Below are 471,357 nucleotides of genomic sequence, written 5' to 3' on the forward strand. Positions count from 1 at the left end.
CTCCACAGATGATGCCAGACCTGCTGAGTATTTCCAGCATTTCTTGTTTTTATTATCTATTTACAGGACTTGCCTATTGGTGTTATAGTTACAGAGTGAGTCTGAGAAGTAGTCACATGACTATGTCCTGGCATTTAGCTCATTAGCATACTAAGATCTTAAAGGGACGTCACTCTTACAGACAATTACACAACATCCCCCTTCCTTCCAAAGATAAGTCTCGTATGCTAAAAGTAAAATTCATAGTTAGATATAACATCAAAATTATTAACACATGGATAGAGATTGTGAACTTTACAAGTATAGAGGCTCAAAAGTCTATATAATGTCTCGGTGGTTTGACATCTCTTGTTCGGGGAATTGGCATGTCATCTGTTGCTGTTCTTTCTCCCATAGCTGCCACCATGTAATGAGAAGCTTTTTATGTTGCCTGATGCAACATAAATGAGATATGTGGAGTTCAGTTGATTGAAGACCTCAAAACAGGTTTACTAACAGCTAACAAGTATATACAGTGCAGAGTTATCTATTTACAGGATTTGCACCTTAGTGTTATAGTTACAGAGTGAGTCTTGCAAGTCACATGACTATGTCCTGGCACTCAGCTCATTCGCATACTAAGATCTTAAAGGGACATGACTTTTAAAGGCAATCACACAACAGTTCCCCACAATTAACACTCACAGTCCAGACTCTCAGATGAAGAGAATGCTTGAAGGAGATATTTAACAGTGACTGATCCCTATGGAGATGTACTGTAACATGAGTTAATGTTAATGAGGAAGCTGGGGAGAAAATTTGGAAGGAAATATGTTTTAGTTTTATCAATGAAAGAAATCAAACAGCTGCAATGAGAGCAGTTTTCCTATATTACAACAGTGACTACACTTCAAAAGTACATGAATGATTCTAAAGCACTTTGGAACATCCTAAGATCATGAAAGGCACTCGGAATGCAAGTCTTCCTTTTCAAGCCTTTATAGCATAACAAATCATGCCCACAAGCTGCATTCTGCCTAGCTTCAAGCATATGAATATCTGTAATGGGGCTGGATCATTTGCATACTAAATAAACGGTTTGAAAGTTGTATTGTTTTGGGAAGATATAGGACTGAATTTTACATTCTCACTGCTAAAAACAATGGCAGCCCGCAGCGGCTTATTTAAATAGCTGGGGCGGGCCACCCCCCCCCCACCCCCCCACCCCCAATGATGTGGAGAGGGCGGGATGTCCATCCCCGGCAATGGTGTCAGTTGCTCGTGTGCAGGTGCTGATGCCATTTTTAAAGGGCTTTGAGCCCTACCATTAAATTTAAAGATTTAAAGCAACAGTGAATTAAAAAACTGAAATACATTTATTTTGCCCCTCTCCCACCCCGCAATGACCATAAAATTAATTATTTGCCCTCTGCCCCCAAAAAACACCTTCCTTGTCCACCTGACCTTCCCCCCTGAAAGTGCATGAACTTTACCTAAAACCTTTCCCACTATCCCCTACACCAATGATGTCACTTTGACCCCTCTCCACAGTGAGAAACTTACCTCCCTCCCCCCTCCCCACCAGTGTGCCGCCTCATTTGCCCAGACGGGGATCTGAAGGCACGGGAGTGACCGGGACAGATGGCGGAACGCAAGTATAATTAATGCATTCATTTACATTTATTTAACTATGGAAATGGGGGTCCCATTGCTGAGCAGCCGGGCGGGGGGTGAGGTGGGGGGGGGTGGGTTGCGGGGGTGGTGGCCATCACGAGGCCTCACCACCACCGTCAAAATCTGGCCGGGCCCTCCTGGCGTCGGGGTGTATGGTGGCCCCCTTCCAGAGGCATTTTATAGCCCCGCCCACCATGAACCCCAATGTTGGGGGGGGGGGGGGATCTGTAAAATTCAGCCCATTGGGTAGCTTGAGAGGCTTCCTCATGCATGACAGAAAAGTGTAGATACATTATATGTGATTTTACGATATGCACTGACTGAATTTGAGCTGCCATCAGCAGGGTGGGACCTTGCAGAATCTACCCCAATATTGAAACATTCCAGAAAATATCATTAGGTGAGCATCTACAGAGCAAATAATGCTGAACAGAGTGTGCAAAAGCCTGGGAAAAGACAGCTAAATTAACCCTTGGGTGTCAATCTTGGCTCAGTGGCAGCACTTTTGCCTCTGGTCAGAAGCTTGTAGGTTCAAGCCTCACTCCAGAGTTTCAGTGATGTAACCTAGGCTGCCTCTTCAGTGCAGTACTGAGGGAGTGCTTCACTGTATTAGGTGTAGTCTTTCAGATCATAGAATATAATTAGAATCAGAATGATACAGCATAGAACGAGGCTGTACAGCCCATCATCCCTGTGCAAGTTCTTTGAAAGAGCTAGACAGTTAGTCTCATTACCCTGCTCTTTTCCCATAACCCTGCAAATTGTTCCTTTTCAAATATATATCCAATGTTTATCCTTGAACCAACACCACTAAAGCATATTATCCAGTTATTTATCATATTGTTGCATGTGGTTGCCACATATCCCAACCATACAACAGTAATTTCACATCAAAAGTACTTCAGTGGCTGTGATATGCTTTGGGACATCTTGAATCTTTGAAAGGTGCTTCATAAATCTTTCTTTTTTTTAAAGATATCTAATATTTATTTAAAATTGGTAAAGTACCTGAAGCCAGAGCTTCTCTTTGAACTAAAACAGCAGAATGCTTAGTCCTCTCTGTGACTCACAACCTGCTATCAAGATCGCAAAAAGGCCCAGCTTTGAAACATGATTTCTCAGATAGTAATTTCATTACTGGCTTATTTTTTTGGGTGAGAAAAGAAAGCCACTCTACTACCTTTCATTAAAAATAATTTCACACCCTCTCAAGGCATTTAGTCATTCTTTAGTTCATGTCTCATGGTTTGTTGTTTCTTGTAAGTACATCTGTTTTTGTTCTGTGTCACACTTTTTTCTTTTAAACTTATGTGGTTGTCAGTTTTTTGCTTGTGCCAGAGACCATAGATAATCTTGGCGAATGAACATTGCATGGGACATCCATTTTAAACATTCATTACTGGCCTTATTTTAGAGGTCAAAACACATTCAAGTTGCTTTGGTGCTTAATTTGCTCCTATCACCAATTTTAGCCAAGAGTAGGTGCAGGTGTGATATGGAAAACTCCACATTCTACTCGTGTCTACTTTTTCTATAGAACAAGTGAACGTTGGAAATAAATTTGATTATGATAAGTTTATGGAGACCAGAAGGCATTCAACACTGTCAGCACAGTAGGGTGGTCAGCACTGAAGGTCCTCAGTCTCAGCCACTCCTTCTGTGAGAACATGCACTGCACTGTACAGTTTGATGGCTCCACTTCTGACAGTTTCGGAGTGAAGAATGCAGTGAAACAGGGTTGTATCCTAGCCCTCACTCTGTTTGCCATCTTCTTCTCAATGCTCCTGACCTTCGCCTTCCCTGCAGATGTGGAAGGAGTCTACTTGCACACTAGGTCAGACAGTAAGCTTTACAATCTATCAAGGCTGAAAGCGAAGACAAAAACATATTGCGTCCTGATCAGAGAACTCCTCAGCACTGATGATGCTGTGCTAGTCACTCACAGGGAAACTCAGCGACAAAGACACATGGACTGGCTCTCCCATGCCTGTAACTTGGTCTCCTTGACTATAAGCACCAAAAAAATCATGGTCATTGGACAAGTTGTTGCATCTCTGCCCTGATCACATTAAATAACACCCCACTGGAAGTGGTTAACAAATTCTTCTACTTTGGGTTCACGTTGGCAGATAATCTGTCCCTTGATGTAGAGTCAATACGTGCACAGGGAAAGCAGCTACCACCTTTGGCCAACTTGCAAAACGCGCATGGGATAACACCAGGCTGACCCTTTGGACTAAGCTGATGGTTTATAAGGCCTGTGTTCTCAGCACCTTGCTATATGGCTGTGAAACATGTGAACTTACAGCTACCAGGAAAAGAAGTTCAATAATTTCCATCTTTGCTGTCTGGGGTTCATTATGGGTATATCCTGACAGGACAAAATCACAAATGTGGCTGTGCTCTCAAAGGCAGAGCTCCAAGTGTGTTGGCGTTAATTAAACAGAGGCAGCTTCGGTGGATAGTCACATATCCAAGGACCTTCTGAATGGTGAGGTAGCCGGGACCCGATGACCAGTGGGGCGCCCAAAGCTCTATTTCAGGGATGCTTGCAAGTGTGATATGAAGGCCCCAAATGTCAACTATCACACCTGGGAGTCACTAGCTGGTGTAAGAGGGAAATGGCAAAACATCCTGTGGACTGGCATGCACTACCACAATGACCAGTTGCTACAGCAGTTTGGCAACAGGCGCCAATGTCAAAAGCAACTCACAGCGTCACTTGGCAGCTTCAAGTGCAGCACTTGTAGCAGAACCTACGTCTCAAAGATTGGCCTTCACAGCCATCAACAAAGGTGCACCAAGAGAAGACACCCCCCCCACCACCTTAAATGGATTGTTTGCTGCATATCCATCATCTTTCGTAAATGGAAGGATGTCAAACTGAGTAGAGACCAGAATAAATGTTCCTTATTAATAGCTCACCTTCACCAGGTGCAGAGTTCCTCCTGACTATTCTGGAACATGAAACAAGCATGCTGCATCAGCTGAATTTCTAATAAGGAGATCCCACTGTAGGGAAGGTTTTGAATATTATCCTCATTCACACTATCCAGCTCTGCCCATTGTCACAAATATTATCTGAGCAGTTTATGAATATTATTTCATTCAGGGATTGCCCTTAGTTCCAAAAGGAATATATAACTTTGCTCAAAATATATAAAGTCTTATTCTGTAATTTTCATGCAGAAGTGTTATTTTCCTACATTTGTCGCTCAGAGTGTATGTATTTAATCAGTAATCAGGGTTGACAGGCTGGGTCTCCTTTCTCTTTTTAAAAAAAAGGCTGAGGGGTGACCTAATAGGGGTCTTTAAAATTTTGAAAGGTTTTGATAGAGTGGATACAGAGAGAATGTTTCCTGTTTTTGGGAAGAGCATAACTAGAGGCCATCAATGTAAAATAGTCATCAAGAAATCCAATAGGGAATTCAGAAGAAACTCCTTTGCCGAAAGAGTGGTGAGAATGTGGGCCTCACTAACACAGGGAGCAGTTGAAGCAAATAGTATAGATATATTTAAGGGAAGCTAAACAATCTGAGAGAGAAAGGAATAGAGGAATACAATGAGATTTAGATAAGGAAAGATGAGAGGAGGCTTGAGTGGAGCAGAAATGCTGGCATAGATGTTTCTGTGCCGTATATCCTATGAATAATCAGCAGTGAGTGTGCTGCTAGTGATTGACAGTAATATCTTCAGATCTTCCATTCCTCTTTTCAGATCAGTGAATCTTTGCTTTGAATGACAGGAGACTTAGCCAGACCACCCAGATCTCAAAACCTTTGCTTACTGTTTCTCTAAAGCCTCTCTATCCTTTCCGTAAAATGTTATTTCATGTTTGCTATTAATTCTGTCGATGGTCACGCATACCAATCTGCAGGATTTCAGTTCGGTTCTTTATATACTTTGCACAATATTTAATTTTGCGATCTAAATGTATCTTTGTTTTTCACATGCTTCATGGGCGGCACAGTGGCGCAGTGGTTAGCACTGCAGCCTCACAGCTCCAGGGACCCGGGTTCGATTCTGGGTACTGCCTGTGTGGAGTTTGCAAGTTCTCCCTGTGTCTGCGTGGGTTTTCTCCGGGTGCTCCGGTTTCCTCCCACAAGCCAAAAGACTTGCAGGGTGATAGGTAAATTGGCCATTATAAATTGTCACTAGTATAGGTAGGTGGTAGGGAAATATAGGGACAGGTGGGGATGTTCGGTAGGAATATGGGATTAGTGTAGGATTAGTATAAATGGGTGGTTGATGGTCGGCACAGACTCGGTGGGCCGAAGGGCCTGTTTCAGTGCTGTATCTCTAATCTAAAAAAAAAAAAAAAAATTTCCTGGTGAAAATGTCAGTAGTGGCTAGCAGAGACTACTTGAACAACTTGGATGATATTAGATTTGCATATAGACTTTTGCAGAGTTAAGAATAATTAAAATTGATATTATGTGAACAATCATGAAATAACATTGTAACCAAGTCTGTTTTTTTTTGTCATCTCCCTGTCCATTTTCTTTTTACTACAGCCTACACATCCTGAACAGTTATGCTGCTGGTTTTGTCCCTATCTATTTTGTATTTATCCCGAGCCTGTAGCTTCTTCTTGCTCCAGCAATATCCTATCGCAGAATCATCACAGGTTTTCTTGAGTTTAAACAAGAAATATGTAAGTTTCTTAACCTTATTACTCTAAACCGGTTATAATTACTAAAATATGCAACGCATCCACCCTCACATTACATAAGAGGCGCGCACACACACACACACACACACACACACACACACAAATAGATACAGAGGGTAGAATGGGTTGGGAGGTTGAAGTAAAGCCTGTAATAAATGGAATTCAAATACTGGCTTTCAATGTCCTGAGTTGAAGTGAAAGGCTTGGAGTCCTCGCTAGGGCCAGGTGCACAATTCAGGCTTGTCTCTCAGGTTTCAGAAGACCGAAGAAAGGTTTTATCCATCTTCTTGGTGGTTGCCTGTAAGGTTCTGTAGTCTTGAGGCTTAGTAGCTGCCATGTCCGCACTGGCTCTCCGAAAGAGCAATTCTCTCAGTTCCATTCCCCTGCCTTGTCCCCATAACCCTACACATTCTTCCTTTTCATATAACTGTCTAATTCCATAATAAATTTTCTGGAATTTAACACGGTAGCAGAGGGTGGTTGCCTAAAGCTGAAGGTTGGAAAATAGGAATTTTTTTTGGATAGAAAACTAAAATCTCAAGGGTTATTGTAGAAAATATGGCAGAAAGCAAGTGTAAATTGTCAGGGTATGATTACTCTCCGGTGTTCTGAGTCTGAACCATATGACCAGCAGAAGAATGAGGTGGATATGTGGACACGGGTTACATTTCTACCAAAGAGGAAACAAGGTATGGCTTTGGCATTGTCACTTCCTACCAAAAATAAAATCAGAAGTAAAGTGTTTTCTGAATTGGATGCTCGTCAGTTGAATACTGATGAAGGGTTGGATCTTCTGTTAGAATTCTTGGATGAAATTTACAGGAAAGCTGACCTACTGAATGCATACGAGGCATGGTCAGGCTTTGACAGACTTCAGAAAACAGATGGTTATTCAATGGAGGAATATATCATGGCCTTCAACAGACTGTATAAAAGATTGAGGAAATTCAATTTGGAGATCCCTGGTTCAGTGCTGGCTTTTAAATTGTTAGATTGCGCTAGGGTGTTGCATATGGACAGGCTCCTGGTTCTAACTGGGGTTCAGTTATTGGACAAAGACTCCCTGTTGGACCAAATGTCTGTGGCCTTAAAGAAATTCCTGGGGAAACAGTCATTTCCTGCAATCCTCGTAGAACAAGCAGGGCATTCTGCAGTGACACAAAGAATGGAGGACTCAATGTTTACTAGATTTAGAAATAATCCCGATACTGGAAGCAGGCCAATGTACAATGGAAGAGTTAAAGACAGGAGGAATGAGGATGAAAGCACCTTTAGCAGGTCTGAATATTACAGTGGAAGACAGACTAGGAAAAGAAATCATAGGCAAATGAATCCCAAGAATGCCCAAGGAATAGCTAATAGGTGCTTCAGATGTGACTCAAAGTATCATTATGCAATGAACTGCCTTAGGCAGAGGACAGAGTCTTCAAAATAACATGATGCAGAGAATTCTGAAGCAGAAGAGGAAGATGCTGATGGATCTGAATGAAATGTACTCATCAAAAGGAGTAGTCTTGTGATGAATGTGTTAGTTGCAGATTCGTTCATCTGTGCTGTACTGGATAGTGCTTGTACATCAACAGTATGTGGAACTGATTGAATACAGATAACACTGTAACCAATTAGTGGTGAGGATCGGTACAAGGTTAAGGAGTATAAAAGTACTACCAGCTTTAGGTTTGGTGATGGCAACACATTGAAGTCACTGAAGAGAGTAGTAATTCCATGTAAAATAGCTGGGGTAAGTCACTTTATCAGTACTGATGTAGTCTTCAGTGAGATACCTCTACTGTTAAGTAAACATTCAATGAAAAAGGCACAGATGAAACTTGATATGGAGCATGATAAGGAAATTGTTTTTGGGAAGCCAGTGAATTTGCAGTTTACTCAGTCAGGGCATTATTGTACCCCCTTAACAAAACCTGATATTTCTTGTCAGAGTGTTAGAGAAGTATTGATGGCATCAGGTGTTAAGAATAAGAGAGATAAAAGGCAAATTGTCTTAAAGTTACACAGACAAGATATTAAAAACCCTACTAAAAGATGTAGATGTGATTGATAAAGAGTATTTGAGGATAATGGAAGAGATTAGTGAAAAGTAAGAAATATTTAAAAAGTATCAGAGGACACTATCATGGCCTATTGTCAGCCTTCCATTGGCAAGTGACTTTAATGCGGTAGTTGCCATGGATATAAAAGTATGGGAAAAAGACAAGAATAATTTCATTCAACATTTCATAGATCTAGCAACTAGATTTATTCTTTCCACAATCATAAATAGTAAGGAAAAAAGGGTGATTATAGACAAAATTACGGAAAAATGGATAGGGACTGTGCTTGGAGCACCAGCTAAGTTTCTGACTGATGAAGAAGGGGAATTTGCCAATGACGAGTTCAGAGATATTTGTGAAAACATGAACATCATAGATATGTATATTGCAGCTGAAAGTCCTTTGAACAATGAGCTTTGTGAAAGGAATCACGCAGTGGTTGATGAAATGTTATATAAAATTCTAACGGACAAGCCAAACTTCAAATTGACAACTGCCCTGGTGTGGGCGGTTCATGTGAAGAATTTGCTTCAGCTGGTTGGAGAATATAGTCCCTATCAATTGGTCTATGGAGGGAATCCCAAGTTTCCTTCTATGCTGTGTGATAGTCCTCCTATTCTAGAAGGTACTGCAATTAGTTCCATTTTTTATACACATTTGAATGCTTTACATGCAGGAAGATGGATGTTCATCAAGGCTGAGGTCTCTGAGAAAATTTGCAGAGCTCTGAGGCATCGTATAAGGTCACCTGAGGCAGAATTTAATTCAGGAGATTTGGTGTATTCTAAAAGAGAGACCCATAGTGAATGGAAGGACCCTGCTAAGATAATCAGTTGTGATGGTAAGACAGTAGTTATCAAGCATGAAAATCAAACTGTTAAGTTTCATTCCTCACAATTAATCAGGGTTGATTACAAAATCTCAGAATCTGAGCAGCTGATAGAGGGAAAAGAGGCACCATGTACCTCAAACACTCATGTGTTTTGTGATGAAGGTCCTGAGGCACAGAATATGATAGATCAAGAATTGGATAGTAATGTGACCAATCATGATGCTCAGGAAAGAGCTATCACATCCAAAAGCCACTTGCCCCAAGTAGGTTCTCAGGAGACATATATTCCAGAGGGATCTGATAAATGGAGGGATACAACAATTGTGGGACATGCAGGATAATCTACAGGCGTTTAAATATTTGTTGAATGTTCAAGATGATGGCCAAGAAGCCAGAGCCATGGACTGGCAGAGTGGGGTGAAAGAGTGAAGGGTAAGAATGTGCAATGTAAGTTTTTGATAGTGGGTCTAGCAGTGACTGTTGCATAAGGAAGCGATCACCTACTGGAGAAAGAGCCTCCGATAAAGTGCGAGTGAGATCTTCTAGTGGTAGATCTGAAAGACATCAAAGTGCTAATAGAGGCCGTAGTTTGAGCAGATTCCACAGTGAAATGAAGGCTAGAGGGCATTCTCAGAATAGAACTAGAAGCAGAAGTCCTCATGATCGGGAAGTTTTAGTGGCTGCCAATAAACCTGAGGATAAACTAATAAGAGAAGCAAAACATAAGGAGTTAGAGAGTTGGAGAGACTTTGGAGTTTATTCTGAGGCACCAGATAGGGGACAGCCAGCCTTGTCACCTCGATGAATTTGTACTGAAAAAGTCCTTCCCGATGGAACTTATAAGGCTAAAGCGAGGTTAGTTGCGAGGGGTTTTGAAGATTGACTGGGTGATACCAATGTTAGAGTGGACTTTCTCACAGCTGGAAAAGTAATCTTGAAAATCTTTTTAGCTCCTTTAGCCAGATATTCATGGAAGTGTAGATCCGTTGACATAAAAGCTGCATTTCTGCAGGGTCATACTTTTCAGAGACAAATGTATCTGAGACCACCTAAAGAGGCAGCAGATGCAGAAGGAAAAATTATGGAAACCGAACAAATGCGTCTATGGCCTTAATGATGCTTCCAGGGTGTGATATTTCTCAGTGAGATCTGTTTTGTTGAAAATTGGTTGTGTTCAACTAAAAACAGATCCTGCTGTTTTTGGTATCCTTTTATTGGTATCATAAAGGGAAACTTTCAGGCATCTTCATGATGCACGTTGATGATTTCTTATGGGGTGGTCCTGCAGATTTTGAGAAATATGTTATTAAGAATAGGGCAGAATTTAAGTCAGGCTTGTGATGCCTTTAAATATATTGGTTTAGATATTAAGCAGACTAAGTCTGGAATAATTTGAATTAACAATCCTTTTTAAAGAGTGTTATTCCCATCCCGCTTAATCGTGTTAGGTCATCACAGAAAGATGATGATCTATCTAAAGCAGAGACTGAGCAATTGTGAATCTTCGTGGCTCAATTAAATTGGTTGTGCTGTCAGACAAGGCCTGATGCTAGTTTTGATGTGCTGGAGTTAAGACGATGATGAAACATCCAAAAGTTGAGAATGTTTTAAGGGCAAATATAACGTTGAAAAAAACTAAATCTGGAGAAATGTGCACTGTAGTTCCCATCCTTAGGTGACCCAAAGAACATGAAGCTCATAATTTTTAGTGATCTTTCACTTACTAATTTTGATGATGGGTATTTGAGTGCAGCTGGTTTCATAATATTTCTGATGGTTGAAAATTGGAAATGTTGTCCTTTAGCTTGGGAGGCTAAGAAAATAAAACTGGTTGTTAAAAGCATGTTAGCTGTGGAAACACTAGGTCTTGTGGAGGCCGTGAAAATGGGGTTCTATTTGTGAGATATTTTGGGTGAAATTTTGAACAAGGGACATAATGAAGATAGGATGCCCATTGAATGTTATGTGGATAATGGTTCTTTGTAGGACAATGTACACTCTCAAGAGTGTGAGTAATAAAAGACTATGTATTGACCTTGCTGGATTGAAACAAATCCTGGAGAGAAAAGAAATCTCCAAACTTAAATGGATAGATGCAAATCATCAGCTATCCGATTGTTTCACAAAAGGAAATGCTAGTGCAAAGGAATTGTTAGAGGTGTGCGAGGAGGAGCGTCTCACAATGTAATACTTTGTCTCCAATATGGAATTTATTTTGAAATGTTCTTTGAGCATGTTAATCCAAGTTGTATTGTAAAAGAAAGAAGGGAATCTGTTAATTGTGTCTCAATGGTTTGACTATAGGCAGGTGAAGGGTGTTAATTGGGGTCTTAGTTGATCACTTATAAGCAAACACACATTGAGACATGTTTGTAATCCTTCTACTCTGCACAATAAACGTGAAACTGAGTAAATATAGGCTCTAGCATTATCCTTCCCTAACAAGCTTTCTGGAATTTAACACAGGGCAAACAATCCACACGTTATTGTAAACTTGTTATGTGATAGTACCTAGTATTCCATCATGTCTCACATCACTCCAGAGAATGAACAACATTAGTCATGCCAGGTATGTTTCATGACAGATTAAGCTATTCAACTAGTTTAATCATGAACAGAGTTGCATTCAGAATCAAGCAAGAGGGACAAGATTTTCAACACTCCAGATACAGTACTAGAGTCTGGAAAGAGTTTCAAATGAACTAATTGGACAAGACCCTTTAAATGCTCCTGTCATGCAGACCCCCACCTGCTGAGAATAAGGCATATTAATTTTGTAGTATGAACATTGATCTTAAACTGGTTAAGATCTTATTAAAGAGATCATCAGACCTTTGACTGGAGGACATTTGCATACTGACGGTGCTTGCGGAGACAAAGCGCTACTCCCTGATCCAATTAACGCAAATGGATTTTGATCACCAGACATTGAAGGTTTAAGGAAGCACATTCCAGGGACTGATAAGATGATACAATCCACAACAACAGGACTTGTTAAACCAGCTGGTAACATGACTAACTGGCTGGTCTAGGCTTTGAATGAGACCCAGGACAGTTTGAATTCAGACTAGCGTTTGCAACTGAAGCTGGAACAAGAAAGCCCCTCTCTCCTGGCTGTCTCTCTCGCTTGCTTTCTCCCAAGCCACTGGACCCACAGATGACATGTAAAACCTCAAGAGAGAAAAGACTGCAACATCAAAACTAGTTGAAGCGTGAATTGGGTCTCAACAAACAGCAGGATTTATTGGCAACCAAAGACTCCATATTGTATGTACAGGACTGTAATTATAATCTCGATATTGCCTCAAACTTTTCCCCTTTATTCTCTTCTACCTTTTCTGTCTCTATCTGCATGTGTGTTTATTTTGTATGCATGCTAGCGTGATTGTGTCGCATATTCGTAGTCGTTAACCGGATTAGAGTTTAAGATTAATAAACTTCCACCTTTCTTGTTTAAATCTAAGAAAACCTGTCTGATTTCTTTGCCTTACGATTGAAGCACTGAACAAGGATTCACTGAGGGGGGAGCTAAAAACACGGTGTTTTAAAAATTAAACCGTGTTATGGTTAAACCAAGCAAAGGCTGAGAGGGAACCCCTAGACCCCTTCTCACCTGGTCATAACACTCCTTACAGAACTTGATATGAAGTATGGCTCAAAAATATGCCTCTTGTAATTTGTGCCTCTGACCCAATCCCACTTCCCAGTGTCAGGGCCATTTTCAATTATTGGCTGAGTGCCTGCCCCATTAATGGTACAACTGGGGCATCCAACTCAGGTTGTGAGGTGATGGGTGTTGGCAGGAGGAGGGGACCTCACAGCAGGGATTGAGTTTTAGGGCTAGATTGAAGAGTTGTGTTTTTATATTATTCGCTTATTTGATTTTATGGGTCAGTTTTTGTATGATTACTGACAATTTTTCAAGCTTTCATTAACAGATTCATCCATCAGTCGATACATTATTGGGAAGCATAAGGCTGTCATTGCTTTTTCGGGGGTAGCCTTGAGGATTATGTCATAGATAAATGTATGCACTTTATGCTGTTCCATGCATTCCCAAATCATCATGATAACAAGCATACCACCATCCATCCTCATTCTCCACAAACTGGTGGGGAGAGGGAAGGAGAGAGCACTACAAACTGCAAAAAACACTAGGATCTTTTCCTAGCTTTACTGAGTTACAGAGCAACTCGGATTACAGATATTGGTGACAGCTCAGCTAATGACCGGAAGATGTTTTTAAAACTAACTTTCAAAAGGGAAGAGGATCCATACTTAAAAAGGAAAAACATATCGGCTATGCACAAAGAGCAGGGGAGCAGAACTAATTGGTTAGTGCTTTCAAATATTTGGCACTGGCACAGGCACAATAGGCTTTGCTGCATGAATCTGTGATACAGTGCCTATATTGGACAAAAGACTGGATGCAAAATGGCCAAACTAATTGATTAAGCAGAGGGCAAGACTAAGAGGCCTATAGATATAATTTTAATCAGCAACATTCAATTAAATTACTACCACATCCAGTAGTTAACAAAAAAAAGGGCCATGCATCATGCAGAGAGAATCAGGAAATCCTACTGCGGTGAAAAGCAGCACCAGGCCTCAAGATCGCATGTTTCTCAAAAGGCTATTGACACTATCATCCTATGAGTGCAATTCACTGCAATGTGAAAAGGTAGATGGATTGGTTTGAGATTTGCAGACTATCATAGAATCATGAAATGGTTACACCACAGAAGGAGACCATTCAGCTCATCGTGTCCGTGCCAGCTCACTCTGAGAGCAACTCAACTAGTTCTACTCCCTTGCCTTTTCCCCGTAGCCCTGCAAATCTTTTTCTTCAGATAATTAATAATTCCCTTTTGAAAGGCACAATTAAACCTGCCTCCACCACACTCTAAGGCAGTGCATTCCAGATCCTAACCTTTCTTTTCCTCTTTGGCATCCTTGACTCGAGAGACAATGTGTAAGCGCCTGGAGGTGGTCAGTGGTTTGTGAAGCAGCGCCTGGAGTGGCTATAAAGGCCAATTCTAGAGTGACAGACTCTTCCACAGGCGCTGCAGATAAAATTGGTTGTCGAGGCTGTTACACAGTTGGCTCTCCCCTTGCGTTTCTGTCTTTTTTCCTGCCAACTGCTCAGTGTCTTCGACTCGCCACACTTTAGCCCCGCCTTTATGGCTGTCCGCCAGCTCTGGCGATTACTGGCAACTGACTCCCACAACCTGTGGTCAATGTCACAGGACTTCATGTCGCATTTGCAGACAGCTTTGAAGCGGGGACATGGACGGCCGGTGGGTCTGATACCAGTGACGTGCTCACTGTGCAATGAGTCCTTGGGGATCCTGCCATCTTCCATGCGGTTCACATGGCCAAGCCCTCTCAAGCGCTGCTGGCTCAGTAGGGTGTATATGCTGGGGATGTTGGCCGCCTCAAGGACTTCTGCGTTGGAGATATGGTCCTGCCACCTGTTGCCAAAGATTCTCTGGAGGCAGTGAAGATGGAATGAATTGAGACGTCGCTCTTGGCTGACATACGTTGTCCAGGCCTCGCTGCCGTAGAGCAAGGTACTGAGGATACAGGCTTGAAACACTCTGATTTTTGTGTTCCGTGTCAATGTGCCATTTTCCCACACCCTCTTGGCCAGTCTGGACATAGCAGCAGATCCCTTTCCCATGCGCTTGTTGATTTCTGCATCAAGAGATAGGTTACTGGAGACAGGAGACGGTTGAGCCTAGGTAGGTGAACACTTGAACCACTTCCAGAGCGTGGTCGCCGATATTGATGGATGGAGCATTTCTGACGTCGTGTCCCATGATGTTCGTTTTCTTGAGGCTGATGGTTAGGCCGAATTCGTTGCAGGCAGCCGCAATCCTGTCGATGAGTCTCTGCAGACACTCTTCTGTGTGGGATGTTAATGCAGCATCGTCAGCAAAGAGGAGTTCCCTAATGAGGACCTTCCATACTTTGGTCTTCACTCTCAGATGGGCAAGGTTGAACAACCTACCATCTGATCTTGTGTGGAGGAAAATTCCTTCTTCTGAAGACTTGAACGCATGTGACAGTAGTCGTGAGAAGAAGATCCCAATGCTGTGAAAAAAGGTTTTTCCTTTTCACACCATTAGTTCTTATGCCAGTCACTTTAAATTGGTGTCCTCTGGTTCTCAATCCTTCCTCCAAAGCGAACAGCTTCTCCCTACTTACTATGCCCAGACCCGTCATGATTTTGAACATCTCTGTCAAATCTCCTCTCAACCTTCTCTTTTCTAAGGAGAACAACCCCAGCTTCTCCAAACTATTCTCGTAACTGACGTTTCTTATTCCTGAAATCATTGTCATAAATCTTTTCTGCACTCTCTCCAATGCCTTCAGATCCTTCCTAAAACGTGGTGCCCGGAATTGTCCGAACCAGTATTTTATAAAGGTTCACCATATCTTCCTTGTTTTTGTACTCTACGTGTCTATTTCTAAAGCCTAGGATCCCATATGCCTTATTAACCATTTCCTCTGTCTGCCCTGCCACCTTCAATGATGTGCACATAGATTCCCTGGTCCATCTGCTGCTGCACCCACTTTAAAATTGTATCCTTTATTTTGTATTGCCTTTCCTTGTTCTTCCAACCAAAATGTATTACTTCACACTTCTCTGCATTAAATTTCATCTGCCACGTCCTTCCATTCCACCAATCTGTTTATATCCTCTTAAACTTAAGAACATAAGAAATAGGAGCAGGAGTAGGCCATTCGGCCCCTCGCACCTGCCCTGCCATTCAATAAGATTATGGCTGATCTGCCCCAGACCTCAACTCCTCTTTCGTCCCAGCTCCTCATAGCCCTCAACTCCCCGATATTTCAAAAATCTATCTACCTCCTCTTTAAATACTTTCAGTGATCTAGCCCCCACAACTCTCTGGGGTAGAGAATTCCAGACATTCACCACCCTCTGAGAGAAGAAATTCCTCCGCATCTCAGTTTTAAAAGAGCGCCCCCTTATTCTGTAACTATGCCCCTAGTTCGAGATTCCCCCACTAGTGGAAACATCTTCTCAACATCTACCCTGTCAAGCTCCCTCAGAATCTTGTACGTTTCAATAAGATCATCCCTCATTCTTCCAAACTCTAATGAATAAAGGCCGAACCTGTTTAGCCATTCTTGATAAGTCAACCCCTTCATCCTAAGAATCAGCCTAGTGAATCTCTTTTGAACTGCCTCCAATGCCAGTATATCCTCTCGTAACTACGGGGACCAAAACTGTACACTGTACTCCAGGTGCGGCGTCACCAACACCCTGTACGGTTGTAACAAGACTTCCCTATTTTTAAACTCCAACCCCCCAGCAATAAAGGCCAAAATTTCATTTGTCTTCTTAATTACTTGCCGCACCTGCATGCTAACTTTTTGTGTTTCATGCACAAGAGCACCCAGATCCCTCTGTGCTGCACTTTTTTTGGAGTTTCTCTCCATTTAAATAATAGTCTGCCTTTTGATTCTTCCTACCTCACACTTTCCTACATGAAACGCCATCTGCCAAGTTTTTGCCCACTCACTCTTGAAGTCTATCACTATCCTCTTCACAGTTTACAATACTTCCACGTTTTGTTGCTGTCTGCAAATTTTGAAATTTTGTCCTGTAAACCCAAGTCTAGGTCATTAATATAGATCAACAAAAGCAGTGGTCCTAATACCAAACCCTGGGGAACTGCACTGTACCTTCCTGTAGTCCAAGAAACAACTGTTCACCACTATACTCTGTTCCTGTCATCAGCCAACTTTGTATCCATGTTGCCACTATCCCTTTTATTTCATGGGCTTCAACTTTGCTAACAAACCTGTTAAGCGGCACTTTTTCAAACTCCTTTTGGAAGTCCACGTACATTAACTGCATTATCCCTCATCAACCCTCTCTGTTAGATCCTCAAAAATGCAATCAAATTAGTTAAAAATAATTTGTCCTTAACAAATCCATGCTGGCTTTCCTGAATTAATCCACATTTATCCAAGTGACTTAATTTTGTCCCGGATTATCATTTCTAAAAGCTTTCCCACCATCAAGGTTAAACCAACTGACCTGTAGTTGTAGGCTTATTCTTCCACCCTTTTTTAGAATAAGGATGTAAGATTTACAATTCTCCAGTCCTCTGGCAACACCCCTTTATCTAAAGAGGATTCAAAAATTATGGTCAGTGCCTTCACAATTTCCACCCATGCTTCCCTTAGTATCCTCGGATGCATCGCATTCGGTCTTGGTAACTTATCAACTTTAAGTACAGCCAGCCTATCTAATACCGCCTCTTAATCATTTTTTAGTCCATCCAGTATCTCAACTACCTCTTCTTGCATTACGACTTTGACAACATCTACTTCCTTGCTAAAGATAGACACAAAGTACTTATTTCATACCTCAGCCATGGTCTCTGCCGCCATGTATAAATCTCCTATTTGGTCCCTAATTAGCTCTACTCCTCCTTTAACCACTCTTTTACCATTTATATGCCCTTAGAGGACTGTTTGGATTCTGTTACGGTCAAGTAAGGAAGGATTGAAGGGCGTCCCCCTTTTCCCTCTCCTTGTAAGACCCCAAAAGGTATAATTCTTTTTTAAAGTGAATGTACTGGCCAATTCAGTACTTGCTATGATCATAACAAGAACCAATCAGACAAGTTTTCTTGAGTTAACAAAGAAAGAGGTTAACTTTATTGTAGCTAAACTGAACTAATAATATAAGTAATGCATCAACTTTCACTCTCACATACACACTAGAGGTTACACACACACAAATAGGTTACAGACTGGGGAAAGGTAGGTTGGCTGAGTTAGAGTCCAGAAAACAGTCTGTTGGGTTTAGCGATTCAGCAGACCTCTAGTTGAATTCGGTGGTCCTGAGTCTTTTAGTTTGAAGAGATGGATGACTGGTTCGGTGTGTCTCTTGGAGATAGCAATGCAGATGATTTCCTCCAACAGGGTTTTGGATTGTAGCCAGAGTACGCAAAGGTGGTCAGTCAATGGGCAGGATTTGAAAGCTTTCAAGCTGGAATGGAGAGAGAGAGAGGGACCCCCCGCTTAGGGTCTGCTCATGTCAGAGTCCAGTTGCTTCTCCTCTGCTGCAGAGAAAACACCTGCTTAAAACCACAGATTGGGAGAAGCTTGTCACATGACAATTACTCCGTGATTCAAAAATAGCAGTTGGCAGTATTTCTGTGCTTGCTGAAAAGAACAGGTAGTTTCTTTAAACTTCCTGAGTCTTGGTTCTTTCTGGGAAATGCACAGTTATTTTGTCTCCCTCCTCACAGTCCTTTACAATGTAGGATACAGTGCTGCAAACTAGGTGATCATCTTAAGCTGCCAGCAGTCATCCTGTTCTAAGTGTTCTTTTTACATTTCTTCAAAAAGATGTAAATTCAGATCTCCAGTCAGTGTACCAAAGAAAATTTTCATTCAATAAAACACATTGGCGTAACAATTCCCTTTTATATTGACTGCCAGCTTCTTCTCACATTCTGTCTTTGCTGCTCTTATTTCTTTTTTCATTTCCTCTCTGAGCTTTCTATGTTCAGTCTGGTTCTCACTTGTATTATTAACCTAACATCTGTCATGTTTTAGTTTTAGTTTTAGAGATACAGCACTGAAACAGGCCCGTCAGCCCACCGAGTCTGTGCCGACCATCAACCACCCATTTATACTAATCCTACACTAATTCTATATTCCTACCACATCCCCACCTGTCCGTTACATTTTCCCTACCACCTACCTATACTAAAGGCAATTGCTAATGGCCAATTTACCTATCAACCTGCAAGTCTTTGGCATGTGGGAGGAAACCGGAGCACCCGGAGGAAACCCACGCAGACACAGGGAGAACTTGCAAACTCCACACAGGCAGTACCCGGAATTGAACCCGGGTCACTGGAGCTGTGAGGCTGCGGTGCTAACCACTGCGCCACTGTGCCGCCCATATGCACTCTTTTTCTGCTTCATCTTACTCTATATCATTTTTGTCATCTAGGGAGTCTGGCTTTGTTTGTCCTACCTTTCCCCCCATGGGAATGTACCTCAACTATACCCAAACTATCTCCTCTATAAAGGCAGCTCATTGTTCCAATACAGCTTTGCCAGCCAATTTTTGATTCCAATTTACATGGACCAGATATGATCACACCCCACTGAAATTTGCCTTCCCCCAATTAATTATTCTTCCTCTGGATTTCTCCTTGTCCGTTTCCATGGCTAACCTGAACCGTATGATGCTATGATCACTGTCTCCTAAATGTTCCCCAACTGACTCATGATCCACCTCATTCCTCAGAACCAGATCTAGCAATGCCTCCTTCCTCGTTGGACTGGAAACATACTGATCTAAAAAATTCTCCTGAACACATTTCAGAAACTCTTGCTCCTCTATAGGCACTCTATAGTCTTTGCACCTTTCTGTAATTTCCATGCAAATTTGTTCCTCTATATTTTTCCCATGAGTTAGTGGCCTATAGAATAAACCCAGTAGTGTAATTGTACTTCTATTGTTTCATAGCTCTAACCCCTCTAGGACATCCTCTCTCTCCACCACTGTAATTTAATCCTCAATCAATACTGCCACCCTTTCTCCTTTACTTCCTTCCCAATCTTTCCTGAACACCTTGTATCCAGGAATATTTATTACCCAGTCCTGTCCTTTTTGAGCCAGGTCTCCATCATCGCCACAACAACATAATCCCATGTGGCTACCTGCGCCTGCAGCTCACAAGCATTATGTACCATACTCCATGCATTCACATGCATGCACAGTAAATCCAGTTTTGGCCTATTGCATTTCCTCTTACTCTGATCTCCATCTAATACCTCACTATTTCTTACTCTACTGCTATCTGTCTCTCCAGGTTCTCTGTGCACCTTGTTTTTCCTCTCTAATATTATCTCTTGGTTCCTATCCCCCTGCCAAGTTAGTTTTTACCCTCCCCAATAGCACTAGAAAATCGCCTCACAAGGATAACTACTAAGGTACAATCTGTCCAGCTTGTACAGATCCCATCTCCCCCAGAACTGGTCCCAATGTCCCAGGAATCTAAAGCCCTCCTTGCTGCACTATCTCTCCAGCCATACATTCATCTGCTCTATCATCCTATTTCTATACTCATTGGCGTGTGGCACCAGGAGTAATCCAGAGATTCCTACCTTTGAGTTCCTGTTTGCTAGTTTCTTTGCTAGCTCCATAAAATCTGCCTATCGGATCTCATCTCTCTTTCTACCTCTAGGCCATGACCACTGACAGTTTACCCTCGCCCACTCAGAGTGCTCTGCAGCCACTCAGTGACATCCTTGACCCTGACACTGTACGGCGTGAGAGTCCCTTGCAGAGTCTCACTTGGGTTCGGAGCCATACTTGGGACGTAACAGGAATGAGTGACTCAACACCAAATAATGTGTTAAAACAGTAATTTTTATTAAGTAATTATTAAACAATTATTAATGTTAAAAATAAGAAGGAAAGATAATCTTAGTAAAAAGAGAAGGAAAAGATCATAGATAGACAACAAACTTATAGCACAACTGCTATAACCGCAAATTAGTCTGTTCATGATAGCTCCCTAAAATAGTACCATTCCCCCTTGGTACATACATCACCAAGACTCCAGAAAACCTTGCACGGGGGTGGATTTTCTGGTCATTCACGCCAGTCACTCCGTCGATGTTCCTTCCTCTGTAGTCTTCAGTGGTTCACTGGTCCACTCCGGCTGCTGTGTCCCTTTCAGTCCAATTCCTGGCTCCATTCCAGCTTTCTGAGGCCTCCATCAGACTTTTTCAAAACGAGAGTCTGACAAACATGAGTCCTTATTGAATTCTGCTCACAAGCACTATGAGGCTGTTCAGGCTGTTTGCACATCCTTTGGTATCTCTCACCTGCCATCAATTAGGTTATATTGTCCATCTCCTGACTCCACACCATAGTGGACCACCCCATGTACAAGGCTATCTATCCATTGTCCTGGCTTGTAGCTCAAAGGTTATCGATTACCGTAAGAACTGACTTCTGTTTAAACAATACGAAACAACCGTTATTTTTAAGAAGAAAGGAAAAATTTTAGATAAAATAACAGCTGTAAACATGGCCTGTTTTGACCAGCATGAAAACAAAAGGGAGGAGTTCCTGAGAAAAACACATTTGCAGCTAATATTACTACTGATTACCATTGATTACATAATTGATTAAACACTTGACTTAATCAGAGCACAAGCACACTTAGTTTAAAATCAATGCCTGAAAAGTAACCTTTAACAATTCAATATAGGTTTAATACAGGTATAAAAAAAAGTCAAGAGCAAAGCAGAAGTAAAATACAAAAATATAAAAGTACAAAAAGTAGTGGCTGCAGGCCTCAGGCCTACAGCACCAGGAGGCCACATGCCATCATCGATTCACGTCTGCGGTGACAGAAACACCTGTGTTCCTCTAACTATAGAATCCCCTATCACTATTTCTTTTGCAGTCTTTCAGTACCCCTTTGTACAGCTGAGTGTCCCGTAGTGTCACGGACTTGGATCTGGCTGCATTTGTCAGAGAAGCCGTCTCTCAAACCAATATTGATAACTGCATACTGTTTGGAGAGCGAGTTGCACTCGTGGGACTAACTGCCTGGGCCTCCTCGATTGTCTGCCGGTCATCCGTTCCCTCTCTTCCTTCACGCCCTTAAACTGTGGGGTGAACACATCCAGAAACATGCTATCAATGAAATTCTCAGCCTTGCGGATGCACCACAGTGATGTCAGTTGGTGCTCAAACTCCAAATCCCAGCAATCGATCTGCTCCAGCTGACGATACTTCTGCATATATGGTGGTCTAGGACATGAGAATCATTCTGGAGTTCCCTCATGGAACAGCATGGTGGACTGCATGGGTCCGAGATGCATTGTCATTCCTCTATTTCTTCCATTATTGACTGACTTTACAGAAATAAACCTAAGACTGAAATGAATGAAGACTCACTAACTACTCACCAATCAGCTGCTTCCCTTCTGCTGACATCACTTTATTTGATAGGAATTTAACTTAAATGTTTTTACTTAACTCTTATCTAAATACCTCATATTAATTTACTCAAAAATTCAGAACCTTTTAGTGTTACTATTCCTTGCTATTTAATTTTAGCTTTATCCCCGAGATCTGATTAATTCAACATTGATTTTAATTATATCATAAATTATTTAAATAGCATTAGATTTTTATACTAATTAATTGATCTAGTCTTTCTTTATAGTTGATCAATGTAAATTAAATTAAAAGCTTGCCAGTATACTCACCCCACCTGATTTTTGTGCAGTGATGGCACTTTGCGATTTGTTTTCATCTTTACCAGAAGAATCTGAGCCTGAAGATCCTACTCATCAGTAATCAGTTCTTAATTGATTATTCTCTCCTGGTGATCACAGGTGGAATCTTCCCACTTCCGCAGGGGCAGATTTGAAGGTGGGACCAGGAGCAAATTTAGAGATTAGAGCATCGAGTCAGGAAGATCGCCCAGAGGCAGGTGAACGATGGCAGCAGCTACCTGTTCTGCAGAGGCCTGTAGCAAATAATGAGTAATTAAGAGCATAAGGATGGGGTGGACTCACCTTGGATCTTCCTGGCGTTTGAGCAGACTCCATGGAGGTGGCCTCCCAGTGGCAGGCTGAGAGGGCATTGGAACCAAAGGGTAGGAAAAGCTATACTTACAGTTTTTTGTTATTTATTCATTCGGGGATGTGGGTATCGCTGGCTAGGCCAGCATTTATTGCCCATCCCTAATTGTCCTTGAGCAGGTGGTGGTGAGCTGCCTTCTTGAACCCCTGCAGTCCTTGGGGTGTAAGTACACCCACAGTGCTAATGGAAGGGAGTTCCAGGATTTTGACGCAGCAACAGTGAAGGAACAGCAGTATAGTTCCAAATCAAGATTATGTGTGGCTTGTAAGAGAACTTGCAGTTGATGATGTGCCTCTGCATCTGCTGCCCTTGTCCTTCTAGATGGTAGAGGTCATGGGTTTGGAAGGTGTTGTCGAAGCAGCCTTGGTGAGTTGCTGCAGTGCATCTTGTAGACGGTACACACTGATGCCACTGTGCGTCGGTGGTAGAGGGAGTGAATGCTGAAGGTGGTGGAAGGGGCGCAAATCAAGCGGGCTGCTTTGTCCTGGATGGTGTTGAGCTTCTTGAGTGTTGGAGCTGCACCCATCCAGGCAAGTGGAGAGTATTCCATCACATTCCTGACTTGTGACTTGTAGATGGTGGACAGGCATTGGGGAGTCAGGAGGTGAGTTACTTGCCGCAGGATTCCCAGGCTCTGACCTTCTCTTGTAGCGCCAGTATTTATGTCGCTGGTCCAGTTCAGTTACTGGTCAATGATGACACCCAGAACGTTAATAGTGGCGGATTCAGCCAATGCCATTGAATGTCAGCAGGAGATAATTAGATTCCATCTTGTTTGAGATGCCTGACACTTGTGTGGTGCAAATGTTACTTGCCACTTATCAGCCCAAACCTGGATGCTGGATGCTCTATAGGTACATGGGCTGCATCAGAATCTCAGGAGTCGCAAATGGTGCTGAAAATTGTGCAATCATCAGTGAATATCCCCCCTTCTGACTTTATGATGGAGGGAAGGTCATTGATGAAGCAGCTGAAGATGGTTGGGACACTGCCCTGAGGAACTCCTGCAGTGATGTCCTGGAGCTGAGATGATTGACCTCCAACAACCACAACCATCTTCCTTTGTGCTAGGTATGACTCCAACCAGTGGAGAGTTTTCCCCCGATTCCCATTGACTCCAGTTTTGCTAGGGCTCCTTGATGCCATACTCGGTCAAATGCTGCCTTGATGCCTCACCTCTTGAGTTCAGCTCTTTTGTCCATGTTTGGATCAAATCTATAATGAGGTCAGGAGCTGAGTGGTCCTGATGGAACCCAAACTGAGTATCACTGAGTAGGTTATTGCGAAGCAAGTGCCGCTTAACGGCACTGTCAACGACCCTTCCATCACTTTGCTGATGATCGAGAGTAGACTGATGGGCGGTAATTGGCCGGGTCATATTTGTCCTGCTTTATGTGCACAGGACATACCTGGGCATTCCACATTGCCAGGTGGATGCCAGTGTTGTAGCTATACTGGAACAGCTTGGCTTGGCTAGGGGCGTGGCTAGTTCTGGAGCACAGGTCTTCAGTACTATTGCCGGAATATTGTCAGGGCCTATAGTCTTTGAAGTATCCAGCACCTTCAGTCGTTTCGTGATATCATATGGAGTGAGTTGGATTGGCTGAAGAATGGCATTTGTGATGCTGGGGACCTCAGGAGGAGGCTGCGATGGATCATCCACTTGCCACCTCTGGCTGAAGATGGGTGCAAATGCTTCAGCCTTATCTTTTGCACTGATGTGCTAGGCTCCCTCGTTGTTGAGGATGGGGATGTTTGTGGAGCCACCTCCTCCAGTTAGTTGTTTAATTGTCCACCACCATTCACAACAGGATGTGGCAGGACTGCAGAGCTTAGATCTGATTCGTTGGTTGTGGGATTGCTTAGCTCTGTCTATTGCATGCTGCTTCCGCTGTTTGTCATGCAGATAGTCCTGTGTTGTAGCTTCACCAAGCCAACACTTCATTTTTAGGTATGCCTATTGCTGCTCCTGGCAGGCCCTCCTGCACTCTTCATTGAACCAGGGTTGGTCCCCCAGCTTGATGGTAAAGGTAGAGTGGGGAGATATGCTGGGCCATGAGGTTAAAGATTGTGGTTGAATACAATTCTGCTGCTGCTGATGGCCCACATTGCCTCATGAATGCCCAGTTTTGAGTTGCTAGATTTATTCAAAGTATCCCATTTAGTATGGTGGTAGTGCCACACAACACGATGGTGGGTACCCTCAGTGTGAAGATGGGACTTGGTCTCCAGAAGGACTGTGCTGTGGTCACTCCTACCAATACTGTCATGGACAGATGCATCTGCGACAGGTAGACTGGTGAGGATAAGGTCAAGTAGTTTTTTTCCCTCTTGTTGGTTTCTTCACCACCTGTCACAGACCCAGTCTAGCACATATGTCCTTTAGGACCTGACCAGCCCAGTCAGTAGTGGTGCTATCGAGCCACTCTTGATGATGGACATTGAAGTCCCACACCCAGAGTACATTCTGTGCACTTGCTACCCTCAGTGCTTCTTCCAATTGATGTTCAACATGGAGAAGCACTGATTCATTAGCCAGGGTGGGGGGAGTGGGGGGCGGGAATGGGGGGGAGGGTGCAGTAGGTCGTAATCAGCAGGAGTTTTCCTTGCCCTTGTTTGACCTGATGCCATGAGACTCCATGGGGTCTGGAGTCAATGGTGAGGACTCCCAGGGAAACTCCCTCCCGACTGTATACCACTGTGCTACCACCTCTGGTGGGTCTGTCCTGTCAGTGGGATAGAACATACCCAGGGATGGTGGTGTCTGGGACATTGTCTGCAAGGTATGATTCCGTGAGTATTCCTATGTCAGGCTGCTGTTTGATTATGTCAGGCTGTTGCTTGACTTGTCTGTGGGATAGCTCTCCCACTTTTGGCACAAGCTCCCAAATGTTAGTAAGGAGGACTTTGCAGGGTCGACAGGGCTGGGTTTGTCATTGTTGTTTCCGGTGCCTAGGTTGTTGCCAGTTGGTCTGTCCAGTTTCATTCCTTTTCTTAGACTTTGTAGCAGTTTGATACAACTGAGTGGCTCACTAGGCCATTTCAGAGGGCAGTTAAGAGTCAAACGTATAGCTGCGGGTCTGGAGTCATATGTAGGCCAGTCCAGGTGAGGATAGCAGATTTCCTTCCCTAAAGGACATTAGTGAACCAGATGTGTTTTTACAACAATCGACAATGCTTTCATGATCATTACTAGAACAGCTTTTTAATTCCAGATTTATTAATTGAATTCAAGTTCCACCATTCACCAGAACATTAGCTTGGGGCTCTGAGTTACTAGTCCAGTGACAGAAACACTACGCTACAGCCTCCCCAAACAAATCATCTGGTGGAGTTTCCCCTGCTCTCCGATGGGCCTACCAAATTCGCCCTCCTTCATTTTATCAATGCTTCCTGGCTCCCTCCGTTTTGAGGCACCCTCGCACTCTCCTTTCTTCTTGAGTAGCGCCCACCTCTCCTGGTGGGGCTACCATTCTTCTAAAGCTTTAGGCCCTCTGATTGGGTCTGCAGCCTGAAGAACCCACCTGCCATCCTCAATTGGATAACGGACACAAAGGAAGCCTCCTCCCGGAAGATTACTCCGGATTGCGCACTGCAGATCTGTGTGGGGTCGAGACTCGGAAATTTCTTTTTTTTAATTTAATTTTTTTATTTATTTCGAGATATAGCACTGAAACAGGCCCTTCGGCCAACCGATTCTGTGCCAACCAACAACCACCCACTTATACTAACCCTACAGTAATCCCATATTCTCTACCTACACTAGGGGCAATTTACAATGGCCAATTTACCTACCACCTGTAAGTCTTTGGTTGTGGGAGGAAACCAGAGCACCTGGCGAAAACCCACACGGTCACAGGGAGAACTTGCAAACTCTGCACAGGCAGTACCCAGAATCGAACCCGGGTCCCTGGAGCTGTGAAGCTGCAGTGCTAACCACTGCACCACTGTGCCGCAGTCTGGACTTCTAAAAATAAACAATCACCATAAGATTCCACCCAACGTGGTGCCAGCAGTGCAAATAGCAGGACCATCAATGACCAAAATGAAAGCTTCCAGTAGTAAATTTGCGAGGAAATCATTTGTTATAAAGGCAATGATTAGATGGTAACAGCAAACTATTGCAGGGGTAGAATAATTGGCTTGTTGTTGTCAGATGTAGTGCAGTCTACCTGTTCATCCAGTTAGATGTTTGTGTCATCAGCTGAAACAAATGGAGGTATATGGCAAATTATCAGAAGGCATCATTTCCCCTTTAAGATACTCGTGTGGCAGAGAAAAGAAAGTACTTGGAATTCCTAGAGACAGTTTCTGTGCAACAATCTCGCCTGAAAATGAAATTAAAATGTATAGTTCTGATTGTTAATAAATCAGTTTAAAACCAGGTCTGATTTTATGATATGTTTCAGAACAATGAATTCCAACTTGGTTGAAGGAGAAGGGGGCTGAGTTTGCTAGAACATTTGTCCGTGGTTAGACACGAGTGGCAGAAACATACTCTCATGCTTGTGACATCTTCCATTCTGTTCTCAGCAATGCATCAAGTTAGATTAAAGGTATTTTCTGTTGCTACATGAGTGATAATGACACTTCCGACATTGCAGCAGTAGTCTGGTTGGGTGATAAGGTGCAATTCATTCAGTATTCTCTGCCTATTCCAGCATGCCATCTCTTCATCCAATCAAGTTATTGCTTGACTGCTGTTTCCTCCTAAAATGTCATTGATTCCAACCAGGCCTCCAGTTCTCCCCTAACTTTCTAGAATTCACTTCCTTTCCTAACCGGTTGCTATATTTTCCAATCCGATCACTTTCTAACAAGGTGGTATCATTATTATTTGGGTGATCACTTCCCTCCTGAATCGACTGCAACTTGACATGCAATACCACTTCCCTCTTGGCAAGTCAATGTCATCCTCTGAAGTACCACTCCCATCCTCAGCTTAAGTGTGCTGTTTATTTTCTGATACTGGACCATTATTCTGAGCCATGGTTTCCAAGCAGTAGGATTCACAAATGTATCTGAATGTTCCTGCTAATTTCTCCAGAGATTGGCAATGGCAGAGAGGCCCATTAACAACTCTTCTCTTGTGCACTGACAGTTTACTTAGGCTGTAGCTACTCCGTCACACAATGCAGCCTCAATTCAACTTTTCCCAGGAACACTGATGACCAAGTATCAGGCTTGGCTCAATAGTTGCACTCTTGCCTCTGGGTCAAATGTCTGTGGTTTCATGTACCACTCAAGAGACTTGAGCACATAATCTAAGCTGGCACTTCTGTGCTAGTACTAAAGGAGTGCTACCCGGTTGGTGGTGCCATCTTTAGGACGATAGTAAATCAAAGCAATGTTGCTGCATTTTGTCCTATGCATTAATTTTTATTTTGTTGGCGTCTCTGCTACTTGCAAATTTGGTTTTTTATGGTGCCAGTGATTTCTATCAGTATTCTTGATTGCTGCTGGCATATTAATAGCACTGTACAAAGTAGTGAACATGGGGATCTGTTGCCAGATTCTGAACATATTGGATGTTTCCAATGAGGAAAATAACATAATGAAGGGTATGAAAGATTAGCATGTCAGACTTCATACACCATGGAAATATTAATGGCAGTGTACAGAGAGGGCAGCAGTCATTGTGGTTAATTTAGCCAATCAGAATGACAGCTCCAGGCTAGCAGAAGAAACCTAACCAGCCAATAGCAAACAGCTCAAAGGCACATTATGGCAAAAGATGAACAGCATCTAACCTTGCTCAGTATGAGCTGGACCAAGTCTGGGATGCCTGATTCTGTGAGTCAACATTCTCAGAAATCACTCTGATAAAGTCAAAGTATTGCTCACAGCTGCTGGATGAAAACTTAGGAGCTGCACTAGGATGTGGTTTGTATGATAAATTAAGGCCTGAATTCCAGACTTGGGTGAAAAAGGCAGCACTGTTTTGCATTGAATGGTGATTGATGGTTGTTAAGAAACTAGATACGTGAAGTACATTTACTTGTATTGGGCTGGATTTTATTTTCCCGCTGCCACTTGGCCCGCATGCACGGGCCGCATGTCACCACGCCACTGCGATCTTGAGTGCAGCGGCTCATTTAAATATACACGGTAGCCGCCCCCCAATCACATGGTGAGGGGGGGTGGCCTCAGCGATGCCATGAACAACATCAGCCATCTCTGCACAGGTGCTATTGCCATTTTGACAGGGATTCCAAACCTGCGTAGAGAATGCAGAGTTTCCCCCATTACCCGCGCCCCCACCCCCCCCCCCCCCACTACACTAAAAATACAGATTTCTCCCTTCTCCACCTTGGTGGCGCCAGCTTTCCCTGGGCGGGAATGCCGCCCGTTGCACTGAAGATCCGGATCCGAAGATAAGATTGCTGGGAATTGGATTTAAATGTATGCAAAAAGTTCATTTAAATATTTAAAGTCGGGTCCCGCAGCCAAGCGGTTGTGGGGGGGTGGGGTGGGGGGTGCTGCCACGGAGCCTCGTCGAAGCTGGGAAGATCGGGCCTGTCAATCCCAGCATTGGGCTCTGTGGTGGGCCGCTGCCAGTGCAATCTTCCAGCCCCCACCCCTCGCCACGGAGCCCGACATCGGGAGCTCAACAAAATCCAGCCCATTGTCTGTAAGACCTTTGCAACTTAATGAATGTAGCTAAAACAGATTTGTGTAGCTACAGTTGTAGCTCATCAATGACTCCTATAGGACAACATTGCTTGCAAAGATGCAGAGTTGAAACTGAAGGGAAACTAAAATTAATCAAGCTACACTGGAAGTAATCATCAGGGAAGATAATTTTAGCAGGTTCTACAACTAGAGTATGCAAGGTGAAATTCAATACAGAGGAGTGCAAAGTTTTGCACATTGGGTGAAAGAAATGATGGACCAAATATCCCTGGAGTTGGAGGAATAGATTTTGAGGTAATGTTGTCAAATGTTTAAATTTTTACCTTTGGGAGTAAAACTAAAATGGAATCCTATAGAATTATAGAAGTGTACAACATGATGATTGGAATAGAAAAGGTCAAATGTGAGCACTATTTCAAGTTAAACTAGACTGCAGTAACAAGGGACAAGGAAACAAATTAATTAAAGGCAAGTTTAGAGACAGTTCTCAGGAAACATTCTTCTCACAAAGGGGTCGATTTCAACTTTTGGGTGCCCTCTTTTCAGGGGTAGAGAGTGTGAGGACATTTTTAGGTTGGACTGCATTCAAATGCAACTAGTGAGCTATGAGTTATTCGAGCCTGCTAATGCAGTTCTCTAGATTCAGGCCAGGTCAATGTCTGGAAGCCACCAGGCGGCAGCAAGGTAAGCCTGGGGAGCGGGTGACGTGATCACAGAAGCCCTGATTATTTTTATGCAAAAATAATCTAAAACTTACCTTTCAAGGGTAAGCTCAATCGACAGGGAAACACATTGGAGAATTCATGGTGCATGTTCCAACCAGTTTTATCCAAAAATGACAATTGGTATTCTATCTATGTCATAGCAAAAGGGGGCCTATCATCTGAAACAAGCAGGCACTTCGGCTGTTTAGCAGAAGACCCTTGTGAGAGTAGCAGTGTATGGCCCATTGATGTTAACGGGACGGTAAGTCTACCAACTTCCATTGCAGGTCTTACCACCCTGTTGAGATGGCTTGGCCATGTGAGCCGCATGGAAGATGCCAGGATCCCCAAGGATGCATTGTACAGCGAGCTCGTCACTGGTATCAGACCCACCGGCTGTCCATGTCTCCGCTTTAAAGATGTCTGCAAATGCGACATGAAGTCCTGTGACATTGACCACAAGTCGTGGGAGTCAGTTGCCAGTGATCGCCAGAGTTGGCGGACAGCCATAAAGGCGGGGTAAATGAATGGCGAGTCAAAGAGACTTAGCAGTTGACAGGAAAAAAGACAGAAGCGCAAGGAGAGAGCCAACTGTGTAACAGCCCCAACAACCAATTTTATCTGCAGCGTCTGTGTAAGAGTCTGTCACTCTAGAATTGGCCTTTATAGCCCCTCCAGGTGCTGTTCCACAAACGACTGACCACCTCTAGGCTCTCTCTAGACAAGGAGGCCAAAGTATGTCAATTTTGGCAAGTTAAGAATTGACCCCAAAGTGATTAACACATGGAATGGTCTCCCAGTTAGGATAGTTAAGATAAAAGAAAAACTCTATAACTTTTCGAGAGACAGCTAGATATAGAGAGAACCAGAGGTTTGTGGAAATGTTGACTAAATGGACAGATGGGTCTACCTCATGATCTTTGTGCAATCCCTCTTCCCAAAAAGATTATACCTTCAGTGCTAGTGCTGTATGAGTGGACTGTACTGAGGCAGTGCTTTGTACATACAGTACTGAACCACCAACAGAGGAAAAGGGGGAGCGAAGACCATTGGGCCATTAACATTCACCCCCTTCCACTATATTTCTCTGTCAGCCTGCAGTACTGTTGACTGCAGTAAGAAAGGTATGGCAAATTTCAGAGAATGATACCTGGACTACAGGGGTTAAGTTACGAGGAGAGATTAGACAAATTAGGCCTGTTTTCGCTAGAATTTAGAAAGTTAAGGGGCGATCTGATTGAAGTCTTCAAGATATTAACAGGAAAAGACAGGCTAGATAAAGATAAACTATTTCTACTGGTTGGAGATTCTAAAACTAGGGGGCATAGTCTAAAAATTAGGACTAGACCGTTCAGGAGAGATGTTAGGAAGCACTTCTTCACGCAAAGGGTGGTAGAAGTTTGGAACTCTCCCCCACAAACAGCAGTTGAAGTTAGAACAGTTGTTAACTTTAACTCTGAGATAGATAGATTTTTGTTAAGCAAAGATATTAAGGGATATGGGCCAAAGGCAGGTATATGGAGTTAGGCCGCGGATTAGCCATGATCTCATAGAATGGTGGGACAGGCTCGAGGGGCTGAATGGCCTACTCCTGTTCCTATCTTCCTATGTTCCTATGCTGCTATGGAGAGGATAATCATGTTTCCCTATGACACATTGCTAGATGAACTTAGCTTACTCTGGTTTAATAATTAAGAAAGTGCAATTATACTACAAAACTGATCTGAGACTGGTAGCTACAGAGTGTTATATTGCAGACTGTACCTGGTTCCAAATTGCACATTGTCAGAAGAGAACTCTATGCATCCATATGAAGAGATCTTGTCTCTTACCAAGATGAGAGTGGGAGTAAGTTAGATTCTGCAGTAGGTTTACATCGTGTTTGTGAGCTCTCTTTAAACTCGTCTTCACGCAAGACTGGAGTTATACTCCAGAAGGTGTCAAGCCTAGGCCCTGTGAGACTACCTCCATATGCGGCAGAGGAGCAAAGGGTTCACACCGCTTGACTTCACTGGGTTCCAGAATCAGATAAGGACCAGACCCTGAAGTTATGCAACTGAAAGTGTATTATGTGGATGCAAACATGGCAGAATAACATCCCCCTAAAAATGTATTTGTTCAGTGACCTATTGATTCGCCAGTAAAAGACAAAACTGTTATAAATGAAATAGAGGTGTTGATAGAATAGTCACTATGACATGATTGAATTTGCTTTCCTTTTGAGTAGCACTGGCCAATTAATATTGTCCCTGAAGTTATGCCCACCTCTTTCTAAGAGCTTGCTATATAATGAAGATTATTGATCGCTGTGCAACAATGTGTGTTTGATATTGAAATTTGCTGCTTGTTTAGTTCCTGCTTGTTGAGTTTATGCAAGCTTTCTTTGATTTACTTGCTATAGACCGTGAAAGTTCCCACTGAAACTTTCAAAGGTCAGATATAGAAATGCTAGCGATCCATATTGGTGATTGTTGTGTAGAATCAGCTTGTTTTACATTTGAAAACTGTGTTATATTGGCTTATCTGAGATACAGTTATATATTTTCTGCACATTAATATATGCATTTTAAATCTCAAGTTTGTTGGCACGAGGAAATTTTGTGCCTTTATAAAAAAGGAAAAATGGGTAGAAAAATAAAGAATTTTCATTTAAATAGCAGGACATCCCAAAGTACTTTACAGCCAAGGAAGTACTTTCAAAGTATGGTCATTGTTGTAATGTCGAAAACACTGCAGCCAATTTTCACACAGCAATATCCCACAAGCAGAAATGTGATAATGACCAGATAATCTGCTTTAGTGATGCTGATTGAGGAATAAATATTGTTCAGGACAGCAGGGAGAACTCCTCTGCTCTTCTTCCAATAGTGCCATGAGATCTTTTACTTGCAAGAGCAGATGGGGCCCTGTTTTAACATCTGATGAGAAAGATGTTAAACAGGCCAGTCACGCATGTAGGAATAATTCCTCAACCCTGAGCTCCCAACCAGGACAGTGAGGCAGAGAAAGATCCACAAAATCACAGTACCAATTCTCCAAAACACATTTCCTGCAAGCAAGGTCCTTAACTGGGAACACAGAATTACAGAATTATTCCTATAATTGAGGACCTATCTTTTCATCAGATGGCTGTGAGTTCAAATCACAAAAAGCTCAGTGCCTAGAAGCTACTTTCTTCTTCTGGAGAAATGTCATCAGTATCAGAACAATCAGCTGAAGAAGTAAATGATTGAGTGAAGAGATTGGCATTGAGGGAAGGACAAAACAAAAAAGGAGAAGGACAAGAAAGAAGGCTAAAGGCAAGCTAACAGTGGAGGTGTGATACAAAAACAAGAAATGCTGGAATCACTCAGCAGGTCTGGCAGCATCTGTGGAAAGAGAAGCAGAGTTAACGTTCCGAAGAAGGGTCACTGACCCGAAACGTTAACTCTGCTTCTCTTTCCACAGATGCTGCCAGACCTGCTGAGTGATTCCAGCATTTCTTGTTTTTGTTTCAGATTTCCAGCATCCGCAGTATTTTGCTTTTATTTTAGTGGAGGTGTGATGATGTTTTCTCTCGTTTCCCTTGACAACGTAAGTCACGAGAACCAGATGGAGAGCAAGCTACACTGGTCTAGTTCACAAATGAGGCAAAGCCCACAGCAAATATTTTAACTGTAACATTGCATTAAGTGTATTTGGTTTTGACTTGCATGGGAAAAAGTTGAGTGGCTTCCACAATGGGAGGAACAAGTGTGTAAGTCACAGTTGTTTTCAAACTGAAGTTTCATGTGATAAAGACTTTTTTTTACTTTCCCACATATACCTTTTACAAAGCATAATCAGCATTAATCCAATGTGCAGTGAAGAAAGCCAGTGTTCATAAGCATTCAGTTAAGTTGCATTTTAATAGAAACAGATCGATCTTCTGTGGTGTGTTGCACAAGAGGGAGGTGAAACTCATTTTGGGCAGTAGCATAAAATTAACAAGAGTAAATCAGCAGTTTGTTTTACACACCGCCAGATTTTCTTTTCCATTGACATCAGTGGAAAAGAAGATCAAATGTTTAGTAAAATGAGTCGCCAAATCACGATTGCTCATTTTGCACTATTGCCCAATCTGAATTTCATCACCCGGCAGTCAAGGGTCAGTGTAGTCTTCAGATGAAGTATGTGTTAGAGGGCAGGGATAATTGGACCAGGGAACACAGATGTAATTGAGTCCTCATTTTAAAATCATACATTCTGTCCTAATTTTTATATAATACTTACATTTTTATTTATTATTATTTGATCTTCCATAGTGATGCAAACAATAAGTTAGAAAATATGATTGTGCTCTCTCTCTCATACCTTTCTCTGATGTCTTTGTGTTGCTGTTTCTCTCTCTTGCTCTCTCATTCTCTCCTCTTCTGCTTCTGCCTATCTCTTGCTGTTTCTCTTAGCTTCTTTCCTCCACTTCCTTTTTTCTGCTCTTCTTTCTTCTCATCTGATTCTTTCTCTGTCCTTTGTGCTTTTTTTTTCCTTTCAGGTAGGAGATGCTGGGTGGTACATAGTAACATGGTAGGGAAGCAGCCACCAATAGCCAAAGGCTGCCTTTTGGTTGTGGATTACAGGGGAAATGTGGCCTCGAGTGGCCATCCCCTCCCCCAATCATTCATGCTTCCCCAACCCCCTCACTTCCATCATGTTGCCTTTCCCCTCACCTTCCAACTACTCTTTCCCCTTTTTACCACCCCCTCACCACCATTACTATCTCTACTCTTCCTCTTTAAACTACATACTCAGGCTTTGTATCCTTCTCCCTCTTGCACCGTTGTTACTCACCTCATTCTTAACCCACACTGCCCCCACCCCCTCCCACTCATTCCTTCGAGGATAGGTTTATCAAATTAAATTAAATTCTGATTGATGATCATAAACAGCACATGGCTGCCTGGCTTCACACCAGTTGCATTTGAAATAAAATGTTAATGTTTAAAAAGTGGCCAGGACTACCTTTAAGTTTCTGATACTGGAAAACAACTGACTGTCCATTGAGTATTTTGCCATTGAAGATAGGCTGAATATTGGTTCAGTGTATGCACGGACAGCTTCAGTCTGGGGAAAAACTAATTAATCCAGCTCTGTAAGACATCTAGAAAAGGTACTGGTGCAGTCTAGAAATTCAGAGAAGGCTGAAATCTCTGCCTTTTTTTTTACCCAAATTGAATATTGTACAGTAAGTCTCACTTCAATGGTATTACTAGGATATAGGTTCAATATTCAGTGAGAAGTGTGGGATTTACCTGGACCTGAAGTAAATGCACAATATAGTTTAGTTACTGGTACTTCAATCCTAAAACAAATTCAGCTGGTAATTTCTTTCTGTTCTGGTGGACAAGATCCAGGAGATATATCCAAACTACTGTCAATTCCAAGCCCAAAAAGCATGGAGATGTAAATATATATATATATCCTTCTTTTATGGTGGCAGGCACATTCCCAGACATTATGACGATTAAACTTTAAACTTTAATTTTTTTACTTCCAAGAATTTATTTTTTTGCTGCCTTTCAGCTGCAGGGACACTGTATTATTATAATTTGTTCCTTCCTATGTTCTTCCCTTTATGCTTTTAAAGAAAATTTTATTAGACAGTTGCTACATTAAGATTCAGTGTAGGCTCTTAATGGCTTCAGGTTTTTATGTTGCTGCGGCAAAAATGGATTTTGTAGGGTGAAATGGCACATTAGAAGACAACTGATGTCTGACTGAAGGAGCTACACTGGGTTGACTGCACAGCTCATGGGTTCAAACCAGATTTGTTGGACAAGTTACAATTACATTTCCATATTGTTGTGTAACACACAGTTGTAAATAAACATTCTATGGCTAGATTTTACTCTATTGACATAATTTATGCGTTTGCCCAATTTCCCACCCCAGAAAACCAATGTATACAGCTGCAGAAAATACTGTCTCTCCATAATCTTTCTTTTTAAGTATAGGCTAGTAAATACTTTGGGTGATATTAGCAGATGAACACTTATTGCATTGGCATGACGTTCTTTTATTCTCTATTTTGTTACAAATGTAAACAAACTTTGTAAAAATAGCAATGGGATTTCAAATGAATATGATAAGCATTTGTCTGCTAATATGGCTGTTACAAATTTCATATCTGGATTCAAAGGTGTTGGCCATTCCAAACCACCAAAGGTGGTTTAAGCATCTTACATTCAGAAGCGACCCTCACTACTCGATATCTAGTTATGCAATAGTGCAACTGAGGAGTTTAACGCTAGAACCCTCTTTTTGACTTTGTGAGATAGTGTAAAATGGGCAATAACAGATCACCTGCCTATTTAACATCTCTCCTAATTTGTATTTCCATTGAAGTCAATAAAATAAAAATAGAGGGAGAGATGTAAAATGGGCTGCTGATTTGCGATTACCCATTTTACACTACCTCACAGGTTCAAAATTACCCCTCATCTTACTCCCAAAAAGTAAGAGAAATAATAAACCATGTGTGTTGTCCCTTTCTTAGGATGATTCACTTGTTTTCAATGTTCAATTACTTTCTAAGCAGCTGCTAACAGTAAAAACTGACCTCCCGCATCTTAGCTTCCAGTTCTGAACCCAAGACTACACCATGCAGTCACCTGTTTAAAACCTCACTAACTGCCCAAGTGTCTCCTTTTCCCTTTTTCTTTTGTGTTGGCAGCAGCTATAACCAAGTTTTGTTTGTCATTCATTCATGGGATGTGAGCGTCACTGGTAAGGCCAGTGCCCATCCCTAATTGCCCTTGAGAAGGTGGCGGTGAGCCACTTCTTGAACTGCTGCAGTTCATGTGGTGAAGGTACACCGACAGTGCTTTTCGGAAGGATGTTCCAGGATTTTGACTGTCACGGATTTGCCAGTGGGCCTGTCACCCAAACTCACAAGCTGATCTGTAAATCTGCATATAAATATCAGGTTGGTTTCGAACAAAAACATATCAATCCATGAATGAACACATTTTCTTTCCAAACAAATGCTTGACAAAGGTGACAAAACTCATGTCACTACTTGTGATCAACTCCCCACCATGTGTAAAACGGGAGTTCTTAGTGCAGAAAAAACCCTGATCCACCTTGACTGTAATGTTATTGGTGATACATAATCTAGTTACAAATCGACTGTAATAACTCCGCAGCATTGACCATCATTTAGATAGATATTACCACGATGCTAAGTGTAAAATTTGTATCCATTGCTAGAGGACACAGTTGGAGCAATGGGAAAATCATATTGGTTTGTGAAATTGGAATCCTTATGGTTACAGACAGATGAACAAAATGTAATAATAATACTGCATACTAATCAAGTATGTTTCTTGGTAAAAATGAATTGATTCTCTGGACCCTCTTTACTTAAAACAAAAAAAAAATCCAAATTATTTTCCAGGGTTAGCAAAATCTGAAATTTCACAGAATCACAGAATTGTTACAGTGCAGAAGGAGGCCATTTGGCCCATCATGTCTGCACCAGCTCTCTGAAAGAGCAACTCCCTCAATTCCATTCCCCTGCCTTCTCCCCGCAACCCTGCACATTCTTCCTTTTCATATAACTGTCTAATTCCCTTTTGAATGCTTCAACTGAACCAGCCTCGATCACGTGCTCAGGCAGTACATTCCAGACCTTAACCCCTCGCTGCGTGAAAAAGTTTTTCCTTGTGTCACTTTTGCTTCTCTTACCAAATACTTTACATCTATTCGCTCTCATTCTCAATCTTTTCACGAGGGGAACAGTTTCTCTCTATCTACTCTGTCCAGACCCCTCATGATTTTGAATACCTCGATCAAATCACCTCTCAGCCTTCTCTTCTCCAAGGAAAATAGTCCCAACTTCTCCAATGTATCTTCATAACTGAAATTCCTCATCCCTGGAACCATTCTCGTGAATCTCTTCTGTACTTTCTCCAATGCTCTCACGTCTTTCCTCAGGTTCCATGCCCAGAATTGGAGCTGAGGCCAAACTAGTGTCTTATACAAGTTCAACATAACTTCCTTGCTCTTGTACTCTATGCCTCTATTAATAAAGCCCAGGATTCTGTATGCTTTATGAACTGCTCTCTCAACTTGTCCTCCCACCTTCAATGATTTATGCACATATACCCCCAGGTCCCTCTGTTCCTGCACTCCCTTTAGAATTGTACCCTTTATTCTATATTGTTTTTCCATGTTCTTCCTACCAAAATGGATCCTCTCACAGTTCTCTGCATTGAACTTCATCTGCCACCTATCTTCCCATTCCACCAATTTGTCTATGTCCTTTTGAAGTTCTACACCATCATCCTCACAGTTCACAATGCTTCCAAGTTTCGTATCATCTGCAAACTTTGAAATTGTCCCCGTACACCAAGGTTTAGGTCATTAATATATATCAGGAAAAGCAAGGGTCCCAACAATGGTTCCTGGGGAACTCCACTTCAAGCCTTCCTCCAGCCCGAAAAACATCCTTTAAGCATTACTCTTTCCTGTCACTCAGCCAATTTCGTATCCATGTTGCTACTGTCCCTTTTATTCCATGAACTACAAGTTGACTTACAATTCTGATGTGTGGCACTGTATCAAATGCCTTTTGAAAGTCCATGTACACCACATCAGTAGCATTGCCCTCATCAACCCTCTCTGTTACCTCCTCAAAAAACTCCAAGTTAGTTAAACATGATTTTCTGTCAAGAATTCCATGCTGGCTTTCCTTAATTAACTCGCATTTGTCCTTGTGACTATTGATTTTGTCCTGACTCTGAGCCTACCTAATAACATACTATTCTTTATTCTTGTGCTTCTATCTCGCCCAGTATTCTGTGTACCTTGGTATTCCTCTCGAATACTTGCTCCTAGTTCCCACATCCCAGACAAGTTACCAGTTTTGCTTCCCTCCAATCTGAGCTCCCTGTCAGGTTCCCACCCCCCCTAACAATTTAGTGTAAATCCTCCCAAACAGTACTAGCGAATCTCCCTTTGAGGATATTCGTCCCAGTCCTGCTAAGATGCAACCCATCCATCTTGTACAGGTCCCACCTGCCCCAGAATCGGACCCAATATCCCAGAAATCTGATGCCCTCCCTCCTGCATCAGTTCTCCAGCCACATGTTCAATCGCTCAATTCTCCTTTTCCTATGCTCACTTGCACGTGTGACTGCCAGTAATCCTGAGATTACTGCCTTTTGAGGTCCTGCTTTTTAATCTCCTTCCTAACTGCCTAAAATCTGCTTTCAGGACCTCATCTCCCTTCTTACCAATATCATTGGTACGAATGTGGACCATGACCTCTGGCTGTTCACCCTCCCCCAGAAAACTGTCCTGCAACCTCTCTTTGACATCCTTGACCCTGGCACCAGGGAGGCAACACACCATCCTGGAGTTACGTTTACAGCGACAGAAATGCCTGTCTGTTCCCCTAACTAACGAATCCCCTATCACTACTGCTCTTTCATTCTTCTTCCTCCCTTCCTGTGCAACTGAGCCACCTGTGGTGCTACAAACTTGGCTCTGACTGCACTGCTCTGAGGAGCCATCACCCTCACCAGTATCCAAAATGGAAAACCGATTAGTGAGTGAGATCATATCAGGGGACTCCTGCACTACCTGCCTGATACTTTTCGACTGCCTGGCGGTCACCCATTCCCTATTTGCCTGCATGCTCCTAACCTGTGGTATCCACATGCTACGTGCTAAACGTGCTATTCACATAGTCCTCCACCTCGCGGATGGACAACAGTGACTCCAGCCGCCACTCAAGTTCTGAAACCCGGAGCTCGAGCTTCTGCAGTCGGTGACACTTCCTGCAGATGTGTTTGTCTGGGAGACATGGTGCGTCTATGACTTCCCACATGCCGCAGGCTGTACATTCCACTCGGCAGAGCTGTCCTGCCATACCTTAACTTTACAAAATATTTATTATAAGTAAAATAGTTTACCAGGTACTCACCAAACAGCTCCATCCACTGCACTGAAGCAGGAGCCAAATACTTTAGGGTTAAAAAAGTAGAAAAATAGAGCACATCCTCCCGCTTCACCGAATTCACCACTCACCAAACTCGAATCTCCACACTCAGCTTATAATCTGTACACTGTGAGTCTAATAGACCTTACCAATGCTAATAAAGCTTTGCCAATCCTAATAAAACTTACTACTCTTAGTAAACTTTTAAGATTAATAATCTTTGCTGGGGCAGTTTAATGTTATAACCAATGTTATGCTCGGACTAGTCAATATATTTAAAGGAGACAGATCATCTATGTTTAACTGATTGTAGCTATCTGGGCATGACAAACAGATAAAACATGTGGATCAAAAACAAGAAATGCTGGAATCACTCAGCAGGTCTGGCAGCATCTGTGGAAAGAGAAGCAGAGTTAACGTTTCGGGTCAGCGACCCTTCTTCGGCAGTTCCGAAGAAGGGTCGCTGACCCGAAACGTTAACTCTGCTTCTCTTTCCACAGATGCTGCCAGACCTGCTGAGTGATTCCAGCATTTCTTGTTTTTGTTTCAGATTTCCAGCATCCGCAGTATTTTGCTTTTATTAAAACATGTGGATAGTGCTTTCAATAGAGAAGTAGGAATGTTGTGGTCAAACCTCTGAAGTATTTTCCATAGAGATTCTGCTTTAGCTCATCTAAAATTTAGGGCAAAGTTTTGAACCAAATGGATTCCATTTCGCTAAAACATATTTTTTATTGTTGTGGCACTGCAATACAGGCACTCAGCTCCTCAGGTAAGTAGTTAACAGTACTTAATCACACTTTAGTGAGGCATGAAAAGGATTTACATATCTCTTACACTTTAACTTTTTCAGTTCTGGCAAAAGATCACTGACTGAAATGTTAACTTTGTTTCTCGCTTCACAGATGTTGCCTGACCTGTTGAATATTTCTAGCATTTTCTGCTTTTTATTTGTGAAAAGGATTTAAAGTATTACAAGTGGTGTTATTGTAATTGCATTCAATGGTAATGGCAAATGATTAGCGCCACATACCTGATATACATGGTTGTCCAAATTATCCTGTAAGTGGTAGGGAATGTGGCAATATAGCATTTGTGAGTGTCAGCTTGGCTGAGTCCGATATGTCAGAAACTATTGTTTAATCAATATTACCATAAGCAAGATTAATTACTCATCTGTTTCATTACAGTTTGTGGGACCTTTCTACCTTGCTTTATGTAAAATGGCTGCTTCAATTGCTTACATTACAATAGTTACTGTCCTTCAAAATAAATTATTTTATGTGGAGTTCTTTAATGTGATAAGGTGCTTGAAAAAAATGCATTTCTTTTAACTCATTCATCTAGAAGGACATTACCAGAGGACAATCAAGCAGAAAGGATGGTATGTTCATAAGGGAGGCCAATTAATTTTTTGGTCAATAATTTAAATAGATGTAACATTGGGCCAGTTATGATATGAGCATCTGATTCCTCTTACCTAAGCTTCCTCTTTGCATTCTACCCAGCTAATGCTTCTTATCAAGATGTTGAAGGGGAAAATCTGCCTGACCAAATCTTTTATTTTTCCATTTTTGTATGACGTGGTCAGCTCCCATCATTGTATAAAATGGAAAGTCTCCTGCAGCATTTATTTATTTTTTTTATTTTGAGATACAGCATTGAAACAGGCCCTTCGGCCCTACAAGTCTGTGCTGACCAACAACCACCCATTTATACTAACCCTACAGTAATCCCATATTCCCTATCACCTCCCTACGCTAGAGGCAATTTACAACGGCCAATTTACCTATCACCTGCAAGTATTTGGCTGTGGGAGGAAACCGGAGCACCCGGCGAAAACCCACACGGTCACAGGGAGAATTTGCAAACTCCGCACAGGCAGTACCCAGAATCGAACCTGGGTCCCTGGAGCTGTGAGGCTGCAGTGCTAACCACTGCGCCACTGTGCCACCCATTGCTTAAGGTGAGTCAGTGGCAGACTGTTGCAGGGGAGGGGAGGTGTTTGGAGTCTAGAATCGAGGAAGGGGAGCAAATATCCACTGAAAAAAATAGGAAAGACGTCCATAAGAGATCTTCCCAAAGACAACGAAGCATGATGTTGATTAGTTCCTTCAAAATAAATAAGTCCTGAGATTCCTCCATTTAGTTGCAAATAAATTGCATATACTGGGTATCTGGGAAAGGAATTTGGGGGCAGGAAATGGTTACATCAAGTTGTTGTCCCTGTTTTTCATAAAATTTCCAAATTCTGCAGCACATGCTCCACCTCCTTCCATACAGATATCACTGGAAAAAGTAGGACTGATGGGATAATGCCACCATATTATTTACTTGCCAGAATCTTATCCTGGTGTATAAGGGATCAGTAATGTTTACAGAGGCTGGTTTCTCATCATAAAGCAGCAAGTACAAGTTAGAGTTTTTTTTCTAAAAAAAAGAATGATGAGATCTTTAGCTGGCTCACTTAAACTACAGCAAGTTTCCATAGCGATATCCTTTTATTCTCTGCTGAAGTGAGCATCCAGGTTGAGTTGAAAGTGCAGCAGGTGCCCAACCAAAATGTGTCAATACTGCTGACCCTGGGATTTGGTCATGGCATAGATCAAGTTCGTTACCCACTGAAAGCAGATAAATTGATGCGTTCCAGGACTTACTGCATTTACAAAAGATACTTTTGCATTGAATATCGTGGGGAAACTCTTTTTTACTGTCTTTGTGATGGGATATGGGTTTTATAGCAAATAAAGCTATAGAACAAGATAATAAACAAACGTTGCACCTTTTTCCTCTTTAACCAAATATAATTGCAACAATGTTTAATGTGGCTGAAAGTAAATAAGTGCTTCAATTCAGGGTGTTTATTCTTCCAACTTGAATCATGACATCTTCTATCCAGAAATTGCTGTTGTCCTGAGTAGTGATTTTTGAGTTATAGAATAGAAGACAATTATAGAATGGTTACGGGACTGAAGGAAACCATTCAGCCCGTCACGTCCGTGCCAGCTCTCTACAAGAGCAATTTAGCCAGTCCCACTCCCCCCTAGTCTTCCTGTAGCCCTGCAAATTTGTTTCTCTTCAAGTGCTTATCCAATTTTCTTTTCAAAGTCTTGCTTGAATCTACCTCCATAACTCTGTTAGGCAAGGCATTACAGATATTAACCACGTGCTGCATAAAAAGGTTTTCCTCATGTCACCTTTGGTTCTTTTGCCATTCTCCTTAAATCTGTATTCTCTGGTTATGGACCATTCTGGCAATGGGAACAGTTTCTCCCTATCTACTCAGTCTAGACCCCTCATGATTTTGTACACCTCTATCAAATCTCCTCTTAATCTTCTCTTTTCAAGGAGAACAGCCCCAGCTTCTCCAATCTATCCACATAACTGAAGTCCCTCATCCCTGGAACTATTCTCGTAAATATTTTCTACACCCTCTCCAAGGCCTTCACTTCCTTACGAAAGTGAAGTTCTAATTATAAATATGAACACAAGGTATTGCAGCTGTGGTAATCATTTACAATACATTACGAAATATGAAGACTCACTCCAAGTTATTCCTGCCCATCCTTTCTGGATTACAGACTTTTTCAGCTGCATCTGTGTTTGGCTTTCTCACGGTATTTGCCACAAGCAATGTAACAGTTGTACCAGTATATAGCATGCCGATTTTTGCATTCAGAATGACCTCGGAAAAAAAAGTTGAAGAGTTTATGCTTTACCTAGTTTCAAGCAAAATAAAATCTGATTAACTGAAATGATGTGCCTGGGGGTTTTCATTCAGAGTTTTTTTAAACTGCGAATATTGGTATGCTGACTAGAAACCAGCCTTGCTGTCAATCATAAAACGTTGGTGCTGTTGTAAGCATTGGCGTATTTACACCATATTAATCTGTTGAGTATTTGCAGTTAACAGTGGTACATCAGGATATGTGCAGTAATTTACAGCCCTTTGATAGAAAATATTGTTACAGGCAAAATGTGATTGTATAATTAAGTTCCTGTTTCTGATATGCATAAAAATCTTTATTATTCTACAAACCTTTTTCCTAGTAGTAAATGCTCTGCTTACCGAGGAAAACAAAATGATGGCCAAAAGAATTCTCAGTAATTCTTGAGATTGTCGTCACTGATTTATTCTTCTTTCTTTATTTTATTGATGGGCTTTGCTGACTTCTAATTCATCATTCATTCATTTTGTATATCCTCAGCACATCCTCATTGGATGTTTGCATACCCGCTATCTTAATACTTGATTCATATATTCCCTACTTTCTCTTCTGCTGTAATTTTTTGCTGATTTATGAAGATTGAACTAATCATGTGACATATTTCTCATATGACATGTGATGCCTGATGGTATGGCATAGGTAAAGTGACTGGCAAAATGTGCACTGGCCGCAACCTTTTTATAAATATATTTTCCATTACATACATGCTGATCTCTCATCGTGTTACATGCTATTTTATACCAACATTAGCATTTTATATGGAATATAGAATTTTCATTGTACAAGAGTAAATTATTTATTTTGCTTCAACATCCCATGACTGATCTCTGCTGTACAACTTTAATTGTTGGTTTCTCCATTCAGACACTTTCATTTGAATTAGCAGACCATTTAAATGCCCAATCTTCAGCTTTTTCAACCTGTCTGAGAGTGGAAGTATCTACTTTCTCTGTCTTTGTTGCTTAATTACCAGGACACCAATAAATAGCTTTAAGCCAGCCTGGCTTGTGTTTAATTGATTTTTTTTCCGTTTCCATCTGCTAAATAATTTCTGTTTACGTCAGCCATTTATCACGTAAGTGCACTGAATACATTACAAGAATGATGCCACTTGGAAGCATTTGTAATCTCTCGACATGTCACGGAATTATTATTAATTTCTTGATGAAATAGGAAATAAATTAGATGCAGCATACACTGCACTTTTGTCTCTAAACTCCTTCGTTACTGTGCCATTCCATTACTCTTGTGAAAGTGTTTTTTTATTTATCTGGTCAAAATTTCTTGAATCCCATAATGGAAAGTCTGTGCAATGTCTGTGCAAAGTACCACTGCCAAGAGTCCAGCATTAATAGCACGAAACCAATAGAACTAACAAAGGCATTTATTATACTGAGGGACTAGGTGATGCAGTGAGTTAAATTCTGGCCTTTTAGTCCTGGGAATCTGAGTTCAAATTCATCTAAAACTGACAAGATAAAAGTCCCCTCTGTCTGCTGACTGTTAAATGGGTTGAGTCTTAGTCTGCTTCCAGTGGACATGGGCTTAGGGCACCAAAATGGCACTAATTATTCCTAAGCTGCACACTCAGTGTGGGAAATCATTTTTAAAGGTCTGAATTATGCCAGGAGTTTTGACGGCAAACTGTCAGTTCTGAAACTAACGACAACTTCAGGAATTAATACAAGTGCAGATTAATGTAGAAACTCTGAAGTTTACTTCTCCGCCACAGGTTTTGCTGTGCTCCCCCACCTCTCTCCTGCCCACGGTACCCCACTAAGCCAGCAATCGGAAATCAGTTAATGTGGTGAGACTTTCATCTTTTCTGCTCTCACATCACTGTTAGAAACCCCATGAAAAGTTACACCTTGTTCAATCAGGTGTAACTGGGTTTTTTAATGTTGATCTGAGTAATAACTGTTGCTGAACAACAGATCTGGCCCTGAAAAAATAATTTTGTGTTTATGGAGTGTTGTTAAATGTCTTCATTATGAGTAATTACTAGAAATTCTAAATACCAATTTTTAAAAGCTTTTTCATAATATTTCAGCTTCTACCTTCACCCTGTGTGTATGTCCCAATTTTTATTTTGTTCTATGTAAACATTTTTTAAAGTAATTTGATTTTAGTGCTTTTCATTTCCTGGTTGGCAGTCTGTGAGAATTCTTCAATGTGATTGGCTGCTTGGTCAACTTGATGACATCACTGCAGCTCTACGCTGGGAATTCCCATTAAAGAATGCTGCAGTCAGTTGCACATCCAGAGAGGCAAAGTTGTCGCCACAAGGATTTCTGGATCTCACAGTGAGGCTCTCTTCAAGGTCACCAGTAAGCGCCCCTGCTTTGCCATAGATGGCAAACTCCAGGCCATTAAGATGTTATACTGGTGCTATAGGGGGTGCTGTTTTGTATAAAGGAGCTATATAATGCACCTAACCATGGCTTAATCAGCTTTATGGCTGAAATTTAAACTGTTCCATTCAACATACAAAGTATTTTTAAATATATTCGGTCAGGGAAAGTCATGACCTGTCTGTTGGCGTTGTTTGGTAACATAAAGTTGAAAATGGACTTGGTTAAAAGACAAGTGAGACAAGTTGTTTAGATTTTATTTTATATCAATGACAGCTTTGAAGTAGGCCCAAAAAGTGGACATTTTTTTTAAAGAGCAGAGAGCAGAAATGTCACCATGTGCAGTGGAGGATATCCTTCTGAGCAATGATGCGACAACATAGCTTCAGCAGCTACTGTTCATTGTTACTGTTCACAGCCCCTTCCACATCATTCCTGACTGGACAGCATTGTCACTAGGTAGCTGAAAGAATATTCTATTCCTTAGCACTGATATGATTCACCAATGAGTATGTGAGAATTTATGGCTCCTCATACACAGGGCCATGGCTATAAATGTTTGTCTTAATACCATATCCTTGAGAAAGTACCTACCTCAAATAGCTAGTTGAACGGTGTGACATGTCATGACATATAATTCCCATCTGACTTAATTACTGATAAATTAGCTGTCTTGTGTGGATTCCTGAAAGATTGTACTGACAATGTAGTTGGGACAGAGATAGCTGCAAGGATAAGCGAGCTTAATTCAGCCTCAATAGAATAGAACATCTCGCTGCTATGCATGATTACAACAAAGACTTCTTAGCAGTTGTGATTGAAATGATTTACTCAAGGCAATATATTTCATATTAAAAAGTCAAAGAGGCAATACAATGTTACTATTTAAAATAATAATATTGAATTTACACCCGACCAATGTCATGTTGATATTCTAATGATCTGTTGAAATGGTGGGACACGGTTCACTGCTATAGTTTGCTCCGGACAGAAAGTTCACAACTTTAGCTGAGACATCTAGGTCAGACACTAAATGGAGGTAAGGCACTTCCTTGGAGATAACAAGTGCTGAAGGGTGAATAACCCAAGCTGATCTTGCATGTGTCATAGCAGCTGGTGTGAGTGTGGTGTTTTCAGAGGCCTGGATAAAGGTTACTTGAACATGGAGAAAAATAACTTACAAATGGTCACTTAAAAAAAAATTGTCCTGATTTGCTTCATTAATAATTACAGTGTCTGTTACTAAACCAAACCAGTGGGTATCACGTTTGACCTTCAAATTGTGTCGAGGTAGCTGATCTCAGCCAGACCAATGGACGGTTAGGCCCCAAATGGAGTATTGTGTCCAATTCTGGTCACCACACTTTAGGAAGGATGTGAGGATCCTTAAACCAGTGCAGAGGAGATTTACCAGAATGGTTCTGGGGATGGGGGGTTTTAGTTACAAGGTCAGTTACAGAAAAGCTGGGATTGTTCACCTTGGAGCAAAGGAAATTGAGGGGAGATTTAATAAATGTGTACAAGATTATGACAGGCTTAGATAAGTTAGACAAGGAAAAACTGTTCCCATTTACTAATGGTACAAGGACTAGGGGACACAGATTGAAGATTTTGAGCAAGAGATGCAGGGGGAATATGAGGAAGAACTTTTTTACGCAGCGGGTGATAATGACCTGCAACTCGCTGCCCACAAGGGTGGTGGAAGCGGAGACAATCAATGACTTCAAGAAGAAATTGGATGGCCACTTGAAGAAAATAGATTTGCAGGGCTACGGAGATCAAGCGGGGAGTGGGACTGATTGGATAGCTCTGTGGAAAGCTGTCCTGGACTTGATCGGCCGAACAGCCTCTTTCTATGGCTCTATGCTAGAATTGGACTGGGAAGAAGAAACAAATAACCAGGGCTTCTATCCCTGAAAACCCAGTTGAGAAATGCATGTGCAAATAAAGGTTGGTTGATGATAGAATAAGACTCAGCTATGCTGCCTATCACAGCTGATTAGCCTGTAAACAATGGAAAGGAAAATCAGATGAGGTTTTATGTCATCATTGAAAGTTAAAATTGCTATCAATGTCTAACATCTCTAAAATTACAATACTGTTTGTTATTCATTTCAGGAAAAGATGCCAAATTTGGATTTTGCAGCCTCTCATTTGTTGTATAATTTTACTGAAATCTATTCAAACAATTTCAACAGCCTCTGAAAGCTGTTGTTTGCAACGTTTGATCAATTCTACATCCTGTTTACATGAATTATAAATTTGGTATATTGTTGGCACTTTCAAGCATTACTAATTCTTCAGAGCCCGATTAGTGCTTCTGATTGATCCTCTGTATTATAATAGGTCTTTTTGGTGAATATTTTTCCTTGTTTGCTAATGTTAGCGTAACAATTGGAGTGAGTATAGAGTATGCTTTACAACAGCCATTACAAGTGGATGATGTTGGAATGAATTTTAACAGTTTGTAGCTAATCATGTCCAGGGTTAGAAGTATGAAGCTGGGACTTGGTTGCTCTATTTCCCTGAGTAGTGAAAATGGGAAGAAACAAGTGTATTGGGTATGATCATTGTTTTTTTATGGTGCCCTAATGGAAAGTACCTGGAGGTCTTCTTTCTGAAACAGGCCATGGTATTTGCAAAAGCAAAGCACTGAGGATGCTGGAAATCTAAAATAAAAACAGAAAATGCTGGATATACTCAGCAGGCCATTCAGTTCATTGAGTCCATGCCAGCTTTTTGTAGGAGAATCCAGTCAGTCCCATTCTCCCACTCTATGCCCATAGTCCTGCAAGTTTATTTTCCTCAAGTGTCCATCCAATTTCTTTTGAAATAATTGATCGTCTCCACTTCCACCACCCTCGTAAACAATGAGTTCCAGGTCATTGCAACTCGCACGTAAAAAAAGTTCTTCCTCACATCCCGCCTGCATCTTTTACCCAAAACCTTATGTCATCCCCTGGTCCTGGTACCATCAGCTAAAGGGAACAGCTTTTCTTTGTCTAACTTATCTAAACCTGTCACAACCTTGTACACCTCTATCAAATATCCCCTCATTCTCCTTTGCTTAAAGGAGAATGACCCCTGCATTTTTAAAAAATTTGTTCTTGGCATGTGAGCATCACTGGCAAGGCCAGCATTTACCCCATCTCTAACTGCCCTTGAGAAGGTGGTGGTGAGCCGCCTTCTTGAACCGCTGCAGTCTATGTGGTGTAGGTACACCCACAGTGCTGTTGGGAAGAGAGTTGCAGAATTTTAACCCAGCGACAGTGAAGGAACGGTGATATAGTTCCAAGTCAGGATGGTGTGTGACTTGGAGGGGAACTTGCAGGTGGTGGTGTTCCCTTGAATTTGCTGCCCTTGTCCCTCGAGTTGGTAGAGGTCGCGGGTTTGGAAGGTGCTGTCTAAGGAGCCTTGGTGCATTGCTGCAGTGCATCTTGTAGATGGTACACACTGCTGCTACTGTGCGTCGGTGGTGGAGGGAGTGAATGTTTGTAGATGGGGTGCCACTCAAGCAGGCTGCTTTGTCCTGGATGGTGTCGAGCTTCTTGATTGTTGTTGGAGCTGCACCCATCCAGGCAAGTGGAGAGTATTCCATCACACTCCTGACTTGTGCCTTGTAGATGGTGGACAGGCTTTGGGGAGTCAGGAGGTGAGTTAATCGCCGCAGGATTCCTCGCCTCTGACCTGCTCTTGTAGTCACAGTATTTATATGGCTAGTCCAGTTCAGTTTTTGGTCAATGGTAGCCCCAAGGATGTTGATAGTGGAGGATTCAGCGATGGTAATGCCATTGAATATCAAGGGGAGATGATTAGATTCTCTCTTGTTGGAGATGATCATTGCCTGGCACTTGTGTGGCTCGAATGTTACTTTTTACTTGCCTTATAAGGGGTTGTTTTCTTTCCAACATGACCATCATGTTTCACAGGTACTTTATCTTCTGGCTTAAGCATTGTAGCTCCAAATTTCATGTTTCGCTCTGCATTTACTTTAATTCGATCCTTCTGTTCTCGATCGCGTTCACATACAGGTTGATCATTAGTTCCATAGGGTAGCTCAGGAAAACATGTGCGCATAGGATGTGCAAAGATGAGTGTAGCTGGAGGTTTTTCAGTAAATGAGTGAGGAGTCGCTCTGTAATTATGATGTAAGTAATATAGCTCTTTCTTCCATGACTTGTTTTTAGTTGTAGCTGTATGTATCACATTTTTTAAGATTTGCATAAATCTCTTGACTTCTCCATTATCTGTTGGCCAACAGGGTGTGATTATTCCTCTGAGTGAACCCCAGGTGGTTTGTCAATTTGTTGAACTCATCGCTGTTGAATAAGGGTCCATTGTTACTTATTAGCATTTGAGGGATTCCAAACAAGGCTAAGATCTGGTCAAGCTTTGGGATGACTGCTTTCATTGAAATTGACATAACTAATTCCACGATTGGGAATCTGCTGTCGTCATTAGTGATAACAAGCTGATGTTCACCTGTGGGTAAATCTGAGAAATCAAAGATAGCAAGAACATCTTGCGAGGATCACAAGGATTTAACACTGTGGTTGCTTGACATGGCAAACACTGATTGATTTTGTGCTCTCGCACATGGTCGATTCTGGGAACCATACCTTTTCCCTAAGGAGTTGTTTGGTCTTGACTATTCCCTGCCGTCCTTCATGTGCGAAATAAACAACAACATTCCCTCAATGAGTGTGGAATGATAATACAATTATTGTGTAATATGAGGTCAGACGTGGATTTAACGGTGAGTTAATTTTGAAAAATATAAATTCCCCCAGCTACTGTGGTTGGATTTGAACTCATGTCTCTGGATCATTAGTCTGAGCCTCTGGGTTACTAGTCCAGTAACATTACTACCATGCTACCATCTCCCTAACCTTCTCCAACCTAACCTTGTTACTAAAATCCCTCATCGCTGGAACTATTCTGGTAAATCTCCTCTGCACTCTCACAAAGATCCACACATCCTTCCTAAAGTGTGGTGACAAGAACTGGATGCCATACTGTAGTTGTGGCCTAACCAGAGCTTTATAAATGTTCAGCATAACTTCCCTGCTTTTGTACTCAATGCCTCTATTTATGAAGCCCAGGATACCATATGCTTTGCTAACTACTCTCTCAATATGTCCTACTACCTTCAAAGATCTATATACACATGAACCTTCAGGTCCCTCTGTCCCTGCATCTTTTAGAACTGTGACATTAAGTCTATATTGCCTCTCCTTATCCCTTCTGCCAAAATGCAACACCTAGCACTTCTCTGTTAAATTTCATCTGCCACTTGGTTGCCCATTCTGTTAGCCAACTATGTCCTCTTGCTGTCAACTTGTAGCAACCTCACTGTTTATCGCACCTACAAGTTTGGTGACATAGGCAAATTTCAGAATTTTACTCTGTATTTCAATATCTAAGTCATTTCTATATATCACAAAAACAGTGGTTCAAGCTCTGTACCTTGGGGAACACCACTGTCTATCATCCTTCAGTCTGAAAAACAACCATTTACCATAAATTGCTGTTTCTGTACTTATGCCAATTCTTTTATCCAAGCTGACATTCACCCTCCTACTCTATGAGCCTCAATTTTGTTAACCAGCCTTTTATGTGGTACCTTCTGAAAGTCTTTCTTTAAATCCATATAGACAACATCCATTGCATTCCCTTAATCCACCTTCTCTGATACTTCATCAAAAAATTCAATTAGATTAGTCAAGCACAATCTGCCTTTTACAAATCCATTCTGGCTCTCCATAGTTAATTCAAACCTCTACAAATGCCCTCACAACTTATTGTATTTTGCCTGGTTCTCACTTGAAGAATTCACCTGACATGCATCATTCACCCTCTTTTTTTGTTTCATCATATTCTCTATCTACCTTGTCATCCAAGGAGCCCTTACCTTTCACCCTTGTTAAAACGTACCTAGCCTGTACCTGAACCATATCCTTAAAGATCACCCATTGTTCCATTACAGTTTTTCCTGTCAATCTTTGGTTCCATTTTACCCTGGCTAGATCCCCTCTTATACCATTAAAGTCAGCACTCTTCCAAGTTAGATGTTCTACTTCAGATTGTTCCTTGCTCTTCTCCATGACTAACCTAAACCTTATGATACCCGATGATCACTCTTACTCAATTGTTCTCCCACAGGCACTTGGTCCACCTGACTCCTCAGCACTAGATTCAGCAATACCTCTTTTCTCATTGGACCGAGAACATACTGGTCAAGGATGTCACAAATTTATGTGCGAAAACAAAACCTAAATCATATTGCCTAGCATTTCAGTAGAATGCAGTTTAGCATTCAATTCTAACCCATATAGGAGAAAGACTGCAGTGTGAAACTTGACTTAAATGACTTTTAGAGAGAGACCAGCAGTCGGTCAGCCTTAGCCAAAATAAGGAATGATAGGAACCTGTGATGGGAGACCATTTTATCCATGAAGGGGAACTGCCAATAAAAGTGGTGGTTATTAAATGTTTCATGAATTAAAGAGGTAAGTTAACTGTCATGTCTTTTTCTTTGATATTAATGCATCTTTTGATTCATCAAACAATAGATGTACACAAGAAGAATGCACATGCTTGGCAAAAATAAAGGTGAATTCCTCTGACCATGGCCATGTTCCTGTTACTGGGAAGAACTAATAAGACAAGCTTTTGAACAGAGGGATGACTTCACTGTTGAGCAAGACCTGAACAACTTATTTGTATCGATTGAGCCCTTGCATTATGGAATAGATTCTGCATTTAAGGGTTTACCAGAAAGTATTTTACATGTGCCCCTAAAATTATGATTTCTTGCATATTCTCCTAAACTCAGTTGATGTACTCAATTAACAATTGAGAATATACTATGTAGTCAGCTAATTGTTCATCAAGGTCTGATTGTGATCAAGACTGAGCATTGCAGTGGGTTAGATACTGAACTTTCATACTGGGTCTGTGGTTTAGATCTCACCTACAAAGTTGGTTCAAACTGGCAACTTCACAGAGGCCAGAGGAGGACTGATGTGGGAACTGAGTTGTTTTTCTAAGATTGGGATTGAGAGACAGTGCTGGGCACAGTGGAGGGACATGTACTCTGCATCTAACTGGATGGAGGAATGCTTGCTGCTGATATTGGGTGCCTGAAATAGAAAAATTTTCATTCCCAAACACTAACATCCCTCACTTTGTTGAACACAAAAAAATCACTAAAATAAGGGTACAGAGTTTACTGAAACAGACATCTCAAGGCATGCCCCATAGGTTAGATTTTTACCCTTGCCCTTCATCTTGAAAATATTTTACCCTGGAAGTGCAAGCTGATAACAGTGAGGCAGAGTGATGGGGAATCTGAGAACTTTGTGAACAATGGAACCAATAGTCTATTTCCCCAACCACTGAAATTTAATGATTGAGAAAGAAAAAGAAGAACAACACAACTTATATTTTTATAGCGCCTTTAACATAATAAAGCATCCCAAGGTGCTTCACAGAAGCATTATAAAACAAAATGTGACACCGAGCCACATAAAGAGATATTAGGTCAGATGGCCAAAAGCTTGGTCAAAGAGGGCGGTTTTAAGAGGTGTCTTAAAGGAGAAAAGTGAGGTAGAGAGTTGTAGGGAGGGTATTCCAGAGCTTAGGGCCAAGGCAATTGAAAGCGTGGCCACTGATAATGGAGCGATTATAAGTCCAGAATTAGAGGAGCGCAGATATCTCGGAGTGTTGTGGGGCTGGAGGAGATTACAGAGATAGGGAGGGGTAGGGCCATGGAGGGATTTTAAAAATCAATGATGAAAATTTTAAAATCAAGATGTTGTTTGACTGAGAGCCAGCAAGCAGCGAGCACAGGGAGTGATGGGTGAACAGGACTTGGTGCAAGTTAAGACAGGTAGCAGAATTTTGGATGACCTCAAGTTTACAGAGAGTAGAATGTGAGAGACCAGCCTGGAGTGCACTGGTAACGAAGGCATGAATGAGGGTTTCAGCAGCAGATGAGCTGAGACAGGGGCGAAGTCAAGCTATGTTGCAGAGATGGAAATAGGCAGTCAGGTGCAAATATGTGGTCAGAAGTTCATCTCTGGGTCAAATATATGGATTAAGTCTCAGACTGTTGCCAGTGACAGGGATGGAGTCAGTAGCTAGGGTGAAGTGATTTATGACTTTAACCCCTTGTAGGGACTAAACCAAATCAGGAGCACATCCCCATGAATCTCCTTTAATCAAGTTCAAACCAGACAAATTCTCAGACACTTACTTGGATCCAAAGAACTGCACTAGCTTTCCCTCAAAGAAAGAAAACCAACAGAAGATTTTACCATCGTTCGGATAGCCAACTTTTAATATTTTTATGGCTAAGTCATAAATATCCCAGATATTATAAGGGTCTGGGAAACTCTCTTCAATGTGTATCTCTCCACTTAAAGAGGCACAGAGAGGGGGTTCTTGTAGTTGTATACAGAATACTACATGAGATGATTTGTTAACTTTTATATATTTATTAAAGAATTTAACATGCAATAAACTTCTTAAGCGGATAAGTATATCACAATATCAAATATTACTGAGAGATGTGACACATATTATGTCCAACATAGAATCCAAAAGTTTAACCTTGCTAATGTTACAGCAAAATTATCCTAGGATATCTAGAATATCCATCAAAATTTAAAGTAAATGTTTAACAATTTAAATCCCCAAATAAGGCATGGGATGAAAAGCATTGTTGAGGATTCAACACCCCTAAGTATTTGCTGCAGAACTTTGTATTTTTATACTATTTCTAAGGTATCATATGAATTTTCCATTAGATGTGACCTTTCTGTGTTCCCTTTTAAAATCTATATCTGTACTTTAATGCTTTACTGGAATTTGCAGTTTGTGAGCCTTTATCTGGTCAAAATGTTCATAATTGTGTTTACCTGGCCTCTCTTGTTCCTGTGAGTACATTCCATTTATTGTTAATTACCCTTTCCATTGTACCCACAGCAACTTCTGGAGCAGACCTGTCTAAACAACAACCCCATAAACCAATTAAGTTTCATTGCTACCTCTTAGTGAGGTCACACAGGATATTTCAATGTGTGTGTTTATCTTCCAGGTCCCTGGTAATAGCAATTCTATTCTAACAGAGACTTTAAAATATTTAACTCTACCATCTTAAAGGGGAACTTCAGTGAGCTCTGAAAACTAGCCATTTATTCAATCTTTAACTCTAAAGGCAAAATACACCAACTATTTCCAAATTCTATTTAATCAAGCCTATTCCACCTATATTCCTTCACAAGGGTTTGGAGCAGGAACTGAAAACAATGACTTCAGTCTTCCCTATATTTAATTGAAGGAAATTTCTGCTCATCCGGTACTGGATGTCGGGTTAGCAGCCTGATAATTTAGCAACAGTGGACAAGTCGTGAGAGGTACTGGTGAGGATTTGGCAGGCAACAATGCTTTCAAGGACTTTGGAAAGGAAAGGGAGGTTGGAGATGGGATGGTAGTTTGCAAGGACAGGTAGGGTCAAGGATTTTTTTTTCAGGAGAGGGGTGATGTAACAGATTTAAAAGTTAGAGGTACAACGCCTGAAGAGGGAGAACCAGTGTCGTCTAACATGGAGACTGGGAGGAAAGGTTGGGTGGTCAGCAGTTTGGTGGGAATAAGGTTGAGGGAGCAGGAGCTGGGTCTCATGAACAAGATAAGCTGGGAGAGGCCATGAGGGGAGTTAGGAATTAAACTAGAGAAAGATGTGAGTTCAGGGCTAGGGCAGTGAGAAGCTTTAGAGGAAGTTTGGCCCGCTGGGTTAGTAGAGGGATATGGCAGAGGCAGCTGACTGGATGGTCTCAATCTTAGTGACAAAGAAGTCCATGAGCTCCTCACACTTATTGTTGGAGGCGAGGGTGGAGGGGAGAAGGGTTTAAGAAGGTTTGCAGTGGAGAAAAGAAGCTTAGGGTTCTCTTTGCATTCCAGGATGGTCCTGAAATATGAGCAGTTTTAGCAGATGAAGTCAGGGCCTGATACTGTTTTATGTGGTCTAGTCAGAGTAAGGTTCTGTAAATAGTTAGCTCTGTACTGTATAATAGTTTAGCTGTGATAAACCTGTTTTGAGATCTTCAACCAACTGGACTCCACGTATCTCATTTATGTTGCATCAGACAACATAAAATAACTCATTACAGTAATTGTTTTACTGGGGACTAGAGCATTAAGTCGATGTGAGGATGCAGAGCAAATTGGTAACTACAGATATGTAATGCTGAAGGGACAGCCAAAGGCTAGATAGTTGGGATTTTATAAGTGCAGTTGTAAGTGAATTGGGGGATAGTTTTTTCCAGGAAGGGTTACAGAATGAGATAGGGTTGGAGGCATGGAAGGGGGGTGTGGGTGGAGAGTGATACAAGGAAGTGATCAAAGATGGCTTTATCTGTGATTGATACGATAGGACTGCAAGACGTGAGATGGCAAGGTCAAAGGGGTGGCCATGAATATGGATTGGGGAGTTTACATGCAAGAAGAGATTTTGGGAGGATAAGAGGGCAGTGAACTCAGAGGAGAGGGAGCATAATGAATTGAGATGGAGGTTGAAATCACTGAGGATGAGAAGTCATTTGATGCAGAGGCTGAGGGAGGAAAGCAGTAAAGATATCTCAGTGATAACATTTTTGTTGTACTTGGGAGAACAACAGAAAGAGAGCATGCATTAGAGTCAAATCAGGTACAGAAAGAGTAATATAATATATTGAGGGAAAGAAATATTGCATGAAGAAACAGAGATAAAGGGAAAGATACAAATTTAAAAATGTAAAATGTAAAATTTTAAGAGTGTCCAATAGTATTTTACTACCTGTAGAAATTCCAGAGTTTTAATTGTTTGCTTTCATTGATTGGCATTGTAAGAGCATAAATCTGGTCATTAAAAAAGTCCTTGCACTGTAAACTACCAGCCCTAACCTTTCACAATGAGATTAATTGGCAAATTCATGAAACTCATGGGAAGAGTGAGGGTGAGCTGCTCTTTTTGCAAGGCTTCAGTGGAGCGACACAAATCGTCCAGCAACTTGCGGCAACTCACAATTCCTCGTCACGAGTTGCTGGATGATTCATGTTAATAATGGCGAGGCCCATTAAGCTCAGTCTTTCTTTGGCAGCACATTCTGTGCCTACAATGTAGTCAATGGAAAAGGTCAGGTGCAGTGTAAGTGGGACTGCAGAAACGCTATGAGCTGGTTCTGCGTGACTGGTCAAAACCAATTTCACCCCCAATTAAACAAAAACAATCTTTATTTTAATAGATTTGAAAGGATTTAAGGCAGAAAGATTTGTTTTTACTTGTGGCTATTTACTCAAATGAATTCTGTCTTATTTAATGACAATAGCGTAAAACTGGCTGACTTTGACATATATTTCAGTAATTTCATTCTTTTGTGGCCACTGTTTAGACCTGTCGAATATGTAACTTTTCATCAAAATGATTTGGAACATGGCTGCAGAAATGTCAGTTGCTTCTGGTGATCACCAACATTGCAGAGCCAGGGCCTACTTCCTTGGAAATGCTATCTAAACATCATTCAGCAGGTGTTGTGATAGGTACAATTGCGCGCTTCTCTTCTGAGAGTACTCAGTTTCTAGTTGTCATTAATATTTCCTATCATTTAAAAAATACATTTATTTACCCATTCAACTTTTCAGCAGCTTAAATGTGCTAACTTGTGCCTGAAAATTTCTATTTTTCTGTCCTTTAATTTGTGAATTTTAAAGCAAATGATTTCACTGTACATGTAAAATATCCAAACAAATGATTTTAATTGGTAGAGTCATTGCATCCTCAATCGAGCTGCTATACTTTCTTATGATTGAAAACTTTAAGGGCCCAGGCAGGACATGTGCTAATGCAAAGGTAAAATACTGCGGATACTGGAAATCTGAAATACAAACAGAAAATGCTGGAAGTACTCAGCAGATCAGGCAGCGTCTGTAGAGAGAGAAAAAACAAAGTTAACATTCCAGGTTGTTGACCCTTCATCAGAACTGGAGAATGCTCCAGTTATAACAGGTTTTAAGCAAGTACAGAGTCAGGGAAAGACTTGAAATGTTGGGGTGGATTTTGTTGAGCTCCCGACGTCGGGCTCTGTGGCAGGGGTGGGCCTGAAGATCGCAGTGGCAGCGGCCTGCCACGTAGCCCAATGCCGGGAATGACAGGCCTGATCTTCCTGGCAGCGGGGAAGCTCCATAGCGGCTCACCTGCTGCTTTGTGGTGGGACCCGGCTTTCAATATTCAAATCAGCTATTTAAATACATTTAAATGGAAGCCGGAGCAATCTTACCAGCAGTTCTGGATCTTCCAAGCAATGTCCAGCACTCCTCGGCCTGCACTTTCCCATCCAGGGAAAGTTGGCGCCATTGAGGTGAGGAAGGGGGGAAACTCAGCAGTTGTAGTGAAGTTGGCGAGGGGGTGGGGGAAAGGGGTCAACTCTGCATTGTCAATGTAGTGGGGGTGGGGAAGGGTTGAACTCTACACTTAGGACAGTTGTGGGGGTGAAAGGGTCAACTCTGCACCTAGTGCACTTGGGATGGAAAAGGGGTAATTTGGGCTTTTCTGGTGTAGTTGGGGGGGGGGGAGGGTCAAACTTTATTTTTTGTTGCAGTTGGTGTGGGGACCGGGGTCAACTTTGATCTGTCAATGCAGGCCTGGCAGCCCTTTAAAAATGGCGCCAACGCCTGCACAGAAACAGGCGACGCCGTTGATGGCGCCCCCGCTACACCCTGTATATTATAATAAGCCGCCGGGCTGAAGATCTCGGCGGCATGGCGGCACATGGCCTGTGCGTGTGGGTTGCCATTTCTTTTGCCTGATACCCTCCCGGTGGCACGAAAACAAAATTCCACCCGTTAACTCTGTTCCTCTCTCCACAGATGCTGTCAGACCTACTGAGTATTTCCAGCTATTTCTGTTTATATAAGACATTTATTATATGGGTTAACATAACATATGAACAGTATTGTCATACAAATGACTAAGCATTTGTCCATTACTAATATGAGCATAATGACCAGAATGAAGTTTAAAAACTTGTATTTTCAAAAGTCAATTCCCTGTAAAATACTATCATGAGAAATATATGTATATTAATTGCAATAATTTGGATGCTATTACATTACCAATGTGTCTTGAAGTTTTACATTATACATTTGTCCCACCATCAAAAGTATAAAGTTAAAGATCATCCTACGTCACAGTGTTAAAATACTAATGATGCCATAAAACCTCCACTTACGAGTAACATTAAATACATATTGAAATGAATGTTCACTCCTTGGTGCATAATATAAATGACAATCATTCCCTGTAATTGAATACAAGATACAATCAAATCTCAGGGTTCTTATAGGACTTGTAACAGTGCCAGAGATTTGTTCTTGTTATCTGTACAGGTAATGTTATGGGTTGGTATACAAGCTTTTCACTTCAAACGTCAGCTTGGTTAAGCTTTTTGGCATTCCTACCCTTTGAGTCAGAAGGCCAGAGGAGTTCTCAGGAGCAATGATGATCTCAGTATTAATATAGAACAGAAATGTAAGAAAAGTTGAAAAAGAAAGGGATTGAAGGATAGAGGTGAGTTAAATTAAATTTTTATTTCTCTAGCTTTGCGAGTCAGTCAGAAAACTGTACAGAGCCATTTTATCATTGACAGGTTGCACTGTTACATTCATTGAGGTTTTCTCACTTAACAACTAACCTCACTTTTAAAAAACCTTTTCACTTACCACAGCTATATTTTCCTATCTATCAAATTTTGAAGCATTCAAAAGGGAATTAGACTGTTATATGAAAAGTAAGAATGTGCAGGGTTATGGGGAGAGGGTAGGGGAATGGAACTGAATGAATTGCTCTTTCAGAGAGCCAGTGCAGACACGATGGGCCAAATGGCCTCCTTCTGCATTGTAACAATTCTGTGATTCTGTGAAATTGATCCTTTGTAGACCAGATATCCTTCCTCAAAAACTCATGCATCATTTAAACCAATGTTATTAACATTATGATAAGCAAATGATGTATTGTAGATGCCCACCGTGGCTCAGTTAGTATCACTCTCATTTTTGATTTAGAAGGTTGTGAGTTCAAGTTCTATTCCTGAGACTTCAGCACTGAAGTCCAGGCTGACACTCCAATGCCGTACTGAGAGAGTACAACATTGTCAGAGGGTCTGCCCTTTTGGATGGGATGTTAAAATGAGGCCCTGTCTGCTCTCTAATGTGGATATAGAAGATCCCATGACACTATTTTGAGGAAGAGTAGGTGATTTATTCTTGGTATCCTGGCCAATATTTATCTCTCAGTAAGATCACAAACACACTGCACAAATTGGCTGCAGTGTTTCCTATATTGTGGCTAAACTTTAAAAGTGCTTCATTGGCTGTCAAGTAATTTGGGACATCTTGAGTTCGTGAAAAGTACTATATAAATGAAAGTGTTTATAAATGTGATCACAAGTATGCTTAAGACCATTTTTTAAAAAATGGGTTTAACACTTCCATGTTGATCTCCATTCTGGCTTTTTCTGTTGTTAATAGTGGGGTGAACTCTTGCTCATGCTGAGTTCATGTTCATGTCCTAATAGCATTGGGTCGGTAAACAGCGCAAAATAAGCATTGCAAGCCTACTTTAGTAATTGATTGGATAAATGAGAGTTTTCCATGTTTAAACTGCATATATTACAGGGAATTCTCTGGTGACAAGATAATATTGTTGAATAAAGCCCTGAAAGATGAAAACATTTCCTTTCCCTCTATACTTCCAATTCACTTTTTTGCACATATGTTAGATGGTGTTGTGTTGCACACTAGATGAGGCTAATTAGTGACCTTTCACCTGACTGATGTTGCAATGTTTTAAGTTGTACAATGTCAAGAAAACTTGTTATGCCAAAGGGGGGGGGGGGGGGGGTGTTTTAATTCATTGATTGGAAACCTGCATTAAACTTTTAATGAAACACAAGAGCTGGAATTCTGCAGTTATTTTTTTTTTTAAAGCTGGCAGCCAAGATGACCACCGCAATTTGCATTTGAACATCTGGCACATTCTAAGGCCTTAAAGAGGAGACACATGTCTGATGAACCTGTACCCAAAACAATGGCTCACTCTATTGAGTGAACCACAAGAGATTGCTTTCACTAGCAAGACATCCAAAGCCATCCTGGGACATTAACCTTGAAAGGACCATCCATTGCAGGTATAAACATTAATGTCCTGAGGCCTGGGGGACTGAAATTCCTAAACTTGAATCTCATTAGAAGGTTCCAGACAATACACTGAGGCAGTCATGTGACTGTCTGTGCATCTCTGTGAAAGCTGGGAGTTTTCCCTTGGACAAAGCAGACAAGCCAGTGACTGATTCTGGGCAGAAGCCAGAAGATCTCTCTGTCACCAGAAGGCTTGGTGGGGGCATGCAAAGCCTAGCTGCTGTATCTAAGACAAAGACACCAGGGGAAGGAAACCACCTACAATTCTGCCTACAAGAAAAGCCTGAACAAGGTGAGCCAGCCACAAACTGCATGTTTACCAGCCAAAGACTTCAGGAACACAACTTCAGGCAGAAGACAATGGAATCATCCAACCCCACAGACTGTGTATTAATTTTAATTTGTTCTGAACTCTAATCTGACCACAAATGGACTCCTCAACACTCTGTAATCTATTTGTGTGTGTGTGATTCTCGTGTGAGTGTGCACGTGAATCTGTAGCGTGATTTTATTATTTTATTTAGATTGAATTTAGATTATTAAGTATAATAAACGCAGCTCTTTCTTGTTTGAACTCCAGAAAACCTGTCTGATTGGTTCTTTTACGATCACAATAAAGGTTAAAGGTAAACACTTACTGAAGTGGTAAGTACATTCACTGTTTAAAAATGAATAAACCCTGTTACAGCCAAATAAGAGGAAGGACAAGAGGGGAGCCTTGTGACCCCTCCTCATCTGATCGTAACAACAAAGACAGCAAAAGCTCAATTACTATGGTAATAACTGGACTGCTGGAGTGCTGGGACACCATTGTTGGTTACATGCTAACTGTGTACTTTCACTGTGAAACCCAAAATTGAGGAGGAGCATTTTTATCTCTCATTACCTTTCACAACAGCTCTTTCACCTGCTTTCAGCAACAGCCTGAGCTAACCTTCCATTCTGAAGTCCAACATTCAGAGATGCCTCCATTTACACACACATAAGTAGTATAATTTTAGCTGTATATAAGTTCAATCAGTCTGCTACCTGCCTGGTTTTATGACCTGCCACTTACTGAAAGAGCTCTCTAGAAATTTCTAATATATAAAGTGGACAGCACAACTCTGTTGCTTTTTAACAGAAGTTGTTATTTTCTGCTTCTATGTCTTACTTGTGGAAATATTAATTGTTAATATTATCATTGAATGTTCAGCATTCCCAATGCAATCCTCAGCACTCAAGTCCTAACTCCACTCTCAGTCGCACCCAACCATATGCCTTGTCCAGTTTTTGACATGGGAAATAATGGCAGCCCTACCCTCAGCCCCTGCTTTATATGATACTGCATCCTGGTGTTAAAACTCACCATATTGTACCTATATTGTTTTGATTGCTGCATTCAGTAAAGCTGCACAATCTCGTGAAGTCATTTATCCTTGATGGCTTCCAAGACCACCCCTCCCCCCCTCCCTGCAGCATAGTATTGAACAGGTATTTTCTCTACATTCATTCAAATTGAGATTAGTTAACACATATGTTGCTTCCAAGAAGAATGTAGTAACAATAGAACACGCTTGGTGGTACTCTTCCTCAGGTAAATGGTTTTCAATTGCCAGTATAAGTCACCAGCAACCAGTGGACAGGGTAACTATCAAAATTGGAATAATCAGAATCAAATTTCACTTATCATTGTTAAGTTACAATACCTCCCAATAAATTTGTCAATTTTTCTACATTTCACATACAGGGCTGAATTTTATGAGTGCGCCGCACTTCGCGGCGGCGCACTCTAAGAACAGCGTGCATCCCATGCGGATGCGCTGTCACTGATCCCCCGCGATATTACGTGCGGGGGCTCATTTAAATAGAGCAGGTGGACTGGCTGCCCCCAGTGACGCAGGCGCCGGCGTCATTTTTAAAGAGCTTTAAGCCCGCACAACTAAATATAATTGTTAAAGGGTGAAGATGAATGATTTTTTATACATTTGGAAATAAATGATGGAGGCCCTTCCTCAACTTCCCCCAATAGTCATTTCAGGCAATGAAATGACCATCAGCTGATTGTTCACATACCCAAACTTTCCCCCACAACCTTCAATCTTCTGCCCTTCAACCCCTTCCCACCATCTCTACAGCCAATAAACATTGATTTCCCCACTCCTCCACTCCTCCCAGCCTGAAAATGTTATTACTCCCCCCTCCCCACCAGGTTCTCGCCCGGAACTCAGAGTTCCGAAGGCGCGCGAAGGCCGAATGGCGGCTATAATATCGGAGTGGGACGACCGCTGCCTGCAGGTAAGTTTATTTGCATATTTTAATTGTTCATTTCCATATGCTAATGAAGGGCCTGCCGCCAGGCAATTGGGGGGGGGTGGGGCTGCACTGAGGTCCCGCCACCGTGGATAATATGCAGCGGGCCCTTCTTGGCGTTGAGGGGCTGGTAAAATTCAGCCCACTGGATCAGAGAACTGTTGTTCACCAGATGCAAGTTCATACTTGTGTTATAGTTTGTATTTCCAGTTTACTTTAAAACCACTTTATCCAAATTTTGTGAACTGATGACAATGAGATTTTCCATTTGGAAAGCATCTTAACATACAACCTCGTGTAAACCTGACTAGAGTTTATAGGGGAAATGATTTACAATAAATAATGAAAATTGATATAGTAAAATTTGCCACTGCCTCAAGGCTACTTTAGTAGTACATTGTTGATTGTTTTCCACTAATAACATCAGTCTGTTACAGAAGTGAAATACCATTGTTTCCTGATCTACATGAGCCTATTCAGTAGAAAAGAGGCAATCATATCTTGTCTAATTACTGTAAGTGCAGGCTGACACCATGTAACTAAATATGATTGATCATTGCCATCTTCTCTCCTGACATTTGTACAGAATTGTAAATCTTCACTTACGAACAGAATTGCAAGCATCTGAATCATTTTTATTTTCTGAAATGCTGAAATGCATGTAGTTAAACAATGAAAAACATAACTGAAATATTCCCAGCAGAAACACACATTATTTTTAATTACTTTTCCAGGACCTTTATCAAGCAACAAAAGCTGAATAATTTTACATATAAAATATTTATCACAGAAGAAAGTGAAGTTTGCTGTGCTTTCCCTAATAGATTTGCGTTCAGTATGTAAAATAACAAATGAAGTACTCCAGAAATAACTCTCACATCTCGCATAGGAGAGAAGAACAATGCAGACACAGATTACATCCAATAGACCCAAGACATCAAATATGAAACAAAAAATGGCACATTTCTAGGTATATTTTCTCTCATAAACCATCTGGATATGCTATTTGTTTGTTCCGAACAAATCTAACGGCATTTTGATCAAAGTGGAATAAATTGCTAAAATTTCAACTCTGCAGAACAAACAATATATTGTACATATATGCAGTAAATATATTCACCAAGGCATTGCTGTTAGCAGTAGCGTGTCCCATTGCACACGGGGCTTCAATGCTGATCATCCCTTTCTGAAATAGGGTTGTTGGAGCACAACCTTGTGAGAAATCCCGAGTTGGTCGGCACAATTTCTGCAGCTCCTGTCCACCAGTGTCAAACTTCTGAGACATCTATCCTTGTTACAATTGCCTCTAGCAGCAACTTCCTGGAACTTCATTTAATAAGTAAGCTGCCATAATAATATAAAAGCAAAATACTGCAGATGCTGGAAATCTGAAATAAAAACAAGAAATGCCGGAAATACTCAGCAGGTCTGGCAGCATCTGTGGAGAGAAAAGCAGAGTTAATGTTTAGGTCAGTGACCTTTCATCAGAACTGGCAAATATTAGAAATTTAATAGGTTTTAAGCAAGTAAAGCGGGGGTGGGGCAAGAGATAACAAAAGAGAAGCTGTTGATAGGACAAGGTCACAGAGAATAACTGACCAGAATGTCATGGAGCAAAGGCAAATGGTATGTTAATGCTGTGGTGAAAGACAGAGCGTTAGTGCAGAGAGGGTGTTAATTGACAGAAAAGTGAGCAGCCTGGCCCCAAGCACAAACATGGAAAAAAAGTGAATAGGCACAGTAGAAACAAATTAAGCAAACTAAAATAAAAGAAAAAAGAACTAAAAATAAAAATAAAAAGGGGGGCCCATCATGCTCTGAAATTACTGAACTCCATGTTTAGTCTGGCAGGCTGCAGGGTGCCTAATCGGTAAATGAGGTGCTGTTTCTCAAGCTTGCATTGATGTTCACTGGAACACTGCAGCAATCCCAGGACAGAGATGTGGGCATGAGACCAGTGGGGTGTGTTAAAATGGCCAGCAACCGGAAACTCGGGGTCATGTTTTCAGACTGAGCAGAGGTGTGTAAATTGCTGCTTCACCTGAAATTAGTGTTTAGAATCTTGGATAGTGAGGAGAGAGGAGATAAATGGGCAGGTATTACACCTCCTGTGGTTCCATGGGACAGGAACAGGCTGAAACAATGGGTCTGCCGGGACAGTCCTGTTTGTGGATTTTGGGAAGAACGTAGAAGCGGGCTGTCCGGGGTTGCGGGACTATGAGGTTGGAAGCTGTAGAGGGAAGATCTCCAGAGGAGATGAGGTCAGTGACAGTCTGGTGGACAGTTGCTTGATGTTCGGTGGTGGGGTCATGGTCCAGGTGGAAGTAGGAAGAAGTGTTTGAGAGTTGGCACTGAGCCTCTGCGAGGTAGAGGTCGGTACGCCAGACCTCACTCAGACTGTCACTGACCTCATCTCCCCTGGCATGGGATGTGGGCGTCACTGGTTAGGCCATTTATTGCCCATCCCTATTTGCCCTCGAGAAACTGAGTGGCTTGCTAGGCCATTTAAGAGTCAACCACATTGCTGTGGGTCTGGAGTCACATTTAGGCCAGGCTTAGCATCAGATTCAAACTGTTGTCAGGAAGATCACTCGATTTTTGTATGCAGCTTTCTTTGAGCTCATAGGTGAGCACTGTTGTTTCTTCATTGACCATGACATTCAGCCCTTTGAGTTTTATAAGGGAGGAGCTTTCAAACTAAGAGAATGCCTGTTTATTGACAGAAATGCATTCTACCCAGTGCATTTTATTCAATTTTGTTTTTGTAGCCTGTAATATTCATTAAAGGTTTGCTTTTCCTCAGACAAGCTTCTGACTACTCAGTGCATCAATTCAAATAGAAATGGTTAATCCTGCCTCTAAATAACATCAAAGGCCCAGCAAAAGAATAGTGCCCAATTACAAGCCAATTACAAAAATCTCTTGAAGGAAAGTCAGTAAGCCAGCATCAAGTCTGTTTAAAAAAAAAATCATTCCCAAGCTATGTGACGTACTGTGATTCCATAGTTTCCTTGGAGAATGCAGGTTGTTACAAGAGATACATTCACTTCCCTTCATGGAGCTTTATACTCACTTCCCATACCTAGAACAGACACTGCAGTCCTAGCAAGAGAACTCAAGAGTGAACGATTCCCTTTTTACTTCACATTTGAAGGGTTGATTCATACTGGTACTTGGTCTGTTTGCATTGTGACATCCAGATGTAATGATGTTCAAATGGGGATTTCATAATGTGTGCACAACAACAGTTTAATTAGTCTTTGTAGCATCAAAGATATATTTAACATTATTCCAGGAAGGAGAGCCAATTAGGGAATGATGTTAGATCAGATCAAACATTTTTCCTCTGATCCGTGCTGAAGCTGGGCCTGGAGATCAACTCAATCTATCTTCGATCTTGATTGTGCAGCACCTTTCAAGTTAGCTTGAAAGAGGAACCACTTCATAACAATGTTAAAGATTACACAAATAAATCTTGAGAATTCTCCATAGGGTCCTAAGATGCTATTTTAGTCATGCCTGAAATCAGCAGGGGATTGCTATCAAGTAGGTTCACAGCTGTAACTTACTGTGAGCTATCACACACCTCAAGTTCTCACTAATATGCCTTCCCTTACCATCCCAGTTTGTGTTAACAATGAAGGACGTGCAATGACAAGCTTGTCAAGAAACCTCCAATTCTTACAAGAAAGGTTTTGGAGATCTGCCAATCCCTAATTTTGTGGTAAAGATTATTCCATGGGCAGTTTTCTCAAGAAAACAAGAAGCTCCTGGACCCAAAATTAGATATAAAACTGTTGGAACCTTTTGAATTTCATACATTTGCAGCTGTTTAAATATAAAAACTTTGCAGACATATAGTTTTCTTTTCATTAATCTTTGGTAAACAGGTAAGGAAATTGAATACTTTCTAGTCAATGGAACAGATCAGCTTTGTAGTGATAAGTATATGGCCAGCTTACAGGAGTCACCAACTGAGTTGTTTAGCTCTTAGACTGCCTAGTATTGTTTTGGATAGTAATGCGAGATTGTTGTGCTGAGTGGAGTTGCAGCTGTAGCATTTGAGTTTCAGTGATGCTCATGATGAGCTACTGCAAACATCAGCCTTGCCAACAGTATAAAACCTAGGGCTCAAAACAGCAGTTCTTTTATTACAGCAACGTAGTTGTGGGTCTAACCAAGATCTATATGTGGTAACAATGCAGACTAGCACAGCTTCAGAAAAAAAAAACATAACTGCCTGGAAACTGCAAAATTTGGTAGAACAGCATTAATTCTGCATTTGATTCTAGCTAACCAAATTCTCCCTTGTCTTCATAAACCATACCTAATAAACTACATCATGCTGTCGAGGTTATCATTATATTCCCTGATGCAGCCACCTTGTATCATGCCAAGAGCAATTAGATATGAGATTTGGATGCCTAAAGATGTTAATGTTTAATTCAATAGCTGTAGTCTAAAGTAACTAGAGAATACAATCTGATTTTTCTGTTTAATGATTCCCTGTTTTCCCTGCTCCATAGTTCTGCGATTCCCTCCATACCTCTACGATCCTTCATTGGCTTTCATTTCTGCCATGATCCCACATCCATATAGCAGTAGAAACTTTCTGAGACTTGAAGCATCTCTGTTAAATGCAAACAAGTCATTCAAGTTCTGTTTCGCAAACATATGCAGTATGTGTTTCAGGATACCATTAAATCTTTCCATCAGTCTACTTTCATCAGTCTGGGATGTTGCAAAGCAAATTGGAACTATTTTACCTCATGCTGTTGCCATAGGTGTGACACTAATGGAATTATAACATTGGTGCCCAGGTTGGACAGAATGGCGGTGAAATTGGTCTTCAGTGAAAGCATGGAACAAATGTTAACGAATTGGCAGTCTGCTTTACACCGTGCCCTATTTCATTTTCCATTGAATGATTATTGCCCATTTTGTGCTTTTGCCGAAGACCAAAATTTCACCCCAAATGTCTTCTGTTAATCTTGCCTGAGCAGACATTTCTAACATGTTATCATTGATCACGCCATTAAAAATTCCCTCATTCCTGAATGCACCAGCCTAAACCTTTGCGGCCATCTTTAGTGGGGAGCTAGTGGGCAAATACCCCAAGTACAGGTCATTGCATTCATTTCAGTGCCCATTCTATCAGTGAGGACTTCAGTGGTGCACCCTGTGGAGGAGCAGGGTATCCTTGATGGCAGCTTCTCCATTTCCGAGTTTAACTGTGCGTATGTGAATACCAGAAGTTGCTGTCCAATTTACTTACAGACTCACTGTTATTCATTTCACAAAAGCCGGCCCATCATTATAATTGTATAAGCTTCACAGTACAAAGCTATTCTGTTAAAAACAATTTACAAAACCTGCTTAACTGTTGTGGTATTACAGGGTACAGATTATTAAATTTTTGAACCTTGAATCTCCTTTGCCATCATTTAGTGATAGTTATATCCTTTACAATAATTTGTCATTTGTATTAAATTAATTGTTGTTAATACGTCTACTTCAATAATTTAGGGATATTACAATAAAGCTACCATTACTATTACACCTTTTAGTCATGTTATAAAGAAAGACTTTTATTTATATAGCGCCGATCATGACCTCAGGATGTTCCAAAGCATTTCACAGTTAATGAAGCACTTTTGAACTGCGATCATTCTTATAATACCGTAAACTTGGCAGTCAATTTGCACACAGCATGCTTCCCAAATAGCAATTTGATAATGACCAGATCATTTGTGTTTTTCATGATGTTGGTTGAGGGATAATTATCGACCAGGACACTGAGGAAAGCTCCCCTGTACTTGGTCAAAATAGTATCATGGGGTATGTTATATCCACCTGAGAGAACAGACAGGGCCTCAGTTTGGCATCTCATCTGAAAGTCAGTGTAATACTCCCTCCATATTACACTGGAGTAGCAGCCTACGTTTTGTGTTCAAGTCTCTGGAGTGGGACTTGAACTAGCAATCTTCTAATTCAGAGGCAAGAGTACTACCCACTGAACCACAGCTGAGCTATAATGTTTATTCTGTAATTCTTTCTAATATTTGGTATGAAAAACATAAAGCACATAATTTATTTTCACATGTTGCGTACCTATGTGTAAGGCCATTTGAGTTTTCAGCTTTTGAGTACTGAATATTTCTAAAGTTGTTGCTCATCTTAGTTAATGTTCTAGGTTGGTGTCTATGGAGTTTCCTTCTCTCACTGATAAAGCTCTTGGTCTCTGCTAAGTGCCTCCCGAATTGTGCAGGCAATGTCAAGCACTGGTCACGTAGAGAACTACATAGTGAGGGAACAGCAACTTAACATAAAAGCAAAATACTGCGGATGCTGGAAATCTGAAATAAAAACAAGAAATGCTGGAACCACTCAGCAGGTCTGGCAGCATCTGTGGAAAGAAGCAGAGTTGACGTTTCGGGTCAGTGACCCGTCTTCGGAACAGCAACTTACAGCTTTGTACCATACTCTGTACAAACATGCTGTACTGTCTATTCTGTTTTCATATGAGTTTGACTTTGCCACTAGGAGCTGCAGCAGAATATTTGTTTCATATTATAGTAAGAAAAATTAACCATTCAGAAGCCTGGTCTCTGGAATGGTCATGACAAGTCTTTAGTTTAAGCCGGAGAAAGAGAAAGAGTTATGACTGTGGAACTCTTTTACCTCTGGACACAGCTGTCTGTTATATAATGCATGACTGCTTTAGATGTAAAAGTCAAACTGATTACACTCCCATCTGCATTGTTGTGGAATTGTACATGAAACCCAAAACTATAAATAAAAGCTTAATGTCTTACACAGATGAGGTAAACATGCAAAGCATAAAGAACTATATCTTTGAAATTATAGAAATAGAATTATAAAGAACCTTTTCTTCAAAAATAAACTATCTATTACAGTAATTTCCAAGACTGATGACTCAAAACTGATTTTCCTATTGAAGATTGGTGAAGTCCAATTGTGGTTTCACATTATTTGATAATGAGTGAAAAAAAAGGAATTGAACCTGGATTAGTACAACCGAGACTAAAGCTTTAAACAGTGCTTATCCACAAAAAAATATGAATTACATAGAAAATAGGAGCAGGAGTAGGCCATTTGGCCCTTTGAGCCTGCTCCACCATTCATGATGATCATGGCTGATCATCCAACTCAGTAGCCTGTTCCCGCTTTCGCCCCATACCCTTTGATCCCTTTAGACCCAAGAGCAAAATCTAACTCCTTCTTGAAAACATACAATGTTTTGGCCTCAACTGCATTCTGTGGTAGCGAATTCCACAGGCTCACCACTCTCTGGGTGAAGAAATTTCTCCTCATCTCATTCCTGAAAGGTTTATCCCGTATCCTTAGACTATGACCCCTGGTTCTGGACTCCCCCACCATCCTTCCTGCATCTACCTTGTCAAGTCCTGTTAGAATTTTATAGGTTTCTGTGAGATCCCCCCCTCACTGTTTTGAACTCTGAATTACACATAAAGGGTAAACAGGAATCAATTTTTAAAGTGTTTGACATCCTGTTTTTTGTTTCGGGAGGGAGGAGAGTCTGAAGATCCATTCATCATTTTTCTTGTGACCATGACACATACTTATTGTTGATTTGTGGGTTTGTAAGTCAAAAAGGATGGATTTGCCGAACATTTTTTTGGAAAGATTTCTCTCTAATAGATGATGTGGTTTAAAATGAAAAATGTTGCCTGCCATGTAACAAATGCAAAATTCCAACAAATAGTTATGAAGTAATTTTAAAAATGACAGAAAGAATAAAAAGGGATGAACGATTATAATACTTGGTGGTACAGGAGATAAATCCTCCTTTTTAAATGACCTATTTAGAGTGACAAACAGCTATGTACTGGGTTAAAATTTGTCTGAGCCGGTGATTTCAATAGGACTGAATATCAAGGGGGGAGTGTAACAGAGACAGCTCAATACCATCTGTTTTGTATTGCTGCTCAACATGAATTTCTACCTGACTGTTTTGACTTTAGTAGATTTTACAATCTCTTTTTTTCTGTTTTTGCTTAAATCTGTTCAAACAATTGCAGGGGTATTTTTCTTAAGGGTCAGTTGCTACCAGATGTGGGACTTCGCTCATCAGTCTGTCTCCTCTATGGAAACAAGCTGTTTTCCTGGGTCAGGCTCAAAAAAGGATGCAGGATGAGCTTCTGGTGGAATCTCCAGTTTTAAGTGGGAGTCTGCCAATCTCAAGGATTAGAGTTATGGTGTTACAGTGAAGTATATGCTGCAGCATCTGAAAGGGGCAGAGCCAATGTTAAAGAGGACAAAAACCCCTGATTGCACCACATTGCCTTTTGAATGAGCTCTGAATAAGTCCAACAGCCATAGAACATGCAATTGGAGAGGTTAGAAGAGGGAGAGGTGGTCAGATTCCTCACTTTCTAGTCAGGACTCTTGCTCCTCACTGTGACAGTCCCCCTACTATCTCCTTTATCCTGGTCTTTCCCTCCATCAGTGGTACAAAGACGAAATGGAGAGAAACCAGCTGGAATCCCAAACTCTCCCCCTTGCCATTGTTTACATGCATCAGAGTGGGCCATGGGTGGTTGGCCAGGGAGCCAGAATACAGCAGGTGCCCTCCTTCCCCATTTTCTTTAATTGCCCAACCCTATGCCTCCATCTTTCAGGAAATAGAAAGACATTTCTCCTCTCCTTTTATTTGTCATATTCCTGTTATGTCCATTCAGCTCCCAATGCCATTTTTATCTATCTCAACATGTTTTATAATCAAATTTCCATATCATTAAGATTACTCTATTCTTGGTTATAAATTGAACTTTACTGATGCTGGGTATATTTTCTTTTATTCTACCTGTGCTGCATTGGCAAAATTGACACCATCGATGGTGCTGTCACATAGCACTTAGGGGGCTCTGCTGCCTTTCATATTAGTCTCTCCCCTTTCAGATGCTGCAGCATATACTCAACTGCAACACCATAACTTTACTCCTGGGATTGGCAGACTCCCAATTAAAACTGGAGATTTCACTGGAAGTTCATCCTGCATCCTTTACTGAGCATGACCTAGGAAAACAGCTTGATTCCATGTAACAATATGAAAGAAGAGAGATAAGGCACGGCAATGAGATGAGAGAAGTAACCCCACTTAGTAGCTGTGATAGATACCTTCTGCATTATAGTGTCCATGATTTTGTGAGTCTATGATGTATCATCTTTAAATGGCCTAGCATTTCAACCTCAATACTAATACTTTATCAAGTCGAGTCTTTTTCCTGCTACCTGTATGAATGCTGAGTCAAGAAGGGCTTTTGCATTTACTCTGTTTAGAAAATCCTCTCTCCCAATCTATTTTATTTTGAGGTAATTAAAATCAACATCACCCCACCTTTTCGGAAGGACTATTTATTCAGGTTTTCCTCTTGTTGCAATGATTGACAATGAAAGTAATGTGAAAACGATTTCCTTTATGTTGGTTGGTAGATTAAGCATTTGAGAAATCATATACTTTTAAAAATCAGATTATTAAGAATAAAACTAATTACTTATTATGTCTGGATTCTATAAATATATAGAAACATAGAAACATATAGGAAAATTGTCCCCACTACCAACGTCAGGCTGGCTGGTCTATAATTCCCTGCTTTCTCTCTACCTCCCTTTTTAAATAGTGGGGTTACATTAGCTACCCTCCAATCTGTAGGAACTGTTCCAGAGTCTATGGAATCCTGGAAGATGACCACCAATGCATCCACTATTTCTAGGGCCACTTCCTTAAGTACTCTGGGATGCATACCATCAGGCCCTGGGTATTTATTGGCCTTCAATCCCATCAATTTCCCCATCACCATTTCTCTACTAATACTGATTTCTTTCAGTTCCTCTCTCTCACTAAGCTCTGTGTTCCCCAACATGGTATGATATTTGTGTCCTCCTTTGTGAACACAGAATCAAAGTATGCATTTAGTTGGTCAGCCATTTCTTTATTCCCCATAATACATTCCCCTGTTTCTGATTGTAAGGGACCTACATTTGTCTTCACCAATCTTTTTCTCTTCACATCCCTATAGACATGTTTACACAGTCAGTTTTTATGTTCCCCGCAAGCTTGCTCTCGTCCTCTATTTTCCCCTTCTTAATCAATCCCTTGGTTCTCCTTTGCTGAATTCTAAACTGCTCCCAATCCTCAGTTCTGTTCTTTTCCTGGCAAATTTATATGCTTCTTCCTTTGATCTAATGCTATCTCTAATTTCCCTTGTAAGCCTTGGTTTGGCTACCTTTCCCATTTTATTTTTGCGCCAGACAGGAATAAACAATTGTTGCAGTTCATCCATGTGCTCTTTAAATGTTTGCCATTGCCTATCCACCCTTTAAATAATGTTTCCCAATCCGTCATTACCAACTCGTGCCTCATACCTTCGTAGTTTCCTTTACTAAGATTCAGGACCCTTGTCGCAGAATCAACTGCATAATTCTCCATTTTGATGAAGAATTCTATCATATTATGGTCGCTCATCCCCAAGGGGTCTCGCACCACTAGATAATTCCTTAATCAGCCTAAAGCAGGGGTGTCCAACCTTGTCACCTGAGGGGCCGCATTATAATTTTTGTCCTACATAGGGGGCTGGTGAACAAATTTCAGAAAGATAAATATACAAACATATGAACAGGAATAGGCTATTTGGTCCCTCGAACCTGTTCCGCCATTCTATCAGGTCATGGCTGATTTGTGTATGGAGGTATTATAAATTTATTTTACTATTAACCAAAACCACAAACAATGTGCATTTCTGTGAACAAGTTTGAAATGAGAAGACTGATTTATTAACTTACTTTCTTATCACTATGTTGAACATAGATACCTGGCATTGTTTTTGCTTGCAGAAGTAGACATTGTCTGCCCACAAGCTCTGGGGCCTGGGCTCCTGCCACCTCCTCGGGCGACTTCTCCTTGGTGATGGTGATGGAAATGAAGAGCCCGAGGCCCAGGCCAGATTCATACGCAGGCAGAGCCAGTGCTGCGCCTGGGGCCGCAATGGAATGCGGTTCGGGCATCAGTAAAGAAGCTGCAGCTGTTGCTAATCACAGAAGGCTTTGGTGGGCTGAAAGAGGCCAATTGCAGATTTCCAGCGGAATTTTCTCATCCTTGGTGGGCCGGACGGAAATCTTTGGCGGGTCGGATTATGGCCCATGGCCCATATGTTGGACAACCTTGATCAAAAGGAATATATATGAATTTGCTTCAACTGAAAGTCATGCTTCCATGTACTTCAGTAGATGAAGTGCTGTGATGGAAGCAATTAGGGTGCCATCTGTCTAGTTTTGAATCAGATAGATCGATTTTTGAGTATCTAGAAATTTCTAAAGTGCAGTCATCAATAGGGGATACATTTTCTGACACCACACAGCACCTGGCAGGGCCTCACACTGCGCCCTTGATTGTTCATCTGGCCACTTGTTTGTTCCATGCTCCAGCCCTGCAATAAGGTCTTGGAAAATCTCCCCCAAAATGTCTTTTCAAGTGGAAGTCATTTGCTTGTATTCCCTTACTTCTCCCTGGTCATTAAACTTTCCAGGAGCATTTTCACCAGCAACAAAGCAAACTTAAAAGTCTCAGGTCACAGCTCAGCAGGCCCCATATTAGATCAGGCCACTTTTAATCACCAACCTGAAACAGGTGCTGGGCTGATTGTTTATGTGGATCAGGATGCTACGCCAACTGTAGGACTGCTGCCTGTCCTGTACCCTGCCTGACCATTTGTTTTGACTAAAAAAAAGTCAAAGACTGATAAGTTAAAAGAATGGGCTGAATTTTATCAGCGCGTCATGCTTTGCTGTAGCACACTGTGAAAGTGGCGGCCTTCCGACATGGAAGTACCGCTGCACAGCCCCCGCAATATTATTATGCATGGGCTGATTTAAATAGAGGGGGTGGAGCTGCCACCCCTGATGACATGGAGGGGGCAGCTGCTGCGTCCCCTATAACGGCATCCATTTTTAAAGGGCTTCAAGCCCTTAGAAGAAATTTGAATTTTTAAAGGTTTAACATTGCAATTAAAAAATTAAATAAAAGCTGGAGGCCCTTTCCTACCACCTCCCCCCCTCATCTTTGTTTTTAGGCCTATTGCTCCAAAATTAATTTTATTCCTGACCCGGACTTTCCCCCCAACCTTCTCAGATTTGCCCTTCAACCCCTTCCCATCATCCCCACAGCCACTCCCCACCTCACCCGCCCTGATAATTTTATTCCTTCGCCCCTCCCCACCAGTGTCTCACCTCGGAACTCCGTATGGGGTTCCAAAGGCGCGCAAGTTGTGATCGGCAGCTGTAAAATGAGTATGGAATGGCCACCGCCAGAAGGTAAGTTAATTTGCATTTTATTTATGTTCTTTTAAATATTTAGATGAATGCAGCGGGGGTGCCGCACTGAGGTCCCTCCGCCACTGGTAATATGCGGCGGGCCCTTCTCAATGTTGGGGGTTGAGGCTGGCCTCTCCCCATAGCGCTGAGGGTCTGGTAAAATTCAGCCCAATATGTAAGAAATGAGGTCAGGTTTGAGGTGTACAAGAGTTCTGTTTGTGTTTATGGGGGTATCAAACTCTAGTCCACTGACACAGGTTCTCTGCCCCATTTTGGAGTGCTCTCTTTCCCTACCTGATAACATCACCTTGCTGAACCATGCCTGATCCTAAGCTCCTCCCAGATGCTCTGAATGGGCTGAATGGCCTCCTGCCGTGCCGTAATTTTTCTATGGTTCTCCTGTTTTTGTAAGCAGAGCTTTGAGGCTTTCTTGCCCAATGGGCAGGATACATTGAGGCATAAAGCACAGGTATTGTTCAAACCCTAGTTTTGTTACTTTAAAACAAACTGAGTTTAGAAACATTTACAGATTGAAGTTACTTGCTATTTTCAGAAGAAGCTAGGAATTGCAGTTTATAGAAGGTTAAACATTCAGCCTGCTGTGAAACAAAATGCTGATTACTGATTTGCCAACAGAAGGACTGGAAATGGATAACACGGTATGGGAGAAAGGACCAATAGAAACTTTATTAGAAGATTATGCTGATAGGGCTCACTGAAGCATGTGGAGCCTATACACTGGCATGGATCATTTTAGTTGGATGGTCTGTTTCTGTGCTGTATATTCTATGTAGAATTTAGAACAGGAAATATGTTATAGAGGAAAGTACAGAAAGAGAGAATCATAGACAGAGGTTAATTTGTCACTTGATGTGTTGTTTAAATTGCTTTCATATTTCACAGAATCACAGAATAATACAGTGCAGAAGAGGCCCTTCGGCCCATCGAATCTGCACTGATGCATTAAAACACCTGGCCTGTCTACCTAATCCCATTTGCCAGCACTTGGCCCATAGCCTTGAATGTTATGACGTGCCATGTGCTGAAGAGTAGTTAACCTTCAAGACAACAATATTGCAATTTTCCATCAGGATTTAATTTTTTTAAAATTATTCATTCATGGGTTGTGGGCGTCGCTGCCTGGCCAGTATTTATTGCCCATCCCTAATTGCCATTGAGAAGGTGGTAGTGAGCTGCCTTCTTGAACCGCTGCAGTCCATGTGAGGTAGGTGCTATAAGGAAGGGAGTTGCAGGATTTTGACCCAGCGATAGTGAAGAAACGGCGATATAGTTCCAAGTCAGGATGGTGTATGACTTGGAGGGGAACTTGCAGGTGGTGATGTTCCCATGCATTTGCTGCCCTTGTCCTTCTAGATGATAGAGGTCACAGGTTTGGAAGGTGCTGTCTAAGGAGCCTTGGTGCATTGCTGCAGTGCATCCTTGTAGATGGTACACACTGCTGCCACTGTGTGTCGGTGGTGGAGAGAATGTATGTTTGTGGATGGGGTGCCAATCAAGTGGGCTGCTTTGTCCTGGATGGTGTCGAGCTTCTTGAGTGTTGTTGGAGCTGCACCCATCCAGGCAAGTAGAGAGTATTCCATCACACTCCTGACTTGTGCCTTGTAGATGGTGGATAGGATTTGGGGAGTCATGAGGTGAGTTACTTGCTGCAGGATTCCTAGCCTCTGACCTGCTCTTAGAGCCACAGTATTTATATGGCTACTCCAGTTCAGTTTCTGGTCAATGGTAAGCTCTAGGATGTTGATAGTGGAGGACTCAGCGATTGTAATGCCATTGAATGTCAAGGGGTGATGGTTAGATTCTCTCTTGTTGGAGATGGTCATTGCCTGGCACTTGTGTGGCACAAATGTTACTTGCCACTTATCAGCCTAAGCCTGGATATTGTCCAGATCTTGCTGCATTTCTACACGGACTATTTCAGAATCTGAGGAGTCGTGAATGGTACTGGACATTGTGCAATCATCAGCGAACATCCCCACTTCTGACCTTATGATTGAAGGAAGCAGCTGAAGATGGTTGAGCCTAGGACACTACCCTGAGGAACTCCTGCAGTGATCTCCTGGAGCTCAGATGATTAACTTCCTACAACCACAACCATCTTCCTTTGCGCTAGGTATGACTCCAACAAGTGGAGAGTTTTCCCCCCGAGTCTCATTGACTTCAATTTTGCTATGGCTCCTTGATTCCATACTCGGTCAAATGCTGCCTTGATATCAAGGGCAGTCACTCTCAGCTCACCTCTTGAGTTCAGCTCTTTTGTCCATGTTTGAGCCAAAGCCGTAATGAGGTCAGGAGCTGAGTGGCCCTGGGGGAACCCAAACTAAACGTTACTGAGCAGGTCATTGCTAAGCAAGTGCTGCTTGATCACACTGTCGATGACACCTTCCATCACTTATTGATATTTCTTAAAGTTTCATTGGATGATTATTGTCATGTTTGGTATTATTTGGCATTTTTTTGTTTGGTATTTGATTGAAAGACTATTGCCATGTTTGGTATTTTTGTTCACCATCTTACTCTTAAGCTACCCTATCAGAGACAACTCTCAGGGACAACTCTCCATATATTTGAGTGTCCAACTGCAATTTGAGGGTAACAGGCCTGGAAAACAAGCAGAAACTCGGCCTGGCAATTGCTTCCAACTACTCGACTTGGCTTGTGCCTCCGTAGATCTCACTCTAGTCTACAAAAGTGGTAGACCTCACATTAGATCTTGTTTTAAGTTTAAAACATCAAGCAATTTAAGGAAAGATGAGCAACCACATGAGTAACATCTTGTACTACATGCTATATATATTTACAGTAAAAATCCTTTCATCTAACTCCACAAGTGAATGCAATAATAAAGCAAGATTGCAAAAGTATAAGCTAACCTTTTGTATATAACTTTTTAAGTAATGCACAGTGGGAGAGAAATTCAACTGCCTTTTGTCCATTTTCAGGTGTAAAAAGAGAAAAATGTGCTAAAATCACACATTTGATCTGCACTCAAAATTTAGCCCCATATTGGATTAGGCTACCTTTAATCCCCCAGGGTGCTCACCTGAAACAGGTGCTGTGCAGTTTCTTTAGCAAATCTGGGTCCTACTCCTGTTATAGGACTCTGATTGCAGAATTGGAGTATAAATAGGAGGAGCTTGTATCACGCAAACTCCATTTGTATTGGGTCTTAAGCGGACTTGCTGGAGGCTGCTGGGGAACAGCACCACAATTGTGAAAATTTCTGTTTCTTCTGGATTCTGGAAGGAGCTGGAATGCACCTCCTGGCTAAGCTAAACAGCTGCAGGCTGTTTAATTTGAGCAGTTTTATATCTTGGGAAAGATTTATTTGAATTTCTTGCTATATGTGTATTTGACCATTCAGATTTAGAACATAGAACAGAGGAAGATTTACCACACATAAAGAGGCCATTTGGCCCATTGTGTCCCTGCCGACCGACAAAGAACTGTCCAGTCTAATCGCATCTTCCAGCTCTTGGTCCGTAGCCCTATAGGTTACAGCACTTCAGGTACATATCCAGGCGTCCACCACTATCTGAGTCAAAAGACATGTTCCTGAACTCTCCTCTAATCCTCCCACCAATTATTTTAACTCAATGCCCCCCGATTATTGACCTTTCTGCTAAGAGAACTAGGTCCTTCCTATCCATTCTATCGAGTTTCCTCATACTTTTATACACCTCAGCCAAATCTCCCCTTAGTCACCTCTGTTCCAAAAAAAACAAACACAGCCTATCCAATCTTTCCTCATAGCTAAAATTCTCCAGTCTGGCAACATCCTTGTAAATTTCTGCTGTATTCTTTCTTGTCTGATCACATCCTTCCTGTAATTTGGTGACCAGAACTGTAAGCAGTATTCTAGCTGCGGTCTAACTAGTGTTTTTCACAGTTCTAGCTTAACCCTCCTGCTCTTATACTCTAGACGCAGTGATTAAAGAAAAGTATCTCGCATGCCACCTTCACCATCTTATCTACCTGTCAGGAATCGGTAGGCACAGACTCCAAGGTCCCTCTGTTAGAAAGGAACTGTCAGTCATTTAGAAACTGAACCCATCACAAAACAATTTGGAGATTTTCTTCTCACCAACCTGTAAATTCTAAACTTTGCAGCAATGTATTAAACTGAGCTTGGTACAATATTCTGGTTTATTTGTTAAACTCCACAGCCTCGGTTTGCCAATTGAATTGCATCAACTATTAGGATGGTCTTGCCTTTTTAAAATGCAATTGAAATTACAGAAATAAATGATTAACAAGGCTGGGCACAGGAGATGCCTATTTATTTTTGCTCTCCAGCATTGCTATGGGTGATAGAGAGGTCTTTAAAGTTTCACTGGCCAAAAAGCCTCTACAGTTGGCTGCAGGATGAACAATTGTATAGGTTCAGGTGCTATTTGTTTTATTAAATTTCTACTACGCAAGGCAACACAGAGGACACTAGCCATGCTACTCTGTGCCAAGCCTTGCCACAACTAACGTTCAATATCCTAGCAGTGTTATGACCGAGGTGGCAGGAGTGCACTGTCTTTTCTAGTTCCACTTCTCCACAGGTCACAACATATATTTAAACGTTTACCCATTTGCCGATACGATCAATCATATATTGTACTCTTTATCCCAGAATAAAATACACCAACCAGGTTTCTTTTCTAAACAACAGAATTATCAGGATATTATAAAACAAGACTTATCCAGTAAACAAGCAAAACATTAATACACAGATTGAAATATGAAAGTTCCCTTTTTACATACATCCCCACACACACACTGGTTAATGAACAAATAAAGAAATTTTCTTTTAAGAGCAGAGCTCTTTTACAAAAAAAGACAAAAATGTGTTGCGAAAGTACTTCCATTTTTTGTTAAATTTTGAGGACTTGTGTTTTAAAACGGAAAAAAGGATTCCATAGATGCTGGACTTTGTTTTGTTTTTTTTTAAAAACAGGTTGTCGTAAGGTCTTTTGGACTTGGTTTGTAAACAGCCCTTACTGGAAGTCATCTGTCTTAAGATAATTACCCAGAAGGGGTTTTTTGACTTGGGAGAGATGTTTAAAGAGAAGTGTCAGGTCAAGATTCATCAGGGTCAGGAGGCTTGACTCTTGAGATATTGTTTTGGTTTCACTTTGGACAGTCAGCTGGAATTTTAAAAATCAATCTGAAGGACAAAACCCCAGCTCAGCCTATTCCATCTCTTTGAAAAGCCTGCCAGTTTTTCTATCTTTTTGAGAAGCTCTTAGAAGCTGGTGTAAGAAATAGAGAAATTGATGATGCATTCCTCCTGAAAGACCTGCCTGAAACCCCAGTAGCTGCATTTTTCCTGAGATGCTGGAAAAACCTGCTGGATAAATCCTTGATGCTGCCTGACCAAATTGCTCCAGAGAAAGATCCGAGTGACAGCTGTCTTTGCATATTTGGGGCACAAAACTTAAACAGGGACAACTGACGTCTTTCTATACCTTCTCTTTTTTTCCTCAAGAATTAGCAAGTATTTGGCCAAAGTATTCGTTTTGTCTTTTTTTGCAACAGAGCTCTAAAAAGAAAATCTGTATTTTTTCCGGTAAATCTCTACACATCGTGCCGAGAGGCATAGTGCCAAAACAATACTTGGACAGTTGTATTGGGCCACCAGATCGGCAGCGGGAGAGAACAAGTCATAATGTTGATTGTGCTGAGGTGGGGTGATGGAACAAAGGAATCAGGTGAGATCCAAGAGCTATAAGAAAATATCGTGCCATTACTGTCTTTTTGGTCGTCGAGCTGTTTCGATCCAAAATGGGCAGGGGTGTGTATATGTGGCTGAAGTAAAAGGGAACTTTCATATTTGCAATCTGTGAGTTAATGCTTTGCTTCATTATTGTCTTGTTTTATAATAAACTGATAATTTTTTTGTTTATTAAAGAAACCTTGTTGCTATATTTTATTCTGGGATAGAGTAGAGTCTATGATTGACTGTATTGGTAACTGGGTAAATATTTAAATATATGTTGTGGCCTGTGGGGAAGTGGAACTGGAAAAGACAGTGCACTCCTCCCACCTTGGTCATAACAAAAGGAATACTTTGGCCAAATAATTGCTAATTATTGAAGAAAAAAAGGAAGATATCAAAGGGTTGTCCCTTTTGGTCTGGCATCCGGGTATATGGAGGCAGGTCACTGGAATCTTTTCAGAAGCAGTTACTTGTGGAGATGTCTGGTAGGCTTTCCAGGAGAAATGTGGCATTAGGGTTTCCATTATCATGCTCTGGATTTACAGGGTTTTTTCAAAGCGGTAGAGAAAGAGGAGCTGACACACTGGATTTCTCTGGGTCTCTTAGAGAAGTGCAGGAAAGATAAGCTGGGTGTTTCTTCACAGCAGGGTACAAAATCAACTGCTTTACAACACAGTCCACACCCCAACTTAACCAAAACAATATCTCAGAAGCAAAACCTGACCCTGATAATTCTTGACATGTCACCTCTCTGTAAACATCTCCCCAAAGTCACTAAGGTTTATTTTCTTTATTTATCTTAAGGCATGCAATATCCAGTAAAGGTTGTTTTCAAACATAACATCTCAAGTGTCCTTTCAACAACAAAACAAAGTCCAGCATCTATGAAATCTTCAGCGTTCCAAAATGAATCCATTTCTACAATTTAAATATGAGTCCTCAGAAAAAAAACAAAAAATGTTAGGTCTTTCATAACACCAGGCAAACTTCCCAGCATAGGCTGGAGAGCCCACCTGACAAATGTAAATAACTTTTGAGGCCAGAAATTCAGCCAGAGGTAGGGATGTGTTCATGCAGTGGCCAGAAGTCTCAAGTCTACAGAAAACATGTCAGTGGAGTTTAAAAATACCGGTCCTCATGTATTATGTGACTATATTTAAAGATACAGACACTGGATGGCAACTGGACAATATTGTGGTACACCTTTAAGAAGGTGTGGTTATGTTTTCGATGTACGACAGTGTAAAGGAAATGATGTAATGTTCCATGTGACTTCTGCTCTGTGTGTGTCTGTAGAGAGTAGCTGTCCAGACCAGACCTATGTAAGATTACCCCTAATTGTACACGTACAGCATAGTCATCGATAAAAAAACCTACATTATGTGTTAACCGATCCCTTATGCGTGGTTGGTACATGTGTATTGTCAACATTAACACAAGGAGAAGAAAACACAATTTGGTGGCTGTGGTGCCATTTCATATACTTCGGAAGATCCTGAAAGACTCATTGTTTGCAACACCATGGCAGCCTGCGTAGGCAGATCTGCATTCGAGTAGGATAAGGTTGTTTGGACTTTAGCTGTGAAATTGGACCATTATTGACTTGAGTAAAGGGCTCAGTTCTGACAGGGAGTCAAGTTCTCAGAAAGCACCCACATATAGGAGTACATCAGGATTATTCTGGACCTAGAAAGGGAATCTGTAAGTTAGGGCAGGTTCTCTCCACATCGCGTCGAGAGGTATAGTGGCAAAACAGAGACACCGGGTCATTGGATCGGCAACGGGAGAGAGCAAACCATACCATTGATTGTGCAGAGGTGGGGCGATCGAACGAAGGAATCAGGTGAGATCCAAGGGTTATAAGAAAATATAGTACCATGACCATCTTTTTGGTCATCGAGCTGTTTCGTGCCAAAATCACCCTTTTTGGACAGGGCCACTAGAAAGTGCATGAATCTTGAGACAGTGCCACGCACTCCAAGCTTTACAATACCGTTTTACTGGGCTGTGGCAACTTGTGGAACTTTAGGCAGTTGCTGCTGCAGTATTTTTTTCCCCTGAACTGCAAGGAAGTTTCTTTCAACTGCGGAGAAAGCTGATTTTATCAGAAACATTGCAAGAATAACTACCAAGTTTCCATTCCATCAGTTGGAAAGTGGTTGATCTCTGAGTTCAAGTTGTTCAAACAGTGAGTCAAGTTGTGGTTTGTTGACTTGGCAGTATCTGAGCCAGACAAGCAAGCTGTGAAAATTTGCATTGCGATAGACAACAAAGTTTTGCACTGGCTGAATACATTTGGGCTCATAGAAGAGGAACTAAGAGATCCTGAAAAGATTTGGTCTATGCTGGAAGATCAACTGAGGCTCAAGCTTAGTTTCGGTATTCATCGTCTTGAGTTCATGTCTTTTCATCAGCAACCACATGAATCTATTGATCATTTCATGAGCAGGTGTCGAGGCAAAGGACATGACTATGACTTCTCAGAAGCAGAACTTGCAGAGCGAGTCACTGAATTAATCATTGTGTCAATGCTGATCGAGGCATACCAGAAAGATCCTTTGGAGAAACCTAAAGGCTATGCCATTGGTTCACTAGACAAGGACAGATTTAAGTACAAAGCATGACAATAAAGTTTGCAATCTTTGTGTTCTGCCTCAATGATTAGTACATTGGCCAAAGGTTCTAAGCCTGGAAAGTCATGTGAGAGATGTGGACTCCTACATGCACCAAGGAGTTGTCCAGCATTCTATAAGGTGTGCAAAGCATGTGACACATAGGGGCACTAGAAGCAACAGTGCAAGAGAGCCAAACCTAATGGGGTGAACAAGAATCATGGCAAGAGTCAAGCGGACAACAAGAAAGTACCGCACACTAATAAGTGCAGGGAACATGCTAGATACAAAGAAAGCAAATTCATGAGCTAGCAAATGGAAATAACCATACCGATGATGATTATAGTGATCAGGGTTCCACAGGATGTGAGAAACAAACTTTCCACACAGTGAATGTCACTAAATGTACAGATTCCAACACACAATTGGAAGCATTTGCATCCGTACAGAGTAGTTGTCCTCGGAAAGAAGACAAACATGTGCTTTGGGCAAAAATTGATATAAAGGTGAGTGTGAACATACTGTCTCTGTAAATTTTCAAGACATGGCAAGCCATGGTGACACCTACGAGCACCCAGTTTACAGCTTATAATGGGTCTGTAATTCCAAGTTTGGTTTCCATCATACTAGACTGTTGATACAATAAGTCAACATGAACATCCCAAGTATTCTATATCGTTCCGATTACCAAACCAGCAATTACAGGCCTACAGGTGTGTAGGGACTTAACCCCGATAATGATACATGGGATTAACATCCATGGGATTAACATCAACAGGGAAGGAGACCAATCAGTTCCATTGGTGATCTTATTTCATCGTATCCTGACTGCTTTGATAGAATTGGCAGTTTCAAAGAGGACACCACACTGCATCTACATGTTGATGCAACACCATCAATTGATCCATCCCGTAAGTGCAGCATGCATACAAAGCAAACTACACTGAAATTCTGTCACAATCTTGGTTTACGTTGGAGCATTTATTTCCTCTTGTGGGTGTGTGGGAATTTGTTATGGTACATACTGCAATTACTGATGTGTCCTAAATCTATTGCCCCAGCTTTCTGTTGGTGAAGGTGTACTTTGATTTCTATTTGCTAATCAATAGTTATCAACATACAGAAAGAAAAGGGAACTGTAAGAGATGGTTATATTATCTTTAATCAAAATTTGTGGTTGAGACTTGTGAGGCTATCCAACCCAGGAGCAGTGATATTTTAAATGAAATACAGGAAGCTATGCTGTACACAGGTGTACAGGAAACTGACCAAACCTGACAAGTATGAAGTTCAAAGGCCAAAAGGGTTTTGAACTAAAGTAACCTGTTCATTAAAGATAAACAGAGTCACTGGAAATAAACACACTTAAAGGCTATGGAATATTGAGCAAAAAGCAGAGACGTCGTAAAATCAAGTCTGAACCAATAAACAGATGTCCTTCAAAGCCATGATTCGCTTTGATGCTGAGTTAGAACTTTGTAGAAATTCACTTGCGCAAAAACATGGAGCTATGGTGTCTGAAAACATGAAGATAACAGACAGATTATGTTTTAAAAAAAACTAATTTAGCTGGCCTTAGTGGTTTGAAGTGTTTTGAAAAGCTACAAGAGACACTGAGTGATAATGTCAGAGTTTGCCTTCCTTTGAAATGCAGATAAACTAATTGTTTTTATTATATATGCTTTATCAGATAAATTCTGTCTTTAATTCACCAAGCAACCATTTGTAAGAAATCAGTAATTTAAGGGACTCTGATCTTTTAATTGTCCTGAGATTTTAAAATGCGTGTGTGTGTGAGAGACATACGAACATACGAATTAAGAGCAGGAGTAGGCCACTCGGCCCATCGAACCTGCTCAACCATTCAGTAAGTTCATGGTTGAACTGATTTCTCCACATTACCACCTGCCCCCGATAACCTTTCACCCCCTTGCTTATCAAGAATCTATCTACCTCTGCCTTAAATATATTCAAAGACTCTGAATCCACCGCCTTTTGAGGGAGAGAATTCCAAAGACTCACGATCCTCTGAGAGAAAAAAATTCTCCTCTTCTCTGTCTTAAATGGGCAACCCCTTATTTTTAAACAGTGACCCCTGGTTCTAGATACTCCCTCAAGGGGAAACATCCTTTCCACATCCACCAGTCAAGACCCCTCAGTAACTTATATGTTTCAACCAAGTCACCTCTTACTCTTCTAAATTCCAGCAGATACGTGCCTAGCCTGTCCAATGATTCCTCTTAAGGTAGCCCGCCCATTCCAGTATCAGTCTAGTAAACCTTCTTTGAACTGCTTCCAAAGCATTTACATCCTTCCTTAAATAAGGAGACCAATACTGTACACAATACTCCAGATGTGGTCTCACCAATGCCCTGTATAGCTGAAGCAGAACCTCCCTAATTTTGTATTCAATTCCCCTCGCGATAAACGATAACATTCTATTAGCTTCCCTAATTATGTGCTGTACCTGCATACTAACCTTTTGCGATTCATGCACTGGGACACCCAGATCCCTCTGCATCTCAGAGCTCTTAAATCTCTCACCATTTAGATAATATGCTTCTTTTTTATTCTTCCTGCCAAAATGGACAACTTTGCATTTTCCCACATTATACTCCATTTGCCAGATTTTTGCCCACTCACTTAACCTATTTATATCCCTTTGTAGCCACCTTATGTCCTCTTCACAACCTACTTTCCTACCTTAGCAAATGTACCTTTGATCGCTTCATCTAAGTCATTTATATAAATTGTAAAAAGTTGAGGCCCCAGCACAGATCCCTGTGGCACGCCACTCATTACATCTTGCCAACCAGAAAATGACCCATTTATGCCTACTCTTTGTTTCCTGTTAGCTAGCCAATTTTCTATCCACACCAATATGTTATGCCTACACCATGAACTTTTATCTTTTGCAATAACCTTTGATGTGGCACCTTATCAAATGCCTTCTGGAAATCCAAATACAATACATTCACCGGTTCCTCTTCATCCACAGCACATGTAACCACCTCCAATAGAGCTCCAATAAATTGCTTAAACATGATTTCCCTTTAACAAAACCATGTTGACTCTGCCTGATTACCTTGTATTTTTCTAAGTGTCCTGCTATAACGTCTTTAATAATAGCTTCTAACATTTTCCCTAAGACAGATATTAAGCTAACTGGCCTGTAGTTTCCTGCTTTCTGTCTCCCTCCCTTTTTGAATAAAGGAGTTGCATTCGCTATTTTCCAGTCTAGCGGAACCTTCCCTGAGTCTAAGGAATTTTGGAACAGTGGCGCAGTGGTTAGCACCGCAGCCTCACAGCTCCAGGGACCCGGGTTCGATTCTGGGTACTGCCTGTGCGGAGTTTGCAAGTTCTCCCTGTGACCGCGTGGGTTTTCACCGGGTGCTCTGGTTTCCTCCCACAGCCAAAGACTTGCAGGTGATAGGTAAATTGGCCATTGTAAATCGCCCCTAGTGTAGGTAGGTGGTAGGGAATATGGGATTACTGTAGGGTTAGTATAAATGGGTGGTTGTTGGTCGGCACAGACTCGGTGGGCCGAAGGGCCTGTTTCAGCACTGTATTAATAATAATAATAACAACAACTATCTCACTAGCCACTTCTTTTAAGACCTTAGGATGAAGTCCATCAGGACCGGGGACTTGTTAGCCCGCAGCTCCATCAATTTGTTCAGTACCACTTCCCTGGTGATTGTAATTTTCTTGAGTTCCTCCCTCCCTTCCATTTCCTGACTTACAGCTAATACTGGGATGTTACTTGTATCCTCAATAGAGAAGACCGATGCAAAATACCTGTTCAATTCATCTGCCATATTCTCATCATCCATTATTAATTCCCCAGACTCACTTTCTATAGGACCAATGTTCACTTTGTTAACTCTTTTCTTTTTTAAATATCTATAGAAACTCTTACTATCTGTCTTTATATTTCTAGCTAGCTTTCTCTCGTACTTTAATTTTATCTTGCTTATCAATTTTTTAGTCAATCTTTGTTGTTTTTTTAATATTCTGTGCAATCTTCTGACCTACCACCCATCTTTGCACAATTATATGCTTTTTCTTTAAGTTTGTTACTATCTTTAACAGTTTTTAGTTTAGTTTAGTTTAGAGATACAGCACTGAAACAGGCCCTTCGGCCCACCGAGTCTGTGCCGACCATCAACCACCCATTTATACTAATCCTACACTAATCCCATATTCCTACCACATCCCCACCTGTCCCTATATTTCCCTACCAGCTACCTATACTAGGGGCAATTTATAACGGCCAATTTACCTACCAACCTGCAGTTTTAGTTTTAGTTTTAGTTTACCACGGATGGCAGGTCCCCCCTTGGAATTTTTCATTCTCATTGGAATGTATCTATTCTGTGTATTCTGAACTATTCCCGTAAATGTCTGCCACTACATCTCTATTGACCTATCCCTCAACCTAATTTTCCAGTTTACTTTAACTAGCTCTGCTTTCATGCCCTCGTAATTGCCCTTATTTAAGTTTAAAATACTGGTCTTGGAACCACTCTTCTCTCCCTCAAACTGAATGTGAAATTCAATCATATTATGATCACTGCTACCTAGAGACGCCTTAACTATGAGGTCATTTATTAATCCTATCTCGTTGCACAATACCAGGTCTAGTATAGCCTGCCCCCTGCTTGGCTCCAAAGTGTACTGTTGCAAGAAATTATCCTGAAAACATTCTATGTACTCCTCATCTAGGTTACCTCTGCCCATCTGATTATTCCAGTCTATTTGTAGGTTAAAATCCTCCATGATTACCGCCGTATCTTTCTGACAGGCTGCCATTATTTCTTCCTTTATACCTTGTCCTACAGTGTGGTTAACATTAGGTGGCCTGTACACCACTCCCACAAGTGACTTTTTGCCTTTATGATTTCTCATCTCTACCCTACATTCTGGATTCCTGAACTTCGGTCATCCCTCTCTATTGCGCTAACACCATCATCAATTAACAGAGCCCCTCCTCCACCTCTTCCTCGCTTCCTGTCCTTCCTAAATGCCATATACCCTTCAATATTCAGGTCCCACTCTATGTCATTCTGCAGCCATGTCTCTGTAATGGCTATCAGATCGTACTTATTTATTTTTATTTGCTCTCAGTTCATCTGTTTTGTTTCGAATGCTACGTCTATTCAGATACAGAGCCTTTAGTTTTGTCCTTTTATTATTTTTGTAACCTCTAGCCTTATCTGTTGATTTACTCTTAGATTTGTACTCTCTGCCTCTTCCTGTCATAGTCTTTTTATCATTTCCCATATTAATACCTTCCTCTCTTGCCTTGTCTCTACTCCTTGATTTACCATATCTTTCCAAAGTTGATCCCTTGTCCCCACTATTCAGTTTAAAACCCTCTCCACTTCCCTAGTTTTGCAGCTCGCTAGAACACCGGCCCCAGCATGGTTCAGGTGTAGACCATCCCAACAGTACAGCCATCACTTTCCCCAGTACTGGCGCTATTGCCCCACGAACCAGAACCCACTTCTACCACACAAGTCTTTGAACCATGCATTAATTTCTCTAATCTTATTTGCCCTATGCCAATTTGTACATGGCTCAGGTAATAATCCAGAGATTAATGGCCTAATTCCTCATACTGATTATGCAGAACCTCTTTCCTTGTCCTGCCTATGTCGTTGTTACCTACATGGACCACAACAACTGGGTCTCCCCCTCCCACTGTAAGTTCCTCTCCAGCCCTGAGCAGATGTCCCGCACCCTCACACCAGGCAGGCAACACAGCCGTCTGAACAGTGTCAATCCACCTAACTATACTGTATTCTACTACCACTACATTCCTTTTTTCTCCCTCCACTTGACCATGGTGCCATGGTCAGGATGCTCATCCATCCTGTAGTCCCCACTCTCTCTAAACAAGCTGAAAGAACTTCAAACCTGTTAGGCAATCAGAAAGGCTGAGGCTCCTGCACTCCTGCCCTCTGGGACCCCTTACCTGCCTCAGCTGTAGCCACACTCTCCTGTCCCTGACCACTGACCAAATCAGAAGACCCTATCCTAAGGGGTGTGACCACTTCCTGGTACAATGTGTCCAGGTAACTTTCCCCCTCCCTGATGTTTTGCAGTACTTGCAGCTCGGCCCCCAGTTCAATGACTCTGAGCCAAAGCTCTTCGAGCCGCAAATACTTACTGCAGATATGTTTGCCCTGGATCACACTGGCATTCAGGAGCTCACACATGCTGCAGCCATCACACAGCACCTGTCCTGCCATCCTTAATGTGTTTCAATTAGCTACTTAATTATTTTATTCAATTAGTTATTTTATTTTCCTTTTTTATATATTTTATTAAGCTTACCACTATTTCCTTTATTATTTCAAACATTAGAATTAGAATAGACCTCAACCACTTACCAGATACTCACCGAACAGGTAGCTTCTTCCCCAATCAATCACCTACCTGCTTGCCTGTGATGTCACGCTTGATTTTCTTTGAAGTGCTCGTTCCACTGAACTGGATAGGATAGAGGATCTCACCTCTCCCAGTACTTGGTGCTCTTCTTGAAGTGAAGCCTCTCCCAGCACTCTGCGCTCTTTTTGAAATGAAGCCTCTCCCAGCACTCCTCACTCTTTTTGAAGTGAAGCCTCTCCCAGCACTCCTCGCTCTTTTTGAAATGAAGCCTCTCCCAGCACTCCTCGCTATTTTTGAAGTAAAGCCTCTCCCAGCACTCCAGCAAAGAAAGCTGCTATTGTGTTTACTGATAAAGATCTTAAATGCATCAGTAACATCCACAAGAAGTGAAGATCTTACTGAAGGAAATATAAACGTATGTTCATCATCAAGGCAGATTCTGATATCGTAGTTTGAACAAAGAACTGGATACCTCATTGGACTGTTGTAGCTTAAGGCAGATTTTGATAGGACAGTAAGATCTTGTCAATGGAACACTGTGCTCACCTTGGAAAGAAACATAAGAACACAAGAAATAGGAGCAGGAGCAGACCATATGGCCCATCGAGCCCTCTCCGCCATTCAATACAATCATGGCTAATCTTGGGCTTCAACTCCACTTTCCTGCCCCCTCCCCATATCACTTGATTCCCTGTGAGACCAAAAATACATTTATCCCTTTGAGTGTAGTAATTTCTTCTCATCTCAGTCCTGAATGATTGACCCCTTATCCTGAATCTGTGCCCCCGCGTTTTAGATTTGCCAACCAGTGGAAACAATCTCTCAGCCTCTACCCTATCAAGCTCTTTCAGAATCTTGTATGTATCAATTAGATCGCCTCTCATTCTTCTATACTCTGGAGAATATAGGCCCAATTTACTCAGCTTCTCATCATTGGACAACCCCTTCACCCCAGGGACCAATTTAGTAAACCTTTTATGCACCCCCTCCAGTGCAAGTATACCCTTTCTTAAATGTGGAGACCGACACTGCACACAGTATTCCAGGTGTGGTCTCACCAAAGCTCGATACAATTTGAGTAAGACTTCTTTATTCCTGTACTCCAATCCCCTTGCAGTAAAGGCCAACATGCCATTTGCCTTCCTAATAGACTGCTGCACCTGCATGTTAACTCTTTGTATTCTTTGCATGAGTACCCCCAAGTCTCTCTGAACAACAACACTTAGAAGTTTCACACCTTATAAAAAATATTCTGCTTTTCAATTCTTACAACCAAAGTGAACAACTTCACACTTCCCTACATTATACTCCATTTGTCATCTTGTTGCCCATTCACCTAACCTGTCTAAATCTCTTTGCAGCCTCTCTACATCCTCCCTGCAGCTTACCTTTCCACCGGGCTTTTTTATATCAGCAAATGCAGATACATTACTCTCTGTCTCTTCATCCAAGTCATTAATATAGAGTGTAACTAGCTGAGGCCCCAGAACTGATTCTTGCGGCACCCCACCATACACTGCCTGCCAACTTGAAAATGCCCCATTTATGCCCACTTTCTGCTTCCTGTCTGTTAACCAATCCTCTATCAACACTAATATATTACCTCCAGCACCATGAGCCCTTATCTTGCCTATTAACCTTTTATGTGGCACCTTATCGAATGCCATTTGAAAATCCAGGTATACTACATCGACTGGTTCCCCTTTATCTACACTACTAGTTACATCCTCAAAAAACTCGAATAAATTTGTTAAACAGGATCTCCTTTAATGAAACCATGCTGACTTGTTCTAATCATACTATGTTTTTCCAAGTGCAATGTTAAGACTTATTTAATATTTGACTATTTTATAATAGTTTCCAGCATCGTCCCAATGAATGATGTTAGGCTAACTGGCCTCTAGTTCCCTGTTTTCTCTCTCCCTTCTTTCTTGAAAAGCGGCGTAACATTTGCCAACTTCCAATCTGATGCAACCATTCCTGAATCTAAGGAATTCTGGAAAATCATAACCAGCGCATCCACTATCTCTGCAGATATCTCTTTTAGAACCCGAGGATGTAGACCATCTGGTCCCGGGGACTTGTCAGATTTTAGTCCCTCAAGTCTCGCCAATACATTTTCTCGGCTGATATCAATATCCTTAATTTCGTCATGCGTTTTAGCCCCTACGTTATTGCCTATTTCTGGTATGGAACTTGTGTCTTCTACAGTGAAGACAGACACAAAATATTTGTTCAATGCCTCTGCCATTTCCTCATTCCCCATGATAATTTCTCCTGTCTCTGCCTCTAAGGGACCAACATCTACATTAGCTACTCTCTTCCCTTTTATGTACTTATAAAAGCCCTTACAATCTGTTTTTATATTGCTGGCTAGTTTACTCTCATTCTGTTTTTTTTCCTTTTTATCAACTTTTTTGTGACCTTTTGCTGGTTTCTAAATCATTCCCAATCCTCAGACTTGCTGCTATTTTTTGCAACATTGTAAGCCACTTCTTTTAGTCTGATACCCTCCTTAACTTCCTGAGTGAGCCACGGATGGATCTTCCTTGACGAGTTTTTGTTTTTGAACAGCATGTACTTTAGTTGAACCCTTTGAATTGTTTCCTTGAATGTTCCCCACTGTTCATTTATTGCCATACCTTTCAGTCTATTTACCCAATTAACCTTAGCCAGCTCTCCCCTCATACCTTTGTACTTGGCTTTGTTTAAGTTTAAGATTCTTGTTTGTGGTTGAAATGTGTCACTTTCAAACTTAACATTAAATTCAATGGTATTATGATCATTATTTCCCAGTGGATCTTTTACTATGACATTGCTTATTAACCCTGCTTCATTACATAATACAAGATCTAAGATAACATTATCCCTAGTCAGTTCTACAATGTATTGCTCCAAGAAATTATCACAAAAGCATTCTGCAATTTAGCTTATTGACTTATTGACAAGGACACCCAGGTCCCTTTGTACATTTACACTTTCTAATCTCTTACTATTTAAGAAATTCTCTGCACATCTATTCCTCCTGCCAAAGTGGATAACCTCACATTTTCCACATTATATTCCATCTGCCATGTTCTTGCCCACTCACTAAGTCTGTCCAAAGCCCCTTGAAGATGCTTTGCATTTTCCTCACAACACACATTCCCACCTAGTCCCATCTGTGAACTAGGAAATATTACATTTGGTTCCCACATCCAAATCATTGATTATATATTGTGAACAGCTAGGACCCAAGTACTGATCCTTGCAGTACCACACTAGTCACAGCCCGCCAACGGGAGAATGACCAGTTTATTCCTACTCTCTGTTTTCTGCCTGTTAACCAATCCTTAATCCATGCCAGTATGTTACCTCCTATCCCATGTGCTTTAATTTTGCTAACCAACCACCTGTGGAGACTTTATCAAAAGCCTTCTGAAATTCCAAGTCTACCATGTCCACCGACTCCCCTTTATCAATTCTGTTCGTAACATCCTCAAAAAACTCCAACAGGTTCGTCAAACATGATTTCCCATTCATAAATCCATGTTGACTTTGCCTAATCAGATCATTATTATTCAAGTGCCCATTTAGCCTTTAGAACAGATTCTAACATTTTCTCTACTACTGATATAAGGCTAACAGGTCTGTAGTTCCCTGCTTTCTCTCTCCCTCCCTTTAAATAGTGGGATGACATTTGCTAGCTTCCAACCTGCAGGAACCGTTCCAGAATCTATAGAATTTTGGAAGATGATCATCAATTCATCCACTATCTCCATAGCTATCTCTATAGCCCAGGCACACTCTTGATGCTATTCATCACAGTGTAGTGCAGGGGGGGGTGGAAATTTGATGTAACAGGTCTCAGCCCCTTTTCCTCTTTCCTGCGCCTGAGGAATGTTGAATTCCTGGGCTCAGTGAAGAGGAAAATGCACCCTTTTGGCTTTCGCTGGCTGTTAAACTCCCAACCAAACTAAAGCAAACAAACTAAAACCTAGACAAAATACTGATTGTTTGTCATAAATTGCAGCATACAAAGAAACACCCCGGCAACAATAATAACAAGTGACACAGGAGTCGGGGAAAGCGGGTCGTATGGAATAGTTGGTCACAAAATGTGCGGATCCATGGGCAGCAGCTGAAATGTGGTGAGGTGGGACTCCCATTCACCTTGCAGACATAGCTATAGACCTTGTCCCAAATCACCATGATAAAGTCATTACCATAACAGAATCCTGTGCTCGTAAATACACAGTGATGGCAGCAAAACTGGAGTAGTACATACCAATCCAGTGGTGGGCTTGAGAAGCCTGGCAAGGGCCAAAGAAGCAAAGCTCCTATGGGAGCAAATGTCCATTTTAAGAAAGGTAATCACCCCTTCTAATGCAGGTCTGGGCCAGTCCCAAGGCTCTCAATGAACTCATGCCATTTCTCTGCAGGTGAGAGTCCCATTAGACTTCATCAAGGACACAATGGGCAGAATTCCTGAAATCAGACAACAGCCCCATAAGAATGCCTCAAGTCAGTTCCAGGACACTGTGGAGGCAGGGAGGAGGAGGGAGAGGGAATGGGGGTGTTGGGGGGCGGGGGGGGGGGGCGGGTGGAGTGGGGGCAGGGGGGTATTGTCTTTCTTTTAATCACATTGAGAACTGAAAAGTCATAGTTTTTTAATAAAGTAGTAAGCAACCTCTCACAGCAATTGTCTTGTTTATTTATCTAACAGCAGACTGTTTTGTGCAGTGGCAACACTATTGTAGTTGGAAATCTCTGAAGATATATCAAAACTACATGTTGCGGTGTGACAGGCAATTGATGCTATCTAACAGCAGAAGCAAATTCCTATAATTTTATATCACTCCCCGACGCATTCCCACTCCCGGGCCATTTTACCGGCGGGAAGAGCGGTGGCAGCTTGCCCACCCCTGACCAGAGGTGGGCAGCCAATTAAGCTAATTAAAAGGCCCAATTAAGAGCCATCTTCCCAAACCGCTGGCATTTTTCTGGCAGCAGAGCGGCCCCATTACCTCATGGGGAGGCCACCAGCTGTCTGGAGGCAGCCTCCCAGCAGCTTCCCAGAGTGGTGGGCCTTGGTTGTCAGGGACTCCATGGCTCAAGGATAGGGCCTCCGGTCACAAAAGCTGCCCCTGCGGCCCAACACTGCCACTGGAGCAATCTCCCCTCCGATTGCCGGGGCCTGCTTGGCCCCAGCACAGAAAAAAGTTTCCTACCTGCTCTGCAAGGTTGCCTCAATATGCAAGCCCCCTCTCTTTTTCCTTGCAGCCTCTGCAGCAGCCACCTCTCTCAGTGGCACTGCTGAGGTTGCAGAGCTGCCAGCCCTTTGACTGGGCCAGTAGCATAGAGAGACAGTCAGCTATCCGTAATTGGCTGTAGCCGGGAAAATTGCGACTGCGGAGCCGCTGCCCATGCTGCAGGCTCGGGCGCCACATTGGGTCCTGACATCAGGACCGAAATCATGCTGGGAAAATCCCGGCCCTTGAGTCTGGATATCTGCTGTCTCTATGTTTTCTTGGATGTAAATTTGATCTTGCATTAAAAATCTATCATTTCAAATTCAGCACAGTAATATTGGAAATGATTTAATATTTAGAACTTCAGATAACATGTTTTAAACAAAGCTGAACTTAGCTGTTGGAAAGACAGTGTTTTCTAGTTTATTTGTCAAGCAAACATATGTTGAAATTTTAGGCTAATCTTAGTTCCCAATGTGCCTGTGGCTATCTGTATATAAGAACAATCTATGCATCGCTTTTTTGTTCCAGTCACTGCTCTATATCTTCAGCACATTAAATGGGTCCAAGTGCAGCAACTGCACTTGCTGTCTGGGTAATTGTCCACAAGCCAAGATCTATATCGCATAATTCCAGCAGAAAGACCAAACTCGCGCGAAGCTCGGTCAACAATATATTGAAGCAGCAGTTTTGAGATAGAAGCCATTCACCTCAAAGGGTCACTGAAAACAAATGACAAAACATAAAGCCAATTTCAGTCTAGCCAAACGAAAAACAAGCAATCTTAACATTTGACAGTAGATAATTTTCAATCTCACTGATTCCAATGTTTTCAATTTCTTAGTCCTAAGGGTATACACGCTATACTGACCTTAGTGTAATATGACCTTTGGTAAAGACATATCACAATATTCACACCCACCTGCCATCAGAGCATAACCTAATACACACATATATATACATTTCTATGTTTCTCAATATAAGACTGTTCAGTTATTTATAAAGCTGGAGCAACTACCATTTGCTTTAATATGAATTCAATTATGTTGTTCTATTGAGATTGCAGCATCTTGGCTTGCTTGCTTTTACATAAATTAATCTGACATCATTTTTGCTGCTATCCTATTTATGTTTATAGAGTTCCTGAATCTAATTGGCTGTTTTTTCCATCTTCTCTTGGATATAATTGTGTATGAAGTATTTGTCATTTGGAAATCGGTGTAGTGATTTTAATTTTCCAACTTTACATGGCATTTTAAAAACAAATAGATAGTGAGGGATTTAAGCTACTGCTAGTTTTTTCTTTTGTCACTTATTTAAGCTGCAGTTCAAACACATGCTTTATAATTAATCTTTCACTTTGAATGAGGTCATTTGCTTTTAAGAGGTGAAATTTGTCTTGGATGGCAATGCAAAATGGGTGGCAGTGAATCAACAGAAGATAGTGACTCCTGAATCATTGTTGCCCAGGTAGAACTTTATCAGTAATACTTTGTAAGAATAACACAAATTGATAGGTAGTTCATTCAAACCATTTCTGTCATCTTCATCTCAAGATACATGAAGTTCTTTGTAAAATTAAGGATACGAGGGGTGAGGGATGGGGATTGGGAGAAAAAAAAGACCATTGCTGAATCATATAGGAGTTAATAAAGTCTATGAAAAAATGCATAAAATAAATACTTTAACTATTTTAATTGGGTTCTGTAAGATGTAACCTTTTACCCTTGACCAGTTACTCCACAGTTCGAACACAAGAATTACAAGAAACAAGGAGACAACACTCAAAGCTCAAATTTAAACACAAAGCCTTTACTAGGTTCTGTCAGAAAACCAGTTAACAATACAAAACACCAGTTAAAAATACACCCGTTAACAATACACCCGTTGGTCACAAATGCATTACAGGGACCCATGCATACACAATCAGCCAGTGAGCAGTCACCTCCCGGCTAATCATTCTCTTCAGTAGCTGACCAAGCCACTTGACTTAAGCACTGAATCACTATTTGCAACAATAGAGGATTGGTTAACAGATAGGAAGCAGAGAGTGAGCATAAATGGGGCATTTTCAAGTTGGCAGGCAGTGAATAGTAGATAAAAAGCAGCGAGTAATGTACCAAAGTTTGCTGATGATACAAAGCTCGGTGGAAAGGTAAGATGCGGAGAAGACATAGAGAGGCTACAAAGAGATATATACAGGCTAAATGAGTGGGCAACAAGATGGCAGATGGAATATAATGTAGGGAAGTGTGAAGTTGTTCACTTTGGTCGTAAAAATAGAAAAGCAGAATATTTTTTATAAGATGTGAAACTGATGTGTTGATGTTCAGAGAGACTTGTGGGTACTCATACAAAAAATACAAAGAGTTAACGTGCAGGTGCAGCAGTCTATTAGGAGTGAGATGAGGAGAAATGACTACACTCAAAGGGTTGTGCATCTTTGGAATTCTCTACCCCAGAGATTGCGGATCCTCCATCATTGAATACATTTAAGGCTGGGATAGATACATTTTTGGTCTCACAGGGAATCAAGGGAAATGGGGAGCAGGAAAGTGGAATTGAAGCCTAAGATCAGCCATGATCATATTGAATGGCGGAGCAGGCTCGATGGGCCATATGGTCTACTTCTGCTCCTACTTCTTGTGTTCTTGTGCAAGTGCAGAGAGCAATTAGGAAGGCTAATGGTATGTTAGCCTTTATCGCAAGAGGATTTGAGTATAAGAGTAGTGAAGTCTTGTTTCACTTATATAGAAGCTTGGTTAGACAGCACCTGGAATACTGTATGCAGTTTTGGTCCCCTTACCTTAGGAAGGATATTATTGCCATAGAGGGAGTGCAACAAAGGTTCACCAGACTTGTTCCTGGGATGGCGGGACTGTCCTATGAAGAGAGATTGGGGAAACCGGGCCTGTATTCTCTAGAGTTTCGAAGAATGAGAGGTGATCTCATTGAAACCTACAAAATACTGAAAGGAATAGACAGGATAGGTGCAGGTAAGATGTTTCCCCTGGGTGGAGAGTCTACAACCAGGGGACACAATTTCAAAATAAGGGGGAAGCCACTTAGGACAGAGATGAGGAGAAATTTCTCTACTCAGAGGCTGGTGAATCTTTGGAATTCTCTAGCCCAGAGGACTGTGGAAGCTCAGTTATTGAGTATGTTTAAAGTAGAGATTTACATTTCTAAATACAAATGACATAAGGGGATATGGGGATAGTGTGGGAAAAAGGAATTGAAGTGGATCAGCCATGATTGTATTGAATGGCAGAGCAGGCTCGATGGGCTGAATGGCCTACTCCTGCTCCTATGTTCCATGCTTGGTTCCTCTGGTTCTCCGTACCTATCAGACACCCAAAGTATATCCATAGAGGAAAATAGACTCTGATGTCCGGCACAAATCCAGGACTACCATGTTATTTTTGTTGCAAATAATTTGAGTAAAACTGATCTTAAAGCTATAAAAATGGGATAGTGAGTGAAGCTGCTAGCTGGTGTGATACTAAGTGGCACAAACCAAAGACCCTATATTTTATTCTTGGACTGTACTGACTATGTTGATGTCAACTGGGACAGCAATTGGCATACAAATGACATCAAATGGGCATCAATGTATCTGGGCAAGTGAGAGGTAAAAGATCAGCCAAGGTTCCTTGGGCTAATCACTACCAAGTGATCACTTTTGGAAACTGTGTGTTCTGTGAATGTTAAGTGAGCACAGTACCAGTTGCTACAATCTCCAAATAGCCTGCCCATGCTCACTGTCTAGGCTCAGTTGTGAGCTGGCACTCAGCTTAGACACTGAGGACTGCCCATATCTGTACAATCAGACCCCAATGAGGCGAGGCACCTTAAGAGGGCAGGGGAGAAAACTGGGAAAATCCATTTCAAAGCAAAAGTGGGAATGAACTAAGGAGTGTTTTGTTAATGAGATTGTAAGATGATCATAAAATAAGTGATATTTTACAAACAAAATCACTATTGTTTTACAGACTAAGACTGGTATAGCACGTCTTTTTGATGAGGAGTCTGAGAATGCCTATGACATCCGACTAAAGCTATCAAAAGATGTTATAACAATTCAAAAGCAAGATGTCGTTTGTGTCAATGGAAGTGATTCTGATTCAAATGTAAGTAGTATATTTTATTTTTTTTATTCATTCGTGGGATGTGGGCATCCCTGGCTAGGTCTGCATTTATTGTTCATCCCTACTTGCCCTACTTGGTGGTGGTGAGCTGCCTCCTTGAACCACTGCAGTCCATGTGGGGTAGGTACACCCACAGTGCTGTTAGGAAGAGAGTTCCAGGATTTTGACCCAGTGACAGTGAAGGAATGGCAATATAGTTCCAAGTCAGGATGGTGTGTGGCTTGGAGGGGAACTTGCAGGTGGTGGGGTTCCCATGCATCTGCTGCCCTTGTCCTTCTAGCTGGTAGAGGTCATGGGTATGGAAGGTGCTGTTGAAGGATGCAAGCTGTTTTCAAGCTATACATATCCTCAAATAGACTAAATATGGGGAAGGGGCTGATCTAATTGTTTGTGTATCAACATTTTCTCTCTGTGATCTGGGTTTAAATTAAACCCAGATTGATGGAATGTAGCTCCCTCAGTCAGCTGCCTGTAAGGACCCCATATGAAATTAGTTTGGGCATTATTAATTCAGTTTCCAGTGAGTATAGACTAACATTAAGCAGCACTAAACTGCAAGCCCGCTCAGGAGGCAAAGGATGGCTGGTTCAGGAAATCAGAAAATGTCACACTGCTGAAATAGATGCTGCTTTTCTGAGGTTTGGGGTAGAGGAGTGGGAACTTTACTCAGTATCTAATCAGCTATGCCAGACCTGGGAGTGCTGAGTGCTGATAATGGGTGCCTGAAATTCAACAGTTTCCATTCTCCGCCATTTACATCCCTCACCTTGAGCACAATGTTCATACAAAAAATTGTTAATCATGGGCTGAAGCATTCTCTGCTTTCAGAATGCATATATTCCATATATTTTTGCATTGTTTTTAGTCTTAACAAACTTCATACAAAGAATCAAACAGATCTATACTAAATGAATCAAATTGGATAAAGATGTTGAGAGGCCATAAACCTAATTAATATAATGGACAATAAAAAATTCACATTGCAGTGAATGACATTTGTAAGTTGGGTAATTTAGAGAATACTGATTGGAATCAGTTGTCATATGGGGCAGATATTCACTGTTCATTATTTGTAGCACAATTGTAAACATGATAATGAAGAATATATTTACAATTTCACTACAAATGGTGAACAGATGAAGCCTACCTGACCAAAGTCTATTTATAGTAAGTAAATTACCTTGCATCATGTTTTTCAAAAGCTCACTTGTGAGAACACAATTGGTTATAGTTAAAATTGTTCTGCACCAGAACTGATAGAACGATTGATTCCTGACTAAATATTAAGGTGCAAGGCTGGCTATCACCCAAAGTAGACCATGCAAGGAATTGGTCAACTTTGGTCAGTATTTGTCGAGATCACCACTGGACTTCCACCTGAAGGGAGAAAACATTGACAATGCCTGAATGGTAACCTTTTGCTAACCAATCATAGTCAGATATTAATGGCAGGTTTTTTTTATGTATAGGAAACATCCTCTTGTCTGGAGGATAATAGAGAGTGGTACTTGGACTTAGTGGGAAAATTTAGAACATTTTCAACAGCTCCCCCAAGTCCTCTATTGCTGCTAATGATGAGAACTAATAACTGGAGGTAAAGATTAGTGTGCCTGTCATGTGAGAGCAAAGTGAATAAGTGCGAAAGGAAAGAGAAAGAAGATTCACCTTTCATTAGGCAGATTAATCAAGCTACTTGGATTATATCTCCAGAACCTAGTGAAGTTCAAAGCCCTGTAGGTTGTTTTTAAGTCAGTATTTATTGGTAAGCTTTTCTTGTCCTGTAATTCTGACAGCTGTGGTTAAGATAAATGTGGTACTAACAAAGCTGATTTATGTCTCAGTGAGCAGCTGAAAATGTCAATAGCAGAGAGGGAGGATTGTGAAATGTCTGCATTACACAGTAGTTCTTATTTTAGTTGCTCTTGTCTAAGTGAAGAGACTTCTAGCACTACTGATCTCTGTCCTCTGTTGGCTAATTTTAGTGAAAACGCAAACATGAGAACAAAGCAATGTTCTGCATTTATGCTGATATCAATGTTTTGTCCAAAATTACCATGGAAAATATAATCCCTACAGAGGACAAGATTGACACATTATGGGAAGAATTTAATGGAGCCAGTAGGGCTCCCAGTGGCAGGCTTAAAAGGCAGTGGGAACTCCGCCTTGGCCATCCGGAGCCCCCCTCAGCTCTATTTAACGGCGTCCACGCAATTAACAGTCCAGTACCGGAATCCCCATCATGAAAGGGATGGGATCCCGCCTTCAAGAGTTGCTGGCCAATCAGAGGGCCAGCATTTCAGTAATTTGGCAGCACCGATGAGAGTGGTCGCTACTGCTAGTTCTGCAGAAGACCTCGAAACCAGGCTCAGCGCTGGAGACCAAGACCCAAGGGAAATGAGACAGGGTCAGTCCGGCAGGTCCCAGCGATGGTGGGGGAGGGTGGGCGTTGAGTGCAGGGGGAGGAGAGTTCAGGGAGTTGGTTTGTTTTCTGCCGGGGGCCCTCTGTGCTACAGATTGCCCACGGAGGAGGGGCCCGCACCTCAAGCCTGCAGGGAGGTCACCTCTTTTTATTACCAGTGGCAAGGGGAGAGGGGCAGTGGAAGAGGCCCTTTACTGGCTGATAATAGGCCTCTTAAGGGCCTCAATTGGCCTTTGGGCAGGAACACCGTCATCAGCCTATCCTGCCTCCAACAAAATTGCAGTGCGACGGCAAGGCGATGGCCCTCCAACTCCCAACCTCCCGTTGCAATTCAATGGAACCCTCTGCCTCCTAGCCCGTCTCCTGGGGTCCCATTAAATTCAGCCCATTATATCTTGTGGTAGTGCCGTATAAATTTGAAGAAAATCTAATTGACAAAAAAAGGAAGGATTGGTGGCATAACCCCAATGTACAAAATGAGCTATTTTGAGTCCATCAAACAAACAAAACTATTGTAACTCCATTAATTGTGCAATTAGTAGAATTGTCCCTGTGTTAATTTAAGAAAAGAGCATAACCGTCATAGTATCTGTAGCTGTGTTTTTTTTTTGAGAAATGGTGACTGCCCATATTGAATATGTGTGCCTGTTCCTTGAAGTCAGGGTGATCTGGTTATACATCGTGGGTATTTACTGCCAAGAACAAAAGAAAAGAAATAAAGTCTTGGAGCCCTGGAATGTTCATGCTAATCCCGCAGCAGTCAAGTCATCCTTGATTTCTTAAAAATTATACTGTGAGGCTTTACAAAACTGGTCTCATCAAATCCTGAAAAGAGTTTGACTGACAGTAATAGATTTCAGTAAAGGAAATAGAAGTACCAGCTAGATGAACTATTTGTTCTTGGTTCAATTCATCTTTACTTTAAGCCTGATCATTGATTTTAATTCTCTTTCCTCATCCAGCTTTAGCAGTGGGGAACATTTCTTTAGCACAGAACCTGTCTCAGTCCAACACCTTGTCTTAATCCTCATCATTTTTCGTCCTCTTCCCTTTTGTTAAGTTCAAATAGAGTAGTAGACACAAAAGCAATACAGAAACAGTTTATTGTGACACAAGTTAATCTGACTAATCACCGGTATAGATTAATATAGCCAATTCTCCTGCCACTCAGATTGCAGACCAGTTTGCTTTATTGATTCTCGGGATGTGAATGTTGCTGGCAAGGCAAGAATTTATTGCTCATCTTTCATTGTCCTGAGAAGATAGTGGTAGGGGTTTCTTCTTGAATTGCTGTGTGTGATGAGTGTGTTATTCTTTGTTGCTGGTTTTCATCCAATGTTCTGGTAAGTTCATGCTCATGAGAAGTGCAGCGATGAAAATACAGAACCAAACTGAAGAGTTATAAAAAACTAGAACAATTTTAAAGAGATCAGCACATGTGCTGCAGGACAAGACACATGACCCTTAATATCTCTTGCACTCAAATCTATATCCATGGCTACAAAGACTAAAAACCAATTAAGCCCTGTCTGCATGGAAATGCGACAGATAATCACAGCTGGTTGTGAGCTATACTCAAAAACAATGTGAGACAAAACCTTTCTCAGACTTATCATCTCTGAATAACCTCCATTACAATGGAGTGCAAACCACGCGCATCTCCTGAGAATGGGGCCATCATCAAGGCTATTATACAGCCCTGCTGGAACTGAAACCTGAAGCCACATGGACAAAGCCAACCCTTGTAAAATTCAACTTAAAAGGCAATAACTTTGAGGGACAAAGGGGGAGTCATTTCAGGACAGGACTAAAGACAACATCAGTCTGGTCTGTCCTCAGCCACAAAGTGTAACAAAAAGCCACCTTGAATTCTAGCAGGAATTAACAGAGAGAGAGAGAGATCGGTTCCAGCCAACACAGTTGAACCCCGCTGAGACAAGTTGGAAGCTAGCTACAGCAGACACAAGAAAGTGCATTTGAGAATTGACCTAAGACATCAGCAGTGTCTTCAACCCAAAGTGAACCACCAGGAGACTGCAACAGCCCAACGATTACCAGACAACCAGCAAACAGGCCTGCAACTTTAAAATTCTCTTCCCAAGGGGATCCCACAGATTATTCCTGAAAAAACAGACTTTTACAACCTGAACTCTGAACCCCTCTTACCCTGTACTTTTCTATCTATCTTCTCTTGAATGTGAATGTGAGAATGAATGTGTATGTGAGTGGTGTTGAAAATATTTTAGGGAATGAATATTGTTCAATAAATAGTTAATGTTCTGTTTTAAACCTACAAGAAAACCTGTCACTGTCTCTTTATTGGGCAAGTAAAATATTCAGGGGCTAACTCAACCTTTTTTAACAAAACACGATTGCCGTCAGTGGGGAGGTGGACAATGAGAGCTACCCACACTCCTGGCCACCTGTCCATAACATCGGCAAACCAGAGGGCAGTTAAGAGTTTGTTGAAATGGGGCTGGAGTTAGAGATAGGGCCTAGTCAGAAAGGTCACACATTTATTTTTTACAACACATAACAGTATTATGGTCATTTCTTTGATCGCACTTTTTATAGTCAGACTATTTTTAAACTTAATTCATTCCAGTAACATAATCAATGCAATACTGTACCTGTATTTAGCATTATCGATACAGTTTTCAAGGAAATATCACTCTGAAGAGAGTATTTGCATGGCTCAATGATAGAGTTTCAACTCTTGCAACAGAAAATTATGGGTTCAGGCCTGCATTTAGGACTTGAGTATGTAATGTAGGCTGATAATTTGGCGTGGAGACAAGACAGTGTTAGAGGTCTGTCATCTTTCAAATTAGACATTTGGTTCAGCCTCAGACCATACCAGATTAGATTTCACAGCCAGTAAAGATCTATTTGTGTGATGTATATAATAATTTCATTGAGAAGAGTTGGGATTAGCATCCTTTCTGATCCTCCAAGAAACAAAATCAAAGACTTGTTATTGAAGATGCAGACAGTCATTGAGCAGTATTTATAGTCGACATGGAGAGTTCAATGACCAAGAACTTTTCATCTTTGAGGTAGAAGAAACTGGTAGGTCAAAAAATGAATAGAAAAGTGTTTATCGTGTTATGACCAGGTGAGGAAGGGGTATAGGGCTCCCCTCTCAGTCTTTCCTGGTTTGGCTGTAACAGGGTTTAATTTTTAAAACATTGTGTTTTAGCTTCCCTCTCAGTGAGTCCTTGCTCACTGTTCTCTAATTGTAATGGTAAATAAATCAACTAGACAGATTTTCTCAGATTTAAACAAGTAACGTGTAGGTTTACTAACCTTAAAACTCTAATTCAGTTAACTACTAAAAATACCAGATGTGACCACGCTAGCATATATACGCAATAAACAGAGAGGAGAAAGAATTAAAGGGGAAAGGGTTTGAAGCAATAGCTGGAGTTCAGTTACTGGCTTTGGGTTTGATGTAAAGTCTTTGATTGAAGTTAAGTCTTACAGTTCTCATTGGGGCCCAGTGCACACTTTCAAACTTGTTTCGCTAGTCTTCTATCTTGAGGCTTGAGTTACTTCCCTGGATGCCTGAAACTTTGCTTGAGAGGGAGAGAGACAGGGAGAGACCTTTCTGCTCTGTTGTCTTCAAATTGTAGTCTCTTCCTTTCGGTGTGGCATAATTCAGAAAATTCCAAGTTGGCTAACAGGTTAGACATGTAACTAACTCCTTATTTGGAACAGTCTCTCCTGCCACATGTTGTGTATTCTTTCAAGCTTAGCAGACACTTTCAGTGGGGGGGGGGGGGCAGGGGGTGGGGGGGGGTGCGGGATGGAATGCTGGCTCTTACACATTCAATGTCTCTTAATCATCTCTCTTAACAAACCCATCTGGCTAAAATCAGGGAGGTGCTCTCATTGTCTTCTTCCTGCAACGATCTTTTAGAATGCATGTGCAGCCATGTTTTCAGCCACTGTCCTTTAGAATGCAAATGTGCAGCCATGTTTTCAGCCAGTGTTGTGGTCTTTTTAAACAAGTTATTTCAAGTTCAGTAACAGTTCAAAAATAATGTTCCATATGACGAAATTAATATGTCTCAGTTTTGGCAGGTGTGGTTTCACAATAGATACGGATGATCCCTCCATAAGATTTTGGGGCCTGACGGTGCTGGTGGTAGGCCTGATCTGCCTTGAAGGCTGAGCCTCATAAATTTAGAGCTGGCATGTAGAAAATGAGCATCCCCAGGTAACCCACTGATTTCAGCCTATCGCAGTATTAGAAAGCTTGCGGGCCTGAATAAAGGTAGGTGGGTTGGCAAGTGGTTTGCTTTCGAGAGCCACCACAAACAAACAAATATTTACCCTAGCACTCATGGGCTGCCTGGTCACATATTTTAAGTAGCCCAGCAAAATTGTGATCATGAGAACAGAACAGTATGTACTTTCCTGCAATTTTCAGGGAGCTACCATACCATTTCCACCAGACAAGAAGCCTCAGAATCTCCCTGATAGTATCATTTCACAATTTCCACGGAGTAATCATTTTTTTTCTAATTTGGTAATGAAACTGCATTTTCTAATCAGGCAAAACTGAGGAGACTACTCCCCATTATCATATCACAACAGGAAAATATCACTGGTAATATATTCCTTATTTGCACAATGTCATACTATTGGCTCACTTCTGAAATATTTATAAGTGTAAAGACTTTTGATTGATGCATAAAAAGAACTGAGTGTATGAAAATTAGACAGCAGCCTAAGAACATAAAAAATAGAAGCAGAAGCAGGCCATTTGGACCCTCGAGCCTGATCCGCCATTCAAAAAGCTCATGTCTGATCTGATTGTGCCCTTAACTCCACTTTCCTCCCTATTCCCCACAACCTTTGACTCCCTTGTACATCTAAAATCTGCCTAACTCAGCCTTGAATGCATTCAATGACCCAGCCTCCACTACTCTCTGGGGAAGAGAATTCCAAAGATTAAGGCCCCTCAGAGAGCCTCCTCATCTCCATCTTAAATGAGAGACCTCTTATTTTGAAATTATGTCTCCAGTGCTAGATTCCCCCATGAGGGGAAACATCCTCTCAGCATCTAACTTGTCAATCACCCTCAGAATCATAAATGTTTCAATAAGATCACCTCTCATTCTTCTAAAATCTAATGAGTATAGGCCCAACCTGCTCAACCTTTCCTCATAAGATAACCCCTTCATCCCAGGATTCAACCTAGTGAACCTTCTCCGAATTGCCTCCAATCCAAGTATATCCCTCCTTAAACCAGGATACCAAAACTGTATGCTGTACTCGAGGTGTGGTTTCACCCACGCCCTGTGCAATTGTAGTAAGACTTCCCCACTCCAATACTCCATTCACATTGCAATAAAGGCTAACATTCTATTTGCCTTCCTAATTACTCATGTACCTGCATGCTATTTTTTGTGGTTCATGTACAAGGACAGCCAGAACCCTCTGTACTGCAGCATTCTGCAGTCTCTCTCCATTTAAATAATTCTGCTTTTCTATTCTTTCCACCAAAGTGGACAACCTCACATATTCCCACATTATACTGGATCTGCCAAATTTTCACCCACTCACAACGTATCTATCACTCTTTGCAGACTCTTTGTGACCTCCTCACAACTTGCTTTCTTGTGTATCTTTGTATCATCAGCAAATTTGGCTACAATGCACTCGGTCCATTCATCCAAGTCATTAATATAGGTTGTAAATAACCGAGGCTTCAGTACTGATTCCTGTGGCACCCCACCATTTACAGTTTGCCAACCTGAAATTGGCCTATTTATCCCAACTCTCTGTTTCCTGTTAGCAAGCCAATCCTCTATCCATGCTATTTATTTTTATTCATTCATGGGATGCGGGCGCCGCTGGCCAAGCTAGCATTTATTGCCCATCCCGAATTGCCGTTGAGAAGGTGGTGGTGAGCTGCCTTCTTGAACCGCTGCAGTCCATTTGGGGTAGCTATACCCACAGTGCTGTTAGGAAGGGAGTTCCAGGATTTTGACCCAGCGACAGTGAAGGAACGGCGATATAGTTCCAAGTCAGGATGGTGTGTGACTTGGAGGGGAACTTGCAGGTGGTGGTGTTCCCATGCATTTTCTGCCCTTGTCCTTCTAGTTGGTAGAGGTCGCGGGTTTGGAAGGTGCTGTCTAAGGAGCCTTGGCGCATTGCTGCAGTGCATCTTGTGGATGGTACACACTGCTGCCACTGTATGTCGGTGGTGGAGGGAGTGAATGTTTGTGGGTGAGGTGCCAACCAAGCGGACTGCTTTGTCCTGGATGGTGTCGAGCTTCTTGAGTGTTGTTGGAGCTGCACCCATCCAGGCAAGTGGAGAGTATTCCATCACACTCCTGACTTGTGCCTTGCAGATGGTGGACAGGCTTTGGGGAGTCAGGAGGTGAGTTACTCGCCGCAGGATTCTTAGCCTCTGACCTACTCTTGTAGCCACGGTATTTATATGGCTACTCCAGTTCAGTTTCTGGTCAATGGTAGCCCCTAGGATGTTGATAGTGGGGGATTCAGCGATGGTAATACCGTTGAATGTCAAGGGGAGGTGGTTAGATTCTCTCTTGTTGGAGATGGTCGTTGCCTGTCACTTGAGTGGCGCGAATGTTACTTGCCACTTCTCAGCCCAAACCTGGATATTGTCCAGGTCTTGCTGCATTACTACACGGACTGCTTCAGTATCTGAGGAGTCACGAATGGTGTTGAACATTGTGCAATCATCAGCGAATATCCCCACTTCTGACCGTATGATTGAAGGAAGGTCATTGATGAAGCAGCTGAAGATGGTTGAGCCTAGGACACTATCCTGAGGATCTCTTGCAGTGACATCCTGGAGCTCAGATGATTGACCTCCCACAACCACAACCATCTTATGTATATTAATATATTACCCCCTCCCCACACCATGAGCTCTTATCTTGTGCAGTAATCTTTTATGTGGCACCTTATCAAATGCCTTTTAGAAATACAAATACACTATGGGCTGAAGGTTACAGATCCCCCAATGTCGGAGGTCGTGAAACGTGGGGGCCGGAAAATGCCTCTGGGAGAGGGCCGCCACGCACCACGTCTCCGTGAGGGCCCAGCCCGATATTGCTGGCAGCGGTGAGGCCTCATAGCAGTCGCCCTGCCGCTCGGTAACGAGACCTCCATTTAAATATTTGAATAAATTAAAATTACTGAATTAATTATACTTATGCTGCTACCTTGCGTCCCACTGCGATCTTCGTGCCGTTGGCCAGCACTCCTGTGCCTTTGGATCCCTGTCTGGGGAAACGAGGCAGGACACTTGTAGGGAGGGAGGAGGAGGTAAGTTTCTCAGTGGGGGGGCGGGGGAAACAGTCAAAGTAATATCTTTGGTATAGGGGATGGTGGGAAGGGTTTTATGTTAAAGTTTATGCATTTTGGGAGGTGGGAAGGTCAGGTGGACAAGGTAAGTGTTTTGGGGGGGGGAGAGAGGGCAAGTAATTAATTTTATGGTTATTGGGGGGGTGGGAGAGGTGCAAAACAATGCATTTAATTTTTTTTTAACTGCATCTTTAAATATTTTAATTTAACGGTAGGACTCAAAGCCATTGCTGGGGACGAAAAGCCCGCTTGCTCCATGTGATTAAGGGGTGGCCTGCCCCGGCTATTTAAATGAGCTGCTGCGCTTAGGATCGTGGCAGCTCCAGGACATGTTTTCTCTGCTGCCAATTGCGATTGTAAAATTCAGCCCTACATCTACCAGTTCCCCTTTATCCACTCTGCTTGTTACATCCTCAAAGAACTCTAATAAATTTGCCAAACATGAGTTTCCTTTCATAAAATCATGGTGACTCTGCCTGATTGTATTATGATTTTCTAAATGTCCTGCTACTACTTCCTTAATAATGGATTCCAACATTTTCCCAATGACAGATGTTAGGTCTATAGTTTCCTGCTTTCTGTCTCCCTCCTTTCTTGAATAGAGGTGTTATATTCGAGGCTTTCCAATCTTCTGGGACCTTTCCAGAATCTAGGGAATTTTGGAAGATTACAACCAATGCATCCACTATCTCTGTAGCCACTTCTTTTAAGACCCTAGGATACAGGCCATCAGGTCCAGGGGACTTGACAGCCTTTAGTCCCATTAGTTTTCCAAGTACTTTTTCTCTCATGATATTGATTGCTGTAAGTTCCTTTCTCCTTTTTGCTGCTTGATATTCAACTATTCTTGGGATTTGCTTTGTGTCTTCTTCCATGAAGAAGATACAAAATACTTGTTCAAAGTCTCTGCCATTTTCTTGTTTCCCATTATTAATTCCCCAGTCTCATCCTCTAAGGGAATAACATTTACTTTAGCTATTCATTTCCTTTTTATATACTTGTAGAAACTTTTACTGTATTATTGTCTGTTTTTATATTTCTTGCTAATTTACTCTCATATTCTAATTTCTCCTTCTTTTTTTTTAATCATCCTTTGCTGGTTTTTAAAGTGTCCCTAATCTTCTGGCCTACCACTAATCTTCACAGCATTGTAGGAACACAGGAACATAGGAATAGGAGTAGGCCATTCAGCCCATCGATCCTACTCCACCCATTCAATTAAATCATGGCTGATCATCTACCTCAATGCCCCTTTTCTGTGCTTTCTCCATATCCCTTGATGTCATTTATCTCTAGAAATCTATCACATTATGTCTTGAACATGCTCAGTGATTGAGCTTCCACAGCCTTCTGGGGTAGGGAATTCCAAAGATTCACCACCCTCTGCCTGAAGAAATTCCTCCTCATCTCAGTCTTAAATGGCCTACCCTTTATTCTGAGATTATGTCTCCTGTTTCTATACTCACCAGCCAGGGGAAACACCCTATCTACATCCGCTCTGTCACACCCTGTAAGAATTTTGTAGGTTTCAATGAGATCACCTATCATTCTTCAAAACTCTAGAGAATACAGGCCCAGTTTCCTCAATTTCTCCTCATAAGACAATCCTGCCATTCCAGGGATTAGTCTGGTGAATCTCCATTGCACTCGCTCTATGGCAAGTATATCCTTCCTTAGATAAGGAGACCAAAACTGGACACAATACTCCAGGTGCGGTCTCACCAAGGCTCTATACAATTGCAACAAGACATCTTTATTTCTGCACTTAAATCCCCTTGTGATAAAGGCCAACATACCATTTGCCTTCCTAATTGCTTGCTGCACCTGTATGTTAGCTTTTAGTGACTCATGAACAAGGACGCTCAGGTCCCTTTGAACATCAACACTTCCCAACTTTTCACCATTTAAGAAATATTCTGCATTTCTGTTTTTTCTACCAAAGTGGATAACTTCACACTTATTCACATTATATTCTGTCTGCTATGTTCTTGCCCATTCACTTAGTCTGTCCAAGTCCGCTTAAAGCCTCCTTGCCTCCTCCTCGCAACTTACATTCCCACCTAGTTTTGTGTCATCAGCAAATTTTGAAATTTTACAATTGGTCCACACATTCAAATCATTTATATAGATTGTGAACAGCTGTGGCCCTAGCACTGATGCTTGCGGTACCCCACTAGTACCGTAGTACTAGCCTACCATACTGAGAATGACCCATTTCTTCCTACTGTCTGCTTTCTGTCTGTTAACCAATTCTCAGTCTATTGCAGTATATTATCCCCAATCCCATGTGCTCTAATTTTGTTTACTAACCTCCTGTGTGGGACCTTATCTAAAGCCTTCTGAAAATCTAAATACATTGCATCCACTGGTTCTCCTTTATCAATGCTACAAGTAACATCCTCAAAAAACTCCAACAGGTTTGTCAAACATGATTTTCCTTTCATAAATCCATGTTGACTCTTCCCAATTTTACCATTATTTTCCAAGTATCCAGTTATCACATCCTTTAAAATAGATTCCAACATTTTCCTGACTACTGATGTCAAACTAACAGGTCTGTAGTTCTCCATTCTCCTGCTCCCTCTCTTCCTAAATAGTGAGGTTACATTTGCTGTTTTCCCGTTTGCAGGAACATTTCCAGAATCTATAGAATTTTGAAAGATAGCCACCAATGCATCCATTATCCTTATAGCCACCTGTTTCAACACTCTGGGATGTTGCTCATCTGGCCCAGGGGATTTATCAACCTTCAATCCAGTTTGCCTTTTCTTTCAATTTGATACCATCCTTAGCTTCCATAGCTAGCCACAGATGGTGCATCCTTCTCAAAGAGTCTTTCTTTCTCAATGGTATATATCTTTGTTGGGAGTTATGAAATATCTCTTTAAATGTCTGCCACTGCACATCTACCGTGTTTACGTTTTAACCTATTTTCCCAGTCCACTGCAGCCAACTCTGTCTTCAGACCTTTGTGTTTGCCTTTATTTAAGTTTAGGACACTAGTTTCAGACCCAATTTTCTCACTCTCAAATTTAATGTGAAATTCTATGATGTTACAATCACTCTTGCCTAAAGGATCCTTTACTATGAGATCATTAATTAATCCTGTCTCCTTACTAGGTCTAGACATTAGACTAGACATTATTAGGTCTAAAATAACCAGCTCCCAGGTTAGTTCCAGAACATATTGTCTGAAGAACCTGTCCCGAATACCCTCTATGAACTCATCATCAGTGCTACCTTTGCCAATTTTATTTGCCTAATTGAAGATTAAAATCTCCCACGATTATTGCAGTATCTTTCTTACGTGCCCCTATTATTTCTTGTTTTATATTCTGTCTGTTATGAAAGCACTTCCATTTCTTAATATTTTATTTTTTTGAGGACCTGTGTTAAAACTGAAAAGATTCCATGGATGATGTTATGACCAAGGCAGGAAGAGGGCACTGTCTTTTCTAGTTCCACTTCTCCGCAGGTCACAATGTATATTTTCTAAAATGTTTATTCAGTTACCAATGTAGTCAATTATATACATTACTCTTTATCCCAGAATAAAATACACCAACCAGGTTTCTTTAATAAACAACAAAATTATCAGTTTATTATACAACAAAACTTAACCAGTAAAGAAGCAAAAAATTAACACACAGATTGAAATATGAAAGTTCCCCTTTTTAAATTCCCCACACACAAACTCACACACTGAAATAAACAGAAATTCTCCACGCAGAGGTCTGTTACAAAAAAAAGGCAAAAAAGAATACTTTGGCCAAATACTTGCTAATTCTTGAAGAAAAAAAGAGAAAATATGGAAAGATGTCAGTTGTCCCTTCTGGGTCTGGTGTCCCAAATACACATAGACAACTGTCACTGGGATCTTTCTAGAGCAGTTCTTTGCAGGTGACATTGAAGGTCAGGTCGGCAGGCATTTCAGGAGAAATGCAGCATCAGTTTCTTGATTCCTTGCACTTGATTCTCAGGAAGTTCTCAAAGAGATGGAAGAGGGTGAGCTGATGGTGACTGCTGTCTTGGCTGGTTTTCTCCAACTGTCTTCAAAACATTTCACACCCCAACACACTGTCCAAAGCAAAACCAAAAACAATATCTCAAGAGTCAAGCCTCCCGATCACTATAACTCTTGACCTATCACTTCTCTGTAAACATCTTTCCCAGGTCACCAAGGTTTCTGTTGTTTATTGCTTAAAGCACATGACTTGCAGCAAAGCTGTTTTTAAACAACATCTCAGTGTCCTTTTAATGAACTGTTAACAATAAAGCAAAGTCCAGCTTCTATGAAATTTTCAGCCTTCCAATGAATCAATCTTCACAATTTAAATATAAGTCCTCGAAAATATATACTTAACAAAAAATATAGAAGCACTTTTGTAACCATGTGTTTTTTTTAATCAAGTTCACTGAAAGGATACTTGAGATGTTGTTTGAAAATAGCCTGTGCTGGAAAACATGAGTTTTAAGCTCAATAAACAACAGAAACCTTGGTGATCTGGGGAAGATCTTCCGAGCCAATATTATTTGTTGCTACTGTACTGATCGCATCCTTTATTAACTGAGCTACCCCACCTCCTTTTCCTTTCTTCCAATCCTCCTGAAATGTCAAATACCCTTGACTATTCAGTTCCCAGCCTTGGTCACCTTGCAATACGTTCCCTGTAATTGCTATGAAAAGGAGGAAGGAAAGGAAAAAAAAAAGAGAAAATAGTTGAACAGTTGTAACTTACGCTTATTACTGAAGTAAAACTTTCCAAGATGCTTTACAAAGGGTTGTGAATAGAAACTGAACAAGAATTGGAAGAGGCATTAGGGAGGCTTACAGTAATCAAAGTGTTTATCAGTCAGGTCAATGTGAATTAATTGTACTACAAAATCAGCAGATCTTAGATTTTTAAAAAGAGAACAAAGGGAAATTGAGAACACTAGGCAATGAGACTACCAGAAAGACAGATATTAAAGCTCTACTGTTTGCCAGTGAATTTGGTAAGGGAAAAGCTGTATCACTGCCAAATGTGATATCATTTTAAAAAACATTAATGCAATATTTTCTATAATGAGAATAATTGCAAACAGTCTCATAATTAGTTTGACATTTATTCAATATGTTTTCTGTATTGTGCCCGCACATTATTATGCCATCCACAACTGTAAAAGCAATTATTGGTCTGAAAACATACAGGGAAATTGCTTCAACCAGTCATGCTCTGATTTTGAACATTCTTCAAGGTTATTGCAATTGAATAAATTTATTATGAGCGTAAAACAACATAATTACAGGGGACTGGATTTTACAGCCCCCCGCCCCCTGCCCCACCAATGTTGGGGGTCATGGTGGTGGGGGGGGAATGCCTCCAGCAGAGGCCCAGCATGGGCCTCAATGCCGGGAAGACCCAACCCCATGTTGCCGGCGGCGGTGATGCCTCATGGTGGCCCCCCTGCCGCTCGGCGACAGGAGCCAAATCTAAATATTTAAATAAATGTAATTTAATGAATAAATGACTTACCTGCTCCCACTGTCTGTTCCAGTGCCATATTGGTGCCGGAGATCCAAGGCAGACCATTGGTGAGGAGGGAGGAGCAGGTACGTTTCTCTGTGCGGGAAGAGGGGGCGAGGTCGGAAAAATGTAATTGGTCTAGGGAATGATGGGAAGGGGTAAAGTTTAAAGTTGATGAACTTCGGAGGGGGATGGTCGGGAGCACAAGGTAAGTGTTTTTGCTGGGGCGGGGAGAAGAGGGCAGGTTTTAATTTTCATGGTTATTGTGGGAGGGGGGAGGTGGGAGAGGGTCAGAATAAATTTATTTCAACTTTTACAAACACAGAATTTTTAAAAATTTAAATGAAATGGAAGGGCTCAAAGCCCTTTAAAAATGGTATAGTGCATGCGCCGTGGCAGCTGACACCATTTCCAGAGACGGACTGCCTGCCACCTCCGTGTCATTGGTGGGGGGGGGGGGGGGTTCAACTCCAGGATTTTGAAGGAGTTCCCAAATTCTATGTGTAGTCACTCTGTCTAAAACAGATTGCCTCAAACAACGCAGCTGATAGTTACACTGTCAGACGTTGATTGCAAATGGAATATCTCTAACTTTTATCCTTAAACCAATATGAAGCATTGAGACTCACTGAAGTGAGGGAACATTTGTAAATTATATTATTACATCATCCCTCCTTCAAAACAGATAAACATCTGCAGGTAATAAACAATGGTGCTGAATTTCTTGGATTGCACATACATATTAATTATGTTGTAATTTACAATAGTTTCTACATCAATCTTCCCAATGGGAACTTACATTGAAGTTTCCTGCTATGCTCATTTGCCTATGTCGGAATATAAAACTGGTGTGAATCAAGCACAAATGTGGCACCACTGATGGGGATAACAGCGAGTCAACAGCTGCCTTCTACCACAGCACCTCTTTTTCAGAGGCTCTTGTCTCAGTTGATCCTTTTTGTACTCAATTATTTCACAGAACAAATATATTCCATTGCTGAGACCATTCCGTTTTTCACACCTTCTAACTGTATGGAGGGGATGATGGGGCAAAATTTTTCAGTAGCGCTAGGTCTGACAGCAGTTTGATTAAATATAGTGCAGGCCTAAGTAAGAATTTCTTTGTAAATCATAGAGAAAATTGCCATCAAACTTCAGAAATCTCAGCTACACTGATAGTAAGTGACTTTGGGCTGTGCTGTGCCTAAGTTTTGGCCATCATGGCCCTTTCCTGAGGTCTGCAACATCACAGATGCCAGTCTTCAACCAATTCAATTCACTCCACGTGGTATCAAGAAACAGCTGAAGGCTGAATTCAAGATGTGAGGTGACATTGATTGCCCTTGACATCAAGGCAGCATTTGACCAAATGTGGCATCAAGGAGACCTGGCAAAATTGAAGTCAATGGTAATCAGGGGAAAAAACTGCAAAGGCTATGGGACCTGACAACATCCTGGTGTAGTATTGAATATTTGTGCTCTCGAACCAGCCGCGCCCCTAGCCAAGCTGTTTCAGTATAACTACAACACTGGTATCTACCTGACAATGTGGAAAATTGCCCAGGTATGTCCCGTCCACAAAAGGCAGGACAAATCCACTCCAGCCAATTACCACCCCGTCAGTCTAGTCTTGATCATCAGCAAAGTGATGGAAGGTGTCGTCAACAGTGCTATCAAGCAGCACTTACACAGCTCACCAACGCTCAGTTTGGGTTCCACCAGGGCCACTCGGCTCCTTACTTCATTACAGCCATATCTGGACAAAAGGGCTGAATTCAAGATGTGAGGTGACAGTGATTGCCCTTGACATCAAGGCAGCATTTGACCAAGTGTGGCATCAAGGAGACCTGGCAAAATTGAAGTCAATGGGAATCAGGGAAAAACCTCCACACTGGTTGGAGTCGTACCTAGTACAAAGGAAGATGATTGTGACTGTTGGAGGTCAATCATCATAGCCCCAGGACATCATTTAGGAGTTCCTCAAGGTAGTGTCCTCAGCCCAAACATCTTCAGCTGCTTCATCATTGAACTTGCCTCCAACATAAGGTCAGAAGTGGGGATGTTCGCTGATGATTGCACAGTGTTCAGTAGTATGTGCAACTCCACAGAGACAGAAGCAGTCTGTGTCCATATGCAGTAAGACCTGGATAACATTCAGGCTTGGGCTGATAAATAGCAAGTAACATTCGCGCCACACAAGTGCCAGGCAATGACCATCCCCTACAAGAGAGAATTTAACCGTCTCCCCTTGATATTCAACGGCATTACCATTGATGAATCTCCCTTTATCAATGTCCTGGGGTTACCATTGACCAGAAACTTAACGGGACCAGCCACATAAATACTGCGGCTACAAGAGCAGGTCAGAGGCTGGGAACTCTGCAGCGAGTAACTCACCTCCTGACCCCTCAAAGCCTGTCCACCATCAACAATGCACAAGTCCGGAGTGTGATGGAATACTCTCCACTTGCCTGGATGAGTGCAGCTCCAACAACACTCAAGAAGCTCAACACCATCCAGGACAAAGCAGCCCACTTAATTGGCACCCCATCCACAACCTTAAACATTCACTCCCTCCACCACTGATGCACAATGGTAGCAGTGTATACCATATACAAGATGCACTGCAGCAACTCACCAAGGCTCCTTTGGCAGCACCTTCCAAACACGCGACCTCTACCTCCTAGAAGAACGAGGGTAGTAAATGCATGGGAACACCACCACCTGCAAGATCCCCTCCAAGTAACTCACCATCCTGACTTGGAACTAAATCGCTGTTCCATCGCTGGATCAAAATCCTGGAACTCCCTTCCTAACAGCACTGTGGAAGTAGCGACACCAAATGGACTGCAGCGGTTCAAGAAGGCAGCTCACCATTGCCTTCTCAAGGGCAGTAAGCATTGGGCAACAATGCTCACAACCCATGAAAGAATTTTAAAAAACAACCTTCTCAACTTTCCTGCCAATTTCAAAGATATGTATAAATAATCCCCCAGGTCTCTCTGTTATTGCACACCCTTTAAAATTGTTAAATTTAATTTATATTGTCACTGTCACTCATTTACATATCTTCATCCCCATGCCAAAGTTTTCCTGGTCTTAACATAAAGGAAGCAAAGGCTCAATTAGGGCTGGATTTTACAACCCCTCAACGTCGGGGCTCGCAGCAGGGCGGGGGACTGAAAAATCGATAAATGCCTCTGGCAGACGCCCGCCACGGTCCTCGATGCCGGGAAGGCCCGGCCCGATATTGCCGGTGGCAGCGAGGCCTCGTGGTGGCCCCCCTGCCGCTTGGCGATGGGACCAAAGTCTGCATATGTAAAAAAATGCAAATAAATGAATTAATAATTGACCTGCTCCTGCCGTCCGTCCCGCTCTGATATTGGTGCCAATGGCCGGCACTCCCATGCCTTTGGATTTCCGTCTAGAGATCCGATGCAGGACACAGGTCGGGAGGGGGAAGCAGGTATGTATTTCAGTGTGGGGGGTGGGGAGGGGAGCAGGGTCAAATGAATCTGATTGGTGTAGGGGATGGTGGGAAGGGCTGAAGTTAAAAGTTTATGAACTTTTGCATCAGCTGCAGGTTCTGTTGGTCTTTCAGAATCATAGAACTTCAGAATTGCCTCTTGTATGAGCAGTCTCTTTCTGTTTTTCTATGCAACTCTGGCTCCATTTGGTAGTCTTTAACACATTTATCAAAGCTTTTTTTTTCTGAAGGACACGTATAATTTTAGTCAAGTAATTGGCAACTCCTCGGAGTCTTTGCACATCGTGCTTGTAAAGTGACATGGCATGCGCTCAGTAGTTTTGAGTTTCATTTTTATCCTTCCTAATGCTTTCACCAGCTGTCACGTTACTGTCAATTATCAGGTCAGTGACTCCAACATGCAAATTTATTTTTATTGCATTTCAGTTTAACTCTTCGAATAACTGCAAATGGTTTCTGAAGTTTATTGTCATGCTTTTCTTTTGATAAAGCAACCAGCTGACCATCCATGAATATGTGACACCTTACATAGAGAATATTGAACATGCGTAATTTAAATTTTCTTCATTCAGTTGCCAAAAACTTGAGTATGCCCCTAAGAGGTCAAAATAGGAAACCATGGCAGCATGAGTTGCTGACTTAAAAGGCTCTCTTTTATCAGCTCACTGACAACACTCTCATGCCACTAGCTGAGAAGGACTGAGAAGGTTCAAGCCTGCTCTAGAGACTTGTGCACATAATGTAGGCTTACAATGTAGTAAACAGTGAGGTGGTTAGTGACAGACTTCAGGAGGACATAAATAGGTGAAATGGCCTGACAGTTGGCGGATGAAATTTAATGCAGTGAAGTGCAAAGTGATGTATTTTGGTTGGTAGAATGAGGAGAGGCAATGTAAACTAAATGGGACAATTTTAAAGTGGGGGGGTGGGGGGTGGCGGCAGGAATAGGGAGGAACAGGGAGGCATGGGGGTGTATGTGCACAAATCTTTGAAGGAGGCAGACAAGTTGAGAAGGCTGTTAAAAGCATAGGGGAACCTTAGCTTTCGAAAAAAAAATTGCATTTATATCGTGCCTTTCATGACCACAGGATGCCTCCAAGTGCTTTACGACCAATTATGTACTTTTGAAGTTGTAATGTCGGAAAGACAGCAGCCAATTTGTGCACAGCAAGCTCCCAATGACCAGCTCATCTGTTTTTCAGTGATGTTGATTGCATGATAAATATAGGCTTTGACACTAGGTAACACCCCTGCTGTTCCTCAAAATAACATCATGGGATCTTCTACATCCACCTGAGAGAGCTTAACATCTCATTCAAAAGACAGCACCTCCAACAGTGCGGCCCTCCCTTAATACTGCACTGAAGTGTCCAAGTAAACTATTTTTGGTGTTTTGGGATTTGAACCCGTAATCTTTTGGCTCAGAAGTGAAAATGCTATCAACTGAGCCATGCTGACACACAAAAACAAAGCTGTTGAATACAAAAGTGAGTAAGTTATGCTTAACCTTTATAAATCACTGGTTGGGCCCCAGCTGGAGTATTGAATCCAATTCTGGGCACCACACTTTAGGAAGAATGTCAAGGCTTTAGAAATAGTACAGAGGAGATTTGCTAGAATGATACCAGAGATGCAGGAATTCAGATCCATGGAGAAACTGGAGAAGTTGGGGTTTTTCTTCTTAGTGCAGAGAAGGTTAAGGGGAGATTTAATAGAGGTGTTCAAAATTATAAATGGTTTTGATAGAGTAAATAAGGAAAAACTGTTTCCAGTGGGAGAAATGTTGGTAACCAGAGGGCACACACATAACCTTTAATTGGCAAAGGAACCAGAGGAGAGATGAGGAGAATTATTTTTACACAGCGAGTTCTTATGATCTTGGAATGCATTGGCTGAAAAGGTGGTGGAAGCAGATTCAATAATAACTTTCAAAAGGGAATTGGATAAACACATGAAGGGGACGCTTCTACAGGGCTATAGGAAAGGGTCAGGGGAGTGGAACTAATTGGATAGCTCTTTCAAAGAGCCAGCACAGGCACGATGGGCCAAATGGCCTCCTTCTATACTGTTTCATTCTATGATTCTACATTTGCACGTGCCATCTTTCAGTTGAGACATTAAACCGATGCCCTCTCTGCTCTCTCAGGTCAATATATTGGATCCCATCATACTTTCTGAAAAACAACAGGGAAGCTTTGCAGTATCCTGGCCAACAGCAGCAGGAACAACAATAGCACCACCACCACCAGCAGCAGCGGGTTCTCTGCCTCTCCCTGGAATGGTGCGCTCTCTTCTGCAAGCCGAGGAAGCAGAGGGTTATGAGTGTGAGGAATGGAATGTTTCAAGAGGATATTTGTGGAGGGTGACTGTGAGGGATAAGTGTGAGATGCCACAAAGATGAGGCTGAGTGTCAGTTTTGGCTGCTCACATGGGTGGCACAGTGGCGCAGTGCTTAGCACCGCAGCCTCACAGCTCCAGCGACCCGGGTTCGGTTCTGGGTACTGCCTGTGTGGAGTTTGCAAGTTCTCCCTGTGACCGCGTGGGTTTCCGCCAGATGCTCTGGTTTCCTCCCACTGCCAAAGACTTGCATGTTGATAGGTAAATTGGCCATTGTAAATTGTCCCTAGTGTAGGTAGGTGGTAGGAGAAGGGTAGGGAATATGGGATTAATGTGGTAGGGAATATGGGATTAATGTAGGATTAGTATAAATGAGTGGTTGATAGTCGGCATAGACTCGGTGGGCCAAAGGGACTGTTTCAGTGCTGTATCTCTCTATGACTCTATGACGTGAGGAGGTGCCTCGAGATAGAGGAATGAGTCGAGCTGCAAGGAGTTCTGGTCAGGGGTGCTGGGCAAGTCAGAGTCTGGGGGTTGGCACCTGAAAGTGGGGCACCACTAACCTTTCCTGCCCTTAGGAGATCATCAAACCACATTCTCCTGCTGCTGACTGCTTCAGAGAGTTCCAGTCATGCCTGCTTGTTCAGCGAGGCTGGCCTTTTCCTCCCATCAGTGGTATAAAGCACTTCTCTGCAGACCCTCGCTGCCTCCAGAATCATCTCTAGGGAATAGTCAGGGAACTTTCCCATGTCTGGTATTCATCCTTTTCCTTCCTGAGGCCTGCAGAACGAATGTAGGATGCAGTCATTCTGACCCCTGCTGGGACCCTTTAGAAATCCTTCTATGGGCAGGTGTGGGTAGTTATTACACCCCCACTCTGTGATTGGTCAGGAAACCTGAAAATGGGATGCTCATGCCGTTGCTGAGTTAAACAGCCACAATAAAAGCCGCTGTTCAACAATAGGGTTCCCAACTCACTGCCAGTCCCTCTGTGCTGAGAAGCCAAGTCAGTTCCATTAAAACTCTGCCCACTATCTCTGGCACCAAGCTAAATTCCTACATTGGCCTTATTTTAGGGTTCCTTGTAATCAAAGATTTATATTTTAAAGAAAGGAGTAACATGAAGATCAGATCACAGCATGCGATACAGGAGTTCTCCACGAACTAACTTCTGCATGCAGTCTGTATGTCTCAGGCTCGCTAATTGTTATCTTATCAGATACTGATTATTTAAGGGAATGTCTTTACCTTACATACTGAAACTGATAATGAGACATTGGCACTGAAGTAAATTTATTGCTTAAATTTCTGCTACACCTATTTTTAATTTGAACAAGCTGACTGTTTTTTTGTTACTGATACCCTCTGGGAGAGGAGCTGTGATGTTGGACCTGGGACAAAGCAGGCTACTGAAGTGATGGAATTCTATAATGCTCATACTATCATTGCACAGACTACGAGCTGGATTTTATGCAGCCGGTGGGGGTCCCGACACCAGGCCAGAAATGTGAGGGGAACCCCACCTTGCCCACTTGTGGAACCCCCAGCTGTATTTAATGGTGCTTGGGCAGTTAACTGCCAGGCACCAGAGTTCCCGTCCCTTGAACAGTGATGATCCCGCCTCCAATCAGAGACCAGCAGCTCATCAGTCCCAGCAGCGCCACTGGGAGCGGTGGGCACTGCTGGAACTGCAGCAGTCACCAGACCAGGAGCAGCTATGAAGCCCCGGAGAGCAAGTAAGTGGGGTGGGCTTGACCGGGCCACTCAGGCAGGCCCCGATGAGGTGTCGGGGTGTGGTTCATTGAGGACGGGGGTGGGGTGGAGAGGTTGTTTACGCAGGGGCACCCTGGGTCTCAGATTGCCCAAACAGGAAGGCCCAACCACTCAACAGCCCACAGGGAGGCTGCCTGGTTTTGCTAGGTGCCCCACCCCCCACTTTGCAGAGGCCCCCTCTGCCGTTGGTTAAATGCCAGTAGCGGTGGGATGAGATCACTTAAGGGCTCACTTAGCCTCCAGGCAGGAAGGCCGTTCTTGATCTTCCCCGCCATTGATTTAATCGGGGGGGGGGCCTCTGAAAGCTCTGCCTTCCCTCCTGATTCTATAGCACCCCCTGCTTCCCAACCCATGCCTGAGGGGGGAATTAAATTCCTGCGTAAGTGTCTTCCCTTTGTTGTTTTCCCTTTCAAGTTTTTTTTTAACTGCTTTTGTTGGCACTGAAAATAATAATTGTACAACAGCAATGGATGACGTAAGCATTCCTCTGCTCAGGTTTTGCCATGGCAGTTTGGAAGGCCCTGGTAAGGGGTGGGGGGAGGGGGGTTGTGGTGGGGATGGTCGGAGTGGTGGTTGTGCAGTCCAGGGGAGGAGGGTCCCAAGGGGCAGAGTTGTTCCCAGTGGGGGTCCTCCATGGGCCACAAATTGCCCACAAAGGAGTGACCCCCCTCCCCAGCCCACAGGGAGGGCGTCTCATTTTGCAAGGTGTCTCATTTTGCAAGGCGTCCTCCCCGCATGGCGGAGACCCCCCTGCCGCAGGTAAGATCTCAACAGTGGTGGGAAGAGGCCCTTAGTTGGCCATTAATAGGCCACTTAAGGGCTTCAGTTGGCCTCTGGTAGGGAAGACCAATGTTGGCCTACCCCGCCTGGGAAGATTGCTTGGCGACGGGGAGGTGAAAGGCCCTCGCCCTCTGCCGCACCGCCACCTGTTCTGATAGTCGGTGCCCCCCCCACCCCGCCCCTGACCCCGCCTCCAAAATCCAGGCTTCTTTCTCATATGTTGCTACGTGACTATCTACTTAAGAAGATGATTGAAGGTTGTGAGGATAAGTGTGAGCATAGACACTGACTGCATTCAAATTAAATTAGATAGGTTAACAAATTGAAATAAGTGCTTGGTAATGTGCATTGCAGCCAGAAATATGAAACACTGGTCAATGTGTGCATATTGGCAAAAGTGAAAAGGAATTGAGCGTAAATATTTGACCATTCAATAACAATAGTTAATCTATTGATAAGGTCTAATTAATAAAATAATTTTAAAGCATTTTGTTGTGTATGTAGATTTCACTATAAGTGTATATGTCATGTGGTTAAGAGTTCCTTACATTGCAACAGTGTATGTATTTAGGGCAGCACTGTTCTTGCTCCAGGGGATCTTTGTGTGAGTGTCCAGTTGAAACCAGTTATGGTTTTAGTTTTATGGTACTCACAGTCAACTGTCCTGGAAGCTACCTACAATCGGTGTCCTGTGCCATTCTTGGTAAGATACTAACCCAACAAATTGGTGATGAATCGAGATTCAAAATAGACATATGAATTGGGCAAAATGCAGGGCACACCAGATTCAAATCCAGTGCAAAGCCATTAATTCTTGCCACCATTGTCAGCAATTTACAATGATAGTGAAGACTGAGATTGTTCTATTGAATGGCTTGAGTTGTATCTCATCGCGAATGGCTTGAAGGGGCCTAGTGCAGATGATAATGCAAACAACGCACAGGTAGTGGCTATTCTGTCAAATTTGATAGAAGCACATTACTATGGACTAGTGTGAGACTTGGTTTAACCAGGCAAACCCAACATCAAATTGTATGACCATTTGAAGACGATGATATGGAAACACCTGAATAAAACAGGAGTAGCAGTGGCAGAGAGACGAAAAGTTATTCGTCAAGATCATGGGCAGGCAGAAAATACCAGCGATTATTTGTGCAGTTAAAACACATCGCTAAATTGCAACTATGGGGACAAATTGGACGAAAACCTGTGGGATTGTTTCATTAATAGTCCATGGTGTGAATCCATATCACTCAAGTTTATGAAAAATGTGAGTGAGGATCCAAGGCTAACGTTTTGAGCGACAGTGGGCCTCGCACTCGCACGTGAAGTAACAGCGGGGGAGACACGGACAATGAGAACTGAACCACGACGGATGGGAGTTGCACTCAAACTGCGAGAATCGGATGCCGAGTATGGAAAGCCATGAAGGAGTTTGCAAAACAAGGTGAAGAGCAGTGACAAGCAAAAGTCATATTTTCAGTGTGGAAAGAATCACCACTCTCACGTGTGTTGGTTTAAATCAGCTACTTGCAGACAGTGCTCAAAGTCTGGTCACATTGAAAGGAAATGCTGAATCCCAAGAAAAGATTCACAGACACAATACCACACAATTAATCAGAGGCAAAGACAGAGTAGACAAAAACACAGTTAAAATAAAGACATTGACAAATTGGATGAAGTTACACGTGAGGGTGAGAATGGTGGTACAGATGAATATGCCGATACTATATTGAAGTTGTATGATGATTTAAGTTTTAACAAAGGGGCAATTGGAACTTCAATAGAGGTAGAGGGTAGGGTTGTTACCATGGAAGTTGATACAGGGTGCAGTATAACAATGGTACCTTTGGCCTTCTATGAAGCCAACTTACATTTACCTATGTTAGAGGCAGATAAGTCATTTTTCAGCTTCACAGGGGAAACTATCAAGCCCACTGGAAAGGTGAAGGTGAAGGTTAGATATGCTAACTTCATACGTGAGCTGAGTTTGTATGTTGTACAGTGTATAAAGTGCAAATAACTGAGTAGAGATTGGTTGGAAGTAATTCCTTTAAATTGGGAGTCTCTAGTCAAGTCAATAGATCAGAAATCTACAATGAAGGGAGAAGTACATAGACTTGGTGAGTATGTGTTGGGGAAACACTCAAAGTTGTTCGACAGGAAGTTAGGTAAGCTCTCGCATGTCAAGGTAAAGGCCACTGTGAAAGAGGATGTTCTTCCAGTCAGAACTAAGCCAAATAAAGTTCCTTGTGCAATGAAAGAGCAAGTGGAACAGGAATTGGATCGTCTCCAAAAATGTAGTGTCTTGACACCAATTCCACACAGTGGAGTAGGCTGAATTTTATTAGTGCACTGCAAATCATGGCAGCGTGCTTTGAAGTCGGTGGCCTTCAGGTGCAAATGTGCTGCCGAACCCCGGCGATATTTCGCGCGGTCGCTCATTTAAATGGAGGGGGTGGGGTGGTTGCCCTGATGGAGCAGAGTGGCGGTCGCTCCGTCCCTGGCAATGGCGTCCGACGCAGGAGCTGGCACCATTTTTAAAGAGCTTCAAGCCCTTAGAAAAATTTGAATTTTTAAAGTTATACTATTGTTCATTTTCTTAATAAAAATTAAAAGCTGGATGCCCTTTCCCAACTCCTCCATGGTTTTCTTAATGGTCTAATATGTTGAAAATTTATTCCCAACCCGAACATCCCGCCCCCACCTGCCATCTCATCACATTTGCTCTTCAACCCCTTCCCACCATCCCCACAGCCAATAAAAAGTGTTTTTCCTGCTCCCCTCCCTCCTGCCCTGATAATATCACTCCTTCCCCCTCCCCACCAGTGTTTCGCTTTGAATCCCCAAATGGGGTTTGGAAGGCGCGGGACGCCAGCTACCAGCTGCAATATCAGCATGGGACAGCCGCCCGGTCCAGGTAAGCTCATTAACATTTTTTGAATAAGTTTGAGTAGGCAAATGAAGGCCCCGGCGCCAAGCGGCAAGGGGGATGCACCGAGGCCTCTCCGCCGCTGGTAAAATGCGGCAGGGCCTTCCTGGCATCGGGGGTTGTGGCGGACCGTTCTCGCAAGTATTTTACGGGCCTCCCCGCCACGACCCCCAAAGTCAAGGGGCTGGTAAAATTCAGCCCAGTGAGTGGAGTTCAGGCATTGTTGTGGTCTCAAAAAACGATGGTATGGTTTGCATTTGCGGCAATTACAAGAATACTGATCACTCGGTATTAAGCCCAGTGGCAGCACTGACGAAAAAATGCTGAAGACACACTGTCAAGTTTGAATGGAGGACTAGCATTTCCCAAGTTAGACCTAGCACATGCCTACAATCAGTTTGAGCTAGAGGAAGAGTCAAACAAGTACTTGGTCCTTTCCACCAATTAAGGTCCAACAGAATAGATTGGTAATTTGGTATTACTAATGCACCAGCTATTTGACAGAATGCAATAGAACAGGTTCTTCAAGGACTACCTATATATACAAATATACCTGGATTATATTTTGGTCACAGGCCTGTCACAAGAGGACGACATGACAAACGTAGACAGAGTGTTAACATGCTTAGAGGAGCAAGGCCTGAAGCTCAAGAAAGAGCAGTGTGAATTTATGAGTGACTTGGCAGAGTTCTTAGGACACAAGATAGATGCACAAAGGGTACACAAGTCAGAAGAGACGGTACAGCAAATTGAAAACATGTCAAAACCTATAGATGTGTCGCAGTTGAGGTCCTACCTGGGCATGCTTAATTATTATCGGAAGTATATACTGAATCTAGCACACAAAATTGCGCCATTGACTGCACTGCTAGAAAAGACTTGGAAATATGAGTCATCACAAGAAGCAGGGAATACATTAATGTGATTGAAGCAGTTACTGAGAGAGTCAGGATTTTTGACTCATTTTGACCCAGAAATGCGAATAGCGATAACTACTGATACAAGTCCTATTGGGGTAGGAGCGGTTCTTTCACTTGTCTTTCCTAATGGGGATGAAAGGCCGATATAGTTTGCATCAAGAGGATTATCAAAGACTGAGCGGAAGTACCCTCAGATAGAACGTGAAGCTTTAGCCATCGTGTTTGCATTGAAAGAGTTTTACGTGAACGTATACGGATGCAAGTTCATACTCATTACTGATAATAAGCTATTAACTGCTTTGCTAGGCCCATGCAAAGGGTTATCAGCACTTGCAACAGTGAGAATGCAAAGGTGGGCAAAGTACCTAGCAGGATTTGATTATGACATTAAATACCACAGCTTGAAAAAATACACCAATGCGGATTGCTTGTCAAGGCTGCCTGATACTAGCGCAGATCAGGTGATGCGTAAATCAGATGGTCGGTATGCCATGTTGATGTGTTGCCATGCATTCGGGAAAAAATTCGCAATCAAACGTGCAAGGATACCATCTTTTCTGAAGTCCTGAGGTATACCTTAGATGGATGGCTGAACAAGCTCTCGGAAGAAGGGGATTTGAAACCCTTTCCCAATCATAAGCAAGAAATCACGGTTGTGCATGGAATTCTCATGTGGGGAATAAGAATTATCATTCCACCCAAGCAGCACAGTGCTGTTCTAACTGTGCTAAATAAAGGTCACCTGGGAACCGTAATGATGAAATCCATCGCACAAAGTTATGTATGCTGGCCCCAGATTGATGACCAGATTGAACTGTGTACTGAAGCATGTGGTTTATGTCAAATCATAACAACCTTGCACTGGAATCCTTACACCTTACAATATTGGGTCCCTACTTCCAAATCTTGGGAACATGTCCATGTTGATTTTGCAGGTCTATTTGAAGGTATATACTTGGTAAGAGTGGATGCTTTTTTAAAGTGGCCAGAAGGGTTTATCATCCAGAGCTTGACATCAGAACGTACTATTGCTAGGTTGCGCAGTCTGTTCAGTAGATTTGGATTACCTCAGATTTTATTGTCTGACAATGGTAGTCAATTCATGTCAGAAGAATTTCAACAGTTCATGCACATGAATGTACAAAGACCAAGTTCAGCGTGCCATACCATCCAAGCACAAATGGACAAGCAGAGCATTTTGTTCAAACATTGAAGCAGGCAATGCGAGCAGCTGGTTAGAACAGCGGTCCAATCCAGATGAGGCTAGACAAGTTCTTGTTAGCGTACAGAAACGCTACTCATTCTGTCATGGGGGAATCTCTATCCACCTTGTTCATGGGCAGATCCCTAAGCATATGCCAAGGCAATATCCTCCCAAACGTTTTTGTTCGATACAAAGAGCAATTATACAAACAGGAATCCAATCGAGATAAACATAGCAGGGTTGGCAAACTGGGAGAGTTCTCAGAAGGGGAATTGGTTCTTGTTAGAAGTTAGCTAGGTAAGCAGAAGTGGACCCAGGAATCACAGTAGGCAGGAAGGTCCACTCAATTATGAGGTTCAAGTGCTTCAAGAATCTGGAAACACCTTGTAGAGCAACTCTTACCGAGAATATCTGAAATGTCAGTTAAGTCAAAAATATTAGAAAAGTCAGAGCTCATATCAACAAGTGAACCTGAAGTTTTACTTTCCCAGACTATTGATACACCCACCAATAATGAGAGGTTTGATAGCCTAAGAGATACCCTGATTATTCCTGCACACACTTCCCTTCCTATTAACAGTCTAGGTCCTGATACTAGTGGTTCCACTCAAGAGCCAGTTGAGGTAGAGTTGTTAGGAAATCTGGAGGGAGAGGATAGTCAGAGATCGGACAAGGTTCACCCATCACTGGCGCTCCTGGGAGGGTGAGAAGATCTAACAGGAAAAGAAAACCTTCCGATAGACTTTTTTGTAAGCTAGGTGAGAGTTATATAAACATTTGTCTGTTATAGAGTTATGAGTACTTCTTCTACTCCATTGATGGAGATTGGTAGAATTATTACTATCGTTGTTTAAAAATAGTTTTGGCTATTATTGGTTTTAAGGTGACCTATGTAATAAAGTAGAAAGATATTCTAGTTAACCATAATGGTATACAAAACATCGTATAGTGTTTTTTTAAAAAACTATACATCCTTCACTTTAAACAAAGGTAAAGATTTTAAAGTAAAAATGTATTATACAGTTGTTGTACGGTTACCTTTAAGAGTGATAACACTTTAAGATCTTAGTATGCTAATGAGCCAAGAACCAGGATGCAGTCATGTGACTCAGAACCAGCGTCACTCTGCAACTGTAACACCCAGAGTAAGGTCTGTAAATAGTTTGCTCTGTACAGTGCAGCCACAATGGGCCAAATGGCTTCCTTCTGAGCTGTAACAATTCTGTAATTCTGTATATACTTGTGATCTGTTCATAAATCTGTTAGAGATCTTCAACCAACTGGACTTCACACTCACATTTATGTTGGATCAGACAACATAAAAGGACTCATTACATGGTGGCAGCTATAGTGAGAAAACAAAGTCTAAGCTTGAAGACCACAGGTAAAACAGCTCTGAAAATGACCATTCCTCCAGCCACTAGAGAGAAAGTTCAAGAAAAATACTGGCTCAAGCAATGAAAAAAGAACTTGCCTCAAGCTGTACAAGATGGAGCACAGAACGACAGGCTGAAAATAAATCGGGTGGTCATTGTGCTGATGGATGAGGGATACTGCTTTTAAAAAAAAAAACCTTGAAGTCCTTCAAAAGATCATTTTTTTTCCAAAAGCTCTGTGTACAAAAAAAAACAGGGAAAACCTGACTCCTTTCCCGAGCTTGATCGAGGTTGGCACCATTACTGGAGGCGTCCATTAGAAAAAATGCAGAAAAACACATATCACTGCAGAACCTTCATCCAAGCAGCCAAAGTTTTTTAAAAAACATTAAACTACTCGAGCGTGAATAAGAGCTTCCACTCACAAGGCCACAGTAAAAAAAAATCATAAAGCCACTTGATCATGAAGAACAGAAACAAACTCTAGCAAAAACCCCATTGAACTACCTATTGAGCAGCTGTGTAAACAAAACAGACTAAAGTGCTGGAAGCAGGATAAGCACAGCACTAGCAAACACCTGCTCCTGTCATCAAAGCAGCTAGTCTAAATTACAGTTTTTAAAGGGGGAAACAGTGCAGAGTAGTAGATCAAGTCTTAAAGCAAGTTTTGAAGCAAAAGTACAGCAGAAATATAGATACCAAATTTCCCAGTATAAACTGGAAGGCCTTGGACATCCTATCCCAGTTCCAACTTCTCAAACAAAGAATGCAGTTATTCTTCACAGACCAAGGAATGGGAGAACCAGAAAAACAGGCTGTATAAATAATAGTTGCAGTTGGAAATGAGGGATTACACATAATCAACACCTCGAGACTGTCTGACGAAGACCAGAAAGATCCCACAAAGATATAGAAAGTGCTAGAAGATCACCTCTGATTATGAGTGAATTTTAGAATTCTCCACCTGAAATTGATGTCCGACAGGCAACAGCCACAGGAATCAATAGACCAGTTCATCAATTGATGTCGTACTAAGGGCAACGAATGCAGCTTCTCAGAAACTGAGCCTTTGGACTGAATAATGGAGCTAGTGATTGTATTTTTTTTTTCAGAACATTACAGCGCAGTACAGGCCCTTCGGCTCTCGATGTTGCGCCGACCTGTGAAACCATCTGACCTACACTATTCCATTTTCATCCATATGTCTATCCAATGACCACTTAAATGCCCTCAAAGTTGGCGAGTCCACTACTGCTGCAGGCAGGGCGTTCCACGCCCCTACTACTCTCTGAGTAAAGAAACTACCTCTAACATCTGTCCTATATCTATCACCCCTCAACTTAAAGCTATGTCCCCTCGTGTTTGCCATCACCATCCGAGGAAAAAGACTCTCACTATCCACCCTATCTAACCCTCTGATTATCTTATATGTCTCTATTAAGTCACCTCTCCTCCTCCTTCTCTCTAACGAACAACCTCAAGTCCCTCAGCCTTTCCTCATAAGACCTTCCCTCCATACCAGGCAACATCCTAGTAAATCTCCTCTGCACCCTTTCCAAAGCTTCCACATCCTTCCTATAATGCGGTGACCAGAACTGCACGCAATACTCCAGGTGCGGCCTCACCAGAGTTTTGTACAGCTGCAGCATGACCTCGTGGCTCCGAAACTCGATCCCCCTACTAATAAAAGCCAACACACCATATGCCTTCTTAACAGCCCTATTAACCTGGGTAGCAACTTTCAGGGATTTATGTACCTGGACACCAAGGTCTCTCTGCTCATCTACACTACCAAGAATCTTCCCATTAGCCCAGTACTCTGCATTCCTATTACTCCTTCCAAAGTGAATCACCTCACACTTTTCCGCATTAAACTCCATTTGCCATCTCTCAGCCCAGCTCTGCAGCCTATCTATGTCCCTCTGTACCCTACAACATCCTTCGGCACTATCCACAACTCCACCGACCTTCGTGTCATCCGCAAATTTACTAACCCACCCTTCTACACCCTCTTCCAGGTCATTTATAAAAATGACAAACAGCAGTGGCCCCAAAACAGATCCTTGTGGTACACCACTAGTAACTAAACTCCAGGATGAACATTTGCCATCAACCACCACCCTCTGTCTTCTTTCAGCTAGCCAATTTCTGATCCAAAGCTCTAAATCACCTTCAACCCCATACTTCCGTATTTTCTGCAATAGCCTACCGTGGGGAACCTTATCAAACGCCTTACTGAAATCCATATACACCACATCCACTGCTTTACCCTCATCCACCTGTTTGGTCACCTTCTCGAAAAACTCAATAAGGTTTGTGAGGCACGACCTACCCTTCACATAACCGTGCTGACTATCGCTAATGAACTTATTCTTTTCAAGATGATTATAAATCCTATCTCTTATAACCTTTTCCAACATTTTACCCACAACCGAAGTAAGGCTCACAGGTCTATAATAACCAGGGCTGTCTCTACTCCCCTTCTTGAACAAGGGGACAACATTTGCTATCCTCCAGTCTTCCGGCACTATTCCTGTCGACAATGACGACATAAAGATCAAGGACAAAGGCTCTGCAATCTCCTCCCTGGCTTCCCAGAGAATCCTAGGATAAATCCCATCTGGCCCAGGGGACTTATCTATTTTCACACTTTCCAAAATTGCTAACACCTCCTCCTTGTGAACCTCAATCCCATCTAGCCTAGTAGTCTGAATCTCAGTATTCTCCTCGACAACATTTTCTTTCTCTACTGTAAATACTGATGAAAAATATTCATTTAACGCTTCCCCTATCTCCTCTGATTCCACACACAACTTCCCACTACTATCCTTGATTGGCCCTAATCTAACTCTAGTCATTCTTTTATTCCTGATATACCTATAGAAAGCCTTAGGGTTTTCCTTGATCCTATCCGCCAATGACTTCTCGTGTCCTCTCCTTGCTCTTCTTAGCTCTCCCTTTAGATTCTTCCTGGCTAGCTTGTAACTCTCAAGCGCCCTAACTGAGCCTTCATGTCTTATCCTAACATAAGCCTTCTTCTTCCTCTTGACAAGCGCTTCAACTTCTTTAGTAAACCACGGCTCCCTCGCTCGACAACTTCCTCCCTGCCTGACAGGTACATACTTATCAAGGACACGCAGTAGCTGCTCCTTGAATAAGCTCCACATTTCGATTGTGCCCATCCCCTGCAGTTTCCTTCCCCATCCTACGCATCCTAAATCTTGCCTAATCGCATCATAATTTCCTTTCCCCCAGCTATAATTCTTGCCCTGCGGTATATACCTGTCCCTGCCCCATATTGACACCCACTGAAGAATTTCAGTCAGACCTCTTGGGGAAAAAGAAAGGTGACAGTTTGATGCGCTGCTGGAAGATGGCAACAAATATGAAGCCATTGTAGCTGGACAACAGCACTAGGTGTAGCCAACAGTATCAGAACAATAACCAGGTCGAAAAGAGCAAGAAAGCTGTGTGATAAGTGAGGTCAGTCCCACTCATTGCAAAATTGCCCTGTATTTCGCGACCTGTGCAAGGCGTGCGGTGCAAAAGGACTGGGCCTGCCTATGCAAGAAATCTGGCTCCAAAGATGTGGCCAGAAGCCACAGCAGGGCACAAACAAACAGAAGACAGATGCAGCAACAGGGCAACTGCAACAAGGAGAGTGCCAGAGACCTGCATGCATGCAAGCCTATAAATGAAGTCCACAGCGAAACAGACCTGAAGCAAGCCTCAACGAGGAGTAATTCTCAGCCAGAAAACGAACAGGCGTTCCACATTGTGAACCTGACACATCACGTTGATGAAGTCAAACAAGTAGAAGCTTTTGCCGCTATTAACATCACATACCTAAAGAAAGCAGGCAAACATACACTCAGAGTCAAGATGGACACTGGCATTTGTGCAAATATCCTACCAGTCCGAATTCTCAAAGACATGCACCGGAATTGTTGGAAATCAATGACACAAACAATAACTGCTAAATTATCTGCATACAATGGTTCACTGACAATGCAATGCAGCTATGGCAAGTCGGCATGGAAACCACAAACGTTCTACCTAGTAGACACAAGCGGACTAGGACTACCAGTGTGTAAGGACCTCAACATCATAACTATCCATGAGAGCATTGGCAAGGGGAAATCTCCAAGGACTGGAACCCGCTCGCAGACTCTGACCAGCATCAAACGCTGCAGTCTGGAAATCCAGCAACAACACAATTATATCATGCCTTCACGTCTGCTCTCTAGAGAACCGCCAGAACCCAACGAGCCTGAACGGACAAGTACCTCCATGACACCAAATACTCCTCCCCAAACAAGTCCTTGACCTTGAGCCCCAGGCCTTCAGATGTGGAGGATGAGGAGAGGCGAAGGATACGCAGTGACCTGAATCGGCAAAGGAGGAATGAGTTGAAGCATTGTCTGTTGGCTTTTCGAGATGAGGTGCCGGAACTCTCCAAGAATGACAATGCCTCAAAAGTGGTCATCTTGAGAAAAGCAACAGAGTATGTTAGCAGCCTGAAGGCAGAGCAACAGAAACTGAATGCAGAGAGGGAGAAACTTCAGAAAGAACAGCAACAGATGAGATGCAAAATCTCCAAGCAAGAGTTATCAAACCACCAAAACGATATAGGGACTTTTGAGCCTCTATACTGGTAAATTTCATAACCTCTACACCTGTGTAAATAATTTTGATATCTAATTTTATGTGTTTTTACTTTTAGCATAGGAGACTTGTCTTTGGAAAGAAGGGGGATGTAGTATGATTACCTTTAAGAGCAATGTCCCTTTAACATCTTAGTATTCTAATGAGCCAAGTACCAGGACGTAGTCATGTGACTCAGAGCCAGAGTCACTCTGCAACTGGAACACCCAGTGTAAGGTTCTGTAAATAGTTTGCTCTGTACTGTATATATTTGTTAGCTGTTAATAAACCTGTTATAAATCTTCAACCAGCTGGACTCCACGCGTCTCATTTATGCTGCATCAGATAACATAAACAAACTCATTACAACAGCCAGATTTATTGTGAAGATAACTTTAGATATAGTAGGGGAAAATTGTTGTGTACGTAGATAACACTTTAAGAGTCTATGTCCTGTGGTTAACAGTTCCCTACTTTGCAACAGTGTATGTATTTAGTAGAGCTCTGTTCTTGCTCTGGGGGATCTTTGTGTGTGTCCAGTTGGAACTGGTTATGTTTTTATGGTACTCACAGTAACCTGTCCTGGTAGCCACCTACAAACGATGTCCTGCGTCATTCTTGGTCAGATATGAAACCAACACATTTACATCTTGAAATTTGTATAGCTCACCAATCCATAGAATTGCTGATGATATATTTCACTATAGACCCTGCACCAAGATGATCCAAGACCTCAGGAAAGCAGGAAAGGTGAGTGGCAGAACAATTTCAGGTGTGAAAACCCAAATTCTGACTTGCCCAGCATTCTTCTGCACAGCGCTCCTCAGGCCAACGCACATTGCAGGTCCACTCATTCCTCTCTCTTCAGGCACCTCACATCCCCATTTGAACAGCCAACACTCATACACACCCTCATCTTTGTGCCATCTCACACCCATGCGTCACTGTCACCATCCACAAATGTTGTCATTTCATCCTCACCACACAAAGCATTTCTCACACTCACAACTCTGCTTTCTCTCCTTGCAGGAGAAGAAAGTGCAGAACTCTCGGGAAAGGCAGAAAACTGGGGGGTGGGGGGGTGGTGTAGGGTGTTGGCCTTCCATTGATAGCCATCTTGACGGTCATTAGCAATGCGTGTCCACCTGGTCCACTGTGAAGGAAGTCTTGTGCCAGGAGGTTGCAGATATCAGCAACGGCCTGCCATGAAAGCCTGAGCCTCCTGAGGCACTGGTGCTCACACATGCCGAGAGAGCTTATCCTCTGCCTGTCGAGCCTGTGTTGTGGATCTCATCTCCTTCAAGCTGGATCTTTGTGACCCTTCCATCTGTCCTGTGGAGCAGCATGTGTTGCCTCTGTGTTTCAAACATTAAGAGGGGGAGCTTTATCAAGAGACTGTTTTTATAATCCCGGTACAGTATCTTGGCAGAAATTGCAGTGGTCAGAGAAGGCAGCTGCTACTCCTGTTGGTGTTGCTCCTGATGCTGTTAGTGCTGCTGGCGCTGCTCCTCATGTTCTTGATCAGAGGTCCAAGGTAGAGCTATATAAACTGCTCTCATGCTGCAGTCAAGGCTGATAGCAGAGAAGTGCAAATGAAGGTGAATGAAGTGCAAGGCAGATGAACTGGCATCCAAGAAGTTTGAAATCACCGATCCAACAGTGAAAGCACACTCAGAAGAAATACTGTGAGTACCAACCTCTGACCTAGAAAAGGCTGCAGCTATTCAGTTTCACGTTTTGAAGGCTTCCCAGCCTGTCAGTTTCAATGCATAATGGCTTCTGCAGTGATCTTGCCTGTTTACACCTGGTGAGTTTCACACAGTTCAGGAAGCCTGAGTTCTGACACTTAAAGCTAGAACTCTGGGTTAAAACAAGAATCAGTTTCCTTCTAGATTACTTAAATTACTTACATGACAGATCCATGGAGGTTCCCTGCTCACCTCCAATCCTGCCGCAGTGAAACCCAGAAGTGGGTGGGATCATGTTGGGTTTCCAACCAGACACTACTTTTTGAGGCTTTAATCCCTCGCCTGCACCCAAACCCACCCCCGTACCTTGGCATTTAAAATTCTGCCGAATGAATCTCAAGTTGACTAAATAACATAATGGTTTTGCCTACTTGCATTATTCTAGGGCACTATCTTTACTGTTCCACCATGACACTAGAATGAAAATTCACTCTTTTGATTTCTTGCTAAATAACATTCGAGTAAACTGCACAATTTTCCATTTATCAATCTTGTATCTGCTCTAACTTTTAACCTTTTAGTATCAGTCGTCCCATATCTTCATCCTTTCTCCCTTTGTTTTGCTAATTCTCTTATCCTTGATTTATAAATCCTTCTTGCAAGTTGGGCACAGACATATTGGCTTGTATTTGACATTTCCTGCCTCAGTAGGGTCAGTAGCACGTCTGCCCAATGTAGAAAATCCTATTTTTACAAAACTGATTTTCAATTGGAAACTACTAGATAAAAATTTTAAAATACATATTTATTAATAAATATATTAATCCTTTAAAATATGTGTACGTTACACTGATTATGCAGTTTTTTAAACATTCTTTAATTAGGCATATAATTAAAATTAAGATAAGATTTATGCAGGATTAAAAGGATTTTTTTCTCTATAAGTTATTTCTGTATACTTTAAAGAATTGGAGGTGTGGTTGTATCGTTGAAATGGAATAAAACTTTGATAAAAATCAATATAGGAAAATGTTATTGCATTATCATAAAAGCATAATTATGATCATATTGAATGCACATTTTAAATGGCCCAAAATTAGGCAAATACCAGTTTCATTCACAGAATATCCAGCTTTTGCACATTAATTGTTTGTGTTGAACTTTTTCTAAAGAAAACAGCAGCCATTTTCAGAGGTGGGAAAGTTCTATGTGCAGAATGTTTGATATTGATCCCCTCCACCACCGCTGCCCCACCGTGGACTCAGTTATAGAAGGCGTAGTGTTTATCCTTCATGTATTCTGCCGTGAATGATCAGTAAACTGTCCTGATGTGACTGGACTGTAATATATGAGGATTGTAAAAGTGTAGATACAGCAGACATACTCTTATAATGGATACCTTGTCTGCCACTGCCATCCAGGTGTGGGAATGAATAAAACATTAGTGAGTTTGATTAATGCATTGTTGCAACTAGCCCATTTAATGTATCTGAATATCACCTTTTCAAATTGCAGCATTCCTTTTCATGGGTCTGTTGGATCATTTTGAATAGCTGTCATTCTTTCACTCTTTTGTAACTGATTACTTTTTGCTGCAGTAATTATTTTACCAATGATCCTGTGTCTAAATCAGCCAGAGGACAGTACATAGATGTAGCACAAACTAAACAATTCCCCTATCAAAGATTTGTAGACAAGCCTCCTATTGAGAATTTTCTTTTCTTTCACTGTTTTGATTCCCAATAACAATATTTACCATTGTGTTTGTATTCCTTATGTAGGACAATCTGATCTGTACTCTTGGTAAAGTTATCTTATACTGTTGCTTTTTATGAGTTGTTTCATAAATTTTGATAATATTGTTATTGAATTGCGCCCATACTTTTAAAAATGTTGCAGTACTGTGAAAGCTCATCTAACTGTAGATAGCAGTTTAAAAAGAAATTTGTCTGCAGTACTGTTTGTTCATTTTTCTTTTGTTTTGCTTCTATTGTTTCTCCTTTCCGGTTCTACCAGGCACCAAGCCAAGCCCAGACTGAGAGGGTGGGCTGACGTCCTTCTCTCAGGACACTGTCAAAAATTGCTTGATCTCTGGCTACCCGAATGTGCCCAAAAGAAGACCGGGTTGATTTGCTGCTCGTATTTGCAGAGAAGCACCTGGTATCCATTTAGCATAGCTACGTAATGACACCAGAGAGATCAAAAAATATAGATTTTATTTATCAAATGGCACAATTGGTGGAACCCTCCATTTATCCAGTAGTGTTGGGTGGGTGGTTCAGTCCAATTCGAGGTTCAGGCCTCATTAACAGGTGAGACTGTGGGCACCAAATAAGCACCCCTGCTACAGCTTGTCAGCTCCACACTAGAGCCACCTGGGCTGGGAGCAAGCGAGGACCAGAGAATGGAGGAGGGAAGGTGTGTCAAGCGCGGAGGTAGAAAGCCTGGAGAGGTGGCTGACCATATTATTCTTGTGGAACCCAAAGGAGTGGTCCTCCTGGTCTCGCAAAAATAATTTTAAAACTAACATTGTTGGTCATCTTCTGCTGTACCACCGTGTAAAACTGACCAGTTGTCTCACAAATTGGGGACCTGAATACACTGTACATCAAAGGATCCTAATTTGCTTATTAAAAGAGCCAAGGGGCTGAAACAGATAGGCACTGTGGTCTCCTAACAGTAGACCTCTTTCACAATAGAATTGGCCAAAGCAGAAACAAGGTGAATTTTTCCCTGTGACTTTCAGGTCCCTGTCACCTTGTGCCCACCTGGCAGAATCAAGGAAAATAGCCCCTCATGAGTGTAGCCATGGAGCATTCTGCATAGAAGCCCAGTTCCAAACATTCTGTGCCATATTGCACTGGAGTGTTAGTGTGTAGTCCCATTGCACTCCCAAATTTAAGGAAATAGTGGGAAGGGTTCACAAATAGATTAAAAATCTAGAAACATGTCCACCATGAAGAAATGCAAATGATCTTCGCTTCATCTTTGCACATTTCAAGTGGCAAAATCCTCGAATGGAGGACAACTTACTTTCTTGATCCAGCTTGGGGATATCTTGATTTAGATATTCAATTCACAAAATTAATCAAAATGGTATCTTAATTATTTTTAAGAGTTCTGATGTGTGGTTTAGTAAAGAGTAACAAGCAGAATATGTTTCTTCTTGAGTCGTATATATATTGGGGTGAAACTGGTCTACGCCGGCAATGTGAAATGGGCTGGCCGATTTTTCACTGTGCCAGTTTTTAATTTCCATTGACTTTTTAAATCCAAACCAAGTTAAAGTGACAGTGAGACTAGGAAATGAAACTGCAAAGAAAGAGTTTGAACTAACGTTCTGTGAGCTTCAGTGGAAGGAAGATAGGATGCGGTGAAAAATCGGCTACTGATTTGCTGCCAGTCCATTTCGTGCTGCTGGCATAGAGCAAGTATACTTCCATCGTCTTTTGTAATGCTACTAAATTTAGTGTTTGTACGATTTTTTAAAGCACAGAACTGTTACACTTCGCAGACAGCCTGTTGGAGGAATGGGTCTAAGTATTAAGGTAAGTGCCATTCCCTGTGTCCTATATACCTCTTTTACAATAATACTATTCTGTGGTAATGTGTGTAATGGTTTCTCATTGTTCTTTCTGTGATTTTTAGGGGGGTGCTGAACATGGCGTACCAGTTGTCATATCCAAAATCTTTAAAGATCAAGCAGGTAAACCATGCAACTTCTCGTGGAAGCCATGTTCTTCTTGTGATGAAAAAACAGAAAGTGCTGGAAATACTCAGCAGATCTGGCAGCATCTGTGGAGAAAGAAGCAGAGTTAACGTGTCAGGTCGGTGACCTTTCATCAGAACTTCTGATGAAAGGTCACAGACCTGAAACATTAACTGTCCTCTTTCTACAGATGATGCAAGATCTGCTGAGTATTTCCAGCACTTTCTGTTTTTATTTCAGATTCCCAGTATCTGCAGTATTTTGCTTTTATTTTCTTCTTGTGCTTCTCTTTTTTTTTAAAATTGATTTCGTCTGTGTGTTTGAGTTTGCATGTGCAAGAGAGAGATAAAATGTGTTCTAATATTGTCAAGGCTAACTGAATGAAGGATAGTTCACATGAGCAGGAAATCAGGATTCAAAGCACTGTTCTGCTAATGAGAACCATTCTCCATCATGGTTCAGGTAATTCAGCGATGACCTTTAACTTCATTGACTAACCTATACATCATTTACATTTTTGTTCTTCAAGTATTGTTCCCTAATAATAGAAGACCCATTGGATCACATTAACCATCTGTTCTTGATCCCTTTGGCATGGTGCCAATCAAAACAGATTTTTATTATTCGCAGAGCAATAAACGAAATCTCTTTTTAGAAACAGCTTGGATGTCTCACAATACCTGTTTTCGCACAGTGTTTTTGTATTTTATCTCTTAATCTCCCAATTATGTCTTTTAGAAATAGTGTTCTAAAATTTGAGTCAGTTGCAATTGATGGAGTTACGAAAAATGTACTTTGAAAATGTCTTTTAATAACGAGTGATTTTTAAAAAATATTCTGAACTTTACACTATTTTCAGGTGCTGCTGAAATAGCACTCAGAAGGTTCATGTAATCTATTCCATTAACCTGTGTACATTTAATTAAATGTTTGTACTACATAAATATATCAGGAATTATGATTAAAATAACTCATTTATTGCAATGGAAGTATTCTATCATAATAAGGGAGATTTTCTTCCAGTCCATATGCATATAAATAGGTTGCCTGCCACAAATTTTCACCTTCAAAAGACTAATCCATTTATTGTTCAGCTCAACATGTCAGTTTAATACCTCATTATTCACCACTTATTCAAGTACATCATCAGCAGCAACACTCATTCAAGCTGTTGCTCTGAAAATAATGCATTCCCAAGTCCATCTTTGGCATATAACCCACTCCAGCCAACTTGGTTTATCCATTAAAAATAACCTTGGGCTTGCTGAAACTAGTCCATGAGCAGAGAGGTAAAATGTGTTGTTATTTTTTTTTTCATGCTTCTTATTCTGGCACAAAGCTGTGAGAAGTCGGTGAGATATTCTGGAGAGGTATTCTATATTGATCTTAAGAGGTCATTATTATCAAGAGACCTTGTAAACACAATGGTCTCTGTGATCATCCTTCATCCAGGTTAATGAGTGCAGTTCGGTATTTAGGATTCACTCTTTTCCCAATTCCAAACAAATTGTGGTATACTCTATGTATAAAAGTGATTACAGCATAATACATGATGATTGCAGGGACAGTTTCACGAATTGACCAATGTACATTCATCCAAATTTGAATACAGTGGGCATTTTATACATATTATGCATCAAATCCCCATTCACTGTTTGTCTGCATATTAAACATTCATAGCCTGTGATTTTCTAGATCAGATTTATGAATAGAATAGATGAGAATTATATTTCAGCACAATGAAGCTCACAGTAGTCATTGATGACAACCTGGAATAACAGGAGTAAAGTTTTATTAGGAATTGATCAGAAAGGTAAATGTCAAAACAAGAACTCAAACCAAGGTACGTTAAGTGCCTAAGCAAATAATTTGAACCACATCATTTGTTTATCAATTCTTTAAATGAAATTGTGTTTATGATATCGAAGTGGATGACACAAATCAGAAGAGTAATGTAAACAAATCATCATTTTTTTAACTTATTTTAATTCTCTGCCCCATTCCCACTCTGACCTCTCTGGGCTGTAATTTATTCTGGCAATGGGGTGGGCCAGAAGGTGGGGGGAGACCCCACCTCAGCCCCCCGAAGCCATTTGATAGTGGCCAAGTAATTAACTGCCCACCGTCCCTTTAAGGGATGAGCTGCCGCTTCCAGAGCTGCTGGCCAATTGGAGGACCAGCATCTCTGCGGCACCAAAGCGCCACTGGGAGCATTGGCCACTGTCGGTACTGCAGCATCAAGGAGAGAGGCGACCCCGGGACAAGTGAGTGGGGTTGGGATCGCTGGGACCATTCAGGCAGGCTCTGGCAATGGGCTGATAGGGCTTGGTTGGCGAGGGTGGGGGGAGGATGGTCTTCTCAGAGGAGGGATGATTGCCACCAGGGGGGCCCTCCAGGGGCCCTGGATTGCCCCAAAGGAGGAACCCCCTCCCAATTGGCCACTTAAGGGCCTCAATTGGCCTAGGGTGGGAAGGCTGTCCTTGGCCTTTCCCGCCCTGGACAAAATGGCAGGGGACCCAAGCAGCACAGTGGTGCACTGGTTAGCACCGCAGCCTCACAGCTCCAAGGACCCGGGTTCGATTCCGGGTACTGCCTGTGTGGAGTTTGCAAGTTCTCCCTGTGTCTGCGTGGGTTTTCTCCGGATGCTCCGGTTTCCTCCCACAAGCCAAAAGACTTGCAGGTTGATAGGTAAATTGGCCATTATAAATTGTCACCAGTATAGGTAGGTGGTAGGGAAATATAGGGACAGGTGGGGATGTTTGTTGGGAATATGGGATTAGTATAAATGGGTGGTTGATGTTCGGCACAGACTCGGTGGGCCGAAGGGCCTGTTTCAGTGCTGTATCTCTAATCTAATCTAAAAAAAAAATCTAATCGATGTCAGGAACAGCGCCCCCCCCCCCACCCCCCCGCCATTTTCTTTCCCACCGCACCCCCCCCCACCCCCCCACCAAGGGCCGAATAAAATTCTGCCCTCTCTTCAGCCTCCTACATTGTTCCAATGAAGCTCAATAGAAGCTGAAGAAACAGTACCCCAATTTAGCTCTTTACAACCTGCCAGACTCAACATTGAGTTCAATAATTTCAGATCATAACCAATGCCCCCATTTTTACAGACAGCAGGTGCTGGTAATGATTCTACTGTTGCCAGTTCCAGTGCATCAAGACCCATCTTCTGTTTCATTACTTGTCCCATTACCACTCCCTTTTGCCTTGCACCATCATCCCTTTTCCCATTTAATCTTTCCTGTCTTCCACCCCATCACAGACTTGTTCTTTCCTCTCCTTCCCCTTTCCCTGCCTCTGTACTTGTTTAAAACCTGTTACCTCTGTAACATCTTCCAATTCTGACAATTATAAAACACTTCTCTTCTTTTTCCCTATTTCTCTGTCCTCATCAGCTTCTCCATTTCTTGTTCTTCTTTTCTTTCAGGTGGGTAGCATGGCATGGTGTGCCCAAGAAAGGAACCATCACTGGCTACAAACTCCATTTGGAGTTCAGACTGTGGACAAAATATAACCCTCAGTGGCTCCCTTTGTGTTCTTGTTCTCATCCCCTCGTTTGCATTTCTACATCCTTTCCTTCTACTTTGAAGAATCCACTCGACCCTGGTAATCTTCCAGCCACCTTGCCCGGCTGTCAAACATCACACCATTAACTCTCTATCCACTACTCTATTCTCACTTGCTGTCCACAAGTGCAGGTGGCCAGAGGTCCCCAAACCTTCAACCTATTTATTAGCTTCACTAAGCCTCTCTTCCTATGGTTTCTCTCAAAATCCAATGTGCTTGTTTATTAAAATAAAATTAGGTTAAGACAGTGCACTGCCTGCCTCTCTTTTTCCATTTCTTTCTCCATATCACAAATGTTAGGAATTAGGATTTCTCTTGCACTGATGTAAATAATTTGCATTTACATTTTCTAACAGTCAACAAAGCACAAATTAGATCATTTTTGGTTTCAAAATGTGAAAAATGGACATGTTAGAATGAAGATAGACTTTGGGGAGGGGGGTAAAATTCAACTTCAGCAGTGGTGCAAAAAAGGCAGTAGTAGATCCATCACCCATTCAACACATTACTTGATCTTTAACTTCAATAGAAAGGAAAATTGGGCAGGGTTTATGACAGGCGGCCAATCATCACCACTTTTTGTGCCCCTGTTGAAGTTGAATTAAACCTCTATCTAGCTAGCTATTTAAAACACCAGTGTTTCTAGCTCTCTCCAACCCCAAGATTCTTCCTGCTGCCATATCTCTCTGTCTCTGTTCTGCTCATTCTCTCACACATACACAATCACATGACATATTCTCTCTTTTAAAAAAGAAACTCAATATAAATGTTACCTTAAATACAGCTTTTGAGATATGTCCACTTTTTCAAAATTATTTGAAGTAAAACTACTGATCATAAATCTCCAAAAATTGAAGAAAAATCATCAATACAGCTTACCATACAGTGCTCATGCAGCCTTCGAGATTAGGCTGCACTTTCTCAAACTACACAATACAAATTCAGGTGATATAGGTGTTCAAAATCATGAGGGGTCTGGACAGAGTAGATATGGAGAAACTGTTCGCAATGGCTGAAGGATCCAGAACCAGAGGACACCGATTTAAGGTGAATGGCAAAAGAAGCAATGGTGACATGAGGAAAATCTTTTTTATGCAGTGAGTGGTTAGGATCTGGAATGCACTGCCTGAGAGTGTATAAGAAGCAGATTCAATCATGGCTTTCAAAAGAGAATTGGATAATTATTGGAAGAAAAAAAATTGCAGGGCTACAAGGAAAAGATGGGCAAGTGGGACTAGATGAGTTGCTCCTGCAGAGAGCAGGTACAGACATGACAGGCCGAATGGCCTCCTTCTGTGCTGTAGCCATACTATGATTCTCACAGCTTTACAGTTGTGGAAAAAAAATATCAAGTCCATTCCTGTGCTTTTAGAAGAATCTTATTCCTTCAAATAAAATCATTAGGAAACATAAATTAAAAGTCATTGGAGTACCTTGGGGGTTATTTTTCAATATTGAAGATATACTGTTGACAAATTTAATCACTCTTTATGTTTTAATTTACTTTAAACCCTTGTTTTGAACATTAAAAATTTAAGTTACTGAAAAAATAAATCTGAATAAAAGAAATTTTTAGATGGAAAAGATTCACAAAGGATTTTGAGCAATTTCTGAAGAACGCCCCAGGGTCCAAATTGTGCATGATAATTTGACAAGTTTACATAGCAGTTTTCCTTATCAATGTGGACATAGAAATTTATCATGGAACAAAATGTTGATAGGAAGTACAGGAAAATGTAAGATTATTAATACTTCATATATATTATGCATCGGATATGCTTTCTTGCTCTAAGTTGCAATGAAATAAAAATGAAATATCATTCAAATCACTTGATACAATGTCATAAATCATAATTCCCCCATCACTGCCTCTTCAGAGATTAATAGAATATAACAGCACAGGACCAGACCATTTGATCCATCAAACTATGCTGGCTTTTTTATTCATGAGCCACTTGGTCTAACTCCACTCCTGCTCACACCCTATACTTTTTAACATTTCTCTTGTTTAAGAAAATTCCTCATTTCCTTTTTAAAGTATTTGTGAACTCTGATTCAACAACAGTTTTTAGCAGTGCATTCACATTCTAACCACACTGCAGGAGGACATTTTCTCTGACCTCCCCTGAAATTCTTAAATGCTATTTAATATCTGCTCTCTGATTACCATCACACTGGCTGGTAAAGACAATCTATCACGATTTACTTTATCGTAATGTTGAAGAACTCCATCCCTTTCACTTATGGTCCAAAGTAGGCTGCGGACATAAAGAAATGCAGCCTGCCTGCACGGGCAGTCATGGAGCCACCACGATTTCAAACGTGGTGATTCATTTGCATGGCTGCGGCACCTACCCACCCCCCTCCCCCCAATGACGTGAAGGGGGCGGGCGAGCCGTCGAATGAAGATCGGTGCGGCGACTTAGGAGATGACAGGACCCTCACTAAATCAAGTATGTAGATTAATTTACATATTTAAATGGGGGCCTCATCGCCAAGTGGCGGGGCGGCTGCCTCAAGGCCTCGCCGCCACCACCGAGATTGGCACGGGGCCTCTGCTGTTCCGATCCTCGTTGCCCCCCCGCCAATGTCCCCGATGGCGGAGGGGCTTTAAAATCCAGCCTAACGTCTTTAATGTAGTATAATGTCCAAAGGAGCATCATTCCTAACAACACACTGGTGCACTTATGCTGCACCTTTTCCATTGCTTTTTTTAATATTTCCTGCAATTGGGTTCCTAAAATTCCATATAATTCCAATTGTAGACAAACTAAGTTCCTGTACAAATTAATCATAATGTCTTGCTTTTCAATGCTTCCACAGCCACGATACTTGTTTACTGTATTACCTACTTACTCCACCACAATTAATGACTTGTGTATCAAGGTCCCTCTGTTCCTTAGCTCTATTTAAAATCTTTCAAAGTTTATGAATTCACATTTATCGATATTGAATTGCATCTGTTATCCAAGTACCTGTTCGGCTAACCTAAATACAACCTTCTACAATTTCACAATTCTCTCCTCAGCTTCACAATCTCAATTTAAATTTAGCGTGCACACCAATTTGTTGCATCAATTAATTTTGATATTGCTCCTTCGATCCCCAACTTGATCAATTCTGTACATGGTAAAAAAGAACAGCCCCGATTATAAATACCCACAAAACTTCATTTGCTTGTGCAGGAAACTTCCTTTTACTCCCTCCCTTTCCTTTCTACCTGACAAGCGTCTTGCCATCTATTTGGTCACATTTCCCTTAATTTCATGTGCCTTTATTTTGTAAAAGTCTTATGTGGTACCTCTTCAAATGTTTTTTTGCAAATCTATATAAACAATATTTACTACATTTAGTTGTTCTGTTATTTCTTCAGAGAATTCAATTTGGTTATTCACATTTAACCCATCTAATTAACTCATATTTTACAAGAACTGAGTAAGTTCATCATGTACTATAATTTCCTGCTTATTCTTTGAAGTAGTAAGGTACATTTTCCACCCTCCAATCTTCTGGCATAGCTTTTCTTTCCACAGAATTATAGAAAGAGCCTCTAGTATTTGCTAGCTTCCCTCAGGTTGTAAACCATTAGATCCCAATGATATATTTATATTATATTTGATAACTTCTTTAATGCCATTTCTCTGAATAATAATCACGATTTTACACCATACCTCTGGTGCTTCTATATTTTCAATAACAAGAACCTCTGTGAAAACTGAGGTATAGAACTTATTTAGCATCTCTACTATTCATTCAATCTCCATGATAAGTTTGTCTCCTTCTCTTAGCAGCCTTACCCCTATTTTGACAATCCTCTTACTTGTAATGTGCCTATACAAAGCTTTATTATTGCTCGTAATTTAGTGATTAGTTTTCCCTTATGTTCCTTCTTATCTTTCCAACCTCACATTTTCTAACTGTACTATAATAATTATATGTATTTTTTTTCTTTTCATGCCCACCAAAGGCTAAGTGCTTCCTTTTTTAGCTTCGAATTTGATCTAACTCCTATTCAGATGGAGAACTAAATTTGTAGTAATCTTGAACAATTCTATTTTTTTTTAATCCACTAGGCTATTCAGAAGACAATTCTTGGTAATAAATGCTTCCTGACATCAGTTCTGAACTTGCCTTGAACCTCTTGTACCTTTGCTTCCTTGTCTAGTAATTGTGGCTTAACTTGAACTAGTTTTCAGGATTATACTTTTCTGTTCCAATCAGTATCTTATGTATTTCTATACGGTCCCTTCTCATTTAACTGCTTTCTGAGCTGGAGTCTAAGGGCTATTTTATTACCCAGCAACTGAGAGCGGTGGCGGGTATGCAAAATGGCGACAGTCCCGCATATGAGGATGGTGGCTGCACCGCTGTGATTACACAGCGGGCAGCCATTTAGCTTAATGATGGTGACCGTCCCCTCCCCAATCATGTGGCGGCATTGGCGACACCATTAAAGGCGTCTCCTGATGTTGGATTGCAGAGGTCCTTATGCACTTACAGACATGTCTCCTTCCCTCATATCTGCAGATTGAGCTCAGCGACAATGTTCAATGTGAAAAAAAATCACACAAGATAACAACGGATAATTTACCTAACCTTTGCAGGCAACGATGATTCTTGCCTCGGTGGCAGCAGCTTTTCAAAGAGGGGAAAGTGAAGGCACATGAGTGCCGCACGTCATGCATAAGATTGTGAATGCCTGGCAGGATCGCGGTGAATTAGATACAAATTCATGCAAAACAGTATGTAACAGATTTAAATTGCGATTGCATTGTGTCATGACGGAGGTGCTGCCACGGAACTTCGCCACCTCCGAGAAAATCAGAAACTGACATTACAGTGCGGGTTCCATGGCGGACGACTCCACGCTGATTCTCCGGCACCCCCCACCAAAAAACCTGCCTTCTACCAAAGCATAAAATCCAGCCCTCAGTTTCTCTAACTTTTCCACCTAATGCAATGCACTGGCATTGAGGATCAGCCTTTGACCACTTCCTGCACAGCTTCCAAGGCTTGGATGCTTCCCTTGTGCCTCTGTGACTACAACTGAGCACACTAGTCAAGCTACAATCAGACCAGATCATTATAGAGCTTCAATATGATCACTTCAGAGTTACGGTCTATTGATTTGGCAGTATGGATAAGCATTTGGTTTGCTTTGTTGGCTGCTGTTGTGTAATAACTGGAATTGGTAATTGTTTGGTCTATTATCATTTCCAGGTCACTGTTAGTCTCTACCCTAACCAATTCAGCATCATTCGTTGAATAAGTATGTTCTCCATTTTTCTTCCAGAGTAATAGACACCTTGCACTTGTCTAATATTTGATATAATTTGAAGTAGTTTTGCCTATTCTGTTTAGGTCCTTTTGCAGTGCCCTGGCTACTTTACCAAATTTAGTAGCCTCCCTAATTTAGTATCATCTGCAAATATGATCAACTTATATTGCATTTATATAGAGTCATAGAGAGATACAGCACCGAAACAGGCTGTTCAGCCCAACAAGTCTGTGCCGACCGTCAACCACCCATTTATACTAATCCTACATTAATCCCATTTTTCCCTCTCACATCCCCACCTTCCCTCAATTCTCCTACCACCTACCTACACTAGGGGCAATTTTTTACAATGGCCAATTTGCCTATCAACCCACAAGTCTTTGGCATGTGGGAGGAAACCAAAACACCCAGAGGAAACCCATGAAGTCACAGGGAGAACTTGCAAACTCCACACAGGCAGTACCCAGAACCGAACCTGGGTCGCTGGAGCTGTGAGGCTGAGGTGCTAGCCATTGCGCCACTCATATATCCAGATTATACAGAAACTGTATGGGCTCCAGCACCAATCTATGAAGCACTTCACTCAATTGATCTCCCCAAGCCGGTATCCCTGCTATAACTAGCCCCCACCGCTTTCTCTGTTTTAGCTGATATCTTATGTACCTCCACATTTTACCTTGATTGCCTAGTAACTCAAGCTTATGCAGTTGCTTTTCATGCAAGACTTTATCAAAGGTTTTCTTGAATTTTTTTATTTGTTCATGGGATGTGAGTGTCGCTGGTAAGGCCAGCATGTGTTGCCCATCCCTAATTGCCCTTCAGAAAGTGGTGGTGAGCTGCCTTCTTGAACCACTGTAGTCCATGTGATGTATAAGTACACCCATGTGTAACCTTTAAAAATATATATCGACTCTGATTTAGCCATTAATTTATGTTTAATTTGTGTTGGTTTTAGTTTGAGTGTTAAAGTAAAATTAATAAAAGTGAAATCTTGTCCATTACGAAGGGAATTCCAAGTTTTTCATCCAATGAGAGTGAAGGAACGGGAATATAGTTCCAATAGTTCCAAGTCAGGAAGGTATGTGGCTTGGAGGGGCACTTGCAGGTGGTGGTGTTCCCATTGCTAGGATCCCCAAGGAGACCACCAACAAATGAAAAGAATCGAACCCACCGACTGACCCCAGTTTAGGAAACCATGATTTCACTTTTATTAATTTTACTTTAACACTCAGACTAAAACCAACATAAATTAAACATGAACTAATGGTTAAATCACAGTCATATATATTTTCAAAGGTTACAGGTTAACTATCAGATGCAACAAGATAGTCTTTACAGATTTACATAATAGTCTTATCAGCAAGGTGATGCTGGACACTCCCACAGTACAACAAAATCAGGATCTTCCTCAGATGGTTTTTCAAGTTCTGTCCTCCAGGTGCAGATGCGGAAGTAATGAGGTCCCGTCGATAGTGAGCGATATAATCTTTCCTTCAATAGTTCCGTTTTGTCGCCTCTCAAACAACCTCGCCTTTGCCCACTACCGTCCTGATGGCGCGGTATCACAGGTAACCCTTTTATTCACCAAACTGAGTGACTGGAAATCATTCACCAAAGGTCAGCCCTCAGTCCAGGTTCCTTTGCTTGGAGCCAAACTGTTGCCTTGTAGTCTGCTTCAGCTCCAAGCAGAAACTCCCCACTCTGAAAGCCTTCTCTTAGAAAAATACACACAGCTTTTAGCTGGCTCCCACACTCTGTTGAGTTTTCTTGACAAACTAAAAGTTAACGTCCTAGTCACATGTCCTTGGTAAAATAAACAACTATTTGTTTTCAATCACAGGACTGTTTGTTCGTCTAACCTGGGTTTGACTTCCACCTCGGAAACCCCCAGCCCCAACTCAGGGACTATCTCAAAAACACAAATACAAATTGTACAGCATCACACCCTGCATCTGCTGCCCTTGTCCTTCTAGGTGGTAGAGATTGTGGGTTTAGGTGGTGTCGAAGGAGACTTGCAAAGTTGCTGCAGTGCATCTTGTAGGTGATACACACTGTTGCCACTGTGAGCTGATCAAGTGGACTGCTTTGTCTTGCATGATGTTGAGCTTCTTGAGTATTGTTGGAGCTGCACCCATCCACAAGTGGAGAGTATTCCATCACACTCCTAACTTGTGCCTTGTAGATGGTGGAAGGGCTCTGGGGAGTCAGGAGGTGAGTTTCTCAGCCCAGAATTCCCTGTCTCTGACCTGCTTTTGCAGCCAGAATATTTATATGGCTGGTCCAGTTAAGTTTCTGGTCAATGGTAACCCCAGGATGTTGATGATGGGGGATTCAGTGATTGTAATGCCATTGAACGTCAAGGTGCACTGTGTGACTGAGCTTTGGATATCACTATCTCAGAGCAATCAAGAGGTTTGACAAGGTAGGATCTGCCCTTTCCCAACATCATTGATCTCCATTTACTATTGGTGATCGTCAAGTTTGTCCCTGATATTCAATTTAATTATTTTACTGGATGTAACCGTAAGATTAATTTGCCTAGACTTTCCTATATGTCCATCCTTGGAGATTTATTTGGTTTTGAGGTATTTAAGTCTGCCTAAGATCTCCTTCCAAGTAATATTAAAGTCATCAAGTTTAGTTTTAGGGCCTCCTTTGATGGCATTTTTGTGTCTTGTTTTGTGAATACTTCCAGTAAGTAATCAATTAATTTGCTGTCTCGTTTTAGCTCAGGCTCAATTTTAACTCATTTTTATCCTTAAAGGATTTCACTTCTTCCTTGCTAAGCACTTGCTATAAAAATTGCTGAAAGAATTTAATTTGCTTTCAACAGCTATAATCATTTCTCATTCCCTCATTCCGTCCAACGACCTGCTTTTTACTTTTTCAGAAGGTTCTTTTCCACCTGGTGGTTTCTTCTGCTTCATCTTCACAGGTTTTGTAAGTTTGGTTCCATCAATTATTCAACTTTCTATCTACTTGTTGATCTGCTTGGGGTCCCATTTGTTGAGACTCATAAGAGCTGAGACGTTAACCTTACTTTCTCCACAGATGCTGCCTGACTTGGTGTGTGTTTCCAGTATTTTCTGATTTTATTTTGCATTTGTTTAGTCTGTGCTTATTGTAAGCATTTGTCCTGCATGCTCATTAACATGCCCTTCAAGGGTTCCATTTGTTTTCAATTGAGAACAATTGGTTATCATGATTATTACTTCCTCCCCCAGCACTCGGTTGAATTGTTTAAACCCTTCCTTCATTCCCTTAAAGTTTTCCAATCTAAAATTGTGTAGCTATGTTCATAGTATCCCACATCATGTCAAATTTAATCATGTAATGTTCATGGTCACTCAGGGAAGCAACTGCAGTTTGTTATTTCGGTTATTTTGTTATTTTGTTGCTTCTCATTTTAGTTACTCAGTTGATTTAATCCTCATGGCCATTACTGTGAAAAATGTATACCAAGAATAGAATGAAACTACCAGACAAGAACTGTAACAAAAACAAGAAATGCTGGAATCACTCAGCAGGTCTGGCAGCATCTGTGGAAAGAGAAGCAGAGTTAACGTTTCGGGTCAGTGACCCTTCTTCGGAACTGACAAATATTAGAAAAGTCACAGATTATAAGCAAGTGAGGTGGGGGTGGGGCAAGAGATAACAAAGGAGAAGGTGCAGATTGGACCAGGCCACATAGCTGACCAAAAGGTCACGGAGCAAACGCAAACAATATGTTGATGGTGTGTTGAAAGAACTGTATCTGAGTGTAGCGTACAAGCTGGAGTGTGCTCCAAGCGCATAAAATAGATTGGGGTTTAGATGGTGTGGAAAAAATTGTTTGAGCTTTCCTTTGATGTTACTATTTTAAGGGTAAATTTAGAGATCCTGGTGTGAATTTCATCTCCGTAGCGCCGCCTCCAGAAGGGTGCCCAGGCAGGCATCCCCAGTGTGCACCAGAAGCTTCTGAAAGAGCATTATCCTGATGTCACACAGCATAACAACCAGAATGTCTAATTTTGATCATGCAGGTCCAGGCAACAAATTTGTGCATCACTCTGCAAAATGCTGAGCTGCAAGATGGGCCTCACAGGAGCATTACTTAAAGGGCCAGGCACCTAACCTCCAGGCAAGGTAATGTTGAAGAACATCTGCTATTGCAAAGTGCCTGGAACTACACTGGAGTGCTTTTGGAGTTGTTGTGGTGAATTTCTGTATTTGCCAGACAATGTTTCTCTATCCTCAGAGGGAGGGCAGAGGATTAGGGTGACCTGTCCTTACAAAGGCTGCAAAAGGTCTGGAGGCAGCAGTGACAGTGTCTTTGGGTCTGCAGCAGGACAAGGAGATGGATCAGAGGTTGTGGAAAGGGCAAGGTTTGCACCATGCCCTCTGCCAGTTTGGAGCCAGACTCCTCCATGCTCCTTGGCAGTGACAAGAGGCTTAAATAAAAACAAGAAATGCTGGAACCACTCAGCAGGTCTGGCAGCATCTGTGAAAAGAGAAGCAGAGTTAACGTTTCGGGTCAGTGACCCTTCACAGATGCTGCCAGACCTGCTGAGTGGTTCCAGCATTTCTTGTTTTTATTTCAGATTTCCAGCATCCGCAGTATTTTGCTTTTATTTTAGTGACAAGAGGCTGTCTGGCAGGCCAGCTAATGCACCCAGCATCTCAATATGTGTGACCATTCAGCGCTCTCCTGTACGCTGCTACATTGAGATCCTCATCAGAGTGCTCTGCAGCAGAACTTCAGTACCCCTGGTCTGGCTGCAGCCTACTCGTGCTCGGTGACTCACCACATGCTGATCACAAATCTATACTAGTCTTCAAGGTAAGTGCAGTTCCGTTCAAGTGATAAGGCCTCTTCATCTGTGCTGTTCTGTTGCTCTCTCCCTCCGTGAGTTGCTGTGGCTGGTCAGGTGGCAGTTATTAGGTGTCTGAAAGCAGGAAATCAGAAGGTGAAGGTTGGTCTGAGGGTAGCAGGGGTCAGGGGCGGTTGTGGGGGGGTTGGCGAGATGGAAGCAAGAGCTCCATGAGCAGCTTGCTCACCATGCCAGATAGCCGGATGCAGGTGAGCTGGGAGTTGATAAGGAGCAAAAAGCAGGAACATACTGTCATTCTCAATGAGAATGGATGCCACAGGCTTTGTCGCAGCCATGATGCTGAGAGCTATCTTCTCCATAGAGGTCAGGAGATGTAGTTGTCTTTGTCCTCAGCCAATTCTGCTCTGCTCACTTCTGTTTTGCGTCACATTGTCCTTTAAGAGAGAGGGCACAATGTCAGTGAATATGTAGTACTGTGTTTGGGTGATGTGCTTGCCAAAACTGAATAGCTGGAGATATGTGGAGGCAGTGAAAGGTAGGTGTGAGGCTCAGGATTGATGTGTTGTGAGGGTGAGGTGGAGTATCTGGACATTAGGTGTGATTCCTGAGTCCCAGGGTGTCCTGAGGGGTAAATGATGGATGGGGCTTTGGAGCATTGAGCATCATGAGAGGTTGGTGGTGTGATGGGTAGGAGATGACATGTAACAATGCATTCACTGACCACCTGCATGAGGTCATTAGACTTAGAGTCATAGAGAGATACAGCACTGAAACAGGCCCTTCAGCCCATCGAGTCTGTGCTGACCATCAACCACCCATTTATACTAATCCTACATTAATCCCATATTCCTACCACATCCCCACCTTCCCTCAATTCTCCTACCACCTACCTACACTAGGGGCAATTTACAATGGCCAATTTACCTATCAACCTGCAAGTTTAGTTTAGTTTGCCGACCATCAACCACCCATTCCTACTAATCCTACACTAATCCCATATTCCTACCAAACATCCCCACCTGTCCCTATATTTCCCTACCACCTACCTATACTAGTGGCAATTTATAATGGCCAATTTACCTACCAACCTGCAAGTCTTTTGGCTTGTGGGAGTCTTTGGCTGTGGGAGGAAACTGGAGCACCCGGTGGAAATCCACACGGTCACAGGGAGAACTTGCAAACTCCGCACAGGCAGTGTCCAGAACCGAACCCAGGTCGCTGGAGCTGTGAGGCTGCAGTGCTAACCACTGCGCCACTGTGCTGCCACCTCGTGTGACACTGTTGCCAGATCCTTGGGTCCAGGCAATGGGAATTGACCTCCTTGACCATCTGCTCCCAGTCCCTTCTGAAAGTGGTCCTTAAGGGCCTCCTGAACCCCCCCCGCCCCAGGGAAATTCTTGTGCCTCTCCTCCTGCCCACCACTAAAGCCTTCACTACTACATCCATCACCCTGGAACTCTCTGCCCTGGAGTTCCATTTTCCATCTTTTACATTGCAGCAATATTATTAAGTGCAGTTTCCCTTTAAGAGGGACAGAGTGACTTTAAGAAGAGCAGGCTGGCTGCACCATATAGCATAACGCTGATCAGCAGTCTGCTAATTGCAGTGGCAGCCAATGGCAAATCATGACCCCCATGCCCAAAAGTTGGGTTAAGCCAATTTTTAGCCCCCGTGTTCCTGGCATGAAGCCACATTCAAAGAGAGTGGATTGGGATACAGCAGCAACACTTTAGGACTAATTTGCCATATCACACTTCCTTTAAGCACAGCTCCCCACAAGCGCAGGATTATTGAATTTACTCTAAATTGTCATTTATCACACTGCAATGTCTTAAAGGACTACACACACATTTCATTACTTTCCAAAGTGCAGTACTGTCGTTGTGTATGACTTGCATTCCATCCTACATCTGTAAAACAATCGAGAATTTCCTTTGCTGCATTCAGTTTCCTCTGGAAGTGTTCTATGATCAATGACCCAAAACAATGTGAATTACTGCTGTTTTGTTTTACATTTGTTTATACTGACACCAAGGATTGATGAGAGCATGTACCATGTCACCAATTTCACATCAGTTCCCTGAGAACATTCCTTCAATATGTTTTAACCTTTTCTGTGTTAAATAGTGAGAAGAGTTTGGAATTCTTTTTTTCTTAACTTAAGCATTCATATGCCCTTTGGCCTTAATGCTTGCTTACTACTTTGTCTTTTTCTATCTCAGCCAAAGGAAAAAAGCATGATTCCTTCTCAATCCTGCTAATACTACGGTTGTTCTGTGCCTGACCACAGAGACATGCTGATGAGACTCACCTTCCAAGAGATTTGGTTGAGAACTGATGTACCTGTTCCATATTTGCTGCTTGGAACATATGATTATAGAGCTTGAGCCACAGCCAAAGGCACTTTATCCTTAGCTCATGAATAGTGCAGTCTTTTATTAAAATTTACTCTCAGGAAGGCCAGCATCTATTGCCCCCCGCCCCCCTAGTTTCCCAGAGAAGGCAGTGGGCATTCTTCTTGTTGATTTACGACAACCTAGCGGTTTGCTTGGCTACTTTCAAGGGCAGTGAGACTGGAATTACATGTAAGTCATAAGGCAAATGTCAGTAGGAAGGTTATTGTGAACCAATTTAGCAATGGAATTTCAGCATCCTTCATCTCCATTGACTCAACAAACATCAGAAAAAAGGCCAGAATTTTACGCCCCCTCAAAGAGCGGGAAGGTGGGGGGGTGGGGTGGGGGCTGCTGGCACGTAAAATGGAGCAGGAGGCGCGGGGGGGGGGGGGGGGCCTTCCCAACCCACTCCCGCCTCCACAGGCGGCGGCGAAAAAAGACCCGCCCGCCCCAAGCCAATCAAGGCCCTTAAGTGGCCAATTAATGGCCACCTCAATTAGGTGATGGATGCAGAGACAGCCAATTAGGAGGCCGCCTCCCATAAGATTTGCTGACGGGGTATGCCACTGGTAAATGCGGGGTCGGGACTTGGAAATGGTTCTGACTCACAATTATTTTTAAAGGGGATAAGATCTCATCCTTTGTGTCCTCCTCATAACTTGTTTTCCCACCTATCTTTGTATCTTCAGGAAATTTGGCTACAATACATTCAGTCCCTTCATTCAAATCATTAATATAGCACAACATAATAAGTATAATATGTCATTATTTTGAGGTCCTGTTCAGGCTGACAGTCAAGATCCCATCTCAATATTTGAAGAACAGCAGGTATTTCACCCAGTTTCTTTGTCAACATTCGTATCTCAATATTACGGTGAGATTTTCCACTGGAGGCATGGTGGGGTGGGTGGATTTTTCCACCCACCTAACTAACTTGATGCTGACCCTGTCAAAGTTTCTTGTGTCTGCCTCAATTAAAGATTTAGGTGGACTGTCAGCAGTATTCAGGCTTGTGCTTAGGAGTTTGTCATTGTTTGGGGAGATGGGATAGGTGGAAAACAACCACTGCTATAGGTTACTCCTCAATGGAACAGGAACTGCATTCTGTTCTCGTACTCCAACAAACTGAGTCTATGTGCTCAACTCATCAGGAATCCTTTACTCAGGCCATCCATCTTTAGTATATCTGATAGGCATTTGAAGTATTCTGCCCACAGTTGTTCATTCTGAAATAAGTTGAACTCTCACTCTGGCTTGCTGGGCTGAAAATCTTCATCATAAGCATGGACATGATTCTCAATGAATTGGATTCATGGACCATGTATGAACTATAATTTACTCATTTTCTGGAATGTACAGTCTTTCTCCAAACACCATTCGAATGATTCAGTAACGTCCTCACTGTTGCCATCTTGTCGCATTCCTCTTAGTTCCTCTTCCACTTCAGGAAGTATTGAGAATGAAACTCCATGGAATATATTCATGTTGCAAGGAATAGCACCATTCTTCATTACAATCCTTACAAGCTCACATTTCAGCAGCCCAATCTCTCAAACTTATTGCCAAGTTATGTTTTGGCGCAATATTACTGTTTGTTATTTTTCTGATCTTTCAATTCAAATGTGAATTTTTGATAAACTTGCAGAGTGTTTTGCCTCACACCATAAGTTAGAGCACTGTTGTGTAGATTACTATCCTCGTTTTGTTGTACAGTTGCTGTCGTCTTGAACTCTGAAAACCAGCGTAATACTTATTTGTTCGTTGAATTTAAGCTTAATAAGAAATTCTGTTTTCCATGGATAACTGAAATTTTAATTTACTTCCAGCACCATAATATATGACTATCACAGAATCATAGGGCTGAATTTTCACCACAGAGGTGGGAAGCAGGAGTCAGGTTTGTTTTCCAGTCAGAAACCCAACTCCCTTGGGAAACTGATTAAAGTTCAGATTCTCACAGGGTGAGTCCTTAAATGAAATGGAGATGGGTTTCCTGTCCAATTAAAGCCAGTAAGGGTGGGAATAGAGGTGGGTCAGATGAAGTGTGGAACTTAAGTAGACTTTCCACGGCAGCCATCACTAAGGCTGCTGGTTGTCCTGAGGGAGAGATCTGCTAATAGTGCCAAAGCCTTCCACTGCACCAGAGAGCAGCAAAATATCACAGGAGATCTGGAGGTCTGGCACCCAGAGTAGGGCTGCCCCTCGCTTCATTGATGCCAATTTAAAGTTTAAGGCGGTGAGGGAGAGGAGGGAGTTCCTGTTCCTGGAGGGCGGTAGGAGGAGGCCACCGGGTCAGGCGGAGCACTAAGTGGGTCATTGGCATATCTTTTTACTATCTCTTTCTACTATTTTCCTCTATTTGGATTGTATAAATGATGACACTTCAAGCCACATGTCTGGAACTCCTTTCATTGCTGCCGTGACAGGAAAAATGGTCTGAGGCAGTGAAAAAGATAATGGGATCCTCCATGCTGAGGGAAAAGCCTCTGGGCAGCTGTATCTCCTTCATTGCCAATTAGATGTTCTAAGCTGAGTCTTCCATGCATGTGTTAGCACAGGTATCTCAGACTCCCTTCCATGCCATGCCCTGAAACCTGTGGCAGAGGGGCCCAGCTGAAACTTTCCTGAATCAGGAGATCCCTGACATTCATGGCATCCTCATGAGCCCTTCATGCCTTGTGCCACGTCTGGCCACCGTGTTGTGCAGCAAAGGCACCTCTCTGTTCAGCATGATCTTCCTTCACCTCCACTTCCTCCTCCTCTCTCACCTCCTGCTCCTCCTCCGATGATCTGTCTCCTTCCAGGACATCACCGTCATCAAAGTCTACACCTCTCTGGAGTGCCATGTTATTGAGAGTACAGCAGACCACCACAATGATAGAGACGCTTGTAGGAGGGTATTGGAGGACACCACCACTAGGCACTGGAATCGCACCTTCAGAAGCCTGATGGCCTGCTCAATGATTGTCCTACTGAGTGGTTGACATTAGCTCTATCACCTCTGTGCCTCTGTCTGGGGCTCCCGTAAAGGGGTGAGTAGCCATGTTTTCAAGGGATTTCCCTTGTCCCACGCATTTTTGGGGTTGGAGTAAAGATCTGAGGCAGCGTCAAATGGCAGAGGATGAAGGAGTCATGACAGCTGCCATGAAAGCGAGCACACATATGGAGGAAGCTGTTGTTGTGGTCTTGGGCCAGTTGAACGTTGAGGGAGTGGAAGCCCTTCCTGTTGATGAACCTCACTGGCCAGTCTCTGGGTGCTTTGATCGCCACCTGAGGGAATCCAGCAATGCTGGTGAAACCCAATGCCCTTTGTTCCAGTGAGGCTGCATCTGTGATGAAATGAGTGCATTGTTCAGCTCTGGCAAAGAGGGCACCAGTGATCTGCGAGGTGCAGCTACTTGTGAGATGCCACTAAGGTCTGAAGCTGATCCTTGGAAGGAGCCTGAAACGAAGAAGTTCAAGCCACAGTGACTTTGATGGCTACTGACAGGGCATGGCAACCAGTGCTGCCAAGTCTGAGGACTTCGGCAACGAGGTCACAGATCTCTGTGACCATTTGCCTGGAGAGTCACAGTCTCCTGCAGCACTGGGTCTCGGCCATCTCTAGGCAGCTGTGTCTTCGGTGGTAGATCCTGTGATGAGGGTATGACCTCTGTTGCCTTCTTGCTCCTCTATCCTCTCCCATGCCCTCCTGCTGTTCAAGGCTCCACCTTTCTTGTGGAGAGTGTTGCCTGCCCCTCATCACCACTGGGACCAAATCTGAAGGTCGTGGCCCCATTGTCAGCTGCAGCCTTCCTTTTGGACAGTTGGCCACCCAATTGTCCTTGGCAGCCTTGCCCCTTGCTCTTCTGCCCCATGATGCCAGGGGGATTATGAACCCATTTAGTGCCTGAGTGCTGAGTGCCCACTCTCGCTGCCACCTGTGTAATGCCAAGGGCCAAGTCTTTCTTTGCCCCGCTGACCTGCATAAGGGGCTGGGGTGATTTCCTGGAGCAGCCATGATTGGCTGCGCACTCTGTATCCGCTTCCCTTCAGCTGATTTGCAACAGATACCTCCTGAAACCCCTGCACCCCTTCCCAGCCCCGACCAACAAGCTCTTAATGAGCTTTTAATCTACTTTAACTGGCCTCAATAGGGAGAAGAATAGGATCACTGTTCCACCCTCCCCCTGCCCCGTTTAACATTGCAGGTGTCCTGAAACTGACACGCCAACCAGCGGTGGTATTTTCGTGCAGCACCCCCCCCCCCCCTCCCAACCACACCATCCTTCCCCCTGCCTCTGATCCTGATCTGGGTGGGGGGGCCCTGAAAATTCTCTGAAAATGAGCCCATAAATTTTAGAACATGGAAGATGGCCATTCTCCTCAGTGTGCCTGTGCCAGATCTTTGAAAGGGCTGCCTAATTAGTCCCACTTCCCTGTTCTGTCCCTATAGCTCTGCAAGTGTTTCCTTTATGAGTATATATCAAATCCCTTTTTGAAGGTTACAACTGAATCCACTTCTACCACCCTTACAGGCAGTGCAATCCAGATAATAATAACTCACTGTGCAAGAACATTTCTCTCATTTCCCTTCTGTTCTTTTGCCAATTATCTTAAATCTGTGTCCTCTAGTTACTGAACCATCCACCAGTGGCAACAATTTTCACCAATCTGTTTGCTCAAAACCCCTCATAATTTTAAACTCCATTCTTACAATCCTGCTCTAATACTCCAATAAACCAATTATTACTGAGAGTTCTACTTGTGACATGTAATAGGCACTCAGACCTGGACTGCATTCGTTTTAAACAGGTCTAATTACAAGAAGCAACATTTACCTTCACTTCTCACAACAATAGCCGAGCTTTTCCAACTAGCTTTATTAAAATAACAGCAATCAATATAATGTCTCATTTAGTCAATCATCAGAACCTATCAACTGCCTCTCATACTGAGAATGAGGTCTAACCTATGTCATGTTTCTTGTTCCATAAACAATAACATTAATTTCTAAAATAAAACTGATTCTTTTAAAGTGGAAATACATTGTCATCCTACTCAACCAAAACCACCAAAAACGGATTAACTGATTAATCATCTGATTGCTTTTTGTGGGATATGTTTGGTACAGTATGGCTGTCCTGTTTGTCTTATTCATTTCAACAAGGATCACTTGTGTCAAGTGTTGTGTTATTGCCTTCTTCAGCAATAAGGTAAAAACAATCTTGAGTTGAAAGGTAATCAAAGAGTGGGTTCTTTATTATTAAATAACAGGTTTACAAGAGAGCTCTAAAATACACATGTGACTAGGTGACGAACACAACTCCAACTGAGCTATCACATGTGGGTTGATGTCACTTCCAGTGAAGATGCGTGAAGTACTCACACTGTTAAAGTGGTATCACAGCATCCCCCTTTCCTAAAATGGAAATACACAAAAGATAAACTATGTACATAATGAAAGAAAACAGTTTTGATCAATATTTACATATGCACTGACTTTCAAGTCCTTTAGTCAAGTGTCTCTAAAACATCAGGTGGTCTACAGACATGACCTGATCTTGTCACTCTGTAGCTTGGTTGAGAGCTAGACTTGTCGATGTTTCTCTCTTGACCTGCCTGTGTGTTCTGATAGTCATCCTGTGCTTGAGCATTACATTTGTCACTTTTCTTTGCTACATTCTGTGGGTTGGAATATGAATGTGTTCTTGAAGCAATAGAGTTGTCAGGCACAATGTTGTTTGCTAGTTCCCTAAGCTGACATCAGTTTCCCCTTAGCTCTGCACCATTCGGGGTGGTAACTTCATTCAATCTTGGTTCAGTGCAGACTTTGGACACCCTCACGGGAAACCATGCTCCCTCCTGCAGATAGATCACTCAAATCTTCTGTCCAGTCTGTAATGGTGGAATTTCCACACCTGCATGTTTGTCGTGGACAGCTTTCATCTTCTTTTGTTTCTCTATCAGTTTGTCCTGTATTGATGAAGATTTCAGGAAGTGGTGACTTGGTAGAGTTGTTTTAATTTGTCTTCCAAATATAAATTCTGCAGGTGATGGTAATCCTGTGCCAATTGGTGTTGCCCTTAAGTCTAACATGGCTATGTCCAGATCCTGTTCAACTTGTTGACACTTCACGATTAGTGCTTTGACTGTGTATACCATTTGTTGCAAATCTTGGATGGATTCAATGAGAATCACAACTGTTTTGGACGTCTGTCCTTGGCACACTGCTGACCTCATGGATTGTCAGAATTCAAAGCTTGCTACATGCCAGTAACCTTGCAACTGCTGGACCATTCATATTGACAATGTCAAATGTTTTCTGTGACCACAAAGCTTTACCGTACCTACATTGCAGTGTTAGTGTTCCCATACATTTGATTGGAGTACCGTTGTACGCAGTGACTCTTGCATTTGTAGGTTGCATCATGGCTTCCCATCTTGCCAGGTACATGTTCTTCAGTATTCTCAGTGGTAAAATATTTGCACTTGTTCCTGTATCAATCTTGAGTCGCATTTTGTGCTGTCTGGCTTTCTCTGGGCAGATGATGTCAATGCTGCTGAATGCTTCCTGCTGAGTAACCGAGTCTATCTGATGGGCCATTGTTACTGTGTGAAAGGTTGCTCACCATCAGTAATCTCTCTGTTACTCGCATCCATGTCAATCTTGTGGACATGTCTGTGTTTGGATTGGCCTCTTCTGGATTTATCCCTGTTTCTCTCACAATGTGGTGTTTGTTCCTTGTCAGGTCATGGTCTGCTGTGACTGCTGGCCAGTTTTCCAGTACAACCTTGCCCAGTGCCCTTTCCTACCACACACCTTGTTCTTGTCCATGTAAGCAGGACAATTTCTTGGTTGGTTGGCCAGTCCGCACTTGCCACATATCTTGCCTTGCTGAGGTGACCTGGTGTTCCAAGTGCTCGTATGCATTGCCTGCTCGTGGCAATGGCCTCAAATTTCCTGCTTTCTTTCAGGGGACTTTCATTGTCATACCCTTTCTCCTTGTCTAGTTGTTCTTTCTGAAAACCTTCTATCAGGGCACATGCAACGACCAATTCTGTGATCCTTTTGGATAGCTCCACTTCCGAGAAATCAGATCTTTCCCTTTTCATGGCATCTGCATACGAATTGATCGATGGTCTCCTTTGATTTCTGCCTGTAAGCCATTAGTTCAAGATGATGGATTTGAAAATTAATCTTGACCTACAACTGGTCCTCTAGTGTCGTCCAGAGTCTCACTGAGTCTTTCTGGTCTGCTTCAGATAATTTTGAGGTGTTGATGCAATGCAACCCCTCATTGCCCATCATGATTTTTATTTTGATCGCTTGCATGGCCAGCTCAGTGACAGAATGATCCAAGAAATACAATTTCATGTGTTGCCAGAATTCATGGAGAAGTTCTTGGCTTACCAGTTCATTAACGGGTATTTGGTAGTCACAGTGCCAAATTACTTGTCTGCAAGGATCCTTAGCTGGAGCTTTCCCCTTTAAATTACTCCCTTTTTTTTTCCTGAGACTTTCCCTAAAGGGAAAATAAATTGCAGGTCTCCTGTGTGCATAGCGTCGGACTTCAGCCACACCCTGTGTTTTCAACCTGCGATCGGGAGACTCTGCCCAAGAAACGGTTATGGTGGGAAAACACACCGCACAATGTTCTCCGAAGAGAACCGACTCTACTCGCAGTTCTCGAAACTAATCCCACCCTATGCTTGCTTTTTCTTACCGATAATTGTCGAAATACACTTGAGCAGTGATTTCATGGGATGATCATTGAAACTGACAGTGTCACGCTATCGCCGCTACCTTCAATGGACTTCAATGAGAGATACCACTGTACCTGATGAACACTGTTGCTGAGCCTATCTGCTGTACTGTTATTTGGATGCGTTCTGCTACCTCCGCACAGTGGTCCTCAACTACACCTCAACACTACCAGGCTGTGCATGGTGTGTCCAGAACTCAAAAAGCTTCAGGAACCACAGCCTGCCACCGTAATGTCTTTGGAGAGCTTGGAAGTCGAAAAATTTTCAGAAACCACATATTGCCACCATAATGTGTTATTGTCTTCTTCAGCAATAAGGTACCAAACAATCTTGAGTTGAAAAGTAATCAAGGAGTGGGTTCTTTATTATTAAGTAACAGGTTTACAAGAGAGCTCTATAATACACTTGTGACTAGGTGTCTAACACAACTTCAACTGAGCTGTCATGTGTTGGTTGATGTCACTTCCTATGATGAAGTACTCAGACTATTAAAGTGGCATCACAACATCAAGTGCTTTGAGACACCCAACGTGACAAGATGCAGTGCTTTCTTTTTTTTTCTTAATTTAATATAGATCTTTTGGACAGAATTAATCTTCCTCTTGCTCTCCCTCACACAGGTCTTGAAATAATTGCATGAAGCAGATAAGTTAGTGATTATAAGATTGAACAATTAATAAGAAATAAGTGTTTAAGAAAATTGCAAAATACTTTTCTTAAGTGGCCATTAAGTGCCCATGCCACCCTGCGTAAAGTGGAAGCGGAGGCAGAAGCGGGTCGGGAAGGGGCCTCCGAGCCTCTCGCTCCATTTTACACACTCACCCCACCCCCCCACCACCACCTTCCTGCTCTTTGGGAGGTGTAAAATTCCGGCCCATGTCTTTGAAAGAAAAGTCTATTGATTTATTTACCACTTCGATTTTGTTTTGTTTGCAAGCATGAAAATAAAGAACATTGGGGCTTTGGATTGATGTTTTTTTTCTCCCTGTTGAAAATCAAATGATTTTACACTTGTCTTTCAACGTTTATTCAATTTGCTAACTCCTGTAGGACAAAAATTGATGTAACATGTATAATACTTTGTACAGCTGTACAAAAAGCTAATCAATATCTATTGCTTCCATTTCTGGTGGTATGTGTAGAAATGTAGGGCAGCACTTTGGTCTAACATGAACTTTATTTATTAGACAGTAGTGGCATTTACCGTTCGCAAGGAACAAGCAATCTCCTCAGTCGCCAAAGAATTCTTATGTCCAACTTTTGAAATGGGTGTAGTCCTTGATTTTGTGCAATGGAGTGGAAAGGATGATGGTGAATTAGCAGCCCATTTTGCATCTCTTATTTATTTATTTAGAGATACAGCACTGAAACAGGCCCTTCGGCCCACCGAGTCTGTGCTGACCAACAACCACCCATTTATACTCACTCTATGGTAATCCCATATTCCCTACCACCTACCTACACTAGGGGCAACTAACAATGGCCAATTTACCTATCACCTGCAAGTCTTTGGCTGTGAGAGGAAACCGGAGCACCCGGCGAAAACCCACGCGGTCACAGGGAGAACTTGCAAACTCCGCACAGGCAGTACCCAGAATTGAACCCGGGTCCCTGGAGCTGTGAGGCTGCGGTGCTAACCACTGCGCCACTGTGCCACCCAATGATTTTTATTTTGTTATGATTTTTATTTTCATTAAGGTCAATAGTCAATCAACTCCCTATCATCCATTTTACACAAAGTCATGATCTACCCAGTTATTCTGGCTAGGGCTGCTGATACAGGAAACAATTGACAATGCCCTGCAAAGCAAAGAATTAATACTGGGCTCTAAACTGTCCTTTGTTAAGAAGCCTCTAGCCTGCATACATGCTTTCCACCATACTTTCTCACTGACATTTCTTTTCTTCTTTGGTATATAGCTGACCAGACTGGGATGTTATTCGTTGGAGATGCAGTGCTGCAAGTTAGTAAAGCACTTATATTGGTTTTACATTTTCTCTCTTTAAGAGTTGCTGTGTATATTTCACTAGCCTAAAATTATATGTGGCAAAGGTATATTCATATCGATTTTTGTTTGCAGGTTAATGGTATAAATGTTGAAAATGCTACACATGAAGAGGTGGTGAGTATTATCTGGTCTGATATACTTGTTAAAGATTGCATTCTCTAATTTAATGTAATAAGGAAGAAATCAGCAAGGACATAAGTATGGAAGACTGCACTAACATTGTACCAACTGAACATAGTTCACAAACATATTTTTGAAGCAAGATAGCTGTTTTGTGTTACTACTTAAGAGTTAGTTGATGTGATTTATAACCGAGTTGCCCTGGTGGCAAGTGGGGGGGAGGCATTATGTTAGCTGTGCCCACATGAGTGCTGCCCTGTTATGTCAACCAAATCAAGATAAACTTTGGCATCATTATTAATCTTACAGAGTATTAGATGGCATGTGCCAGCAATGTAAATGGCAGTGGGGATAAACATAGAGACAGGAAGAAAGTCTAATGGACAATTTCTGAATAATTTTCAGAGTGAATAAATCAAACGACCATAAGTAGGATAAAGGATTCACGGCTAAGAAACTAATGTCGTCACTTCATAATAAACCATGCATTGTAGGATTGGGACAGTGTAAGCAAATAGGACCAGACGTCGGTCATTCAGCCCCTGGAGCCTGTCCCGCCATTCATTTAGTTCATGGCTGATATATACCTCAACTCCATTTGCCCGCCTTCGATCCACATCCCTTGATACCCTTACCTCCCAAAAACATCTTCTGATCTCAGTCTTGAAAATTGCTATTGACCAGCATCCACAACCTATAGGAAGAAAACATTTCAGATTTCTACGACCCTTTGTATGAAAAAGTGCTTTTGGATTTCCCTCCTAAATGGCCCAGCTCTAATTATAAGATTATATGGCCTTATTCTGGATTTCATGGCCAGAGGAAATTATTTCTCTGTTTCCTCTCTATCAAAATCTTTTCACATTTTGAAAGCCTTGATCAGATAATCCTGTCAATCTGCTAAATCATCTTTCAGTCTTTCCCCGCTTCTCAAACTTGCATTTATGTAGAACCTTTCATCTTTTCAGGATATATCAAAGCACTTCAGAGCTAATGAGTTACTTTGAAGCACTGTCACTCTTACGGTATAGGCAAACAAGGCATCTATTTCTACTTAATATTATAAATACCTATTGTCTCAATTAGCCTTATATATATCTAAAACATCCCACAGATAGCCATGAAGTTGCCCTATTTTCAGTGGTGCTGGTTGAGGAATAAATGTGAGGCAGGAAACTGGTGATGGTGTCATGGGATCTTTTAAGTACACCTGAACTGCCAGAGAGGGCATCAATTTAACATGTTAGCTAGAAATTTCTTATGGGGGTGTAATTGGCAAGTAATGACTAAATTTACACCCTTTCCATTCCCGTTTTGCCAACATAAATTTACGCTGAAATCTCTGACCAATTTCATTGGTACATGCCAGGATGTAAAAATCAGTGTAAAACAAGCAGAAGTCAGCATAAATAATCGGGACTCAAGGAATGTATAGAACTCACACCATAAATTCCTACTGCAAGTCGGAAAATTAAAATTTGAAGCCATCGGTCCAGCACATCAGGCAAAGCATACTTAAGAAAATGAAATTGTGGAAGCTCTTCAATTTTTAATGTGCCTCCTAATGATGTCATAAAAAAGCATTCAATACAGACAGTACAGAGCACATCTCAGTAAGGATAAATAAAAATGATTGCTTAATAAAATAGCAGCAAAACATCTGGAAATATGACATTTCTCACAGTGCGTCTAAAATGCTGAGTATAATTTTGAACCAGCTTGATTACAGAAAATTCATATGTGTCACCCATGGTCATGAGGGGCCTTAAAATTGGCATTAGCCTCTTATTTACATATGTATGGGGCATAATACATCTTTCAGGCAACCACCTGGGACATCTGAAAAATATTGGTTGGATGTCTTTTCAGGCATCTTTTGGATACGGAATGTTTGTCTGTAAAATAGGCAAAATGAGGATCAATTTCTGCCCCATCACTTTCTTTTAATGGCTTTTTAATTGTTCTGAATACTATTGTTAAGTTCCGTGTTCTTGATTTTGTTTGATCTCTGTATGTTAAGATAGGAGAGTGTTGACACATGGTGAGGATAAATATAATGAAAGACTTGTCGTGTTTTTATTGTACTTGCTATATCTGGTGATTTTTTTGCAGTAAAGCTGTTGTTATAAATTACTTTGACAGGTGCACCTACTGCGAAATGCTGGAGATGAAGTTACTATCGCCGTTCAGTACCTCAGGGAAGCCCCTTCCTTCCTTAAGCTCCCGCTAGGTAAGAGACAAGAATAATATAGATTGGTTTATTGTTCTTTTCTGCTTTGATGTCGTTAAATAAGAACAGCATTGACATAAGCTATCTCCAAAGATTGCCTCATTGAATTTAACACAGAAGGGCATGAGGCAGCAGTACACAGAACGTCATTATAAATAACTATTGTCTCAGTTAGCTGCCCACATTTGTACCTATATATCTGAAGTGTCCTTTATTATTTATTTATTTTCAAATATCTCTGTAAATATGTTTCAATTAACTTCAGAGGTATGGGGCTGAATTTTATCCAGCCCTTTGAAATGGGATGAGAGGCGATGGGACAGACAAAATTGTATGGGGAGGTGTCGGGTGGTGTGCCCGATGTTCTTCAGCCACCATGCCACTTTGTCTGTGATGGCCCTCCTGCCTGAGGCTAATTGAGCCATTTAAGTGGTCAATTAAGGACAATTTAAGGGCAGCTTCCCTCCTCCACTTGCATTTAACTAACGTCGGAGGGGTCTGCCGCCATTTGGAGACACCACCAGGTGAAAACTGGTGGCTTCCATGCAGGCTCGGTGTGTGTTCCCTCCTTTAGGGGCAATCCATGGCCCATGGAGCGCAATTGACTGCCCTTAAAGGGAAGGGCAGCCCCGACGGCATGCCTGCCTGCTGTTGAATTTGGCCAGGGTACAATAAATGGCCGAAGCAGGCTCACTCACCACTTTCCGTCCTGTCCCCCGGCCCCCAGCTGCCAAAATAAAATTCAGCCTATGGTGTGTTCTTACGCCACTTGGGAGTTAACCAGCCAGAAAAGTTAGTGAAAATCATACAATGCAATATTAGTACTTAACAAGTTTATCTGAAATTCATTTGTACACCATTTTAACCCACTTGGTTAATGCCTTCATTAAAAAAACAGATCAAGGAACTTTGCACAAGCAACAACAACAACTTACATTTATGCAATGTTTATGCAATTTTAATTGGTTTACATCTCCCCTAACAAGTTAAGCTTTTATGCACAAGTATGTTGCCTTGGTATTTCCAAAGCTTCCCTTGGGGATTGGCGCAGGACTTGTGCTTGCAATTTGTGCAGACCAATCACTTCCTTGGAAATGAAGCTGAAGGTTGTGCATTGTCAGCCCTGCAATTGTTCTGCAAGGTTGTGCAGATGCAGGGTCACCAGACAAAGCTAGCTGGGGACTTTTTACCTGAACCCCTCTCGGATCGGAGCTTATGATGGGGACAGGCAGCAAAGGGGAAAAGACCTTAATGGTGAGTGTCCTTGTTTTTTTTCTTTCAAGGAGCCTTTGATCTTCTGGCTGTTAGCTCTGCAGCTGCTCTTCCAAACCCTATTCCAAATGGAAGGCCCTCCAATGGAGGAGCAGCAGTGGGGGAAAGTGGAGTCATGTAAATGACACATTCCACCAAATTCAGCCTGTCCAGTGCCTATTGTTTGGGGAGGGGGGATTCGGCATTGGAAATTGTCTCCTATGACTTCATGGGAACATATAACAAAGTATAAATGTAATGGACAGTGCTGAGCAAGATAAATTAAGTGGAAAATAAAAGAATTATAATCACCAGTAAAAATTATTATTCACTGATAAAGGGGGCTAAATTGGATCGTCCCTGAAAATAGGCGGGGGAATTCGCAATGCGCGATTAACCTGTGCCCGTTCAATGTAATCCAAGCAGCAAGCCATCTTTGTACTTCCTGCTCATTACAGTGATTGCTGTATACAGCCAATACTAACTGGTTTGTTCATCATGTCATGCAGGTCCCGACCTGCCAAGAATGAGGTACATTGGTTTTGTTGATGTTCAATATTGATGTTCAACTGTTGCTGGAGCGAGGAAATGTCTTGTTGAACAGATCAACCGTGGCTGGAAAAAATATTTGCATACGAACAGAAGATGCTTGTGTAGACAAAGGACCATTCCCTGACATATTCAAACCACTGCCAGACAGAGTAGAAGAACTAGGCAGGTAGTGCAGGAGTCCCCTGGGTCCATCTCCCTCTCGAACAGATTTTCCACTTTGAATCCTGTTGGGGGAGATAGCTTCTCAGGGGAATTCAGCAAGAGCCAGGTCTGTGGCACCATGGGTGGCTCGGCTGCACAGGAGGGGAGGAAAAAGAGTGGGAGAGCTATAGTGATAGGGGATTCTATCATAAGGAGTACAGATAGGTGTTTCTCTGGCCACAAACGTGACTCCAGGATGGTATGTTCCCTCCCTGGTGCTAGGGTCAAGGATGTCATGGAGCGGCTGCAGGACATTCTGAAGGGGGAGGGTGAAAAGTCAGAGGTCATGGTTCACATTGGTACCAACAACGTAGGTAGACAGAGGGATGAGGTCCTGCAACAAGAATTTAGGGAGCTAGGTAGCAGATTAAAAAGCAAGACCTCAAAGGTTGTAATCTCTGGATTTCTCCCAGTGCCACGTTCTAGTGAGAATAGGAATAAGAGGATAGAGCAGATGAATGTGTGGCTGAAGAGATGGTGCAGGAGGGAGGGCTTTAGTTTCCTGGATCACTGGGTCTGTTTCGAAGGTGCTAGGGTCAAGGATGTCATGGAGCGGCTGCAGGACATTCTGAAAGGGGAGGGTGAAAAGTCAGAGGTCATGGTTCACATTGGTACCAACGACGTAGATAGAAAGAGGGATGAGGTCCTGCAAGGTAGAACCTGTACAAATCGGACGGGTTGCACCTGAACTGGAATAGGACCAACATCCTTGCAGGAAAGTTTGCTGTTGGGTGATTTAAACCAATTTGGCAGAGGGATGGGATACAGAGTGGAGGTACAGTAGGGTGTGATGCACAACTAAATATAGAAGAGAAACTAAGTCAGTCTGGAAGGCAGAGCAAATATAGACCTGTTGAGGCACAAGCAAATAAAGCAAAGCTGGATTGCATCTATTTTAACGCAAGGAGTCTTACAAGTAAGGCAGATGAATTGAGGTCCTTGATTTAACACATGAGAATATGGTATTATTGCTATCAGAGAGACATGGTTGAGGGAAGGGCAGGACTGGCAGCTTAATATTCCAGGGTATAGAATCTACAGGCGTGACGTTGGGGGTGTGGGGGGTGGGGTGGGGGGGTGTAAAAGAGGAGGTGGCATTGCACAATTGATCAAGGAGTTAATTACTGCACTAAGGAGGAATGATATCTTAGAAGGTTCCTCAAATGAGGCCATATGGGAAGAACTTAAAAGCAAAAAGGGGCAATCACTTTGCTGGGAGTGTACCACAGGCCTCCAACAGTCAGGGAGAGATAGAGGAACAGATATGTAGGCAAATCTCAGAGAGGTGTAAAAATAATAGGGTAATAATAGTAGGGGATTTTAACTTCCCCAATATTAACTGCAAAAGACTTAAAGGGGGCTGAATTCTTAAATTCATCCAGGAGAGCTTTTTGAGCCTGCACATAGAAAATCTTACAAGAGAAGGGGTGGTACTGGACCTAATCCTAGTGAATGAAGCCAGACAAGTGGTAGAAGTGTCAGTGGGGGAGCATTTCGGGGATAGTGACCATGACACTGTAAGATTTAAGGTAGTTATGGAAAAGGACAAAGATGGACTGGAAATAAAGGTCCTGAATTGGGGGAAGGTCGATTTCAATATGATAAAACAGGATCTGGCCAAAGTGGACTGGGAGCAGCTACATGTAGGAAAATCTACATCAGAACAGTGGGAGTCATTCAAAAAGGAAATAGTGAGAGTTCAGGACCAACATGTAAAGGTGAAGGATAGGACCAATAAGTCCAGGGAACCCTGGATGTCAAGGGATATAGAGGATTGGATCAGGAAAAAAAAAAGAGGCTTATAGCAAATTCCGCAGGCTGAAAATAACGGAGGCCCTAGAGGAATATAGAAAGTGTAGGGGTGTACTTAAAAAAGTAACTAGGAGAGCGAAGAGGGCACATAAAAAAAACACTGGCGGGCAAGATAAAGGAAAATCCCAAGGTGTTTTATAAGTATATTAAGGGCAAGAGGATAACCAGGGAAAGAGTGGGGCCTATTAAGGACCGAAGTGGTAATCTGTGTGTGGAGTCAGAGGACATAGGTGAGGTTTTAAATGATTACTTTTCATCTGTGTTCACTATTGAGAAGGACGATATGGGTGTAGAGATCAGGGAGGGGGATTGTGATATACTTGAACAAATTGGCATTGAAAGGGAGGAGGTAATAGCAGTTTTAGCAGGTTTAAAAGTGGATAAACCCCCAGGCCCAGATGAGATGTATCCCAGGCTATTATGTGAGGCAAGGGAGGAGATTGGAGAACAGCAAATGTGGTACCATTATTCAAGAAGGGTAGAAGGGATAAACCAGGTAATTACAATCCAGTGAGTCTAACATCAGTGGTAGGGAAACTATTGGAAAAAATTCTGAGGGACAGGATTAATCTCCACTTGGAGAGGCAGGGATTAATCAAGGACAGTCAACATGGCTTTGTCAGGAGTCGAACTTGATTGAATTTTTTGAGGAGGTGACTAGGTGTATAGATGAGGGTAAAACAGTTGATGTAGTCTACATGGACTTCAGTAAAGCTTTTGATAAGGTCCTGCATGGGAGATTGGTCAAGAAGGTAAGAGCCCATGAGATCCAGTACAATTTGGCAAATTGGATCCAAAATTGGCTTAGTGGCATGAGGCAGAGGGTGATGGTCGAGGGTTGTTTTTGCGATTGGAAGCCTGTGACCAGTGGTGTACCACAGGGATCGGTGCTGTGACCCATGCTGTTTCTAGTGTACATTAATGATCTGGATGTGAATATAGGAGGTATGATAAGTAAGTTCACAGATGACACGAAAATTGGTGGTGTCGTAAATAGTGAGGAAGAAAGCCTTAGATTACAGGACAATATGGATGGGCTGGTAAGATGGGCAGAGCTGTGGCAAATGGAATTTAATCCTGAGAAGTCAGAGGTGATGCATTTTGGGAGAACTAACAAGGCAAGGGAATATACAATGGATGGTAGGATCCTAGGAAGTACACAGGGTCAGAGGGACCTTGGTGTGCTTTTCCATAGATCACTGAAAGCAGCAGCACAGGTAGATAAGGTGGTTAGGAAGGCATATGGGATACTTGCCTTTATTAGCCAAGGTATAGAATATGTGCAGGGAGGTTATGATGGAGCTGTATAAAACGCTAGTTAGACCACAGCTGGAGTACTGGTTGTAATACTATAGGAAGGATGTGATTGCACTGGAGAGGGTGCAGAGGAGATTCACCAGAATGTTGCCTGGGCTGGAGCATTTCAGCTGTGAAGAGAGATTGGATAGGCTAGGATTGTTTTCCTTAGATCATAGAAGGCTGAGGGAGGATCTGATTGAGGTATACAAAATCATGAAGGGTATAGACAGGGTAGATAGGAAGAAACTTTTTCCCTTAGCAGAGGTGTTAATAACTAGGGGCATAGATTTAAAGTAAGGGGCAGGAAGTTTTGAGGGAATTTGAGGAAAAACTTTTTCACCCAGAGGGTTGGTGGAATCTGGAACACACTGCCTAATGGGTGGTAGGGGCAGGTGCCCTCACAATATTTAAGAAGTATTTAGATGAGCACATGAAATGCCTTAACAAACAATGCTGTGGGCCAAGTGCTGGAAAATGGGATTTGAATAGATAGGCTTGATGGCCGGCATGGACACGGTGGGCTGGAGGGCCTGTTTCTGTGCTGTATAACTCTATAACTCGATGACTCTATGACAATGGATGTTGATCACCAGACAGTGAGGGGGTGGAGAGCACATTCCAGGGCCTGCTGGGGTGATGCAATCCACAGGGGCCAGGACAAGTTGGACTAGCTGGTCATATGACTAACTGGCTGTCCCAGGGCTTTTTGAACTAGCAACAGAGAGCTTGACAAGAAAGACTGTTTGCTCCTGGACTGAGAAGATCTCTCCTGTCTGCTCACATCTCTTTCTCACAAGCCTCTGAATCCATTGAAGACACATGAACCCCAAGAGAGAAAAGTCTCCTATAGCGAACAAGGTTTAAGAAGAATACTGAGCCCCAACAAAAAGCAAGATCTACCTGCAATCAAGGACTCTACAGTGAGCTCCAAGAACCGTATCAAAAACTCTTCAGATATTGCCTCAAACTTTGCCACTTTATTTCTTCTGCTCTCTTCTGTCTCTATCTGCATGTGTGTATCGCATATGCATGCTAGCGTGGGCGCGTCGTGTATCTATTGACGTTAACCGAATTAGAGTTCGTGTAAGTTTAATAAATTTCAACCTTTTTTCTTTGAACCTAATAAAACCTATTTGTGCTGGTTTCTTTGCCTTATATTTGGAAAGCAGTGAACAAGGATTCACCAAGGGGTAGCTAAAAACAGTGTTTTAAAAATTAAACCCTGTTATGGTAAGACCAGGTGAAGGCTGAAAGGGACCCCTAGACCCCTTTCTCACCTGGTCGTACCAATCAACAAAATCGTAACTTATGAGTATCACTTAAAGTTAGTCAGCATTGTTTAAAGATAGCCTGCACCTCTTCAAGGTTGCGGTGGGGGAGGGGAAGAGGCAGGGGTGGGGGGGTGCGGTGCAGGAATGCATTGTGACTGGAGCAAGTGCTGACAGTCGTGGTTGAAGAGAATCCGACTTGGCAAAGAGTGAGGAATGGCACACCAGGAGAGAGAGTGGGCTCCAGTGTTTTCAGGCAGTGCACTGGAAGTATTGCTAGAGGAGGTAGAAAGGAGACGAGAAGTCCTCTCTTCACAGGGAGCCAGGACGCTCTCCAGACACACACACAAAAGACAGTGGGCGGAATCCTCCTGGCCCAATTGAGATGGACTTGAAGGCAGGACCGGAAGGAAATTCAGAAAACTTGGTGTCGGTTCAGCAATCCAACGGTTCCCGCCTCCGGACGATCTTCCCACAGGCGAGTCATCAACAGCAGAAGCTATTCACCCAGTTAATCTGCATAATTAATTGCCCATTAGTAACCTGACTGGGGATGCCGCCAGGATCTTCCTGGCAGTGGACGGGTCCCCCACTGAGACTTAAGTCCAACGGGTGCCTGAAGTCAGATTGCCGGCGGCTGGTCCAGGGTGAGGGTGGCACGAGGCCTCCTATATTCCCCCCGCCCCATCAGAGCTGCAGCTATCAGCAGGCCACAGCTGCAGCTGCCAGCCATCCTGTGGAGGGGCTTCCTTCCAAAGATGCAGGCCCAATCAGGGGGCCCGCAGCCTCAAAGACATGCCTGCTGTCTTTAGTTGGATGGCGGACCCAGAAGTGGCCTCTTAATTGGCCACCTCCAGTAAGATCTCCTAGGTGCTGCCCTGATGATGAAGAGGCAGCAAAGACACTTGATTTCACACTCGCAGCCACCAGCTCAGATACTGATACTGTGCGTAAATTAGAGGATAGATTAGAGGTGAAATCTGCATGCGGTGCATCGTCGTGCACATGTGGGCTTGAGCCAGGGCAGGGGGGCTAGGATAGTACAGGTTCCAGCTCACTGGAGGGCGGGGTTACAGATGGGTTCAAATGCGGAGGTCTCAGGTAAGGACTGTGATGGAACAGTTTACAGAAGAACACTAATGGATACACACAGCAAAATGCTTGGTGCCTTGGGAAGCCTGCCACAAATCCTATATTCACTGTCAAATGAGCATGGAGGAGTCGGGCACCAACTGCCACAGGGCTTTACGCAGAACTTGGAGCCCCTCCTCTCCAGCATGGAGGTAGTGCCTAAGCTGTTTGCACACTTCTGGACTGAACCAGGATGCAGCATCTGACAGCCAATGTTGCAGCTTCCATTGCAGCACAAGCAGCAGTCACCCAATGTCTGAGTGCCACAGCGGAAACTCAGACTGAGGTCATGCAAGATCAACTTGCTACCATGCAAGTTCACACTGATTTCATGTATAAATTTAGTTTGGTATGTTTATTTTGTGTTGGCTTTTATTTTTACATTGTAGCCAAGCAAGTGCCATGATGGTCAATTTCAGAGAGATGGCAAGGTGTGGGATTGTTGGGGAATTGGGGTTGTAGTTATTGATATTGCACTCGAATTAGTTCTTCAACGAAAGCCTGGCCAGAAACGAGCTCTATAGGCTGCCCCTCCCTTCCACTTCCTCCTTCCTCAGTGCAGCGGAGTTTAAATAGCCGCCGGTGAGGGAGCAGAGTTAGAGTGGCGGAGTTTAAATAGCCACCGGTGAGGGAGCAGAGTTAGAGCAGCGGAGTTTGAATAACCACCGGTGAGGGAGCAGAGCCAGTGCAGTGGAGTTTAAAAGAGCAGCCGGTGGGGGAGCAGAGTTAGAGTAGCGGAGTTTAAAAGAGTGGAGCCAGTGAGGGAGCAGAGTTAGAGCAGCGGAGTTTAAAAGAGTGGAGCCTGTGAGGGAGCAGAGTTAGAGCAGCGGAGTTTAAAAGAGTGGAGCCAGTGAGGGAGCAGAGTTAGAGTAGCGGAGTTTAAAAGAGTGGAGCCAGTGAGGGAGCAGAGTTAGAGCAGCGGAGTTTAAAAGAGTGGAGCCAGTGAGGGAGCAGAGTTAGAGCAGCGGAGTTTAAAAGAGTGGAGCCAGTGAGGGAGCAGAGTTAGAGCAGCGGAGTTTAAAAGAGCGAAGCCTGTGAGGGAGCAGAGTTAGAGCAGCGGAGTTTAAAAGAGTGGAGCCAGTGAGGGAGCAGAGTTAGAGTAGCGGAGTTTAAAAGAGTGGAGCCAGTGAGGGAGCAGAGTTAGAGTAGCGGAGTTTAAAAGAGTGGAGCCAGTGAGGGAGCAGAGTTAGAGTAGCGGAGTTTAAAAGAGTGGAGCCAGTGAGGGAGCAGAGTTAGAGCAGCGGAGTTTAAAAGAGCGAAGCCTGTGAGGGAGCAGAGTTAGAGCAGCGGAGTTTAAAAGAGTGGAGCCTGTGAGGGAGCAGAGTTAGAGTAGCGGAGTTTAAAAGAGTGGAGCCTGTGAGGGAGCAGAGTTAGAGCAGCGGAGTTTAAAAGAGTGGAGCCAGTGAGGGAGCAGAGTTAGAGTAGCGGAGTTTAAAAGAGTGGAGCCAGTGAGGGAGCAGAGTTAGAGCAGCGGAGTTTAAAAGAGTGGAGCCAGTGAGGGAGCAGAGTTAGAGCAGCGGAGTTTAAAAGAGCGAAGCCTGTGAGGGAGCAGAGTTAGAGTTGCGGAGTTTAAAAGAGTGGAGCCAGTGAGGGAGCAGAGTTAGAGCAGCGGAGTTTAAAAGAGTGGAGCCAGTGAGGGAGCAGAGTTAGAGCAGCGGAGTTTAAAAGAGTGGAGCCAGTGAGGGAGCAGAGTTAGAGCAGCGGAGTTTAAAAGAGTGGAGCCAGTGAGGGAGCAGAGTTAGAGAAGCGGAGTTTAAAAGAGTGGAGCCAGTGAGGGAGCAGAGTTAGAGCAGCGGAGTTTAAAAGAGTGGAGCCAGTGAGGGAGCAGAGTTAGAGCAGCAGAGTTTAAAAGAGCGAAGCCTGTGAGGGAGCAGAGTTAGAGCAGCGGAGTTTAAAAGAGTGGAGCCAGTGAGGGAGCAGAGTTAGAGTAGCGGAGTTTAAAAGAGTGGAGCCAGTGAGAGAGCAGAGTTAGAGCAGCGGAGTTTAAAAGAGTGGAGCCAGTGAGGGAGCAGAGTTAGAGTAGCGGAGTTTAAAAGAGTGGAGCCAGTGAGGGAGCAGAGTTAGAGCAGCGGAGTTTAAAAGAGTGGAGCCAGTGAGGGAGCAGAGTTAGAGTAGCGGAGTTTAAAAGAGTGGAGCCAGTGAGGGAGCAGAGTTAGAGCAGCGGAGTTTAAAAGAGTGGAGCCAGTGAGGGAGCAGAGTTAGAGCAGCGGAGTTTAAAAGAGCGAAGCCTGTGAGGGAGCAGAGTTAGAGCAGCAGAGTTTAAAAGAGCGAAGCCAGTGAGAGATAGTGTATGTGAGTTCTGAGCCGATCGACAGCATTCCAAAGAAAATTAAGTGTGAGGTCATTGGGTGTGCAATTTGTTTCCATTTTATTTACTTTTTAATTTTTTTCCTATTGAATCTTGAGTATTCCTTAGTAGTAGCAAGTTTTATTTGTAGTTCCAAGGTTTATTAATTAGTAGATAGAGGAATGGCAGGGCAGGTCCGACATCTGGAGTGCACATGCTGTGCTATGTTGTAATTCCAGGACACTTCTCGTGTCCTGGATATCCATATATGCAGGAGGTGTCATCAGTTGCAGCAGCTTGAGCTCCAGGTTTTGGAACTTGAGCAACATCTGGTGTCACTGTGGTCCATCTGTGAGTTTGAGAGCTTTGTGGATAGCACGTTTGCAGATGTGATCACCTCGCAACTTAAGAGTATGCAGGCAGAGAGGGAATGCGTGGCCACCAGACAGGCAGGTAGTGCAGGAGACCCCTGAGTGCATCTCACTCTCCATCAGGTATTCAAATCTGAATACTAAGGGAAGGGATGATTCATCTGGGGAGTGCAGCCAGAGCCAGGGCCATGGCACCATGGGTGGCTCAGCTGTGCAGTGGGGCACAGTGGCGCAGTGGTTAGCACCGCAGCCTCACAGCTCCAGCGACCCGGGTTCAATTCTGGGTACTGCCTGTGTGGAGTTTGCAAGTTCTCCCTGTGTCTGCGTGGGTTTTCTCCGGGTGCTCCGGTTTCCTCCCACAAGCCAAAAGACTTGCAGGTTGGTAGGTAAATTGGCCATTATAAATTGTCCCTAGTATAGGTAGGTGGTAGGGAAATATAGGGTCGGTGGGGATGTGGTAGGAATATGGGATTAGTGTAGGATTAGTATAAATGGGTGGTTGATGGTCGGCACAGACTCGGTGGGCCGAAGGGCCTGTGTCAGTGCTGTATCTCTAAACAAAAAAGACTGGAAGAGTAACAGTGATAGAAGATTTGATAGTTAGCAGAATAGACAGGTGTTTCTGAGAACGCAGACTCGAATCCAGGATGGTGTGTTGCCTCCCTGATACCAGGTTTAAGGGTGCCACTGAATGGCTGTAGAGCACCCTGAGAGGGGAGGGTGAACATCCAGCAGTTGTGGTCCACATTGGTACCGATGATGTAGGTAGGAAGAGGGATGTGGACCTCAAAAGTAGTACTCGGAACACAGGAGCAGGAGTAGGCCATTCAGCTCATCGAGCCTGCCCCGCCATTAAGCATGATCATGGCTGATCATCCACTTCAATTCCTTTTTCTCACACTATCCTGATTTCCCCTTATGTCATTTGTATTTAGAAATCTGTCAATCTCTGCTTTAAACATACTCAATGACTGAGCTTCCACAGCCCTCTGGGTAGAGAATTCCAAAGATTCACAACCCTCTGAGTAAAGAAATGTCTCCTCATCTCTGTCCTAAGTGGCTTCCCCCTTATTTTGAAATTGTGTCCCCTGGTTCTAGACTCCCCAACGAGGGGAAACATCTGAGCTGCATCTCCCCTGTTTCTCCCTTTAAGTATTTTGTAGGTTTCAATGAGATCACCTCTCATTCTTCGAAACTCTAGAGAATACAGGCCCAGTTTCCCCAATCTCTCTTCATAGTATCGTCCCACCATTCTGTGAACAAGTCTGGTGAACCTTCGTTGCACTCCCTCTATGGCAATAATATCCTTCCTAAGGTAAGGGGACCAAAACTGCACACAGTACTCCAAGTGCTGTCTAACCAAGGTTCTATACAATTGAAGCAAGATTTTACTACTCCTGAACTCAAATCTTCTTGCGATAAAGGCTAACATACCATTAGCTTTCCTAATTGCTCCCTGTATTACTTTGTATTAATTGCTCCCAAGATTACTCCCAGTACCATGTTCAATTGAGTATAGAAATAGGAGGACAGTGCAGATGATTGTGTGGCTGGAAAGATGGAGAGAGAGCTAGAGATTCCTGGGGCATGGGTCTAGTTCTGGAGAAGGCCGGACAGGTTGCACCTGAACAGAGCTGGGACAAATTTCCTTGCAGGGCGATTTGCTAGTGCTATTGTAGAGGATTTAAATTAACTTGGCAGGGGTATAGGAACCAGGACATCATACAAGAGAGGAACACTAAGCTGCATGGAGAATTGGAAGACAGATTGCACTACAGTAGGAAATAGTAAGTTATTAGATGGAGTCAAAGTAAGAGGGAAAGTAATATAGCCTAAATTAGGGTTACTATGCATGTTTGTGAATGTGCAGAGTGTGGTGAATAAGCTTGGTGAGCTGTATGTGCAGATAGCCACGTGAAAGTATGATGTTGTGGTGATAATGGAGACTTGGCTCAAAGAAGGGGAGGACTGGGTACAAAATATTCCTGGATACAAGGTGTTCAAGAAAGAGAGGAAAGGAAGAAAAGAGGGAGGTGTGGCAGTTTTGATTAAGGAGAGCAATGCAGTGCTGGAGAGAAAGGATGTCCCAGAAGGGTCAAGGACAGAATCTATTTGGCTGGAGCTGAGGAACAAAAAAAGTGCAATTACGTTGCTCGGTGTTGTCTGTAAGCCACCAACCAGCAGGAAAGAAGTACAGCAGGGTTCTCCAACATACGGCCCATGGATCAGGATCCAGGGCCGCCAAAAGTTTCCATCCAGCTGGCCGATGTATTTCAGAGATGAGAAATTTCCCATTGTCTTCTTATTTCAGAGCAGCTTTTTTAAAAATTCACTATTTCAGTTTCACAGCTGACAGGTGCTGACATCGGGAACAGTGGTTTCTGAACTTCGGTCAGATTTGGGGTTTTCCAGCAGGACCAACCACAAAGCTATCTTGCTGAGTGCTCCCACTCCCTGCAACTATCAGGCAGAGGGAGAGAGAGGGAGTGGAGGAGACAGAGAAAGAGGGAGAAAGGGAGGGGGTGGACAGCGAGAGAGAGAGAAGGGAAGTAAGACTGATGTAAGGCTCACCGGCTGTAGTTCCCTGGATTATCCCTGCTGCCCTTCTTAAATAAAGGCACAACATTAGCTATCCTCCAGTCTTCCGGTACCTCACCCGTGGCTAACGATGATACAAAAATCTCTGCCAGGGCCCCAGCAATCTGTTCCCTTGCTTCCCATAACATCCTAGGATACACCTAGTCAGACCCTGGGGATTTATCCACCTTAATGAGCTTCAAAACCTCCAACACCTCCTCCTTTGTAATGTTGATATGCTCCAGGATATCAGTGTTCCCTCCCTTGAACTCACTAGCTTCCATGACCTTCTCCACGGTAAATACAGACGAGAAGTATTCATTTAAGACCTCGCCCATTTCCCGTGGCTCCACACATAGATTGCCACACTGATCCTTAAGGGGACCTACTCTCTCCCTAGTTACCCTATTACTCTTAATATACTTATAGAATCTTTTAGGATTCTCCTTTATCTTATCTGCCAGGGAAATCGCATGGTCCTTTCTTGCCCTCCTAATTTCCTTCTTAAGTCTAGTCCTACGTCCCCTCGCTTGATCCCAGCTGCCTATACCTAACATATGCCTCCTTCTTTGTCCTGACCAGACCCTCAATATCCCTCGTCAACCAAGGTTCCCTTCACTTGCCAGCCTTGCCCTTCCATCTAACAGGAACATGCCGGCCCTGAACTCTTCCTATCTCACTTTTAAAAGCCTCCCACTTGCCAGGCGTCCCTTTACCTGTAAACAGCCTCTCCCATTCAACATTTGAAAGTTCCTGTCTGATGCCATCGAAATTAGCCTTCCCCCAATTTAGGACTTCAACTTGAGGACCAGTCCTATCCTTTTCCATAACTATCTTGAAGCTAATAGAGTTATAATAGGTCACTGATCCCAAAGTGCTCCCCCACTGACACATCAACCACCTTCCCAGCCTCATTTCCTAAGAGGAGGTCGAGTGTAGCCCCTTCTCTAGTCGGGCCATCCACATACTGCTTCAGAAAAGTATCCTGGACACACTTAACAAATTCTTCCCCATCTGATCCCTTAGCACTAAGGAAGTCCCAGTCAATTAGGGAAGTTAAAATCACCTACTATTACAACCCTATAATTCCTACACCTATCTGTGATTTCCCTACATATATGCTCCTCTAATTCCCTCTGACTACTGGGGGGCCTCTTGTATAGTTCCATCAAAGTGATCACACCTTTTGTATTTCTAAGTTCTACCCATATGGCCTCGCTGGACATTCCCCCCGGGATATCCTCTCTAAGTACTGCAGTGATGTCCTCCCTAATCAATAGTGAAACTCCCCCTCCTCTCTTACCTCCACCTCTGTCACACCGGAAACATCGGTACCCCGGAACATTGAGCTGGCAGTCCTGCCCATCCCTAAACCACGTTTCCGTAATAGCTATAATATCACAATCCCATGTACCGATCCAAGCTCTGAGTTCATCTGCCTTACCTGTCAGGCTTCTTGCATTAAAGTAAATGCAGTTTAGCCTACCAGACCTTCCACGCTCCCTGTCCTGCCCCTGCCCGGCCTGCCTGCTGGACTTGCTTGCTTTAACCTCTACATTTGCCTCAACTATCTCATCAGAGAGATTACTACTTTGGATCCCACCCCGCTGCAAGACGAGTTTAAACCCTCCCGAGTAGTACGAGCAAACCTCCCCGCAAAGATATTGGTCCCCTTCCAGTTCAGATGCAACCCGTCCTTCTTGCACAGGTCACCTCTGCACCAGAAGAGATCCCAATGATCCAAGTAGCTGAAGCCCTCCCGCCTACACCAGCTCTTCAGCCACGCATTCATTTGCCTTATCCTCCTATTCCTACCCTCACTAGCACGTGGCACAGGGAGTAACCCTGAGATTACAACCTTAGAGGTCCTACGTTCTTCTGGGGGAGGTGAACAGCCAGAGGTCGTGGTCTACATTGGTACCAATGACATAGGTAAGAAGAGGGATGAGGTCCTGAAAACAGATTTTAGGGAGTTAGGAAGGAGATTAAAAAGTAGGACCTCAAAAGCAGTAATCACAGGATTACTCCCAGTCCCAGATGCAAGTGAACATAGGAAAAGGAGAATTGAGCAATTGAAAATGTGGCTGGAGAACTGGTGTAGGATGGAGGGCATCACACTTCTGAGACATTGGGACTGGTTCTGGGGCAGGTGGGACCTGTAAAAGATGGACGGGTTGCATCTTAGCAGGACTGGGATGAATATCCTCACAGGAATATTTGCTAGTGCTGTTGAGGAGGGTTTAAACTAAATTGTCAGGGAGATGGGAACCTGGGAGGGAGCTCAGATTGGAGGGAAGCAAAACTGGTAATTTGTCAGGGGTGTGGGAACCAGGAGCAAGTATCAGTGAGGAATACCAAGGTGCACAGAATACTGGGGGAGATAGATAGCACGACAGTAGGGAACAGTAAGTTATTAGGTGGGGTCAGAGTAAGGGAGAATGTAATAAAGTCTAAATCAGGGTTAATGTGTAAGTATGTGAATGCACGGAGTGTGGTTAGTAAGATTGGTGAGGTACAGGCACAGATTGCCATGTGGGAATATGATGTTGTGGCTTTAACAGAGACCTGGTTCAAAGAAGGGCAGGACTGGGTGTTAAATATTCTTGGATACAAGGTGTTCAGGAAAGATAAGCAAGGGAAAAAAGGAGGAGGGGTGGCGGTATTGATTAAGGAGAGCATTGCAGTGCTGGAGAAAAAGGATGTCCAAGAGGGGTTGAGGACAGAATCAATTTGGCTAGAGCTAAGGAACAATAATGGTACGGTTACATTGCTCAGTGTTTGTCTACAGGTTACCAGCTAGTGGGAAGGACGTGGCCATAATTTTTCAGTCTTCCTTAGACTCGGGGGTGGTGCCAGAGGACTGGGGAATTGTAAACGTTACACCCTTGCTCCAAAAAGGATATAAATTTAAGCCAGACAATTACAGGTCAGTCAGTTTAACTTCGGTGGTGGGGAAACTTCAGGAAAAAATAATTCAGGGCAATATTAATAGTCACATGGACAAATGCGAGATAATTAAGGAAAGCATGGATTTTTTTTAAGGAAAATCATGTTTGACTAATTTGCTGAAGTTTTTTGGGGAGGTACATAGAGGGTTGATGAGGGCAATGCTGTTGATGTGGTGTACATGGACTTTCAAAAGGCATTTGATACATTGCCACACAGCAAAATTGTAGCTCATGGAATAAAAGCAACGGTAGCAACGTGAATACAAAGTTGGTTGAGTGACAGGAAACAAAGAATAGTGGTTAATGGATGTTTTTCGGGATGGAAGAAGGTTTGTAGTGGAGTTCCCCAGGGATCAGTGTTGGGACCATTGCTTTTCCTGATATATATTAATGACCTAGACATTGATGTACAGGGCACAATTTCAAAGCTTGCAGATAATATGAAACTTGGAAGCATTGTGAACCATGAGGACGATCGTGTAGAACTTAAAAAGGACGTAGACAAGTTGGTGGAATGGGTAGACAGGTGACAGATGAAGTTCAATGCGGAGAAATATGAGGTGATTCATTTTGGTCAGAAGAACATGGAAAGACAATATAAAATAAAGGGTACAATTCTAAAGGGGATACAGAAGCAGAGGGATCTGGGTGTAAAAACAAAAGTGTACAAGATTATGAGGGGCATGGACAGGGTGGATAGGGAGCAGCTGTTCCCCTTAGTTGAAGGGTCAGTTACGAGGGGACACAAGTTTAAGGTGAGGGGCAGGAGGTTTAAGGGGGATTTGAGGAAGAACTTTTTTACCCAGAGGGTGGTGATGGTCTGGAATGCACTGCCTGGGAGGGTTGTAGAGGCAGGTTGCCTCACATCCTTTAAAAAGTACCTGGATGAGCACTTGGCACGTCATAACATTCAAGGCTATGGGCCAAGTGCTGGCAAATGTGATTAGCTAGACAGGTCCGGTGTCTTTAATGCTTCAGTGCCGACTTGATGGGCCGAAGGGCCTCTTCTGCACTGTATTATTCTGTGATATGTGCATAAGTCATTGAAGGTGGCAGGGCAGGTTGAGAGAGTGGTTAATAAAGCATAACCTGGGCTTTATTAATAGGGGCGTAGAGTACAAGAGCAGGCAAGTTATGTTGAACTTATATAAAACGCTTGTTCGGCCTCAGTTGGAGTATTGCGTCCAGTTCTGGGTGCTGCACTTTAGGAAAGACGTGAAGGCATTAGAGAGAGTTCAGAAAAGATTCCCGAGAATGGTTCCAGATATGAGGAATTTCAGTCATGAACATAGATTGGAGAAGTTAGGATTGTTTTCCTTGGAGAAGAGAAGGCTGAGAGGTGATTTGATAGAGGTATTTAAAATCATGAGGGGTCTGGACAGAGTAGATAGAGAGAAACTGTTCCCACTTGTGAAAGGATCAAGAACGAAACGGCACATATTTAAAATATTTGGTAAGAGAAGCAAAAGTGACATGAAGACAAACTTTTTCATGCAGCGAGTGGTTAAGGTCTGGAATGCACTGTCTGAGAATGTGGTGGAGGCAGGTTCAATTAAAACATTCAAAAGGGATTAGACTGTTATATGAAAAGGAAGAATGTGCAGGGTTACGGGGAGAAGACTGGGAAGTTGCACTAGGTAAACTGCTCTTTCGAAGAGCAGGCGTAGACACGATGGGCTGAATGGCCTCCTTCTGTGCTGTAACTATTCTGTGAATCTGTGCCTCTTCCTCTTGTTCCTCTTCCTCCTCCTCCTCATGCTCCTGCTCCTCAGCTACTCACTGTATAGCTGATGGCAAGAGCTTTCCCCTCGTGATGGCAAGGTTGTGCAGCATGCATCAGATCGTCACAAATCTTAATACCCACTCTGCCAAATAGTGCAGGACTCCTCCAGAGTGATTCTGGCACTGAGGTCATTGTTTCAGCATGCCAATTGTCTGCACTATTTCCTTTTTCTGGCAGATGGCTTTCAATGCATGCATGCTCCACACATGTCTGTGGGTTGCACACCAGAGACATCAGCCATTCTGTCAGCGGATAGTCCTTGTTGCCCACTAGCCAGCTTTTGGTTTGCTGTGATGGCTCAAATGTAGCTGGCACAGCAGACTGCCATAGCATAACTGCTGCCAGGACACAGGGTATCAGCCTACAAGCTTCGCTGCCTATGGTCTCTCACTGACGCAGCATTGAGAAAGAGGAAGCCCTTTTAGCTCTCGTACATGGCAGAGTTAACAGGCGGCACCCAGAAAGTAATGTGTGTGCAGTCAATGGCACTCTGCACCATGGGGAAGTCTGCAATCCTGGCAAAGCTGTGTTCTCACTCTGTCTGCTTGTCTCTGACAAGAGAGAATGAAATATTGTTAGTTCTCTTTGAATAGAGAGTGTCAGTGACCTCTCTTTTGCAACAGTGAATGGCAAACTGCGGGATGTTGCAAATGTCACCAGCATCAGCCTGGAAGGAGTTCATTGTCACAGTCACTTTCACAGTCACTGGCAATGCAGTCCTTACCCTGCACTGAGGTTGGGTTCTGGTTGCAGAAGGTGGTAGATTTCAGTGCGGATGGTCTTATTGAAGCATAGACATCTTACATATTGTTCCTCACTGAGGTTCAGGTAGGATAATTGCTTCCTGAATACCTTGAATAGAAATGGCCTCCTGCTGAAAACCCTTCTCCCCCTCCCTTCTCTAGCAGCTTGTCCTGCTCTGCGCAATCTCTCTTCATTCTCCCAGTCATGCTGTAGTCCAAGGGGAATGCTTCATAGTGCAAGCAGTTTGTGAAGGAGCCATGAAGTCAGCAAAATGTCCTTCAATACCTGCCACACCACACCCTGCAGACTTTTGCAACTTGAAAGAACTATGAAACTTGTAGAATCATAGTAACATCCTTAAGAAATCAATCAGAAATTAACCTGTAAATAGTTGATGATCCCTTTAAATAGCACTGAGTGGTGGGTCCTTCCTGCTGCTTAATGCCTAAGAGAGGGCATCAACTGGAATGCAGAGCTCCAAGATGGCACCAGTGGTGTCAAATCAGTGTTGCATGCTGACTGATGCCATAATCTGCCTGCTCTGCAATGCTTCCGGTGTAGGGTAACTGCATGCATGCTAAGGCCCTGACCAAGATGATGCTCAATGTGATTCGCAGCAGAAGTGTGCACACGCACATCGGACACCATTTTCCCCCCATATAGCAGCTGTAGCCCAAATTCGTGCCCCTGATCTTACAACATCCACACAAGAAAATGTGACAGAAGATTCACATGGGACATCTTAATAATGAGAAGTGCAACTGAAGAACAAAGCGCAGTTTTGGATTGCTCTGGCAAAGACATGGTAAGCCGAATGGCCTTCTTTCGTGTTGTAAACTTCCATGGTTCTCAGTAACTGGTTTTGTTTTAGAAATGAGCAAAACCAGAAATTTTATTGAATGGCATTTTTAGATAATGTTCCTGTGCGTGGTGTCCATTATTTTTCCAGGGAAACTGCATTCTGCAGAATAGGAGCAAAACCCATATTTCAGTGCACCCCGGACGTTGTGAGAAACAACTTGTCCTTTTAGTAGCTGTAAACTGGAAATTGGCAGTGACTGGGGAAGGACTCCACTTTATTCTCTTTCACATTGGGTGTATGTTTTGATTTTACAGATCAAAGGATTGCCTTTTTCTGTCAAGAAAGTCACAAGCACCAGCTATTGACCAATAACCTAAGAACACTTAATATTTTTTCCAAGTGTTGAAAGCATACATAAACAACAAAGCAATTTGCTGTAAAATCTTGTGATGAATATTTTGAATAGCATTTAATGAATACAAGAATGAAGTATAGTTCTAAGATCGTTACTAACTTAAAATAATTCTACTTTTGATTTTGATGAGATGTCACCGCAATTCTCAAATACACATTTCCTATAACTCTATGTACGCTGTTGCTATGACATAAAAATTAAAATGTCACTCTCTGGTCCCACATTAATAATTACCCAAAGCATTTTCCTTGTCGTGAAGCTACCTGCGCATGCCTGTCAGGTTTTTTCACTCATGCAGAAATGTGATGCTGGAAAGAAAACAAAATGGATTGTTGGGAAAGTGAAATATTTCTCAATGTTATCACCCTCCTTTCTCGAAGGCACGGACTTGTTGGAGTATGGGTCCATAGACACCAGGAGCCTTCAAGGATGAGGGTGAGACACATAAACCAAACAGGGTCTGATTTTTCATTATATTTGTCTCACGATTGTAATGGTTCATTTGCAGATATGTTTGTGTTTTGAAGGGCTAGGGAGAAAAAATATATTCTTTCATGTAAGAAAAGTATAAATTGTCCTGGCCACATAAATACATTCATTAATTTGTGACCGTACTGATGGGTAAGGTTATGAAATCCTAAAATCTCTCTCCGCATTTGACTGCTCCTCAATATTACACGTATTGTATTGTTTCTTTCATTGTGTAGGCTCACCGGGGCCATCCAGTGACCACAGCAGCGGGACATCCTCTCCTCTGTTTGACAGCGGTTTACATTTAAATGGAAACTCTACAAATACCGTAAGCTATTTTGTTCATCTTTTATCAGTAAGAGATTATAAGTGCACAATGATGTATTCATTTTCATGTTTCAGTCAGACTATATGATATAGTATATAACTGTAGGTGAGCTGTTGGATGAGACGGTAAACTAAGGGCCCCTCAGGTGACATAAAAGATCCCGTGGCACTATTTCAAAGAGGAGCTGGGGAGATCTGCCTGGTATCCTGGCCAATATTTATTCCTCAACCAACAATTAAAAACAGATGATCGGGTCATTATCTCATTGCTGTTATGGGAGCCTGCTGTGTGTAAGTTGCCTGCCATGTTCCCTACATCATAAGGGACTAAACTACAAAGGTATTTAATCGGCTATAAGTGCTTTGGGATGTTCAATGTCATGAAAAGCACTCTCTAAATGCAAGTATTTTCTTTCTTTCTGTCTTAAAGCCATTATCTCTGTGCCAGCGAATGAATGTACTAGATGTAAAATCTTTGCTATAGATTTTTATTCTTGGGAAAGGTATGCGGAGACAGCAAACATGGCTATGCGAGGGCTGCAGAAGGTCACGAGCTGAATTTTACAAGTGCGTCGCAGTTTGCAGCAGTGCACTCTAAAAGCAGCAAGCATCCCATGTGGATGCACCGTCCCTGAGCCCCCATCATATTATACATGGGGCTCGTTTAAATAGAGGGGGCAGAGTGGCCGCTCTGATGACAAAAGGGGGCGGCTGCTGCGAACCCGGCAACAGCGTCTGGCACCACCACGCTGGGGCCATTTTTAAAGGGCTTTAAGCCCTTCAGTAGCATTTTAAAATTTAAAGGTCCCAATCTCTGGGATGTAACAATAAAATGTCATTTCAAACATAAATCACTTCTCCCACCCTGCCCTCAATGAGTAGATTATACATTAATCGCACTCTTCCCCGATAATAAACCTTGAATAGTATTCAGAACTTTCCCCCCCAAACTTTGTTCCCTTTGACCCTCAACCCCTTCCCACCATCCCATTAGCCAGTAGAGATTGTTTACCCCGCTCCTTTTAAAAAATTCATTCATGGATTGTGGGCATCGCTGGCTAGGCCAGCATTTATTGCTCATCCCTAATTGCCCTTGAGAAGGTGGTGGTGAACTGCCTGCCTTATTGAACTGCTGCAGTCCATGTGGGGTAGGTACACCCACAGTGCTGTTAGGAAGGGAGTTCCAGGACTTTGACCCAGCAACAGTGAAGGAACGGCGATATAGTTCCAAGTTAGGATTGTGTGTGACTTGGAGCGGAACTTGCAGGTGGTGGTGTTCCCATGCATTTGCAGCCCTTGTCCTTCTAGTTGGTCGAGGTTGCAGGTTTGGAAGGTGCTACGGAGCCTTGCTGTGTTATTGCAGTGCATCTTGTAGATGGTACGCACTGCTGCCACTGTGCGTCGGTGGTCGAGGGAGTGAATGTCACCCCATCCACAAACAATCAAGCAGGCTGCTTTGTCCTGGATGGTGTCGAGCTTCTTGAGTGTTGTTGGAGCTGCACCCATCCAGGTACGTGGAGAGTATTCCATCACACTCCTGACTTGTGCCATGTAGATGGTGGACAGGTTTTGGGGAGTCAGGAGGTGAGTTACTCGCCGCAGGATTCCTAGCCTCTGACCTGCTCTTGTAGCCATGGTATTTATATGCCTACTCCAGTTCAGTTTCTGGTCAATGGTAACCCCCTAGGATGTAGATAGTGGGGGACTCAGTGATGGCAATGCCATTGAATGTCAAGGGGAGATGGTTAGATTCTCTCTTGTTGGAGATGGTCATTGTCTGGCACTTGTGTGGCGTGAATGTTACTTGCCACTTATCAGCCCAAGCCTGCATATTGTCTAGGTCTTGCTGTATTTCTACACAGACTGCTTCAGTATCTGAGGAGTCGCGAATGGTGCTGAACATTGTGCAATTATCAGCGAACATCCCCACTTCTGACCTTATGATTGAAGGAAGGTCATTGATGAAGCAGCTGAAGATGGTTGGGCCTAGGACACTACCAAATTGGACATTGAGGAGCCTGCCCTTCCTTAAAAAGCATTGAAAATTGGACAGAATCTCTTGCTGGTACAAGCTCTGACCTGCCTGATTTTCCTTATGTTCTGTACCCAGGTGATCCAATAACCCCAGGCACAGGAATCTTCTCTGATTTCTGTACCATCATTTTCCAGGTTCATCAGATCCATACGACTAATTCATTTCTGTTTTTAACATAGATCTAGTACCCCCCCACCCCCCCCCCCCCCCGCCCAGTTGCAATGGAATTATTTAATTATTAAATTTCATTTCAGTCTCTTAAGTATCACAACCCGTGTCAGAAAACATCAAGAAACAGGAGCAGGAAAGAAGTGTGTCTGAACCATTTCCAGTTCACATTACCAATAATCTCTCACCACCAACCAGCATGTCACTAAGAAATTAGTCAGTCTGGTAAAATCAACCCTTTCTGATTTGACCAGCTGACTCTCTATTAATAGGCCAGTTTCCCTGCCTCACTTCATCTGCTGTATAAACGTACAGCTGAATCCTATTCAGGTTGACACGAGGGAATTTCAATCATTGTTTTAATATTTTCCCATCTGGCCTACACTTCTCTGCCAAGCCACACTACCCTTCCTCATTTTTCTGATATTCGTGTTTTTTTTGTTAAAATAGCAGGATATCACAAGCTGAATCAACAAGAGTTTACAGCTAGGATTGGGAAATGCATCCAACAGTAAGCTGACTGTTTACTCTGTCAGGAAGCGCTTGTCTCCCAAAACAATATATATTCTGAAGACAGAAATGGTGAGAAAGCATTAAAATGAGACATTGTTCACACAGCAGTGTTACGCTGCAGATTTGCTTGCAGAACTAAGAGGACTATTAGAAAACATACAATGAGAAAAGGCCTATTTGGACCCTCGCCATGCTTCTTCCACATACCATGTACAATTTACTTTATCATGGACTCTATTTCATCCAATTAATCTTCTGAGCTTCTGAGGGGAAGTTCTGCTCCATGGTTCCCAAAGATTATTAAGAGAAACTACAGAATATTCACCTACCGTCACATCACTATTCAGCCTTGACCTCATGCTTCCACTGGCAATAGTGTCTTCTCCGCACTTAATTTCAGCAGAGCAGCATCCATTAGGGCTGATGTCATATCAGATTATTTTAAACACTAGCCATATTCTCTATTAACTCCAATCCTGTTCTCAGAGTGATATTCTTATTCACATAACATGCAAGAAGCTAGTGGATTTCTTTTGTCTCCAAACTCTTCTCAGATGCTGAATTGAAGGACACTGAGCACAAAGTTCTGGTCTAGGCTAAGATGAAAACCCAGCAATTTCCAATTGTGATGTGGAAAATGGGGCGGATCTTGGTTTCTCAAGGATTCCATCTCTTTTCTTAGGTTCTGACATTTTCTAGTGTAAGGGGCTGGGGTGGATGTTCCACCTGACCTCCTAGATTAAGCGGGTCTCTGGAAATTCCCAGCTACCATGGGCATTCTTTCCATTCCACTTATATGTAACTTCAATAAAATTCTCCGATTGAGACTTTTAGAAATGCCAATAATGGAACATATCCCAGAACTCACCCTCAGCTTCTCTAATCTGAATGATTGTTTTTCACTCCCTCAGAGAGTAGTAGGGGCGTGGAATGCCCTGCCTGCAACAGTAGTAGACTCGCCAACTTTAAGGGCATTTAAGTGGTCATTGGATAGACATATGGATGAAAATGGAATAGTGTAGGTCAGATGGTTTCACAGGTCGGCGCAACATCGAGGGCCGAAGGGCCTGTACTGCGCTGTAATGTTCTAATGTTCCACTCCACATTCGCAGCTTTTGCTTCAGTCACTGGGGGTGAAATCTGTCTTGGGCAGTAGAACAAAATGGGTGATAGATCATTGGCAGTCCATTTTTCAAGCCTCCTAGTTTTGTTTTCCATTGTGCTGAAAAAAATCAGACACAATTGTCACACCAACTTTCTTTGTTGAATGATAATTGTCTTTCATCCTCTGTCTGGAGATCTGAATTTATATTTTAGAGGCTTGTCACATGATAATCACTCAGTGATTCAAGCATAGTAATTACCAGTATTTCTTCTTGCTAAAAGGAAAAGAACAAACAGTTCCATTAAACTTCCTGGGTCTTGGTTCTTGCTGGGGATGAGCAGACATTTCGTCTCCCTCCTCACAAGCCTTGCAATGTAGGATACAGTGTTGCAAATTATATGGCCACCCTAAGCTGATAACAAAGTCATCTTTTATCTGTTCTTTTTAAAATCTCCTAGATTAAGTGGGTCTCTGGAAATTCCCAGCTACCATGGGCATTCTTTCCATTCCACTTGTATGTATCTACAATAAAATTCTCCTATTGAGACCTTTGGAAATGCCAATAATGGAACATATCCCAGCACTCACCCTCAGCTTCTCTAATCTGGATGATTGTTTTTCACTCCCTCCACTCCACATTTGCAGCTTTTGCTTCAGTCACTGGGGCAGCAAGAAGAAGCCTCTGGACTCAGAACGTGCAGACCCTAGTGGGGGACCCTCTCTCTCTCTCCATTCCAGCTTGCAAGCTTCCAACCCTGCCTGTTGACTGACCACCTTTGCATACTTCGGCTACAATCAGAAACCTCATTGGAGGAAATCATCCATATCACTATCTCCAAGAGACCCACTGAACCAGTTATCTACCTCTTCAAACTAAAAGCCTCAGGACCATCAAATTCAGCTAGAAGCCAGACGAATCATCAAACCCCAGATTGTATACCCGTTTTTTCTATGGACTCGAACTCAACCAATCTACCTTTCCCCACTCTGTAACGTGTGTGTGTGTGTGTGTGTGTGTGTGTGTGTGTGTGTGTGTGTGTGTGTGTGTGTGTGTGTGTGTGTGTGTGTGTGTGTGTGTGTGTGTGTGTGTGTGTGTGTAAGTAAGTTGGCACGTAGTTTATTATTTTTATTGATTAGGTTTAGGTCCAATAAAGTTAACCTCTTTCCTTGTTAAACTCAAGAAAACCTATCCGATTGGTTCTTGTTATAATCATAGCAAGTAAGTAATCAAACACCAACTGAATTGGCCAGTACATCCAGTTTAAAAAAGAATTAAACCTGTTGTGGTCAAACAAAGAGAGGGAAAAGAGGGAAGCCCTTCAACCTCTCCTCACCTGACTGTAACACAATGTAAAACATACAGCCGTTGCACCACCGCCTGAGACAGATTTCACTCCCACTATATCTTGCTCTTTAGAATTCTCCCCAAAACCATTTTGTCTCACTCTGCCTGTCTTAAAAAGCCTTTTGAAAATGCAGCTCTTTGATTGTACCTATAATCCACCTTTCCCCCTCACCTTTGCTGCTTTCTCTTTGTCATCCTCTTTACCTTCTAGTAAAGCACTTTGTTATGTTGTTCGACAGGAAGGTGCTCAAAAGTACAAGTTCCCATGTGGTTAAATGAGTTATTTGACACAGCCTAAATTGCTTTTGCTGAAACTTTGTTCTACATCCGTTACTTTGCACAAGGGGTGTAGAGGGTTGGGGGCAGGGTGAAAGAGTTTCCTTTCTTAGCTGAGGTTGTTACTTTTAAAGCCATATCCTCTGGTTATGTACTGACATACAAAATCAGCAGCCTCACTAATTGCTGCACCATCAGTGCCTCTATGCCATTTGAAGAGTTAAATCAAGTCTCCCGTCAGTCACCTTTTCCACATAATTTAAGGATCTTAAGTTGCTGAATCAACTGTTCACTCTGATTCCTTTCTAAATGCAGCAATTTCCTCTTTGGGGTAATGCGCCTGTAATTGGACCCAATATCCTAGATATGACTTCTCCAGTGATGCATCAGTCTGTGTTACACTGCTGGAGGAGATGGCGAATAGAAGCATGGATAGGGGAAAATCAGCATGCAAATAACAAGAACTGCTCGCTCACTAACTGAATGCTTAGTATTTTAATTTTGGCCCAGAAGATTTAAAGCAGCTATGCGCCACTTTAGATGATTGCATTCCATGTGTCTATCTGTGTTAGTTGAAATGAATCTGCCACCTCGTTTAGTGTCTGTTTTTACGTATTGTCAGCTAGATTTGATTGTTTGATTTTCCAAATTCTGCCTTCGGGTTAAAAAGATTCTCCTCCCTGTGCTGCCACATTACAGATTTAATGTTTAAACATAGGCAAAAGTCCGTGTAATTCAGGTGACAGGCTCGTAGTTGTTCGAGGATGATTTGCCCTCTGGCACCTTCTCATATCTATGTATTTGTTACACATTAAAATATTATGACAATAACAGAGTTACCACACACATAAAAGCAGCACTGTTAACAAGGTTGCTCGTTTTCCTAGTAACATTAACTGTGCTGATATAACCAGTTGCAGTTCTACTGTTAATAGGAAGCTACACTCTTGACAGTCCTTTCTTTCATATGCATTAACATAAGCACCATATATTTCATTTCCTATGCACCTTGAAGTGATAATTTCACAGTGAGTGAAACAATTCCTAGGGACAAATGAAGTACGCCTGAACTATTCAAATTTAACTTCTAGCTTTATGGCATAAGGCCTTTGATGAACATTTCTTTGTACCTTTGCTGCTGAGTTTGCAGAAATAGAAGTAGAATTGTTAACATAAAACTATTGCCACTCCTTCATGTTTTCACTTGCTTTTTTACATGTGTTATCTGGGAGGTTGATTCAGTTTCAACCTCACTCCCTATGGACAATGCATGACAGAAGCCTGCCATGATTTTGGGATTAAATGGCTTTGGTTCAGCAGTCTTATTCTGAGGAGATCAGAGGAACGAGAGTGACCAATGAAAATGCCATTTAGGTGCAGTGGGGGGATTCTTTTGAGGACGAGGTTACGCGGCATTATCAAGGAACCTTTGCTTCAGTACTGATTGATTCCTCTTGTCTTTCACAGTATCTTTAATAGCAAATATTGGATAAATTGAATGTTTCACTCAGCATCAACCTGATTCTATTCAAAGGCCATGATTGAAACCAAATCGTAGGAACATAGGAATTGCTCAATGTGAAAGCACCAAGGTCTATCTAGCTCACCTTCTACCATTCCGATAGTCACATGATGTAAAGATAATGGAAAGGAATGATAAATAATCGTAGTGATGAATTTATCAATTAGTCTAAAACACACCCAGATTTGTGGTGCGAAAGACCCGATAGGTCCAAAATCAGCTGTTCCTCTCTTTCTATCAAAAAATAACATCTTGGGATAAAGTATATAAGCAATTTGAGACATGACAGGCAGGGTCAGAGGCAGGGGACGGGGGGGGGGGAGGGGGGGTGGTGGTGTGGGGGTTCCTGTAGAATTGCGATGGGGGGCAGGGGTGCAGGGCCCATTGCCCCCCTGTCGCCAAGTAATTTTGTCAGGGGCCAGTTAGGCCAACCACGGCCTTCCTGCCTAGAGGCCTATTAACGGTCACTTAAGGGCCTCTTCCCTCTGCCACTGGGATTTAACCAGAAGTAGGAGATACCTCCGCCATGTGGGGATGTCACCCAGTAATACGAGGCACCCTCCCTGTGAGCTTGGGGCGTCCCTCCATGGGCAATCTGTGGCCCACGGAGGATTCCCACAGGGAAAACCTCCACCTCCCTCGATCCTCCCTCCTCCTGCATTACATGTCCACCCTTTCCCTCCCCCTCACTGGGGCCTTCTGGACTGGCCTCGGTGACACCGCCTCACTTACCTGAGGTCCAGATGTCCAATGCTGGGCCTGGATCCAAGGCCGCTGCAGTACCAGAAATAGCCACCGGTCCCGGTGGCACTGCTGATACTGTTGAGCTGCCAGCCCTGTGATTGGCCAGCAGCTCTTGTAGGCGAGATTCCCATCTTTAAAGGGACAGGGATCCTGGCACCGGGCACTTAATTACTGGAGCAACACACGATCGCGTCGGGGAGGGCTGCTTGGAAAGACCGAGGTGGGGTTCCCACTGCCTTTTCGGCCTGGCACCGGGGGCCCAACCGGCATCCAGCCTGACATGTGGTAAGTGTAACATGCTTGGAATGAGCAGGTGACTTTGCACCTCATATTTCCATACACTTTTAATGTTTTTATTTTTCAATTATTTATCCACTTTCCTTTTAAAGATTTTAAGGATTCTACTTCCATCACTGTTTCTGGTAGGGTATTCTGGGGGAGAAGTTGGGCTCTGAAGTGCCCATTTTTGGAGGTGCTATGTGGCCTCCTATAACGCTTGAAAATAATTTCTGAGATGTACGTGCAATCTTCCGATGAGATGGAGTTTGCGCATACATGTATTTAACGAACGCCGGCAGCATGCAGAGGAAACAAATTATGACAATAATTAGTATGAAAAAATGATTTGATGCCAGCGCTGCCATTTTCAAATGCCGTGCTCCAGCCTATGCCTTGACTTAACCTTGTACAGTGGAACACAACGTTAAACGGCATGAAGAAACCCTGTCAGTTCTACAAAAAGTGATCATGAACTACTTACAGGCTAGTTGCTGGATTATTTCTTCTGACTGTTGCTGCAAAAGTTTTTGGATCTTTTCTATCATTGCCTAAAGTTTCAACAGTCTACAGAGAGTAGTCAGGCGAGGTGTTGAAGTACTTTTTGTTGCTTTCAAACAGGGGCCACATTACAAATTTTGTCCTACATTGGGGGCCAGTGAGAAATTTTCAGAACAATAGAGGCATTAAAAATATATTTTACTGTTAATCAAAATAATAAAAAATGTGTATTTTTGTGAACAAGCTTTAAATGAGAAGACTAACTATATTGAACACTGATTTAATGAGATACCTGGCATTGTGTTTGCTTGCATAAGTAGACAATGTCTGCCCGCACACTTAACGATGCAATGCAGAGTATTCCACATAGATGTCCATCTGTCAGGAGTGATTGTGATCACTCTCTCTCTCTCCCCCCTCTCTGTGTCCGTCACTCTCTCTCCCTCTCTCTGTGTCTCGCTCTCCCCCTCTCTGTCTCTGTCTCTCTCTCTCTTCCTCTCTCTTTGGCTGACTCCTTCCTCTCTCTTTGTATCTGTCTGTCTTTCCCCTCACTGTGTCAGTCTCTCTTTCCCCCTCTCTGTCTGTCTCTCCCTCTCTATGTCTGTCCCTCTCTCCCCGTCTCTCTGTGTCTGACACTCTCTCTCTCCCTGTGTCTGATTCCTACTCTCTCTTTCTCCCTCCATGTGTGTCTGATTCCCTCTGTCTCCCTCTCCCTCTCTCTGCATCTGTCTCTCTCTCTCCCTCTCTCTCTCTCTCTCTGTGTCTGTGTCTGCCTCTCGCTGTCCCTCTCTCTGTCTGTACCCCCCACCCCTGTGTCTCTCTGTCTATCTCTCTCTCCAACTCTCTCTCACCCTCTCTCCCCCTCTCTTTGTTTCCGACTCCCCCTCTCTGTATCTGACTCCCTCTCTCTCCCTCTCTCTCTCTCTCTGTCTGTTTCTCTCTATCCCTCTCTCTGTGCCTGTCACCCCCTCTCTATGTTTGTCTCTCTCTCTCTCTCTCTGCCCCTCTCAGTGTCTGTCTCTCTATCCCTCTCTCTGCCTGTATCCCCCTATCTCTGTGTCTGTCTCTCTCTCTTTTTCCCTCTGTCAGTGTCTGTCTGCCTCTCCCCTCTCTGTGTCTGTTCCTCTCTCCGCCTCTCTGTCTGTCTCTCCCTGCTGATTGGCCGGCAGCTCACTGAGGCGGGACCTCCTCCCTCTGGCGGGTGGAAGTCCCACTTCTGGACTCCATTACATGGGAAAGGGGGATTCCTGCACTCCATTACATGGGAAAGGGGGATTCTTTCTCCCTCTCTCTGTGTGTGTGTGTCTCTCTCTCCACCCCCCCTTCTGTTTCTCCCTCTGCGTCTGTCTCTCTCTCCCCCTCTCTCTCTGTCTGACTCACCCCTCTCTCTCCCTCTCCCTGTGTCTGACTTCCCCTCTCTCTGTGCCTGACTCCTTCCCTCTCTGTGTCTGTCTCTCTATTTGTCTCTCTCTGTGTCTGTCTCCCCCTCTCAGTGTTTATCTCTCTCTCCCCCTCTCTCTCCCTCCTCTCTGTCTTTCTCTCTCTTTCCCTCTCTCTGTGTCTGTCTGTCTCTCTCTCCGGTCTCTCTCTCCCTCTCTCTCTGCCTGACTCCCCTGCTCTCTGTATCTAGCCTGTCCCCTCTCTGTGTCTGTCTCTCCCTCCCTCTTTCTCCCTCTCTCTGTGTTTGTCTCTCTCTCTCCCTCTCTCTGTGTCTGTCTCTCTCTCCCACTCCCTCTGTGTCTGACTTCCCCTCTCTCTCCCCTCTCTCCCTCTCTCTCTGTCTATCTCTCTCTCCAACTCTCTCACCCTCTCTCCCCCTCTCTTTGTTTCCGACTCCCCCTCTCTGTATCTGACTCCCTCTCTCTCCCTCTCTCTCTCTCTCTGTCTGTTTCTCTCTATCCCTCTCTCTGTGCCTGTCACCCCCTCTCTATGTTTGTCTCTCTCTCTCTCTCTCTGCCCCTCTCAGTGTCTGTCTCTCTATCCCTCTCTCTGCCTGTATCCCCCTATCTCTGTGTCTGTCTCTCTCTCTTTTTCCCTCTGTCAGTGTCTGTCTGCCTCTCCCCTCTCTGTGTCTGTTCCTCTCTCCGCCTCTCTGTCTGTCTCTCCCTGCTGATTGGCCGGCAGCTCACTGAGACGGGACCTCCTCCCTCTGGCGGGTGGAAGTCCCGCTTCGGGACCATTAAAACCTGGGGACCCGTAAATTGCGGGATGGATCCCCGGGCTAGGCGGAAGCGGAAATTCCCGTCCGCCTAAGGTAAAATCCAGCCCTCTGTGTCTGTCTGCCCCTCTCTCTCTCCCTCTCGCTGTCTGACTCCCTCTCTCTGTCTGTCTGTCTCTCTCTTCCTCTCGCTGTCTAACTCTCCCCTCTCTCTCCCCCTCTCTCTGTGTCTGACTCTCGATCTCTCTCTGTGTCTCTCTGTGTCTCCTTCACTCCCACTGTGCCTTGGCCACAAGCCTTGGGCTTACCTTCACTTTAATCAGCATGCTGCTGGTTCCCCAGGCTGACCGCAATAACTACCATCTCCATCGTGACCCACTCCGCTCATTAACCTCCAGGGTCGCGCAACAGGGACACAGCCTGTCATCATGCAGGCACATGGTGCTCTCTGAGAGTTGTAGTGCTGGATTATGGTTCTGTCCGTAGGGACCGGAGAGTAGCAGCAGTACATTTCCATTCAGGCACTCACTCACTGAAAACTGCAGGAGTGGCAGATTGTAATAGAAATCTTTGGTGGTCATTGATGAAGCAGCTGAAGATGGTTGGGCCGAGGACACTGCCCTGAGGAACTCCTGCAGTGATGTCCTGGAGCTCAGATGATGGACCTCTAACAACCACACCATCTTCCTTTGCGCTAGGTATGACTTCAACTAGCGGAGAGTTTTCCCCCGATTCCCATTGACTCCAGTTTTGCTAGGGCTCCTTGAAGCCATACTCGGTCAAATGCTGCCTTGATGTCAAGGGTGGGCAGTCACTCTCACTCACCTCTTGAGTTCGACTCTTTTGTCCATGTTTGAACCAAGGCTGTAATGAGGTCAGGAGCTAAGTGCCCTGGCGGAACCATCTTCTTTTTTTATTCATTCATGGGCTTTGGGCGTCGCTGGCCAGGCCAGCATTTATTGCCCATCCCTAATTGCCCTTGAGAAGGTGGTGGTGAGCTGACTTCTTGAACCGCAGTAGTCCATTTGGGGTAGGTACACCCACAGTGCTGTTAGGAAGGGAGTTCCAGGATTTTGACCTAGTGACAGTGAAGGACGGTGATATAGTTCCAAGTCAGGATGGTGTATGACTTGGAGGGGAACTTGCAGGTGGTGATGTTCCCATGCATTTGCTGCCCTTGTCCTTCTAGTTGGTAGAGGTCGCGGGTTTGGAAGGTGCTGTCTAAGGAGCCTTGGTGCATTGCTGCAGTGCATGTTGTAGATGGTACACACTGCTGCCACTGTGCGTCGGTGGTGGAGGGAGTGAATGTTTGTAGAAGGGGGGCCAATCAAGTGGGCTGCTTTGTCCTGGATGGTGTCGAGCTTCTTGAGTGTTGTTGGAGCTGCACCCATCCAGGCAAGTGGAGAGTATTTCATCACACACCTGACTTGTGCCTTGTAGATGGTGGACAGGCTTTGGGGGTTCAGGAGGTGAGTTACTCGCTTCAGGATTCCTCGCCTCTGACCTGCTCTTGTAGCCACGGTATTTATATGGCTACTCCAGTTCAGTTTCTTGTCAATGGTAGCCCCTAGGATGTTGATAGTGGGGGATTAATTGTCCACCGCCATTCATGGCTGGATGTGATAGGACTGCAGAGCTTAGATCTGATCTGTTGGTTATGGGATCGCTTAGCTCTGTCTATCACATGCTGCTTACGCAGTTTGGCACGCATATAGTCCTGTGTTGTAGCTTCAACAGGTTGACACCTGATTTTGAGGTATGCCTGGTGCTGCTCCTGGCATGCCCTCCTGCACTCTTCATTGAACCAGGGTTGGTCTCCAGGCTTGATAGTAATGAGAGAGTGGAGGATATGCCGGGCCATGAGGTTACAGATTGTGGTTGAGTACAGTTCTGCTGCTGCTGATGGCCCACAGCGCCTCATGGATGCCCAGTTTTGCATTGCTAGATCTGTTTGAAATCTATCCCATTTAGCTCGATGGTCGTGCCACACAATACGATGGAGGGTATCCTCAATGTGAAGACAGGACCTCATCTCCACAAGGACTGTGCGGTGGTCATTCCTACCAATACTGTCATGGACAGATGCATCTGCGGCAAGCAGATTGGTCAGAACGAGGTCAAGTATGTTTTTCCCTCTTGTTGGTTCCCTCACCACCTGCCGCAGACCCAGTCGAGCAGCTATGACCTTTAGGACTCAGCCAGCTCGGTCAGTACCGAGCCACACAGAGTGCATTCTGCGCCCTTGCCACCCTCAGTGCTTCCTCCAAGTGATGTTCAACATGGAGGAGTACTGATTCATCAGCTGAGGGAGCGTGGTAATCAGCAAGAGGTTTCCTTGCTCCAGTTTGACCTGATGCCATGAGTCTTCATGGGGTCCGGGGTCATGTCCAGGGCAACTCCCTCCTAACTGTATACCACTGTGCCGCCACTTCTGCTGGGTCTGTCCTGCCAGTGGGACAGGACGTACCTGGGGATTGTGATGAGATATTGCCTGTCAGGTATGATTCCTTGAATATGACTATGTCAGGCTGTTGCTTGACTAGTCTGTGGGACAGCTCTCCCAACTTTGGCACAAGTCCCCAGATGTTAGTAAGGAGGACTTTGCAGGATCGACAGGGCTGGATTTGCCGTTGTCATTTCCGGTACCTCGGTCAATGCCAAGTGGTCTCTCCAGTTTAATTCTTTATTAACTTTGTAACGGTTAGATACAACTGAGTGACTTGCTTGGCCATTTAAGAGTGTGAGTCTGGAATCATATGTAGGCCAGACCAGGTAAAGACTGCAGATTTCCTTCCCTAAAGGACATTAGTGAACCAGATGTGTTTTTACAACAATCGACAATGGTTTCATGGCCATCATTAGGCTAGGTTTCAATCCAGATTTTATTAATTCAATTCAAATTCCACCTTCTGCTTTGGTGGGATTCGAACCCATGGCCCCAGAGCAATACCCTGGGTCTCTGGGTTACTAATCGAGTGACAATACCATTATGCCACCGCCTCCCCGCTTCTGATATTACTGAGCTGCCGGCCCTGTGATTGGCTGGCAGCAATTGGAGGCGGGACTCACTGCCTCAAAGGAGCAGAAGTCCCAACTAAAACCAATTAAGTGCCTGAGCCACACTAAATAGCGTGTAGTAGCTTCCAGGCCCAGCGGAGTCAGGCTCACCCCTGGCTTTTCAGCTGGTGGGCATGGCCACCGCCACACCTTTAATTCTGGGCCATGAGGCAATCCTGCCTCTGGATATCACAGCACATCTGTGAACTATTTTAAGCTGAACATTTTGGTTAAACCTTCATCTGGACCTTGTGCTGTGGAGCACAGCTAAGAAAAGAATGCTTGGTAGACAACTGCTCACCCCATGGGAGGATGGTCTGGAAGCTGCGTGCGTAAGCTCTGTTAGGAAGTATACAGATCTATAGGTGAAATGGAAGTTGGGGGCTGTTATCAGCAGATGATGCCATTTGAGATGGGCTGTAAGGGAGTACTGGCTGCTTCACTCACAATCTTAAGCACACTAGACTCATGGGCAGGCAACAGGGATCATTCCTTGGAAAGCGGCATGTGCTGCAGAAACTGGATCTGCGTTCTTCTGTCATGAAAGTAATGCAGGAAAATCACAAGCTCAACTCTCATGACATGATGTATGTTGCAGACTTAACGCTCTGATGGGTCACGGCCTTCAGGGATGGAAACCACTGTGCTGTCTGGCACAGCTGATGATCATGAGTGGCACTCTGAGTCATTGGAGTGGTTCATGTTATCGGCTTATCTAATAATTCTATTCCAGAGATATTGTCTCATGTTAAAATAAAATTGATTAGGTATTAGTAATTTATGTCATGGAATGTCTTTCTGCAGTTAGAACCAAAAAAAGATATAAAGTTTTCATTTGATCAATGCGAATTCTTCTCTGGTAGCAACCCATAGCAATAATGAGAATGTCAGTTGAGTTGGGTTTAATGAAGAAAGTTTAAAAGCTTAAATGGAGACTTATACATGATGTAGCACTAGGTCACTGGAAAAAAATAAATTGTCGAGGGATATAACTCGGGTCTTTAAAATGATGAAAAGCGTAGATAATGTAGATGCAAAAGGCTATGCAACTTCAACTGGGAATATCGAACATAGAGGGAACACGTTTAAAACAATCACATCTCAAGAGCGAGAGCAGTGGAACAGCAAAGCACCCAATACAATGCTGATTAAAATTGCTTAACTCTTTCAATAAAGAAATAGATAAATATTTGGTTAGGATTGAGCTTGAAGGTTACTGGACAGGGCTAATCAATGGAAACTCACATTTCTTTATTGCTAAGTCCAAAGAACCATCATCTTTGGAAAACAATAAGTCAAGCTTCAATAATAGAGATTACCTTTGTGGATCAGGGAGTTATATTTTGGAAAACCTTCCTTCAATGGCTTAAATAACTAGAGTACAGTGCACAAGAGTTGAGAAGGAGGGCAAAAGAGGTTAAGGACCCTCATGGTGTTCTAAATTAAGATGAAATGAAGAGAACAAATAATAATAAGAGTTTGAATTTCCTTTCATGGGAAAAAGCATCCCAAAGCCCTTCACAGATGGGCATTGAAAAAGGAGGCTGAACCAGGAAGAAAAAAAAAATGAGAAGTGGGAGGAAAGCTTCACTGAAGCAATAAGTTTTTGAGTGATTATTAAAGGGAGAGAAGTCTAGGGAGAAAGTTCCAGAGGGCACAATCAATGGAGCCAACAGTTGGTGCAATGAGAAGGGAAAGAAGAATGAAAAGAAGGCTGAAGTCTGAAGATTATGGCATGCTAAGTAGGAGCATTTTGGAGCCTTTTTACCACACAAGAAACTAACATTATACTGTCCAACATATTAGGGCTGATTTTTAATCTCACTTCCATGCCAATAGAAACATCTCATCTTTCCCTATAACCTTTTGCATATTGCAGGCATTAAAATTAGTTGATTGAAATCATGAACTCAAACATATTCTTGGTTTTGTAATATTCCATTTTTGTGCTTTCAGTGTTATACTCTTATGAGTTACTCATTGAGCAAACAATTTGTGTAAGGTTCACACTGCACACAATTGAAGCATGAGAATCTATATTTAAGTTTTCTATGTGAATGGCAAACATTAGCAAATTGAATTGCGGGAGTTAGCAATGATGCAAACCAAATGTTGATAGATGACTTTTTGTTCTTATCAAATTAAAAACTGGAAAATTAACAGCAGGAAGGGATGTGAGGCAGATATTTATTTACACAAAGGGCAATAGATTGACCTGCAAAAGCACACAGACTGGACAGAATAGAGTTGATTTTACAAAAATAGTGCACCCAGCTCAGAGCCTTCCCCATTGAGAGGGTACATTAGGACTTCAGTCACACGGTTCCACAATTTTTGCATCTATTAAAATTGAGGCAAGGCTCTGTGCTGGCAGTTCAAAAATCAAAATTAGTTCTAAAAATAGGTAGTCGCATTAGGGATTGAGGGCAATCATGATGAATTGGGTAGGTTGGGTCAAAAAGGGACAGGCTTGTTCGTCTTTTTCATTTTCATCTTCATAGTATTTATCTCAATATTCATTACACAAACATTTCCTCATCTCCTTAGCAAAACAATGCTTATTCAAATTCTCAACATATGATTAAAGGGAATGTCCCTGATGATTTTCAGGTTGTATTAATATTTGAGATTTTAGGGAGTTTGTTTAGATTATGTGGATATAATTTTCGATTATCCCTTAAGGTTCCTTTTGTGAAAGGTTTTATTGCTTGTAGCAATTTTTCTCACATCTGTCCGGTTTCCACGTCCTGCTTGCAGCTTTCTTGAGTATGTTTTGTTTTTAGTTACACTCTAACCATATCTTTAAAAAAAAAAGAGACATCTGTGGAGGGCCAAAGCTTGGGAGCCAATATCATTATTTTTTGAACTTGTTAAATGGATTGGGTCCTTGTCTAATGTTAAAGATGCACTAGCAAAGATCAAAGGAATAATTGAGCCTAGGAACTGGCATTGTTAGAACCAAGACAGTGCTGTTTGTTAGGGAGAACTTACTATTTTAACATTGGCAAAGCAAAGAAAAAAAAAATAGCTTTCACACCCACTAACTACATGGAAAAGAGACTCAGGAATTTGAAGTTGTTGTTCTAGGTAAGCCGGTACTTTTCTAATTGTCTCAAAACATCTGTTGGATTCTCAAAGCCGCAATAAGCAGTAAACAGTCGAACATAGACATAGAAACAAAGAAAATAGGAGCAGGAGTAGGCCATTTTGCCCTTCAAGTCTGATGCGCCATTCATTATGATCATGGCTGATCATCCAACTCAGTAACCTGTTCCCGCTTTCCCCCCATATCCTTTGATCCCTTTCGCCCCAAGAGCTATATCTAACTCCTTCTTGAAAACATACAATGTTTTGGCCTCAACTGCTTTCTGTGGTAGCAAATTCCACAGGCTCATCACTCTCTTGGTGAAGAAGTTTCTCCTCATCTCAGTCCTAAAAGGTTTACCCCGTATGCTTTGACTATGACCCCTGGTTCTGGACTCCCCCACCATTGGGAACATCCTTCCTGCATCTACCCTGTCAAGTCCTGTTAGAATTTTATAGGTTTCTATGAGATCCCCCCTCACTCTTCTGAACTCCAGCAAATATAATCCTAATCGACTCAATCTCTCCTCGTACGTCAGTCGCACCATCCCAGGAAGCAGTCTGGTAAACCTTCGCTGCACTCCCTCTATAGCAAGAACATCCTTCCTCAGATAAGGAGACCAAAACTGCACACAATATTCCAGGTGTGGTCTCACCAAGGCCCTGTATAGTTGCAGCAAGATATCCCTGCTCCTGTAGTCGAATCATCTCGCTATGAAGGCCAACATGCCATTTGCCTTTTTTACCGCCTGTTGCACCTGCATGCTTACCTTCAGCGACTGGTGCACGAGAACACCCAGGTCTCATTGCATATTCCCCTTTCTCAGTTTATAGCCTTTCAGATAATAATCTGCCTTCCTGTTTTTGCTACCAAAGTGGATAACCTCACATTTATCCACTTTATACTGCATCTGCCATGCATTTGCCCACACAGTTAACTTGTCCAAATCACCCTGAAGCCTCTCTGCATCCTCCTCACGACTCACCCTCCCACCCAGTTTTGTGTCATCTGCAAATTTGGAGATATTACATTTAGTTCCCTCATCTAAATCATTAGTATATATTGTGAATAGCTGGGGTCCTAGCACCGATCCCTGCAGTACCCCACTTATCACTGCCTGCCATTCAGAAAAAGACCCGTTTATCATTACTCTTTGTTTCCTGTCTGCCAACCAATTTTCTATCCATTGCAATACACTACCCCCAATGCCATGCGCTTTACTTTTACACGCTGGATCCATATACTTATATGAGGGAGGATAGATATCGCCTGAAAATTGCAAGTTGGTGTGCAGATCAAGGGTTAACTAAGCATTATGCACAATTCTTGGGCGTTACAAAGTATACTCATTAACCCCTGATTTTGCTGTGCTATAGAGTATATAATGATATATCATACACTTTGCATCCACACAGGAGAATGGGACAATTAACGATCAGGACTAGCACTGTTCATAATGGTAAACAGTCATGCAACAACACAGAGGAGAGTAAGCAACTGTTGGTGATAAAATATTGCTGTGCTATGCTTTGTCAGATGGAGGGAAGTAACATTTCATGAAGAGCCCTGGAAGCACAGTGTAAGGGAATGAAGGGAACACGTTTATGGCACAGGTGCCTATTGGCTATCCTCCCCAGAAGTACTTGCTGCATCAAGTACAGGGTAAAATTGTAAGGACACGTCTATCTACCAAATCTGACAGTCCAGGAAAGATAATCATAAAAATAAGTCAGACCTAAGGAATCTGACAAGATATGGAAAATGCACTGTTGCTCATGACAAGCAACTGCTAGGAAGAAGATAGGCAAGAATGTTTGCCTGGAGTGCTGAACTATGCTAACCAGTGCATACAATAACCAGCCCAATGCACACTTAGAAGGTTTTAGTGGTGGATGAAGTGTCCATAAAACTCAGGCAGGTGTCATTGTGCATAAATACTAATTAGGATCCTCTGACATCAGTGGGACCCCAATGACATTTTAACTGGGTCCTGAGCTGGGGAGCTGCCATGGTTTCCTTGGTAGGCTAAATGACAAAGAGGCCCTCCAGGAAAGTGAAAGAATTTCCTTAGTGTGGCCACACTGGCAACCAAAAAGCAAAGTCACAGCCTCCTCCATCCGGGAAATACATCCCTTGCCTCAAATGAGACCCTCCGAAAACCCCTTCCCCATCATTTCTGGAATCCAGTGGATGACCATGGCCTGCTCAATTTTTGCCTGCTGGCAGCTGCTCTGCCTCTTTTTCACACCTGGATAGGGTAGGAAGTGTACCAGTGGTATTTAAATGTGGCCCAGAAATTATAAAACCCTGGCTCTGAAACTTAGGCCAGAAAGTCTCCCCATCTGCATGAAACCTGCTTCAGCTTAAAATTGAACCCTATATCTCTGCCTGCAGGTCATGGTGTTATTGAAGCAGACACACCCACACAACCAGGGAAGCAAAGCAGTTCAAACCCCTGAACCCAATTAAGGAGACCATTGAGCTACTTGAGGAAAAGTAAAGTCAGAGGCTTTTCTTGAGCTGACAGCTAGTATTGTGATTGTATTATGTAAGGTTCTTCTGATTGCTTATCCATATCTCCTTATATAACATCAGACTATCATTCGGTGAGAGCAGTACTTGAAAGAGGTATTTCAGCAGGCATGCTGATACCTTATTCTCTTCTGCTTTCTCAGGAATGGAAGTGCCAAGCTACAACAGTATCCCTGAGCAAACCTGCACTTCACAACACCTTGTATCATTGATGCCACCTCTGATGAACACCAGCACACTTTCACAAGTCCTGGAGCATGAGACAACAATATTGAGAAGAAAGTAAAGAATGGGTTACAGTGCATAGGTGGGGAGAAGCAAGTACTGATAATTGCCTAAAACCAGAAATCTGCTAACTAAAGGTCTAGTCTGATTTCTGCCACTGCTGTACCACCCTGGTATCCAGGCCCTATAAAGCCTGTTGACAAATAGAGATCAATGTCTCAGCAGAACTGTCCACGTAAGACATTTGTATCCATATAAAACACTTTGCTAGGTCGATGAAGGCATATGGAGGATGACACTAACCAGATCTTTGTAGACATGGATGAATGATTGATCTGCACTGCAGTCTGCCATGGAGCATATGGCAACTCCTGTGGCATCTGCAGTGGAACCCTCAGTGGCACACATCAAAGGCACAGCAACTGCATCTGTCATGATGCCACTTCAGAGGCTTTGGGCTCAAATCTTCAAAAGGCATTCTTGGCTAGCTTCAACATGTTGGAAGATTATCTAGAAACAGTCTTGAGCTAGATATTCTCAGACCTCGTGGCTGCCTAAAGTGCTCTCAGATAGATTAAGAGAGATGTTGTGGGAGTGCCCTGCAGCAGTGATCGTGGAGTGATTTGGCTGGCAACAAAGCTTATGGCAGATCACTGTGCAAGTGGCAGCAGAGGTGCTTGAAAATAGGGTGGACCAGACAGTAACATCAGCAATACAGTGAGGTCTGTGGTCTGCAGAAGCACAGCAGTCTGTCAGTGTAGCCAACCAATCTGCCAGAGTAACTGTACTTCCAGCAGCACACTTCCTCCTTCAAGTAAAAAAATCACAAAGAAGTAAGAATTTGAGGGTTAGATGTTGCATATAATTCAGTAGCACAATAACAACAGTCACATACTACACATTTAATTCAAAGCTTGCATTGTGAACATTGTGCAAAGCATTTCTGTGTGATTGCTTGAACTGAAACAGAAGTATTGCAAGAGATAGGAATTGAAGGCATTTGTGGAACTGCAACTGGCAACTGTAGGTGGTAAAGCAAAATATTGCAGATGCTGGAAATCTGAAATAAAAATGGAAAATGCTGGAAAGACTTCAGGTCTGGCAACATCTGTGGAGAGGGAAACAGAGTTAACATTTTAGATCGATGACCTTTCGTCAGAACTGAAGTATTTCCATTGTTTTCTGGTTTTATCTCAAGAAGACAGTGATGATGAAGGCACAGCACAGTCACTTGTTTTCACACTCGCAGCCATCAGCTCAGATACTGACACCGAGCATCTCTTAGAGGATAGATTAGAGGTGAGTGTACTGCAGGCAGGGCAGGGAGAATTGATAGAGCAGTAACGCTGGAGGGCAAGATTGCATACAAGTTCCACAGCAGAGGAATAGGGTGAACACTTTCATGGGTAAGCCTACAGTATGACAAAATGCATGGGCCATTGTGAAGCCCAGCAGAAAACCTGTGGTCAATGTCAAGAAGCATGCAGGAGTCCAACATCAACTTGGCACAGGGCTTTGCACAGAGCTTGGAGCCCATCCTTTCCAGCATGGAAGAGATGGCCAACTACATTTGCACACTTCAGTTCATAGATTCCATTGTAACACAAGCTGTAGTCACCCAATGTCTGAGTGCTATAGTGGAAGCTCAGACTGCTGTCATGCAAGCACAACTTGCTACCATCAAGGCTGTGGAATATAGTGTGCGGCAGGGCTTGCAGAGTGTCACAGCAGTCCAGCAATCTGTCCTCCAATTACTAGGATTGTTGAGGTGTCACCTTGGAGTGGCAGTGGCTCCATTGGAGCACAAACCTGCTGGCCTCTCTCAGCTGCCACCCATGCCGTGATGGTTCAGTCTGCAGCCAGACCCTCCAGGTCCTCCAAGAACATCTGCAGTCTCTTCCACTGTCATGCAGGGGTAGCACTGCATAGGAACTCTTGGCGAGGCAAAGGTACATGAAAGATAGGCACTAAAGGAATGCACAATGGTGATTAGTTGACTCTTGTATGCAATATGGAATAAATTAATTTATAAATTTGGTTTGGAATGTTTATATTGTAGGGGCTTTTAATTTTGCATGGCACCCAAGCAGACACCGTGATGGTTAGTGACAGAGAGAAGGTAAGATGTGGAACTGTTGGTGAATGGGGAATTGAGGTTGAGGTTGCTGGTACAGCAATGATATTGGTTCTTCACAGACAGCCCATGCTGAAAGGGGCTGTCTCGAATGCTTCCTCCCTTTAGAGACATGTAGTCATAGAGTCATTCTGGCACAGAAGCCACTCAGCCTATCAAGTCCAAGCCAGCATTCTGTAGAGTATTCCAATCAGTCCTATTCCCCAACTTTATCCCCATAGCACTATATTTCCCTCAAGTGCCTATCCAATTTCCTTTTGAAATCAGTGAAGTGAGTTCCAGGCTATTACCACTCGCTGCATAAAAAAATCTTCCTCACACCCCCCTGCATCTCTTGCCCAAAACCTTAAATCGGTGTCCCCTAGTCTTTGTACCATCAGCTAATGGGAACACCTTTTCTTTGTCTACCTTTTCTAAACCTGTTATAATCTTATACACCTCTATCAAATCTCCCCTCAATCTCCTTTGCTCCAAGGAGAACAACATAACCTTGTAGCTAAAATCCCTCATCCCCGGTAAATTTCCTCTGCACCCTCTCAAGGACCCTCACATCCTTCCTGTGTGGTGACCAGACCTGGAAGAATACTCTAGTTGTGGCCTAACCAGAGCTTTATAAAGGTTCAGCATAACTTCCCTGCTTTTATACTCAATGTCTCTACTTATGAAGCCCAAGCTCCCATATGCTTTGCTAACTACTATCTTAATATCTCCTGCCACCTTTAAAGATCTTTGCACATGAACTGCCAGGTCCATCTGTCCTTGCACACTCTTTAGAACTGTGCCATTAAGTGTATATTGCCTCTCCCTATCCCTTCTGCCAAAATGCATCACCTCACATTTCTCTGTGTTAAATTCCATCTGCCACTTGTCTGCCCATTCTGCTAGCCTATCCATATTCTTTTTGCTGTCAATTTGTATCATCCTCACTGTTTGACACACTTACAAGTTTCTCTTCCTCCCCTTCCTCTTAATGCTCCTGCTCTTCCTCGTGCTCCTTATACTCCTGCTCCTCAGCTGTTCACCATATAGTTGGTGGCAAGGGCAGTCTCTCACGATGGTCAGGTTGTGTAGCATGCAGCAGGCCACCACAACACCAACTCTGCAAAATAGTGCAGAGCACCTTCAGAGCTGTCCAGGCATCACACGCATTGTTTCAGCACACCAGTGCTCTGCTCTATCACATTTCTTGGCAATATGGCTTTTATTGTATGCATATTGCGCAGCGAAGTAATCAACCATGTTGCCGGGGACAGCTGATATCCTCCAATAACTATGCTTTGATTTGTCATGGTGGCACAAATACACCTGGCATAGCGGACTGCCACAGAATGAAGGCGTCATGTCTATTGCCAGGTTACCAGGCATTGACCAGCATGCTTCACTGCCTATGGTCACACACAAGCTGGATGTTGAAGGAGTGGAATCCCTTTCAGTTCTGGCACATGTTGACATGCTGCGTCCGCAAAGCAATGTACATGCAGTCAATTGCACCCTGCACCATGGGGAAGCCTGCAATCCTAGCAAAGCTGTGTGTTTGCGTTGCCTGTTTGACTCTGACAAGAGATTGAAATATAGTTAGCTTTTATTAAATAGAGAGCCTCAGTAACTTCCCTTATGCTATAGTGGATGGTAAATTGCGAGGTGTTGCAAATATCTCCAGGCCCTGTCTGGAGGGAGCCAAATGCATTAAAGTTTATCAACACGGTCACCTTCACAGGCATTGGCGATGCAGTCCTCACCCTGCTCTGAGGTTGGAGTTGTGGCTGCAGCAGGTGGCAGATTTCAATGAGAGTGTCCTTACTGAAGTACTGACTATGCACACATTGAGCTGAATTTTGTTGGCATAGCGGGGATCCCGATGGCGGGCCGAAAAGCCCGTGAACCCCCAGCTGCATTTTTAGCTGCTCAGGCAATTTAACTGCCTGCCACCGGGGTTTTTGTCCCTTTAAAAGATGGGATCCCATCTCCAAAAGCTGTCGGTGAATTGGAGGACCGGCAGCTTTTCAGTCTCAGCAGCACCGACGGGAGCGATAGCCGCTCCTGAGACTGCACCTAGCCCAGAGAAGCAGCATGGACACCGCCCACGGACCAAGGTAAGTACGGTCAGTGTTGTTGCCAGGGCCACTAAGGCAGGGCCTGGTGGGGAGGGGGTGTGTGGTTGGTGAGGACAGGTGGGTATTGCTGCGAGGGTACCCATTGCTGCTGAGGAGGCGCACCATGGGCCATAAAATGCTTGATCAAGAGGGCCACCCCCAAGCCCACAGGGAAGCCACCAGGGTTTACCTGGCAGTCTCCCACATGGCAGAGGGCCCACCCACTGCTGGTAAAATGCTTGCAGTGGCAGGAAGTGGCCCTTAATTGGCACTTAAGGATCTCAATTGGCCTGTGGGCGGGAGGGTAGTCCACCACTGGCAAAATGTCATAGTGATGGGAAGGCAATGGGCATGCCCCACACCTCCGCCCTCCCCCCAATTTCCCCCCTGCCTCCCAGCCTTCTCCCGAAGGCCCCATTAAATTCTACCCATTGTTCCTCGCTGAGGTTTAGGTTGGAGAATTGAAAACGCTAGATGGATATGAGCTTCTGCTGACAGCCCTTCTCCCTCTCCTCTTCCTCTTCCTCTTCCTTCCACCAGCTTGCCTTGCTCTGCATGGCCTCTGTTCATTCTCTCAGTCATGCTGTGTTCCAAGGGGAATGCCTACTAATGCACCCATGTCTGGGAGCAACTGGTTTGTGCCAAAGCCTTTATGTCAGCTAAAACTCCTTAAATGCCTGCCTGTAGACTTTTGCAACTTGAAACAACTATAGAAAGTACCAAACACTTGTAGAATTATAGCAACAGACAGAAGAAATACTACATCAGTGGTTGGGAAACTATTGGAAAAAATTCTGAGGGACAGGATTAATCTCCATTTGGAGAGGCAGGAATTAATCAGCGATAGCCAGCAAGGCTTTGTCAGGGGCAGATCCTGTCTACCTAACTTGATTGAATTTTTCAAGGAGGTGAGTAGATATGTAGATGAGGGTAAAGCAGTTGATGTAGTCTACATGGATTTCAGTAATGTTTTTGATAAGGTCCCGCATGGGAGATTGGTTAAGAAGGTAAGAAGCCATGGAATCCAGGGCAATTTGGCAAATTGGATCCAAAATTGGCTTAATGGCAGGAGGCAGAGGGTGATGGTCAAGGGTTGTTTTTGCGATTGGAAGCCTGTGACCAGTGGTGTACCACAGGGCTTGGTGTGGGACCCTTGCTGTTGGTAGTGTACATTAATTATTTAGACGTGAATATAGGAGGTATGATAAGTAAGTTCGCAGATGACATGAAAATTGGTGGTGTCATAAATAGTGAGGAGGAATCCTTAGATTACAGGATGATATAGATGGGCTGGTAAGATGGGCAGAGCTGTGGCAAATGGAATTTAATCCTGAGAAGTGTGCGGTGATGCATTTTGGGAGGACTAACAAGGCAAGGGAATATACAATGGATGGTAGAACCCTAGGAAGTACAGTAGGTCAGAGGGACGTTGGTGTACTTGTCCATAGATCACTGAAGGCAGCAGCACAGGTAGATAAGGTGGTTAGGAACACATATGGGATACTTGCCTTTATTAGCTGAGGCATAGAATATAAGAACAGGGAGGTTATGATGGAGCTGTATAAAACGCTAGTTAGTCCACAGCTGGAGTACTGTGTACAGTTCTGGTCACCACACTATAGGAAGGATATGATTGCACTGGAGAGGGTGCAGAGGAGATTCATCAGGATGTTGCCTGGGCTGGAGCATTTCAGCTATGAAGAGAGACTGAAAAGGTTAGGGTTGTTTTCCTTAGAGCAGAGAAGGATGAAGGGGGACATGACTGAGGTATACAATGAGGGGCATTGACAGGTTAGACAGGAAGAAACTTTTTCCCTTAGCGGAGGGGTCAATAACCAGGGGGCATAGATTTAAGGTAAGGGGCAGGAGGTTTAGAGGGGATTAGAGGAAAAATTTTTTCACCCAGAGGGTGGTTGGAATCTGGAACACACTGCCTGAAGGGGTGGCAGAGGCAGGAACCCTTCACAACATTTAAGAAGTATTTAGATGAGCACTTGAAATGCCATAGCATACAAGGCCAAGGACCAAGTGCTGGAAAATGGTACTAGAATAGTTAGGTGCTTGATGGCCAGCACAGACATGATGGGCTGAAGGGCCTGTTTCTGTGCTGTATAACTCTATGACTCTAACAAGAAACTGAGCAGTAATTGATGACCCTTGGTGGGGGTCCTTCCTGTTGTTAAACAGGTGTGCAGCTATGGGTGGAGAGGTCATTAACTGGAGCTTTGAGCTCCAAAATGTCACTGTTAGAGTCAAATCAGTGTTGCACATTAATTCATGTCATGCTCTGCCTACTCTGTACTTCTGCCAAACCTTCACTCTGCGTGCACTAATGCCCTGACCAGTATGGCATGTACGCATGTCACTTTCGAGCACTAAGGGCACTGGTAGTACCAAAAAAGGACACAAGCAGGCCCAATTTCTCACCCACTGATTGCAGCTTTGAAATTTGGCAACTCTGACACTCATAGGACACCATCTTGAATTAATGCCTTGTACACTAGATACTAATGCTGCATGGCTGGTTTCGCACCTATTGCTTTTCACAATCACCCGCTTGTTTTCCCATCATATTGTGTTCATTGCCTTCCATAGTGAGGCTTCTTTGCAGGGTAGAGTTGAGGAGCAGCAGCCGTCAACAGTTGTTCATGAAATACTGAGGAGTCTCCCATCAGTCAAGATATCTGAAGTACTGCTTTAAGATAAAAATGGTATGTTCACTCACTGTATGTTTGCAGGATGAGTTTCATTGTATTTACACTTTGCTTCTTTCTGTGTTTGGTGCAAAATATGTGGTGTGTCGCTCTGCTCTCCTGGGAGCCAACCCTTTCCTCTTCCCTTCAAATGAGTAAGATGCAGCCTTCAAATAGCAGCATTTTGAAAGCTCCAGGGAAGCCTTGCATTCTGAGCTGCAGATCACATACCAGCCACTAAAATCCCTATTGGCTCAGATAGGGAACAGCATTACACACAAGGGGCCTGAATCACAACATCGGTACAATCAGTGACATCCTGAAAGCCCAAAGATCTATCAAATTGTATTGCTGTTTCATACAGTTGTTGCTGCATGGTCAGTGGAGAAGTTGAAGAAAGTTGTTGACTATGCTAAATAAAGTGCCTGTGACTTCCTTAACACATCTTCGGATAACAAACTGGTTGAGACTGCAGATGTCAGTATTGGTAGACTGAACAAAGCCAGATGCATAGAAATTGAGGGTCAAGGTGACTTTTACAGACCCTGGCATTGCTGTACAGATTGTTGATCATGTCTCATGGTCTTAAGAATTAGACGATTTAAGAACACTTGGGATTGATAAACCCACAATCCTTTTCAGGAATTTTAATCTAACAGCACCAGACAAATCCTTAACCCCTTCACTTTAACTCCTCATCAGAAAACCACCTGTGAATTAACCGCCCATGTATAGTCAAGTACTTGTTGCTGAAATTTGGCCTACTTGAACTGTTTTACATTAAGTGGTCCAATTTATAATAACCTTTTCACAATCAATCACCCTTTAGAAGCCAGTACATCAAGGGTTACGGGATAGTGCAGGAAAATGGTGTTGAAGTAGAAGATCAGCCATGATCTCATTGAATGGCGGAGTGGGCTCGAAAGGCCTACTCCTGCTCCTATTTCTTATGTTCTTATACTACTCAGTGAATGAGTTAACCTTTCTTCTTGAAAGAGATGTGCAGAGTGACTGGGAAACCTCTTCCCAATAGAGCAATGGGTGCAGATTTAATTTTAGGTAATGAAGATGGGCAGGTGGAAGGAGTGGCAGTGGGAGAGCATCTTGGTGGTAGTGATCATAATTCAGTCAGTTTTAACATAATTTTGGAAAAGGACAGAGATAGAACAGGAGTTAGAGTTCTCAATTGGGGCAAGGTCAATTTTACTAAACTGAGGAGTGATTTAGCCAAAATGGACTGGAAACAGCTACTTGAAGGTAAATCAGTGTCAGAACAGTGGAAGGCATTCAAAGGAGAGATTCAAGGGGTTCAGAGTAAATATGTTCCCACAAAGAAAAAGGGTGAGATGGCCAAATTTAGAGCCCCATGGATGTCAAGGAGCCAACAGGGTAAGATAAGGCAGAAAAGGAAAGCTTACGTCTGACACCGCGAACTCAATACAACAGAAAGCCAAGAGGAGGGGTGAAATCAAAAAGGAAATTAGGAAAGCAAAGCGAGGGCATGAAAGAATATTGGCAAGCAAAATCAAGGTGAACCCAAAGATGTTTTATCAATTGTTATGACCGACCGCTCCTGTCAAAGCCCCCAGTCAAAATATATGATTCTGATTGTGGTGGGACCAAAGCATTGTTAATTCAATCCCGTTATTCCATAGATCGGCTAACATATTGTTTAAAAACTTTTCAAATTAAAGAAAGACCCACCAAATTGTACCATCGATTAACCCCCGAATGAGGCTAACCAAACCTTTTAAGTCTTTAAATCAACAAATTAACTATTTAATTAAAAGAACTAAATTCTTAAACACTATGAACATTTAAAAATAGAAAAACTGGAGTCCTTGCAAATTTACAGTCCAATGTTGTTCGAAATCCTCGCAGAATGTTGTTTGAAGTCGTCGCAGAATGTTGTTCATTGTCCAGTGAATTTCAACAATTAACGACTTGCAAACACTTTCAACAGAATCAATCTGACTTTAGAGTTTTTGAGGGACAAAAGATTGTGACAGTCTAACTTCCCTTTCTTCAATTTAAATTACCAAAGATCTCTGTCTTGGCTTGACTTTTTAGAATTTCGAGAGATAATAATTACAGACAAAAATCCTATTTCCTTTAGTTTAAATGGTAGAGAGCTCTTTTTCAGTGCTGACACCACAGCCGTCTGTGTCTTCTCCCTGTGTGTTCAAACTGTCTTACTAACTGCCAGTTCAAACTGAATTGTAACAAATGTATCGCATCAGGCTCACTCCCAGTGGCTGTTTCCATGGTATCGAGAATGCACCCTTTAAATCGTAGTCTCCAAATGGCTGTTTCTAAGGCAACGAAAATGCACCTTTCTATAACTCCTAAGGCTTGCTGGTTCTTAAAGCAATACTGATCCCTTGCAAGCCTTAATGACAAACTGCATATTCCAGGGAAAAAAAACTACAGGACCATGACACAATACATTAAGAGTAAGAGGATAACTAAGAAGAGAGTGGGGCCCATAAAAGACCAGAAAGGTAATCTATGTGTAGGAGCAAAATATTCATTGAGTGGAGTATGGTACTTAATGAATATTTTGCGTCTGTCTTCACAAAAGAGGGGGACGATGCAGATATTGTAGTTAAGGAGGAGGAGTGTGAAGTATTGGCTGTGATAAACATAGGGAGAGAGGAAGTATTAATGGGATTAGCATCCTTGAAAGTTGATAAATCACCAGGGCCAGTTGAAATGTATCCTAGGCTGTTAAAAGAAGTAAGAGAGGAAATAGCAGAGGGTCAGACCATCATTTTCCAGTCCTTACTGGATACAGGTGTGGTGCCGAAGGATTGGAGAATTGTTAACATTGTACCTCTGTTTAAAAAGGGAGCGAAGGATTGACTGAATAATTACAGGCCAGCCAGTCTAACCTCAGTAGTGGGAAAATTATTGGAATCTATTCTGAGAGACAGGATAAACTGTCTCTTCGAAGGGCACAGGTTAATCAAGGATAGTCAGCATGGATTGTTAAGGGAAGATAGATGAGGGTAGTGCAGTTGATGTCTACATGGATTTTAGCAAGGCTTTTGACAAGGTCTCACTGGTTAAAAAAAATAAAATCCCATGGGATCCAGGGAAATGCAGCAAGGTGGATACAAAATTGGCTCAGTGGCAGGAAACAAAGGGTAATTGTTGATGGCTGTTTTAGCGACTGGAGGGCTGTTTTCAGTGGTGTTCCCCAGGGCTCAGTACTGGGTCCCCTGCTTTTTGTGGTGCATATTAACGATTTGGACTTAAATGTAGGGGGCATGATCAAGAATTTGTGGATGGCACAAAGATTGGCCATGTGGTAGATAGCGAGGAGGATAGCTGTAGGCTACAGGAAGATATTGATGGTCTGGTCAGATGGGCAGAAAAGTGAAAAATTGGAATTCAACTTGGAGAAGTGTGAGATGATGCATTTGGGGAGGTCAAACAAGGCAAAGGAATACATGATTAATGGGAAAATACTGATAAGTGTAGAGGAAGTGAGGGACCTTGGAGTGAATGTCCACAGATCCCTGAAGGTAGAAGGACAGGTCGATAAGGTGGTTAAGAAGACATGTGGAATCCTTTCCTTTATTAGCCGAGGTATAGAATACAAGAGCAGGGAGGTTATGCTGGAACTGTATAACCCATTAGTTAGGCCACAACTTGAGTACTGTGTGCAGTTCTGGTCACCTCATTTTACAGAAAGGATGTAATTGCACTAGAGAGGGTACAGAGGAGATTTACGAGGATGTTACCAGGAGTGGAAAAATGCAGCTATGAGAAAAGATTGGATAAGCTTGGGTTGTTCTCCTTGGAATAGAGAAGGCTGAGGGAGATCTGATTGAAATGTACAAAATTTTGAGGAGCCTGGATAGAGTGGATGTGAAGGGCCTATTCACCTTAGCAGAGAGGTCAGTGATGAGGGGGCATAGATTTAAAGTGATTAGAAAATTAGAGGGGAGATGAGGAAAAACTTTTTCACCCAGAAGGGGTGGTGGTCTGGAACTCACTGCCTAAAAGGTTAGTTGAGGCAGAAATCCTCAACTCATTCAAAAGGAGTCTGAATATGCACCTCAAATGCTGTAAGCTGCAGGGCAACAGACCAAATGCTGGGAGGTAGGATTAGAATGGGTGGATTGTTTTCGGCTGGCACAGACGATGGACCTAGTGGCCTCTTTCTTTGCCTTAAACTTTCTATGATTCTATGTTCATATCACTAGTAGAATTTTTACATGAAACAGTAATGATGTATTTATCACTGTGGATGTACCTACCCCACATGGACTGCAGCGGTTCAAGAAGGCAGCTCACCACCACGTTCTCAAGGGCAATTAGGGATGGCAATAAATGCTGGCCTAGCCAGCGATGCCCAGATCCCATGAATGAATAAAATAAATAAATAAATATTCCTAACTGGCAGAATTAATATCTGAGGTTGCACAGGCAGTTCAGGTCTATCAGGGTAAGTCAGCATCAGTTATTTGTTACAAGTTGACAAAATACTCAATGTCAAATATTGACATGAAATCATCAAAGTGTGCAACCACGCAGTGATCAGAATGTACTACGCAGTGCAGCAAGCAGGCCGTGCAAAACCAACGTTTTCTTTAAGACGAATATACGCATAGCCACACAACAATCTTAAACAGGCCACGCAGTGCTACGAACAGGCTGCGTACAACAAAGAAAAATTAGAGGGAACGTTCCATTAAACTCCCATTGAAAATTTCCGCAAGGATTCTCCCAATCATCTGCCGTAACTGGCGGAAACCGGATTTACATGCTTAGCCAGTGTTTCTGTCAAACGTCTGTCAAAATTAGTGACCATTTGAGAGAAGCCTGTCAAATCATGCACAGCAGACAAGTTACAAACTTTGAATAGCAAATCTATTTTATTTGTGAAAAAATACTTAGCTTGTTACTGATAGCCTATAGCATAAGTCATGATTTCAGTAGTTCATACAAACTTGTTCTTCTGAGTTTGTATAATAGAATTGATTGACTTTCTCCTGCTGATATTTATTTTCTCCCTCAATAGAATTAACCTTGCTTCTGTTCCAAGATAAGCTCAATTCTTGCATAGAAATGGTACATTGAATTATTTGCCTAATTCAGGTTAGTAGGATTATTAAATACAAAGATCTGGAAATTCTTCAGAGCATCCACCAATATCCCACTGTAACTCCAGCAAGAGACTGGTCAGACTCTTCAGGAAATTAGAGGAGATACAGGTATAGCAGGACTATGCCATTTTTGTAATTTCCTGGTTGTCATGAAATACAAGGCAAACAATGTTTGGCGGTGGAGACTCCCTATGACAGGATTTTACACTGCTTAGCCTGGTGTGGGCCTGGTGTACCAGTGAGGTGAGATATCTCACTGGCCTCCACAACCAGTAGGGTCTCGGCCAGGCAAATGGTATAACCACCAGTATCATGGCATAAGGAAATTTGGGGACTTTCTATCAAGGGACTTCTATCAATCTGAAATCATTTGGAGTCTGTAATCACTCAGTGATTTCTCTTTTATCAAACCATCTTTGATACCTTTTATTTGCAAACTAAATCTTCCTTAATGCAATCTTTTAGCCAATCTGAGTGTTACCTTATTGCAAGGATTTCCTTTTTGGGATCAGTACCTTAGAAAAGCACATATCAAAACATAGATTGAGAAAATTTTAATTACTTGAGAGGACAATCCAGATAATGATCAGATCACTCCTAACTACTCTTGGCAACAAAATATTGTCCTTCCAGTCAACTTTGATAAGCCTAGTGCCAAGCTCCAACCATTACTTGGAAATTTGAGTCAATGACCAGAATTTTACGCCCCCCAAACCAGTAGGGAGGGATAGTGGCGGGGGTGGTGGAGGTCATAAAATTGGGAGGGGGATGGGGGGGCGCTCCCGATCCCCTCCCACCCTCCACACACCCCCCCCCCCCCACCCCCCCCCCCAGCAATTTTGCATGTATAATTCCAAGTCAATATGGTGTGTGACTTGGAGGGGAACTTGCAGGTGATGGTGTTCCCATGCATCTGCTGCTCTTGTCCTTCTAGGTGGTAGAGGTCGCAGGTTTGGAAAGTGCTGCTTGAGTAGCATTGGTGTGTTGCTGCAGTGCACCTTGTAGATGGGACACACTGCTGCCACTGTCCGTCGGTGGTGGAGAGAGTGAATGGTCGTGGAAGGGGTGACAATCAAGTGGGCTGCTTTATCCTGGATGGTGTCAAGCTTCTTGAGTGTTGTTGGTGCTGCACCCATCCAGGCAAGCGGAAATTGTTCCATCACAGTCCTGACACGTGCCTTGTAGATGGTGGACAGGCTTTGGGGAGTCAGGAGATGAGTTACTCACCACAAGATTCCCAGCCTCTGACCTGCTCTTGTAACCATGGTATTTATATGGCTACTCCAGTCAGTTTCTGGTCAATGGTAGCCCCCAGGATGTTGATAGTGGGGGATCAGCGATTGTAATGCCGTTAAATGTCAAGAGGAGATGGTTAGATTCTCTCTTGTCAGAGATGGTCATTGTCTGGCACATGTGGTGCAAATGTTACTTGCCACATATCAGTCCCAAGTCTGGAAATTGTCCAAATCTTGCTGCATTTCTACATGGATTACTTCAGTATCAGAGGAGTCGCGAATGGGGTACTGAACATTGTGCAATCATCATCATTGTGCGAGCATCCCCACTTCTGACCTTATGATTAAAGAAAGGTCATTGATGAAGCAGCTGAAGATGGTTGGGCCTAGGACACTACCCTGAGGAACTCCTGATGTGATGTCCAGGAGCTCAGATGATTGACTTCCAACAACCACAACCATCTTCCTTTGCGCTCAGTACGATTCCCACCAGCGGAGAGATTTCCCCCTGAATCCCATTGACTCAAGTTTTGCTAGGGCTCCTTGATGCCATACTCGGTCAAATGCTGCCATGATGGCAAGGACAGTCACTCTCATATCACCTCTTGAGTTCAGCTCTTTTGTCCATATTTGAACCAAGGCTGTAATGAGGTCAGGAGCTGAGTGGCCCTGGCCGAACCAAAACTGAGCATCAGTGAGCAGGTTATTGCTAAGCAAATGCCGCTTGATGGCACTGTCAGTGACACCTTCCGTCACTTTACTGATGATCGAGAGTAGACTGATGGGGTGATAATTGGCCGGGTTGGATTTGTCCTGCCTTTTGTGCACAGGACATACCTGGGCAATTTTCCATTTTGCCAGGTAGATGCCAGTGTTGTAGCTGTACTGGAACAGCTTGGCTAGGGGTGCGGCAAGTTCTGGAGCACAGGTCTTCAGTACTATTGCCAGAATGTTGTCAGGGCCCGTAGCCTTTGCAGTATCCAGTGCCTTCAGCCGTTTCTTGATATCATGCGGAGTGAATTGAATTGGCTGAAGATTGGCATCTGTGATGCTGGGGACTTCAGGAGGCCGAGATGGATCATCCACTCGGCACTTCTGGCTGAAGATTGTTGCAAATGCTTCAGCCTTATCTTTCGCACTGATGTGCTGGTCTCCCCCATCATTGCAGATGGGGATATTTGTGGAGCCACCTCCTCCTGTTAGTTGTTTAATTGTCCACGACCATTCACGGTTGGATGTAGCAGGACTGCAGAGCTTAGATCTGATCCATTGGTTGTGGGATCGCTTAGGTTTGGCTATCGCATGCTGCTTATGCTGTTTGGCATGCAGGTAGTCCTGGGTTGTAAGTTCACCAGGTTGACACCTCATTTTGAGGTATGCCTGGTGCTGCTCCTGGCATGCCCTCCTGCACTCTTCATTGAACCTGGCGCAGACCCAGTCCTGGATACAGAAACTCAGTGCAAAGTGTTCAGATTTGCAGATGATACCAGATTTGCAGCTGATACCAAACTAAGAGGGACGGTGGAGTTGGAGGAGATGGCTCAGAAGTCACAGAAAGAATTGTAAAAAAAATGAGGTAGCAGATGAAATGTAATCGAGACAAATGGATTGTAATGCAAGTTGGAATAATGGAAATGACGCTTGCACTGCACATGATGTTGAAATAGCTAAGGATGAAGCCAAACGAGGCTAGGGAAGTATACAAAATATATAATTGGTATAGATAAGCTGAACCGAGAACATTACTTCAAGATTACAACAACAAGTTATATTTATATCGCACCTTAATGTAATAAAATGTCCCAAGGCGCCTTACAGGAGCCTGATAAAACCAAGTATGATACCGAGCCACAAAAGAAGATATTAGGTCAGATGACCAAAAACTTGGTTAAAGAGGTAGTTTTTAAGGAGCATCTTAGAGAAGCAAAGTGAGGTGGAGAGGCAGAGAGGTGTAGGGAGGGTATTCCCAAGCTTGTGGCCAAGGCAACTGAAGGCATGGCCACTAAAGGTGGAGAGATTTAAATCAGAGATGCACAAGAGAGGCCAGAATTAGAGAAGCACAGATATCTTGCAGGGTTGTAGGGCTGAAGGGGTTACAGAGGTAGGGAAGGGTGAGGCCACAGAAGGATTTGAAATCAAGGATGAGAATTTTAAAATCAAGGTGTTGTTTGATCGGGAGCCAGTATAGATCAGCGAGCACAGGGGTGACAGGGGAACGGGACTTCTTGTGAGTTGAGACATGGGAGTGTAATATTCTGCTTACTGTTAAATTAGTACAGAATGTCTGAAGAGCCAGATGGGTTAAAAGAAACGGGAGCTTTATTAAATATGTCTTACTGCTATGGTTTACATTTTCCAAGCCTGGACACAAGGGTTCCACACACATGGTGTTACATTACTTCCTGTGATGAGGTATACAGCATGATTAGCATTTTTAACCCAGTAACAACCCAATGTCTAGTATACCACATTATAATACAGGAAGCAGAGGTTAAAGCTGGATGTAAATTTTAACTAGTGAAAGGAAAACTTAAAACATACATTGTTTATTCAGACAGTGAATAACAATGGTATAATCTGTCTGATCAAAGAGATTAGGGACATGCAAAATGTAGTCAGATACTAGGTTAGGTAAATTAGAGTACTTGAATGATGAACTGGATAGCCATTTCTTATTCTTGACTTTCTTATGTTCTTGTGTACTCTGTATATCATATACATGTTGCTAAAACTTTAACAGGCTATGAAAGTGCCTACTTTAATCCTCATTCTCTACAGTTCTCAGTCTTTTAAAGATTTCAGTGGTATTCTCCCTCATCTGTCTTTTCTCCAAAGGACTCAAATTCAGTATTGCAAGTCTTTCCTCTGAACTAGTGTTCTGAGTTGTTCTGAGCCTTGCCCCAGTTGTCTGATGTCATTGGAATCCCTTACTATGGGCATGATGTAAGAAATGTTTTCTTTGTTTTTGTCAGATTTAAATTGTATTCACTGCTGCAGTTAATGCCCATTCTATTTTATTGCATTCCCACCAACTCCAGTCCAACATTGGCAGCAGTGCATTAAGTAATGAGGGTATCATATTTTCTCGCCATGGGTAAGTTGAATACACAGCCCACTTGGATCCACCTATCAATGCTGTTTCTATAAAAAGGTCAGATTCCAAAGCGCTCAGCTATATTGCAGATTTGCATACCTCTCTCTCTGGAGTCCTTTCTCCCCTGACCCAAGTAATCTTCCCTTGGATTCAGAATTTATTATCCACACAACTCTTAATACCACTGCAGATTTCTTTATTAGTTTCAGGGGTCAACAATGGGGCAATCACTCCCTTGGCTGGCATGAGTCAAGCTGAGGTGCCATATCTCTAGAAGTCTTCATTTTCTGACTATCTATTTTCTCCATCTGTGAGTGAATATCAGTGAATGACTGATTTCACTTCACACCAGTACTGCAACAAGAACATAAAAGCAGAGAAGTTATGTCAAACTTATATCTTCTTCTTTGGCCTCCTTGTCTCGAGAGACAATGGGTAAGCACCTGGAGGTGGTCAGTGGTTTGTGGAGCAGCGCCTGGACTGGCTATAAAGGCCAATACTAGAGTGACAGACTCTTCCACAGGTGCTGCAGAAAAAATTGGTTATCGGGGCTGTTACACAGTTGGCTCTCCCCTTACGCTTCTGTCTTTTTTCCTGCCAACTGCTAAGTCTCTTCGACTTGCCACACTTTAGCCCTGCCTTTATTGCTGCCCGCCAGCTCTGGCGATCGCTGGCAACTGACTCCTACGACTTGTGATCAATGTCACAGGACTTCATGTCGCGTTTGCAGACATCTTTAAAGCGGAGACATGGACGGTCGGTGGGTCTGATACCAGTGACGAGCTCGCTGCACAATGTGTCCTTGGGGATCCTGCCATTTTCCATGCGGCTCACATGGCCAAGCCATCTCAAGCGCCGCTGACTCAGTAGTGTGTATAAGCTGGGGATGTTGACTGCCTCGAGGACTTCTGTGTTGGAGATGCGGTCCTGCCACCTGATGCCAAGGATTCTCCGGAGGCAGCGAAGATGGGATGAATTGAGACGTCGCTCTTGGCTGACATACGTTGTCCAGGCCTCGCTGCCGTAGAGCAAGGTACTGAGGACACAGGCCTGATACACTCGGACTTTTGTGTTCTCTGTCAGTGCGCCATTTTTCCACACTCTCTTGGCCAGTCTGGACATAGCAGTGGAAGCCTTTCCCATGCGCTTGTTGATTTCTGCATCGAGAGACAGGTTACTGGTGATAGTTGAGCCTAGGTAGGTGAACTCTTGAACCACTTCCAGAGTATGGTCGCCGATATTGATGGATGGAGCATTTCTGATGTCCTGTCCCATGATGTTCGTTTTCTTGAGGCTGACTTATATAGAACATTGATTAGACCATGCTTAATGTATTGTGCACAGTTCTGGTCTCCATATTATGGAAAGAATATAGAGGCATTGGAGAAAGTGCAACAAAGATTTACAAGGATAATATCAGAACTAAGAGTTGTACCTATCAGGAAACACTGAACCAGCTGGTGTTTTTTACTCTAGAAAAGCAACGACTTAAAGATGGCCTGATAGAGGTCTTTAAACTAAAGGAGCTTGCCGAGGTAGGCATAGAGAAAATGTTTCTACCTGTAGTGAAGTTCAGAACTAGGGGCCATAAATATGAGATTGTCAATAGTAAATCCAATAAGGAATTCAAGAGAAACTTCTTTTTTCAGAATGGTTAGAATATGGAACTGACTACCACATGGAGTAGTTGAGGTGATTGCCATAGATGCTTTTAAGGGAAGTTAGAAAAGTACATGAGGGAGAAAGGAACGCTGATAGAAGTTAGATGTCGAGGCTCATTGTGTAGCATAAGCATCAGCTGTTGGGCTGAATGGCCTGTTTCTGTTCTATAAATTCCATGTAATACCATGTAGTGTTGCCTGAATCCAATGTTAAGGTTCAACCTGGAGAAGTTCCTCGGTCAACTGGGGAGGTTAGATGGGGTGGGGATGTTTTTGTGCTGCAGCCGGGCCTTGTAGGTCCACAGATGCTTGAGGTCATCGTCCGAAGCCATCTGCAGTCTCCTCCATTGAAAGTCAGCAGCCTTTCACCAGCCATGCTGCAGCCACAAGGGTAGCACTGCTTAGAAACATAGAAACAAAGAAACATTGAAAATAGGAGCAGGAGTAGGCCATTTGGCCCTTTGAGCCTGCTCCGCCATTCATTTTGATTATGGCTGATCATCCAACTCAGTAGTCTGTTCCAGCTTTCACCCCATACCCTTTGATCCCTTTAGACCCAAGAGCTATATCTAACTCCTTTTTGAAAACATTCAATGTTTTGGCCTCAATTGCTTTCTGTGATAGCGAATTTCACAGACTCACCACTCTCTGGGTGAAGAAATTACTCCTCATCTCAGTCCTGAAAGGTTTACCCCGTATCCTTAGACTATGACCCCTGGTTCTGGACTCCCCCACCATCGGGAAGTTCCTTCCTGCATCTACCCTGTCAAGTCCTGTTAGAATTTTACAGGTTTCTGTGAGATCCCCCCTTACTCGGAAGCGAAGTGGCAGCCGGATCCCTTGAGAGCACTTGTTCTGCTGCTTCAGAAGATAAACTGTGTACTGATCTGTAGACAGTGCCCATACTTTGCATTGAATTAAAATTAGATTATCTCCTGGGGAAAAAAACAGAATCAATTCTGATATGACAAATGGAACACAATGAAACTTGTGTCCAATGATCAGCTATGACATGATGTTAGAAGAGAGAACAGATATAATTGTCCCTCTCCTGGTAATCAGAAGTGGCATTGATCATGTCCTGACTTCTGCCTATAGATAATGGCAAAAATCCATCACCACCAAGTGTTACCCTTTTCCCTCTACTGGGTGTGATCACTAGGAAGGCAGGAGCTTCTGTTTGGGAGAGTCAATTTGCAAAGAGTTTAAAATTGTGTTTACACTTCTTCAACACTAAATTTATGAGTCATAGTTATTAGCGGCAGAGACAAGCCCTACCAGAAGCTAGCTCAACAACGTTAATAGCTATAGTCTTCTTTACTGTTCCTACAGCTTGGAGGCCTGTCTCATCACATCAGGGTTCAGATATGTTGTTAGTCATATGCAAAAATAAGAAAGTAGTTTTTGGAATTGCATCAAACATGCTGATATGTTGACATATTGTTGTGGCATGGTGAGAAAGCTCCAGGTTTTCCACATTATATTCTCTAGGCTATGAGTAGATGGAAACACTTCCTCAGTAGAGATGGTTGAAAAATAGCCACTTTTACCCTGCAAGTTTACGCAGCAGCCTTGGCGGAGGTGAGTGAACAGATTGCGTGCTTGGTCTCACATCCAAAATGCTGTTGGGCCTGAGGAAGAGAATGAACATTCAGTGGGTGGGAGGTTAATATAAGAAGAAAGATCAGGCAAGAGAGAATCAACTAAAATGAAGTTTTCTCCTTGTACTGTTGGTCTATTCAATGTACACATGCTGTCTTAATAACATGGATAAACTACAAATTGTAAATTCTCTTGTGCAGATATCGAAGTGTTAAATTTCTGAGTTTGGGTTAGCAATATTTTTCACCTACTACAGACGGTGATAAAATCACTCCTGTCCATCATAGGAAAAATCGTTAACGACGGTCCCCGGCACTGATATTTTATTGTTAGAGCGGACACACGTGGTCTGACTGTACAGACGGTTTTTCAGGCAGAGTTCATTGTAATCTGAAAATTTATGTAACTCACTAATCCTTCATGATCCTCATTATTAGTTCATACATGGTCAATCCAGCGAAACAGTCTGACTTTTGAATGAAATATGCAGCATTCATGCTGACTGTAACCAAGCATGACCAAAATAGACATAGCTGTTATTAACTCGGTAAGAATCAATGATCTTGGTTGCATTAAATAATATGTGCCAGCATACACAGTGCTCTCTAAATTTGATGATTAGATAGCACCCTCGAATATTCATACTATAATCCTGAAAATGTCTGAGCAATTTTTCATGTAAGCAAACATTGTAAAATGGCCTGCTAATTATCTATCATGATGAAATAAAACTAATTTCCCTCTTATAAATGCAATAGCATTTGCATAATCACAGAAGCTCCTGACTTTGTAGGTAAGAGCCGAATAATCAGGGCAAACATTCACAGGTTAGTGACAACTGTTCCTGTTTCTTGTGCATGTATCTATTTAAATTTCAAATTCATTTCATAATTTGTAACGTTGATTGATAGGTATTGCAAATTTATGCACTTTCATTTGTAAAACATTTCCCTGGTTAAAAAAAAGAGTTCTTTTACATTGATGGACCCTGAGATTCCCTGGGGCCTCTCCTGAACATCCCACAACCACTCTGGCAGAAAATCCACAGCAACCTGTGAGACCTGAAAGCAGTGACTTTTTTTTAAATGGTTTAAGGCATTTCACTGGAGGTTCTGCTGATCTCCCACTGGAGAGCCCCCAGGAATTCCAGGCAGTAGTCCATAAAGAAAGATTAATCGTAAAACTGTTTTTTTTGTCAATCTACAACAATACAGCATTTTTGGTAAATCTGATGTAGCATTTTAACTTATGTTGCTTCTTAAATTGTATATACAGCATACCAGTCAGAAATATATCAGTAGTTGCATCATTTACACATCATATGTAACAATAACACTATGATATTACTCTCCTGAGCATGCAGTCTGTAGAATTTCCTAACTTTTTTATTATTTATAGCAGTGGGCAGTTTGGAATGGTTATATTCAGCAGATATTCTTAGATGTTCCAAATTTTTAGTTATGTACAAAACACATTTTATTTTGACTCCTGAGAAAAGAAATTGTTGCAGAGTACAAATTTTGTTTTCAAATGTTCCCTCCTGCAAGAATTCACAGTTCTTCTGACGCACTCACTCTGTAACTCTGGCAGGAGATTACAGCTGGAGCTGGATAGCAAGGTGCCAGCCTTCAAAACATCAGGATTTCCATTGGCTGTAAGGGACTGCCCAACTATCACATGGTCAGCAGTGTTACAGGTTTCTGGGACTCCCAACGCTGGGAATTCCCAACTCTCTGTCTCTCAATGGGATCGGTGATGATAATCCTGATGGGACCAGGCATACCCCATCACCAAACAGCAGCAATGGGCCCCACCTAGAGGTCCAGGCCAAGAAAAGAACAGAGCAGTGGAGGTTAGGAAGAAAAAAAAAGCCAAAATAATGAAGGATACATTTACTCAGCTCATGATGAATACGGTACACTTTTCTCATGGAATGACAGAAGCAGAAAAGTAGAATCAAGGAAGATATAGAAAGATATTTTACTTAAAAGAAATATATTTTCTGATCAAGGGGACCAAAGAAATTTAGAAAATTCAGAATTACATTTTGATTATGTTTTTAGTTACAGTTTGTAATGAACTCTGTACATTTGTACAAAGGCTTGAAGTACAGACAACATGAAGAGATTTATAGTAAGATTTGAATTGCTACTGCAATATGCTCTGATACTTCAACTTAATGCCAGAAAAATGTATGTACGGCAGATGGTGTCATTCATTAGGTTAACTAATCTTCATTGCATAATAACTGCTATGTGACAACAGAAGAATGTGCTATAAAAGTCCGTGCCTGTGTCTATAAAGTTTATGAAATACACTTTCTTTAAATTGCAATTATATACCAATAACAGTTTGCTAAAATAGTTTTTCTTGAATTTTAACAAGGAAAATTCTCTCCTACAGCTGTTAGTTAAGTCAAAATATTAATATGCAGAATTTTCAAGGGTTAACTAAGGCAGCAGACCCCGTTTCTGAAAAAAGGCATTTTGAGATTGAAGGTTGTAGCTGGCAATAGCATCTCTCAGACACAACAAAGCTAAAGAGCTGTTCGAGATTTAAAAAAACACCTGCTGTTATGTTGAGAGATGAAAAGTTAAATTTAAAATGGATTACAGGGTCAAATCCATTCGCAGCTACTAATAATAAAAATTCCATCTTGTTTTATGCTGCAATTATAAGACCTCAATGACATTAAAGCAGCCAGCTGTGCTGCATATTTTAATCAGCTCACAGAGTTCTGTTCCAGGACTAAGATGTGCATTCTTATCCGCAGTTCTTGTAGAGAGTGATTGATGAGAGTCGTCAACAACCTTGAATACAATCATCTCAAAGATTTTAATTTGTAAAGTTTGCTCTTTTTTTCCATTATTTAATACACATACGCAATTATGTTTCACATATTAATTAAATTGATCATTATTATTTATGTATCATAAGCATGGAAAGGTGTTACACAATAATGTAGGGCTGGATTTTATGCTCTCCCCCATGGCGAATTTGAAGGCAGGGAGAGCATTTAATTGGGCAGGATGGTGGTGAGTGAGGACCCTACAATTTTCCTGCCTCCGCCCCCATTAAATCCGTAGCGGGATGGCCCAAGGATGGCCTTCCCCTCCCACCCCCACCGCCACTCGAGACCCTACATCCTCCTCCCCTACGACACCCACCCTGCGAAACCTCCCACCATGAATTACCTGTGGCCTGGGTCCCTCGACAATCTGGGCCTTGAGTGAGTGCTTTACCAGCAGCAGCCACTGCCTCCACAATGGCACTGCTGAATAAAACAGCAGCCAGTCTCTGATTGGCTGCAGATCTCAGTGGGTGGGATGTCTGTCGCCCGGCTCCTTAATCCCAGGAAAGGCCCACTGTTGCCCAGTTAAATGCCTGCTTGGCACGTGATGAGGCGAGTCTCCCCAAAAAATGACAACACAGAGCTCTCGCTGGCTTTTCAGCTGGTGACCGAGACCCTTGTCGCCTGTATTAAATACTGCCCATAGATTTCTACAGAACAAGGATACAAACATTGCAGCCGCCTTGAAATCAAAGATTGAGCTTTTAAAGTGTTTCCAAGCCCAGTAAAGACATTACTGATTATGGTGCATATGTATTTCTCCTGTTGATCTATGTAAATGATTGGTGTTTCATGCAACTGTACAATCGACTGACATATGCACTGTTCTGCTCTGAATTATGTGGTTTCCAATAATTCCTTCTTGACTTCTTATCAAAATCTGTTAATGTGTGACATAACACACACACATTTCAACAGGAATCTAAGTTCACTAAAGTAAAGTGGAGGTTGTTCAGGGAGCACTTGTTGCGACTGCTGGATAGGTTTGTTCAGATGAGGCAAGGAAGGGATGGTAGGGTGGAGGAACCTTGGATGACAAGAGATGTGGAACAGCTAGTCAAGAGGAAGAAGGAAGTTTACTGAAGGTTGAGGAAGCAAGGATCAGACAGGGCTCTAGAGGGTTACAAGGTAGCCAGGAAGGAACTGAAGAATGGACTTAGGAGAGCTAGAAGGGGACATGAAAAACTCTTGGCGGGTAGGATTAAGGAAAATCCCAAGGCATTCTACACTTATGTGAGGAACAAGAGGATGGGCAGAGTGAGGGTAGGGCCGATCAGGGATAGTGGAGGGAACTTGTGCCTGGAGTCGGAGGAGGTAGGGGAGGTCCTATAAATGAATACTTTGCTTCAGTATTCACTAGTGAGAGGGACCTGGACGTTTGTGAGGACAGAGTGAAACAGGCTGATATGCTCGAACAGGTTGATGTTAAGAGGGAGGATGTGCTGGAAATTTTGAAAGACATGAGGACAGACTTGTCCCCGGGGCCAGACGGGATATACCCAAGGTTATTACGGGAAGCGAGGGAAGAGATTGCCGCGCCTTTGGCGATGATCTTTGCGTCCTCACTGTCCACTGGAATAGTACCAGATGATTGGAGGGTGGCAAATGTTATTCCCTTGTTCAAGAAAGGGAATAGCGATAACCCTGGGAATTACAGACCAGTCAGTCTTACGTCGGTAGTGGGCAAATTATTGGAGAAGATTCTGAGAGACAGGATTTATGATTATTTGGAAAAGCATAGTTTGATTAGAGACAGTCAGCATGGCTTTGTGAGGGGCAGGTCATGCCTCACAAGCCTTATTGAATTCTTTGAAGATGTGACAAAACACGTTGATGAAGGAAGAGCAGTGGATGTGGTGTATATGGATTTTAGCAAGGCGTTTGATAAGGTTCCCCATGGTAGGCTCATTCAGAAAGTAAGGAGGCATGGGATACAGGGAAATTTGGCTGTCTGGATACAGAATTGGCTGGCCCATAGAAGACAGAGGGTGGTAGTAGATGGAAAGTATTCGGCCTGGAGCTCGGTGACCAGTGGTGTTCCGCAGGGATCTGTTCTGGGACCTCTGCTTTTTGTGATTTTTATAAATGACTTGGATGAGGAAGTGGAAGGCTGGGTTAGCAAGTTTGCCAATGACACGAAGGTTGCTGGAGTTGTGGATAGCGTGGAAGGCTGTTGTAGGTTGCAACGGGACATTGACAGGATGCAGAGCTGGGCTGAGAAGTGGCAGATGGAGTTCAACCTGGAAAAGTGTGAAGTGATTCATTTTGGAAGGTCGTATTTGAATGCAGAATACAGGCTTAAAGATAGGATTCTTGGTAGTGTGGAGGAACAGAGGGATCTTGGGGTCCATGTTCATAGATCGCTCAAAGTTGCCACCCAAGTTGAGAGGGTTGTTAAGAAAGCGTATGGTGTGTTGGCTTTCATTAACAGGGGGATTGAGTTTAAGAGCTGTGAGATTATGCTGCAGCTCTATAAAGCCCTGCTTAGACCACACTTGGAATATTGTGTTCAGTTCTGGTCGCCTCATTATAGGAAGGATGTGGAAGCTATAGAGAGGGTGCAGAGGAGATTTACCAGGATGCTGCCTGGACTGGAGGGCATGTCTTACGAAGAAAGGTTGAGGGAGCCAGGGCTTTTCTCATTGGAGAGAAGAAGGATGAGAGGTGACTTGATAGAGGGGTACAAGATGATGAGAGGCACAGATAGAGTGGATAGCCAGAGACATTTTCCCAGGGTGGAAAGGGCTATCACCAGGGGGCATAATTTTAAGGTGATTGGAGGAAGGTTTCGGGGAGATGTCAGAGGTAGGTTCTTTACACAGTGAGTGGTGGGTGCGTGGAATGCACTGCCAGCGGTGGTAGTAGAAGCAGATACATTAGGGACCTTTAAGCGACTCTTGGATAGGTACATGGATGATAGTAGTATGAAGGGTACGTAGGTAGTTTGAACTCAGTGTGGGTTAAAGGTTCGGCACAACATCGTGGGCCGAAGGGCTTGTACTGTGCTGAACTGTTCTATGTTCTATGTTCTAATCATGTCAGGTGCTAAAATCTGCTCCTGTAATGACAGTAGATGGTACAACTCGGTCAACACCGAGTTATACTGAGTGTGGTAACGTAACCCAGCCACCACCAGAAAATGCCAGCAACTTCAGATAGAGGAGCACCTGGAGGAGGGCAGTGGGAGCCATGATGATGAAGTTCACAAAAGACATTGTTTCTTTTGCTATATTGCAGAGTTGTTATGTTATTCAATTCTTCATGAGGGCGGGGGAATGGTGGTGAGAACTTAACTTACAATTGAACCCAAAGTGGTTAAACTGCTCTTGTTCCAGGGATCTTCTCTTAAAGTCTGTCTACATTTTGACAGCATGAAAATTCAACAGAGAAAGGATAAAACATTTAATATGTTTTAATAATATTAGCGAATGAGAGAAAACTAGCTAGAAATATAAAGACAGATAGTAAGAGTTTCTTTAAAAAAAGAGTTAAAGTGAGTGTTGGTCCTATAGAAAGTGAGTCTGGGGAATTAATAATGGATAATAAGGAGATGGCAGATGAACTGAACAGGTATTTTGCATCGGTCTTCACTATTGAGGATAATAGTAACATCCCAGTATTAGCTGTAAATCAAGGAATGGAAGATCATAAGATCATAAGAACTAGGAGCAGGAGTAGGCCGTCCAGCCCCTCGAGCCTGCTCCGCCATTCAATAAGATCATGGCTGATCTTTTCGTGGACTCAGATCCACTTACCCGCGCTCCCACCGTATCCCTTAATTCCTTTATTGTTCAAAAAGATATCTACCTTAGCTTTAAAGACGTTTACTGAAGAAGCGTCAACTACTTCACTGGGCAAGGAATTCCATAGATTAACAACCCTCTGGGTGAAGAAGTTCCTTCTTAATTCAGTCCTAAATCTGCTCCCTCTAATCTTTAGGCTATGCCCTCTTGTCCTAGCTTCACCTGCCAGTGGAAACATCCTCTCTACTTGTCTCTTATCTATTCCCTTAATGATTTTATATGTTTCTATAAGATCCCCCTTCATTCTTCTGAACTCCAATGAATATAATCCCAATCTACTCAGTCTCTCCTCATAAGCCAACCCCCTCAACTCCGGAATCAACCTAGTGAACCTCCTCTGCACCCTCTCCAGTGCAAGTATATCCTTTCTCAAGTAAGGAGACCAAAACTGCACACAGTACTCCAGGTGCAGCCTCACCAGTACCTTATACAGCTGCAACATAACCTCTCTGCTTTTAAACTCAATCCCTTTAGCAATGAAGGACAAAATTCCATTTGCCTTCCTAATTACTTGCTGTACCTGCAGACCAACCTTCTGCGATTCATGCACAAGGACACCTAGGTCCCTCTGCATAGCAGCATGCTGCAACTTTTTACCATTCAAGTAATAATCCTTTTTCCTGTTACTCCTACCAAAATGAATGACTTCACATTTATTAACATTGTATTCCATCTGCCAGACCTTTGCCCACTCACTCAATGTATCTATGTTCCTCTGCAAAGTTTCACAGTCATCTGCACACTTTGCTCTGCCACTCATCTTAGTGTCATCTTCAAACTTTGACACCCTACACGTGGTCCCCAACTTCAAATCATCTATATAAATTGTAAATAATTGCGGTCCGAACACCAACCCCTGAGGCACACCACTAGTGACTGATTGCCAACCAGAATAGCACTCCTTTATCCCCACTCTCTGCTTCCTGTTAGTCAACCAATCCTCTATCCATGCTAATACTTTACCCCTGACGCCATGCATCCTTATCTTATGCAGCAGCCTCTTGTGCGGCACCTTGTCGAAGGCCTTTTGGAAATCTAGGTACACCACATCCACTTGGTCCCCATTGTCCACCTTGCTCGTAATGTCATCATAGAATTCCAAAAGATTTGTCAAGCATGACCTGCCCTTCATGAACCCATGCTGTGTCCTGCCCAAGGGAGGGAGGAACTCAAGAAAATTACAATCACCAGGAAAGTGGGACTGAACAAATTGTTGGAGCTGTAGGCTGACAAGTCCTCGGGTCTTGATGGACTTCATCCTAGGGTTTTAAAAGAAGTGGCTAGTGAAGATAGTTGATGTGTTAGTTTTAATTTTACAAAATTCCCTAGATGTGGGGAAGGTTCCGTTAGATTGGAAAATAGCGACTGTAACTCCTTTATTCAAAAAGGGAGGTAGACATAAAGCCGGAAACTACAGGCCAGTTAGCTTAACACCTGTCTTAGGGAAAAGTTAGAAGCTATTATTAAAGACGTTATAGCAGGGCATTTAGAAAAATTCAAAGTAATCAGGCAGAGTCAACATGGTTTTGTGAAAGGAAATTCATGTCTAACCAATTTATTGGAGTTCTTTGAGGGAGTTACATGCGTTGTGGATAAAGGGGAACCAGTGGATGTATTGTACTTAGATTTCCAGAAAGCATTTGATAAGGTGCCACATCAAAGGTTATTGCAGAAAATAAAAGCTCATGGTGTAGGGGGTAACATATTGGCATGGATAGAAGATTGGCGAGCTAACAGGAAACAGAGTGTAGGCATAAATGGATCATTTTTTGGTGGGCAAGATGTAATGAGTGGTGTGCCACAGGGATCTGTGCTGGGGCCTCAACTTTTTACAATTTCTATAAATGACTTAGATGAAGGGATCGAAGATATGGTTGCTAAATTTGCTGATGACACAAAGATAGGTAAGAAAATAACTTGTGAAGAGGACATAAGGGGGCTACAAAGGGATATAGATAGGTTAAGTGAGTGGGCAAAGACCTGGCCAGTGGAGTATGATGTGGGAAAGTGTGAAATTGTCCACTTTGGCAGGAAGAATAAAAAAGAAGCATTATTATCTAAATGGTGAGAGATTACAGAGCTCTGAGATATAGAGGGATCTGGGTGTCCTAGTGCCTGAATCGCAAAAGGTTAGTATGCAGGTACAGCACGTAATTAGGAAAGCTAATAGAATGTTATCGTTTATCGCGAGGGGAATTGAATACAAAAGTATGGAGGTTATGCTTAAGCTATATAGGGCATTGGTGAGACTACATCTGGAGTACAGTGTACAGTACTGGTCTCTTTATTTAAGGAAGGATATAAATGCGTTGGTGGCAGTGCAGAGAAGGTTTACTGGACAAATACCTGGAATGGGTGGGCTGTCTTACGAGGAAAGATTGCACAGGCCAGGCTTGTATCCACTGGAATTTAGAAGAGTAAGGGATGACTTGATTGAAACATATAAGATCCTGAGGGATCTTGAAAGGGTTGATGTGGAAAGGATGTTTCCTCTTGTGGGAGAATCTAGAGCCAGGGGTCACTGTTTAAAAATAAGGGGTCGCCCATTTAAGACTGAGGAGAATTTTTTTCTCTCAGAGGGTCGTGAGTCTTTGGAATTCTCTTCCTCAAAAGGCGGTGGAAGCCGAGTCTTTGAATATTTTTAAGGCAAAGGCAGATAGATTCTTGATAAGCAAGGGGGTGGAAGGTTATCAGGGGTAGATGGAAATGTGGAGAAATTAGTTCAGCCATGAACTTTCTGAATGGCGGAGCAGGCTCGAGGCGCCGAGTGGCCTACTCCTGCTCCTAATTCGTATGTTCGTATGTTAGCTCATGCGCTTCAGACCCATAGCAATGAGGTTAACTCTAACTACCCTCTGAAATAGCTAGCAAGCCATTCAGTTGTATCAAACTGCTGCTGAGAAGAAAGCACTGTTGGTGTACCTGCACCACATGGACTGCAGCGGTTCAAGAAGGCAGCTCACTGCCCCCTTCTCAAGGGCAATTCGGGATGGGCAATAAATGCTGATTTTGCCAGTGATGCTCACATCTCAATAACGAATAAAAAAAGTATGAGTATATAGTACCAGACCCACTTAGAGGCCAGTTAGTGTACATTTCTGATTTTTAGTTGCTTTAATAGCCATCAGTCACAACACTCTGGGCTGGTTATGCTTTTTTCATTTTATCAGTATATTTGGTTATTTATTGGACATTAATAATGTAAGGTGCTGTGATTTATTCCAGACATAAGCCAATACTAGATGCACTGTAGTAGCTTTCAGATTAGAGGTGTTTCTAACGCTTCTCATTTATTCTGTGCAGGCACCATCATCACCTTCTTCACCTTCAGCTAATGAATCAAAATATGAGAAGCGTTGGCTAGATACCTTATCAGTCCCTTTGTCGATGGCTCGAGTCTCAAGGTACAGAGCTGGAGCAGATCAATTAAGGTTTGTAATCCAGAGAGACAAAGATTGAACAAATTGGATCATTTCTGATATTGTTTGTGAACAGATGTTTAGTTACGTTCTGGGACAGGGTCCTTCACAAGGATGAAAAAGTATGATTTTTCTATATCAGTGTATAAATTTACCAGAGGACGCAGTTTGCATTGGATTAATTGTATTTATGTTTGCAGAGATTTGAAGGCACATGAAGCAAAGTTAAATACAACAGTTTCTTACCTGCAATGGCCAACAGTAACCTCAAATTCACTGATATATAATAAAAAAGCAGTTAATACTTCCTCCTTTTGAAAAAATAAATTCAGTTTTAGTAGGATTTTGAGATTGGGTCCAGTAACAACTACTTCTCAGCTTTTTAATATTAACAAATCCCCTGTTAGTTGCTCACAGTAAGTCAGGTGACACACTGTTTTATAATGACAGAAACATTCTGCTGTATAATATACAATTTATCATTTTGCGTTTGAGATGCAGCTGAGTTTGACTTGTCCTGTCCTTTTATGGTTGCAAAGTTGACTTGGAAAAAGGTACATCTTTCGGTCAATTAAAGGTTAGATGCTGTTTGTCAGGAAAGTGTGCGGTTTGGCAGGTGTTTGTGGGTAGCTGAGTCCAAGTCAGAAAAACAACGCATAAAATGACTGCTTTTTTTTAATACTTAAGACACCTTGAAGTATGACATATGAGTGACCCCAAGGATCTATCTTTGGTCCCCCTCTATTTGTCATCTACAGGCCGCCCCTTGGAAACATCATCCACAGGAATGTTGCCAGGTTTGATATGTACTTTGACAACGCCCAGCTGTACCTCACCACCACCTCCCTCAACCCCCACACTGCCTCTGATTTGTCAGACTGCTTGTTCAACATCCAGTCTTAGATCAGCCAAGGTTTTCACCCATTCACTGTGACAAAATCTGTTCCCTATCCACCAATTCCATCCCTTTCCTGGCCACTTCCTCAGGCTGAAACAGATTGTTTGCAACCTTATTAGACCCAAAGCTGAGCTTCTGACCCCATATGTTTAGTTTAGTTTAGTTTAGAGATACAGCACTGAAACAGGCCCTTCTGCCCACAGAGTCTGTGCCGACCATCAACCACCCATTTATACTAATCCTACACTAATTCCATATTCCTACCACATCCCCACCTGTCCCTATATTTCCCTACCACCTACCTATACTAGGGGCAATTTATAATGGCCAATTTACCTATCAACCTGCAAGTCTTTGGAATGTGGGAGGAAACCGGAGCACCCGGAGGAAACCCACGCAGACACAGGGAGAACTTGCAAACTCCACACAGGCAGTACCCAGAATTGAACCCGGGTCGCTAGAGCTGTGAGGCTGCGGTGCTAACCACTGCGCCACTGTGCCGCCCATATCCGCTGCATCGCAATGATCACATACTTTCATCTCTGTAACATCGCCTGTCACTGCGCTGCCTCAACCCATCTGCTGCTGAAACCCTCATCCATGCTTTCATTACCTCCAATCTCAACAATTCTAATGCTCCCCTGGCTGCACTCCCATCTTTCACCCACCCATTCAAAAATCTGCTGCCCACATCCGAAGTCGCACCAAGATCCATTCACCCGTGGACCCCAAGCATCCTTGTGTTCAAATCCATCCTTGGCCTCACCCTTCCCTATCTCTGTAACTTCCTCCAGTTCTATGATCCTCCTCCAACTCTGCGTTTTCTACCTTTGGCATCTTATGCAACTCTTCTCTTTTGATATTCGCTCTTGGGATGTGGGCATCGCTGGCTAGGACAGCATTTATTGCCCAACTTGTAACTGTCCTTGATAAAGTGGTGATGATCTGCCTTCTTGAACCGCTGCAGTCTATGTGGGGTAGGTGCACCAACAGTGCTGTTTGGGAGGGAGTTCCAGGATTTTGACCCAGCGACAGTGAAGGAACGGCAATATAGTTCCAAGTCAGGATGGTGTGTGGCTTGGAGGGGAACTTGCAGGTGGTGGTGTTCCCATGGATCTGTTACCCTTGTCCTTCTAGGTAGTAGAGGTCGCGGGTTTGGAAGGTGCTATCTAAGGATACCTGATGCATTGCTACAGTGCATCTTGTAGATGGTACATACTGCTGCCACTGTGCGTTGATGGTGGAAGGAGTGAATGTTTGTGGATGGGGTGCCAATCAAGCGGGCTGCTTTGTCCTGGATGGTGTTGGGACTCTTGAGTGGTGTTGGAGCTGCAGCCATCCAGGCAGATGGAGAGTATTCCATTACACTCCTGACTTGTGCCTTGTAGATGGTGGACAGGCTTTGGGGAGTCAGGAGGTGAGTTACTCGCCTCAGGGTTCCCAGCCTCTGACCTGCTCTTGTAGCCACAGTATTTATATGGCTACTCCAGGTCAGTTTCTGGTCAATGGTAGCCCCCAGAATGTTGATCGTGTGGGATTCAGTGATGGTAATGCCATTGAATGTCAAGGGAAATTGTTAGATTCACTCTTGTTTGAGATGGTCATTGCCTGGCACTTGTGTGATGCAAATGTTACTTGCCACTTATCAGACCAAGCCTGGATAGTGTCTTGGTCTTGCCGCATTTCTACATGGACTGCTTCAGTATTTGAGGAGTCGCGAATGGTGCTGAACATTATGCAATCATCAGTGAACATCCCCACTTCTGACTGGCTATTGAACATTAAGTTAAAAAAAGTTGCAATTTGAATATTTCAGGAATTCTTCAGTTATTTTTTACAAATTACTCTTGTAGTTCATTTGTAATGCATAGTTTTGAACTACTCATGTTCTGTTTGTCAGCTACAGCTTGAGGCAGTGGGTGCCTCTGTTGGGAGCCCTCAGTATTTATGTTACTTGCAAGAGAAAGAAGGGAAGGAGGAATGGAGGGTTGCATGGAATGACATGTTGCACCAGAAGAGGACTGTGCCCACCTGCCTTTATGCTTTTAGCTCCAGTGAAGGCAGATTGAGGAACAGTGGAGACTAAGATTCATCAGCAGGCTATGAATAGTGACACATGGTGTAATTTGGCATGCAGGCAAATTCCAGGACAAGCACAGCACTGCCTGTGGTTTGTAAGGGCACTGTAGCCATCAATTTGTATGCTTCAGGCTCATTCCAGGCTGCCACAGGAGACTTAGCAACTTCTCATCAGTTAGTAGTGCACAGATGTTTCAAGCAGGAGACAGATGCATTGTTTTGCTAGAAATAGCAACTTTGTCACTTTCCCCACGGACAATCAGCTAGAAAGAACAAGCACTTAGAAAGCATCCTTTGCGTCCTCAGGACAACCCAAAGTGCTTCACAACCAAAGAAGTTTTGTTAAAGGGTAGTCAAATTGCATTTTATCACATTCTGGGATTCCCCAAAGTCCGGGACGATATTGATGGCATTTGTGTTGCTCTCAGTGCTCCTGCACTTCATGAAACTTAAGGACCTCCATTCCATCAATATGCAACATGTCTGTGACTATTTGCATGAGGTCAAGCAGGTGAATTTCCACTTCCCATAGCGCAGTCTTGATGCTTTTATTTTAAGACAGTCCATTGTGCTTGCATTATTTGATGAAGGAAGAACAGTGCAAGGTTGGCTCCGAGGAGATCAAAGCAATGTTCTGGACTCTGGGCTCATGGTACCTCTACAACAGCTGCATACAACTGCTAAGCTCATGTATAACGAGATTTATGCATCTACCGGTGGCATTGCAGAGTCCACATAGGCTCACTAAAGAATCTGATAGATGCATACACCTCATAATAAGGCAAAGGCTCTGTCTGGTGTGTCTTACAATACAGCCCAGCCAAAACCTCTTACATGATCATAATCTATTGTGTGTTATACAAATTTACTGTTTAAAAAGGCATCAATATACAACAAGTATACAAACATACCAACATACGAATTAAGAGCAGAAGTAGGCCATTCGGCTGAAGAATGGGACGGATGTTGGTGGTGGTGCCGGGAGAGGGTGTGTATATCTCCCCGTGCTGATTCTGTCTCTTTCATTAAACATTGTGTTTTCCTGCAAGGACAGTGGCAGAAAGGAAACAATGAAATTGCTGGGATGACAAAGAGGGATATCCATATGCTGGTGTGGAAGTCATTAATAGGCATGATTACATGAAGTTGCATCTTGCTGGTAATATAGATGGAATTGTCAAGGGGTAAGGCTTTTAAGGATGTGAAAGAAGGAATGCATACAGAGGAAATGGCTGTTATGAAGTGTAAGCTGTTGCATTATAGGGAGTCATGGAATGTAGTCAATGTGCTGTTAGACTGTGTGGGGGTGACATAAATCTACATGCCATGCATGTTTCAAATACAGCATTAATATAATGGAATAATGGGATTTCCTATCTTATTGGAACTGTTGAAATCATTACACTTTTCATAGCACTGCAATGAGGTCTGCTGATGCAATCGGCTTTTAGATTTGTCGGCATCTTCTGCTGGACATCCTGATCTGTTTGTCTTGAGACCTGCCAGCCATCAGTAAGCAAGAGTGCTTCCATTCTCCACCGTATTTACTGAAGGGCTCACTATAGGGTTATTCAAAACTCAGGTGGTCTGTGACCAGAACTACTACTTGATGAAGATTTCTCTATAATTTACTATACTTTAGTGATTCCTGTTATTAAAAACAACAATGCTTCTCTAAACTGTAACAAGGAACTCAATCGCAACATGTTAATTGGACCCTGGAATCAGGGACAGGAAGCATACTAATTGTCAAGTAGGAAAATCTACACATCCTTCCGGGACGCCACTAGTCAGATCCACTTAGCATATCTCTCCATTACCCCTACTCTCTGTCTCCTTCCACTCAGCCAGTTTCCAAACCAGGTACATAATTTGCCTTCACTTTCATGAGTGTCAAATTTAGCTAACAGTCTCTTATGAAGGCCTTGATCAAATGCCTACTGGAAATCCAAATAAATAACATCCACAGACATTCCCTGTCCACTACTTCAGTCACCTCTTCAAAAATTCAATCAGATTCATCAGGCATGACCTACAATTTACAAATCCATGCTCGTTCTCTCTGATCAGCTGAAAATGTTTAATGTGTATTTACCTTATCCTTAAATGCAGACTTTAATCATTTCATAACAACAGATGTTAGGCTAACGAGCCTAATCTAAAGGAATGGTCCCTGAATTGAGAGAACTTTGGAAGGTTGCTCTTTCTGCAATGTTCTCATCTTTTTCTTTTCAAACCCTGGGATGGAACCATTGAGCCCTGGGTATATGTTGCTGTTCAGTGCCATCAATTTCTCCATTACTGTTATCTTGCTTATGTTTTGTTGAGCCCCTGGGCAGGATTTTATGCTGCTCTTGGAGACAGGCATGGAGCTGGGAGGCAAACAAAATGGCAGGGAGTGCCGTTCCTGATGCTGTCCAGGAACCCTGTCATTTTGTCCGGGGCGGGGAAGACCAAGAATGGCCTTTCCGTTCTAGGCCGATTGAAGCCCTTAAGTAGCCAATTAATGGCCACCTCGGCCCTTTGTTGGATCCCAGTTGCTATTTAAGATTAAAGGGTGGCACAGTGGCGCAGTGGTTAGCACCGCAGCCTCACAGCTCCAGCGACCCGGGTTCAATTCTGGGTACTGCCTGTGTGGAGTTTGCAAGTTCTCCCTGTGTCTGCGTGGGTTTTCTCCGGGTGCTCCGGTTTCCTCCCACATGCCAAAGACTTGCAGGTTGATAGGTTAATTGGCCATTATAAATTGCCCCGAGTATAGGTAGGTGGTAGTGAAATATAGGGACAGGTGGGGATGTGGTAGGAATATGGGATTCGTGTAGGATTAGTATAAAATGGGTGGTTGATGGTCGGCACAGACTCGGTGGGCCGAAGGGCCTGTTTCAGTGCTGTATCTCTAAACTAAACTAAACTAAGGGCCTCTTCCTGCCTTCTGGTGGGGTCAGGAGGTGTTCTTCCTTTGGGGGTAACCCAGGACCCCCAGGGGGCCCCCCTGATAGCGATGGCCACACCCCAAGGAAGGCCCTCCCACCCCGTCGCGGGGCCTGCCTCACTGGCCCCAGCGATCCATACCTCACTCAGCTGTTCCAGAGTCATTGTCTTCGGTACAGCAGGGCCTCCTGCAATGCCGGCAGTGGCCACCGCTCCTGGCGGTGCTGCCAGTCCTCCAGAGCTGCCGGCCTTCCAATTCACCCCTTAAAAGGACGGCATCCCCGGCGGTGGGCAGGCTGCCCACTGTTAAATAGCAACTGGGATCCAACAAAGGGCCGAGGTGGGTTGTCAGCCTGCCTTCCAGCCTGCCGTCAGGACCACCGTCACCGGAATAAAATCCGGCTCCTTTCTTGATTCAATAATAGTTTCCTTGGGATGTCTGGCATGCTGACCTCTTCCTCCACCGTAAATACAGACACAAAGACACAAATAGCCAACATTTCCTTATTATCATTGACAACATCACCATTATCAGCTTTCGAGGGGCCCAATTTGGGCTTCTTTTTCTTAATGTAATCACAAAAGTTTTTGTGTTGATTTTGATATGCCTTGCAAATTTCTTTTCATACTCTCTTTTTGTAGCTCTCACTGTCTTTTTTGCCACCTTTTGCTGCACTTTGTATCATTCCCATTCACCAGGCTCTGTGCTACTTTTTGCATTTTTGTGTGCATTCAGATCTAAACTACACAAATAATGGAAAATCTAGGCATTGGTATCACAATAAGCTTGTCTGGAATAGCTTGTTGTTATTCGTTTAGCGGTAATTGATAGTTTTGTCAGCTCATCAATTCCTTTCAATTTTTGATTTATTCAGAGCCACCTGGATATAAAATCAAGAGATTTGTAGATGATGTTGATATATCTAACATCAAGGTGTGTACCAGGATTTGTCAGGGGTTGAAAATGATGATAAAGAGACTGGAGTGAGAAGGGGGATGTGTAGAAGAATGGAGGTAATGAAATGGATCAATAGAGATCATGGAAATGCTGTGAACATGGGCTAAATTTCTAGGGATGAGCAGAGAGGTGGGAGGGGGGTGCCCCATAAAATAGTTAGAGTAGCTGGGGGTGCAGTGCCCAGCACTTTGCTGACCCCATTTAATTTTGTTAGGGGTGGGGAAGGCTGAGGACGGCAGTCCTGCCCAGTGGCCACTTGAGGGCCTCTTGCTGCCATCACTGGCATTTTACCAGTGGGAGCCCTGCCACCTGGGGACACCACCCAGTAAAACCAGGCAGCCTCCTGTGGTCTGGTGGGGGTAGGCCCTCCTGCTTGGACAAAGGCCACCCTGCACCAGCACAACCCCTGCCCTCAACCGCAACAAACCCCTGAAAGCCGCCTCCCCCACCCCCCAGCCCACACCTCACCAGGGCCTGCCTGACTGGCCCTGACGAGCCCGCCCCTCTTTCATCCACTCTGGGCCTCCAGCAGTGGCCACCGCTCAGTCTGATTGGCCGGCGAATCTTGGAGGTGGATACTTGTTTTAAGTATGCATCCATTTTCATTAATAAGGTGAAAAATAGTCTAAGAAAGTGGTTGAAAGAAGGAGTTTGAAAGGAGTTAAGCTGGGAGAGTTACAGAACCAGAGCTAGAGACAAAGAGGGACAGTTAAGGAATGAAAAAAAGGCAAGTAGAAATGGAGGAGAGGAAATATCAAAACAAAGCTTGTAGATTTACAGAAAATAAACAGCAATGCACAGACAATCATCATTGTTATCTGTTGTATGATTGCCTTTAAGAGTGATGTCCCTTTAACAGCTTAGTATGCTATTGAGCTACATACCAGGATGCAGTCATGACTACAAGCCAGCGTCACTGTGCAACTGTAACACCCAGTGTAAGGGTCTGTAAATAGTTAGCTCTGTACTATATAATAGTTGCATCAGACAACATAAAAGAACTCATTACATTATCCAGTGTTTTTTCAGCTCATTATTTTTCCTCCAGCCACTCCCATAAGTGCCATATTGTCTTGTCAGGTCAAGCAGTTAAAGTTGGAATCAGTACTCTGTTTATGCTTTCAGTTTCTTCATTGGGGGTTGGTGGGAACATAGGAAAGCGTAGAATGAGAAAAAGTCCTTTGGCCCAATAAACCATATTTAATGTATGGTCACTGCTCCAACTGTTTAACCTCCCAAGACAGGTAAGTAGGATTGAGGAACACCGGGGCCAGGTAGGCAGGCAATGCTGCCCAGGGGCCTCCTCCATGGAGCGCCCATAAAGGAGGGACTACCCTCAGCTGGAGCCTGCTGGGACGCTGCTAATTTTCACCCGGCGGTCTCCCCATGTAGCAGTGGGCTATCCCAACATGGGAAAAATACCTGCTGAGGCAGGAATTGGCCCTTATTTGGCCATTTAAGTGGCTCAGTTGGAACTTCTGGCTGGTGGCCGATCTGACAATTTCCCTGCCGATGGCAAAATGGCATGGTGGCGGGAAGACGTCGGGCATCCTCCTGACACCTTGCCCACCATTTTGCCAGCCTTTCCACCTCTCAGCCTGTCCCCAAAGGGCCCAGAAAATTCCGGCCATTATGTTTAGTAATTCTACTAGAATTTGCAGAGTTTCTTTTCATTGATTTTCTCATGATAATTGCAACTGCAGTTCATAAAGTGCCCAGCCTCAGAACTAATTTGGCTAATATTTTGGAATTTTTGTATGTCTGAAACCAAAGTAACAATAGTGAAGGAATCTTTCCTCCATGCATTGTGCAATGTGAAATTATAAATCAGTTGCTTTTTACAAAAATTCCACACATGATGCACGAAATTATATTCCTGCAGAAATATGTGAATTGATTATTAATAGGCAGCCCCATGTCAGATTTTGATACTTATCATTTATTGAACAATGAATATATTAAATAATAAATCAGATTTCAGGCAGAGCATTTTAGTCAGATACAGGTATTCAAACTGTGAACCTATTTTCCTTCACTAGACACCTCAATTACTGGCTCCAGTCATGCCAGTAATGGACTGTAAAGTGTGAAAAACTGATTGCACTCGGCCTGTATGCCACAGCCCACCATGTCTGGAAAGGAAATAGTTCATAGGATAAACATAAATTTGAATGCCTGCATCACAAGTAATATTTCCAAATTATGTTTGTGTCCAAGGTACTCTGCCAAGTTTTATTTTGTTTTTAACTGTACCTTGCTATCTGAAGGCACATTCACTACTTTATATAGTATCAGGCTCATAGCTTGAGGCAGTGATTCTAAATGGAAATAACTTTCAAAGTAAATATTGCATCTTCTAGCTTCAATGCATCATTTCTGTTTCTACATGGCTAGTTTGAGTCTTCACTATGAGCTTCCTGCTCCTTACTGTGTAGCAATTCATATGCACTCTCGCAAGGTGCTACAAGGTACTGTACATGCAGCTTTCTACCCATCAACGGAAGCTTTGCACCTGTCACTGTGCAGTAAGGCACATCACTATTGTTTCCCATCTGTCACTGTAGAACAGTGCACATCTCCCATCTGTACATCTTCCTACCTGTCACTTCACAGTGAGGCAGATGTACTCTCAGTCAAACTGGCTCTGGAACCTAAAACATATGTAAAGGTCAGTCAAATGTGTATGAGAAAACTCAGAATGCTAAATGAAAGTCAAAAACTTTGACCAGTTGGGATATAACCGAAAATCCTCAACAAAATGCATCAGGAAATAACTTCTGCTTATTATTTTTAGGAGTTCTATAAGAACAGGAATTGTGTTTGTGGGCTGCAAAGTACTGTGTGTAAAAATGTAGGAGAAAATGATAGAGAATTATGGACTAGTTAATCTGGCATTAGCAGTTGAGAAATGCTCTAGAGTAGCAGCAACTGTCATCTAAAGGGCATAGAGACTAACTGGAGGATCCAGTGTGGATTGATAACTAATCAGTCATTCCTCAAAAATCACAAGATCACAAAATACCTACGATGAGGAAGGCTATTCATTCCATCTTAGCTCATCCATTAAAAAAGTTATTAAAGTCCCCCTATCATAGTATTTGGTTAATTGTTCAATGGTTCCTAGGTTTTTGCCAACACCATAGATGTTGGGGAATGATCAAACAATCAAATTCAATCCTCTCAATCTTTTTCAGCATGAGTTATGTTCCCTTCTTCCCTTATCTCCAGTTAGCCACTGAGATCCCACCAGTTCTTTATACTTGGTTGCCCTTTTGGCTTTCACATTATTACCCTGAAGTCCATTCCAACTGTTGGTCATTCTTTGTATAAAGAAGTTTTTAATATCAGTCCTAGGTTTGCCTTTAGTTGGTTCAAACCTGTTTCTATCGCAAGTCCTAACAATTCATGAATAAGTATGCTCTTGAACAAGTTTTATTACTATTGGAAATCATGCATATCCAGCTCCCATCATACAATTCTGAATCTGTCTCAGAACATGAGAAAGCTCGGAGAAGAAAATGTCATTCAGTAAGTCTATTTCTGAAGGAGAATGAAAAAGAAAGTGTGGTACCTCAGCACATCAAACCTATTCTGTAAGAAAACAAGGCAGTCTAGAATGAGAAAAGTCTGTCTGGCCCATTAGACCCATTCCTTTCACAATCTATATGTCGATTGTGGTTTTACTTTAATTGTATTATGACATTAAAACCAAAAAACTGTGAATATTATTTTTGCACTTATGCTAGATCTTTGCCATTGGTTCTCTTGCTGAGAAATGGTGAAAGACCATGAAATTCTTGTTGAGTTTCAGGACCCCCTGCTAATCTAGTGAGGATATGTCACAAGTTGATCATTACTGGTCAGCGATGCAAATAGTTACAAGATGATTGTGAAGCTGCAGTTTGTAATGAATGTTGTGTTTCTTGCTCACCCTCATCAACCTATACTAACTGGATTGAATAAAATTCTAAGTTTATGTGGGTTGTAAATAGAGAATATATTTAAAGCAGGTCATAAAAAATGTTATTAACAGAGGTAAATTTTTTCACAGCATTGTGAAAAGTGTCTATATGACAATTACTTTTATCTAGATCTCAGATGAAAGAACTAGAAGAGGAATGTGGGTCTATCCATTATAATAGACTGTCAAATAATTGCCAACAAAACTTTCTTTGGATGTCATATATGGTATAGTTTTCTGATAAGGAAGACCTTTGCGTTGTACTAAAACTAGTAAAGAAATACTTTGTTCAGGGAGCGTGTTTATAGGGATTATAGAAAGAGTTAATTGTTCATCATCAGACAGCTATGAAAACTCAACTCTGATGCCTTGTGCTAGGTGGTGATGTGTGCCTGGGAAGGCAGTGCCTCCTGATGTGGTTTGGAATATTCTCCGCTTGCATTAAGCACAAATATTCTGCCCTCCACAGCTGGATTAATAAACTTTCCAATAGTGATGCTGCTGAAATGGTTTAAATTTTTTTGATACTCTTGCTATTGAAATTGTACTGTTCAAAATAGTTCATTTTTAAAAAATGAAAGAGAACATGTAGGTAGAGGTGTTAAAACAGCTCAATTATTATTGCACAATATTAAATAATTAATTTGCCCTAATTATTCTTGCAACTTTAATACTCATTTTCTTTTCTGCTCAGAGGATAATACGGTCCTGGCAGTGTAGCACCCTCAAACCTATTTATCAGAGCCGAATTTTAATGACGGTAATGATATCTTGGAGGAGTGCAGTCTAGAGCACATCTACAGCACTCTGGGGTAAATGACTCCACAGCAGGGCACATCAGAGTGTAGAAGAACAGTGGTCATCAAGGATTTGATAGTCAGCAGATAGATAGGCATTTCTGCAATTGCCGATCAGAGTCCAGGATGGTCGGTTGCGTTCCTAGATAAAGGATATCACTGAGCAGGTGCAGAACATTTTGAGGGGGAAGGGGAGCAGGCATAAATCGTGTTCCATGTGGGAACCAGTGACCTAGGAAAGACTTAGGGATGAGGTCCTGCAGTCAGAGTTTCAAGAGCTATGGAAGAAGTTGGGGAGGCAGTGCCGTAGTGGTATTGTCACTGGAGTAGAAACCCAGAGACCCACGGTATTGCTCTGGGAACATGGGCTCAAATCCCACCATAGCAGAAGGTGGAATTTGAATTAAATTAATAAATCTGGAATTAACTCCTAGTCTAATGATGGCCATGGAACCATTCTCAATTGTTGTAAAAACCCATCTGCTTCACTAATGCCCTTTAGGGAAGGAAATCTGCTGTCCTTACTGGTCTGGCCTCCAGGTGATTCCAGACCTACAGCAATGTGGTTGACTCTTAAATGCCCTCTGAAATGGCCTAGCAAGCCACTCAGTTGTATCTAACTGCTACGAAGTCAATAAAGAATGAAACCGGACAGACCACCTGGCATCGACCTAGGCACTGAAAATTAACAATGGCAAACCCAGCCCTGTCGACCCTGCAAAGTCTTCCTTACTAACATCTGGGGCCTTGTGCCAAAGTTGGGAGAGCTGTCCCACAGACTAGTCAAGCAACAGCCTGACATAGTCATACTCACTGAATCATACCTTACAGAAAATGTCCCAGACACTGCCATCACAATCCCCGGGTATGAACTGTCCCACCAGCAGGACAGACCCATCAGAGGTGGTGGCACAGTGGTATATAGTAAGCAGGGAGTCCTCAACATTGACTCTGGATCCCATGAAATCTCATGGCATCAGGTCAAACAGGAGCAAGGAAACTTCCTGCCGATTATCGCCTACTGCCCTCCCTCAGCTGATGAGTTAGTACTCCTCCATGTTAACACCACTTGGAGGAAGCACTGAGAATTGCAAGGGCCCAAAATGTACTCTGGGTGGGGGACTTCAATGTGAATTACCAAGAGTGGCTCAGTAGCACCACGACTGGCCGAGTCCTAAAGGACATAGCTGCTAGACTGGGTCAGGGGCAGGTGGTGAGGGAACCAACAAGAGGGGGAAACATACTTGACCTCGTCCTCACCAATCTGCCTGCCGCAGTTGCATCTGTCCATGACAGTATTGGTAGGAGTAACCACCGCACATTGAGGATGCCCTCCATCGTGTTGTGTGGCACTACCACTGTGCTAAATGGGATAGATTTCGAACAGATCTAGCAACGCAAATAAACACAAGAAATGCTGGAAATACTCAGCAGGTCTGGCAGCATCTGTGGAGAGAGAAGCAGAGTTAATGTTTCAGGTCAGTGACCCATTATCAAAACTGACAAAGGTTAGAAATGTAATAAGTGGGTGTGCAGTGCAAGACTGGCCATCCATGAGACGCTGTGGGCCATCACCAGCAGCAGAATTGTATTCAACCACAATCTGTAACCTCATGGCTCAGCATATCCCCCACTCTACCATTACCATCAAGCTAGGAGACCAACCTTGGTTCAATGAAGAGTGCAGGAGGGCATGCCAGGAGCAGCACCAGGCATACCTCAAAATGAGGTTTCAACCTGGTGAAGCAACAAGCCAGGACTACTTGCGTACCAAACTGCGTAAGCAACATGCGATAGACAGCGCTAAGCGATCCCATAACCAACGGATCAGATCTAAGCTCTGCAGTCCTACCTCATCCAGTCGTGAATGGTAGTGGACAATTAAACAACTGACTGGAGGAGGTAGCTCCACAAATATCCCCCTCCTCAATGATGGGGGAGCCCAGCACATCAGTGCAAAAGATAAGGCTGAAGCATTTGCAACAACCTTCAGCCAGAAGAACCGAGTTGATGATTCATCATGGCCTCCCCCTGAAGTCCCCAGCATCACAGATGCCAGTCTTCAGCCAACTCGATTTGCTCCGCATGATATCAAGAAATGACTGAAGGCACTGGATACTGAAAAGGCTATGGGCCCTGACGATATTCCGGCAATAGTACTGAAGACCTATGCTCCAGAACTTGCTGCACCCCTAGCTAAGCTGTTCCAGTACAGCTACAACACTTGTATCTACCCGGCAATGTGGAAAATTGGCCAGGTATGTTTTGTACACAAAAAGCAGGACAAGTTCAACCAAATCAATTACCGTCCGATCAGTCTACTGTCAATCATTAGTAAAGTGACAGAAGGTGTCGTCGACAGTGCTATCAAGCGACACTTGCTTAGCGATAACCTGTTCAATGATGCTCAGTTTGGGTTCCGCCAGGGCCACTCAGCTCCTGGACAAAAGATCTGAACTCAAGAGATGAGGTGAGAGTGACTGCACTTGACATCAAGGCAGCATTTGACCGAGTATGGCATCAAGGAGCCCTAGTAAAACTGAAGTCAATGGGAATCAGGGGGAAAACCCTCCGCTGATTGGAGTCATACCGAGCGCAAAGGAAGATGATTGTGGTTGTTGGAAGTCAATCATCTGAACTTCAGGACATCACTGCAGGAGTTCCTCAGGGTAGTGTCCTAGGTCCAACCATCTTCATCTGCTTCATCAATGACCTTCCTTCAATCATAAGGTCAGAAGTGGGGATGCTCACTGATGATTGTACAATGTTTAGCACCATTTGTGACTCGTCAGATACTGAAGCAGTCTGTGTAGAAATGCAGCAAGACCTGGACAATATCCAGGCTTGGGCTGATAAGTGGCAAGTAACATTCGTGCCACACAAGTGCCAGGCAATGACCATCTCCAAAAAGAGAGAATCTAACCATCTCCCCTTAACATTCAATGGCATTATGATTGCTGAATCCCCCACTATCAATATCCTGGGGGTTTCCATTGATCAGAAACCGAATTGGAGTAGCCATATAAATACCGTGACTGCAAGAACAGGTCAGAGGCTAGGAATCCTGCGGCGAGTAACTCACCTCCTGACTCCCCATTGCCTGTCCACCATCTACAAGACACATGTCAGGAGTGTGATGGAATACTCTCCACTTGCCTGGATGATTGCAGCTCCAACAACACTCAAGAAGCTCAACACCATCCAGGACAAAGCAGCCCGCTTGACTGGCACCCCAACTACAAACATTCACTCCCTCCACCATCGACTCACAGTGGCAGCAGTGTGTACCATCTACAAGATGCACTGCAGCAACTCATCAAGTCTCCTTAGACAGCACCTTCCAAACCCGCAACCTCTACCACCTAGAATGACAAGGGTAGCAAATGCATGGGAACACCACGACCTGCAAGTTCCCTTCCAAGTCACACACCATCCTGACTTGGAACTATATCGCTGTTCCTTCACTGTCGCTGGGTCAAAATCCTGGAACTCCCTTCCTAACAGCACTGTGGGTGTACCTACCCCACATGGACTGCAGTGGTTCAAGAAGGCAGCTCACCACCACCTTCTCAAGGGCAATTAAGGATGAGCAATAAATGCTGGCATAGCCTGTGATGCCCACATCCCATGTATGAATTTTTTAAAAATTGTAAACGCAGATCAAGCTTGACTAATCTAATTGCATTTTTTGATGAAGTAACAGAGAAGGTTGATGAAAGGAATGCGGTGATGATGTCGATGTGGATTTTAAGAAAGCATTTGATAAAGTATCACAAAACAGGCTGATTAACAAAATTGAGGCCCATAGGATAGGAGGGTCAGTGTCCATATGGATAACTTATTGACTTAAGGACAGAATACAGCAAGCCGTGGTAAATGGTTGTTTTTCAGACTGGAGGATGGTAGACAGTGGTGTTCCCCAAGGGTCAGTGCTGGGACAACTGCTTTTTTTGCAATATCTAAATGACTTACATCTTGGAATACAGAGTAAAATTGCAAAATTTGCCAATGATACCAAACTTAGAGGAGTGGCAAACAGTAAGGATATATGAACCACCTGCCACAGGACATAGATAGACTGGCAGAATGGACAGACATGTAGCAGATGGAATTTAATACAGACAATTGTAAGGTAATGCCTTTTGACAGAAGGGATAGGGTGAGGCAATGTAGACTGAATGAGACAGTTCTAAAGAGTGTGCTGGAACAGATGGACCTGTGGGTACCTATGCATCCGTCTTTGAAGGTGGTCGGACATATTGAGAGAGTAGTTAGCAAAACATGTATGATCTTGGGCTTCATAAATAGAAGCATAGAGTACAACAGCAGGGAAGTTATGCTGAACCTTTATAAAGGTCAGGTTAGATCACACTTTAGGAAGGATGCAAGGGTCCTTGAGCGGGTACAGAGGAGATTTACCAGAATGGTTCCAGGGGTAGGGAATTTTAGTTACAAGGTTAGGTTGGAAAACTGGGGTTGTTCTCCCTGGAGCAAAGGAGATTGAGGGGAGATTTGATACAGCTCTACAAAATTATGGCAGACTTAGATAAGGTAGACAAGGAAAAACCGTTTCCATTAACTGATGGTACAAAGACTGGAGGACACAGATTGAAGGTTTAGGGCGAGAGATGCAGGGGGAATATGAGAAAGAACTATTTTACGCAGCAAATGGTAATAGCCTAGAACTTGCAGCCCACCATAGTGGCAGAAGCGAAGACAATCAATGATTTCAAAAAGAAATTGAAGGGGAACTTGAAGGAAATAAACTTGCAGGGCTACGGAATCGAGTGGGGGAGTGGGACTGACTGGATTGCTCTGCGGAGAGCGGGCATGGACTTGATGTGCTGAATGGCCTCCTTCTATGCCATAAATCAATGACTCTATGACTCTAATGACTGTATTGTGTTCAATTCTGGGCACCACACTTTAGGAAGGATGTCAAGAGATGGTGCAGAAGAGACTTACTGGAATGGTACCAGGGCTGAGAGACTTCAGTTGCGTGAAGAGACTGGAGAAGCAGTGGGTGTTCTCCTTAGAGCAGAGAAGGTTAAAAGGAGATTTCATAGAGGTTTCAAAAGCCTGAATGGTTTTGATAGAGTAAATAAGGAGAAACTGTTTCCGATGACAGAAGGGTTGGTAACCAGAGGACACAGATTTCAGGTGATTGGTAAAAGAAGTGACATGAGGAAAACAGAGGTGATATGAGGAAGCATTTTTTTAACACAGCAAGATGTTGTGATCTGGACTGCAAAGCCTGAAAGAATGGTGGAAGCAGATTTGATAGTAAAGTTCAAAGGAGAATTGGACAAATACTTAAAGGGAAAAAAATTACTGGGCTGTGGGAAAGAGCAGGGGAGTGGGATTGATTGGATAGCTCGACCAAAGAGCCAGCACTGGCATGATGAGGCACATGACCTCCTTCTATGATTCCAATAATAAAGAAACATTTCTGAGTTGATGCTTATTAATATAGATCTTTATTTAAACATTCCAAATGGACAATCTGATACATCAAGCAATATAAGCACATTATTATCATGTTTTATGGCACAAGGACAAAACTCAAGACACTATTTCCTTGTGCTTTAGAAAGAGTGCTTGGTCTTGGTGTAGATCAATTTTCCTGTTTGTAATTCACATATTTATGGCTAGATTGATTTTTCAGCTCTATTAAGATGACAGATTCATGGGGTTTGCCCTTGCTCCAAACAAAACCTGGCTTTGGAATTCAACACAGAACATCTTCATAAAAGCATACAGAGCTTGTATTAAGAACTATGATGCATTATTATAACATCAATATTTGCAGTCTGTTGCTTACATTTCTCTGATTAGTAGTGAGAGCCAAAGGTGCTTTAAAATAGCAGCATTTTTTTGAGGAAATCATTTAGAGCTTGTTCCAGTTTTCTTTGTCAGGATACAAAATTTTATTTTGGACCACTGTCTTCAAATGGTCAGTCTCAGTGGTATTTGGAGATCATCCTGGTCAATTGTAGTTAGAATTCACCATTGCTTTGTTATATCTGTGACCTCTTTCACTTCTCAACAAGCAACTAGGGACTAGCTGTGCAATGGACTTGGAGGAGTGGGGAATGCCACAGTAACATCTCTGTCACTGATGCTGAAATGTGGCTGATCTGATAGAACAACAGGACCACTAAATACATTTTACATATAAAAACCCTCTGTGTCCTGTTTTGTTGGTCATAGAAAGGCAGCATCGGGGATGCTTTTGTCACTAATATCTCAGCAAATCATTCTTTTTGGCAACAATCTATAGCAATTGGAATCATTCCAAAGAATGGCATCTTATACTGCAGTTATAATGACAATAAAGGTTGCATTAATTCCTAAACCTGGCCTCTGGTTGCTGCTGTAAATCATCAAATTACTTATTTCAGGCCTGTGCCGAACTACCTATGAGATCAGCCTCTTGCTAATCTCATGGAATCATAGACACTACATCACACATGGAAACCATTTGGTCCTCCTTCCCGGAGCCAATGCGACTGCTAACTCTTCAACTGAGCTATCCCTGATTTGGATGCATTTCAATTGAAATTGGTGGGCTGATGACTGAGTCTCCCATACTAGTTCATTCATTCCTCATACCAACCACTGGATGCAGCACATGCTGCTCCTGGTCAGTTTTTACGACTTAATTTTAAAAAAGCAATATGTCTTCTGTCTATGTATGCAGCATGATCACCTGCATACATGCATTTTAAAGAAAAGGATATAAGTTAGTCCTATTTTTTTTTTATTCATTGATGGGATGTGGGCGTCGCAGGCCAGGCCAGCATTTATTGCCCATCCCTAATTGCCCTTGGCTTGCTACGCCATTTCGAGGGCATGTAAGAGTCAACCACATTGCTGTGGATCTGGAGTCACATGTAGGCCAGACCAGGTAAGGACAGCAGATTTCCTTCCCTAAAGGACATTGGTGAACCAGATGGGTTTTTACAACAATCGACAATGGTTTCATGGCCATCATTAGACTAGCTTTAGATTCCAGATTTATTAATTGAATTCAAATTCCACCTTCTGCTGTGGTGGAATTCGAACCCATGTCCCCAGAGCAATACCTGGGTCTCTGGGTTACTAGTCCAGTGACAATACCAGTACACCACCGCCTCCCCTATGCAAGGCAGTTCCACTCACTACATCGTAAGACTGATGAGTTGAAATTGCCCTGTGTAATATTAGTTATGAGCATGTTAACCTGCTTGTATCTACTTTTGAAGGCACCAACTCACTTGACATAAACAGTTAATGCCTTCATTACAGTAGCAAAGGAATTTCATGCAAAACTAATTAAAGAGTGTAAAATGATCTTGCTGTTTCATTTGTGTTTTGTGCCTGACAATATGTAACAAAATTCATGAGACCCTTAGTGATACCCTGAGCTATCAATCTCATCTACAACAGCCCAGTGTGATAATGACCTGACAGTGAAATCCTGATAAAACCGCATCCTTGAGACAATTTGAGATTGTGATATGCAGTAATATGTAATCCTATGGATTTTGCCCTCATGTTGCATCATCATAGATGGAGAGACTATGGGGATTTTACATTTCTGATATTGATATTGAGTAATGTGATCGAATCAGGTTTTAATGTCATAACAGAAAATATAAATTGTTTTTTCCATTAAAAGACAAAACCTGTTCAAATGACCTTCTCATTAAATCTTAGTGATGACATGATAATTTTATAGAATCTACCTTAAATGTGTTCATAAAGAAAGTTTAAAAAAAATTATTCTCGAGATGTGGTTATCACTGGCAAGGCCAGCATTTTATTGCCCATCTGTAGTTGCCCTTAAATAAGTGGTGCACGGCCTTCTTCTTGAACTGCTGCAGGCTATGCACTAAAGCGAGTTCCAGGACTTTGACCTAGCAACAATGAATGGCGATATGTGTTCAAGCTGGGATGGTATGTGACTTGGAGAAAAACATGGAGGTGATGATGTTCCCATGCAGCTGCTGTCCTTGTCCTTCTAAGTGATAGAGCTCACAGCTTTGCAATGTGCAACTGAAGAAGCCTTGGTGATTTGCTACAGTGCATCGTAGGGAGTACCACACTGCAGTCATGGTGCAAGGATGTTGGTGGAAGTGAATGTTTAAGCTAGGTTGGGGTGCCAATCAAGCTGAGCGCTCTGGCCTGGATGGTATTGAACTACTTCAGTTTTTTTGGGTGGAGTAAAGTCAGTATTTAAGCTAAATTCAAGGGAAATAGAAAAGCAGTTCTTAACTAATGTTATTTTTTTAAAATCAAGGTTGGATCTCACTTCAACACATTAATGAAGCTATAATTAAAACAATGAAAAAACTAGTATGCGAGGTTTATCATAGAATTTGTATAGGTGTGTAATATAGGATTAAGTTTTGTTTTTGTACAAATACTGTGAGACTGGTAGCTATAAATTTAATTCCAGGCTGGCAATACTTTGTGGATAATGCTTGACTATGAATTGCTCTCTCAGTATCAGAAGAGAGCATTGTTCCTTTGCATGCACCAAGCTCCTTTTCCCAGTAGTAATTTTTAAATATTTGAAGAATGTGGAGGGAATGGCTATATTTCCATAATCTTTAAGACTCTATACAAGGTTAGATATGTGCAGACGTCCCTCTCAGCACTTCTTAAAACAGCTTTTTCATCTCACTGTAGCTATACTCCACTAAGTGTCAAGCCTCTCTGGGAGGTAGTCACGTGCCATGCCTCTTACTAAAGAGTCCTTTATCTGTTACTACAAAGATATTTCCAAAGAAAAATAAATAGCACTTCTTATTTTCCTTACTCAGGCACTAACCTAAAGAAGCTTGTAAGAGGCAGAGTATTGGATGATGCAGTATATCAGAGGATATCAGTGGTTTACAGTGGCACAGCATGAATGTTTTGAAATAATGTCAGTTCTAATTTAGCATGAATGATGACCCAGCCTCCTTGCTGTCCACATATCTTGTTTTCCTGAGATGAAGATGAAGCTGGTCTGAAGATGAAAAGACAGTTTCCTCGGCTAATTAATGAGTAAATCTAGACTTTAAGTGGTTTTCTAGGTCATTTGGCTTTGTGACTGTTAGAATTAGGAGTGAATGTCGATCCAGACTCACCATCCCAAATACATCAAACAAGTTTGATTTGTATAAACTGGGTCAGAGCCAAATGTTTGCTCTTGGGTCTTATTTTAGACCTTCAAAGCATATTTTTATAATTATAAGCTGATGTAATTGAAGTTAAGTTTCACATCCTCTCATGAGTTTCTATCATTACCATAAACTGATACCTTGCTAGACCTCAGTGATGTTCACCCAGATGCACTTCCAGCAGAGGCAGCTGGATAACAGCAGTGTGAAGCTGGGTGTTTGTTTTGTTCCTTCCATAACCTATAAGCTAAATGAAACACCACCACTGCCATCCCAACAGAGATCAGCTAATTCAGCACAGAATGGGGGAATCAACCTGTGACCTTCCTGGCATTAATAGCTCAGTTACATACTGGTTGAACTCAGCCAGGTTCGATCCTGAAGTAGCTGCCCTGTGTCTCTCCTGAGTTGATCCTATATAGGACATAAATAGAAGCTACTACTAGAGTCATAGAGTTATACAGCACAGAAACAGGCCCTCTGGCCTATCGTGTCTGTGCCAGCCATCCAGCACCCAACTATTCTAATCCCATATTCCTGCACTTGGCCCATAGCCTTGTATGCTATAGCATTTCAAGTGCTCATCTAACTACTTATTAAATGTTGTAGGGGTTCCTGCCTCCACCACCTCTACAGGCAGTGTGTTCCAGATTTCAACTACCCTCTGGGTGAAAATTTTTTCCTCAAATCCCCTCTAAACCTCCTACCCCTTACCTTAAATCTATGCCCCCTGGTTCTTGACCCCTCCGCTAAGGGAAAAAGTTTCTTTCTATCTAACCTATCAATGCCCTTCATCATCTTATGCCAATCATGTCCCCCCCTCAGCCTTCTCTGTTCCAAGGAAAACAACCCTAGCCTTTTCTGTCTCTCTTCATAGCTGAAATGCTCCAGCCCAGGCAACATCCTGGTGAATCTCCTCTGCACCCTCTCCAGTGCAATCACATCCTTCCTATAGTGTGGTGACCAGAACTGTACAGAGTACTCCAGCTGTGGCCGAACTAGCATTTTATACAACTCCATCATAACCTCCCTGCTCTTATATTCTATGCCTCGGCTAATAAAGGCAAGTATCCCATATGCCTCGCTAACCACCTTATCTACCTGTGCTGCTGCGTTTAGTGATCTATGGACAAGTACACCAAGGTCCCTTTGACCTTCTGTACTTCCTAGGGTCCTACCATCCATCAAAAATTCCCTTGCTTTGTTAGTCCTCCCAAAATGCATTACCTCACACTTCTCAGGAATAAATTCCATTTGCCACAGCTCTGCCCATCTTACCAGCCCATCTATATCTCACTGTAATCTAAGGATTTCCTCCTCACTATTTACAACACCACCAATTTTCGTGTCATCCGCAAACTTACTGATTATACCTCCTATATTCACATCTAAATCATTAATGTACACTACAAACAGCAAGGGTCCCAGCACCGATCCCTGCGTTACACCACTGGTCACAGGCTTCCACTTGCAAAAACAACCCTCACCATCACCCTCTGCCTCCTGCCACAAAGCCAATTTTAGATCCAATTTGCCAAATTGCCCTGGATCCCATGGGCTCTTACCTTCTGAAGCAATCTCCCATGTGGAACCTTATCAAAAGCCTTGCTGAAATCCATGTCTACTACATCTACTGCTTTACCCTCATCTACACATCCAGTCACTGCCTCGAAAAAGTCAATCAAGTTAGTTAGACACGATCTCTCCCTGACAAAACCATGCTGACTATCCCTGATTATTCCCTGCCTCTCCAAGTGGAGATTAATCCTGTCCCTCAGAATTTTTTCCAATATTTCCCCAACCACTGATGTCAGTCTCACCGGCCTGTAATTACCTGGTTTATCCCTGCTACCCTTCTTGTATAATTTTTTTTTTATTCATTCATGGAATATGGGCATCACTGGCTATGCCAGCATTTATTGCTCATCCCTAATTGCCCTTGAGAAGCTGGTGGTGAACTGCCTTCTTGAACCACTGCAGTCCATGTGAGGTAGGTACACCCACAGTGCTGTTAGGAAGGGAGTTCCAGGATTTTGACCCAGCGACAGTGAAGGAACGGCGATATAGTTCCAAGTTAGGATGGTGTGTGACTTGGAGGGGAACTTTCAGGTGGTGATGTTCCCATGCATTTGCTGCCCTTGTCCTTCGAGGTGGTAGAGGTCGCCGGTTTGGAAGGTGCTGTCTAAGGAGCCTTGGTGCATTGCTGCAGTGCATCTTGTAGATGGTATACACTGCTGCCACTGTGTGTCAGTGGTGGAGGGAGTGAAGGTTTATGGATGGGGTGACAGTCAAGCGGGCTGCTTTGTTCTGGATGGTGTGGAGCTTCTTGAGTGTTGTTGGAGCTGCACCCATCCAGGCAAGTGGAGAGTATTCCATCACACTCCTGACTTGTGCCTTGTAGATAGTGGACAGGCTTTGGGGAGTCAGGAGATGAGTTACTCGCCGCAGGATTCCTAGCCTCTGACCTGCTCTTGTAGCTACGGTATTTATATGGCTACTCTAGTTCAGTTTCTGGTCAATGGTAGCCCCTCGGATGTTGATAGTGGGGGATTCAATGATGGTAATGCCATTGAATGTCAAGGGGAGATGGTTAGATTCTCTCTTGTTGGAGATGGTCATTGCCTGTCACTTGTGTGGCGCAAATGTTACTTGCCACTTATCAGACCAAGCCTGATAATGATAATGCTACCACATTCGCTGTCATCCTGTCCTCTGGTACCTCTCCTGTGGCCAGAGAGGATTTGAAAATTTGTGTCAAAGCCCCTGCTGTCTCCTCCCTTGCCTCACATAACAGCCTGGGATACATCTCATCTGGGTCTGAGGATTTATCCACTTTTAAGCCCACTGAAACAGCTAATACTTCCTCCCTTTCAATGCTAATATGTTCAAGTATATCACAATCCCCCTCCCTGATCTCTACTCCTACATAATCAAAGAACAAAGAGAACAAAGAACAGTACAGCACAGGAACAGGCCATTCGGCCCTCCAAGCCTGCTCCGATCTTGATGCCTGTCTATCCTAAAACCTTCTGCACTTCAGGGGTCCATGTCCCTCTATTCCCATCCTATTCATGTAATTGTCAAGATGCCTCTTAAACGTCGCTATCATACCTGCTTCCACCACCTCCCCCGGCAGCAAGTTCCAGGCTCTCACCACCCTCTGTGTAAAGAACTTGCCTCGCACATCCCCTCTAAACTTTGCCCCTCGCACCTTAAACCTATGTCTCCTAGTAACTGACTCTTCCACCCTGGGAAAAAGCTTCTGACTATCCACTCTGTCCATGCCACTCATAACTTTGTAAACCTCTTTCATGTCGCCCCTCCACCTCCGTCGTTCCAGTGAAAACAATCCGAGTTTATCCAACCTCTCCTCATAGCTAATACCCTCCAGACCAGGCAACACCCTGGTAAACCTTTTTTGTACCCTCTCCAAAGCCTCCACATCCTTCTGGTAGTGTGGCGACCAGAATTGCACGCAATATTCCAAGTGTGGCCTAACTAAATTTCTGTACAGCTGCAGCATGACTTGCCAATTTTTATACTCTATGCCCCGACCGATGAAGGCAAGCATGCCATATGCCTTCTTGACTACCTTATCCACCTGCGTTGCCACTTTCAGTGACCTGTTCGCCCAGATCTCTCTGCCTGTCAATACTCCTAAGGTTCTGCCATTTACTGTATACTTCCCACCTGCATTAGACCTTCCAAAATGCATTACCTCAAATTTGTCCGGATTAAACTGCATCTGCTATTTCTCTGTCCAAGTCTCCAACCGATCTATATCCTGCTGTATCCTCTGACAATCCTCATCACTATCCGCAACTCCGCAATCCTTCTCCAAAGTGAACACTGATGAAAAGTAATCATTTAAAACCTCACCTATGTCCTCTGGCTCCACACATAGATTACCACTTTGGTCCCTAATGAGCCCACTCTTTCCCTGGTTATCCTCTTACCCTTAAACTGGCCACAATGACCCCGCATTAGGGAGAGAAAAACTAGCCAAGGTTCATGGTCTTGATTGTTATCTAACAACACCTGCTGGAAGCGTACATGCATTGATGTTGACCAAGGATGAGTTCAGGTTCAGTGTAATGTGTCCCAAAAGCAAATAGCCTGGCTCGTGAACAGTGAAGAGACACACTGTCGAGACTCACTATGAATACTGTTATTTGGATGAGGTACTGGAGGGTGACAAGCACCCAAGGAAGCATACTTCAGCAGGAGAGTCAGTGCCTTCAGAACAGGGAGGAAAGGAGAGAAATTGATGAGGAAAAAGAGTTTGCTCAGCAACTGGAGGAAGAAGCATGCCTGATTCGTGGATGACATTTAGCATTGCTGCTGTGATCCTGCTACTGTTTATTTATCTGTAATGGAAAGGTAAATTTGAAAGAAACGAAATAACTTCCATTGATATCGCACCTTTAATATCTTCAAGAGATCACAAAGTGCATTGTAGACATTGTATGAAAGGCACAATTCAGCATAGCGGTACCTCATCAGACCCCTTTCCTATCCTGAGTGACGTGAAACAGGGCTGTGTTCTCACACCTACACTGTTTGGGATCTTCTTCGCACTGCTGCTCTCACATGCGTTCAAGTCTTCAGAAGAAGGAATTTTCCTCCACATAAGATCAGATGGCAGGTTGTTTAACCTTGCCCGTCTTAGAGCGAAGACCAAAGTACGGAAAGTCCTCATCAGGGAACTCCTCTTTGCTGACGATGCTGCATTAACATCTCACACTGAAGAGTGACTGCAGAGACTCATTGACAGGATTGCGGCTGCCTGCAATGAATTTGGCCTAACCATCAGCCTCAAGAAAATGAACATCATGGGACAGGACGTCAGAAATGCTCCATCCATCAATATCGGCAACCACGCTCTGGAAGTAGTTCAAGAGTTCACCTACCTAGGCTCAACTATCACGAGTAACCTGTCTCTCGATGCAGAAATCAACAAGAGCATGGGAAAGGCGCCAGCTGCTATGTCCAGACTGGCCAAGAGGGTGTGAGAAAATGGCGCACTGTCACGGAACACAAAAGTCCAAGTGTTTCAAGCCTGTGTCCTCAGTACCTTGCTCTACGGCAGCGAGGCCTGGACAACGTATGTCAGCCAAGAGCGACGTCTCAAATTATTCCATCTTCGCTGCCTCCGGAGAATCCTTGGCATCAGGTGGCAGGACTGTATCTCTAATGCAGAAGTCCTCGAGGTGACCAACATCCCCAGCATATACACCCTACTGAGCCAGCGGTGCTTGAGATGGCTTGGCCATATGAGCCGCATGGAAGATGGCAGGATCCCCAAGGATGCATTGTACAGCGAGCTCGTCACTGGGATCAGACCCCGCTTTAAAGACGTCTGCAAACGTGACATGAAGACCTGTGACATTGATCACAAGTCGTGGGAGTCAGTTGCCAGTGATCACCAGAGCTGGCGGACAATCATAAAGGCGGGGCTAAAAGGTGGCGAGTCAAAGAGACTTAGCAGTTGGCAGGAAAAAAGACAGAAGTGCAAGGAGAGAGCCAACTGTGTAACAGCCCCGACAACCAATTTTATCTGCAGCACCTGTGGAAGAGTCTGTCACTCTAGAATTGGCCTTTATAGCCACTCCAGGCGCTGCTTCACAAACCACTGACCACCTCTCAGTGCTTACCCATTGTCTCTGGAGACAAGGAGGCCAAAGAAGAAGAAAGAAGCAGTGTAGTCGTTGTTGTTATGTAGACAAATACAGCAGGCAAGTTCCCACCCACCAGAGGATAAATGACCAATCAATCTGTTTTGGTGGTGTTGGTTGAAGGACAGGGCACCAGGAGAAATTCCCTCATTTTCAAATACACCTGAGAAGGTAGCTAGGACTGCAATATAGAGTACTGTCTAAATGACTGCACCTCTGATAATACAGTAATCCCTCAGTAGTACACTACTGTCAATTTTGATCATGTGCTCAGGACCTGGAGAGGGGCTTGAACCAGTGCCTTTCTGATTCAGAGGTGAGAATGCTACAGCTGATGGTGTACACTATAAATGGCAACTGTTATAAAATTCTTTTGCGCATTAAATATACAGAACTTTAGATTAGTTGCTATTTATATTATAGTTGAGTCTTGTGGGATTAGCAGGCAGATTTTTAGGCTGAATAAGGAACTGGTTGAGTGCTTTAGACAAAAGATAGTGATTCTGCTTTGGGATCATTTATTACCGGAGTCCTGTAGGAATAAGTGTCAGGGAAGTTGCTCTTCATCGTCTTTTTCAATGATGTGGATGAAGGCGTTGGGGGAACTGTCAGCAAGTTCATGGGTGGAAAGAAAAAGATGTGCAGCTGTAAGGATTTTGTATAAGAAAAATGAATTTCAGGCAGATCTAGGGAAATGGGCCTGTATCCAGCTTATACTCTTTAATACAGATAAATGTAATGGTATGTGTTTGAATAGATGCAAAACCAAGTATTAGTACTCTCTTGTTATGAAACGCATGGAGATCACAAACCAAAAGAGTCCAAACCGTTGACCGGCCTCAATTTAAAAAAAACAAATGGACAAGATTTCACTTTTATAAATTTTACTTTAACACTCAGACCAAAACCAACATAAATTAAACATGACCTAACAGTTAAATCACAGTCGATATAGCATAAAGATTACATGTTAATTATCCGATGCAACAAAGATAGATCTCATGGATCTTCTGGGCAGTCCTCTCAGCAAGGATATCATCAGTTATGGCCATAAAGTCCTTCAGATTGCTGAACTTTGCAGGTAGATCTCCAGATCCCATCTTCCAGGACACAGACACAGATGCGATGCCTTCTCGTCGATAGCGAGCATTGCTGTCTTCCCTTCAATGTTTCGATCTTGTCACCTCTCGAACGTCCTCAGCCCTGCTCACAGCAGTCTTGATGATGTGGTGACACTGGTAACTCTATAAGGCACTGAAAACAGCTGTAGCAACTTGTATTTGCAAGCCTCTGATTTTATGGTTCCATTCAGTTCTGTCTTCCAAGAACTCTGAAGCTTTTAATTTAATTTTCCAGTAAAGGCCTGTCTCAGAAAAAAATACCAGCTTTGACTCCAAGGTCAGCGCACCTCGCAGTATATTTAACAGGTCAGCTGTTCAGATAGCAGTCTGCAAATGCGGATTGCATCGCACCTTGCAGAGTTACATACTCGAGGCTGCTGAGTGGGAGTTGTTGCAGTCCATGATTCATTGAAGGACTATGAATAATGCTGTGAGGTTATTTCAAGGCCAAACGAGTGTTTGGATTTAATGCCAGAAAAATTATGCACAAAACACAAAATGCTTCTCTGTGTCTTTACACGGGCTTGTGGCCCATTTTCGTCTCCTCACATTTTGACTGTTATAGGGCCCTGGAAACGGTGCAGAAGAGGGCCACTAGATTGATACCTAAGTTGCCATGATAGATTAAAAAAGCTGGGCCATTTTACAATAAACTTTGAGAAGATTTGCTATGGCCTTTAAAATAATGACAAGATTTAATCCACGGGGATCAGCTTTAAACTGGAAAGGTTAGTGAGGACCAGTGGACCTAAGTATATTTTTTGAAATCACAGAAAATAGCAATATTCAGAGGTACTTCTTTTCATAGAGAATCATTAACTTCTGAATCAAGTTCAGAACTTGATTGAAACATATAAAATCCTGAGGGGTCTTGACAGGGTGGATGTGAAAAGGATGTTTCCCTTTGTAGGAGAATCTAGAACTCGGGGTCACTGTTTAAAATAAGAGATGAGGAGAAATTTTTTCTCTCTGAGGGTCTTGAGTCTTTGGAATTCTCTTCCTCAAAATGCAGTGGAAGCAGAGTCTTTGAATATTTTTAAGGCAGAGGTAGATAGATTCTTGTTAAGCAAGGGAGTGGAAGGTTATCAGGGGTAGGTGGAAATGTAGAGTAATCAGTTCAGCCATGAACTTATTAAATGGCGGAGCAGGCTCGAAGGGCTGAGTGGCCTTCTCATGCTCCTAATTCGTATGTTCATATGTAAGTTGTCTCCATGTGCAGTGAGTGCAGATTTGCTGCAAGCACTCAGAAGGGAGATGGAAAAATTCTTGAGTTTGACCAATGTAACCTCATATAAAACGTAGAAGAGTATTTGTGGATGTTGTTACGACCAAGGCAGGAGTAATGCACTGTTAATTTAGTCCTACTACTCCGCAGGTCACAGCATATTTGTAAAGTTTCCCACCTACTGGAAATTAGCTAAATTAAACACTCTATTTTTCCCCCGAATAAAGCACACCAAACCAGGTTTCTTTCAACAACAAAAAAATTTACGATTTATTAATAAACTGAGTTTTAAACGATACTTAGATAAATCTATATGTATGAAAAGATTTTATAACTCCTTAATCTTCCAAACCCTCATGCACACACGTACATTCAAAAACCAATGGTTAACTGGTTTTAAAAGGTTATTTAAGTTATAACAGTTTCTTAGGAATAATAAAATAATTAATTGTCACAGTCTGGTAGGATATTTCTGGATTGCTGAGATGTCTCAGTGTCATCTCGTCGGATGCCACTCGATGTCTCTCCAGGTGAGATTAATAAACAGTCTGTTTATTCAAGGCAATTCATCTGCAGCAGGTGTCACACAGATCTTTCAGCAAAAGGTTGTAGCAACAGTTCTACTTAAATGTTAAAGTAGTAATCTAACAGTAGAAACATTCTTGAGATTTTAGAAACTTCCAAATACACAAAAGGCAACAGGACTCACTCTTGAGGCAGAGATTTTCCAGAGACCGGAGACAATATGAATTTTGCTACATTCAACAATGCAGGCTTCTGCTCAGCAAACGAGCCTTTCTCCACAGAGAACAGCAACTCCTCTTTCTCTGGGTTTTTCTCTTCTCTCCATGGTTTTTTTCTTTCTCCAGGCAGAGCACAGCCCCAACTCAAATGTAAGATTCCTTTTTTTTTGGCAAGAGAGACAAGTCTTCCTTTCAGGGAGAGTTCCTTTTCTGGTCTGCAAACCCTGGTCTCCAACAGTAACTGGCTTCTCAACCCAAAAGCGAAACTAAAAACTTTTAACAACCGAGTCACAAGACAGTCATAAAGTTGCTTGGATACAAGTTTTACAGCCTGAAGTTCAAACACCAAGTCTCAGCAGTCCCTGTTCACAGAAAGTCCTTTTTCTCAGTCTTAAAGGCACACAGACCTCAGTTCTTTTTTTAAAAAAACTCTCATGACACCGCCACTCTTGGTGAAATGAAATGCCATTCTTGAATGCGTTTCATTACAATGTAAAACAGAAATTGAAAAAAACATTTTTAACATATCTTCACATTCATGCCCCATGCACTCCACTGGTCATTAACACAATTTTTCTTTGTGCCATTGTTATTCATGTAACTCAACAAGATTAAACTTGTGACAATGCATCGGCGATATTCAAATGATAAGAGTGTAACAATAAATTCCACCAAAATATTCTGGCATTTTCGTTTTTAAATTTTTCCACAAAGGTTGTTCTCAACAGCCAAACATAGTCTCCCAGTTGTTTCATGTTTTCCTTCCAAGTGTCTCTATACATCATCACCTCAGCCAGGTGAACTGTACAGTTCGGAACACCAGCCACTATTGGGTTCACTAGTCTCTGAGACGTTTTTTGAGTACCCATTAACCTGTGTGGTATCACTTGATACTGAACACCCCTGTCCAGTGTACCAAAAACTGATTGTTCCTTAGCTTTGGGTGTCAAAGGAAATTGACAGTATTGCTTCAACAAATTTATCTCTGTAAGACACATGGCACTGCCCACTCTGTCAATACAGTCTTCTAAGCGAGAAATTGGGTAGGGGTCTGCCTTCGCTACCGCATTGACTTTTCTGTAGTCTATGCAAAGTCAAGTTGACCCATCAGGTTTAGGCACTAATACTATTGGTGAACTCTAGCTGCTTTGACTAGGTTCAATTAAGTTGTTTTCCAGCTTGTATTAAATTTCTGCTTTTACTTGGGCCTGTTTGTCTTGACTTAAGGAATAAGGATGCTGTTTTAAAGGAACTGATTCCCCTACATCCACATCATGTGTGGCTAAGGTTGTATATCCTGGCTTATCCCTACAGACTCTTTTAAATGTTGTGAGTAGCCTGGTCAGGTCTTCTCGTCATGCATCTTAGTACAACAGCATATTGTCCAATTTTCCTAGCCATTCTATATTTGCTAACCCGATAGGAGGAGGTTCAATCTGAAAATTGTCTCAGCCTCCTTCTGCCTCATCCTCATTATTCTTTTCCTTCTCAACAGTCCCCATACCTGTACTGGCTTATCCTCCTCCCTGCGATAATATTGCTTTAACATATTGATATGGCACAACTGATTCTTTTACTGGCAATCAGGGGTGTCAATCAAGTAATTTACCTTACCCGCTCTTTTGATCACTTTATATGGACCACTGAACCATACTTTTAATAGTTCACCCTGTAACGGTAACAATACTAATACTTCATCCCCTGGTTGAAAATTTTGGGTCTTTGCGTTCTTGTCTGCCCATTTTTTCATATTGACTTGGGATGCTTTCAGGTGTTCCTGAGCCACATTGCAAGCTTTCATGAGCCTTTCCCGGAACACAGATACATTGTCTAGTATTGAAGAATCATTCCTTTGTTCTAAGAACCTGCCTTTGATGAGTTGCAGCGAATACAGAATGGCTAGGAAAATTGGACAACATGCTTCTGTACTAAGATGCAAACAACAAGAAGACCTGACCAGGCTACTCACAACATTTAAAAGAGTCTGTAGGGATAAACCAGGATGTACAACCTTAGTCATACATGATGTGGATGTTGGGGAAGCAGTTCCTTTAAAACAGCACCCTTACCGCTTAAGTCAAGACAAACAGACCCAAGTAAAAGCAAAAATGTAATACAAGCTGGAAAACAGCTTACTTGAACCTAGTCAAAACAGCTGGAGTTCACCAATAATATTAGTGCCTAAACCTGATGGGTCAACTCGACTTTGCATAGACTATAGAAAAGTCATGCCAGCAAACCAATTCGAAGGGACTAAAATCTGTGGACTCATTCGGTGAATCTCTAGTGGCAAATAAAGTCTAGCTCTTTATCCCAGTCATGCAAATTTTCAAAACAGTATGCTCTAATTAATGTTTTGAGAGTTTGATGGTATCTCTCTAAAGCTCCCTTTGTCTGTGGGTGATATGCTGAAGATTTTAACTGTCTGATACCCAAATTACCCATGACTTCTTGAAAGATTTTAGATATGAAATTTGAACCTTGATCCAATTGAACTTCAAGTGATAATCCATATCTCGTAAAGAACTTTTCTACTTCTACTTTAGCAGTAATTGTCCTCAAAGGAATAGCCTCTGGAATTCAAGTAGCCATATCCATGATAGTAAATAAATGTTGGTGTCCCGCTTTTGTTTTTGACAAGGGTCCTACACATTCTACCATACTCTACTAAATGGTTCCTCAACGACCTGTATGGGAATTAGTGGTGCCGGGTTTATGGTAGGTTACGGCTTTCCACCATTTGGCATGTATGGCATGTCCTCCAAAATAGCTTCACATCCTTTATAAGACCTGACCAGTAATAATGTTGACATATACGTGATTTAGTCTTCCGAATCCCCATATGTCCTGCTAGAGGAATGTCATGTGCTAACCTTAATAATTCCTGGCAATATTTAGGTGGTACCACAATCTAAATCCCCAATCAAGTTTCAGATACTTGGCTATCTGTTTGTGGTGCCAATTTTACCTCCAACAATGGGACCTGTTTAGCCATTTCTCAGGTTGCTACACGTGCAGGAAATAGTCCTGAAACTTGTTCCTGTAATTGTTCTGCTTCTTAACTTAACTTGGTTTCTCTGTGACTACGGGAGAAACTGATACTCTTGATCCGGCCAAATCATTCCCTAGGAGTAGGTCAATTCCCTCTATTGGCAAACTATGGACAACTCCAACAGTTACCATCCCAGATATTAGGTCACACTCTAGGTACACTCTATAGAACATAGAACATTACAGCGCAGTACAGGCCCTTCGGCCCTCGATGTTGCGCCGACCTGTGAAACCATCTGACCTAAACTATTCCATTTTCATCCATATGTCGATCCAATGACCACTTAAATGCCCTTAAAGTTGGCGAGTCTACTACTGTTGCAGGCAGGGTGTTCCACGCCCCTATTACTCTCTGAGTAAAGAAACTACCTCTGACATCTGTCCTATATCTATCACCCCTCAACTTAAAGCTATGTCCCCTCGTGTTTGCCATCACCATCCGAGGAAAAAGACTCTCACTATCCACCCTATCTAACCCTCTGATTATCTTATATGTCTCTATTAAGTCACCTCTCCTCCTCCTTCTCTCTAACGAAAACAACCTCAAGTCCCTCAGCCTTTCCTCGTAAGACCTTCCCTCCATACCAGGCAACATCCTAGTAAATCTCCTCTGCACCCTTTCCAAAGCTTCCACATCCTTCCTATAATGCGGTGACCAGAACTGCACGCAATACTCTAGGTGCGGCCGCACCAGAGTTTTGTACAGCTGCAGCATGACCTCGTGGCTCCGAAACTCGATCCCCCTACTAATAAAAGCTAACACACCATATGCCTTCTTAACAGCCCTATTAACCTGGGTGGCAACTTTCAGGGATTTATGTACCTGGACACCAAGATCTCTCTGCTCATCTACACTACCAAGAATCTTCCCATTAGCCCAGTACTCTGCATTCCTATTACTCCTTCCAAAGTGAATCATCTCACACTTTTCCGCATTAAACTCCATTTGCCATCTCTCAGCCCAGCTCTGCAGCCTATCTATGTCCCTCTGTAACCTACAACATCCTTCGGCACTATCCACAACTCCACCGACCTTCGTGTCATCCGAAAATTTACTAACCCACACTTCTACACCCTCATCCAGGTCATTTATAAAAATGACAAACAGCAGTGGCCCCAAAACAGATCCTTGTGGTACACCACTAGTAACTATACTCCAGGATGAACATTTGCCATCAACCACCACCATTTGTCTTTCAGCTAGCTAATTTCTGATCCAAAGCACTAAATCACCTTCAATCCCATACTTCCGTATTTTCTGCAATAGCCTACCGTGGGGAACCTTATCAAACGCCTTACTGAAATCCATATACACCACATCCATGGCTTTACCCTCATCCACCTGTTTAGTCACCTTCTCAAAAAACTCAATAAGGTTTGTGAGGCACGACCTACCCTTCACAAAACTGTGCACTCTATATAAAGGTACGAGTATATACTCTCCGCCAATACCATTAACTAAAACTTTAGTGTTCAGTGCACTCCCTGGTGGAAAAATTATACCTTTCCCCAGCAAAAGTGTTTGGGTTGCTCCTGTATACCTAAGTATAACGATGGGCTGAATTGTACAAGCCCTCCAGCGTCAGGGAACGTGGCAGGGGGGGCCTGCAAAATTCTTCCGGGAGAAACCTGCCTTAACCCCCAACACCTAGAAGGCTCCAACACATTTTACCGGTTCAGCCCCCTGCCCCTTCATTTCAATAAATTAATAGAGATTAATGAATGCAAATTAACTCACTTTGTTCCGGCAGACATCCCACGCCGATATTCTGGATGCTATCCGGAACTCCCACGCCTTCGGAACTCCATTTTGAGTTCCGAGGTGTGACACTGTTGGGGAGGGCGGAGGAGTGAAATTATCAGGGCAGGACTGGAGGGGGCGGAAGCAAGAAAAACACTTTTTATTGGCTGTGGGGATGGTGGGAAGGGGTTGAAGGGCTAACGTTACGAGGTTGGGGGGAAAATTTTGGGTTGGAAATAAAGTTTATTTTCATTAATAGGGTCTGGTTGGGACAGGGCCTCCAGCTTTTATTTATTTTTTTAATAAAATGCACAGTAATATAACTTTAAAATTTCAAATCTTTTCTAAGGGCTTGAAGCCCTTTAAAAATGGTGTCTGAGAGGTAGCAGGGGTGCCGTTGCCATGGATGGAGCGGTCGCCCCTCTACATCATCGGGGGTGGCCGCTCCACTCCCTCCATTTAAATGAGTCCCAGCGTGAAAAATCGTGGGGGCTCAGTGACGGCGCATCTGCGCGAGCAGACCGCCAAGATCAGAGCACGCCGCTGCGATTTGTGGCCTGCTCATTAAATTCAGCCCAATAGGTTTTCCTGCCTTACCTAAGGGATATGGAGTTACTTTTCCTTTTGACAAGAATTCATTATAACTTTCAGGTATCTTATTCTTAACATCTACACTCACTTTAGTTTTTATGTCTGGTTTTACAGCTGCCATTAAAGCTACAACCTGGTCTGCTGTGCTCTCAGTCAGCGCCTCTTTCTCTGCATTAGCTTTGTGTACCCCAACAAGTCCTAAGAGTTTACCTCGCAACTTTCAGCATTCTGAACGAAGATGTCCCACCTTGCAGCAATCATAACACTTCAGCTTGCGGACCTCACTTCTATTCTCAGCGCCTTTCTTTCTGGCCTGAGGAGGGTATCATGGGGCGTTAACAGCTGTGCCTTCTTCTCCCCGGCTACTTGTCTTCCTTTTACTCTCCCACCTGCTATCTTCTCGGGGTTGTGGCGGTGACAGACAAAAGGCTTTGGCTTATTCACAAGCTCAAAATCATCAACAATTTCTGCTGCTTGCCTGGCTTTTAAAACTTTCAGGTTATCTACATGAATTCTCACTACTGAAGGAATTGAATTTTTAAACTCTTCCAAGAGAGTCAGATCTCTAAGGTTCTCATATGTAGCGTCCATCTTCAATGCCCATATCCAACTATCAAAATTAATTTGCTTTACCCTCTCAAACTCTACATACATCTGCCCAGCTAATCTCCATAGGTTTTATAACTTCTGACGGTAAGCTTCAGGGACTAACTCATATGCAGCAAGAATAGCCTTTTTTGCCATCTCATAATCTACAGAAGCCTCTTCAGGAAGCATGGTATAAACTTCATGAGCTCTGCCCATCAACCTGCTTTGCATAAGCAGTGTCCAGCTTTCCTTCGGCCATTTCATTTGTTTGGCTATTTTTTCAAAAGAAATGAAACATGCCTCAATGTCCCTTTTCTCAAACTTCAAGAGAGCTTGTATAAATTTAAACAGCTTTTCACTGGGTTCTGGGCTGGATTCAGATTCTTCCTGACCAGAATTTTCCCTGGAGTCAAGACTACCCTTTTTCTTAGTTCCATCTCATTTAACAAATTCCCTTTCCTCTTTCACTTTCTCTCTGAAGTTCAAGTTTTCTTATTGCTATTTCTTTTTCCTGTTGAAGCCTAAGTTTTTCCATTTCTAACTGAATCTTAGCCACTTCCACTGCATCACCCTCTGACTTACTATCATCTTCTTCATCTTCTTCTTCTCCTTCCAATTTTAATTGTTGGGCTATTACATCAAATACCTCATCTTTTTCAGCACCTGGTTTCAATTCAAACCCCAATTTTGCAGTCAATTCTATCAATTTAACCTTGGTTAAAGTTTTCAAGTCACTGAGGGACACATTCTCCTTTCCCAGGAAACCTGCTGCTACTGCTAATGCCTTTCTGATGATATAGTCTTTACTTTATTATACAATAAACTTGGTTCTTTTATTTTTTTCTCTTACAAATTATTGCTCCTCTTATAATTCATGTAATTAGCATTGGATTTGAATCCCACAGAGCTCCCAATTAATATGTTATGACCAAGGCGGGAGTCCCACTACTCCACAGGTCACAGCATATTAGTAAAGTTTCCCACATACCAAAATTTAGCCAAATAAAACACTGTATTTATCCCCCAGAATAAAGAACACCAAACCAGTTTTCTTTAAATAACAACAATATTTGCGATTTATTAATAAACCGTTTTAAATGGTAATGAGATAAATCTATATGTGTGAAACAATTTTAGAACTCCTTAATCTTCCTAACCTTCATGCACATACATATATTCAAAAACCAATAATTAACTGGTTTTAAAAGGTTGTTTAAGTTGTAACGATTTCTTAGGAATAATAAAATAATTAATTATCACAGTCTGGTAGGATACTTCCGGATTGGTGAGGTGTCGCAGTGTCAAATCATCGGACGCCATTCGGTGTCTCTCCAGGTGAGATTAGTAAACAGTCTGTGATGGATAGGTGTTCAAGGCAATTCATCTTCAGCAGGCGTCACAGATCTTTCAGCAAAAGGTTGTAGCAACAGGTCTACTTAAATTTTAAAGTAGTAGTCTAACAGTGGAGATTTTCTTGAGATTTCAGGGACTTCCAAATACACAAAAGGCAACAGGACTCACTCTTGAGGCAGTCATTTTCCAGAGACTGGAGACAACAGGAACTTTGCTACCTTCAACAATGCAGGCATCTGCTCAGCAAAGGAGTCTTTCTCCAAAGAGAGCAGCAACGCCTCTTTCTCTGGGTCTTTTCCTCTCCAGCGGTCTTTCTTCTTGCTCCAGGGTTTTATTCTCTCTCCAGGCAGAGCACAGCCCCAACCCAAATGTAAGATTCCTTTTTTTTAATGAGAGAGACAAGTCTTCCTTTCAGGGAGAGTTCCTTTTCTGGTCTGCAAACATTGGTCTCCAAAAGTAACTGGCTTCTCAACCCAAAAGCGAAATTAAAAACTTTGAACAACCTAGTCACAAGACAGACATAAAATCTTTCTGGTTACTTGTGCAGTTCAAACATCTAGTTTCAGCAATATTGTTCACAGAAAATCCTTTTTCTCAGTCTTAAAGGCTCACTGATCTCTTAGTTCTTTAAAACAAAACTCTCATGACAATGTGTTCCCCTGTCACTGTGGTGTCCTAGAAGTGTTTTCTTAAATTGGCTTATATTTTTTTCCTCTTTTTTGTCTCTCTCAGGCGATGGTGTGGTTGGTGTGAGTGAGGGTGTGGGGGAACTGGGGGTGGTGGGTAGGGCTGGTGTTGTTGGTGGGTTGAGGAGGAGCTCGATGCATACTCTGGTCTTCAGAGGTTAAACCATCACAGTGTGAAGAGACTCAAAGGGCCAGGTCTTTCTGTCTGTCTGTAATGGCAGACAACCTTTGGTCAAGGTACCTCTAAAGTATAAGACCTAATGCTGTGATGATAATCTCTTGTTTTGTCCCTGGAACCATACACCCTGGCATGGTTTAGGTAAGGACAGGCTAGAGGAGAAGATCAAATGAAAAGAACTGGAATCAATCGATTTACAGAACCTGTTCTCTCGGATCATGAAAAAGTCATCTGTGCAGTGAAGCTGATCGGTGTTGAATAGTAGAACTCAAAGCGCTACAAATGTAAACTGACATTTCCTGGGTTATGGTGCAATCCACAGAGAAATTTTACAGATTTATCTTGTAAGTTCTGATACTGTGGGGTTGATAGAGTTTCCTCTGCGTGCTGCACATAATGTTATTGTGACCCTTTTCTTTATAAATGGGTTTCTGACTTTGCTGCAGGTAATAGTGATGTGTGTGAAGTGAGGCTCCCTTTGCAGTACTGTGCTCAACAGAAGCACATATCAGAGAATCCCATGCAGAGATCAATGCACCTGCTTTAATCACTGGAGAATTGAGGGCACTGAAAAATCAAGCATACTTACCCACATACCTGGTTTTCTGGTCTATGCATCTGTTGCACAAGATTTTATTTTGGGAACTTACCTAATAGTGTACAGAGGAAATCTTCAACTGTGGCTAGTCACACCCTTCAGAAGATAGAATGAGTTTGTAATTGATGAGATGGACAAATTGTACACCATCAATCAGATGGAATTCTTCTCTTGGTCCAACCGGTCATTTCTTGTTGTATATTTAATTACATTTTATGTCCTCATGTCTTCAACCAATCTGCTGCAGTATAAGAATAGGACTTACCCCACCATAAGACTAATCAAGTATCATATTTGGCTTTTAAAAGTGACATTGAAATGTTTCCATTTTACACAGAACAGGACGCAGGTCATTACATATACATAAAAGCAAAATACTGCGGATGCTGGAAATCTGAAATAAAAACAAGAAATGCTGGAATCACTCAGCAAGAGGGGTCACTGACCCGAAACGTTAACTCTGCTTCTCTTTCCACAGATGCTGCCAGACCTGCTGAGTGATTCCAGCATTTCTTGTTTTTATTTCATTACATATACAAACTGGGTGGTTTTATTTTAATAAAAAAAAGTCAACAGGTGAAATTCTCCGCCAAACAAAATAACATTTTGTTATCTATCTGCCCAGCATAACGTGACAAAACTGCACAATATTACTGCCACCAATGATGGAAGATGTGGCTCACCAATGTGTCCTCAGATACATGTGCCTTCCCGGAGTGTGCACATGCTTTCATCAATGACCATGTTTAGTAAAGGTCATCAGATGCAGTTGGCAAATGCTCACATGCAGTCCATTGTGACAGATAGAGTCAATAGGTTCACATGTGCATGCTGTCCTTTTCTCCAGAGTAGACAGGCATGCTCATGTCAACTTGAAGATCTGAGACTGGCCACAGAAGAAAAGTTCACATTTCATGATTATGAAGAAATCTATAAGAAGTGCACCTTTTAGTCAAGAAAGGAAGGCAAGTAATTACTGAAACCCCTGAAGTGTATTTAAACTTTTTATTAGAAAAGTAAGATAATTTTTGATATCACATTTTAATATTCTAAACACTGTTCTCAGTACAGATGAATTATAATTTTTAAAAATCATCGATTAGCTTTATGGAAAATTATTTCCAAAGCAATTTTCTTTTTGGCTGAAGAGTCACTGAGATTGCTGTTTTTCACATCTTTTATTCCTTCTGTCAACATTCACTTGCGTTAATTGACAGTTTATCTCTCTATTACTCTCCTTTGCATCCATTCACCTCAGCTCATTCTTTCTCAGACGCCACTAATATTGTTACTTATGTTATACAGACATATAATTCTCCCAGCTTTTCCACTTTGCCTCAAACTTTTCATGCTCAAACTCAATAATTACCTTTATTATGCCTTCCCTTAACTGTCTTAAGTCATTCTGCCTTCCTTTGCTATTTGACAACTTTTCTCCCATCCTCTTCTGAAGGTATTGGCTTAGGCTAGGGAATGATTTCTGAGCTTAGACAATGAATGTTGGTAGTCTACTCAATTGTGGGGACATCAATGCCAATCTTAATTCTGTCGTCACCTGCATTTAATACGTATGCACTATCTAGCAGGGCACCACTAGGTAACAAGAGTGAAAAACCTTGCTGATTTTCCCCCTCTATGGCAGGGACATTGAGCTCATTTGTGGCAGAGATTAGTTAAATTGTCATAAATTGAAAATCAAAACGAGTCAACCTTGCCTGTATTAAATACTGCCTTTCCCAATTGTCCATTGTTGTTCGATGTGTCCTTATCAATTGATCATCAATGCAGCCCTGCCATTATAAATGACCCATCGGTGTGGCCCTGCCTTTATAAATGACCTATCAGTGTGGTTGTGCCTTTATTAATGACCCATTGGTGCGGCCTTGTCATTATGAATGACCCACCGGTGCGGCCCTGTCTTTATAAATGACCCATTGGTGTGGCCCTGTCTTTGGAAATTACTCATCGGTGCAGCCGTGCCTTTATAAATGACCCATCGGTTGGGCCCTGCCTTTCTTTGCTGATTAACGTTTTTAGGGTTAAGTTAAGTGCCTGCTGTGATACACCTGGCTGGCACTCAGACAAGATGGGCACCAAGCATGGCCAGTTCAAGAAAGTGTTTATTTACACCATGACGTCATTACATCATTTCGTCAGCAAACCATTAGCATGTTATACAAAGGCATTACACTGCTTCCCCTTTCAAAAGGGAAGTATTTTTTTCTCTACAATGATCTATATTTACAAATCAAGTTTAATAACTGGTTTATGAAGTCTTTCTGATCTCCTTACAGGTTTTGGTGTGGAGTCAGGTTTTGGACTGCTTGGTTTTTATTCAGCGCTTAGAGAGGATCTTGTTCCCTTCTCAAAAATTAATACTTCAGACACTGAAGTCTGAACTGGATCAAACTGTGGCATGAGCTCGTGATCATGCAAATCGTGCTCATATTTTGGTTCATTCCTTGCTTTGATCATGTGATCTACATGGACTCTTTGAAAAGGTTGGGTTGACCATGACCACGATTGCAAAGGAGTTTTAGGCAGCTTGTTTCTAGATTTTTGGCAGATAGTACGTTAGCTAATCAATGATACTCGGTCAGTGTTTGGACCAGGCCAATAAACAAAACTTCTAGCTATGGATTTCATACTGACTATTCCCATGTGTTCAGTATGGAGTTCTGCCAGAATCCTATCTCTCAAAGAACTAGGTACCACCACTCTATGACCCCTCTTAATGCAGCTCTATTTACATGCAACTCATTGCGACAAATGTGAAAAGATTTCATTCCTCATCTGTATACACTGGTCAAATTCTGTCAATCCATTCAATGTCTGTTTGTAGACTCTTTTCAACACTGGGTCTTTCTGAGTTTCAGCTGCAATTTCAGTTGCACTGATTGGAAATTCATCATCTACGATTCCTAGAGTGAAGATTGCACCTTCACAGCCTGCTTCTGAGTCCTCAGACAGCAAATGTGACAGTACATCAGTGATAGCATTCTCTTTCAAACTGTGATATTTGAACTGTAGTCATACTGTGAGAGAAGAACAGCCCACCCTGCCTGCATTGTCGGTATTGCAGACTTCGGTCCTAGATTAGTTATTAGGGGTTTATGATCTGTTACTAGCATAAAGTTTCTACCCAACAAAAACTGGTGCAAAATTTTGGTTCCAGAGATGATTCCAAGCGTTTCCTATTAGCGTGTAGTTGCATCACTCTTAGCAAGGCACACAACGCAAATGCTATAGGCTTCTCTTGACCATCATCCATGACATGACTGATCACTCCAACTTCATTGTTTGAAGCATCGCATGCCAGCTTCAGGTCATGATTTCTGTCATAATGAACAAGTCAAGCTTCTCTTACATGCATCGGAAGCATCTTGTTGTGCTTTAGACCATTCCCATTTCACATCTTTCTTCAAAAACTCATGTAGTGGAGTTAACACTGTTGCAAACTCAGGCAAAAATCGTGAGTAGTATTGGACCATGCTTAGAAAAGATCTAAGCTCAGATGTGTCTTTTGGCTTTGAGGCATTAACTATAGCCTCTATCTTCTCTTTCACTGGCTGCAGTCCTTTTTCATTGATTTTCAAGCCAGATTGCATGAAAGCACATTTGCTCCTTTTCAACTTCACATTGTGATCATTGAGCCTTTTGAATACTTCATCCAACACTTGAAGGTTCTCTTTCTCTGTTGTGGTTGCGATCAACATATCATCTTAATTACACAAACAATGCGACACTCCTTGCAAAATCATTGCACCATTGTAGTTTGGAAGACTTTTGAAGAGTTCCCGCCATAGGGCAGTTTATGTAGCAGTATAACCCCATGTGATGATACTTAGTAGCTTTGGTGGACATCCGATCTTTTCTAGTAGTCTGAAGAGACCACGTCTGCTGACGAGGTCAAAGGCTTTGGTGAGATCAATGAAAGCAACGTAGAGGGGCATCTGTTGTTCACGGCATTTCTCCTGTAGCTGGCGAAGGGAGAACAGCATGTCAAAGGTGGATCTCTCTGCTTGAAAGCCACACTGTTCCTCAGGGTAGACACGCTCAGCCAGCTTCTGGAGCCTGTTTAAAGCGACTCGAGCGAAGACTTTCCCCACTATGCTGAGCAGGGAGATTCCACAGTAGTTGTTGCAGTCACCGCGGTCACCCTTGTTCTTATAGAGGGTGATGATATTGGCATTGCGCATGTCCTGTGGTACTGCTCCCTTGTCCCAGCACAGGCAAAGCAGTTCGTACAGTGCTGAAAGTATAGCAGGCTTGGCACTTTTGATTATTTCAGGGGTAATGCCATCCTTCCCAGGGGCTTTTCCTCTGGCTGGAGAATCAATGACATCATTGAGTTCCGATTTTGTTGGCTGTATGTCCAGCTCATCCATGACTGGCAGAGACTGGGCTGCATTGAGGGTGGTCTCAGTGACAACATTTTCCCTGGAGTACAATTCTTGGTAGTGCTCCACCCAGCGGTCCATTTGCTTGCATTGGTCAGTGATTGTGTCCCCTGATTTAGATTTGAGGGGTGCAATCTTCTTGATGGTTGGCCCTAAAGCTCGCTTAATGCCATCATACATTCCTCTGATGTTTCCGGTCTCAAGAGGCCAGCTGAATATGACTGCATAGGTGTTGCCAGTAGTCATTTGCGCAGCGCCTGGCTGTTCTTTCTGCAAACTTCTGGCTGCTTTAAGGGCTACAGATGTTAACTCGCTGGGGGCTTTCTTGTAGTTCAGCAGTGCAATGCGCTTAGCGGCTATGACAAGTCCCAGCTCTTCAAAGTGAGATTGAAACCAGTCTGCATTCTGCTTCACACGTTTGCCATAGGTGGTCATTGCTGAGTCATAGATGGCGTCTCTGATGTGAGCCCACTTGGTCTCTGCATCCCCTGCAGGAGTGTTTTGAAGGGCTTTGTCAAGTATTCCATGACAATATGAAAGGCACAATTCAGCATAGCGGCGCCTCATCAGACCCCATTCCTATCCTGAGTGGCGTGAAACAGGGCTGTGTTCTCGCACCTACACGGTTTGGGATCTTCTTCTCCCTGCTGCTCTCACATGCGTTCAAGTCTTCAGAAGAAGGAATTTTCCTCCACACAAGATGTGGGCGGCACAGTGGCGCAGTGGTCAGGCCGCACAGTGGCGCAGGGGTTAGCACTGCAGCCTCACAGCTCCAGGGACCCGGGTTCGATTCTGGGTACTGCCTGTGCGGAGTTTGCAAGTTCTCCCTGTGACCGCGTGGGTATTCGCCGGGTGCTCCGGTTTCCTCCCACAGCCAAAGATTTGCAGGTTGATAGGTAAATTGGCCATTGTAAATTGCCCCTAGTGTAGGTAGGTGATAGGGAATATGGGATTACTGCAGGGTTAGTATAAATGGGTGGTTGTTGGTTGGCACAGACTCGGTGGGCCGAAGGGCCTGTTTCAGTGCTGTATCTCTAAATAAATAAAAATAAAATAAAGATCAGGTGGCAGGTTGTTCAACCTTGTCCGTCTAAGAGCAAAGACCAAAGTACGGAAAGTCCTCATCAGGGAACTCCTCTTTGCTGACGATGCTGCATTAACATCTCACACTGAAGAGTGATTGCAGGGACTCATTGACAGGATTGTGGCTGCCTGCAACGAATTTGGCCGAACCATCAGCCTCAAGAAAATGAACATCATGGGACAGGACGTCAGAAATGCTCCATCCATCAATATCGGCAACCACGCTCTGGAAGTGGTTCAAGAGTTCACCTACCTAGGCTCACATATCACCAGTAACCTGTCTCTCGATGCAGAGATCAACAAGCGCATGGGAAAGTTTTCCACTGCTATGTCCAGACTGGCCAAGAGAGTTGTGGGAAAATGGCGCACTGACACGGAACACAAAAGTCTGAGTGTATCAAGCCTGTGTCCTCAGTACCTTGCTCTATGGCAACGAGGCCTGGACAACATATGTCAGCCAAGAGCGACGTCTCAAATTATTCCATCTTCGCTGCCTCCGGAGAATCCTTGGCATCAGGTGTCAGGACCGTATCTCCAACACAGAAGTCCTCGAGGCGGCCAACATCCCCAGCATATACCCCCTACTGAGCCAGCGGCGCTTGAGATGGCTTGGCCATGTGAGCCGCATGGAAGATGGCAGGATCCCCAAGGGCACATTGTACAGCGTGCTTGCCACTGGTATCTGACCCACCGGCCGTTCATGTCTCCGCTTTAAAGACGTCTGCAAACACGACATGAAGTCCTGTGACATTGATCACAAGTCGTAGGAGTCAGTTGCCAGCGATCGCCAGAGCTGGCAGACAGCCATAAAGGCGGGTCTAAAGTGTGGCGAGTCGAAGAGACAGCAGTTGGCAGGAAAAAAGACAGAAGCGCAAGGAGAGAGCCAACTGTGTAACAGCCCCGACAACCAATTTTATCTGCAGCACCTGTGGAAGAGTCTGTCACTCCAGAATTGGCCTTTATAGCCACTCCAGGCGTTGCTTCACAAACCACTGACCACCTCCAGGTGCTTACCCATTGTCTCTCGAGACAAGGAGGCCAAAGAAGAAGAAGATAACCCCATGTGTGTTTATTCTGAGATACTGCTGACTCTCTCAATCCACATTGAGCTGTGTATAAGCCTGGGACAAATCCAGCTTTTTGAATAGCTTGGATCCCACTAACTCTGCACGCAAATATTGAGAGGTCATTCGTGGATACTGCTCATCATCCACTTCATACAGTCATAGAGTCGTACAGCATAGAAACAGGCCCTTCGGCCCACCGCGTCCGTGCTGACCATAATGCCTATCTACACTAATCCCACCTGCCTGCATTAATTCCATATCCCTCTATGCCTTGCTCATTCAAGTAGCTGTCCAGATGCCTCTTAAATATTGCTACTGCTCCTGCCTCCACCACCTCCTCTGGCAGCTCATTCCAGATACCCACAATTCTTTGTGTGAAAAATTTACCTCTTTGATCCCCTTTAATCCTCCTCCCTCTCACCTTAACTCTATGCCCTCTAGTTTTAGTCACCCCTACCATGGGAAACAGACTCTGGCTATCTACCCTATCTATGCCTCTCATAATGTTATATTCTTCTGTCATGTCCCCTCTCTGCCTCCTTCGCTCCAGGGAAAACAGACCCAGCCTATCCAATCTCTCTTTATAACTCAAGCCCTCCAATCCATGCAACATCCTTGTGAATCTTTTCTGCATCCTCTCTAGCTTAATCAAATCTTTCCTACAGTGCAGTGACCAGAACTGCAAACAGTACTCCATATGCGGCCTCACCAACGTCATGTACAACTGTAACATGACGTCCCAACTCTTGTACTCAGTACCTCGGCCGATGAAGGCAAGCATGCCATATGCCTTCTTCACCACCCTGTCTACCTGTGTTGCCACTTTCAAGGAACTATGTACTTGCACCCCAAGGTCTCACTGCTCAACAACACTCCCCAGGGCCCTGCCATTCACTGTATATGTCCTGCCCTGGTTGTACTTCCCAAATTGCATCTCTCCACACTTGTCTGTGTTAAATTCCATTTGCCAATCCCTTGCCCACTTTCCTAACTGATCTACATCCTGTTGTAACCTTAGACAACCTTCTTCACTGTCCACTATACCACCAATTTTGGTGTCATCTGCAAACTTTCTAATCATGCCCCTTACATTCACATCCAAGTCATTCATATATATGACAAACAACAGAGGGCCCAGCACTGATCCCTGCGGCACACCACTGGTCACCGACCTCAAATCTGAAAAACAATCCTCCACTACCACCCTCTGCCTCCTATCACCAAGCCAATTTAGTATCCAATTGGCCAGCTCACCCTGGATCCCATGTGTTCGAACCTTCTGGACCAGCCTATCATGCGGGACCTTGTCAAAGGCCTTGCTAAAGTCCATCCAGACAACGTCCACCGCCCTGCCCTCGTCAATCCGCTTGGTCACCTCCTCAAAAAACTCAATCAAATTTGTGAGACATGATTTCCCACGCACAAAGCCATGCTGACTATTCCTGATCAGACCTGCTTTTCCAAATGCATATAAATCCTATCTCTCAGAATCCCTTCCAATAACTTTCCCACCACTGATGTAAGGCTCACTGGCCTGTAGTTCCCTGGCTTATCCCTGCTGCCCTTAAATAAAGGCACAGCATTAGCTAACCTCCAGTCTTCCGGTACCTCACCTGTGGCTAACGATGATACAAAAATCTCTGCCAGGGCCCAGCAATCTCCTCCCTTGGTTCCCATAGCATCCTAGGATACACCTGGTCAGGCCCTGGGAATTTATCCACCTTAATGCACTTCAAAACCTACCAACATCTCCTCCTTTGTAGTGTTGATATGCTCCAGGATATCGCTGTTCCCTCCCTTGAACTCACTAGCTTCCAGGACCTTCTCCACGGTAAATACAGACGAGAAGTATTTATTTAAGACCTCACCCATTTCCCGTGGCTCCACACATAGATTACCACACTGATCCTTAAGGGGACCTACTCTCTCCCTAGCTACCCTTTTACTCTTAATATACTTATAGAATCTTTTAGGATTCTCCTTTATCTTATCTGCCAGGGAAATCTCTTGGCCCCTTTTTGCCCTCCCAATTTCCTTCATAAGTGTAGTCCTACATCCCTTATACTCCTCGAGGGACTTGCTTGATCTCAGCTGCCTATACCTGACATATGCCTCCTTCTTTGCCCTGACCAGACCCTCAATATCCCTCGTCAACCAACATCCCCTAAACTTGCCAGCCTTGCCCTACAATCGAACAGGAACATGCTCGCCCTGAACTCTTCACATCTCACTTTTAAAAGCCTCCAACTTGCCATATGTCCCTTTACCTGTAAACAGCCTCTCCTATTCTACCTTTGAGAGTTCCTGTCTGATGCCATTGAAATTTGCCTTGCCCCAATTTAGCATTTCAACCTGAGGACCAGTCCTATCCTTTTCCATAACTATCTTGAAGCTAATAGAGTTATGGTCACTGGTCCCAAAGTGCTCCCCCACTGACACATCATCCACCTTCCCAGCCTTATTTCCTAAGAGGAGGTCGAGTGTTGCCTCTTCTCAAGCAGGGCCATCCACATACTGCTTCAGAAAACTATCCTGGACACACTGAACAAATTCTTTCCCATCTGATCCCTTAGCACTAAAGCAGTCCCAGAAAATATTAGGGAAGTTAAAATCACCTACTATTACAACCCTACAATTCCTGCACACATCTGTGATTTCCCTACATATATGCTCCTCCAATTCCCTCTGACTATTGGGGGGCATTTAGTATAATCCCATCAAAGTGATCCGCCCTTTCTTATTTCTAAGTTCTACCCATATGGCCTCACTGGACATTCCCCCCAGGATATCCTCTCTATGTACTGCCATGATGTCCTCCCTAATCAATAGTGCAACTCCCCCTCCTCTCTTACCTCCAGCTCTGTCACGCTAGAAGCATCGGTACCCCGGAACATTGAGCTGCCAGTCCTGCCCATCCCTCAACCATGTTTCCGTAATAGCTATAATATCACAATCCCATGTACTGATCCATGCTCTGAGTTCATCTGCCTTACCTGTAAGGCTTCTTGCATTACAGTAAATACAGTTTAACCTACCAGATCTTCTACGCTCCCTGTCCTGCCCCTGCCCGGCCTGCCTACTGGACTTGCTTGCTCTAACCTCTACATTTGCCTCAACTATCTCATCGGAGAGAGTCCCACCCCACTGCCAGACTAGTTTAAACCCTCCCGAGTACGACTAGCAAACCTCCCCGCAAGGATATTGGTCCCCTTCCAGTTCAGATGCAACCCGCCCCTCTTGTACAGGTCTCGTCTGCACCAGAAGCGATTCCAATGATCCAAGTAGCTGAAGCCCTCCCGCCTACACCAGCTCTTCAGCCACGCATTCGTTTGCCTTATCCTCCTATTCCTACCCTCACTAGCACGTGGCACAGGGAGTAATCCTGAGATTACAACCCTAGAGTTCCTGCTTTTTAACCTTCTGCCTAACTCCCTATCTTCACTTTGCAGGACCTCATCTCTCTTCCTGCCTATGTCGTTCATACCAATATGGACCACGACCTCTGGCTGCTCACACTCCCCTTTCAGAATGTCCTGCAGCCACTCCGAGACATCCTTGACCCTAGCACCAGGGAGGCAACATACCATCCTGAAGCCTCATTTGCGGCCACAGAAACGCCTATCTGCACCCCTTACGATAGAATCCCCTATCACTATAGCTCTTCCACCCCTTTTCCTCCCCTGCTGTGCAGCAGAGCCCTCCATGGTGCCACGAACTTGGCTGTTGCTGCATTCCCCTGGGAGGTCATCCCCCCCAACAGTATCCAAAGAGGTATATCTGTTTGAGAGGGGGATGCCCAGAGGGGACTCCTGCACTACCTGCCTGTGCCTACTACTCCGTCTGGTGGTCACATATCCCTTTTCTGCCTGTGCAGCCATTACCTGCGGTGTGACCACCTCACTAAATGTGTTATCCATGACGTCATCAGCATCGCGGATGCTCCACAGCAAATCCACCTGCAGCTCCAGCTCCATAATGCAGGTAGCCAATAGCTGCAGATGGATACACTTCCTACACATGTGGTCATCAGGGACACTGGAAGCATCCCTGATTTCACACATAGTGCAGGAGGAGCGTATCACAGGGCTGAGCTCTCCTGTCATGACTTACCCTTAGATTAATTAGTTACTCCCTTATTTAAAAAATACTAATTACACTAGGGGCCTTGTTCTACCCACTACAATCTCAAGTCCTTAATTAGCTACACTGAATTTAAAAAATCACTTTAGTAGTGCTCAACTTATCACCAGAGGTTTTTTTTCCAACAAAAAAAAACTTTCCCCTTATTGTTTTAAGATATTTAAATGCACTAACAGCAGTGAGTCACCAACCAATCACCTTGCAGCTCTCCTCTGACATCACTGTTGGCTTTTCTTTTTTTTCAAAATTCCGGCACGCTGGAAGAGCTCCTCTCCACTCCGCTCCCAAAGGTAATTGATTATGACTTTGTAGTCTCTGCATAGTCTTACAGTTTTCTCTGACTTGGGCACCACTACAATTGGGGTTGCCAATCACTCTGGTCACTTTTCACTAGCACACCATTTCTCTCTTGCTTCTTTCGCTCCTCTTCAACCTGGGTTTTGAGAGCATAAGGAACCGGCCTTGCCTTACAATATACTGGTTTTGCATTAGGCCTGATTCGGAAGTGTGCTTTCACAACAATTATACCTTTGCAGTTCTCCTCAAAAATTTCCTATAACTATTCAATAGCTGATTAAGCTTCTTGGTCATCTCAACTTGGAAAATATGCTTCCAGTCTAACTTTAGCTTATGAAACCTGTCTTTACCCATTAGCATTGGTTTGTTGACATAGTTCGCTACAACAATGGGTAACTTGAGAGACTTACCCTTATATTGGACATAGCATTCCATTTATCCGCACGTTTCTAGCACCTCACCGAAGTAGGTTTTCAACTGATCTGTGTTCTTAGTTCAACGTACATCGCTGAATTTGCTCTTGTACGTTTCTGTACTCATAATGGAGCAATTTGCAGCTGTATCAATAGGCATGTTGATGAAATGTTGATTTACCAATACCTTTGTACAAAAGTCTCTGTCATTTGAGTGATTGCTAGTGGCATAAATACTGTACAGCCCCAGCTCCTCTCCACTTAGACACTTTGGATTTACTTTGAGATTGTTAACTCCACCCTTATGACATCGCTGTATTCCATTACTGCAGGAATAGGTTCCCTTTCCTGCTTTGGCCTTTGCTCAGCAAGCAGTTGCAATATGAACTTTCTTTTGGCAATTAAAGCATTTGACATTTTTGTATTGAAATGATTGTACTGTGTGGTTGCCGTAAACCACTATCACTCGCACTCTATTGACCAGGTCTATTCACTTTAGGCTTGGCGAAAATCTTCTGACAGTGGACAACAACTGCACTATTCACTGGCATAGGATGAAATTTCCAAGCATTCTTTGATGCTACCTTTATAGAAGGGGCAATCTTACATGCTAGTTCAAATGTAAGATTTTGAATATTTAGTAACTTCGATTGGATTCTTTCCACACACAAATCTGCCTTGTAATACATGGTCTAAGAATGTGTCAAAGTTGCAATGTAATGATAAATTCTTCAGTGCCACAATGTACTAACCAGCTGTTTCACTACTTATCTGATTTCTGGTTCTAAATTTGTAGCTTTCTGCCATCTCCAGTGGCTTAGGGTTGAAATGTTCCTCCAACTTGGTGATGATTGTTTTGAATGGCACATCTTTTACCTTGTTAGGAGCAAGAAGGTTTGTTAGCATGCCATAAACTCCAGGCCAATTTTCATGAGCAAAACTGCTTTTTTTTTCAATCAAGAATTGCCTTATTCTGAGTCTTGACCTCTTCACTATCACCTTTGAGTGCAAAAATACTATTGGCTCTTAAAAACCTGCCCATTCTTTCAATATATGAACTGATTGGTTCTTGAACCCTCTTGTATATTCTGAGCCTTCCAACATGTCTCATGGGTGCAGTTGTGTTACCCTGTTTGCAAATTCACAGTAGCCCACTAAATCCTTTACTGCGGCTGTCCGCAACAGCGATACCTAAAACCAGTCCAGTTGGTGGTTGAAAATATTCTCTCACCCAAACGAACACTTTGAATCCGATGCACACTAGAACCCTGCGGCATCCCAGTCAACTCAGGAGAGAACCTGAGGCTCAGGCTTTGCACAAACCAGCCAAATTCTCCGCCATCAGAGCATGTAAACCATCAGAAGCTGGCTGAACTTGTTCACTGCAGTCCTTGCTGCTTTTTGCTGCCTATATTGACAGATCTTTTATTCCATCCTCATCACCATTTTCTGTGAAATATTTGGGTGACACGAACAAACAAGATGGACCGCAAGCACAGCCAGTTCAAGGAAGTGTTTATTTACATCATCCCATCATTAGCAACTTATATAAATACATTACACCTGGTTGTAAACTTTATCTACTGATTCTTGTTCTTCTGGAGGCATGCATGCTGCCCATCAGAGGCTGCAACACTGAGATAAAAAGTTAAAGACTTTTATATTGATAGTCATGGTCCATCTGAGAAATCCATATGTCGAATTAAAAATGATGTTTTGTGGATCTGAGTGTATGCTGTTGCATGTGGAAATCTCCAGATTAGTGAAGAACTTTAACTCATGATTGTTCCTGAGATGCACTTGAATACTTTTCTGGTGGTAGTAAGAAGGAAATCATGTTAGCGTGACTGGAGCATGATCTGTGTCAACCCATTTGCTGATGATGACGAGTCTGTGAAACTTCTCCCAGTCCCCAAAAGTGCGCGATCAGACTTTTAGGATTAAACATAAGATATTAAAACAATGTAACAAAATTGTGCATCCCTACCCAGTTGCAATCCACAGATGAACATCATTTTTTTTCATTCGTTCTGGGGATGTGGGCGTCGCTGGCTAAGCCAGCATTTATTGCCCATCCCTAATTGCCCTTGAGAAGGTGGTGGTGAACTGCCTTCTTGATTCGCTTCAGTCCTTGGGGTGTAGGTACACCAACAGTGTTGTTAGTGAGGGAGTTCCAGGATTTTGACCCAGCAACAGTGAAGGAACAGTGGTAGAGTTCCAAGTCAGGATGGTGTGTGGCTTGGAGGGGAACTTGCAGGTGGTGGTGTTCCCATGCATCTGCTGCCCTTGTCCTTCTAAGTGGTAGAGGTCGTGGGTTTGGAAAGTGCTGTCAAAGGAGCCTTTGTGAGTTGCGGCAGTGCATCATGTAGATGGTACACACTACTGCCACAGTGCATTGGTGGTGGAAGGAGTGAATGTTGAAGGTGGTGGAATGGGGTGCCAATCAATTGGACTGCTTTGTCCTGGATGACGTTGAACTTCTTGATTGTTGTTGGAGCTGCACCCATCCAGGCAAGTGGAGAGTATTCCATCACACTCCTGACTTGTGCCTTTTAGATGGTGGACAGGCTTTGGGGAGTCAGGAGGTGAGTTAGTCACCACAGAATTCCCAGCCTCTGACCTGCTGTTGTAACCACAGCATTTATGTGGCTGGTTCAATTCAGTTTCTGGTCAATGATAACCCCCAGGATGTTGATAGTGGGGGTTTCAGTGATGGTAATGCCATTGAATGTCAAGGGGAGATGGTTAGATTCTCTCTTGTTGGAGATGGTCATTCCCTGGCACTTGTGTGGAGCGAATGTTACTTGCCACTTATTAGCTATAGCCTGGATTTTGTCCAGTTCTTTCTGCATATGGACATGGGTCGCTTCAGTATCTGAGGAGTCGTGAATGGTGCTGAACATTGTGCAGTCATGATCTGTGCACTACAGGAACTATTATTTTCCATACAGTAGTTAATCATTCCAGTCTGCTCTAAAACAGGTATTTAACCAGCTCTTTAAATAAATCAGTTGGCAAATCATTAACTGCTTTTGTTGGGAGCCTGATCCTTATATCCTCTCTTCTGCTCTTTATATAGTCTACACTTCTCATTTCATTCTTGCTTGGTTTGCTAATTGTGTACTTATGCCCTCTAGTTCTATCACCATACTCCAGTTGAAAAACCTGCTTATCATTATTCATGCTGCTTATTGTTTTTGTCACATTGATACAAGGAGCAATTATGAAGTATGAAAATGAACTGATGAATTAACCTCCCGAAAATGGACACATTCTTGCTACAAAACAAATGGAGTAAGAGGTCAGGTGACCTCTCCTGTACTGCGAATATACATAGTGACTGCTGGAGACTGAACCCATCATCCTGTCTGGACCAGCTTTGAAGTATTAAAAATGCTAATGGACCCATTCAATGTGAATGGCGACCTTTCTCAACCAGTCAGACTAACAATGACCTTTGTAGACAAAGGCTGGAATTCTCTCCGGATGACGGGGTTCTCAACCTCTGGCAAAAGCGCCGCCGAGAGCCCTGTGTTGCCCTTTCTGTAGGATGCCCACCGAATCAAGTGCCAATTGTTCACTTAACTGGACAGCGGTGGGCTTTCCATGGGGTCAAGGACCCTGGCGACAGAAGTCACACCCTCTGAGACTTGCTGGCCAATCAGAAGCCAATAGCTCTTTAACTGAGCAGCGCCACCGCACAGGCGGTGGCCGGTGCTGGTGGAGTGCCCACCCGAGGCCCAAGAGTGGTGCTGGACCCAGGCCACTGGTAGGTCAGGGCAGGAGAGCTCTTGCGGGATGGTGTGGGGGATGGGTGTCTAGGGGGTCAGCAGCAAGGGCAGGGGAGTAGCTGTCAGTGGGCTGCCCTTTCCCGATGTCATGTCCTTCGTTCAGGCACTAAGCCCCCACCCCCAGCCCCACGGAGCCAGCAAGTAACCCGCATGGTTTTTCTTGCTGTGGTCCCCGTGCGGCGACAGGCCCAGCCATCGCTCCACTAATTGTGACAACGGTGGGATGAGGCCCTGATTTGGGCATTATTGCCCACTTAAGGGCCTCAATTGGCAGGGGAGTGGGAAGGCCATTTCCAGGACTTCCTGCCCTGGACCTAATTTTGCCAGAGGTGGGAAGGTGGTAGAGTCCCCTTTGCCACCATCCCACCGATTACATTCTTCCCGGCCTCCAAACCTGCCGCGGAGGAGAGTATAACATTCCCCCCATAGAGTCTCCAAACCCAAATTCAGGGTAATAGGTGTGACCAAAACCACTTTATCAAGATGAGCAACATTGAATCAAGCACCATTGTCTAACAATGGCCACACCTTCAGAGACGTCCGGTGGAATTTTATGCTAGTGGCGGGGGTCTCTACATCAGGGGAAGCCGATGCCGAGATCCCCGTATCGCATCTTTTCTGGAAGGCCCAGTGATTTAATGCCAATCAGGAACTTAAGTGGACAGCAGCAGGCCTTCCATAGGATTTAGGACCTCGTTGCTGTAAGTCCCGCTCTTGGAGAGCTGCCAGTCAATCAGAGGCTGGCAGCTGCAGCGTCACCACGGAGACAGTAGCTGTTGTTGGAGATGACTGTCCTGGAGGGCGAGGATTGTCACTGGACCCAGGCATCAGGTGGCTCTCAGAGGGCCCCCTCCTCCCACCTTTCTCAATGCCGGGTCCATTGTTCAGGCACTAAGTGATTTATAACAAGAGGCCCTAGCCGCACAAGCTGGCAAGCGACCCACATAGTTTTTCAGCGGAGGTAGGAAGGTGGTGGGGTCCCCGTGCCACCGCCCCACAAGATTTTATGCTCCCCCCACCTCCAAAGCTGCTTCAGGGCAGAGCATAAAATTCCACCCATTGTATGAAAACACCAGGGGAGAGCAACTTTGATCACTTGACAGAAACTAAGCCTGATAAGTTTTGTTTTAAAAAGAGACTTTTCTGTGCTGAAAGTAGAGCAGAGACAGAAAGCTAGCAGTCAGGAGGCTGAAAGAGATCTACTACTGCCAAGAAGAAAAGCCTGCCGAATACCATCTTTAAAAAATATCTAGAGGCAGAGACAAAAAGGTGACCTTTGAAAACTCCCCAGCTGAGAGATAAAAACAGGATCTTCGTCATTGGACTGAGACTGAGATTTAACCAAAGAAGTCTGCAGCCAAGCATCCGTCTACCTGCAAAGCTTGACTCCAGTGAACCAGCAGAAATGGAAGAACAGGCCTGCATCGTTTAAATTTTCCTCCTGGGAAAACAAACAAGGTTTCACAGCGAACTGTTTTTAAAAACACCTAACCTAAATGCATGCTATCTTTTAATCTCTATCTTCTCTTGTGTGTGTGCGTGTGTGTGAAGTTGTGAATTTTCGGGTTTGTTTAATAAACATTCACTTTTATTTAAACCTAGAGAAAACCTGTTATCTGCCTGTTTATTGACCATTAAAATGCTAAAGGGTTAAAACACAATTATAATAAAAACACTGGGCTAAATTTTGTTTAGCCCCCTGAGGCAGGGTCGGAGGTGGAGGGAACACAGAGTATTGCGATGGATGGTGGGGGGAGCAGCAGGGCAGAGGGCCCGTTGCCTCACCATTGCCAAGCGATCTTCCTGGGGCCGTGATAGGCCGATGACAACCTTCCCACCCAGAGGCCAATTGAGGCCCTTAATTGGCCTATTAATGGATAATTAAGGGCCTCTTCCCACAGTGGCATTGGTGCGGCAGCCTCCGCAGTGCGGGCAGGACACCGTGCCACACGAGACGCCCACCCTGTGGGCTTGGGGAGGGGGTCCCTCCTCCGTGGACAGTTTGTGACCCACAGAGGACCTCCACCAGGAATAACATTACCCCCCTGGAACCCCTCTCCCCTGGACTGCATGACCACCTCGCCCACTGCCTCTCATTGGGGCCTTCCGGACTGGCCCCGGCCACCCTGCCTCACCTGCCTCTTGTCCTGGGGATCCCGGCTCCTGAAAATTCAATTTAAAAAGACTGGAGGATTGCTCTGGGGCGCACGAAAGGCAGCGGCAGGGATCTGCCCCCCACCCCCAGCCCCACCCCACTTTTCAGCCTGGCACCAGGAGTCCCACCTCCAGGACAAAATCTAGCCCACTGCCTGTGGTCAGTTGAGAGGTGAAAAGGGAAACCACCCCTATCATTTGCTATCTTCCATAACATTGTTAAGACTTTCTCAATGTAAACCAGTTCAGACTTGATGATCCAATTTTTCTGCCCCTTCCTCCCCCACCCTACTGCTGGGCAGGGGCAACACACCCAAACAGAATGGGACAGCTGAGACCCTGAAACCTTGGTCCATGGCTTTTTACCATTAAAAAGAACCTTTATCTTGTGCTTACTTCACAATTAGTGATGGTGTACTAGTGAGGGGTTTGGCAACAGATCACTCCTTCTTGGAATAATATAAATTATTTGCATTTATTTCAGTCTACTTCCATCCTATTTACATTTTACACACAGAAGATGAAACCAATACAAGCTAATACCATAAGTGCTGGCTCCATTAATAGAATGCATAAAATGCAACACAACAAACATCCAAACGCACAAACAATCCAAAATGTATTTGTGCAGAAATATCCACTGTTCGATTACATTAAATGTTGGAGAAAATCCAGTTAAAACCCAATGATTTAACAAATTCTCCAGACTCAGACTTTGAGAATAAACAGACTTTATTCATGATATCATGGAGAGCACACCTTACCTAAAAGCGGTCCAGTGTTACTCTCTAGAACAAAGGAAATCCACAACGGATATACAGTTACTCAGCCCATCCCGGCTGGACACAATCCAATCAGAATGGTTATTGATTACATACATTACACATAGTACCAATTAAATCACTGATTAGGCATCATGTGGTGACCTGATCAGCTTATGCCGGCCCTGATCATCAATTGATGAGCTCAGGTCCTATCCATTGTCCTGAAGTCTCCCAATTGTCACTTTAAATGGGCCTGCATTCCTGAAGGTGCCGGGCAGTCTGCAGATTCACTGATAAGAGGGGCCCCCTCTCGTTATCTGTGTTATGCTGCACCAAGCTCCAACTGTGAGCTCACTAAATCTGTCCCACAGTGCCTCGGGCTAAAACTCCATTTTGTATAAATATGTGGCTATACTTTCAACTCATATAAGAGAGAATATGTGCATATGTTCTCACTAGGATTATATTAATCTACTTACAAAATAATAGGTATAGAAGCAAAACTCAGCAAAATTGCTCCCACAATCCCTCCTTTTATCATACCATGAGAACAAAACCTCATCGCATGCAGAGGGGAAAAGTCGGGGTTAAAATGTTGTTAAAGCACAATGTCCCTCCCCCTCCACTCTGCACCAGCCGCAAAGCCAAGTTGCCTCAGCAGCCCTGAAGCTATAAAGTCATTTCTGATAAGCTGTCTCTCCCTGCAGCACTGAAGCTTAGTCTGTCAGCAATACATGATTGATTAATTTAGTTCATCCTAAATGCCCCCATAAACTTCTGTTCTTAAGCTTCTAAAATTCTGTTCATTCACAATATAAAAGGTGGTACACTCATACAATCATCATCTCGTTTAAGCTTCACTGTTACATAATCGATCGTACAAACATAATACAATTTCATAAAACATTGATCATCCAATAGCTCACTTTTGTATATTAAAAGGTTATCCCTTCATGGGATAATCAAAAGATCGAAAGAGTAGATTAGGCTCCTCTGCAAAAGGGGGAATGTAACCGGAGCCTGGGGGGTTATCCAATGGCGGGGGTTCGGTATCGGGAGGGTACTCCGTGGGGAACTCCCCAGGATAATAGTACTCAGGGTAGTGCTGCAGGAAATCAGAGTACCGCCAAACGGAAAGGTCATCCTCCGCAACCGACGGTTCCATGTCGGAGCAAGAACAAGCTGGGTTGGGGCAAGGGATTTCAGACTCGTGAAAAGGGAGTACAGACCACAGAGGGGTTTCCTCCATAGGGAGCACAACCATTTGGGATGTTATGGGGGCTTTCAGGTCAGGCAATCCTCGCAAAGTGGTTCTAATGGCAAGGCGTTTACAGTAGGCCCTACAGCAAAATGGGATAGTACCGACTAATATGTAGATAAGGAGGAGTAAAGCAAGGCCGAGGACAAGATACTTGAGGATGGTTTTGAATATTCCCCCGAGCCCCCCGCCTATATCAGGAAGCCACCCCCACCAATTAAAGGGCTTCTCTTTAGCCACCAAGTCGAGGGTGCGCACCTGGTCTTGGATGACATGCACGTCTGTCTCAATTTGCTGATCTTTATTGACGTAGAAGCAACATGTCTCATTTATGGCTGCACACACCCCTCCCTGGGCTGCTAATATAAAATCAAGGGCAATTCGGTTTTGGATTACTACCTTGGATAGGGAGGTGATCTCTGACTGCATATTCAGAATAGCATTTACCGTTCTATTCTCAATAATTTCCATGGTAGCTGAGATATTAATTATGGCCTTTTCGAGGTCTGACACCCCTATTCCCGGGAGGATGACTCTGATAAACTGGTGGAATCCCGTGTTACGGGTAATTAAAGGGTTGTCTGGAACCGATCGTTCACGACGCGTCGCGGCTCCTAGGTGATTATGACGGGAGTGGATGGTGAGGTGCTTAACTCCAAAGGCCTCAGGAACAATATTGCCAACTGTGCAGGTCCCAGCCCAGTCGACGGGGAGGGTCTTGTACGCCTTGTTCCCACACAGCCATTAGGAGCCATTGCGAACAATGGTTGGGTGCCAGCGAGTAGAATTATGGCACCAGTCCACCCAGTACTTGTGCAAAGGAGTCTGCTTCATTGTGTGCCAACGGAGGCGACAAGACTGACTAAGCCGTATCGCCCTCAGCACCATCAAACTGGGGCACCCGGATCGGTCTCTGGCATCGCATGGGCCAGTCTCCCTCCTCCCAAAGGAGCGGTGGCCGTTAGCGGCCCATGTGGATGTGTGGTTATTTAAGGTCAGATTGTATTCTCGCTGACACTCGCATCCATTTTCCTTAAAGCGGATCTCATGTTCGGATTTAGGGGCTTGCAAGAGACATGCTAACTCATCCCTGCTCCCACTATAATCCCAAAAGGAAACCATAGGGCCGGATAGATTGTGGAACCGGAACCGAGCGCATCGCCAGTCGTAATCTGCAAGGTAGACGCAGGAAGTCAAAGGCACCTCACCTACCCATTCCCGACTGGCAGGGAGTTCCGGTGTCCCATCCTTGGTGATGTACTGATCATGGGTAATGTTATTTCTAACACATAACCAGGCTAGTCCCTTAATGGCCACCGGGTTGGGCTGCCGCCTCCAAAGGGGCGCCTGCTTAATGATAGCTGCTGTATTACCTAGGGACCACGTGGGTGCTGAGGGAAGAGCCAGGAAATGCATTTCTGAATTGGAGGGGTTAGTGGGGAACCGGGTACAAATCCAGCATTCAGTGTTATGGCCCTGTGAGGCAATGGCCTGCATCCTTTGAATCGCCGAATTATCAGCCCAAATGTGTGCAAAAATCACACAGAAGAAGGTCAGAATCACCATCCGCACCGTCCTCATCCTCTACTCATGTCCCTCTGGGGGTGGCGCTTTCTTGCAGCGTGTTCCGTGCGTCCACTCAGGTCTACCCTCGACCTTGACAGCCGTCCGGGTTACCAGCAGGACGAGGTACGGGCCTTTCCACCTAGGAGAAAAATAAATCTTCTCTAATGATTTGATCATGACATAGTCCCCAGGTTGGAAGGGATGCATTGGATCATCACTAGGAGAGGGAATGGCCTCTTTTACCAGATCCCAAATGGTTGCGTATAGTCAGGGATGCCCAGAGCAGGTGCTGAGATCAAGGACCGTTTAAGTTCCTTAAAAGCCTGTTCCATCTCGGGTGTCCAGTTCACCTGGGTTGGCTGTTTTTGGCGAGGGTGCCTTGCGAAGTGGCGCATCAATAACTCGATAATCTGGTATCCAATGTCTGCAGTAATTTACCATACCCAAAAAGGACAAAAGTTCAGTTCTTGTGGTGGGAAGCGAGAGGTTAATGATGGCTGTGATGCGATCTTGTGACAATGCTCTGAGACCGTGTGAAAGTTTGTAGCCCAAATATTGTACCGCCGTTTGGCAAAATTGCATCTTCTCAACTGAGACCTTATGTCCATCCTGAGCCAAACAGTGGAGCAATGTGACAGTGTCGTGCATACAGGCAGCAGGTGAATCGGAGGCCACTAATAAATCATCGGCATACTGAACCAAGGTGCTTTTACATGGCAGGTGGAGGTCTTTCAGGGTTCGATGTACTGCAGAGGCATATACAGTGGGGCTCTCCGTGTACCCTTGGGGAAGCCGTGTCCATGGATATTGGCGGCCACCGTAAGTAAAGGCGAAAAGGTATTGGCTGTCTGGTGACAATTTAATGGAGAAAAAGGCTGAACAGAGGTCGATGACAGAAAAGCAAGTAGCAGAAGCAGGGAGGCTAGTAAGGATAGCATTGGTGTCTGGCACTACTGGGGAGCAGGGGATAACAATGGCGTTGACTGCCCTCAAATCTTGCACAAATCTCCATCGTCCCGATTTTCCTGGCTTAGGAATAGGGAGGATAGGAGTGTTACAAGGACTTGTGGTAGGTACCAGGATGCCTTGTTCTAGAAGGGAGCCAATAACTGGTTTTATCCCTTCCTGGGCATTGGGTGACACATTGTACTGCCTAATAGACGGTAGGATGGCCCCTGGTTTCACAGTGACCGTATGAGGTGGGGCTGAGATGATTAGGTCCGCGTGATTGGCGTGCCGTGCCCATAAGGATGGTGGCACAGTGTCGAGCAATAAGGGGTTGTCATAGGAGGGGGAAGGGGGCGGAGTTTGCAAGGTAAAAGTCGTCCTGCCGGACGAGGGAGGGCAGTGCACGCAAAATTCTTCCCGTCCCAAGCAGGAAAACTTGCATAGAGTCGGGGTCTGTTGGGTCCAGGGGTGTAAAATCCTTTAACAGATTTCGGAGTCTGTGCACCATAGGTCCCAAGTCCTTGGGGTGCCCCGGGGCTTTGACGATTAGGGAAACGTGGGGAAAAGAGGCAGGGTTATTTCGGAATAGTGGCCTCTGCTCTGCAGTGAGCAGAACCTCTGCCGCTAATCCCTCTTCACCCACATAATAAAATCCAGTTAAAGTTAGTGTAGAAGGTAGATTGAGATAGGGGTCTACTACAGCCGAATAAGAAGGATCAGGGTGATCCAGGTAAGCTGCAGTGCAGTGTAGCTTGCGCAGGAAACGGCCGGTCCATACAATCCAATGAAGGAAACCGATCGTAGGAGATGGGGGGGCATGTTCCAAATGCGAGAGTAACGAGGTAAGATTAGTATGTATCAGGTCACCCGAAAATGTCCATGCGTACAGGGAAGGAGTAGGAGAGGAAGGAGGCGGGGTTACCATCATGGCTGCCTGCAGTAGGCGGAGACCAGAGTCAGGGATCTCTAAAATGAGACCCTGTGGGGAACAGTGAATGGAGGTGTTGAGTTTGCAAAGGGTTTGGCGACCGAGTAGGGCCACCGGGCAAGAGGGGGAGACTATAGTGATGTCGGGGACTGTTACAGATCCGACGCCAATGGGTACGGGGGTAGAAAGGGGTTCAACCATGGGCACTCCAGAGACACCCACAGTGCGGACAGTTTTGGAGCTTAGAGGAAGACCCGCTGAGGGAGGTGCAGATGAGTGGGTGGCTCCGGAGTCCACCAAAACCGAGACGATGCGACCCCCCATATCTACGTCCATCATGGGATTTTCCGATGGGGAATGGGAGAGTCGTATCGTGGCGGCCTGCAAAACCTGCCTCACGCGGCAACCCTAGGCATTAGGGTTGTACGGAAAAGGGTCATTAATGGCTGCGCTGCTGTGTGGCTTGGGTAAATTCCCGTTGGGCTTCCCGCTGCGGCTGTCGCGACAACTGCCGCGGGGGTCCGGACGGGCAGTCTCGAGCCCAGTGACCCATTCCCCCACAGGCGAAACATTTGTGTCCGCTTCTTTCCTTACGTTGCTGTCCCTTCCCCTGATATTGTTCCTGATTCCATGTCTTTATCAGTCGGGAGTATGCCTCCTTTTCCCTTTTATTATCAAAATGACCCTGTCTGTCCATATTGGTGAGGCTATTAAGGACCTGGGGCCAGCTCTGTCCTTGCCATTGCAGGTTGTGGGACTTGTAGGTCTGGGCATGTCGAGACTGCATACAGTTGACAAGTGTTTGAACTGCCAACCGATGGTTATCTGCAAGGGGGATTCCCGCAGATGACTCCCACGTTTCTTGAAACCGGGCAAGGAAATCGGGTATAGGCTCAGTGGTCTTTTGAAGACACCGAGTAACTTCCCCAAAATCTGCTTGTTGTCGTGCAGCGGTCATAATGACGGCTTTTGCGGTGTTTTCGAGCCACTCACTACACTGTGCCCTTGTGGTCCAGGGTGTTTGGGGGAACGTGATGGAGCCTTTTATTGTTGCCCAATGGGTTCTATAGGCCAGATGCATTAAAGTGTGTACATCTTGAGGTAGGCAGTTATAAATACCGCAAATTTGTACCAGCCAATTGTAAAAGCCTGTCGGGCGTTTTAGTGGATTGGGGGCGTCTTGGAGCATGCCCCGGACCTCCGCATGGGTCCAGGGTTTATCAAAAGCTGCTTCGCCGATCATTACTCGGGGAACTTGAGTAGCACTGGACCGATTTCGGAGGTTATATAGAAGGGCATTGGGTCTTCGAGGGGTGACGTTCTCCCCAAGGGGCTCTGAGGTTATCCCACCCGACGTGGAGGAGATAGAACCTTCCTGCGGGGGTGCTGCGGAACCTCCATTGTTGGGCAAGGCATCAGCGTTGTCCTGTGCTGCCACATTACTCAGGATGGGGGCCGCAGCCGGTCGTGGACGAGTGGCGATAAAGGCCACCACTTCGTCAGGGGGTTCAGTGTCCAGGGCGAGGACGGGAAGTTTCGGGTACTGAGCTGCTTGGGACTCAGGGCTATACGGTGACGGCGCTGAGGGAGGTTTACTTGAGGGTTGGCTTAGTTGTGGTTGGTGGGGGTGGCTTTCTTTGTTCTTAGTCTTAGGGGGTTGATGGCCTTTTGCAATTTCCCTGAACTTATTTAAACAATGGATCATGTAGGCATTATCCCAGGTGGGGTCTCCGCACCCGTTTTCGATACATGTCTGCCAATAAGCTATCTTTTCAAATTTATAGGACCCTCCATAAGGCCAGTTGCTGTGAGACCACCCGTAAAGATCGGAGGTGAAAGGAACAACATATCTACTATCACCTGTTTCTTTCCATACAATATCGGCCGGTGACCCTGGCAGCACCAGGGGGTCTCCTACCTTTTCCTTACATTGAACGATTTTACCGTGCCTTTTCTTCGTTCCTTTTGATGGGGCAAACGGTCGTGGGTCGCCTTTCTCCAGAGGACACAGATTACTTGTCCCCGGGGGCAACCCCTCCTTCTTCGAAACTGCCGAGTCCATCCTTCTTTCTGCTTCTCCTACCTTTTCAAAACTTCGTGACACTCGCTTAGTGTTTCTTTCTATGAGGCAAGTGGCATTAACACAAAAGACAAACAACACACAACAACGGAACGAGTAGACACAGTTAATGTTAAATTCTCAAAGTCAGCTAACCAGCTCACCCCTGTGTCTCAGGTCAACGCTCTTTCGTCCTCCCTCCATTTCACAGCCTCTCTCTCTAGGGCCAGCTCCCGGCTCGTGCATTCAGGAGCAACGGTCACATGCCTGTCGGGTCAATTGGTATTAATTAGTTATTGCCCTAGGCTTTACCGTCCCAGACGGTTGTCCTAACTCCTTTTGTCCCACAGCCTCTTGACTCCACCCGGTGGAGGAACAGCTTGTGCAGACTCAGGTTACAACTACTGCTACACCAAATTAGTCAAATTTTACTGGATTTCGTCTAAAATTCTCTAGACCATTCCTGATCAGCTTTCAGCCAATTCCTCCTTGACCCCTAGTCCCCCTCTCCCAGATATCCCTGGCCTTCACGTGGGGCCCAATCACCCTCTTAATTCCGGCTCAGGCTGGGTGATTGAGACATTAGAGTCGCAGAAAAATTGACTTACCACTGATCCGGTCGATTGGGTTCTTTTGGATCCCGTGAACTCAGGGATCCTGCCGACTACGCCAACTGTTGGAGAAAATCCAGTTAAAACCCAATGATTTAACAAATTCTCCAGACTCAGACTTTGAGAATAAACAGACTTTATTCATGATATCATGGAGAGCACACCTCACCTAAAAGCGGTCCAGTGTTACTCTCTAGAACAAAGGAAATCCACAACGGATATACAGTTACTCAGCCTCCAACTGTGAGCTCACTAAATCTGTCCCACAGTGCCTCGGGCTAAAACTCCATTTTGTATCAATATGTGGCTATACTTTCAACTCATATAAGAGAGAATATGTGTATACGTTCTCACTAGGATTATATTAATCTACTTACAAAATAATAGGTATAGAAGCAAAACTCAGCAAAATTGCTCCCACATTAAACAAAACTTTAAAAGAAGTCAAATTTAACTCATTAAGGTTTGATAGGCTTTTCTTAGTTCAGATTATCTGGCCATTTACTCTTTTTAGTGTCATCAAATACATAAAAATAAATTGACTTCCATCCTGTTACAAAGAAGCTTGGCTGTAAAACTGACTTGCTCACATTATTTAAGAGCTACTGATTTTTTTCTCTGCTATTAAAAATGTACAGTTTGGCATTTGTAGCAGCTTTAAGCTTTCTTTATTTTGGCATTCAGTCAGCCTTGGAAGGTTATATTACTGCAGTGTCTTATTCATCTAGGAGTATTCATGTAAATTAATAACAAAGATGCCCTCATCATAAGTGTTAGCGCATCTCAATGGTTGCAGTCTTACCTCTGTCTTGAACACGTAATCCAGGCTGACATTACTGTGGGAGTGCTGCACGATTGCCATTTGTTGGATGAGCTGCAAAACCAAGCCCCTGTATGACCATTCAGAAGGGTATAAAAAATCCCATTATTCAAAGAGGACCAGTTAGAGGGTAATGCACATTCCATCACATACTTCAGACTACTGTTACTGTGGAGCTCCATGTGACCAGTGGTGGACACATGAGCACTGTGCTTCATGTTTGCCAGGGCTCTCTTGTGCCCATCCATTAGGCCACTCACTCTCTCGTGGCTCCACTCATGTTTCACATCCTGCTATGGACTGGCCCACATGCTGGCCTCCCAGCTCCAGAGCCTTTTCCTCCATTGGAGTCAGGATGGCGAGGTAAGGCATGCCACCACCCATCTTGTCTCTTTCTTTGGCATTGTGGACAAGAACTGAAATGACAATTGCTAGTCACCGCCAAAGACATGTACAATGCTGATGCTGGTGGCAGCCTGACTGTCCATGATGGTGCCACAGGAATGCCTCCTGCAGATGGCCACTCAGTAGCAGCAGTGCACACATCATCTCTGATGGCCCAGGGTCCTTCACAGAGAGGCTGACATGCCTTGGACAGGCAACGCTGCTGCCTGGTCATTGCCAGTGACTGGGTGGACAAGCCCTTTCTACCAGTGTCACATTCACACCTAGTCACATGTAAGGCTGACTATCCCTGATTAATCCGTGCCTTTCTAAGTGGAGTTATCATAGAATCACAGTATGTCACAGCACAGAAGGAGGCCATTCGGCCCATTGTGTCTGTGCCGGCTTTCTGCAAGAGCAACTCACCTCGTGCCACTTCCCGGACTTCACCCCGTAGCTCTGCACATTCTTCCTTTTCAGATAACAATCCAATTCCCTTTTGAATGTTCCATTGAACCTGCCTCGACCACAGTCTCAGGCAGTGCATTTCAGATCCTAACCACGCGCTGTGTGAAAAAGATTTTCCTCATGTCGCCATTGCTTCTTTTGCCAATTAACTTAAATCTGTGTCCTCTAGTTCTCGACTCTTCAACCAATGGGAACAGTTTCTCCCTATCTAGTCTGTCCAAACCCCTCATGATTTTGAATACCTTGATCAAATCTCCTCTCCCCCTTCTCTTCCAATAATAACTTCTCCAATAATAAATAAAAACAAAACGTGCTGGAAATACTCAGCAAATCTGGCAACATCTGTGGAGAGAGAAGCAGAGTTAACGTTTCAGGTCAGTGACCCTTCATCAGAACTTCTCCAATCTGTCTCTTCTTCTTCTCTTCAACTTCTCCAATCTATCTACGTAACTGAAGTTCCTCATCCCTGGAACCATTCTTGTGAATCTTTTCTGAACCATCTCTAACGCCTTCACATCCTTCCTAAAGTGCAGTGGCCAGAACTGGACACAATACTCCAGCTAAGGCCGAACCAGTGTTTTATACAAATTTAACATAACTTCCTTGCTTTTGTACTCTATACCCCTATTAATAAAGCCTAGGATACTGTATGCTTTATTAATTGCACTCTCAGCTTGTCCTGCTACCTTCAATGATTTATGCACATATACACCCAGGTCCATTTGCTCCTGCACCCCCTTTGGAATTGTACCCTTTATTTTATATTGTCCTTTTGAAGTTCTACATCATCCTTCTAACATTTCACAATGCTTCCAAGTTTAGTATCGTCTGCAAATTTTGAAATTGTGCCCTGTATATCAAGGTCTAGGTCATTAATATATATCAGGAAGAGCTGGGGTCCTAACACCAACTCCTGGTAGCCTCCAATACAAACCTTCCTTCAGTCCAAAAAACAACCACTAACCACTACTTTCTGTTTCCTGTCACTCAGCCAATTTCGTATCCATGCTTCTACCATCCCTTTTATTCCATGGGCTCTAACTTTGCTGACAAACCTGTTGTGTGGCACTTCGTCAAATGCCTTTTGGAAGTCCACATACACCACATCAACTCTCTCTGTTACCTCATCAAAAATCTCAAGCAAGTTAGTTAAACATGATTTGCCCTTAAGAAATTGGTGCTGGCTTTCCTCAATTAATCCACATTTGTCCAAGTGACTATTAATTTTATCCTGTGTTAGTGTTTCTGAAAGCTTTCCACCACCGAGGTTAAACGACTGATCTGTAGTTGCTGGGTTTATCTACACACCCAGTTAATCGTCCGGTTGCCACTGAATCACGTTCTAGTCGCACACCCCCCAGCCCGAGAGGCAGTAGCTCCGGCTTCCACTCCCAGCAGCGGGACCTCGGGGCTTTCTGCAAAATTCAGCCCAATGTTTCAGGTTGATGACCTTGCATTAAAACGTTATAAGATTAGGTTGGTTGTGATACGTCTAGATATCTCTACTATGGGTCACATATGAAGAATGGCCAATTGGGTGAGGACAACTAGCGTACATAAAGCCCAATCTCAAAAAACATAGTGCCTTCAGGATAAGGAGTGAGAATATTGGATCCAAAAATTGGATTTGTGCACAGATTCGACCAGAATGCACTGTACAGCAATGCAATGAATCATAAACACCTTTGAATTATTCAGAGATTTATTTCACAAAGTGGAATACAGAATCTAAATCAGCTTCCAGTCAGATTGCAGTCAAATCTCCCGAAAACCAGAATCACTTTCTTTATTTCTTCCAATCTGAACAGTTCAGTAGTAAGCCTGACTATACTGAATTCTTAGAATCAATCTCTAGCCACTATCAGAGCTTTTCTTGCTCATGTTCATGCCTCAAAAGTGCTGTTCCAAAGCCTCCTATCACACATGCAGTGAACCATATATATTGTTGTATGGTTGCTTTGACAATAGAAGCTAGTTTGGGGTGTGCACCAACACAAAACTGACAGTAAACTTTAGGAGTTAGGTCTGAGTTTGACTCCTGAGTACATTAAAGCTATCAGTGTGAAATCCTATCCATGAGGCTGTCAGACCCATCAGACAATGTACAACTTTAATCCGTTCTGAAGCTGAAGTTAAAACAAAATGGTCAGGGAGTCACCTGGGCACTTCAAAAACTTTGTAATGGTGTCTTAGTGGTAGTGTTCTCACCTTAGAGTCAGAAGGTTGTAGGTTTAAGTCCTACTGCAGGGATATAAACACAAAATCTGGGCTGATACTCCAGTGCAATACTGAGGGACAGCTGCATTGTCGGAGATGCCATCTTTCAGATGAGATGTTAAATTGAGGCCCTATCAAATGACTGCAAAAGATCCCACAGCACTATTTAAAGAAGAGTAAGGGTATTCTCCCTGGTGTCCTAATCAATATTTATCCCTTAACCAACAGAACTAAAGCAGATTATGTGGTCATTAACACATTGCAATTTGTGTATGCAAATTACAATTACTGGACTGAATTTTACAGACTGCCCACTGTCGCGGGCCATGGTGAGGGGAGCTGAAAAAGCCTCTGGGAGAGGGCCGCCATGCACCCCGACACCTGGAAGGCCCAGCCCGATATCGCCGGCAATGGCGCGAGCTCCTCGGCGACGGGACCACCATTTAAATATTTCAATGAATTAAAATCAATTAATTAATGAGATCTACATTCCCACCATCTGTCCTGATACGATCTTTGTGCTGCTGACTGGCACTCCTGCACTTTTGGATCCCCGTCCAGGGAAACAAGGCAGAATACTGGTGGGGAGGGGGCAGGAGGTATGTTTCGCAGTGCGGGAGTGGGGGGGCGCGGGGTCAAAATGACATCATTGGTGTAGGGGTTGGTGAGAAGGCTTATAGTTTTAAAGATTATGCACTTTGCGGGGGGGGAAGGTCAGGTGACAAGGTAAGTGTTTTGGGGAGGAACAGAGCAAGCAATTAAGTTAGTAGCAATTGGGGGGATGGGAGAGGGGCCGAATAAATGTATTTAATATTTCTCATTAAATGTTTCTTTAAATATTTAAGTTGAGCGTAGGGCTCGAAGCCCTTTAAAAATGGCATCAGCGCCTGCGCACAGGCAGCTGACGCCATTGCTGGGGACGGACAGCCCACCCCCTCCATGTCATTGTGGGGGGGGGGGGTCTGCCCTGGCTATTTAAATGAGCCGCCACGCTTAATATTGCAGCGGCTCCACGACGTGCGGCCCCCAGGGGACGGCCACCATTGTTTTCGGCAGCAGGAGTATAAATTTCAGCTCACTGTGTGCAAATTGGCTGCTGCATTTCCAACTTTGACTCTACTTCAAAACACTTAATTGGCTGTGAGGTGCTTTGAGATGTCCTGAGGCACTATATTTACCAGTCTTTTTTTTCTTACTTTTCATTGTTCTGAGGAATCAAATACATCCACCCATCCTCCCAACATTAGAGGGTAGCTACTGGGGAAGGAGAACCATGTGCATGGGTGCCAGCATACACATGAACAGACCCCACTCCTGCTGATCAGAATGCAGGTCGCAACCAGCTACGGTCTAAATATAAGTCAGGTCTTGCTGGTTATGTATCACAGTGTGTAGAAACTGGTTTCAGCCCCGTCGTGTTGTATAACCGTTTTTCAAGAGAAATGTTCTTCACAATATATAAGCAAACAAAAGAAAGTAAATGAGATTTCAGGAAGAGCTTTCCTTCTTGTGTAGGAAAATCATTAGGAGGAATTTTAACTCCCAGGTTGGGGGAGGGGGGTTGCCGATGAAATGCGCAGGCTGATATCACAGGAGACGAAGCAAGAGCTCCAGTCCATTGTATCACTCCAGCCTCATTAATATAAGGCTGACCAGCTACCCACTGGAAATGGGTATCCAGAGGCAGCTCAATGGCTTTGGGCCTAGGAAGATCTGGAGGCCCAGAGGCCACCTGGCTGGCAGTCAGACAGGTGGTGGGGGAAGGGGTTTGAGAATGTGGGGAGGCTGGAGCAGAAGTGGCCCAATGTTCCTTTATGAGGCCCACAGAAACACTCCTGCTCCTCCTGGTCCCATAGAGGTAAGGTTTACACTTACCTACCTTACAGTGCCTTTAACGGGTGTTAGGGTTGCCAACCTTCCAGGATTGGTCCTTCTTTAAAAATTTCCTTTGAAAACCTTTGCTTATTAGTTATTAAACAAACATACAATTGGGTAACAAAGGGATGAATTTTCTCTGCAGGCTTTTGAAGGACACCGTCAGGCTGAAATAGGGTGGGGGGGTCGGTCCGAAGACTGCACTGTGAGAAATGAGTCAATCATTGTGATTTTCCCCAGAGGGGCCAATTAAAAGCCGGAAGGCGGGCTTACTGTCCTTACTAATTAAGGACAGCGGGCAGGCTCTCACACCTGGAGGGCCAATGAGAGGCCAATCTGGTGGTGGGGGTGAGTGCTGGTGGGGGGATTGGTGGTGGGGGGGTTTGGTGGTGGGGGTTGTGGTGGTGGGGGTAGGGATGAGTGGTGGTGGTGGGGGTGGGGGTGAGTGGTGGAGGTGGTGGGGGGGTTTGGTGGTGGGGGTTTGGTGGTGGGGGTTTGGTGGTGGTGGGGGTTTGGTGGTGGGGGTGAGTGGTGGTGGTGGGAGGGTTTGGTGGTGGTGGGGTTTTGTGGTGGGGGTGAGTGGTGGTGGTGGGAGGGTTTAGTGGTGGTGGGGTTTTGTGGTGGGGGTGAGTGGTGGTGGCGTCGTTTGGTGGTGGGGGCGTTTGGTGATTGGGGGGTGGGGATGCACCTCCACAGAGAAGCCTTCAGCTGCTGCAGCACCCAGATAACAGGGAGGGCCTCTAGGCCTGCCTGGAGCACTGCCCCCAATTTCCCACCCCCCCCCCCCCCCCCCCCCCACTCCCCTCGGTCTGCCAGTGGGAGGCCACTAGGCCTCTGGAGGAATCTGGAGGCCTACTGGAAAATCCCAGTTGACCTGCTGTCTGTAAACGGTTAACCCTGCAACAACGCCCCCCCCATGCCCCCACCCCCACCGTGACAATGGTTCAAAGGTGGGATGGTGCAACTGGAATGCCGGCAGCAGGGCATTTTTCAGTTCCTACCCGCCCATGATCCCAGCCTCAAAAATCACACTTGGCTTGGAAAGGTGGGACACTGCAGGGATGGATATTTCAGGTAACTAATAGTGGAGATAAGTGTGATGAAGCCTTCAGAACTACATCCAACCAGAGTTGGAAACTTTACTGGGTATCCAAAGCAGGTGCCCCCTTCAGTAGGCTGTTAAAGTACCATCAGGTCCAATTTAAGTGATATGTCAAAGTCTGCTTTTAGGTGGATTCCCACCTGAGGTGGGGGAGGCCCCTCAACTGTCCAAGGAAATAGCTGGGCAATCTGGAACAAGTGGTCAGTGTGAAAGGAGATAAACTTCTCCTATTATTTATGATACTCAATTTAGCTCTTGTGATGAATCTGTTAATACCTTTTTTGGGACAGACCTCACTCTAGACTGATAATATATTAGATTGTGATCATTAAAATGTTACTGAAAATATCACTCATGAAAATCTTTTAAATACATAGCCAAGTAATAATTAGAATTAATTGGACATTTTATAGGTGATAACTAGTAATTGTTCCTGTCATTTTATGTATATTGAAAAACAGTTTGCTTGTAAATAATTTCAAATAACTCGCCAGTTTGTTTCAGGGTATCATACAAACCCTTATCCCATGAGATTTTGGATACGCTATCTGACGAGATGATTCAAATGCCATTGTTTGATAGCTCACCATATACTAAGAATATATTCAAATAATGACAGATTTAGCTGAAAAGGTTTATCTAATAACTGGATACTAAAACCATATGCTTGCCTGTGGCAATGTAACTTCACTCGAGTGCGTGGCTGCGCTGCAGTTTTCTTCACATTGTACTGAAAGACACCATTTTGAGCTTGAGATTTGTGGAATAAAGTAGGCCAAAAGAATCTTCTGAAGATTTTTTTTCAAGTTTTATGAGAGTTGACTCTTCTACCATTGAAAATGAACAGTATGTCAGCTGTGGCTTAGTTGCAGCAATCTAGGCTCTGAGGTAGAGGGTTTTGTATTTGAATCCCACTCCAGAGATGTGAGGAAAACAATTGAAGCTAGCACTTCTGTGGAGTACTGAGAAACTGCTGCACTGTCAGAGGTGCTCTCTCAGGTGGAATCAAATGATCCCACTGCAAGACTTGAAAAAGAGCAGTGTCTTAGCCCATGTTGATCCCTCTGTGCGTGAGTCAGCTGCTGTGTTTCCTACATTACAATAGTGACCACACTACAGGAAGTGGCTTTATTGGCTGTGAAGCACTTTGGGATGCTCCTGCTATTTTTTTTTGAATAAAAAGGAAGTAAAATATTGATACATTGCTACGTTTTTCAGTTCTGTACAAATATTATAATCCGAACATTTACGTTTAAGATGCAGGATCCCTTCTAATAATAACGCTTAGTGAGAGATGTCACCATATCTTTAAGATTGATTTGATGAATGCTTTAGAGACTTTTCTCCTCTTGCTTTAGGCCTAATACCTTTGAGGTTGTGGCACTGGATGGAGTAAGCACTGGGATCTTTCAGTTCTACACTGCCCAAGAGAGTGCTGACTGGCTGCGGGCAATATCAACCAACATCAATGATTTGACCCTGCAAAATGTAAGTCTTTTAACTGTAAATAGTATATATTTTTAATTAAAATAATGATGTGAAAATATAACCTAGGATACGAAGTGTATTGAAGCTCTCTTATTTTCCTGCCTGGCTGAGCTATAATAAACTTGCCTTGAGGCATTCCAGTTTCAATCTCTCAACTAATCCCGGAACTGCAATTAAAGAGAAAAATTTATGTTGTAGGCCAATGGTGTTGATTTAGGAAGATTGGACTGCACTGATCTTCTGCATTTCTAGTTTGGCTTTGTCAAAAATCTATTAAGAAATGGTCTCTGCTAGGAAACAATCAAAAATAAGTTTGACCACTGAAAGTTTGAGAATAAATACTGAAAACAATGTTCAAGATAACTTTTCACAAACATTTTGGGGAAGAAATTTGAAAATGGTGAAAAAGAAAAAAGCAAAGATTTTTGCAACTTCCCCATTTCATTGAGAGATCTGGCTATTGCCTTCTCCTTTTGACCTTTTTTTTAATCACACCTACTTTTTAGACATTTTTTTCAATCATACAGTCTTTAATGTTCCATCTTGTTTTTCTACCATTTTCCTTCCTTTTGTTATTTTTTTTTTGTCTTTTTAAAAATATTTTTTCTTCCAGGGAGGCAAACAAGTTTGCTTGTGTGGAAGAGGAAGTGGGCAGGATAGGCGAGGGATACCCATTGACAGACTGATATTAAGCCCTTGTTTTAAAAAAAAGCTTTGAGGTGGATAGACAAAGCAGTCATGAATTCCCTTGTTCAGTGGGTGTTCAGTCTGATGTGTCTAGTGTGTCTGGTGGGCCTCGTTGATCTGGTGAGGTTGTTCACTCTGGTGTGTCTGTTCAGTCAGTTCAGTCTGGTGGGTTTGGCTGGTCTGGTGGACTAATTCAATTTGATGGGTTAGGTGGGTCTTATCTGGTTTGGCATAAGAGTTTCCAGCTTGCAGATCACTACTTGTACACTGTTTTTGCTTTACAATTATTTAGTTAATCCATGCTTTTTTGCCTTCACACCTGACTTTCCAATGCTCAGCGTTGATAAAAGTTTCATTTAATAATTAATAAAATGTAGACGATCGGACTGAAAGTTAGAAATTACTGTTGGTGATTTCACTGTACAAATGCTTAACACACTCCTGGGTTATTTTAAAAGAGCTTTTAACATAAACAGAACCTTCTTAAAATAATAGAGAAAGGAACTTAATAGGAGCACATTAAGCATTTAAGGGATAAAATGGTAATTTCAAGGTTTACAAATTTTTCCAAATGGTCAAAAATTAAGCCCTGAAGTGTGGATAAATATGAACATTAAGAGAAATAATTTTAATTCTATATATTGTTTTAACCATACAGATGAAAATGGCCAATAAATGCTGCTCTCCAAATGATCAGGTAGGATACCTCTCTTTTGAAGCAAAATTTTATGTGTAATAAAAACATGTCTTCATGGAAAAACAAATGTGTTTATCAGACGTAAACAGTGAAAAGAACCTCAAAAGTTACTAGCCGGTAATAAGAGCTCTGTGATGGTAAAGTGTATTGCATAACTGGGACCAAAGATGGATAATTGGAATTTGAAAAAATCTAGCAGTCAAATTTAAAGCAATGTACTGCATTATAAACCCATTATGCAAGAACTGCATTGATAATAAGCCTTGTTTACAACCTTTGGACTGCAGTCATATTTAAGGTAGCGACGTTGGAAGGCATTTTTTCTTGCTGGCACTTTTTGTTATTGAGATATATCATGGCTACTCTCTTGTAAATATTAATTGAGTTAATTAGTTAATTGTACTTATATATTTGTAACTAATAGATAACTATTCCCATTGTTTATTACATATTTTTTATTAATACACAATTTCATTTATGATTTTTTTTATCTACACTACAGGTAGCATAGGGTCTCAAAAAGAATAAAGGAAACTGTGTCGTTTCTACTGAGATATATTGTGTTGATTTCTGAATTTAATATGACTGTTTCTTATGCCAGGAATTAACTAGAAGTTCGGTTAATATTGTAGATTTGAATAAGGGCATTGTAATTCAGAAAACTGTTCAAATGTATTGCTGAAATCATTCTCATCCATATGCATACTAACAGGCTTTTATAGGTTTCCTATATTTCTGACCTTTAGGGTTGAATTTTACTAGCCCTCCAGTATCAGGGGTCATTGGCAGGCACGCCCAGAAAATTCTACCAGGACATGCCCACCACGACCTCTGATGCCAGGAAGACCACGCCGCATTTTACCAATGGCAGCGAGGCCTCGGCGCAGCCGCCCTGCCGCTCAGTGGCAGGGCCTTCATGTAAATATGCAAATCATATTACAATGAAAGAATAATTACCTACCTGTAGCAATGGCAGTTCCATGCTGATATTCCAGCTGCCATCGGGAACTCCCACACCTTCGGAGCTCCACTCGGAGTTCCGAGGAGTAAAAATTTCAGGGCAGGGTGGGAGGGGAGTTGGGGAGCGGGGAAAACTGCTCCGATTGGGTGTGGGGATGGTGGGAAGGGGTTGAGGGTCAAAGGTGCTGAAGTTGGGGGGTGGGGTGAAAGTTCGTAATTTTAAAAATTGGTTTTCTGGGGGGTGGGTTATATTATCAGTTGATAACTCAGTGGGGTGGGGGAGGGGAGGATGGAAAGGGATTTGAAATTTTATTTCTCATTTCCGGGCAGTGGCACCTTTATAAATTTGATTCTACTTGAAGGGCTTGAAGCCCTTTAAAAATGTTGCCTGCATGGTTGCCCCGGACACTGTTGCCTGGGACGGAGCGGCTACCCCCTCTATGTCATCGGCGGTGGCCGCCAATATCATGGGGACTGAGCGATGGCGGATCCGCATGAGCGGACTGCCGAGATCAGAGCATGCCACTGCAATTTGCAGCGCACTCATAAAATTCAGTCCCGACTCTCTTATACAACATTCACTTCTGTTATCTCTAGCTTTCCAATGGAGCCCTTGATTAGACTGCTAGAATGCTATGAAATATGAAATGAATCAATATAGCAGATCAATTCTCAGACACAGAACATGGACCAGATCAATAAAGTAGATAAGTAAATAAGTCAATAAAAATGCCTGTCACTGAGCAAAGCATCCAGCAAATAAATTGGACAAAATAATAAATTCAAAACTCAACTGTCTTTTCTATGTTGCTCGATAATTTAGTCATTTGGAAAGGTGATAATAATGAATGTTTACAAAATGGCTGAAAGTCAAAAGTTGCAAACAGTTCTTATTACAGTACTTAACATAATCAGACAAGAATTATTAGAGAAGCAGCTTCATCAACTTTAGTAACTGTTCTCCATCAAGCGCTGTTGAAGACATGTACCCTAATAATTTCTTATCTGTGTCTTTTCTTTTGCTTCGGCCCTCTCATTCATCTTCCTATAGCTCATTTCCTGGAAGATCTCCTTCTCCCTGAACTCTCTTCACATGATTTGATTTTTTTTCCAAAAAATCTCCTCCACTCCTTTCCTGAAGAAATTGACTCCTGGTTCCAGGCGTATTAAGCATCTTCCAGAATGAGTGTTGGTAATTGACGATAGGAGCATCACAGCTATGCATGGTCTTGTCTTTGCCTGGCAACTCACATATGTACAATTTCCAGCATAATTTATAAGATAGTGATCAAAAGCAGTTGATTTTATCGTCCGATACAGAGGTGCTGACAACTATTATAGTGTCCTACCTACTGTCCCAGTTGAGACCATTGATTCAACCTACAATGAGGATCAAATGTAGACTTCCCTGCTTTCCTTGGCTCAGCGACATTCTGTCTTTATTGGATGGATTATCAGGAAGCTGGGGAGCATGGTGTAAAACCAAACCAGCTCTACTATCGGGCTGAATTTTCTCATTCCACTAAAAGTAAAGAAATCACTTGAAATCACTGGAATAAAGTTCCGGCTGGTTCTGTGAAGGGTGGGGGAACCATCCAGGCAAACTCCCACCCAGCAGTGAAAACAAAAATCTACCCCAATCTACATACAGTCATTTCAAATTGGGAAAACTGCATCTATTTGCTGCAGAATGGCTTCAACTAACAATTGGACACAAACAGTCTTCAAGATCAGAAATTTATTAAAAATGGTATTATCCAATATATTATCATCTCAATTATTTAATGTTTTTTTTTGAAAAAAATAAATTTAAAGTAATTATTCTATTTGTCAGTTAATAACATGACAGGTTAACAATTTGCAGCTACACCTGTTTATGTTCCAAGTTTCAGAAACTGAACTGGACCAGCCACATAAATACTATGGCTACAAGAGCAGGTCAGAGGCTGGGAATTCTGCAGTGAGTAATTCACCTCCTGACTCCGTAAAGCTTGTCCACCATCTAAAAGGCACAAGTCAGGAGTGTGATGGAATGCTCTCCACTTGCCTGGATGGGTGCAGCTCCAACAACACTCAAGAAGCTTGACACCATCCAGGACAAAGCAGCCCTTTTGATTGGCACCCCATCCACCACCTTAAACATTCACTCCCTCCACCACCGACGCACAGTGGCAGCAGTGTGTACCATCTACAAGATGCACTGCAGCAACTCACCAAGGCTCCTTCGGCAGCACCTTCCAAACCCGTGACATCTACCATCTAGAAGGACAAGGGCAACAGATGCATGGGAACACCACCACCTGCAAGTTCCACTCCAAGCCACACCCCATCCTGACTAGGAAGTATACCACTGTTCCTTCACTGTCACTGAGTTAAAATCCTGGAACTCCCTTCCTAACAGCACTGTTGGTGTACCTACACCCCAAGGACTGCAGTGGTTCCACCACTTTCTCAAGGTCAATTAGGGATGGGCAATAAATGCTGGCTTAGCCAGCGACGCCTACATCCCATGAGTGAATAAAAAAAAGTTGCTTGGGAGAAATGGATCTGAATTTTCCCATCTAATGACGTCTATTGTAGTCAACTCTAGATGTGAACAAATCTATTACCATCGCCCCACCTGCAGTAACACCCACTGCCTGTTCTTCAGGTGTTAAATAAATTCAAATCAGTGCAATATAGATTGCCAGTTACTATCTGCTTGTCGCAGAAATGGCCACAAGAAATACATATGCCCTTTCTCCCATTTAAAAAAAAAACTTTGCATCAAATCAAAATTGAGCTCAATATCAGTGATGGAAAATGTTTCTAAAAAACTCATTTATTGTGTAGAAGTTATTTTAAATTACAGAATTAGCAAAAAGTCATCTATAGTTAGAGGACACTTTCATATAGATACTGAAGCAGTCATTGTGGTAGGAATTAACAACAGTAAACTACAAAGGTATAGCAGAGATGAAAGATTAGAAAAAGAATTAACAATGGAGGTAAAAACAAAAATACTAGTAGAAAGTTGATACCTTGCTTCTTTTTAGCTCCCCAAATTAACTTGTCTTGTCCAAGTACAGCATTCTGCCTTGGCCTACATGTCTCTTTATTGTTAATTCTGCAAGTCAGAGATCCAAAAATAATGATTTGTTAAATTCTGGTACCCTTCAAACTATCTATCTTTACACTCAGAGAATAAGATCAGTTTCATATTGTGATGCTGTGACCTGTTTGAAGCTTGAAGTCCTTTTGCAGAATTCAAGGGGTAAAGGATGTTTGGACTATTATATGGAAAATGTAGAACAGGAAAAGGATATTTAGACCATCGAGCCTGTTCCTTCCACAGGTGACACTCAATTGATATCGGGCTGAATTTTATTGGCCACTCGATGCCGTGGGTTGAGATGCAGGGGCCGATAAAATTCTACGGGGAGAGGCCCACCTCGACTCCCGATGTTGAGAAGGGACCGTCGCATATTACTGACGCCAGGGGGACCTCGGTGCACCACCCCCCCACCCCAAACTCGCCGCCAAGCCTTCATCTAAATATTTAAATTAACAAAAATTAGATGCAAATGAACTTACCTACTACCGGTGGCCGTCCCACGCTGACTTTACGGCCGTCAGACGCAACCGCGCGCCTACGGAACTCAGTCCGAGGCGAGAAACTGGCGGGGAGGGGGGAGGAGTAAAATATTCAGGGCGGGAGGGGTGGGGGAGCAGGAAAAACAATTTTTATTGGCTGTGGGGATGGTGAGAAGGGGTTAAAGGGCAAATGTGAGAAGGTTGGGAGGGAAAGTTCGGGTTGGGAATAAAATAAGTTCTGTTAATATAGGGCAATGCAACGATCATTGTGGGGTGTTGAGAAAGGGCCTCCATCTCCTAAGTATTTATTTTTTAAAAACTAATTCTAATACACCTTTGAATAATTTAAATCTTTGCTAAGGGCTTGAAGCCCTTGAAAAATGGCGCCGCCCCCTGCGCAGTGGCACCGGACGCCGTTGCTGGGGACGTGGCCGCTACCCTCTCTACATGATCGGGGGTGGCCGCTCTGCCCCCTCTATTTAAATGAACCTCCATGCGTAATATCGCAGGGGCTTGGCGGCGGCACTTACATGTCAGAAGGCTGTCACTTTCACTGATAAAATTCAGCCCATAGTCTCATGAAAGCAGTGACAAAAAATTTCTAAGAAGCTAAAACTGTGGATTTTTCCCTTGCTTTTTATATAATCTAACAAAACCTCAAGCTCCAGTCAGATATTACTATCTGTATCATTCAACCTCGACCAGTTCCATTCCATAGATGATATCTTTATGGCCTTCATGGCAGAGGCTTTATCATACCCCATAAATTGCCTCATTTTCTCTGCTTATGCATACCTTTATAACTTGTAGTTCCATTAGCCAGACTTATGTTGAAGGGATTAGTCAACATAGCATGAACTGTACTTTTTTTTAGAATTCAGTTCCACATAATTTGTGGGAAGACAAAAAATAGGCTTCTAGTCTGAACTCTTCCTTTGAGACTTGTTAATTTTGAACAGGCATCCTCTATTTCTGAGAGTAGAGTCAAAGTCGAATAGCCTGCATACTATCAAAGTCTCTCTGAGTTTTAAAATCTTGGATTGTATCATTTATCAGACTGCGTTCCCCAATAAAAGCAAGTTCTACTTTCTGAATTTTTCTTCATAATTTACAGCACCATGTTCAGAAATGATTAACTTCAATCGTCTAGAAATTACAAACAGCATTCTGCATCTGAGTGCAGAACTGGATGTCATCGAAATTGAACTCTGCTGGAAAAGTTTTTAGAGTGAAGGAAGTTCTAGAATGTGCAATTTTGATTCAAAGTACTGCTGTCTAGAGATGAAAATCATTGCCTGGCATAATTTATTAAATATTAATTTTCTTACTGATGTGAGAACCCTGAAGTCAGATCTTCTCTGCTGGAGCGCTCGAGCAACATCACTTGACAGATAGCATCCAGCATCCCACATCCCAGAATGACTCCATTATAAACAGCCCATTAAGCTACTTTGGCATAGTGCAACCCAGGAAAACAAAACTAAAGGCCAGGCAACCCATATCCCCAGCCTATAGTGTGGCTTCCAGAGTCCATGCAGCTCCACTGTTATTGTAAGCCTAGCAAGTGAGCAATCTGAATCAGAGACTCTTCATTCCAATAAGAATGTTGACATTTTATAAAACAATGAAAACCTTTTGAGGTTAATATTTTAACTTCATGAAAATTAGCCCAATTTTAATCAAAGGTTCTTATCGAGACCTTCCTCTTTATGTACAGTTCAAAAAAGTACACACACTTTCAAAGAAAAATTGTGAAGTCTGTTTAAAGGAGAAGCAAGTAGTATGTGAAATCACCAGTTATAACCCTCAATGTACAGTGTTGGATGGGGATAATATATTGACCAATTTCTTTGTTTCAGGTTTTGTGTCGATATGTTAAAACAGCAAGAGATGGAAAGTTATGTCAGGCCATACATCTTTGTTGTTGTAGCTTTCTGATTGGTGCTTTTAAAATATTCTAAAGTTGCTGGTGTTGGTTTCTGTGTCATGCACAAGACATAAAATTAAATGGGAGGTGACACTGAATCTGCAACACTGCATGTTCTGCATAAGTAAGCTGTCAACACTGATGAATATTTTGGGCTTGCTTGGCCTAGCCTTGTTGAGCCTTTGCTGCAATGCAGGTTGTCGCTCTGAATTGGAATTAAATCCTCATAATTCCACACAAAACACTTTTAAGAGTAGATTCCTTGATAATCCAGTTCAGCAATTTCCTCGCTGATTTAGACATCATGCCCAGCACAGAGTCCTTGAAGGTTTCATTACAAAATTAATGGCTTTGTGTGCAGGAATCATGAAAAAATACAGTGTTTTGATTTTGAGGATTGACTTTTCAATTTTCTAAGGTTTTCCTCTGCAGATAATTCACATGGGGTGGGTGAGTGAGAGACTGCTAGGATCTGATTCCAATCAGCTTTACAAGTACAAGTTTCTGGGACTGAAGGGTTCATCGCTTCACATTTTCAATGCTCCACCGGTAAGAGACAGCAACTCTTTAATAATTTACAGATTTTTCTTCTTTTAGCTCACATTTTACTCTGAGGCTTTGTTTAATGCAATCGGCTTAACTTCTGCATGAGGTTTAAAATTATGGCAAGTACCTATGTACATACTCCTGATATAATCACATTTCTCACCATGCTTCCTTATGTTCCAAGCTTAACTTCCAGGCATTTGAAAGTACAGAAAGTGCATTTGGGTGCACCATTGACTTGTTAAGTAGTGGTTACACAGCCTCAATTTTAAGCAATGTTGTAGAATATCAAAGCATCCAAAAGCAAATGAGTAAAATTAAACTTTTGCACTATCCTTGTCCAGTTCGAACTCATTAGATGTCGACCTTTGCTGTGTAGTTGCACTCTCATCTCTGACTCAAAAGGTTGTGACTTCAAGCTCCATTTCAGTGACTTGAGTGCTTAATTTAGACTACTACTCCGGTCAGAATTTTATCCCGCTGTTTGGGTCCTAGCAGCAGGCCGGAAGGCCAGGGGCAGGGACCCCACCTCAGCCCTCTCTCGAAACCCCAGTGGAATTCCACGGCGGTCGGCTGATTAATGTGGCAGTGGCCACTGCCGGTATTGCAGGAGGCCTGCTGTGCTGAAGATGGAGGAGACCCCTGGGCACAGGTAAGTGGGGTTGGGGTCGCAGGGGCCAGTCAGACAGGCCCGGGCAAGGGGATGGGGTGGGGTTTTGATGAGGGTGGGAGGGTTTTGCTGCGGGGGTGGCCGTTGCCACCAGGGGGCCCTCTGTGGGCCATGGATTGCAACCAGAGGTGGGCCCCCGCCTCCCTCCCCGGATCCCACTAAGAGGGCGCCAAGTATCACCTACTGGTGTGTTCACATGGCGGCGGGCCCCTCCGATGTTAGTGAAATGGGATCAGAGGTGGGAAACTTATTAATTGGCCGCTTAAGGGCTTCAGTTAGCCTCTGGGCAGGAAAGCCGTCCTCAGTCTTCCCCACCCCAGACTAAATTCAGTACCATTGGAAAGGCGACGGCAAGCCGCCTGACACCACCTCATGCTATTTTGTGTGCCCACTCCCCCCCCCCAACCTCTGTTCCCGTCTCCATGGGCAGATTAAAATCCAAGCCTTCCAATGCATTATTGAGGGAGTACTGCACTGTCAGAGGTTCTTTTGCAAAAGATTTTAAATTGCCCTCTCAAGTTGATATAAACTATCCCATGGCATCATTTCAATAAAGAGAATTCTCCAGGTGCCCTGACCAATATTTATCCCTCAACTAACATCAGTAAAATCAGATTATCTGGTCATTTATCTCATTTCTGTTTTTGGAACCTTACTGAGCACAAAGTGGCTGCCACATTTCCCTACCTTGCAACAGTGACTACCCACAAAAAGGCTGGTAAAATGGCAGCGGAAGGCTTTGGGAGGGAATTCCGAGGTCTTCCCGCCGTCACGACATATTTCTAGAGGCAGGAACCTCAGTGGTGCGGTTACCCACTAGGTGGCCAATTCTGCCAGTTAGGTGCCCAATAAAAGACCACCTCCTGCCCCCACCTGCATTTTACTGGGAGGGGCCAATGTTGCGCGAGGAGACTGCCGTAAACCCTCCTCACGAGTTTCCGGGGGAAGGCTCTCTTTTATGGCCGCTCCTTGGCCCACAGATGGGTTCCCCAGTGGTAATGGCCGCCCTTGCAGCTATGCTGCCGCTGCTGGAGGGTGCCCCTCCCCCAAAGGTCGAGGCCTACCTGTCTGGCCCTGGCACGGTAAGAAAAAAAACTTACCTTGCCTTCAAGGTGACCTCAACATGGAGGCCTCTCCTTCTTCCTGCAATCCAAGCAGTGGCCACCTTTATCAGTGGCGCTGCCAAGGCTCTCTGATTGGGCCAGCTCTGGGAGGCGGGCTGCAGTCCTCACTTGGATGCTGGTCCCAGCAGCGGCCTCGTAATTAGCCACCATCGATCAAATGGCACCCAGGGCTCTGTTGCCAACCCATGCGGGGTCAGATCCCGCTTTCGGGCCTGGCTGCGGGACTTCTTACCTTAGCATAAAATCCAGCCGAAAGTCTCAATGATCATGGTCAAATCACCACTGTAATTAGAAATGATTTACAATGTTCTGTTGTTGGTATAACATCTGTAACAAGAGGTTAACCAGAGCAGCGATTATTAGCAAACTATACTGCTGGTAATGAAAATCTTGGTCATTGTCAGAATAAAGTATTCAGTTCTTTTGTAAGCAACCCATCAAGATTATCTAATTTTTGTACATTTAGATTAAGTATACACTATGGGGAGAATTTTTCCAGCCAAGCGGAGGCAGATTTGCTTGCATGTGGGGAGTTAAATCTCCTGAAATTGATGTTGGGTTGGGATCCCAACATCATCCACCCTCTGCCAGGTTTCTGTGAGGTGAGAGTGAAGGCAAGTGGGGAATCCCCTCGGATCTGTCAGGTAAGTAAATAAAAAATAGTTAAAAAGCCAATTAAGATCCATTTTAACCCTCAATTCTGGACTTCCCAGGCAGGAGATCTGTTTGCCGATCTGTCAGCAACTCACCAGGGTCACAGAGGTGAGTGCTCACCAGGAAGAGCTTCTTCATTGAAATTGACAGGTTGTGAAATCTTTGATGAGTTACACTAAAGAGCTCTAGTCATGGTCATTGAGAGGCTGCTGTTCAAAGTACTTCTTCTCTCAGAAAGTGCTTTCACCGTTTGACATGTGATTGCCAACTGCTTGGAAGGCATTTCACCTGTCGAGCACTTCACTCACTTTCAGCTGTACATCCCTGATACCAGCCTTCAGCATGGCATGTGAGCAGCTTATGCAGCTGAAATGTATGCGTCTCTGATGATGGGCAACAGCTCCGGCAGCAGCAGCACCGGCTGCCTTCTCCTCAGTTACATGCCCCTCCACTCGGCAGATGGGATGGACACAGATCCAGCTGGAAGGAGGTGAGACCCCCCCCCCCAACGGAGGGTCCAGAGGCAGATCATCAGTTCTCTCGACATCTCCGAGCAGCACGCCTTAGCGGGCTCAGGCTCTCAAGGCAGGTCGCTGCAGACCTCTGCAGTCTCCTGCAACAAGAAATCCTTCCCAGTGGAGCAGATGGGCATGCATTGCCAGTGGCCAACACCAGTCCCCCACTCGGGGTCTCTGTCTCTCACAAAGTTATGTGCTCTCTTCTTCTGCAAGGAGAGGAAGCAGAGAGGTGTGAGTGTTCCTAATGGCTTGTGTGGACAGAGTGGAAGGACACCATTTGTGGAGGGTGACTGTGAGGCATGGAATCAAGAGGGCAATAGGCTGAGTGTGAGTGTGAGTGTTGGCTGTTCAGATGGGGATGTGAGGTGCCTGGAGACAGAGGAATGAGTGGAGCAGCAAGGTGTGTTGACCAGAGGAGTGCTGTGCAGGAGAATGCTGGGCAAGTCAGGGTGTGGGGGTTGACACCTGAATATGTTATGCTGCTCACCTTTCCTGCCCTCCTGAGATCTTAGCTCCTCTCGGTGTACTGTCTCCAGGTTGGAGGGACCACACTCCTGCTGCTGACTTCCTCGGCCACTTCCATCCACACCTGCTTGGTTGGAAAGGTTTCCTCTTCCTGCTGCCCTTCGGAGAGCTCACCTCACTGCAGGACCTCCTGGTAAAAGTGAGAAACCTGCTGGTGGCAGAGGGTGGTGTGGGGAGGTTGCTGGTGGCGGGAGCTAAACGTCATTCTCAGGTCTTCTCTCCATTCCTGTAGTAGTTGCAGCCTCAAAATCCAAGTGCTGGTGAATCCTTGTAACCCATTTAATTAGAAACCCTTACTTTGACAGAATGGATGCATCATCCCGCCCTCCCTCCGTGATTGGTCGGGCAACCCAGAGGTCGGATGCTAATGTCGTGGCTGAGTTAAAGAGGCACACCAGTCATGCAAATTCGTTAATTAGGCTCCTGATCCGAAAGTGGTCCCACTGTTCCAGCAGGGATTAAGTCCAAAAAATTCCGCCCTATATTGTCATTAAAAGAACTGCACAGTGGGGCAACGCTTGTGTGGTCAAGATTCATCAATTGTCCAAATTAATCGAAATAGACATGTAAGAAGCAGTGTTATCCCAGTGTCCAAATTTGTTATGATATGAAAATGTGTATGATGAATTATTTCTATTTCTGATTTATCGGGCTGAATTTTTGGACCCCGTCGACGTCAGGAATGGAGGCGGATGGTTTTCCAACTCCATTTCTGACTTCAGCCTTTTTGGCCGAATCAGGATTGGGGCCCAGCAAGGCTGCATGCCCCCACAAGGCAGGCAGGTAATTAGATTAAAATCAAAATACTGCAGATGCTGAAAATCTGACATAAAAACAAGAAATGCTGGAAATACTCAGCAGTCTGGCAATGTAAAAAGTTTTAAGCAAGTAAAGCGGGGGTTGGAGCAAGAGATAACAAAAGAGGTGTTGATAGGACAAGGTCACAGAGAATAACTGACCAGAAGGTCATGGAACAAAGGCAAATGGTATGTTAATGGTGTGCTGAAAGTCAAAGCGTTAGTAAAGGGAGAGTGTGAATAGACTGTAAAGCACAAAGCACTCTAAGCACAAGCATTAAAAAAAAATTTTTAAACAGCAACAGTGGGTAGGCACAGTAGAAACAAACTAAAATAAAATAACCAAATAAAAAAGAAAAAAGAAAAAAATAACTAAACATAAAAAGATGGGGCCCATCATGCTCTGAAATTATTGAACTCAATGTTCAGTCCGGCAGGCTGTACTGCGCCTAATCGATAAATGAGATGCTGTTCCTCGAGCTTGCATTGATGTTCGTTGGAACACTGCAGCAATCCCAGGACAGAGACATGAGCATGAGAGCAGGGGGATGTGTTGAAATGGCCAGCAACCGGAAGCTCGGGGTCATGCTTACGGACTGAGCGGAAGTGTTCTGCAAAGCAGTCACACAATCTGCATTTGGTCTCCCCAATGTCGAGGAGACCACATTGTGAGCAGCGAATACAGTATACTAAATTGAAAGAAGTACAAGTAAATCGCTGCTTCACCTGAAAGGAGTGTTTGGGGCCGTGGATAAGTGAGGAGAGAGAAGGTAAATGGGCAGGTATTACACCTCCTGTGATTGCAGGGGAAGGTGCCGTGGGAAGGGGATGAGGTGGTGGGGGTAATGGAGGAGTGGACGAGGGTGTTGCGGAGGGAACGATCCCTTCGGACTGCTGACGGGAAGGGAGGGGAAGATACATTTGGTAGTGGCATCACGCTGGATGTGGCGGAGCATGATCCTTTGGATCTGGAGCCTGGTGGGGTGGAAAGTGAGGACAAGGGGAACCCTGTCGCAGTTCTGGGAGGGAGGGGAAGGGGTGAGGGTAGAGGTACGGGAAATGGGTCAGACACAGTTGAGGGCCCTGTCAACCACAGTGGGGGGGAATCCTCGGTTGAGGAAAAAGGAAGACATATCAGAAGCACTGTCGTGGAAGGTAGCATCATCAGAGCAGATGCATCAGAGTCAGAGAAACTGGGAGAATGGAATGGAATCCTTACAGGAGGCAGGGTGTGAAGAAGTGTAGTCGAGGTAGCTGTGGGAGTCGGTGGGCTTATAATGGATATTAGTAGACAGCGTATCCCCAGAGATGGAGACAGAGAAGTCGAGGGAGGGAAGGGAATTGTCGGAGATGGACCATGTGAAGGTGAGAGAAGGGTAAAAATTAGAAGCAAAGTTGATCAAATTTTCTAGTTTCAGGCGGGAGCAGGAAATGGCACCGATACAGTCATCAATGTACCGGAGAAAGAGTTGGGGGAGGGGGCCTGAGTAGGACTGGAACAAGGAATGTTCGACATATCCCACAAAAAGACAGGCATAACTAAGACCCATGCGGGTACCCATAGCAACACCTTTTACTTGAAGGAAGTGAGTGGAGTTGAAGGAGAAGTTGTTCAATGTGAGAACAAGTTCAGTCAGGCGGAGGAGGGTGGTGGTGGATGGGGACTGGTTGGGCCTCTTTTCAAGGAAGAAGTGGAGAGCCCTCAAACCGTCCTGGTGGGGGATGGAGGTGTAGAGAGATTGGACATTCATAGTGAAGAGGAGGCGGTTATGGCCAGGAAACTGGAAATTGTCAAAATGACGTAGGGCGGCAGAAGAGTCACAGATGTAGATGGGAAGAGACTGGACCAGGGGAGAAAAGATAGAGTCAAGATAGGGAGAAATAAGTTCAGTGGGGCAGGAACAGGCTGAAACAATGGGTCTGCCAGGACAGTCCTGTTTGTGGATTTTGGGAAGGAGGTAGAAGCGGGCTGTCCGGGGTTGCGCGACTATGAGGTTGGAAGCTGTAGAGGGAAGATCTCCAGAGGAGATGAGATCAGTGACAGTCCTGTGGACAGTAGCTTGATGTTCGGTGGTGGGGTCATGGTCGAGGGGGAAGTAGGCAGAAGTGTCTGAGAGTTGGCGCTGAGCCTCTGCAAGGTTAGAGGTCGGTACACCAGACAACAACAGCACCACCCTTATCTGCAGGTTTGATGACAATGTCGGGGTTAGACCTGAGAGAACGGAGTGCGGCAAGTTCAGAGGGGGGCAGGTTAGAGTGAGTGACGGGGGCAGAGAAATTGAGATGGCCAATGTCTCGCCGACAGTTTTCAATGAAAAGATCAAGAGCAGACAAGAGGCCAGAGGGAGGGTTCCAGGTAGAGGGGAAATACTGTAGGCAGGTGAATGGGTCCGCTGGGCAGGGGGAGGACTCCTGGTCAAAGAAGTGAGCACAGAGGCGAAGGCGACAGAAGAAGAGCTCAATGCCATGCCGAGCACAAAATTCATTGAGATGGGGGTGTAAGGGGATAAAACTAAGTCCTTTGCTGAGTACAGAACATTCAGCGGCAGAGAGGGGAAGGTCAGAGGGAATAGTGAATACACAGCAAGGGGTCAGATCAGAAGGGGTGGGGTCAGAGGGAATTGAAGGGGTTGAAGGATCTGGAGGGGCATTAGTCCCCATCAGCTGCTGGAGCTTGCGTTCCTTAACACCTGAAAGGACGAAAAAAAGTTTTTTGTAATTAGATCTGTAAAGAGCTTCGTTAACCAGGGATTAAGGAGGTCGACAGCCTGTCTGGGCTGGGGTGCAGGCAATTTAAATTTTTTTAAAAGTGACTGTTGAAGTGCCCTCTCAGTTACTTAGCATTTATTGCAGCTCGGTGCTCCTCTGAAGCTGGAAGGCCTCCGATTGCCTCTCCAGCTTTGAGCGCCCACCACCCATTCTTAATTGGACACGGAGCATGTTTCTGTAACAATTAAGGGGGCGCCCCAGTCAAAATTCTGACTGTTGCTCCCCTCGGTGAAGGTTCAAGACCCAGAAACAGTCTCGGCTCCTGTTTCCCAGCCCCCGAAGCAAAGATTCAGCCCTTTAGTTAAACCATACCTGTCAGTATATCATAATCATCTCAATAGTATCAGATTTATTCGGTCAGACTTTCTAGCATCTTCCTGAAACAATAATTGGGCCAGATTTTATCCAATCCTTGGGAGGTGGGGGTGCAGACAAAATGGCTTGGGAATGGCATGCCTGATGTTGTCCTGCCCCCATACCATTTTGTCTGTGGTGGGCACAATGGCAGATGGGAAGTCTGCTGGGAGGCCAATTAAGCGACTTAAGTGGCCCAGAAGGGCTACTTCCGAGTGGCCCAGCTACGTGTGGAAACACCGCCAGGTGACACCAGGCAGCCTGGTAGGGCACACGGGGGGAGTCCCTCCTCTAGGGGAATCTATGGCCCATAGAGGGCCACCCCCACTCCCCGATGGCACTGGTTGCCCCCACAGCAAGACACTCCCTGCTCTCACCGACCTCCCCCCACCCCCTCACCGGGGCCTGCCTGACTGGCCCTGGCAATCCAGACCCCGCTTTCCTTGGTCCCAGGGCCTCCTCCATCTTTGTTGCACCGGGCCTTCTGCAGTACCAGCAGTGACCACCGCTCCTGGTGGCATTTCTGTGACTGCTGAGCTGCCGGCCCTCGTCTCTTAAAGGGGATAGCATCCCCGACGGTAGACAGTTAATTACCTGCCCACCATTGAATTCAGCCGGTGTTCAATAAATGGCCTAGGTGGTGTCACCGCACCCCCCCCTCCCACTGCTCCCACCACCCCCCCTCCACCACACACCTTCCAGCCCACAGCCAGGACCCCTGTCCCCAAAATAAAATTCAGCCCAATGTTCTGGCAAATGACGATAAAACTGGCCTTAATGCAACAAATTGGCACTCACAACGATTTTCAATGGCAGGTGGAGCTTGCAGAATGAGTTGTTCCAGCTTTCAGTGATGGTTCTGGTGAATTGACACGAAACTCCCAGAAAATTAGCACAGTATTACTACAGTGGCCTTATTCACTAATATCATAATTTCCTGGGAGCTTAACTGTTATTTCACTATTACTATGGCGTTATGGCCCAGCAAATTCCTGGCAAATATTTTTATTTCAAATTCTTCCCACAGGAAGGAAGAGGCTTCACTGAACTTCATCAGTGGCTGCTCATCTCTCTCAGAAGATTGAATGGGTTGGTAAAGCCCATAATGGAATGACTTCACTTAGTCTGTGAAAATAAATGAACTTTTAAATTTCCTCTTTCCACACTTTCATAACTGGTCCCCATACCCTCAGATCTAAGCTTCCATGCTACTTCTAAGCTGGAGGTGTCACAATGGCCTCACCCAGAAATGGCTCAAGAGTCACCAGATACAAGCTTTGTGAACCTCTACAGGGAGCTATACTGAAAAACAAATTGCTCATGAAAAGCCGATCCTATAGAAATGGAGCTTGAGTAAAAGATGATGCACTCACCAGGAGTATAATACTTTATGAAATTAGTCTTCCTCATTCAACATCTTGACATAGACAGCAACATTAAGACCTCAACAGCAGAGGGTAACCAATCCCTAACTTTTCAGCAGCATGGCAACAAAAGCTCCCCTCCCAGCCCGCACCCTCACCTCTCCCTGGCCAGGGCTGAAATATATTCAATGCACTCATCCACAAACTTTGAGAAACAACTTGTTATAATGGGCACTGAATCTGCACTCCAACAGCGAGACACCAAGAAGAACCCCTTTCGCTACCACTAGAACACTGCTTTATCTGATCAATATCAAACGTAATGTATTGTCAGGTAGGAAGCCTGGGGAGGTTGATAGGACAAGAGCCAGTAGCCCAGGAGAGCTTTTTTCATTTTCCATGTGATAAAAAGTCACCCTCCACCCACCCACCCCTCCCACCACAGTATTTCTGGGATCAATATAATGTATTCAGTCAGAAAGCAGAAAATGTAAGATATAAAGTAAGCCTTATCTATAAGTATGCAGAACCTTGTAACATTATCTGAATGCTGTTTTTTTCCAATGTCTTTAGTTGTTAATACATTTCAACTTGGTATATACTGATAAATGCACTGATAGAAGAATCCATATGCTCCTCAGAGACATCGTCTTTACAAAATGTGATATTAATCTGCTGGTATAGATATATGCATTCCAAATGAACTAAAATCTGATAGGACATAATTTCTAATCATTACAGTTCATGTACAGACATTTAACATACTGTGAGTTTTCGTTAGGCAGGTAATATAAAATAAACAGGTTAACATCTGAATTAAGGTAGTGCATCAAGGAATGTGGTATGAAACAGTTAAATAATTAAATGTAAAGTTTGCCAATTAAAAATACCCCCAAAATATCAAAAATGGTTCAAAAGCTTTGGTGGGCTTGTTTGAACCATGTTAGCAAAATGAAAGTAGACATAAAGGATGCATTGGGAATAATTTCTTAACGATGATCTCTAAATTGGAATTTATTACTTAGTTTTCATTATATTTAAACCAAGAGCAGAAATCTTTCAAACCACCTAAACAAGGCACTGACAATAACCACTTGCAAAAATATAAATGGTTCACTGTTTGCACCCAATGTCTTAACATCTCAATGAGAATTACTGTTGCATATTCACTTTACCATTTGGGAAATACAGTGGCATGAAGTAATGAATAAACCATTACCATCTTAGAATTTTAGATAAACCTAAAAAGAGAGCTACTTCCTCAGTTAATAAATAGTAAAACAATAATCTTTAGGAAAGCTTTCCTTGCATGGGTTTATATTCAGATGTGTATGACAGATATCGGTCAATTTATCTCTAGTCCCTGCATATGAAGGGGGCACTCATCTGATGATTATCTCCTGGAGTTCCATGGGCCACGTGTACGAGTTGCAGCATGGATACTAGGCCTGGCTTAATACTATCACGAGTGTTAATCAAGTGTTGCAACACTTTTTTACTTTTTTAACCTGAGGGAGAAGTCTGCAAAAATTATGCAAACTTCTATATTGTCTCTCACTTGTTTATTTGTCACTTTGAATAAAACAGTTCCATCATTTACAGCGTAAACCAAAGACAGAGTGTTTAATCTTCCACTATCTAAAATCATTGGAAATCATGTGTCATGTGTCGTAAGTTAAATACAAGGACAAATATTTCTGTTTGATCCTATACAATGCTGCAATACTAAATATTGGACACATTAGGTCACATTTTGGTTCATGGGGAGTGAAAGCTTACTTATTGGAGTGATCTTGACACTGAACACAATGTCTGAAGTCCTTAAAATCTAAGAAGAAAACAGGGTTAAGATTCTTGCCGCACCTTTACTTCAGCATTTGGGAATACGATGACAGAAGGCAGTGAATAAACCATTACCCACGGAGTTTGAGCTGCCCCTTCATCAAACAGACACAAATTATCTCCAAATATAACTAAAATTAAATATCAAGGGAACGGAATAGAAAATTGTAAGAAATCTTTTTTCCCAATTAGTGAAAAATTACCCAATGGCACCTGAACTAATTCAACACCTCTGATCTCTCATCGAAGAGCTGTTCAGAATTTCAGTCCTCCTGCGGGTTGATTTTTAGGATCAAAGTAACGGAATGTTCACCTCCTGCTGTCTCTAAGCACATAATGAATCATCAACTGGGTATCAACTCAGCAATGGAACCTTATGTAAACCTAATCACTGTAATGATAAAAAGTTGCATTCATCATTTCCAACACAGCCTTAGTTATTCCTTTTGTTAATATGTAGTGAAAGAACATTTTCAATGAATCAGGGTAGGTGATGACATAGCTCCTAATACGGTGAATAATGTCTGTTGTAAAGAATGTATGTTTCTGTGGGTTTCTCAGCTGTTGCAGATTTGGTATTTCATTCCAGCTGTTGCCTGAAGGAGAGTGATTCCACACAAGATAGCTTGATAATTGCCTCTTCCTCAAAAGCACCTGGGGACATCAGACCCATTTTCCACTAATGTAGAGCAGGCATTTCCTTGAAAAATGGCATGGGGAACTTTGATTCAACCTCCAAATTTTCAGTGCTGGGCTCAATTCTTTCTTCAGTTTTGTTGATTATTTTAGAGGCACCGAATAACTTGATATTGTAAATGTTCTCAAATAACTCAATTCCTTATTGGAGAAATAGATTTCATCCTTGATCTTCATCATACAGATAAGAGGGCAGGCACGCTGTTACATTACATTGCATTCAGAGGGACCTGGGTGTCCTTGTACATGAGTCACAGAATGTTAACATGCAGGTACAGCAAGCATTTAGGAAAGCAAATGGTATGTTGGCTTTTATTACAAAGTGATTGGAGTATAAGAGAAAAGAGGTATTCCTACATTGATCCCGAGCATTGTTGAAGTCACACCTGGAGTATGATGTGCAAATTCGATCTCCTTACCTAAAGAAGGACATACTTCCCTAGAGGGAGTGCAATAAAGGTTCACTAGGCTGGTTTCTGGAATGAGGGGATTGTCCTATGAAGAGGGATTGAGTAATGAGAGGTGATTTAATTGATAATATAATTAAGAACCAGGCTAAATATAGAAGGCTCAGAAGCAGTAAAAAACCAAATGGGAAGCAAAGAGAGAGTATGAGGCAAGGGAATCTAAAAAGTCTTCTATAGGGTCCTAACTAGTAAAAGAGTGGTAAAAGGAGGAGTGGAGCCAATTAGGCACTTAAATGGGGATTTACGCATGGAGGCATAGGGCATGGCTGAGGTACTGAATGAGTATAAAAAATGGTTGAGCCTCAACTGGAGTATTGTGTCCAATTCTGGGCACCATACATTTGGAAAGATGTTAAGGCATTAGAGAGGGTGCAGAAAAGACTCATGAGAATGGTTCCAGGGATGAGGAACTTCAATTACGTGGATAGGTTGGAAAATCTGGATCTGTTATCATTGGAGAAGAGAAGATTAAGAGGAGATTGATAGAGATGTTCTCAAATCATGAGGGATCCGAACAGAGTAGATGGGGAGAAACTGTTCCCATTGGACAAATGATCCAGAATGAAAGGACACAGATTTAAAGTGGTTGGCAAAAAAAGCAACAGTGACATGAGGATAAAACTTTTTACGCAGCGAGTGGTTAGGAACTGGAATGCACTGAGAAGGTGATGGAGGCAAATTTAGTCGAAGCCTTCAAAAGAGAACTGGATAATTATCTAAAGAGAAAGAATTTGCAGGGCTATGGGGAAAAGCCGAGGAGTGGGACTAGGTGAGCTGCTCTTGTAGAGAACATGCACAGCCACGAGAGGCTGAATGGCCTCCTATGCAATAACCATGATGATTGATTCTATGAATCATATAAAATTTTTAAGAGGCTTGACAGGGTAGATGCTGAGAAGATGTTTCCCTTTACTGCGGAATCTAGAACACAGGGTCACAGTCTCAGATTAAGGGGTTGACCATTTAGGTCTGAGATGAGGAGAAATGTCTTCATTTAAAGGTTGAGAATCTTTGGAATTCTCTACCCCAGCGAGCTGTGGATGCTCAGTCATTGAGTATATTCAAGGCAGAGGTTGATAAATTTTTGGGTATTAAGGGATATGGGGATGGTACAGGAAGATGGGTTGAGGTTGAAGATTAGCTTCTATTTCTTACATTTTTATGTACTTATGTTACTACGATGAGGGAATACCAAGATTCACTGTTTCAACACCCTAGCAATGTTTCCTAAAATGGTGAGATGTGCTGTGATATGCCTCACTATTACAGTGTTGTCCAGTAGAAATTGCTAACTCGGCACAAGCGTGTCTATGCCAACACTGCTTTAAACAGATCCACTAATTTTAGTCAACTGCACGTAAATGTTCTTCACATGTTTATTTACTTAACAAGCATCTATCACCATGTAATGCAAAACTTTGCCATCTTTATCTTTCACCAAAGTTTGGAAGTCTGGCATAAATTTATCGACAAAGCACAACTTAGTGCAGCCTCTAGGTTTAGTCTGGCCTTTGCCATCAGTACTTTGACTTTCTCATATATAGTGTAAACTCAGGCATGATAGAGTGTTTAATCCTCCACTGTCTAAAATTGAGTAATTGAAATACAGGAACGAAGGTTTCTGTTTGACCCTTATGTAATGCTACAATACCAAATATTGGGAACATGAGCTCAGATTTAGATCATGGTGAGTGAGAGCTCACATAGTGGAGTGATCCTTGACCCTAAGCACAAGAGAACGATCTTGTAAAGCCCTTAAAATAGAAAAGGAGTGCAGGCTAGAAATAGTTTTACTGCTGTAAGATCCTGAAAACTTCAAAATAAATACAAAATGAAAGATTCTGATCATTAAACCCTTTACAATTACAGTTTTACATGATTAAATGTTAGCAGCATCTGTTAAAGTTGCTAAAATATAATGAATTTTTACAAGATATAATCGTAACACCCAACAGCATTGATGATGTACAGAATGTGTAATTGTACCCTCTTCTTCACAAGGATAACAAGACATTTTACTCTGGTCAAACTGCTATTTAAATACTTAGGTTGGAATTATAAAGGGCAAGTATATAATCCAGAAATAAGTGAAAATAGAGTACATTGGGAGCAGAAACTATTCTACTATTCAGTTTTCACTATAAATTTAGAAATTTTTAAAATGGTTTTCAGTCTCAAACTGTGCTATAAATAGAAGGTGTGCACATCTGGGACCAATGATTTATGTGGTGACCTGCCAACTGGCACCTGCCACATTATAGCTGGAACGCAGAGGTGAATGAGTTGTAATGGTCATGATTTTGCATAAATCACTGGTCCCTGATAGGTATTTCATAAAATCATAGAATCTTGCAGCACAAGAGGAGGCCATTCGGCCCATTTTCTATGCAATATATTGGGCCCTTAAAAGCCCTCTTATATTTCAGAATTTAAATAAACTTTTATTCTTTTCAATCATTTTGGGCATACTTAATGAATATGAATTAATGCAAAGCTGCAGACTGATAATATAGTGGGTAGGGGGTGTTTTCTGTGTTATGTTAATTGTTTATTTGTATGTTGTCTGTTGTTGCGCAGTGTCCCAGAATAAGGCTGTCTGGAGTGGGGCAGTAGGGCCTTGAACTAAGCTGATACCTGGTGTTATAAATAGGGAGCCAGGCAGTGAAGGATAGAACTGGAGCCAATCTTTACACACTTGTATAAAAATTTATTTAGAGATACAGAAGATTCTCGTCTCACTAAATAAGTACAATCAAAATTTTAAAATAAATTGAATCAAAGACCTTCATATTCTGTACAAAGCACTACATTGCAAGACCCAACTCCTTTAGAACCCCGAACCATTTCTGCAGACATGCATTTCTTTTGGGAAAACAAATCAGACAGTTGATGGCTTGCATCCACCAATTTAATTTTATAGTTTCCCTTTCTCTCCTGCATTTGCTTCAAGTCAGCAAGGTCAATCTGTAAACTTCTCTCACTCACTTTCCATAGAGTCTACATTATCCCACAATGAATGATTATCTACATAACACTCAATGGGTGTACTGGGCTGATTGTGTGCTCAGCCAGAAGGCAGGTTTCATGGCAGGGGGTGGCCAGAGAATCAGAACAGAATCGACCACCACAGAACACGATGCCATAATGCCGGGTTGCGATTTTCCCAGAGGTAGCGCAGTTCCGTGGCAGTACCTCCACCGCTCTGTGACAGGACTGTACTTTAAATATGTAAAATATCTTTTTGCATTGATTAGAATGCACTTCGCCATGATCCTACCAGCCATTCACAATCTTCAGCAAGACACGCAGCACACATGTGCCTTTACTTTCCTGTCCTTGAAAAGCTGACGCCACTAATGGGAGAGTCCTCAGTGCCTGCAAAGGTTAGGTAAGTTTGGCCGTGCTATCTTTCGGATTTGTTGCAACATCAGACACTATCACCAAGGTTAATCCCCAGAAGTGAGGGGAGTTTGGAACTCTGTGACTGTGTATCATTAAGGGGAGGTGAAGGGGGAACTCTGTAATGGTGTACCATTAAGTGGAGGGGAGTTGTGGGAGAGGGATAACTCTGCAACTGGATACGCTGTTTGAGGGGAGCACAACTGGTATAGGTTGCTTTTGTCTGGGGTCCAGTACAGGCAACTCAAACGGTATTCCGATGGTCATGTTGGCTCGCACTTATTTAATGGTTGTGCAGGCAACGTGATGCCATACCATAGAGATCATGCTGGAATACTGCTGAAGCAGGAATTAACCCAAATCTCTGCCTAGGTAGGTGTACTTGACCTTTTGAACTAACCCGAAGTTACAAGGAGCATAGAGATGGTTATGATCCACGCTGTTTTCCTGGATCCCCTTGCTGTGATGAGGCATCTCTGCCAGAGATGGGCCCAAGAGACAGGTGCAGCCCAAGAGAAGCTCCATGACGTGAGCAGCAACAGCCACCAAGATGCAGAGGAGCCCAGATACACTAGTCAGTCTATAGGACTCGGATGACGTACCTGCAGATGTCTGAGCACCAGTGTCAGAGACGACTGTGGATGACCAGAGAGGCCGTCACACAGCAATGCACACTGCTGAATGATGAGCTGCAATCAATGGGCTTTGGTGGTCACCCTAGGCCTGTGGCCCTCAAAATTACTGTGGCCCTAAAATTCTACACCTCTGGATCATTTCAGTGATCCACCGGCGACATGTGTGGGGTCTCTCAATCCGCAGTACATTGCTGCATCAAGGAGGGTATTGATGCTTTCCTCAGGAGGGCCGGCGACTATGTCCGCTACAGGACTGACCCTAAGAGTCAGGCTGAGAGGGCCATTGGATTTGGGGCTATGGCAGGATTCCCACAGGTGCAAGGTGTCAACGAGTGCATGCATGTGGCCATTAAGGCTCCCATGGACCAACCAGCCGCTTTCATAAACAGGAAGGATTTCATTCAATCAATGTGCAGCTATTGTGCAACCACAGAGAGAGCTTCCTGCAAGTGTGTACCTGCTTCTCGGGCAGCTGCCATAATTCGTACATACTGCGCCTGTCCCAGGTGCCACTGCTTTTCACTCTTGCTGCTTCAGGGGTGGATTCTTGGGGATAATAGCTTCTGACTCTGCTTAGAAGCTGCCACAGCTCCACCCGAGTGACCATCGAGCAGGCCATTGGCATACTGAAGATGCGCTTCTGCTGCCTTGATAGATTGGGTGAAGCCCTACAGTACACACCAGACAGGGTTGGGCATATCGTTGTAGTCTGCTGCACTCTACACAATATCGCATTACAGAGGGGGGAGGTCACGCAAGATAAAGAAGTACGATGAGGACACATCCTCCAATGATAAGGACACATAGGGCACACAAGAATAAGCACGCATAAGAGAGCAGTGATAGAGGGCCGACATGGTGAGCAGCGAGCAAGGGAGGGAAGGCAAAGACAGACTGATTGAGAGCTTCCAGAATCTCTGAAGTTCAATAAAATTCACCATCATGCATGTAGTCTGAAGCCTCTGTAACATCCATCTCTCCAGCATGACTGGCAGCAACAAAATGAACCATTGCCCATGTGACTTCATTCGTGTAGTGACACCTCATGCATATGGGCATGGCAATGTCAGTGGTCACATTGGCAGGTCTGTAAGGCTTATGATGTAATTGAATGACACATAATCACTACATGGTGGAATGCTTTTTTCAGACAATAAAGCTGATGATTGACAGGCCAACACATTTAATTAAAGTACACTTGACATATCTGCCTCACCCGTGAATACCCATATGTGTCAAGGTGTCTTTTTAATATGTTTGCGGGTGCTCTTTCACAGTGTGACCTCTGTGCTGGCAGCTGGACTGGAGTCAGGCTGCTGATCAGGATGCCCCTTGGCATGGGATGACTTCAGCGGTCATCTCTGGGTGCTTGAAGCCTGGAGGGCCCCGGCTGCTTGAAGGCCTCCTGCACCACTACAGGACTGTCCTCAAGCATCATGGCTGCTGAAGCTGGACTCACTAGCGGAGAGGCTGAGGAGCCGGTGTCCACACTCGAATCGCCCTGGGGAGAGACCCCAGATGGATCGCAGCCTCTCCTCCTCCCTCTCAAAGTTCGTTGGAGCCTCACTGCTCTTTGGAGAAGGAGCAGGAGCGGGAACACTCTCCATGCTCCTGGTCCTTCTCGTACCCTGTCACTACTGGATTGAAGTCATGGCCAAAGCAATGGTTTGCAGGTCATGGCACATCTGTGGAATGTGGGTTTCCATGAAGGTCGCCAACCTCTCCATAGAGGAAGCCATGCGCTCACATGCCTGGGACATGTCAACTGTCATGGCATGGATGGACTCCTCCATCGCCTGCTCAAGGCTGCTCATGGCCTCTGGCCCCTCTGCCAGATGTTGCCTTACCCCTCTCTACAACTCCAGCATGCCCTGTGCTGCCGACACCAGAGGCTCATCACCAGCCTGGGACTCAGCATGGACCTGGACACCCACAGTCCTCAGACTATCAGAGGCCTCAGATGTCTCAGCCTCAGGCAGCTGCTCAGGCGCATGTGTTGTGTTCTCACCAGTTTGTGACCCCGCATCTAACGGCGATCGTATACCCACCGAGGTGAGAGTATCTGTGCTGGTGGGAGGTGCAGGAGTGTCATGGGACAGTGCATCCTGTAAGTGTATCTCTTCCTCAGAGACTGTCGTCATTCCCTTGGTCTCCACCATCATTTGCGAGCATTGCCTTGCAAGATATAATGTGAGAAACAGACATTTAGGTGGTATGGTACATATGTCACAATAACGACAGCATAGTATCTGCATATGAGATGTAATTTCGATTCATACCATATTTGGCAATAATCACTCTCTTCAACTGGGGCCCCGAGCTATGGCACCTGCTCCTTGGCCCCCAGTTAACTCCGGCACCTCCTCTTTGGCTTGCAACAGAGGCCTCAAGTCGGACACCCCACCTCCGGTCCTGGATGCCTCCCTTCTGTTGTGGGCCATCTTCTCCTGAAAGAGTAAGGATGCAGTCACTGTTAAGTTCCAAACGCCTGTACAGCATGTCAATGCTAACTTGGGTCGCTCTTCTGCAGCTGGCGGATGTCGTTGCTCTCATAATGACTCTAACTGTCATGGGTCTAAAGTGGGCTATGATAGAAACGAGGGGAATTGGTCTCACTTATGCAGAAAGTATTCTAGAATGGTTGTCTCAACCGTGCACCATTATACTTGGGGGCAAGCAGATCGCAGCAAGCTATGCGGAACCGCACAACTTACCTTGGCTGAGTGTAGGAGGTCATTGACCCTCTTCTTGCACTAGACCCAGTTACAACGGGTGACCCCATGGCTGCTAACCTCCTCTGAGATGTCTGTCCAGGCTTGCTTAGTCAGGCAGGAGGACCTCTTCTTGCCATCGCTGTGGAAGAAGACCTGCCGCCTTTACCTTGCAGCCTGGAGGAGGATCAACAGGAAAGTATCACTGAAGCATGGGGCCACCGTTGCTCTGACCTGCGCAGCACTATGCCCAGGGGTTCTGCTTGCTGAGGTTGCAATTGATGATAGTGTACAGACATTTTTGATGACTAAGTTGCTGTACAATTCAAGGAGAAAGTGAATACAGGGCTGGCACCTTTAAAGATGGCACAAGAACCTGATTCAACATCAGGTGACTCTGTTCATGGCATCGCCAATGCCACCCTTGTCACGTGATTGAGGAGGACGGCCGCCGTCATTATGGTAAGTGGCTGCCTGCCATGTACTTGTGGTGGCACGGCAGCTAGGGCCACGTGCGGGCCGGCCGCCATTTCACTCACCTGCCGTCGCTGCTGGCGGCGCAACTACAAAATCCAGCCCAATAGCTTCAGTATGCCCATTGTACAGAATCTCACTTAAACAATTCGACAAATAGAATTCCATATCCACTGCGTCCACAAGAGTTAGTGTTTCAGCAGCCAAAGTACTTTTAACAATACTTTTTAATTTTCTTACCTTCCCAAGCTAAACGACAACATTTTCCATTTTCACTTCTAAGAACTATTTTGAAACTAGCTGTACTAGAATCCTATCAGGAAGATTAGCATGTGAAGCATTGCTGAAAATGATTCTCTTCATGTTCTTTGGGTTGCCTAAAGATGGAAACTTAAGGAGGCATTTATCCAGATTTAAATTTCTTTACGTTTTATTTGCTCTTAAAACATTTTCTACTTGAGCATGTTTCATCAACGTACTTAACTATGACACATCAAAACTAGCATCTCGTCTAGTGTGAGTGCACAACCAGTTCAACTGACCAATCAAGCCTACAATTGCTCTACATAAGAACATAAGAAATAGGAACAGGACTAGGCCACACGGCCCCCTGAGTCTGGCCGGTCTGATTGTAGCCTTAACTTCACTTTCCTGCCTGCCCCCATAACCCTTGACTCCCTTCGGGATCAAAAATCTGTCTAGCTCAGCCTTAAATATATTCAATGACCCACCCTCCACTGCTTCCTGGGGTGGAGAATTCCATTGATTATTGACCCTCTGAGAGAAGAAATTCTTCCTCATTTCTGTGTTAAATGGGAGTTCCCTTATATTGAAACTGTACCCTCTAGTTCCAGTTTCCCCCACAAGGGGAAACATCCTTTTAACATCAATCCTGTCAAGCCCCCTCAGAATCTTATATGCTTCAATAAGATATGCTCTCATTCTTCTAAACTCCAATGCATATAGGCCCAATCTGCTCAATCTTTTCTCTTCTTTAGATATAGCATCATCTTTCTGTGATAATCTAGTATGATTAACCGGATGGGAGTAATGCTGTCTAAATAAGATGCTGATTTAAAGTTATTTCAGATTGACTTTGCTTAATATCTAAACCAATATATTTAAAAGCCTCATAAGCCTTGACTCTCAATTTTAAATTCTACTTTAATCTTATTAATAACACATTTCTCAAATTCCGCAGTACAAGCTCATAAGAAATCAACATGCATCATGAAGATGCTTGAAAGTTTTCCTTTATGATATCAAAAAAACATTGCAGGATCTGCTTTTAGTTGAACACAATCTTTTTTCACTTTTATGTCTGTTGGGACTACTACTGCGAGATGTCCCGCTTGCATTATCGAAGGTTCCTTCGCCAGTTTCTGATAATATTCTGAGTCACTTCCAGACTCACTGGGGCATATTTTACAGACCCACCAATGTTGGCGGTCATGGCGTGGGGGCCGGAAAATGCCTCTGGGAGAGGCCTGTCACGGGCCTCGGCGCCGGGAAGGCCCGACTCCATGTGCTGGCGGCAGCGGGGCCTCGTGCCGGCACCCCCCCCCCCCCCCACCGCTCGTCGGCGGGCTCAAAATTTAAATCTGTTAATTTATTTAAAGTATTGAATTAAATACCTACCACGCTCAGCGTCAGTCCCAGTGCGATATTTGTGCCGGTGGCCGGCACTCCCGCACCTTCAGATCTCCGTCCGGAGATCCATTGCAGGACTGTGGTGGGGAAGGGGGAGCAGGTAAGGATTTCAGTGCGGGAGGTGGGGGGAGTGGGTTCAAAGCAATCCGATTGGTCTAGGGGATGATGGGAAGGGGTTGAAGTGTAAATTTCAGAAACTTTGTGGGGGGAGAAGTCAGGTACAGAAGGTAAATATTTTGTTTGGGGGAGAGGGCAAGGAATGAACTGGATGGTCCTTGCGGGGGTGGGAGAGGGGCAAGAAACATTACATTTACGTTTTCTATAAAATGTACGAGGTCTATAACTTTAAATACGTGAACAAAATTGAAGGGCTCGAAGCCCTTTAAAAATGGCATCAGCACTTGCACAATGGCGTCTGATGCCATTGCCAGGGATGAACCACCCGCCCCTTCCACATCATCAGTGGGGTGGGGGGGGGCAGTCTTCCCCGGCAATGTAAATGAGCTGTCGCGTTTAATATCGCGGCGACTCCACGGAGTAAAGCCCGTGTGTGCAGGCCGCCATCTTTGAAGCGGGATCGGTGCTAAGCTTGTAAAACGCAGCCCACTATCACTACTGGAATATGTTTTCTTACTTTCCATTCTTTCACCTCATTCTGCCAGTCTATGGGTCTTGCTTCTCGGCCATCATCCTGAACCATCAGCCAATATCTAAATTTGCTAGTAGCCTTTCCTGTACCTCCCACAGTTGTTACGCCCTCCATTCATTAGATTGTTCTGAAATACATGTCACCTGAGTACTCACTCTAGACAATTGGCCTGTGGATGTGATAGCTCTGCCATTTGTATCATGATCACTCACGTTGCTGCTATCCAGCCCCTCATCTACCACATTCTGTTCCTCAAAAACCTCATCACAAAACACATGAGCACTTGAGTTACAAGGTGCCTCATTTACTTCTATCAGCTGTTCAGAGTCTGAGATTTTGTAATTAATTCTGATTAATCATGAGGAATGAACCTTAACAGTTTGATCGCCATGTTCAATAAGTACAGTCTTTCCATCATGACTTATTACATTACCAGGGCCTTTCCATTCCTTATGACCCTTTCTTTTTATATTATACCACATCTGCTGAATTAAACTCAGATGGTCTTATGATGCCTCTGTGCTCTGCAAATTCTCCCTGAGACGTCAGCCTTCACGAAAGCCCATCTCCCTGCTGTAAAGAATTCAAATGTGCAGAAAAAGTTGAACTAATTTTAGTACCATCTGGAACAGGAGGACAATCATACAGAACAGAAGGAAATTTGGGATTTAGTCCATAGACTAATTGAGAGGGACGATATCCTCCAACCGTCTGGAAGGAATTCTTTGCATGAACCCATGCCAGTGCAGTTGTCAGCCTGTAATCTGGTTGATCAGCTAAAATTTTATGCAACATTTCATCAATCACCTCGTGATTCCTTTCACAAAGTTCATTGTTAAACGGACTTTCAGCTGCAGTATTCATGACCATGATGTTCTTTAGAGATACAGCACTGAAACAGGCCCTTTGGCCCACCAAGTCTGTACTGACCATCAACCACCCATTTATACTAATCCTACACTAATCCCATATTCCTACCACATCCCCACCTGTCCCTATATTTCCCTACCACCTACCTATACTAGGGGCAATTTATAATGGCCAATTAACCTATCAACCTGCAAGTCTTTGGCTTGTGGGAGGAAACCGGAGCACCCGGAGGAAACCCACGCAGACACAGGGAGAACTTGCAAACTCCACACAGGCAGTACCCAGAATTGAACCCAGGTCACTGGAGCTGTGAGGCTGCGGTGCTAACCACTGCGCCACTGTGCCATCTGGCCAAAATGGTCTCACATGGGGGTCCAGGTCACCCACAACAGAAGACGTAGAAAGATTCTCATTTCCTGCCCCACTTATAAAGGTGACAATGAGATGACAAAAATCTTCTTTGAGAGTGAGAGAGGGAACATCCCTGCTCTTGGGCGTAGCACGCTCTGCTACATTTTGTGGCCTTCACCCATCCAAGATGTACTCCTACTGGTGCGAGTGCCTGCCTGATTTATTCAAATTAAGTGACTTCCTCCTAACATTACCTGCTTTGGAAGGGTCACCAGTAAAAGTCATGGGCAGGTGCATCCCAGTACTTAGGCTGGAATGGACCGCCTACTCAATTTTGCTTCTCAGAATTTTTTATTATTTGTTTGTGGGATGTGGGCATTGCTGGCTAGGTCAGCAATTTTTGCCCATCCCTAATTGTTCTTTAGAAGGTGGTGGTGAGTTGTCTTCTTGAACCGCTGCAGCCCTTGCAGTGTATGTACACCCACAGTGCTGTTAGGAAGAGAGTTCCAGGATTTTGTCCCAGTGACAGTGAAGGAACGGTGATATAGTTCCAAGTCAGGATGGTGTGTGGCTTGGGGGGGAACTAGCAGGTGGTGGTGTTCTCATGCATTTGCTGCCCTTGTCCTTCTAGGTGGTAGAGGTTGCAGGTTTGGAAGGTGTTGTCGAAGGAGCCTTTGTGAATTGCTGCAGTGCATCTTGTCGATGGTGCCAATCAAGTGAGCTGCTTTGTCCTGGATGGTGTTGAGCTGCTTGAGTGTTGTTGGAGCTCACTCATTCAGGCAAGTGGAGAGTATTCCATCACACTCCTGACTTGTGCCTTGTAGATAGTGGACTGGCATTGGAGAGACAGGAGGTTACTTACCGCAGGATTCCCGGTCTTTGACCTGCTGTTAGAGCCACAGAATTTATCTGGCTGGTCCAGTTCAGTGACCACCAGGATGTTGATATGGGGGATTCAGTGATGGTAATACCATTGAACGTCAAAGGAAGATGGTTAGATTCTCTCTTGTTTGAGATGGTCATTGCTTGGCACTCGTGTGGCGTGTATGTTACTTGCCAGTTATCAGCCCAAGCCGGGATGTTGTCCAAGTCTTGCTGGATATGGGCATGGGCTGCATCAGTATCTGAGAAGTCGCGAATGGTGCTGAACATTGTGCAATCATATTGAATTTTTTTTGAACATTATGAGAAAATTAATGCTCCTGGCCACCTGTGCCTAACAGTAAAAAGTAACCATGATGGGAAGTAGAGATCGGCAATGCTCTCTCCTGGATTACACATCAGATGCAGCCCGCATTGGTACGCTTTACAATCTATAGCAGGCAATTTCAGGAACGGTAACAAAGTATATCTGGAGATTTTGAAATGGACATAGACAAGTTTTAGTTAAGGATAAATTATGACTGCTACATGAGGCTGAATTGTTAAAGCTTCCTAAACAGCGCGGCACATGCACAAGATGTGCGCCACTGAGCCACCGCAATATTTAGCGCAGTGGATCATTTATATGGAGGGGGCAGACCGCCGGCCCCCATGATGTAGAGGGGGCGGGTGCTCCATCCCCGGCAACGGCGTCTGGCGCTGGCACCATTTTTAAAGGGCTTCAAGCCCTTACAAGTCATTTAAATTTTGTAAGTGAACTGCAAGTTGCAGTTCAATTTAAATATTCAATGAAAGATCGAAGCTCCTCTCCCAGCCCCCCATGACCAAACCATTTATTTGTTTCCCTCTCCCGCTGAAAAAGCTTTTTTGCTGATCGCCAACTTTCCTCCCCCCGAACTTTAATATCTTTGGCCTTCAACCTCCTCCCACCAATAGTAAGAGTTTTCTCCACTCCCCACCCGCCCTGAAAACTTCACTCCTCGCCCCTCCCCACCAATGTCCCACCTCAGATCATGGAATGGAGATAGGAAGGCACGGGAGTTCCGGCAGCCAGCCAGAATATCGGCATGGGACGGCCGTCGTGAAGTGCTGAAGTGTTGCTTCATCTTATTTGAATTCATTAACATATTTTAATTAAATCCCCATTACTGAGCAGTGGGGGGCCGCCACGAGGCCTCGCCACTGCCAGTAATATGGGGCAGAGCCTTTGCGGCATCGAGGCCTGTGGCAGACATCTCCCGGAGTTATTTGCCACCCCCCCTACCCCGAACCGTATCAGGGTGCTGTTAAAATCTAGCCCATGAACTTCAGAATCACTATGAGAGCCCGGCATTTTTAGTATATTCTTAGGTAAGGTCCCAGAGGACAACTTAACAATACAACAGTACATTTTGCACTCTGTAATTAAAATATACTTAAGAGAAATGATCAAGTCTAAATCAAACTAAATGAAAAAAAAAAATTACTTCATAAAAGATGTAATTAAAAAGAGAGACAATTTCCAGAGTTTCTTAACCACTTACTTGCAGATGTGGCAGGCTTGCATCTACAGACCTTGTACTAAATCACGTGACACTTATATTGATCTAGTAAGCAATTAAGTTTAATTTTCCCAATATTGTTCAAGTTGTTCCACAGTCATTTTGTTTGGTAATTAAATTAATTGCAGTTCTTTTTAAGTTAAAACATCACCACCCAAGAACCATGACAATCGTAAACAAAGCCAGTTCTTTGCAGGAAATATGTCTGCCAAATTCAACACATTTTGCATAATATGTGGGGAATATTGTGTTAGGAAACTCCAGTATCTGTGAGCTACATTAATTGAAAGGTTTCAGACAAATCTTCCCCCCCTTCACCAATATATACAATCTAGATCAGATTGCTATTTATGTTTCAGGTTTTATATATGAAGTTGAAATTATTTTTTATTTTTATTTAGAGATACAGCACTGAAACAGGCCCTTTTGGCCCACCGAGTATGTGCTGACCAACAACCACCCATTTACACTAACCCTACAGTAATCCCATATTCCCTACCACCTACCTACACTAGGGGCAATTTACCACAGCCAATTTACCTATCACCTGCAAGTCTTTGGCTGTGGTAGGAAACCGGAGCACCCGATGAAAACCCATGCAATCACAGGGAGAACTTGCAAACTCCGCACAGGCAGTACCCAGAGTTGAACCCGGGTCCCTGGAGCTGTGAGGCTGTGGTGCTAACCACTGCACCACTGTGCCCCCCTTTGAGCTATCTTATGTTACTCAGTTCATAGCAGAAACCACAGAACAACGCCAAGTGAAATACAACTTAGCTTTTAGTTGGCAGAAAGATCAAAGATTGACCTAGACACTGGGATGCAGTATTAATACTACTTTATTTTACTGTGACAATGCAACTATTACCATTACAAGATTTGCTATTTTGCATTTTCTCAGATCTTGTGGATGACACTGGCAAGACCTCATATTGGTTGTTGTCTTCGCTTCCTAATGCTACTAACCTTATATTAAATAAGGGCAACTATGTGGGTATGAAAGCTGAGCTAGCTAAAGTGAACTGGGTTACTAGGCTAGGAGATAGATCAATAGAGAAGCAGTGGCAGATATTTAAGGGGATATTTCAGAATACTCAGAATAAGTATATTCCTACTCTAAAGAACATTTCTAAGGGGAGGACCCACCATCTGTGGTTAACTAAAGAAGTTAAGGAAAGCATCAAACTTAAGGAAAAAGCATATAATTGCACAAAGATGAGTGGCAGGTCAGATGATTGGTCAGAATATAAAGAGCAGCAGAGAATGATTAAAAGGTTAATCAGGAGAAAGAAATTAGAGTATGAGAGGAAGCTGGCTAGAAATGTAAAAACAGATAGCGAGTTTCTACAGGTATTTAAAAAGGAAAAGAGTAAGTAAAGTGAGTGTTGGTCCGCTGGAGAGTGAGAATGGGGAGTTAATAGTAGATAATAAGGAAATGGTGGATGAAATGAACAAATATTTTGCTTCTGTCTTCACTTTAGAGGATGCAATAAGCATTCCAGTAATAGCTGTAAATCAGGAGGTGGAAGGAAGAGAGGAACTTGGTGAAATTACAATAACCAGTGAAATGGTACTGAGCAAACTGATGGAGCTGTGGGCTAACCAGTCCCCGGATCCTGATGAGGTTCATCTTAGGGTCTTAAAAGAGATGGCTAATGAGGTAGTAGATTTGTTGGTGTTAATTTTTCAAAATTCGCTAGATTCTGGAAAGGTTCGATCAGACTGGAAAGTAGCAAATATAACCTCTCTATTCAAGAAGCAGGGGAGACAGAAAACAGGTAACTATAGGCCAGTTAGCTTGACGTCTCTCGTGGGTAATGTGTTAGAATTAATCATTACGGAGGCTATAGCTCGGCACTTAGAAAAACTCAAGGTAATCAGGAATAGTCAGCATGGTTTTGTGAAAGGGAAATCATGTTTAACCAATTTATTGGAGTTCTTTGCAGGAGTAACATGCACTGTGGATAAAGGGGAACCCATTGACATACTGTACTTGGATTTCCAGAATGCATTTGACAAGATGCCATATAAAAGGTTATTGTGCAAAATTGGAGCTCATGGTGTAGGGGGTAACATATTACCATAGATAGAAGATCGGCTAGCTGGCAGAAAACAGAGTGTATGCATAAATGGGTCCTTTTCTGATTGGCAGGATATGACGAGTAGAGTCTTGCAGGGGTCTGTGCTGGTGCCTCAATGTTTTACAATTTATATCAATGACTTAAATGAGGGGAGCAATGGCTTGGTAGCTAAATTTTCAGATGACACAAAGATATGTCACAAAGATAAGACACAAAGGAAAGTATGTTGTGAAGAGGACATAAAGAGCTTGCAGACTGATTATAGATAGGTTGAGTGAGTGGGCAAAAATCTGGCAGATTGAGTATATTGTGAGAAAATGTGATGTTGTTCACTTTGGCAGGAAGAATAAAAAAACAGAGTGTTACTTCAATGGAGAATGACTGCAGAATTCTGGGGTGCAGAGGGATCTAGGTGCTCTCGTTCATGAGTCACAAAAAGTTAGTATGCAGGTACAGCAAGTCATTAAGAAGGCTAATGGAAGGCTATCTTTTAATACAAGAGGAATTGAGAATAAAAATGAGGATGTGATGCTTCAGTTATACAGGGCATTGGTGAGACCACATTTCGAGTACTGTGTGCAGTTTTGGTCTCCTTATTTAAGGAAGGATGTTGGTGGTGGTGGTTCAGAGGAGGTTTACGAGATTGATACCTGGGTTGTCTTATGAAGAAATGTTGGACAGACTGGACTTTTTTCACTGGAGTTTAGAAGAACGAGGGGAGACTTGATTAAAGTATATAAGATCCTGAACAGTCTTGACAAGGTGGACGTTGAAAGGATGTTTCCTCTTGTAGATGAATCCAGAACTAGGGGGCACTGTTTTAAAATTAGGTGTCACCTTTTTAGGACAGAGATGAGGAGAAATTTTTTCTCTCAGAGGGTTGTGCGACTTTGGAACTCTCTGCCTCAGTAGGTGGTGGAGGCGGGTCATTGAATATTTTTATGTGGAGGTAGATAGATTCTTGTTAGGCAAGGGAATCAAAGGTTATTGGGGGTAGATGGGAGTGTGGAATTCGAGACACAAACAGATCAGCCATGATCTTATTGAATAGCGAAGCAGGCTCGAGGGGCCGAATGGCCTACTTCTGCTCCCAATTCGTATGTTGCTATGTTTTTATGTTCGTATGTACTGTCCTTTTATTGTTAACTGTAAACTGTTTTTTCTGTCCTGTTCTTTGAACCTAGGCTATGAAATTAACTGTTGGAATACATGCTCCATTCTCTATTTCTATTTGAATTTAAAACGACCTAATCTTCCTGAAACCGCCTGATTGTACATTTTTAACCACTTAAGAAAGTTGACAAAAAAGCTACTAGCAGAAATGTTTCTACTCAGTGAGTAGTTACGGGCCTGAATTTTACTGTTGCACCACAAATTGCGGTGATCTCGGTGGCACGCTCTGATCTCGGTGGCCCGCCCATGTGGAGCGGCCGTCACCAAACACCCACGATATTTCACGCAGGGGCTCATTTAAATGGAGGGTCGGAGCGGCGCCCCCAATGACGTAGAGGGGACGGCCACTCCGTCCCCTGCAATGGCATCCAGCGCCATCGTGCAAGCGCTGGCGCCATTTATAAAGGGTTTCAAATCCTGACAGATTATTTGCATTTTTAAAGCCATCATCACCTTTTATTTGAATAAAATCAGTTCATTACACATTAAAGCCCCTCTTACAGCCCCGAAATGATAAAACAATATATTTATTTCCCTCTCATCCCCGAAAAAAAGCATTTCTATCGGTCCCAAACTTTCAACCCCAAACGTTGCATTCTTTGTCCTTCAACCCCTTCCCACCATCCCCTTAGCCAATTGAATTGGTTTTCACTGCTCCCCGCACCCCCATCCCCGCCCTGAGAATTTCACTGCTCCCCCCTCCCCACCAGTGTCATGCCTCAGATGTCCATGCAGACATCCGAAGGCGCGGGAGATCCGACCAGCCGCCAAATATCGGCGTGGGATGGCCGTTGGGACTAGGTAAGTTTATTTACATGTTTTTAAATTAATTTTAATATGAAATGAAGGCCCCACTACCAAGTGGTGGGAGGGCCTTCTCGGCGTCGGGGGTCGTGGCAGGCCTCTCCCGGAAAAATTATCTTCCTCCCCACCCCCCCCCCCAACCACTGCTATGATCCCCGACGCCGGAGGGCTGGTAAAATTCGGCCCATAATCTGGAATACGCTGCCTGAACGGGTGCTAGAAGCAGATTCAATAATAACTTTCAAAAGGGTATTAGATAGACACTTAAAAAAGAAACAATTCCAGGCCAAGGGGAAAGAGTAGGATTAATTGAACAGTTCTTTCAGAGAGCCAGAATAGGCAATGATAAGCCAAATGGCCTCCTTCTTAGCTGTATGATTGATATTGAACTATATTTTAATTCTCTAAACCCGTTTTAGACTCAGTCAAAGGCTTTTGAATTTAGGTGAATGATGCCTAACATTACAATATCAGAGAAAATTCAAATAGACTATTTCTGTTGCTGGATTAATTTCCTTTATTTATTTTAACTTTCTCATTTTCTCAAGGTTGAGCTTGGGCCTATTATTGTTGAAAGAACAAAGGTAGATTACATGCCAGTGAGTCAAATGAATTGAAAGAAACGTCACTTGCACTTCACTTGGAATTATTATGTTACCTTGCTGTTGATTGGTTTATGTAAGATGGGGTTCAAAGTGAACTAACAGATCACAAAGGGCTGAATTTTACCCGTTCTCCAGTCGGGGGTTGTGGCGGGGGTGCCGGGGGGTGCCGGGAAAATGGCTTTGGGAGAGATCCGCCACGGGCCTCTACGCCGGGAAGGCGCTGCCCCATATTGCAGCTGGCAAAGCCTCGTGGCGGCCCCCCACCACCCAACAGTGGCATCGCAATTTGAATATGTTAATGTATTTAAACTAATTAATTAGATACTTACCTGCTCCCGCCGTCGGTCTCGATTCCATATTGGTGGCGGCGGCCGGCACTCCCATGCCTTTGAATCTCCATTTGGAGATCCGAGGTGGAACACTGGTTGGGAGGGGGGAGCAGGTAGGTTTTCAGGGCAGGGGATTGGGGGAGCAAGGTTAAATGTTTTCGATTGGTCTATGGGGTGGTGTGAAGGGGTAAAGTTCATAGTTTATTAACTTTGTGGGGGGAAGGTCGGGAGCACATGATAAGTTTTTTGGGGGGGTAGAGGGCAAGTAATAAATTTGATGGTAATTGTGGGGGGAGAGGGTGGGGATAACTTTAATTAATTTTTAATACTCATGTCACTTAAAAATGTTAAATTATATTGAAGCCCTTTATAAATGACGTTGGCGTCTGCGCAATGGTGCCTGATGCCATTGCCGGGGACTGACCACCTGCCCCCCTCCACATCATCGGGTGGTGGGGGGGTGGAGATTCGCCCTGGCCATGTAAATGAGCCTCCCCGTTTAATATCGTGACGTCTCCGCAGAGTAAATCCTGTGCATGGGCGCCACCATCTTTGATGCTCACTGCCAAGATCGGCAGCACACTGATAAAATTCACCCCAAAAGCACATCTATATAATACTGACTTCTCTAGTTTGAATACTTCTGAGGTCTCACCCTCTTCCCATTGCATCTCAATACCTGCTGCAATTGTGCTGCTTGTTGCAGCACTGAGCTATTGCATGAATGACCCTTTATCTGGAGCAGTTGTCATCAGTACACTCCTGTACTGCAACAAGAACTGAACTGTTTATTGGCAACACGTAAGAGCATTAGAGAAATTCCATTAGCAAGGCCTCTGCCGCATCCTCCAGATTCAATGGGAGAACTGATGAACAAACAATAGCATCCTTCTTGAAGCCAGATCCACAAGCATTCAGGCAAAACTCCTGCAAAATCAACTCCGATGGACTGGCTACTGTGTCTGTGTGGCTGAAAATCATCTCCCCTGCCAGGTCCTGTTCTCACAACTCTCGAATGGCCAACGTTCCAGAGGAGGACAAAAAAAACACTTCAAAGACACGACTGCATTGACCTTAATAACTGGCAGGAACTTACTACCAATCGCTCAGAATGGTGACAACTTGTCCACCAAGCTGCATTTGGCTTCAACTCCCAATGCCTTAATGATGAGGCAGAGCAAGAGCAGAGAAGGAAAGAGAAGGAAGCAAATCCTGCACTCCCTCGTGGGATGTCCTGCCCCATGTGCCCAAAGATCTACGAGTTTAAAATTGTCCTGCTTAGTCACATGAAGACCCATGGCGGAAACTCGCAACCCTGAGTGGACATCATGCTCGAATTAAGGGACAGCCGACACACACACATATCTGCTGCAGTACGCACAACTCGATAAATCACCACCATGGTTACATTGAAGGATGGTTTTGGCTATTATCATGCTAGGATTCTTTTTTGGCCAGCACAGACAAGACAGGCCAAACGACCTCCTTCTGTGCCATAAATCTTTTATGTTTCTATCTTTTCAGCCTCACTTACTTTTCTCCATTCCTATTTGCAGTTGTGCAGTGATATTCTGTTCACAGTATTCAATTCTTCTTCTCCCATTGTTGCTGTGTACTAGCCGATCAAGAATGTTGAAGTAATAGCGTTGCATGGTGATGGAGGGGCTATAAAATTTCAATAATTGATCAGAGCCCAAAATACAAATTGTGGATAACATGTATCCCAAATGGTTGATGATGATTGTGCCACCCATTCTGCAAGAGGTCAGCTTTTTAAAGCACAGCGCTAACTCATTATTTTACAACAAAATCTAAACCATAATGTTGTATACAACATTATTATATTTTAAACTTTGTTTTTTGGCTTTCACAGGTCAGCATTCGCAACTGGCTATGGGCTGAAAAAATCTATAACCTCTGTGAGATTCTTTGTAAAGTTCACAAGGTAACTTTCTCTGTGTGATAATGAAATGGAGCTATTCAGGCAGAAGTACAGGGCAATGAAAAACATAAACTCAAACTCTTACATGAGGTGGTTTTGGTACATATGGCATAGAGTAGATAGAAGGAAAAAAAGACTAAAATCAGAAGGGTGCATGTTTTCACCCCCTCTTCGTCATGCAGAGTTGTAGTTTAGCTCAGTTACAGTATTCTCACTTCTGAGTTAGAAGAAAGCAGGCTCAATGATCTAGGTTTGCATTGCAGTGATGTAGTGTTACATTGTCAAAGGTGCCAACCTTTTGATGAGAGTTTAAGCTGCCTTCTTGTCTATCTGGGCATTGAAAGCTGCAATTCGAAGATGATGGTTTGCATTTTATTAAGATGTGGTTAAATGGGTTGAAAGGCATTTGGCATCCAAATTGATCTTGCAAAGTGATGGTACTTAGGTGCACTGAGTAATGTACTTGGAACCTTCTACCTCTGTGATTGTGATTTGAAATACTATATTTAGACATTTAGCTCAATTACAACCATACTTTTTTTTCTGATTTAGAACCAAGAATTTAGCATGATAAAGAAATCTTTACATTATTTTGCTCAACTCTTTGGATGACTTTTAATGTAAGAATAGAGGCCGGTTCAAGGATATGTCAAATCCCTGACATTGTTTGACAACTGAACATAGAAGATGTAGGACTGAATTTAACACTGCCCCAGCGGGTTAGTTGATGGCGTGGGGGCGGCGTGAAATTGAGCGGGAGGCCTACCCACCCTGCTGCTGCCTCCGATCGATTTTACGGCAGTTGGGCGTGGGGGGGGAAACGGTCTGCCCACCCAAGGCCAAGCAAGGCCCTTAAGTGGCCACTTAACGGCCACTTAAGGGCCCTCGCCCGCTTCCATGGGTATTTTACCCGTGGCAAGTGGGCATGCTGGGGATGTTAAAGGCCGCCCAGTGCTAGCTGAAGGCCTTTCCGTGCCCCGGGGGGAGTGGGGGCTTGGCAGTCAGGCACAGGGTACCTGATTGAGGGCCGCCCCTGCCTCCCAACCCACCCCCGGGACCCAAGGCGCCCTCCCCTCCCCCAAAACTACCATTCCAGCCTCACCAGGGAAGGACCAATCCCCCTGATGAGGCAGGCCCAACTCACTCACTCTCCAGGGTCCATTGCATCGGCTTGGCTGCAGTCCCAGCAGTGGCCATCGCTCCCTGAGGCACTGCTGGAACTAAGAGCTGCCGGCCCGCTGATTGGCCAGCAGTTCACTGAGGCGGGACCTCCTCCCTCAAGTGGGTGGAAGTCCCGCCTCAGGACAATTAAAGCCAGGGGACCTGTAAAATATGAGACGGATCCCCAGGCTAGACGGAAGCGGGTTCACCACCGACTTTCACGTCGGTGGCGAATTCCCGTCCGCCTGAGGTAAAATTCAGCCCATAGTATCAATCTAAATTAAGATGCGATGCATATATTTATAATATATTAACAATCTTAAATCTGCCCACAGTTCCTGTCTGCAAACCTTATATCCTGTTGTCACACTTCTTTTCCCATTATACAACGTTCACATTTATAATTGGAACTGCCAATATGAACTTTTCACACTGTAATTACACTTTCCCACCAAATGCTGGTGCTACAGGGTACTGATTTTTGCATTTCCCAGCTCCATAATGCAGTGAAACTTTTATGGTTCAACCAACTTTACTTCTCTGCTTCCCAGAGTACCTGAAGTTTTGTTATTGAACTAAAAACAATAATATCAAATCAACTCATTATTTAAAAATAAGGATCAAAAGTATGACAATAAACTAGGAACTAAATTATGTCCATATGCCCTGTTGAATAATTCTCTGCCTGCCAACACCACATCACCTAAAGAATACACTTGGTTTTGACCCTTGTGTGTGACACCATGAAAGATTGATCGGTATTTCTAAATGATATTTCCAAATATATTTGAAGTAGGATCTGGTGGAGGTTGAGCTAAATATGTAAATATAGAAGATAAAATCATGTTTGCAATAGTTTGTAATTTTTTTTCTGAAGATCATTGCTAATGTGTCTAATTCAAATTATATACACCAACTGGGGTAGAGTTTTCATTTTGAGCACAATCAGTAATCCAGATGCAAATTGCAGACAAAATTGCTCTAGTTTTCCAATTGAATTTTTTGCTCAAGGTTCCATTCAAACTTATAGGCAAATCACCAAACGTAAAATCTTCTGTGAACTAACAGAATAGGGGACCATAATCTTTTAAAATAATCTTTACATTAAAAATATCCCTTGGTATACTTAAGAAAATGGTACACATTTTAATTATAACTGAAAATGGATTTATTACAAAAATAAGCATTCTTAATCAAATAATCTACCTGTGAGTAAACTGATATTAAATAACTGAAAATTCTTAAATAAACTATATAGAAACATTTACTAGCTTCATTTCAATTTCTTAGTAAGTTGATTTTTTTTCAATATTTAAAATGTTTTAAAAGGTGCCAATTAGTGTCCTTGTGCTTGAAAAAGTGTAATTTTAAGAGCCTCCTTGAAAGCCCATAAACAGGCATCATTCGTGAGCACTCACCAGGGTGATTAATTTGATTTGAGGAGCATGACCAATTTTGTGGGCGGAGTCAGCTTCCAGCGTGATGTTTTTTCAAACCAGCACGAAACATCACGGAAATTCGAATTAGGCTGGAAGTAACTTGTGCCTGAAATTACTTTTTTTGAAATACCCTATGAAGCAAATAATCTGAAAATTATTTGGTTTTTTTGGATTACTTAGTATGGATGGGCAGCATAATGAGTGTTTTCTTAAATCTATTCACATTCAGATTTTATTTACATGTTCACGGTCAGATCTAAGTTTTATCAGTTTTGTACCAAATGTTACTAGTAGTGGTTGTCTTGACCTAATTTTATTTTATACATGACATTCACAGTGCTTTTGGATATTTCTTTCTTTACATAATTCTGCGAGATTAATCTGAGTGACAGCCTTTTGCTTCCAGTAAAAATGACATTAGATTATGCATTAATGAACAGTAGATCACTCGAGATAGTTTACTGAATCTGTCTATTCTTGACATTCAATAAATGAATCTATAATATAATGGGTTTTGAAGGACAAATTAAATTTGTGCACCGTGAAAGTACCTTTAATTTCCCTTCTTAAAATAGTTCTGTTTCCAGATATACCGAATACATGTTGATCCATGTCAGTTGTACTTTAAAGGAAAAGCATATGCTTAAAACAGCTGAATTTTGGAATACTTCATTGTGCTATAATTTTCTTAAAGAGAAAACGGTTCCCCATAATCTTTGGTTATCAGCAATGGCTAATTAAAATGCTTTATAGAGCATTATCTGCCCATAAGATTAAATGGCTCGAAGATAATCTACTGCAGAATATTTTACAGCTCTGGCTTGCTGATGAATGCTGGCTACAAGCAAACTTATATTTAGGTCTTCATCAGGACTGCGAGCTTCAAGACCAGAGGCCGTATGGTTTCAGTGTCCTGGCGGGTCAAGGCGAGAACCATTATTTCTGTGTAGAGATGGGGAGCGAGCTTGCAGTGTGGGAGAAAACCTTCCAGAGGGCAGTTTTCATGGAAGTGCAGAGAACAGGGGTAAGTAGAACTGGAGGAACTATTTGTATATGATTAATATGTATATTGTGACAAAACTATAATGTTGCTCTTTTGGCTTAAGTTTCAAACGAGGTGCATATGGACACTTAGTCTATGTGCTTTAGTCTTTGATTGTGGAATGTGCATAATATCAATTTATAAATCAATATCCATGAAGGTTTCTAATTAACTGTCAAGCTACAAAAATACTGACAGTACTTAATTATGGAAAATAATTATGTACAATGCAAGATTCATATGGTTAACTTTATTTCTGTGATTCTAGCAGAGAAATAATTTCACAAAGGTGAATTTTCCATAGAAACCGGATCATTCTGTAATAACAAACACAAATGTCAAAATCTGTCTTCTAATCACTTAACCTTAGATATGAAAATATTTGCTTCAATTAATTAATTTATTTAAATATATTTTACTTAATTACAATGTCTACATAACATGCAGAATTTAAAATAACTTAAGTGAGTCCAGACAAGAATATTTAAAGCAGCTTATTCATTCTGCATCCTTCACACTGCACACCTTGCTCTAAATTCATTCAATATGTTTATCTCCAATGGTGGCTGGGATTTTACTGAGTTCCCAATTTCGGGCTTCCTGGCGGGGTGTGGCAGAAGATTGTTCCGGCTTTGGCCCCCCACGGAGTGCGACACCAAGATTGCCAGGCCCGATCTTCCCTGCGGCTGGGAGGGTCTGTGGCAGCCCTCCTGTCGCTGGAGGGCGGGACCTGGCTTTACATATTTAAATGAAGTAAAATGAACATATTTGAATAAGGTTACCTGCTATTTAACCTTCTTCCCAGGATCTTCCGAGTGGCAGCTGGCACTCACGCACTTTCATTTTCCTGTCCAGAGAAAGCAGGCGCCACCGAGGTGGGGAACAGGGGAACTTACGTTTATTAGTGCCAGGGATGGGGGAGCAGGTTCCGATCACCATTAATAGTGTAGGAGAGGATGGGAAGGGGTGACCTCTGCACTTTGATCAGTTTGTGGGGGAAGGTCAAGTGTTTCACCTCTGTGTATTGGTGGGGGGGTGGGGTGGGAGGGAAGAGGGCAACTATTGCACTTAATTGTTATTGGGAGGGAAGGGACAATAGTCTTTTTGTGAGGATAGGACTTTAAAAATTTAATTGAGCCAGCAGGGTTGGCTGCCCTTTAAAAAGGGCGCCAGCACCTGCACACAGGCAGCTGGCACCGTTACTGCCATCACAGAGCCCACCCTTGTGATTGAGGGTGTGTGGCCCATCCGGCGTATTATCTTGTGCCGCCATTTTTCTCACCCGCTGCCATTCTCGGCGATGGGAGAAGATGGGCGATGTGGGATACATATAGGGCTATCAGCTAATGAAATAGTGATCTTTATAAACAAAGGGAACTGTACAAAGAAAAACTGGAGATCTGCCATTAAGCTCGTGTTTTTATCACTCTAGCCCAGGTAATTCACTACAATACCAAATGTTAAAGCTGAGGAAAAGATTTCCTGTCCTTTTGTGTAAACTCAGATCTTCCTCACTGGCACATTCACGACACGATGCCATCGTGCAGAATGGCAGATAACAATCAGCAACAGATTGCCTTTGTCATCACTGTGGATGCAGTGTAAACATCAAAGTATCACAGTTTGGTGTTGTATCAGTGGAGGGTAAGCAGTGAATATGAAGAGATATTGGAAGCTCTGAAGCTGCTTTTCCTGTAGTGCGTTGTTAATATGTAGATTATAACTGGATTTGTTTGAGATTTTGCTATGGAAAGAACAATTAGAATATACAGCGTAGAACTATATTCCCAGCACAGCTCCAATAAAAAGTATTAATGCCAGGATGTGAGGTTTTCACTTTATTTAGCAATATCTAGCGACAGGAAGATATCTAATTGGATTTCTGCACAGTTAGTGCATTAATCTAGCAGGTATTCTTGTTTTTTTCTGATTTTTTTCTTTATTTTAAGCACTAATCGTAATGCGACTAGCCCTGTCTGTTAATTTTCATAATTTCTTAGGGAAGTACTCCAAAAGGTGTAAAAGCAGCATTAAGAGGAACCTGACTGCAGATTTAATAATGTAATTCACTTTGAGTATGAATCTCTGGCCAGAAGTACTTTCTGAAAAAGCAATGTGAGGTTACAGGTGAAAAGCATTAAAAATATTATATTTTGTAGCTAGAATTTCTAAACTGGAATCCGTTTGCTTGCTTGACAAAAATGGCTCTGTCGGTTGTGTTTTTATTTTGGCGACTGCTACATGTACCCTTGCCCAACACTCAGGCACTGATACCATGCTGCCACTTTCATGCTTACCCATCCACATAATAAATAGGCAGCACAGGGTTCTGATTGAATGAGAGTCCTTAAAATTACTGATGTATTTCCATATATTCTTACCCTGCAGAAGCATTGCATGCTGAGGGGGACTAGCTCCTTTAGCTTCTGATATCAGTGTGCTCATTCACCATTAATTCTCCTCCACAGGCTAATGCTAAGAAAAATTGGAAGGACATTGAAATTAACATATCCATTGCTACAGCATATATTTGTTCCATTCTGCTGAATTTATTTTTGCATAATTCTACTGTATAAGAATACAATTCTGTGATAACAACAACTTGCATTTATATAACACTTTTAATGGAGTAAAACATTCCAAGACGTTTCACAGAAGCATTGAGTTTATAAATTTAGCATTGGTGTGAAGTAGTTTTGCTTTCAGCCTTATTCTAAACTCAAAGTTCTGAAATTTTCCGGCCCCTTGACACCGCAGGTCACGGCGCGGGGCCAGTAAAATTGTGTGGGGAAAGGCCCGCCTCGACCCGCGAAGTCGAGAAGGGCCCACCGCAAATTGCCAGCAGCGGGGGGACTTCAGTCTGGCCCCCGCACCACCACTCAGCGGCAGCACCCCAATTACCATATTCAAAATGGTACTTACCTCTGCAGATTATGTAGCCCGCCGCCTCTCCACACACACTTCAAGATTTAACATAGAACGGGCAGCCGTCACGTGCCGTCCCATTCACGATCAGAAAAACCAGCGGGTCATCAGAGGCAGAAGGTTCCGCTACAGAAGGTAAGTTCTGATATTCAGGGGTCTCACTCTGCATACTGGAAGGGAGGAGGGAGGGGTGGATATTCAGGGGTCTCACTCTGCATACTGGAAGGGAGGAGGGAGGGGTGGATATTCAGGGGTCTCACTCTGCATAATGGAAGGGAGGAGGGAGGGGTGGATATTCAGGGGTCTCACTCTGCATACTGGAAGGGAGGAGGGAGGGGCGATATTCAGGGGCCTCACTCTGCATAATGGAAGGGCGGAGGGAGGGGCGATATTCAGGGGTCTCACTCTGCATAATGGAAGGGAGGAGGGAGGGGCGATATTCAGGGGCCTCACTCTGCATAATGGAAGGGAGGAGGGAGGGGCGATATTCAGGGGTCTCACTCTGCATACTGGAAGGGAGGAGGGAGGGGCGATATTCAGGGGCCTCACTCTGCATAATGGAAGGGAGGAGGGAGGGGGGATATTCAGGGGTCTCACTCTGCATAATGGAAGGGAGGAGGGAGGGGGGATATTCAGGGGTCTCAGTCTGCATAATGGAAGGGAGGAGGGAGGGGGGATATTCAGGGGTCTCACTCTGCATTATGGAAGGGAGGAGGGAGGGGGGATATTCAGGGGTCTCACTCTGCATAATGGAAGGGAGGAGGGAGGGGTGGATATTCAGGGGTCTCACTCTACATACTGGAAGGGAGGAGTGAGGGGGGATATTCAGGGGTCTCATTCTGCATCCTGGAAGGGAGGAGGGAGGGGTGGATATTCAGGGGTCTCACTCTGCATACTGGAAGGGAGGAGGGAGGGGTGGATATTCAGGGGTCTCACTCTGCATACTGGAAGGGAGGAGGGAGGGGTGGATATTCAGGGGTCTCACTCTGCATAATGGAAGGGAGGAGGGAGGGGGGATATTCAGGGGTCTCACTCTGCATAATGGAAGGGAGGAGGGAGGGGTGGATATTCAGGGGTCTCACTCACATAATGGAAGGGAGGAGGGAGGCGGGTATTCAAGGGTCTCACTCTGCATAATGGAAGGGAGGAGGGAGGGGGGATATTCAGGGGTCTCACTCTGCATAATGGAAGGGAGGAGGGAGGGATGGATATTCAGGGGTCTCACTCTGCATTCTGGAAGGGAGGAGGGAGGGGTAGGTTTCAGGGGTCTCACTGCATACTGGAAGGGACGGGGAGGGGGATATTCAGGGGTCTCACTCTACATACTGGAAGGGAGGAGAGAGGGGTGGATATTCAGGGGTCTCAGTCTGCATTCTGGAAGGGAGGAGGGAGGGGTGTATTCAGGGGTCTCACTCTGCATAATGGAAGGGAGGAGGGAGGGGTAGATTTCAGGGGTCTCACTCTGCATACTGGAAGGGAGGAGGGAGGGGGGATATTCAGGGGTCTCACTCTGCATACTGGAAGGGACGGGGAGGGGGGATATTCAGGAGTCACTCTGCATACTGGAAGGGAGGAGGGAGGGGTGGATATTCAGGGGTCTCACTCTGCATTCTGGAAGGGAGGAGGGAGGGGGGTATTCAGGGGTCTCACTCTGCATAATGGAAGGGAGGAGGGAGGGGGGATATTCAGGGGTCTCACTCTGCATACTGGAAGGGAGGAGGGAGGGGGGATATTCAGGGGTCTCACTGCATACTGGAAGGGACGGGGAGGGGGGATATTCAGGGGTCTCACTCTGCATACTGGAAGGGAGGAGGGAGGGGGGATATTCAGGAGTCACTCTGCAGACTGGAAGGGAGGAGTGAGGGGGGATATTCAGGGGTCTCACTCTGCATAATGGAAGGGAGGAGGGAGGGGGGATATTCAGGGGTCTCACTCTGCATACTGGAAGGGAGGAGGGAGGGGTGGATATTCAGGGGTCTCACTGTATACTGGAAGGGAGGAGGAAGGGGTGGATATTCAGGGGTCTCACTCTGCATACTGGAAGGGAGGAAGGAGAGGCGATATTCAGGAGTTACTCTGCATCCTGGAAGGGAGGAGTGAGGGGGGATATTCAGGGGTCTCAGTCTGCATACTGGAAGGGAGGAGGGAGGGGTGAATATTCAGGGGTCTCACTCTGCATACTGGAAGGGAGGAGGGAGGGGCGATATTCAGGAGTCACTCTGCATACTGGAAGGGAGGAGTGAGGGGGATATTCAGGGGTCTCACTCTGCATCCTGGAAGGGAGGAGGGAGGGGGGATATTCAGGAGTCACTCTGCAGACTGGAAGGGAGGAGTGAGGGGGGATATTCAGGGGTCTCACTCTGCATAATGGAAGGGAGGAGGGAGGGGGGATATTCAGGGGTCTCACTCTGCATACTGGAAGGGAGGAGGGAGGGGTGGATATTCAGGGGTCTCACTGTATACTGGAAGGGAGGAGGAAGGGGTGGATATTCAGGGGTCTCACTCTGCATACTGGAAGGGAGGAAGGAGAGGCGATATTCAGGAGTTACTCTGCATCCTGGAAGGGAGGAGTGAGGGGGGATATTCAGGGGTCTCAGTCTGCATACTGGAAGGGAGGAGGGAGGGGTGAATATTCAGGGGTCTCACTCTGCATACTGGAAGGGAGGAGGGAGGGGCGATATTCAGGAGTCACTCTGCATACTGGAAGGGAGGAGTGAGGGGGATATTCAGGGGTCTCACTCTGCATCCTGGAAGGGAGGAGGGAGGGGTGGATATTCAGGGGTCTCACTCTGCATACTGGAAGGGAGGAGGGAGGGGGCTATTCAGGGGTCTCACTCTGCATACTGGAAGGGAGGAGGGAGGGTGTATATTCAGGGGTCTCACTCTGCATCCTGGAAGGGAGGAGTGAGGGGAATATTCAGGGGTCTCACTCTGTATCCTGGAAGGGAGGAGGGAGGGGTGGATATTCAGGCATCTCACCCTGCATACTGGAAGGGAGGAGTGAGGGGAATATTCAGGAGTCTCACTCTGCATTCTGGAAGGGAGGAGGGAGTGGTGTATATTCAGGGGTCTCACTCTGTATCCTGGAAGGGAGGAGGGAGGGGTGGATATTCAGGCATCTCACCCTGCATCCTGGAAGGGAGGAGGGAGGGGTGGATATTCAGGCATCTCACCCTGCATACTGGAAGGGAGGAGTGAGGGGGATATTCAGGGGTCTCACTCTGCATTCTGGAAGGGAGGAGGTAGGGGGGGATATTCAGGAGTCACTCTGCATCCTGGAAGGGAGGAGTGAGGGGGATATTCAGGGGTCTCACTCTGCATTCTGGAAGGGAGGAGGTAGGGGTGGCTATTCAGGGGTCTCACTCTGCATACTGGAAGGGAGGAGTGAGGGGTGGATATTCAGGGGTCTCACTCTGCATTCTGGAAGGAGGGGGGGAATATTCAGGGGTCTCACTCTGCATTCTGGAAGGGAGCCAATGCGATTCTGCCCTCCATAGTGGTTGGCAGCTCTGTGCCATTGACTGTCCATGTCATTGAAGGAGCAATGGCACTCGAGTCACCCTGTATGTGGGGAGAGTGCCACATGGTAGGCGTGTGAAGCTTGTATATTTTATGGGCCAATCAATGCAGCTTGTAAAATCTTTATGTGGTCATGCAGTGCCAATCTTAGTGGGAGCTAAGATGGGCAATGCCATGTCATGCCACATAGATGCTGCATAAAAGCACCTGATGTATCACAACATCAATCTGTGCCCTGTCAGGAACCTTTGAAGAATTGAAGGAACCGAGTTGTTTTGCAACTTGAAGATGGGGATGGTTCACCCTGTATTCATTGATGCACTTCTTGAGAGGATCCATATGCACCGCAGGCAAAACTAACAGGCAGATGCAGCACACATAGAGGCCCCCGGTGGTGAGCAGCAGCGCCCAAGGAGAGCTCACCACTACAGATCGCCGCGCATCTACAGGTCCCACATGACATACCTGCAGATGTCTGTGCGCCAGTGTCAGAGGTAACTGCGGATGTCAAGAGAGGCAGTGACACATCTGTGTCCTGCTGAATGTTGGTCTGCAACCCAGGGGCTTCAGGGGACATCCTTTGCCTTTGGCCCTCAAAGTGACAGCGGCTGTCAATTTTTACACCTCTGCATCATTTCAATGGCCCACCGGAGACCTTTGTGGGGGTCACACAGTCAGCATCAGGGAGGTCACTGATGCCCTGATCCGGAGGGCTGGTGACTATATCCACTTCACGACAGACCCTGAGAGCCAAGCTCAGAGGACCATCAGTTTCAGTTCCATCATGGGGTTCCCACAGGTGCAAGGGATCGTAGACTGCACCCATGTGACCATCAAAGCTCCCGCCAGGTGACCAGCTGAATACGTAAACTGTAAGGGCTTCCACTCAATCAATGTGCAGCACGTATGTGATCACCGGAAACGTTTCATGCAAATCTGTGCCCACTTTCCAGGCAGCTTCCATGATGCCTTCATCCTGTGCCAGTCTCAGTTGCCATTGCTGTTCACTGAAATGGCTCAGATGGAGGGGTGGCTTCTTGCAGACGAGGCTCCTGACACCAATGAGACACCCCAACACTGCTGCAGAGGAGAGATACAATGCCAGCCACGGAGCTATAAGAGCCACCATTGAGCAGGCGATCGGCATGCTAAAAATGCGATTCCGCTGCCTGAATAGATCGGGTGGTGCCCTGCAGTACGAGCCGGAAAGGGTATCTCGCATCGTTGCTGTCTGCTGTGCTCTGCACAACTACACACTCAGTAGGGGAGAGGCCTTGCAGGATGAGGAGAAACATGAGCAGGACTCATCCTCGGACAATGAGGACACTGAGGACTTACAGCAGGGAAGGCACATGGGAGGACAGAGAGCATCTAGGCACCAAATGCAGGGCGAGCAGAGAGCTAGGGATGCAAGGCAGCACCTCATTGATCAAAGGTTTTCCACACCATAGAAACCACAGTGGGCTCTGCACACCACACAGCACCCTCATTCACCTGTTGTGCAGCAGTCCTCATCTGCAACATCTTTGCATCCACCACTTCTGGCAGCAGAATACTGAACCTTTGTCCATATTACTGCATCCATGGAGGTGCACATGAGTGATACTGGCATGGCAATGATGTTATTCCATACATTGGCAGTTCTGAAAGGCCAGTTATATAATGGGAGGAGCCACGTTCAGTACATGCTGGCATACTTCATTCACACAGTAAATGCAATGCACGTTAGTGAAGACGATTTCGTTTTCGGCCTTTCTACATTGTTGTGTCACCCATGCAGACCCATTTGTGTCAGCATGCTTGTTGGAAATGCTTGCAGATTCTCCTACACAGTGCCACTTCTGTACTAGCAGCCTGACTGTAGGAAGGCTGCTGATATGATGGCCCTTTGGTTGTGGATGGCTTTGGCGGTCGTACCCTGTGTGCACGAGGCCTAGAGGGCCCCGGCTGGCTGGGAGAGTGACCGTTCATCCCCTTCTGGCATTGGACCCTTTGACACCCGATGACCCCATGGCTTCTCACCTCCTCTGCCATCACAAGCTCGGCTGCCTTGTTCAAGCAGGAGGGCCTCTTCTTAACATCGCTGGTGAAAAGGACCTCCCACCTTGCCCGCACAGCCTGGAGAAGAGTGAGCAGGGAAGCTTCGCTAAACTGTGGGGCCACCCCAGAGTACCCCTCTGCCATCCTCGGCTTTTGATGTGGTCCTTTAAATGCAAAGGTGACTCCACTGTGTAACTGCTCTAACGTCTGGCTGCAAGGTTTGTCTTGCACATGTTTGAAAACCAATGCAGGACTAGTGAGGAAATCTGTGCTGTTGTCATGGTTTTTCAGCTATCACACATTGATACATGTTCACGAATACTTTGCTTCTGCAGCAGCTGAACATATTTATTGGTGTAATATTTCTAGTTGGCAATGCAGCTAGAATATGAACATATTTTCCTGTTTTTTTACAAAGATTGTTTAATATCAATTACATGTCTTTTCACATAACAGTTAGTAGAGAAATGAATACAGATTCCAAATGTATATTCGTCTGCGGCTTTTCAGTCAGATGATTAGAAGCCCATAGTATGCAAACATTCTTCAATTATGCTTTTATTTCTGTTGGGTATTTGCCTTTTATGGTACATTTAAGTCTCACAATCTGGAATGTGGGAAATTAAGATTATTCACCCAAGATGCAAGAAGGAATGTTACACTTGAGAGGAAGAAGAGGATCACAACTTCACAGGACACTGGGACACAACAGGGTAAGTATGTCACAGCAAAGCGGAAAGTGCTGGGGTAACTCAGCAGGTAAGGCAGCATCTGTGGAGAAACTCAGCAGGTCAGGCAGCATCTGTGGAGAGAGAAGCAGAGTTGACTTTCAGGTCTGTGACCAAGTTCACAGACATGAAAGTTAATTCTGCTTCTGTCTCCACAGATGCTGCCTGACCTGCTGAGTTTCTCCAGCACTTTCTGCTTTGCTGCCAGATTGACAGCAGCCCGACTCTTCAACAGTGAGGTAAGTATTTCTTTGACAGCTGTCAGGAAGCAGGGGTGCTTTAAATAGGGCCCCAGTACCTGCTGCACAGCTGTCAAAAGGTTCCTCACTGCACCGGATGTCCCGCCTCTCCCCACGTAATATGGGGGGGGGGGGGGGGGGAACGGCTCAGCGCAGTGATGCTAATGAGCCCCCGCGCATAATATTGCAGGAGTTCGGCGACCGCCACTGAATGCGGGCATGCAGCTGAATAAAATTCAGTCCATAAATTATGCGTAGGGTGTGTAGGCACGAATTAAATCCATAACAAGCCAGAGTGAGATTTCCTCTGCTTCACTCTGGTGTCAGTATAGACACTAACACCAGATTCTGGCCGTATTTATTCTGTTGGCTAAATAGGTTTCCATAAAGCTCCTGTTCATCATAAAATCATAAACATGCTGCTAGAGTTTATAATACATGCTAGCTATATGTGATGCTGTAGCAGTGTCACAGGCCTTGGAATTCATCAATGCTAATGGTGTGGTAAAAATAAACACTTAATCTTTTAGCATAAGCATTAGCCTGATGAAAATTAAAGTATGCCTATGTTATTTCACAAGATAGACATTTTCGAATTCAATGTTAATGTCCTCCAAGGAAACAGGTCAGAATGACTGCTGGGAACAGTGCAAGTGTAGCATGAGAGAGGACACCAAGAAAGCTTGGAAAACTGTATTGCAGCCAAATAAAATGCTTTGATTTTACATTATTCTATCTGTATACTTACATAAAACCAAGCTTTTTAATTACCAATTACTGACTGTTTACAGTGAAAGAATGATTAAGGTTGATTATATGGCAGAATCATTACAAAGTATGCTCATAAATGTAACAGCATAGAAACTGTGCTTTCCCCACTCACATGTCTAATTTTGCATTCAGCTCTGGGATCATGATTCATAGATCACATTAACTACAAATCTTGTTCTGTCTCAGTATGTCATGTAACTACTGTAATAAATTAGTTCAATTAAGAACAGAAATTGCCGATGGCATTTATGTGGAATGGCGCATATCGGTAGTTTTCTCTACTTCCTCTGTTCATTCTTTCGGGACCTTTCTGTATGATAAAAACTTGGTCTGGTTGTCAGTATTTATTTTTCTTTCCCACGCATAATTCAATTGTGGGTGGTTCATGCAGGTAGTTCACTCAACATGAACTAAATTAATTATTGTTTTAATGTGCCATATATGTATCAACTGATTATCACTCTAATGACTGGTGGCTATGGGAACTGTCCCATTGAGAGATCAGAAACAAAAACAGCAAATGCTTGAAATACACAGCAGATTAGTTAGCAGCTAGAAAGAAAAAAGACAACTTAATGTTTTGAATGTGACCTATCATCAGAGCAAAGATCTGACATTGGTTTTACCTTTGTTTTAGTTCAAACACAAAAATTTGTGATTATTGTTGCCAAAAATTAGCGAATGAACACTTCATGCTCCCATGTGACATAAAAACATGAATAGGCCATTCAGCCCCTCGAGCCTGTTCAGCCATTCTCTTTCTGATAGTTTAACTGGTTATAATAAATTAGTTGAAAGAATTCACAGAGGAATGTCACGTAAGCGTGTTGAGCACTCACACACTCATATCACCAACTCTAAATTCTATCTTTGTAAAAATAAAAATAGTATTTTTACAAGGTGCAACAATCATCACATCAAATGATAATTTACTTACAATAAGAACACATAAAGCACTTTATAACCTATTTTAAGTAATTAATGTGAAAATCATCTAATCAAGGTAAAAAAAATGATTAGGGACCTATTGTTATACTATCTGTAAAGTGTTAGGAACTAATTAGCTAGGAACTAGTTGTTATGTGTAAGTGTTCCAGTGGGGGGCCACATTCACAGCTACACTGGGGAGTCATGTTAAATGTAACAGAAGAACCAGTTGAATCAGGTTCTCCAGCACAGAGCATGTTGCTGTAAACAAGACTGACTCCAACCTTTTCCAAGATTAAAGTGTGATTCTTTCCAACATCTGGGAACCAGAAACAACATAAAGACAAAACATGGTGACAGCGAGTGTCTGTGAGTAAACCTGGAACATTTTTAAAAGCATCAGATTGAGAAAAGTGACCCAAATTAGTGCCAAAGAGACAGAAAGAAAAACTGAGTGACCAGTGCGAAAACTCTATTAAAAAAAATGTCAGCCGGGACAGAAATGAATGCACTGCTACAGCCCATCATGAATTGGGAAGCTGATGATGTCGTAGACACTACACCTGTAGTGTCTCCCACCCACCCTCCTCCTCTAACCAAAAAAAAAAGGACTCGGTGGTGTGCAGATAAGGTAAGGCTTTTTCTATTTATTTTTTTTCGTGTGATTGGTAAAAACTTTTCGTTCCTTTTTCGTTTATCTAAGTTAAGACTAACTTAAGCTTAAGATTGAAAATGGCAGGAAATCTCAGACCCGTGTTATGCTCCTCTTGCTCAATGTGGGAGCTCAGGGACACGGCTGATGCCCCTGACTCCTTCACATGCTGGAAGTGTGTCCAGCTGCAGCTCTTGTTAGACCGCATGACGGCTCTGGAGCTGCTGATGGACTCACTTTGGAGCATCCGCGATGCTGAGGAGGTCGTGGATAGCACGTTTAGCGAATTGGTCACACCGCAGATTAGGATTGCTGAGGGTGAAAGGGAATGGGTGACCAAAAGGCAGAGAAAGAGCAGAAAGGCAGCGCAGGTGTCCCCTGCGGTCATCTCCCTCCAAAACAGGTATACCGTTTTGGATACTGTTGAGGGAGATGGCTCACCAGGGGAAGGCAGCAGTAGCCAGGTTCATGGCACCGTGGCTGGCTCTGCTGTTCGGAAGGGCGGGAAAAAGAGTGGAAGGGCTATAGTCATCAGGGATTCGATTGTAAGGGGAGTAGATAGGCGGTTCTGTGGTCGAAAACGAGACTCCCGAATAGTATGTTGCCTCCCAGGTGCACGGGTCAGGGATGTCTCAGATCGGCTGCAGAACATTCTGGAAGGGGAGGGTGAACAGCCAGTTGTCGTTGTGCACATAGGCACCAATGATATAGGTAAAAAACGGGATGAGGTCCTACAAGCAGAATTTAGGGAGTTAGGAGCCAAGTTAAAAAGTAGGACCTCAGAGGTAGTAATCTCAGGATTGCTACCAGTGCTACGTGATAGTCAGAGTAGAAATGAAAGAATAGTCAGGATGAATGCGTGGCTTGAGAGATGGTGCAGGAGGGAGGGGTTCAGATTTTTGGGACATTGGGACCGGTTCTGGGGCAGGTGGGACTATTACAAATTGGACAGTCTACACCTGGGCCGGACTGGAACCAATGTCCTTGGGGGTGCTTTTGCTAACGCTGTTGGGGAGGGTTTAAACCAATGTGGCAGGGGGATGGGAACCAAATGAGGTCAGTGGACAGTAAGGAGGTAGTAACTAAAGCCTGTAAGGAACTAGATAATGAAGTCAGCGTGACTAAGGGAAAGAGTAGACAGGGAGCAGATGATGAACGCAAAGGGACTGGTGGTCTGAAGTGCATTTGTTTTAATGCTAGAAGTGTAGTAGATAAGGCAGATGAACTTAGGGCCTGGATTAGTACCTGGGAGTATGATGCAGCATCCTTAAACACGGGTGAGGTCCCGGAGGACTGGAGAATTGCTAATGTTGTCCCCTTGTTTAAGAAGGGTAGCAGGGAAAATCCAGATAATTATTGACCGGTGAGCCTGACGTCAGTGATAGGGAAGCTGCTGGAGAAGATACTGAGGGATAGGGTTTATTCCCATTTGGAAGAAAATGGGCTTATCAGTGATAGGCAACATGGTTTTGTGCAGGGAAGGTCATGTCTTACCAACTTAATAGAATTCTTTGAGGAAGTGACAAAGTTGATTGATGAGGGAAGGGCTGTAGATGTCATATACATGGACTTCAGTAAGGCGTTTGATAAGGTTCCCCATGGTAGGCTGATGGAGAAAGTGAAGTCGCATGGGGTCCAAGGTGTACTAGCTAGATGGATAAAGAACTGGCTGGGCAACAGGAGACAGAGAGTAGCAGTGGAAGGGAGTATCTCAAAATGGAGACGTGTGACCAGTGGTGTTCCACAGGGATCCGTGCTGGGACCACTGTTGTTTGTGATATACATAAATGATTTGGAGGAAAGTATAGGTGGTCTGATTAGCAAGTTTGCAGACGACACTAAGATTGGTGGAGTAGCAGATAGTGAAGGGGACTGTCAGCCAATACAGCAGAATATAAATAGATTGGAGAGTTGGGCAGAGAAATGGCAGATGGAGTTCAATCAGGGCAAATGCGAGGTGATGCATTTTGGAAGATCCAATTCAGGAGTGAACTATACAGTAAATGGAAAAGTCCTGGGGAAAATTGATGTCCAGAGAGATTTGGGTGTTCAGGTCCATTGTTCCCTGAAGGTGGCAACGCAGGTCAATAGAGTGGTCAAGAAGGCATACGGCATGCTTTCCTTCATCGGACGGGGTATTGAGTACAAGGGTTGGCAGGTCATGTTACAGTTGTATAAGACTTTGGTTCGGCCACATTTGGAATACTGCGTGCAGTTCTGGTCGCCACATTACCAAAAGGATGTAGATGCTTTGGAGAGGGTGCAGAGGAGGTTCACCAGGATGTTGCCTGGTATGGAGGGCGCTAGCTATGAAGAGAGGTTGAGCAGATTAGGATTATTTTCATTAGAAAGACGGAGGTTGAGGGGGACCTGATTGAGGTGTACAAAATCATGAGAGGTATAGACAGGGTGGATAGCAAGAAGGTTTTTCCCAGAGTGGGGGATTCAATTACTAGGGGTCACGAGTTCAAAGTGAGAGGGGCAAAGTTTAGGGGGGATATGCGTGGAAAGTTCTTTACGCAGAGGGTGGTGGGTGCCTGGAACGCGTTGCCAGCGGAGGTGGTAGACGCGGGCACGATAGCGTCTTTTAAGATGTATCTAGACAGATACATGAATGGGCAGGAAGCAAAGAGATACAGACCCTTAGAAAATAGGCGACATGTTTAGATAGAGGATATGGATCGGCGCAGGCTTGGAGGGCCGAAGGGCCTGTTCCTGTGCTGTAATTTTCTTTGTTCTTTGTTCTTTGTAGAGGCATTTGAGAAGTTTAAACAAAAGTGCAATTTGGAATTCAGTAGTTTCCTAAAAGGTACTATTGAAGAGGAGAGGGTCAGCTATATCCTTGTGTGGGCTGGAGATAAAAGATTACATTTATTTGACAGCTGGGACCTAAGTGAAGAGGACATCAGAAACCCAGAATTTTTTTGTGAAAGATTCAACACCCATCTCCAGGCAAAATCAAATCATCGGATATACCAATATGAATTTCAAGGCCTCAGACAGGAACTAGGTGAGCCTATTGACAATTTTGTAGCAAGATTGAAAAATGCAGCCAGAAAATGTAAATTTAAGGACACAGATGAATAGCTGATAGATCAGCTCATTTAGGGTTCTGCACATCCTGAAGTATAGAATGCAGTAATCGGACAGGACAAGCTCAAAATATCACAGGTTGTAGACACTGCCAGAGCGCATGGAGCCATGAGCAGACAGATGAAAACACTGGCCTCCCAAATGGCTAGCCTTCAGTTAAGCCAAGAGACAGGCAGCAGGGTCGATGCAGTGAAACAACAACTAAAGAATGTACACCAAACAGAGAGAAAGACGTGCAGGAGCTGTGGACTACCACAGGGGAAACATGAGATAGAAGATCTAGGCATAAAGATTCATTACCTAGTGAATGTAACACCACCGAAACTGAGTCAAATTAGAGATGAGACCAGCAAAGACGAGGAGTTACAGATGCTATCTCAGCAAGTGAAACAGGGATGGCCTGATAAGATAGAGCATACACAGCCAGTAATACGGCAGTATTGGGCTATCAGAGATGACATCTCACTAGAAGATGGAGTTCTACTGGCCGGATCCAGAATAATCATACCCAAAACAATGCAGGAAGAACTTCTCCAAAAGATACATGAAGGCCACATGGGAATGGAGAAGTGTAAGCTCAGAGCCAAATCAGTTGTGAACTGGATAAGCATATACAAAGATATTGAAAATATGGTGTCTACATGCAATGCATGCCAGAAGTACAGAAACTCACAACAGAAAGAGGAGATGATAGCTACTGAAGTACCACCCAGACCATGGCACACTGTAGGAGTCAATTTATTCACACATAATCAAGAATGGTATCTCATAGTCGCAGACTACTACTCAAAATTCCCTTTTATCCGGAAGATGAAAGACTTGAGAGCCACAACAATAATCTCAGCAGTACGAGTTCTGTTTGCTGAGCAAGGGATTCCTGATAGGTTAATATGTGACAATGGCACCCAATTTACATCCAGAGAATTTAAGGAATTGGCTGACCAGTACGGGTTCAACACCATCACCTCATCACCACACTACCCACGGGGACACGGATTTATAGAAAGACACGTCCAGACGGTCAAAAGAACATTTGTGAAATGCCAAGAGGCAAATGAAGACCCAAACCTAGCCTTATTGTCACTCCGATCCACACCTCTCAAGGCTGACATGAAATCACCTGCAGAACTGTTAAATGGAAGAAAATATAAGACAACACTGCCAAGCAAAATACACCCTTCAAGTGAGGAAGTGAGACAACAACTCACTGAAGCACAAGTAAGAGGAGAGCAACACTTCAACAAATATGCTAAATCCCTACCCGAGCTGTTGAAAGGACAAACTGTACATGTACAGGATCCAATCATGAAAACCTGGAGCCCAGCAAAAGTTGCTAGTGAAGCTGAGATTCCAAGGTCATATATCATTGAGACCGAAAAACCAAATGAGAAGGAACAGAATCCATATTCGGCCTACACCTGAGCTGGAACAATAGAAAAGACCATCAGCAACACCGAAAACATCACTATCCAGCAAAATAACATCACCAGCAAGTGACACAACATCGCCTGTACAATGTGCCAACTCAACACTGAGAGCAACAAATGCCAAATCTGCAAGATGGAGGCAAAACATCTTACCGCCCAAGCGATATTTTGCATAATATATTTTTTTAAATATACGCAATAAAAGGGGTTCAGATTATTTCCACAAGTCGGATGATAATCTTCTTTATTTATATTGACAGTTATATTGATATAGGGGCATTATGTTTTAAAGAAAGAGGGATGTTATATATGTATATATTGTTATACTATCTGTAAAGTGTGAGGAACTAATTAACTAGAAACTAGTTGTTATGTGTAAGTGTTATAGTGGGGGCCACATTCATAGCTGTGCTGGGGAGTCATGTTATATGTAACACAAGAACCAGTTGCATCAGGTTCTATAGCACCGAGCATGGTGTTATAATAAACAAGACTGACTCTAGCCTTTTCCAAGATTAAATTGTGATTCTTTCCAACACCTGGGAACCAGAAACAACATAAAGACGAAACAGGACCTCTTGTAAGAATTTTAGAAACAGAACAAAATTTAATAAGTCTAAGCAAGTCTGTCCTTTCTTGATATTTTAACCCTACCTGCCTTCTCATTCCACCTACCTGTCTTCTCATATCTCGAAATTCCTTCCCCCTTCAGAAATTGATCCAATTGTCTTTTGAACATTGCTTCAATGGTTATTTATTCCACAACTCTGTTACCCTTTGGATGAAAATATACTGCCTGACTTTTCTTATTCCTAATTTCCTAATATTTAACTTCTGTCTTGGCTATTTAAACCTTTCAACATAGCAAGTAATTTGCTTAGACCTGTTATATCAATTCCTTTCATAATCTTGAAAAAATAGATGATGTTGCTGACTTCTCTTAAGCTTCTTAGCCTTTGTTCATATCTTAAAATCCAGATACTGGAATCATCCTTCGTAATTGCCTCTGTATAGTGCAAACATCCTTCCTATAATTAGGCACAGAATAACAGTATTCCATATGAGGTCCAGGTAATTATGCAGCAACAATGCTACTGCTGACAGTCTCCTCAGCAGTTCTTCCGATCAATTGGTGAAACTGCAACAGTAGATTAGTGGAAATGGCATTTATACAAGCATTTGCTAAATTTTTAGTGCAATTGATGTTGAATTTAGTGGTCTTTTGTTTCCAGATAAGATTCCATAACCCTTTTTAAAAAATATCCTATTAACAAATTTTCAATGATATAGCTTACATAAGCAGACTAACCTGCTCCTTTCCCCACAGTGGCCCAACTTATTAAACCACTCGATTGTTGTGCCTGCAAATCAGGATGGTTCCAGGTTTGAACCATCATGTCTTAGAATGCTTTTGACTATTTTGCCAGAAAAAATCTTTGCAGAAAGCTTCTTTAAATACTTAGGAGCTAAACGTTGATATTGTTCTCCTATAGAGTACAAATAATAATTTGTTCATTAGTTTATCTCAGCAATCAATAATACACCTCACATCCACTGACAAAGTCTGTAGTCTGTTCTGGCTGTGAATATGGGATGATTAAAAGAAAATACAAAGGCACAGGCTGTCCATCAGATTTTACACAGGAAGCTATCAGAGCAAGCTGTGTCCAGACTCAAAAGAAAAATTCAGGAGTGTAGTTCAGAGTTTTTTTTAAAGTCAAGTAAGACAACCTACTGATGTGAGGGAGCACAGCATCTTCAATATTTTGTATTATTACACAAAATCCAGCTGTGTATTGTCTGAACTAAATTCATCCAAATCTGTAAGCACCATTATGGTGAAATAAAGTAGCTTAGTGATTTATATTGTCCTTATTTTACCAAGAATTTCTTGGTCCTCCTCTGAATAGATTGATAAATCATGTTCAAATTATGTGAATATCCAGTTTAGATCACAAGCGGGGTGCTATTGTTACACCCTCGGATTATGGCATCATATAGTGAGATATTGGGCAGTAAAGTGGGGCACACCCATAAACATAAGACACAAAGCCTGCTTATGAGAGTAACTAGCACCATTGTCCCCCAGAGAATATCTAAGGCAAGACACTGAACTTATATCACCAGTTTGTGCTGAGTTGCTTGATCTCACTGGGGGAAGGGTATTACAATCTCCACAACCTTCTGACTCAAAGGTGAGAATGCTACCACTGAGTTATGGCCTACACCTGGAATGTTATATGATTTTCAAATAGACTATGTGCAAATCATGTAAGGTTCCAGGTTCATAATGGTTGCTTATAAATAATTTATGATCTGCAATATCAGGTGAAGCACTTTATGGACAACCCTATAAAATGTAGGTTCCTATTGCCTGTTTATTTGTTCAGATCTGGGTCTGTTGTGTAGGCCATATGCAATTATTTATTTCAACAGATTCAGAATGCTCATGACATTATATTTAGGACAGTATTTAAGACAGACAATGCAAGTCCATTCTTACACCGTTTCCTCCAGCTTCACTAACACTGATTCAAAAACACCTGAAGAACTCACTAGATTTAGGCTGACTGCATTTTTGAAGTCTGATTTCTGGGCTCAGAACAAAGTACTCTAAGGACTTTATCCATTCAACTGAACCATGAGAAAGTAAAATGGCTCATGAAGCAGTTCACTAGATATCAGAGTCATTACTAAGATCCTGCTGCTCAGGCTGCAGGACTGGTGCACTCCAGACGATATAGTATCAGCTGGGCTCAATTGGTGGCATAAGTAAAAGCAAAATACTGCAGATGCTGGAAATTTTAAATTGGTAGCACTCTTGACTCTGAGTCAAAAAGTTGTCGTTTTAGGTCCCACTGCAAGGACCTGAGTGCAAAATCTAGACTGACACTCTAGTGCAGTACTGAGGGAGTACTGCACTGTCAGAGGTGCCATCTTTTGGATGAGACATTAAGCAGTGCCTCACCTGCCCTCTCAGATGGATATAAAAGAGTTAATGACACTATTTTGGAGAAGAGCAGGAGAGTTCTCCCCAGTATACTGCTCAATATTTATCCTCAACCAACACCTAAAAACAGATGATCTGGTCACTATTGCTGTTTGTGGGATCTTGCTGTACAAATTGGCTGCTGTGGTTTTTATATTACAACACTTCAAAGGTACTTCATTGGTTGTAATGTGTTTTTGAAAGGAGTTGTATAAATGTAAGTTCTTATACTAAAATTAAACAGAAATGGGTGATCATGCTGAATATTCCAACTTATATACTCGCGGTGAGCTCTATCCATGTGCTCACCTATTTCTAGCCCATAGCTTGAGGTGGGACTGTAAGCCCCATAAAAGAGGGGAATCATTAATTATTCTAGTATCAGGTCCCTGCTCCTCCTTTATCAACTCCACTTGGTCTTCCTCACATGTGCACTGTGACTCATTCGCTGCTGTTTCTTCCAGCTAACTAATTGTATTCTCTGGGATGTATGCAGGTAGGGATGGTGGGATTGTGTTATGAGGAGCGATTGCAGAAACTGGGCCTGTATTTTCTGAAGTTTCGAAGAATTAGAGGTGATCTCATTGAAACTTACAAAATTCTAACAGGGCTTGACAGAATGGATGTACATAGGATGTTTTCCCTGGCTGGTGAGTCTAGAACCAGGGGACATGGACTCAGAATAAGGGACAGGCCATTTAAGACTGAGATAAGGAGGAATTTCTTCACTCAGAGGGTGGTGAATCTTTGGAATTCTCTACCCCAGAGGGCTGTGGAAACTCAATTATTGAGTATGTTCAAGACAGAAATCGATAGATATCTGGATACTAATAACATCAAGGGATATTGGGATAGCTTGGGAAAGTGGCGTTGAGTAGATGCTCAGCCATGATCTAATTGAATGGCGGAATAGGCTCGATGGGCTGAATAGCCTACTCCTGCTCCTATGTTCCTACATGAATATTCATGAGAAAGACATCAAGACCTGGCAAGCCTTCTTTCATCTTGTACCAGTTCAACTGTGAACTGTGAGGCACTTTAAACAAAAAAAACACGTTCATTTTAACTTGACTTACTGGCCGACACACGATGCTGCCCTTGTACCTGCATAGCAGTAAGAGTCCATTTTCAGGGCAAAGAAAAACAGATAAAAATAGAGCTCTATTGTGCATAGAGCATCTCTAAATGGATGGTAAATCATAGCAGGGGACTTTACCAGGCACTATGAGCTACATTTTACAATTTAACACACCTTGCATAGAGCTTCAAAAGACAGGAGCATGTATTGGGAATTCAGGTACAGAAATACAAACCTATAAAACATATTGAAATTGACCTTTTGGATAGATAGTGCACTAGAACACACTAGATGGCCTAAAAGGCTAGTTGGAAGATTGCATGCTATAGTAATTGGACAGGGATCTGGAGAAAGGGATCTATATCTCATTTTCTAGTCCCTGGAGGAACATTCCACACTAATACGACCAATCCCATTGACTGGAAAATCCACCCCATTGTGATCAAGAGAGAGTTTAATTATTGATAGAGCAGTGGAAATAAACCAAGTGCCAAAGCTTGTTGACAGCTAATTTTAACTGTTCATCAAATGCTAAAATTAAATTAACATTGATTAAAGCCTTTAGAGTTCCTATCACTGAACAAATGGGTGCTGCATATAAGACATTGAGAGTCATCTAAACTCTTAAATTGATTGCTCATTACCTTAATGTCAATCAAGCGTTAAGAAGAAATACAAAGGAGACATTGTGGATATAATGTCACTAATGAAATTTTATACTAACACGTGTAACAAAATTTGTTGTCTAAGTCCTGCACTCATGTTAAAAAGTCCCAAATGCAGTGGAAGTGATGATTTCTTAGTGGATCTGAACAATAACAAATTACTTGTCCTATTCATGGAATCTCTAATACCTGCTTATGGCATAAAATAAATGAGCTGCTCCATTTCATGGGCTCATGCGTATTCCAGTAGACATTGACTTCCCATCTTAAATGCCATTTTTCCAATGAAGCGGAACTTTGTGTATTTTGATCAGGTGAAAATGGAGCAGTTTCTACAATAGAATCTGTAGTCCTTTTGCCTTCTTGAGGCACAGGGTTGGGGTATAGGGTGGGAGTGTGGATGTTAGGGTGGGTCCCAAATCTCTTTAATAGAAATAAAAAATAGAATGTGCAGGAAATATTCAGCAGGTCTGGCAGTATCTGTGGAGAGAGAAACAGAGTTAACGTTACAAGTCAATGACCTTTCATCAGAGTTCTGATGAAAAATTGAATAACTTAATACAAATTAAATATTGCCCTTTTTATTTACTAAACCTATTGGACTGGAGTTTCGATTGCAGTTCTCTCAATCTCCCATTGTAACTTCCCTTGGAGATCAGAGGACACCCAGAGAAATAACATAAACAGATCTGTCAATCCTCTGCCACAGTTACAATGAGAGACTGGGGGAAATGCCATAGGCATTCTACTCCATTGGATAGGGGTGTAAATAGGATTGTAATGGTAGTAGGGGACAGTATAGTCAGGGGAATAGGTACTGTACTCTGCAGCCAAGAGCAAGAGTCCAGAAGGGTGTGTTGCCTGCCTGGTGCAGGGTTTGGGACATCTGCTCGAGGCTGGAGAGGAACTTGCAGTGGGAGGGGGAGGATCCAGTTGTCGTGGTCCACATGGGTACCAATGACATAGACAGGACTAGGAAAGAGGTACTGCATAGGGAGTATGAGCAGCTAGGGGCTAAATCATAAAGCAGAACCTCAAAGCTAATAATCTTTGGGTTATTACCTGAGCCACGAGCAAATTGGCATCGGGTAAATAAGATTAGGCAGTTAAATGCGTGGCTCAAAGATTGGTGTGGGAGAAATGGGTTTTGATTCACTGAGGCATTGGCACCAGTACTGGGCAAAGTGGGAGCCGTACCGTTGGGATGGTCTACACCTGAACTGTGCTGGGACCAGTGTTTTGGTGAGTCATATGACTAGAGCAGTAGAGAGGACTTTAAACTAAATAGTGTGGGTGAGGGATCAAGTGAGGGAAAATGTGATAACTTAAAGAGCGAGGAGAAGGCAAGAGAGCAAGATAGCAATAAGGATAATGATAATCAGGGTGTGACAGGAAGGGACAATGCATACAAACTCAAGAGTGAGTCAACAGATAAGACTAGAGGTTATGCATTAGCAGAGTGGGAGGAGTGTTTGGGAGAGGTGAGATTTAGAAATCCAAAGAGAAAGGCCACGACATTGGAACAGTATAGCATTGTGGGTAAAGACAAACAGAATGGGACAGGAAGGAACAGAGAGTTTAACAGAAATTGTATATCAGCAAATAAGGTCATTGAGGGGAACAGAAGCAAAAAATGAAATTAAATATTCTATATTTGAATGTATGAAGCATCTGTAATAAGATAAATGAACTAGTGGCACAAATAGAGGTAAATTATATAGATCTAATTGATATCACAAAGACATGGTTACATGGTGATCAAGGTTGGGAAGTAAATATTCCAAGGTACACAATATTTCAGAAAGACAGACATAATAGCAAAGGAGGAGGGGTAGCACTGATAGTAAAGGATGACATTATGGCATCAGTGAGAAAGTATCTTGCCTCAGAAGATCATGAAGTAGAATCAGTATGGGTGGAAATAAGGAATAGCAAGAATCAGAAAACTCTGGTGGGAGTAGTTTATTGGCCCCCTAACAGTAGTTATACTATTGGACAGAGCATTAAGCAAGAAATTATTGGAGCTTGTAACAAAAGCAATGTAATAATTATGGGGGACTTCAATCTTCATATAGACTGGGACAATGAAATTGGCAGGAGTGATCTAGAAGATGAGTCTGTTCGGGACAGTTTCTTGGAGCAATATGTTGTGGAACCAACTAGGATAAAGTTATCTTAGATCTAGTATTATGTAATGAAGTAGGGTTAATTAGCAATGTCATAGTAAAAGACTGGGAAACTGGGAAACAGTGATCATGTGATCAGTAATCCATGTTACGTTTGAATGTGACATGCTCCAATCACAAACAAGAATCTTAAACTTAAACAAAGCCAATTACGTAGGGGAGAACTGGCTAAGGTGAATTGGGTAAATAGACTAAGCAGTATGGTGGTAAATAAACAGTGGGAAACCTTTAAAGAAACAATTCAAAATGTTCAAGAAAAATGCATTGCTTTGAAAAACAAAAATTCAACCAGAAAGACCCATCTGTGTCTCTCTCAGGAAGTTAAGGATAGTATTAGATTAAAAGAAAAGGCTTACAATGTTGCAAAAAAGAGTAACAAGTCTGAGGATTGGAAGTGTTTTAGAAATCAGCAAAGGACCACCAAAAAGTTGATTAAAAAAAGGAAAAAATAGAATGAGAGTAAACTAGCCAGTAACATAAAAACAGATTGTAAGAGCTTTTATAGGTATATCAAAAGAAAGAGAGTAGCTAAAGTAAATGTTGGTCCCTTGGAAGCAGAGACAGGAGAAATTATGGGCAATGAACAAATATTTTGTGTCTATCTTCACAGTAGAAGACATAAGTTCCATACCAGAAATAGACAGTAACCTAGGGGCTAGAAAGAGTGAAAAAATTAAGTAAGTTCATATCAGCAAAGAAAAAGTATTGGAGATACATAAGGGACTAAAATCTGACAACTCTCCAGGACCTGATGGCCAGCATCCTAGGGATCTAAAAGAAATAGCTGCAGATATAGTGGATCTGCTAGCTATGATTTTCCAAAACTTCTTAGATTCGGGAATGGTCCAATCAGATTGGAAGTTGTCAAGTGTTACATCGCTTTTCAAGAAAGGAGGGAAAGAGAAAACAGGGAACTACAGACCAGTTAGCCTAACGTTGGGAAAATGCTGGAATCTATAATTAAGAAAGTCTTAACAATGCACGTGGAAAAGCATAGTATGATTAGAAGAAGTCAACATGGTTTTACTAAAGGGAAATCCTGTTTGACAAATTTATTAGAGTTTTTTGAGGATGTAATTAGTAGGGTAGATTAAGGAGAACCAGCAGATATAGTATACCTGGATTTTCAAAAGTAATTCGATACGGTACTACACAAAAGGTTAATTGGCAAGATAAGGGCTCATGGAGTTGAGGGTAATATATTAGCACGGATAGATGATTGGTTAACAGAAAGGGAGCATTGAGTGGGCATTTTCAATTTGGCAGGCAGAAAATAATGGAGTGCCGCAAGGATCAGTGCTGGACCTCTGCTATTTATAATCGATCAATGATGTAGATGAAGAGACAGAGAGTAATATATCTATGTTTTCTGATGATACAGAGGTAGGTGGATAGGTGAGGATAGAGAGAGACTGCAAAGAGATATAGACAGGTTAAGTGAATGGGCAACAAGATGGCAGATGGAGTGTAATGTAGGGAAGTGTACAATTATGCATTTTCTCATAAGAATAGAAAAGCAGAATTTATTTTAAAGGTGTGCAACTTGTAAGTGTCGATGTTCAAAGAGATTTGTGTGTGCTTGTACAAGGAACGCAGAAAGTTAACATGCAGGTACAACAAGCAATTAGGAAGGTAAATGGCATGTTGACCTTTATTGCAAGGGAATTGAAATACAGGAATAAAGAAGTATTGCTACAATTGTACAGGGTTTTGGTGAGACCACATCTGGAATACTGTGGGAAGTTTTGGTCTCCACATTTAAGAAAGGATATAGTTGCATTGGAGGCATTGCAGCGACGGTTCATTAGATTGGTCCCTGGGATGAGGGGGTGGTCCTATGATGAGAGACTAAGTAAATTGGGCCTATATTCCCTGGAGTTTAGAAGAATGAGAGGGGTAGAGATTATTTCCACTCGCCGGGGAATCTAAAATATGCGAGCACAGTCTCAGGATAAGGGGCTGATTATTTAGGACTGAGATGAGGAGAAATTACTTAATTCAAAGGGTTATGAATCTTTGGAATTCTTTACCCCAGAGGGTTGTGGATGCTCCATCATTGAATACATTTAAGGCTGGGAGAGATAGAGTTTTGGTCTCTCAGGGAATTAAGGGATATGACGAGTGGGCGAGAAAGTGGAGCTGAATCCTAAGATCAGCCATGATCGTTTTGAATGGTGGAGCAGACTCAATGGGCCATATGGTCTACTCCTGCTCCTATTTCTTGTGTTCTAGTCGATTTATTATTTTTGAAGGATGTAAATCTGGTTAATTCCTTATTACTGCAGGACCTAACAGGCTTTTTACGCTTCTTTGGTCATTTGTCCAATTATGTATGGACAGCATGTTGGGTGGTGTCAAATATAACACTGCGGATAACATAGCTGAAAATTTCTAGTAGCATTAGCTTCCACATTGGTGGAATGGCCCAGACCTGATCAGTGCATGTATTACAGGGTGGAAACCCAACTTAAATGGGTTTCTTTCCCTTTTGCAGAACTCAAAATGATGCACTGAAAATGTTGTGTAAAATTGGAGCCCGGGGGGTGTTTTAACAGTCAAAAGCATGTGAGTTAGGGTCTGAGAGGGCAGTTAAATATGCTAAAATGAAGTGTGGCTAGAATGCTGCTACAACATGCTGGCTTTCTGGTTTATTCATGTGCATTTGGCTGTATGTGCAAAACCCCCTCCAGAGAGGCAGGTTACCAAATCAAATATTTAAATTTGCTATTTTGGCAAGATTTTCACTGACATTTAAATTTGACAATGCATGCATGGGTTTCCCAGACTTGCTGAAAGTCACCATTGAAAGGAAGGTGAGAAGACTGAACAGCAATTCATGGGGCCCATAAAAAGGCACAAATGCTGAGATCAAAATAGGCTCAGTGCATATGGCTGCTTTCTTACGTCCCACTGGGAAAGGGTTTGGTGAGACTACTTGTGAGAGGCTAATTTGTGGACTTTGGAGGTATTGATACTCAGACTATTAGGATGGGTGGCACAACTGCTGTCTTAGATTGGACTTCAGATGAGGAACAAAATTACCTCAGCAGCAACAATGGCCTGCTGTGGAGGGCCCTGCAGGTGGTTATCAGAGGGGAGCAATCAAGGGGGGAGCAACAGAGGGGTCGAGATCACAAGAGACACTACCCACACAACAGCATGTGGAGACAGAGGCTCAGCTTCCTTGACCTTTCAGAAGAGCAGTGCTTCCGCAGGCTGAGATTGTCACCTCAGGTGGTGGAAAACATCTGCAGCTTCCTAGAAGAAAAACTGATACCTACTAGACCTGGTGGCTATGAATTGCCAATCCCTTTGAAAATCACCACCCCCCTCCACATCCTTCCAAGGTACTGTCAGAGAAATACCCAGGATCTCCCAGTCGGCTGCACTTAAATGCATAAGGTAGATGACTGCTGGATTGTTTGCCAGGGCTGGCACTAATATCAACTTTGTCTGTGATGACACCAGCCAAATTGAGCGGGCACAGGGGTTTGCATCTCTGGCTGGCTTCCCACAGGTGTAGGACATCATCAACTGCACACATGTGGCAATCTGAACATCTCCAGTTCAGCCAGCAGTATTTGTCAACTGCAAAGGATTCCATTCAATCAATGTTCAGTTGGTGTACAACCACAAGAAATGGTTTATGCAGGTGTGTGCCAAATTCCCAGGGAACTGTCATGATACATTCATCCTGCGACAGTCCAAGCTCACCTCTTTGGTCCTGCAAGCAGACATAAGGATTGGCTGCTAGAAAACAAAGGCTTCCCACTGCAAACTTGGCTGATGAGACCCATGAAAAACCCCATCAATGAAGCCCAAAAGCGCCCCAGTGATAGCCATGTGGCAATCATATGTGTCCTCGAACAAGCTATCAGTATGCTCAAGATCAGGTGCCTGGACAAATTTGGAGGCACTCTTCAGTTTGCACCAGCCATGGTCTCTAGAGTGATTGTGGTGTGCTGCACTCTGCACAACATTGCAGCAACGATTAGACCTGCAAGAAGAACAAGACAAGCAGCATAAATTGTCTGTAGACAAATCCAGTGAGGAGGAGGAGGATGAAGATGCCGCACCAGCCATTCACTTTGCTGCCTGGGTGCCAAGGATTACCTTATAGATGTTGAAGTTCAGTTAGTCACTCCCACTGGACGGATGTATCTATCACATCCAACAGACATTCATTCCCGCCCCCCCCACCCCATCCCATCCCCAATCCGCCAATCTCACTGACACAAAACAGTCCTGCTACCAATCATTTATCCATTTCACATTCACCCATTGGACCATGCCTTATTACATATCAGTCAATCTGCATCAGAAATGGCTAGGACCAAAATATTGGATTTTATGAAGGTTAACTTCAAAACAATGAAGGAAGAAGTAAAAGCAATTAACTGGAAAACATCAAAGTTGTGGAAAAATTTAAAAACAATAATGTTTTATGTATGATGAAAGCAGAGGTTTCATCTTACGTCAAATTGGGAAAATTTCTCTATTAAATATTATATATGATGGTGGATAAATAGGATAAGTACATTTTTGAAATAATTGGACTTCACACTATCTTTTGTTGCAAAATTTCAAATAGTGGCCAAAATCAGACTGTGGGAAAGCATGCCAGATTGATTGACCTAGTAATTAAAACTGATACTGGAAAGCATTGTTTGAGAAGAGATTCAAGTTGCACATTATTCTGCACCGTAGCAGATGTCAGACACAGGCAATGTTTATTATTATGCCATTACTTTCCCAAGTTTAGTATCATGCCTTTGATCTTCATTGATGCAATCTATCTCTTACAGGTAGAAATTGTGTGAGGTCTACATTCTGTAATATTTAGTTCAGTTTTCAGCTATGTTTTAGTTTTTGGAAATTACACTTGGGTCCTGATAATAACTGCAAGGCGGGAAGCGAGCTGGTAGAGTGGGGATGGTTGGAGTGGGTGCAGATTTGGCAGCTTGGAAACCCAGAAGTGCAGGTTTCCCAGAGGTCTAACAGCCAGATGGAAAGGCTGGCTGGCTGTTGGTCAGAAAGATAGCTAGAGAGTGCAGCAGAGGTGAGCCGGACATGGGGTAGGGGGGTGATTGTTTGATACCAGAGGTTGGGGGAAGTTGGATATTAGGGGTCAGACTTGATGTGTCAAATATCAGAAGCAGGTTCCGATCGTGGGGGAGTCCGATTACAGGGTGCGAGGGGGGAGGTGGGGGTCTGATCGTGGGGGTGGAAATAGGTCAGCTTGAGGGAAATGCTGCTGCTCCTTTTTTGTACCACAAGCAGCACTGGAAATGCACTTACCTGCTGCACCCAGCTACAGTCTTGCCTCCCTTCAGCGGCGGGATTTCCCGAGGCCCCAGAAACCTGGATGGCCAACATTAAGTGTGGAATAGAGATAAATGAAACTGCTTCATTTAAATATATAAATTATAGACCCGCCTCCAGAAAGCAGTTTTTCACCCACCTTCAGCAACAGCCCTCCCCCACCCCCCGACCCACTGCTTCCCCCATTAGAGCCTGAAGTTGGTAGCGAGTTTGGGGTTGTTGTTCCATTTTTGAAATTTTAAATCCTGCGATGATCCTATCCCAAATTCTGGGAATGAGGTTATTTGCACTAGCAACATTTAAAGAGCTACTGACGAGGTGACCTTAAAAGGATGCTGACATTTTGAGTGGCAACTTGGCAGTCTGTTGGGAGGAGGGGAGTGAGTTGTGTGGCATTCTGTCCAAAGTAGTTGAAGAGAAAAAACCTGCTTGGTACATCCCCAATCAAGATAACCAATTCAATAATGACAATAATGGCAATTCACATTTTTATACTGCCTTTAATGCAGAAAAATGTTCCAAAGTCCTTCACAGAAGCATAATCACAAATAAATGAATGTCGAGCCCAAGAATGCGATCTTAAGAATGGTAACCAAAAGTTTGATCAAAGAGGTGAGTTATTAAGGAGGAGAGGGAGGTTTTTTTATTCATTCTCTGGATATGGGCAATGTGAGCAAAGCCAGCATTTATTGCCCATCCCTAATTGCTCTTGAGAAGGAGATGGTGAGCCACCTTCTTGAACCACTGTAGGCTATATGGTGAAGCTACCCCCACAGTGCTATTATGGAGGGAGTTCCACAACTTTGACCCAGAGATACATGGCAGAAATAGGCATGGTGTATGACTTGTTGCGAATCTTGAAGGTGATGGTGTTCCTGTGCACTTGCTGCCCTTATCCTTTTAGGCAGTAGAAGTCGCGAGTTTGAGAGGTATTTTGGAACAGGTCTTGGCAGTTTCTGCAGTGCAGAAAACACTGCAACCACGGTATGCTGGTGGTACAGAGAGTGGCTGTTTAAGCTAGTAGATAGGCTGCTGATCAAGCAGACTGCTTGATGGTGTCAAGCTTCTTGAGTACTGTTGCAGCTGCACGCATCCAGACAAGAATGTGTCTGCAGTCCACAGAATGGGTGACCTGAAAGAGGCAGCTCAGAAGTTCATGGCAGCTTGATCCTTTAGAGTGTTGTAGTAAGTACAAGCGTTGTTTTAATTCACTGGCTTGCATTGGCACTTGCACGCCAACCTTACCAGCACTAACTGCCAATGCAGATTGCCTCCTCAGTAGCTCAATAACCGCCTCCTTGAAATTAGTAAGCTCTTCAAGACTGGGTCCCTACACCGGTTGTCTACTGCCCGTGGTAAATATCAACAGGATTAGATGAAGGAAAGCATGTGAAGTATTGCCCAAGTTGCAACAGACAGCTGGCGTAACTGGGAGGACAGGTGCCAGATGGGCCCTCTAACATGAGAGGTTGGAATTGTAAGGGGGCTGCATGTAGGGACGACTTATGAGGAAAGTTCCAAGCGCAGGTATAGCAAGTGGAAGCGTTAGAGATCCATTGCATGCTAAACAAAGACTCATCATTTCACTTAAGTGAACAGTAGAGGGCATCTCATGATACTAAAGTGAATGGGGAAGGCTGCTGTTCGCTCCTCAGGTCATTGAACAACTTCTGGCACTGGCCTGCTACCCTGGAGCTGAGAGAAATGACCCTCATCACCAGTGCCACCTCTGACAACTGCCTTCGGGAACCTCCTTTCCCTACAAGCCCAGCAGTCAGTTTCTCTCTGGAGGTTTGAATCAGAAGGATTTATAAACCTGTGTTTTCCTCTTCTTGCCACTTGCCTGAGCCCTTCTTTGCAATCGCCAAATGCATGATATGGAAGTCATGATGAAATCTTGAGAAAGCACAAAAAAATCCTTTGGTATGAAATCCTAGAAGTTGAACTTTTTTGTCAAAATCCAGAGGTGAAGACATAGAAAGCTTCTGACATCTTAAGTTGCTGTCAGTTTTTAAAGCCTGCAGCAACAGGTTTCCTCCCCCTCCAGTGGTTTACTCCAATGTGATTTGGCAGTGCATTCCTGGCACACCAAGCAGTATTTAAGATGCTGCCCGCATGAATCCCAGTGGGATCAGCATTGCAGTTTACTGGGGACAGAAGTCTTGCTTCACAAGTGTCACTGCAATGTAAACAGCCTCACAGATTCTATGGCCGGGATTTTACTAAGCTCCCGACATTGGGCTCTGTGGCGGAGGGGGCCTGAAAATCAATCTAGCAGTGGCCAGCCACGGAGTCTGATGCTGGGAGTGCCGGGCCCGATCTTCCCAGCGTTGGCGAAACTCCGTGGAGACCAACACCCCCATCGCTGGGCGACGGGACCCTGCTTAACATATGTAAATTAATTAAATAAATAAATTTGCATCCAGTCCACACTTATTTTACTTTCCGGCGGCAATCTTTTGAGTGGGAGCCAGCACTCATACGCCTTCATTTACTTGTCCAGGGAAAGTGGGCATCACCGTGGTGAGGAAGAAGGGAACTTATGACTTTTAGTGCAGTGAGGGGTGGGGTGGGGGGTCAAATTTACATTACCAGTATAGGGATGGTGGGAAGGAGTGACCTTTGCACTTTGTTCAGTTTGGGGGGGAACGTCAAGTGTTGAAAGTAAGTGTTTTTTGGGGGGAGAGGGCAAATATTGATTTTAATTGGTATTGGAGGGTGGGAAAGGGCAATAGATTTTTTATCAGTACATTGGGGGGGTATTACTTTAAAAATGCAAATGAGCTGACCGAGCTAGTTGCCCTTTAAAAATGTCACCACGCCTGTGCACAGGCAGCTGACGCATTTCTGGTGTCAGAGAGCCTGCCCCCTCCACATGATTCGGGGGAGGAGGGGGCCCAATCGGCTCATTATCCTGGGCCGCCGCGAGGAATCTCACGACGGCATGACGGTCCTACATGTCCCTCAGACTATCAACTAAGTTTCTGTAGAAATTTCAAGCACATTGGCCAAATGTTAATTAACTTCATGAAGTAATACAAGAACTTTATGCCAGCATATTGGAGGTACTGGCCTCCAGCTCTGTGCCTCTTATGTTTATGATATTGATGTCTGCAGCTTCCACAAAAACAGGTGGTCTGGTTAAAAATATAATACCACAAAATATTTAAACGTTTGCAACAGTTTATAGAATTGGTCCTCAATGACATTTATGAGGCCAACTTCTCTTCGAACCCACTTTACAATCTTGGAAAGCTGGTGACAATGCTCCATTAATAGTCCTCTATTAACGCTGCCAGTTCATATGCTGCCCATTCTGGGCAGGAAGAGAACAGAGTGGCTGCTGACAGAGGAAGGTGGCTTATGGGTAAGTGGTGAGATTTTGGGAGAATCTCGTGGGGCAGATGGGAATGTGGGGAAAGTGAAGCTGTGACTTTCCTTGTGGGGCACTGTTGTCACTTCTGGCCCCACAAAGGCATTTTCTTTTCACTTACTTGGAGTCCTTCCCACCAGCTGCAAACTTGCTTCAGCCTGGCGAGTTAATTGTGGGAGCTTCTCCAATAAAGCCCCTAATAAAATGCCATGGGGTGCCCTATTGACATCATAGAACCCCTGTTTTATGCATGAGACTCTGACCTGAGTCTAGTGGGCAGCTCGTCTACAACTAGCAATATTAAAATTGAAAATCCACAGGAAATGGAGTCGTTCGATTTTAACTGCATCCATTCAGTACTTGCTGAATGGGTAGAGTTAAAATCCGACCTAGTGTTTTGAATTATCAACTGAATTCAGAGTATTTCAATCAGAAACAAATGAAACTTTTAGCAGACATTAATACTCTGCTAGAAAAGTGCCCCAGGCAGCTCAATTTGATTTTAAAAAAATGTGATTTATCAAACAATTCTTGTACATCATTCAACTTCCCAAACTCTTTTGAGCAAAAGACTCAGAACGCGATTCACTCTTGAAAATACTGAGGTGATTCTCTGAAGACTTTCCCCAAGAAGTTTTAACAAAACAGTCTGCATCACCTTTTGGTTTTAAGATAAACAGGGAATACAGTCTAACAAGACCGAAATTTGTAACTGTACTTGACAATGTTGTTTTTATTTAATGTTTGCTTTTTCATTATCAGTATATGTACTGAGATTATTATCAATATCTCTGGCACAAGAATATTCTTCACTACAGGTGAACGAAAAATATGCCTCAGGCTATTAGTGCTTAAAAACTAATGAAATAAATGGATGGTGGATGCTACTTCGAAACGACTGTTCAAAAGGGAACTTGAAGGAGAAACAAATTGCATTGATATGAGGAAAGAGCAGGGAAGTGGTACTAACTGTATTGCTCTTTGAAAGAGCTAGTGCAGACTCGATGGGCCAAATGGCTGCCTCCTGTGCTGTACTATTCTATGATTTAATGATTAATGTCACCATTAAAATAACAAAAGAGCTAAATTTCAAGTGAACACAATCAGCATTCAATGGCCAGTATCCCAAAGCTTCACTTGGGGACCCATCTTATTTTGGGAAGTGTTCTTACGTTCTTAGAAATGGACATGTTTTAGGGCAAGGGCACTAAAAAATGCTTGGGTAAAACCACAGGCATATTTTCAAACAAACTTGGATTTAACAGAGAATGTTTTCCTTTACCCCTTTTCTCTTAAAATAGTAGCCAATTCTCAGAGGCCAGGATACAGTTCAATGAGTAACAACACTAATATCTTGTCCATGTGATCGCTTTTCATATATAAGCCTGGAGACTGAGGGCTGGATTTTACAGCCCCCTCCCGCAATGTGGGGTCATGGTGGGAGGGCCCGGAAAATGCCTTCGGGAGAGACACGCCACGGGCCATGATGCCGGGAAGGCCCGACCCCATATTGCTGGCAGCGGCAAGGTCTTGTGGCGGCACCCCTCCCCCACAGCTCGGTGATGGAGCCAAATTTACATTTTTTTTTAAGATGCAAATTAATAAATTAAATACTTCCCCACTCCAGCCGTCCGTTCCGTTGCCATATTGGAGCCGGCAGCCGGCATTCCTGCGCCGTCGGATCTCAATGCGTTGATATAAGGCAGAACACTGGTGGGGAGAGGGGAGCAGGTAGGTTTCTCAGTGGGGTGGGGGGGGGAGCAGAGTAGAACTAATTTCATTGGTCAAGGGGGTTGTTGGAAGGGTTAAAGATTAAAAAGTTTGTGAACATTGGGGGGGTGGGGAAGGTCATGTGCACAAGGTTAGTATTTTGGGGGGATAGGGCAAGGAATGACAATATTGAAAATGCTGCGTCCCTTTAATTAAACAGGACTCATTTCAGTGTTAATAGAGAGCAGGTGATGCTCATTATAGTTTTGTATTTAAAGGCTGGGTTTTGGGCCAGTTGGGGAGTTGCCTCTGGGCAGAATGTTAATCCAGAAGGAAAGAGTGTGAACTGAGGGGTGGCACAGTGGTTAGCACTGCAACCTCACAGCTCCAACAACCCAGGTTCAATTCTGGGTACTGTCTGTGCGGAGTTTGCAAGTTCTCCCCATGACCGTGTGGGTTTCTGTCAGGTACTCCGGTTTCCTCACACAGCTGAAGACTTGCAGGTTGATAGGTAAATTGGCCACTGTAAATTGCCCCTAGTGGTAGGTGGTAGGAGAATTAAGAGAAGGTGGGGATGTGAGAGGGAATATGGAATTAAATGTAGGATTAGTATAAATGGGTGGTTGTTGGTTGGCACAGACTCAGTGGGTCAAAGGGTCTGTTTCAGTGCTGTATCTCTCTATGTATTTGGACTGAACTATGAATTGCCATTAAAACAGTTGTGGATCAGACACAGTCATCAGCTTCCTCATTTTGGTGACTGGACATCTGCCAGTTTAACAAGGAATGAATTGTTTGGTCATTGGGGAGGCAGGAGAAGGGCTTGAAACATTTACTTAATTTGTTTGAATAAATTCTAATTGACTATTTCTTTAAAAATTCAAATTAATGTTAGGGCTTGAAGGCCTTTAAAAATGGCGTCGGCGCCTGTGCAATGGAACCGGACACTGTTGCCGGGGACGGAACGCCTGCCCCCTCCACATCATCGGGGGGTGGGCAGTCCGCCCCGACACGTAAATGAGCTGTTGCATTTAATAACTTGGCGGCTTTGCGGAATAAGGCCCGTGCGTGCAGTCTGCCATTTTTTCAGACCGCTGCCGATTACAGCGGTGGCAACATAAAATTCAGCCCTGAGTATTTAATGAGAAAGGGAGATTAACCATTTCAGCTGACCTGCTGTTGTCCTCATCCAAGATCCAAGCACATGCCACTTTTTACATCGCCTTCTGAAATGGCCGAGCAAGCCATTCTGTTCAAGGGCAATTAGGGATGGGCAATAAATGCTGGCCTAGCCAGTGATGCCTACATTCCATGAATGACTTCCAGGTCAAAAGTCGCACATTGTGTAGTTTCCTGTGCACTCTTGGACCCACCTGCTCTCAATGTGTTGGTAAGTAAAAACTACCCCCCAGATGACTAACTCAAGATAAAATAGACAGTGAAGCAGAAGTCTTCCTGTTCTGTAAGGCACAGCACTGAATCAATTATTTATTTGGTGAATTTTGGATATTTTATGATGTACTACTGTACTATGCTTTACAAATGTGAAAGCTCCACAGCTCATTAATTCCCAGATTGCCAGCAACTCTAGAGATTTCCAAGCATCAGAGTCTGGCCATTTTTTTACAGTTTTCAGCTCACATGCTTTTTAAACAAATCATTTTTTTTAACTGTATTAAAGCTCCTCAAATATCAGGAGTATTTTTGCTACTATAATATTAGCCCTATGAAACTTTTCCTTATTTCCTCTTCTGAATTTTCTCTTTCCGTATTCTGTCCCTTTCTTTGATTTCAATTTCAATGTCGATTTTACTAGGCTTTTTCTCTGCTATCACGCTGGCCCAGGAAAATAGATTGGGATTGTGCTGGTCAGCAGAGGGATGCCAGAAGTCCCATCCTGCCAGAATGCCACCGTAAAATGGGTGCTGCATTTGGCCTCAGCACCAAAGAGAGAGAAAAAAACATGAGGGATAGGAGGGAAAAGTGTGACAGGAATAACAAAAGGAGAAATGTAACAGGAGAGCAAGACTGTGGCCGGGATTTTGTGAGGCCCCCTGAGGCCGGGTCGGAGGCGAGGGGGAGGCACAGGCTATCGCGATGGGTGGCGGGGCGGAGGGCTTGTCACCTTCTCAGCGATCTTCCTGGGGGCAGGATCAGCCGACTATGGCCTTCCCACCCAGAAGCCAATTGAGGCTCTTAAGTGGCCTATTAATGGCCAATTAAGGGCCTCTTCATGTTGCCGCTGGGATCTTAACAGTAGCGGGGCAGGCGTCAGCTGTGCGGGGAGGATGCCTTGTAAAATGAGGTGCCCTCCTTGCGGGCTTGGGGGTTGGGCCTCCTTCATGGACAATTTGTGGCCCACAGAGTACCCACACCAGGAACAACTTTAGCCCCGGAACCCCCCGTCCCCCTGGGCTGCATGCCAACCCTCCCATTCCCCCTCACAGGGGCCTTCCGGACTAGCCCCAGCGACTCCGCCTCATCTACCTCTGTTCTGGGGTTCTACTGCTGGGCCTGGGTCTGGCACCTCTGCAGTACCAGCAGTGACCAGCATTCCCGCTGCCGCTGCCTAATATTTCTGAGCTGCCAACCCTCTGATTGGCTGGTAGCTCTTGCAGGCATCTTTTTAAAGTTTTTAAAGGGACGGAGATCCTACCTCCTAAAACTTTGATTCAAAAAGACTGGAGGATTACTCCAGGGAGACAGGAAAAGCAGAGCCAATGCTCCCCCTATCTTTTCAGCCTGGCGCCGGGAGTCCCGCCTCCAGTATAAAATCCAGTCCTGTGTGTGTGTGTGAGAGAGAGATATCCAAAGAAGTAAATGTTATCTGAATATTGATGACAATATCTGATAAAACCCTTTGTGAATTAATTTTACATTTAATGTGTGTCAAGAGCTAAAATGTTGAGATCAATTGAGTTCTCATGCCATCTAATTTCTAGTACTTGTCCCAGATTTGACAAAAGATGAAAACTCTGCCTCGGAATAAAAGTGATGGACTTAGAAATAATGATAATAAAGGAGGGTTAAGCATGCAAACAGCAAATCGATCAGCATCTGAAAAGTGAAAACAGCAGAACCAAGGTATCAGTCTGGACCAGGAAAGTTAACTTTTCTTTTCCCTTGTTGGCACCTGTTGGATTTCCAGGATTTGCAACTTTTCTTTACTATTACATGCTTGGGCAAATCATATTGTGGGCAGGATATCACTTATAACAGTGTGGACTCCAGCTGTGATATATAGGGGAATTACCCAATCACTTCCATTCGGCTGAGAGTAGTGGTGTTACTATATGCAGCCCTCATAATATGGAGCGTTGCTCAACAGGAGTGTGAATTGGTGATTTGGGTACAAAGTTCAAGATGCCTACTTTTCAGCTGATGGATTTTAGTCGCTGGAGAAATGAGACAACCATCAATTTAGTGTGCTGACCTCCGAACCTCATTCTCCAATACATTCTCCCATCAATCTCTCATCGGAGAGGCTCCATGCTGGGAGTGTAATCCCACCAAATTCTCCCTATTGAGGTACTACCTTGAAATTAATGTACAATAGTTTAATGTGCTCATATGAAACTTTCCTTGTCCAGAACTTTAACAGAGGCACTAATCCATTTAAAATTAGTTTTAGTATTTAGATTTAATATTTAGCAGTCCCTCTGAACCAACTTGGACTTGGACATTAGAATTAACGTTCCAGTGATCATTGTCTAGTTATTTCTGATAAAGACCAAAAATTATGGTATTATGACAGAAGCACAATGTTAACCAGAGAACATTCCTGTATTGTGGGTTAAATTTTAGGAATAACTACTCTCATGCTAAATGGGAGGGTGTATCAGATGCAGAGATCAGCATGCTCAATTTAAGGCAACTAAGTAAAATTAAGAACTGGAAAACTGGGAAGGCCACATTTGGATGCATTGTGGTCATTGCTCGAAGGTCTGTTATGCTTTCCAGTTGAGAAAAGCTGCATATCAGGAGAGTTAACTAGTGAAATGTATAATTATATTTATTTTACACAGCTTTAGACTTTGGGATTTGAGTACTTGTAGTTATCAAGAGTTATCTTATCTTATATTCAAGTCTTCAGAAGAAGGAATTTTCCTCCACACAAGATCAGGTGGCAGGTTGTTCAACCTTGCCCGTCTAAGAGCGAAGAACAAAGTACAGAAAGTCCTCATCAGGAAACTCCTCTTTGCTGACAATGCTGCTTTAACATCTCACACTGAAGAGTGTCTGCAGAGTCTCATCGACAGGTTTGCGGCTGCCTGCAACGAATTTGGCCTAACCATCAGCCTCAAGAAAACGAACATCATGGGACAGGACGTCAGAAATGCTCCATCCATCAATATCGGCGACCACGCTCTGGAAGTGGTTCAAGAGTTCACCTACCTAGGCTCAACTGTCACCAGTAACCTGTCTCTCGATGCAGAAATCAACAAGCGCATGGGAAAGGCTTCCACTGCTATGTCCAGACTGGCCAAGAGAGTGTGGGAAAATGGCGCACTGACACGGAACACAAAAGTCCGAGTGTATCAAGCCTGTGTCCTCAGTACCTTGCTCTACGGCAGCGAGGCCTGGACAACGTATGTCAGCCAAGAGCGACGTCTCAATTCATTCCATCTTCGCTGCCTCCGGAGAATACTTGGCATCAGGTGGCAGGACCGTATCTCCAACACAGAAGTCCTTGAGGCGGCCAACATCCCCAGCTTATACACCCTACTGAGTCAGCGGTGCTTGAGATGGCTTGGCCATGTGAGCCGCATGGAAGATGGCAGGATTCCCAAAGATACATTGTACAGCGAGCTCGCCACTGGTATCAGACCCACCGGCTGTCCATGTCTCCGCTTTAAAGACGTCTGCAAACGCGACATGAAGTCCTGTGACATTGATCACAAGTCGTGGGAGTCAGTTGCCAGCGATTGGCAGAGCTGGCGGGCAGCCATAAAGGTGGGGCTAAAGTGTGGCGAGTCGAAGAGACTTAGCAATTGGCAGGAAAAAAGACAGAAGCGCAAGGGGAGAGACGACTGTGTAACAGCCCCGACAAACAACTTTTTCTGCAGCACATGTGGAAGAGTCTGTCACTCTAATATTGGCCTTTATAGGCACTCCAGGCGCTGCTCCACAAACCACTGACCACCTCCAGGTGCTTACCCATTGTCTCTGGAGACAAGGAGGCCAAAGAAGAAGAAGAAGAAGAAGATGTCAATATTTTATCTAAACAGAACATTTAAACACCAGAATGAACAAAAGTCTGCTGCTTCAGTCATATTTTGGTAAGCACCCTTAATCATTGACTAGTCACAGGCAACACCATTTTAACCACATGCAGTAATTTTAGTAGAAACCACCTTACACATAATGCGAGTATATGTAGTTTGCACATTTACGTACTTAACGACCAGCATTGAATGAAGGATTTTGGCATCTTTATCCTTCACTGAAGTTTAGAATTCTGATATGAATTTATCGGCCATAGTAGATGTCAGTGCAGCTTCTAGGCTTTTGTCCACTCTTTGCTAACAATACTTGAATACCTCAGAGTGATTGCTGAGAATGTTGATGCATGCAATGAGATGCATCAGACCTGCCCCTGCTCTCCATCCAGAGCACAGTTGGATGTTGTTTGCCCTTTGCTATCTTTGTCTTATTGAAATTGCTCACTATTGGGTCGCTTTGCTTTCTTCTTCTGGTTTGCAGCAATGGTTCTGACAGATCACACTGACAACTCCCCTCTCTACATAATTCTGCTGGTACTTCCATGGTATATGAAGCCTGGCATTTCTACAGATCGGGCTGGATCTTGTGCTCAGCCTAACTTTGGGTTCCGTGGAGGGGGTGGGGCCGGAGAATCGGAGTAGCAGCGGCTGCCACGGAACCCGACACTGTGATTGCCGGGCCCGATTTTCCCGGGGGTGGAGAAACTCCATGGCAGCACCTCCACCGCTCTGCAACTGGACCCTAGTTTAAATATTTAAAACAACTCTCTGCATAAATTTCAATGTCATCTGCTGCGATCTTCCTACCCGTTCCCAATCTTGAGCCCGCCTTCACTTTCCCGGCAATGAGAAGCTGGCGCCACCGAGGAGAGGGAGGGGTCAATTCTACATTCTGTGTATAGCTGGGGCGAGGGAGGGGGCAAGGGGTCAACTCTGCATTCTGTGGATAGATGAGGGTGGGGGATAGGGGCAACTCTGCATTTTGTTTGCAGGGCTGACAGCCTTTGGAAAATGGCACCAGCACCTGCTCCCACATTAGGTAACACCATTGGGCTGCCCCCGCCATGTGATCAGGGAGTGGGGGGGGGGAAGAGGCAGCCGCTGTCAGTATGTTGCGTGGCCGCCCACTGCAGAATTGCGGCGGTGCGGCTCCAGTATGGGGCCGACACCATTTTCTGCACCCGCCACTGCTCCTGGCAGTGGAACAACAAGATCCAGCCCACCATTTTAGGAAATCACCAATAACCAGTAATCAAGGCAAGTAAACCACACACAACAATCACAAAGCACTCGCACTTCCTGCTTTTCACCTTACCATTTTACCACCAACCACACAAAAAGGTTAAAGTGCACATGCACGTGCTGTGGGCATATGAGTATTGAGATTCAGTATTGCCCATTAACCCAAGTTTAATTTCACTTCTGTTTCTCTGAAAGTCTCGCTGATTAATCAGGCTGTGTAAAAAATGCATTTTAAAGAAGACATTTTAGATTTTAGAGACTGATTCAACCACTATCCCTTCCAAAGTATTTGTACCATCAGTAAGCTGTTGTTGTAATTATCTGAATTATAAAGAAATTTGACCTTTATTTTATTTTAGTCTGGACCTATTAGTTTTTCGCATCATTCAGAGTAGGCAGAAGAGCATGGTGGTGCCTAATGTGATCTTCATTAAAGGCAATTCTTCAACATGTGGCACACTACCTCATTCACAGCACATATAAGGACAGAGGTTTTAGTTCATTGGACTCAGTTTGTTGATGAAAACTGCCTTTTCGTTGTGAACAAAACTTACAAGCGCTGGACCGAAACCTTGAATCATAACAGGTTCGATATTCATTCAGAGCAAACATCTAACCAATAAGAATAGTTCTAAACTGCATTAAATGAAACTCAAAAATAAGTCCAGGAAAGCAAAGCTTTTTAATGTACCTTTTGGAGTTGTGGACAGGAAGAGCATTCCTTTGAGAATGGCATACTGAGACTGCAGTGCCTCACCAAAAAAGCTCAAAGGCTAAAGAAAATGATTTAAAAATGAAAGGAGCAAAGCTTGTGGCTTTGCCACAAACAAACTGAGAAGATGCAAAATGACAGGACTGATTGTAGTTAGACAACAGCGAGAGAGTTGTACATGTTTATGATATATATGAAATCAGTCAAATGCTGAAGACCAGATTGGTGTGCCAAGGGACATGCGAGATAGAAATGTTATGAAACATCAACAAATGGCACATTTGTCACCTAAATTCTTTTCATTGACATGCACTTTGGAAGATTTCAGCAACTTTCAAAGCACAGGAATACATAAGATGTCTAACAGTCAATAAAAGATATGTTATGATGAGATTCGATGAATTCATTTTCTACAAGACAGTTGCAAAAAATAAGATACACAATACATTTCTCTGGGGGACAACATGGAAAATAGACAAGACTTGTTTTTATATTCTTAGGAGTTTCATAAATTCAGAATTGAAGAAAAGTAAATCTTACTGTTGTAGATAAAAAAAGGAGTTATATGTGAATCAGGGAATATTTGACAGTTGGTTATACTGGGGTCAGTGCTTGAGAGCATTGTATGGGTTGCTATCAGTTTTCATCTAAAGATTTCAGAGGACAGAAATAGTAGTCAGCATAGTTCTAAGAACAGTGGATCATACTTCACAAACTGTCTGGAATGTAATAAGAGGTAACTAAATCGGTGATCGAAGGCCATTATATTTATAAGTACGACGTGTGAGGCTTTGAAGAAGATGGAGGTTGATTGCTTTATTAGCAAAATAGTTGCTGGGGACAATAGCAATACAGCACAAATTGCAAACCTCTAAAGGGGCTGGTGACAGGAACATGACAAAATGGTTCAGCGGCCTCATTAGGATAGTTGCAGTGAAATGCCGGCATCATTCACAGCCCGAGAGTCAGCTTGCCACTCACTGGAGGGGGAGCAGTAAAAAAAAAGCCTGAAAAGAAGCAGTAGGCCAAAGGCCAAAGGAAGTTAATGGTAATTTCAGGCATACAGCCTGGGCAGCTTCTACGTAGCAGTCCGTGCCTTCTGTCGCCATAGCTAAATGAGTATGCACTTGCTGTCTGGCATACTGAACCCTTAGGTGCCCATTTTTATACCTGTAGAATAGGTACAGTGACATTGAATTTCTAGGTCATTCGTTTTTAGATACACTTCTTTGTTGCAAGAACTTTTTGAATGCAAATCTCCCTAAATGCCTGCCATACAGTTCACAATCTGTACAGAACATGACTGAAAATGCCTCCAGTAGCAGTATACTATTCTATGTTAAGTAAACGGTGTAATCAGGTTACCTATGCTTTTTTTTTTATTCGTTCAGGCGATGTGGGAGTCACTGGCTAGGCCAGCTTTTATTGCCCATCCTAACTCCCCTTGGAAAGGTGGTGGTGAGCTGCCTTCTCGAACCAATGCAATCCTTGGGGTGTAGGTACACCAATAGTGCTGTTAGGAAGGGAGTTCTAGAACTTTGACCCAGTGATAGTAAAGGAACGTGATAAAGTTCTAAGTCAGGATGGTGTGTGGCTTCGAGGGGAATTTGCAGGCGGTGGTGTTCCCAAGCATCTGCTGCCTTTGTCCTTCTAGATGGTAGATGTCGCAGGTTTGGAAGGTGCTGTTGAAGGAGCCTTGGTGAGTTGCTGCAGGACATCTTGTAGATGGTACACACTGCTGCAACTGTGCGTCTATGATGGAGGGAGTGAATGTTGAAACAGTTGGTTAGGGTGCCAATCAAGTGGGCGGCTTTGTCCTGGATGGTGCCGAGCTTCTTGAGTGTTGTTGGAGCTGCAGTCATCCAGACAAATGGAAGAGTATTCCATCACAGGTGCCTTGTAGATGGTGGACAGGCTTTGGGGAGACAGGAGGTGAGTTACACCACAGGATACCTAGCCTCTGACCTGCTCTTGTAGCCACAACATTTGTGTGGCTGGTCCAGTTCAGTTTCTGGTCAATGGTGACCGCCAGGATGTTGATAGTGACTTCAGATTCCAAGATGCAAACTACTCTCTGGAAACTGAAGTATTTTTGAGTTGAGAAAAAACAGATTTAGAGGAGGCACGCTCCAGGTTTAAGAGAGGAATGGATAAAGTAGCTGTGAAAAGGTTAATTATGCAACCAGAGATCATTTTTTTCACTAAAACTCTTCACCCTACTGAAGAAATATTATTTCTTATGCATGTTGGTTAACTTCTTTGAATGACTATCATGTCTATCCGAGAAGAATAAGGATTTTGAAGGTCACAGAGATGAGGATAGAAACAAGTGATAAAATATTTTATGGACCAAGATGGCCCCCTCAGAACTGCAACCATGGGTGAATGTGCAATGGGATATAACTGCCAATGTTGTAAATGTGGGATATACAGTTGAATTCACATTGCGGACGTTTGTTAAATTAGGCTTATGGGTCATGAGCTTTTATCCTCCTAAAGGTTTAACCAAGACTATAAAGACATGGCAAATAATAGACATACTTGTACCAAATGAGTTTTCCTTGCTCCATTTAGAACACAGAGAAAAGGTCATTATAATGCTTGAATCTGCGGATTACCAGAGAATATCTGAAGCAATCCATGGGCAGTGACAAGATACTGGCAATTTTTAATGTAATTTCTTCCCTTGCATTATTAGCCATTTACAAAATATTGTACTGTTTTCAGCTGTATGGTAAAAGATTTGAATCCTAGTCACGGACAGCCACTAACAGTGGTGATGAATTTGGTTAGGTTCTTGGTGGAATATTCATTTGGTAAACTAACACCTAATAATTGAGGATACTATTTTGAAATAATAAATACACTCCTTTCTTCCTGAAATTAGCTTAAATTCTAGACATGGTCAAATCCATTCAAATTAGTCGAGCATCTTGAAAGTGGAACCACTGGGGCAATTTCAACTCCCTACCAACCTGACAGAAACCAGTGTCCAGGTTACATACCTATCAGAAAGTTGCCAGGAACTCACCATCCTAAATTTTAACCTGCTTTCCTGAGCAAGAGGCAAAGCTCACTCGTCCAACGCCAATATAAGCACAAGAATACAGCAGAAATTAGAACCAGAGTAGGTAAAAATGGTAAAAAGTCAAAGCGTAAGGCTCTTTATCTGAATGCACGTAGCATTTGTAACAAGCTAGATGAGCTGACGGCACAAATAGAAGCAAATGAATATGATTTAATAGCTATCACTGAGACGTGGTTGCAGGATGACCAAGACTGGAATCCTACAAACGGTCAAGGATATTCAATGTTCCGGAAGAATAGGCAAAAGGAAAAGGAGGTGTGGTAGCTTTGCTGTTAAAGGAAGGGATCAGTGCAGTTGTGAGTAATGATATGGGTGTAATAGATCGTGATGTAGAATCAGTTTGGGTGGAAATAAGGAATAGCAAGGGAAAGAAATCACGGGTGGGAGTGGTCTATAGGCACCCGAAGAGTTGCCTCTTTGTAGGACAAGATATTAATCAGGAAATAATGAAGGCGTGTAAGAAGGGCACTGCAATTCTCATGGGTGATTTTCGTCTGCATATAGACTGGACAAATCAAATTGGCAAGGGTAGCAAGGAAGACAAATTTGTAGAGTGCCTCAGGGATTGTTACTTAGAGCAATATGTTGCAGAACCTAGCAGGGAACAGGCTATTTTAGATTTGGTATTATGTAATGAGGTAGGATTAATAAGAGATCTCATTGTTAAGGATCCTTTAGGGGAAGCCATCATAACATGGTAGAATTTCAAATTCAGTTTGAGGGTGAGCAACTCGGGTCTCAAACCAGTGTCTTCAACTTCAACAAGGGCAATTACAGAGGTATGAAGAAAGAGTTGTCTAAAGCGGGTTGGGAAGTCAGTAGATGAGCAATGGCAGACTTTTAAGCAGTTATTTCATAACAGTCAACAAACATTTATTCCAGTCAGAAGGAAGGACTCGAACAGAACGATGAACCACCCGTGGATAACAAAGGAAGTTAAGGAGAGTATCAAATCAAAAGCAAAGGCGTACAATGCAGCAAAAATGAGTGGTAGGCCAAAGGATTGGGAAGTTTTTAGAAACCAGCAGCAGATGACTAAAAAACTAATAAAGAGGGAGAAAATTGATTATGAGAGTAAATTGGCAAGAAATATATAAACTAACAGTAAGAGCTTCTATGGGTATATAAAAAGGAAGAGAGTAGCTAAAGTAAGTGTGGGGCCCTTGGAGGATGAGAATGGGGAATTAATAACAGGGAACAGGGAAATGGCAGATAATTTAAACCAATATTTTGCATCCGTCTTCACGGTGGAGGACACTATAAACATCCCAACAATAATAGATGAACAAGGTGTAATTGGGAGGGAGGAACTTATAACAATCTCTATACGAGGGAAAAGGTGCTGGACAAACTGATGGGACTAAAGGCAGACAAGTCGCCAGGACCTGATGGCCTGCACCCAAGGGTTTTAAAAGAAGTGGCTGCAGAGATAGTGGAGGCATTGGTCATAATATACCAAAACTCACTGGATTCCGGTAGGGTACCAGCAGATTGGAAAACTGCTAATGTGACACCTCTATTCAAGAAAGGAGGGAGACAGAAAGCAGGAAACTATCGACCAGTTAGTTTAACATCTGTCATTGGGAAAATGCTAGAGTCTATTATTAAGGAAGAAATAGCAGGACATTTAGAAAAACATAATGCAATCAAACAGAGTCAACATGGTTTCATGAAAGGGAAATCATGTTTGAAAATTTGTTAGAGTTCTTTGAGGATATAACAAGCAGAGTGGATAAAGGGGAACCGGTAGATGTAGTGTATTTGGATTTTCAGAAGGCATTCGATAAGGTGCCACGTAAAAAGTTATTGCACAAAATAGGAGCTCAGGGTATTGGGGGTAATGTGTTGTCATGGATTGAGGATTGGCTAACACACACAAGACAGAGAGTCAGGATTAATGGGTCTTTTTCAGGTTAGAAAGCCATAACTAGTGGGGTGCCACAAGGATCAGTCCTAGGGCCTCAACTATTTACTATCCATATTAATGACGTGGAGGATGGGACAGAGTGTGGTGTATCCAGATTTGCTGACGATACAAAAATAGGTGGGAAGGCATGTTGTGATGAGGACACAAAGAATCTGCAAAGGGATATAGATAGGTTAAGTGAGTGGGCAAAAACTTGGCAGATGATGTTCAATGTGGGAAAGTATGAAGTAATCCACTTCGGTAGGAAGAATAAAAAGGCAGATTATTATTTAAATGGAGAAAAACTACAAACTACTGCAGTACAGAGGGATCTGGGTGTTCTTGTGCATGAAACACAAAAAGTTAGCATCAGGTGCAGCAAGTAATTAGGAAGGCGAATGGAATTTTGGCCTTTATTGCTAGGGGGTTAGAGTTTAAAAATAGGGAAGTCCTGTTACAACTGTACAGGGTGTTGGTGAGGCCACACCAGGAGTACTGCATACAATTTTGGTCCCCGTATTTAAGGAAGGATATACTGGCATTGAAGGCAGTTCAGACAAGGTTCCCTCGGCTGATTCCTGGGATGAGGAGGTTTCTTATCAAGAATGATTAAACAGGTTAGGCCTTTATTCATTGCAGTTTAGAAGAATGAGAGATGATCTGATTGAAACAGATAAGATTTTAAGGGGGCTTGACAGGGTAGATGTTGAGAATATGTTTTCGCTGGTAGGGGAATCTCAAACTAGGAGACAGTTACAGAATATGGGGGCACACATTTAAAACTGAGATGCGAAGGAATTTCTTCTCTCAGAGGGTGGTGAATCTCTGGAATTCTCTACCTCAGAGCTAGGTCACTAAATGTATTTAAGGAGGAGGTAGATAGATTTTTGAAATCTCGGGGAGTTGAGGGTTAGGCAGAGCAGGCCCGAAAGAGAAGTTGAGGAAGGGACAGATCAATCATGATCTTATTGAATGGCGGGGCAGGCTTGAGGGGCTGAATGACCTACTCCTGCTCCTATTTCTTATGTCCTTATGATGGGGACCCATCAATTTTAGCTAGTGGCCTGAGCAGGGAAGCCACTGTAGCTTTCCCACTTGCTGAGGTCAGTGGGAAAAGGAACCAAGGCAAAGTTGTTTTTACTTTCCTTATGGGTCAGAAGGAGAAGGCGTGCTCCTCCAGGCTTCACAAGGAACGTTTAGGCCACACCTACCATGGACTTCCCCCAACTTGCTGAACATGATGGACCTGTGAGACAGCCCCATGAAACCGATCCTATCTGATGTAGCAAAAGGCCTTGGACATGCACAATTTTAAGCTGCTTCCCACCAACTTCCCACCCAGAACTGGAGGAATTTAAATGAAGTCCAGGAGTTAAAATGGGACAGGCCTCATGACCGGAATAGCTGGGAACTTTTCATGTCATCTCACTACCCACCCATGTTAATGTTAACATTGGGGACATTGATCTGCAAGCAACAACTTGGTACTGGTTGCTTAATTTATTTTTATTAAAAAGACTACAGTTTAATACCATGATTCAGATGGTTTGGTTGAAAAAATGCTTTAATATTTAAACAAAATTGCTGTTGAGGAAATGTTCTGTTGCATTAATTGAGATTATTCTGCTTCATAATGTCACAAACACAGAATATCCTGATTCTTACAATGTTAAACTACGAGGACTGAATTTTACCAGCCCCTTGATGCAGTGGGTCATGGCGTAAAATGCGATGATGTTCGTGATGTCAATAAAGTTAATTCAGGGTCGGTGGCCCTAAAACAGACATTGCGGGGTGGATTGAAAGGGCCTCCAGGTTTCAATAAAATTTTAAATGAGGTGTAAACAAATTCCCCTTTAAAATTTCTTCTAAGGGCATCAAAGCCCTTTAAAAATGGCGCCGGCACCCGCACGGTGGCACAGAAGCCATTGCCTGGGACGCGGCAGCCGCCCCCTGTACATCATCAGGGGAGGCCGCTCTGCCCCTTCCATTTAAACGAGCCCCCGCGCATAATGTTGTGGGGGCTCGGCGGCAGCGCTTCCGTGCCGGATGGCCGCCTCTTTCACAGCGCGCCGCTGCAGAGCGCTGATAAAATTGAGCCCTGGATTTTAAACTTGGGTATTATCACGGATGAAGTACACATATGTTACATCATATTGCCAACTTGATTATAAGAGTGTAAAAGGTAATTTCACTATATTGTACATTGTAAAAATATGATCATTGCTATTGTGTCAGTTTAAGGTGTTCTTTTGGCTAACATATAATTGAATCAGCAGAATGAGAAGGTTTTACACATATCTTTGTTCTGATTATAATGTCAGGAAAATGCCTTATTAGGTAACAATTGTCATTTTCTCAAAGGAACACTGTCGCACAACAACTTAAAACAACTGAATACATACTTCTTGGTCCCACAGTTGGCAGCTCTCCTCCCAACTACAAATCTTTCTGATCATCTTTTGAATGAACTTGGCAGGAGCCTCTATTATGGTAGCCATTTCCATATCATTTTATTGTCACATTCATTGTCCAAAAACCTTGCTGCTGTCAGTAAGGATTCCCTTTTCATTTCCTCTTGCATATCTCTCAATTTCCATCCCAACCAAACTCACAGCATGCACAATAAAAGAGAGAATTTCAAAAAGTTTCTTCTGTGTCAGTGGCCTGCATATTCAACTGCATTTAAAGTGTTGGATTGGTAAACTGAACTGGAAATACAAAATTATGGGGCTGAATTTTGTTCAGCTCCTGTCTTCGGGCTCCGTGGTGGGCAGACCAGAAGTTCGGAGTGGCAGCGGTCTGCCATGGAGTCTGACACCGAGATTACTGGACCCAATAGTCCCATCGGCGGGAAGCTCCTTGGCGGACCATTCACCGCTCTGCAGCGGGACCATGCTTTAACTATTGAAATTACCAGTGGCATACATTTAAATTGAATTATCCATGATCTTACTGTCGGTTCCGGATCTTCAGCGCGATGGGTGGCACTCAAGCACCTTCACTTTCCTGTCCAGGAAAAGTTGGGGCCACCAAGGTGGGGAAGGGTGGAACTCTGCATATGAAGTGTATGTGGGGGGAGGGAGGGGGTTGGTGGCGGTGGAAACGATCAACTCTAATTTTAGTCTAGTGGGATGGGGGGGTTGGTGGTGGTCAATGCAATGCAATGAGAAGCTTTTTATGTTGTCTGATGCAACCTAAATGAGATGCATGAAGTCCAGTTTAATGAAGATCTCAAACAGGTTTATTTACAGCTAAGCTATTATATAGTATGGAGCAAACTATTTACAGAAGATGCCTCTTGGTGTTACAGTTACAGAGTGACTCTGGCTCCGAGTTACATGACGGTGGCTTGGCACTTAGCTCATTAGCATACTAAGATCTTAAAGGGACATCACTCTTAAAGGCAGTCACACAAAAGGCAACTCTACATTCTCAATGCAGGGCTGGCAGCCCTTTAAAAATGGCACCAGTTCCTGCGCAGAAACAGTTGACGCCATTCACAGTGTTACTGAGTACCCTCCCCCGCCCCACCACATGATTGTGGGGCGATGGCTGCACTGAATGGTTTAATAAGCCCCGGGCTCAAGATCGCAGCAGCGTGCGAGTGCTGGCCGCCATTTTTTTACGCCCGCCGCTGCTCTCAGCAACGGGAAAACAAAATCCATCCCATGGAGACTGATTCGCGCACACGGGGGAATTTTATGCTCTCACCCATGGTGTGTTTGGAGGTCGGGAGAGCATTTAAACGGATGGGATGGTGGCGGGGTGGGGGTGATCCCGCCACCTTTCCGACTCCACCTCAATTAAGTCTGTGGAGAGAAGGGCCGCTGCCAATTGAGGCCTTTAAGTGGGCGAGCCTGTTGCAACATGGGAGTACGGCAAGCAAACGCATGCAGGTTTCTTGCTGGCTCCAGGGTGGAGGGGGCAGCCCTTATTAAAAGGCATTTAGTGCCTGATCAAGGGACCCAGCATCGAGAAGGGAGGGGGTACCGCTGAGAGCCACCCCCCTGCGCTTGCTGCCAACTAACCAGCACCACCTCCCCCATGACCCCTACTCCACGAAACCCCTCCTGCCCTGACTCACCTGTAGCCTGGGCCCCTCTCCTCCAGTGGATCCATTACCTGCAGCAGCCTGCGCCTCCCTGTTCAGTGAAAGAGTTGCTGGCCTCTGATTGGCCGGCAGCTCTCAGCAGGCAGGACTTCTATTGCCGGGGTCCTTAATCGTGGGGAGGGCCCGCCGCCGTCCACTTAAGTGCCGAATTGACACGTAATGTGGTGAGCCTTCCCCAGAGGAGGCAATGCGGGGTTCTCGCCAGCTCTTCAGCCTGTGGGCGAGACCGCTGTCACCCATATAAAATCCCCCCCACAGTGTAGAGAGAAATTGTACGTTTTTAACTGTAAATTTTAACTTTCAATAGAGCTTTGACATTTGTGGAAAAGACACATGTTCACTGCCTTATAAGCTGTAAACTTGTTTAAGGTGTATATAATACTATTCAAAAATATGGCATATGCAATATACCATACCTGTCAGATCGTTAGTACTTGAGCAGCTGAAGTGATGGAATTAATATCTTTTCTTTTCTGCCTACTCTTGTTCCTCTGAAGCAGGGATAAATTCTAGCTTTCAAAGCCTGTCGAGTACTTCAATATTTAATTATCCTGTGATAGAAATAATTGCTCCAGCATATCATTTGTTTATCAGGGTACTCCTCCAACATACTCAACATTTTGTTTTGCATCCTTAATTTCCTTCTGTCTCGGTTCCAATTCACAGAATCATAGAATGAGTGAAGGAGTAACTGAGAATTCTCATTGAAGTGAGAGATTTTCAGTCATGTCTTCCCTAAGAGATAACTTTATACCAGAATTTTACTATGTCCCTAGTTGAGAACCTCAACAATAATATTGATGTTAGTGCAATAGAAAATTTCATCTTTAGTGTCAACTAATGAATAGTCTGTTCAATTTTCAGATATTTGCAAAAAAAAAGTTTGTTTCTCAGTCTAAAACTTCTTAGTGGATTCATTTAAACTTTATTTTGAAATCCTAGAATGAAATCCCTCAATGAGTGGAAACCCACCGAGCTGAAAGTATCTGCGCTGGTGGAAGGTGCAGGGGAGTCATGTGACAGTGCATCCTCTGACCCCTGATCCTCCTCAGAGATGGCATTATGTCCCCCTTCTACTTGAGTCTCCTGCGGACGCAGACCTGCATGAGAACACAAACATGTGGGTTAGGCTGTACAGATCGTGATATTTCAACCATATGTGATGGGGGTCTCCAGAAGTGAACTGTATGTCGATGGAAGGCAATCTTCAGTCTCCTACACAGAGACTTCAGTCTCACCATCCACTATAGAGCAGCCGCCCTCGGTCCCTGCTAGTTAAAGTGCCTCCTCCACAGCCGTGGAGAGAGGCCTAATGTCGGGAATGCCTCCGCCAGTCCGGGATGTCTCCCTGCTGTTATGGGCCCTCTTGACCTGCAAGTGGAGAAATGGAAATAATCATACTTCGCAGAGATCAACATGAAAGTTCTGCTTGTGTCAGCCTCTCGTCCCCGACTGGGGTATCCTATATAGCACATCCTCCTGTCAGCTCTCAGGGGAGTTAATGGGGTGAGATGTGAAAGCGGGCGACCTGTGGCCAAGATGCAGCCATGCATCTGTTAGGATGAGGTGATACTTAACTCCCTTTGCCAGTGCATTTGTAGTGCCTCCCTCCCCATGTCTCACTTCCTTCTGTGTAGTCACTTGCAATTTCTAGAAAGGAGAGAGGGGTGGAGCCATCACTTTGGCAGAATAAAGGAGATTGTTGTCCCTCTTGTGGCACTGCACTCATGTTCAGGGGGCAGTGAACCCACGACTGCTGACCTACTCTGTGATCTCCATTCAGACTTGCTTGGTCAGGCAGGAGGACCTCTTCTTGCCATCAGTGGAGAAGAGGACCTCCTGCCTTTCCCTTGCAACCTGGAGGAGAATCTCGAGCCACCCAGTGTCTTACTTCAGCCATAGTCGCTGCAGGCTTGCGTTCAGTTCCTCGTCTATCAGGCAGCAGAAAGGGTCCTGGGGCAGCTGAGGGCACTCAGGAAGGCACTTTTCGAACCAGGTAGAAGTGAATGCAGGGCTGGCAGGCCTTTATATATAATGCCAACTCAGAATCACCTGACACCAGATTCGGTGCCTCGAATCCCGACCCCATTGCGTAATTGGCTGGGCCCTGCGCCTCCATTATTATAATTGACCGCCCGCCGCATGATCGCAGTGGGCTGGCCGCACATATGATGATTGGGGATTGCGCCCATTTCCTGGTCTGTCGCCGGGACTCACGGGCTGTCTAAATCCAGCCCACCATGTGCAGATCCCACCTCTATGCTTTCCTCTAGGATATGTGCAGTATCAGTATCTGAGCTGGTGGCTGCAGGTGTGAAATCAAATGATGGCTGGTCTTCATTACCGCTGTCTTCTTTGTGTTCTTCCTCTGCCTCACCAGGTTGCCGTTATTGGGCATCTGACAGGTAAAAAACAAGGGTAAGGCCGTGCCGAGAGGAAGGGGAAGTTGGAGGTGCATGCTTAGACCAGCTGCAGCTTGTAAATCAGAAAAGATTGTGGGATGAGAGTAAATGGGATGTGAGAAGGAGGATTAGGCAAAAGGATATCGTCATCTTCAATAGTTTCAGCTCCGCTTCTGGCCACAGACTCAGCAATGGCTATTCCGATAATGGGCAGCACCATCTCCTCCATGGGGGTTATGTTTAGATGATGTGGCTGTCTTGGTTGAATAGCTGGTAGTGTAAGCTGTGAGATGTGGATGCGAGACTCACAACATTTGTAAGTGTGGGAGGGTGAGGTGACTATATACTTGTTAAGTATGATTCCTGATTGATAGAGATCATTGGTAGATGAGTGATATGGGTGTGGTAATTTGAGCAGTGTCTGGTTGTGCATTACCTTCTCCTGCAAGAGCGAGGAAAGTGGTGCAGTTTGTAGAATATGGCATTTGAAGATGCATTCACTGAGCTTAACCACTCGTGTGAGGTCATTAAACTGCTTGCGGCACTGCATCCAGGTCCTCAAGGTTTGACTCCTGGCATTGACCCCCGTGGCTATCTAGTCCCACTCAGGCTGTGTTACCACTGTAAGGCACATGAGCAACCCGGACCTTTTTCCTGTTGCCAATCAGAGGCATACAAGGGCATATGGGGGTATTGACTGGAAATGTGGCATGATCTATATTAAGATAGCATCTTGAATGTATATTCTAGTTACTCCATTTGTACTAGATCCTGAATTTGACTGGCCATTGATCAGTGGGAGGGCAGACTCTATGGTATGCGATAGATCCTTCAAACTCTGGAGAATATAGAGGCCCAAAGTGCTGAGAAGCCAGTTGGCATTATTCTGTCCAGATGGTTCCCCCAAAGCATGATGGTTAATAGTCAATTGGAATGCATTGACTTGTCTTGAAGCCTTCTGATCAGAGTGGCAGAGTTTAGATATTGCTGGTGCCACCACTTGTTTCAGGAAGATCTTCATGTGTCAAATGCTTCTTGGATATTGGCATTAAGAATAGAATAGGACTCTTCCAAGACTCCAGCCATCTAATTCAAAACCCCAAAGAAGGTCCTCAGAGTCTCTGGGCTGGATTTTAAGGAGACCTCGACATCAGGATCCATGGTCGGAGGGCCCTGAAGATGGCCCCGGATGAGACTGGCCACGAACCTAGACGCCAGCAGGGCCCGGCCCGATCCTTCCGACAGTGGCGTAGCACCATGGTGGCCTCCCCACCACTGGGCGACGGGGCCATAATTTTAGTATTTAAATCAATTAAAATAATTAATGTAAATAAATTTACCTTACCTCCTGATGTCCCGCTGTAATCTTTGGCCCGGCGGCCAGCACTTCCCTGCCTTCGGATCCCCATCCGGGGAAATGAGGCGCAACAGTGGTGGGGAGGAGGGAGGAGGTAGGTTTCACAGTGCGGGGTGGGGTGGGTGGGGGGTGCTGCTGTCATGGGGTCAAATTAACATCTTAGGTGTAGGGGATGGTGGGAAGGGTTATAGTTTAAAGTTTGTGCCATTTTTGGGGGGGAAAGGTCAGATGGTAAAGGTAAATGTTTTGGGCGGGAAAGGGCAAATAATTAATTAATTGTTATGGAGGGTGGGAGAGGGGAAAAAGAGATGAATTTATTTATTTTCGTTTAATATTTCTTTAAATATTTAAATATGCCGGTAGGGTTAGCAGCCCTTTAAAAATGGCATCAGCTGCCTGTGCACAGGCAGCAGACCGCATTGCCGGGGATGGACCGCCCACCCCCTCTACATGATCGGGGGAGAGGGGGGCACACACCAGCTATTCAAATGAGTTGCTGCGCTTGGAATCGGGCGGGCCACCGTTCGGCAGGCTTATAAAATTCAGCCCATTATGTGAGTATGATGCTCATTCAGCATTATTTACCGAGCAGAGATCTAGGTCCACAGGCTCAGTAACTCACAGGCTGGCTCCTCTGCTTCCTCTTGTCAGATCTTACTTTCACCTTTGGCACCATGACGGGAATGAATGAACAAGCGTCACACACGTAAATAGATTGCATGGAAGAGTGCAGATAGCTTCCCTTGGCTGCTCTGAGGAGGTTATTAAACTTTTTGTAACATTGCAACAGAGTGCTGATGTCGAGGAGGTGACAGGCACTGCCACAGTCACCATGGCTGTGGGGTGGGCGCTTGTTGATACCTGTTTCCCCCTGCTCCATTGTGAGGACATGTGGTTCTCTCTGAAATTTCCCATCCTTCTCATCCAGGTTGCCTGCCCTTTGTGGCCATTCCTCCATCCTGGCATTTTCCATTCCCTCCCCTCTTCTACCGAGTCCATGTCCCTTCATTTTTTCATCACCCCTACCTTCCCCCAGCCCCCGCTCCCAATTCTACTGCATTTCTGTACAGCTCTGCCTATTTAACATGCCTGATGCCCCACAATACATTCATGAAGGGCATCAGTGTCACCACTTGGAGGTGGGTGATTGTTCCATTCTACCTGAGCTCCAACCATACCATTGCATCAGATGTTTGAGTTTTTTAATTTAAATATATTTACTAAATGGAAATTAAGTCTGTTCTGTCACAGTGCAGCTTCCATGACAGTTATTGGAGGGCTTTATGGCTGGATGACGTGAGATGAAAATAATCAATATTGGGTTTCAAAGGTACAAATGCAGATACGGGTATAATTAATTAATTGTATATTATACACCATGGCAACAGTTAACTTCAGTGGTACTATAATAGCAAACAATATCCCTATGCAAGTAATTGAAGGTTGAAGGCTTTGTAACTGTAGAATTATAAAGAAATTAGAATACAGAAGTAACCCATTTGACCCAACCAGTTCATGTTGGTGTTTATTCTCCACATGAGCAGGTATTCCAAACCCATGTGGTCCCATGTCACTTTTTCTGTCAACTTCCTATCAAACCAATTCTTAAATAGTAAGCATCATAACCGGTATAGCTTGAAACCTAAGGATAGATTTTCTTAGCCAGTGTACCCGGGTCTCATTCTTTGTAACATTTTCTTTGGATTTTCGGGGGGCCATGGAGCTTGCCTTGTATCTGCTTAATTTCCTTGAGAAATAAGGCAAGGATGACCAGAAATCATGATGTAAGGGCTTTATCCCCTGCCAACTAGAGGGTCTCAGGGTGTTCAGAGGCAGGCCAGAGAATTACAGGTGTTTTTGATTCTTCATTCTCCTCTCCCCTGAGGATATTTCAATCCAATTAGCACATTCCAACTGTTGATCTGCATCACGGTTTAAAGGTCCTTAACTCGGCAGCTAAACACACAACTACAGGGTTGAGAGCCCTGCGGCTGCTCTGACGTCTCCACTCTAGTACTGGGCCTGGCTAGGGTGGGGCTGGGGCAGTGGCAGGCCTATAATGGGGAACCATGTAAATGTCTAAAGGGAATAACTTACAGAAGTCTGAGCCTGGGCAGGAGCAGTGTACTTTAGCAGCACCAGTTTATTTCCCAGGTTATGGGGTGATTGGGAAGGGCTGGCCCTTTATTGTCAATTCTTTAGTACATTCATAGAATGACTACACTTTATAAATGTGAAGCTGATTTCTCATTTGATACAAACCATATCCTTTACTTTGACCTGTGCCAAAACTCACTGAAGGATGTTATCTTTTACATTAATTAGTAAGTAATAGCAAAACTGTTGAAGTTGTTCAGTGCTGCATTAGTAGTGAATATGTTGACAATTATATAACATTTATTTTAGTGTTCATCTCATGCCACTATCATTAAAATAAAAAACAAATGAACTTCATGTTAAGAAGTTCAAATACTAATACTGCACAGTGAAATTTCAAGCCATATTTTCCTGTGGATATTCTGCAGAAAATAAGAATTGCATTTCAATCCAAGGGTAAGTGTACATCTACACGGCACAAAGGTAGATCTAAAGTTTAAATGTGCTGATTGTTGTGTTTTGCTTTTCTACAAGTATATCCTGAGCTGATTGTATGTTTTACCATCGAAGAAAGAATTTTATATGTAGCGTCTTATCATTAGCTCAAAAATGTCACAAAGCTTTTCAAATACAGTGAATTATTTTGAAGCATGATCACTACAGTCTGGTAGCCAAATTCCGAAGAATGATGAAAGGGTGATGATGATAAGCAGAGCACTGTTAAAAGAGCTACAAGTGAAAGATCAGGCACAATAAAATGCCACCACTGATCCAGATGGGGCAATGCTGAATTTTAAATTCTGGCTGACAAGAATTGACTAGTTTGAAATCAATCTTTGATTACCCAAATTGGTCCATTTCAGACACTTCATTAAATTGGTCTATCCTTTATTTTAAATTATGTAAACACTATCATTGAGCAGAGAAACAATACATATTCATGTGCATAATTGGCATGGTTTTGTATCCTGCTACAATTCCCCTGTTACTACAGCAGTTTGTGAGTGAGTGCCTGGAATCACAATAATAAAAGTAATTGCTTCAGAAATATTTTTAAACACAATTCTTAACCTATAACAAGCAGTTTATTGTGAAATATCCAATAGCTGGGGAAAGGGAACTGAATGATTGGGTAATTTTTTTTCTCAGGTAATTGCAGGGATGATTTCATGGTGGTGATATATCCATTTTGTTGCTTGATGGAATAGCAATATACATAGTATTGGTCTTTTTTTTAAAGCTACTTTGAAACAGATGTTCCTGTATTAACAAACCTGTCTTTCCTTTCACTAGTCTAAAACATATGAGTGCACCTGGCAAGGCCAAGCACTTTCCTTCACAATCGACTTCGCTGCTGGATTTACTTGTGTTGATAATAGTACAAAGGTGAGGAAATAGCAAGTGCAATATGAGAGTATTGTTGAAGTTGAAGCAAAGGAATTATAGGAGTAAATTGTTGTGAAGCTCTGCTAGAGGGGATGTGCATCACAAAATCAACCCCATTCTATTACAGAATAATCTACAGCCTTGATGCCATTCAGCAAGAAACCTTGACTCAGAAAATTTCCACTTCATGATAATGACTACAAGTTAAAAATATTCTAGATTTTATTGCAGGAGTATTTCAAAGGACTTAAATATTGATGATTATCGGAATGATCAGACATGGTCAATAGAAAAAATGTATAGCAGATATATTTTTAGAATTGTTGTGAATTTTTTTTCCAACTGAAAGTAATATACAATGAAGTTTTGTATTGAACAAATAATATGATAAACAGGAGGTACTGGAAAGGCTGGCTATGCTCAGAGTGGATAAGTCACCTAGTCCGTATGGCTTGCATCCCAGGGTTGCTAAAGGACGTGAGGATGGAGATAGTGGATGGGCAGCCATAATCTTCCAATCTTCCCTAGATACTGGGGATATGCCAGAGGATTGGAAAATGGCAAATGTGACACCCTTGCTCAAGAAAGGGTGTCTTAGTAACACTCCTAGTGACTATGGGCCAGTCAGTTTAACATCAGTGGTGGGTAAGATTATAGAAACTATAATCAGGGAAAAAATTAATATGCACTTGGAGAGGTTTGAGTTAATTGAGGAGAGCCAGCATGGATTTGTAAAAGGCAGATCATGCTTAACTGCTCTAATAGAATTTTTTGATGAAGTGACAGATAAGGTTATGAAGGGAATGCAGTGTGTGTGTTGTCTATATGGATTTTAAGACAGCGTTTGACAAAGTACCACACACTAAGCTGGTTAACAAAAGTGAGAGTCATGGAATAGGAGGGTCAGTGACAGCTTGGATCAAAACAAAGCTTAAGAACAGAAAACCGTGAGGTAAATGGCTGTTTTTCAGACTGCAGGATGATAGATAGTGGTGTTCCCCAAGGGTCGGTGCCAGGACCACTGCTTTTTATGATATATATAAATGATTTAGATATTGGAATACAGTGTAAAATTTCAAAATTTGCCAATGAAACCAAACTTGCAGGTATGGCAAACAGTGAGGATGATAGCGATCAATGGAAACAGGACATCGATAGGCTAGCAGAATGGGCAGACAAGTGGTAGATAGAATTTAATATAGTGAGGTGTAATGTGATGCATTTTGGCAGAAGGGATAGGGTGAGGCAATGTAGACTTAATGGCACAGTTCTAAAGAGTATACATGGACAGAGGGACCTGGGGTTTCATTTGCATAGATCTTTGAAGGTGGCAGGAGATATTGGGCTGAATTTAATGGAAAGCCGAGGGCAACCAAGTTGTGGCCATTTTCAGAAGCTCCGATGCCATTGCATTGCCTTCAGGCGGGTTACTGCCTGGCGTCAGGGCTCCCAACCCTGTAAGGGTGGAGCCGCCACCTCCCAAGAGCTGCTGGCCAATTGGAGGGCTGGCAGCTCTTCAGTCCCAGCAGTGCCATCAGGAGCAGTGGCCAATGCTGGCACTGCAGCCAGCCACATGGAGGAGGCCCTGGAATGAAGGTGAGTTTGTGGGGCTTGCCAGGGTCAGTCATGCAGGCCCCGGCGATGGAGGGAAGGGGGATTGGGGTGGGGCGGGGGGTTGTTGCAGGAAGGGGGCTCTTAATAAGGGGGCAACCCTTGCCACTAGGGGGCCCCCCCATGGGCCATGGGGTGTCCAATCAGGAGGTTCCCTCCACTGAGCCTGCAAGGAAGCCACCAACTTTTACTGGGCAGTCTCCCCATGGCCCTCCCACCTGTCCCCCACGGCCAATAGAATACCAGTGGTGGAGGATGAGGAGCTTAAGGGCCTCAGTTGGCCTCTGGGTAGGAAGGTCATCCTCGACCTTCCTTGTCCCTGATTAAATTGAAGAGAGTTGGGAAGGTGACGGGCATCCCACCCATCATCTTCCCTCCCGATTCTACGCACCCACCCCCCACCTCCGAGCCCACTCCCGAGGGCAGAATTAAATTCCGCCCACTGAGAGAGTAATTAGCAAAGCACATGGGATCTTGAGCTTCATGAATAGAGCTATTGAGTACAAAAGCAGGGAAGTAGTGCTGAACTTTTATAAAGCTTTGGTTAGGGCACAATCAGAAAATTGCGTCCAGTTCTGATCAGCGCACTTTAGGAAAAATGTGAAAGTCCTTGAGAGGGTGCAGAGGAGATTTACTCGAATGGTTCCAGGAATGAGGGATTTTAGGTACAAGTTAGGTTGGAGAAGCTGGAGTTGTTCGTCAAACAAAGGAGGTTGAGGTGAGATCAGATAAAGGTGTATATGATTATGACAGGTTTAGATAAGGTAGACAAAGAAAAGCTGTTCCCATTAGCTGATGGTACAAGGATTAGGAGACAAAGATTTGAGATTTTGGGTAAGGGGTTGTGAGGAAGAACTTTTTTATGCAGCGAGTGTTAATGACCTGGAACTCATTGTCTAGAAGGGTGCTGGAAGCAGCGATAATCAATGATTTCAAGGGGAAAGTGGATAGGCACTTGAGCAAAATAAACTTGCAGGGCAACAGGGATAGAGCAGGGGTGTGCGATTGACTGGAATGCTCTACAGAGAGCTGGCATGGACTCAATGGGCTGAATGGCCTCCTTCTGTGTCTTAATGACTTTATGATTCTCTGTTTTTGATGTGTTCATCCCTACACATGTTTCAGGATCACACAGAATTCCCTTTAAAATCAATTCTGTGTGTATAATATCACATTGTTCATTCCACCTGTCAGTAGATAAATAATGACACCCTTTGTTACTTTACAGAATGTTATCTGGAGATTCAAGTTCTCACAGCTCAAAGGTTCCTCTGATGATGGAAAGACACGCGTGAAACTGCTTTTTCAGAACTCAGATACCAGACAGATTGACATGAAGGTACCTTCATAATATGGTGCATAATCACTTTAATTGAAATACTGTCCTTGCAGGTGAAATGTTCTGTTTGGAAATTGTATAAAATGTCAATACTAAATTCCAGATGGCCTTCACAATATGCAGGAAATATCATTAAAAAATTCCAATCTGTAATTTATATTAGTCAAAGTGCATGAAATGAATTATTCTTCTTTTCGCCTTTCATTTTATATTTTGCTTCTAAATAGCAATCTCTGACGTTTTCTTTTTAAAGTGTATCTGGTAGATTGACGTCTTTGCTTTCTGAACTGAATTTTATATAGACCTTGGGGATGGGAGCAGTGGGGGCGGGGTGCATAAAATTGGGAGGGGAAATGTCACACTTCATGATGTCCCATCCCGATTTCATCAATGGCAGAAAAGATAGAGGGCAGACTTCAGACAGTGATGCGGCAGGCAGGTAATTAAAATAAAAGCAAAATACTGCAGATGCTGGAAATCTGAAACACAAACAAGAAATGCTGGAAATACTCAGCAGGTCTGGCAGCATCTATGGAGAGAGAAGCAGAGTTAACGTTTCAGGTCAGTGACCCTTCATCAGAACTGGCAGATATTAGAAATGTAAAAGGTTTTAAGCAAGTAAAGCGGGAGGGGGGGGGGGGGGCGGGTGGGGGGGGCAAGAGATAACAAAAGACAGGGTGTTGCTAGGACAAGGTCACAGAGAATAACTGACCAGAAGGTCATGGAACAAAGGCAAACAGTATGTTAATGGTCTGGTGAAAGACAAAGCATTAGTACAGAGAGGGTGTTAATGGACAGAAAACTGAGCAGCCTGGCCCCAAGCACAAACATTAAAAAAACAGTGGGTAGGCACAGTAGAAACAAACTAAACAAACTAAAATAAAATAAACCACATAAAAAATAAAAAAGAATCATGAAAAAATATAACTAAAAATAAAAAGGGGGCCCGTCATGCTCTGAAATTATTGAACTCAATGTTCAGTCCGGCAGGCTGTAGTGTGCCTAATTGGTAAATGAGATGCTGTTCCTTGAGCTTGCGTTGATGTTCTCTGGAACACTGCAGCAATCCCAGGACAGAGATGTGAGCATGAGAGCAGGGGGGAGTGTTGAAATGGCCAGCAACCGGAAGCTTGGGGTCATGCTTACAGACTGAGTGGAGGTGTTCTGCAAAGAAGTCACCCAGTCTGTGTTTGGTTTCACCAATGTAGAGGAGACCACATTGTGAGCAGTCAATACAGTATACTAGATTGAAAGAAGTACAAGTAAATCGCTGCTTCACCTGAAAGGAGTGTTTGGGGTCTTGGATAGTGAGGAGAGAGGAGGTAAAAAAAAACAAGTAGAACTGTCCTGGCAGACCCATTGTTTCAGCCTGTTCCTGCCCCACTGAACTTATTTCTTCTTATCTTGACTATCTTTTCTCCCCTGGTCCAGTTTCTTCCCACCTACACCCATGACTCTTCTGACGCCCTACACCGTTTTGACAATTTCCAGTTTCCTGGCCCTAACCGCCTCATCTTCACTATGGACGTCCAATCTCTCTACACCTCCATTCCCCCCCCCCCCCCCCCCCCAAACCAGGATGGTTTGAGGGCTCTCTGCTTCTTCCTTGAACAGAGGCCCAACAAGTCCCCATCCACCACCACCCTCTTCCACCTGGCTGAACTTGTTCTCACATTGAACAACTTCTCCTTCAACTCCACTCGCTTCCTTCAAGTAAAAGGTGTTGCTATAGGTACCCGCAAGGGTCCTAGTTATGCCTGTCTTTTTGTGGGATATGTCGAACATTCCTTGTTCCAGTCCTACTCAGGCCCCCTCCCCCAACTCTTTTTCTCGTACATTGATGACTGTATCGGTGCCATTTCCTGCTCCTGCCCCGAACTGGAAAACTTTATTAACTTTGCTTATAATTTCCACCCTTCTCTCACCTTTACACGGTCCATCTCCGACACTTTCCTTCCCTTCCTCAACTTCTCTGTCTCCATCTCTGGGGATAGGCTGTCTACTAATATTCATTATAAGTACCTAATTAACTACATGCTAATTGTTAATGCAATGCCAATCAGCCTCTCTTGCCCCAGAATGGAAGCAATAAGTGCTCAGTTTCATTCTTGCATGTAGTCAGTTATTGTTAGAGATATTTTAATTGTCAAATTAAATTTTCAAAACATTCTCACTTTTCCTTTCCGGCTTTTTTTTCTCATTCTGTGCCTGATTTGACTCTTACCCTCCTCTGTTGTTTCTAATTTTTTTCTGAATTCTTAAATGTCATTCGTTAAGGAGATAGACTTTTGGCTCCATCATTAATGAAGGTCCCAGATGCACCAATGCCCTCAACACATGGCTATCTATGCACACTCGAGGTGCAACTGATATTTGAGCTAAAGGGTGCAGGAAAAAAGCTAACTAATGGAGCACACCATGCGATACCCCACTGCAGCAAGATATGACCCATATTTACTTTCAACTGAGCACATATCTGAAGGCTAAAAAAATCATACAATATAAAAATGCAGTATATATATTATATATATAGATATACACCAGCACTGAGACAGTTTTTAATCAGTTGATAATTTTTCATCAAAACACTTGCAAATTGAATATTAGTCTATACTTGTAGAACAAGTTTCTGCCATTCTGAATTTGGTCATTTTTATTTTTCCTAAACCTTGCTGCCTGAGTACATTACATCACCTCATTACATTATATCCCCCAATCAGGAAGTCACAACAAAACTTTACTTGTGACAGAATTTGGAACAACCATTGGCTGGAATCTTACGGCTCCCCCCCACGAGCGGGCTGGTGGCGGGTAGGTGGGTGTGGGTATAAAATTGAGTGGGAGGTGGGGGGGCCATTCCTGACGCAACCCCCCCCCCCCCACTCCCCGCTGCAGTTTTACACAGGGCGACAGTGGCAAGAAATGGCCCGCCTGCCTCAGGCCAATCAGGGCCTGTAAGTAGCCAATTAACTGCCACTTAAGGGCCTCCTGCCACAGCGGGTATTTTATCCTTGGCGGCTGGATGGCAAAGGCCCCAAGAACACTGCCTGGCAAAATCAGGCGGCCTTCTTGTGGGCTGAGGGGGTGCCCTCCTGATCGGGCACACTGTGCCCCACGGAAGGCTCCCCCAAAGCCCCAACTGCCCCCGATGCACAACACTGCCCTCCCCCTACCCCAACAGAACCCCTTGCCTCGCTGGAGCCTCACCAATTGTCCCTGGTGAGACCCTAAAAGCTTACCTAAGTTCTGGGGCCATCCTTCCTGTTGCCTCCGATGGCTGAGTGTAGTACAAGCAAGGGCCACCGCTCCCAGTGGTGCTGCTGGGACAAAGAGCTGTCGGTCCGCTGATTGGCCAGCAGCTCCATTAGGTGGGACTTTCTGCCTCAAGGAGGTGAAATTCCCGCCCAAGACCAATTAAGAGCCTGGGGAGCGAAAAATCCCAGCCTGGCTCCCCAGGTGGGCTCACCACCAACTTTTCGGCTGGTGCGCGGGACCTTCCGCTCAGTGTAAAATTCCAGCATTGACTTGTTTCAATAGTCATGATTCCATCTCTTGCATGTCTGACCCTGCACCTCTCTAATTCTTTTGACGTGTAGTTTTCCAGAAACACTTTACGATACTTCATGCATATACATAATTAGCAAAAGAAAATAAATATCACAGATGCGATGTCAAACAAGATAGCATTTTACATGATTATATCATTTACAAAATTTACAGAGACAAACCTTTCACCTCAAATAGACCATGCAGTTAACTAAATGAAGAAGACTGACTACTTCTGGACTTTAAAATAATGAAAGCAATAGAAAATCCCCCATTGTTCAGAATATCTGAGACATCATTTTGGTATTGTATTTAAAAATGAAGTTTTTTTTATTATTCATTCATGAGATGTGGGCGTTGCTGGCTGGGCCAGCATTTATTGCTGATCCCTACTTGGCCTTGAGAAGGTGGTGGTGAGCTGCCTTCTTGAACTGCTGCAGTCCTTGAGGGTAGGTATGCCCACAGTGCTGTTAGGAAGGGAGTTCCAGGATTTTGAGCCAATGACAGTGAAGGAACGGCGATATAGTTCCAAGTCAGGATGGTGTGTGGCTTGGAGAGGAACTTGCAGGTGGTGGTGTTTCCATGCATCTGCTGCCCTTGTCCTTCCAGATGGTAGATATCGCGTGTTTAGAAAGTGCTGGTGAAGGAGCCTTGGTGAGTTGCTGCAGTGCATCTTGAACATGGTACACACTGCCACCACTGTGCGTCAGTGGTGAAGGGAGTGAATGTTAAAGGTGGTGGATGGGGTACCAATCAAGTAGGCTGCTTTGTCCTGGATGTTGTCGAGTTTCTTGAGTGTTGTTGGAGCTGCACCCATCCAGGCAAATGGAGAGTATTCCATCACACTGCCTTTTCGATGATGGACAGGCTTTGGGGAGACAGGAAGTGTGTTATTCCCCACAAAATTCCCAGCCTCTGACTTGCTCTTGTAGCCACGGTATTTATATGGCTACTCCAGTTCAGTTTCTGGACAATGGTAACCCCCCAGGATGTTTATAGTGGGGGATTCAGCGATGCTAATGCAATTGAACATCAAGTGAAAATAGTGAAATTCTCTCTTGTTTGAGATGGTCATTGGCTGGCACTTGTGTGGCGCAAAGATTACTTGCCACTTATCAGTCCAAGCCTGTATGTTGTCCAGGTCTTGCTACATATGGACATGGGCTGCTTCAGTATCTGAGGAGTCGCGATTGGTGCTGAACGTTGTGCAACCATCAGCAAACATCCCACTTCTGACTTTATGATTGAAGGAAGGTCATTGATGAAGCAACTGAAGATGGTTGTGCTTAGGGCACTACCCTGAGGAACTCCTGTCCTGGAGCTGTGATAATTGACCTCCAACAAGTCAGTGATGTTGTGGAAGCAGCAGACTTTCAGATTTTCTTCATTTAAACTTAAAAGACTATTCTTTAGTTTCCCTTTTGGCTTGCTGACCAGTGAGATGTTGAGCCATACAGACCAGAAAGGTCCTAGTTTTAGTCTCCTGGGCTATGAAGAGTTAGCTGATCTCAGCCAGGGCAACATTTGAAATGCTAAACTTGGCCTCAGTGCTCCAGGTTACAAAGTGGGAGATTATCCCGAACTTCCCACTTCTGATCATTATACAATGCCCTCTACTGGAAGTGTGTATGTGTGCACATTGGGTGAGGACAGAGTCATGCATAGCTCAGATGCTTTCTTGTCTGGGTAAGTCGCCTGTTGAGACTGGAAAGGCTCACATATGATTACGAATATGCGAATATACGAATTAGGAGCAGGGGTAGGCCACTCTGCCCCTCGAGCCTGCTCTGCCATTCAATAAGATCATGGCTGATCTGATTGTAACTTCAACTCCACATTCCTGCCTACCCCCGATAACTTTTGACTCCCCTGCTTACATAGAATCTATCTACCCCTGCCTTAAAAGTATTTAAAGACTCTGCTTCCACTGCCTTTTGAGGCAGGGAGTTCCAAAGACTCACGACCCTCTGAGAGAAATAATTTCTCCTCATCTCTGTCTTAAATGAGCGACCCCTTATTTTTAAACAGTGACCCCTAGTTTTAGTTTCTCCCACAAAGGGAAACATCCTTTCCACATCCACCCTGTCAAGGCCCCTTAGGATCTTGTATGTTTCAATGAAGTCGCCTGTTATGACCAGGTGAGAAAGAGGTCTAGGGCTCCCTTTCAGCCTTCACCTTATCTAACCGTAACAGAGTTTAATTTTAAACACACCGTGTTTTTAGCTCCCCCTTGGTGAATGTTTTTTCACCGTTTTCCAATTATAAGGCAAAGAAACCAGCATAAACAGGCTTTCTTAGGTTAAAAGAAGAAAAGTTGAAATTTATTAAACTTAAACTCTAATTCGGTTAATGCCTACGGATACATGACGTGCCCCATGCTAGCATGCATACGCGATGCACACATGCAAATCGAGACAGAAAAGAGCAGAAGAAAAATAAAGTGGAAAAGTTTGAGGCAATATCTGAAGAGTTGTTGTTATGGTTCTTCAAGCTCACTGCGGAGTCGTTGATTGTAGGTAGATCTTGCTTTTTGTTGGGGCCCAGTATTCTTCTTAAACCTTGTTCACTGGGAGACTTTTCTCTCTTGGGGTTCATGTGTCTTCAGTGGATTCAGAGGCTTGTGAGAAAGAGATGGGAGAGACAGGAGAGAGATCTTCTCCGTCCAGGAGCAAACAGACATTCTGTCCAAACTATTTGTACAAATTCAAAAAACTCAAGTTGCCCAGCAAGTTAGTCATGTGACTCGTTGGTTTGACCATGTCCGTTTGTGTACTCAGCCATCTTAGCAGTCAACCTGGAATGCGACCTCCCCTACCTTCAATGTCTGGTGATCAGAAGTCCATTGTGGGTTGAATGTCAGGGAGTGGCTGCTTTATCCTTTCAAACACTGTCTGTTAATACGCAAATGTCTTTTCCAGCCACAGCTGATCTGTTTAACAAGTTTTCTTCACTGCAGTAACAGTTTCAAATCAATGTTCATGACAAAATTAACATGCCTCATTCTTGGCAGGTGGGGGCCTTGCATGATAAGCTTCTTACTCTCCTAAACTCCAGTGGATGCAAGCCTATCCTGTCCAACCTTTCCTCATAAGACAACCAGCCCATTCCAGGTATTAATCTAGTAAACCTTCTCTGAACTGCCTCCAACGCATTTACATCCTTCCTTAAATAAGGAGACCAATACTGTACACAGTACTCCAAATATGGTCTCACCAATGCCCTGTATAGCTGAAGCATAACCTCCCTACTTTTGTATTCAATTACCCTCACAATAAATGATAACATTCTATTAGCTTTCCTAATTACTTGCTGAACCTGCATACTAACCTTTTGCGATTCATGCAGATCCCTCTGCGTCTCAGAGCTCTGCAATTTCTCACCATTTTGATAATATGCTTTTTTATTCTTCCTGCCAAAATGGACAATTTCACATTTTCCTACATTATACTCCATTTGCCAGAACTTTTCCCACTTACTTAACTTATCTTTGTCGCCTCCTTATGTCCTCTTCACAAGTTACTTTCCGACCTATCTTTGTGTCATCAGCAAATTTAGCAACCATACCTTCAGTCCCTTCATCCAAGTCATTTATATAAATTGTTAAAAGTTGAGGCCCCAGCACTGATTCCTGCAGCACATCACTCGTTACATCTTGCCAACCAGAAAATGACCCATTTATGCCTACTCTTTGTTTCATGTTGGCTTGCCATTCTTCTATCTATGATTTATGACAACTCAGGAAAGACTGGCGGCAACTGCCACCGGCAGGGCCCTTCCATTGACCGCGGAATGCCCAAAAAGGGGGAACCCCCCCCCCCCCCCAGAGCCCGCTGGGAGGCTGCCAGGTTTCACTGGGCGGTCTTCCCACACAGCGGCGGGAAGATGCCCCTAGAGGCAGTAAGAGGCCCTTAATTGGCCATTTAAGTGGCTCAATTGGGCTCCCAGTTTAGGATCCCTAAACAATTATCAACATCTTTACGAGACTAGGGGCAGGTGAAGACTGGTGGAAAAAAATGAGAAAACCATAAAAAAGACAACAAGGGTTAAATATTCCTCCAACGGCCTGAGGTCTTGCCACTGGGGCTGAAAGCAGGAGAAGAGTCTGCTTCAGCTGGTGGCAAATCTTTTTTTCTATTCTTTCATGGGATGTGGCTGTCGCTGGCAAGGCCAGCATTTGTTGCCCATCCCTAATTGCCCTTGACCCTGGGGAGGCATATTCCTGATGGTGTCCAATTAGGTAGCCACCACTGGGGCTACTGTCCTATTAAGGACTAGCAATGACCATTGCTGAGGCTGCACTACATGATGACTATATGCCCTTGAAGAGCGGTAAGTGGAATCTGGGGAGGCCCCAGCAATCGAGGGGTGGGGGTTGTATGCTGAGGGCAGGCAGTGCCATTGCTGCAGGGGACGGCAACTGCCACCAACGGGGCCCTTCCATGGACCACAGAGTGCCCAAAAAGGGGGCAGCCCCCGCAGAGCCTGCTGGGAGGCCGCCAGGTTTCACTGGGCGGTCTTCCCATGCTGCGGCAGGAAGATGACCCTGGAGGCGGTGAGGCCCTTAATTGGCCTTTTAAGTGGTTCAGTTGGCCTCCCAGTGGGCGGCACATCTGCCAGCTTTCTCGCTGCTGGAAAAATGGCATGGCTGTGGGAAGATGTTGGGCAGGGGCCCAATGCCTTCTTGCATTATTTTGCCAGCCTTCCCACCTCCCAGTCCATCATTAAGGGGCCAGTAAAATTCTGGCCCAAATGTCTGTTTGGTAAGTTGGAAATTAATTTGTTAAGATCTGCATATCATATTCATTCCAAGAAGAGTGATAATTAGTAGAAATAGCTCGGATGTTATAAGGTTAGAAAGTAAAAAAAGCATTTCTGTAACAAATGAGCCCCAAAATAATGTCAGGAATGCTTCGTGTATGTTTCTTTAACTATCAGCAGCACTTGAATCAGTTTCACGATAAATGGTGAAACATTTCTTTGTGCTGCTTGGCCTTTTCTGGAGATCTGTAAACAATGAATAATTTATTGCACTGGTCTGAGCAAACTTTACAATATTAAAGATTTATTTTAAAGAAATATTTCAGTCAAGGTCATGAGTAAGCTTCTATGAAAAAGCAGACCTTACTGTAGGTCTGAAGCAGGTTAACATGATAATTACTAATCTATTTCTGCAAAGTGATTCAGGCTGTACAGTACTGGGTTTGCTCTAGAGATGAATGCATATTCTTTCACCATCAACACAAAACTGTCAGCCCTGATTGGTTTGTGTATTCAGTATCACTTTTATAACAACTAAGGGGCAGCTACATGGGAATAGAAAACATGATTGGAATGTAAGGGAGTAGCACTATCTTGAAAATAGGCATATTAGTGACGGAACAGTTTGTTTTGCATGTACCTATCGGTTCACATGAAAAGCATCTGATTTCTTTGCTTCACCAGTGTTTGACCATGTTGTAAGATAACCAGATCGAAAGATACATACCGATAAGGGAGACATCTTTGCTTGTTAATCCAGCACAGTTAAAAGTTGTCAGCAGAACTTTTTCTCAGTTGTGCCTGCGTTACACTTCTGAGGCACCAAGGAAAGGAAACTGGTATGGATATCTCTGACACTGAATTTCCTCCATCATCCACCACCGCCCCCCCCCCCCACCCCCACCCCAACCACCTCTTTATATTGCTGCAGGATTCCCAAGGCTTCCTGGGGGTAGAAAAGTGTCTGTGCCTGCCATAGGTGCAGTTGAGAGCTACCACATAGAACCTTTATTTAATTTGTTCATGGGATGTTGCCATCGCTGGCTAGGCCACCATTTATTGACCATCCCTAATTGCCCTGGAGCTGAGTGGCTTGCTAGGCCATTTCAGAGGGCATTTAAGAGTCAACCACATTGTTGTGGGTCTGGAGTCACACGTAGGCCAGACCAGGTAAGGACGACAGATTTCCTTCCCTAAAGGACATTAGTGAACCAGATGGGTTTTTTACAACAATCAACAATGGCTTCACGATCGCCATTAGACTAGATTTTAATTCCAGATTTTTTATTAACTGAATTCAAATTTCACCATCTGCCATGTTGGGATTCGAACCCACGTCCCCAGAGCTTTAACCTGGGCCAGCAATTTGGTTCACATAATTGAACTAACACAGACTAAAGAGAGATTTGTTGGAAAACTTATTTTATTCATGTTTTACTGCCCATTTCTGAACCATTACACAGTAAACGTGCAGTTAAATGCTTTCCTCTATCTATGACATGACAGTAACAGGACATTTTTCTGACAATAGAAAATGTTCATCTTGTTCCTTTTTATTGTAATTTGATTATCAGTACCAAAGAACAGTTACTACTAATCAGGATTTCTATTTAATTTAGGCAATAGTTTTGTCATTGTTGTAGTTATTGTGTAGCCCTCCAAACCAGGTTACTGAATATCTGAGTGTCAGTCTGCTTCAGTGGGTAGGACTCATGCCTCTGAGTCAGAAGGTTGCAGATCGAAATCCTGTTCCAGGATGTGAGCTCATACTATAGCCTGAAACTTCAGCGCACTACTGAGGGCACTGGTAGGGTCGGGTTGGTGGGGATGGGTTTCTGTATTATTAGAGGTGCCATCTTTCAATCTGACATTAAGTCAAGGTCCCGTCTGCCTATTCAGGTGAATGTAAAAGATCCTATGGTAATATTCAATGAAGAGCAGGGAGTTCTCTTAGTGTTCTAGCCAACATATCTTTCTCAAACAACAAAAGCAGATTAAATGGTCATTCATCTCATTAGCTTGTCAGTGGGACGTGGCTGTGCAAATTGGAAGCTGCATTTGCCTACATATAACAACACTGATTATCGTTCAAAAAAAATTAATTAGTTGTGCAGTGCTTTGCCGCATCTACAGGACTGATAACACACTATAGTTCATTCATTCATGAAATAACCAAATTATTGAGGTTTCTAAAAATAGAGTGGAAACTACACAAATTATGTTGATGATGACAGAAAAACTATCTTCTATACTGGTATGAATTTATATATTTTCCCATGACCAGTTACTCCCATGGCTAGGTAGATAGGGAATATTAGTTTGATTATAAACTGTGCCTTTTATCTAATAAAGCAGTTTGTGTCTTGTTGCAGGAGCTGGAATTCCCCGATCTGACAGCAGTTTTGCACTGCATTCACTCATTCATAGCGGCTAAAGTAGCAGCGGTGGATCCAGTGTTCGTAGACAGCCAGAGTGTTGCACGGAAGTACATGTATAGCAGTTGAGAACTGAATTGTAACTACAAAAAATATATTGTATTCTTTAATATAAAATAACCACTTCATGTCCACACTGCAGTGTGACAGACGGCGGCTAATGAAGCCCAAACAAGTCGGGATTGATTTTGACTCCGGGGAATGTGTAAAATGGGTGATATTGATTAGGCTACAAATGAAATGAAATGAAAATCGGGAGAGGTGTATAACAGACAAAGTCAAAATCATCCCCTGTTGTGTTTTTGGAGAGTGATTAAGGGTTAAAACATCTTTTAGAAGATATCGGCAAAGCAAAAGTGAACCCTGTCCTTGGTGTGTGCAGCCCTGTTTTTTGTTGTTTTTTTCTCAGATGAAGTCTGCAGTCTCCCAGCATCAGTTTGCAATAATGGAAATTTGAACTCCAAAATATCATTGTACAATTCATAGTTCACACTGACAAAATATTCTAATTCAAATTGTGTGCTTTTGCTTCTTGGAAGTTGTTTCATTTTTTTCATTCGCAGCTGTGTTTTTGATGTGCGTTTCTGTCATAAGCATGCTCAAGTGTTCATTCTCATTGCTTTTGGAACATGATGAATTTAAGCTTACTGGATTAAATACACAAATTCTTAAATTTGCAATTAGGTTAAAAAAAGTATAGTTGCATTGCCACAAGTAGAATTACTTACCAAAAGCATTAGGAGGATAGCTTTTTATTTGAGCAAGCAAATAATTATTTTTTTGTTGCAGAAAAAAAAATTATATAAGCAATTGTAGAGATTCTAGTTTATTGTGAGCTTATGTGCCGGTTCTCCATTTTCCAGCAGATGCAATGGTGAATCACCAAGCAAAAATGTTAGCTTTGGTTATGTTCATATCAGTTCATGTTCAACTGGCCTTGTGAGAATCATCTGCTGAAAGCCCCATAGAAACACTGAATAACTAAACTACATCCCACATGAATTTGGCATTCTGATCAATAGGTGACAGTGTGTGGGAGGGTACTGATAAAGGCGTCAAGCAATTGGTAAAAGAACAGAGTAAGAAAGGCAGTTGGATATTAGCTAAGGTACTGCAATGATTATCAATGTCGAGTTGGATTAAAAGGAGATTTGTTGCACTGGGCAACAACATTGATTGATCCCAATATTAATGTAGACACGGGATGCCATTCAGCCCATTTGTCTCACCTACCCACAATAGAAAAAACTCACATTGCCCCCCATTACATTATTTAACTGCCTCTTGAATAGGGTTTTCTTCGTTGCTGCCCTAACAAGAATACTGCTGCAAATGTTGATTAATTCTTGCATGGAGAAACTCTTCCTGACATTTTGTCATAAAGTTCTCTTTAATATGCAGCATGGCAGCAAAGAAACGTGTAGATGCCATGTCTCAATGAGAAAAACAGAGACTGACAAATTCAGCAGAACGTGATGGGATTAATTTTCCTCCTTTTTTGGAACGAGTCAAAAGGTTATTAAAACAGCACAGATAGAAATTTAATAGAAACACATCAACCATTGCATTCAAAATTGGAAGATCCAGCTAACCTCTTTTATATTACTAAAATAAAAATTAAATTGTAGTCTAAATCCTAAAAGTTATAAAAATGCTCAGACTCTGTAAAAGATTGAGAGAACTCTGTCTTGTGATGGGATTTAAACTTTTGGAAGCATGAGGACTGTGCATATATGTCAAAGTCATGACAGTTCTGATCTTTCACTTTTACTGGTTGTAGTATTGGAAGTTTTTCCTAGGCCAGAAGCCAATCTGCTTGAGTCTGCACTCAGTGAACTTGTTGAAAAAGACTAGTAAGTCTAAGATCCTCCAAATGACATGAAATAAATTATTCCCAACTTATTATGGCCAGAATTGGGCTGGAGGTGTGGGGGGAGGGGGTGCCTTTCCCATTGCCTTCCCTGCCCCTGCTGCAATTTTACAAGTAGCAGTGGCGGCGAGAAGCGACCTGCAGCACCCCCCCCCCCCCCCCAAGCCAATTAAGGATCTTAAGTAGCCAATTACCTGCCACTGAAGGACCTCCTCTCGCCACCACTGGTATATTACCAGCGGCGGGCAGATGACTTGAGACCTCAGAAGGCCGCTCAGTAAAACCTGGTGGCCTCCTTGCAGGCTGGGCGGTGGGGGACCCTCCTGATTGGGCGCCATGTGCCTCACAGAGGGCCCCCCACAGCACAAGTCACGCCCACTGCACTAAATCCACCCCCCCTCCCCACCCCCAACCAACCACTGCCTTGCCTTGCCTTGCCTTGCCGGGGCCCAATCAATTGTCCCCAGCAAGGCCCTAGATACATACCCTTATCTCGGGACCTGTGTCTCTCTTACACTTCTGTTTGGGTGCAGCCCCAGCAGTGGCCAATGCTTCTGGTGGTGCTGCTGGGACTGAGAGCTGCCAGCCCGCTGATTGGCCAGCAGCTCTTTGAGGCAGGACCTCAAATGAACAAAAATATAGGCCTGGAGTTTCTGCGAGGTTGCACAGTTTTTTTCAGCGTAGTTCATCGCCCAAACCGACACAGAGGATTGCAGAATTTTAAGCACAAATTACTTCAGTGCAAGTAGAGGTTCCACAATCTTTCATCCTGGCTTAAAAAACATTGTGCTAGAAATTGGCCTTATCCCTGATTGAATTAATCACCATTGAAAGTTTCTGTTAACTATGCCTGTTTGTGGGCCTTTGAGGAGGAGGGTCTTAAAATTAAGCTTTTTTTAGGCACAAGGAAACTAATAGACAACTCTTAAAAGCTTTTAAATTTCTTTTAATTTACTAGCTTTTAATCAGCACTGTACACCAATTTAACTAGCAAATGACTGTATAGTTTTTTTAAGTAATTATCTGTAATTTAAAATTGGTTTACTCACAGTTGGTGGACGAGGCACTCTGATTAAAAATACTTATTTTTTGTGACAAACCTCATTTTCAGCTGTTTTAATCAAACTGCACCAGGTTACCACTCTTAAATATATCAAGAATTTTTTTTTAAACGCAAATATTTTTTTTAATGATTACGTTCTAAAACGCTGCCCAATTGCACTGATTCAAGGACAATTTCCCTTTTGGTGATATGCAAATAAGTTTGAGCAGAAACTTGCAAAATAAAATCCTATGAATCCAATAAATCAAATCCAGCACAAATTTGAACCCAGATTGCTGATTGCGTCCAAAGCGGAAACACCAGGCCATAATGATTAAATGCATGAGCTATTGTGATTAATAGTTAACTTGCTTATTGGTGTTTAATTGATTTTTACTGATAACATCACAGAAACCTCTAACTAATAATGCTCAATAAGAAGCATTCATTGTTGTATTACTATATATTCAAGATAGTCAATGGCTCCTAATACTCTGATTGGTTAATGGCAGCAAGCTCATGTCAGAGCCTTGATATTTAATATGCAATTTAAATTGCACAGCAAAACTTTTAATTTTCAAAATATTATCTTCAGACCCATAATATGTAACTTTACCAGTTGCATGATGAGATGCAGGAGTCTCAAACTGATCAGGGAAGTTTAATAATGCCTTTATAATAATGTTTTTAATACTAGACAATTTACCAAGCTAAGAAAGTATAATCAGATGCAGTGTGAATTTGAATTCAGATTTGGAGAATCCTGAGCTGAATTAAAAGTTCATATTTATAAAGGGCATTGACATGTGAGGTAGAGCATTCAGAAGGTGAGATGGATATTCACCGATTTACTGCTAGAGATTTATATGTATGTCCATCATTTGACCACAAAGTAGGCAGACATGGATTCAAGATCTTACGATTAATACTGGATCAGAGAAAGCTCATCAAAAACAACACGAAAATTGTCTGCAAACCACTTGCCCGACCCTGGAATGAATTCAACCAATATAAATACTTTTGTCATCATGTATTGTTGCTGGCAAAATCCATGATGGACCCATTATATTAAAGATAATTCTATATGCACAAATAGTTATTTTATTATACTGTGCATGTGCTCCACTTTTTCAAGAATATGTGCATTTGGAAAGGTGCCAATCAACCAAACCAAATTGGATAGAAATTTCCTGCAAAAGGAAACCTGAAACTTGTAGATACCTCCATGTAATCAGCTAGAGTGTACTCCCAGAATCCAATTTTGAGTCGTAGACAGCTTTCAGTGTTATCAGAAAGAAATCATTGCTTTTTCACACCAGCAAGGACAGATATACACATCATGCAGATGCTTGAAACACTTGATACAGGTGACTTAGAGCTTTAACATTCCTGAATGAAATTGGCCCTGATGATTTTCCTAACAGCAGCGAAGGAACGGCTTTCGCCGTTGACCTCATGTATGCAGACATTTTGCAGGCTTGCAAGCAGAAATTTCCACTAATATGGCATCTGATCTAGTGCCCCCTTTATGGGGGGACTGTGGTATCTATGAGCAAGGCATACAGCAGCAATGCCCTTCAACCAATCAGATTGAAGTATCCTCGTCGAGACCTGCAGACTGCAAACCAGGAAATAAAAATTTGGAAATGTGGATAACGTTTAAATCATTGTACAGGAAACAAAATAGAGATTGGGATATACAAATTGAATTAAGGAAAGCAATAAAAATGAAAAAAGAAAAACTAAAAAATCTATTAATTTTTATTTTTATAAAAATTTGCAACATTAATTTTCTTCTGAGGGAATGAGACTCCACATTTGTAAAATTAATTTTTCAGAGTATGCCATTAAGAAAACTCCTGAACGCACCAGCCCTATCTTATCTATCTGTCTTTAGTGCAGAACTTGTGGGTAATTATTTCAAGTCCGCACCATTGTAATGACAAGTCTATCGGCAAAGACCACAGCAGCGCACCTTCGGGAGGGACAGGGTAACTAACAACAGTTTCCAGATTTCAACATTTATTTAGACCTGTGCGGATGGCAGAAGTTACCCTGTTATAACAATAAGCAATGATAGCCTCACTATTATTATTTCAGCAAAATCCGGGTCAATATTATGGATTCTTTCACACAAGTTCCCAAATGCTATAACTCCACAATGCAAAATTGAAGATCTGCATAGTGGGGTTCCTTTGAAATTCCCATAAGAAACATAAGAACAATTCTAAAGAAGTGAAAAGCTACATTTTTACAGAAGAGAATACTTCTATAGGTTTGATGGTTAAATAAGCTAGATCAGGGTTGTGCAGTATACGGCCCACAGACCAGGATCCGGCCCACCAAAGGTTTCCATCTGGCCTGCGTATATATAATTCAGAGATGAGAAATTTCCATTGTCTTCTTCTTTCATACCGGCTTTTTAAAACATCACGCTGTCAGTTTCACAGCTAACATTTACTGACATCGGGAACAGCAGTTTCTGAATTTCAGACAAATTCGGGGTTTTCCGTCGGGTTCTGACTTTTTGTTAAAAGCCTGCCAGAAAACCCTGAATCTGTCCCTGGTTAAGAAACTGCTGTTCCAAATGTCAGCAACTGTCAGCTGTGAAACTGACTGTTTTTTTTACAAAAACTGACCAACCACAAAGCTGCTGTGCTGAGCATTCCTGTTCTTTGCAACTGTCAGAGAGAGAGAGAGTGAGATAGAGGGACAGAGAGAGAGGGACAGACAGAGAGAGGGGGCAGCAGAGAGAGAGAGAGGGGCAGCGAGAGAGGGAGACAGAGCGAGGGATCCGAGAGAGAGAGGGACAGAGAGAGAAATGAACAGAGAGGGGAGGACAGAGAAAGAGAGAGAGGAGAAAAGGACAGAGAGAGAGGGACAGAGAGAAAGAGAGAGGGAGAGAAGAGAGGGACAACAAGAAAGAGGGGGGGCAGAGAGAAAAAAAGGGGACAGACAGAGAAAGGGGGGGGGGGGCGCACACAGAGAGCGAGGATGAGACAGTGGCTGGAAACAACACAGAGAGGGGCAAACAACACAGAGAGAGGGTACACAGGGAGAGTGACAGACAGACAGACAGAGACCAAGAGAGGAAGAGAAAGTGATCAAGATCACTCCTGACAAATGGACATCCATCCATAATACTCCGCATCACTACAAGTGTGCAGGCAAACATTGACTACTTGTGCAAGCAAAAAGAATGCCAGGTATCTCACTATATCAGTGTCCAACATAGTGATGAGAAAGTAAGTCAATAAATTAATCTCTTTTAAAACTCCTTCACAAGAATGCACATTTGTACATTTGATTGTTGTTTTGATTAATAGTAAAATAAATTTTTAATGCCTTTATCTTTCCAAAATTGTCTCACCGTCCTCTCTATAAGACAAAAATTGTCATGTGGCCCCCCCCATGCAAAGCGTTTGGACAACCCAGAGCTACATGATCCACAGGGAGTTTCTTGTGTTCGTCCAAATGAATCCTGGTGCTGCAACCCGGAACACTTTTCTGCTTGTTGAAGCCACTGTTTGCACTCTAAGATTAGGCTTAGCACAGCTTCTGTAGAATAATGTTTCCATTACTCTATACCTTAACACCAATACTGGAAGCGCACCCATAATGAATCAATGTGCCATTTCTATTTTGCACATCAGCAGGTTTAGTGACCTCTGAGTGAGATTGAAGATTAGTACAAGCTTCTAGGCAGTTCTACACTAACTAAGCCTTTTTAGAAAATGTCCAAGCATTTTAATTAACATCCTTAAAACCAGCAGGGAGAGGTGTTTTTCAGTCAGGCTGGACTGAACATTAAAAGATAATTATACTATTCCAATTGTTTTCAGCACATATATTTAAAATTAATTAAATGTTAATAGCTTGTTCAGAAACACAATCCTTCGCCAATTTGGCTAAACCATGTGGAGAAATTCAGCTTCTACATTCTAACTTTATTCGACGATTAGGAACAATATTTTGTCATCTAATCCTTCCTTGTTTATTTCATTGTGATAGATTTACAAATAAAAATTATCTCAGGCAGTTAATATTCTTGAGAATACAGATTTTCAAAATATTGACAGTACTAATAGATCATAGGAGAAGATTCATCTGGGACTTAATTATTTTGAGAAATCTGCTGATTACTAAGTCAGTGAGCAAGTAGGAGAAATATATTATCCATGCAAGATTGAAATCAGAAAAAAACCTTAGTACCACAGTCAAAAGTAGCAAATCTGATAAGATTTATCATCAGAATGGACCTCTCTGTCCTTGTGAACTATGATCCCATTTAACTTCCCTTTGTTCTCCAAAGGACTTGAATGTGTTGTCACCTCACAGATCCATGCCCATCTCCTCCACAACTCCCAATCTGAATGTCTCCAGTCAGTGTTCACCCCCTCCAATAACAGTGAAATATCTACAACGAATGTCACGAATAGCATTCACTGTGATTGCAGTGCATTATTTCATCTTGTCTTCAAATACTCTTTAGTCTTATACACCATTCTCCTCCAATGCCTAGATCTGAGCAACTACAATTCTCGGGTGGGGGGAAGAGGGAGGAGCAGAGAAAACTGTTTCAATTGGCTGAGGGGATGGTGGGAATGAGGTTGAGGACAAAGATTAGAAAGTTTGGGAGTGAAAGGTTAGGACCGTCAAAAATGTTTTTGTGTGGGGGACCGGGAAATAAATATATTGTTTGATCATCCGGGGGGTGTTGAAAAGGGGCTTTGATGTCAAAGTAACTGTTTTTACTTAAATAAAATTTGATGGTCTCTTTGAAAATTTAAATCATCTGTCAGGGCTTGAAGCCTTTTAAAAATGGCGCCAGACACCATTGCCAGGGACGGAGCGGCCGCCCCCTCTACATCATGGGGGCAGCCATTCCACCCCCTCCATTTAACTGAGCCCTTGCGCGTAATATCATGGGGACTCAGCGACGGGCGATCCAGCTGGGCAGACCACCAGCTTCAAAGTGCACCACCGCAATTGGCGGTGCGCTCGTAGAATTCAGGCCATTATCTTTGGCCCTTATCACTGACTCCATTTCCCTGCCTGGCCACTCTCAGACTGTTTAACCCCCAATCTGAGTTTCCAACCGCATATCCTCCCCATCACAAAGATTGCCTACTTTCATCGAAGTAATATCATCCACCTCCACCCTCACCTCAGCTCAACTGCCATAAAAATCTCATTTATGCCTTTGTTATTTCCAGCCTTGATTTTTTCAATGCTTTCCTGACTGGCCTCATTTTCACATTCCATCCTCTGAAAACTTCAGCTCAACTACAACTCTGCCCTCCATATACTATCCTGCATCAAATCATACCTGTCCTTCCTGGGCTACGTTAGTTTTCAATCCCCACATGGGCATGAATATAAAAATCATTTCATTCTGTTTAAATGCCTTCAGGACTTCAGCCTTCCTTATCTTTGTAAATCTTCCAGCCCTACAACCTCTCCTTCACCAAACTCAATTCCTTTGACACTGGCCTCTTGTGCATCCTCCCCATCCCTTCAGCCCACCATTAGCAGTCATACTTTAAGTCAACTGGGCCATGACACTCTGGAAATCCTTCTGCAAACCAATCCAATCCATCTCTCCCTCTCTTCCTTTTCCATCTGTTTGACCATGTTTTTGGTCATCTCTCCTATCCTTTCTTTCGCCCAGTATAAATTTTCCCAAGCACTTTTGAGTATCTTTTAACAATGAAAGCATTACGTAAATGCACATTGTTGTCATTTTTGACACAATGAAAGAGCAAGGGTGTATATTTCACTTCTACAGAGGATATTTTCAGAACAGACATGGATTGATGATGGACAGATGATGTTTAAGTCAGTCTTCTCTAGAAAATAATAAATGGTTACCGACAAGTGCTTTCTTAACACTTGTCAGTAAATATATGCTCCTAAAATATGCTGTGAGATACCAGCATATAAATATTTAGCATGTTTGAATTTTTTCTGCTCGCTGGTTTAGCAGAGGCATTAGATGGGTTAATATATCCACTGAAATAGCAAAGAGAGCATTGAAGGTAGTCAAATCTTTATTCATTTTCCCCGAAGTTCTACAATGATGTGTATATCCTTACATTCTCTGGGTCAATCTGCCACATTTTCAGATTGGTACAAGTTCTTTCTGATTTTTTTGTGCTATTTCATGCCATACCTATTTATTTATTTACTTTTTTTTAATGTTGCTGGGCCCAGTTTGTATTATTATCAAAGCACAGGAAATGATTATTGCATTTTCATCTTTCAGCTAATGAAAAAACTGTAGTTAAGTTGGCTTTAATAATAAAAGTGAAGTAATATATTAGTGCAGATCCTTTTTTACCACTGGTAAATGCTATAAGGTATACTGCTTTCCAAGCATGTTAAACATACCCAATGGAAGTTACTGCCCCAATTTTTAAACAAAAGCATTGTTTTTAATTTTCAATTATTAACTAGATGAACCTAGTCATGAGAAATTTGAAGTTTCGTTGTCTGAAGATGAGTGTATATCTTCATATTATGAAATTTCTTGGTCTGACATCTTAACAGCAGTGCTACATTAGTGGGTCAAGGAGTTTTATGTGAATATGTTAAATGTTAGGCTAACCTTTATATGGAGTGATCTCATGGCCAAAGAGATGTTGAACAAGTTACAATGGCTAGAGAAAGACCTCAGATAAATTATACTCAAGTGAACACTGGTAAAAATTCTTCTCAAATTCATTGGTTAGCTGGGATACAATTTTATTGATTTTATTTCAACAGCATTTTTACATTGCAGTACAATGCAATGGGTTTGATATTTTATAAATGCTAGGAGACTAGGAACTGTGAAGAAGGAAAGGGATTTGAATCAATAGAAGCTAGTACACAGATAGCAAAAGTAATCAAAAAGATGAATAGATATTGTCCTTTATCACAAGCAGCTGGAATACAAAGGGAAGGAAGGAATGCTTCAGTTGTACAGAGTATTGACCAGACCCCATCTGGAGTATCCATTCGGTTCTGGATACCTCACCTCAGGAAGGAGATAATGGCTTTGGCGATGGTACAGCACAGATTCACAAAAATGATACCATGGCTGAAAGGATATATTGTGAGGACAGCTTGTATACATTTGGCTTACATTTCCCCGAGTTTAGAAGGTTGCGAGCTGATATAATCAATGAGTTTAACATGATAAAACGATTTGATAGGATAGATTCCTCTGGTGGGGTAATCCAGAACAAGGAGGCACAAGCTTAAAATTAGAACTCGGCCATTTAGGAGCAAAATCAAAAATCAATTTTTCACACAAAGGTAGTTGAAATTCTCTTTAAGGGGTCATGGACATTGAGTAAATTGAAATTTCTTAAGACTGGGATTGATAAATTTTAGTTAGGTGAGATTATCAGGAATGCAGATCAAAGGAGGGGAAATAGAGTTGAATTATGGATCAGCCATGAACAAACTGAATAGCGGAAAAGGCTTGAGAGGCCAAATGACTTATTCTTATTCCTATGTAACTTTTGAAAAAAAATTAAATAAAGTTTGTTATGCTGTGAGTTGTGTTGTCAGTTATATTACTGGCTTTTTGTCAATGTGAAGCAGTTTTGGATGCACATTGATACCAGACCAGAAGTATAATTTAGACATCTCCACCAGGAATTCACCTAGTGGTTTTATTGATTGACTGCCGTAACTACAGGGGAACATTGGGCAACAACCCCATTTGCATGTCCATCCAGGGTTTCCACTCAAATCTGGAGAACCCATGAGGAAATTTCTGGTACAGATTCGGAAACTGACTGCAGACCGCATTATGCCAAGATATGTGAGACCACCTCCAGTAGATCGTCTCACACAATAAAATTGCAATGCAATGGAAAGCTAGGTTTTAGAAAGGAATTGCATGTGGTTGAAAGGAGTTTCCAAGAATAATAGCACCATGCAAAATGCCCATTAAAATCAAATTTGAAAAGCTGCATTGAGCAGAACATAAGTCAAATTAATTTAAAGTATAAAAGATTTCTATATTAACATGAATAAATATAAAATTATAGCTAAATTATAGCTCCAGTTGTAGACTGATAAATATCTTCTGCTATAAACAGATATCTTCTGGTCTCCATGAGCTGAATTTAGTCCCACCAGCGGGGCTCCTGGCACCGGCCCGAAAGGGGAAGTGCACGCTGCCTCGGCCTTTCATAGCCTGTCACGTGTGATTCAATGACACTCTCAAGCACTTAAATGACTCGCACCAAGGTCCCCATCCCTTTAAAGACAGGATCCCACCTCCAATCAGAGGGCCAGACGGCTCAGTAGTATCGGCAGCACCACCGAGAGCGGTGGCCGGTGCTGGTACTACAGGAAGCCTGGGAGCAGGCCCAGTGCTGGACACCTGTAGCAGAGGTAAATAAGGCGAGGTCATCGGGGCCAGTCTGGCAGGCCCCAGCAATGGTGGGGGGAGGGAGAGTGGGCAATGAGGATGCTAGATGTTACCAGATGGGCAGCCTTTCTCACTGAGGGCCCACTGTGGGTCACAGATTGTCTACGGAGGAGACCCTACCCCCCGCCCACCAAGCCCACCAAGGGAGGTCACCTCATTTCATTGAGCGACCTCCCTTTGTGGGGGAGACCCCCCCCACCCCCATTGCTGGTTTAATTCTAGCGGGGGCAGGAAGAAGCCCTTAAGTGGTGACTAATTGGCCACTCAAGGGTCTCAATTGGACTCTGGGCACGAAGGCTGACTTTGGCCTTTCCTACCCCCAACTTAATCATGGTGTGATGGGAAGGTGACAGGCCCTCTGCCCCCCACCTCCCATCGCAATTCTGTGGGTCTCCCACCTCCTAGCCCATCTCTGGGGGGTGCAGTAAATCCAATCCCATATTATAAAAAGGCACTGAAGAATGTGTAAAAGATCATCAGGATACCAGAACTATCAGGTTATACCTATGAGGAAAGACCTGAACAACCTGGGGCTCTTTTCCCTAGAAAAAGAGAAGGCAGGGAGTTGTGGGATTGGGGGATGACCGTCTTTTACATTATGAAAAGGGCTGATAGGATAGGCGTAGAGAAGATGTTTCCACTTATAGGGAAGACTAAAACATGGGAATCATATGTATAAGATATCAATAATAAATCCAATACATAATTCAGGAGAAACTTTTTTACCCAAGGGACTTGTTCCCAGGATGGCGGGACAGTCCTATGAAGAGAGATTGGGGAAACCGGGCCTGTATTCTCGAGAGTTTCAAAGAATGAGAGGTGATCTCATTGAAACCTACAAAATACTTAAAGGGATAAACAGGGGAGATGCAGCTAAGATGCTCCCCCTTGTTGGGGAGTCTAGAATCAGGGAGAGTTTTTCAAAATAAGGGGAAAGCCATTTAGGACGGAGATGAGGAGAAATTTCTTTACTCAGAGGGTTATGAATCTTTGAAATTCTCTATCTGTAGAAGCTCAGTCATTGAGTATGTTTAAAGTAGAGCTTGATAGATTTCTAAATACCTATGACATAAAGGAATATGGGGATAGTGTGGGGAAAAGGCATTGAAATGGACGATCAGCCATGATCCTATTGAATGGCAGGACAGAATCGATGGGCTGAATGGCCTACTACTAGTCCCATGTTCCTATGTTCTAAGGAGTGGTAAGAATATGGAATGTGCTACCACACGAGGTAGTGGAAGCAAATAGCATTTATGCACTTAAGGAGTAGCTAAATAAACACACAAGAGAGAAAGGAATAGGAGAATATGCTGATATGGTTAGATGAGAGGGGTGGGAGAAGGCTTATGTGAAGCATTAAACACCTCCATAGAACAGCTGGGCCAAATGGCTTGTTTCTGTGCTACAAATTATGTCTAAGTCTGTGTAATTCAAATAATCACATTACATTTCAGAGATAGGCAGAAAAACTGCAATTGCTAGAAATCTGAAATAAGAACATAAAGTGCTAGAAATGTCACAATGGGGTGGTCTGGCAAGTTACTTTTCTGGATGGGACTCCTCCATGTAACCTGTTCTGATGAGGCTTCCCAGCCAGAACATTAACCTCTTTCAGATGATGGTCAATCTGCTACAGATTTCCAGCATTTGCCACTTGTATTGAAGAAAATCCAGTTATGCTTAAGTGCTCTTTCTGTACTCTTCGACCATTATAATCCCACCTAGTATACACACTATTCAAGTAATTTGAACTTTCCTGTTTATTCTGCATATCTTTTTCTTATTAATGCTGCACAGTTTGAATTCATTCAGTGCCAGCAATTTGTGATTATGCAAGATGTGTGATCCAGTAGGTTTAGGTTAATTTTCATCTTGTGATTTCTCATTTAACTGCATTTTTTTTTTTTTAAATGTTGTTTGTGTCATGTAACCCTGAGCACTGTCCAGGTTTAGACTTATTAATAGCTAGAGTTAACTGCTTAGATCTGAACATGCATGAACCAAAGTAGGAGCATGATGCTTCATTATTTTGCCATGTTTTGAAACATTTGGAGAATTACCATGAAGTGTCACACCTTCAAAATAGTCATTAGATGGATTCAAATGAAATAAATGATTTAACAGTCAATTGACACCATGGCAAAATTTGTGTCTTAGTGTTGAAGAGTGCATGCAATGATCCTGAGCTTCTGTTTAATTTTTTTTTGTATAACCAGCAGTCATTGAACGTCACTTTTGAAACTTACTGAGAAGTATTGGAATGTTTGAAACACCCATTGACCAAATTTAACAGGAAAACTCCCTACAGGATCAGCATAGTTAGCAGATTTACTTAACACTAACGCACAGCTTGGAACACTTTAGAATCCACCGAACAATGTTGCTTTGTGAAATCCTTCTCACTCATCTTTACTGCTTGAGTATCATTTTATACTTTTTTCTTTGCTACACTGAGTAAATAGCCTATTTTTTGTGCTTGTGGGCAGCTCTAATTATGCACCAATCATTTAAGCCAACAATTAGGCAAACTGATTATTTTCTGCACTTATCTTTGCTTGGGTTAATGCAAATAGACTGTATTCTTATGACTGAAACATTGAATATACAATCAAATGGTTAATTGTGGCAATGTCTTTTATATTTGCAATATATAGGCAGTAATCGATTCATTGCTTGGGGTCTGAGTGGTAATAAGTTACAATACATCAGATGTTATTTTTAAGCATTCAGTCTATATTAAGTGTAAATTCATTGGAAATATATATAAATTTTTGTATACAAAAACTCTTTTATATATTTCAATTTGTGTATGTATAGTGTAAATTTGAAGACAAAATCATTAGTAAATGGCTTGTACTTTTTTGAAATTTAAAAAGCAGCTTTGATGCTTATAAAAGAGCATTAATTTTGTACAAATTCTTTTCCAATAAAATCAATTTTGTATAAAAAAAATTAGACTAAATGCAGCTTTTGTTATTTACTGTAGCTATAAAGTGAATACTTTATTATCAGCATATGCCAGATTCATAGAACAATCCTGCCTATATGCAGTGATCATCTGGACTGTATGATTGTGAGATGCTATAATTCTATAGTTCAGTCCTGTTTATAGACAAATTGAAGTCTGATCTATTGATTCATGAGCAGAAATTTGTTTAAGCAGTCACTGTAGACAATTGTCTAGGTACTCTTTAAATCAGGATACACTGTAACATGTGTCACTCAAATTGCACACCATTCTAGTATTTTCTTTATTCGTCATGGCTTTGACTGGATTTTTGGAATTAATGCCTTCACAAAGTTTAGCATCAGTTTGAAGCTGAAACTGCTTTGCATGGATGCAGAACTTGAATTGCAGATTGGATGTATTTTTTTATTCATTCATGGGGTGTGGACGTCACTGGCCAGGCCAGCATTTATTGCCCATCCCTAATTGCCCTAACTGAGTGGGCCATTTCAGCGGGCATGTAAGAGTCAACCACATTGCTGTGGGTCTGGAGTCACATGTAGGCCAGATCAGGTAAGGACAGCAGATTTCCTTCCCTCAAGGACATTAGTGAACCAGAAGGGTTTTTACAACAATTGACAATGGTTTCATGGCCATCATTAGACTAGCTTTTAATTCCAGATTTATTAATTAAATTCAAATTCCACCTTCTGCTGTGGTGGGATTTGAACCCATGTCCCCAGAGCAATACCCTGGGTCTCTGGGTTTCTAGTCCAGTGACAATACCATTACGCCACCACCTCCCCATCAATGATATATGATGTGAAGACCAAAGCAAAGCAGAGTGAGACTCCTTCCTCCACAGCCTTAGTCCATCTCAGTGTGGCATAAGGTTGCACAGACTCTGGATTCAAGCGACATTGATAATATAACTCTGTCAAGGTGGATATAAAAGCACAGTGGTACTAATCAAAGAAAATCAAAGGAGTTGTTTTGGTGTCCTGAGCAATATTTATCCCTCAAACAACATCACAAAAAAAAATGATAATCTGCTCATTTATCTCCCTGCTGTTTGTGGGCTTCGCTGTTTGGGATGTTTGAGGTCATGGATGCAAGTTTTTTTTGATATCCAGCATGAAAACCCAAAAGTGTACCATCTTTTTCTGTTTATAGGCACTGACTCACTGCACCTTATTCGATTTTTTTGTTTTCATTACATATTTTTATAATGTTAATTTCAACTCTACAGGTATCTCAGTTTGCTTCTAAATTATTTTCAATGAATTTAGTTTAGTTTAGAGATACAGCACTGAAACAGGCCCTTCGGCCCACCGAGTCTGTGCCGACCATCAACCACCCATTTATACTAATCCTACACTAATTCCATATTCCTACCTGTCCCCACCTGTCCCTATATTTCCCTACCACCTACCTATACTAGGGGCAATTTATAATGGCCAATTAACCTATCAACCAGCAAGTCTTTGGCATGTGGGAGGAAACCGGAGCACCCAGAGGAAACCCACGCAGACACAGGGAGAACTTGCAAACTCCACACAGGCAGTACCCAGAATTGAACCCGGGTCGCTGGAGCTAGAATTGCTGAATGTTGAAATTTCCCTAGAAATGCAGGACTCTTATCCACAGCACAAATATAAGGGTACCTAAAATAAAGCTTCAGATTTAAATTATACTTTGGATTTGTCAGTCACAAGAAATTGCGAAATGACCTTCAATGCAAATGAAAGGGTGGGCATCTCCACCTATTCTAGTAAAAACTTTTACATTTATTTTGACTTAAATGTTCTACAAGACTAGGATTGATGTGTTACAGAAATGTTGAAAATACACCACTGTCAATAAAACACGTTGAGAGCTGAGCGAAATGCAACACAGTACTAAATAAAATGAAATAAGCTATTGATGTGTACCATTCTATTTCTGGCTTGCATTTGAAACAGAGTAAGTGTGATATGGTTATAAATCCATCACCCTTATTGCTGTTGTCATGGAACAAAAGCTTGTTAACTCCTCAGAGACTATTCTTTTCAATGCAATGAAATTAAAAGGCTTGTTTCGCTGATTGTTCAGATGTGTTTCATTGGTGGTTCAATGAAGCTTCATTTGATGAGTGCGAGTGACAGATATTTTAGTTTGATAATATCCTCAAAACTATCATTCAGTGAAATGAAACTGGATAGGAAGGCAAAGTAATGAGAAGCTAAGGCATCAGGACAGAAAAAGCCCCAAGATGGAAGGTGACATGCTGGCATTCAGACAATGTGAAGACAATGAGGAAGGTACGTGTTGAGAAGCTGGTCACACTGGGGATCAAGTAATATAGAGAGGCAGAGATTGTAGAAAAATGGTGATAGGTACAAAACATGGTTCCAATCGAAGAGGTTATAAGCAAACCTGTGAAGGTATATGGCATGTGATAGAAGGGCACCTACACTACAACAGTAACAAGCTGGTATCGGGGCTAATAAAGATAACCCTTGCAGAGAAACCTATCGTGAATAATCTTCTCAGTCTATGTATGGTATGTAAAAAAAACGCACAAAATGGCATTCAAATTGCTGTTTGCAATATTACACAGAATTCCTTAGAATATACAGCATAGAAACAGGTTGTTCAGCCCAAACAGTCCATGTTCACGTTTATGATCCTCTTGAGTCTCCTCCCAATCTTCTGCATCTAACTCTATCAGCATAACATTCTATTCCCTTCTCTTTTGTACGCTTATCTAGCTTCCCTTCAAACACATCTATACTCTTCGCCTCAACTTCCTTGTGGTAGTGAGTTCCACATTCTCACCACTCACTGGGTAAACAAGTTTCTTCTGACTTCCCTTCTGGATTTCTTGGTGACTATCTTATATTGATGGCCTCCATTTCAAGTGGAAACACATCTTCTGTGTCTATTCTGTCAAAGCCTTTCATAAGTTTAAAGATGTATTAGGTCACCCTCAGCCTTCTCTTTTCAAGCCTGTTCATCCTTTCCTAATAGGTATAACCTTGCAGTTCTGGCATCATTCTAGTATATCTTTTTTTACAACCTTTCAAGTGCATCTATATCCTTTTGACAATATGGCAAGCAGAATTGCACATGGACTCTAGTGTGGCCTACCCAAGGTTCGATACAAGTTTAGCATAACTTCTCTAGTTTTCAATTCTATTCCCTTAAAAATAAATGCTGGAGCTTCGTTTGGGACAGTTTCCTTGAATATTATAACACAGAACCAACCATGGAACATTTTATTTTAGATCTTGTCTTATGTAATGAGACAGGGTTAATTTATAATCTCAGAGTAAGGGATCCTCTGGCAAAGAGTGATCATAATATGATAGAATTTCCCATTGAGTTTGGGAGTGACATACGTAAGTTCGAAACTAGAGTCTTAAACTTAAGGGGTGAGTTGGTTAAGATAAATTGGGGAATTAAAATAAAAGAAATTAGCAATGATGAGGACTTAAAGAAATATTTCATAATTTTCAACAAATATATATTCCAATGAGAAATAAAAAAACTTCACCTGAAAAGATATCCGTGTGCAGCTAACTAAAGAGGTTAACGATAGAATTAGATTAAAAGAAGAGGTTTATAATGTTGCCACGAAAAGAGGTAAACCTGAGGATTGGGAGAGTTTTAGCAACTAGCAAAAGGTGACCAAAAAATTGTTAAAGAGGGAGAAAATATAGCATGAGAGTAAACTAGTCAGGAATATAAAAAAGAAAGATTGTAAGAGCTTCTACAAGTATGTAATGAGGAAGAGAGTAGTGAAAGTAAATGTGGGTCCCTCAGAGGCTGAGATGGGAGAAAATATAATGGGAATAAGGAAATGACAGAGACATTCAACAAATATTTTGTATCTGTCTTCACACAGTAGACTCAAAATCATAACAGAAATAGTGGGGAAGAGAATCCCCTAGACCTGATGACTTACATCCTAGTGTTCTAAAAGGTAGAGGATGCCTGGGTTGTGATCTTCCAAAATTCCCTAGATGCTGGAACGGTTCCAATGGATCGGAAAGTAGCAAATGTAACATTGCTATGCAAGAAAGGAGAGAGAGAGAAAACAGGGAGCTCTAGGCCAGGTAGCTTGATATTGATCGTAGATACTAGAATCCATTATTAGAAAATCATAATGTGATAAAGAACAGGCAGCATGATTTTATGAAAGGGAAATCATTTTTGACAAATCTAGTAGAGTTCTTTGAGGATGTAACTAGGACAGTAGATAAAACGGAATTTTTAAAAGGGCACTCGGTAAGGTGTCACACAAAAGTTTGTTAGACGAGATAAAAGCTCTTGAAAGTTGGGGGTATTATATTAGCATGTATAAATGATTAATTAAAGGACAGATCATGGAGAGTATGAATATACTAGTCATTTTTTAAGTTGGTAGGTTGTTACTAGGGGGTGCTGCAAGGATCAGTGCTGGGGCTTCAGCTACTTATGATCTATATTACTGACTTATGTGAAGGGACTGAATGTAATGTATCCATGTTTGCTGATGATACAAAGCTAAGTGGGAAAGTAAGCTTGCAAAGGGCTATAAATATAGGTTAATTAGGTTTTTTTGGTGTTGTTGGAGCTGCACCCATCCAGGCAAGTGGAGAGTATTCCATCACACTCTTGACTTGTGCCTTGTAGATAATGGCCAGGCTTTGGGGAGTCAGGAGGTGAGTTACTCGCCGCAGGATTCCTAGCCTCTGACATGCTCTTGTAGCCATGGTATTTATATGGCTATTCCAGTTAAGTTTCTGGTTAATGGTAACCCCCAGGATGTTGATAGTGGGGGATTCAGCGATGGTAATGCCATTGAATGTCAAGGGGAGATGGTTAGGTTTTCTCTTGTTGGAAATTGTCATTGCCTGGCACTTATATGGCACGAATGTTACTTGCCACTTATCAGCCCAAGCCTGGATATTGTCCAGATTTTGATACATTTCTACACGGACTGTTTCAGTATCTGAGGAGTCATGAATGGTGCTGAACATTGTGCAATCATCAGCAAACATTCCCAATTCTGACCTTATGATTGAAGGAAGGTTATTGATGAAGCAGTTGAAAGTGGTTGGGCATAGGACACTACCCTGAGGAACTCCTACAGTGATGTCCTGGAGCTGAGATGATTAACCTCCAACTACAACCATCTTCCTTTGCAGTAGATATGATACCAACCAGTAGAGTTTTCCCCTGATTCCCATTGACTCTAGTTTTGCTAGGGTTCCTTGATGCTGTACTAGGTCAAATGCTGCCTTGATGTCAAGGGCAGTCACTCTCTTCACACCTCTTGAGTTCAGCTCTTTTGTCCATGTTTGGACCAAGGCTGTAATGAGGTCAGGAGCTGAGTGGCCCTGGCGAGACCCAAACTGAGCGTCATTGAGCAGGTTATTGCTAAGCAAATGCCATGGTACTGTTGATGACACTTTCCATCACTTTACTGATGATTGGGAGTAAACTGGGTTGGATTTGTCCTGCTTTTTGAGTACAGGACATTCCTGGGCAATTTTCTGCATTGCCGGGTAGATGCTAGTGTTGTAGCTGTACTGGATTAGCTTGGCTCGGGACACGGCAAATTCTGGAGTACAGGTCTTGCTAGAATGATGTCAGAGCCCATAGCGTTTGCAGTATTCAGTGCCTTCAGTCATTTCTTGATCACGCGGAGTAAATCAAATTAGCTGAAGTCTGGCATCTGTGATGCTGGGGACTTCAGGGGGAGCTGAGATGGATCTTCTGCTCGGCACTTCTGGCTGAAGATTGTTGCAAATGCTTTATCCATATCTTTTGCACTGATGTGCTGGAATTCCCCATCGTTGAGAATGGGGATATTTGTGGAGCCACCTCTTCCAGTTAGTTGTTTAATGTCCACCACCATTCACGGCTGGATGTGGCAGGACCAGAGTGCAATCTGCACCCTTGCCACCCTCAGTGCTTCCTCCAAGTGCTGTTCAACATAGAGGAGTACTGATTTATCAGGTGAAGCGGGGTGGAGGTGGGGTGCAGTAGGTGGTAAGCTTAGATCTGATCTGTTGGTTATGGGATCGCTTAGCTCTGTCTATCGCATGCTGCTTACGCAGTTTGGCATGCAAGTAATCCTGGGTTGTAGCTTCACCAGGTTAATGCCTCATTTTGAGGTAGGCCTAGTGCTGCACCTGCAGTCTTCATTGAACCAGAGTTGATCCCCCGGCTTGATGGTAATGGTAGAGTGGGGGATATGCCAGGCCATGAGGTTACAGATTTGGTTGAGTACAGTTCTGCTGATGGCCCACAGCACCTCATAGATGCCCAGTTTTACATTGCTAGATCTGTTTGAAATCTATCCCATTTAGCACAGTGGTAGTGCCACACAACACAATAGAGGGTATCCTCAATGTGAAGACGGGACTTCGTCTCCACAAGGACTGTGTGGAGGTCACTCCTGCCAATATTGTCATGGACAGATGCATCTGAGGCAGACAGATTGGTGAGGACAAGGTCAAGTATGTTTTTCCCTTTTGTTGGTTCCCTCACCACCTGCCGCAGGCCCAGGCTAGCAGCTATATCCTTTAGGACCCAACCAGCTTGGTCAGTAGTGGTGCTACCAAGCCACTCTTGGTGATGGACATTGAAGTCTCCCACCCAGAGTACAATCTGCACCCTTGCCACCCTCAGTACTTCCTCCAAGTGCTGTTCAACATAGAGGAGTACTGATTTATCAGGTGAAGCGGGGTGGAGGGGGGGGCAGTAGGTGGTAATCAGCAGGAGGTTTCCTTGCCCATGTTTGACCTGATGCCATGAGACTTCACGGGGGCAGGAGTCAATGAGGAGGACTCCCAGGGCAACTCCCTGCTGACTGTATACTACTGTGCTGCCACCTCTGCTGGGTCTGTCCTGCCGGTGGGACAGGACATACCTGGGGATGGTGATGGTAGTGTCTGGGACATTGTCGGTAAGGTGAGTATGATTATGTCAGGCTGTTGCTTGACTAGTCTGTGACACAGCTCTCCCAACTTTGGTACAAACCCCCAGATGTTAGTAAGGAGGACTTTGCAGATTTGGGTTTGCCATTGTCATTTTCCGTGCCTAGGTCGATGCCGGGTGGTTCATCCGGTTTCATTCCTTGTTTACCTGTAGCAGTTAGATACAACTGAGTGGCTTGCTAGGCCATTTTAGAGGGCATTTAAGAGTCAGCCACATTGTTGTGGGTCTGGAGTCACATGTAGGCCAGACCAGGTAAGGACAGCAGATTTCCTTTTCTAAAGGACATTAGTGAATCAGATGAGTTTTTACAACAATCAACAATGGTTTTATGGCCATCATTAGACTAGCTTTTAATTCCAGATTTATTAATTGAATTCAATTCCATCATCTGCTGTGGTGGGATTCGAACCCATGTCACCAGAGCAATACCCTGGGTCTTTGGGTTGCTAGTCCAGTGACAATACCACTACGCAACCACCTCTTAAATATAGATATAAAGTTAGCTATCCACCAGTCCTCTAGCACTGCATCTTTTACTAATGAATTATTAAATATGTGTAATAGTGCCTCTGCTATCTATTCCTTCGACTCTTTTTGAATGTCTGATTGCAATCCATCTGGACCAGGGGTTTTATACTCTTTGAGTTTGATTAGTTCATTTAATGTTTCTCCTCTATTTAAATGTAGTTATACAATTTCCAATCTCATCATCCGATGTCATGTCTACTTTATCCATGTCGCTTGTAAATACTGAAGCAAAGTAATTATTCAATATCTCTGTGATTTTGTTATGATTTTACTCTGACCTTCCCTTAATGTCCATCTCAATCTTCCTTCCTTTTTCATTTATGTGTCAACAGACTATGTTACTATTTTGCTTTATGTTCCTTGATGATATAATTTCATAGCTCCTCTTTGCCTTCCTAATTCTTTTTTTGACTTCTCTCCTCGGAGTAGAAATTTGTCCTGGGCGGTGACGCAAAACGGGTGATATCGGATTGGCTACCTGTGAGCCTGTGATACACTTACACCTGATAATCTGTTCTATTGGTTACCCGAGATGAATTTCTACCCCCTAGTCTCTTCATATTCTCCTTTGTTATGCTCTCCCCTGACATCCATGTACTTATTGCATGTCTCTTTCCTTCTCAATTTTTCCCTTATATCTTTATTCATCAGCAGTTGTTAGTGTTTAGCTTGTTCTTTTTACTCGCAGGATATATTTTCTGGGTTTTGTTGAATACTTCTTTAAATGTTTACAATTGCTGTTCTACATCATCACCAATATACTTGTCCATTTTATTTTCCCAAGTTCTATTGTCAATCTGTCAAATTCAGCTTTTCTTCTGTCTGTGTGTATGTCCTTCTCAATTATTATTCTAAACTGTATTATATTAGTGTGCAAATGCTTAGCATTTTCACATGATATTTTGTGTACCCTTTTAACCCTTTATTTTAAAATGGTTGGTGCCTCAATTAAAGCAGAGAAGGAATTTCATACACTCATCGAACACTCACCAAATACAAAGTAAGTTCACGACCAATGAATTGCATCATAAATAATACCACAAAATAACTCATTTTAACTTCGTGGTTCTGTAAGCTTTCTAGTTAGATTTTAAAGTGAGAAATTCATCCATTATTATGACATTGTACAAATAATATTGCCTCTTAATGCTAGGTTAAATTCAGCCTCTCCCAAACAATTAAAAGGAGACAGAAAAGGAACTCTGGTAAGTGTGAGCAGATAAAGGAACTGTAAGAGTGGACTGGTTTTAACTTAAAACTGAAAAAGAATGTTCTTTCTGCTTTTAAAAACACAATACTTTTGGATTAGTGATGCAGGTCAGGAAATAAGAGATATCCCATACTCATGAGCAATGCAAATAAGGAACATTGGCATTCTTGAGTGGTGAAGGAGGATGCATTTTAGAGAGCTGCATTTGTCTGTGAAATCTAAGCAAATTCCTTAAAAGGCATTCAGAATGTGTAATGCACTTTACTCACTCAAAACCACTCAACTCTATGTGAACTACAGATAAAAGCAAAAGGATTTAGACAGCTTACCGCAGTGAGTTAATACCTCTATGCTTGATAACCACTGAAGAGCATGAATACCCATGGGAATAATTCAGCTGAAATGATGGGCTGAATTTTTCCGGCTCCATGCTGGTGGGCTTGGAGGTGGGGGTGGGGAGTCGGGGTGGGGGGGGGGGGGGATGTGTGTTGGGGACCGCTGAGAAAATAGGAGGGAGCCGCATCAGGACTGCTCTCTGATGCATTCCTGCTGCCGGGAACATTCCCAGGGCAGGCTGGAAAGAAGATCAGCTGTCCACTCCACGAATGCGGGGAGCCAAGTAACATTGTTAAGGCCTCAATTAGGGACGATTTTGTGACCTCACAGGCATTTCACCCACGTTGGAGTGCCCCCCCTCCCCCCACCATGTTTGGAGGCTGCCAACTCAATGGAGACAACCTTCCTGTTGCAGGTCAGGGGGCCATCGGAGCCAGAGGCTCCACCGAAGGGGTTTCCCCTCCACTCCGATGGGCCTACCAGTTTCAGTCCTGATAATGTTTTATTTCTATTAATACTTCCACGGGTACCTCCATGTTGAAGTGCCCTTGCGTTTCCTCGACCTGCCTCAGCTGCGCCTACCTCTCCTAGAAGATTGCATAGCTGGTCTCGCTGCCAGAAATCTGGGCCCCAGACTCCCATTTGGTCCTAACGCTGGGGTCCCAAGGCCAATAGGAAAATCCAGCTCATGCATTTTCCAGAATTCATATCTGCTTTAATTTGCCCATGTATTACACTTGTATTCATGTAGATGGATCGAAGTTAAAAAGAAGTTATGGAAAAATGTCCTTTTGGACAATATCTTTGATCTCAAATGTTGCATTATCATCACCGGTATTGTTTCTTTGGGCTCATATAAAGTATCCAAGTCAATAAAGTTCTTCAGAACAACCAAATTATGTTCTTAGGATGAGTGCCAGTTATGTTTTTAGTGGTTTTTAATTGATACATATTGAAGACAGAACAGTTTTTCATATTTAAAATCCATTCTGAATATAATGGAAAGGGATATAAGTTTTTTTGAACTGTTTTTCTTACTGTACAGTCTTCAGTTTTGATCTCAATACAGCAATTCATTTTCTAACTGAATAGTATAACTTGCATACTGAACACAATCTCAAAATACAGAATGAAAAAAAGTTTCATATTAAAAATATACAGGGTTCTTGAAAACTGAATCCTGTAATCTATTGGAGATTTGTATTGATTTAATCACGCAATTGGCCTAATTAAACCAGGAAAACATTCTCTGCTCTTTTAAGCATGATTGTTTCTCCTTTCATTGTTTAATATATTACGCTCATCTATTCCAAAATAAATTCTGACCCTAATCTAGCCAGCAATCATAGAAAACACGAGAAATACACAGTAGGTCAGTTGGCAATCTGTAAAGAGAAATAATCAGTTCATATTTTGCTTATAAACCCTTCATTATTCATAAATATACTTATTTCTGTTAAACTTGGTGCTGTGCTTCTACCCAATTTTGGAAACAAAGAGCAAATAAATTAGGTTTTCATTCTAATGAAGGGCATACGCACAGAATATTTACCAGTCTATTCTCCTTACAACTTTTGATTAACCTGCTGTGTATTTCCAGCATTTTCTATTTTTATTTCAGCTTTACAGAAGTTGCATTTTATTTTCATTTTATTAAGCCAATAATGATAACCTCATATTCAATATCATTTGAACATTGATACACATAGATTAATTTCATATCGACTCATGTTCTGTAGCTTGACTCAATGCAGATGTAGTTAACTCCCTGCATTAGTACATACAGTGTAAGCTATCATAAGGGGGAACAGCTCCACCTAGCACTAGTATGCAATTTATAACTTAAGCATTTAAAACATCATTGCTCATAATTATATCTGACAAATTTCTTCCCAGACATGCTACATAATAAACATAAAACACTTCTCTATCACATCTCTACTTATATATATATATATATATATATATATAATATATATATATATATATATATATAACTCAGGCCCAATTACATGTACAAATATTTATTCAACCATCATTCAAGGCCTTAGTAATGCAGAAAGCTAGAACAGAAAAACACTTGAACCTTATTCCAGAATTTAAGTCACAGATGAAGTCAAATATTCAAATTCATTTCAAACTCTAGACTAAGTTTTCCAGTTCAGTGCTCCTGGCACAGACTCGTATCCACCTGGGGCGTATATTGGAAGCAGATTAGGACCTCCCAAAGCACTTCATTGCCAATAAAGGGTCTTTTGAAGTGTCGTCACTGTTGCAAGGAAACACAGCAGCCAATTTATATACAGCAAAATCCTGCAAACTGAAATGAGATAAATGATAAGATCATTTGTTTTGGGAGTTTTGATTGAGGAAAGAAAGTTGGCCAGCAGACCAGAACTACACTTCCTCATGCCTCGCTTGCTGTAAGAACTCTATTCCATTCTCCCAGTTTCTCCATCTCCATCACATCTGTTCTAACGATACAGCCTTCCAAACTAGCGCTTCTGATATGTCTTCCTTTTTCCTCAACTGAGATTTCCCTCAACCATGTCCGTTCTATTTCACGCACTTCTGTTCTCACCCCTTCCCTCCCTACCAGAACCATGGTTGGGTTCCCCTTGTCCTCACATTCCACCTCACCAGTCTCTGTACTCAATGGATCATCCTCTGACAATTCTGGTATTTCCAGCATGATGCCACCATTAAATACATCTTCCCCTGCCCTCCACTTTCTGCATTCTGAAGGCACCGTTCCTTCTGCAACACCCTGGTCCAATCCTCAATCGCCCCCAATACACCCTCCCTTTCCTATGACACCTTTCCATGCAAGCATTGGAAATGCAAAACCTGCCATTTTACTTTTTCTTTTCTCACTGTCCAAGGCCCCAATCATTCCTTCCAGGTAAAACAACAATTTATTTGTACTTCTTTCAATTTATTATACGGTACGTGCTGCTCATGTGACCTCCTCTACATTGGAGGGACCAACCACAGACTGGGCAATCACTTTGCGGAACACCCCTGTTCAGTCCGCACACATGACCCTGAGCTTCCAGTCGCCTGTCATTTTAATTCTCCACCTTGCTCCAACTCTGACCTTTCTGTCCTCAGCTTCCTGCAGTGTTCCAATGAAGTTTGAAGAAAGCTTGAAGAGCAGCACCTCATATTTCAACTGTACACTTTACATCCTTTTGACTCAACACTCACTTTGACATTTTTAGATTGCAACATCTGTCCTGATTTTGTTTTCTTTCTCTTTGCTGGTTTTGGTTTCTCCTTCTTGGTTTTTCTCTCATTTTTCCTTTTTATTTGCTTTTGGATGGCAGTTATTCAGGATCCTGCCATTCACATCACCTCTAGACACAAAAAATAAAAGTAAAATACTGCGGATGCTGGAAATCTGAAATAAAAATAAGAAATGCTGGAAATACTCAGCAGGTCTGGCAGCATCTGTGGAGAGAGAAACAGAGTTAACGTTTCAGGTCAGTGACCCTTCTTCAGAACAAGGGTCACTGGCCTGAAACGTTAACTCTGTTTCTCTCTCCACAGATATTGCCAGACCTGCTGAGTATTTCCAGCATCTCTTGTTTTTACCTCTAGACACATCTTTTGTTTATTTACTTTCCCATTACCACTCCATTTGGCCTTATACCATGAACCCTTTTGTCATTTAATCTCTCCTGCCTTCCACCTTATCACAGACCTTCTCTTTTGTTATTTTCTGACCCTCCCACATTTCACTTGCTTAAAACCTATTAAGTCTCTAACTTTACCGAGATCTGAGGAGAGGTCATCGACCTGAAACGTTGGCCAGGATTTTGGTGCCGGTATGGGGACGGGCAGGCTCAGAATTTCCTGACGTGGGACAGCGTTCCAGTTCCCCACCACAACCCCGACTCCCAGCCATTTTCCGGGCGACTAGATTGGGCGCGGAATGGCTACCCACCTGGAAGTAGTGGGAAGCTTTTTAACTCAATTAAAAGGTCAATTAAGGCTATTAATCAGAGGCCAACTGGAATTTTTCAGTTGGCCTGCAAGCCCCCTCAGCATCGGGAGCACAGCAGATGCTTGGAGGTGGCAGACCGAGGGGATGGTGCCAGCACTCCAGGATAACTTTGAAGCCTGTTTTATAGATGTCATACCTACCTGGCCACAGCTGCAGCCACGGAGCCGCCCTGTGGAGGGGACTCCCCTCCACAATGGTGGTCCAGCAGCTGTGGCCATTTCCTTTCTTCAGTTTTGTAAGTCACCTTGAGTTAATAGAGCAGGATTTTTAATGATAATAATAACATTGTTGCATTTAAGGGAAAGTGAGAGAAACAGATGAGGGAGAAATGAAGAGAGAAACATGTTGATACAGTGACATGAAGTAGGGTGGGTAAAGTCTCGTGTGGAGCATAAACACCAGCAGGGACCAGTTGGGCCAAATGGCCTGTTTCTCTGCTGTACATTCTATGTAGTGTATTAGAGTATGGAACATGAGATGTGTTTGTTTACAAAACTTTCCAAAACATAGTTAAAAGTTAACGACACTCGGCCAACATTTTTATACAATGAACTAAATAAAATAACTTGTAATGTAAAACAATAACTGACTAGAAAACACATGCCTGATCGATGTGTGGAATCATTTTCCAACTTCACACTCTCAGTGGAGAGCTCTGCCAGCTTCTGTTAGAAATGGAAGTGTAAGCTGCAAAGGGATTTTCCATCCATTTAAAATAAGTAGTTATGAAAAAAAATTATGCACTGTGCATGTCAAGATTTCCAATTTGTGCTCTGGGTGAGCAGGTTCTCAGTAGGGGCACAAAGTTGAAAAATGACCTTGCAGCCAGCTCGTTGCTTATGACTTGGCACTTTCACTTTCCACAGCTTCTTTTCTCTCAAAGCACTTTTGTCCTTATCGTGCATCACCTTTAAGATTATTAAGATGCTTTCTGCACTCTTTCAAGTTTCTGAAACCGTTAGTTTTGTGTTTACTTCCAGACATTTTGATTGCCAGTTCCTATAAAGAACTTTCACCTAATAAGATATTTTGTTAAATAATAAAGCTTTGACTCCTGAAATGGGAGTTGTTCTTCTGTGTGATTTTATACACACATCTTCTTTCAGTGATCATACACATTAACAAAGGTTGAAGGCCCCAATTCAGTTCTTAAGTTGTTTCATTTTGTTACATTCCATGGATGGTTTAATTTATCTATGGCAGTAAATTACCACGCTCAAACGTGGAAAAATTCCATTCTTATGATTGGGTGGCACCAAATAACCAATTATCACCCAATGGGACTTAATACCCACTTAGGGGAAAGTGCTTTCTATTTGAATTGATGTCATTACCAGGAAAGAGAGGGGCCCTGAATTTCTGCAGGGTTTTCCCAATCTCCTTCCATCCCTTTGTTATGAGTTCAGCAGATATCCCTGATAAATAACACTAGCAGCTGTTTACACTATTTCTCAGGGGTCTGTGCCAATCTTCTGTTGAAGTTGGATGAGTAGGGCAATCCCTGTGGAATTTCAGGGCCATCAGACTGGTGCTGGATCAGACAGGAATTATGACACAGGTAATTAATACGATAGTTATAAAGACAAAAATGAATTGTGAGCCCAATAATTGGATAATAATTTTTAAAAAGTGCAGGGTGACCCGTTTTCATTTCTTGGCCTAAGTCTCTAGCTTTCACTGAAAGCCTGGCTGATTGAGAATGTGCTATGTCTCATAAACAATGCGCATTTGAATCCTACACTGGTGAATTGCAGCATTAGACCAAAAATGATCCACCATGCTTCTGCCATCTAATTATAATAAATGATCCTCAACTGTGGTTTTGCCATGATTGCAAATGTTCCCATTTCAAATCTATTTCAGTAAACTGAGCAAGACTGTGTTTCTTCAGTAGCCAAAGTCCTGGGGCTTAATTTTAATCAGAGCTCAGCTATCTTATGTTGGCTTATTTCATTCAGTTTTAATGTGAAATGCCAACTTAGACAGCTGTGCGTTGCTCAGAAGTTATCTCTAGTGCCTAAATAATGTCAATACAATCCCCATCCAGAGATCCTTATATAAGCAGGTTAAGAGTCATTAAATGTGTGGATGTTACAATTTAATATGACTGCAGATCTTCTTTTGACACCAGTTCCTATCATTCCATCTGTAACGCCCATTAAAGGGAACAAAACAAGATGAAAAAGCAGCTGATATCCAAGATAGAACAGCATGTTAGTTTACAGAACAATATTTAGAGTCATAGAGTCATACAGCACAGATACAAGCCCTTCAGCCCATCATGTCTGTGCCGGCCATCAAGCACCTAACTATTCCAATCCCATTTTCCAGCACTTGGCCCGCAGCCTTGTATGCTATGGCATTTCAAGTGCTCATCTAAATACTTCTTAAATGTTGTGAGGGTTCTTGCCTCTACCACCCCTTCAAGCAATGTATTCCAGATTCCAACCACCCTCTAGGTGAAAACATTTTTCCTCAAATCCCCTCGAAACCTCCTGTCCCTTACCTTAAATCTATGCCCCCTGATGATCCCTCCGCTAAGGGAAAAAGTCTCTTCCTATCTAACCTATCAATGCCCCTCATAATTTTGTACACCTCAATCATGTCCCCCCTCATCCTTCTCTGTTCTAAGGAAAACAACCCTAGCCTTTTCAGTCTGTCTTCATAGCTGAAATGCTCCAGCCCAGGCAACATCCTGGTGAATCTCCTCTGCACACTCTCCAGTGCAATCACATCCTTCCTATAGTGTGGTGCCCAGAATTGTACTCAGTACTCCAGCTTTGGCCTAACTAATGTTTTATACAGCTCCATTATAACCTCCCTGCTTTTATATTCTATGCCTCGGCTAATAAAGGCAAGTATCCCATATGCCTTCCTAATCACCTTATCAACCTGTGCTGCTGCCTTCAGTGATCTATGGACAAGTACACCAAGGTCCCTCTGACACTCTGTACTTCCTAGGGCCCTACCATCCATTGTATATTCCCTTGCCTTGTTAGTCCTCCCAAAATGCATCACCTCACACTTCTCACGATTAAATTCCATTTGCCACTGCTCCACCCATCTTACCAGCTCATCTATATCTCCCTGGAATCTAAGGCTTTCCTCCTCACTATTTACGACACCGCCAATTTTCGTGTCATCTGCGAACTTACTGATCATACCTCCTATATTCATGTCTAAATCATTAATGTACACTACACCAAGGGTCCCAGCACCGATCCCTGTGGTACACCACTGGTCACAGGCTTCCACTTGCAAAAACAACCCTCGACCATTACCCTCTGTTTCCTGCCACCAAGCCAATTTTGGATCCAATTTGCCAAATTGCCCTGGATCCCATGAGCTCTTACCTTCTTAACCAATCTCCCATGCGGGACCTTATCAAAAGCCTTACTGAAGTCCATGTAGACTACATCAACTGCTTACCCGCATCTACACATCTAGCCACCTCCTCGAAAATGCCAATCAAGTTAGTCAGATACGATCTCCCCCTGACAAAGCCTGCTGACTATCCCTGATTAATCCCTGCCTCTCCAAGTGGAGATTAATCCTGTCCCTCACAATTTTTTCCAATAGTTTCCCAACCACTGATGTTAGACTCACCGGCCTGTAATTACCTGGTCTATCCCTGCTACACTTTTTGAATAATGGTACCACATTCGCTGTCCTCCAGTCCTCTGGCACCTCTCCCGTGGCCAGAGAGGATCTGAAAATTTGTGTCTCACCTCCCTTGATCACACAACAGCCTGGAATACATCTCATCTGGGCCTAGGGATTTATTCACTTTTAAGCCCGCTAAAGCTCTAATACTTTCTCCCTTTCAATGTTAATATGTTCAAGTATATCGCAATCCCCCTCCTTGATCTCTACACCTACATCATCCTTCTCCACAGTGAAAACAGATGAAAAGTTAATCATTTAAAACCTCACCTATGTCCTCCAGCTCCACACACAGATTGCCACTTTGGTCCCCAATGGGCCCTACTCTTTCTCTGGTTATCCTCTTGCCCTTAATATACATATAAAATGCCTTAGGATTTTCCTTTATATTGACCACCAATGTTTTTTCATGTCCCTTCTTCGCTCTCCTAATTACTTTTTTAAGTACCCCACCTACATTTTCTATACTCCTCTAATGCCTCTGCTGTTTTCAGTGCTCTGAATCTGCCATGAGCCTCCTTTTTTCCCTCATCCAATACTCTCTATCCCTTGACATACAGGCTTCCCTCGACTTGTTGATCCTACCCTTCACCTTAATGGGTACATGCTGGCTCTGAACTCTCACTATTTCCTCTTTGAATGCCTCCCACTGGCTTTTGTCCTCCTTTGCTGAATTCTAAACAATCCTCAGACTTGCTGCTTTTTCTGGCAATTTCATATGCCTCCTCTTTGGATCTAATACTATCCCTAACTTCTTTTGTAAGCCTCAGTTGAGCCACCTTTCCGATTTTATTTTTGCACCAGACAGGAATGAATAATTGTTGTAATTCATGCACACATTCTTTAAATATCCATTGCCTATTCACCGCCAACCCTTTTAGTAAAGTTCCCCAATCTACCATAGCAAACTCACGCCTCATACCTTCGTCGTTTCCTTTATTTAGATTCAGAACCCTAGTTTCAGATTCAACTACTCCACTCTCCATCTTAATGAAGAATTCTATCATGTTATGGTCACTCCTCCCCAAGGGACCCCGCACAACAAGATTGTCAATTAATCCTTTCTCATTGCACAATACCCAGTCTAGGATAGCTTGTTCTCTAGTTGGTTCCTCAATGTAATGGTCTAAAAACCACCACATACACACTCCAGGAAATCTTCCTCCACAGTATTATTGCTAATTTGATTTGACCAAATCTATATGTAGATTAAAGTCACCGATGATTACAGTTGTACCCTTATTGCATACGTCTCTAATTTCCTGTTTAATGCCATCCCTTACATCTCCACTACTGTTTGGGGGCTTATAGACAACACCCACCAATGTTTTCTCTCCCTTGGTGTTTCTTAGCTCCACCCATACAGATTCCACATCATGATTTTCCTAGACAATATCCTTCCTCACTATTGCATTGATTTCCTCCTTTACTAACAATGCTATCCCACCTCCTTTCCCTTTTTGCCTGTCCTTCCTAAATATTGAATACCCCTGGATGTTCAGTTCCCATCCTTGGTCACCTTGCAGCTATGTCTCCATAATCGCAACTATATTATAACTGTTTATATCTATTTGCGCTGTTAATTCATCTATCTTATTGCAAATGCTCCGTGCATTAAGGCACAGTGCCTTTAGACTTGTCTTTTTAACATTGTTAGTCATCTTAGCTTTATCTTGCACTGCGGCCCCATTTGTTTCTTGCCTTTGTTTTCTCTGCCTTCCACTTTTGCTTCTTACTTTTCTGCCTTTCATTTCTATCCTGGTTTCCCCCTCCTCTGTCTCCCTGCTCAGATTCCCATCCCCCTGCACTGCAGCTAAGTACATGGGACCAACTTCCAGCTGCTCACTGCTTCTACTATCTCCATCCATGCCTGTTTGGTTTGATGAGTCAGTCTCTTCCTGCCATCCCGAAAGAACAGGATGTCCCTCTGAGCCCCTGCAGCCTGGAGGAGCACTTCCAGGGAGGCTTCGATGAACCGAGGCGCAACCCTTCCTCTGCCTTCTGCCATGTTGCTAATGTTATTATCTCTGCCATTGCCAGCGCTCCCTCACTGCTCCCACTGGGGCTGCTGCCATTGAAAGAACTACTGACGGCCTTTTAAATATGGCGGCGCCTTCGTGGTACTTCGCTGGTACTTCCTCCCAGTTGTGTCTCTTAACTGGCTAATTCCCCCGCCTGCCACCCGTTAATTGGATGACCTTGAGGATATCATGGCCCCACTTCTATCCCCCACCCTCGCAGCCATGCCACTTGCTTTCGGTCCCAACATCTGGACATCACAGCTGGCAGTAAAATCCCGGTCATTGTGTCCAATTCTGGATACTACACTTTAAGAAATATCTGAAGGCTATAGAAAGAGTAGATAGAGAGAAGCTGTTCCCTTGGCTGAAGAGATGCAAACCAAAGGGTACATATCTAAAGTGATTGACAATAGAATCAAAGGTGACATGAAGAAAAACTTTTTTATGCAGCGAGTGATTAGGATCTGGAATCCACTTCCTGAAAGGATGGTGGAGGCAGATTCAATCATGGCTTTCAAAAGGGAATTGGATAAGAATCTGAAGGGAAAAAATAATTGCAAAGCTATGGGGAAAAGGTGGAGGAGTGGGATTAACTGCGATGGTCTTGCAGAGAGTTGGCATAGTCTTGACGAGTTGAATAGCCTCCTTCTGTGCTGTACAAATTCTATAATTCTATGATTCTAAAATGTTTCAGGTCTAAACTATAGTATACTAACATAACTGATCTCAGTTCAACTGAAAGTGGAGTGAAACAATTGACATCAGATTCCTCCACCTGGGAGAGGAAAAAAGTCATCCAAGGTTACCAGTACAGACCACTATCCAGTACCCTGTACTGCTGTACTGGGAAGTGCATGTGTATGGATACATCTCCTCTATGCCCCTGAGAAGCCTGTTTTTCTCTTTAATGCCAAATTCTCCTTTTCCTCTGAACCTTTCTTAATACCTTGCACTGTTAAAGCCTCTCCAAAAATTGAATAATGCTCCCAGAAGTGGTCCTCCAGGCCTCAGCAAAATAACTTGGACTGCTGCCACTCTAGGCTTCTCCAACTTCCTCCTTCTGAAACCCTCCAGAAGGCCTCTGATGACATTCCTCTCAGCCAAGTGAGTGTGCAGAGCAAGATCACTGACTCTACTCAAGCAAGGCCGTACTGTTAAAATAGAGCGGGTCTCCTCCTGCAGCTCCCAAACAATCTGTTCACCGCCATTCAACTGCCTAAGAGTCAAAATTGCCCCTGTACTCTGTTTCCTACCATCTAATCAGTTTTTGATCCAATTTGCTCCCCTACCCCTAATTCCATACCCCTTAATCTTCTCCAACAGTTCCCTATGTGTTATCTTGTTAAAGACTTTCTGAAAGTCCATATACACCACATCCATTGAATTTCCCCCATCCACCATATCTGTCCCCTTCCCAAAGAACTCTTATTTGGTTTGTCAAGCATGATCCGAAATCTACATTGACAGATTGCAATGATCTTCTCTTCAACTATATATTAAGTAGTTTCATCTTTAGTTAAAGATTTCAAAATTTCTCTACCACAGGAAAATGAGACAGAAAGGCAGGATTCAGCCTCCCATCCTGCCCCCACCTTGTTTGCATGGCTGCACCTTTTTCAAGTTGTACCACTCTGCTTTTCTTAAGGGAATCTCAGGAAATCACTGGGCAATGCAGAAGAGCAAAGTCCTGGCATTCCTTCCCCTCCCACCCCGTTCACCTGCACTGCACCCAGGAACCTATCCAAAATTTAATGTATAACAATCATAGATCCACAAACCAGACCATTAACAATAGCATTCTTCGCCTTAGTGAAAATACTCTTGTTCAGATATTTAGCTGCATCTGTATGCACTAAAATTTCCAACACACCATAGAAAACACTGCTACATTTGTTATCCAGTTGGAATAGGTTTACCACGCCTGTCAATCATTAAATTTAACTTTCTGCGGCCAGTACATTGGAGCTACCTAAACATTTATAATGAATTTCCATTTAGTATAAAAACTGAACAAAGTAGCAGATTCAATATTTAGCTATTAAGTTCCTATAACTATTTCCATTAAAAGCATTGTATGTTGACATTGATAAATGAATCTTTGGCATTGAGGAACATGGAAAATGCAGTTTAAATCTGGCTGCCTGTGCCTTATCCGCTGATTCGAAACAAAATGAATTGTTTGTGCCAACAATTGTGGCTCAGGTATAGCAACCTAAGGAATCAGCCCTGTGGGATGTGTGTAGGTGACAGCAGAGGTAGAATAAGGGTTTTTATATATCGCCAAGGAGGCTTTTCCATACTGGCAGCATGAAGCAGATGAATTAGACCATGCATAGAGGAGCAACTGGGACCAGTGGCACAGGAATATAAACAAAAGGAAGGTACAAACTTCACCTTGTACAATAGGTCCTGTTTGAAGAAAAAAGACGTCCCAAGCTCTTTTCAGTCTGGAGGTGAGAAAATTGCCCAAACATATTGCACTCTGGATTTAAACCCCTTTAATGCTGCATTCAAATTTTGCCTGGATGTGGGATGGGGGAGGACAGACAACCTGGCATCAACCTAGGCACCGGAAACGACAATGGCAAATCCAGTCTTGTCGACCCTGCAAAGTCCTCCTTACTAACATCTGGGGGCTTGTGCCAAAGTTGGGAGAGCTGTCCCACAGACTAGTCAAGCAACAGCCTGACATAGTCATACTCACAGAATCATACCTTACAGACAATGTCCCAGACACTGCCATCACCATCCCTGGGTATGTCCTGTCCCACCGGCAGGACAGACCCAGCAGAGGTGGCGGCACAGTGGTATACAGTCAGAAGGGAGTTTCCCTGGGTGTCTTCAACATCAACTCCAGACCCCATGAAGGCTCAGGTCAAACATGGACAAGGAAACCTCCTGCTGATTGCCACCTGCCGCACCGCCACGTAGTCCTGCCTTCACATTGAGGATACCCTCCATCTTGTTGTGTGATACCACCACCGTGCTAAATGGGATAGATTTTGAACAGATCTAGCAATGTAAAACTGGGCAACCATGAGGCGCTGTGGGCCATCAGCAGCAGCAGAATTGTACTCAACCACAATCTGTAACCTCATGGCCTGGCATATCCCACTCTACCATTACCATCAAGCTGGGGGATCAACCCTGGTTCAATGAAGAGTTCAGGAGGGCATGCCAGGAGCAGCACCAGGCATACCTCAAAATGAGGTGTCAGCCTGGTGAAGCTACAAGCCAGGACTACTTGCATGCCAAACAGCGTAAGCAGCATGTGATAGACAGAGCTAAGCGATCGCACAACCAACGGATCAGATCTAAGCTCTGCAGTCCTGCCACATCCAGTCATGAATGGTGATGGACAATTAAACAACTAACTGGAGGAGGTGGCTCCACAAATATCCCCATCCTCAATGATGGGGAAGCCCAGCACATCAGTGCGAAAGATAAGGCTGAAGCATTTGCAACAACCTTCAGCCAGAACTGCCGATTGGATGATCCATCTCGGCCTCCTCCTGAAGTCCCCAGCATCACAGATGCCAGACTTCAGCCAATTCGATTCACTCCGATGTCAAGAAATGACTGAATGCACTGGATACTGCAAAGACTATGGGCCCTGACAACATTCCAGCAATTGTGCTAATGACCTGTGCTCCAGAACTTGCCGCGCCCCTAGCCAAGCTCTTCCAGTGCAGCTACAATACTGGCATCTACACAGCAATGTCGAAAATTGCCCAGGTATATCCTGTACACAAAAAGCAGAACAGATCCAACCCGGCCAATTGCCGCCCCATCAGTCCACTGTCAATCATCAGTAAAGTGATGGAAGGTGTCATTGGCAGCGCTATCAAGCAGCATTTGCTTATCAATAACCTGCTCAGTGACACTCAGTTTGGGTTCCGCCAGGGCCACTCAGCTGCTGATCTCATTACAGCCTTCAAACATGAACAAAAGAGCTGAACTCAAGAGGTGTGGTAAGAGTGACTGCCCCTGACATCAAGGCAGCATTTGACCAAGTATGGCGTCAAGGAGTCCTAGCAAAACTGAGGTCAATGGAAATCAGGGGGAAAACTCTCCACTGGTTGGAATTGTACCTAGCGCAAAGGAAGATGGTTGTGCTTGTTGGAGGTCAATCATCTGAGCTCCAGGACATCACTGCAGGGGTTGCTCACGCTAGTGTCCTAGGCCCAACCATCTTCAGCTGCTTCATCAATGACCTTCCTTCCTTCAATCATAAGGTCAGAAGTGGGGATGGTGGAGTGATTAAAATCGGGGATGCGCAAGAAGTCAGAATTAGATGAGCGCCAATATCTTGGAGGCTGACGTGACTGGAGGAGATTACAGAGATAAGGAGAGGCAAGGCCATGGAGAGATTTGAAAACAAGGCATTTAAAATCGAGACATTGCTTAACTGGGAGCCAATGTAGGTCAGTGAGCACAGGAGTGATGGGTGAATGGGACTTGGTCCAAGTTTAGACACAGGCAGCACAGTTTTATTTGAAAGTGTTGGAATAGTCAAGTCTGGAGGTAACAAAGGCATGGATGAGAGTTTCAGCAGCAAATGAACTGAGGCAGGGGTTGAGTCAGTTGATGCTATGGTGGTGGAAATAGCTGGTCTTTGTGATGGTGTGGATATGCAGTCGGAAGCTCATTTCAGGTCAAAATATGACACCAAGTTTGTGAGCAGTCTGGTTCAGCCTTTGACAGATGCCAGTGAGAGAGATAGAGTCGGTGGCTCGGGAAAAGAATTTCTGGCGGGGATGGAAGACATTGGTTTCGATCTTCCCAATATTTAGCTGGAGGAAATTTCTGGTCATCCAGTACTGGGTGTCAGACAAGCAATCTGACAATTCAGAGAGAGTGGAGGGGTTGAAAGAGGTGGTGGTGAGGTAGAGCTGGGTGTCGTCAGCATACATTTGGAAACCGATGCTGTATTTTTGGATCCCACAAGCAGCAATGAGCTGAATGACCAGTTAATATCTTTCTGGTTATATTAGTTCAGAGAGAAATGTTGCCTATCACAACTCTCTGATTTTCTTCAAACAATGCCATTTCAGGGCTCAATTGGGTAGCATGTACTCTGTGCAGCATCAGCTGGCAATCCAGCCAAAGAGGGATCCAAAGCCAAGTCCTTAATTATTGTTGTTGGGCTAATAGCAACAGGCGTGCTCCTCCAGCCATTACAAAAATAACAAACTCCGTTGCCCCACTGGGTCTCCCTTCCCTTCTTGAGAACAGCCCCTCTGAAACCTACTTGGAGGGCTGATCAGGCTGACCAGTATCAAAACAGAGCTGGAGACAGCGGGCTACCACCGAGCACTCATTTTTTGTCCACAGCCCTATTTTATTGAGGCCTTGCTCCCAAAATGGACTGGCTTACCCTCAGTAATATCAGACAATCAGCCAGCTTGCTCTGCTCACCAGCCATCCGAATACTGCACAGAGACAAAATCTATTCCAAAGAGTTAAAACCTCAAAATCATGTTCCCAATCTAATTTAACATATAGAATTACATGGATTTTTATACCACAGAAACAGGTCTACGCTCCACACAAACCTTCTCCCAACTTTATTCTCATCTTATCAGTTTATCTTTCAATTCCTTTTTCCCTTTGCACCTATCTAGCTTCCCTGTAAATGCACGAATGCTATTTGCCTCAACCACTTCATGTGGTAGCAAGTTTCAAATTCTAACGACTCTGGGTAAAGAAGTTTCTCCTGAGTTCCTGATTGGATTCATTGGTGACCATCTTATATTTATGGCCTCTAGCGTTGGACTCTCCTACAAATAGGAATATCTTCTCTACATTTGCCCTATCAAACTTCTATCAGGTCATTGCACAGTCTTCACTTTTCTGGAGAAAAGATCCTCAACATGTTCAAGTCTTTCCTAATAATTGTACATTCTCCATTCTGGTATCATCCTTTTGAACCATCTTTGCACATTTTCCAGTGTTTCTGTATCCTTCTTGTGGTACAGCGATCAAATCTGAGCACAGTACTCCAAGTACTCCAATAACATGTTGTGCGGTCTACTCCTCTATTTGGTCTCCGCATTTGATTTAAGGAAGGAGCAAGCAACTGTATGATCTGTTCAGTTATGTGTCCGACTGACAGCACCTTTTGAATTTAGCTGACAGTTACTCAAATATATGTATTTTGCTTGGACTGCTCAAAATAACAATTTAGTCTCGGACTTTTGTGGAGGTGAATTCAGGCCAGTTAATTCTTACAGTTGGTATGCATGTAAAAAAAAATAGTTAAATATAAAATATAATCACTTTGTACAGGGATTGCAAGCAATTAATTTTGGGGGAATTGAGGAGATTACCTACTGTAAATGTATGCATTCTATTATTGTCTATTCACATGTTCATCAATTATTCAATAAATTTGTGTGTGCCAGTTAAAGCATGAGCAAAGTCAGATAGTTGTGATTTTCTGCTGTTTCCTTGGCACACGAGGGATGTGCTATCGAGGCAACATCTAAAGAAAGAATTTCAGTGCATGATCCTGGCAATGCTATTGATACTTAATAAGAAATGAGTGTCAGTGAAGAGGTTCTTGAGACTTAGGCAACTAAGATTCACCTATAAGAATAGCTGAAAGTACAGAAACTGACATATCTAGAGTAAGAAGGGCAACAAAGAACCAAAGATGTAACAAGAGCCTCAATTTAACATCTCACCTGAAGGACGAGCATGCTTTAATGTCTATCTGAACCCAAAAGAACAGGCAGACAGGTCCACAGTTTTATATCTAAAGGTCAGCATCTTTGACAAAGCAACACTCCATCAGTACTGCATTGGAGAATCAAAAGCCTAGGACAGTCAGGGCCTGGAGTGCACTTGCACTCACAGCTTTCTGACTCAGAGATTGCAACCAACGGAGACACATTTGGTAAATAGTATGGAATCCAAATTACAAAATCATCTGTGGAACTTTTTATGTTTTATTTTCATGAGAGTTGCAGAGTAACAAGGTGAAATTCAGCGATGCCTTGTTTTGCCACGACCAATCTGTGTGATCAAAAAGCAGCAAAATAGAATTCCAAAAGCATGGCAATCTGAAGAGAAGTACACATTTCCTGAAAAATTTATAAAGTTAGTGCTCAGATATACTTGAAAAAGGAGAAATTTGCATAGCTATGGACAAAGAGCAGGGGAGTGACACCAATTGGATAGCTCTTTCAAACAGCTGGTAAAGGCATGGTGGGCCAAATGATGTGCTATATGATTCTATGATTCTTGTGCATATCACTCAGAGAAAAAAAATTCTTCGTACCTCAAACCTTGAAAATGAGTAGATTTGCAAAGGAGACTAGGAAGCAGGAAATCACGACTGAATTAAAAGATTGGGGCTCTGCCAGGGGAGGTCAGGTGACTGGGTCTCTGCGGGCTCTGAGGAGATTGAGGTTGAGGTGTTGGATAATCAGATTTTGATGCAGGGGCAGAGAGTAAAGGATTGGGGAAAGGTTGACAGGGATTGTAAATCAGCAAGTGGGTGACAGGAAAAAGGGGGAGGAGATGGAGCTCTGAGGGAGGAAAACTAGGGAATGGTCGTCAAACAATTGGGGTTCAGGTAATGGGTCAGAAGGAATTTGAGACATTGGTGTCAGGGCAATTAGGCCACAGGCAAGGGGAGAGGGGGACTGAGGGTTTGGAGGATTGGGGCTTGGGTGGGTGTTGGTGGGGAGGAAAGAGTATTGGAGAATGGGGTGGAGTGAGTTTAGAACATAGAACATAGAACAGTACAGCACAGTACAGGCCCTTCGGCCCACGATGTTGTGCCGACCCATTAACCTACTCTAAGATCAAACTACCTACATACCCTTCATTCTACTATCATCCATGTACCTATCCAAGAGTCGCTTAAATGTCCCTAATGTATCTGCTTCTACTACCACCGCTGGCAGTGCATTCCACGCACCCACCACTCTCTGTGTAAAGAACCTACCTCTGACATCTCCCCTAAACCTTCCTCCAATCACCTTAAAATTATGCCCCCTTTCCGCCCTGGGAAAAAGTCTCTGGCTATCCGCTCTATCTATGCCTCTCATCATCTTGTACACCTCTATCAAGTCACCTCTCATCCTTCTTCGCTCCAATGAGAAAAGCCCTAGCTCCCTCAACCTTTCTTCATAAGACATGCCCTCCAGTCCAGGCAGCATCCTGGTAAATCTCCTCTGCACCCTCTCTAAACCTTCCACATCCTTCCTATAATGAGGCGAGCAGAACTGAACACAATATTCCAAATGTGGTCTAACCAGGGCTTTATAGAGCTGCAGCATAACCTCGCGGCTCTTAAACTCAATCCCCCTGTTAATGAAAGCCAACACCCCATACACCAACAACCCTATCAACTTGAGTGGCAAGTTTGAGGGATCTATGGACGTGGACCCCAAGATCCCTCTGTTCCTCCACACTGCCAAGAATCATGTCTTTAAGCCTGTATTCTGCATTCAAATTCGACCTTCCAAAATGAATCACTTCACACTTTTCCAGGTTGAACTCCATCTGCCACTTCTCAGCCCAGCTCTGCATCCTGTCAATGTCCCGTTGCAACCTACAACAGCCCTCCGCACTATCCACAACTCCAGCAACCTTTGTGTCATCGGCAAACTTACTAACCCAGCCTTCCACTTCCTCATCCAAGTCATTTATAAAAATCACAAAGAGCAGAGGTCCCAGAATAGATCCCTGCAGAACACCACTGGTCACCGAGCTCCAGGCTGAATACTTTCCATCTACTACCACCCTCTGTCTTCTATGGGCCAGCCAATTCTGTATCCAGACAGCCAAATTTCCCTGTATCCCATGCCTCCTTACTTTCTGAATGAGCCTACCATGGGGAACCTTATCAAACACCTTGCTAAAATCCATATACACCACATCCACTGCTCTTCCTTCATCAATGTATTTTGTCACATCCTCAAAGAATTCAATAAGCCTTATGAGGCATGACCTGCCCCTCACAAAGCCATGCTGACTATCTCTAATCAAACTATGCTTTTCCAAATAATCATAAATCCTGTCTCTCAGAATCCTCTCCAATAATTTGCCCACCACCGACGTAAGACTGACTGGTCTGTAATTCCCAGGGTTATCCCTATTCCCTTTCTTGAACAAAGATATAACATTTGCCACCCTCCAATCATCTGGTACTATTCCAGTGGACAGTGAGGACGCAAAGATCATCGCCAAAGGCGCGGCAATCTCTTCCCTCGCTTCCCGTAAAACCTTGGGTATATCCCATCTGGCCCCGGGGACTTATCTATCCTCATGTCTTTCAAAATTTCCAGCACATCCTCCTTCTTAACATCAACCTGTTCGAGCATATCAGCCTGTTTCACGCTGTCCTCACAAACGTCTAGGTCCCTCTTACTGGTGAATACTGAAGCAAAGTATTCATTAAGGACCTCCCCTACCTCCTCCGACTCCAGGCACAAGTTCCCTCCACTATCCCTGATCGGCCCTACCCTCACTCTGGCCATCCTCTTGTTCCTCACATAAGTGTAGAACGCCTTGGGATTTTCCTTAATCCTACCCGCCAAGACATTTTCATGTCCCCTTCTTGCTCTCCGAAGTCCATTCTTCAGTTCCTTCCTGGCTACCTTGTAACCCTCTAGAGCCCTGTCTGATCCTTGCTTCCTCAACCTTAAGTAAGCTTCCTTCTTCCTCTTGACTAGCTGTTCCACATCTCTTGTCATCCAAGGTTCCTTCACTCTACCATCCCTTCCTTGCCTCATCTGAACAAACCTATCCAGCAGTCGCAGCAAGTGCTCCCTAAACAACCTCCACATTTCTGTCGTGCATTTCCCTGAGAACATCTGTTCCCAATTTAAGCTCCTCAGTTCCTGCCTAATAGCATTGTAATTTCCCCTCCCCCAATTAAATATTTTCCCAGCCCGTCTGCTCCTATCCCTCTCCATGACTATAGTAAAGGTCAGGGAGTTGTGATCACTATCACTGAAATGCTCTCCCATCGAGAGATCTGCCACCTGGCCTGGTTCGTTGCCAAGCACCAAATCCAATATAGCCTCCCCTCTAGTCGGCCTATCTACATATTGAGTCAGAAAACCTTCCTGGACACACCTGACTAAAACTGCTCCATCCAAACTATTTGCACTAAGGAGGTTCCAATCAATATTTGGGAAGTTGAAGTCACCCATGACAACAACCCTGTTACTTCTGCATGTTTCCAAAATCTGCCTCCCAATCTGTTCCTCCGTGTCTCTGTTGCTATTGGGGGGTCTATAGAAAACTCCCAATAAAGTGACTGCTCCTTTCCTGTTTCTGACTTCCACCCATACTGACTCAGTAGACAAACCCTCCTCGACGACCTCCCTTTCTGCAGCTGTGATACTATCCCTGATTAGCAATGCCACTCCCCCACCTCTTTTCCCTCCCTCCCTATTCCTTTTGAAACATCTAAACCCCGGAACATCCAACATCCATTCCTGCCCCTGTGATATCCAAGTCTCCGTAATGGCCACAACATCGTAGCTCCAAGTACTGATCCATGCTTTAAGTCCATAACCCTTATTCCTGACACTTCTTGCGTTAAAATAGACACACTTCAACCCATCATACTGGCTGCAACTTTGCCCTGTCAACTGTCTAACCTTCCTCGCAGACTCTCTGCACTCTGTATCTGCCTGTTCAACAGCTACCCCATCCACTGATCCGTAGCTCCGGTTCCCATCCCCCTGCCAAACTAGGTTAAACCCTCCTGAAGAGCTCTAGCAAACCTCCCGCCCAAGATATTGGTGCCCCTCCAGTTCAGATGCAACCCGTCCTTCTTGTACAGGTCCCACCTTCCCCAGAAGGTATCCCAATGATCCACATATCTGAAGCCCTCCCTCCCACACCAGCTCTGTAGCCACGTGTTCAGCTGCACTCGCTCTCTTTTTATAGCCTCACTAGCACGTGGCACCGGTATCAATCCTGAGATTACTACTCTGCTCGTCCTGCCTTTTAGCTTCCAACCTAACTCCCTATATTCGCTTTTCAGGTCCTCATCCCTTTTCCTAGCTATGTCATTGGTACCGATGTGTACCACGACTTCTGGCTGCTCCCCCTCCCCCTTAAGAATCCTGTAGACTCGATCCGAGACATCCCTGACCCTGGCACCTGGGGGGCAACATACCATCCGGGAGTCTCGTTCGCGACCACAGAATCTCCTGTCTGTTCCTCTAACCATTGAATCTCCTATCACTATCGCTCTCCTATTCTCCCCCCTTCCCTTCTGAGCCAAAGAGCCAGGCTCTGTGCCAGAGACCTGGCCGCTGTGGCATTCCCCTGATAGGTCGTCCCCCCCAACCGTATCCAAAACGGTATACTTATTATTGAGGGGAATGGCCACAGGGATCCCTGCACTGTGCGCCTAATCCCTTTCCCTCCCCTGACCGCCACCTAGCTACCTTTATCCTGTAACTTAGGTGTCACTACTTCCCTATAACTGCTCTCTATCACCCCCTCAGCCTCCTGAATGATCCGAAGTTCATCCAGCTCCAGCTCCAGTTCCCTAATGCGGTCTGCGAGGAGCTGGAGTTGGGTGCACTTCTCACAGGTGAAGTCAGCAGGGACACAAGTGGTGACCCTCACCTCCCACATCCTGCAAGAGGAACATGCAACTGCCCTAGCTTCCATCCCCTCTGCTCTAAATTGACAACAGAGAATTTTAAAAAAATAAAGGAAAACCTTACCTTACCAAACCCTCCACACAAGAGTCCTTTTTTTTGGTTAGAGGAGGAGTTTCTAGCAGAACTGGGAGCGACAGCCATGTGATAAGTAGGAGATGCGCTGAGAGAAGAGGAAATGCAAACCAAGGATTCTTAACCACACATGGGCAGCTGCACATGCTGATTTGACATTACAAGCTCTGATATATGAAAGAGTGAGATGCAGGAGAGCTGAGCACAGGGCGGCAGTGGCCTGCAGAACTGCTGTGGAGCTGGGAGAAGGGTTCCTTCTCTTCCACATTTCTTCTGCTGTCTTCAATAGTCCCTTTAAGTATTGTAGTTTAGGCCACTGTTGAACTGGAAAAACTGTACTGAACTGTACTGAACCTGTACTGCACATGATCCGACTAGTTTTTCACACATTTTTCAGAAGGGTCCTAAAACAGGGACAGGAACCTTCTTTGCATATTTAAATGGATCCAACAGTCTAAAACACCTAAAAACAGTGCGAACAAGTATATTATTGTACAAATGGAATTTAATATGCCACTGCACAGGTTAGGAGCATGACTTCATACCCTGGAATTGGTATTAATTGTGTTCATTCTGCAGTCACAAAATGGCCAAACAACATACTAATTTGTACCGCAATGTGACCAAATAACCTCTGTTGAAAGTGACCCATGTTACAGTCATAAAACTTTCAAGCACACTGAGCATTAGTGGGAGTATCTGGAGATACTCAAAGCTGATTATAACCTTAATCTCACCCACTGTTCACATGCACAACACAACCCATTGGATAAGAGCCAGCAGCCAGTACCCTGCCAGATTTCTGCATCCTCCCTATAGCCTGCAGATACGGAGGTCTGCTTTAATACTCAGCATCTGAACTCAATGTCCAACATCTGTAATATTCCACACTTCCTTTGCTCTGCTGTTAAACTCCCATTGCACTTTTTGTGCTTCATATTCTCTGTAAAGGTGATAAAACTATCACAGATTTTCCTTCTGATCAAAATAATATTCTCCAACAGAGAAAGGAAGCTATCTCTCTTTCTGTAAGCGGTCTGAGCAGATAAACCAAGGAAGCAGAAACATCTTCCTGTCCTATGCTATTACATTTTCAGTGCTTTTACAGGTTAGTGCAAACGGACATGTGGGCATTGTGCATTTGTATTTAAGAATCTGTTCACCATTTCCAGTAATCACAGCTAATCATACATATTTCATGAAGCAGCCCAGCTGAGACTAAGCTCCCTTAGAGACTCAGTCAGCCATTTCAAAGTATTTCACAAGATCCATGGAAAGTATTAGTGGATCTAATCACACAATGGCTCCTGTGGCTGGGTGGGATTTTAAAGCACAAAGAGGCTGACATCTGCTGAAAATGAGCATTGTATCATTGTTACATGTAATACAAAATATAACATCCAATCCCCTCAGGGGAAGGTTTACATAACTACCTCAAAATTTCATCAGCTGGTCATTAGCTCCTTCTCACCCAAATAATAAACTGAGCTTTCCTTATGTCTCTATTTCATTGAACAATCTCTGTATTTTATAGCGATAGAAACTATGGTCAGTACTGTGAAACCACCCCCCCCAACCTGACAATACTCCCTCCCTCACTCCCTCCCAAATCAACAATACTTCCTCCCTTCCTCCTGGCCCGACTGACTGACCCGCCCAATCACCCTTCATACAAACATATGAACATA

General features: G+C 43.2%; 1 protein-coding gene across 1 annotated transcript; it reads left to right on the forward strand.

Moving 5' to 3' along the window:
- The first annotated feature begins 99,033 nt into the window (after nt 1-99,033).
- On the forward strand, nt 99,034-425,001 carry sntg2 (syntrophin, gamma 2). Its single transcript, XM_068028487.1, has 18 exons — nt 99,034-99,094; nt 99,929-99,996; nt 100,091-100,228; nt 140,152-140,208; nt 140,309-140,366; nt 166,094-166,137; nt 166,255-166,296; nt 168,445-168,532; nt 188,681-188,772; nt 237,897-238,024; nt 310,036-310,165; nt 311,511-311,549; nt 318,442-318,558; nt 350,363-350,434; nt 353,846-354,055; nt 411,151-411,243; nt 414,083-414,193; nt 424,870-425,001. The coding sequence occupies exons 1-18, from the start codon at nt 99,034-99,036 to the stop codon at nt 424,999-425,001; spliced, it is 1,680 nt and encodes a 559-aa protein (XP_067884588.1).
- Nucleotides 425,002-471,357: the final 46,356 nt, after the last annotated feature.

This window comes from Heterodontus francisci, chromosome 3 (assembly GCF_036365525.1).
Source record: "Heterodontus francisci isolate sHetFra1 chromosome 3, sHetFra1.hap1, whole genome shotgun sequence".
NCBI classification, from domain to species: Eukaryota; Metazoa; Chordata; class Chondrichthyes; order Heterodontiformes; family Heterodontidae; genus Heterodontus; species Heterodontus francisci.

Coding starts and splice junctions, on each gene's coding strand:
- sntg2 (XM_068028487.1), top strand. CDS start 99,034: ATGAGAGGTGATCTCATTGAAACCTACAAAATACTGAAAGGAATAGAC. Junction 140,209..140,308: donor GAATGGGTCTAAGTATTAAG/GTAAGTGCCATT, acceptor TGTGATTTTTAG/GGGGGTGCTGAACATGGCGT. Junction 318,559..350,362: donor ACATTTTCAATGCTCCACCG/GTAAGAGACAGC, acceptor TGGCTTTCACAG/GTCAGCATTCGCAACTGGCT.